The sequence below is a fragment of the Mangifera indica genome, chromosome 1, assembly GCF_011075055.1.
Source record: "Mangifera indica cultivar Alphonso chromosome 1, CATAS_Mindica_2.1, whole genome shotgun sequence".
Classification (NCBI taxonomy): Eukaryota; Viridiplantae; Streptophyta; class Magnoliopsida; order Sapindales; family Anacardiaceae; genus Mangifera; species Mangifera indica.
The window spans coordinates 2,534,356-2,998,160 of record NC_058137.1 but is presented as its reverse complement, the minus strand read 5'-3'; the positions used below and the strand labels follow the sequence as shown (position 1 = coordinate 2,998,160).

General features: G+C 33.2%; 71 protein-coding genes, 1 long non-coding RNA gene, 2 other non-coding genes and 5 pseudogenes across 134 annotated transcripts; 38 read left to right on the top strand and 41 right to left on the bottom strand.

Moving 5' to 3' along the window:
* Nucleotides 1–11,609: 11,609 nt before the first annotated feature.
* On the top strand, nucleotides 11,610–15,957 carry LOC123216189 (cytokinin riboside 5'-monophosphate phosphoribohydrolase LOG3). Of its 2 annotated transcripts, none has more exons than XM_044636581.1 (7): nucleotides 11,610–11,906; nucleotides 12,532–12,629; nucleotides 12,773–12,803; nucleotides 13,378–13,477; nucleotides 14,852–14,922; nucleotides 15,015–15,158; nucleotides 15,635–15,957. In XM_044636581.1, exons 1-7 carry the CDS (start codon nucleotides 11,787–11,789, stop codon nucleotides 15,725–15,727), a joined length of 657 nt encoding a protein of 218 aa, XP_044492516.1. In that variant the 5' UTR covers nucleotides 11,610–11,786; the 3' UTR covers nucleotides 15,728–15,957. The 2 variants fall into 2 exon arrangements, with proteins under 2 accessions (XP_044492516.1, XP_044492525.1); XM_044636590.1 differs by lacking the exon at nucleotides 11,610–11,906 and adding an exon at nucleotides 12,225–12,381.
* Nucleotides 15,958–22,933: 6,976 nt separating this feature from the next.
* Nucleotides 22,934–26,790, top strand: LOC123216552 (auxin response factor 18-like). 3 transcript variants are annotated; one of them, XM_044637019.1, is made up of 4 exons: nucleotides 22,934–23,450; nucleotides 23,553–24,729; nucleotides 25,584–26,466; nucleotides 26,587–26,790. In XM_044637019.1, exons 2-4 carry the CDS (start codon nucleotides 23,608–23,610, stop codon nucleotides 26,595–26,597), a joined length of 2,016 nt encoding a protein of 671 aa, XP_044492954.1. In that variant the 5' UTR covers nucleotides 22,934–23,450; nucleotides 23,553–23,607; the 3' UTR covers nucleotides 26,598–26,790. The 3 variants fall into 3 exon arrangements, with proteins under 3 accessions (XP_044492954.1, XP_044492946.1, XP_044492939.1); XM_044637011.1 differs by having other exon boundaries at nucleotides 25,584–26,495; XM_044637004.1 differs by having other exon boundaries at nucleotides 22,936–23,450; nucleotides 25,584–26,500.
* A 1,363-nt stretch (nucleotides 26,791–28,153) lies between these two features.
* LOC123218537 (polyubiquitin 4) lies at nucleotides 28,154–29,666 on the top strand. Its single transcript, XM_044640018.1, has 2 exons — nucleotides 28,154–28,296; nucleotides 28,394–29,666. Exon 2 carries the CDS (start codon nucleotides 28,394–28,396, stop codon nucleotides 29,540–29,542), a length of 1,149 nt encoding a protein of 382 aa, XP_044495953.1. The 5' UTR covers nucleotides 28,154–28,296; the 3' UTR covers nucleotides 29,543–29,666.
* Nucleotides 29,667–31,720: 2,054 nt separating this feature from the next.
* On the top strand, nucleotides 31,721–34,336 carry LOC123228519 (CASP-like protein 5A1). The gene is made up of 3 exons (XM_044653924.1): nucleotides 31,721–32,117; nucleotides 32,845–32,977; nucleotides 33,886–34,336. The coding sequence occupies exons 1-3, from the start codon at nucleotides 31,903–31,905 to the stop codon at nucleotides 34,075–34,077; spliced, it is 540 nt and encodes a 179-aa protein (XP_044509859.1). The 5' UTR covers nucleotides 31,721–31,902; the 3' UTR covers nucleotides 34,078–34,336.
* Nucleotides 34,337–37,020: 2,684 nt separating this feature from the next.
* Nucleotides 37,021–40,075, bottom strand: LOC123228527. Its single transcript, XM_044653931.1, has 4 exons — nucleotides 39,661–40,075; nucleotides 39,370–39,481; nucleotides 37,735–37,806; nucleotides 37,021–37,318 (listed from the first exon to the last, which is right to left on the bottom strand). Exons 1-4 carry the CDS (start codon nucleotides 39,783–39,785, stop codon nucleotides 37,238–37,240), a joined length of 390 nt encoding a protein of 129 aa, XP_044509866.1. The 5' UTR covers nucleotides 39,786–40,075; the 3' UTR covers nucleotides 37,021–37,237.
* Nucleotides 40,076–43,778: 3,703 nt separating this feature from the next.
* Nucleotides 43,779–44,578, bottom strand: LOC123230247. Its single transcript, XM_044656393.1, has one exon. The coding sequence runs from the start codon at nucleotides 44,487–44,489 to the stop codon at nucleotides 43,944–43,946; it is 546 nt and encodes a 181-aa protein (XP_044512328.1). The 5' UTR covers nucleotides 44,490–44,578; the 3' UTR covers nucleotides 43,779–43,943.
* Nucleotides 44,579–47,221: 2,643 nt separating this feature from the next.
* Nucleotides 47,222–48,113, top strand: LOC123195171 (60S ribosomal protein L12). The gene has a single exon (XM_044608806.1). It carries the CDS (start codon nucleotides 47,331–47,333, stop codon nucleotides 47,829–47,831), a length of 501 nt encoding a protein of 166 aa, XP_044464741.1. The 5' UTR covers nucleotides 47,222–47,330; the 3' UTR covers nucleotides 47,832–48,113.
* Nucleotides 48,114–50,466: 2,353 nt separating this feature from the next.
* LOC123208584 lies at nucleotides 50,467–50,938 on the top strand. Its single transcript, XM_044626123.1, has one exon. The coding sequence runs from the start codon at nucleotides 50,593–50,595 to the stop codon at nucleotides 50,716–50,718; it is 126 nt and encodes a 41-aa protein (XP_044482058.1). The 5' UTR covers nucleotides 50,467–50,592; the 3' UTR covers nucleotides 50,719–50,938.
* A 7,009-nt stretch (nucleotides 50,939–57,947) lies between these two features.
* LOC123192563 (aquaporin PIP2-2-like) lies at nucleotides 57,948–59,391 on the top strand. The gene is made up of 4 exons (XM_044605152.1): nucleotides 57,948–58,366; nucleotides 58,461–58,756; nucleotides 58,843–58,983; nucleotides 59,085–59,391. Exons 1-4 carry the CDS (start codon nucleotides 58,060–58,062, stop codon nucleotides 59,202–59,204), a joined length of 864 nt encoding a protein of 287 aa, XP_044461087.1. The 5' UTR covers nucleotides 57,948–58,059; the 3' UTR covers nucleotides 59,205–59,391.
* A 3,645-nt stretch (nucleotides 59,392–63,036) lies between these two features.
* Nucleotides 63,037–64,839, top strand: LOC123214000 (V-type proton ATPase subunit G-like). The gene is made up of 4 exons (XM_044633678.1): nucleotides 63,037–63,146; nucleotides 63,731–63,824; nucleotides 64,186–64,286; nucleotides 64,450–64,839. Exons 2-4 carry the CDS (start codon nucleotides 63,737–63,739, stop codon nucleotides 64,591–64,593), a joined length of 333 nt encoding a protein of 110 aa, XP_044489613.1. The 5' UTR covers nucleotides 63,037–63,146; nucleotides 63,731–63,736; the 3' UTR covers nucleotides 64,594–64,839.
* Nucleotides 64,840–68,052: 3,213 nt separating this feature from the next.
* On the top strand, nucleotides 68,053–70,890 carry LOC123213977 (serine/threonine-protein kinase-like protein CCR1). The gene has a single exon (XM_044633642.1). It carries the CDS (start codon nucleotides 68,222–68,224, stop codon nucleotides 70,520–70,522), a length of 2,301 nt encoding a protein of 766 aa, XP_044489577.1. The 5' UTR covers nucleotides 68,053–68,221; the 3' UTR covers nucleotides 70,523–70,890.
* A 3,569-nt stretch (nucleotides 70,891–74,459) lies between these two features.
* LOC123213985 (putative serine/threonine-protein kinase) lies at nucleotides 74,460–76,427 on the bottom strand. Its single transcript, XM_044633653.1, has 6 exons — nucleotides 76,158–76,427; nucleotides 75,934–76,049; nucleotides 75,583–75,799; nucleotides 75,255–75,492; nucleotides 74,997–75,147; nucleotides 74,460–74,906 (listed from the first exon to the last, which is right to left on the bottom strand). Exons 1-6 carry the CDS (start codon nucleotides 76,228–76,230, stop codon nucleotides 74,589–74,591), a joined length of 1,113 nt encoding a protein of 370 aa, XP_044489588.1. The 5' UTR covers nucleotides 76,231–76,427; the 3' UTR covers nucleotides 74,460–74,588.
* Nucleotides 76,428–80,836: 4,409 nt separating this feature from the next.
* Nucleotides 80,837–84,528, top strand: LOC123213994 (probable E3 ubiquitin-protein ligase LOG2). The gene is made up of 3 exons (XM_044633665.1): nucleotides 80,837–81,640; nucleotides 83,154–83,649; nucleotides 84,146–84,528. Exons 1-3 carry the CDS (start codon nucleotides 81,165–81,167, stop codon nucleotides 84,257–84,259), a joined length of 1,086 nt encoding a protein of 361 aa, XP_044489600.1. The 5' UTR covers nucleotides 80,837–81,164; the 3' UTR covers nucleotides 84,260–84,528.
* A 1,059-nt stretch (nucleotides 84,529–85,587) lies between these two features.
* LOC123193323 lies at nucleotides 85,588–87,632 on the bottom strand. Its single transcript, XM_044606227.1, has 2 exons — nucleotides 87,333–87,632; nucleotides 85,588–87,135 (listed from the first exon to the last, which is right to left on the bottom strand). The coding sequence occupies exons 1-2, from the start codon at nucleotides 87,455–87,457 to the stop codon at nucleotides 85,773–85,775; spliced, it is 1,488 nt and encodes a 495-aa protein (XP_044462162.1). The 5' UTR covers nucleotides 87,458–87,632; the 3' UTR covers nucleotides 85,588–85,772.
* A 7,281-nt stretch (nucleotides 87,633–94,913) lies between these two features.
* Nucleotides 94,914–99,606, top strand: LOC123211923. Of its 3 annotated transcripts, XM_044630920.1 has the most exons (9): nucleotides 94,914–95,318; nucleotides 95,521–96,332; nucleotides 96,449–96,919; nucleotides 97,522–97,699; nucleotides 98,150–98,444; nucleotides 98,591–98,672; nucleotides 98,742–98,832; nucleotides 98,930–99,009; nucleotides 99,139–99,606. In XM_044630920.1, the coding sequence occupies exons 3-9, from the start codon at nucleotides 96,623–96,625 to the stop codon at nucleotides 99,388–99,390; spliced, it is 1,275 nt and encodes a 424-aa protein (XP_044486855.1). In that variant the 5' UTR covers nucleotides 94,914–95,318; nucleotides 95,521–96,332; nucleotides 96,449–96,622; the 3' UTR covers nucleotides 99,391–99,606. The 3 variants fall into 3 exon arrangements, with proteins under 3 accessions (XP_044486855.1, XP_044486838.1, XP_044486847.1); XM_044630903.1 differs by lacking the exon at nucleotides 95,521–96,332 and having other exon boundaries at nucleotides 94,915–95,318; XM_044630912.1 differs by lacking the exon at nucleotides 95,521–96,332 and having other exon boundaries at nucleotides 94,917–95,318; nucleotides 98,600–98,672.
* Nucleotides 99,607–99,994: 388 nt separating this feature from the next.
* Nucleotides 99,995–106,170, bottom strand: LOC123211915 (WD repeat-containing protein 20-like). The gene is made up of 11 exons (XM_044630890.1): nucleotides 105,607–106,170; nucleotides 104,820–105,134; nucleotides 104,618–104,726; nucleotides 104,440–104,533; nucleotides 103,633–103,720; nucleotides 103,455–103,538; nucleotides 102,542–102,638; nucleotides 102,372–102,459; nucleotides 102,043–102,148; nucleotides 101,858–101,950; nucleotides 99,995–100,953 (listed from the first exon to the last, which is right to left on the bottom strand). Exons 1-11 carry the CDS (start codon nucleotides 105,775–105,777, stop codon nucleotides 100,555–100,557), a joined length of 1,644 nt encoding a protein of 547 aa, XP_044486825.1. The 5' UTR covers nucleotides 105,778–106,170; the 3' UTR covers nucleotides 99,995–100,554.
* Nucleotides 106,171–107,414: 1,244 nt separating this feature from the next.
* LOC123211941 (fasciclin-like arabinogalactan protein 11) lies at nucleotides 107,415–108,323 on the top strand. The gene has a single exon (XM_044630932.1). It carries the CDS (start codon nucleotides 107,484–107,486, stop codon nucleotides 108,219–108,221), a length of 738 nt encoding a protein of 245 aa, XP_044486867.1. The 5' UTR covers nucleotides 107,415–107,483; the 3' UTR covers nucleotides 108,222–108,323.
* A 735-nt stretch (nucleotides 108,324–109,058) lies between these two features.
* Nucleotides 109,059–113,133, bottom strand: LOC123213268 (dnaJ protein P58IPK homolog B). 3 transcript variants are annotated; one of them, XM_044634491.1, is made up of 9 exons: nucleotides 112,843–113,133; nucleotides 112,295–112,460; nucleotides 111,367–111,585; nucleotides 111,102–111,262; nucleotides 110,919–111,012; nucleotides 110,489–110,701; nucleotides 110,252–110,332; nucleotides 109,718–109,936; nucleotides 109,059–109,562 (listed from the first exon to the last, which is right to left on the bottom strand). In XM_044634491.1, the coding sequence occupies exons 2-9, from the start codon at nucleotides 112,298–112,300 to the stop codon at nucleotides 109,383–109,385; spliced, it is 1,173 nt and encodes a 390-aa protein (XP_044490426.1). In that variant the 5' UTR covers nucleotides 112,301–112,460; nucleotides 112,843–113,133; the 3' UTR covers nucleotides 109,059–109,382. The 3 variants fall into 3 exon arrangements, with proteins under 3 accessions (XP_044490426.1, XP_044488962.1, XP_044489709.1); XM_044633027.1 differs by having other exon boundaries at nucleotides 111,367–111,568; XM_044633774.1 differs by having other exon boundaries at nucleotides 111,367–111,568; nucleotides 112,924–113,133.
* Nucleotides 113,134–116,968: 3,835 nt separating this feature from the next.
* Nucleotides 116,969–119,587, bottom strand: LOC123210198 (zinc finger protein JACKDAW-like). 2 transcript variants are annotated; one of them, XM_044628436.1, is made up of 5 exons: nucleotides 119,395–119,587; nucleotides 118,819–118,960; nucleotides 118,340–118,736; nucleotides 117,973–118,175; nucleotides 116,969–117,867 (listed from the first exon to the last, which is right to left on the bottom strand). In XM_044628436.1, the coding sequence occupies exons 2-5, from the start codon at nucleotides 118,958–118,960 to the stop codon at nucleotides 117,242–117,244; spliced, it is 1,368 nt and encodes a 455-aa protein (XP_044484371.1). In that variant the 5' UTR covers nucleotides 119,395–119,587; the 3' UTR covers nucleotides 116,969–117,241. The 2 variants fall into 2 exon arrangements, with proteins under 2 accessions (XP_044484371.1, XP_044484365.1); XM_044628430.1 differs by lacking the exon at nucleotides 119,395–119,587 and adding an exon at nucleotides 119,264–119,335.
* A 10,387-nt stretch (nucleotides 119,588–129,974) lies between these two features.
* Nucleotides 129,975–131,768, top strand: LOC123195681 (NAC domain-containing protein 67-like). Its single transcript, XM_044609499.1, has 3 exons — nucleotides 129,975–130,186; nucleotides 130,270–130,556; nucleotides 131,202–131,768. The coding sequence occupies exons 1-3, from the start codon at nucleotides 129,997–129,999 to the stop codon at nucleotides 131,766–131,768; spliced, it is 1,044 nt and encodes a 347-aa protein (XP_044465434.1). The 5' UTR covers nucleotides 129,975–129,996.
* A 1,451-nt stretch (nucleotides 131,769–133,219) lies between these two features.
* On the bottom strand, nucleotides 133,220–137,942 carry LOC123195652 (syntaxin-71-like). Its single transcript, XM_044609473.1, has 9 exons — nucleotides 137,631–137,942; nucleotides 137,060–137,185; nucleotides 136,484–136,643; nucleotides 135,615–135,700; nucleotides 135,411–135,479; nucleotides 135,287–135,331; nucleotides 135,135–135,197; nucleotides 134,954–135,030; nucleotides 133,220–133,423 (listed from the first exon to the last, which is right to left on the bottom strand). Exons 1-9 carry the CDS (start codon nucleotides 137,784–137,786, stop codon nucleotides 133,408–133,410), a joined length of 798 nt encoding a protein of 265 aa, XP_044465408.1. The 5' UTR covers nucleotides 137,787–137,942; the 3' UTR covers nucleotides 133,220–133,407.
* Nucleotides 137,943–143,638: 5,696 nt separating this feature from the next.
* LOC123212184 (probable E3 ubiquitin-protein ligase ZFP1) lies at nucleotides 143,639–153,140 on the top strand. Of its 9 annotated transcripts, none has more exons than XM_044631268.1 (8): nucleotides 144,825–144,938; nucleotides 145,297–145,982; nucleotides 149,997–150,149; nucleotides 150,681–151,427; nucleotides 151,500–151,912; nucleotides 152,391–152,489; nucleotides 152,580–152,717; nucleotides 152,835–153,140. In XM_044631268.1, exons 3-8 carry the CDS (start codon nucleotides 150,050–150,052, stop codon nucleotides 152,979–152,981), a joined length of 1,644 nt encoding a protein of 547 aa, XP_044487203.1. In that variant the 5' UTR covers nucleotides 144,825–144,938; nucleotides 145,297–145,982; nucleotides 149,997–150,049; the 3' UTR covers nucleotides 152,982–153,140. The 9 variants fall into 9 exon arrangements, with proteins under 9 accessions (XP_044487187.1, XP_044487250.1, XP_044487203.1 ...); XM_044631299.1 differs by lacking the exons at nucleotides 144,825–144,938; nucleotides 145,297–145,982 and adding exons at nucleotides 149,088–149,203; nucleotides 149,440–149,551; XM_044631260.1 differs by lacking the exons at nucleotides 144,825–144,938; nucleotides 145,297–145,982 and adding exons at nucleotides 149,109–149,203; nucleotides 149,440–149,560.
* Nucleotides 153,141–154,205: 1,065 nt separating this feature from the next.
* LOC123207243 lies at nucleotides 154,206–157,224 on the top strand (annotated as a pseudogene). The gene is made up of 2 exons (XR_006500254.1): nucleotides 154,206–155,871; nucleotides 156,955–157,224. The product of XR_006500254.1 is annotated as a polyubiquitin-like (transcript).
* Nucleotides 157,225–158,781: 1,557 nt separating this feature from the next.
* TRNAP-AGG lies at nucleotides 158,782–158,853 on the bottom strand. Its single transcript has one exon. It is a non-coding gene; the product is annotated as a tRNA-Pro (tRNA).
* A 532-nt stretch (nucleotides 158,854–159,385) lies between these two features.
* On the top strand, nucleotides 159,386–164,522 carry LOC123217057 (MLO-like protein 3). Its single transcript, XM_044637808.1, has 15 exons — nucleotides 159,386–159,946; nucleotides 160,027–160,084; nucleotides 160,159–160,469; nucleotides 160,540–160,656; nucleotides 160,893–160,953; nucleotides 161,468–161,556; nucleotides 161,643–161,717; nucleotides 161,801–161,898; nucleotides 162,254–162,303; nucleotides 162,400–162,443; nucleotides 162,702–162,875; nucleotides 163,559–163,594; nucleotides 163,686–163,753; nucleotides 163,835–163,895; nucleotides 163,988–164,522. The coding sequence occupies exons 1-15, from the start codon at nucleotides 159,818–159,820 to the stop codon at nucleotides 164,324–164,326; spliced, it is 1,710 nt and encodes a 569-aa protein (XP_044493743.1). The 5' UTR covers nucleotides 159,386–159,817; the 3' UTR covers nucleotides 164,327–164,522.
* Nucleotides 164,523–166,278: 1,756 nt separating this feature from the next.
* Nucleotides 166,279–167,322, top strand: LOC123210968. Its single transcript, XM_044629467.1, has 2 exons — nucleotides 166,279–166,577; nucleotides 166,671–167,322. Exons 1-2 carry the CDS (start codon nucleotides 166,410–166,412, stop codon nucleotides 167,223–167,225), a joined length of 723 nt encoding a protein of 240 aa, XP_044485402.1. The 5' UTR covers nucleotides 166,279–166,409; the 3' UTR covers nucleotides 167,226–167,322.
* A 4,594-nt stretch (nucleotides 167,323–171,916) lies between these two features.
* On the top strand, nucleotides 171,917–174,121 carry LOC123210958 (peroxidase 21). Its single transcript, XM_044629458.1, has 5 exons — nucleotides 171,917–172,019; nucleotides 172,232–172,380; nucleotides 172,478–172,666; nucleotides 172,762–172,927; nucleotides 173,568–174,121. The coding sequence occupies exons 1-5, from the start codon at nucleotides 171,944–171,946 to the stop codon at nucleotides 173,972–173,974; spliced, it is 987 nt and encodes a 328-aa protein (XP_044485393.1). The 5' UTR covers nucleotides 171,917–171,943; the 3' UTR covers nucleotides 173,975–174,121.
* Nucleotides 174,122–177,237: 3,116 nt separating this feature from the next.
* Nucleotides 177,238–179,696, top strand: LOC123209037 (L-type lectin-domain containing receptor kinase VIII.1). Its single transcript, XM_044626749.1, has one exon. The coding sequence runs from the start codon at nucleotides 177,343–177,345 to the stop codon at nucleotides 179,506–179,508; it is 2,166 nt and encodes a 721-aa protein (XP_044482684.1). The 5' UTR covers nucleotides 177,238–177,342; the 3' UTR covers nucleotides 179,509–179,696.
* Nucleotides 179,697–184,359: 4,663 nt separating this feature from the next.
* On the top strand, nucleotides 184,360–186,897 carry LOC123220780 (DNA-binding protein S1FA-like). 2 transcript variants are annotated; one of them, XM_044643378.1, is made up of 2 exons: nucleotides 184,360–184,496; nucleotides 186,484–186,897. In XM_044643378.1, the coding sequence occupies exons 1-2, from the start codon at nucleotides 184,467–184,469 to the stop codon at nucleotides 186,697–186,699; spliced, it is 246 nt and encodes an 81-aa protein (XP_044499313.1). In that variant the 5' UTR covers nucleotides 184,360–184,466; the 3' UTR covers nucleotides 186,700–186,897. The 2 variants fall into 2 exon arrangements, with proteins under 2 accessions (XP_044499313.1, XP_044499309.1); XM_044643374.1 differs by having other exon boundaries at nucleotides 184,364–184,520.
* Nucleotides 186,898–187,304: 407 nt separating this feature from the next.
* LOC123220771 (cell number regulator 8) lies at nucleotides 187,305–189,906 on the bottom strand. Its single transcript, XM_044643366.1, has 3 exons — nucleotides 189,437–189,906; nucleotides 188,572–188,774; nucleotides 187,305–187,810 (listed from the first exon to the last, which is right to left on the bottom strand). The coding sequence occupies exons 1-3, from the start codon at nucleotides 189,753–189,755 to the stop codon at nucleotides 187,571–187,573; spliced, it is 762 nt and encodes a 253-aa protein (XP_044499301.1). The 5' UTR covers nucleotides 189,756–189,906; the 3' UTR covers nucleotides 187,305–187,570.
* Nucleotides 189,907–192,952: 3,046 nt separating this feature from the next.
* LOC123194297 lies at nucleotides 192,953–193,955 on the bottom strand. The gene is made up of 3 exons (XM_044607468.1): nucleotides 193,696–193,955; nucleotides 193,420–193,610; nucleotides 192,953–193,033 (listed from the first exon to the last, which is right to left on the bottom strand). The coding sequence occupies exons 1-3, from the start codon at nucleotides 193,769–193,771 to the stop codon at nucleotides 193,013–193,015; spliced, it is 288 nt and encodes a 95-aa protein (XP_044463403.1). The 5' UTR covers nucleotides 193,772–193,955; the 3' UTR covers nucleotides 192,953–193,012.
* Nucleotides 193,956–199,137: 5,182 nt separating this feature from the next.
* On the bottom strand, nucleotides 199,138–201,834 carry LOC123215842. The gene is made up of 2 exons (XM_044636105.1): nucleotides 200,642–201,834; nucleotides 199,138–199,528 (listed from the first exon to the last, which is right to left on the bottom strand). Exons 1-2 carry the CDS (start codon nucleotides 201,571–201,573, stop codon nucleotides 199,525–199,527), a joined length of 936 nt encoding a protein of 311 aa, XP_044492040.1. The 5' UTR covers nucleotides 201,574–201,834; the 3' UTR covers nucleotides 199,138–199,524.
* Nucleotides 201,835–203,260: 1,426 nt separating this feature from the next.
* LOC123215679 lies at nucleotides 203,261–207,236 on the bottom strand. 3 transcript variants are annotated; one of them, XM_044635896.1, is made up of 5 exons: nucleotides 206,353–206,916; nucleotides 204,946–205,110; nucleotides 204,650–204,813; nucleotides 203,881–204,148; nucleotides 203,261–203,645 (listed from the first exon to the last, which is right to left on the bottom strand). In XM_044635896.1, the coding sequence occupies exons 1-5, from the start codon at nucleotides 206,765–206,767 to the stop codon at nucleotides 203,503–203,505; spliced, it is 1,155 nt and encodes a 384-aa protein (XP_044491831.1). In that variant the 5' UTR covers nucleotides 206,768–206,916; the 3' UTR covers nucleotides 203,261–203,502. The 3 variants fall into 3 exon arrangements, with proteins under 3 accessions (XP_044491831.1, XP_044491826.1, XP_044491819.1); XM_044635891.1 differs by having other exon boundaries at nucleotides 203,881–204,112; nucleotides 204,650–205,110; nucleotides 206,353–207,236; XM_044635884.1 differs by having other exon boundaries at nucleotides 204,650–205,110; nucleotides 206,353–206,918.
* Nucleotides 207,237–209,865: 2,629 nt separating this feature from the next.
* LOC123193112 (lipid phosphate phosphatase gamma-like) lies at nucleotides 209,866–213,650 on the bottom strand. Its single transcript, XM_044605903.1, has 2 exons — nucleotides 212,783–213,650; nucleotides 209,866–210,154 (listed from the first exon to the last, which is right to left on the bottom strand). Exon 1 carries the CDS (start codon nucleotides 213,465–213,467, stop codon nucleotides 212,802–212,804), a length of 666 nt encoding a protein of 221 aa, XP_044461838.1. The 5' UTR covers nucleotides 213,468–213,650; the 3' UTR covers nucleotides 209,866–210,154; nucleotides 212,783–212,801.
* An 852-nt stretch (nucleotides 213,651–214,502) lies between these two features.
* Nucleotides 214,503–215,165, bottom strand: LOC123225333 (lipid phosphate phosphatase gamma-like). The gene has a single exon (XM_044649272.1). It carries the CDS (start codon nucleotides 215,163–215,165, stop codon nucleotides 214,503–214,505), a length of 663 nt encoding a protein of 220 aa, XP_044505207.1.
* Nucleotides 215,166–215,929: 764 nt separating this feature from the next.
* On the top strand, nucleotides 215,930–222,046 carry LOC123194646 (importin subunit alpha-9). The gene is made up of 11 exons (XM_044607972.1): nucleotides 215,930–216,090; nucleotides 216,384–216,603; nucleotides 217,300–217,453; nucleotides 218,340–218,442; nucleotides 218,719–218,903; nucleotides 219,104–219,183; nucleotides 220,040–220,190; nucleotides 220,768–220,849; nucleotides 220,945–221,003; nucleotides 221,089–221,394; nucleotides 221,586–222,046. Exons 1-11 carry the CDS (start codon nucleotides 216,039–216,041, stop codon nucleotides 221,748–221,750), a joined length of 1,557 nt encoding a protein of 518 aa, XP_044463907.1. The 5' UTR covers nucleotides 215,930–216,038; the 3' UTR covers nucleotides 221,751–222,046.
* Nucleotides 222,047–222,947: 901 nt separating this feature from the next.
* LOC123221311 (DEAD-box ATP-dependent RNA helicase 57) lies at nucleotides 222,948–228,704 on the top strand. 2 transcript variants are annotated; one of them, XM_044644135.1, is made up of 13 exons: nucleotides 222,948–223,067; nucleotides 223,246–223,375; nucleotides 223,460–223,577; nucleotides 223,672–223,796; nucleotides 223,910–224,001; nucleotides 224,413–224,509; nucleotides 224,853–224,933; nucleotides 225,012–225,244; nucleotides 226,056–226,253; nucleotides 226,340–226,430; nucleotides 226,986–227,108; nucleotides 227,551–227,701; nucleotides 228,095–228,704. In XM_044644135.1, exons 2-13 carry the CDS (start codon nucleotides 223,295–223,297, stop codon nucleotides 228,376–228,378), a joined length of 1,674 nt encoding a protein of 557 aa, XP_044500070.1. In that variant the 5' UTR covers nucleotides 222,948–223,067; nucleotides 223,246–223,294; the 3' UTR covers nucleotides 228,379–228,704. The 2 variants fall into 2 exon arrangements, with proteins under 2 accessions (XP_044500070.1, XP_044500060.1); XM_044644125.1 differs by having other exon boundaries at nucleotides 223,669–223,796.
* Nucleotides 228,705–229,109: 405 nt separating this feature from the next.
* Nucleotides 229,110–232,881, bottom strand: LOC123221296 (pentatricopeptide repeat-containing protein At3g53360, mitochondrial). 2 transcript variants are annotated; one of them, XM_044644113.1, is made up of 3 exons: nucleotides 229,735–232,881; nucleotides 229,321–229,476; nucleotides 229,110–229,244 (listed from the first exon to the last, which is right to left on the bottom strand). In XM_044644113.1, the coding sequence occupies exon 1, from the start codon at nucleotides 232,145–232,147 to the stop codon at nucleotides 229,871–229,873; it is 2,277 nt and encodes a 758-aa protein (XP_044500048.1). In that variant the 5' UTR covers nucleotides 232,148–232,881; the 3' UTR covers nucleotides 229,110–229,244; nucleotides 229,321–229,476; nucleotides 229,735–229,870. The 2 variants fall into 2 exon arrangements, with proteins under 2 accessions (XP_044500048.1, XP_044500040.1); XM_044644105.1 differs by having other exon boundaries at nucleotides 229,110–229,476.
* Nucleotides 232,882–236,477: 3,596 nt separating this feature from the next.
* On the top strand, nucleotides 236,478–239,710 carry LOC123221323 (beta-1,4-xylosyltransferase IRX9). The gene is made up of 3 exons (XM_044644147.1): nucleotides 236,478–237,298; nucleotides 239,170–239,398; nucleotides 239,483–239,710. The coding sequence occupies exons 1-3, from the start codon at nucleotides 236,685–236,687 to the stop codon at nucleotides 239,627–239,629; spliced, it is 990 nt and encodes a 329-aa protein (XP_044500082.1). The 5' UTR covers nucleotides 236,478–236,684; the 3' UTR covers nucleotides 239,630–239,710.
* A 3,888-nt stretch (nucleotides 239,711–243,598) lies between these two features.
* LOC123209570 (protein IQ-DOMAIN 2-like) lies at nucleotides 243,599–246,830 on the top strand. Its single transcript, XM_044627676.1, has 6 exons — nucleotides 243,599–243,760; nucleotides 243,861–243,965; nucleotides 244,053–244,352; nucleotides 244,909–245,127; nucleotides 245,382–245,501; nucleotides 245,773–246,830. Exons 2-6 carry the CDS (start codon nucleotides 243,891–243,893, stop codon nucleotides 246,529–246,531), a joined length of 1,473 nt encoding a protein of 490 aa, XP_044483611.1. The 5' UTR covers nucleotides 243,599–243,760; nucleotides 243,861–243,890; the 3' UTR covers nucleotides 246,532–246,830.
* A 256-nt stretch (nucleotides 246,831–247,086) lies between these two features.
* Nucleotides 247,087–249,628, top strand: LOC123214202 (mitochondrial import inner membrane translocase subunit TIM14-1-like). The gene is made up of 3 exons (XM_044633969.1): nucleotides 247,087–247,240; nucleotides 247,713–247,891; nucleotides 249,219–249,628. The coding sequence occupies exons 1-3, from the start codon at nucleotides 247,238–247,240 to the stop codon at nucleotides 249,373–249,375; spliced, it is 339 nt and encodes a 112-aa protein (XP_044489904.1). The 5' UTR covers nucleotides 247,087–247,237; the 3' UTR covers nucleotides 249,376–249,628.
* Nucleotides 249,629–250,189: 561 nt separating this feature from the next.
* Nucleotides 250,190–253,855, bottom strand: LOC123208771. The gene is made up of 6 exons (XM_044626296.1): nucleotides 253,105–253,855; nucleotides 252,340–252,531; nucleotides 251,979–252,218; nucleotides 251,520–251,737; nucleotides 251,006–251,260; nucleotides 250,190–250,636 (listed from the first exon to the last, which is right to left on the bottom strand). The coding sequence occupies exons 1-6, from the start codon at nucleotides 253,499–253,501 to the stop codon at nucleotides 250,406–250,408; spliced, it is 1,533 nt and encodes a 510-aa protein (XP_044482231.1). The 5' UTR covers nucleotides 253,502–253,855; the 3' UTR covers nucleotides 250,190–250,405.
* A 5,669-nt stretch (nucleotides 253,856–259,524) lies between these two features.
* TRNAI-AAU lies at nucleotides 259,525–259,598 on the bottom strand. Its single transcript has one exon. It is a non-coding gene; the product is annotated as a tRNA-Ile (tRNA).
* Nucleotides 259,599–260,245: 647 nt separating this feature from the next.
* On the top strand, nucleotides 260,246–264,162 carry LOC123225315. The gene is made up of 8 exons (XM_044649250.1): nucleotides 260,246–260,816; nucleotides 260,964–260,999; nucleotides 261,084–261,160; nucleotides 261,269–261,534; nucleotides 262,080–262,148; nucleotides 262,352–262,410; nucleotides 263,201–263,302; nucleotides 263,953–264,162. The coding sequence occupies exons 1-8, from the start codon at nucleotides 260,522–260,524 to the stop codon at nucleotides 264,048–264,050; spliced, it is 1,002 nt and encodes a 333-aa protein (XP_044505185.1). The 5' UTR covers nucleotides 260,246–260,521; the 3' UTR covers nucleotides 264,051–264,162.
* A 3,300-nt stretch (nucleotides 264,163–267,462) lies between these two features.
* Nucleotides 267,463–272,559, top strand: LOC123195623 (interactor of constitutive active ROPs 2, chloroplastic-like). 5 transcript variants are annotated; one of them, XM_044609440.1, is made up of 5 exons: nucleotides 267,463–267,666; nucleotides 269,113–269,214; nucleotides 270,128–270,314; nucleotides 270,585–272,257; nucleotides 272,342–272,559. In XM_044609440.1, exons 2-4 carry the CDS (start codon nucleotides 269,195–269,197, stop codon nucleotides 272,235–272,237), a joined length of 1,860 nt encoding a protein of 619 aa, XP_044465375.1. In that variant the 5' UTR covers nucleotides 267,463–267,666; nucleotides 269,113–269,194; the 3' UTR covers nucleotides 272,238–272,257; nucleotides 272,342–272,559. The 5 variants fall into 5 exon arrangements, with proteins under 5 accessions (XP_044465375.1, XP_044465389.1, XP_044465383.1 ...); XM_044609454.1 differs by lacking the exon at nucleotides 267,463–267,666 and adding an exon at nucleotides 267,693–267,711; XM_044609448.1 differs by lacking the exon at nucleotides 267,463–267,666 and adding an exon at nucleotides 268,863–268,984.
* Nucleotides 272,560–273,597: 1,038 nt separating this feature from the next.
* On the top strand, nucleotides 273,598–275,080 carry LOC123212830 (40S ribosomal protein S23). Its single transcript, XM_044632043.1, has 4 exons — nucleotides 273,598–273,751; nucleotides 274,347–274,502; nucleotides 274,583–274,709; nucleotides 274,809–275,080. The coding sequence occupies exons 1-4, from the start codon at nucleotides 273,747–273,749 to the stop codon at nucleotides 274,947–274,949; spliced, it is 429 nt and encodes a 142-aa protein (XP_044487978.1). The 5' UTR covers nucleotides 273,598–273,746; the 3' UTR covers nucleotides 274,950–275,080.
* Nucleotides 275,081–275,689: 609 nt separating this feature from the next.
* Nucleotides 275,690–280,553, bottom strand: LOC123208606. Of its 3 annotated transcripts, none has more exons than XM_044626146.1 (9): nucleotides 280,241–280,553; nucleotides 279,370–279,558; nucleotides 279,010–279,276; nucleotides 278,376–278,410; nucleotides 278,195–278,290; nucleotides 277,745–277,904; nucleotides 277,039–277,634; nucleotides 276,086–276,884; nucleotides 275,690–275,993 (listed from the first exon to the last, which is right to left on the bottom strand). In XM_044626146.1, exons 1-8 carry the CDS (start codon nucleotides 280,371–280,373, stop codon nucleotides 276,126–276,128), a joined length of 2,235 nt encoding a protein of 744 aa, XP_044482081.1. In that variant the 5' UTR covers nucleotides 280,374–280,553; the 3' UTR covers nucleotides 275,690–275,993; nucleotides 276,086–276,125. The 3 variants fall into 3 exon arrangements, with proteins under 3 accessions (XP_044482081.1, XP_044482089.1, XP_044482074.1); XM_044626154.1 differs by having other exon boundaries at nucleotides 275,690–276,012; nucleotides 279,430–279,558; XM_044626139.1 differs by having other exon boundaries at nucleotides 275,690–276,012; nucleotides 280,241–280,552.
* Nucleotides 280,554–281,762: 1,209 nt separating this feature from the next.
* LOC123226707 lies at nucleotides 281,763–285,056 on the bottom strand. 2 transcript variants are annotated; one of them, XM_044651251.1, is made up of 3 exons: nucleotides 284,848–285,056; nucleotides 284,183–284,737; nucleotides 281,763–284,098 (listed from the first exon to the last, which is right to left on the bottom strand). In XM_044651251.1, exons 2-3 carry the CDS (start codon nucleotides 284,726–284,728, stop codon nucleotides 281,978–281,980), a joined length of 2,667 nt encoding a protein of 888 aa, XP_044507186.1. In that variant the 5' UTR covers nucleotides 284,729–284,737; nucleotides 284,848–285,056; the 3' UTR covers nucleotides 281,763–281,977. The 2 variants fall into 2 exon arrangements, with proteins under 2 accessions (XP_044507186.1, XP_044507181.1); XM_044651246.1 differs by having other exon boundaries at nucleotides 281,763–284,737; nucleotides 284,848–285,055.
* Nucleotides 285,057–287,149: 2,093 nt separating this feature from the next.
* LOC123208704 (probable DNA helicase MCM8) lies at nucleotides 287,150–295,395 on the top strand. 2 transcript variants are annotated; one of them, XM_044626225.1, is made up of 19 exons: nucleotides 287,150–287,420; nucleotides 287,506–287,646; nucleotides 287,890–288,004; nucleotides 288,084–288,306; nucleotides 288,433–288,596; nucleotides 289,138–289,401; nucleotides 289,880–289,975; nucleotides 290,138–290,290; nucleotides 291,782–291,852; nucleotides 291,948–292,066; nucleotides 292,463–292,592; nucleotides 292,810–292,861; nucleotides 292,966–293,122; nucleotides 293,210–293,384; nucleotides 293,799–293,969; nucleotides 294,050–294,163; nucleotides 294,657–294,709; nucleotides 294,887–294,947; nucleotides 295,063–295,395. In XM_044626225.1, the coding sequence occupies exons 1-17, from the start codon at nucleotides 287,235–287,237 to the stop codon at nucleotides 294,705–294,707; spliced, it is 2,382 nt and encodes a 793-aa protein (XP_044482160.1). In that variant the 5' UTR covers nucleotides 287,150–287,234; the 3' UTR covers nucleotides 294,708–294,709; nucleotides 294,887–294,947; nucleotides 295,063–295,395. The 2 variants fall into 2 exon arrangements, with proteins under 2 accessions (XP_044482160.1, XP_044482167.1); XM_044626232.1 differs by having other exon boundaries at nucleotides 294,887–294,980.
* A 186-nt stretch (nucleotides 295,396–295,581) lies between these two features.
* On the bottom strand, nucleotides 295,582–296,976 carry LOC123225306 (annotated as a pseudogene).
* LOC123208684 (E3 ubiquitin-protein ligase UPL4) lies at nucleotides 296,662–305,905 on the bottom strand. 3 transcript variants are annotated; one of them, XM_044626218.1, is made up of 18 exons: nucleotides 305,582–305,758; nucleotides 304,383–305,070; nucleotides 304,188–304,298; nucleotides 303,934–304,050; nucleotides 303,689–303,847; nucleotides 303,432–303,593; nucleotides 302,378–302,530; nucleotides 302,175–302,296; nucleotides 300,927–302,088; nucleotides 300,707–300,805; nucleotides 299,370–300,536; nucleotides 298,830–299,060; nucleotides 298,626–298,730; nucleotides 297,763–297,843; nucleotides 297,613–297,681; nucleotides 297,387–297,515; nucleotides 297,214–297,297; nucleotides 296,662–297,117 (listed from the first exon to the last, which is right to left on the bottom strand). In XM_044626218.1, exons 2-18 carry the CDS (start codon nucleotides 305,013–305,015, stop codon nucleotides 297,052–297,054), a joined length of 4,650 nt encoding a protein of 1,549 aa, XP_044482153.1. In that variant the 5' UTR covers nucleotides 305,016–305,070; nucleotides 305,582–305,758; the 3' UTR covers nucleotides 296,662–297,051. The 3 variants fall into 3 exon arrangements, with proteins under 3 accessions (XP_044482153.1, XP_044482147.1, XP_044482142.1); XM_044626212.1 differs by lacking the exon at nucleotides 305,582–305,758 and adding an exon at nucleotides 305,766–305,905 and having other exon boundaries at nucleotides 296,662–297,297; XM_044626207.1 differs by having other exon boundaries at nucleotides 296,662–297,297; nucleotides 305,582–305,759.
* Nucleotides 305,906–306,492: 587 nt separating this feature from the next.
* Nucleotides 306,493–315,074, bottom strand: LOC123220922 (nuclear transcription factor Y subunit B-1-like). Of its 5 annotated transcripts, none has more exons than XM_044643559.1 (8): nucleotides 314,871–315,074; nucleotides 314,450–314,677; nucleotides 314,223–314,352; nucleotides 313,923–313,928; nucleotides 313,736–313,810; nucleotides 313,537–313,587; nucleotides 307,418–307,492; nucleotides 306,493–306,797 (listed from the first exon to the last, which is right to left on the bottom strand). In XM_044643559.1, the coding sequence occupies exons 2-7, from the start codon at nucleotides 314,665–314,667 to the stop codon at nucleotides 307,445–307,447; spliced, it is 528 nt and encodes a 175-aa protein (XP_044499494.1). In that variant the 5' UTR covers nucleotides 314,668–314,677; nucleotides 314,871–315,074; the 3' UTR covers nucleotides 306,493–306,797; nucleotides 307,418–307,444. The 5 variants fall into 5 exon arrangements, 4 of the variants coding, with proteins under 4 accessions (XP_044499494.1, XP_044499483.1, XP_044499467.1 ...); XR_006503168.1 differs by having other exon boundaries at nucleotides 307,355–307,492; XM_044643548.1 differs by lacking the exon at nucleotides 306,493–306,797 and having other exon boundaries at nucleotides 307,221–307,492.
* A 944-nt stretch (nucleotides 315,075–316,018) lies between these two features.
* On the bottom strand, nucleotides 316,019–324,200 carry LOC123220699 (probable LRR receptor-like serine/threonine-protein kinase At1g67720). Its single transcript, XM_044643260.1, has 16 exons — nucleotides 324,053–324,200; nucleotides 323,854–323,950; nucleotides 321,783–322,314; nucleotides 320,945–321,450; nucleotides 320,637–320,769; nucleotides 320,440–320,511; nucleotides 320,250–320,318; nucleotides 320,093–320,164; nucleotides 319,790–319,858; nucleotides 319,413–319,567; nucleotides 319,033–319,274; nucleotides 318,522–318,648; nucleotides 318,384–318,452; nucleotides 318,098–318,284; nucleotides 317,515–317,650; nucleotides 316,019–317,001 (listed from the first exon to the last, which is right to left on the bottom strand). Exons 2-16 carry the CDS (start codon nucleotides 323,927–323,929, stop codon nucleotides 316,669–316,671), a joined length of 2,778 nt encoding a protein of 925 aa, XP_044499195.1. The 5' UTR covers nucleotides 323,930–323,950; nucleotides 324,053–324,200; the 3' UTR covers nucleotides 316,019–316,668.
* An 11,675-nt stretch (nucleotides 324,201–335,875) lies between these two features.
* Nucleotides 335,876–338,438, bottom strand: LOC123220674 (floral homeotic protein APETALA 2-like). 3 transcript variants are annotated; one of them, XM_044643242.1, is made up of 10 exons: nucleotides 337,817–338,438; nucleotides 337,693–337,718; nucleotides 337,561–337,591; nucleotides 337,389–337,476; nucleotides 337,144–337,289; nucleotides 336,950–336,994; nucleotides 336,761–336,861; nucleotides 336,533–336,669; nucleotides 336,350–336,430; nucleotides 335,876–336,246 (listed from the first exon to the last, which is right to left on the bottom strand). In XM_044643242.1, the coding sequence occupies exons 1-10, from the start codon at nucleotides 338,275–338,277 to the stop codon at nucleotides 336,007–336,009; spliced, it is 1,356 nt and encodes a 451-aa protein (XP_044499177.1). In that variant the 5' UTR covers nucleotides 338,278–338,438; the 3' UTR covers nucleotides 335,876–336,006. The 3 variants fall into 3 exon arrangements, with proteins under 3 accessions (XP_044499177.1, XP_044499175.1, XP_044499186.1); XM_044643240.1 differs by having other exon boundaries at nucleotides 336,341–336,430; nucleotides 337,817–338,437; XM_044643251.1 differs by lacking the exon at nucleotides 336,950–336,994 and having other exon boundaries at nucleotides 336,341–336,430.
* A 3,179-nt stretch (nucleotides 338,439–341,617) lies between these two features.
* LOC123220669 (60S ribosomal protein L4) lies at nucleotides 341,618–343,714 on the bottom strand. The gene is made up of 2 exons (XM_044643237.1): nucleotides 342,534–343,714; nucleotides 341,618–342,072 (listed from the first exon to the last, which is right to left on the bottom strand). Exons 1-2 carry the CDS (start codon nucleotides 343,635–343,637, stop codon nucleotides 341,959–341,961), a joined length of 1,218 nt encoding a protein of 405 aa, XP_044499172.1. The 5' UTR covers nucleotides 343,638–343,714; the 3' UTR covers nucleotides 341,618–341,958.
* A 1,204-nt stretch (nucleotides 343,715–344,918) lies between these two features.
* Nucleotides 344,919–346,670, bottom strand: LOC123220661 (mediator of RNA polymerase II transcription subunit 4). The gene is made up of 2 exons (XM_044643233.1): nucleotides 346,414–346,670; nucleotides 344,919–346,325 (listed from the first exon to the last, which is right to left on the bottom strand). Exon 2 carries the CDS (start codon nucleotides 346,287–346,289, stop codon nucleotides 345,027–345,029), a length of 1,263 nt encoding a protein of 420 aa, XP_044499168.1. The 5' UTR covers nucleotides 346,290–346,325; nucleotides 346,414–346,670; the 3' UTR covers nucleotides 344,919–345,026.
* A 753-nt stretch (nucleotides 346,671–347,423) lies between these two features.
* On the bottom strand, nucleotides 347,424–350,983 carry LOC123210417 (protein REVEILLE 8-like). 2 transcript variants are annotated; one of them, XM_044628771.1, is made up of 8 exons: nucleotides 350,670–350,981; nucleotides 350,319–350,376; nucleotides 350,126–350,249; nucleotides 349,881–350,030; nucleotides 349,645–349,770; nucleotides 349,439–349,548; nucleotides 348,938–348,997; nucleotides 347,424–347,903 (listed from the first exon to the last, which is right to left on the bottom strand). In XM_044628771.1, the coding sequence occupies exons 1-8, from the start codon at nucleotides 350,882–350,884 to the stop codon at nucleotides 347,820–347,822; spliced, it is 927 nt and encodes a 308-aa protein (XP_044484706.1). In that variant the 5' UTR covers nucleotides 350,885–350,981; the 3' UTR covers nucleotides 347,424–347,819. The 2 variants fall into 2 exon arrangements, with proteins under 2 accessions (XP_044484706.1, XP_044484698.1); XM_044628763.1 differs by having other exon boundaries at nucleotides 347,871–348,822; nucleotides 350,670–350,983.
* A 953-nt stretch (nucleotides 350,984–351,936) lies between these two features.
* Nucleotides 351,937–355,506, top strand: LOC123211837. Of its 3 annotated transcripts, none has more exons than XM_044630782.1 (2): nucleotides 351,937–352,181; nucleotides 355,252–355,506. In XM_044630782.1, exons 1-2 carry the CDS (start codon nucleotides 352,019–352,021, stop codon nucleotides 355,488–355,490), a joined length of 402 nt encoding a protein of 133 aa, XP_044486717.1. In that variant the 5' UTR covers nucleotides 351,937–352,018; the 3' UTR covers nucleotides 355,491–355,506. The 3 variants fall into 3 exon arrangements, with proteins under 3 accessions (XP_044486717.1, XP_044486700.1, XP_044486708.1); XM_044630765.1 differs by lacking the exon at nucleotides 355,252–355,506 and adding an exon at nucleotides 353,895–354,442 and having other exon boundaries at nucleotides 351,944–352,181; XM_044630773.1 differs by lacking the exon at nucleotides 355,252–355,506 and adding an exon at nucleotides 353,916–354,442 and having other exon boundaries at nucleotides 351,950–352,181.
* A 5,847-nt stretch (nucleotides 355,507–361,353) lies between these two features.
* On the bottom strand, nucleotides 361,354–363,800 carry LOC123221333 (DNA topoisomerase 6 subunit A). Of its 2 annotated transcripts, XR_006503256.1 has the most exons (3): nucleotides 362,489–363,800; nucleotides 361,844–361,891; nucleotides 361,354–361,732 (listed from the first exon to the last, which is right to left on the bottom strand). XR_006503256.1 is itself a non-coding variant. In XM_044644176.1 (2 exons), exon 1 carries the CDS (start codon nucleotides 363,784–363,786, stop codon nucleotides 362,503–362,505), a length of 1,284 nt encoding a protein of 427 aa, XP_044500111.1. In that variant the 5' UTR covers nucleotides 363,787–363,800; the 3' UTR covers nucleotides 361,354–361,732; nucleotides 362,489–362,502. The 2 variants fall into 2 exon arrangements, 1 of the variants encoding a protein (XP_044500111.1); XM_044644176.1 differs by lacking the exon at nucleotides 361,844–361,891.
* Nucleotides 363,771–367,169, bottom strand: LOC123221345 (thioredoxin-like protein AAED1, chloroplastic). 2 transcript variants are annotated; one of them, XR_006503257.1, is made up of 10 exons: nucleotides 366,894–367,169; nucleotides 366,681–366,825; nucleotides 366,533–366,578; nucleotides 366,146–366,205; nucleotides 365,705–365,741; nucleotides 365,424–365,503; nucleotides 365,179–365,270; nucleotides 364,475–364,535; nucleotides 364,118–364,209; nucleotides 363,771–363,953 (listed from the first exon to the last, which is right to left on the bottom strand). XR_006503257.1 is itself a non-coding variant. In XM_044644191.1 (9 exons), the coding sequence occupies exons 1-9, from the start codon at nucleotides 367,138–367,140 to the stop codon at nucleotides 364,168–364,170; spliced, it is 810 nt and encodes a 269-aa protein (XP_044500126.1). In that variant the 5' UTR covers nucleotides 367,141–367,168; the 3' UTR covers nucleotides 363,977–364,167. The 2 variants fall into 2 exon arrangements, 1 of the variants encoding a protein (XP_044500126.1); XM_044644191.1 differs by lacking the exon at nucleotides 363,771–363,953 and having other exon boundaries at nucleotides 363,977–364,209; nucleotides 366,894–367,168.
* A 2,209-nt stretch (nucleotides 367,170–369,378) lies between these two features.
* Nucleotides 369,379–379,067, top strand: LOC123208763 (adenylate kinase 1, chloroplastic-like). The gene is made up of 4 exons (XM_044626286.1): nucleotides 369,379–369,785; nucleotides 377,182–377,322; nucleotides 377,795–378,067; nucleotides 378,621–379,067. Exons 1-4 carry the CDS (start codon nucleotides 369,477–369,479, stop codon nucleotides 378,762–378,764), a joined length of 867 nt encoding a protein of 288 aa, XP_044482221.1. The 5' UTR covers nucleotides 369,379–369,476; the 3' UTR covers nucleotides 378,765–379,067.
* A 2,483-nt stretch (nucleotides 379,068–381,550) lies between these two features.
* LOC123219748 (two-component response regulator-like APRR7) lies at nucleotides 381,551–388,284 on the top strand. 10 transcript variants are annotated; one of them, XM_044641775.1, is made up of 11 exons: nucleotides 381,551–381,760; nucleotides 382,283–382,456; nucleotides 382,572–382,913; nucleotides 384,153–384,314; nucleotides 384,460–384,593; nucleotides 384,901–385,062; nucleotides 385,554–385,734; nucleotides 385,849–386,299; nucleotides 386,410–387,232; nucleotides 387,647–387,695; nucleotides 387,806–387,873. In XM_044641775.1, exons 3-10 carry the CDS (start codon nucleotides 382,583–382,585, stop codon nucleotides 387,680–387,682), a joined length of 2,280 nt encoding a protein of 759 aa, XP_044497710.1. In that variant the 5' UTR covers nucleotides 381,551–381,760; nucleotides 382,283–382,456; nucleotides 382,572–382,582; the 3' UTR covers nucleotides 387,683–387,695; nucleotides 387,806–387,873. The 10 variants fall into 10 exon arrangements, with proteins under 10 accessions (XP_044497710.1, XP_044497717.1, XP_044497703.1 ...); XM_044641782.1 differs by having other exon boundaries at nucleotides 381,552–381,760; nucleotides 387,636–387,695; XM_044641768.1 differs by lacking the exon at nucleotides 387,647–387,695 and having other exon boundaries at nucleotides 381,555–381,760; nucleotides 382,301–382,367; nucleotides 387,806–388,284.
* Nucleotides 388,285–393,090: 4,806 nt separating this feature from the next.
* On the top strand, nucleotides 393,091–397,971 carry LOC123218233 (WRKY transcription factor 44-like). The gene is made up of 7 exons (XM_044639531.1): nucleotides 393,091–393,313; nucleotides 393,426–393,498; nucleotides 393,629–393,714; nucleotides 395,075–395,647; nucleotides 395,844–396,580; nucleotides 396,892–397,050; nucleotides 397,419–397,971. Exons 4-7 carry the CDS (start codon nucleotides 395,300–395,302, stop codon nucleotides 397,603–397,605), a joined length of 1,431 nt encoding a protein of 476 aa, XP_044495466.1. The 5' UTR covers nucleotides 393,091–393,313; nucleotides 393,426–393,498; nucleotides 393,629–393,714; nucleotides 395,075–395,299; the 3' UTR covers nucleotides 397,606–397,971.
* On the bottom strand, nucleotides 397,964–401,023 carry LOC123218255. The gene is made up of 3 exons (XM_044639562.1): nucleotides 400,126–401,023; nucleotides 399,871–399,940; nucleotides 397,964–399,485 (listed from the first exon to the last, which is right to left on the bottom strand). The coding sequence occupies exons 1-3, from the start codon at nucleotides 400,170–400,172 to the stop codon at nucleotides 399,162–399,164; spliced, it is 441 nt and encodes a 146-aa protein (XP_044495497.1). The 5' UTR covers nucleotides 400,173–401,023; the 3' UTR covers nucleotides 397,964–399,161.
* Nucleotides 401,024–401,164: 141 nt separating this feature from the next.
* On the bottom strand, nucleotides 401,165–405,405 carry LOC123218244 (glutathione S-transferase L3-like). Of its 2 annotated transcripts, none has more exons than XM_044639549.1 (10): nucleotides 405,356–405,405; nucleotides 403,623–403,694; nucleotides 403,463–403,523; nucleotides 403,274–403,360; nucleotides 402,254–402,352; nucleotides 402,028–402,130; nucleotides 401,868–401,944; nucleotides 401,646–401,753; nucleotides 401,463–401,543; nucleotides 401,165–401,368 (listed from the first exon to the last, which is right to left on the bottom strand). In XM_044639549.1, the coding sequence occupies exons 1-10, from the start codon at nucleotides 405,364–405,366 to the stop codon at nucleotides 401,357–401,359; spliced, it is 711 nt and encodes a 236-aa protein (XP_044495484.1). In that variant the 5' UTR covers nucleotides 405,367–405,405; the 3' UTR covers nucleotides 401,165–401,356. The 2 variants fall into 2 exon arrangements, with proteins under 2 accessions (XP_044495484.1, XP_044495475.1); XM_044639540.1 differs by lacking the exon at nucleotides 405,356–405,405 and adding an exon at nucleotides 403,801–403,960.
* A 1,472-nt stretch (nucleotides 405,406–406,877) lies between these two features.
* On the bottom strand, nucleotides 406,878–413,291 carry LOC123229108 (thylakoid membrane protein TERC, chloroplastic). Of its 5 annotated transcripts, none has more exons than XM_044654694.1 (15): nucleotides 412,966–413,290; nucleotides 412,790–412,873; nucleotides 412,418–412,560; nucleotides 412,247–412,323; nucleotides 411,273–411,360; nucleotides 411,043–411,123; nucleotides 410,894–410,950; nucleotides 410,618–410,699; nucleotides 409,106–409,155; nucleotides 408,840–408,896; nucleotides 408,627–408,705; nucleotides 408,233–408,291; nucleotides 407,462–407,519; nucleotides 407,235–407,354; nucleotides 406,878–407,143 (listed from the first exon to the last, which is right to left on the bottom strand). In XM_044654694.1, the coding sequence occupies exons 1-14, from the start codon at nucleotides 413,114–413,116 to the stop codon at nucleotides 407,263–407,265; spliced, it is 1,158 nt and encodes a 385-aa protein (XP_044510629.1). In that variant the 5' UTR covers nucleotides 413,117–413,290; the 3' UTR covers nucleotides 406,878–407,143; nucleotides 407,235–407,262. The 5 variants fall into 5 exon arrangements, 3 of the variants coding, with proteins under 3 accessions (XP_044510629.1, XP_044510638.1, XP_044510648.1); XR_006504804.1 differs by lacking the exon at nucleotides 406,878–407,143 and adding an exon at nucleotides 407,969–408,032 and having other exon boundaries at nucleotides 407,240–407,354; nucleotides 412,966–413,291; XM_044654703.1 differs by having other exon boundaries at nucleotides 406,878–407,354; nucleotides 412,418–412,485; nucleotides 412,966–413,291.
* A 437-nt stretch (nucleotides 413,292–413,728) lies between these two features.
* On the top strand, nucleotides 413,729–417,206 carry LOC123225942 (protein MODIFIER OF SNC1 11-like). The gene is made up of 6 exons (XM_044650325.1): nucleotides 413,729–414,207; nucleotides 414,765–414,845; nucleotides 414,939–415,067; nucleotides 415,210–415,270; nucleotides 415,388–415,454; nucleotides 415,647–417,206. The coding sequence occupies exons 1-5, from the start codon at nucleotides 413,882–413,884 to the stop codon at nucleotides 415,424–415,426; spliced, it is 636 nt and encodes a 211-aa protein (XP_044506260.1). The 5' UTR covers nucleotides 413,729–413,881; the 3' UTR covers nucleotides 415,427–415,454; nucleotides 415,647–417,206.
* A 1,487-nt stretch (nucleotides 417,207–418,693) lies between these two features.
* Nucleotides 418,694–419,395, bottom strand: LOC123195996. The gene is made up of 2 exons (XR_006497555.1): nucleotides 419,293–419,395; nucleotides 418,694–419,206 (listed from the first exon to the last, which is right to left on the bottom strand). It is a non-coding gene; the product is annotated as an uncharacterized LOC123195996 (long non-coding RNA).
* A 166-nt stretch (nucleotides 419,396–419,561) lies between these two features.
* Nucleotides 419,562–419,867, bottom strand: LOC123225192 (probable protein phosphatase 2C 48). The gene has a single exon (XM_044649096.1). The coding sequence runs from the start codon at nucleotides 419,865–419,867 to the stop codon at nucleotides 419,562–419,564; it is 306 nt and encodes a 101-aa protein (XP_044505031.1).
* A 3,058-nt stretch (nucleotides 419,868–422,925) lies between these two features.
* LOC123216436 lies at nucleotides 422,926–424,591 on the bottom strand. Its single transcript, XM_044636844.1, has 5 exons — nucleotides 424,436–424,591; nucleotides 424,130–424,287; nucleotides 423,908–424,028; nucleotides 423,428–423,804; nucleotides 422,926–423,338 (listed from the first exon to the last, which is right to left on the bottom strand). The coding sequence occupies exons 2-5, from the start codon at nucleotides 424,165–424,167 to the stop codon at nucleotides 423,101–423,103; spliced, it is 774 nt and encodes a 257-aa protein (XP_044492779.1). The 5' UTR covers nucleotides 424,168–424,287; nucleotides 424,436–424,591; the 3' UTR covers nucleotides 422,926–423,100.
* A 4,144-nt stretch (nucleotides 424,592–428,735) lies between these two features.
* On the bottom strand, nucleotides 428,736–429,956 carry LOC123216016 (E3 ubiquitin-protein ligase SGR9, amyloplastic). Its single transcript, XM_044636365.1, has one exon. It carries the CDS (start codon nucleotides 429,887–429,889, stop codon nucleotides 429,092–429,094), a length of 798 nt encoding a protein of 265 aa, XP_044492300.1. The 5' UTR covers nucleotides 429,890–429,956; the 3' UTR covers nucleotides 428,736–429,091.
* Nucleotides 429,957–432,060: 2,104 nt separating this feature from the next.
* Nucleotides 432,061–433,101, bottom strand: LOC123194558 (annotated as a pseudogene).
* On the bottom strand, nucleotides 432,061–434,061 carry LOC123225168 (annotated as a pseudogene).
* Nucleotides 434,062–434,250: 189 nt separating this feature from the next.
* Nucleotides 434,251–436,357, top strand: LOC123194567 (dirigent protein 17-like). 3 transcript variants are annotated; one of them, XM_044607846.1, is made up of 2 exons: nucleotides 434,251–434,422; nucleotides 435,435–436,357. In XM_044607846.1, the coding sequence occupies exon 2, from the start codon at nucleotides 435,480–435,482 to the stop codon at nucleotides 435,999–436,001; it is 522 nt and encodes a 173-aa protein (XP_044463781.1). In that variant the 5' UTR covers nucleotides 434,251–434,422; nucleotides 435,435–435,479; the 3' UTR covers nucleotides 436,002–436,357. The 3 variants fall into 3 exon arrangements, with proteins under 3 accessions (XP_044463781.1, XP_044463763.1, XP_044463772.1); XM_044607828.1 differs by having other exon boundaries at nucleotides 434,251–434,436; XM_044607837.1 differs by having other exon boundaries at nucleotides 434,254–434,382.
* Nucleotides 436,358–441,166: 4,809 nt separating this feature from the next.
* LOC123194533 (pentatricopeptide repeat-containing protein At2g37320) lies at nucleotides 441,167–443,006 on the top strand. Its single transcript, XM_044607772.1, has one exon. It carries the CDS (start codon nucleotides 441,368–441,370, stop codon nucleotides 442,889–442,891), a length of 1,524 nt encoding a protein of 507 aa, XP_044463707.1. The 5' UTR covers nucleotides 441,167–441,367; the 3' UTR covers nucleotides 442,892–443,006.
* Nucleotides 443,007–443,369: 363 nt separating this feature from the next.
* Nucleotides 443,370–445,639, bottom strand: LOC123194540. The gene is made up of 6 exons (XM_044607785.1): nucleotides 445,350–445,639; nucleotides 445,057–445,195; nucleotides 444,829–444,913; nucleotides 444,681–444,728; nucleotides 443,825–443,925; nucleotides 443,370–443,733 (listed from the first exon to the last, which is right to left on the bottom strand). The coding sequence occupies exons 1-6, from the start codon at nucleotides 445,522–445,524 to the stop codon at nucleotides 443,601–443,603; spliced, it is 681 nt and encodes a 226-aa protein (XP_044463720.1). The 5' UTR covers nucleotides 445,525–445,639; the 3' UTR covers nucleotides 443,370–443,600.
* Nucleotides 445,640–449,992: 4,353 nt separating this feature from the next.
* Nucleotides 449,993–451,688, top strand: LOC123214088 (protein ALUMINUM SENSITIVE 3). The gene is made up of 3 exons (XM_044633808.1): nucleotides 449,993–450,437; nucleotides 450,873–451,118; nucleotides 451,216–451,688. Exons 1-3 carry the CDS (start codon nucleotides 450,156–450,158, stop codon nucleotides 451,525–451,527), a joined length of 840 nt encoding a protein of 279 aa, XP_044489743.1. The 5' UTR covers nucleotides 449,993–450,155; the 3' UTR covers nucleotides 451,528–451,688.
* Nucleotides 451,689–457,228: 5,540 nt separating this feature from the next.
* LOC123210864 lies at nucleotides 457,229–459,532 on the top strand. 2 transcript variants are annotated; one of them, XM_044629365.1, is made up of 4 exons: nucleotides 457,229–457,570; nucleotides 457,666–457,844; nucleotides 458,081–458,279; nucleotides 459,184–459,532. In XM_044629365.1, the coding sequence occupies exons 1-4, from the start codon at nucleotides 457,474–457,476 to the stop codon at nucleotides 459,288–459,290; spliced, it is 582 nt and encodes a 193-aa protein (XP_044485300.1). In that variant the 5' UTR covers nucleotides 457,229–457,473; the 3' UTR covers nucleotides 459,291–459,532. The 2 variants fall into 2 exon arrangements, with proteins under 2 accessions (XP_044485300.1, XP_044485293.1); XM_044629358.1 differs by having other exon boundaries at nucleotides 457,235–457,570; nucleotides 459,073–459,532.
* A 2,152-nt stretch (nucleotides 459,533–461,684) lies between these two features.
* Nucleotides 461,685–463,468, bottom strand: LOC123200257 (annotated as a pseudogene).
* Between the last annotated feature and the right edge of the window lie 337 nt (nucleotides 463,469–463,805).

Here is a 463,805-nt window from a genome sequence, read left to right as displayed (position 1 = left end):
AAGCCTAAGAGAACACAAGATTATTATTAACTTTAGGAACATTAAATTCTATTTTAGTTGTTTTGAAATGAGTAATCTGCATGAGACCCTTCTTCCTTTGCATGCTTTGGATTATAATATATCACCTAGAAGATAATACATTTGTCTTACTAAGTTTAATCATAATTAATTTCCTTCTTATTTTACTTAACAACTATGCTTTTCAACTAACTGTCAACTTAATTACAGTAATTACTTGAAGTTGGATCATGATGATGATTATGATTCATTTTTATGCATGCTTGAATTTTGTCCACATGGGTTCTCCTCTACTGCTAATTATGTTAAGCACAGAGATAATTATATTCTTGCATGAGACGGGAAAATTACACAGAAGCCAAGAAAATTAGGGTAGGGTAAATAATTGTGGTGGGGTTTTTTATTCTGATGGTGAAGCTATTTGTTAATTTGATATGAGTTTGTTGAAAGGCAAAGAGTAGACAAAGTTATAGTGTTGAACATGAAATAGCAACCAAAATGTGAGACAAGATCAATAGAAATGGACCCAGAAACATAGTCGGCTACCCCCATACTTCTCTGCGCATTCACAGCCTTTCTTTCTTCTTTGTGTTTTCCTTTTGAGTCTGGAAACTTTGCCCACTGTTATTTGTCAGATCCTGAAACTAGTCAAATTAGTCTGCAGAAGTTGCCCCACTTTGACTAATGAACTTTCTGTAATTCATTCCTTTATTAAACAATAAAAACCAAAGGATTTATTCAACACACCAAAATACATATATAACGATTATCTGAAGAGATAATTTGAATGATAAAAGATGTAAATCCTCAAATAAGAAATTATAGTTATGAAATTTTTTAAAATCATATTAAAATTAAATTTTTAATTAATATAATAGACCGATTGAATCACCCTTTGTTTAAGTAAGAGTTCCCCCATTATAAGATAAAATGTGACAAATAAATATATATTTACAATATGAAATTAGAAAAATGGAGCCATTGAGGTGATGATGTACATTTTTCAAATCCTAGCATTTGGGGAAATGAATGGAGTTAGCTCCCTGGAGAGGAGCCAAAAGGGTCCCACAAAAGTCAGGATTGCTTCAGGTTTTTTACCAGAGAGTGTGGAAGACCATCACCACTGGCTAAGCCAATGGAATCCTCTAAATTTTAAAGGCTAGAATCCCAAAGGCATTCGAATGATGTTTTTGACCAATTTTGTAAAAAGTTAAAGGTAAAATCTCAACTTCCTTGAGCTGTAAAATTGGAAAGCATAAAGCAAACCGGTAATTATAAAGTTAACGTTCTGATGATATTGTAGTGTTTGATGCAGAAAACATAATGGTGTCCAAACGAAAACGGGATTGTTCCCAGAAAGTTGTTTTGGGCCACAAATATCGGAATCTGAGTCTTATTTAAGAGCTTCCCAGAATTATGATGCCATGTTTGAGCAAGTAGACATGAAGGGTATTTATCAAAAGAAAATATAAGTAGCTAAATGGACCACCGCCATGCATGCCGTCATTTTGGAAAATGGCAACATTTTTATCATTACTCTCTGCAACTTGATATTACTGATTCTCCATTTTTCTTTTTCCTTTGGGAGCCAAACGAACTCAAAACTCACAAATAATTAACTGTGTTTTCCTCAATCTAACCATGCATGGTAATTATGCAGCACGCATGCACGCTCGCTCGCAAATCCATTTTAATCTTCATAATGAAAAACTAAGAAATCTCGATATTAATGTTTATGCGCAAAACTAAACTAAGGGGCCTGGGTGAGGAAGAGATGGAATTGGTTTCACTTTCACAGCACTATGTATCTTTAAATTATGTTTATGTGTGTGGAGTCTGTGTTTGCCACGTTCTCTTGTAGTTATGATGTGGACATTGTGAATTCCACCATCTTCGATACTTAGAGTTCCCCATAAACCTAGCTACCTAACTGGCCCCAATGAAAGAACACCATTGACATAAGAGTCTGCAATTGTAACAATTTGCAACCCTAAACTGTATGCCCCACAGTCTCGTCGCAGAGGTTGTCAATATTCATGTCAAGTGTTGCATCAGGCTTCGGCAGGCATGGGTATTAGATTTGATTTTCAAAAAGAGGCTAAGGACTTTGAGATATTAATTTTTCTGCTTGTATGTTAAATTTTCTATTAATTTGATGAAAAGATAAACATGTTTTTTTAATCTTTACTGAAACAAAAAATAATTAAACCTCCGATAAATAATAAAATTTTTATTCACTTCTTAACTACTAATTATAAAAACTAAAAATTATAGAAAATCACTAATAATACTATCTCTCTTCTATTATTGTCACTCTTATATTATTACTAAATAGTCTTTCAATTTCCTCTGACAATGTCGTTGTCATTGTGTTTTCAACTTTATACACAATTTATTAAAGTTATCACTTTTGTTTATTACCAACTTTATATGGATTCACCAGATAAAATTTAAACCTCTTATTTCTCACTCAAATCTATTGTAGACGACTATAATTGTAGATGGATCTTATTGTTTCCACCAATTTTAGATGTTTTGCTGCCTATATGAACTCTAAACGTATCCAAATTTATCAGTTTTATCTAAGTGTTTTTTGATGGTCGAAAAAATAAGATTGAAAAAGAAAGAAAATTAGAGAAGAAAAAAACATAAAATATTATTGTAAAAATATAGTTTATTTATTCTATCAGGGGTATAAATGGGATTGATTTTATTATATGCCTTCAACTAATAACACTAACGTCTTAATTTGAAAGATGTGTGAAAAATGAATTTTCAAATTTTGATCAAAGTTTGAGAGGAAAATACTCAGTTGACTTAACATATATATATATAAAATAATAACTTAATAAATCTTTTAAAAAAATTAGCAGCCGACAGACAAGTACAAATGAAAACCTCCATTATTAATTTCTTGCCTAGGAAGAAGATGAACCCACATAACATAAATGCTTGTGAGGGCTAAATCCTGGCCACTAAAAGAATTTAATAATTTGGTATAGATTTTTGTTTTGATGAAATGAAATTGTAATTTTATTATTTCTTTTTAAGATTTGATTCTATTCAATTACTTTCTTTCATATATATATATAAATTATTTAGCTACAATACCATTTGAATTAGGATTTTTTTTTTTTCTGAAATTATCATAAACTATTTTTTGACTTGAGCTTTTCTATCATTGGTTAGCAGGATTAGGAGAGCTAGTGAAAGAAGTTTAATTAATTTGGTCCAAGACTTAGAGAGTTGCTAATATCAATTCCACATAATCCTTTCATAATTATCATTAATTATTTGGCCTACCAATTTGCAGTATTATTTCACTTCTGCATGCCCAGCCATTGATTGTTGTTTAGTCCCGAAAGTTGAATTTGCTATAATTGTTGACTGTTATCCAATAATTTCAAATTTAAAGAAAATGAAACGAGGGGGCTCTGCACCCAATAGGCAACTAAAGGTGAGCAGATGGAATCTGATCAACCCTTTTTTTTTTTTTTTTTTTAAATTTATTTGAAGCAACCCTATGTGTATTTAGATTTGAATATTCATTTTTATATAAGACCCCAAGGTTAGCAAAAATAACACAATTGCAAAATTCACAACCTTTCTCACTAGCTTTGGTTTGAACCCCATACCATGGTCATGGATTTACTCACTACCCCGAGATTTATTTGTTGGCTAAGTGGGCACAAAAGATATATATGATGGGTGTTACTTTATACTAGGAAAACATAATTTTTTTTGTTATATGAAGCATTCATAATTTGTTGAATTGGAAATAAAATTTTTGGATCATATTTTTATCAAAACTGAAAGAGCAACGCTATGTACCATTAAAAGAATAAAATTATGTGTATAAATAAATTATATAAATTAAGGTGATAATTTATGATTGAGTGATATAAATATTTACTTTTTTCTTACTTTAAAATCATCAAATTAAATGCTATCACATTATATTATATTTTTATAATTTGTTTGTATATCTAATATTATTTTAATTAAATTGAATACTAAGTTGGATATTAATAATGATATATTATATATGAGTGAATGTTATATTATTTTTAATTTATTGATTTATATAGTAATATATTATTATTATTATTATATAATTTAATATTATTTTAAGTGTATATAATTTTATTAAAATGTGAACGACTTGGTAAAATGGTAAAAGATTCAGTATAATATAAGTAAAGGCTCTTAGCAAAAAATGAAATCATTAAGGAGTTCACAGGGAAGAATCTTATTTAATCTCCATTGATTTATTCTTCTCTTCGTAAAGCTTTTGCTATTAATATTTCTCCAGGATTAGATTTATTTGATCATTAAATGTTCTAAAATAAAAAAATTTTCCATACTAAACCAAATAATTAAAGCAGCTTTCTACGTCATTTTCCCTGTCCTTTCAGCCTCTGAAGCAACCTTGATCGTCAAAAAGTAATTAATATGAATGCCAAGAAAGGCCATGCCGACAGCAGACCCTTTTTTTTGTTTTTTTTTCCTTTAATTTTAAATTTTCGGTGGGTAAAGCTAGGCTGTAGAATATTTTGACGAAAATATTGAGACGTTATCTCTAAAAGTGGAAAATATTTAAACAATAATCCAAATACTTGTCAATTAATTATAAAATACACCCAAAAAATCACTTTATTTTTTGTATAACAGCGCTTGACAGATACCTTTTCAAAAGAAAAATATTTTGGATCGAACAAAGGTTTAAAAGTATATACTTTTGGTAGATATTGTCCATGGAAAATAAGCAACAAATTGTAAACGCATGCATTTTTTTTATTGGTTGGGAACAAGGAATCTCATTTGAATTGGGTCATATTTTTAGAACCAAATCAACTACATTGAATATAATAAACTTTAGGTCTAGTGATTAACTTTACAACTACTGAATTAAGTAAATTAAGAGTTTGATTTTGATCAGACCGAATCAATTACATCAAATATGATAAACTTTAGATTTAATAACTGACTCCAGAACCAGTGAACTAATTAAATTAAAAGTTTGATCTTGATATATAAAAAGAAGATATTTGAACTCATACTCTCTTATGTGTAATACCTTCTTTTTTGTCTGTTAAACTACTTCTTTAGGGGGTGTAAACGCATGCATTCGGAAGGAAACTAAAGTACATGTAAGGCATACAAAAAGCAGTCAAAAAGAAAGAAAAGGAAAGATTATTTTATAAGAAAAGGTAATTAATAGAGTAATTAGAACTTGCATGCAATTGCATCCAAATCGATAAGGATAGAAAATTAAAGATTGTGGCTTCATGCATGCATGAATATCTTTCTTTACTTGTATAATATTACTTGATTGGCTCTTTTTAAGGCTTTTCTCAGCATGCAAACCAATGTGAAAACAACCTTAAAAGTCTTCCTCGAAAAGAAAATAAGTGATGAAAGCATTGGTAAATTAGTGTGAATACGTTGCGTTTATTAATTTGTTAAATATTCAGTCAGAATCGGATCGAAAGACTGTCTTATTCTAAACCAAAAGGAGAAAGCGAGAGAGCTACAAAGAAAATACCCTACCACTTTAGCCATTGGTCAAAACCCTTCAAATTAGGCTTTAGATTTCTACCCAACAAAGTGAAAGAGAGCAGAGGCACCTTTCACCGTTGAAGCAGTAGTACAAGAAATCAGGGCTTTATTATTATTTATAATGTCATTTCTTGTTTGTTATATGCAAAAAATAGGCGAAGCCATCACTTAACAATATATGATGTGAAATATATCCTTCACAATTTCTATGAAGATTCTCATATAGATGCTAGTGCTACAATCCAACCTGGTTTTTGAAGGATTTAACATGGTTTTCCTAGAAGAGTTTCGAAAGGGTTTGGCTTCAAAATTTACTAGTATCAAATTAAGATAAAATTTTTAATCTATCGATTAATTTGTTATATGGTTAATCATTATATTCAAAGTTTTACTTCTTTAATGTGATTAGTCAATCCCAAGGGGATGAACTAGCTCTAATAGAATTTTTCGTCTTAAAAAAAGTCATGGTTTTTCGAAAGGAGAATTTTTCCTTATAAAATACTTATAAATTAGGGTTTACAGTCTAGAGATGAACCAAATTGGTGGAGTATAAAAACTTTTAGAAAGAAGATATTATTTTGAATTTTTGCCATTGAAATTCTGAAATTATTAGAACTTTGATAATAGTTTCCATAAACAAAGAAAAATTCTTGAGTGGCATAAAATTCGAGAATCTTTCAAGATAATAACAAAAATACTCGAGTAAAATATGAGAAAAATTGAGTTTAGTTTTTAAATTGAGATTCATTCTAATTTATGATGGATATATCAAATCCTTCATCTTCATTATATTTTTATTTATATATTTTAAATTGTAATATCACATATGTATTTTTTTTCTCACCTTATATTTATAATATCAATTTTGAAAAAATTACTCCTTCCACCGGAAAACTTTATGTGATATTCTTTAAAATATCACCTTCCGATTATCGAATATTATCCACTTGCACAACCCACAAACCTTCCAAGACAAATTACGTGCAGGAATGTGCAGGATGACTCGATGCCTGTGCAATGAAAATTTGTCCCAATGTGCCACTTGGGATCACCCTATTGATCATCCAACATAAAAATTAAATTAAAAAGTAAAACATATGAGTTATTAAATTCAATTACAACATCAGTATGGACGTGAAATTAATTCAAACCACAATAGTGATCATCACTCTGTCATCTTCAGCCACAGCAAAAGCATCCCCTTGCTTGTACAAAACTCCAACCACTCTTCGCCAAACAACTTTTGGAAAATGAAGATCCTTATCCTCTTTCCTTTTTTATTTCTACAAAATTGGTGCATATTTATGAATATCCAATAACATTATTATTGCATGCTACAATAATAACAAATGAATACTGTCTCTTCTTTCATTGAAGCCCTTCCAGTGTAAATTTCATAAAGGAAATGATAATATTTTGGAGAAGATGTGAAAAGAAGAGAAGTGGAATTCAAATAGGAACTATGTCGACCACAACTGTAAGTGGGTGGTGTGTGTGCCATGGAGGCATAATTTGGCCACGCTTGTAGTGTAAATCTTCTTGGAAAGGATGAGAAAATGAGACTTAGAGAGGAAGAAATTAGGGCATATTATAAAGGGTCTCTTTGACGTGTACGAAAGGTTAATGAGAGCGATGGATCTTTTGTCCTGTAATATGGAAATATATGTCTATATATGTGACAATAACATGAACACGTTACGTATATAAAATGCTTAGCATTTTCTTTCAACATGGGGAACAGCTATATGAATCCCACTATAAATTTATATATATATATATATATATATATATATATATATATATATATATATATATATAGAATTAGAAAAGAATTATCCTTGATTTTAGTGGTTAGTTAAGTTTGATGGAAAATGATTCGAGAGAAAGTCAAAAGAGCCAACCGACTAAATAACTGACATGATCGAATGAAGGAATGCGACAGTGAGGAGAAATCTTGTCCTTTTAAATTTTGGACAGACAATGAAGAAGACCTTGTTTGATTTGATGTGTTCTAACTTTCTCGGACAAACTGAAAAAAAAAAGGATTAAAGGGTTTTGATTTTGCAGGAAAATAAAAAGAGAGAGGAATTGTGTAATGTGACAGATATCATTTCTTTCCCATTTACATTACATCCATTTCTATGTGATTCCTCTAAATGCGTCAATACCTATTCACATTCCCCCAGTTTATCACCTTAGGGATTCAGTAATGCATCTTTTTATAATTCTGTGTATCCACTACGGCATCAATGATATCATATCTCCTAGTCTAGGTTGAAACTTGAAATGAATCCCTAACTAGGGTTGGCCAGACGGGACCGGTCTCCAATCCTTTGTTTGGTATCAATGATTATATGTTATTAATTTTTTTTATTTTTAATTTAAAATTATTCAAATATATAGTGATACATTATTATCGATATTTATATTGATATTCATTTTAAATGCACATAATTTTATTATTATTTTTTAAATGAAATATCAAATACAATTTATAATATTATTTAATATTTTATATACTTTTATAGGTAGGGTGACAAAAAAAGTGTCCAAACATATAATTTTCTCCGTCCTTGCTCTTAACCTCAAGACTTTTTCAAGGATTTCTCATCAAACAAGACCAATTTGTATTATCGATGAATTTATATTTAATGATGCGTTTAGCGTTTTAGCTATCTGATAAATTATCAAAAATGTGTAGACAACTCACATCACTTGAATATATGTTGTCACTAATCTGAATTATTTCCATAACTTCTTTGATAATCTTTCAGACTCTACATAAAACTCTTTATAATTGTTCCCCTAAAACACATTGTAAAAAATAATAGTAATATAATAGCATATATAAGTTTTGTTCCAACAACCGAATCACTTTAAAAACACTAAACGCTCTTGTATTATTGTTCAACTAAGTTGTTTCCGTTTTATTTTTTCCATAGTTCTCACATAGTATTTCCAGATTATTACTTCTGTCCTTGGTGCAATTTACCGCTACTATGCAACCCCTCTAGGTTTTTCTACCACATCAGTGATAAAACCTGATAAGATTCATCTTTAGATTTAAAGTACTTTTGACTTTTCTTGCATTAGTTGAAGTTGTTGACTGATCAACAGCAAAAGCAGAAGTTGACCAATTGAATGTCTCTCTCTCATCAGTCTGCAGTTCCTTAAATCTCTTGGTTGATTCTAGTAATTTTCATGAGCAAGGAAAGAAGAATTCTCATACATTTGCATGAACACATAAGACTTACTCAGTGGACTCTGCCAATAAATGTCACGCTCACCAATACGATTTCTAATTTCCTTTTAGCTAAATTTGTTAACCAATTGTATTTGTATCTTCCAAGTTATGGGACTTCTCTTCAAAATATGGGAAATCATGCATTGGGAAATGAAGGTAATAAAGGCATAGGTCGGGTGTTATTAAGACTAGATGGCTAGGACAGATCTCACCTTCAGGGCTTGGCCAAAATCTGCCAACATTCAGAGCACAGACTTCAGCATTTTCTCAATTATTTCTTCGGTTGATATATAGTTTGTTTGTTCTTGATATATGCTAATATCTTGCCAGAATTTCAGAACCTGCAGCAATGAAATGCCATTGAAAAGACAGATCCTTCCCTCGGTGTTTGTTTATCCTTTATTTATCTATTTTATTTTATTTTAAGAAATATTGCCCATAAGTATATAAATAAAAGATATATCTAAATATATTATTATATAATTAAATATTATTTTATTTTTAATTTAAAATTATATAATTACGTGATAATATATATCAAATATATATTTATTTATATACTCAAAATAAATATATATAATTTTACACTTTATTTTACGTCTATTTGTAATTATCAATTAAGTCTCGTTTAGATAATCTAAATGTATTATATTTATGAGCAAGTGAATTAATTTATAAAGTGAAGCAGTATATTTTTCAAATAATAAAATTATTTATACAAACAAAAAATATAAAAATGAAATGTTATCATATAATTAAGTGATTTTAAATTGAAAATTAAGTAATATTCAATTATATAGTAATACATTATCGTTTATACTAATTATTTTTACATATGATATTATTCATCTTTGAAACATACTTGACTAAGGATCGTTACTAAGATTTATGAGGCTAAACATTACAAAGAAAACATACTACACAAAAAGAGATGAGACAATGTCATTTTTAACTAAAAAAGCTCAAAATTATTTCCAATGAATAGTTTGAGTGGTAAAAATAGGGTGTTAAAGCATAAGTATATAGATTCGAAATTCGTTGACAATATATCAAAATCAAATTCAAACTTATAGTTTTATTTATTTAAAGTAGTCAATTCAATTTGGGGTCTCAAATGACTCTTTGAGCATCAGCCGTCAATTAATATGGGGAGTTAAATCTTTTTCTGATTTGGAGTTATTTTTATTCTACATGATTCAGGTCACTAGAATATCATGATTGAGATCATTTAACATTGTTGATGGGAATTTTCATCCAAAAGAGAAATCACAAAGAGAAAGGTTAAAACTTTAATTTCATCAATGAAGTAAATAATCAATTATGTTGACTGCAATTTACTAACCATTTGTCAGCTCTGAACTGTCATTAACCAGAGAGAGTCCCAAAGTTTCTGACAAATTACCAGCATTCCAATTTCATGTTTGCCTAGTTAAACACTTAAAACTCTAATTGAAAACACTTAGGCGCATATATATTTAGAAAACTCCCAAAAACAAACAGACAAAATTTACATGGTTTAAATGCGCATGCAAGCATGAAGAATGTACATTAATAGTTTATTAGCATAAACTCGATCCCCCATCAAGCAATTGTAATTATGAGTTTACAATCTCTAAACATAGGAAGAGTATAGAGTTAGACAGGCAAAATAAAATAAAAATGGAGCCAGCTAGAGCATGGAAAGGCCAACTTTGGGATTGGGGATGTTAGATAAATTAAGCAACACATTAGTTAATAGAACATGGGTTCAGTTCCTGCAATCCTGGCAACTGAAGAAACTATAAAATATAACAATATAGTAATAGTATGAATAAGAAAATAAAAATCCGTATGGATAATAAGAAATCAGGAAATGGGTTTGTTTTAAAATGATTAAAAATATAGAGTTTTTATTGAAAGGTGGAGAATGGGGCTGGGGACAGCATGCTTGGAGAGTAGGGAAGAGGTGCGTGCAATGAAACTAAAGTGTTTCCTATGGCTACAACAAATTTGTCTAGTAAGAAAGACAAGGTAATAAACCATAACCCACTGATGTTTTTATTCAATCATCAAAGCACAATGCTCTATAGAAACTATTTTATTAAAATTCTGCTCCATACTTGCTCAGAAAACATGTTTTTGTTGGACTGTAAATCTGTAAAATAGATTATTATTCAAAATGTGCTTGCCCAATGCCCATCCCGGTATGTCCATATTTGATCTTCTCTAGCTGAAAAGAGAATAGTTTGTCTTTGATCTAAAAGTTTGCTAGTTAAAAACTAAAAATCCATAATAGGGAAGACTACAGTCAACAACTTTCTTTGCACCAAACCAAATGGGCTAAGCTGATTAATTAATTAACAAATTTGTGCTCTAAAGATTCTGCCTCTCTCCTAGTTGTTTTTTTTCCATATTGAACCATTTCAATGGTGTTTTATTCTTCACGACAAACTTAGATTTAGGTGCTTATTGAGAGGTACGTTTATCAATTACATCTTTCAGCTAGTGAGGCATATTTTACGCCAGAAGCTTCAAGCCTTCAACAAGAAAATATCAAAGAAAATCTAATGTCGAAACTCATAAATGAAATAATATGTGAGTTATATTTTCATATAGGACAGAGAAAATCTACAACAAATATTTATTATTTTATGAGCAGAGGAAATAAAAATAAAAATCATGGAAATAGAACAAGTGGTCCACGCGCACCAACATTAGCTGTAGAATGTGCGGGCTGGGTTGCAAGCGTGCTGAAAGGCACTCACGTGTGACAAGGTTTTATAAATACGCGTGGAGGGATGAGGGCTGCAGGAGAGTGCAGTTACATTTTTATTAGTAGTGGTCAATCAAAAATAAGGGTCTGGTTTTCTTCCGTGACACATGTATTGCTTAGAAAGCATTTAGATACAGCACAAAAGGAGGTAGATTCTTGTATTTTCAGTAATTAACCAAAACATTGGGAGAAATTTATTGTTAGTGTTACCAAATGGAGATGGAGAGTGCAGTGAATCAGTCTAAGTTTAAGAGGATTTGTGTTTTCTGTGGAAGTAGCCAAGGCAAGAAGAGTAGCTACCAAGATGCTGCTATTGAGCTTGGCAAAGAATTGGTATTTAAAGACTTAATTTTTATATGTTTTCATTTGTTTTTTCATTTTCTTTCTTGGATTTGTGGCTAATGTGATAGATACCCTTTTGTATAACATGTCAACTAGTGATGGGTGTTGCCTCAAATCCATTAGAAGTTGCTAAAACTTCATCCTTCTGGTTTTTTCAACTTTTTTTGAAGTTGGTTTTTATTTTTCTTTTAACTTCTACCGTCTTTAAAATTTTGGCCTTTCTTCTTCATTGGTTATCTTTGTAGCATATATGCATTGTTATGCAAATGTGTTGTCTTTCTTCTCTCAATGTCCTTATCGGGAAACAGGAAAAAGTGGCATTACAAATAAGCCTACTTTTGAGATGTATGAAAAAGCTCCAAGTTTTCCAATGCTTGTGACTGTTATTATTGTTCCTCATCTTCCCAAATTCACCGTCACCCTCTCCTAGGTTTTTTAAAGTTTGAAACTTCAATCTACAAACAAGGTACTGCCTTGTTAAATGAGTATCAAACAGTCATTTTCGATCTTATCGGTTTCTCTGCAGTCTTAAAAAACACTGCTTTATTCCATTTCATCGGGTGAAAAAATGACTTTTTTGGTTTCTTTGAGCTGATTTGATAATGTCATGTTGCAGGTCTCTAGGAACATCGATTTAGTCTATGGAGGTGGTAGCATTGGTTTGATGGGTTTGGTTTCACAAGCTGTTCACGATGGTGGTCGCCATGTCATTGGGTAAGCCGCCTTTTAATCTTTTCTATGCTTCAAGTTTGACCTCAAATCTTACATATAAAAACTACATAGACAGATTAAAGAACAAAATGAGTGTTTTGTTCTGTATTTCAATTGATTTTTGTCATGTTGTTGTCTTGCTGCAGAGTTATTCCCAAGACGCTCATGCCTCGAGAGGTATGCCTGTTCCATCCAGAAAAAAAGTCTTCAACCTTTTTCCCGTTATATTAAATACAAAAGAAAAATAAACAACCCCTGCAGCTTCTTTATTTTTTTCTGCTTTTTTTGCCACCATGAATGGCTTATTTCATATTTGTTTTTTTTCTCTTCCACCTCTCATTCTGTCTTTATTTTCAAATCCTTTTCTTTCCTAACTTTGCTTCCCACATAATTTTTTTTATTAGTCTTTACTCTACCAATGTTCATTTTATCATTTTATCTTTGTTTCTTTGGACTTTCTGCCTCTCTGATAAATACTTGGTAGCCTTACGACCATGATATTTGGTTAGTTGGTTTTAATTCTTCGTATCGTTTGTATATTTGGTTAATGGTATTATACCTAATGGTTGTACAAGTTTTTTTCTTGTCTTTTTTGTTTCAGAAATTATTTATCATCTTAGTGAGCTCTTAATGATTTCACTTTGAAGTTCTTTGAATTAAGCCAATTATTTCCTGAAAAACTCATCATTGCTTGCTTCACTGCAGGAAACCCCAAATATTAATCTCTTATTTTTTCTGTGCCCTTTTGCAGTTAACTGGTGAGACAGTAGGGGAAGTGAAGGCAGTAGCAGATATGCATCAGAGGAAAGCTGAGATGGCTAAGCATTCAGATGCCTTTATTGCTTTACCAGGTTAGTGTAAGGCCTGCCAAAAAATTCTAAACATTGACCAAATTTCTTAGGCAAATCTGGCAAACTTATTGACCATCAGTTCCTTATATCTTACCATGTTTGGCTTTCAAGTTTTATCACTTGCAGTGTATTGATTCTCGAGACCAATAATCCAAAAAAGAAAATTGAGAGAGTCTTCTGTATAATCCCATTTCCCTAGTACTAGTTGCTTTTGAGTTATTCTGGCTGTGGTTTTTTCTTTTCAATGTTTATCACTTTTCATTCAAATCCCTTTTGGTTAGTATGTTTAAGCGCTGACATTCAGTATACCAAAAGGACTATGAAACAGTAATTGGGATGACATTTTAGCTGTGTAACTGTTAAAAATACTGTGATGTTTTACCTTTTCTGGTGTTGTTATTGTAGTGAGAGTATATAAGAGTAAATTGTCACATTCTTTTTAAACTCTTATGTCACAAACCCCAAGACTCATGATGCCCTTCAAACCCAAGTTCTTGACCCATCAACATTCTGACGCTGAAAATTAGACCTTATGAGGAACCCTCTTTGCTTTTTGCCCTTTTTCATTTAGTCATATAATGCTTAACCCATTTTCTTTTCCTACCACATTTGGAGTAACGGATGCTGATAAAACTTTCACCAAATAGTCTTTGCCAATTAGTACCTGCACCTAACAGGGAAATCCTGCTCTCCCCCTTTCAAAGACCACACTTTTTTTCTTCAATTTTTTAATGTTCTCTTTAAAGACTAATAATTGTCTGGAATCCTCAGTTTTGACAACTTTAGAAGATGATGGATTGGAGGATATGCAAGGGTATAGCAGTCATTTTGTTGTTCTTATCTTGAAGTCATAGCTTTAAGTGAGAGAGAAGATAAATTTAATATGATAATATGAGAAACATTATGACCTGAAGGAGTTGGCAGAAGATAGTGCCTCTGTTTTCACGAGGGATGGGAGCAATAAATACAATGCTTTGGGGTGTGGGAAAAAAAGTCATGAGCTAAATAGTCATTAGAAAACTTGTATGATTCATGCCATGAAAGCCATCAAATGAATAGTAGTTGAAGTGGATTGTATGAACGACAGTTACAATCAGTCTTTTTTTACTCTTTAGCACTGGAGGCATTATTCCTAGTCTAGATGTTGAAGAGGACTCTTAATGATATTTTTTTTTTTTATTCAATTTTCTTGTGTAATCAGTCAAAGAGATTTTTGTTTTTAACTATTGTATATCCCTCCCTTTATTTGAGGTTACATTAGTTTTGATATTTCAACATGAAATCATATGAATAAACCGTGGTTATGTACTGTTTTCTTGTTAAATCTTATTATTATCAACTGCTGATTGTGCCCAATACAATTGATTACTGCAGGTGGTTATGGGACTCTGGAAGAACTGCTAGAAGTCATCACCTGGGCTCAATTAGGGATACATGACAAACCAGTATGTCTGCATAACTTTTAGTTTCTGCTCGTTACAATTACCTCTAATTGATTAATATAGCGAATGATGTTTCTTCTCTTAATGTTTCACAGGTGGGATTGCTTAATGTTGATGGATACTACAACTCCTTGCTCTCATTTATTGATAAAGCCGTGGAAGAGGGATTTATTAGTCCAAGTGCACGCCAAATCATTGTTTCTGCACCAACAGCGAAGGAGTTAGTCAAAAAATTGGAGGTATAACAAGAACTTATTTTTGTATCTTCTTACTTTATAATCACTTAGTTTTTTAGGGGTTTCAACAGTTACTCTTTAACTCTCTTAACTTCTCTGGTCTCTTAAGTCTGCCAAGGGCCATTTCATCTGCTTGAATATAATGCTTATCCCATTATCTCATGAAAAGCAAACCTCCTGTTGAAATTCAAAATTTGTCATTTCAATGAGATTCCAGAGAAAAAAGACAAAATGTATTAGACAATTGCAGAATTGCACTAAAGATTTGAGTGTTGTGGTGATCACTTTCAGGCTAGCCTAAGTCTAGCTAAGCAAATGAACAAAATACTCTTTTACTACCGTGTATTTGAAAGCAATAAACATTCGCGCCTTTCTTCTTAGTTCATTACTGATATTCCTATGAATTGACATTTAAATTTAGTGTTTGATTGAGTGCATATCTAGTCGATTCTCATTTGTGCTATCTCATTTTTCTACAGGAGTATGTTCCCTGCCATGAGAGAGTTGCTTCAAAGTTGAATTGGGAGATGGAGCAGCTTGGCTACCCTCAACAATATGATATATCTAGGTGACTTCATGATGTTTCATCGAGGATAGATGGAAATTTGTGATGTTCTAATCTGGGAAATTCTGAATTTCCATTGTGGGGAGTTCTTTTTGTAAATTACTCTATTAACCTGATGTGAATCTGCAGCATTCCCTATTTCTAGAAATTGGTTTTAATTAAGCTGTAAGTAACTAGAGGCTTATGAACATTCCCCTTTTTAATATTAACAAGTCATATATGTGTACATCATCACCCGGTTACATTTCTTTCTTTCCACTTTCATCTTTCTGTTGGAAAATGCCGCATTGCTAAAATCATAAACGATGAATGTAAAGATTGAAAAGCAAAGGCAACGATACAAAGAGAGAAGGGGCCTTCTTGTAACAAACATGTTTTGGATCTTCTTGAATACTAGTTGTTTGTTGGTGATGTTTTTGGAGATTGGATTGGGAACAACAGACAACAGTAACCCACCCAACAAACAGAGGTTAACTGATGGGACCAGGCGTTATGAATGCCATGCAAGAGAAAAGAGAGGGGGCCGCCCTCTTCTCTGTGCTCATTCTGAGCCGTCCAACAAATTGGACATTAACATATGTTGCCGAGGGCCACTGGTTAATCATATAATGAGAAAGGTGAGGGAGGAGGGAGGGAGGATCATATGCCTTTGAAATTCTGGAAAAGCTATACAAGAATGTAACTGAAATGATGTTGAAACGTTAAGGCAACTCAATTCACTTATGTTCTATCCATTCATCCAACTTCAACTCAGCTGTGAAATGAAGTGAAGAAGCAGTCCAGTGACCTTGACATGGAAAATTTTCAAGAGAAGTCTTTTAAGACTGAACCCATCTCTGAAGACAAAAGTTGTAATAGAAGAACCTGCATTGTTTTAATTATTTACATAATAAAACCTCCAACTCTTTGCATTTCAGAACCTTCAAAGCAATAGAATCAAACGAGTAACCCAAATAAACTCATGTAAACGATGTCTCCAAATTATTAGTCTCAATGCAGATAAATTGAGCAGCGGGGGCGATGGAAGTTTATTGGGCAGTACTCTAGGTAGATCGAACCCCAATGTTGAAATTTTATGGACTGAAACTCTAAAAGGCAAGCCCATCATTCCCTCCAAAGCATTGCCACAATATTGAGCAGTGTTTCTTGTCCACATTTTTTAGTATATAATTAAATATATAGATGATATTATATAATTAATTATTATTTTATTTTTAATTTAAAATTAATTAATTATATAATGATATATCATCTATATAACCAAAATGATATACGTGTAATATTATTATTATAAATTTGCGAAAGAGAAGTGTATACTAAAATGTGAGAGACAAAAGAGACAGAGTAATTGCCACCTTTTCTTTTTCAATTTCAGATACATCATTTTTTTTTTTTTTTGCCTGCAATTGCCACTTTTTCTTTCCTTCTTTTCTTTGTTGTTTATTCTTCCCTTTTATTTTTCTTTATCTCCCTCCTCTTCTTCAATTTAAAATCTAACATTGCGTCTAACTTACATAACATATGAACTTCCTAAATTAATGGTCACATCTTGAAAGGTAGGAGTGTGTGGGGCATCCTTGGTCCCCATGATTATTCGTAGGCTTGGAGGAAATTGCTTCAACTTGGGGGACACTGAGATCTTTCATCATGTTTAAAGAGGGTAATGGGGACTGGGGAGGGTATTTTCCCTTGGTTCAACAACTCTTCATGCTGACTAAATTTAACATTAAAAGTCAAAGCGCCATGGCTAAAACTTTGATAGAAATTGATGTTTGGGACTCTGTATTTTTGTTTGACTTACCGAAGGTGATTTCTATAGTTCGGGTGGATGATTTTTAGAATCACACAATTTTAATACGATTTTTAGAATGGTATAATTATAATCATAATCACACAATTAAATTAAATATTTTCTAACTTACTCGGGTGATACTATTATTTAAGAAATTGAATTATTGACTTGCCTAATTATAAGCATCACCTAACATTGCCCATATTAATTACCATGAGAGACAAATGCATAAGAGAAGCTGCGGGCAGTTGCATCCTCCTGTACTTGAATTGATAAATAAAGTGTAGAGAAATTTAAGAGCTTGATTATTATGTCATAGTGACACCATAAGCAAGACAAACAGAAAAAAGGACGAATGTTTCAAGAGGACGCAGCGTGCCTTCATTGCCCTTCCATTGCATATGGCGCATAAAATTAACAAGCATCTAGAATTGACTGGCATATATGCACCCTCAGTCTCCTTTCTATATGTTAATCCAAATTTGGCATTTCTCCCACGTTGTGTCAAACTCTGATGAGAAAGAGAGAGATACGGCAGAATCGTCCAATCAAAGAAGAAATCAATTCATCTTCATCTTCATCTTCATCTTCATCGAATCAACTTTGAACAACGAAAAATAATATGTATTTTTGTTAATTCAACTTCAAGTAAAGCAAAAGAAGATGCACTCCCATCATGCAAGCGTCTTCGTCTTTGATTTAAAAAGCATGGCGAATCATCTTTCACCAGGGTATCTTCATCTATCATCAACCTTTGTTGTTGGTAACAAAGGAGAAATTATAGATTAAAAATAGTTTCGATTAGAGTTTGTTATCGAAAAAAGAAGAAAAATATTAAAATTTTATAAAAAAAATATAACTTTTTAAAACTTAAATTTGAGACAAAATTATATGTTTTTAAAATTAAAATAAAGAAATAAGACAAAATTTTATTTTTTTAATATTTACTAATGAAATAACAATTATATTTTTAGATTTAATATATTTTATTAATTTTAATAATTAATAAATAAATTTTTAAATTTTTAAAATTTAATAAATAAAAGTATAATAATTGGATAAACTTTACAAAAATTTGTAAAAACAAATTAAATATTTTTAACTCTTCTAACATCAATCTCCAGTCTTCCTTGTTACGTTAATTACTTAAACGAGTTGTATCTCACCAACTAGTTTGATTTTGAAACATAAAGTAAGTTGGACGCCTAGTCTTAGAGGTATGATGCAATAATAAAAATTTATTTGAAGTTCTGTAAATAACAAAATTTGACCAACCATTAATAGCTGATTAATAAATCATTAAAACATATATCATTATAAGATTATAAATATTTATTTAATTATTCTCCTCCTGATATACTCGAGATTATATTATCATTTATAATATTACATTCAAATCAAACTAAATTTTAGTTTAAACTCATTTCAATAAAATCAAACTCGAGTTTGTTTAACTCATTTAAAAGATATTTGAATTCAGTTAGTTTAAAAAGAGTTAAATTTGAATTCAACTAAAGTTTAAACTCAAATCAATCTTTTAAGTTTTGTTTGATACTAAAACGATATTATTTTAGTCAATTCATATTGAATTTTATAAGTTCATAAATTTTATAAATCAATCACCTCTAAAGATTAAATTTAAAAATATTGAATTTTTATATTCGAATTCAAACTTAAACTCATTTAAATAGAACTTACTTCAAATTTGATGTAACTCATTACGAGTACCCTAAAATTTTTTAAATTTTGGGTTTCTTAGTTTTGATAAATTTTGCGTCTTTTTTTCCAACATTCGGTGATCATACATATTTTTATTTGGTATTAACGTGTTACATGTGGCTTTCCACGTGGGCAAACTTCAAAATTAATGCATAAATCATCAAGATTGCGAAGAATTAAGCGCCTCTCACCAACCATTTTTACAAGCGCAAGTATTTATGTAATTTGAATGGGAAATATTATTGATTGATTGATTGATTGATTGATTGATTTATTAAGAAAGTGATATTCATCACGTGTTTTATGTTGGGGCACGCATAATTAATTAAAAAGAGGTGTTAGGTTCAACAAAAATTAAATATAAACACCCACCACTACCCTCTCTACCTGACAAATCTCTATCTAGGCGGACCTTTCAATTTTGGGGCCATTCTATTTTTGCTTGATTTGGTTAGACAAAATCACCCCATTTGTTCTTCACCGGGAGACAAATGAAGAAATTAAGCTAAATCTTTTCTAGTGCAATGAATTTAGGCAGAAAGTATGTGGGCTCACCATTAAGCCTCTATGAACACTAAATAATTGTCATTGTTCTTGTTCTATTAGAGGGAAGAACATATTGTGTAATGTAACTTCTTTTTTAGTAATCTTAAATAATTTACCAAATGATTGAATCTTTTATATAAAGAGTATTATTATGTATACTTATTTTTAGTATACAAATAAATATATACTTATGTATATTATTATATAATTAAATATTATTTTATCTTTAATTTAAAATTACCAATCATATGATGACACATATTAAACATGTATATATTTATGTATTTAAAATAAGTACGTATAATTTGATTGTTATATAAAATGTGGATGCCCCCTAATATATTCAATTTGGAAAATCAAATTAATCTCGAATAATATTTGTTCAAAATTGGGTAACATTAATTTATTAATGTATGCATCGACTATTACTATCACATAGTTATAAATATAAACAGGAGACTTAATTTCTATATATATTTTTGGAATTCTAAAGCATTTATTTAAAAGGTTTATTAATTAAAATAATCTTTTTTGATAGAGTTTATACGAATTTAACCAACACTTTAAAGGTTATACAGATAAAATCATTAGAATAGGGTTTGACGAATTTTCCCATGTATCAAAGACTTTTTCAGTAAAGTTAAACCATATTCGAATACAGAAACTAAGGAAAGCTAAAAATTTATATAAAAAATCACAGTTTTTCAAATTAAACTCATCTTAAATAGGTTAAAAACTTGGTTTGAACTGTTATTTGATTTTATTATAGAGCTCTTTTACTTTTACAAGTTTATGGTTTTGGGTATGAATTGAGGAATTTTAGTTAATGAATTGTGCTTTTGTATAAAAATTCATTTATTGTTAGTGTGCACGTATGTTTTTTTTTTTTTTAAATTGTATAAAACAAAAAATTTAACATGAAAATCTCATCGACAGACATCATTTGTCTAACAAGCGTGATTACATATATTGGACAAATCACACCTATCAATAGAATTTTGGTAAAAAAGGTAAATTGTAATTTTTTACTAATGTTTTTGAGGAGTACGTTAACATTATACTAGGCAAATTTTCAGCTAAGGGGTAAATAATATTTTTAATAGGCGAAATGAGATAATTGAATGTTATTTTACTAAAAAGTTTTTTTTTTTTAGTAAGTTACTAAATACTAATATTAACCATCGGTTAATTAATATTTTATAATAAGCGTGATAGGTTTACTTTTATATTTGTTAGACGACAACACTTGTGACAGTTAATTGACATTTTCACCTAAATATGGTCCAGTCGTAATAAATATGAGATTTAAGGTGAAATTGTGATTTGAGGGAGTTTCATAGTTAATTAATGTGTTTTCTCCATCTTTAGTAATATTGTTTGGATATTTTTGTAATTTGAAAATTTGCATTTTAATTAAAGGAAACCCTAAATGTTTTTTCAGAAATCAGTCTCCAGATGGTCATTCCTTTGTTCAATAGACATGTATAGAAAGTATACAATTTAGGATGTTTATCTTGTACACACTTAGTTTAGGTTTTCATCATTGTTTTAGGAGTGAGTATATATTATACATATGTTAGTTTATGACATTAACATGTTAGGTCAGATGTAATAGCTTGTTACAAGAAAGAAGCACTTCAAATCATAAACATGTAATTAGGCTTGGATATGATCTGAATCGGTATCGTCTTAAAAGTTGGTTTAGTTTGATTCAACCTGACTCAAATTCAAATTGAATTAACATCAGAAGATTTAGATTGTTTTGAAAACTGAGTTAAACTTGAGTTAGGAAGTGTTTGATTTGAATTCACAATTCGAATTAGTAATTTGAATTCGTAACTCGATTTAACTTAAATTTATAATTCAAATCAATTCAAATTGGTGGCTTAAATCAGTAATTTTGAATATTATTTGAATAAAATAATATCGTTTTGTTAATAAATCACGAATTTAAACAACAAATTCTATCTATAAATTTGAACCATCAATTCGAATTAAATTGAGTTACAAATTTGAACTATTAATTCGAATAATAAAATCGAATTGAACCGAGTTAAACTATTTTTTATTTGAACAAACTTAAGTTTAACTTAGTTTTAATTTAACGAACTCAAATTAAACTCAAATCAAAGAGTATTTAAATTTGATTCAGTTTATATTCATCCTATGTGTGACCATATCAAATTAATGTATAACATTAAGATTTAAAAAGATCGGATGACATACAAAGTTAAATAGATTAATTAAGAAAAAATCGACAAAAAATACGTCGTCAAAATCAATATCTCACTTGAACGATTGTGAATCGTGTCCACCATGCCATGTACCACAGCCACGACATTGGTAGGAAGAGTTCCCACTCAACCCGACCAAAAGAAACCGACATCATATAAGCCCCACGCGCTCTTTAATATCAAAATTTTCATGCACTGATTAATAACAAGCCCATAAAACAAGTAGGCCCTCGGTGGCGTTGAATTTTCACTTGTTCAAATTATTTCTTTCGTGGGATGTAAATATGGGTGATTAAATTTTAATATAAATTAATTAATTTTATATAATATAAATGATCATTATATTTATAAATTAATAAATTTTGATATGATATTAGAATTCGATATATGCTAAAACATTTATGAATATAAGTGATAATATGTTTGTTTAAAAATAGATTTACCCAAACAACTTCTATCAGTTTATAACGATTATATTTTAAAAAATTATTGGAGATTAAAGTGTTATATTTAATTAATATAATATAAATAAATAATATACAGCTATGAGAAATTAAACTGGTCTAGTTGACGACTACCTCGCGCACTTAACTTCTTTTCTTTTTGAGAAGACCCAACAACCTCGCGAGACTTTAAAAAAATATTGCGACAAGGAAACGAACACTTTCCATGAATAAAAAAGAAACAGAATTAATGAGAAATAGAATTAAAAAATAGATATTTTAATAAAAATAAAATAAAATAGATAGGTGATCTTTGTTGTTTTGCTGGCTTCTGAAGGTACACAGAGTTTCTTCGGATCCAAATAAAAAAAAGGTAAAAATTAAAACAACAAAAGCAGAACCAGAAAACGTGGTACATTAATTAATACAGCACTTATGATCTTTGTTCAATTTTCGTTTTCTTTGTTATAAGGGGTGTTCTTTTTGGACACTTGCATGATCCAAAAACGTGCTTTCTCGTGAGTGTGAGTTTTGTTGTTGTGTGTCGGCCATATGATCTAATCTTTGGACAACGCCAACTAAAAGATGCATCTTCAAAAGGGATTTTTGTTATCTGATTTTCAAGGCCTGATTTTTATTTAGTTAGTTACTGATGTATAAAGTGAGTCAGTCAGAAATTGTGGGTACATCTTTGATTTTGTCTTCGGTTTTGTTGCGGTGTTTGGTTGATTCAGCAAGATTTTTTCTCTTGTAACTTTGTGAAGCCAGAACTCACTTTACTTGTTGAAGGGTTTTTTGAAGCCATAATTAGAAAATATATGAAGGTTTTTGGAAGTTCTTTTTTTTTTTTTTTTTTTTGGGCAATGTTGAGAGTTTATGGAATTACAACTTTCATTTCTGTATACTGGTTTTGGTGTATTATAATATATATGCATCTTTGGGCTATTTCCCTTTCTGCGGAAATATGGCATAAAGATTCAAAATTTGTTTTATAAGGTAAGAATTACATTAATGTACTTCATTGATTTGAACCCTTCACTGTTCTTTTTAATTGAGTTCCTTAAATGTCTAATTTGGTAGCCTATCTGGCTTGTGCAGTCTTCATCAAGAGAAATAAAAGAAGGGAAGTTTAATATATGTAGCACTGGTGGAGATGATTACTTTCATGGAGTCAAAAGAGAAGATTAATGAGGTTGATAAGTGCTTAGATTCTCAGTTATGGCACGCCTGTGCAGGAGGGATGGTGCAAATGCCCCCGGTGAACTCAAAAATCTTTTACTTCCCTCAGGGCCATGCTGAGCATGCTTGTGGGCCGGTTGATTTCAGTAGCTGCCAAAGAATTCCACCATATGTACTCTGTAGAGTCTCTGCAATCAAATTCTTGGCTGATCCTGAAACTGATGAGGTATTTGCAAAAGTTAAGCTGATTCCAGTCAGTAATAATGAACCTGATTTTGATGATGATGGAATTGTTGGAATTCATAACACTGAAACGCAAGATAAGCCTGCATCATTTGCAAAGACCTTAACTCAATCGGATGCTAATAATGGTGGAGGGTTTTCTGTTCCAAGGTATTGTGCAGAGACAATCTTTCCCAGATTAGATTACTCTGCCGATCCCCCTGTACAAACCATTCTAGCTAAGGATGTTCATGGTGAAACATGGAAATTTAGGCATATTTATAGAGGGACTCCTAGGAGGCATTTGTTGACAACTGGGTGGAGTACTTTTGTGAATCAGAAGAAGCTTGTTGCTGGAGATTCAATCGTGTTTTTTAGGGCTGAGAATGGTGATCTTTGTGTTGGAATTCGCCGTGCAAGGAGAAGGATCAGAGATGGACCACAGTTGTCTTCTTGGTGGAATGGGAACTGTGTTGCACCTTATGGAGGGTTTTCAGCATTTTTGAGGAAGGATGATAATAAGTTAATGAGAAATGGTAATGGAATTGTTAATGGATTGAATTCAAATAACAAGAGTAATTTGATGGGGAAGGGGAAAGTGAGACCTGAATGTGTTATTGAAGCTGCATCGCTTGCTGCCAGTAGGCAGTCCTTTGAGGTTGTGTACTACCCTCGAGTCAGTACACCGGAGTTTTGTGTGAAGGCCTTAATGGTGAAAGCAGCATTGCAGGTCCGGTGGTGCTCTGGAATGAGGTTTAAGATGGCCTTTGAAACAGAGGATTCGTCACGAATAAGTTGGTTTATGGGAACTATATCTTCTGTTCAGGTTTATGATCCACTTTACTGGCCCAATTCACCTTGGAGGCTTCTCCAGGTATCGTCATCTCTCTTGATCTGCAATTCTTCATCAAATTAGGCATAAAAATAGATGCCATGAAATTTCGGTTACTTTAGGGATGGTTTATGCTTGTCAAATCTTTCATCATTCTTGTTATTGTCCTTCACATTTTTTTTTTTCTGGTTCCACTGATACTTTTCAGTTCCCAAATACTCTGCTAACAATATGATTTACTGCAGGCACTTATGTTCATCTTAGCGTGTTAAGTTTCATTTGCTCGTTTGAACATTTTTATTATAACTATGCTGAATTGCTTCAACTTTTAGCTATTGTATTTTGCAATTTGTCCCCTTTTTGGCTCTATTATTTCCCGATCATTGATGATGCACTAGCATTGGCTCACACTGCGCTTTGTGAATATGAATGTGGACTTAAGATCGATTTGCTGACTGAAGATGTCAAGGAAACCAGTCTTTTTCATTTTTAAGCAACAGACCGTCTAGCTTTTAATAAATTATACAATGTCGATTATATTTTGGTCTTGTCTAGGCAAGTTTCATGATTTCATTCCAACATAACTTTCTTTTTCAACTGTTGACTCTAAGGTATGATCTGTTAAATCAGTTTAGCTTACTAATTGTATGCATATGAACTTTCTGGTTTTTCTCCAGATCCCTTTAAATATCTCCGACAATGTCTTGACATTTTTCAGATTGGTATTGGTTTTGATAAAATCGTATATTTGGAAGATTTACTTTTCTTCTCTTATTTTTTCCTTCTTGTATATTCTGCCTGCAATATCAATTTTTGTTTTTTAATTTCTATTTCTGGATTTGTCATTGCACTTTTTTGACAATTTGGTCTAATTTATCGGAGTTCATATGGTGCAGGTTACTTGGGATGAGCCTGATTTGCTCCAGAATGTGAAGCATGTAAGTCCATGGCTGGTCAAATTGGTATCAAGCATGCCCGCTAGCCATCTATCCCCTTTCTTACCACCAAGGAAGAAGTCAAGACTGCCACAACACCCAGATTTCCCCCTTGATGAACAACTACCAATGGCAACATCTTCTGGCAACCTCCTTGGGCCCAACAACCCCTTCAGGTGTCTACCCAATAACACTCCTGCAGGCATGCAGGGAGCCAGGCATGCTCACTGTGGTCTATCCATTACTGATGTCCATCTCAATAAACTGCAGTCAAGTCTGTTTACAGCTGGTTTACCACTGCTTGAATGTGCTGCTGCTGCAACCACAAGGGCCTCCAGTAGCCCAGTCGTCCAGAAGCCTAGCATGTGTGAGAATGTTTCTTGCTTGCCAACCGTGGCACTTTCTTCCGAGACTTCTAAAAAAAGGGATGATGCAAAGACACCCCATCTTGTTCTTTTTGGCCAACCAATACTTACAGAGCAGCAGATGTCTCGCAGCTGCTGTGGTGATACAGTTTCACCAGTTCTTACTGGAAATAGTATGGAAAGGAATTTAGATAAGATGGCAAAATTTTCCGATGGTCCTGGATCTGCAGTTCATCAACAAGGCCTACCCCAGCGCACATTATGTGAAGGTTTCCACTGGTATAAGGAGAATGGCCAAGAAACTGAACCTAACTTGGAAACTGGTTATTGTAAAGTCTTTATGGAATCGGAGAATGTCGGCCGTACTCTTGACCTTTCATTACTCAAGTCTTATGATGAATTGTACAGCAAGCTTGCTAACATGTTTGGTATAGAAAATTCTGAGACACTCAGCCATGTACTCTACCGAGACATTACAGGTGCAGTGAAGCATATCGGAGATGAACCAGTCAGGTAGTGATTCATTTGCTTTTCTCCTTGAAATGACATATATCCTCAGAAATGTTGGGTTCTGATTAGTTTGTGTTTTGTTGTTGCAGTGACTTCATGAAAACAGCTCGAAGGTTGACAATTGTAATGGATTCAAGCAGCGACAATGTAGGAGTAAAGGAATAAAGTCATGGTTTCAATTGTACAGCTCGTTGATTGCATCTTTTCTTCCCTGCTGACCCTTTATTATTATTATTTTTTTCTTGAAGTTATGAGAATCTGCTCTAATCCATTTTTTGGACGTTCAAGCTAAATCCTCCACGGCTATTTGTTTCTTTTAATTTCTTTAAAGTAGGCTTCTGAAACTTCCTCTCATCGTCATATAGTCAAGTCAATGAGAAAGTTTAAAATGGCAAGATCTCTTCCCAGAAAATAATTAATTAATATTTAAACAAATTAAATTTAATTAATTAAGGTTAAGGTCAAAGAAAAAGTCAGAATGCGCAGGTGGGAAGTGTTGGAAGGATATAGTTAAAAAAATTAAGATAGTAATAATAATATTAATTAATAATGAATAACAATGAATGGCTGTTTTCTTCTTTGACTTGCGTTTTCCCGGAAATTATTTTCCATTTTTATTTTGCACTCATTACTTGTTTCTCCGATTTAAGTAATTCGGGCATGGAATATTCCTCTTATTATGCCATGGATTCTACCCAGAAACCATAAATCAGGTGCGATAATAAATCGGAATTATTAGTTCCTTTGATCGCAAAAAGCATGAAAATTAATGGGCCTATGTTTGTCCGTATCACTGGGCCAAGTGTGTTGATTTGGGCTTAGAGTTAATAATTCAAGTTTGGGTGGGCTTTCATTAATGGGCCTATGTTTGTCCAGTATCAGAATCTCCGAGAAAGATGAACCACTAGCAAGCAGTCAGAATAAGAAGCAGATAAAATTTTCAACAAAATAAATAATAATATAATATTTCAATAAAAATGTGTGGAATACAAGAATGATATCTTATCACGTGACTGATTTAAGATTTGTGTTTCTCTAGACTAGACGTAATTTCGGGTACAATCATCATCTTGTTTTATTTATTTGTTATTTGATTAAATAAAGAGTGAATGGCATTTGTCCCACCCACCCACCCACCCATATATTGTCTTTGGAACGCTTTTTCACTCCTAATTTATTATATAATTTTCTCACCCAAAATTAAATTTTATTAATAAAATAATAATAATGTTTGACCTGATTTTAGAGTGGATTCACTTGCTCCTTGGTATGACAACAATCAAAATTTATTACATCAAAATCATAATTGATGTTGATTTTTTTAAGTTTTTTTCAAAGAAAATAATGTTTTGCCCGTCAATTAGTTATTTTGTAACATAATTGAATTTTGGATGAGATTTGGTAGTTTCTGAATTTAAGGGGTGATATTTCCTTTTCCCAAACTTTGGGTTCAAAAAAAATTTCATCGAAAAAGTAAGTGCAAGTTGGCATTAAAAAAATATTTGTACGATTGGTGTATAATGATGGGGCGGTGGTGGAGAGGCGCCCACGGAGCCTTCCTCTGTCTTTTTATGAGATACCTAACTTTAGCGTAAGGGTCAAGTAATTGAACGGTGATCCTTCGTTTGCGTGTCTACGTCAATTTCCACGATATTATTATCTTCTTCAATTATGTGACGATATTTCGCCGATTCTTTCGCCTATTTCTCCTATATATATCGCCTCCCTCTCCCCCTTTCTTCATTCATTGTTATTCTCTCTTTGCCGATCCTCAAATCCTAGTTCCCAATTCTTTCACGGTAAACTATTCCTGTTCTCCTTTTGATTTCATTTTTTAAAAGGTTTTTTAGTCTTTGTCGTTGATCTGTATGTTTTTGTTATTGTTTATGGTTTCAGATGCAGATCTTTGTCAAAACTCTCACCGGAAAGACGATTACTCTCGAGGTGGAGAGCTCCGACACCATCGACAACGTCAAGGCAAAAATCCAAGACAAGGAAGGAATTCCACCGGATCAGCAGCGTCTGATCTTCGCCGGCAAGCAGCTTGAGGACGGCCGTACTTTGGCCGACTACAACATCCAGAAGGAGTCAACTCTCCACCTCGTCCTCCGTCTCCGTGGAGGCATGCAGATCTTCGTCAAAACTCTCACCGGAAAGACCATCACTCTCGAGGTGGAGAGCTCTGACACCATCGACAACGTGAAGGCTAAGATCCAAGACAAGGAAGGAATCCCACCAGATCAGCAGCGTCTGATCTTCGCCGGCAAGCAGCTTGAAGATGGCCGTACTTTGGCCGACTACAACATCCAGAAGGAGTCAACTCTCCACCTCGTCCTCCGTCTCCGTGGAGGCATGCAGATCTTCGTCAAAACTCTCACCGGAAAGACCATCACTCTGGAGGTGGAGAGCTCCGATACCATCGACAACGTCAAGGCTAAAATCCAAGACAAGGAAGGAATCCCTCCAGATCAGCAGCGTCTGATCTTCGCCGGCAAGCAGCTCGAAGACGGCCGTACTTTGGCCGATTACAACATTCAGAAGGAGTCAACTCTCCACCTCGTCCTCCGTCTCCGTGGAGGCATGCAGATTTTTGTCAAGACCCTCACCGGAAAGACCATCACTCTCGAGGTGGAGAGCTCCGACACCATCGATAACGTTAAGGCTAAGATCCAAGACAAAGAAGGGATCCCACCAGACCAGCAGCGTCTGATCTTCGCTGGAAAGCAACTTGAAGACGGCCGTACTCTTGCGGATTACAACATCCAGAAGGAGTCTACTCTTCACCTGGTTCTCCGTCTGAGGGGAGGCATGCAGATATTTGTGAAGACATTGACCGGAAAGACGATTACGTTGGAGGTGGAGAGTTCTGATACAATTGATAATGTGAAGGCAAAGATTCAGGACAAGGAGGGGATTCCACCGGATCAGCAGAGACTTATCTTCGCCGGAAAGCAGCTGGAGGATGGGCGAACTCTGGCTGATTATAACATCCAGAAGGAATCCACCCTTCACCTTGTGCTGCGTCTGCGTGGTGGTGATTTCTAAGCATGTGGTTTCTTTGTGTCCGTCTGTGTTGTTCTGATTGAGTTGGAATGGAAGTTTGCATCCTAATATGGCCATTAGGCCTTGGTATTAAATAATTATAGCAATAAATTTCTCGTATTTAATATTTTCTGGGTTTTTATGTCAGTTGTGAATGTTGTTTGCATCTTTGGAATAATTATTGGACATTTTAGAAAACCAGAAAGAGTATATGACATTAATGCAGATGATCTTGTTGTAGACGAAACAAATCTTGTAGGCAATGATAGTGGTGATGATCCTACATACGATTAAACCGTATAAGAAGAAAAATACTTGATTATGTATGAAGGTGTCCGGATGTCAAATATGTTGTTTTCCGGTGTTGCAAGAAGGTTAGGTTCAAGGTTTAGAAAAATTGTAGTATCACCCAATTGAAAAGGCAAAACTAAAAAACTGTGAGGAAGGAGGCAATTAGATAACAAGTTCTAGCAATTGTTCAAATGTTGCTCAATTTGAATATCCCTTGTATTCAAATTTGCCCAATTCTCTCCTTCTCAGTACACCTATTTTGAAGATTAAATCTAAATATGAGCATCATAAAGGTCAATTTTAACAACATTGTGGTTTAGTTTAAAGTTTATATATAATTCATGTGATTAATTATTTATAATAATGTGTTGTTAAATTTGGTATTTCAAGTTAAAAAACAATGGCGTATGATTTAAATGGATGAGCAGACGGGCCCACAATTATTATTTACAAGGGGCAAATCTAGACACTCGATTGGATTAGATCAAATGAAAATCTGATTCGAAGCATGAAAGAAATAAATAAAAGACCCAATTGGGGTTAGACCTATGAGTTTATTGGGTTGAGTCTCGGACTTTAATATTAATATTATGGGTTGACATAATTTTTTTAAAAGAAAATTTATTTGAATTGAATTGTTTCTTAAAAATTAATTTAATTGTATAAATAAAATTTTAAGTTTAATAATTAATTTTATAATTATTATAATTAAATATTATATAAATTTTATTTTAATATGACGTTAACGAATATCAAATTTAAACCGTCTTGTAACTATATATGAGGATTTTTCTTTGACCGGTCTCGGTATCCCTTGGGGCAAAACCAAGTTGATTTCGAAGCGGTGGTTGAACAAAATTTCTACAAAAACGCGTCGTTTACTGTCCTAGAAGCCGAGACAAACATTCAAATCTTTCCCTCAATTTACCATAAACCCCTTTTTATAATTAAAAATGGCCAAACCACTATTTCCCACCCAAGGTTTGATGTTTTCTCAAGTTTTCACCCTTTAACTATGGAAACATCAAACACCCACCCATGACCGGTTAGATTTAACAAAACCCTGACGGTGGTAAGGGTAAAATCGTTATTTTGCTATAATATTAAAAATAAACTAAAATAGAATCTTTTTTGCCCCCCTAAACTTTAAAAACTAAAATTTTTCCCCAGTCTAAGTTTTAAAACATCACAGTTTCACCCTAGGGTTTGGTTTTGAAATCTCCAGCGACCGTTCCGGCTCCATTGTCGACGACCTCTCCCTCCCGAAGCAGTCTCTCCTTCCGGTGAATGCTTTCCTCTCATTTGGAGGCTCGATCCTCGTCAGAGACGCCTTGGGAGACGAAGTTCTTCGTCTCTCCAAACGAAAACGAAGTCGTCGTCTTCGTCTGGGAAGACGAAGAACTTCGTCTTCCCCGACGAAGTTCTTCGTCTCCCAAGGCGTCTCCAACGCCGATTGAACCTCCAAATAGAAGGAAAGCATTCGCCGGAAGGAGAGGCTGCTTTGGGAGGGAGAGGTCGTCAGCAATGGAGCCGGAACGGTCGTCGGAGATTTCAAAACCAAACCCTAGGGTGAAACTGCCATTTTTTAAAACTTAGGCTGAGAGAAAATTTTAGTTTTTAAAGTTTAGGGGGGCAAAAAGAGATAAAATTTTCAGACGTTAGGGTTTTGTTAAATCTAACCGACCATGGGTGGGTATTTGGTATTTTCATAATTAAAGGGGGGACTTTGAGAAAACATCAAACCTTGAGTCGGAAATAGTTGTTTGACCATTAAAAAAAGTAAAAGAAACAGTAAGAATCTTAACCATTAATCTAAACCGTTCATTTTGTGGAACCCACTGAGCACTTCATCTCTTTTCTGGCACCAGCGGTTCATATTTAACAGAGCCGAATGAATCATATCATATGCTAATGCTAATGCTATAGCCCAGTGAGGCAACTTTTAGTACGGCATAAGAATTCTCAAGTGTACACTACTTTCCTCTTTCACTTGATTCCCCATAACCTTTTCAAATTTTGGTGTTGGGTTTGATGATTGGTTGATTAAATTATCGGGGTTCGATAAAAAAAGCATGAACTTGAGCCGGCCGGCGGTGCACCCAGTGGAGGCCCCCCCGTTGACGGAGGTGGCTGCTCAGAATGTTCCCAGACTCAGAATGAAGGACGTACAAGGCATGCCTGGGACACGTGGCGGTTTGATTCTTCGCCTCTGTCAGTTTGTTTTTTCAGTCATCTCTTTCTGTGTCATGGCCTCCACCAGTGACTTCCATGAAGTCAGCGCTTTTTGGTAATTATTTGTTTCTTTAAATTTCAGGGTTCTGCTTTGTTTTATGAGAGGCTTATATGAAGGTTTTCGTTAATTTTAGACAGTGGAGGCAGCGTTTTCGTTTTTAATGTTAAATTCATTTCTGAATTGAGCCCTAAGTTGTAACTTCAGTAACTGCGCTTAAACAATTTTAGTTTTTTTCTTTAAAAAAGAAATGTTAAGATGAAAATCTTATAAGTTTAGAGGAAATTTGATTCACGGATTTGCTTCTGATTACTATAGAGGCCAAATGTGGATAGACAAGAGGAATCTGTTGGCATAATGTGTCTTCTTAATGGTCTACTTGATCATCCTTACTTGTGAATTTCTGTTGGAAAGCTCTCCAATCATTCTGTATATAATCTGTGATTTGTTTGGCTATGGATTAAATCTTGTAAGGCTATTTGGTTTTTCGACAAGAATAAATTGTTTACATTAGGCTATTCAAGCATCGGATAAATCCATAAATTTGAGAGGGAATTCATTTTGTTTAAGTTTGTGCTGTCCTACATGTATGATGCTTCAAAGAATGATATGTTATTACTCTTGGTTTGTAAAATTGAGAACATATTTGTTTATTTTCAAAACGAGAAGATGGTTTCTTCATTTCATCTCATCCTCTTTTCCTTCTTTTCTGTAGAAAAATCATATATATTGAAATAGGTAACATAAAAACGATGTAATTTTCTTCTTCATTTTACCGCATCAGCTACCTAGTTCTTGCTGTTGGCCTCCAAAGTTTGTGGAGTCTATCCCTGGCAGTTCTTGACATATATGCCATCTTGGTGAAACGAAGCTTGCGGAACAACATAGTTATCCGTTTGTTCACCATTGGTGATGGGGTAAGAAAACTTCTATTATCAACCTAGCAAGTCTGCAGATATGCCTATCACAGATTTGTGTTGGTTAAGTATCAGGAGTTGCTTGTTCACACTCTGGGAATTGTGTCCTGTATCATCATCATTTCATGAATTAATAATATAGATATCATCTTGCAACGTTAATAATAATATACATGAACTTATTGTGGGGTGTCAGTATCTACTGTTTGTGAAGGTTAATCTACCTGCTATAAAGTTGTATTTTCATTTCTTGCAAATATTTGTATTGTTTATTTTGTTATTCAACAATTGACATTGACTGAGTTGAGTACCTAAGCATGTGGATTGTTATTATCAGCAGGTTTTATTTCCCTTGGTTTTAGATTAAATTAGTTTTATTATACCTTTTATGATGGTTTTGTAGTTTCTACCATTTGTGATTCAAGTAATTGGTTAAGTAGGGTGTAATTTTGGGTGAGGTGTAGAGAATTTTGGTTCTAGATCTAAATCTTTCTAGAAAATGATAGTTAATAAATTAACTAAGTATCACCCCACCCTTTTCTCGACTGACACGATTCTTTAAAGAGAAAATAAAATCGGACATGTTGTTTTCAAGAAAATGATTCTAAGTACCAAAGAGAAAAAATGCTTAGTAGAACTAGTTGCTCATATTTTTTCAGTTGTTATCCATGGTTGAACATGAATTTATTCTTTACACTTTATTTAAAAGGTATTATCTTGCTCATATTTGATAATTCAGATACATATTAGGTAATGTAACCTATCTGTATGATACTCATCTATCTCTCTGTTATTTTTTCTCTATTTTTTTTAATTTAATTTTGTTGGAAGTGTGGAGGATTTCCTTAAAGACCAATTGGATTTTCTTTCAATTAAAGCTTAACAAAGTTGATGTTCTTTTGATGCAGATCACATCCACTCTAACATTTGCAGCTGCTTGTGCATCCGCTGGCATCACAGTTCTCATTCGCAATGATCTCAACAGATGTGCCGTGAACCACTGCACAAGGTTTGAGACGGCTACAGCAATGGCTTTTATTAGCTGCTTCGCCATATCACCATCCTTTCTCTTGAACTTCTGGTCATTGGCTTCTCAGTAAATTTGGGTATATGGAATATATAGTCAGCAAACAAGTCTAACTTTAATGCACAAATTTCCCCGTATGGAAACTCTAACTATGGAGATCAATTAGTTGCTCCTACCTGTAAATAGATAAGGTGTTGCTAGGATTTTTCATATGCAAGAAACATAGACTTATTTGAAATGATCTTTCCCCCTTTCTTCCAGGTTTTTTGGTTTATGGATGTGCATGGTGGGATGACATAATTTATTGTTACAATAAAATTATGTATATCCAATTTTTAAGTGTTCAATTAGAGACTCAAATGATTACACATCATTTGGGTCAGCACCTACTTAACTTTGAATTCATATTCTGAGTACTTTCAATGTCTTATCTTTTTAACCTGCATTCTGAAACTATTGATCAGGAAATGAAGTGATGGTTCTACTTTTACCGTTTTACATGACACCTCCAAGCTGCAGCTTTTGTTCTATATGATTTTTTACCAAATTTCATGATTTACATGTTCTATGATTTTGTTGTCACATGAACCGTTCTTTGATCTGGGAAGTTTCGAATTGGGGCTTATAAAAATAAATAAAGTGTTAAAATCTTACCATGGAAAGTGTTTTATAAATCTGTAACTGTAATTGGCTGAGTTCATTGTTTATGGAAGTAAGCAGTTAGCAAACATACATGTGAAAATTTTGACTGAGTTTTTTATTCACAAGAACTTCATTTACATGCGTAAAGGAGAAGAGAAGAAGACCAAAACTGGAGGCGATAAGTGTTCAAGAGGAGCAGGCCGGTGGTAACGGCCTTTATCCAAAATCAAGTAAAAGGAAAGCAACCCCGCCTCATGTCAATAACATGCCCTTAAACCATATATATATATCACCATTACTGCTACTTTAATTATCAGAAACCAGAGCCTAACAAAGACTGAGTCTAAATCTCTCCCTAATGGCCACCACCAATGATCAAGAAGATGAAAGAAGGCTCTATCAGTGTGTTCGAAAGTATGCTAAAATTGTTAAGCAGGTATCTATCTCATCAGCATGAAGCTTCTGTGTACTACTTCTCTTTAAAGATTGAATTCACTAGGAATTGATAAAATGTTTTGGGGGTGTGAATTGAATTTCAGTTTGATGAACTGATTGAGATTATGAACGCCCGAACCAAGCCACCGAAGAGAAGAAGGGTAGCCTCTGTAAGTAGCTGAAAAATGTTGTTTTGTGTTTAGTATTTGAAAAACTGCAGTTTAAGAAATACTTCTACTGGTTTTGTAGAGCTCTGGAGGAAAAAGCACTGTAGCTACTCCAGTCTCCACAAGTGAACCTGACAGCAATGAAATATTGGTGCAGACAATTTCAAGGTTTCTCAAGGAACTGAGAACTGACTCAACAACAAATCCTGAATGTTCAGAAAGCACCCAAAATCAAGAATAGCTACCTATCCTCATGTAATTTAGGGATAATTTCCAGAGATATAATATATATACTATGTATTTAACTATCATAACTAATTCAATATCTGAATCATATCTACATATTCAATATTTTGAAGCAACTGAAAATTTTATTATAAGCTACAAAAGAAGGCAAAAGAGCAACATCCTACATCCTGCAAACTCATAAAGGTAACTAAAATGGGTTATGATTTCTCAGAGATGTGTTTTACCCATTAAACGGGGGAAATCCAAGAATAATCAGATCTATTAAGACTTTAAGTCAGAATACAACCAGAAGAATAATCTCTTGTAGCCACTAAAGATAGTGAAACCCATTACAGCAATGCCTCAGAGTGTTACCACCTGAGATTGTAATTGCAGATTCAGTTGGAATCAATCGGAATTTGAATAGACTGAATTGAATTTTATTTCATAAAGAATCAAAATTACAATCAAGAACCTAACATTGTCATCTAAACTCTACCATGTAATAGAGATTTCCGGTGATGTTCCACCGCCCGGAATACAAAGCTACTGTGTAAGTAGATTCACTTCAAATCCCAACTGTGATTGGACTCTTAATTTTAACCCTAATTGAACCTCTAATTTAATTGGTAATCCTAAATCTAATTAGTGCTTATTAAATACTACCCTCTTTCCTTAACTTGCAAACATTTATTGAATTCCTAAATTACTTATAAATAATTATTAATTACATAATCCCCTCTGATTTGGTAATTAATCAATTACAAAATCAGATTCTAATATAGTAAATTACTAATAAATTCCTAAATTTACCTGCGCCTAACATAAAGCACGAGAGCAAGTGTGGTAAGGGTTGAAACGAACCGAGCTAAAGCCGAACACTCTCTGACTCAAGTTTAGTTCGAATAAAAAATGAGATGGCTCAAGTTCAATTGGAGTTCGTCGAGTCAAAGTTAGGGTAGCTTGAGTTTGGTTTGACTCCTAAGTTTGAAATTTGGCTCGAGTTTATGACTCAAATTCATGTCTTGGATTTATAGTTCAGATTTGTCATTTGAGTTAACAACTCAATGACAAAAAAGATATCGTTTTATCATATAATAAAGAAAACGACATCGTTTTGACGATTGTTTAACATGATTCGAATCAAACTGCGAGTCAAACTTAAACTGAATTAAGTTATCGCCCAACTTACGAGTCGAACTGAACTCTCTCTAACTTAAGTTAAGTTTGATTCTAGAAACGAGTTGACCCTCCCAACTTGAGTTTGGCTCAAGTTTGACACCTAATGAAATCGACAAAGTAAATTAGCAATAATAAGGATCTCCAAAAAGAGACAAGATTATATGACTACCACAAACCAGCAAATTTATCTCTTCAACAAAAAATAACACCTCAAAACCATGACAAAAATGCATCAAGATTAATAGTTCTTTCAAATAATAGCAAAAAATTACATCTTTTTTTTTTTTTTGCATCAAACAACTGCAAAATTGACCAAGCACCCTCTTAGATGTAAACAGTAAACCTATATAAAGGAAAACAAATTTTACTCATGAAAAGGGCAACAGTTTTTATACCTCATTGATCCTGTACATGGCTAGTACAATCACATTGCATCTTAATTAAACGGCTTGTTCCTGTAGTGATTGTAAGCTGTAAACTCAGCAAAAATTGTGACCCAATAATGTTTCTCAGACAACAGCTAGAAAGCAACAGAAAAATCTACTCAGCCCAATATTAAAGTTTCAGGAATCAATTATCCTATAACTTGGCGCACTTCAACTTTGCTGTCACTAGCTGTTTATTTAAGACTTCCAACTGTTCAACCAATGCAGTGTTTTCCTAGCATGTTGAGAACTCATCAGAAATCAAATCAAAATTAAACAAAAGATACATTTCTAAGTTTAACTTAATACCCTGGAACTATGTGGTCTTCTTTGAAACAAGATAGAGAAAAAATTCCAGGTCATCATTTAAACACAAAAGTACAATAGAGATCCTTTCAAATTAGCCCCAAGAACTGCTTCTGATGAAGCTTATATGGTTTGATAAGGAAAAGGAAGGTTCAGTTTCAACAGAAGCAAAGTATATTAATACAATAATGAAGCTAATTTCAGCAAATGCCAAGAAAAGTTACCGATTATTGGTGTTCCATCAAACACTAAAAAGATTTCAAACACAAAAAAGGACACATGCAGAGGTAAGAAAGGGTAGTCAATGAAACATGAACCATGATGGCTTTGGTATTTAAAAGTCACCTTTTGGAGCATTGACAGTTTTGCGTTAAGGCTAACAGAATCCTCCATTTGCTTCTCTAAACTGCTCTTAACCTGTTAAGGTAACAAGAATTATTCAAGTTAGATGATAAACTCATGCTTCACTTCCTCTATATGATAAAAATAACAAATAAAAATAAAAGAAGCTTCTATAGTTTAACATGCATGTTGTTAAGTAAAACACCACTATAATTTAGATTGACATACATACTTTTAACTAGAAAACTGCTATATTTTGTTATAGCAGGACAAAGGAATAAGACTTCACAATTTCTGTTGCAGAAAGCCCATGGATACAGTTAGGTCAATATGATAGCTCATATAATATATCTACTAATAGTTCTTTACCTATGATTTGAATATTTATGTTTGAAAACTTTTGAGAGTACCTGCTTTGGAAATAACCTTTTGAAAATTCTAATTAAAATTTATTATTAAACAGGGCAGATCCAAACTATTTTTTTCACAAGTAAAATATCATTTTAAATATACATAAAAATTATTGTCAATCTTGATGATATAAGGTAACAGAATTAATAAAAAAGTTACTTAATAAATATCATAAATTCTATCAATTAAAATATATAATTTATTTTGAAAAAGAAGAGAAATGCCATAGAGGACCAACATTATAAATTGAACTTATATTAATCTTGTTAAAAAGAATATAAAGTTTTAACTTAATTTAAACGTATGGAAACAAGAGAAAAGAGCAAGTATGATGATTTCTACCAATAATGCCTCTAGAGTCTAGATCTTTCTTCTTTCTCATTGACTCTGGTTTTGAAAATTATTTACTTTCAACAAAAAAGTGGCTAAGAAGTAGGATTGAGAGGTTTACATATATATATATATTGAGAGAGAGAGAGAGGGTAAGCCTCTTTGCCCCTCAGCCCATGATTTTAAATAAGATGTTCTCCAACATATACCACTGCTACTCAAAGTAAAAGATAAATAAGCTGGCAGGAACCCTAAGTTCGGAAAAAATGAATTACTTATAAGCCTATATAGATAACTATTAGGATGGTGCTCCCAATCCTGCATGTTAAGTGTCACACAAAAGATCCAGCCAAAAGAGATAAGATGGCTAGAAACAGCAAAAAGCAGCCATCAGAACTAATGTGGCAATTTTCCCACAGTGATTTAGTGGGCGAATTTATCTCAATCCCATAATCTATGCAGTGTATTAGGTTATCTATAAGTCTCTAAGCAAGTATAACCACATCCATATCATGAGTTGTAATATGTCAGCTTCACTGGAATCTCAACAAAAAGGTATCGTATATTATATAAACTGGTGCATGTAAGTCTGTTCCACAAAAACAAACGAATGCTTCTTCCCCTCCCACACCAAAATACAAAATTCTGCATGAGTGACTAGTGTTAAGATGACAATTCTCCAAATGATGTAAACCAGCACATCCCACATGACAGTGACACCTTGTAGAAAGCACACTTCACAGATAAAAATTGACTAAATTCAAGACAAACAATAACCATCAGAACTTGAAATTGAAATTTATTTTACCAATGAATAACCTTTTCAATAACAACATTGATTACAAATTAACAATTGAAATTATAAAAATCTACCATTGAATGAGATATATAATATACCTCGCTAAGCTCCTTTGAACACTTGTTAACCTTTACAACCTCTGTATCATATCTACGTCTCCATTCTGCAGATTCATCCATTGCCTCCTTATTCGCAAGATCAAATTGTCTCCTACAAAGTTTCAACCCACAGAAAACATCATTTGGCAGATGCTAGAAAAGGTTTTCCGAAAAAGGAAAAAGGCCCAAATACAAATATCATTACGAAAACTTAATTCAGCAAATGCGTAATACTCTGAGTTAAATAACCTTAGTTTATTTTTTAAAAATAATATGAAAGAAGCCTTTTACCTGAGCAATTCGTTGTCAGCAGATGAAACAGAGTAATCGAGAGTCCAAAGCCTCAAGTAAATGGCAAATCCTATTGCCATAGCCACAAACAAACCCACCATTATTGGCTTCCTTCCGCCTGCCATTCCTCTATAATTTTTTTCTTCTTCTTTATTAAAAATTTGAAATCTCTGTACCAGTGATTTTTACTTTCAATGTAAAGAAATACCAGAAGAGTGAGAAAGATGTGTCAAGCATTCTTGGGGTGGTCATAATTCAGTGCAGTTGTCGGTTGGTGGACTAAATCTGCAGATCTCTTCATCTGTTTCAAAAGGATGTTTTGAACGTGTTAATGAATTTTCTTTTTTTAAACTATTTATTGTCATCTAAGTGAATTTATACCTTAATCATGTATTCGCATGGTTAGGGTTTGGGGTGTTTCGAACTTTAAGGTAATCAAACATAGAAATATCATCTAGTTTATATTAATTTTGGGCCAACGGATTATTTCCTATCCAAATTTTAATGTCAATACAAATATATATTTATAGAATTTGAAAAACTCAAAATCTCATCAATGAACTAATTTTTATTAAAATTTTATGTTAAAAATAAAGATAAAATTGTTATTTTATTAATAATATTAAAAAAAATATAAGTTCGATTAAGTTTTACCCTCTAAGTTTTAAAAATTAATAACTTTACTCCTACTAAAAGTTTTTTAATTTTAAAAAGTAATATTCTTTCCCTTAAAACTTATAGTTTATTTGTTTACCCTCTTTAACCACCATTTCCAACCACTAACGACAATATTTAAACCTACACACTGACTACCATCTCTTCGACGCAAGGAAGAGTGTTTAGAATCAATAAAGTGATAAGGTTTTGCCGATTCATCTAAATCGATGAGGCTTTGTTGAATCAGCTAAGAGACAAAACCTCATTGCTTCGTTGATTCCTCCAAATCAATGCGTCTTCGTCACACGTCGAAGAAGGTAAGAGATGACGGTCAGTGTGTCCTCAAACAAAACCAACGTCGTTGGTGGTCGGAGAGAGTAAAAAATAAACCATAGGTTTTGGATGGAGGAGGAAGAATATTACTTTTCAAAGTTAGAAAACTTTAGATAGCTGTAAAGTCGTTATTTTTAAAACCTTAGGAAAAAAACTTAATGAAATTTATATTTTTTTATATTACTACTAAAATAACAATTTTACTCTTATTTCTAACATAAAATTTTAACAAAAGCTAGTTTACAAGTGACATTTTGAATTTTTTAAACTATATAATTATATATTTATTTTAACATTAAAACTTTGATAAAAAATAGTCTTTTTGACCGTAATTTTGATATAAGTTTACCCTTATTTATTTATTAATTATAAAATACCTTTATATTTAATTAAAATAACAAAGTAAACTTAAATCTTCGTTATAACTCTAATAATTTTTATAACTAGAATATTTTCGACCAAAAAATCTTAACACCAAACTTAGTACAAAAAATTTAAACTAGCCTTTCCGGTTTTTAAATTTCATAAATATATTTTAACACCAAACTTTGAATACAAGAAATAATGGCTAAATATCTAAAAATATTTTATCTTAATTTCTTTTAGTATATTCTTTGTCCCCCTTAACTTTTGAATTTTGCACATAAACCCTCACATGAAACTTCGATATACATTCTAATGTTGTACAATTATATGAAATCTTATAACTTTTATTTTTGTCTTTAGTTTTCTCTTATTAATTTAACGTTTACGATAAAAAGTTTAACACGTGAACTAATCTTCCTAATCTTACATTTTCTGTTACACCTAATTAAGATTATTTTCTCCATAAAAATAGATGTAATTCTTGAAATGTATAACTATGAATACTAAATTTTCAAATGTATAATTATATTTTTGGTACGAATATAAACAAATTGTCAAGCCCGTAAATTAGCGGTATTGTGGGCTCATTATCAACTAATTAATCCATGTAAGGAGCTTGCTACAATATTTTAATATCCTAATCTATCCTTTTCCATTTATAGTGATATTGACAATTCTATACTAATTCCCCTATTCCATATCAGGGTCAGATTTGGCAGCGTTTAGTTTAAAAAATATTTTATTATTAAAATAAATTTCTTTTTTTAAAATAAATTAATTTGAAAATTATTAATATAAATTATTATTATATTTGATAAAATTTGATAAAAGTGGATAAATATAAAAGAATATTAATATATTATTTTATTTAAATATTTTTTAGTTTAATTATTTTAAAATATTTTTATATTATTTATTATATTAATTAAACATGAGATTATTTTTATCTAAAAAATTAATAAATAAAGATATAGTTATAATAAAATCACAATTATAACTATATCTTTATTTATTAATAGAAAATTATTGAAATTTTTTATCACTTATAAGTCAAATAAAATAATATAAATAATAAAAGATAAATTACCAGAGAAATCTTTATAAACTTTTAATCAAACACCCTCTTAGATTAATGGGTTCGACATCTTATTCCTAATTTTATAATACTTGCTATTTAAATAAAAAGTTGGAATTTTGGTCTTAAAATGTTAATGTTTACTTTGAATATATAATTTAAATAATATATTATTAAACGATTGAATAATTTTAAATTAAAAATAAAATATTATATAATCATATAATCATATATTATTTATATATAAAAAATATATATATACATAACATTGTTTAATAATGATAATAATAATTAAAATTCCATTACTTTAATAATCCAAATGTTGTACAACTATTCCCCAATTTGATGAAAAGACAAATCATAATCTTTTGTATTTTGAAAAACTAAATTTTTATCTGTTATTTACTTTTATAAGTTTTTATTTGATTTTATTAAAAAAATACTCTTTTACATTTTTATTGAAATTACGAAAGTATTATTAATATTTAATATAAATACCAAAATTATCAATAAGGCTTTATCTATTTAAAAAATTATTACTTATACTTTTAAAAAAACACAAAATTTTTATAATTTTAAAATATTACATTTTATTAAGTTATTTAAAGTGTACTATTATTTATAAAACTATTGATGAGTATATTAAAAATTTCAAAAACATCCCAATTTTTTTTAAATTTTCAAATCCTCTTAAAAATTTTCATGAATATATCTAATATTTGAAAAATTATAGTTCACTTCTCAACTTTTGAAGAGAAAATATAAGAAAAAATAAAAAAATCTACACAAAATAAATTTTTAACCATTTTATTTAATTAATAAAAATAAATAACAAATGAGAATTTAACTTTTTAGACTTGATAGATAAAAAGATCATTTTAACAAATCTTGGGTGTGAAAAATAATCTTTTGGTACATAAAATTTCATTTGGTGTTAGGTAGAAGTTGATAAAGTTTGATATGGTACATATTTGTTTTTTTATCTTGAAAACGACTTGACCATAAGCAAGCCACTATAATTTCACCTTTTTCTTTGTGAAGAAATCAAACAGCGCCCCTTGTTTTCACATTTAAGCCAGAACTAAATTACCTAAATGTGGGGATAATATGTTTTAATTATTATCATTATTTACTGCAAAATTTCCCTTAATATCATAATTAGGTAGGATTAATTATGTATGAACTAACTATAAATTAATTTCCTTTTCCAGATGAACATTTTTTTTTAAATTTCATTTTAATAATAATTCCTTCAAACCATTTCAACTCAAATAATGCTTTAAAAACACACACTACTGAGTTTTTTTTTTTTCACTAAGTAGAAGAAACTCTTAATTTAGTGACTGATCTCACAGTTACTGAATCAAATAATTGGAAACCACTGAATCAACTACTAAGCATTTTTCATGGTGAACTCTTACCATAAAACGTATATATGATTTTTGTCACAAAACACAAACAAGAAAGACAAAAAATGTCTAAATATTTGTCATTCTAGAACAATAATAATAAAGTTTACTTACTAGGGTTTTTTTTTTCTGGTTTGCCTGTAGCTTTCTTGCCAACCACCTTGCCTCATTTTCCCACTTAATTTTCATACTGAATAAACTAAATTAACCCATAAATTATAATAATTTCATTATTTTTCAACAAAAACAAGAAGGGAAAATTAAAAAAAGAATTAATCTGGTTATCGGAATATTGACATCCGGATTTTTCTGGTCTCATAAAAAGTTGATTACATCAGAAAATTATCCTCTGATTTTATATAGATAACATCACAAATCAGAGGATTATATATTAATTATCCATAGAAAATCTATAATATTATCAAAATTTTTGCCATGAAAAGCTAATAATTATCTTCAATGCTGTCATCTTCGAACCCAACTTTCTTCAAGATCGCATTTCTGACCCGACGCAAGTCTCTTCCTTTCAAAGTCCTCCCGATTCCTTCATGAACGGAAAACGAAGCCCCCCTCCTCATCGCTAAAAACTCGTGAGGCGGAACCCAGCTGCAGAATTCTTCGTCGTCGTCGTTTTTATTGATGCCGTTTTCACGATCGTCTCCTCCTTCAACACTCTTCCCGTGTTCTCTATACTCCTCTTTCAGAATCTTCGACCAGTCCGGAATGTTCACCGGTAATGAAGTGGACGCCACGTGCACATTCGCAAGAAGCTTCTTAGACGAACGAGAACTGGTTATTCCTTTTGCCGATCTCGACAGCTCCAGCACGGTGGCGCTATTCGATGACTGATGATGATGATCGTTTGATGGTAATTTCAACAAATCAGCTTCATCGAATTCGAAAACGAGATGAGTGTTATCAATGGTGGAAGCGTCTATAGGAAAGCTGTAGCCTGGCTTACTGTGGAATATTTTTCTTGAAGCTGCCATTTTTGAACATAGAAGTTTTTTGATGGAAAATGGAATTTTTTGTTTGTTAATTGGCTTGTGTTCTTACGGCAAGTTTCGTTTGAGCTCTGGCCTACGCGTTTATTGTTATATTTTTATAGAGTAATGGATAGGCTCCTTCCTTTGTCAGAGTTACTAGTTAAAGTCCTTTTTGGTAATTTGAAAAAATTCACGGTAACGCTCTGGAGGCGCTCACAGAGAAGATTTTCTCGGATTTAAGTAACTTTTCAGTTTTTAGGGAATGACACGTCGGATATTAATCAGCCAATCCATCGTCAATAATTCAAAAAGTGGAAGACACGTAGGATAATATTTTAATGAATTAAATAAGGTACTATATAGTAGATAGATGGAATAATATCGAATTTATCCATTTCAGAAAGACCAGACACGTGGGCCAATGACTAAAATATACTCTGTCACTCAAACTTCATTGGCATTGATGATCGGCTTAAAGAAACCCACCAACTGTAAGTCTAAGTAGCGGGGTCCACGCTCCCATCACCGTCCAATTAAGATCTAAATGTCCATATAAGATTTGATGTTTTAGTTTTTGTCGCGACTTGGAAATGACGTGGGACAAAATAGACAGTTGGCGGGGTGGCTAAGCGACACGTATATTAAATGTCATTAAAGGGAACAGCAGGGATCATTCATGCATCTTGTCAAGTTCAATGAAAGAGGATTTTATGTTAATTAATGTTGAACTTTTTATTGTCATTAAATTACGGTAATTGATTCATGAATCAATTTATTTGTTCCTCTGGGCTAATAATGAATGTTTATTTTTTTATATTATAGTTTAGATTATTTGCTAGTCACAATTATTAATGGACCCCCAAACACTTGGATATTTGTCGTTGATTTTTGTACGGCCATGGCCTATTGAATCAAACCCATGATCAATATAATATGAAAAAAAAACAAGAAAAATAAAAAATCTAGTACAATTCTATTGATAAGAAGAAATTATGGAACAACTCAAAAGAAGTCACGCAGCCTCATAATGTTGTTCTCGTTACAGAGTGTTTTTTTAGGGATATTGAAGGATTTTCTGGGTACGAAGTTTCATCTTTATCCTATAAAATATAGCCAAAAACTTTATAGGATAATTGGATATATGTAAAATTAGTTGAAGAGATCTATAATTGATTTTTGTGATAAATATTTTGGAATGGGAACTGTTATTTTATTTAAAATTATTGATTTCAATAATTGAATTGATTATCTTTAAGACCGATATTAATGAAAAGTATATTGAGTTGTAAGTGAGATTCGATGCAAATGAAAGAAAGCGATGAAATGATGAAAAAGTGACATTTCTTAGGTGGTTGGGAATGCTACATGAAAGCGATGATATATTGTTAATTTTCTAATTATAATTTGACAGTGTAACAATATGAATATTAAAAGTGTCCTTATGTCTTTGTACAATTCTTATTTATCGGACAAAAATTGGGTTACAAGTGTGATTATATAGTTTAACGTTGTAACACTTGCATGATGAATTTGGACAAACCACTTGTCAAGTAGATGATTATGTACTCTGCATTTCGTATAAAATGTGGCCTTTGTCTCATAATGGCAGAGGATGAAAGAAGCATGTTGGAGAGATAATGGAGAACTGTTGTAATGATCAATAGTTCATTTTCTTGCAGTGTGGATAAAAAGTCTCAACTTATGTGTAAATGATGTGGTTGGTTGCTTTATGTCATTCATATTTCACGTAACTTTCTGATTATGATAATAAAATGGTTATGCCTCCAAAACCATTCTCGTCTCTAAACGAATATTTTGTTGGTCTTTATAAAATTTTCACAAAAAATAATTTTTTTTATTTTAATTCTTTTATGAAAGTAACATATTAAAATTTTTGGTATTTTAATTAAAAAAAAATTAGACTATCCTTTTTATTTTTTAAAATTTGTTGAAAGAGTACTATTATTATTTAATTAAAACATATAATAAATACGGAATTAACGAGCCTTTGACAAAGGATTTAGGAATACCCTAAGCTTACCTTGTCTGAAAGAGCAAAATAACATAAACAAAGCTAAGGATTGATAAATTCTACCAAACCAGAACAATGATCAACTCCTTTGAAAGACCTATGAAAGTTCATGTAATAATAGAATTCAAGAAGAAGACCCTACAACCAATAATAACACTTGTAATAAACAGCAAGCCAGTCAACAGGAAAAACTAGCAGTGAGAGGTGTAATCGGATAATTCACAAAACTATGGGACCAATTTAATTTTGGAAACAATAAGAGAGGTAATTCCTTATATTATATTCCTATTTATAAACTTTCTTTCTCCAATTTCAAAAAAAAAACTACCATTTAATTATGGTTAAGAAAATTAGAGTTTATGAGATGATAATTGGGTGTAAAAATAATTTTAATATTAAAATTAAAATTAATTTTAATAATTTAATATAGAGACTAAATTTTTATTATAAAATTAAAAAAAAAAAAAAACAGATTTCTTAAATCTATTAATAAGGTGACAATAAATCCACTAAAAAAATGGACCAATCAGCCCAAATCGTATACATTCTAAAGTATTGAGGCCCTAATACTGGTAAAATTAAAACATAAGTTGGGCCTCAAATCCAAAGTAACGGCCTCATAAAACTCAACTGCAAAATAACCTAAACCCTAAGGACGAAATAGTCATTCCAAAATAACACTGCAAAACCCTAGTTATATTCAACCTTAGCCCTTTCGCTCATTTTGTTGCGCCTCCCTTCGGTAACCCTAATACACCTTTTCTCTCCATTTTGTTTTTATTCTACGTCCAACAAGCGAAGGTAAGGCAAAGATGCCGCCAAAGTTCGATCCGTCTCAAGTGGTCGACGTGTTCGTTCGGGTGACCGGAGGCGAGGTCGGAGCTGCGAGTTCACTTGCTCCTAAAATCGGTCCACTTGGTCTCTCTCCTAAGAAGATCGGAGAAGACATCGCTAAAGAAACAGCCAAAGAATGGAAGGGCTTACGTGTCACTGTGAAACTTACTGTGCAGAACCGTCAGGCGAAGGTCTCGGTTGTACCCTCCGCGGCTGCATTGGTCATCAAAGCTTTGAAAGAGCCTGAGAGAGACCGGAAAAAGACTAAGAATATCAAACATAGCGGCAACATCACTCTCGATGATGTGATCGAAATCGCTAAGATTATGAGGCCAAGGTCCATGGCTAAGGATCTGAGTGGAACCGTTAAGGAAATTTTAGGCACGTGCGTTTCGGTTGGGTGTACGGTCGATGGAAAAGACCCTAAGGATCTGCAGCAGGAGATTACTGATGGGGACGTTGAGATTCCTCTTGATTAAAGAAAGCAGATATCTTGTGAGGGTCTCTTCTTTATATTTTAGCTTTTTAAGTTTATTTTTCAATATCTGTGTTTTTATATTTATCAGTTTTGGATCTCTGTAAGGATTTTGATCATGTCTCCGAATTTCAGGCTTTCAGAGTTAGAAATTTTTTATTGGAATCAGGAGATGTAAGGTTGAATTTAATGGGTTTTTGGATAATATTTGAGACGTAAATTTGATCTTTAGGCTCATTTTTACAATACATTTCGTTAAGCCAAGTATTGTGTTTGATTTGTGTTATATTTTATTCTTTTTTGTGTTGCAGATTATATTTGTTGGTTACAGTAATATGCATTACTGTATTTAAGTTTTAATTTGTGGATGTAAATTAGGATTTTGAATTAGCTATGGTCCAATTGTTAACTGATAAAACTGGTTTAGATATAATGGCTTGTTGTTGTCATATTAACTTTCCTCATCATTTAATAGAAAATCCGACCTCTTAGTTCAATTCAAGCTGAACCACCCTTTTTCCGCCTCAACCACTACCCCCACTACTGCTGTGACAAACATGGAGAAAGCCCTTTATAGTGGTTATTTGCAAATGTCACAACCTGTTAGGGACTAAGCAATTTCAGATGTTTCTTAGTTTGTTTATGGTCCTTAGGTTATTGGATGTAGGTGGCTAATTAGCCAATCACATGTCAGTCACATGGCTGTCTATTGTGTGAATGGTCAGTAAGCTCACCAACATTAGAGCTGTGCTCTGTTGGTGGCCTATAATGGTGTGCCAGAACTATGGTTTCACTTTAAGTCCATCAACTATATTTAGTAAATTGTGTGTTAAACTATTACCTTTCTCTTCATTTCTGCTTTGATTAAGCAGATCTATGTGTCCTAGTTTAGGATTTTGAAGTTTTTAAGTATTTATTTAGCTGTAGTGGCCAATTAGCCCAGTCTGGTGTCAGCTTAAAGCTGTTGTTTTGTGTGAATGATCAGTAATCCACCAACAGAACTTCTGTGGTGTTGTCCTCGAGAGTGAACTAGAAGTCTAGTATCACTTTGAGGCTACAACTAGAGTCATTACATGTGCAACCATGAACTCTGGCTTGGGTCTGTTCACTTTCTTAAGGTCTAGTTTGATTGGGTTTCAACTCAAAGTATAGTAAGTCATTAAGTTAAATATAATGATGATCTTTTTTCTGATTTATGTTAGGTTACATTTACAGAAGCAGGATGGGCAAGATAATAGGCGTTTTAATGTTGCATGACTGTAGGGTTTGTGTTTGTGTGTGGATTCATGATTGGAGATAATCTTGATTTGGATTTTAACTCCTGCATTTTTTATTAGGTTACAGCCTTAAACTTATTTGAAGCTTGTATGTTATGGGGTCTGTTGCTGTGGTAGACGATTGAATGTAGAGCAACTCAGAAATTTGTTCCATTTAAAGCAGTTCTATTCGATTCCTTTGTATTGTGACTGTTCCTGAAATGATTGTGGATTAATAGCCTAATAAGAAGTTTTGGAGTAGTCATCTTCGATAATTTTATTGCAGTCCCCAAATACATTTTTATGGAACCACCGGATTATGGTGTATGTCATTTAAGGATTTGAGTAAGCTGAATGTTTTTTCCTTCCCACTTAAGATGTATAGTATAAGGGATGTCAACAGGAGTTTCTGAGGTCCAAGAAGCCCCACCTTGGTAGGCATAGACGAGGGTTTAAATATCTTGACTTAATTGTTGCCCTAATTATTTTGGGCCCGGATGGTAAAGTTAATTTTACATGATTTGACCCATTTCCCCCCAAATAACTTCTGTGATATTATTATTTATAAAAAGTTATATTATTATTTATCTGAAGCATCCAATTTTCTAGGTCTTCCAATCTGTGTTATTAATATTCACTATTACATATATTTATGCCCTTATAAATAGAGTTAGATTTGAATTGAGTTTATTTAAGTTTGAGCTTAACTTAAATAAGTTCGAATCAAGTTAGACTCAAAACTCCTACATTCAAAGCCCTTGTGTTGTGCCTTACTAACTTCTTATTCAAATATTATGTGTTATTGAATATAAAAAATTATGAATAGATTTTTGTCTGTAAGGGTACGCATTCATAATCTTAAAAAAGCTGAAATTCAATGTCAAGGTAGGAATTGTGTGTTTTTTCTTTTCTTTTTATCAAAATTGTTATTACAAAGATTATGAACAAAATTGCAATAATTCTATGTCTTGTGAATGTCAATTTGAGGTAATATTTTCAATAATTACAAATAATACAACAATGTTTTTGTATTAATTTGATAAATTTTAATCAGCCATTAAATAATAGATTTACTAAAATTAATTCGAGTAAATTAATTCAAACTTGACCTAAATTTGAAACGTGTATATATATAAATTGAAATAGCTCAAATTAATAAATAATAACAGTATAGAGGTAGATATTTGGTGAGCCAATAACACTTGAGTGGAGTTATCACCGAGAGTTTTGGAAATATCTGTATTCACCACCGACTTTTCCCTGGCATTTCACACGTGTACAATACACCACCTGCCGTGTGTGACAAAAAAAAAATCAAATTAGTTAGTGGCTTCTTTCACACTTCCCACGTGTCCTTTATTGTTTTAGTTACCTTGCCTAACTTTCAGTCCATTCTTCCTCTTATAAGTTCCCCATTTCACTCGATTTCTTCTCAACCAAATTCCAGGAAAATCAGAAGTTTCCCCATTGGCCTCACTTTCTTGTGCATTTGAAAATTCGGTCAGTGCAATGACGAGATGTTTGTGTTGTTGGATTGAAGTTGCGCCTGCCCTTGTCATTTCCCCGGTGAGAATTTGCGCTTCTCCCAGTCTGGAAACGATTAAAGAAGATGAAGCTGAGGAATATGATGATTAATGAAAGCAGAACTTTGTTTAGATTGTTTTCTGTCATTTCTTCTTTCATGAAATTCTGTGATAGCTAGACCTTGATCTTTGATTTTTTTTTTTTTTAATAGTTGAATCTAACTGTTTGATAAAGTGCCCCTTTCATTTTATTTCAATGTAGCTCAAGTTGTGTTTGTTGTAATAGTATTTGAAGTGGAAGGTGAAATTATAGATGTGGGTTATAAGAAAAACTTGTTGACAGTTAATAATAATACTAATTAATACAAAGTTTAATCTGATTTAGCATATTAATTGGAAATAATACTTTGTTTTGGCCAGAATTTATCATTCAAAACGTGGACTAGAGTAATTAGTACTAAAGTTACCAAATCCCAACCCTAGTCAAGCATTTGAATTTAGCTGGGTTTGACTTAGATAGATCATCCACATGCCACGGTTATAACCAATTTTATAATGTCATTGGATTCTTAATGTGATGATGAGAAATATAACTAATAATGATACTAAAAGTGAATGAACCTTGGAGTTGAGAGTGTTTATTTCTAGGTTGAAGTAAGTGAATGAACTGGTTATATCGGATAGATAAAATTTTAGATTTAATTATTAGTTTTATATTTATTGTAATAGATAAATCAAAAGTTTAATTTTGATATATTATTGATGAGTTTCAAACATATACTCTTATATTTGAGTATCGTCACTTTCATCACTTAAAATGTCTTTGAGATTAAGGTTGAATTTAAATTAAATTGAGTTTACTACAAAACTAACTTGAGTTTAATATGATTTTAAACTCAAATTAAACTTTGATCTTGGCTCGATAAATAAATAAATAAAACAATCTTATATTGATTTATATCTCTCAAATTGACATCATTTAATGGATTTATATTTAAAATTTTCATGCTCAATGAATCAAACACCCTTTAAATTTGAACTAAAATTCATTCAAATTGTGTTCATTTTAAATTCATTTGAATTAAATTTACTTTGATTTCAAACAAATTCAGCTCAACAAAGGGGGCTTGACCATATGGGAATCTGCTCCAGTTCCCCTTCAATATCTACACGTTTAAAATCTATGATAAATTAACCAGAGGTCAAACTTTCACATCTAAAAGGTAATAATAAATAATTCAATTTTACCGAACACAGACCCCATCAATAATTGCAAAAATTTGTCTTGACCAATCACCACCGTGTCTCCAACTACACTCAAGCACGTGTGGGCAGTGGCAGACGCCATGTGTTAATCGTCCTCACTGGTTTGTCTGTTTCTGCCACAGGTGTCGCCTTATCTTCCACATTCTCCACATGGTGTCTTGGCATTCAGTGGGAAGGTTGGTGAGAAGTTTCTTTCATCTCCTTCTCTTTCTTGCTGTTCACTACATTCTAAAATCTCCAATCCTTTTTAAAAGCCACACCACACTCGTTTCTTTCTCAACAGCTGAAAAGTTATTGAAATCTCTTTAAGAAAATAAAATCCTAGAAAAGCTCTCCCTTTATTGATATCAACAGGGCTTGCTTGTTTTACTTGCTGCGATGGCGAAGGAGACCAGATGCTTGAGTTCTTGGATCGAAGTTGCTCCTGCGCTTTTCATTTCCCCCGCTAGAACTTCCAATTCTCCCAGTTTGGAGACAATTACAGAAGAGGAAAGTGAGGGATATGATGATTGACGAAGGATTGTAAAACCGGGGAATTTTGCTTTTGTATTGATCTGATTTTTGGTTGAGGACTTTGATAATTCCTAGTTAATAGAAGCATCCTGTAAATTGTATGTAAGATACCTTAAATTTTCTAGCAAAAACAAAACCTATTTGGATTTATGTTCAAGTTTCTTCATTTCAATATCGGTAATTTCCTTCAGCTTTTCTGGGTTCATTTAAAAATTTGTAATCTGGGTTGTCCCCACAGACTGGCCTGATGTTCTTACTTTGTTCCTCTTATAAGTTCCCCACTTCACTCGTTTTCTTCTCAACCAAATTCCAGGAAATTAAAACTTTCCCTCACTTTCTAAAATCAAGCCAGTGCAATGTCGAAGGAGACGAGATGTTTGAGTTGCGACTGCCCTTGTCATTTCCCCGGTCAGAATTTCCCCTTCTCCTAGTCTGGAAACGATTGAAGAAGAGGAAGCTGAGGAAAATGAAGATTAACGAAGACAGAACTTAGTTTAAGCGTTTTCTGTCTCTTTTTTTTCCCACAAAATTCTGTGATTTGTATTTGAATCTAACTGTTTCATAAAATACCCCTTTCATTTTATTTCAATGTAGCTCAAGTTGTACTAGTGTTAGAAATGGAAGGTGAAATTAGGGATGTTGGTTATAAGAAAACTGTATAATACTTGTTTAAAGTTATTAATCATGCTAATTAAAACGAAGTTTAATCTGATTTGGGATATTAATTGCAAATCATACTTAGTTTTGGCTAGAATTTATCATTCCAAATGGGGACTAGAGTAATTAGTATTAAAGTGACTAAATCCCAACCCAAGTCAAGCATTTGATTTAGCTAATTTCATATTGTCATTGGATTCCTAATGTAATGTTGAGGAGTAATTGTCAAAATCCACATGTATAATTATTAATAATATTACTAAAATTTTTCCCTTTAGAATGGGATAGAATGAAACTTCTTATCATATCCCTAAAATAAGTGAAATAAATCTCTTACGGGTAAAAGTGGGGTGTTTAAGTAAAAGAGTATAAATTTAAAATCGATTAATGATATATCAAAATTAAATAATTTACTTATTTAATATAATATATATAAATTTAATAAATAAATCATTAATTTTATTTGTTTGATATAATCAATTTAATGTAAATAAGATAATTTAATTTAAATAAGAGTAATTTATCACAACCCAAAGTTGGTGGGTCTGACAAATGGTGAGACAAATACCGTTCATGGCATACTTGAATGCGAGTGTGCGTTTGTTTATTTCACGGGTATCTTATTAAGAGAGCTCTACTCACGGGTCTGCCTAATATAATTGTAGAGATTAAATAATTCTTACACAAATTAGATAAAAGTTAAAAGTGATGTACTCAAAATAGGACAAAACCAATATCTCCAGTCCAAACTATCGGCCTGTAAAAGGTTGTTTCTTGAAAAGACTGTAAGAACATATCGAAAATTCTTGTACGTGGCAAATTACATTCCGCGAGTCAGCTGGGATGGTTCCACCTAAATGCCAAACTTTCACATCAGAAAGTTAACAATAAAAATCTGTAGGTGCACCAAACGCAAACCCCATCAATAATTGCAAAAATTTGTCTTTCACAGTGTCTCCAACTACACCCAAGCACGTGTGCACAGTTGCCGATGCCATGTGTGAATCGTCCTGATTTGTGTGTCTGTTTCTGCCATTAGTGTTCACCTTATCTTTTCCACGTGGTGTTGTAGCATTAAGCGGGAAGGTTGGTAAGAAGTTTCTTTAATCTCCTTCTCTTTCTTGCCGTTCACTCCATTCAAAAATCTCCAATCCCCTATAAAACCCACACCACACTCGTGTCAGTCTCAAAGCCTGAAAAGTTATTGAAATCCTTTTAAGTGAAAAAATCCCAAAAAAGCTCTCTCTTTCTTGATTTCAACAGGGCTTGCTTGTTTTACTCGCTGCGATGGCCAAGGAAATCAGATGCTTGAGCTCTTGGATTGAAGTTGCACCTGCTCTTTTCATTTCCCCAGCTAGAACTTCCAATTCTCCGAGTTTGGAGACGATTATAGAAGAGGAAAGTGAGGAATATGAAGATTGACGACGTTTTGTGAAAAAAGGGTCCTTTGCTTTTGTATTGAACTGTTTGATGGTTGAAGACTTGATGCTTCCAAGTTAATAGAAGCATTCTGTAAATTATCTTAAGTTTTGTAGTAAAAATCAAACCAATTTGTATTCATGTTCAAGTTTCTTCATTTCAATATCGGCAATTTCCTTAAACTTTTCTGGGTTCATATAAAAATTTGTAATCTGGGTTGTTTCCACAGACTGGCCTAATCTTCTTACTTTGTGTAATCAAATCTAGTGGCGAAATGGTTCGCCTAGCCCTGGTTCATCTATTTCACTTGAAACTGAATCTAAATTGTTGAGAAATTTTGGGAAAAGAAAGAAAACTGAAATTAGTAGCCATCAAACAAGCAAAAATGTCCAGATTTAGAAGTTGCGTTGATTAGTAAAACAAAGATGGAATTAAAATTCTCTGTTTCTCCAACTGCACAAACAGTTGAACATGACCATCAGCAGCCACCACTCTTTCGGCTTAAAATCTTCTACACGCTTAATGACAATGGCCTTATGATTGGAGTTGGACGCTTACAATTAAGTCTAGTGTGCATGGATTATTGACAACAACTCCATAAACATTGTTGGATAGTCGACCTAAGGTACCTATTTTGAATAGATAAATAAATATATATATATAATGTTTTATTATGTAATTAAATATTAATTTATATATATTTATTTGTGTATTTAAAATAAATACGTATAATTTTATGGGTAGTGATGATGCAAATTTAGGTGAACAATTTGGACCCTATGAACGATACACTGATGTCAATGAAATAATGGATAATTTTACTAAAACAAACTAGGGATTTATAATCCTCCTCACAACCCACAACAAAAGCCAATGGGTCTATAGATTACATAGCTTTAAATTATAGCAAAAATTGAGTAATAACATGATGAAAAATTCCTTATATTACCTTTTCAAATAGGCATGCTAATTGCAGTTCGAAAGTTCAATCTGAAAAAATGTATCAAATAGAAACGCATTCAGGCCTGATTGAGCTTACACTTTTCGAGGTTTCAAAATCATTTTCAGGCCTGAGCTTGAAGCCCAAAGAACAAATGGGCCCAAAATTTATTAGTTAATTGTATATAACTTGTCGCTTGTTGAAAGGCCCAAAATAATGTGTTAGCCCGAATGAAGCCCTACAGTTCATTCACATGGCTTGTCGAAGAGACTTGCAGGAGGAAGGGAAGAGAGGATGGATTTTTCTTCTCTTAGAGTTGAACCGATCGTGGTTTTGTGTTCTCCGTCTCTATTAGAGTTGGATTCAAATTAAACTCATTCAATTTGAATTGATATTTAACTTGATTTAAATTAAATTTAAATTTAAGTTTTAATTCAATAATCTAATTCAAGTTTAGTTTGAATCTTTTATGATATCAATATCTATCTGATTAATAGTATATTTTATATTATCAATGATACTATTTATTTTATCGATCATCTCTAATAATATTTTTAATCAATTATATAAGATCAAATTTGAATTTAAATTAATTATTTAAGATTTAAATTAAAAATTTAAATCGAATCCCATTTGGGATATCTATTGTTCATCTCTCACTTTATTGAAAGTTTTTTTTAATGTTTCATAAAGAATAAATTGGGTTTGAGTTGAGTGAAGAAGACTTGGTTTTCATCAAAGGACCAAGTAGATAAGTTTCAACCCAAACTAGGTAACCAAAGTTCGTTCGAGAGTTAAGATTAGTGAAACAGACTTGAGTGCATGCTTTCGAAGTTGCCTGGAAGTTTCTACAGGATACCGAATGTAGGTTCACTGTATTATTCGGCACGTGATCGTACAGAAAGAGGTTACCGGAAGAGAAAGGGACAACCGACCAGTTACCCTTGCGTGACACTTGGCAAAACAACAGCCAGGAATATTTTCTATTCATTATCACGTTTGGCCTAGAGTTTTCCCTTGTTAGGTAATAAGACAAAGTTGATTATTTCGTGAGAGTAACTTTTAGGTTAAAATAAAGACCGAAAGACTATTTCTCACCCAATGTTTGGTGAAAAGATAAAAACACACCTATAAGAGTTGAAAATTTTAAACATCTACTTATTTTTAAATTTTTGTTAAGATTATTCTTAAATATAAAAATAATATTATTATTTTAATAATATTATTAAGATATATATAAACTAATCTTATTTTTCTCTCCAAGTGTTAAAAATAGAGTTTCACCCCTAGATTTGAATTTTCAAAAGTAACTTTTTTACTCTTAAAATTTTAAGTTTTTTTCTCTTCAATGACTCCATTGTCAATGACCACCATTTCTATCCTCTCTTCTCCCTTTGTCATTATTGACAACTTCGATTACATGTGAAAAAACTCTGATTGATGAACAATTGAAGATGAATTAAAGATCGTCGTATTTCCGTCACATTTTTTATGCGTTTCATTGAATTAGCTGCAATTGCTATGTTTTCATGGCCTTCTAGTCTTCTCCTAGCTCATTGTTCCAGACGTGGCCATCAATTTTAGTCGACAAAGTCTAATCGATGGCCTCATCGATTCGTGTTCGTCTAGACAACAACTCATCTTCTCAAACGAAAATGAGGCCTGAAAAAGTGAGAGAAATAGTCAGACAATACCGATTGCTTGAGAGAGAGAAGTTTAATGGGAAAATCAAAACTCTAAGAGGAAAAATAAATTTTTTGAAACTTAATATTAAGAAAAAAATTGGTTTTTTAAACTAAAATAGAAAAATTAGATATATTTTAATTATTTTAATATTATTGATAAAATAATAAATTTATTCTTTAATTTTAATAAAAAATTTATAAATATACTCTGACAAATTAAATTTAAAATTTTAATTTTAATTTTTTATTTACTATAAATATATATTTACCGTTCCAGTTAAACTTAGGTGGGAAATGGTCCTTTTCCCTAAAATTAAAAAAGCTACATAGTCGGTGGCGGCTGTTTGGACAAAGAAACGTGGCATGACATGAGTGGTTGAGAGAATCAAGGAAGTGGTGCGGTTGGACTCAGTTGGATGGACGGTGGTGGTAGTTCATGATTCTTGGTCGGTTTGGTCACCATCATTGATCAACGTCAGAGATCACAATATCCTTGTGATCGGTGGGTCCTCTACCCTAGTCGGGCAGACGTGTCACACCATCAGCCACTTGTATGGAAAGAAAAAGTGGTAGAAGATACCAGACCGCACTGTCCATTTCCAAATCATGAAAAAAACACATTCCTAATTCCTTATTTCTCCAACCCTCTGCCTTTCTCTCATTATTTCACTATCACAGGAATAAAAAAAAATGTGGTAAATGTACAGGGCCTACTGGCTGTACAGCAAATGTGATTATTGTTTTTTTTAAATATATTTCAAATTCGGCCATTTTGATTAAGAAAGTGAAGGAAAATAATCTCAATTAGTGAGATTGGGCGGCTAAGCTAAGTTTTAATTAATAGTCACTAATCATCTCAAATCGCCCCATAAATACATCCACTCTCCACTCGAAACTCATCTTTCTACTCTTCACTCCCACCAAGACTTTTCTCAATCTTCCTTGTTAATTCTGATTCTACTGCGAGCTAGCAATGGCCAAGGACATTGAAGTAGGTGGGCCTCGCGACTTCCAGGCGAAGGACTACTACGACCCGCCGCCGGCTCCTCTGATCGACGCTGAAGAGTTAACCAAGTGGTCATTTTACAGAGCCATTATAGCTGAGTTCGTAGCCACTCTCTTGTTCTTGTACATAACTGTGTTGACCGTGATTGGTTACAAGAGCCAGACTGACCCAGACCTTAATACCGATCAATGTGGTGGTGTTGGCATTCTCGGCATCGCTTGGGCCTTTGGTGGCATGATCTTCGTTCTCGTTTACTGCACCGCCGGCATTTCTGGTCAGTTTTCAGTCAAAGATTCAAACTTCACCAAAGTCATACTCTCTTTTCTTTAGTGCAAATAATGAAAACTGTGTTTGGTAAAAAATTTCAGGTGGGCACATTAACCCGGCTGTAACATTTGGGCTGTTTTTGGCGAGAAAGGTGTCTCTAGTGCGAGCCATACTGTACATGGCGGCTCAGTGTTTGGGAGCCATTTGTGGTTGTGGGCTAGTTAAGGCATTCCAGAAGGCTTACTATGACAGATACGGCGGAGGAGCCAACGGGCTCGCCGACGGCTACAGCACCGGAACTGGGTTGGGCGCTGAGATTATTGGAACTTTTGTTCTTGTCTACACTGTTTTCTCTGCAACTGATCCCAAGAGAAACGCTAGGGATTCACATGTTCCCGTATGTATCACATCTCACTTCACTATCGAATATGTTTAATTTTCATCATAATTCTAATTGTTCTTGTTAAAATTTTAACTTAAAAGGTCTTGGCACCTCTCCCAATTGGATTCGCTGTGTTCATGGTTCACCTGGCTACCATTCCGGTCACTGGAACTGGAATCAACCCGGCTAGAAGTTTTGGAGCTGCTGTGATTTACAATCAGGATAAGACATGGGATGACCATGTATGAATTTTTATCTCCAAAATCAATTTTGATTCCAATTTTCACTTTGTTATGTTATGCCTTAAGGTTTATGTAAACTTTTTTTTTTTTTTTTGTTGCAGTGGATTTTCTGGGTTGGACCTTTAATTGGTGCTGCCATCGCTGCGTTTTATTACCAATTCGTCCTCAGAGCATCTGCGGTTAAAGCTTTTGGATCCTTCAGGAGCAGCTCCGCCATATGATTTTGACAAGTAATGGTGGAGGAAGAATGCATTATTGCTTCGTTAAGAGGCTAAAGAGACCATGGAATCTGTATATTATTATGTAATTTTGCTAATGTTGTCATCTACTTTGCCTTCCTTTTTCTTTTCTATCTGGTCATCATGTACTTGATGCTAATAAAAATTAATATCAAGACTTTTGTGTCAATTACTTTTAAGCTATAGGTTTTAAGAAGTGGTTTACCCTCCATTGTATTAACAATTGTGTGGTAGCCTTATCCTCAATAATTGAGGACTAAAGAATGACAGATAAAATGTGGATGGAAATGGAGGCTGATTAGGAAATTTTGGCGTTATTGGAGAATTGGGGGCAGAGGGTTACTTTGTTGAAAAGATACCGGTTTAATTTATGTGGACTAGAAAAGTTTTGCCTGCTCGGTGTTGATAAGTTAGAATGGGTTAAATTGAAATGGTTTAGTGTCATTTCCTAAATTGCAGGGCAAGAAATTGTATTTCACTTCTGTTTTAACAGGCATGGTATCAGGAAAATGTAAGTGATATTATCTTTAAAGGTGGATTCGGGCAGAGTCAAGTCTAAATACTCCTCGGCTTTAATTCGGCTCAATTGGAATATGGTTTAGCTCAAATTTAGTTTGAGTTTGTTAAATCAAAATTAAATTTGGTTCAAATTCAATTAGGATGAAAAAGAGTTTAATTTGATTTAATTTGAGTTTAATTCGATTTATAGTTTGAATTAATTATTCGAATTCGTGGTTTGATTCGGTTTGAATTGATAACTTGGATTTATGGTTCGAGTATGTGATTTATTAATAAAACGATATTGTTCTATTCAAATAATATTTAAAATTTTTTATTCTAATAAAATCAAGTCACAAATTCAAAATACTGAATTCGAGCTAATTTGAGTTATGCATTCAATTGGAATCGAGTCACAAATTCAAATTATTGATTCGAGTCAAATTGAGTTGAATATCTTTTACCTTAAGTTTGGTTTAAATTAAAAAATGAGCTAATTTTTTTATTTGAATTTAGTTTAAATTTTAATAAAACGAATTTATATTGAGTTAAATCAAATTGAATTATTTTTTGAGATTGAACTAGTTCAGATCATATCGAGGGCTATTCATCTTCACTAAGTTGGGAGATTTGGGGTTTTATGTATTTCTTCTCAAATTATAATTCTAGGTATTTTATTTTGCTTTTGTCTTTCTGGGCTCTGCTTTGCACTCTGCTTCTTTTCCATCGAGTAAGGCCAAAGAGTGATATTTTATGTATTTATTTTAAGAGCAATGATATGTGTATCTATTTTTGATACACAATTCATATACACAGTGATGTGTCATCATATAATTAGGTGATTTTAAAATATGTGTCATCATATGATAAAGAAACATCTAATCACATGATAACACCTCATATATGTACGTAAATTGTGTGCCAAAAATGGGTACACATAATTTTATTGTTATTTTAAATATATAAATATAAATATATATATTTATATGTATTATTATTTAGTCTAACGTTATTTTATTTTTAATTTAAATTTATCAAAATACATGATAATATTAATACTGAGTATAAATAATTTTATTCAAATATGAAATACATCAATCAATTTAATAAATTTTATAAGAACAAATGTTATTTTTTATGCTTTACAATATATTTTTTTATTTTCATAATCTCTTGAATAAACTTTATGTTTATTTTAAATTCATAATGAAATGTTATTTTCAACAAAAATATGCACATTAAAAGAGGAAAACAAATTTACTAAATAAAAGTTTCATTACATAAAAATGTTTACACATCAAAATTACACTGAAATATACTCTCATCACAATTACATCATGAAATCAACTCCCATCTACACCGCATGATCCTTACACAGAGGCGTTGGTGTTTTTGGCATTGTCTTTTGCACCATTAACATCTCTAGTTTGTCTTCCCTTCTGTCAAAATGCCCTGGTATATTCTCAAAATATTGATAAATGAATTTGAATTTATTTTTGGGTAATTAATTAAATTAACTGGTTAAGGAGGTTATACAAATTTTCAAGGTTTTGAAAACAATATCAGATCGGCCGGTTCAACTGGTTCAATAGGGAATCAATTTCAAGTTTGGTCCGATTAATATAAAAACATTGTTTGGTAATTGGCTTGGTCAAACCAAGTCAAAATTAGATTTGATTATGTTTGACCAAATTTTAAATTTTAATTTGATAATAAATTGAATTAGTTGATTCTCCACTTACATCGGTCAAACCAGTGAATCAATGAAACAATCAATTTGATCACCAGTTTGGTTTTAAAAATATTGCAAATTTTAGGTTGTCAATTGGACCAACTAAATTAGATATAGCTAGTTCAAACATGGGGTTGTAAAAAAAATTTTGAGCCTAGGCTTTGACCCTGCCCATTTGAACCTTATATTTTTCAACCTCATATTGTTCAAACCTAGTTTATTGAAAATTTTCAAGTTTCAAACTTGTTTTAAGTCGATTTTGGACTCATTCCATAACTTTAAAAACTTATAAAAAAAAAAAACCCTAAGATCTCTTATAGGTTTAAAAACTTAACAAATGCACCCCTATCAACAATGAATGTTTAAACCCTAGTGGTCTCAAACTTGAACAACCTTTGTTCAAGCTTGAGCTTGAGAATATAATAGATAATTTTTTCCCTCTAAGCTCATGCAAGGCTTGGATTTTGTTTGGTTTGAAACAGAATTTTTTGAACTGAACAATCAAACATTAAGCTTATCTAACTCAATTGACAGAACAATTTTAGTTAACATTTTAGGGGTTATGGTCAAGTATCTTAAATAAGATAGTCTTTATATCTAAATTTGGAATCCTTTCAAAACCCCAGCTCTCCACCATCTCAATCCCAATTATTATAATTAATTTTTCACTAAAAAAATATAAAATTAAGTAAAAAACTTGAATGAATTCAAGTATGGAGATGTGTCTTTTGTTATTTTGTAGTTGTTGCTAATTATTTAAAGGATTTTAAGTGTAAAAATTGTTGAAATAAAAAAAAAAAAAAAGAACAGGCATGTAATATAATTTTTCTTCATATTCAATATTATGGGGATAAATAATGTTTTACATACCGGTAAAGGTTTCCAAATAATAGAATCTCCAAATTAATTTTATGAAATTATTACCTAAAAAAATAATTTCATGAAATTATTACCTAAAATAATGAATATTCAAATTAATTTCACCAAGTTATTACCTAAAAACATAATTGGTCTACTATTGATTTCTTAAAATTATTACCTTAAAATAAATTGAATTTCTAAATTGATTTCATAAAATTATTACCAAAAGATTAATTGAATTTTTAAACATGATTTATGAAATGTTATCTAAAAAAATAATTGAATTTCCAAATTGATTTTATAAAATTATCACCCAAATTTCAATTTTTTTAAATTATTACCTAAAAAAATAAATTTCATGAAAATTATTACTTAAAAATAATTGAATTTTCAAATTAATTTCATAAAATTACTACCTAAAAAATATAATTAAATTTCCAAATTGGTTTAATGAAACTATTAGTCTATTACCTTAAAAAATTAATTTAATTTCAAATTTGCAAATAAAATATCGTATAATATGATGAAATATTATTTACTTAAATTAATATGATTTTGATATGTAATTTAAATAATAATATAGATGAAAAATAAATTGAATATTTATAATATATAAATTAGATTTAAATGGTATAATATCATTAAAAAGTTAAATTAATTATTTTTTATTTATATTTTAAAAAATTCACAATAATAAAAACGACATCGTTTACACCCCAGAAAGTTCCCTTGAGACATGTACATAAATGGAGTCGAGTCAGTTACGTTAGTGAAGGAAGGACTCCGGTGTGTCTTGCCACTCAATCTTCTCAGAAATCAGATTGATTCATCAGGTACCTGCCTACCGTATCTTACCAATGCCGCCACTCTCACTCACTCTTTTTTCAACACTCCCTTTCGTGGTTCTGTTTTATATTTTTATCATTGATCATTGCTTTTTATATTTCTCTCGATTTGCTGTTTCTCGTCTGTATTTTAATTATTTCACTGGATTGTTGTTTTTCAATCAGCCGATTTCTCAGAATCTGTTCATCGAATGATTTGGATCTCAGAATACGATTTGCTGTTTTTTTCTTTTTCAAACAACTGATCGATGAGATTATGGTCTGATTGTATGTATTCCGAGTTCAACTATTTGTGAAATGTTGAAGTTGTCGTTCTCTGTTCAGATCCTTGAGCTAAACAATTGAGATTGCTGGAAGGAAGTTTAAATTTCGGGCTAAAGATGAAATATATTGTACAAATTGTTAATGTTTGGACTTTTTTCTAGGTTCATTATAAAGTTGTTAATGCCATAAATTGTTAATATCAGTAGGTACTACCGTCCGATTATGTACATATAGATAATTAGGGTTACGTTTCAGGCAGACTGTGTGATTATATTTCTTTAATCTTCCGATTTTGTTCTGGAAATCAGGAAAGTATGGCAGCAAATAGGGGTCAAGGTGGAATTCAGCAATTGCTTGCTGCAGAACAAGAGGCTCAACACATTTTCAATGCTGCTAGAGCCGGTAATCATAATCTAATCTTCAACTTATGTATGCATTGGATTTTTTAACTGATACATGTAACTTGATGCATCTTTTCTTATACAAATTATGTGCACGATTGATGTTATTTAGAGTTTTTCCTATTATCTGCATAAGAAAAGATTTGTTGCATATGAAACTCGTAATTGCATCTTTTATTGGTTAAATTTTATCAGTACACTAGTATGGAAAGAAAATATTCTGGGGTTACTTCTGGAAATGTTTTATCAGACAAAAATTCTTTTCTTTTAATCAATTTAATTTAATTTAATACCCATCTTGTTGTTGAACAACCTTTTCTGACTTTCTCATTTCCTTTCTATGTTGATTTTATGGTGGTTAGAGAAAATGGCTCGTCTGAAGCAAGCTAAAGAAGAGGCCGACAAGGAAATTGTAGAATATCGAGCTCAGGTGGAGCGTGACTTCCATAGGAAAGTTGCAGAGGTATGTTGTATGTGCTGAAAACTATCCATATGAGCTTATTCTGTTAACTCATCTTCAACCCTGTTGTCTGATTATTTCATTTTCTATTTGGAAAGTAATGCATCTTGATCAACTATACATGTCATAGCATTGTCTTTTCATTTCATTGTGTTTTCGTTAACAGAGTAGTGGAGATTCTGGTGCTAATGTGAAGCGGCTTGAAAAAGAAACAGAAACAAAGATTTTTCATCTGAAAACGGAGACTGAAAGAATATCATATGATGTTGTCCAGATGCTCTTGAACCATGTGACAGCCGTCAAGAATTAAGCTCCTTGATGATTTAGTTGGTCCTGTAGAGGATTCCCATTTAGGTTCATCATGGACCTTCGGGTCAGCCGTTCTTAGGATCCTTGATTTGTTTGTTCCGTTATCAGTATATTTCAGATTGTAATGCATCGCACTAATAATTGTTCTCGATGTTCGAGAAAAGAGTCCTTTATTTTATTAATGCGGCTTTGCTTGCCCATAACAATGTTTATTAATTTTATGAACTAGTGACATTCCTTTCTGTCATGAGAAAATGGACAATGAAGAGCTGGAGGAGATCACCAATTTTCCTGTGCACAGCTTTTCGTCTGCCAATTTTAGGTCATCAAGTCCCCAAAGCGTTTGTGACAAGTGAGTTTATGTTTTTTGGTGTCAAATGGCTGTTTCCCGCCTAACTTTGATGAAACTATAATTTATAGGGTTGAGTGGGTTTGAAAAGTGGATGATAAATAAGAATCAGACTTTTGAAACTTAAAGGTGGGAATTTGTCAATTTACCAAATCTTGGGTTAGAAATTTCATTTGGCCAATAATAAATTATATATCGGATAAAAATTTCATCATTTATTTTTTGAAAGTGTCATACTTTGATTTTTATGTTAGATATATTAGAAATGAAAAGCAAGATTTGCGTATTCTCCCAAAACCGATTAATAAGTTACATGTGAATAAAGTTAAGTAATAATTTATATCTGACTTCGCCATGGGCTTAAAGTAAGATGTTAAGCCAAAAAATTATATACAACTCCTGCTACTCCTTGTTAAAAACCCTAGGAGAAAACGAAAACCAGAACCAAAGTCATGAGGCCCATGGTCGGCAGGCCACCCTATTCATGGAAATTATAATTTAGGACTTTCCGCTCATTAGTCTCTAATCTTTTTGGCTTACAAATACGAAGATGCCGTAAATTTCATTCATTTGAGATGAGTAAACATGAGGTGAAATTTGAAGCCTTAGGCGGGGGGAAGATATCAATTTTTTAAACTTAATTTTTAGAAAAAATTATTAATTTTTAAATTTATAAGATAAAATAATATAAACTTTTATTTTTTAAATATTACTATTAAATAACGATTTTATCTTTAACCCTTACTAAAAATTTTAATAAATTTTAACTCATAAGTAAGTGTTTAGATTTTTAAAAATTAGAATATGAGAGTTTGAGATTTTACTATACTTTGAATGACAATAAGTCTTTTGACCTATTATTATCATAGGGGAGAATATACATATCTAATAATACAAAAAATATTAATAAGGATTATGATTATAATATTTAAATCATGTATCGTTTCATATATTAAAAATCTAATTTTCTATATTATGTGTTATGCATCTTATCATATCAAAGGAAATATCTTTTTAAAAATAATAATATTAAATAATAAAAAATAATGATTATCACATCATTATTTTAAAAAATATTATAAATATGTTTTAAAATTTTTCATATTCATCTTTATCGCATCATCACTTATTAAAAAATGTTTACTAATTTATATTGATAATATATACATCAATCGTATTATATAATTTTTTATACATCTTAATATATTTATATTTTTTGTTTGTCTTACATTATAAATATGATATGAATTATATATTGCAGGATTTTAATAACCCATGATTATGATACTAAGTCTAGAAGGTAATTTAGAAAGAATAGAGAAACGAGAAGACTGGGTTAGCCAGGCATCCTACAAGTGCAAGTAACGTGCCGGTTTATACGCAAATAACGAAGACTGCCCCCGACACTTCCCAACAAATAGACAAAACCTGAGGATTATGCTCAAGCCTACAATCTTATTGCCATTTCCTACCAAGACACTCCACATGCTTCATTCCAACAACTGGGTCCGAATTCCAAATTTTCTCGGCACTTGCTCTTCTCATCACCAAACCCACTTTTCTCTATCGGTACCATCCCCTTTTAACCAGGATGATTAGCTTGGACCTTTCTTCTCCAGCCTTCGGAGTTTACTTTCATATATCTGAATTCGGATGCCTGATTAAACCAATCTATCCAAAAGAGACCATTCATCTCAAAAATTGTTTTAAGTTTTTAAAATTTGAATTGGACCAATCAATTCAACCACTCTAACTAAGAGCGGTGGCCAACCCAATTCAAATTAAGATCTAAATTGATTTAAAATATTAAATTTAAATTAATTTATGATTAAATTGAGTGAATCATATCATATCACAATTCAATTATTAGATTATACTATTATAACGTCATTATAAGATTTTATAAATGTCATCCCGGGTGAGAAATCAAGAATTAAAAAAAAAAAAAGGCAATTTTCAAATTCATCATACATAAGTATATACACTTTTCAGCAATTCCTGAACTATTAGAATTTCAAATCCCATTTTCAAATAATAAATCCAAGACATAATACTTGCCCCGAAAAAAAAAAAATCAAGACAAAATAAATTCAAATGTAATAAAAATTGAAGTAAAAATCAAAAGAGGTCCACTAAATTTCAAGATCCGACCAATCAGAATAGATTTTTGCAAGATTTGGACAAGACAGAGCTATGGGTAACTAGAGTTATAGTGCTTTGACTACAGAACAGTAAGTAGACGTACAGGTTGACCAAAACCAGACAGCTGACCAAGCACCCACGTGATGGTGATCGGCGGTTGAGAATTTCTAGGAGCTTTTGGCTGCATCTGTACCAGTGCATACACTATCAGACCCCACAAATATATAGGTAAAATCTCTAATTAAATCCTAATTATATTGTTATTATTACTAAATCCAGATTAAGAATAAATTTCTACATTTGGATCTCTCCATAGTTGACAGCTTCTTACCTTAAATTTTTATATTTTCTTGCCTCAATCTTAACTTACTTGATAATACATTACATTACATTAAAATTTTAAGGGAGAAGAGTTGGGCAGACACAGATTAAAGATGTACATAATTAATTAATTAATTAAAAGACGATGCATGCATGCATGTTGTATAATCATAATAAAAGAAGGCAAAGTGGGTAAGTGGTCCCACTCTGCACCGCACCGGACTGGACTGTACTGTTTCTTTCCATTTATCTTCCCCCGCTCTCTTTTTTCTGTTTCTTACTGTACCTTACTTACGAAGCCATCGAACTACCTTGGATTAATTTCATAATTTGATTCGAGTTTAATTTAAATATTTTTTAAAAATATTATTTATTTTATAATTAATGTTATTTATTTTATCGAATTTACAAACTCAGACTGATCATGAATCAAGCCTAAATCAGCCCATTATTTTTTCGTTATCTTGTCCATAGAGGAATCCAAACCAAAATCTATCAGAAAAAAAATGAAAATTTAATATCGATTCCAATTTAATTTCTTATGGAATAATTATACCTGGTTCAGGATTTGATTTTTCATTTGCTGAAATGTGGTTCGCGGTAATTAGTTAAAGTAGATTTTGAATTGTTAACGGTCCAATAGCAGATTCTGAAAATGGCGATTGGCACGTTCTTCCATCGTCATTACCAACAAATCACAGGAGTAACAAACACTTACAACTCAACACAACACAACACAACACTAGAATCTACCCTTCTTCCCACCAGTCCATGACTTTAATTCTTCAGCCAAACCCAAATCCAAGCCATCAAAATCATGCACATTCTGATCACCTCTTCACTTCACTTTTCTCTTCTCCTTCTGCTTCTCTCTTCCAATGGCTCATCTGGGTTCAGCTCAATGGGTCCTATCTCCGCTTCTTTTGGTCAAAACGGCTTCTTTTGCGCCATCGATGCCAGTGGCAAACAAGAGGTTCTTTGCTGGGCAAAGAACACTTCTTCGATATCCTCTTCGTCTTCAACAACAAGTTCTGCTTATATTAGTAACATTCCTCCCATGGCAGCTCTCTCTGGCGGTGAAGGATTTCTCTGCGGTGTATTAGCTAACACTTCACAAGCGTTTTGTTGGAGTTCAAATAGTTCATCAGGTACAGATCTTGTACCTTCTGTTTTTAAAACCACTGCCTATTCACATATCGCTGCTGGCAAGAATCACGTGTGTGCTTTAAGAGGGTCTTATTATTCTGATTACGATTCGGGTTCTGTTGATTGTTGGGATATTTTGAGGAGTGGTAATAATACTTTGAGTTCTGTAAAAAGTATGATCTTTTATAATGAGTATGTTAGCACTCTTGTTCTCAAACATGTCGTGTCCGGTGAGGGCTTTAGTTGTGGTGGGGTTAGAGACGGCGGTGTTGTTTGTTGGGGGCCAAACTCTGCCAGTTTAGGCGTCTCTAATGTGACAGAAAATTTTACAGTTTTTGCTTCGACGAAAGATTCTCTTTGTGGGATTTTAGATGTATCTGGCAAGGTCAAATGTTGGGGTATTAGTAATGATTCAAATTTAGTTCCGCCAGTTGGGATCCGATTCGTGTCTTTGGCGGCTGGTGCCAATCATTTTTGTGGTATTAGAGAAGATAATCACGGAGTTGAATGTTGGGGAAGCTTTAATTTTTCGTCTGTTCCGAAAAATTCTGGGTTTATGGCTATTGCTTCATCTGATTTTACAACGTGTGGTATCAGGGAAAATGATTTGGTTCTTGATTGCTGGTTTGCTAATTCCTCGCCGGCTGATTATGATCCTCCTTTGGAGTTGTGTAGTCCAGGACTTTGTACACCCGGTGCTTGTGAAGTTGGGGAGTTTGCCTTCAGTGCAAGTATGCTAAATGAGCCCGGTTTGACAAGCTTGTGTGTTAGAAAGGATCTGAAAATTTGTTCACCCTGTGGGGCAAATTGTTCTGAGGGATTCTTCTTGTCTAGTCCATGCACTGATAATGCTGATCGAGTATGCACAGCTTGCTCGCTGTGCCAGAGTAGTTCTTGTTGGGATGTTTGTGGGCTTCAATCTGTTAAAGAAAGGCATTGGCATCAATTTCCCAGATTACTTCTCATAGTTAGTTGTTCTGCTGCAGGTTTGTTACTGCTGATAATTAGCTGGTGTTTTCTTCCATGTGTTTTTACCGGTAGAACAGAAGAAGGATCAAATAAACAATTCAAATCTTGCATTGGTAAACCAGAATTGGACACTGATGCTGCTGCTGATTCACTTCCTCCTCTAACTTCTACCTGTCCTGGGGTGGCTCAAGTTTTCCGACTCTCAGAGCTAAAAGATGCTACTAATGGATTTAAGGAGTTTAATGAGCTTGGGCGGGGAAGCTATGGTTTTGTTTACAAAGCTGTCCTTGCAGATGGGCGGCAAGTCGCTGTTAAGCGGGCTAATGCAGCCACAATAATCCATACTAATATCCGAGATTTTGAAATGGATTTGCAAATCCTTTGCAGTATCAGGCATACCAATATTGTGAATTTGCTCGGTTATTGCTTAGAGATGGGGGAGAGGCTTCTTGTTTATGAGTTTATGCCCCATGGAACACTTCATGACCATCTCCACGGTGGATTTTCTCCTCTGAATTGGAGTCTGAGACTAAAAATTTCAATGCAGGCTGCCAAAGGGCTTGAGTACCTCCACAAGGAAACTAATCCCCCAATTGTGCATCGAGATTTCAAAACTTCAAATGTCCTCTTAGATTCCGATTGGGGAGCTAGAATTGCTGATTTCGGGCTTCTTACATCAAATGATAGGGATGTCAGTGGAGCTATAAAAAGTGATTTGTACAGCTTTGGGATTGTACTATTAGAGATTGTTAGCGGAAGAAAAGCTTATGATCGAGAATACATGCCCCCTGGTATAATTGAGTGGGCATTGCCCCTGATTAAACACGGTAAGGCAGCTGCAATAATTGATCGAAATGTGGCCCTGCCAAGAAATGTTGAGCCTTTGCTTAGACTTGCAGATATAGCAGAATTATGTATCAGGGAAAATCCTAGTGAACGTCCTACTATGTCAGAGGTGGTAACATGGTTGGAGAAAATTGTGAAGGAAAGTTTAATCTTGTAGTCTTCAGCTCAAGTCTTATATTTCGGGTAAAACCAAATTGATAAGTACATTATCTTTATTGCGTAGTGCCATTTGGAAACTGTAAATTTGTATGAGCTTCTTGTACGTGTTGATGCATACCCGTGTACACCCTCTCCAAGCCCTTTCTTTGTATTCTTTTTACTTATATTTCCTCTGTGCTTGTTTCCATTCCTCTCCAAAAAGTAGAGGAGATGAAATTTTTCTAAGCATTCTACATTTGTTCATTCTATGGAAATGGTATAATAATTATGCCCCTCTTGTATAAAAATTGAAGCTTGTATTTGAGTAATAAAAAATGGGCTGTAACATTGTCATTTACCAAGAATAGAATACCTTTTCTTATTTTTTGTTCCTTTTTATGTAATGGGTATGATTATTTCATGACCTTTTAAAGTTCCCATAAAGTATCTGCTTACTTGCTTAACCCAATGATCAAAACACAACTTACATAAATTTAGAACATCTTTGTCCTCGTAGTGGAAGTGTCTTTGCCAGTAGACAAGAAGTCATGCCTGTATATAAAGTATGCATAATAAGTTGTCCATTTATGTGAAGGATTGCATTGCCTAAATTAGAATTCGACTTCTTTTTTAACTGCTTTGGTTATTCCTAGACTCGTTCATAACTTTTTTTCCCTCTTTCTGTAAATATCTCTGATATACTTAAAATATTAAAATAGCCTAATAATACCAGGGTATTCCTTGGACATCAAATCCCAAACAAATTAGTTGACAAATTGGTGACAGTGCATACTGTTAGGTCTCCTGTAGCATGTCAAGTGACAGTGCAAGCAGTATCTATGAGAGAATATATTCCATATACCTTGTTTCGTCAAATGAAATGAAATCTATGCATGTTATGTTAGTTAATATCAAAGATTTGCCCTTTAGCCCAAGAGGGTAGACTGAATGTCAAAGGAAGAGGGGTGCCCATGTATGAGAGTATGGGCTTGAAATTCACTGATAATATATCAAAATCAAACTTTTAACTTATTTAATGTGGTGCAATAAGTCTAAAGAAGATGATCTAACTCAAGTAAAGTTTTTTTTGTATAAAAGTAAAGAAAAGAAAGATGTGCCACTTATTTTTCAAGCACTTGATTGTCCTTATTTTAATTTTTCACCTCAGTTTGTCAGCATAGATTCAGATTGAGCAATTTTCCTCTTGTAATCTCAGTTTTGACTTTAAAACAAATTTAAGTTTGTTGTATTTAGTAATTGCTAGAACAAGAAACAAAACAAAATGGTAGATCTCATCATGAAATATTTTAACATTCTGCTGTTTTTAGTTGTAATTAGTAATTAATAGATTATTGGTAATGATCTTGTTCTTCAATATTCCAGGACTGATGAATGTGAAATTTACATTGCTAAAAAATAGGTTCTCTTGTGACCAAACTTGGAGATCAGAGAGAGGTTGAGGCCACTGTATTCTGATTTAGTACTGGCATTAACTTTTTGGTTTCAAGTTCAAGGGCATAAAAATAAGAGTCATACATGAACCAAATTTGAAAAAGGTAGATTCTTTTTGTTTGTTGCAGTCTTATTATAATCAAATAAATCAAAATTTGAATCCAATGAATGGATGGAGTCTGTTTGGTCGGTTTTATTGTGCAGTTCATTATGTGTATGAAGTGCTACCTAATGAAGTCGGTGGGACAAATACAAATAATGCAATGTGAACTGCTTTATGCAGAAAGGCCTTTCTATATGTCAGCTTGCATATAGGTTGTTAGCATTGAATTACACAGGATAAGGTTTTAATAAGGCTGCATTTACTTATGTAAGTGTGAGGCTGAGCTGTTACACAAAAATGCATGGCTGATAATATATAGCCTCATTGCAGGAGTCTTTGCCTAAATGTATGTGTGAGAAAAAAGAGAAGAACAATACTATAGGTATTCATTTTGTGTATACAAATAAGTATATATACAAAATATCATCATATAATTGAATATTACTTTATCATTAATTCAAAATAATTTAATTATATATATACACACACTTAATTAAGTGCTTAAAAATGGATTTGCATAATTTAATAAAAAAGAAAAAATCAAGCCCCTCCAAACACAAAAAATGATGGCAACCCTTGTGATTTCTGTACTTTGCGGCCTTCTCAATTCTGACAAAAACAGAAGGGTTCTCACTCAATGCTTGGGAGGAACCCTTCTTCTCTTCTAAATCATGTTATGTGCAGTCACCAATCCGAATTATAATGCTTGCAAATTGAAAGTTTTACTTCAAATTTTGACACATATTTTGATTGAACTTCACTGGAGAGGATTCAAGAGGCTGCATTTTGTGGGTTTAACCTGTGATTAGAGCTTGAATGTTTTACAGGATGGGCAGGAGAGAGAATAGAATAATCTGGGGAAAGGGTCCTCAAGCCCGTCCAAACGCAAAAATTATGATGGCAAACCCTTGTGATTTCTGAGCTCTGTGAATTCTGACAAAAGAGGAGGATTCTCATCAACACTTCGCTGGTTCCGTCCAAGTTCCAATCCTGTATTATTATTATCAATTTCAGCCACAACTTTCACATCTTTTTCATTCAGCACTGGACACTGCATCCAATGCAGCTTTTTTATTTATTTGACATTGAATTATTGAAAAAGCCAATCTGTTTGTATCTTACATTTCGTCCTACTTCAAGGACCCTTCCTCTCCGGTCTATCTCTCTTTAGAAACATTGAAACTGGCATTGAATTTCCGAATGAAAAGAATAAGGCTATTACTTTATAACATAAAGATAACATATTTTCCATATCAAACTGTAGCCTTAAGTTGTATATTAACTGCATATTTCTGGCTGGCAAAATTATGAACTTTGAGGAGATGATGAGAAAGGGAAAATGAAGTGAGGAAGAGAGATCACATGAGGAAGAAAGGGTATTTTTTTTCAAATATGAAGCCGGGTGTAAGAGTATGGGAATCCAAATCATACAAGCACTCCACGACAAATCAGTTGCAGAAGAGAAAAAGAAGCTTTTGCTTTGCTTTATGAACTAGAAAAAAGGTAAAAAGAGCCAGCCCTCATCTCTATCTTCACTGGTTAACCTCTAACCTACAGCTTCCTCCTTACTCTTGTGCACTCACACACAAATCTCTATGCCCTTCGCACGTTTAGAGACAAAAGTGTGAAAAAGAAGTGCCCTTTCAGGTGGGGTGTACTGGTTTCTTGATCTGTGTTAGCTTTAAGCCACACGCCAACTCAAAAGCTACTTCGTTGGTTTCTGGGAAAACTGCGTGGGGTCAAGAAAACAAGGCATGGATTGCAGTAACCTTCAAGCTAACCCATTTTACATCAAGTTTATATAAAGCTTCTTCACTCCTATGCTCATACATGCGCCTCTGCTCATTGCAGAAGCTTTAAGCTCCCAACTCGCATCCAATCCATCAGTAGAGGGTGATCGCTTTGTGGCAATTAATGCAAGCGACATTATCATTTCTGTTTGGCCTACTGAAAAGTAATAGCTAAAATATGCATATTCATACATAAGTTCATCAATCAATGCTTGCATTTGTATTGGATAGTATGCCTGGCTCCCTGTATGCCATTTGCAAAGCTCATCATCGATTGGTGGTCTTCGGAAATAGCGTGCGAGGAGCCATGCATGCTAATTTATTGTCATTTTTTTTAATTCTTTATTTGACAAGGCGCACCAATGTGGCACATGAAAGATACTGCATAACTTTCCTCTTTAATTAAAGCTTCTTTTTAACTGCTCATGTAATTCTAGCTTAGAACCCTAGTGATATGGTCAATTAAGACTGCCGACTGGTGTTCTTTTGTCAGCTTTCATTAGTCTCTGAAGAATTTGCTTAATTATCATACACTATACTCTTTTTGACAATGAATTTTCTGCAGGTTTGCATCATATCACTGAAGAAGAAGTAGCATATTAACACCAGGGTTCCCAGACACAATCATTCTTATATCTACAAGACTATTCAATTCCAATTTTCTTCTTTGTGAATACAAAAGTTTGACTCTGCAATTTTAACACATTTTTCTTTTTCTTTTTGTGTGCTACAGAGGACTATCAGTCAAAAAGTTTAGTACTGTTTGGAAGGCTGCCTGTGTTTGATGAAGAAATGCTATGGGAGACGATTTTTCGGCGCACTTTTATATCCATAAAATCAGCAACTAGCCCCGGCCGTGAAATTTGAACATCCTGAATGTCCATTTCATTGCTCAACATCTTGAAAGCTGTTGACATTGTCGGCCGTAACCTTACATTTTCCTGCACGCAAAGCAGTCCCACCTTGAAGAATCGAAAAACTTCTTCTTCAGGATAGTTCATCTTAAGTGTAGGATCCACTAATCTCACCCAGTTGCCCGCATTGTAAGTTTCCCATGCCTGCAACCAAATTATAAAGAGTTTTCACTTCTGCATTGTATATCAATACAAATTGAATCAACGAAAAAATGATTATGTAACCCATTTAACCTTCTGGACTAGGTAATGTTCCCCTTGTTCTAAATCAAAAACCACAACTTGCCGGCCACTGATGATTTCCAGAAGTAGTACTCCAAAACTGTAAACATCCGATTTTCTTGACAAGTGTCCACTAATGGCATATTCTGGAGCAAGATAGCCTCTTGACGTTGTGATTGTGATTGTAATTGCAAGAAACCTCATTAGCAATGTCTAAAAGGGAAAATGGAAAAAGTTCTGAGAAAAAATTAGTAAAACTAATTCACTTACAATGTACCAGCAACACGAGTACTAATGTGAGAGCTGCCATCTCTTAACAACCTTGATAGGCCAAAATCAGAAACTTTTGCTTTGAAATTCTGATCAACCAGTATATTGCTTGCTTTGATATCTCGATGAACAATGTGAGGTTCAATCTCCTCGTGAAGATAGGCAAGCCCTCTGGCAACCCCTAATGAAATATCCCGCCTGGTTTCCCAACTGAATTTCGTTCTATTTTGCTCTCCACCTATCAATCAAAACACAAAACAACTGAATTTGTCTTCAATAAATTGCAGAAAATAAATAGCCCTTTTTGTAAAATGGCATGGAAATTTACCAAGCAGCGAATGGGCAAGGCTATTATTCTCCATGTAATCATAAACAAGATATCTACTGGCTCCATCAATGCAACATCCGATAAGTTTAACAAGATTTTCATGCTTGATATCTGATAGAGCAGCCAGTTCAGAAATGAATTCCCTTTCGCCTCTCATCGATTCAAGCTCAATTGAAAGAACTTTCACAGCCACAACAGTGCCATCTTGAAGCCAGCCCTTCATTGTCATTCAAACAATTATTCACAATCTTGCATTCACATTAAAAATAAGTTGAAATGAAAACGACCCAGATGAGTTATCAATGTTCCATTCACATCCCAAAAGCAAATTAAAAGTCAAGAAAAGTCAACCTTGTATACAGAACCAAACCCGCCCTCTCCAATCTTGTTCGAACTAGAGAAGCCATCGCAAGCAGTTTTAAGCTCATTAAAAGAGAAAACATGAAAATTCTGATGATTTTGTCCACCTGGGAAATTTAATGGGCAAATTCAGAAAGCAATCAAGAGTCAAAATGAATCAAGAACAACACGTCTAACCAGCAACAACATCTACAAAATTGTGTAAAGATCATTACCGTGCCTGCTTATATCGATGGGAATTTGTGGTGCAGAGGTCAGGGAACTTGAGCAACAGAACAAGAATTTCATAGTGCAAACCCACCTACTTTGTTAGAAATATTGAACATTTATAAAGTTTATTAAATTACAGGAGAGGAGAATTGATATGTGAGCGCAAAACTGCAGGCCAAATGGTGGTCAGATTTTGACTTCTTAAACGTGTTCATGCCTTTGAATATTTTTTCTCTATGAACACAACACTAGCTTTTTAGTCCCAATTGTTAGAGCTTTAAGTCAATCCAATTCGTAAAAAGATATTTATTTTTTTCCTTTCCTGGACGGCAAATCAAAGGGGTTCGCATGTGATCATGGATGACGAAGAAGTTTTAATGGAAAAAGAATTATATAAATAAATTAATTAATATTTGGAATGAGATAAAACCACCTGGAATTATCATAATTAATTTTTTTTTTATAAAGGATTAATTGTTCGATTAAAAATTAAAATAATTGAATTTATTTTTTTTTTTTTTGCACAAAAATTGGTATAATCTCTAAATGTGCATTTTTTTTTATAATTTCTTTATTATATATCTTATCTCTTATAATTTTTTTTAAATGAAAATAATGTTATTTGCTGTTAAACCTTTCTTTTTATTTTTTCATAAATTTTATTTATTTAAATTCTTTAGTCATAATTATATTTTATTGAAACCCAAAATTTCAACTTAAAAAATCTCTACTATTAAAAATAAAGTAACAAAGTAATTTTGGTTAAATTTAATTTATTTTAAATGTGTTTTATAATTTTTGTGAAAATAAATTTAAAATTTTTGTAAATTATAAATGTTTATGTCAACACACAAATTATTCATATCATTATATAATAACATGTCTACATAAACACGTCAAAATAATCCCATTAACATTTTTAACCGAACAAATTATGATGTTATTATTATTTAATATTAGATAAAGTCACATGATAATGCTGTAGTTTTAATAAAAAATAATCAAATTTTAGTTACTTAAACCAAAAAAAAAAATCTCTTAAATAGAATAGAAGAAATGAAAAATTCTATTATTTTAATTAAAAAAAAAAAAAGCTATGGACATAATTCAAACATGGTTGGCTATTGCAGACAGGCCGAAGCTGAACCAAAATCAAATTAATTAATTAATTAATTAACAAATCAATTTTCTCTGTAGCAGTTGGCCATGAAAACGATTTCTGATAAGAGCCCTCTTGATTGGCTTATATGCAAAAGTAAGTGCTCCAAGCGTATCACATTGTTGACATTCTATACCTCGCATAATATTATTATGTTCATAATTTTTATGTATAAATAATATATATAAAATTATACGTAAATATTTTATACATAATATTAATATTTATATAAACATCAAAATTACATTACGTAGACAACACGAACAGAAAAGGCTGTCGTTTCCAAGAACGTATTTATGTAAACAGGACTTCTTCCGAACAATTGAATCCAAATTTCTTTACCAAACTTGTCTGATTTCTGAGTTTGGGTCACCATTTGAACAGGATTTTTGTCTGTCCATTCTAAAAAGACTGCATGTTAGTTTTGTTGGAGCTGGTCATAACTTAAGGACTTGTGGCGTAAACATAATTTCCCTCTTGTAAAACAAGAATTTCATCCTTTTTAAATAATAATTTAAGTGATAAAGAACGGGAATAATAAGTATAAGGGTTAAAGTTTGAATTTTACCGATAATATATTAAAATTAAATTCTTAACTTATTTAAAAGAAAACATAAATTTTAATTAGATTTTAAATGTATAATAGTGATAAGAACATTCAAGTCTAATTTTCTTTCAAGTGATCAATTTAAATATCATATTTGAAGGAGTAGATATCACGCTAGACAAAAAATTTGGTCTCTTTCATATTAGTTACTTACGAGTAATTTCAAAATAATAAATTAACAATAAAATTATGTGTATCTAATTTGAGTATATAAAGATATACATTTAGTATATATCATTATATGATCGAATAATTTTAATTTAAAGATAAAATAATATTAAATTACATAATAACATATATAATTAAATATTTATTTATATACTTAAAATAAGTACATATAGTATTACCGGTAAATTTATTCACCAGAGACATAGTTAATGATATTCAAATTTGTAACCAAATCCTCACGGTGGCTTGCATTACATAACTCTATTTGACTCCAGAATTTCTGACCCATTCAAATAGTGGTAGTCGAAGCCTTGCATGGAAGATTATGTCAAGGAGAGCCACCACGAAAGAGACTCATCTGGTGAGACCAATTTAAGAACGATGCCTTACCAATACACAACATAATTTTAAGACTAGATGAAAACTAATTTTCTTAAGCCACCAAGTCGTTCCATCGAGTCAATTAAGACCATAACTTTCGTCAATTTATAAAATATATACCAAATTCACTATTTATCATATATTCATAAGTCTTGTGATTTATTTTTTTGGTTTATTTATACGACTCAAATGTGTGTTTAAATTTGATATAATTTACCTAATAATCACGTATATATCAAAAAATCATATTATAAAAAATATGTGAAAATATGATAAATACTGAAAATTGTTTAACTCAAGAAATCATATAAAAATAACTCAACTCTAATTTTTTTCTTTTTTGTATGTATATCATATGGTATTAATAAATTGTATTAAAATTGCTATTTTTATCCAAAAAATGGGAAAGTAAAATAAACTATGATGACGGCTAATCAAAGTCCATAAACCAGCCCATTAATCCATATGACAACAAGACAAGTCATAGCCTAACCCATGTTGATGGGTCATAGGCCCAAACATCCTCGGTTGCCTCAATTTAGTTTAACTCACTCCAGCATTAGTTTAAAGGAAGAGACAAAATATTAATTGTTTAGTTAAATTAGTTTAAGATTAGTTGGTAATCATGGTAATGGTTGTAGTTGCATTTATATTGTTGATTTTCTAATGCTAAGATTAGTTGGGTTTAATGCCATCTAATTTTATATATATATATATATATAATGCAAGAAATATATTTGATTAAATATGCCAATTTCCTCTCTTAAGAGTAGTTTTGATGGTATATTAATCCATATTTTATCAATCTTCAATTCAGAAGTTGCAAAACTTATATATTTGTTTGTTCTTTTCTTAACGCCTTCAAACTTGTTTTGTTGGGTGTTGGATATTATACAATCTATTAGTTTTTATTCTCTTAAATTCTATCTCTATAAGAATTTAGATAGATTTTCGAAAAAAGGTATGTTAGGTGTTCATAATCTAGGGGCTTGTTTTATGGTACATGTCTTTGCTTCTTGAGCTTGTGAGCTTTGTTGTGTTGTTATTACCTTGGGTTTCTAGATAAGGTGAGCTTAAGTTATCCTCTGGTTTCTTATTTGAGATTTCGGTTTGGTTTGTTTATAAGATATTTATTTATCAATAAATTTATATATTTTATGCGGGTTTTGTAAATTGTTTGTTATAATCGATATTATATATATATATATTTTATATAATTTATATATATATATATATTATTAGATGATTAGATATTATTTTATTTTTAATTTAAAATTATTTAATTATATAATAAATATTATTTTTAAATCTAATTAGTATATATACACTTAATTTTATTGCCCAATAAAGAGCCTCAAAAGTGCACAAAATTCTAGGTTTTTGTTTTCAAAGTAGTAATCAAAAGGTTGGCTCTAAGGTGGGCAAGATAAGTGGACTCCAGGGGTTGAATCCCAAGCTTGGGTTTAACCAAGTCTACAGGAGGGCAAGCCTAGGCCAAGGAAGGGGCATGATGAATGGTATAAGGCCTTCTCCTAGGGAAGGGATCGGGCCGAGCATAAAAATAGGATAAAATAATAATAATCAAACCAAGGGTTAGGTCTTAAATATATTATTTTTTATATTTATTTAGAAAATAATATTAAAATAATAATAATCAAACTAAGGGTTAGGTCTTAAAATCAGCTTGCTAAAACCCTACATAGGGCTCATGCCAATAACTGTTTTAAGCCTTGCGTATATTGGTGATGCCCAAGCCCTCCATGGGATAGGTCCTCTTTTGCCGACCTCAAGATGGCTTCCATAGAATTGAATGATTGAGGTTATCAAATTGTTGTCAAACCTAATTCAACATTACGTTAATCTAATTCTAAATTGAAGTCTAGAATCTCCCTTTAGATTATGAGAAACTACCAAAATTTGACCCAAAATTGAAAATTGACCTTAAAATAACCAAAAAAAAAAAAAAAAGAAAGTAAATTAAATATTGAACATATCATTGTAGCCTTATTAAATTCTAAAATCATGTTTAAATAGATTGTATGTGCAATTAAAATCATGTTTAAATAGATTTTTGACTCACTAAACTATATAATAAAACACAATAATTGGAATTTAATAAATTCCTTATTTTAATTCGTATGTGCAATTGGATGTCATTATCATAAAAAATCAATTTTGTTTGGTTGCTAGCAAGAAGATGTAAAAACGGTTTCCAGCAAATTCTCTATTTTGGTCCTAATCACGCAATTAATTACTATAATTGATATACGGTGTCGTTTCAGGAGTGAAAATAATGTGACTCTTACCTACCTAATAAAAAAACAGAGGCATATTTATTATTTGTTTATATTATTTTATAAAAAGAAAGAAAAGGTTGCCACTTAACCATAACCTCTTTCTCTATCCAACATCAATGGTGTTTGGGTGGAGCCTTACGCAATCCCATGATACCCACCCATCCAAATATTCCTTTTCCTTTTCCTTCTTCTTCTTCTTCTTCTTCTTCCTCTTCATCATTTCTCTCCGCTCCTTTCTTCTCTTTCTTTCCGTCCAATTCACTTCTCTTTGTTTCTCTTTGTCTTAATTCCAGGTTCATGCTGCCCTCTTTTTGTAATTCCTAAACGGCGCCGTTTTAGTGAGCTTATAATATCTTCCCGTTAGAGGAGAGTTTGTTGTTGCTGCACACTTTCTCGAGAAATGGGAAACATCGGTAGCTCGGGGGGCAACCGCCGTAGGCGCGGAAGTCGACGTAATCATCCGCCCACGCCGTCACCCACGCCGCCTCAGCAGGAAATTTCGGCTAGCCGCTACATGTTCGCGGCGGTGACGCCCTACCCGGCGCAGCAGTATCCGAATAATAACAATCCGAACCTTCCGCCGCAGTACTACCAGTATCAAGGCTACTATCCGCCGCTTCCTCCGGCCATGCCAGTGCCTCTTCCGGCGCCGTACGATCACCATCATCGTGGGGGTGGTCCTGTGGACCCTGGACACTGGAGGTACACGTGCGGGCCCACGGCGTCGGTTCCTCCACCGTACGTGGAGCACCAGAAGGCAGTTACGATACGGAACGATGTGAATTTGAAGAAGGAGAGTTTGAGGCTTGAAGCTGATGAGGAAAATCCTGGAAGATTCTTGGTTTCGTTAAGTTTTGATGCTACTGTTGCTGGCAGGTAACTAAATAAAAAATAATTAAAGCTGGAGCTTTGTTTCTGAATATTTCTGTTTTTGATTTTTAAATTTTTCACCTCATACGAAATATAATGGCTGTACTTTGATTACCATTTTTTGTTTTTCTTATTCATTATAATCAGTTGTTTATTACGTGTGTTAGTCATGGAGGATATGTGTGGTGTGATTTTTATTTTTCAATTAAAAAATGATTTTTCAGCCCTTCTGGGTTTATCAAATCTGCTTACTTTTGATCGAAGTCAGTACTTTCAGGGCATTCTTAGTTTGAGCTGGGAATGAATGTATTGAGGGAAAGTTGGATAGCCTATAAAGTTTATAATTTTTTGTGGAGAGAAGAAATATGTTCTTTTAACTAAGAAGAATCAATTTTATCAAGAACGAAAATGTGGGTTTTCTTTCTTTTATCACCTAAAAGAAGTGATTGAAGAATTTGATATCATGGAACTTCAAGGAGTTTACAACTACTACATTTTGTTCTAGCGGATGAACCTTGGAAACCATATTAAAGACATTTATTATTTAATTTCAAGTCTTCATAATCTACTTATATCAGATTCCTTGTCCATAGATTCTGATATGCTGTGAGAGTAATATTTTTTCCTTATCTGAAATTCAATGCTTTGAAAGTAAATCAGTTAGAAATGCAAAATTTCATTAATTGCAACCTATCATGGAACCAAATATTTTATGAGACCAATTGAGAAGTTATTGGCTCCCTTAAAAGGATCATTCATGTTTCCGAGGGAGTCATAACCTGATAAGAGGTCATAGGCATTGAATATGTATTCTTGAGATTCTAATCAGGGCTTCAGATTCACATAGGATCTTTCCCTCAAGTCTTGGTTTGTTTATAGGATCAGAAACATTTTTTTTCTTTTTGGTCTGAGTGGGAGAGTTGAATAACTGTCTACCAATTTCTAGATCAAAGGTTGTTTGATGTGGCAGTATGATTTTTTATTTGTACATGGTAATATCTAGGCAAATATTGTTTGCTGGCTTTTGTATAGAATCCCTTTTTCAGGATCGGTTTTTTCAGTTTGATTGATGGTTGCATCTCCTGATCATAAGGTTTTTTTTTTTTTTTTCTGTCACCATGTGCTGAATTTTATTTTTAATGGTTAAGAACAAACACTTATTTTTCTGTCACCATTATACATCATTGGTTCAATGGTGTCTGATTGTCACACAGATGTACAAATTAGGATCAACAAAACTATGCGTATTCACTTTGGATACATAAATAGGTATATACTTGATATATATCATCAAGTGATTGAGTGATTTTAAATTAAAGATAAAATAATACTCAATCACATGATGTGTCATCATGTGATTGAGTATAGTTATGATTGATTCTATAACACTTGACTTTCTTTGTTCATAAATTTTGGTTCTTGTAACAAGCATGTTGTTTGCAGTAGAAGTAAATTTGTATGTCTCTCCTTGCTATCTGATTTTTAGTTTTAACAAGAATTTTATTTCCCTTGCAAACAGCATCACCGTCATTTTCTTTGCTAAAGAAGGTGAAGACTGTAACCTGACACCATCGAAGGCAAACATTCTTCCACCAGTGATGGTTAATTTTCAACAAGGTCTTGGTCAGAAGTTCAGACAGCCTTCTGGAACAGGGATTGACTTCTCAATGTTTGAGGAGGCAGAGTTAATGAAAGAGGGTAACTTGGATGTTTATCCTCTTGCTGTGAAAGCAGAGGCAGGCCCTGCTGACCAGAATGGACCTGATGGAAACTCTATTCCAGGACCCACAAATTCTCAGATAACTCAGGCAGTATTTGAGAAAGAGAAAGGTGAATACCAGGTTAAAGTAGTGAGGCAGATTTTGTGGGTGAATGGTATGAGGTATGAACTGCAAGAAATATATGGGATTGGGAATTCTGTTGAAGGTGATGTTGATGCAAATGACCCAGGAAAAGAATGTGTCATTTGCTTATCAGAACCACGGGACACAACTGTGCTTCCCTGCCGACACATGGTACATTTTTTAATCTTATTTTATAGTAATGATATTTTCCCAGTTAAGACCTGTTTTCTTATGATGGTTTCCAATCTCTGCCTACGACAGCTTCCATTCTTCTGTCATCATGTTAATCATGCTTATCTTTTTAGATAATAGAAAATTCTTCCTCTGTTTGATTTACATGAAACAAAGATAACTTTTCCTTCTAGAAAATTTGGTATGCAAATCAAATTGTTGATTCCACCTTCTACTGTGTAAAATGTTTCATGAAGTATATTTGGTTACTCTAATTGTATGGAAAGCAAACACATGATAAAAATTTGTTTTAATTTGGTATATCTTACATTTGTCTAATCATTACCTGTGTATTAGCAAACTGTTGCACTAAGAAGTTGACATATTAAAAGTTCAGAAAACTAAAAGTTGAAGCAAATAGAATCACGCAATACCCATTAACCAGTATATCTTTGTTGATGACACATTTGCTTTTGTGGCTTTTCTTGTGGTGCAGTGTATGTGCAGTGGATGTGCAAAGGTCCTGAGGTTCCAAACAAATCGGTGTCCAATTTGCAGACAACCAGTTGAAAGGCTTTTGGAGATTAAGGTCAATGGGCATGAGGAATGAAAACAACATATGTTGCTTGCGCTAGTGTTATGTATAGTAGTTTGTGTCCTCTAGTTTCCCCTTCTTTAATTTTATTTCTTTACTTTCATATATATATTTTTTTCCACTTAGGAAAATAGGCAATGAGTTATGACAAGAATGAATTGCTGACAAAGCACTAGAATTATGTATAATTCAGTGCCTTATGCTTAGCAAGTGTGATTGCTTGAGGCAACTCCTCATACTTTATCATATGAAATGTAATATAAGTTTATGCTTGGTTTGCTTCAGGAAATTTCCAGAAATTCTTATGCTGGTTTTGTTTGGTTACATCTGTATGATTATTTTTCATGGTATATACTCGAGAATGATTGATTAAATTGGTCCCTTTATAGTACAGAGGCATGATTCATCCAAAGAGAAGCACCGTGTTTTTAAACTGGGAATCAATCAAAGATGCTGTGGTGTAGGCTGTCTTCAGTCAATGCTTTCTTGTATGGTTTAATAGGCGTGCAAGCAATCCTCCAAGGAGTATTTTTGACATATTAACCAGGTGAAGTAGGATTTCTACTTTCTAAATTCTACACAACCTTCTTCCTTTGGATTGTACAAAATCGGGGTCTTGTATACTTCTTTTCCCCCAACAAGCCTACAAGTAGTTAGAAGTTCCTAACATGGTTCGACATGGACTCCTTAAGCGGAGTACTTTTAATTTCTAAGATGTAACTCTTTTATCAGTACTTCTGTTCCTTGTATGACTCTTTCAAGCATCTTTTTTCTCATCCAATGTCAACAAGCAGCCCCACTAGGGGTAAATTGAATGGTAAAAATGGGCCCAGTAAGCAAAGTTAAATTGAAAGGAAAGTCTGGGCAACTAAACAAAAGATTATGAGTTTAAAACCCGTTTAAAATATATTAAAATTAAATTTTTATCTTATTTAATTAAGCGGATATAAGACTGATAATTAAATATGACATTTTTATTTATTTAATGTGATTAATTTATACTATCCCTCGACATAAGGATGGGTTTCAATAGGCACTCAAAAATAAAGTAATTTTCAAGATAATTGAATAGGCAAAATCTGGTACGCCGCAAGTAGATGACTTATCATGGTTAATGCCTCTGCCTTCATAGAATGTCCGATTTGAATTTTGCCAAACTATATGCATTTATTAAAGGCAACAAAAGGCACCAATCTCGATAAGCAGAACCCATCTCTCTCGGATGTTAATAGCGGTATGTCCATCATCTAACAGACTTGGTGTTGATCTTAGCGTAGCTTTAAGGCAATAACTTATGTCTCTTCTAGTTCAGTGAAATAAATCATGGCGAAACATCAGCAAAGTAATTAAGCACACAACATATTTTATTCAACATGGAAACAGATGGTTGCTTATTTAGTATAAGTGCCCAACCACAAGCAACATACCGCCTCAATGAGGACATAAGGACAACACAAAGTAGCAATAACAACAAACAGTTTTAACCAAATAACATAAAACATAAGTGACTAAAATGCATCAAAGTGTTTTAGTCCTCCCACCACTGATGCACATACACACCACTGCGTCTTAGACCCCTGAAGATATCCATGCAGTCTGCATTTGCTGCACCTTTGCCATCTACATGACCAGAGCAGCGAAGAAAGATCTCGTCAACAAAGCATATGGTTCCAGTTTTGAACAACTCCGAAAGAAATTTCAGTTCTACCTCCCCTGCATTAATCTTCAGGACCACAAAGTCAGCATATCGCACTGTTTCTTGAAACCAGAGGAGAAAATCAAACCCTTCATCAGCCACAGATGGGTCTACATCTTCCAAGACATTAGTATTGGCAGCAGTCTTACTTCCAGTATTGGCACTAGCCTTACTTCCAGCCAGGCCTGGATGATAAACAAAGGTGACACCAGGCCTCTTGACATAGGACAGAAGAACGGAGGTGTTATGGTCAACAAAATAAACATTGAAAGCCTTGCGATCCACAGGATACGATGGCAAGAACCAATTTGTAACTCGGGAGTTCAGGTGCTCCCCTGCCCCAATATCAATATACACTAACCGCCTCCTAGAGGCAACATCCATAAACTTGGGCAAATAAACAATCCTTTTGTCAAACCCCGTTGGTTTTTCCTCCACAAGAGGCTCAATTAACTCCATAAATGGTTTGTTGTTCATATGCGATGGGCAATCAGATGGAAGGCGATACTGCTCAAAGTAAGAGCAATTTTCAATTTCCTTCTTGAAAACAACCAGAGTAAACTGATTCAAGTAACCAACATGGACAATAGTGGAAGTTTTCAAAATTGAGGAAATTGGTGTTGCAGATCTAATTAAACCATTTGGGCTAGAACTACTAACACCCACAAGCATAGCTCCAGTTCCACCTGGCCTAAGAACACGCTCAATCTCGAGCACCAAAAGTGCAGGGACAGAAACCTTATCTAGATCCCTGGAGTAAACAAAATCAAAGGAACTGTCCTCATAATCAAGCTCATACACAAGCTTTTTATGCTTAAGCGAAAAAAAGGGGTGCCTGTAAACCCCATGAGCATCGTTAAACCCCATTTCTCGCAATGCATACACTGACAAGGACGAACCTTCACCAACACAGAGAGTTTTTGCATCAACATTCAACATCTGCATACCCAGCAACTCTCTAGCCACAATGGCAGTCAGATTTGCATTTTCCTTGCACTGCACTGACCCAAGGGAACCCAGGATGGGATATATAAACCGACCCAAAAACACATGCGGGTTTGAATAGTCAGAAATGAAAGAACAATCATTAAAGCTCACCACATCGAACATAACGGGATCGGACCCAGACAAGATTTGCAGCAAAGGAACGACTGACATAGCCGTGCACAACAGAACGGCGCGCAAAAGCACACGCGTCGCAACAGACCCAGTACGGATCTTGAGTTTCAAGGATTTGAAATCCATCAAGTTTCAATTTTTAACTCAACAAACAGGAGCAATAACAGATCTTTGATTTAGAATGAGTACACAGAGCAATCTGATTTAATAATATTCAAGAGAGAGTGAAAAGCCAAATTGAGATTCAGAAAAAAAACTTAGCGAGAACAAAACCTGGAGGCAGTGTGATTCCCACCCACGAGGACTCCCATTGATTTTTGCATCTTTAACCAGACCCCTCTCGGAACCCTCATTGCCCTTAATTTGAACCACATTTCACCCATTTTGTCCCAAACCATGAACAAAAACTTCACTTCAGAAACCCTACATTACATCTTCAGAATCTAATTTCACTCAATCAAAACAGGTTTTGATTCAAACAAACAGAAAACAAAAACCCCAAATGTGATACACCAGAAGATAGGGTTTCAGTGAAGTGAAGTGAAGATGAGGAGTGAAGAAGTCGGTGGTTCAAACCCCTAATAATAGAAAGCGATACAGCTAACAGGGAGGTGACGACAAAGAAAGCATAACACGTGGCGAGACGAGGTAGCTTCCATCATGCAGATCTGCAGTCGTGTCGGGAAATGACACTGTGAGATGCATTATTTCTGAACATAGCGCGTGGTGTGGGGCCTCATGAAAGATGCTTCGCTATCAAAGGGGCGTTAATAATTGTACCAAAACGCTGTAGTTTAATCAGAAAAGGCCCCTCTTTTAATTGCCAAGCGCTTGAGTCAGCCCAGTTGTCTGGGTTAGATCATATTCCCAACAATGGGAAATTCCTGTTTTACGAGATATAAACAATTTAAGCCAGTTAAGTGAGAGCTTTTAATTAAAAGTTCTATAATACCCCTATTCCTTAAGCACGTGTTATTAGAAATAAATAAATAAATTATAAAAATAAATAAATGTCTATTATATGTCAAAAAATCAAATTTGGTTATTACGGACCTTTTATTAAAATCTCACATGACGGACTAAATTGGTCATATTTTATAGAATTTAAAAACGCAAATGTACTCCAAAATTAATTAAAGGATAAATTTCAAATAACCCCCTAATAATAATTCTGTCGCCATTTGACGGTTGGAATCACAAAGATTTCATTATTAATTATAGTTTAATTCCCAGGGAAGCTCTTTTCAATATTCTTTAATGAAAGCTAATGATGCTTTTGGTAGGCACAACATCTTCTTCGGCAGTCTAAATTTTGAAATCGAATCAAACAAGCTGGCTAGGGTCTGTTCACATTTCTTAGCTTTGTTGCGGACTTATTCCGACCCATGGATAAACCCATTATAAACTTTTCTCAGCTTAGATAAAATTTATTTAAATATTTATTAAATTTTGTCATTATTATCTGAATAAAAATATTATTTATTAATTTATTTAAAAGAATTTTATTTTTTATTTTTATTTTAAAAATTAACAATTTTTTAAATATAATTTATAAAAATTATTTTTTTATTCTCACTATTTAGAATTTTTATATTTTAATGTTAATAACTCCTTTTAAAATATAAAATATTACTCTTATACTCCAAAAAATATATTTTTCTTTTTTATTATTCATTCTAATACATCATCAACCTCACCATCATTAAACTCTCTCCGTCTTCAATAACTTTTTGATGTAAAAGCCACTATCGTTCAACTAAAATAGCTAAACAAAATTGCACAGGTTTGTACATCAACCAACGTGTAAATTGACTAAACAATATTACACAGAGCTATGCATTATTTAGCTAATTTGTATGTCAAGTCAAGTGACGTACATATCCCAAAAGGTTTTAACAAAAGCACAAGAAAAGGAATCATAGTTAGTCAACACAGGCCCTAAAAATGCCCACCTATGAAATCCAATTCTAGAGACATCTGGGTCACGGGCCAAGATAGAGCTCTAAACTCTAGACCAAACAATAATCCACTATGTTCAAATAACAACCCAGTAGCCCAATACTATCCAATTTTCTCTCTAACAATAGTCAAGATAATCTGGACTTATCCAACCATGAGAATTAGTCCTCACACTCAAGACAATCTGTTTCAGTCCAACCCTTTTTTTTTAAAAAAAAAAAAACTTTGTATGGTTGACAAAAGATTAGAATGTGATAATAATTCTGCAAGAGAGATGGATACTTCAATTCAATTTTGGAATACTTGTTGCCCTTGACCATATAATAGGAACCTCACTTGAATCAACTTATCCCATCCTTTTAGGGATAAACCAACCAACACAAGGACAAACCTCAGGTTCAATAAACGAATCCACAATTACCGAATCATATAAATTAAAAATTTGATTTTGATATAGTTTTAGAAGAGACTTGAATTGATATTCTCTTATATATAAAATCGTTTCTTTTACCACTTAAGTTATCCCTCGGGGATGAATGCTAATGTTAATGTTAATGTTTTTATTATGTTATATTATATATTTTTTAATTAATAAAACTATGTACATTCAGTTTTAAATATATAATTAGATATATAGATAATGTGTTATATTATATGATTGAATAATTTTGAATTAAAAATAAAATAATACTAAATTACATGATTATACATCATGTAAATACCTATTTATATACTAAAAACTAGATACATATAACATTATTTATTTATTTTTATTTTTTAAATTAAGTAATTTTACATACATCTAATTTTGAGTATTTAATTAAATATTCAAACAACTTATTATTATATAATTGTATATTATTTTATTTTTAATTTAAAATTACTTAATCATATAATAATACATCATTAAAATATTTAATTAAATAGTTATAACTGAATTTTATATTTTTAAATTTGGGACTTTTGACTTTTGACAGTGATTGGTGTAAGACATGTAACAATTGCAAATTGTAACACATGAATTGAAATGTTTGTGGATAGGCCATTGGCAGCATGATCATGTGTGTATGTATATATAAAATCTCATTTAAGTACAGGAAACTTAGTGGAAATGATGAGTATTTTTCTATATATAAGATATATATAAATAACAATAAATTTATGTAAACTTATTTTAAACATACAAATAAATATATATTTATGTATGTTATTATATGAGTAAGTGATTTAAAATTAAAAATAAATTAATACTTATTAAATAATGATACATATAAATATATATATTTGTATATATTTAAAATAAATACACGTAAAATTACTATATAAATAAATAACCAAAACCAAAGATTACAACAAGACTGAGGCAAACATACATAATTCCAATTTATAAAATATTTCATTTGCAAATTCATTGCACCCATAAGTCTAAGGTGGAAAGGACCCGATCTCCAACAGGAATTTTATTATTTTCCCACTAAAATTAGCTAATTATTACTTCTTATGATCTTCTATGACCTACTTAATCAAGTAATTCTTGCATAATTTTTTATTTTTACATGAAATTATTACTTAAACAACCCACTTTAAAAATCAACGAAAGACAACCCCTTTCAAATTGTCTTGTTAGATAAGACTTGTAACAATTTTAGTTAGACATTTTTAAATAGATACAATTCTACATTTTAAATTCTCCACACACAACCACCCAATAAATATTATATAAATAAATGATATATAATATTTACAACTTCACTATATAAATAGATGGGGGCACCATTACATCTTTGTTATAGATATATGTATTTAAATGATCTTTTTTAGCATTATTATATGTGTCTATTTTGAATACATATTATATGTGTCATTATGTGATTATGTGTTACTTTATCTTAATTCAAAATCGTTTAATTATATAATGACTCACGTCAAATATATACTTATTTGTGTATTTAAAATATATATAAATAGTTTTATTATATTGTTTTATGTTATAATTATATTCACCTCAATCATCCAAAATTTGCATAGACCTACTTATATAGCGAATGGACATGCTATATAAATTCAAAGTTGCAAAGTATAAAAGGAAGAAAGTAAACTAAGTATATAATAATAATTATGGTAGGGTATTTTCGACTTCGGACGAAACCACCCAGATGAGCACTCTTCAATAATTGTGAAATAAGATATATACAGCACTTGATTCCACCATTAACTGTAGATCTTCTAAGCTTCTTTGACAAGACCTCCTTCAATATTAGACATTCAATGTGCATTCTCTTTGATTCCCACTTCTCATTTTTTGACTTTCAATTTCTTTTCTCTTTGTTTCAACACCCAACATTGTCCTCCCAAAGTACATACAATTTTTTGCTTTGGAATATCTTTTCATTTAAAGAAATTTCATCTGGTTTATATATACCAGAGTATTTGATGTTTTTGGTCTAAATTCTAGCGTTTGCTTGCTCGAAGTTATAAATAAAAATGTCAATGAAAGGAGCATCTAAACAGATGGTGAGTCAAATCCTGGGTCAGTGTCAAATCAGCATCTGGAGAAAAAAAGAAAACGAAAAGGGAAGCTTCCTCATCAATATTATAGTCAGCGACTAGGGTCGCTGAAAATTCGTATTGTAATTTTATACTAACCTTATTGACAATCTATGATGTTTCTTAAAATTCAACCATGACATTATTCTTCTTCATTATGTGGTTGACTTTCTCTGAACCAATTTTTTAACTGTAGTGGTGCATCTGATCCTGAATCTTTCACCTTTCTTTATGCTCTTATACTATTTATGAAGCTTATCAATTATAACCCTTGAAAGCTCTATCTGAGTATGATGTTAAATTGCTTATAATAGAGTTTTTTTTGTAGGGTTTTTCCTTCGCCTCCACGTCACTTTGGATTCATGATAAAAACTCTGTATTGGTTTATGGCAATCTAGGGTTAACAGAGACAGAAAGAATAGAAAATGAGTTAGAGATAGGTTTTTTTATTTTTAAAAGCTTTATGAAGAAACATATCATCCCATAATAGAAAGGTATATTACTTTAAGAGTAAAATTATGCAGGTAATTATATAGAGAATTCATTCGTGAATGAATCTAGTCGCTGTTATTTATTGTCATATAAGCACTGCATTTGCCTGCTTTCACACTTATCCGCCATTGTTTTTCCAAATTAATCTCCACAGTTTATGTTACCAGCTTTTTTTTTAATATTAAGACCGATTTTGCACCTCAATACTTATCCATATGCTAGGATATCGATTAATGTGATTAATTGTTGAGTCATAATGGTTTATCGAGAGTGGTTAAAATCTTCCCACAATGAGAAAAGAATCAAATCTCTTATAAAAATTTCCATGATAAAGAGGGAAACTCTTATCATTTTCTATAATAATTTTAATGGATTCAAAGGATCAACCCTTGAATTTTCGAGAAAATCAAGTTCACTTTAATTAATTTTGAGTGGCACATGTATCACATAATTTAATAAATGAATATGCTTGAATATTTACGAATACATATATAATTCATGAATCAAAACCCTTCAAATTTCAATGTTTAGAAAATAATTATTTAATTAATACATGAATTTCATTAATGGTTCTATTCTATCTTTCAAATTTAATAAATAAAAAAAATGTAAAATGAAAATGCAAAATGGGTTGAAATTTGGATAAGCATTAAAAAGGATACAAAGAAATTAAACTTGAGTAAGAAAGTGGATTACGTTGAAGGTTGAGTTTCCTTCATTTAGTATGAAATTTAGAAATAATGAGAGAATAATTTGAGCATATAATTTTAATTAAAATAGTACTTAACTTAAGGGAAGTACATACGTATATGTATGTATATAGATTCAACTCATGATTTTAATTAAAAGAAAGGGAAGCTTCCTCTTCAACTGTTCTAGTCAACAACTTGGGTTGCTGCAACTGCATATTTTAATTTTATACTAACATAATGAACATTCTATGATATTTCCTAAAATTCAACCATGACATTATTCTTCTTTATAATAATATGGCTGACTTTCTTTCTTACTAATTTTTTAACCCTAGTGGTGCACCTGATCCTGAATCTTTCACCTTTCCTTATGCTTTTTTACTATTTATGAAGCTAATCAATTATAACAGTTGAAAACTCCATCTGGGTATGATTTTAAATTGGTTAATATAGATTATTTTTTATTTAGGGCTGCCCCTTGGCCTCCACGTGATGTTGAATGCATGACAAAAACTTTGTACTGGTTTGGGTTATTTTTTATAGCTTTATGAAGAAACATATTATAATCTCTATACTTATCCAACTGCCAGGATATGGATTTAAATAAATTAATTTGATTAATTATTGACTGATAATGGTAGATTGAGAAAGGCTAAAATCTTCCCACAATGAGCAACCCAACGTTATATCAATAAATTATAATTGCACTTTGCATGCAACACCAAATCTCTTACCAAAATTTCCATGATGAAGAAGGAAACCTCGCATCATTTTCTATATATATATATATATATATATATATTTAAATGATTCAAAGGATCTATTCATGAATTTTCAAGAAAATCCAGTGCACTTTTAATGGATTAATTTTAATTACATAATTTAATAAATGAATATACATGAACATATATATAGTTCATGAATCGAAACCCTTCAAATTTCAATCATTATTTAATTAAAACATGAATTTCATTTATACCTTTATCTTCAAAATTATATAAAAAAAGGGAAATAGGAAAAGAAAATGCAAATGGGTTGATATTTGGATAAGCATTAAAGCGATACAAGGAAATTAAACTTGGTAAGAAAGTTTCCTTTATTTAGTAATAAATTTAGAAATAATGAGAGAATAATTTGACCATATAATTAATTATAATTAAAATACTACTTAAGGGAAGTGCATAGATATATGTATATAGATTCAACTCATAAAACAAATATGGTATGATAACATTAGAAAAACAAATGGCCTAAGTTTGGAATCAGTCATTTTCTTTAATAAAATTTTATAAGTTAATGCCTGTCTATATAGTTGCCAAATATGAATGAAATTTCCAGGAAACAACACTTACATTTCTTTAAAACCAAAATAAATAAATAAATAAATAACATGGCAATTGGATCCTTGAGTTTCAAAACTTTTTTTCGCTTTTAAATTTTCCAACCAAGACATTGAAATTTTTTTTTTATAAGAGAAATAAAATTAGTATAAAACTATGATGTATCATCGTGAAGACGATGTATTATTTTATTTTTAATTTTAAATAATTTAATCACAATACCTAAATGCTTTTGGTTTTGATAACAGTTTATTAAAAAAAATAAAGATTAATAGTTTATTTATAAGATTACTATGTATAATTTATTACTAGATGTAATAAAAAATACATAAAAATTATTATACTTGAATATCTTTGAGTATAATTACTCTAAAATATTTCTCATATTATTTATTATATTAATTGAAAATATCTTATTTTTTACTAAAAATTAATACAAAAAGGAATTGTGAAATTTTGATTTATTTGATTAAGTAATACCCATAATCACCGCATCAAACTTTTATCTTAAATTTTAATATTTTATCAATTTTATTAACTTTTAAAATATTATTATATTAACTTTGATAATAGATAATTACCAAAATTTTTAATTATTAATAAATAAAATTAAATAATTAAAAATATATTATTAAAATAATCATTAAATACTTAAACCGCAGGGCTCTGAAATTGACAATTTGTCTGTTATATATTTAAACAAGAAAAGAAATTACAAGTTGAGGGGGAGATAGGATTATATTGGGCCAACTCATATGATATGATAATGTTCTTAAGGAGAAACATTTCATCAAATTAAAAGGGTAAATTAGCTAATAAATATTTATTTATTTATATTTTAGAAACAGTTGGGCCAACATAAGTTACAAATTTCACAGCAGCCGAAGCCAAAACGGAAGAAAAAATCGGAATTCAATTGTTTGGCCTTGTCCTTTTTTATTTGTGTACGTCAGTTGCCTGCCACCTATCTTTGTCAGTTGGAGCTTCTCCACGTATCTCTCTTTCTTTGTACTTTCCCTCCCTTGAAGTTTTCAGCTTCTCAGCTCTTTATAAGTTTCAGTTTTCCCTCTTTTCTGAATAGATGAAATTTACTGTAGTTTAAGGCATATTAGTTTGAGTCTTTGGGATACTATTTATTTACGAATATGGGGAATGAAGGAGAGCAAGTTGTACAAGAGAATGTTGATGAAGGAGCTCGCAGGGTTACTTCTGATAATCTGGTTCAAAGGGTAATTTAATTTTTGTCTTTATGTAACCTTCTTTCTTCATTTTTTATTTTTAGTTTCAGTTTTTGTAGCTTTTGTTGTCAAATTGGTGTCTTTGGCTTTGAGTTTTGCCCGAATTGTTTGGATTGTTCTTTTTATAGCAACTTAATTGCCTTCTCCCCTTCTTTACTGACTGGTGCTCCATTTTTTCACTTTATGCGTTTAGAATGACCACCCCTGGGACGTAGCTTTTGGGTGATCGGTTTCTAAGATTAAAGCTTGAGATTTCATTAATCACATGGCTGAATCGTCTGTTGTTTGATTAAGAAACAAGTGAACAAAGTCAATTGCAGGCACAGCAAAAATAATTTAGCTCCTTTCCACCATTTATACAGTACCCTTCGAAGAATTAAGCTAGAGGGCCCCGAATCTGCCAATGCTGTATCTTTGACCTTTGGAAGGGTGATGTTTAACTCTTTGAGTTGACTCATCTGAGCAAGTTTTGATGTTAAGATAAAGGAAACTCAATATACATAAAGAACAAAAGAAAACTCAACATTCACATCAATTTTTTGTTAATCTGCATCTTTCGATTTTAGGAGTCATCCCGAGCAAACCAAATCTCTTTAAGCCTTTTGGGTCAAATCCTGACTTCACTCTGAATAAACCATGTTTTAGAGGCTTCGTCATCTTACTAAAGTCTTGGCATACAAGTTTTACTTTCGTATTTGGCATATTGATGCTGTGTCTATCCATATAAATGAATGCGAATGTAGACATTACAAGAACATAAAAGTAGTATACAATCACACATATAAGGAAATAAGTTATACCTTGTATATTACAATGAATGTTGTCTTTTATGTTAACATGGTCCATCAAATCTTGTGCCTCCATGTCTATCCTGGCCTCCTCAATCTATACCCTATCCCTTTGTCCTTGTAGAAATTTTGCTGTGACTTATAAATGCCTATTAGATGGAACTGATCTCATTATCCTGTGTTTGTTTTCTTAATCATCCATAAGTTGTTGGACAAGGTGCGTTTTTATGATCATTTCTAGTTATGCTTTGATGAGTAGTTTATTTGGTTACATTACAGAAGGTTAATCCTTGTATTACTGGTAACTGGTGACCAACTTTTTGCTCTTCTCAGGCTGGAAATTCAACTGAAATAGTTGAGGTAACCTCACCTAAGCAACAGGGAAGACGGCAAGATCTTGCTTTAGAGATACCACCTAGAACTCTTGAGGACACAGCAGAGGACTTTGTGAGGATAAACATCCCCTTAACACCAAGTCCTACTCCCCGAAAAGTTAATTTTTCCCCCATGCCTAGCCCTAGTTCTTCGAAAATCTGGGAATCTGCAGGTCCCTCTTCATCAAAAAGTAAATCAACCTTTAAAAACCTCCTTCCAAAGCTAAGTTTTAAGTTTCAGAATAATTCATCAGATATTGAAAAAGCTGCTATCCTTGCCCTGGGAAGTTCGTTTGCAGAGACGCAGGGGAAGCGTCAGATGTCCAGGACTTTATCCCTTACAAAGTTTTTCACACCCAGAACCCCAATTTCTCACTCAAATCCAGAGTCTATGCATGGGGGAAAAACAGTTGATTCTCTCAATTCTGGTGTAAGTTCTACCCCTGTGCTAGCTGAGAATTATAATTATGTGTTGAATACTACTGTTGACTAAATAAGCAATCTAGTAGTGCATGATGATAGGGGAATATTACATCTGTTATAACTAATCTGATGTTCCAGAATAGTACATAAGTACTTCATAATACTGAAAGTCAATCAATACCGTTCATTGCAATTTGTCATGGACATATAGAGGCGTGCAGTGAATCCTTGTGTGAGAGTTCTTTGACTTTCTTAAATTTATTGAATAAGCATTTATGGTAAGTTCAATCTCCTTATGAGTGTGTTGGCTAAATTGAAGCTGGCTCATTGGAATCCACTTGAACAACACAAGTGGTTTATAGTTAGAGATTATTCTGCCTACATAATATCCTGCATTAACCAGAGTTGAGTTATAACTCCAATATATGTATAACATGCAGATATGCCATCTGCATTTGCAGCCCATTGATATCAAATGACTAATCCAATCATATATGTAGAATTTTCTTTCTTGAATTAATTCAGTGGTATAATTGGCATGTTGAATTTGTCCCTGTTTTGGTTATCCTCTTTTTTTATTCAATTCTTACAGAATTCCTTGCGTTACAGAAAGGAGGAGCTCGACTACCTATACATCGTTCCCGTTCAGTCCCTGTGCTCAACAAAGATGGAAGCATAAGACAGTTGGATTCTTTAGGTGGTGTATTTCGAGTAATTCCTGCTACTCCACATATAGCTGAGGGTACTGCAACAAAAACATCAAACACACATCCTTCGAATGTTACTGGTAAACTTTATTCTCACAATTCTCTTATGTCATCTCCACAGCAATAGTAAAGAAATAGACTGGCAATGAAGTTTTTGACCTTTGCTTTACCAATTTGACTAATAGTTAAATCAATCGATTTGCATGATCTATCAAGAACTTAGACAGTGCAAAAAATTAATTGCTTGCCAAGAGTTCCGTGCAATATGCTGTGACCAAACTCTTATTGAAGTAAACTTGTAGCTGTACGTAGTGATTAGATGCTGGAGTAATAAATTAAATTAGTTTAATGATTTCATATATTTTTAGTTTTTGGAATTGATCAATTTCTGACTAGTCGATTCTGAAGTACTTTCTGTAAAAATCTCTGGTTAATGGGTGTATGGATTTGTCTGGATATTCAGTTTTAACTCTATTTTTACTGTAATTTGCAGTAACCAACCTATGCCTTATCTTAGTCTTATTGTTCAGATGAAAATGATGATGGTGGTGAAGATATTCCTGAAGAAGAAGCTGTTTGCAGAATATGCTTTATTGAACTGGGAGAAGATGGTGACACCCTCAAGATGGAATGTAGCTGTAAAGGTGAACTGGCATTAGCCCACCAAGAATGTGCTGTAAAATGGTTTAGCATTAAAGGAAACAAAATATGTGATGTGTGCAAGCAAGAAGTCAAAAATCTTCCTGTCACCCTTTTACGACTTCAAAACCAGACCAGTACATTGCGAGGAGGTCTAACTCAGCAAGCTGAGGTTGGTCCATGCAGGCAAGTAACTTCGTTTGCTGGTTGCATTGTGCAGGCAATGATATTTATAATTTAAAAAAAATGAAATGGCCTGGCTGTGGGCTTATAGTTTTGATTTTTTTTACCCTTATTATATGTCATCTCCAACAATTAATAACTTTTTTCAGATTTTTTAGGGTTTGGCAGGATGTTCCTGTTCTTGTCATTGTCAGCATGCTTGCTTACTTCTGTTTTCTTGAGCAGCTTCTGGTAAGTTTAGCAATTTCTAAATCCTGCTGTTTCAACTCATTGCAGCTGCTAATATTATCATGTGAACAGGTCGGGAAACTGAAGTCAGGTGCAATTGCTCTCTCTCTCCCATTCTCATGCATATTGGGCCTTCTCGCCTCTATGGCATCAACAACTATGGGTAGTGTTGAGTTTCTATTTCTTTTTAGTAGTAACAAAATTGGCTATTAAAAGAAATATCCAAGTGCCTACTTGACTCCTTTATATTGTGTGCACAGTACGGAGAAAATATGTTTGGATCTATGCTATTATCCAATATGGACTAGTGGTTCTCTCTGCTCATCTTTTCTATTCTTTGGTAAGGGATTCATTTCCGATCTACTTGGAAACTACTTAAATGATGACAAGTTTAAGATAAAATATGGATGCAATACCCTCTTGTAGATATTTGATTTGTGTGTTTTGTATGTTTGTGGGGGATCCACAGCTTCACATGCAGGCTGTTATATCTGTTCTACTCTCCACTTTTGCTGGGCTTGGAATCACAATGTGTGGAACTTCTTTTCTTGGTGACGTTTTCAGTTGGAGAAGAAGATGGGCGCTGCGGTCAAGTCAACAGCCCCAGACTCAGGAGGAAATACGGCAGGATCAACCAGCGGCAACTGCCCATCAAAACCAGACTGATCCTCACCATCATGAAATTGAACCAACAGTTTTGGAAACTGTAGGTGGCAACTGACTTGGCACATTGAAAAGAATCAATGACATAAGATGCAAGTCTTTTAGTTGCCTAGAAACTACATATTTTTATAAATGTTAGTTGTTTTGTTTGTATATACAGTGTCTTCTAAATGTTTAATTTCATGCATCCCATATACACAGGCCAGATCGTTTCAGGCTGGATTTCAGCAGTGTTGTGAAGTCATAATCATAATAGTTTTGTGTTTTAATTTAACTGAACTGAGACTCCACTTCTACCTTGTCTTATCTCCTTTTCCAGGCTGAATGAAATGGAATTGTATACCGGGTATCATTGTGATTTGTTGTTCATAGCAAGCTGTTCTTATCGATTAGGGAAGGAGAAATGCAATCAGCCAGGAAATGGCAAAAGAAAATATTCAAGTCAATAACAAATATGTGGCCATTCCAAGCTGGACTGGAAGGTTGCTTACAGAAGTCTCTCTGCAGTCATTCAAAATTGAACTGCAGAAGAGTTTTGTTCAGGAGTAGGATTTCTGTTGTTACTTAAACAGAAATAAAAATGAAAAAGTGTTCCATATAACAGATTGTCAGGATATACCTATTTTACAAGCAAATAAAAATAGTAAGGAAATGAAACAAAATTTAGTAATGTACACATTTCCCATTTCGCTTAAGATGCAAAACCCAGGACACCCTAAGTCGAGGAGTCTAATACATATCACAAATCTTATGTTGAAATTCAATGACAAACTTCTCCAAAGTCACAGAAAACACAATTAGCCATGCACAATGGGCCAATGGTATCTGAACATGCCCGTCTTTGAGGTACTAAACAAAAAAAATATACGGTAGTTGTAACAAAGCATTTAACAATAGAATAAATAATCACTTGAATGGACCTCAGAGTCATCCAACTCCTTAAAGAAGCAACTTCACATTATTCCAGTCAGTGTCATTAAATATACCCTAGCATAAGCCGTTTGTACTTACAAAGGAGGTTTTTCTCTTCCTCCAAAACTCTTTAGTGCCTGCGATGGCATTTTTGACCTTGAATATACAATGGAACCAGTTGGTTAACCTCACTGCAGCCAGATTATGTTTAAACAAAGCTAGTCCTGAGAGAACCAACTAGTTGGAAAGAGATCAACGACAATGCTAGCAAATAGAAATGCAACACCATGACAAAGAAGATCTTCATATGCTATTGCCTGTAACTAGAACCGCCAAACTTGCCTGACAATAATGGCTTTTCCTTTGAACTGGCACTTAACACAATTTCAGAGTTGCCAGATTGGTTTTCAGCATCTCCAGGTCTCATCCAGATTTTTATGTGTCCCTCACGGCAGACAGTAAGAACAGATTCCTGGGTAAATATCAAACCTGACAGGGGTTCAGTGTGAACCCGGTGAGCAACTAGAGGTGAGAGCTTTGGCACATCTCTCATGCTTGGAGCAGGTTGTAATGTCCCTACTGGACAGACATTGTCCCAATGGGATGACTGGCTTCCAGTACTGAAAGTGGGGGAACCTCCAGGAGGGCCACGGCGTAATGGCACTACAATTTCATCCATTTCTAGGTCCCACAGAAGCAACCGTGTATCCTGCTCACAAATTACAATCGATTAAGTTGCAATAATGATCAAATATGAGGAATTCAAAGCATAGAGGTGATTAGAGGCCAAGGTTACCAAAAAACAAAATATATATCAGATTCACTGTCCTGTTCACATATAATGAAGTAGCTATAGTAGTAATAAGTGAAGAGTTAAGTCAACTTAACCCAAACCTCCTCTAAGGCATTTAAAATTAATTTAAAATAGCTAAAATGATCTTATATCATTATCTTATCGGCATCATCATTTTTTACCATTTATCTAACTCCTAATGTCCTTTAAATCCATAACCACGAGATGGCTTATTAAAATGATAGAGGTTTATGTTACTTTAGCCTTTCTATTTTTCGTTATTACCCTAGTCAACATGGGAGGTGTCTGATTTTCATATCCTTATAAGAGGGACATTCACTCTGATCAGAGGTCAACAAGTCAATTCTCTGAACCTTACTTTACTTAGCCTGGTAATTGTTGTTAGAAACTTGAAGACCAAACTTAGCCTGGTAATTGTTAATGGACACTTGAAGACCAAACATCACATCTGAATTAATCTCAGTTCTTGTTCTTTTAGTCTTTTGCCTTTCATTATCATGTTCTATGTAAAATCAATCAGAAAGCCCAAGGGCCGCTGATACTGAAATATATACAAAGGCCAAAATTCTCCACTTATCATCCTTTGAAGCTAACCTGAATTTCTTTCAGATGATTTCATTCAAAGTTCCATGAAAAGAGAGTTGAACTATTGAAGTGTTAATTTCAGATTTGAAACTTCATAAGCATAATCATTTTGTGAATAGCTACATTTCCACATTGGACAAAACCATGTATAGAGGCATCATAGATAGACAACGGTACAATCCTACCAGATTTTCTGTAACTACTGATCAAATACCTGACCAACAGAGCCAAACCGGTACATGACAGTCTCCCCTGTGCCATCTGAATTTGGCGATGACCAATATGAATCAAAAGCTACACCACTGACCTGCCGACACCATCCAGAAAGAACTGTGTAAGGAAGATTTAATCATCTGTCAGTGACTCCAAAAAGCCAGCAAGTATATGACAAAATCTTACCCAAGAATTGTGCCCCTCACCCCAAGCTACAACTTTGCGGTCTTCCATACTCCAAACTTGAACTAAATCATCTTCACCACCAGTCAGAATGTATTTTCCATCCATGCTGTTAAGTAGCACTTCCTTGTCACATTAACTTTCTATATTTGCTAAGGGAATAATAATAATTCAAAAGCAAAAATCTTCTTTAAGAGGGAAAATTATTTACTTCACAGGAAAAAAGAACAATATGATATATTTAACAGACAGAAATGAAAATCTGGAAGTTGGAAGAAATATTTTAAACAAACATCTGTAAGCTAGTCCTACAAGCAAGTATAGATATTTACCTCCAAGCACAACATAATAAAGCACCATAGTAGCTTTTGCCCCCACATATAAGTTGTTCTTTTGAATAGTCAAAAACTCGTAAATAACCTACATTTTGTTAAAACTTTAGCTCACACATGCTAATAGACAAGAGGCATAACATGCTACAAAACAGAGGTCAAGATTTTACCATCTCTTCCAATGGTTGCCAAGTAGGTACTATCACTTGAGAAGGCAATGCCATTAATTGAACCCTGACAGATATGCCATCTGGCAACAGGGTTGCTCTGGATAAGAACAGCACGATATAACAAACAAAGTTAGATGGAGTAGGCTGCGGAAAATCAACAATAAGTAATAAACACCCCAAACAACCAGTAATAACCAAAGCCCAGTACTCAGTGAAGCCCCAGTTACAAGGTCCCCACACTTGCCTAATTGTCCTGCACTTGGACCACTTGAAAATTTAGAGATGTTACATACAAAACCCTTGTGTTCTTAAATATTCATAATATCTCTAAATTTAAAATACATCCATGTGCATGAACCCAATTTGTTCCAAGTTATTGAGTATGAGAGTCAGACCCTGATATAGTGCAAAAAATAGTAAAAATATCCAAACAATAGTCCAGCAAAGCACAAACAGAATAAACAAATATAGAAATATCAAATAGCACTAGGAAAATACAATTGAAAAGATATATTTAATGGGGGGTGGAACTACCAAACAAATAGATGGATATGCAGGCTTTGTCTAATAATAAAACACACATAAGTGAGAGAGAGAGAGAGAGAGAGAGAGAGCAACAAGAAACTGAAAAAGGTATGACATATAGGATAGCATCAAAACCTGGGCGGGGTGAACACTGAATAGACATTATTGAATTGTTACCCCAGAAGCAAACATGTAAAAGGCCCTAATTATTAAAAGTTGAGCTACATTTCATAACATATATATAAATATTATTCGATGAAATAATCTATTGCTCTGAATTCATAGCGATGCCAAGTACTAATTTCTTAATAAGAACAAGAGAAAAAGTGACAAAACTTCAGAAACCATATCCAAAAGTTCTATCTTTAGAAAACACATACTCCAATACCTTACTGTAACGTGCATGAGCAACAGAAAATTGAGTTTGATCTTTAATAACTGGGAATGAAGAATCACCGGCACCATCCTTGTTCTGTAAAAGATTAAAGCACAAGGACATCATTACAGATATTACCGTGAGATAGGAAAGAAAAAATAAAATATTTTTCTTAAAATTTGAGGCTTGCCTTTTCATACACATACAAACTGCCATCGGCATGAGAAACAACAAAAGCACCGTCCCCTCCGGGAACCCATGCAATACTTGTACAACGACTATTGAAAAACAAGAAGCATCAATCAAACCGGTTTCTAAGTATATCAAGCACAAAATATTAAAAGATCTGTCACAGTATCAAAAAAAAAAACAACTAGAAAAAGGCCTGTTTTAACTATTTCCAAGGCCAGTAAAGAAAGCATTAATTTCAAATATAGATAAATCACAAATAAAGCTAACTGAATTGATAATGTAAAAGTGGGTTAGAGCCCAGTCAACGATATCTTGCAAGAAAGTAATCATGCACCAAGCCTTACCCAGTATATCTTGTGCAAAACTTGAACAAAACAACACAGAGGGTTTTTCTATTTGTTTTCCACAGAGAACTCTGCATTAAATTACTCACCAACATAGATGGATTTTTTAGCCTTTTTAAGATTCATAAACAGATTCAATTTTCTTTCTCTTATTTTTAAACATCCGACAGTAGGATAATAATTACCCACTAAGAACTTTGTAAAGATCACAATAATAGTGCACCAAAATAAAGAACAATTCACCAAATACAGGACAAAAAGGGTAATACAATGTCAGTGTCACTCTCAAGCATCTTTCCTAGCAAGGTGGCAGGACAAAGCAGTTTTAAAAAACATAAATGCAATACCCAATGAACCCCATAACTACACCTAGATTAAAATCATGAAAAGCACAGCAATCAGACATATCATAAAGAAATAAAAAGCTGTATTGAATACATCATAATTAAGTATAATCTTGCCTGTTATTAACAGAGCCATCTTTGTTATAGTGCTGAGCCCCAACAAGCTTCTTCCCTACATCCTGTAATTGCTGTCTCAGTGACACTGAGTAGACTACAACAATACAAACAGAACAATAAATTTGGAAAACCTTCCAATGAACCTTAAGATTCAAAACTTTCAAGTTGAAGATATTACCATCACCAGAATTCAACCCAATAAGCAAGTCATGGCCATCCTTTGCATCTTGGTCAAATGCGTGGCACACAGGATTTGAATTACTGAAATGAATAGACTTTATTGGGTCCTAAATTCAACAATAAACAACGAAACTTTCACTTGCCAACCCAAAACACCACTTCTCATTAAAAAACCTCAACATCGAATACTACCAAATTACCTTATCTTGAGAGTTCAAATCACTTATAAAGATAGCATCCCCTACATTGAAGATTAAGTAAGTCCCTTTACCATCAAAATTCGTATTATTCATTGAATTACTAGAACTTGAAGCACTCAAGGAACCAATCCTACTACTCCCACTAAGACTTTTACTCCCACCATTTCCTCCACCAAAACCAAGTGCACGACTTCCATTCCCAGCACCCAGCAACCTAGCAGCAGCCGAGCGTACCCCACTGCTAGCACTGAAGCTTGAAGGTGGGGCCGTTGGTGTTGATGGCGCTGGCTTATCCTTGAGATTAGCTAGAGTAACCTGGTATTTAAAATCCAACCAAAGTATGTGCTCAAAAATCAAGGTTGACCACTAATATCACCCAAATTCACTTTCCTTTACCGCACTATAAAAATCCATAAACGGCAAGAATTGGTCTTAAAACAACAATTCCAGAAAATAAGCACTTAACAAACACCTAAACATTCATAACTAACGAACAAAGTTAACACATACTAATTTCCATAATATGGGTAAATTCCAAAACCCCATCACATTAATTATTCAAACATAATTCCCAAGAAAAGAACAACCCAGAAAATTCCCGATTACCTCAACCAAGAATTCTAAGCAATCAGAAATAATATAAAAAATGCACGCATATTAAATTCACAAATGGGTAAAAACAAAACCCAAAAAAATTCAAAAAGTAATAAATGAAGTGTATCCAAAAACTGATATGACATAATGGGTGCTTAAAAAAAATCCAAAAAATAAAGAAAAATTAAAGTACCTGAGTGGCAGTTTTGCCGTGTGCGTAGTGAAGGAGACCAGAAGGGTGGGTCTTTTCATAGTGAAGCTTATACCTTCCTTCTGGGGTTTTGAAATAGGTCTTTAGACCGGGAGACTGCGCGTTGACCGATGCAGATGATGTGGAAATCATACCGTTGGCTTGGCTGATCATGTTTTCTCTTACAGTGCACCCGAGAGCATGTGATCATGACACTAGGGCTTGCAATTTTGGAGAGTTGAAGGTGCTGTTCAATGGCTACCGGATGAAAGGGAGGGTTCGGATCGTGCGGTTTGCGGCTTATGTGAACGTTGAGGTTGGTTTCTTTCTTTAATGTGGTCTGCTATCTTAGATTAGTTATAAGAGGTTTGACTTTAGAGTAATAACAGTCAACGAAACGGACGGGGCGATGATAAGGAGAGATGATCTGAATACATATGATAGTTTTTTGCGATATTTGTATTAGAGTCTTGAGTTTTTCAGAAGGTCGATTGAAGAAGCAGCAGGCGAAAGAGAGAAGGAGACGGGCAAGATTGAGATTTGTTTTGAAACTTGTATTGAAGAAATTATCAGGTATGTTAAGGTCCACGGTACCCATTAATTTTGATTTTCAAAGATTATACATTTGGCAATAGCGGCATATTCTATGTCTTTCAAATCCAATCACCCCAACCCCATTTATTTGTCTTGTGATTTAACGTAGTTAGTCCGACAAGGTTAGGCTAAAACAATTAATTAATCATAAATATTAGTGGAGAAGTTTTAAAATTGCTTTGATTGACAATTTGAGGGCTTGCGAAGTCTATAAACTTCTTTCACTTGAGGCCTGCCTTGTATTTTGTATCTTTTGCTTTTGCCTTAAGCCCAAGGCCAAATTTGTTAAAGAACACAAATCCCAAAGGCCTCACCAAATTTGGGTTTTTAGGGGACTTAAGAGAGATTGTTTTGTTGGGGATGATTTGTGTTGAAGAGCAATTATGGTACCCCATGGAACCATAGATGTTCTTGGAATGATTTGTGTTGAAGAGCAGATAATGAAATATCTACAGGGTTACTGTTCACAAAAAAAGTCTGTCAATTTCTTAGATAAATATTTTTCTGAGCACATGCGGCATGGATCAAACCTCATATTTTTATTGATTTTAACTTCGTTCATCTTTCGTCCACTCTCGGTCATCTGCATTCAGGATGCAACTTTCATTGGACATAAATGAGTTGGAGTTGGTTTTAACTTGGCTTGGGAGCCCAGACAGCTCAACCAGTAAACTTCAAAGAAAAAAGAAAACATTGAAGACTGAAATTCATGGGCAGAAACCACAATTTTTAAGTGCAAAACAGTGCAGGAAATCGATAGCTCAACAGAATTTAAAGGCTTCTCGTTTTTCCTGTGACCTTAAATCCATTTCTTAAAAAGTGGTATATCAGAAATCTCGTCAAAGTTTGTTTGCAGTATCTGCAATTCCCATTACCATTGGTCCACATTAACGTCACAACATCATATTCATACTATTTTCTGACTAATGTTTGATTCAATTCACTTCTTCAACTTGAAGGTTTCTTTCTTGAATCCTTGTCCCAAGAAACAAGCAACAAACAAAGGCCTCAATTTGCATCATTTCCGCTGATACCCACCTCATTATAAAATGATATTTCTTGCTGTTTTTCCTGCTTTCCAAAGCAACCTCTTCTCTCAATTCATCTCCCTTTAAAAGGAAGACACAATATTGAAGTTCACTCCCCACCTTCTATTTGGACCCTTTCACCTAACTTGACCATCTTTTCCATCTGACCCCAGTCAATATATAAGCTTCAAACTTGTATCTCTTCTTCATCACCCTTTGGAAAAAACGGTCTGTCTTCTCGTCTTGATTCTGAAGAAAATGACGAGCCTGCTTTCTTTCTCATTCTTTCTTCTGTTTATGTTCTTCCTTCATTGCAGAAAAACTTCTGCTCAAGCGCCACCAGCATCAGGTCCCCCCAACATTACAGCAATCCTTGAAAAGGGTGGTCAATTTACTATGTTTATTCGGCTGCTGGAAAGCACACAACAAGACGATCAAATCAACACACAGCTAAACAACACAAACCAGGGCCTCACAGTGTTTGCGCCCGCTGATAACGCCTTTTCGAGTCTCAAATCAGGCACAATCAACTCACTTAGCGACCAAGAAAAGGTCAGGCTAGTACAATTCCATGTTCTCCCAACTTTGATGACCATGTCACAGTTCCAAACTGCGAGCAACCCGCTGCGTACACAGGCGGGGAACAGCGACGCCGGCGAGTACCCTCTCAATGTCACAACTGCAGGGAATCAAGTGAACTTAACTACAGGAGTTGATGATGCAACTGTGGCTAACAGTGTGTTTTCTAGCGCCAATTTAGCCGTGTATCAGGTTGACAAGGTGCTCCTTCCATTGGATATTTTCGGGACTAGTGCTTCGCCGGCTCCTGCACCTTCGAAGCCGGAGAAGGAGCTTCCGGCAGATACTCCGAAAGGGTCTTCCGCTGATGCCACCAAAGTCGATACTTCTGCAGCTGCATTAAGTTTGAATCATCGTGCACTAACAGTTGTATCCTTAGGAGTTACAATTTTTGCAGCGGTTGCTTTCAGGCCATGATTTTGTTTCCATTGGTGTTGAAATTTTAAATTTTTATGTGTTGATTACCAAGAGTTCTTTGAATTATTGTGTTACATAAAAATACTGAACTCGATTATATCCTTAATTCTTTTTAATAATTTCTTTATTATCAGAAAGTTTGCAAGAGAATTAATAAAGTTCTTCCTTTTTGAGATATGGATCCCTAATCTAAAATATTATGATCATATAATATACTCAATATAACAACTGATTTGTCAGAAAATAATACATTTTTTAATCATCTCAATTCAATTCGAATTTAATTTTATAAATAATAATATAAATTTATACAATTTAATATTCCTTAATACCCGAGTAGTAGGTTTGGCCACATTAACGTTAATTAATATTTTTAACTTATCTAATATAGTGATTATAAAATATTATGTAGATTTAACTCAAAGATTAATAAAATTAGTGAAATATTAAAATTCTAAGAGGTTAAAGTTTAAGATTCTATCATACTTATAAAACTTTAACTTATATAGTACAATGATTGTAGATTCAGTTACTATGGTCCAAATTTACCTGTCTAATCAGTACGGATAAAGTCACCAATTACCAAAAGAAAAATGTAAAAAAAGGTCAATTAACAACATTGTATTATGATGTTAAACAATGGTTAATTTATATGAGAATTATCCATATAATTTATCAAAAAAGCTCCCTTATATAATACTTTTTTCATATCGGTAGTTTCAAATTCAATGAAATAAACCCCTACAAACAGGTGGGCTGAGGGGCGGTAAAATAACCGAAGCAGCCATAGAACTATGCCCAGATGTTGCATATGTTGTCACTTGACATCTTCGGAAGTAAAAGTAAAAAGAAATTGGCATAAGCTTTTTCTCTTTGTTGAAGAACCAGAGCATGTTAAATGGAATTTAACATCATTAATACTTAGGAGGATACATCAAGTATATAACCAACAAAAGAACTAAAATGAACATAATGAACTACTACTATAAATTCCAGAATGAAGATATCCATTGAAGCAAAACTTTTTGAAGGGATACATTCTCCATTTAACAAGCCTCTTTTGATGGCCCCAAATATATACCACGGAATAGCAGTCAGCATTAGTCAAATTGGTAATTCCAAATCATGTTGAAAGAGAAGGAGAGCCAACCTTCACTGCGGTTAAAAATTAAATTCAAAGCCACCAGGGAAGCCACCACCAGGAAAGCCTCCTTCAAAATGAAAAGTGAATTGCTGCCCTCCACCACCAAAGTTGAAGCCACCGCCACCTCCTCCCATTCCCATATCTTCAATGTCTTCCCCTCTATCATATCTTGTTCGCTTTTCTTCGTCTCCAAGAACCTGTCGAGTACAATATAACTTTCAGATCAGGGAATATAAAACCAAGGTTGTGATGATGGCATAATCACTGCCTGGATGGGATGCAGGATTGCAAGTGGCAGCCAAAATTACATTAGAATTATGAAAAAGTTGGGGCAAAAACTTGAGAGTCAAACCTCATATGCTGCAGCAATTTCTTGGAATTTGGCCTCCGCTTCTTCTCTGTTATTAACATTCTTATCTGGGTGCCACTGGAGAGCAAGCTTCTTGTAGGCACGCTTGATCTCGGATATGGATGCAGTCTTTGAAACTCCCAAAATCTTGTACCAATCCTTGCGTTTGCTCATCTTAAGAGCTTTCTCAGCCCTCATCAATGCTTCCCGAATATTCATATCCTGCAAAAATATCAAATTTTAGCTCTCAAAATGTCATATATACTTGAAGTCAAGAAAATATCAAAAAAATAGTACACTGATGTGTTTAACACTAGATGATATGCTATACAGATGCACACATATTAGAAAATTAACATATCGACAGTGAGGTACACCATAGTGATCCAATCAATGATTAATAGAGAAGGATGACTACTAGGTGTTATGCCCGGAAAGTTAACTGATTATAGTAATATACCAGCAGCCTACAACATCATTGTTGAAGCTTATAACACATCTTCACACAAATAACATATGAACTTTATAATGACTAACCTGAGGTGATTGTTGAGCAGCTGATTTGAAATCTGCAACTGCTCCTTCCCAGTCCTCAGTTAAAAGTTTAGCTTCACCCCTCTAAAAAATGCCAGGCAAGCTAAAGAACGTGAGCATAGATATGTATAACAGAAAGAACTACAAAAAAATTGACCATGGTAACTAAATGATACATAAATGTATAGAATAATTCCTATAAAATCAAATGAATAGGAAAGGGAAGGAAACACAACAAACCTGAACTAAGGCTTCAAGAAGATCCCCATCAATGTCAAGTGCGTCATTGCAACTACTTAAAGCGTCCTTCCCCCTGCCAAGCTTGACCAAGACCTTGCACAGACCAAGATGAAGATGTACATTATGTGCAGTATGATTAGGGTCCAACGCAAGAGCTGCATTGTAGTCCTCCACTGCGAGGCGCAGCTTACCCTTATTTACATTATCTTCTGCCTGTAGAAAAAAATAATAATAACTTCAGGTATAATAATAATAGATTATCAACACAGACTTCATCATGTTATTGCCCTACAAAGCCCTAAAAAGGGTTGCTTGATGAGAAGAGAACCAAGCCTCCACCCTATCTCACACCCCGCCCCAACCTAGAAAAAGAACTAAAACTAAAATTAAAAAAGGGAATAAATATACCAAAGTATATTAGAGATCTTACACTTTTTGTCTTCTTAAGCAAATTTTTCAATCCAAAATATGCTTTCTTAAGTTCACTATGCTCTGGATCTGAGCGAAGTCCTTTCTGATAATGCCTAAAGATAACAAATATTGTGAATATAAAATTCTACTTTGAAAAATTATATTGCAAATACCATGATAAACAGCTAAGATGTTAAGAAACCTTTGAGCAACATCATGATCTGCTAAATAGTAGTACGCACGTCCACGGAGCAACAATGCTTCTAGGTTATTCTCATCTTCCTTGAGAATATATCCAGTTTCAGAAATGGCAGTAGAATAGTCTTTAGCTGCCAACAACAACTTCACTTTAAGGAATTTAGCCTGCAACATGTGATTCACATCAGTTAATAGCCAGCTTAGTGCTAAACTTGCTAAGCCTTACTCTTAACTCTCCTGGGTCAAACAACACAGCAAGGAGAAGATACCTTAGTGCAAGCTGGTGAAAAAACAAGAACAACTTTATCAACGTATTCCAAGGGTTTTGTGTAGTCGCCTGAGTCAAAAAGCTTAAAAGCTGTATCCAAAGAGCTCTTAGCCTGAAGCAATTGAGAAAGATCCTTTTCTGCAACTGAGTCCCCTGGTTTCAACTCTAGAAACTTTCTGTAGTTCTTCTCAGATTCCTCATATCTACATTGAAAAAGTGCCTGAATCATATAAGTATCCAATCAGGAGTGGGAGGGCAGGACAGAAATAAAGAGCGGCTGCACAGGTTGTTTCTAGCTTAAAAATATTTTTCTTTCCACAACTGACTGTAAAATTCAACTAAGCTATGAAAAAGAAAATAATTAGTAGTAGTGTCTCATAGCTGGTATTAAGAAAACCAATACAAGCCCATTTAGTACCTTCAGCTTACTAGATTAACCAACTTGAACCAAACTAACAATGAACAATCCAATAGTGTAATTGTTCAATTTTTTTTTCCTAATCAACCTAAGCAGACTTATAGGCTAATACTATCCTCCCATAAAGAACTCCAGATGTTTCATAAAGCAGGTTTTCAAGATGGACTAGCATGCTATGTTATGAGATCATGATGATCACAGTGAATTTCTCAAAAATATAAAGATATGATCTCAAACAGGAAGAACACGCCTATAACACAAGGATATAAAGAATAAGACACAGAATAAACTTTCCAACAAAGTAAAACCAAATAGAATGGCATTAAAAGCTATAATGAAGGTGAGAATTGAATGTCCAAAGCATATACGAAGATGGAATAAATAGAGCAAAACTATCAGGATATTGAAACCCAGACACAGTTTTCAAAAATTTTCGAAAGATTAACCATTTTCTGTAAAAATGGCAAACACAGAAATAAGGACAGAATAAAAATTTCCACTACAAGCGAACCTGCATAACTGGCGCAGGACAGCTCCACGATGATAATATGCTTCTGAAAGAGTAGGATCTGCCTCAATAGCAGCATTAAGATCGTTTAGTGCTTCAATGTAATGTTTCACCTTTATACTTTGCGAAACTCTTTCAAACAACTCAGCAGCATTTCCAGGTTTCCCATCTACAACATACAATTATAATACCCATAAGACACACAAATTTAAACTTCTGCGGCCAAGAACTGCAAAAGGCAAGCATCAAAGTATTCGATTTGATAATTTCCAAACACAGACAAAAATAAAAATTTCACAAAATACAACATTAAAAACAGAAAGACACGCTAAATGAATCTGATTACATGTTAATTTTAACAATACGAAGCAATTTAATCAATCAATATGAAAGCATTTCTAACCAGAAAAATAATATTTACACAAGAGTAACAGATCAAGGCATGTAATTTCAATTTCACCTGAATAAATTTCTAGAATAAATAAACAATGCTTCAATTTAATTAAATTATAAAAGCCAAAACGGATATCAAAGTGACAAGTAAACAATACCCAAAGCTGAAACAAGCGGCTGCAACAAGAGAAACTGGCAAGCGAACACAAAATGAAGAATAAATACTGTAAAAAACGTGCCTCTCCATGCCATGACATCCATAACACAACAGAAACTTAAGAGATTCATTTTTCAGCTTATTCGAGAGTAAAATCTAAGTAGTTACATAAACGACATGCCGTAGTATGGTGTAACACTTCGATTCGGAGATTGCAAATGCAATAGGAAATGGGAAAGAGAAAGATGAGATCGATAAAACTCAGTTTCTATTAAATCTTGATTTTTAAGGTGGGGTTCGATGTTAGAGGTGAAGGGAATTTTGAGGAGGGTCAGCATTCCATTCCACGTTGGTTAAACCAATCGTTAGAATCCACGTGGAATTTCAACCGTAGTTTTCCTACGTGTTAGCTTTATTGCTACTTATGTAACCAATGAAACTTGGCCATGTCAGCATGACTGTGGCTTCGCTTTGGGCTGGGGATGCGTTGAGTTTTGTTCCGGGTCCGGATTTTCACATTGAGTTGGGTTCTTTGAGCCCATTTACTCCCATGGACTAGCCCAAGAAGCACATCTTCCCTTCAATTTTTCATGATGAAATTACCCCTCGCCCTAAATTCATCAACCCTTCAACCAAATTCCAAGATTTCAAATGCTTAAGGTGTGGTAATTAGTTGAAAATCTTTTTCTTTTGATTCCAAGGAGGTGTTTTTGAACCATTTGAGTGTAAATTGGTCTATTAATTAAAAGCTCCAAAGGATAGGAAAAGGTATGTTATGTCATTTGCTTTTGGAAATGTTCCCATTTTTGGATGGATTTAAAATGTATATGTCATAAACAAGTAAATAAAGGTTTTATTGGTTAGATTGTTGTTAAAGAATTTCATATGAAGTTAGTGATGAGTTTTACTTAACTAATACACGAAACTTGTTAACCTTTGTAAAGGTTAAATTTATTAAAAATACAGTAAAAAATACATCTTTTGGTATATATAGCAATATGTAATATCCATTCTATTGATATGAGAGTTGTACTCAATGTCAATGGTTTGTCGGTGTAATAACAACTTAGATTTGAGGCTACTTGTATGTACAATTGGTTTGTTGACCCAACTAATCAACCTATTTTAGCTTATTCACTTTTCAAGGTGAAAAATGTGTTAGATGGGATCTCTATCTACTAGTTCAACCACCACTTAGCAAAAATGTTAGACTTCTTGTTGCCTTTTGATTCTCTCACTCTCTCCCTCACCACTTACAATATGAAATCTTTGTTAAAGGACAACATCAACTCGATTGAGTTGAATCACTGCTTGAATCTACCTCGTTTCAATGTTCATACCAACTGTTGAAAGATCTTTATGGGTTTGGAGTTATGAATATTGAATTTGTTTTGGTCAATATATTTACTCAAAGTTTACACATGGTGTTGCATGTCGGGTGGAAAAAATCATCTCTTTCCTTTACACATATTATTTTTGTCATTTTCTATGTCTTTTACATAAGAAGCAAAACTTAAAAAAACTCCAATAACAGTAAACGATTGGTTGGTTTCATATTCTCTTATTCATAGATAATATATCAGTGTGTTCAACAACCACTATCAAATATTAAATCTACATACTCACATTAAAGATTCTAAAAACACCTCTAGTTTTAGAGATATCTCCACTAATTCTGATGTGATTCTAGTTATATTCAGGTAGAGGAAGTGTTAGTCCTAAGGTTGGTAGGCATGTTCTTTCCAAAGATGAGTTAATGAAAATAATAACTCTAACATCAATAGCGCATGAAAGGATAGTCAAAGACTTAATCAGGGTTTTTCTTTCATGACTAGGAGACGAAGAAACATGGAAGACGTCATTGTCATTAGACCTATCTTCATTTCTCATACACGTAATAAAAGTGCATGTCTATTTTAGTTAATTAAAGTCTAAAATCTAAGTTCTATTGAGAAAGAGAGATTTAATGTAACATAAGACATGAAGAAGAAGAAATGAAGAAAAAAAGAAAAATGATTATTCTACTCTTTCATGTAACAATTTTTATTAACGGAAATAAATGATGGGTAGATAAATAAACCTTTCATACTTTTAAGGTGGAAGATTAATTTCATCAAAGTTCAGGCGGGAACAGTAATTCAACTGGCTAGCTGACGAACACAAAATTAATATTGAAGTAATAAACATCTATTTAAATGAAAATTAGCTGGAGATTATTTCACTGACAACACATTAACCCTTCAAAAATAAAAGATAGATGATTAGTTGGTGTTTCTTACATTAATTAATTTTAATTATAAAAACATGTATCTTAACAAATACTCTTAAAAGGGCATTAAAATATAATTAATTTATGGTCATATGTGTGTGGAACATGTTGTGAAAAATGGTGAAATTGTTACATGGAACAGCTCTGACTTCAAAGATAGAGCCCGACCCAGGTCTCAAAAAGCTGGTCGATCGCCTCAAGTACCAATAAAAAGGTGAAACTCATTACTATAAAGTTTCTTTGTCTTTAATTTACCCTTCTTTCTTTATCCGAAGGCCATTCAAAGTCAAAAACTGTCCCAAAACGGTTTATTAGGGACACCACTGCCTACACTAGGATGTAACAGTTACCTTTTTCCTAAATTTAGGGTCTCCCTCTCTACACTGACAAACCGAAGCTTTCTATTTTCTAGGCTTTTCATCCTTTTTCTGCTTCACTGATCAACGAAAACTGGGTTGATAAAAAATGTTAACTCAAAACTCACCAATAAGTAAAATATAGAAAAAGAAAGAAAATTGAACGGCGTTCATGCAGTTTCCAAGATCCATGCACATTGAAAACTTGAACTTCCTGTCTTGGAAAAAAGAAGGGCCTGTATTATAAAGAATTCCAAGTCAAGCCTAACTTTTGTTGCTTGATTTTTAAGGACAAATGCTTTCGACCATTATTTTTTGTGAATTTAGTTTTGAAAATATCTATGTTATTCTTATTTTTGAATTCTCACATTAAACTTAATCATAAAAGAATATTCTTATCAATTCATAATGTTAGATTAGATTTTTTTAAATCTCTATAATGTTGTGCATATATAAGGTTAAATGTATTTGAGTTCGGAAAAATATAGTAGAATTCATGGCATTTCAAGCCCTATTATGGTTCTTCACTTTACATTAAATAAAACTAAATGTTTCACCATTTGTGCGAACCCTCGTCGATTCCTTTGAGTTTCATTCTCGCAAATGTACCTCTTGAACGTGATATTTACACATTAGCTACAACACCATGCATGTCTATATGCACAATGTCTAGTATCCACCACTTATGGCTAAGACTATTGGCATATCTAATCACATTCGTTACCCCAGTTTTCGTCTTTCAGTATTATTTGTGTATCTAATTATGTATTTAAAATTATATATATAGTTTTATTAACAAAGTAAATATTAGGTGTTTTTGAAACTAAAGACGAAATAGTCTCTCCACAAAATGCTATTATATCATATAGTCAGATTTTGAAAATCATTAAGCTTTGGTTTATGGGATGATTATAGTGAGTTAATTGACTTTGAAGGCATTATTAGACAAAATGTGACAACACTAACTTCTAACTTTTGGGAATTAATCATAGCTACAGGGTCTCAACCATGCCGTAAAGTTCCAAAGCAAGCCAGCACAAAATCAATTTGCAAGAATAAAAAAAACCTAAGAAAAAATTGCCTCAGAAAGTAAACTATAGGGTCATAGGAATTGGCCATCAATCCATCGAATCCATTTTCTGTCGGATGATTCCATGATTTTGCAATCCCATCCAACCCTTTTCACAAATCAGACGGCTGTTATCATTCCTTGGCCCTGAAATTACTCTATACCTCACAATGTTTGTTCATCATCGCAAGATTCTGGCTAGTTTTGATTGAACATGGCGCTGGATTTTAATGTTAACATAAAAGCCAAGAGACGTGCAAAGCCTTCTCGCCTTAATTTAATGGTTATAGTTGGCTTAAACAATTTTTTGGGGCAGACAAACAATGACTTAGAATTTTCTTGCTAACCCACCAACGTTGACGAGATGGGTGCTTAACTTTGACGGGTAGTCAACTTTGTATATATCACGTAGTTTTCTGTGCTAGCTGTTCAATTTCAAAATAAAAAAGAAGGCCGAAATACGATAAAAGAGTTGAGACAGAAAAAAAAAACAAGAAGAAGAACAACGATAACATGCATGACTTGAAGTTCTTTCATTGTTTTGTCACTTCAAATATGCAATACTGGCCCGGTGGCCCCGACCTCCGAGCCCGGCCATCATTCACATGTTGCTCTATTGAGTGCTAATGCCTGAAGTTTGAGATATTTTTACAGGAGCTAGCTGCAATTGGGTGAAAATTGCATACGGGTTCGATGTGAAATGGCTCTAGTGGTTGCTGGTAAATTGGCTCAAAGCAAACTTTGCTAGCTCTTGTGAGAAAAATGGACGGCCAGATTGATCATTACTCATGCCGAGGAAATCTCTTGTAAGACTATTCTCCATTGGATTTGAACCTTGCTGCAGCTTCAAATTTGATGTAGTAGAACTGCCCATTACTCCGTCACTCATAGCTAAAGTGACTGTGCCGGAAAGATTGTTTTCTGATTGCTTAACATTTTGAAATACTTGTTGCAGTTCGTTTCTGTTCTGGTTGAGAGAGTTGAAATTGGTCGTGTTTGAAGAAGATGAAGTTATGACATTGAAACTGCTTCCAAAGAGTGATGATGGGTTGCTTCTTGTAGAACCCATTTGAGCTGCTTTCTGCAAGAGTGCAGTGGCTGACATGGGCGCAACTGGTTTCGGTTGCTTGTTTTGCGAATCGGAATAAAGAGAAGAGCTTTCTTCTTTTAGTCCATGTGGGATTGCTGATAAGGAGAGATTTGATGAATTTTTTGAAATTGTTGCAGTATTGCTCTTGTCGAATCCTTGAAGCTGGTTCTGGCTTCCATAATTGGACATTGAAGATAAGCCAAATAGATTACCTGATGCCATTTGCACCATTTCAGGCAAACCTATAGAACTCAATCAATCGCAGACAAAAAATAAAATAAATTAGCAACTTTTTCTATAGCCTTAACTTAAGAATTCATAGAATAATTAGTGCCAATTTAAATTACCTGGTGCAGCCAAATCGGATCGAAAACCAGATCCAAATTGGGAAACTCCTGCAACTTCTTGAAGTCCCTGGTTAGCAAATCCATGAGAAATATTCACAGTATCATTTCTGAAATTCAGATTCGTAGCTGCAACAGAAGTTAGCCTTGCACTCTCTTCAGCTAAGGCATCACAGAAAGCTCTGTGGGTGATGAAGCTGTCTTTTCTGCAGAATTAAATGAACTATCCTCAATTCAGTATATATCGTTACTTGAAGTAAAATCTCAATTATTTGTATATTTTACGTAAACATAACAACATGAACCCTATACGTAAGCATTTAATTCTTCTCTACAACGTAAAAGAATCAACACAAAACAAGAAAAATACCTGGAAAATAATGTGCCACAGTCACATTTATACTCTCTAGTGCCGCAAGTTTTAGAGTGAGCTTTCCAGTCGGATTGAACTGCATATTTCTTGGAACATTTCTCACACTTCCATTTCTTCTCTCCGTGTTTTCTACTGTAATGCTTTTTAATACCGGTGAGGTCACCGAGAGCTCGCGATGGATCATGGTGAACACAGGTCTTCTCTGGGCAAATATAAACCTTCTTTTTAACCTCTTTGTTGGTCCTTTGTTTGAGTTTCCACGGAAGATTGTGACCTCTTCTGTGCAGCTGCAAATTCTGGTCTCTTTGAAACCCTTTATTGCATATTTCACATACGAAACGGTTGGTCGCCATGAGGGTCTTGGGAGAAAGAGCTATAACCTCAGCATCTGGATCTAATAACAGAAAACAAAACGCCATCAAAACTTTAATAAACTAAACTGGAAGCTGTAAGAGAAAGCTTTAAACTTTACTTACCTGGTGTCCCGGGTAGATTTCTCTTCTTTTTGGCAGCTGGATTAGGATTAGGTTTAGGGTTAGGGTTGGCGTTTTGCTCTTGAACTTGAGGAGGAAACCCTCCTAAGGAAGAGGCTATTGAAAAAGCATTACCAGACATCATCTGCATTTAGCTTGAAAGAGATTAAACAGGTGGCTTGTGAATTAGTCGCAACAAAACAACTACCTTTCGAAAACACTCAAAAACACAATACAAACAAAAGCAAAGCGTTTTCCCTTTCTCCAAACAGAAGCAGATAAATTAATCCTGAGTGTTTTCAGATACTGATCACTCTCTGATTCTGCCAAAAGACAAGAAGAGAAAAACCGAACTCAAAGAACAAACCCAAAACCACAAAACAAAACAATATACTATAAATTAAACCTCCGGACTCTTCTTTCTTTCAGAGATCTAGTTTGGTTTTACCTTGTAAGATTTCAAAAGAAAAAACCAAATGATGACTAAAAGAGAACAATATCTCATCTCTTATAACAATAATAATAATAATTATTATTATATTTTCTTTTTTCTCACAGAAATCTTGGTCTTAGACTTACATTATACCTTCCCTCTTTTTTATCTCACTCGAATCGAGTCCACAATGTCGGTCAGCCATTGATTTACGTGGGCCAACTCTCTTTCTGCAAGTCTAATATCAGACGCGCGCAGTGGTGGTCGATTGTGAAAAGCGTCAATATGTGAGACTGTGATTGCCCGTGGAACCAGAATGTGTAGGATTGTGTGTAGACTTTTCAGCTCAAACTCCAATTTTTTAAACTTCGAGAAATCAATTTTAAAAAATGAAATTTAAAAAAGCTGTTTTTGTTTTTCATATTTATTAAAATTTTTTGAAATTTAGTAAACATGGGCTTTAAAAGAGACGTTTAATAATAAAATTTATTGACTTGTGTTCCAAAAATAGATTTATTAATTTATTAAAAAAATAATTTACGAAGTGAATTTTATGAAGAAAAAATGTGACGAGGGATTTGAAAGTTAAAAATGATCAAAAGGGTGAGAGAAAGAGTTGAGCCTGTGAGAGAGAGAAGATGAAAATACGTTTCCCAAGGGCTAACAGAAAGAGAGAGAATAGGAAGGTCCGTGATGCCTGTCAAAATTTGGGACCCATCCATCATCCCAAAAAGTTTGAGTGCATGTGCATGTGCCACTCCTACTCCCTCATTTCTTGTCCCTTCAACTACGTCTCAAATATTTAGATAACTTCCTAATTTATTTGAGTTTATTTTTGAATTCAGCATGAACATGATTGAAACAATCTCTATTTAAATCAATTTGGGTTTAAAGATAAATTTGAGTTTAATATTAATAAACTCAAATTCAAAAGATATTTTAAAGTTTATAAAATTAATAAAATATTAAATTTTTTAAAAAAAATTCTGGCTTAACATATTTTTTATGTTTATAAAATCTAAAAAAAATTGGTTTAAATTAACTAAAATAAGATTAAAATAATATCATTTTAGTTGTTTTTGATTTAGTTACAACATCAAACCAAATTTAAAACTTCCATCAACTCAATACTATAATTAAACTTGAACCAAATTTGAGTTCAAATAATTTTAAGGAGAACTTGACAAATTCAAACTTAAACTCAACTACTTTTAAGTTAAATTGAACTTAAATTGACCCAAATATAAGTTTAATTTGACCCGAATTCAACCATAATTCTAGATATTATATGAATAGCATGACAACGATCGAATTATTTCAAACTATCATTGAATGGTATTCAATTTCAATCTTTCTGTTAATTGATATAACGTAACGAGTGCAACAAATGGACCAAGCTGACAGTAACTCTTTCCTTTCGATTATCTTGTCTACCAAAATAATTCAGAATATTCTCCATTACCCAGTTGCCAAAACGACAATATATCCACTCACCATGCAGATTGCTTCCTCAAATTTTTGTGTGACTCTTTGATTGCAATAAATTTTCCAATAAAACTATATTTATATATTTTTTATATATAAATTAAATACATATATGATATATCATCATATGATTAAATGATATTGAATTAAAAGATAAAATAATACTCAATCATTTGATGACATATCATTTGAATATCCAAATTACATACTAAAAGTGTGTACACAAATATAGCTCTAAATTTTCAAAAGAAATCATAATTCCTAAGCAGTATTTCATAACTCTATGGTTCTTTCATAATAAATTAGGGTTTTAATCATACCAAGTTGGAATCGTAGGCATATTAGGGCAGTGGACTTGATAATTTTGCAGCAAGAACTTGGTATAGGTCAGGTGACCCGTCACCAATCTAATCCAAGGTTTCAACTTATATATCAATTTTATAAATTGAATTTACAAATCTACATGGGATATGTACAAAAAACTATACAATAAAATTATTTGGTTCTCCAACTGCTTTTGGCTTCATGCATTCGGATCTTCCTTCTGCATAATTGATTCTTCCTCATCCTCCGCTTGGTATCCAAGGCTCACTCCATACAAAAAAAAAAAAAAAAAACCCATTAAGTTCATAATTTCATATATAGAAAAAAATTTAACCTAAGTTCGAGATGAGGAGGAAGAATTTGTAAATAACATTTGATATGTCGTCCGACCAGATACGACATGGCTAATCCAATGCATAGATTCCTCATCTGCCCCACAAATGCTTGTAGAGAATGGCGATGTTCTTTGTTTATATAATATTCCTAGTGTATTTGGTGATATAATATGAAGAAAGAGAATGTTATTGAATTATAGAAGTTGTTGAAGAAATGTAAACAGTGCCATGAAATGCGCTGTGATGCTAGATCTTGAAGCCCTTTTTTATATTCCCTATTATTGGACTTGTTGGAATAATGTATATACATTGATTAAATTTTGATCATTTAATATAAAACTAAGTGAATGTATAGTTCAAAAAGAATTTAGTTTGTGGGTTCGATCTGATCATTTGGAAACAGATCGATACATTTCATATTATTGTTATTAAATTTGAATCATAAGTGTGGGCTGATATAGGTTATTAGGTTTTTGATGAGAGAGTTCAATTAACATTTTAATTTAAAATATAAAAGAAAGGGTTAGATCCCCTTCTCTAGTTACACAATAATTTTGGCACCCTTTTTGTATATCGCAATTTGGAACCTAGGAAGCTAGGCTTGCTCAAGGATTGATAATCAATCATTTATGTATCAATTTTTTACAACAAAATTATGCAAACATGTTTATTTACAGTGTTTTATAAGATTTTGTGTTTAAATGGAAATTGGAGTAGAATCATTAGGTTTTATGATTGTGTAATTGGGTTGTGTAATATTGATTTTACTTACATATTAGATTAGACTCCTCTCAACTTCAATTTTATCTCTTAATAAAGAAATTTGATTGTTAATATCATAAACCCTAAATTTTAATCTTAATCTTTATATAGTGAGTTGAATCAAACAATAACAAAAGGGACATACATTAATGGAGAACGTATATATAAAGAGTGTCTAATTATATAATTAAGAGGTAAAAGGGGCACAATTAACACGTTTGCCAAAATCAGAACAATCCCCTTCTTCAAGGGAAGAACCCCTCGTGGGATGTCTTCAAAATATTAAGAAATGAAGAGTGGAATGCAAGCATCCCTTTTCTTCCTTAATCTTATTATTATTCTTAATTATAGAATAATTTTATGTATATATTATGCGAATATTTGATTGAAACACATAAAAAAAATTTAAAAATTATCAAATAACCAGACATAATAATTCCAAGAGTTATTTTATTATTAAAAGAAAATTTTTAATATTTAACATTTGGGTGCGAATCAAAATGAGAATATCATAAAAATGTACGGCCATCAATCCTTAATGATATTTTTTAAATTTTTAAATATTCTCTCTCAATTTGGTGTTAATATAATTTCTATTATGGATGATGCTGAATAATTGTGGCCACGATTAACTTGCTTGAAGCTGTCGGTGTGTAACATAGTGTCGCCATGAATATTCTTTTTTAAAATAAGAGGTTGATGTAGATATTTAAATGGCCAATTGACCGATTCCCCAGCAAGGTTTGATAAAGTCACGTATTTTCAATATATAGGTTTGAAAAAATTTATTTTTTTACTTATTTATTAAAATTAATTATTAATTTTAATAATTAAAAAATATTATATCATTTTATTTAAAAATTATAATAAGATTAATATTATTTATACATTTAGTAATGTAAACAAATTACACTCTAATTTTAAATACCTTTTCTCTATATTTTTATTTTTAAATAAATTTAAAATTTAATTGGTGCAAATGACTTTCATCATCATCAAAGTTAAAAATCACATTGATCAATGTAATTTTTTATTAAAATCACACCTCTTAGTGTAATTTAGAATAAAATTATATCAAATCAGTGCAATTTTAGTCGAGAATTGTATTGATTGGTGTTATTTCAAATTTTCAATCGAAATAGCACCAGCATATGCATATTTAGTAGAGAATTGCATCAATCAGTGAGATTTTTGAAGTTATCGATGACAATTAATTTAAATTTTTTTATTGTTTTTAATTAAAATTAATATGAATTAGAGGTAAAAAAATATAATCAATAAAATTTTAGAGTCAAAGTGTTATTTACTTTTGAAGGTTCTTTAAATTTATTTAAACGGGTAAAAAAATAATTTTTAAAAACTTAAAGTGGGGGAAATTTTTTCATCAAATCTTGGGTGGGAAATAACCATTTAACCTATTTAAAAAGAGTAATAATATGAGTACAATTTTATGTTGAATTTTATATACAAATAATAGTGTATTATTTTGTCATTAAATAATTAAAAATTAAAAATAAATCAATACTCATTTACAAAGAGATAGATTATAGTTTATACATAAAATTACGTATAAAAATTATGTATATAGTTTAATTGTAGATACACGACAAATACAAGGGAATTATCTGGCAGATTGATTTTGAAGACGATTCCTTTTTTTTTTTTTTTTTTTTCTCAATTGAATTGGGTTTTTCAGCATCTGAATTTTCGCCAACATAAATTATATAAACATTTCTTAAATAAATAATATATTTTGTATTTTCTTCGGTCATGATGCCCAAAATTATTGTAACTAATCACTCAACTTCAAGGTTTCTTTTTGATTGATCAGAAGACCTAGAGGCTCATGATCTCGTTGGAGCTTTGAATGTGACATTATTATATTAAATAAAAGGCCAAATAGCAGAATAGTGAGAAAAATCAATCTGGATTCAGTACTTTGTATAATTTCCCCCAAAACTAACCAATTATTCAAAAAATTATACTTGAAATATAGTTTCGATTTGTTTTCCTTCATAACATTAGATTGAATTTTCGTAAACTTATTACTATTTCTAAAATAAAATATTAATTAAATAGAAAAAATAATATTATACATACATAAGATGGAGTTGAAAATAAGTGGATTGAGCAATTGTATAAGCAGCCTCCGTGGCCAGCTCCTCCGCAAACCTTCTTAGGATTCGACGCTCTTGTCTGTGACTGAGAAAAGAGAAACCTCGGAACTTGAAGCATTTATGGTGGCTGAACTTATCAATGGCGAAGGTTAGGTTAAGAGCATTAAGCAAAGCCGATAGAGAAGAACTTGAAGAGTACTGCAGCCACGTGAAACTTGCGGCATACATAATAAACAACCTTTAAGTGTGCCTTGAAGGAGAATTTTTCCTAACGTTTCGTCCCTAATAGACAGCGTTTGTCAATATTGTTGCTGGACTGTTGGAAGCTCATGTCAAGCCTAGAGCCTTAAACATGTAGAGCCAAAATTAAAACTGTTAACATACTTTCTTATTCTGGATGCTTGATGCTGCACTGTGGCCATTATTAACTTGGATTGAAGCTGTCGGGTGCATAATATAATGTTGCAATGAATATTCTTTTATTAATAAGATTTCCATATACACATTAAACATATCAACAGGAGAGCAGGACAAACTATCTGGCACACTGATTTTGAAAATATGGTTATTCAATTTTGAAAATATGTCTTAGACGAAGATGACGAGTCTCAAATAAAGACTGTTCATCTTTATCTTTATTTAAGATGAAGATAATTTCGTTTTTATCTTTGGTGGGAGGGAAACTAGAGGGAGAGATAAAAGAGGAGGGAGGAGAAATCGGTGTCGGAGAAAGAGGAACAAACTCTAGGGGGTATTTATCACTTTTCAAACTTTGGGTTGAGAGAAAAATTGTAAGATTTTTAAACCTAGGGAGGAAAATATAATAAAACTTTAATTTTTTAAAATTTTTAGTAAATGACGATTTTACACCTATCCTTAACTAAAATTTTTAACAAAAATTTGCTTATAAGTGGATATTTGAGTTTTTAAAAGTTGAAAGGTGGGAGTCTGGGTTTCCACTATACCTTGGGTGGGAATAAGCCTTTTGGCCTATTGAAAATATGGTTGTTCAATTTTGAGCAATGTTATGTACGTAAAGTTTTGAGTATACAATTATATATTTAAATAATATATCATCATATCATCGAGTGTTATTTAATTCATAATTCAAAATTACCTTAATGGCGTATCATCTATATATTTAATTACATACTCAAAATTATATAAGCATAATTTTATTGTTCAATTTTATTATTTAAATTGACATAAAGTATTCCTTATGTTATTTATGAGACATTAAAAAATAAAAAAGGATAAAGTTAGACTTAGAATCCCAATCTAAATAAGATTGAGTTTTAAAGTGATTGTTTCAAATAAATACACACTTTTGAATATACAAATAATGTATTACTATATAAATAAGTAATTATTTAATCGTAAAATTACAGATTTTGAGATAGAATAATTGAATTAATAATAAATAATTCAAACTTTTTAAACATTCAAATCGGAGAGATAAAAAAGTCAAATTTGAGATAGAATAATTGAATTAATAATAAATATATTAAATAATTCAAAATTTTACTAATTATGAGATCATAACAGTTGAAACCTAGACCTTTCTTAGAAAATTTTATAATTCTACCACTTTTATTAACTTGGCGGTCAAACTTGAACTCACAGTTAATCAACTAGAATGCCATTTATAGGAGGAGCCTCCATGGTCAGTTCCTTCTCTTACAAGCAAAATCCTGCAAAACCTTCTTAGGATTCGACGCTCTTGTCTGAAAATAAGAAGAGAAACCTCAGTATATACGAACAACATTTGTCTAATTAATACCTACTCTTAACTTACTATGTTAAAAATTTATGGGTATCAATTCGTTGAATTAATCAAACTAAAATCTAACGATTAATTATTATTTATCAGTTGAATCATATGTATGGTTATGTTGTTTGTTTCCATCCAATTAAAGTAAGAAATATATAATTAATTCAATTCCACTATTAAAACACATATCATAGAATACTAAATTTAAAATGAAAAAATATTTCGTTTGATGGTGTCATACTTTTGAAACCTTGAAGTTCTTTGAGTGGCTTCCAATCTTGGGACTTTTAAAATGATAATTTTCAATTAGTAAAATAATCGTGTTTTTATTTTTATTTAATTCGTATGTAATAGGTAATTAGACTATCTCATCATAGGTTTAATAATGCCCAAAGTCCACATTGTTACACTCAACTTGTATTATATAATTTATGAAGTATAATAAACAATTCTAGTTAGACTTGCAAATTGAGTTGGAAAAGCCTAAAGCCTGATTTTTCACCTGAAAAATTTAGTCTTAGATCAAATAAAATTTGGGTCTTGGATGAACCTAAGCAAAAAAAAAAATTGTCTATTAAATTGTCGGGCTAGAAAATTTGTTGTGAGCAGGAATGTATTTGTCAAGTTTTCAAACTTATAGGGGTTTATAAGGATGCTTCTGTAGAGTTTTAAAGTTATATGGACACATTTGAATAGGCCTAAAACCCAAATTAATTTAATAAATCAAATCTTGACAAAAAATATGAGGCATGAATGAGTAAGAATAAAATGTGGACCCAAAATTTTTTTACAGGTTTAGGCTTGAATAAATCAATTCTGATTTTATAGACTCAGTCGACAGAGCTAATTTTAGTATAATCACTTTGAGTCCATCATAATTTTTCTTTCGAGTATATATTTATCCAATTTTATTAAATTAAAACTTAATTAATATTAACTTATTATTGATGATTTCCTAACATTATTCCACTTAAGCAATATTAATTGTCTTTATACTTATTTTAAGAAATGAAAACAATTTTTGCAACACTTGGACTTGGATAAACAAACTTTTTATTTTAAAATGACCATTTATATATGAAAAACAAAATAGTTTAAAAATAGTATTTTGTTCAACATTTCAATTAATATAACTATTAGGAATGGGCCAAGACAATCTTAACATCTTCGATTGAATAAGAGATAACAACAAAAAACATTCATAACAAAAGTTATATTTGATCTCGTGTATACTTGTACGTTTATCAAACTCATAGTAATATTACCATAATGGACACTTTCTATGACAACTATTTTACCCTAGCTCTGATAATCAACAGGTGGTTCCAATCAATGAGAGAGATGTACGTGAGCACATGACTCATGTCAGTCATGGCAAGGCTGAGGCAATGTTATCACCTGACTTTGCGTCGCAAAGTTGCGGTAAAGGAAAGAGAAGTTGCATGTGAAAGTGGTCCAAGGCTCAATTAAGCAGGAAAACGATGTTGAAGGAGAAAATCGTTTTCATCAAATTGATATTCAATCTTTACTGCACTAGAATTAGATATTGTTGAACGAAAACGGACAAAGATTATAAATCAACAGAAAAACAACCCTAACTGAACCATAATCTGATTTCAACAAAGTAAAAATCCTACATTTACATACTTTGAATACATAAAATAAGACCTTTTTATTATTATTATTATGAATGTGTTAAAAGCTTTACAAGAAACGTGACTAGCGTACAAGGGCAACCACTCTTAGAGCTGTGAAAGAATAATAGTTTCGAAAGAGACTCAAGGATGGGACAGAAAATTGCTGGAAAAAACATTAAATGGAATCTATTGTATATAGTATCATGTCTCTTTCTTGTTCATTAAGCTAGCTTAGAATTTTCAAGATAAAGGCATTGCAGCAATTTATACAAGTAACAACAAAATCTGTATAGGATTCTTTATATCCTGATTCCCGTGTTCCTACTATGTTTTTTTCTGCAATTAATTTCTTGCCTCTGCTGCAGTTACTTGGAATTTTTCATATAGATATATAGATAATATCGGATACTGGATCCAGGAGTTAACAAAATTGATGAAGTACTAAAACTTTCAAAAAAAAGACTTGAGTTTGAGTTTTTACTTCGCTTAATTCTGAGTAAAAAAATAAAAAAAACTAGAAAATATAAAATAATGGCCCTTCGCCATCGTTTTAATGAAAGCAACTGCATGTTGCTATGTCCAAAAGGCAGAATATTTGACTCTATATGCCGTTGCTGTTAATTATGTAATTTAATATCTGATTAATTACTTAATAATATTCAATTAATGTTGAAATGTAGAAGTAGTTGACATGCAATAACGGCTTTACTTAAATAAATATGGTGTTAATGTTACTCCTTGCACTTGGAATTACATGAGAGGCCGGCCTCACTATTAACACCTAATTCGCCAACTTGCAAAACAAAAACTCAATTTAAGGAATTTCAAAACATGTTTTCTTAAATAAATGAATACAATGTTTTGAAAAAGCTTATATCGCATAGTTTAAAGATATTGTCAGATTTTTCTAATACCATTATCTTAGATTTGGTCCCATCACAACAAGTCGACTTGACCCATATTACAATTAATGATCGATGGACAATTGAAAATAGTTAAACACATATAAAATGTTTTAAAATTATACGTATATATTTTTTATATGTAATTTATATATATAAATGATATATTATTATGTTATTAGATGATTCTGAATTAAAAATAAAATAATATTCAATCATATTATGACACATCATCGTGTATCCAGATTATATATAAAAAATATGTATACATAACATTATTCATCATTTAGAACGACGATTATTCTATTTCAATAAATATTCTTTAAGATCATTGGTCCATAGAAAACAAGTGAATGGTCTTAGAGAGGCGATCGAATTTGTTAAGCATTGTTATTAACTAATTAATACCAGAACCACTAAAGTATATCCCATATAGATTAGTTAGAGAACAAATGCATGCATACATATTGGTTTAATTGCTAAAATTATTAATTTGTATTCGTATATAATTTCGGCATCCAATGATACACCCACCGAAATTCAGATTTGTTAGTTTAAATTTGTTGGAAATTACTATTTCCCACCCAAGGTATGTTGAAATAATTTTTTTCACCCTTTTAGTTTTAAAAAGTCAAATTTTTATTCATCATCCACTTCCGTCAATGAATCTGTTAGATTTGTCTAAAAATATTTTCTTTTTACCCTTTATTAAAGTTATAAAACTTCTGTTAATGTTCAATATAGGCTAATTTACAATATATCCTTATCAATTTAAAAATTTACAATTTAAATTTTTTAAAAATATTAAAATTCTAATTAATTTTAAAATAGTGTATTTTGATCATTTTTAAAGTGTAACTATTATTTTTAAACTAGTAAGAGACATATTAAATTTTTTTAAAATTTCAATAAAACTCTCTAACTTTTTTAATTTTCCAAAAAAGCCCATGAAAATTTTATTATCCCCTAATATTTTTAAAAATTTTGGTTTATCTACTAAACATTTAAAAAGAAAAAATAGAAAAGATAGAGGGAAATAAAAAAATAGAAAATAGAAAAATAACATTTTTTACCCTTTAAGTTAATGAAATTCATTAAAAAAAATGGATGATTTGTATGGATATAATTTTTTTAAAATTTAATAGGTAAAATTTTGTCATTTAAGCATACCTTGGGTGTGATATAGTGCTTTGAGCATTGATTTAATATTTAGTCCAAACATAGATTAATTCACACAAAATATTTTTTGAAGAATCGCCAAATTACAAATTAATATTTAATTAATTATTCGGTAATAACGCCCATTTTTGTTTTTACAAATCGAGCCCTATATAATATCTAGCTAACTTTGCACAGTACTCCACAATTAAATCCATAAGCTCGATAATATCATTGTCTCTTGTTATTAAAGAAGAATGCTGAATCCTTCTATGGAGAAACAACCCCTCTCAGATATTCAAAGTCTTCCTCCTGGTTTCAGATTCTACCCATCTGATGAAGAGCTCATCGTTCATTATTTGAAAAATAAAGTCACTTCAACTCCCCTTCCAGCTTCCATCATCGCTGAAATCAATTTATATAAATATAACCCATGGGATCTTCCAAGTATATATTGATTCATATATATTTCAGTATATTATTCCCTTTTTTTAGCAAAAATATTCATGCTATCTTGTTTGTTTGTGTAGAGAAAGCGTTGTCTGGAGAGGATGAATGGTATTTTTTCACCCCCAGAGACAGAAAATACCCTAACGGAGCTCGGCCTAATAGAGCTGCAGCTTCAGGTTATTGGAAGGCTACAGGGACTGATAAACCGATTCTTACTTCTTGTGGAAGCAAGAGTATTGGAGTCAAGAAAGCTCTTGTGTTTTACAAAGGTCGTCCTCCGAAAGGATTCAAGACAGACTGGATCATGCATGAATATCGATTACTCGATACCATGGCTTGGACCCAAAAGCGGAAAGGTTCCATGAGGGTAAGTTATATCTACTTAGTTAACTCCATACAGAAGGTTCATGAGAGTCTCAAAAGCTCTGGTGAGCTTAGATCAGAAAAGAACCTTGATCCCCCTTTTTTTTTTTGCAAAAGTGTTTCATCTAACTTTATATTCATGGCTTTTTCAGATTAGTAGCTCATGTGAGTTTTAATTTACATAAACAAACATAAATTCATTCAAACAATACTAATTCACAGGATTCATGCATAAATTATAAAATATTGAATTAAAATATTTAAAAATTATAGAAATACTTATAACATCATGATCTGAATTCGTAAAATTGTCTTATATAAGAATAATTAGTCTTTCATTTTTAAAACCTCTCTTGAATGATAATTTTTAATAGATAAAGATATATTATCTTGGATTCAGAGTAATAACCTAATTAATATATAGTATATCAAAACTTTGATAAACCTTCAAACCATTTACTTATATTATAACTTTAAATATATTTAATTTATCTTTAATGATCATTTAAATATATTTCTAAATTGTCATTTAAATTACTCTTTTTATTCAACCAAATTATAATTAGTGGTAAAATTTAAGAAATTGAGATATCTGAATGAGAATATTGAATCATAAATTTACTGATATAATTATTTTGTTCTATTGTAGTTGGACGATTGGGTGTTGTGTAGAGTGAGGCAAAAGATCTGCGGCAACCCAAGGACCAATTGGGAGGATATATATGATCCTGTAAGTGATCAAGAAGCCAGCTTTCTCCCAAAAATGAATGAGCTCTGGCCTGTGAGTACAAACCCTAGAATGGAGAATTTGAAAAGCCATCTATACGACGATTGCCCCATGATACCTTACATATTTGCCTCTCAGGATAATTTTCCTTACGTTGACAGCACTACAGCATCATGCATAAGCTTTCAAGAAAGTTTAAACCCCCCATTTTCAGTTTCTTCTTTTGACAGCTTGTTCAACCCACAGAAAAGAAAGCTCAATATGCAAACAACTGAGCTAGAAGATGATTCTCCACAGAGTAAGAAAATGGCTAATCCGAGAGACGTTGAAAAGGAGGTAATTATAATATCTGTAAGTAACGATAGCACGGCTGACATGAACATCAATGAAACAGACCAGTCAGAGGGTGACTATAATGTCAGCCATTATCAGTGGAACACCATCATGCAATTTCAAGATCAGCTTCATAACATGTCTGGCCTTCACTGAAACCGAAAAGGTGTATATATATATATATATATATATATATATATATATATATATATATTATTAGCTGAGAAATATTCGTATATTACAGTGTAAAGTGTGGAAATTTGTGCATGGATACATATATTGTTATATGGTGAACTCATCAAGAAGATTATAGGTATACGTATTTAATTATGATTATGATTATTATTTGTAAGCATGATTGATATTTTTGTTTATTTTAGTTTTATAAAATAAAGTAATATTATGTACATAATTTTATACATAAATAACGATATGTCACCATCTGATTGGATAATTAAAAATTAAAGATAAAGTAATATTTAATTATATAGTAACACATCAATTATACACATAATTTCATTAAATAAATAAATAAATAAATATATATATATATACACACACACAAAATTTTCTTTTGGCAAGCTATAGTTCATATATTCCTAATTTCACGTTGCTTTGGAGCTGAGTTTCTCTCACATCTTATCAAATCCTATAATTAAAAAGGAGAGGCAAAAAAGAAAACCATTTGATAGAAATGTTTTCGAGCTGCTCTTGGTCATGTTGATGGGTTTTGTGCTTGATAGAAATGTCAAAGGATTTAGCCCAAGGTTTATTACATTTTTAAATTGATACATTTTAACTATTGAAAACACTATAAGAAGTTTGTCTTTATCATTAAACGTCTTTGTCTGATAACAAAGATGAGGAGAAGATGCCATAAAAGGGGAATAAAAAATCAACCAATGATAACATTGGAAAAAATAGAGGGAGAAAAGCAAAAAAACTTTTAGAAGAATTTGTAATATTTCAAAATTTAATGCTAAAAAAAATTATTAATTTTTTAAACTTAAAAAAAATAATAAATAATATTAATTGATGTCATTAATTTTAACCGTTTACATATAAATATTTAAATTTTAAATAATTAAAGAATATTAACATGGGAATATAACTAACTTTGGGTGGGAGTAAGTCCTTCAGCCTAATAGAAACTCTAATTTTTGAACCAGTCCACCCTTTCGGGCTTTGATTGTTTCGTGTATAATTACAGTAACTGATATTCCTGAAACCGTCATCCTTATGCTATTCGTTGAGAATATCCTTATGTTTACGCTATTCGTGCGTGCCAAAACAGGCATAGCCCTCTGTTTTAGCTCATTCACACAGAGTTGCATAAAACTTGTTTAGTTAGAGTGTCCTTCGTCCCAAAGTTCTGTTTATTTATGAACATCCCGACAATAACTAATAAATGTTTTAACTAAAAGCTCAAAGAGTATACCGACCATCTACCAAACACATCCTCTTATTTCACAAACCAAATTTATTTCGCATCCTCGATGACATCTGTTTTGTCGATGGGAGTTTCAAATATGTTGGCTTAATCGAATTACAATCAGGAAAAATTATGATCTCGAACAATATAAACAAAATAAAAACAGGATGGCAAATTGGTTATCAACTGGCTTTGTTTAACTTTTTATATAGACAACAAGCATACATCGTTTTGAAAAAAATGTGTGCGGCATGTTCCGAATTTACCAGAGAAACCATATACAAAATCAAGCACCACAGTAAATCCTCAAAACTCAAAAAGATGCCAGAAAATGGAGCCACCCAAGCAACTCTTTGTATCATTTCAGTTCTTTAGCACACTGCAAATTGAGAACAAACCATCAGAATCAATTTCTATGGTCAATTATTAATGACAATGTTAAAGAAGACCACAATCATAATAAAGAACTAAATGACCCATTACTAATAGTTTCAACACAGATAAGTATTAGGATAACACTAAAATCTAAAGATGTTAAACTCTATCGAGCCAATCAACCGGGACAACTCTGAAAAATGAAGCATCTACACATATTCAGGATGCCTTATGGAGGAACTCTAGCCCAGACCCTCCAAGTAAATTCACCAGGTTCTAATTATCCTTCATTCCTTTCTATGTGTATAATATATAATTGATTATGGGGCATTCAGTAGTAACAAACGATGAAAAGAAAATTCCAATCTCTGGAAAATATTTCCATGGTTTGAGTGCCATCTTCCATTTTTCCTTGTACATCAACATAAACAAAAAGTAGAAGCAAGCAGAGGGTCGACTCCAATATTTCATCAACTTTCTGACAACAACAGTACTAAAACTGATATGAATGCCAATTATAATGCTCAAAGCCCTAATAAAGGAAAGGCATAGATGATAATGTAATGATGCAAAACAAGTGATTCAAAAGTTTGAAGACACAATGGGACCAACCAGAGGTAGGAAAATGGGCCCTGGGCCATTCCTAGGACTGTTGAGCCGTGGGCCCGGAACCTAGAGCCTGGACCAGTCCGTTTCCCTTCTTTTATAAACATATTTAGCCCCCTATGAGTATATTTCTCATATTTTATCAACCTGACATAAGTGTACAAAGTAATTATTAAAAAATTCAAAAAGAAAAAAAAGAAACAGGCCCTAGGACCCAAACTGGGACTGACTTGTCAGGGCCCATGGGTCAATCCCAGTCCAAGCCCTTCTATACAAAAAAGGGATGGTCCGGGCCAAACAGTCTAGGGCTGGGCATACCTTAGGAGCTCATTTTCCCACCTCTAATCTCAATACCCAACAATCCAACAATGGAAACATGACATGAATCTGATGGCCTCAATAATACAGCAATTTACACCAATAAGTCACATTCCATCCAAGGGAATAGCCCAACCACAATCAGATTAGATATAAACATCACCTTATGCAGGAAAATCAACTAATTCAAAACTAGATAACTATCCAAAGCACATATAACAAGACAATCTGAAGGCTGGAGAGACTAATAGAACCCATGCACCAAACATTAGTAAATATTAATAAAACATAGCAAATTCATATACCAAAGCTTCAATGATTTATGATAGGACATAGAATGGTGGCACAAGCAATTTTTAATAACAACCTACTTCATTGAAATCATAACCGCTTGTTCTAACATATTAACCAATCTCAGTCCAAATTTTTGGTTGTTCTATGCTACATTAAGACTTTAGCAATGCCTTATCATGAAGATCTAACTGAATGTTTATGCCGATTTGATAGATTCCTTGACATGTGGAATAGGTGAGAAAAATATTGCAGTGAACAAAACAATGACAGGCAGGGCACATGTATTTAAGCTATTATGAAAGAGGAAAGAGCTTACTTGTATAAATAGGCTGCAATTCCCAGAATTATGCACAACAGAATTATGTCAATACAGAAATTGCGACTGGACCGCAGCTGGAATAGGCCCAAAGCAACGTTAGATCCAGCTAAGAGACTTACATATGAAGACAACCAAAAACAGATTGAAATCAAAACTTCATTAAATTGCAGGTCATCACCTGGTTAACAGTATCTTTAAGTCTAACATTGGTATTCTTAAGATCAGCTGTTGCCCGATCCACCTACAAAGACGAATGAATAACATAAACATACACTATATATTCCATAAGGGGCAGTGGTTTGAAAGAATAGGACATAACAACGTTCTCACCTTAGTGTCAATTTCATCCATCAATGGAACTTGTCTATCGAATTCCTGCACATACCAACAATATAGTGAACTAAAACACGTGAATATTGCAAATGAGCTGGCAGTTTCATTCAAGCCTGCACACCTCATTCATATCATGGGCCATGTTCTTCAAAGTATCAAGACCTTCTGAAATCATATCCAAACCTTGATCCTGAAGGAATGTCAAAATAGATTAAATTCACAAATGATGGTTAAAAAGGCAGAACATATAACTTAAATCATGCATGCTTTCTTCTAATTTAAAAACCAAGCCAAAAGAAACTGTATGCCAAGATCTGTAACTTGCCTGCTTTATTTTACGCATTTCAAACTCCTGCCTGAATTGACTAGACTTTTCACTTTGCTGAAAGTATTCATCATCAAACCTCCCATCTATATAGTAAACATAATAGATGTAAGACCGTAACTAGCAGCAATAATAAACTATATGATTCCCATATAGACTATCAATCCATCATAACCCCCACATGAAGTTGGCTTCAGTTGATATAACACTATAAATGAATTCATATATTAAGCAGATATAATGGCCTACATTATATAAGTAGAGCTCTTTCCCAAGTATTCTCCTTAGCCTTTTTCATTCATCCCTTTCAGTGAATAAAAGTGCTTCTCAGCGTCTTCAGTGAGCAACACATGTTCTTTTTTATTATCATTTTTTTAATGTAACTGAATACATTTTCCATATAATCTAAGCTTAATTATTTATTGCTATAAAAAAGGGTATAAGGCAAAACCAAACAAAAAAATAACTCAAATATTTAGCTAAAGTTCCAATCAATTCAATTTTTAATGCTTACCGAAAAAACAAAAGCAAAAGTAACACTAGTTTTAGGACAGTGTTAAGATCTTAATCATTGACTCACAACCCATGTAAAAGATTTTACTTCTTCAAATTTGACCCACACTGGCTTTGGTTAAATCCAAAATTCTAGTAATACTTTCCATCCATTCAGCACAATAATCAACATTAGATGGTACATTGATCGCACAAGTGTTTGATTTGTATGAGGGCAGTGAGAAGCATTTTTCTTACAAAGAGGGAAAAATTACTAGGGGTATATCTAGAATTGCTTCAACATAAAGCCAATACAGCTACTCAATACTTTAGATTCCAGATCTGTACATAAAATCTGAATAAATTAAAAAAAATACCTGAATCGATTTTGATTTCAGTACGAGAAGCAGACGCTGACCAACCTCCACTTTGTTTGGGAGCAGCTGCAGTTCCGTCTGGTATAGCTTGGATCCTATCAGGCAATGCAAGAACCATATCATTACGAGCAGCAAACTCTTCTGTTGAAAGCCCTTTAACCTGTAAAGACAAAGTAAAAATCAGAAAAATTAAAAGGTAAACTTAATAAAGTATTATTTGGTATACTAGAGATCCTGTCAATTCATTCAATTACAACAGACTAAATAGATTTACTTCCCCTTGAACAGCATTTCACTTGAGTAAAGAATAAATGGTGGTGTTTCAAATCTACTTCACCATAATGCACCCATATGGCTACTTATAAGTAAAAGGAACATGGACAACAGAGATAGATGTATGTCTACATTATGAATATACAAGCAATCTGCTGTTCAAAAATCCAGACGAATTTAATATAAATGAAGGGGTAAAGCCTTAGGTGTTTTCTTCTCCAAGGAAAGTTCTAAAACATTACAATAAATAAAGCAATACAAATAAAAAATTTTAGAGAAAAAACAAAAATAGTGAATATCAACCCTTTTCATAGCCAGTCTCTGCAACTTTGGAACCTCTTCCAGCAATCGTGCCTTAGTTCGACGAATCTCAGCATTCAATGCAACTGCAGATGCCCTATTTTTCTCCTTTGAAGCAGCCTCCGATTTCTGCAGATCAAATCCTCAAATTTTAGAAAACCAAAAATAAAATAAAATTAGCAAACCCTAGCTCTGCTTCAAAAATTCACCAAATTGTGGTTTTAAAAAAACACACCATAGATCTCAAACCAACTCTAAAACCTCATATACTACTAAAATGACTTAAATTGACGTAATTGAGAACTAATCCAGAATTAAAACTTATATATCATCCTATTTGAAATTTTATCCAGAGTATTTCAAATAAATACGAATAAATGTACGAAATAATAATCACTAGCTAAGTACAAAACCGCAGATCTCTAATTAACTCTAACTCAGCAACTAAACAGCCTTCAAATTTAAATGCAATTTCCCCTTATCTTGCTAAATATGACGGTCAAATCATCAGATTTGACATTGTCTAAAACGTTCTACTTTAAAACCAGAGATAACAGAAAGAAAGATAAGAGACCTCAAGAGTGGCTTCGATGTCAGCTTCAACGGCACCGTACAGGCGAGCAAATGCATCGTCGCCGGAGACATTGGAATCCTTCTGCTTTTCGATGTCGTATTTGTCGTACTTTTTGCAGATCGCGTCTACCCTCGTTAGAATGTCGATCACACTCATTTTCTATTTGCTCTTTTTGCTTTAACGTCACTCTAAAAGCACTCAATTTTTGAGAGGAACAAGAGAATAATCGAAGAGAAGGGAAGGATTTAAGTTCAATTTTTTTTTTTTTCCAGTTTAAGTTATTACAGTCTTGCTGGTGCTGCCAACGACACAAGAATAGAAAATCTCCAGCGTAGCAGGTTACCGGCTACCTACTTAATTTGTTATTTGTATGAAGTAAAAACAATTTCTTCTACTAGACGCGTGGCAGGCTTTCTATGACAAGTCGTTGACATGCATTTTGAAAAGGCACTATTTTCCATCCTAATTTCAGTACAATCTCACAGTCATATTAATTAAAATTTAAAAATTCAAATAATCAAAATTATTTTATTAAAAAATAAATAAATAAATTTATTATTTTATTATTAATATAAAAAATATATATAATACATTATTTTTAAAAAATTTTAAAAATTTAAATTTAAATCTTTATTTAAAGTTTTTAAATTTTAAAAAATAATATTTTTTAAAAATTAAAAATTTATTTTTAACTATTTTCCGACTATTGACAATCTTTTTTTAAACCCAAAATTGTCACTATCTTTTTCAAAAATATCTTATTATTTTAAATTGTCTAAATTAAATGAATCTAAATAGTTTGTTTAGGATGATAAAGTTGTCATATTATCCAAACGAAACGTTCTGAATAAGAATTATTTTGAATCATTTTTCATTAAATTGGTAATTATTTTTAAAGTACATTTATTTTTATGGTTATGTGACTCATCCTAAAACATAGTTTAAAATTTAAATAATATGATATTATGTGTAAATAAAATAATAATTTGTTAAATGAAAATGCTAATATCGTCCCGAGTAGGTAACTATTAATCAGAAGAAAAAGCTGAGAGGAGCGTGGCTGTGTAGTTAAACAACTTTATATCAATCAAATAAAATTATACATATAAATAATAATTATAATTTTATATATAATTAATAATATATTATGTGATTAAATATTTTTAAATTAAAAATAAAATTATATAATAATATATAATTAATTATATACAAAATTTACAAACCCCATTACATTATCACCCAACTTTTGAGTTGTTTAATGATAATTTTATGGTGGGGATTCCAAATTTCCAACTACAAATATAATAAAGTTTTGATTTGGCTACATAAAAACAAGAAATGCGCCCACATTTCTTTGATAATGGCGTGAAGTTTGTGGGCGAGTCTCATGCGTAATCCCACCTATAAATCAAGAATGCTTATACCTTACGCCATCCAGTTACAATTAAATTGTCAAATTGGCTTCTGAATTGGGCATTAACAAATTAATTAGTAGCTGTCCTTGATTTTTTTTTTTTTTAATTCAGGATTTATTATGTAGTTGGTGGGTGAATAGCCATTATGTTTTGAATCTATTTTGAAGTGTGGTTGTTCTGATTTTAAAATTAATTTCCATGATCTTATATATTTTTATTTAATGTCTTTATTATTGCATAATATGACAGAGAATTTGATGCATTTATACAACAAATATTTATCACGGAATAATCATTGTGCCCCAGCACTTATGGATGGCAAGCGGACTTTGATGTAAATCGAATTGGTTTAAGCTCAATTTGATTAAACTATAAATGCATCTCTTTTAAGTGAGTGAGAGTTTAAGGGGTGTTATATTGTTGAACTTGAATTTAGGTGATATTTTGTTTGTCAAGTTCATAAACCCAAGGAAGCTCCATTCGAAATAATCAAAATGATATTATATTGATTAATACGTATTAAACAACGTTATTTTGGTATATTTGTGTAACTATATCAAACTATTATAGTTAAATTCAAACTTGATTTAAGGAGAGTTTGTTGAGTTATAAGGTAAGCTTGTACTCAATTTCCTTGAGCCAAGTAGTTCCAATCATGTAACCCTAGCATATAAACACAAGATCATCTCTGATCATTAAACTTAAAATGTCCAAAAACTCTTAAAAGGAAAAACAAGAACACAGAGAAAAAAGATGAAGAGAAAACTTTATCAATTCCAAAATATTGAGTACAATATTTTCCTTTAATGTATGAGTTAAGTAATAATTTTTCATGTTTGTGGATATTCGAAAGGTGATGAGTCGATCAGAACATAGAGATCCTATTAAAAACATGTATGATACATAGATCTCATGGAACATGAATAAGATATCAAAATTTCGTAGAGTTAGATATTTATGTTATTCATGAAAACATATTTTCTCATGATAATTTTGAAAATATATATTTTCTAAAAAATTTATCATGATGGAGCACCCACAAGATAATTTATGCACTCATAAAAAAGTATTATACTCATAGAGAAAATAACTTGTTCACCATATGCACCCGTAAAAGGGAATGCTCCCACAAAAGGGTGTTATCCAAAGTCTCTTGATGTGCACTTATGAAAAATGGTTAAAATAAATTCATACATACTGTAAATTGTAAGAGCTTATGAGATTTTCATGGTCATAATATTGAATTATTATCACAATATCATTCGAGTGACACAAAGATACGATGTTTTATAAAAATAATGTTTTCGAGAAAATTATTTCACCAATGAATTTTAAATGATATATTTATATATATATTTGGATTAAGAATTGAGTCTCATATGAAACTGGACTTGGCCAATTGTGACACATAGTGTTACACTCACATCGAAGTCAACCTTTGTTGTATGCCAATGCATGCCGAAGATCGCAACATTGGGCACACCCAAATGGCTTCCTATGTCCAACCCCAAATGCCATGAAGAAGATTAGTGTGATACAAAAAATTTGGTTATTCAAACTGGGAATAAGATTTGATTTAATTTAAATTTTATAAATAAGAAAACACTTAAAGAGTAAAATTATGTGTACTTCCTATCCTAGCTAGTAAAAATACGAAAATGAAAAAAAATAGTATATAAATTATACTAACATAATATGGTGAATAATAAAAAATATGTTTGTAAAAAAAGTCTCTAAAATTTGCATATGGAAAAAATATAAAACATATATATATGGATTTAATATGACACATCGTTAATAATATGTTTCAAAAATATGATAATAACATAATAATTTTAATACTATTCACGAATCTCCTATTAAAAATCAATATAACAATTCAAATATAAAATATTTAATTAAGTATTAAACTTAATATAATATAATATAATATATAATTAAAATTTTTTATACAATAAGTAAAATATCAGTCAGTTGAAAAAAATAAACAAATTAATTAGTTTGGATTTTAGACTTTTGATCAAAGTAAATTTTTGTATAAGCTACAAATGAGAGAAATGTAAAATTAGGGATGAAAATTAGGGCAGAAATGTTGTTAAGTCTTTTTTAAATGGTAGTGGTATTTTCATATATAATTGCAAAAATAAGAGACAATTTTATATTTTAAGTTTAGTCAAAAATTAGAAAATATGACAAAAATATGATAAACGTAAAGTATGATGTATAATTTGTATTTAATATGAGAAAAGCGTAAAATATATATTTAATATGTTTTGGGTTAAAAAATATTTTTGAATGTATTTAACATACGAAAAATATGATAATATAAATAATATGTAAATTATATATATATTTATTAACTAGATTTTCAAAATGATTACTAATTTATTTACTTTTAGAAGTAAGGTGTCATGAAATGATTAAATTAAATTATTCATTATTTAAACTCATCCATTACGTACCTAGATTTGTGTTAGATAATTGAGTTGGGCCACTTGTTAAAATGTGTTAGGTCCACCATCATCATTCATGACCATTCACTCCAACTCTCCAAGTTGTATTCCATCTTAAATTAATAAGTGTTCTATCAAGAGATAAGAGAGTATTTAGAACAAGTTTAATTACTTAATCTACTTCATTAAAAAATTAATCAAGGAGAGGAGACGCATCTACTTTTTCCCATTTGAAAACACCTTACACCGAAATATCGACTTGTTTGGCAAGTAAACTCATTGCAATTTACAAAAGTTTAAATGGAAAATCCATAGAGTTTGGTTTTCAATTTTTAATTATAAACTTTCTCTCTCAACAACCACCGTCAGCCTCCTCTATCCACACTTAGAATTCTGGTAGAATTTTTTTTTTTTTAAACTTTAAATAGCGTGGGCCAATGTTTTTATGATCAGGTCTGACATTAATTAAAAAGATAAGATAGTTTGGTCCAATTAATAATTAGATAATTTGATCAATAATAAATTATATATTTATTTAAAAATAATATTAAAAATAATTTTATATAATTTATTATAAAAAATGTATGTTTCTACCATTTCAACAATCACTTGTTCTGTTTCATGGTATGTATAATATTCACTCTCAATAATTACATACAAATGTGTAGAACATAGAAATACAAGATGCTCATGACATGTATATCGAGTGTAATTTATCCATTAAGAGAATACAAGGTGCCGGATGGAGAGAACACCCAAGGAAGAAACTTAGTAGGGGGAAAATATAATATTTTAAAATTTAATTTTGAAAATAATTATTAATTTTTTAAATAAATAAAATTTTATTATTTTTAATATATCATTATTTAAATAATAATTTTATTTTCATAATTAATTGATTTGATTAATTTAAATTGTTTTTGGATAAAAATTTAAATTTTTAATATTTAGCGTATTGAATGAGAATAAGGGTGGATTTAAGTTGGACATAGCCTAAGTACCCTTTGGTTCGAATTCAACTAGAATAGAAAATGGTCTAGCTCGACTTAAGTTCAATTTGGATAAAAAAAGTTCGGCTTAGTTTGATTCGATTTTATAGTTTGAATAAATTGTTCAAATTCGTAGTTTGATTTGACTTGAATTAATGATTCGAATTGACTATTCAAATGTATGGCTCAGATTCGTAACTTGAGTTTATGGTTCATTGATAAAATAACATCGTTTTACCAAAATAATATTCAAAATTTCTTATTCAAGCTGAACTGACTCATGAATTTGAACTACCAATTTGAGTTAATTCAAGTTATAAATTTAAATCGAATCAAATCATGAATTTAAATAAGTAATTCAAATATTGAATTTGAGTTAAATTTGAGTCAAACTGAGTTTAATATCCCTTAGCTCAAGTTTGACTCAAATTAAAAAATAAGTTAAATCTTTTAGTTTAAATTTGATTTAAATTTAAATTAAATAAATTTAAACTAAATTAAATCGAATCAAATCAATTTTCAAAATCAAACCAACCAAGATCATGTCCCAGCCTAGGCGGAAATAAGCCTTTTGTCCAAAGAAAATAATAAAATAAAAATAAAATAATCGTTTACAAAATTAGATGAGATGTCAAAAGTGGAAGTGGCGTTTCTTGAAGCACAACTTCCACGTTGTTACCTATAACAGTTTCACGTTTCTTTGCGTGTCCAGATAGCATCCAAGAATAAGTTGAACTTGTCTACAAAACCAGCGCTGTAAGTTACGCGTGGCGACTGCCCTCCTCGCGTTCGTGGCGCTGGCGCCGAGTGAAGCACAATAAGACGCCCATAGCCACATCACCCACCTTTCTTATTTTCTATCTTCCTGGCTACCATGATTGCATTGCATTAACCGTAAAGCTCACGTCCAATGCACAACCCATCATAATCATTTTTTTTAATTTTCAACACTTTGAAGATATCCTGAAGATAGTTTTGGAAAATTTATCCTTTTTTTTTTAATATGGTATTTTGTCAAATTGTTAATTAAATTAATAACGGTCTTAATATATGAATTAATTTATTTAAAATTGATTATCAGTAAATAGTAAATGCTACCGTAAATATAAAGATAATACGGATTCTATCGGTAGCCGGTGTCGGTGGGAAGAGCTGCCAATTTTCTCGCCCTCTTATTATTTTATTTATACGGACATAGCTTTATTTCCATTGCCTTTCTTCTTAGAACAGACTTCTAATATCTCTCTAAAACTCTTGCTTTGATTCATTCTTCTCCTGCACGGCCCTGTGATCACTCTTGCAGGCATGATAATTCACAAAAGTTTTTTCTCTGAATACATGTGGTTTTGTTACGCATGTGTATTTTTGGTTGATCGTTATTTTATTTTATTTTATTTGTATTTTGTTTATCGTCTTTCCGGTCGGTTGCGTGATAGATTTCATGATTTCTATCTGATCCTTTGATGTTTGGTGTCATATTTGTGGTTTTCAGTTTTTGAGTGTTGCATATCGATATTTTTGGGTGATTTTAAGGTTGATTAACATCGTCATGTTTTGTTGCTGAAAGATGGTTTAGATTATGTAAATGGTGGTTTATCTTTCTCATTCGTGGTTTAAATTGGGATATACTAGTGCGAATATTCTATTGATGATTGTTGTAACTGTATGTGTGTTATGCGGTGGAGACCTTTGCCTTAGATTTTGTTTTGTGCTTGGGTTGACGTGGATTCAATTATTCAAATCCGTTTTAGAAACTTGGTTACATCATCTGCTAATTTGACCATATGTGTCAAATCTGATTTTACTATAATGCTAAATTATTTTGCTTTGTAGTTAACTAATTGTCAAAAGATACCAGTGATGGGATTCCTACGGGTCATTTATTTTATTTTCTGTCAACTATTTCTTTAATTTGGTTATTTTCCATGGTAATTGTTCTTCAGTTTTCACTTATATCCATAGGTGTTTCTAGTTGTTGAAATTTTGCAAATTATTAGTATTATCTAAGAAAATATGAGAAACCACAGCTTCTTTCTTAATCTTTGAAAACACCTCAATGCTGCCTTGTGTTAGGTTTTGGTTACTGAATCAGTTCACTGAATGAATAATGGAATGAAATTTTAAAAAGAATCCCCACCAAGATTACTCCTATTCTATAAGAAAATGTATATCAATTTAGTTGTGGGATGCTAGTTTTTTAGCTCTTGTTTATTTTAGCTCAATATATGCCAAATTGCTGATTGTTGGTTGAGTGACTATTAGCAAATAGCCTTGCTCCTAGCTTTACTTCAAGATTCCATTAGCATCAACTAGGTTTAGATCGTTTCCATTATGCAGGTCTAGGGGCTCTGCTGGTGTGTTAATATTGCTCACATGTCTTGAGTTTGAACTCAAGAGTGAATGTTTACTAATTTTGGAGGTTTTGGAAGGATAGCAAGTCTACAGCAGCAGGTGAGAAGTTTTGATGTCCTAAGCTATCTGTTGTATCCATCTAATTGCTTTTCCAAGAAGCAAGAAATGCATACATTTAAATCGTTGTAGTTTGTGGCCCATGGTTTAGTATGTCAATAAGATTATCTTCTCTTTACATTTCTTCCAGTCGCATTATCTTGTCTTGTCTTTAGTGCAGTCTCACATGGATATTAAATCTTCATTCTCTTCTCACTAATTTTTTGGTTACTAAGTTACATATTATTTTTTAAGTTTGGTGATTACCCCTTAAACCAACCATGTGTACGATGCTGGAGTTGGTGAATGGTTTAGTTAGTCTTTTTTGTTTACATCTTCTGAATTGGAAATGGTGTTGCAGGCACTTTTTGGTCGATTGGGCTACTGACAAACAGATTTGAATTGGAATCCTGTGTTCCCTGAAGATTTAATTATCATATGTACAGCAATTTCAGAGTTTATTGAATTGGCCTCTCTCCATTAGAGAGCAAATAAATGGCACTAGAGATACTATTTCTAACTTAGGCCTTGTTCCTTGAAATTCAGTTCACAATGGGATCATTTATTGCACGGAATGGAGGTGGTAGTGGGGGGTAAAAGATTTAGAGATTGTGCTGAGCATGTCATGCTGTTTAGATCTCTTATTTTTAAGATGATATTTGGTACAGAGAATTTACCAAATATATAGGGATTAGCATTTAAATTACTCAACTCTATGGCCATTAAGAATCTAGTACTCAACTTCCTTTTTGTTTATGTACTGGTAGCTGAGGTTCAATGTGTGGCTACTACTATAAGCCAGAGCTGGTAGGGCTTGATGATGGATTGCCAAAATCTTTTTGCAAAGTGGATGTTTACTGGTTTATGTGCTGATTATCTTTTGGCCACTGTTACATCTTATACTGGAGGAATTTTTCAGTGGAGCTGAATTCATAGTATATAAAACAAACTTGGTGTCTTTTTGATGGCATTAAGCATATAGTGGATATTTTATCATGGGCTGAGGGTTGCTTTTGCTACTTTTTGGATTTATGGACGGATAATCAGGTGCTTATCTTACCTTTCTTGTGGCCTGCTGCATGTAAGAAATAATTACTAACTTATAGCGGCAACATGCTGATGCTCATATAACTGTAACGAAATAAATTCCTGGGGCATCTGGTTGATGCATCTGATGTTGGAGGTGGAAATCTTGTACTTCCAGGTTTTGTTCCAGAAGTAAATTGAATGATGATAATAATCATTTCCTAGATGCATGGCAATAAACTCCCCTTGTAGGAAGCTTGTTTGCTTGTTAATGAGGAGGGAAAATTAGGTCTGCTATTGACAAGATTTTTCTGTTGCTTGATATAAAAGGACTGTAGCTAAGAGTGGAGATTTGTGATTATTCCCATTGCATGTTAGAATTGTTTACTGACAGGACTCTATGTGAGAGAGGGAGAGAGTCATCTATGTCTGAACAGATTCTGTAGTCTTCTGCGGGCCTCATGTATCTTTTTGTAGGTTATGGGTAATTCCTGTAATTTGTATTTCAAAAAACACTTCGATTGCTAACTCTTCCAAGCTTTTTGCTTCAAAGAAAGCAGTAACATTTAATTTTTTTATGAGACATTCCCTTAATATTGAGGGTGGATTTATTGTAAGATTTGAAACTTTTAGTAATAGAAAGTTTGCAACTTCTAGCAATTTATATAGTTTGGTTATAGTGACTCATATTTTTAACTATTTTTGTAAATGTAGAAAAAAATGACATAAATTTTATTTCTATACCTTCTTTATTTATTTGTTTATTTTGGCTTAGCTATCTCTATTCTGAAGATTGATCACTAAATTTTCATTTTAATATTGGGTACTTTGTTCTCTTATAATTCATCTGTATCTTTGCTGTTCCCATCTGTTTATTTACTTCTGTATCATCCAAAAAGTTTCTCTTTAGAGCTAATTTTTTGTTTATATCTAAGAATATGATAGCGGGTGGGTGGGTGGTAACTTTGTTTGATTTTATGGGTGATGCATTAGGTAATTTAGTTAAGGGCATAATAATTTGTAGATGAGAGCTTATGGCTAATTTGATACAGATGAAATATATCTTTTTAACTATGATCTATTATGAACTGAATATAAAAATTAAGAGGATATAATTTTTATTCATCTTGTTGAAGCATAATGTGTTCTTGTCTCTTATCTTTTCATGGAGCACTTTTCAACTGGTTGCTATGATTAAATTATGCTATTTGACATGGGTTTTACTTATTGTGTTTATGAGTTGGTGTGTTATTGCATATATCAATTAATTTTTCTCTATTTGGTTATCTGAACATGGTTTTTATTCCCTTCCCAATTTTTTACTATAACTATATTCTAAAGAACAAAATTTAATATATTTTGGTTGTCATGTTCGAAATCCCTTCAATATTTGCATGAGAAATAATCTAGCACATGAAAAATTTATGCTTTCCTTTTAGTTGAATTTATATTTTCAAGTAATTGAAATATTTAACTTGCCATAAAAAACTGAAATTAAGTATGAGGGTAAAATTTGAAAAGGAACCAATTGGTCTAACGAAATACATAGTCATACACCTAATCAGAGAATCATTAAATAACATGAATACTAGAGACCATAATAGTTTACATGCGAAGATTGAAAAATATAACAGGTTACTGAGAAACTTAATTACTATGCTACAGAAATTGTAACTTGAGAAAAAGTTAGCTGACATATACTAATCATTTGGCTACGTTTGACCCTAGCCTGTGAGGCTATCTACTGTATCAGGAGTTATGTCCTTATTTCAAGAAAAAGTCTTTATAGTAGCATATATCTTTTCTGGTGTGTAAAGTTGATAGCAAAGTTTCCCTTGACTGGAAGAAAAAGAGTATTGGTTTACTTGGGGTTTGTATCCATACTAAAGTTAGAAAATGCTGTCCATTTCTGTTCTTCAAGGTCCATAGTTGCTTAATATGAGCTTTGGTCTAAAGCTAAAGTCGTGTTATTGTTTGTCAAAAGAAGTTACAACAATTACTTTGGGTATGATTACTCGCTTATAAATTGAGTTTTTTCATCCATCACTTATTGTCCTCCAGTTTTCATCTACATGATTTAGCACTACATAGGTGCTCTTAAATGATGTGCCCAAATCTTTTTTATGGAGATGCCTAACTCATAAAAACTGAGTGGATTTGTGTGCATCTTCCCAAGTTTAACATCAGTTGCTTCCCTTCTCAACCTTTTTTTCTCTCTATGTGTGTGTGCCCACATACTTTTGGACTTTTATCCTTTTTCAAGCGGTGATGAAACCACTCTATTGTAGTATTTGGTGTACTCAACATGGATTATCTTGGCTTGGATCATCTTTGTGTCAAAAGACATGATTGACATAATATGGCTCCATTCTATGGTGATATTCCAGCTACACTGTAGTTCAGTTACACTTGTGCTCTTTGGAAGTTACTCCAACCAATCGGTAATGGCTATAATGTTTCAGATTCCTTTTGAACTACAAGTGTTTCCCTTTCTTCTTATCCATTTGCATGAAGCTGTTGAGATTACTGATGAGTTATATATACTGTGTTTGAGGAGGCTATCTATCAGTGCTCCAACTTCCATCTTACATTTTATGTTAAGATTGCCTTAATTTTTTTTAATTGCTCTGATTTTTTTTCAGAGGTTCTAGTGAAATAAAAATAGAAAAAATGTTGATGTTTCAGAATTTGATGCCTATGAAGATGTATGGAAGTGTTTCCCCTTCTCCTTATCCATTTGCATGAAGGTGCTGCTACTATGTCGGCTTTCTAACAGTTGAACAGCTGATGAGATTATGCCTGTCGTTGCTTATAAGTGTGAACTTGAGCTCAGTTGCACTGTTGTATCTAATACATCCTTGTTCACTCCACTAGTGTTCCAGATCAATTGCTATTACAAAATTGGATCTTGTCACTTTGATCAATAGATTTCTGACATCCTGATCATTGGACAGGATACAATTATAAGTTTCCTAAACTCACTCTCATATATGTCTTTTTTTTTTTTAAAAGAAACATTATCAGTTCCATTCTTTGGTTTTGATTGTCTCTCTTATATAGGTGGATAGTAGTGAAAGGCTGTCCTATACTTCCACTGATTTTACTTACCAAGCCTTCATGCCAATGCATGATTAATTTTCATTTCAGCTGCAGGAAAAACATTGAAAATGTGTTATTGTTTAGTGAAAGGTTTGTAAATGGTGACATTATCAGTTCTCTTGCCATATTTGTTAGCACTCAAGGTATGGTCCTTCCTATGAGTAATCCTTTTCCAGATCCTTCTTCCTTTTCCCGTAGATCTTGAATCTCATCTCCCATTGAATTGTATGAGGAGTGTAGAGTGTGTACTTTGTGTCCAATAAAAAATATGTTTTTAATTATTTAATCTTACAATCCGTTCGTTCCTTCACTTTCACATTTTCTTATGGCCCTCAGAATTTGAAGGATCCATCTCTAGTTAACATATTGTTTTTTCCAGTTGAAGAATGAGACAGGCCACAATTTGTTCCAAAAGGCTAAACTGTGATTTTAGGACTGACAGCCTAACATGTGAGGTTGACATTCAATGCCTCAGTGTTGAAATGAGACAGGTTGATGTGGTAAAAAGTTGTTGTTGAACTTTATTGTTTATATAATCTGGATAGAGAAATAAAAATAGTTTATATAAATAGGTTTGTTTTCTTTTCAGTGAAAGTAGCTTGCAAGTCAGTTGTTGCAAATCCATTTCCAGTTGTAGGAACTATCCATCTGGAAATAATGTACTTATATTATCCTGAAATTTTTAATTTAGTTGAAAATAAGAAACAATTGCTGTAGTGACAAATATTGTCTGGTCTTCTAGTTGGAACCATACATGAACTATCTATAGGATGATATATTTTCTCTTTTTAAATTTTATATGTGATATAGAATGTTGAATTGTTTGGGTCAGATGCATTGAGGTGTAGAAGTGCTTTTTTTTTTTTTTTCCCTTTTTAATGTAAATGATTTGGCACTATTTTTTACATGTCTGAGATGCTTTTACCTTGTGTGCAGGCTGATTCTGAACCTGGGTATTTATTTTTTGGTGGCTACTAGGTGGCATAATTATGGGCCATAGACATTTATTAAGCTCTTCCCAGATGTTTGAAACTGGACCTGATCAGAATTGGAATCATATGCATACAGAACAACCTCATGCAAATATGGGTATTGTACTTAATAATGTCTTTTACCTGCACATTTGTTCTTTAGTGTTATATTCAACATTGTTTATTAGTGAATATGTTGTAGAATGGTTATGATGTTTCTATTTCTTACTGTGATAAACTTTTTTTTTCATTGGAATTATGAATTTACAAGGCAGCATATTTGTTCTCTTAGATAGTTTTTTCTTTTTGAATTTCCGTTACACAGCTCTAGCTATAACTTTGTGTTACTCCCTCAAGGTTGCCACATCTTAAATGACAATGCCTCAGTATGCCTATCAACTAATTGCCCTTGCAACATTGTGTAACTGATCAAACATTGAAAATTTAAACTTGTGAGGAATCAGACTATCTTGATCCTCCAACAAGGTGCCCTTTTATTGGTAATTTTGGGCATGATACAGTCTTGCAAGAATTTAAGACCTGTAATGTCATTTATGATTTCATATTGTGTATGATTATACATTATCTGTAGAGAACTGTGGACTATCTCTTTGACAAGACTTTCTGCTAATATTAGATTGTATTGCAGGCAGGGTTGGCACGGCAGAGAATGGTTCTTTCTTATATCCTGGGGAAAACATGTCTCTTGATGGAGTGCATTTTACTTCTCACTGGAACCCTGCACCAAGCTCAAATGGGTATACCTCTAGTCACAATAGTGAAATGCCACATTACCAACCAGATGGTTCCAGCCCTTCCTATGATCCTTTTCTGCATCGATCAACAGCCGATGGATCCTTTTATACAACACCAGTAAATTATGTTCATCATACTGCTTCTAATTATGATCAACAGACACTCCACAGCAGTGAAGGTGGTTTTGTTGGTCTTACCACGGGCAATGGAAGAGGGCCTCACAAGAGAAAAAGCCCTGGGGTCCCTTCAGTCTGTGAGAGAGGCAGCACAAGCAGATTCTACAATGCTGGAAGTTCCTCTGATCTCCCTCTACCTTCTGAAATCTGGCAGGAGAAACCAAATATGGATTACCAATCTGTGTCTTGGGATCGCAGTACTATAACTCCAAGTTATAGAAGTAATGCCCTAGCAATAAGGGGTGAGGGCTCTGTGAGGAATGTGAGAAGCCGTCCTGCACTTGATTTGGAACCCAATCTTGCTAGGGCACATTTATCAACCAATCCTTCCCACAGTTCTTATTCAGCAGGCTTACCCCTTGAGTCTTCTATCTCTATGGATCATTCAGTTCAGAATTCTAGTGCCTCAACTAGGGAGTGGGGCCATAATAGAATATCTTCTGCTCACGGGGTTCAGGTTTCAGGTAATTAATAGTACGTTATTCTGTTATATATGAATTCCTTCTCATTAATATGACTCATTTGGGAAATTGCAGATCCAAGTGTTTATAATCATGAGACCAATCACTCTCTTGTTGGAAGTAGTGTAGCAAATGCTTCTGTAGAGAGTGGGGCTTTTAATCATGATTTCATTTTGGGAAGAAATCTTGTTGCTCAAAGTTTTCATGGTAACTCAACTCAATCTGTGAGGGGTGTTCGCAGTAGCTATTCTCATCAGAGATCTGCCCCAACTTTTAGGGCTTCTTCAAGCGCTATGCGTGTAGGACATGTGGGATCTTCAGATGAGGGAATGCTGTTGGTAGCTGAAAGTTATTCCTCTGGACGTCCAAGGCCATTGTCCTCCTCAGCATGGCGTCCCAGTGATAGGAGTGGGAGACCAAGGATATTGCATGACAGATACCGATCACTGGCAGAAGAGCCAAGTCTCCATGAGCGATTTTCTTCTGAGGTACATACTTCTTGTGCAGGAATTTTGCTTTTTGTGCCACTTGATGGAATTTATGCATTGTCTACCATTTTGTTAGGAAAATCATCATGGCACTTTTTGAAACCACTGCATTCTTTCACTCAGATTGACTAGTCTAGTTTATTACTCATAATGCTTCCCATTGTAATCTTGTCTGGGTTTTCCTGGCTGCAAGTAGTGAGATGTAGTTAATAGAATGATCTGGTAGAATCTGAAATCAGGGACCTTGTAAAGCTAGATTGGTTGATAAATGTGCCCTAGCAAGATTGGGCATCAGCTGATGCATGTGCTCTACTTGGAACCTATCATCTTTGAATTCTATCTTGAAACTCAATGAAAGAGATTAATGAAGTTGATTGATAATTATAGTGACTGATGTTGAATATATTGCATTTGATTTTTTTTCAATTTGGTTACTGTCATTTGTTTCTGAAGGATATGCTTTGTTTATATTTTGCAGGGTTTTGTGATTGTAGACCGCTCAACCATGTACGGGCCGAGAAGTTTGGTCGATCAGCATAGAGACCTGAGGCTAGACATAGACAATATGACCTATGAGGTTATCATTACATTCTGATGTCAATTTCATTATTCCTCCTTTGTAATAATTGTTTGCTCCTAAAAAATATCAAATGATTGACCTGAGCAGGAACTACTAGCACTAGGGGAAAGGATTGGGTATGCAAGCACCGGGTTGTCGGATGATCTGATATCGAAGTGCTTGACAGAAACAATCTACTGTTCATCAGATCAAATACAGGAGGAGGGAACTTGTGTAATTTGCCTGGTATATCCAATCAAGTTTTTTTGGACCATTTGTAATGAAATTTCTGTGATATCTTAATAGATTTGCCTGTGCAAGTTGTAGTCTTTTAACCAAGTTTGTTTGTATTGTGATTGGCAGGAAGAATACAAGGATTTGGATGATGTTGGGACACTGAAAACATGTGGGCATGATTACCATGTAAGCTGCATCAAGAAATGGTTATCGATGAAGAACATATGTCCAATCTGCAAAGCTTCGGTGGTGGGGAATAGTAAAAAGGAGTAACTTATTTGTTCCTGTGGTTTATCATTTACCATTCTTGTACATACAAAAAATATTAAATGTATGTGGGGATCCCTTCTTACGAAGGAAACAATCGTTCATAACAAAAATTGTAAATTAAATGCTAGCCGACGTCAGTCCATTTGTTCTTCTTGGCTTCCATCTCAATTTTGTGAAGCCTTTAATTGTTACTAATGTTATTATGATCATGTGATCTTTAGGTGCCCTTAGTTAGAATGGTGCCATTTTTACAATGGGAAAAGATAAATGAAATAGACCAATTAGATAACAGTTTTAGTATATAAATCTTACCGATATGACTTGTAGAGACAATGGCAGCCGATATTAAAAAGGATCTTGTATATCAAATAATAATTGGATATGAGATTCAAATCTAGAGTAAATTACATATTTAGAAAGCATAATGTTTAGCTTTTAGAAAGTTTAAAAACTTAGTGATCGATTCTTAAAATTTACTAGAATTTTGCCCTGATCCTCTTGTTCATCAATACCATCATCTTATTGTGTCAGTTTCATCCATCCTCTTTCATTTTGATAAGAATTATTGCCATCAACAGCCTTCAATTGATCAAATCAAATCATCAAAGACTTTTAGTCAATCAATTTGTTGATCAATTAGATTATCGAAGAAAATATGTAAAAAAAAAAAAAAGGATTAGAGAGATAGCAGAAAAGAGAAATATAATAAAATTGATGATCATTTGAAAGTGAAAAAAAAAATCGTAAAGATAAATAAAAAAAATTAGTAGATTTTCATGTAATTTAAATATTTAAAAAATTAATTTTTTATTTTTGTTAATATGAGATTATATAATAATTTAAAAGATAAAATTATATATATATGACTATAATTTTACTTCTTAATGCTGTATTGTTTTTAATTATTAATATAGTTTAATTTTGGTTAAAAAAATCATTTTTATCATTTAGGTGGTAATTCTTACAAACCTTGGGTGGGTATATGTAATTTACCCTCAAATCGTAACGTTCACGCCACCTCTCAGTCACCTCCAATTGGAAAAAACCAAGAAATTGGAAAAGTAAATGGTGGAATGAAGGTTCTAGACCGTTCAAATAAAGTAGTCAATTACGTAAGCAAATTTTAAAACAACTCATCTGGACCACTCTTTTCCCTTCTAGATAAGCATTGCCCTTTTCTTCGAAACCTTCACCAATTCGGGAATTTCTCCTATATAATCCCCCTCCCTCTTCCTTTATTCCTCACAATTTTCGATCAAAAATCCTCTTATTCTCGCTATCAACAGCAAATTTCTTAACATGCAGATCTTCGTCAAAACCCTCACCGGCAAGACAATAACTCTCGAGGTCGAGAGTTCTGATACAATCGACAACGTCAAGGCCAAAATCCAAGACAAGGAAGGCATCCCACCGGATCAGCAACGTCTGATCTTTGCCGGAAAGCAACTCGAGGACGGCCGTACTTTGGCCGATTATAACATTCAGAAGGAGTCAACCCTCCACCTTGTCCTCCGTCTCCGTGGAGGCATGCAGATCTTCGTCAAGACTCTTACCGGCAAGACTATTACTCTGGAGGTGGAGAGCTCCGACACCATTGATAACGTCAAGGCCAAGATCCAGGACAAGGAAGGGATCCCACCGGATCAGCAACGTTTGATCTTTGCCGGAAAGCAACTCGAGGACGGCCGTACCTTGGCCGATTACAACATACAGAAGGAGTCGACTCTACACCTTGTCCTCCGTCTCCGTGGAGGGATGCAGATCTTCGTCAAGACTCTCACCGGCAAGACTATCACTCTTGAGGTTGAGGGCTCCGACACCATTGACAACGTCAAGGCCAAGATCCAAGACAAGGAGGGTATCCCACCGGACCAGCAGCGTCTGATCTTTGCCGGAAAGCAGCTCGAGGACGGCCGTACCTTGGCCGATTATAACATCCAGAAGGAGTCAACCCTCCATCTTGTGCTCCGTCTCCGTGGAGGGATGCAGATCTTCGTGAAGACTCTCACCGGCAAGACCATTACACTTGAGGTGGAGAGCTCCGACACGATTGACAACGTAAAGGCCAAGATCCAAGATAAGGAGGGCATCCCCCCGGACCAGCAGCGATTGATTTTCGCCGGAAAGCAATTAGAGGACGGCCGAACCTTGGCCGATTATAACATCCAGAAGGAGTCAACCCTACACCTTGTTCTCCGCCTCCGTGGAGGGATGCAGATCTTCGTCAAGACTCTCACCGGGAAAACCATAACTCTTGAGGTGGAGAGCTCCGACACCATCGACAATGTGAAGGCCAAGATCCAAGATAAGGAGGGTATTCCCCCGGACCAGCAGCGATTGATCTTCGCCGGCAAGCAATTAGAGGACGGTCGAACCTTGGCTGATTACAACATCCAGAAGGAGTCAACCCTCCATCTCGTTCTCCGTCTCCGTGGTGGTATGCAGATCTTCGTCAAGACTCTCACCGGCAAAACCATAACCCTTGAAGTGGAAAGTTCTGATACCATAGACAATGTCAAGGCGAAGATCCAAGACAAGGAGGGAATCCCCCCGGATCAGCAGCGATTGATTTTTGCTGGGAAGCAATTGGAAGACGGCCGCACCTTGGCCGACTATAACATCCAAAAGGAGTCAACTCTTCATCTTGTGCTGAGGCTTCGTGGAGGCATGCAGATATTTGTCAAGACCCTTACCGGAAAGACGATAACCCTGGAGGTGGAGAGCTCTGATACGATCGATAATGTGAAGGCTAAGATCCAGGACAAGGAGGGGATTCCACCGGATCAGCAGAGGCTTATCTTCGCTGGGAAGCAGCTGGAGGATGGGCGTACCTTGGCTGATTATAACATTCAGAAGGAGTCCACCCTCCACCTTGTTCTCCGTCTTCGTGGTGGTGAATTCTGAGTCCAAGATGAATGAGTCGTGGCTGTTAGTGTTTTCTGTCTGTCTACCGAAGTTTGCTTGTGTTTCCTGGTCATTAAGTTGACGCCAATTTCGTTTTTATAGGTTGTTAATTGTCTTTGTCTTCCGTTTTTGTTTGCTTAATGATAATAATAATAAGAATTCTTCCGTAAGTGTGTCGACATTCTGAGGGTTGATAACTTGATATTATATGCCAAGCAACCGAACTGGTAATTTTTGTCTTGAACGGAGGTGATGGAGATGACGATAAACAACTAAAGTGGTAATGATCCTGTGCTATGTGATGGTTCTCAAATGAATTTTTAGATAATAGTTTAACTTTCACCTCAGTGTTCTCCACGTCGTAAGAGTATTCTCTGCTTGAACTTTTTCAAGATAAAAGCCATTTGTAACATCACATTACCAGCACTCTGTCATAAGAAGAGACATAGTTTCTCTTAGATCTTAGTGAATTAGTCAATCTGAATTGTTTATAGCCGTTGAACCTCCCTCACAGAAAATATAAATTACATAGGTTGGCCTTGGTCTTGGCCTACGCTTGGAAAATTCATAATTGATGTAGATATGCACACCTACCAAATTCTAAATAAGTATAAAACCAAGGTTAGGCCAACAGCTTTGACAGACACCATGGGCGGCTAAACTTTAGTTTGAATTACATAAAAGGCTGCTGTTGGGCATATAATAATGGATGGGGTAATAACAGACCTCTCACTCAACTAATAATCAACTCAAGACACATCTAATTGTATAATCCAAAGTGCATATTTTTTAGCTGGAAATACGATTTTTAATAACATTGTCGACTTAAATAATACAATTAGATATAATAATAAAAATTGCATTACCAAATAAATGAACAGACTGGAAAGTACAAGTTGGCAAGCAAATAATATTACCCTTCCTTTTCTCCTATCAGGAACCACTAATTTCCCTTAATCCTGTTGGCTTCCTTCCTGTTTTTATATAACCCCTGCCTCTGCTCTCTTTGCTTCTCGTCCTTCCTTATCATCAATTGTCAATTACTTGTCTCCTAAACAAACCTCTTGAAGATGCAGATTAATTTTTGTGCAAACTCTGACCGGCAAGACCATCACTCTGGAAGTTGAGAGTTCCGATACCATCGACAATGTTAAAGCCAAAATTCAAGATAAGGAAGGAATGAAGGCATCCCTCCCAACCAGCAACGTTTGATCTTCGCCGGTAAACAACTTGAAGTGATTACAACATCTAAAAGGAGTCGATCGACCCTCCATCTAAAAGGTCTTCTTGTACTCTTTGTTTCTTTCTGATTTCAATAATAAGCATTTCGTTCGTATTTAAACTTTCTTCTTGCTCAATAAATATTTCTCTGGAGTAACTTAATTCAATATAACCTTAACCTTGGCATGATGTTTCTTATAATGTGGTTGAATATTGTTGAAGCATTTCTGGGTGGGTTTCAATGTGCTCAACGTGAACGTCTTAAATTTTGTTAATTTCTTGCCCACCTTGCCATTCCGTGATTGACTCTGAGTTCTCGGTGCCTTCCTTCCTAGCGCAAGATTAGTTTCATTTTCAGATTGTTGGAGACTAAAGTCTCATATATAATAAAAATCAATATAACTGAATGATATATAAGTATAGTAGATTGATCTTAACGCAAATCAATTAGTGTGTAATATAAATTTTCAATCTTCATACTTCTACATGGAATTAAAGTCTAAACCACCAAATGAGTGGATGTAATAACTTTAAAATGAGTTATCTCTATACTCAATTAAAATTCGATATATTCCAATATATAGTATCAAGGTTCATGATTCAGACCTAAACCACTAAATGGATCTAGACCCAATTAGAGTCTAACATATTTCAGTATGAAATCAAAGTCCAAACCACCAAATGGATAGATCTAACATTTTAAAGTGCCCTGGGTCTATCTTAGTATCAAAGGTTCAAAAGTTCAATCTCCATATTTATAAACTCAATATATTTCAGTATGAACTGAGTAGGAGTGGTTTTCATAAAATTGACAACATCTAAATTGTTAATGTAAAACCAATTACATACCCCATCAGTAAGCATCTGAATATATATCTAGTTCTAGATGCTACTGTCTCGCTCATAATATAAATAATAACTCGGCATCCACCACAAGCAATGAACATTGCTGTCCGGTTTCAGCCGGTGGTATCTTCTGACACTGTTTTCATATTATTAATGGTGTCTTGCTTTTCTTCTGTTTATCCCTGGACCCTGCCACTCATATACATAGGTGCTCAGTTCTAATATTATACAGTTGCAACTTGCAAAAGATTAATTTGGATTGTGTTCAAACTGATACAAAATCACTCCAAATTAATCCAGATATTTCGAGCAATAAGTTAATTTGGGTTGTGTTTGATCAATCTTAATATAATTTAAATCGAAGTAGATATGAGAGATTTTGATATGAATTTTTTTGGAACCGGCTAGGATTAAAGATAAAATGAATGTTGTTTTCTGTGGAATTCGTTCAACTAAACTATGGACGGTGCAAGTTCTCCTGACGCAATTTGCGTATTCTTGACTCCAACGCCACCCAGGCTAACACGCAATGTAACGTTAACTGCTACGGAAAGGAACCAACAAGCGGTTCAATGCTTGCATCATCACACACAAACTGTTGAACCTTTTAAAGTAGCTTGTGTCGTGCCACTTCCTCAACCAAGATTGCCGTAATGGTAATGGCGAATTTTAGGATTGGGAAGATCCCAGAAGATGACACATACTCCTGGGAAGGGTAAAATTCATTTCAGCAGCAAGCTTGTGCGACCAAAAATCCTGCAATGTGTACTTTGTCTATAACAACAAGTCTGCAATGGAGAAGACCAAATATGTATGACCCAAAAAACTGAACGGGGCATTCCGAGAATTGAACTCGGGACCTCTCGCACCCTAAGCGAGAATCATACCACTAGACCAAATGCCCTTGTCGCAACAGAGATGGCTTTATTTATAATAATTCAATTAATTAAATGTTTGACAAAGACATTCTTGTCAGGCGAGGGATCGTTGAAAAGTTCGGAGCTGCGCATAAGCTGGGGAAGACGAAAACAGGCAAGATCTTTGTAAGGATTAACTTATGTATTATTTGGAAGCCTTCTTTAATTAGGGATAACAGAGAAAGTTAATGGATTAGATGCCTGAAAAAAAACCTGGTGTCGTCGGGCGAGGAATCCATGGAATATTTCAGGTAACCTGTCCTTGTTACGGTAGAAGTATTTAGTTGAAATTTAAAATTTCAAAATAAAGAAAAAAAATTTGCGAAACTCTAAGAATGAGTAGACCAACGGTGGGCTTGACATTTGTTTTTAGGGAAACCCCCCTAGTGCCGGCTTCTAAAAAACTTAGGTTGGCGTTGGGTTAAAGGGGAAGATATTTTCAAGGATTTCCCTCTCTTTCTTCTTCTATGTGGTGAGAATGCATTGATGACGGTGAAGATGAGGAAAATAGTCAGACCAACCGTTAGTAACAAAATTCTAATATTCCACAAGTGTTGCTGTGCACGTTTATATCAATTTCGTTTTCTCCACAGTCGATAGGTGAACATTGAAAATTGAATTTGTTATATTATTAATTAGTGTTCATTGCTGAAAGCAGTTAAACATTTTGGCTGAAAGAAAAATTAAAGTCATTATCATCTATTCATTATCTATAATTCAACTCCACTGCTTTAACTTAAGCTTACAAGAAACTAGAAACCCTATTGAGCCAAAAATAACCAGAAAGCCCACGTGTTCCATATCCGTTTGTTACCCTGATTGATTCAACTTTTACAAAAACAATTTTATATTTGTAGTGTGAAAACGAGAAAATTCTGAATCCATTGGTTGCTGAATCTTTCCTATTTAAGACTGAGACTTTTCCAATAAGAAGAATTATTTATCAAAATCATGGCCGCCGGAGAATCATCATCAACGCGTTCACTGGAGAATACACCGACATGGGCTCTTGCTGTGGTTTGCTTCGTCATCATATTCATTTGCATAATCATAGAACACTTTATACATCTTCTTACTCAGGTAAGTTTAATTCAAAATAATTCTCTTCAAGTAAATTAATGAGTCTTGCTGTCAAATAAATTAACCAATTATGTATCCAGTGGCTAAAGAAACGTCGAAAAAATGCGTTGATTGGTGCAGTGGACAAGGTCAAATCAGGTACTTCTGCATGCAATCGATTAATATATATATATTTTTTTGGTTCTTTTTTGTGAGTGTTTGTGGATTTGCAGAATTGATGCTACTGGGCTTCATGTCACTCATATTGGCGGTGACTCAAACCTACATATCTAACATCTGCATACCCACCAAGGCTGCTGACACTATGCTTCCTTGTCGTAAAGCTGTTGTTGAAGCCGAATCTCTTGAAGCCAAAAGTTTTGAGCACTATGGGATAAAAAATATCAATGGAAACTTATCATCCATGGAAGATTTGTATGAACATATGGTATGGCAAACGAATAGGCGACTACTAGCCGATGACACTGAGGTTGAAGATGATGATGATGCTGGTGAAATAGTTTCTGATTCTTGCTCTTCCAAGGTATGCCAACTAAAATACCTCTTACCTTTTATTTTCATTTGTTCATCATCCACTCCTAAATATCTTGCAGGGAAAGGTTTCTTTGATATCAACAGATGGGATCCAACAGCTACAAATATTTATTTTTGCTTTAGCAGTTATGCAGATTGTGTATAGTGTTCTCACCATGGCTCTGGGCAGGGCTAAGGTAACAAGTTTCATGTTTAAAAAAAAAAAAAAAAAAAAAACTCTTCTAATGCAACTTTACATTTGGATCCGTTTGCGTTGTTTCTATAATGTAATTAACAGGAGGTTTAGTCATTTTCACATAATCCCAAGCTGGGATTTTATTTTTATCATCTTCTAAAATATTCTGCCCCGAGGTATGTATATGTACGTTGATATGTACTTTCTTCCATGTTATTTCTTCTTGAAATATTACAGATGAGGAGCTGGAAAACTTGGGAAAAAGAAACTCTCACAATAGAGTACCAGGCTGCCAATGGTGTGTGTCTATACATACATACATACATTTTTTTTTTTTTAATTTTTGTATGTAAACAGTTGACTTGACTACAGTACAATGATCAGAATCTGAATTATATCTGGTTTGGTGGCCATGGATTTAACGTTTGATCATCTTCCTCCATAAATTATTGCAACTGTCTTTGCCAACATGTTGCCGGGTTTTCTTGGACGTTGAAGCTGAAAAAAAAATATTAAAACGACAAGAAAATATTTGTATATTATCGGTCTTTCCAGTCTAACTCTCCAACTCAAATATCATTTTCTGGAAATTAATTTAACATGGAATTCATTACACAATTTAGAGGATTGAAACGACAAGAATTGACTGTACTTAAATAAATGAAAAGATATTTGTTGAATAGTTTGTAGTTGTTACTTGGCGTAAAAGATTCAGTGACTCTTAATTTTCCTTCATTTCTTTTTTTTCCTTTTTCTTCTTCTAGTAGTAAAATGCTGCGTGTGATTTTATTTTTCTGACGTTTAAATATTAGATCCGGAACGATTCAGATTGACAAGACAAACAACATTCGGTAGAAGACATGTTACTTCCTGTACAGAAACATCAGCTCAACTCTGGACTGTGAGTTTCTTTTTGCTTGATCTCTGAAGAGTAATTTTGACAATTATAATGACTAAGTTAATTTGGATGCCTATGAAATGGAGCAGAAATGTTTTTTCAGGCAATTCTTTCGTTCAGTAGCAAAAGTTGATTATCTCACCTTGAGACATGGCTTCATCTCGGTGAGCTTCCTGTTCAATTCTTTCTAAATTTTACAAATGAATCCATTTTTCTATATTCACCTTGTCCTTCATCAACTTCTCAGGCTCACATGTCATCAGCAAAGTATAACCATTACTTCAATTTTCAAAGATACATACAACGATCCTTAGAGGAAGACTTCAAGGTCGTCGTTGGAATCAGGTTAACCACTGATTACTATATGAATATTACACATTAATTTAACAAACAACAATACTTATTATATATATATATATATATATATATATATATATATATATATATATATATATATATATATATATATATATATATATATATATATATAATAAGTATACAGATGATATATTATCATATAATTAAATAATTTTATTCTTAATTTAAAATTATTTAATCATATGGTAACATATTATTTGTATATTTATTTTATGCATTCAAAATATGTACATATAGTTTTATTATGTAATAAAAAATTACATTCTTGATCTCATTTTGACTACTTAATTATTTCTAAGCCTCAACTTTTGAACCTTGACAGCCCTCTAATGTGGTTTATTGTTGTCATCTTCATGCTTCTGCAAGTTCATGGTAAGCATATAAAATTTCCTTTTAGACAAATATCATAGAATTTTTAAGTTAAAGCTTGTATGAATCTTTTCTTTTCTCTTTTTGGATCTCGATCAGGATGGGAAAAATTTTTTATGGCAATATCGTTTCTTCCACTCTTGGTAAGTGTTTGAAGATAATATATCGTGTATTTAATTTTTCTGATAATAAAACTATATGTATCATCAATTTTAACTATATAGATAGATACATATTATTATATGATTAGGTAATTTTGAATTAAAGATAAAATAACATTTAATTACGTGATGATATATATAAATATGTATTTATTTGTATAATTCAAATGTGTATACGTTGTATTACTCTTTTTTAATCATTTCTTGCAACCCAATATTATCTACAACTTGGTCTTGCAGATAGTCCTGCTTGTGGGAACCAAACTTGAAACAATTGTGGCGAAAATGGCTCTTCAAATCAATAAACGAACAGATGTGATCAAAGGAACTCCCCTGGTTGAACCTACGGATAAGCTCTTCTGGTTTGGACGCCCACGATTTGTTTTAATTCTTCTTCATTTTTCTCTATTCCTGGTAATTGGATCCATCTCTCCAGAAAAATTTTTTGAAAAAAAAAAAAGGCCAAATAACTATTTCCCACCCAAGGTTTGATGAAACATCAATTTTCACTACCCCTTATACTTTTTTGTTAGTGAATCTGCTTTCCTTGAAATGATTGTTTCATTTTTTCATTTAAATTATAAAATTATTATTATTAACACTTAATATAATTAGATAAAATTACCAATACATTTTTATTAGTTTAAAAATTTATCACTTAGATTCTTAAAAAATACAAAAACTTAAACCAACTTTAAAATATTATTATTTGGTCAGTTCTTTGATGGTATAATTGTGAATTTTTTAAACTTTTAAAATGTATACTAACATTTTAAAATTTTTAAAAATACCCTGATTTTTTTCAAATTTCTAAAACCCCTTAAAAATTTCTAAAAATTTCAATTTGCCTCTTAAAATTTTGAAAGAGAAAATAAAAAAATAAAGGATAAAATAAAAAGATAAAATAAAAAATTTTTGTTGAATATTCTTCATATCCTTTAACTTAATAGATTAAAAAAGACAAGTGAGAATTTGATTTTTTAAAATTTAAAAAGTGAGAATTTTTTATTATAGCAAACCCTAGGTGGGAAATAGTCTTTGCCCAAAAAAAAAAATGTCCAAGTTTGAACTAATCAAATAATATATTTAATTTTCAGAATGCATTTGAGCTTGCCTTCTTCATTTGGGTTTCGGTATGTGTTCTATTATTTTTTATTCTTACAACAGCTTATTTCTTCTTGTGCTTCCAATATAGATAGCCTTAATATTTTCTTCCTTTGTCAGCAACAATTTGGTGTAGACTCTTGCTACCACGACAATACTGCTATCACAGTAAAAAGGGTGGTCTTAGCGTAAGAATCAAATTCTTTAATTGACAATTAATGGATATATTTAGTTCAAATTTAAGATTTTGATTTCATTTAATTCCTCAGCATAGTCATTCAAGTCCTGTGCAGCTACATCACTCTTCCTCTATATGCTTTGGTGACACAGGTACAATATTGAAATTCAAATGTATTAATGGTAACTTAAAAAAAAAAAAAATTGAAGAACCCTAATAGGAATTTTCTATTATATATGCACAGATGGGTTCACAATTCAGAAGTAGAGTACTGGAAGAACAAACAGCTAAGATCATAAAGCAATGGCATAGTGAAGTGAGGGAGAGGAGGAAGAACCAGGAGGAATATGGTTTACAGTCTCATCCTGGGATTTCTTTGTCTAAACAGTGGAGCTCCAAGATGGGTAGTCCCATTAATGGATTCTCTTCTCAGACCCTCCCAAAGCTGTTGTCAAGGCCTAAAGATAGCAACAATAATCAGTCGGCTAACAAAGGAAAACTTGTACTTGTAGATGAGGCAAGCTCATCAAGGAGTCCATCGCCGGTGGTGAGGGAAGAAATGGCAATGCTCAGGCGACACTAGGTTAAAAAGTTCGTCCATTGAAAGAGGAATAACATAACGAGTCCAAAGTCTTTTTATTATGCTGAATCTGCATGAGGAATATGCAGATAAAAAAGAAGAAAATAATTAGGTGGCATAAACGTTAGTAATCATTTGTATATAATTGTCACACTACAAATTATTTATAGATGTTGAAAGGGGAGATCAGTTTGGTAGTTATAATTTCTTGACTTTTTTGTTTTTTTGGCCAATTTGCCCCCAAAAGTTTGATGAATTGATATTCCCACCTTCTAAGATTTGAAAAATCATGTTTATATCTGTCATTTGTATCTATTAGTGAATTTATTTAGTTTTCTTGAAAATGACTTATTTACCTTTTTTATTGAAATTACAAAATTACCAATAATCAACTTTAAAATATTAAAAAAAGAAGTTGATAAAACTTGTAGAGTATCCGAACTTTCTAGTATAAGAGTTGGTTCGAACCTTTGTTACATTTATAAAACCTTGAAAAAAAATTACCTATAAAAAAAATTTAAAACGTTACATTTTGATCTATTTCTTAGAGTGTAATTATCATTTTCAAAATTAAGAGGAAGTATATTGAAATTATTTAAATTTCTAAAAGCCCTCACACTCTTTAATATTAAACCCCCTTGACAATATCAGTAACTCCAATATGTTCAAAAATTTAATTTATCCTCAAACTTATGAAAAAAAAATAAAAAAAATAATGAGAAAAATAAAAAAGATAAGGATAAAAGAAAAAATACAAAGAATAAGAGAAGAATAATGTTATGTGTACAAATAATGTATACAACTTTATACACAATTAATTACATGTCACCATTTGATTGACTATTTTAAAATTAAAAATAAAATAATATCCCTTCATATATTGACATATAATTGATTGTACATATTTTTTGTGCATATAATTTTATTGGTAAGAGAAAGTAAAAAATTTTTTGCAAAATAATATTTTTGTCCTTTTACTTCACTGAAATCAGTAACTAAAGTAAATGGCACATTAGAATCTAGTTCTGTTAAACTTAAAAATTATGACTTTGTTAGTTCAACATAATTTGGGTGGGACATAGTCTTTTGTCCAATTCCCTGTTATTTGGAATATCATTTAGATCCTTAATCAAACAGGAATCCTGTGAGTGTTATTCTCCTCGTGTCCACTTCTCTCTTCCATCTCTTTTCCAAAAATGTATAATAATATGGATAACAAAATTATGTATATTTATTTTAAATATATAAATAAATATATATTTAATAAATTTTATTAAATAATCAGATAATTTGAATTAAAAATAAAAAAATACAAATATTTAATCATCTGATAACATATCAAATATATATATTTATATACATAAAATAGATAGGTATACCAGTGCTTTAATATGAAATGTCTTTATAACAAAAATGACAGAATCACAAATTCATTCACCTATTGAAGGTAAAGCACAAAAATTCCAACCAAGTGTTTATCTTTATTGTTTTTCTGCATTGCCTTATCACCCAGACTATGACAAATCAGTTGATTAGCGACCAAAAAGATAAAACTGGTTAATTTGTGTCCATTATTGTCTGGATAATTTTTTTTATTTTGTCATAAAGATAGGTGGCAGACGCAGAATTGATAGTTGGATTATCAGCGGGGCAAGATGGTCATTTAATAAATTAAACATGTGGAGCTGGAAGAATCCATACTTCGTGCCCACTTCTTAATATGCTGCAGGTTCCCACCACTTACTTTACTCTTTTTCATATTCGTTTGAATAATTTTATGCTTATTTATTTGTTATATATTTATATTTATGTTATTATATAATTTTATTATTAATTTAAAACTATTTAATTTTATAATAATATATATTAAATATATATTTATTTACATTAAAACTATTTAATCAAATGATAAAAACATGCAACTATTTATATATTTAAAGTAAACACTATTAATCCAATTGTATTGGTTTCATCTTTATCTTCTTCTTTTTGCCACCACCATAGTTATTCTCAGTCTCATTCCTCCATATATAGATTTTGTTCCTCATTGTTCAAATCCCTCTCTCTTCTTCCTCTTTCTCTTTTAATGGCTGAATCCAACCATCGATTCTGTATTTCCCTCATAACAGCCATGGATCATCTCTGGTTTCACCATGTAATCCTCATCGCAGAACCCACTTCACTAGTTGTTCTGAAAGCACACTCACAAACACCAGACCATTCTTTATCAGCTTCATCTCCGGTTTCTCCACTGGTAATAAGATAATTAACACGAACCCTAATTAAACTTCTACAGGGTACTTTCTGAATTTATTTTACTGATTTGTTATTTTCATCTTTTTACAAGGTGGAAGGTTGCAACGATGAAGCCAAAGCAAAGGAAGTGGAATTGAAAGAAAGACCAACAAGATTGAATATTACAGCAGGCAGAGGCCGCCGGTCACAGTCTTCTTCACCGTTAAGTCTAAAACGTCCAAGAAATTTAAGACGCTGGGGCTCGACGATTGCACTGCAGAAGTGGACGAGCTGCAGGAGCCTGTGGGATCTGGAGCTTGAAGAAGTGAAAGGGTTTATGGATCTTGGATTTATATTCACGAAAGAGCATTTAAACCCTCAAATGATAAGCGTTATCCCCGGTTTGCAAAGAGCTATTGGAAGTTTCAAAAACAAAAACAACAGTGAGAAAATTGATAAAGATGATGAAATTGATCATGAAGAAAAGGAATATGAACATGAGAAAGGTATCATAAGACCATATTTGTCAGAGGCATGGCTAATAAAGAGACCCGATTCACCGCTTCTAAATTTAAGATTTCCAAGAGTCATTGCTGCAGCTGAGATGAAGAAGCACTTAAAATTCTGGGCTAAAACTGTTGCATCAGAAGTTCAGCAAGAATGTTAACAATGAAAAATCAACAACCAGTCTTAAGAATAGATTGAGCACTGTAAAAAGATTATATATGTTGAATGAAAGCATAAATAAGCAAAGGTTTTCCGAATGTTCTTTATCCTTTCTAGTAAAAGGAAGTAAAGTTTATCTTAATTTGTGAAGCATGGGATCCGATTCTCAAGTGCAAAAAAGGTTTGAAGAGATAATGCACAGTTGTTGGCCTTTGCCTCTTATGGTTATTTAATAGAACCTTCTCCACCCATTAATTGTATAAATCACAATTTCCACCTAAAATCTAATGCAGTGACCTGGACATTGGTGCAAGGAATTAAATCACCATATTACCCCCTAATATACTCTATCTCCTTTTCTTTCTTCTCATCCACCTTTTCTTTCTCTTCTCTTTTTCTCTCATCTTCCTCCTTTCTCCTTCACCACTTTTTCCTTTTTCTTTTTCTTTTGTAATATAACCATTCACAGTCTCAATAGTATTATCAGGTCGCAATCTGATCAAATTGTGAAATCTCTGATTTCATCTTTTTCTTTTGCGGCGAGGGTTGTGGGTTGCTAAGATGGGTATATAGACAATGGTTTAGGGTTGTTAAGTTTCATAAAAGTGGCATGGATTGTAGGGTATTCGGTCTAGTGACAACAACAAGAAGTGATCATAATGGTTTTGGGTCATTAAGTTTTGTGTGAGTGGATTATAGGAGATTTGATTCAACGATGGTGGTAGTAAACAGTGGTAATGATTTTGGATTGTTGACCTTGGTCGGAATGGTTTGTTGGGTATTTGGTTTGGTGATGACAAGGATAGATGGTGGCAATGGTTTTGGGTTATTGGATGTTTTTTCTTTTTCCAACTCAAGCCAACATCTCATTATTTGACCTAAATGAATAAACCAACTAGTGTGACTTACCACCACCACCAGTTTCACTAAGATGAAAGTGATGGTGGTGTTGTTTGTGCTGGTGAAAAAAAAAAAAAAAAGAGAATTTGATGTTACGAAGAGTTGCAAAAAGTTAAAAAAAAAAACCAAGAGATAGAGTGGACGAATCATAAAAGTGAAGTAATGTGGTGATATTACAGTAAGTTAATATAAAATCACAGTTTAATCATTGTGATTTTAACTTTGTTGTGAGTTGGTTAGTGCAATTTCAAATACTGGCCAATGAAAGCAAGTTGATACATAATTTTGTTCTTATATTATAAAATTTTCATTAATATAGATAAGTTCTATAGGTGGATAAGTGTGGTCTCTGAATTCAATGGGCGGACAAAGCCTTTTACCAAACCTTTTGGTTGGAAATGCAATTCACACTTATCTAATTTGTCATTATATTGGCTGTAGAGATTGGTATTGAGCTTTGTATGGATCATGTGTAGTGTTTTTGTTTTTTCCTAATCCATGATTGCGGTCTCATACTCATCCATGTTCACATGAATTATGCCCCAATATTATTATTGCCTTGCCCAACTTGTCTAGCAACCATTCATTCATGTTTCTCTTCCTTTACGCTACTTTTTATGTTCTAGAGAATTATCTGTCCAGATAAATAAACAAGAAAATATATTTGGCTGGTATATCTGATGTTACATACACATGCATATCCTTCAAATTTTGGATCAAGAAAGTGAAATTTTGCAGCCCTGACGCTAACATGAGCACGATGTTACCTTCTTGATTCCACTTCACATGAATTATGACCTCAATATTATTACTGCCTTTTTAGGTTCATTTTGGTTCAATTTATTCATATAGAGAATATTAGAAATGTAGTTTTTTAAGGGGGGGAAAAAAACAGTTTTGGTTAAGAAAATGTGAAATATTTTTTTAATATTAATTTATTAAAAAGAGTTTTAATATATAAAAATAAAATTTTTTTAAATATAAATAAATAACCTAAACAAAGTTAAAATATAATTATTTAATTAATGAATAAGCTCAGTCAAATATGCCCATACAAATTTCAGAGCTCTTTTATACTCGAGGAGAGGATAATATGATTTTAGACAAATCAAATTCGAGTTAAAAATTATGTTCGTTTTATACAAAGTTAGTCAAATTTAAATTGATTTAAATATATAAATTTAAACTAATTTTTTGACCTTGATACCCTCGGCCGCAAGGCACTAAAGTATGTGGACAGTCTTATTCTCGAAGCGAAAGTGCTCTGTGGGCCTAATGGGTCTTAAAATCCCTAACATGTCAAGTGTGTGAGAGGGGCTTATAAGGCCATAGGCCCACAGCGTGGAACCCGTTGGCCTATTACTGTAGATCTTGTTAACAAGCAATAATAATAACCTTGAGCGGGCGTTTGGTTGGCGTCTTTTAACATTACTTTGGTAATTTATCTTTTATTCTCTTATTTGATTTATCAGTAATAAAATATTACAGTAATCTTCTATTATCAATGCTGACATGACAGGTAATATAGGTGGTAATCTGATTACCACATTCACCTTAGGTATTTAAATATAACTGAAGTAATCTTGAGTTTATTATAATTATATTATTATTTATTAATTTTTTGAGATGAAAATAAATTTATTTTTAATTAATATGACAAATGATATAAAAAATATTTTAAAACAATTATATTTAGGGGCATTTAAATAAAATAATTTACTAGTAATCTTTTATTACCTTTAACCAAACACAATAATTATTTATACGTATCAAATTTTATCAAATATAGTAATCATTTATACTCAGTAATCTTTTAAGTAATCTATTTTCAAGGTAATTTTTCTATTTTGGTAATAAAATATTACCCAAACCAAACGTCCCCTGAATGACAGATGTTTTAATAGGCCGAATACAAGGTCTGGCCTGGTTTTCTCAAAATAATAGGATTAAAATCTTCATATGGGTGTTATCAATATTTTATGGTACATAATATATATTTTATAATATAATATATATATATATATATATATTAAAAAATATATTAACTTAATATGATAAAATAGATATATCATACAATACGATATATTTTGTCAATACAAATTGATACATCTTTTAAAAAAAATGATAATATGGAAAAACTTATATAAAAAATTTAAAATTTTTAAAAGTATTTATGATATTTTTTTAATGATGACATGTCAATTATAATTTTTATAATTTAATTATTTTATTTTTTAAAAGACGTATAATACGATACGATATTTGATATAAAAGATTAGAATTTTGATATACAATGTTATACACATTTGATTTCCATGCCTAATACATTTTAGGGCATCACATGATTAAATTGATGAAAGCAAATGAATATATATAAGACTTTGTTTTATATGAAAAAGGAGTTGGGTTGTTGAATTTAATCTAATGATTAGGTGAGTTATAGTTCTATATGACTCTTCAGCATGAAAATCTTGCAAGGAGAACCAAAAAAATCCAAAAACACCGCCGCGGCCGCCGCCGCCGCCGCCTATGGCTACCACGCTTCAATTAACAATTCACTAAAAAAGGAGAGAGATTGATTCCTCTAGTTTTCTCCTTATTATTAAATATGCCATTAATGATAAAAACCCAAAAGTCTTCTCTATAAGATCATAATCCATTCTATACATGAATCCATGATCTAAGGATAATTATGAAATTAATAAAGATGAGCTTAAAAGATTATGTCCTAGGGTCCAAATCAAGGTTTCCCTTGACCAAAAACAAAAATTCAAGGCTTATCCTCAGATAGGTTTTTTAATCAATTGTATTGAAGAAAAAATTTATGAGCTAACAACAAGAAATGGGATGGCATCTTCAAAGGAATCGCCTTTGTTTGTGGCTATTAGTGCGAGTAATTGCTGGAAACTTGTGGCTAATTTGCATCAGAAGATTATGCGCACATTCATCTCCACTTAACCACTTTTAAGTATCATCTTCACTGCATATTTATTTGACTTTAATCTTCTTCCCACTTTGATATTCAGTAGTTTCAACTTAATAAACACAAAATTTAATAGCAAAACATCTTTATATATTCGGCTGCCCCAAAGCCAAAATACTACGACCTCTATGTTGGATGAATTGAGTTAAAAAAATTTTATTTGAATTAGATTATCTTTTTAAAATTGAATTAAACATATTAAATATATGAAACCCTAAATCTAATAATTGACTTTACGGTCGTTTCAAATTTCAATTTGGTATTTGAGATCCTCGTAATGATTTTCTTAATGTTGGTATAATTAGTGTTTAATTCCATTGAAATTATCATTGGAAGGTGACACGACATGGCACTCCGTATTTTGAGGCCGGAAATTTTTTCAAGAACATATTTTAACTAATATAATTTATAACATTTTTTATATTACAAGTAAAGTCTTTAATTATAATATTTAACCCCTGCTCAACTAATAACAAACTCTTGGTTTATAATGCTGAACTAACAGAGGGATTGTTTGTCGTCTAGTTATCTTTTCTCTTAGTTGTTCTAATTCGTCATTTATTCTAGAAATTCAACTGTATATTCAAATGAGATTGCTCAGATATATGAATAGTGGGATGACAATTAAAGTATCATTAACTTATAAAATATTGCTAGAGATCGGCTCTAAGTAGGGACACTTGCGTCGTGGGCGTGGCGGAAACCACCGAAAGGTCAAAGAAAGTGGCCTAGTGGAAGCTGCAAATTCATTTGGCACTTGAAGAAGCACTCACTATATAAGCCTTCCTCTGGTTCATACAAGAAGCCAAGAAGCAGCTGATAACTTTGCTTAAGAGATGGCCAGTAATAGGTTTCATCATTTCTCAGGCTTCGTCTTTCTCTTCTTGTCGTTTTTCTTGCAGCTTCATTCTGGTACCATTCTTTTATCCAAATATATATATATATGCATGAACATATGGTGGCCCATTGGTTTTGTCTTTGCATTATTTATTGCTCTTTAAGACGTTAACTCAATTTTGGCAAGCTTTATATTTTATAAGTTGCATGCATGTTTTAGATATTAACAGAAAAAAAAAAAAAGACTGAATTAAATACGTTTTAAACTTCTCCTGTTTTTGACACAGGCAAGAGCGAGCTGCAGAATAATTACTACACGGAAAGTTGCCCAAACGCCGAGGAAATCATCAAACAAGAAGTCATAAACTTATACAATAAACACGGAAACACCGCTGTTTCCTGGGTTAGAAATCTCTTCCACGATTGCGTTGTAAAGGTAGTTTGATCTTCAATATCTTCCTGTTTGTAAATTAAACGCATTCATCAGCCATAAGATGGCTGACAAAATAATAAGCATATTTATAACAATGCAGTCATGCGATGCATCTCTCTTTTTGGAGACTGTAAATGGTACCGAATCAGAGCAGGCCTCCGATAGGAGCTTCGGCATGAGAAATTTTAAGTATGTGAAGACAATCAAAGATGCTCTTGAACAAGAATGTCCCATGACAGTTTCTTGTGCGGATATCGTCGCTCTTTCTGCAAGAGATGGGATTGTCATGGTACTGTGATCAAATCTGAAAAAAAATTTCAAAAATCAATTGATTTAGTAAAGAATAAATGTTGAAAGGGATATATGCTTTGGGGTTGTTAACAGTTAGGTGGACCAAGAATTGAAATGAAGACGGGGCGGAGAGATAGCAAAGAAAGCTATTTAACGGAGGTAGATAGCTCAATCCCTAATCACAATGATAGCATATCCTCGGTGCTTTCTCGCTTTCAATCCATTGGCATTGATGTTGAAGGCACCGTTGCCTTATTAGGTATTTTACCAACCCAATACTTTGACTAGTATTTTTTTTCCTACTTAATTTTATGTGAAGGCAAGAAGAGGCCAGATAGGCTAATGGTGCAACCAGGGGTGGACACGGTCCGAGTTTAAGCACACTTTGACTTGATTTCGATTCAAATTAAAAACAATTTAATTTGAATTGGACAAGCCAAAATTATGGATAGTATCAATTTGAATCGGATAAAAAAAATTCAAGTTTAAACCAATACTTCAGATTTATGATTTAGTTTAATTTAAATTGATACTTTACGTTGATTATTTGAATCCATAGCTGGGATTTATGATTTGAGTTTATAACTTACCAATAAAATAATATCATTTTATCTATTAATATATAAAATCATTAATTCAAATCAAATTAATTCAAAAAATTTAACCTATCAATTTAAATTATAAATTTTAATTTATTCAAATCATAAAATTGATTATCGATTTGAGTTAAATATCCTTTAATTTAAGTTTAGTTTAATTTTAAAAACAAATTAAATATTTCATTATAAATTTAATTTGAATTTAACTAAAATAAATTTAAATTAAATTAAATTGAGTCGAGCCAGTATGGTTGAGATCCAGACAAAAGCGCAACATCTAAAAATGGTTTCCTTGTGCAGGAGCTCACTCAGTAGGACGTGTTCACTGCGTGAATCTCGTGCAGAGGCTGTATCCGACCGTCGACCCGACTCTGGACCCAGAATACGCCGCGTACTTGAAAGGAAGGTGTCCCACCCCAGATCCCGATCCAAAGGCTGTGCTTTATGCAAGGAATGACCGAGAAACGCCCATGATTATTGACAACAATTACTACAAGAACGTGCTCAACCACAAGGGACTGCTCATAATAGATCAACAGTTGGCTTCTGATCCAACAACTTTACCTTATGTGGAAAAGATGGCTGATGATAATGGCTATTTCCAGGACCAATTCTCCAGGGCCATACTGTTATTATCGGAGAATTCTCCGCTTACCGGAGACGAAGGAGAAATAAGAAGAGATTGCCGCTATGTGAATAGCAATTAACAAAGTTACAGATCAATGTCTCTCAGCATATGTAAAATGAAAAACAAAACCTGCAATAATGTTTGCAGAAATTTGCAAATAAAAACTATGTTATCATGGCGAAATTATCAAAAATTTAATTTGAAATGGTAATATAAGTTTTTATAACAATTTTGTCCTTTCCTTTTTGTCTAATAAATTAATAAATGAGCCTTTTTCAAGTGAGAAGAAAGTTCTTTCAATAGTAAAGTTTTTAAATCATAAAATAATTTATTTAAATTTTTGAAAATAATTTTTTAAATTTGCCCCTAAAAAATTAAAATAAAAAATCGTAATGCATAAAAACTATCATAAATAATAGAGAGGGATAAAAATAAAGCATTTTGTGTATTATAATAATAAATTATTAATGGTGGATTTGAGTTGTGTTTGACTCAGATTTGAATTTTTGTTCTATTGTATTTACTATGTTACTAATATTATTTATTTTATTTTGTTAATTATCTTTTGAAAAATTATTTAAACTCAAATTAAATATAAAATAATGGAACAAAATTGAAGTCTATTATTATTTTAATCAATAATAATTAATGATATGACAAAAGAAGTAATTGGGCCACGTCAGAAGCCTTTGGGCCTTCTGCCACATGTGTTCAGCCCCCATCTGACATGAATTTGTCTAAAAAGGTTTTGTCATTACTCATTAATACTAAATAATGTCACATAAAGTGAGCTGTGTGCCTGAGCTGAAGCTACAATCTACCAGTACACTACCGAACGTGTCCGCACCCATCGTCTCTCCTCAACCGTCCGATCAAAGCAAGACAATTTACAATGATTAAATGTCTCGCGCATGTCCACCTAACGATGGCTCCACCACATGCACATATTTTAAATCAACGGTACAGAACTCTACAGTCCACTGCAGTAATCGTACACTAGAGATTAAACTCTCAACTTGACAAACTCTCAATCCCACGCGAAATGCTGTTTTGTGGGCGCATTATGTTAAGGATTACGTGGCAAGGGATCGCGATAGGTTGCGTGGCAAAGTAGGCGTACAGCTCATTCGTTGAAGCATTTTACGAGAGTAAAAATTGTATGCGGACTCGAGACTGTATTAAATCTAACTGAGTTGGGTTTTTTTGTCGACTCAGTCACGTGAATTTTGTACTGTTTAAGTCTACGCTTTTCGCTTATTCTTATCTTCATTTGTCTGGTTTCTGATCGGTTGAAACCACAAGCTCACGCGCGAACCGCGCTCCAGAAGCTCTGTTGAAGCACAATGTGGAATGTGTAGAATATTTTATTTGGAATATTGATTAAATTAGATTTTTTTTGGGGATTGGGATCGATAAAAAATAGGCGAAAGAATTATTCCCACCTAAAGTATGCGGTATTTCTTTTCACCCTTTAACTTTGAAAATTATATTTATCCATCCATATACTATTAAAGTTAACATAACTTTTACTCTTAAAATTTTATTTTATTTTCTTCTGTAAACCCTAAAAACTTATAATTTTTTCTCTCACTCAAATTTTAAAAAATCACATTTCTCCTCCTTGAGTTTTTTCAATATTCGATCATTCTCTTTGATGTCATCATCAGTTGACTCATTCTTTTGATAATTTTTTTTTCAACGGTTTGTCTCAATAAAACTCTAACCATTCCAACGACAAAGAGGAGATCAATCGTTAATATTCATGTTACATTCAGCTCTACAATTTCTAATCAACCACATATAAACAATGAGAGATTGAAAATGGAAAAGCTCAAGGAAGAGAGAGAGAGAGATCAAAATGAGGTAGAGAAGATGACAAATTGGTATTAGAACTAAAAAAACCAATTCTCAAATATTTTTAACCAGATATGCAAACTAAATTTTCGAATCAGTTTGGTTAGCATATAACATAAACACCCTTGCCCTCAACAAAATTGCACATTATAATTGGCTTAACACTTGCATAACTACTAAAAATGTTATTTATATAATTAATAAAAGATAGTCCAAACTTTATTATGATTCAAAACATTGAATTTATATCGCATATATTAATATCAATTGTGTACTTAAAATGTACACAGGTAATATTGTTAAAATAATGATCAAAATTTATATATCAAGTTAAATTACCGAGGTGGTCGGATACCAAATTAATACATGAATAATACAAATACTCTAAGATAGTTTCTCCTTGTACAACATGTCTTTGATATAATTTGGGTTTTACATGTCTTTGAGACAATTTGGTGATATTAAAAATCACTAAAAATAGACTTCCTTGCAATTTCAATTGAAATTCCAATTCTATGGTAAAGTGTTTTCACAATGAGCATTGATTTTAAAAGTGAGGTGAACGATTCCAAATACATGAAAATTTCAGAAATTAGAATTAGAACTAATCAGCTTCTGAAAATTAAAACTGAAACTTGAAACCAACCCTGTAGGTTCCGGGTCTTACCCGATACCTATAATTTACAAAAAACAAAAAATTAATTTTTTTAAAAAAGCATACCTTTTGAACTTGAAAACTTGGGAATAAATTTAACACTTCATTATGTTGAAATCTGAATATCTCAAGGTTTCAATTGAAAGAACCAATCATTTTAATTGAAAAATAAATAAATAAAGGTACCTGCTGCTAGTAATAATACAGATTTCAGTCGCTTTCCATTAATCCTGTTTCCGTAGAACACTTGATAAATAACTAAATTAGAAGTGAAACCTACTCACAGTAGGATAGTTTTGGATAAAAATTTGAGCCGAAAACTGGATATCCAATTATTTTAGTTTCTGATCGATTCTTTGCTTACCCTTAATTAAAACTAGTTGGAATTAAAATTATAGCTTTAATTTTTCAATTGAAGATGAAGTCTAATTGATTGAATTTTTAAATCATACAAAATGGAAATGTGTTTGTATTTTAGGTAACAAAAATACCTTTTTAACCTTTACATCTATACACGTAAATTCTAACAAAAAGTGCAAAAATATAGTTTTAGAGTTAAAAGGATGAAAAATTTTATCAAGTCAAAGAACAGATAGGGTAGGGCCTTTTATTAATGTCCCTGGGCAATGGAGCGTGCAGTTCACGCATCGTGCTGCCTAGAAGTATTTGATAAAGTGGCTGGGAAAGAAAAGAATAAGAAAATAAAAAAGTTTCCTTTATCGCCCAAAAATAACCGTTACAAAGGGACACGTGTCGAAAAATCAATCCACCTGTCTTCTTCATCTATCCTTTGGATTCTCCATCCCTTCTTTCATAAGTTGGTTGTTCCGTTTTTAAGGCAAAGAATACAATCAATCCTTCTCTCTTTTTCTCAATTATCTCGAAAACTAAATCCTGTCTTCTTCATCTTACAAATGAGCCTTAACCAATACTGAACAATGTCACTGCTTTACCGCAATCTTTCACACATTATTACACTACTTTATCATCTCTGTTTCATCTGTTGTCTCTTCAACAACGTGGTAATTACATTCTCCACAACTGAATTCGACTTCGGAACTTTAACTTTAAGTAGCTTAAAGCTTCTTGGCGATGCCCACTTGAATAATGGCAGCGTCAGACTCACTCGGGACCTCCCCGTTCCCTACTCTGGCACCGGAAAAGTCTTTTATTCACAACCCGTCAGATTCCGGGAAGCGGGTACCCACTCTCCGGCGAGTTTTTCTACCTTCTTTTCGTTCTCGATCTCGAACCTTAACCCGTCTTCGATAGGCGCCGGGCTTGCATTCGTGATATCGCCGGACGATGACACGCTGGGCTCGGCTGGCGGCTCGCTTGGGCTTCTCGATGACAGGGGACTCGCCATGGGGTTCGTGGCTGTGGAGTTTGACACTTTGATGGATGTTGAATTTAAAGACATTAACGGAAACCATGTGGGTTTAGATCTGAACAGTATGGTTTCGACTCAGGTTGGTGATTTAAGTGCTGTAAATATCGATCTTAAAAGCGGTGATCTTGTGAATTCTTGGATTGAATATGACGGGTTGACTCGGGTTTTTAATATTTCGGTTTCGTATTCGAATTTGAAGCCCAAGGTCCCGATTTTATCCTTCAGTCTTGATCTGGATCAGTACGTAAATGATGTTATGTACGTTGGGTTTTCTGGGTCTACTCAAGGAAGCACAGAGATTCACAGTATTGATTGGTGGAGTTTTAGCTCTTCGTTTGAGTCAAATTCTGGTTCCGGGTCAACTTCTTCACCGCCGCCTCCAACGACTAATTTGATGAATCCAACGGCTAATTCGGTGAAGTCTCCACCGCCGTCATTGGCTCCTTCGGGCTCTGATTCTATTGCAAGTACTACAGAGAAGAGTAGTAAGTCTTCATCTTGTCATAACCAGCTCTGCAAGCAAGGTCCAGGGGCGGTGGCAGGGGTTGTTACGGCTAGTGCTTTCTTTTTAGCCATTTTCGCCGGTATCCTTGTGTGGTTTTTCTCTAAGAGATATAAAAATGTGAAGAAATCAGAGTCTTTTGCTTCGGAAGTTATCAGAATGCCTAAAGAATTTAGTTACAGAGAGCTCAAATCGGCCACAAAATGCTTCAATGTCAATAGAATCATCGGCCATGGCGCATTTGGAACCGTATATAAAGGCATTTTGCCAGAGAATGGCGACATTGTTGCGGTGAAAAGATGTAGTCATAACAGTCAAGGAAAGAACGAGTTCTTATCAGAATTGTCTATAATTGGGAGTCTTAGGCATCGAAATCTTGTTCGGCTTCAAGGCTGGTGCCATGAGAAGGGTGAAATTCTGTTAGTTTACGATTTAATGCCTAATGGAAGTCTTGATAAAGCTTTGTTTGAAGAAGCAAGATCACCTCTGCCATGGCCGCATAGACGAAAAATTCTACTCGGTGTGGCCTCTGCTCTGGCTTATTTACATCAAGAATGTGAAAACCAGGTGATTCATAGAGATATTAAGACGAGCAATATAATGTTAGATGAAGGGTTCAACGCAAGATTAGGAGACTTTGGCTTGGCGAGGCAAGTTGAGCATGACAAGTCCCCTGATGCAACAGTTGCAGCAGGAACAATGGGGTACTTAGCCCCTGAATATCTTTTAACCGGACGGGCTACGGAGAAAACCGATGTGTTCAGCTATGGCGCGGTTGTTCTCGAGGTGGCCAGCGGAAGAAGACCGATTGAGAAAGATGTAAATGCAGGGGTTGGCACCAAAGGTGGAGGAGTATGCAGCAATTTGGTTGAGTGGGTGTGGAGTTTACACAGCGAAGGGAGATTGTTGACAGCAGCCGATGCAAGGCTGGAGGCACACTTTGACGAGGACGAGATGCGGCAGGTGCTTTTGGTCGGGCTAGCTTGTTCGCACCCTGACCCCTTTGCTAGACCCACCATGAGAAATGTGGTTCAGATGCTGGAGGGTGAAAGTGAGGTCCCAATTGTGCCCAGAACAAAACCTTCAATGAGTTTCAGCACTACTCATTTACTCTTAAGTTTGCAAGACAGTGTCTCCGACTGCAATGGCATGATCACCATCTCCACTTCCTCGTCAGAAAACGATATCAACGATATTGTTCATATCGTCTGATCAATCATCAACAACATCATCAAAGGGTCAAAGATTAATCAATCCATATACATATTCGTTTGTTCAATTATTATGTATGTATCTATGTAGAACACAATAACAATGTAATGTATGACTTAGGCTGCAATTTTTTTTGTATCAATTATGAGTTTTACACTACAATTATCCTCACAGCTGTTGAAGTGGAAGTCATTATCTTGATTTGATTGGATTGATTTTTTTTTAACGGAAAAACTTTATTTGAGACTTATAATATTGAAAGGTTATGGGAGAGATTTGGATTTTTGTTCTTATGTTTAAAATCGCTTTCTTTGGTCACTCATAACATTCAGTTGGCGATTGGATTGATTTGTATCTTGGAAGGGTGGATGGTTGATTTCACAAGCAATGTGTCTTGATAGTCAAAAGCAGAACGCATGAGTTTGAGTAGAGGCATGGTAAAGTATAGTAGTGGCGAAGAAAAGGGTGTGCATATTTATTATAAGCCCCTTTTCATAGACGTGTTTGGAGGTTGGTGTTGGTTTGGTAGTGGAAATCGAGCAACAAAAGCAATGAATTAATTCTTTCTTCATATAATTTCCAACACTACTTATTTATTTTTTCCCAATTATTTCCACTTCTCTTTTTAGTTCATTTTCTCACCACCATCAATAACTATGCTCTCTATACTGAGCATTGGTGAAAGAATAATTATTGTAAGATGTGGGTTCGTTGTTGAAAATGTAAATTAAGAGTAGATTCAAATTGAATTAAGTTTAAATATCCCTTAACTCAAGTTTAATTCGAATTTAATGAATCAAAATTAGACATAATTTGAATTTGATTCGAATAAAAATATTTAGTTTGAATTTATGGCTCATATTTGTGATACGAGTTTACAGTTTATTGACAAAACAATATTATTTTATTTAATAATATACAAAATAATTTTATTTTGATAATTGTTTCAAATCATCAGAAGTCATATTCAAATTGAATTAAACTATTTTTCAATTAACACGCTAAATCAAAATGAATTTCTTTTAATATAAGTTTGATTTGATTTTAAAAATAATTTAATTTTTTAATCTAAACTCAATTCAATTTTAAATTAAATAAATAAGAGTTGAGTGGTACTGAGCTAACCAATTTTCAAAATTGAAGAAACTCGATTCAGGTCTAACTCGGATTGTAAATTCTAAAGTACTTTGCAGAAAATTTTGCTTCTATAAGGGGGAATAACGCAATAAAGGAGAAAGCGGCGTTCGGATGCCGGGTTTACATCACGTCTATCTATCGACATTTATTAACGAATTCTAATGCAAATCGCTGCTCGTGTGGCTAATTTGATTGTAACAGACAAATAAAATAGCAATAAATCAAATTTGCGACAAAATTAATATTTAATATATAATACGCTTTTCTTTTTCCAGTTTAGGATGGAATATATTCTGCTGCACGTGAACCTCTTCAAGGTAGATTTTATGGGCGGGACTGCTCACGTTCACACAAATTTCCCCGCACCATGCTCTGGCTGTCACAGACACCGGTTCAGTGATGCGACAGCGATTGTTGAAAGTCAATAAAATGTATAAAAATTATGAATTTATAAGTCACCAATTCATCATTATAAATGGGAAATTAAAAATTTTGTCGTCTTTTGTATAAATTTATCATTTTTTATAATATTAAACGTTTATATTATTAAATATATATATATATATATATATATATATATATATATATATATATATATATATATATATAAAATATCAAAACTACTTTTATTTTCAAGTTTGAGTTGGTGAAGCCATTAAATTAAGGTTGGCGGGGCACCCAAGTTTTGGCAATATGGCCAAGGTTTGGAGACCTCACCAACCTATTGTTGTCTAATTTATATTTATAAATCCTAAACTAAATCAGAATCAATAAATCAAGTGTGATTTTTATTCCCAAACTCTAACTCTAAATGTTATAAAATAATGTATCTATCATCAATAATTTATGAATCATGTCATAATCTGAAAAAAAATAATTAGCGAGTTTTCAATAATTCATATTTAGGTTTTATGTAATTCGATTTTTAGATTATCAATTATAAAAGTTGATTCACGAATAAACAATGACAAAGTTAAGGGGTCAAACATCAACAGTAATGCAAAGTATTTTTAAGACTTAACAATTATTGAAATATAAATGTTTAAGTGTTCAAACATATTATATTTTTATAAAAACGCTCACTTTTTATAGTAAAATTTTTTATAACGTTTATAAATATTTTTGGAATATTAATTAAAATAGTTAAAAATATAAAATATCTAAAATATTCTTAGATTTTATATTCACTCAACCAAGACTCACTCTATTAAACATAAACTCATCTAATTAAGACATAAAACTCACCCATTCACTTAATCCAAATTGAGATATGAGATGTAAATGTGAAATTTTTTAATAATTTTAACCGTTAGAAGGTTGGTTGATTGGCTAAGTACCCAACTAATCAATTTATTTTTAAAAAATTAGTTAATAAATATTTGGTTAGATGTTTAGTCAATCGACCAATCTATTCAATTAATCCCAAATTTTAGAATTTTCTCTTTTTTAAAACAAAATCAAAATAAAAATACTATATTTATATAATAAAAAATATTTTATATATAAAAAATTACTATTTTGATTAATATCTCAATATTGATGTAATTTCATAAATCTCAATGCAACTTAATAAAGGGACTATAAATAATGGAAAATTATTGACAAGGAGAGACGTATTGTCTTATTTTGTCTTATAGTTAAACTTATTACACATAATTAAACCACTTTTTTCGCTTTGCCTTTTCCTTTCTCAAAGCAAGGAATCGTAAACCAAAAAAAAATTAATAAAAGCTTTCTCCGATCACAGCCCAATAAAATTTTCAGGACGTGGCGAGAAAAGTTCTTCAGAGCAGAGTTTTTTAATTGGGAATCTTGTCAGCATTACAATTAATTGATACAAATGTGATTAAATTATGTTTAAATTATAAAGGAGATTAGGATTCAGATATACATCGTTAATTAATGTATAATTAGATATTAATTGAAATGGGAAGTGGGCTTTGGGCGATTAAAAAGTTTTACCAAATTGATAATGACATTTCTGATAAAAAGTCGGGGAGATGTCTTCAATAATTTGGCTTTTTATGTTGATTTTCTAAAGCGTCTTTGTTTGAGAATTGGGCCTGCTTCTGTGGTTGTTGACTTGTTGTTCTCAAACAGCCTTTCCGTTCGACGTCGTTTGGGTGTCTAAACCATTTGTAATTTGTCGGCACATTTAGTGCAGTTTAATTTTCTACGTTCTTAGTCATTTTTCATGGAAAATTTCATGTCATGTATGATGAATTTGTTCTTGAGAGACATTTAAGTAAATTTCTTAATTGCCCTCTTGCTTACAGGAATTTTTAATAATTTTAGGGTATAATACGTCCAAACAGAATAATAGTTTGACATAAGTCGAATCCAATGTGATTTATTATATTTATACGTTACATTAAATTAAGATTTGTGATATCATTTAAAATCTCTTTAATTTGGTCATGCCACACATTTAATAGGTTTAATTCATTATTTTACATATTTTAATTATTATAATTTAATAAAATTATGTTAGATCAGTCTATAAGTGTAGTTCAAATAAGAATGACAATAAATTAAATAGAGACCGAATATGTTAATCTTGTCTCTATTTTCGATACCAAAATGATGAAAAATCTCAATCCTCTCTTTATGTAGAGAACTCCTCTTTCCCCTCCCCAGCTTCGCAGAAAAATTCTACACACTTTTTCTTTCTCTTCCCACAAGAAAAATAATAAAATATATATTAGAATTTATAATATATTTATAATAATTTAAAACTTTTTAAGGTAATTCAATATATAAAAATTTAGAGGATATGAAAAGAAAGAGAGAAACCAAGGAGATGATAAATTAATGATATATATATCCTTGTTCCATCTCAAACTGTAAAGATTTTAATTATTTCTGTCATCATCTTTATCAGAGAGTCTTTTTCTCGTTTGAAGAGAGGTGGGTCAAATACCCGATTTTACATGCTAAATTGTAATTTCTAATCCCAAAGCCCCTAACAAAGCCCGCATAATTTCATAGCTTTGCAAGACCCATAATCTTGTAGACTTTGTCAAAGTAAGGGGCTTTGATTGTGCCGGGTTGAACCAACCCCCTTACATGTGTATAATTAGGAAGACATTTTTCAACATATTGCTAGACATTTAAAAATATTCGGCGTATAAAGTAATGAAAATTGATTTATATCAGTCAAATGAATGAAATATTCAATACACACCATCAAATATTTAAAACAGGCGACAGTCCGTACAGATTGACAACTTGTTTTGTTTGGCATGTCACTGTCCTCTACCATCCTGGCTTATCTTTCTAAGTTATTTCTTTTATTTAATTGTTATTCCATCATTGTCCTTCTAATCTTCCGGCTGATAAATGCCAATAGCCCATCACAATTGCCATTTTACTCTTAGTTTCTCTTATCAATAAAATTATATATATTTAATTAAATATTTAAATAATACATTATCATATAATTAAACATATATTATTTAAATATTTAAAATTGAGCACATATAATATTGTTTTTTTCAAATTTCACGTGGGTCAAAACTTTTGTTTTGATTCTAAAATTGATCAGATAAACAAGTTTCACATAGGCCTGGCCCAAGGACTAGCAATTGGTGAGGCCCAGACAGTCAGACCAATTTCAGAAAATCAATGGGCCTTACTGAATTCTTAACGGCTCAATATGAGGTGGCCAACAGATCGGCCCAAGAAAAGGATTAGAAAGCCAGATTCTCTGCTATAAAGTCTCAGATTTTCATTTCCTCGTTTTAGATCCAAAAAAGCACACTTTTGGTTTCTGGAATTTTCTCTAGTACATTTTGATTTGGTGCAGTGATTTTATAGCTGCTATGGATGACGACTTCGAGTTCGCCGATAAGGTCCCTCCCTCATTTGATAGCATGGTATTAATTTTTAATTCTATTATCTTCTCTGAAGTATCTGCTGATCCTCGATATCTGTTTTTTAGAATTTGATTTTCGTTTTTAATTCCGAGATCTAGCTCTTTATAATTGTTGCTGACTTACTTTGACTTGATCTATTGCTTTTAGCCACTTCTTTCTTATAATGATCGAACTTCAGTTCTGTGCATGAATTGCATGTTGATTTCTGAGAATTCCGATGATACTAGATGAATTTGATATCTGATAGCCGTTTTTATAACTGTTTCCCGAAAAATATTTTAATTTTTCTGTTAATTGATATATGTTTTTATGCATGTGTTCCTCGTTTTGCTTGAAATGCGTTATTTTGATTGGATTGAGTCTTTGTGAATGTTTGACATAGCCAGCAGCTATGTGGCATTGGTCCATCATTTAATTCTAGATTTTGTTCCAAATCAAAATTTTCCTGTACTTTTAAGCTTAGTCGATGCACACCCAGAGGAGCGCTAGTCTTTTTTCGATTCACAATTTAACATCAAGCCTTTGGTTTGGAAAAGGAAGAGACATTGACAATTGTCAAAAATGGCGTTTAATTGAGAGTTTTCAGCAATCAGGAGCAACTGTTTTATGCATTTCTTGAAACCTCCCACGGTCCCACGTAGAGTTGAGAGGTTCAAAACCTACCTGAGGTATTTTCATCTTTTAGGTCCAGTTGTGGTCATTGTTTCCAATCAAATGCACACATTCTATGTTGAATTAACTCCATCAGAGATAGAACCAATCAATTTATACAAGAAAAATGTAATCTTTGTTTTAGACTTTGAAAACTACTTTGGGATTGTTAACCAAAACACCTCATTTAAGTTATCTAAGTTGGTGGATCATTTATAACTTGACTATTTTTTACTTTTTGATTCCTTTTTTGGTCTTTTTTTGAAGGTTAGTTTGACTTGTCCGAATTACAATAAACACATCAGAGGTGTTATTGACCAGTTCTTAAGCCATGACTGTTGGTTGAATCTGTCTTTTGTGGATTTATACTTCAATATTGTTCACATCCTTAATTTTGAATTTTTTTAAAAATAAAATCAGACGTTCTAAATTACCTTGATAATTATCCAATCTAACTAACAAGCTAATTGAAAAAGACAAATGGGGATTTATATTAAAACTAATTTAAGCTCATTTCACACAAATTTGGTCAAATTAATTTATATTAGATGAGATTGGAAAGACCAAAAACTTCTTTATTCCTAAATTTACTTTTTAAAGTTTTACAGGTAAGTAATTGTATCATCCCAGTTTCTTTTACATAGAATGGTCTTTTATAAAAAGAGAATTATCTCTATCTTGTTTTGGTTAATCTATACTTAAACCTGGCAAAGTGTTTTACTTATCCCTAGTTTTCTCATTTCCTTTTGCAAATTTTGTTTTGATTGTATGGTTTAGTCACTTTTCATTAATTACATGTCTTCTTTCATAGGAATTGTAAATTTTAAATTAATTTTCGTTTAATTGTGACTCTTCATCTGAATTTCTATCTCCATTGCTGGTTAATATTACTGCTGGATAGAATGTTGAATAGGTATTAAACACACTGAATCTTTTCAAATGGATGTTAGATAGTTTTGCTCGAGTTGTGAGATGATTCTGTAGACATTTTTGTGGTTTATAATTGAACCCGGCTTCTAGTCTTCTAGAGTGCTAGTATCAAATTGATAAAAAAATTCTCGCACAGAGAATTGTGTATGATCTTTTGCCCCCTTAGGATTCTATTTCTCTCAAAATATGTGGCATGCTGACTGTAATATGGTTACAACAATATGTACAAGAATTACACTCTGTTGCTAATACTGTTCATCAACGCTCAAGGCAGTTGATTCTTTCAGAATACAGATGTGATTAGTTGCATTTATGTTTCCTTATTGACTTGTTGTCTAACGTGTACTGATGTAAACATCTCTTGTTTTTTGATGGGTAATAGCAAGATGCGGTTAAGAATGCTGAAGCCAAAGGGTTCAATCCAGGATTGATAGTGCTGCTAGTTGTAGTGGGGCTGTTGTTGATATTTCTCGTAGGCAATTATTTACTGTACATGTATGCGCAGAAGAACCTACCCCCGAAAAAGAAGAAGCCGGTCTCCAAGAAGAAGATGAAAAAAGAAAGACTGAAGCAAGGTGTCTCAGCACCAGGAGAGTAAAAAATTTAACAATGTTTTGGTTCCCCTCCGTGTTAAACTATCTCTGTTCAGAAATTTTCTCCAGATTTGGTGTCAAGAGAGTTGTTGGGTTATTACTGTGTATTTTTTTAAATTTATTGGTTAGAAATTTTATGTCATTATTAGACGTTAACCCTATACTTGGGTAGACTAGGAGGTTAAAATGCTGTTTTTCTAACATATGCGTGTTGATTTTTTCTCAAATCTTAATGTTTGCATGCTTCAGTAATTTAGATTTACCTCCCTCGCCAATGAAAAAATGTTTAGAAGGGCCGACGATGACTAAACTTCTTGGAGTTGTACCCTTTGCAAGGCAGTCTGATTCTTCAACCAAATCAAAAGTGCACAAAATTTACTCGGGAGACACAGGCAATGAAGGGAGACATGTAATCATGAACAGCCCTAAGTCCAATGAGTGATTCAGTTTTCAATACGTACAGCTAGCCATCACCAGTGCAACTAAACCACAATATTGTGAGCAATAACCGATGTGACTTCATCTCCACACAGCGTGTCAACATTTCTTTTCATTCACTTTCGCAATTGAAATTGAGAAAATGCATGGGCCTAAAACCTTGCAACTAGAATGATGGCTAAGAAACCCAAGATATGCACTTTCACCATAACATTAATAGTGTGAATACAAGTCTCTCAGCAACACGATAACAAACACAACATAATCAAAGTCTCTGCAAATGCATCACATATTATTTATACTAGGTCGATCAAACCACTAGGATACAAGTAAGGCAATAACATAATTGTACTATGCCACACCCCATTAAAATATATATATAGACATGATAGAAATCCTTCATGGCGAGTTGGGTCACGATGACAAGTAAGAGTGTCCTCAGGCTCCACGACCCATGCTCTGTTCCCCTGGAGGAATCATAACCAACACAGGCTCAGCATTGAACCCAGGATGAGGCAACCTTCGACGAAGCTCACGACCTTCTTGGCAAAGAGCACATGGGTGACAGAAGAAATGACTTGCAAAATCACAAGCTGACTCACATTGCTCACGTTGCATGTCATCTTCCACACAGCTTCCGCAACACCCACATGACCTGTGAAGTGCTTCAAAGCTACCCTGTTTATAACCAGAAGTTGAAACAGAAAACATCAATTAACACATTCTTCTACCGTTTCTTTGGTTATGCACATTCCTTATCACTTCATTCTCCATCATAAAAAGTATAATAATTACAAGATAAATATACAAGCAATGAAGTCCAATATCATCAGAATGTTAAAGCAAACCCAGAACAAAGTAATGTTGGCTCTTGAAAGCCAATCAAGTTACAGACAACAATGATCTAGAGTAATATTATACCTTACTGCAAGGACAAACAGTGTTGCAATCTCAAGTACTTTAAATGATTTTACTTCAACCGAACTAGAGCTAAATAATGCAGAAAATGTCGAGTCCACAAAATTGTTAGGCCAATCATCAAAATTTCTGGTAGTGAATAAAAAATGGTACACTGAAATTGAAGGACATATTAAAACAATTTGTAAGGCATGATAAGCTGTAAAAAGTGTATCACCGTTATCTGAAACAAACAAGCTCAAAAGTGTAGTACACAAATTCGAGACGAAAAATTTGTAGGAAAAATAAAAGCCAACCCATCACCTGTCACAATCAATCAGTGAAAGTTTAAAGAAAATGTCGGTCCTAAAGTAATTTGAGACAAGAAGATTTTACATGCAAAAGGAAAATAAGAATGAAGATGAATTATTCATAAGATGATAGCAAAGAAGGAATAATTTATGAAAATCTAAGAAATATAAAAAAGAAACCCAAGTAGATAGTAACTTAGGAGGTGGAGGACAGATGGAAAAGTAACTTGCCTCCAGGTTAAACTTCCTGCGAATAGCTGTACGGCTAGGATATGAAAACCAAGGAGCCAGGAAATTCGAACCAAAGAAGAATTTTTCAATCAGGCAGAGACCAGCGTAAGACACACAGTGATTTGCAAAGGTCCCAGGAGCAGAACCAAGCCTCTCCACATTGCCTCCATACAGCACACATGGCGCCATGCATCCAAGAAGACCTAGCCAGATATCACAATTAACCGTCAAAAGATACCAGCCAAGCAACATTTAGGCATTGGAAATTTGAAAACAAATTAAAGCTAATTTCTATACCCAAACTCTAAATTCATTAGCTGTAAAATTTCTTGGAACAAAATGCCTGTATGAAGAATAAATGCCATGGAAACTAAAGCAATGGAATTCTTGGTAAAAACTATAATTTAAGCAAGCCTTAGACTAAGAAATTAACATATACTCATCACCATTTTGAAATATGAACCCAGATTGCAATCAAACACACACCGAAAAATTTATATAAAATATAAAAAACGTAACAAGTAATATTTTTCCCAGTTACCACAATCAACAACATCTAAATTGCATATGATCACAAATTTGATAGTTAGTCATCGTCACGCATGCAAGAAAGCAACTGAACATCCTGCTTTCAACCAAGCTATTTGTCTTAACAAATCTCATTATCGTCAGCGCCTATTTTACTTTCCCTTGAGTGGTATTCTTTCAATTTTGTACTTAATAATAACAATTAAACAACAAAGACCCATATTCAATTTTTCCCAAAATCTAATCAATCAAATAACCTAATATTTAAAAACCATTTCGGCAAAATTTCCAAAATTCACAATAAAAAACAAGATCAAGACCATAAAGAATCACTCACAAACTTCAAGATCGCTGCTGCAAAATTCATCATTGCGACCAAGGCAACAGCAGAGAGAAGAGTCCCACTGGGTACGGCCCATGGGCTCCCCCATCACACTCCCGTGAGCCAAAGGCATCCCATTCGCGGTCCAACCGTACACACCGAATTCCGGCGCCACAGATTCAGATCTCCCAGCTGGAGAATATCTGTCAACGCTCGACTTCTTCTCATTCTTGGCTTCTTCTACCACCTGCCTCTCCAAAAGAGGAGTCGACTCAGAATCAACGGCGCCGTTGTCGTTGTCGTTGTTGTTGCTGTTCTTGTGATTGTTCGCCATGTTCTGCTTCTTTGGATGGATCTGCTGAGAAACGAAATGTGATGATTTTCCCTTCCTTTTCAATTTTTTGTAAGAAAATTTGTCTTCGTTGACGTGGAGACAAAACCAAGGCGTGGTCGTCGCGGTTTACTCAATGTAGACACGCTTTAGCGTGTGATTTAGTAGGTGGCAATAATCCGATGGTCCTTGATTGATATCTTAATTTAATAAAACTTCTAATAAATATAGCTGATAATTACCAGGAAGCCAACGCGTCGTCGTACCCGAAGTATTAGGGATTAACCAATTAGGTGTTAACGACGTTAATCCCTATTAGGTGTAATTAAATAATAAATATTTTCCTTTTTTAATTATTAAAAATGACAATTTTTACAAATTTCACTCGATTTTCCCGCCTTAGTGGCGAAAATACCCGTAAGTAAAAATGATCAATTTTCTCATATTCCATCTTTACATCGGAAACCTCACCATATCTCCTTAATTTCTAACTTCATATTTACCTCAACGTGAAATCTTGCTTTTTCATGTTTCATTTCACAGTCAATAGAAACCGAAACCTCTCGCACGCAAACTTCAATCTCCTATTCTTCCCTTCAAGCTCATCTCACGTGAAATTTGACTTGGAAATTGGGAAATTGTCGTTCGGAAATTTCCTTCGAAGAAAGGAAAAATTTATCTTCTGTTTTTAACTTAATTTTAAAAATTAATAAATTTTTAATTTAATTTTTTAAAAAAAAAAATTTTTACAATTACCCCACCAAAATTTAAAATATTATACCTACACTCTAAAAAATTTATTTTTTTTCGACGATGGTTATTCTGGATGATTCACTTTGATGCCTTGTCTACTTATCACCAACACCTCTTTTATTTCTTTGGTGATTTTTTAGTGTGAAAACCATCAAAAATTCAATTAAAATGACCGAATTTGTCGCACATATCTTTACGATAAATTGCACAAATCTATTTAAAATAGCTATACATCACAACTTGATTGGATGATATCACACGGATCTAGATAAAAAAACTTGATTATACAAATAATTTGCAGAGTCTACTTGTATACCTAAAATTAGATATAAGTTTTAATATTATTTATTTATATAATTTGACCATTTTCTAAATGAGATCTGTTTTATCTATGTCTATATTGATTTGATCCAACTCGTCATTTGTGAGGCTTAACTATATCCTCATCCATGTTTTTTGTCTTGTCGAGTTGTATTGGCATAACTTCTAAACCTTGATCCTACATAGCTGAAATTCTCACCAGTCAACTCATGAATTATGATATGAAAAACACTTAAAAGGGTGTTTGATTTGGGTAATAAAAAATTACCTTAAAGATAGATTATTTCGAAGATTACTAGATATAAATGATTACTATGTTTGATAAAATTTGATAAGTATAAATAACTATTGTGTTTGGTTAAAAGTAATAAAAAAATACTAGTAAATTATTTTACTTAAATGTCTTTGAATATAATTATTTTTAAATATTTTTTTATATTATTTGTTATATTAATTAAAATAAATTTATTTTTGTCTCAAAAAATTAATAAATAATAATATAATTATAATAAAATCAAGATTACCTTAGTAATCTTTTAATATCTAAGATGAAAGTGGTAATCAGATTACCACTTATATTATCTACTACGTCAGCATTCATAATAAAAAATTATTGTAATATTTTATTACTGATAAATCAAACAATGTAATAAAATATAGATTACCAAAATAATTTTTAAATTATGGAATCAAACGGTCCCTTAATTTATAAATTTCTTTACCATGATGATCCACCCATCAAAACAATTACCAAAAATTGATTAAATTAATGATAGATATATTAAATGGGTTGGGCCAACCTATTACGGCCCCATGAAGGCATGACCCGTAAGTCTTAGGTCTTGAGATTTTGTTAAGTCAATTCGATATGAAAGCTCACTAAATAGTAGATTTTGACATAATCTGATATGTAAACTCAATAAACCATATTAGGATAGATATGATCCGATTCGATTTAACCCACCATCACATCTAAGTGAGGAGATGATTCACTAACATTGATAAACAATTATATAATGTTAAATTAATCATGGTGGTCATGAAATTTGTTTTTTTTTTTTTTTTCTGTTTGGTGGGTTATAGAAGAAAATATGTTCTTCTTGAAGCTCCACTTGCCGGTTGGACAGTCAATTGAAAAGTAGATCACTCTGTAGTTCCTTCTTTCTCGAGTAACAAATTTATAGGCATTAATTCATAGGATGACCATATCTATTTGTTTTTGTTCCCTCAATTGCCTCCAATATCTTTATTTCAGATTTATGATGTTACTTATTTTACATGTGTCCCACACATGCCCAACTCTATCACTCTAATTCTTTATTTGCTATCCACAATTAACTAGTTTAAATTAATTTCACCAATAATATTATTAATTATTTGACTAAGTGTTAAATAAAGAAAAATCCCCATCTACTCACATATTCAAATCACAAATAAACAATGAATATATATTAAATTAATCATATCGAATAAGATAAATCTCAAATTCAATAATCGATCTCATAACCATTAAATCAGATAAGTTAAAAATTTAATTTTGATATGTCGTCAGATAATATTTGAATTCATATTCTCTTATATATAGAGTTTCTTATTTTATCACTTAAACAATCTCTTGGAGGTGCAAACGATGAATATTTGCTAAAGAGAGAATTATCAAGGGCATATTCAAGATATACTGAATTGTGTTCCTAAATTCAGGTAAATTAATGGCTTAAAATTTCCACTTATAACAATAATCAAATTAATTATTAATATTAGTCCAATATCACAACATTCATTCACATTTACAAGCACTGACAAATCACTGAAATTTTACCAAGATTTTTCAAACATCTCTCTCATAATTTTTTACATTTCTTCTTAAGTGTCTACATAGAGAACAACTCTATATATATATATATATATATATATATATATAATTAATGGCTTAAAATTTCCACTTATAACAATAATCAAATTAATTATTAATATTAGTCCAATATCACAACATTCATTCACATTTACAAGCACTGACAAATCACTGAAATTTTACCAAGATTTTTCAAAATCTCTCTCATAATTTTTTACATTTCTTCTTAAGTGTCTACATAGAGAACAACTCTATATATATATATATATATATATATATATATATATTTATTTATTTTAGTAAAATCAAAATCAAATCCGCTTCCAAAACTTCTCTACCCATGAATTTTCCTTCCCTGCAAAACAAAAACAAAACCAAAATATTCAAGTCTAAAAATAATCAACCAAATTACTCAATTTTCCCTTTCCCCACCTCAAATTGCCAAGCTTCTTCCATGACAAATGATTTCAATTCCCTCCCAAAACCTATCGAATTACTCTGTCAACTAATTCAACTTACAAATCTCTTATAAGTATAGGTTAAAGGGTAATGTTATATATATTTAATTTTAAATACTTAATTAAAAATTCAGATGATACATCATTAGATGGTGATGCTTTCAAATCTAAGGTAAATAGATGGTCTTGGAAACACACTAGCATGTAATTTCATGCAGTTGTGGAAAGATGAAAATCACATCACAACTAGTGAAAGTGAATTTCCCATAATTAATAATCTTACATTTGCTAGTGTGTTTCGGCCACCAGCACCGCCCTGAGAGCCGTTGGATTCGGGAAGCGCCACCCCCCTTTCACGATGAATCATAGGCTTCTTACGATGAGGACGATCCGGCGGAGGACTTGAAGAGTGCGTCTCTGGCCCTCTATAATCGATCTCATAAACATCTGATGAACCCCTCTCCATCGACCCACCTTCATTAAAAACACCACCATATTATCAACATTAACAACCCTGGAACCATGCAATAAAAATATAATAACATGCAGTTTAATTTACCCATTGAAAATTGAGACTGAGCGAGGAAGACGAGAAGAAGAAGAAAGAGAGTGATGAAGGAAGACTTGAAGTCCATGGAAGAAGAAGCAACCGAAGCTGATTGAAAAATGAGTTTGGTATTGGTATTGTTGCTGGTTTATTTATAAAAAGGCCTTGATTCATTCACAGAAAAAGCACAGGAATGAAAATGAAACGGTCATAATCGACACAGCAATACGTTATGAGGTAAAGATTGAGATGGGTTGCGTTGGAACATTTATGAAGTCTGACCATACCAGTACCTAAATAATGCCCCTGGAGCTCATTTTCATTAATTTTTTTTATTAAATTAAATTAAATTTGGTGTGCAGGGCAGGCAGGACCATGCATGTGGATTATTGAGATGTCGTATTAAGCACTGGGGCATCCTATTTCCTTGCTTGTCTGGCTCTGGCATCGACTTCACATTCCTCTCACATTCTTTCATTTCTTTTCTGTTTCTTCTTCTTCTTTCTTCTTCTTATTAATCAAGTTTCTTATTACAAACTATTCAATTCATAATAATATTTTAAAATATATGAAAGTTAGAAAAAAATTTTAAGAATTGATTTATAAATTTTTAACAGTTAAATTATGTTTTTTTTTAAACGTTTGAGTTTTATTAAAGGTATTTTTTTTAAAATTAATTGATAATAAAATTACAATTTTATTCTTATATTATTATTTTGTATAATAAAAATTAATTTTAAATTAAAATTTTTTATTTATACTAATTAAGAGTTAAAAAATGTTCTTCTAAGTAAAACCTTATGTGAAAAAAAAATATTTACTCTAATTTTTTTTTTATTTTTTAGGATTTAAAGTATTTATGGGCCTTGATGGCACTAAATACTTTCTAAAGATGACAATTAATGTGTCAGTATATTGTTGCCGAGAAATAAATATATCATAAATGGTAAGTTGATGAGTAATTGTGCCGTATCCCTTGCGCCCACATCAACAGATCTTGAATCTTTAGTTAGATATTTTAATATATTATTATATAATTAAATAATTTTAAATTAAAATAAAATAATACTTAATTATATAATAATATATTATTAAAATATTCAATTAGTTTTTCAAAATTACATGCACATACTATTATTATTACTCTATGTGATATAATTAACATTAACACTTTAATTTAAAATTGCCATTTGTTTTGTTTGTTCCAAGTTTGAAAGTGATTCTAAAAGGATTGGCCTGAAGATTAAAACAAGAATAAACTAATATTGTCCTAAATTAATATAATAAATAACGTAAATACAAATATTTTAAAATAGTTATATTTAAAAGTATTTAAATAAAATAATATATTAATATTATTTTATTACTTTTAATCAAACATAATAATTATTTATATTTATCAAAAATTATAAAATTTTATTAAATATAATAATAATAATAATAATAATAATTTATTTTTAAAATAATTTTAATAATAAAATATTACCTCAACTAAACACACATTAAACTAATATAATTTTAAATTCAAAACATTCTTATTATTTGAATCTAGATATGAAGTGACAAACCCTCCTCAAATCTTAATTATTATCCTCTCATGAAATCGCTTTTTAGTACTGGCAAAACTTTGAAATGTAGAGTAACGACGACCGGATATTGTGGGGCTGTTGGGACTGACTTTGACTGGACTGGACTGATAAGTTTGAAGGAAGGATAAGTGTATTCTAAATCTTGAGTGTATGTATATATTTTTTTGAAATATAAACCAAATAACAAAATAAATATGTATCAGTATTTATTCACATACCTCCCAACTAACCCAATTAAATTATCAAAAACAAAAAGCATATATCATGCGTATATTTTCTCATTCTCAAGGCTTCATCTATAATGCATGTAACAGCTACACTTGCATGTATGTAACAGCTATATGTTTATATAATTTTCAGATATTTTAATAAAAAATAATATTATATATACTTATTTTAGATATATAAATATGTATATATTTATACATGTCATCATATAATTGAATATTATTTTTTCTTTGATTTAAAATCATTCAATCACATGATGATATATATAAGTGTGTATATATTTATGTATTCAAAATAAGTACGCATAATTTTATAATTTAATAAAGGATTTTGTAACAAGAATCATGCCAACTAGCTAACGTTGTTTGTTAATAAATGCTAGAAGTAACATGAACCATTTTTATCTCTCATACCATCCAAGTATTTGGTAGTAACTTATATAGTGTGTGGAAAAAAATTTAAAAAAAAAAGTTTATTAAACAAATATTCGAATTGAGTTAGATCTGAGCTAAGCTAGCTCAAGTTTGCTTATCAGTTCGACTCAAATAAACTTGAAATAAGTTTGGGTTAAATAAGCTTAAGTTCAACTCAAATATAAAAGTTTTATATTATTAAACTTAAGTTTAGATAAGTATTTAGCTAACCAAATTTGTAAGACTGAAAAACTTAATTAAAATCAATTAAAATAATATTATTTTATTAATACCCATAAAAATTAATGTCATTTGATTGATTTTAGCTTAATTACAGTTGCAAACTCAATTTAACTTTAGTTTAACTCTTTTAAATTAAACTATATTTAAATTAATTTTAAAAAAGCTCATCAAATCTAAATTTAATTTTTATAAAATAAATTAAACTTAAATTGGTATTAACTGAAACCCGATTTGACTCCACTGCGATCAAGGCTAGCCCATAAATTATTATTAGCTTAAATAATAGTAAATTCCAATCATTATATAAATATGACATCTGTCAACCTCCATCAACACTAATGATTTATAAAAAGAAATATTATTTAATAAATTAAAAATAAAAACAAACTAATAATATATTATTATATAATTAAAAAATTAAAAATTAAAAATGAAATAATAATTAATTATATGAGATATATAGTTATTTATATATATAATTTTATTAATTATATATACTTATTTTTAGTATATAAATAGATACATATTTAATATATAACATTATATAATTAAATTATTTTAAATTAAAAATAAAAAATAATTAATCATATAATGATAAAAATAAATATGTATATATTTATATATTTAAAATAGAATAACATAATAACTACAAATGTTGTGTTCAAGCACAGGCAATTATTAATAATTGTGGGGGTAATTAACAAAAATAAGTCTATACTAAACATGCTTTATTTGATTGATTGGAGCCCATTACCTGACTAAAGGAAGTAATAATTTGCATTAGGCTAATCCTATTTTAAAATGGGACCAAAACCTGTCATTTTTGGTTTCATTTCTTGAAAGTAAATTGTGTAAGGCCAAAACCTTCATAAATCTATCTCTAGAAATCCAAACAATAAAGGACACAACAGTGTGTAATGATAGATTGTGACTGCCACTGGATTTTTATTTTTATTTTTAATTAACTTTGGTTGTGAAGACAATAAAGAAAAATAAATTTGACTCCTAGCTATCTTTTACTTTATGTCTTAGGTAACTAAAGTGGGGTGATGGGCAGACCTAAAAAGAGATCAGTGGAGTGTATATGTTTACGTATTTAATTTGGTATTTAGTTGATGTATTATTATATAACTGAATGTTATTTATTTTTAATTTAAAATTATTTAATCGTATTATAATATATCATCTGTCTGTCTTTTTAAATATTCAAAACTAGATGCACCTAATTTTATTGTATTTGATTTTAAGCATATTTTCTATGATATTAAATCTTAAGTTTGTCTATGGGCACAATTGATACAACATTTGATGTTGAGAGGATGAAACCCTTCTAAAAAAAAGGAACAGCTTCACTTGTAATTGTTCATGTTGTCTCTGGTGTTATGGAATTGCTATATTTTGCCCATATGGAAGCCTTGAATTAATGTTAGAGTTTGGTCCAACATTAGCAGCTATGCCATGGCTGTCATCTGGACAAGGCTGGATGGGAATGGTTAATTCATATCAGTAGCTGCATCCATAATGCCACAAGCTCCATGAATGCCTTTATAATGTTGATTGGAGACAATAACTTCAATGTATCTTCGAAATTCACACGAAATTGTTTCTTTTTTTGGTAATGGGAAAATTTTAGTAAATTATTCATATCAAACAAATGAAACCATTAATTATAATCAGTAAGTTAAAGTTTGATCTTAGTATATCATTAATGGGTTTTGAACTCATTACTCTCATAGTTAGATTTCCCTCTATTTTATTATTCAAAATACCTTTAAAAGGTTACATTACACACCAAATATGTAAACTGTAGATATAGTGACGGGTTTCACAATTATAACAAGTAAATCAAGAATTTGCTTTTTGTATAGTCTTAAATAAAAAACTTCTCTATCGAAAATTTTATATTTTTTACAATCCAAACTACCTATTAGAGAGAAAGTTCCATGAAATTATTGCCTCACAATACTTTGAGAGAGAGAGAGAGAGTGGTAACATCAATTTCCCATATCTTGATTCTGTCAGAAGATATTATTCACATATTCTTGAAGATGTGCACGTATCAATTTAGTACATCAAAAAGAATAAATTCTGAATGAACCTACACATTCATCTTACTTCTATATACAGCGAAGAGAAGCAGGATTTTGAGAACGTTACCAAATCCAGCGACACAGTAAATGCCAGAACAAGTTAAGGGCAAAATAATGATAACTAGACAGGACCCAGATGAAGAAGATAATGGTGAAGCTTTTTGTATTTTATGATGCAACATTTTCTGAACGGATTGCAGCCACCTTCAATGTCCAGCCTGTTATAGAATGAGAATTTATTGGATTTGAAAACGATCCTTGATAATCTTGAATTACAAGTTCTATCAATAGCATGCTGATAAGAAACCTTAGAGATTAGAAAGTGGCATAAAAATGGGAAAAAGAAAGGAGAAGAAGAAAGTGTCCAGTCCAAATTTTCCATGAAATGTTCTGAGAAAAGTTTAGAGCTTAATCTTAAAATGTCATAAAATAAGACTTAAACCTTTATTTTCATGCTTAAAATTCTCCTCTTTTACCGAACTATCTGAAAAATTTTATAATTGTTTGATGACAATCCCATAGAGGTCCACAGATGGATCACTGATCTGTGACAACATTGCACTTTGGTGAAAGAACAGAAGAAAGTTTTGCAGTTGCTGAAAGCTATAAATTTTGTTTTCTTTTACTTCTTCTGTTTGTTTTTTATTGGTTGCATCAATAAGAATTGCCAAATTCAATATCCAAATACATTGACATTGCTGGATTTTCTGCTCTACTGGGACAAGCACTGAACCCATGGACTCTGCAATAAGCTTTCCAATCCAGTGGCAGGCAGCAGGTACCAAACATAATCTCTGCAATATTATGCTTATGTGGTTTTTTGAAATGGGAAACAAGGAAACTAACTCAATTATTTTTCACCAAGCCGCCACATTTTGGAAGTAGCAATGGACGTTTAACCTTCTATTCTGATATAATGGGGTATTGCTTAGATCACATATTTTCTCTTAAAATGACATTATTTCAGGTTTTAATCATCAAAATGAGTAAATTTCATTTGACCAAAAAAAAAAAAAGGAAAGCTATGACCCACCAAGTACTAATACTTGCCATTTCTAAGCGCAAACAAAGACCAGCGCAAGATGGCGCTACTTGAGCTGATGAACAGTAACAACAGAGAAAGAAAGGAACCAAAAAAAAAAAAGGTCAAAGAAGAAAAAAAAAAGCTGATGGGGAGAGCTCCCGTGTGACGACACTAACAAGGAGTTGATCTTGAGCTTAGCTTGAGCTTGATGAGAGCTCAGCGCTTGAATCCTGGATCTACCCCACAGCAGATCTCTATCTACTTCAAATAATTTATTAGACACAATCAGTCAACGAATTTACAGTTCTCTACAATAACTTTATGAGACATAAAAGATAATCAAAGGCTAAACTCAATCACAATGAAAAAGGCCGAGATTAACTGCCAATTGCAGAAAGAAAAAGACTTTGTTGATGTTGTAAATGCAGTTCAGATAATCAAACTTCTACATATTGAAACTGTTTTCTGCTTTCAATCTGATAATCTTAACCCAAATTTTCCTTTTTTTTTTGACAGAAACAAGAAGTTCAACCCACATGGAATCTTAATCCCCAAGTTTATCCTGAAAGAACTGATAAATGAGTCATGTCTCATCATAAAAACTATCTTTTCAAACTTTAACAAGGTCAATTAGCAAGCACAAAACAAAAACGACAGGTGCACATGATTGCAGATCCTTTGACCATCATTTAAGCAATAGATAATGATAGGCTAAATTATATGAGGTCCCAGTAGCAACTAAACAAGTAACAAAAGAAGAGGGCAAACAAAGCCTATATACACATCATCATTCATTGGTTTTGTGTCACCGAAAACAACAATGGCTGCTTGAGCAGAAAAAATAAGAAGTGGGTTACCTCAAGAAGATTTTGTATAAACTTTCAAGCAAGAAAAAAAGTTGGTCAGAGAATCCAAAGATGAAATAATAAATAAATCAAAAAGTGCCATAGCTCGAAAAAGCCCATAAAGAAAAGTGAAAAGTAGTAAGAAAGATGAAGAACAGTAAAACCAAAACAACAAAAACAAAAATTTTACAACACAAGAAGACTATAAAAACAAGTGCCCATAGGCAATGGCTGTGTAAAAGAAAACACAAATAGATAAACTTCATTGTTTCATTTCATCTTTTGAAGTGTACGGAACAACTTAACTTTATGGCCATTTTATCTTTTACCATAGAGCCATAAAGATTCTCTGTACAGTACAGCTCTCCAGGGATGAAAATACAGAGTAATCAACTTAAAAAAATACAATACAGAAAAAAAAAACTATATTTACTTAAATTGCAAAAATAATCCAAATATATAGGAATGAAATTGAGAAATACAAATTACTATTTTAATTAATTAACTAATTCAAGAGAAACCCAACCTTCTTTTATCCAAAAAAATCATATCTGGATCGAGCCTTTCTCCGGTTCTCGCCGGCTCGGATTTACACCTAGTGAGCATCAAAGGCCGAACAGTTACCATGTCCTCTGTTTTCAGTTCTTCGGATTTCATGAATTTTTCTCTAATTTTACTGATTGGAGCATCAAATTCTTTGAAAAGCTCCAACTTTTCCCCAGTTTCTGGATCCATTCTCGATTCTTGATCCGAATCTCTGCAATTGGACTCTCTTCCCGATGTGGGATTCTCGTTTCCTCTGTTTTGCGGCTCTGTTCTTGTTGTTGTGCTTGCCTCATTTTTCTCTGTTTCTTTGCTTGCCAATGGCGACCCCCAAAACCTACTGGCTAACGATGATGACCTGTAGGGTGCAGATCTACACCTTGTTAACAACAATGCATTTCTTGGCGGTGTAGAAGAAGATGACACGAACACCTTAGTATCTTCTTCTTCTTCAGCTTCTTCTTGAACAAAGTCTTCACTTTTACTGCCAAATTTCGATTCTGTTTTCGATGATTCCTCTCTAATTTTACTTTTGCTTCGGAAACTCATACGACAGAACCTTACCCACTTGGGCCAAACTGGTTTCAACGACTTGGGCTTGATTTTCCCATCAAAATGGAGGCAAAAGAAGGCTTTGTTTAACCACTTACACCGCCGTTTAGTCGTCGGGGCTCCTGTCCGTTTACCGGGTTGTTTTGACCGTCTGACCCGGACCTGGCCCATGCATGTGACCTTCGGCGAAGTGGGCTCTTGAGTTTCGATGGCGGCAGTCTTCTTCCGGAGCACAAACATTGGACTTGAACGTGACCTCCCTCTGCTTCTGCTCCCAACATTGCTTCTCAAGAACCGCATCAACGGTGGCGGATACTTCTCAGCCCGACCCGGACTCGACATGGGCTTTGCCAACACCTTCATCTTTTATTAATCTTCCTCTCACTCGTCTCTCTGGGTAGCTTTTATTTCTCCTTTGTTTTGCAGAGAAATGAAGAAGAAGAAGTAGATATGGTGGTCACCCTTTTGTTGTAGTTCTTTTTTTTTTTTGTTTTGTTTCGTTTTTGCTTTTATTTGGTTTTGTTTTTGGGTTTCAGCGACTGTCGTTTATTTTATCTTTGCACGCATGGGTGAAAACTGCGAAAGCTTCTGTGAAGATTTTTCTATTCAAACTCTTGTAGCGATGTGTTTGGCTTTGGCCAATTCTTATCTTATACAAATTTCTTTCTGTGAAAAAAAAAAAAAAAAACCTCAAGCAACATTGTATCATACCAAACAGTGTATTTGGTGCAACTACGGCCGTCTGTCTTTGATGGGTTCTGTTTAGTTGGACTGTCACTGCATGTGTTTCACCTTTTGAGCCATGTTGTTGAGACTTTATTCTTTCTTTCTTTTATTATTACATGAATGGATATTTATTCTATGATTCTGTGCTGAGATTGGTTTTTAATGAGTTTAGAACAAAGGACAGAAAGGTTGTTATGGAGATGATTGCTTCTACTGAAATAAGTAGCATCCATTTATGGAAAATCAAAGCAAACTATAAGTTGAAATGAGCCCTGCTTGTTATTTTGGTTGCGGGGGGATTAACAACTAGTTGTTGTTAAGAAAGAAAACTAATTATATCCCCAGGCTAAGTTGATACTTGAAGCAAATTCTGAAACATAAACAGCTGCCTTGAACAAGAAGAAAAAGTGAAGAGAAATTATTCAATCAATATTTTGACCAGCTGTTAGATCCTTAGTCTTGACACAACGAAAATTACCCACCTAACTTTGAGTCTACTGTGGATTTTCCCATAATCATGGTGTAAGAAACTGATCTATCTTTTGGCCAAGTTGAGATCTTCCCTTGTGCAAAATTTTGATCTTTGAGACAAGGGAATATCCCCATTTTTTACTTGACATTTACAACTTTTCTCTTTGTCATAATGTTACATAGATAACTTTTGTTTGTTTGTTTTTTTTGGTTGATAATGAGTAAAATTTATTTGTATTAGATTTTTTTTTTCGAAATTAAATTAATTATATTAAATAGATGCAATTTTATAATTATTATATGATAAATTAAATTTTCAATTTTAAAATACCGTCGAGTGAGATTTGCACTCTTATTATTGCCAATCAAACTAATCCACTGGGGCTTATCTTCCTTGAGCTTTCAAGGCGCCCATAGGGGACGTGCTGTTGTGTCAACGAGCCAAATCAAATCACTGGGTAGAATTCTGCAGAAACAGACTGTATTTGCATCTTCGTTGGAATTGGACGAGAAAAAACAGTCTTTCCTCCACATCATCATCAGGGCCCCACCCAACTTAGAGATCAGTCTCTGCGTAAGTAACCACCATAGCCTTTTCCAACACTATCCCCGCAAACTCAGATCAGCACAAGAACTGGTCAGTTTGATTTTGGTAGTTTCCCTCAATTACGAGGGACAGATAAGTAACATCATTTCCCAACAAGAGAACAAAAGGTCAACTAAAATATCAGGAGCCTTTGCTGGCACTCATAAAAGAGCTTGACTAAGAAGCAACCAGACCAGCTAAGTCAAATTGTCAAGCAGAAATCAGAATCAATGGGTCCAGAAAGTCCAGCACCAAACACTAGGAATATAAATTAGAAACCAAATACCTAATTACTTTAATAAGTAGACTGTAATGTGCATTTAATCAAGGGAGCTTATAATATTTTACTGATGTGGGCATCCATGGCATTTCTCTGGAGGCATTCTATCATTGACTACTAAATTACATTCATACCCTGGAGATATAATGTCATTCTACATAATTACATCCTTACCATCCATAAATAATGTCATTCTACATAATTACATCCTTACCCTCCATATATAATGTCATTCTACATAATAGCTCCAAGATTCAGTGTCAATATGTCTTTTCATTCCAACCACCTGTTGCCTTGGTTCAAATTCTGCTTCACTATTGCAGTCCCATTCATTTCTACACACCTGCTCCTCTTGTGTCTCAGTTTCATCATCTGAAACAAAAATGCAGTCAATATGTGAAGTTTTATAATTTTCACTAGATTGATTTTTAAAGTTGATGATGAAAAACGTACAATAATGTAGCATTAATGCACCAAGTCTTTTTTACAGTAGTTGTATATAGAACTGACTAATTGTGGGAGAAATGCATGTCATGCATCAATATGTGGTGGTTGTATCTGAAAAAAATGTAGTAGAACTTGTTCTTGGTTGAGGAGGTGATCAAACCTATATGGGAGGCTGGGACAGTTGATAAAGAGAATTCAGTCAGGCGTTTGACACAGTCTTTTAGTGCTTGCAGCTCAGCTTCCTTCTCATAAAGTTTGGTTTGAGCCAAGTGCAATTCAGATTCCAGGTCCACGATTTGGTTTCCCTGCTGTTCAATGAGCAAATGGGACAGTTTCTGATTCAGCTCAGATGGTGATACTCCATGAGTTTGGAAACAATCAGAACTCTGCCCCTGCAGTTCATGAAACCCTTCAGCAAAATTCTCAGTCTGCACAAAAAATTGCTACAGTTAATGTGAGACAATTTGGTAATACCAATGTAGACATAGTTGATAGTATTGATACGGCAAACCAAATCCAAGGGCAAACTATTTACCCTGCGCCAACACTTTAAATATAGTTTGTGCATCAAGTCATCGTATAACAACCATGAAAATGGAACAATCATAAACTTCTCCTAATCTTGCTACAATAATTACATTTCTCTGCCTTTTTCTTTTCTAATCCAGCAATAATGATGTCAACAATCCTATTTCTAAACACACTTGGGAATTGATGAACCCAATATTTTATGATGGCAGGTATACACTTACTAGTACTAGCACAAAATAGATAATCAGATACACTAAACAAGAAATAAAAATATTTCCACAAGTCTCATCCATACATAATCTTAATAGGAGGAAAAATGCACCAGCACGATGGGCAGACAAACATTCAAGTGGTAAAAACAACAACAAAAAGTAGAAAGATATACTAAAAAAACTTACCTCCGGCTTGTTCAATTTCATGTCTTCATGGTAAGACGCTTCTCTGGTCCACCAAGGTAATTTCTGAAGTTCAGACTGGAGTTCTGCTTCCAGTTGATCCATTTCCTGCAACTCTGGATCTCTTTCATCAGTGAGGATACTATTTCCACATTCACCATCTTCAACTGAAGGACAACCAAACACCTTAATATTATTAGCATCTCTGCTCTCAGTTTCTGATTTAACAAAACCTTTCTCAGTGTGTTTGCTCCTAATTTTCTCTGAGATTGCAGCTAAATCATTTTGAGAACTCAAACCTTGCAGACTGCGTGATGACTTTCTTCTAATTAGTTCAGATTTTAATTCCTGGACAACTTTGGCAGTCTCATCCACTGCTATGTTCAGCTCAGTTATCTCAGATTTCCTAGCTGACATCATGTACATGATCCCAACACCAAGTCCCCAATGAAACAAAGAGCTATCTGAAAGTATGACAAGTCAAATTAAAATGATAAACTAGGATTATATAAATACATTAAGCACATCCAACAACGAACAAAAAAATTAAAGACCATCTCACTGATTAAAGGCAAATTACCACTCTGAAATCAGCACCAGTCTACTGAAACCATAAAAAGCATTTCTTATTTGATAATATAAAGTGGTGACAGCTATCAGTTCTTTTTCAATATTTCTAGAACTCAAAAGACTCGCAAGGAAAGCACCAATGTTTATTACTAGTGAGTAAGACAAACTTTTGCCGTTGAACTACTATCTAGCATCCCAAAAGCATCAAAGCTAATGTTGATGATCTTAAATTAAGTCATTTGATGACTCCAAACAATGAGGGAGCTATTATACTCATTATCCAGAATGTGTGTTCGATTGACAACCATAATTCTCACTACAAAGGTTTTTTGTCCATAAAAAAAAAGGATAAGGTTAGAATCCATGGCAACGTCAGATTCTATGCCGACATCAATTTAGCAAAGAAATGAATTAACTACTTCCTCACAAAGTAAAAAACAATGGCCCAGTATATCAATAATTTTTCTACAGGAAGAAGTTAATAAAACTTAAGATAAGAATGAAGACATTAGAAGTTCACATTATGAAGATCAATATTTCAGGTTTTTATAATTATAATTGCCTTGAAAGAAGTTTATTTGTATGTGAACCAGAGCACTTTTCCAATCGATTTTCACTTGAGGGGCCTCCATGTCTAAACTAAGACAGATAGAGAAATGTTATCTTTAAAAAGTTGTTCTTTACTACTTTTTCACGATATAAGTCAAGAATTTCTTTATGGCAAGCATTATTACTTATGTTTATGATTATATTATGAACACCTCAAGAAATTTTGGCCTATCCCCCAAATTCCCAAAAAGACATTGATAATTATAAATTGGTTTTCTCTGGACATCATATACCAACAAAAATCATTGCTTCACACATTGAACAAATATCACAGTATTAAAGCTATAAATCTAAGAAAAAACCATTTTGTTATGCATGAGAAGCTTAAGATTTTGCTTGGTAACAGGGGAAAATGAAAAGAAGAGAGCATAAACACTCGGTAAATAATGCAACTTTTTCAGTCTTAAATTAATGAAAAAGATGTAAGATGATCTACACTAAAAACTATCGGATTTTACACTTTTTCTTAGCAACCAAGCAAATCATAAAAAAGCGAAAGTAAAGAAATAAAGAAAGAGAAAGTTAACCTTTAGTAGAACAAGATCCATTCTTCGCAGTCCTCATCTTCTTCAAACAAACAGCGACTCTCCTTCTTCTTGCTTTAACACCACCAGATCTTTTCTCTTTCTCCATCTTCTTAGCCCCCCTTCCCCCTTTCTCCTTAGATTTCGACTCACTTCTAAACCCGCTTTTGCCCCCAGACTCCGAGCTCGAAAACCTAAAGATCCCCTCTTCTTTCTCGCAATTACTCTCATACCCACATACATTTGTACCCCTTGCCACCACAGGCGACTGATATTTCACATCATCATCAAAAGGGTTCGTATGTTTTTCATTTTGATTGTCTTTTTTGCAACTTTTGGCATTGGGGCTGAACAGATGTCTAGCCACAAGGCTTGTGGATCCTGCGGCTGCTGCTGCGGCCAATAGAAGTTGCCACATTTTGAGATAAAATGAAAAATGAGAACACGATGGGAGTTTGGTTAGTAAAAGAGCTGTGCCTGTGGAAGTAATGGAGAGTAACGAAGAGTGAAACTACATTAAAGAATACATGGGCAAGATTACGTAGTGTTAAAGTAGAAGAAAGACTCTGCTAAAATTTAATATTTGGTTTGGTTTAGTTTTGTGTCAGATATGGTGCAGTAAAGGTCACATGTTTCCCGCTTCGCTCCTACTTCCAATTTCAAAAAATTACTGCCATGAATGAATGGATGTAAGGCCTTCGGTTCGGCTGGCTGGCTCTATCTGGGCTTTTTCCTTGTGGACTGTCAGCGTCACTAGCTTGCCGACTCATAATCAAAGGCCAAGATTCACTGGAAATTCAATCTTTGAGTCTGTTTTTTCATAATTATTACCAGGATTTGCCTGACTTCACTATTGGTTTTTGACTTTTAATTTCTTTGGTATTCATTTGCTCAATATGTAACAGGGATCAGGACTAGTTCTCTCCCTTCTGTGTAAAACAAGTTGCTACTGTTAAAATTTAAAAAAAAAAAGTTAATTTTTCTGTCAATAAATTATGTTTAATTTTTAGGTAAAACAAAAAAAGCATAAACACCTTTATAATAATTTTAAAATAACAAATCAATACTTTAGATGAAATAATCGCACCAAAATTATCAACACTTACTGAATGATACCACACTCAAAGGAAATTTGAATTTTCCCAACAATACTATCACGACATAACACTGTCATTCCTTACTTCCATTCAACATCATCATCTCTTTTTGCCATTATTAACAATATCATTATTAAAATTAGATTTAAATTGAATTTATTCGAATTTAAAATCAAAACGAGTCAATTTTAAGCAAATTCAAGCAAACTCTAACCAATATTTTCGAGTTCGAGCTTGTTCGTCAAAGTTTATAAGTTAAAAATTTTGATACAAAACAATATTATTTTGATTAATATGTATTAAAATAACATCATTTTAATAACAAATTAATTAAAAACTTGAACTCAAAATGAGTTGAACTAAGTCTAAGCTCAAGAGTAACGAGCTTGACGAGCTCAAGCTCGAGTTCGAGCTCTATTATATATAAATTGAGTCAAACTTAAGTTTTATTCGATTTGAATCTTACCCTAATTATTATCATCCTTTACCGTCGTTAATACTATCAAATCTAGTTATTAAAATTCAAAACAAAACCACAATCCGACTTTAAATTTTATTTTTCTTTTGGTTCTACTTCTATTTTTTGTCATTCTAGTATAAAACATATCAAGATGGTGTGACAACTATTAGAATGGCACTGAGATTTTAGTTGAAGGACTATCAATTTTGAGATGGTACAATGTGAAGGGTGGTTTTTTAATGTGACTTTGAGAAGGTGCAGGGCAAAGAAAATTACATAGTATTTGAGATAATGGGGGTGCCAAAAAAAAGGTACGTCTAGGATTGTGGGGTGTAAGAAAGATAAAAATAATAACATGATTTTTTTAAAAAATTATAATTAGGATTTTAAATTAGAGAAAAAAATATTTAATATATTTTTGCAGTTAAAATGTATAAAAAAAATTAAACAAATTATATAAATTTATTGCTTTTCGATTTTAAGAACAACTACTTCTCATTTAAATATAAAACAGGCCATAAAACAAGACAGAATTTCATGAAAAACAAAAAATATAAAACAGACAATATAAAAACAAGGCCAAACGACTATTTCCCACCCAAGGTTTAGCATTTTCTCAAATGTCCCCCCTTTAACTATGGAAACACCAAACACCCACCCATGACCGGTTAAATTTAACAAAACTCTAACGGTGGTAAAGGTAAAATTGTCATTTTCACTATAATATTAAAAATAAACTAAAATAGAATATAATTTTGCCTCCCTAAACTTTAAAAATTAACATTTTTCCCCAGCCTAAGTTTTAAAAAACCGTAGTTTCACCCTAGGGTTTGGTTTTGAAATCTTCGACGACCTCTCCGGCTCCGTTGTCGACGGCCTCCGATCGGACCTCCAAATGGGAGGAAAGAGATCGCCGGAATGAGAGGTTGCTTCGGGAGGGAGAGGCCGTCGGCAACGGAGCCGAAGAGGTCGCCGAAGATTTCAAAACCAAACCCTAAGGTGAAACTACGGTTTTTTAAAACTTAGGCTGGGGAAAAATGTTAATTTTTAAAGTTTAAGGGGCAAAAAGAGATAAAATTTTTAGGCGTTAGGGTTCTATTAAATCTAACCGGCCATGAATGGGTGTTTGGTGTTTCCATAATTAAAGGGGGGACATTTAAGAAAACGCTAAACCTTGGGTGGAAAATAGTCGTTTGGCCTAAAAACAAACACATTTCATTTTCTACTTATTCACAATTTTTATATTTATCTTAAGGAAATGATATTCATGGTAATTTAGGGGAAAATGGAAGTTGTTACAATTGCATCCGATAAAAAAATTTCAAAAAAAAGTCCCCATGATTTGGTAATATAAATGTTATATTACGGGTGTGTTTAATTTAAATAATATTTTATTACTAAATATGAAAAATTATTGTAAATATTATTAGATATAAATTATTATTATACTTAATAAAAATTAATAAATACAAATAATTATTGTGTTTGATTAATTATTATTATACTTAATAAAAATTAATAGATATAAATCATTATTGTATTTGATTAAAAATAATAAAACAATACTAAAATATTATTTTACTTAAATATTTTTTAGTATAATTATTTTAAAATATGTTTAATATTACTTATTATATTATTAAAAATAAAGCTAATTTAATTTTAAAAAATTAATAAGTAAAAATAAAATTATAATAAAATTAAAATTACTTTAGTAACCTTTTAATCTTTAAGGTGGAGATAGGCAAATTACTATCTATATTACTTATCACATCATCATTAATAATAAAAGATTATTATGCATATAATAAAAGATAGAGTACTAAAATAATTTTTTTTACCTTAATCCAAAGGGCCCTATAAGTCATTAATGTTTGTGAAAAAATTTTGCAAAACATTATCAAAATATATAATTTTTCTAGCCCTGATGGTGGTAGAATGTCAAGCAGCTCAAAATCAGAAAGAAAATTGAAATGTATGTACTTCATGCTAAGGTACCTCCAGTATCCAAGTTTAAACAAAAGTAATGACTAAGATGCAAACTCTTCTTAGAAGGAATCAATTTTGAACAATTTATAAGCCACTGAAGTGATAAATAGAGACATACATTTGTAAAAGCAGAACTTGAAATATAAATTTCTATAACAGTTCTCTGGGACCCTCCAAAGCCTATTATCTGGCTACATTTGCATACAAGTTCCATGTGAAGCCATCCGAACAAGAATGGCATCAGCTTAATCAGATCGAGCTGCCAACAGAAACAGAAGCGGTTAAATATGCAAGAGTATCTATACATCGGCGTTTGAAATCGAAAGTCATCATGTTCATGGCCAAACATATACTAGGAAGAGGGGATATCAACTAAAACAAAAATTTTATATTGAAATTTGGAAAAGCAATGCTGTGAGGATGTCTTTTACATTTTACAGAAAAAAGAATGAGAAATGAGGAAAAGTAAACAATGTTCAGAATAAAGGAAATACACACATCAGTACAGAGCAAGATCTCTGTTTATTTTACTTACCAAAAAAAAAAAAAAGATCTCTGTTTATTTTTAAATAAATAAATTGAAGGCCCCATAAAATTGTTTTCAAAAATATCTATCACAAGTATTATTCTATTCCGTCTACCTTCTGCAAACCTATCTTAACATATTCCTAACTACACATAATACATAAATGCCATTTAAGAGCCACCGAACTATACATACTGAGGTCCATAAACATTAAATAGTCCTTCTATACACAATTTGGAATATTTCCTCTTCTTTTTTCAGTTTATAATACCTTAATTAAACAATAACATATAACCTATACAATTACTTTCCACATCCACTATTCTATTCTTTTGTTTGGTATGATGAAAGTTGAAGGACAGAGAAAGGGATAAAAGGAATACTCGGAGATTGTATGTACCTTCCTTCTTCGGTTGAAAGTAGATCAAAAAAGGGAATATGCTCTTAGATTTTCTTCTTTCAAAATCCACCAGAAGTTTAGTACATCTCCCTTGAATAGTGGGTGAAAAAAATTATTGGTCTTATTTGGTTGAGCCTACATTTCCTCACTTCCAACTAAACAGGTGGATAGAAATAAATTTTCCATTTTTTCTATCCTTTTCTTCCCTACCACATTCGTTTTACTCCGATTTCATTTCCTCTACCTAAGAAAGACTACAGAAACATCCTATCAGATTCCTCTCTCCTCAATTATAAAATCCAAGGCAGTATTAAAGATAGCCAATTTATTTCTCAATTGCAAACTCCTCCATCACATGGAGTTAACTAACATAATATTCCATCATAATATTTTCAAGTCCCATTGTAAATGCAACATAATTTGTTTAAAACACATAAAGACAAGACTCCTTGGCCAAAGATTAGCCATGCTGTTGCCTAAGCATAAATTTCACAATGAACAATGCTACATGTACACATTTTGAGTACTCAAAATAAGTACACAAATAATGTATCATCATATGATTGGGTGTTACTTCATCTTTAATTTAATATCACCCAATCACATAATGACACATCATCTGTGTATATAATTTTGTATACTCAAAGTGTGTATATATAGTTTTATTGTTTCAAAATATAAGTTTATGCAAGAATCAATTTGTATGCATGAACGATAAGAAGCACTAAGATATGGAAACAATGTTCAAGCAAAAGAAGGGAGACTAGAAGTTAAAGCTTTCAGTGCACAGACAGTATCAACCAGAATAGAATAAGGCATATCCGCAAATACAACCTCATAATCAAGCAAAATCATTTCTAGTATTGAGAAAACATAAGTGATGACAAGAACAATATGATGTATAAGATCTTGGCCTGAAATTTTTCCACACTATAATGCATCAAATGATAAACCTGAAGCTCATTGATAAGTGCAAGGGTAAAAGAAAATTGAGTAGAAAGTAGAACCAAAACACGATAATCAACTACAAAGTTCAGTTGGAAACAAGGAAAATTTAAGTTTGACACTTCATAGAGTGATAAGGAACAATGACAACTTGATGGCCTCGGTGAATTGAAGTTAAATTTAAAGGTTGCCGCATCAAGTCATTTCCATGCTAAAAACTCAGTTTTGTAGCCTCCTAAATTTGTTCAGAGATTTAACACTTTAATCCAAAACCATGATCTAACCACCATCCAGCCCCCAGCCTAAGCATAATAATTAGGCTAAGAGACATGGAAAAAAAAGTTGGCAATCCCAACAACAAAATTATATTCAGAAAAGCTCATAATTTTCCCCCTTGAACACTTTGTACGAAATCTTTGAAAAGAAAAAGGAACATGGTGCAGAACTATTGAACTAAGGTTATAGTTATAGAAAGTCTGGCGAAAGGGCTGTCACAAAAGCTTTCTGTTGCATGAAACAGGGACAGGAACCACGGAAACTTCCTTTGTCCTTTAAGAACAAATATAGAGAATATTTTCGTAGACAAGTTGGAAAATGCCATTCAAGTAGACGAAGCCTTAACATAGAAGCCATGTTCAACTAAATGACAGAATCCATTATTACTGATGTCTACAAAACAATGGTATATCCATCATCCAAAAAGCCATAAATCTTCGCAAGTCACATAATGCCTAATCTGAATCTCAATAATCCCCTACAAATATAAAAATAAATAACCCAATCCCCAAAAAATAATAAATAACTATATAAAATCTGCAGAATCTAAGTTGAAGAGTACTGTATTTTGTCAAAAATCAGTTCAAAGTATACTCTCCGCTTAAAAAGTAAAAATCATAGACTAATTCCAATCACAATATCAGATTCAATCAACTAACTAAAAAAAGCAACCAAAAAAAATCGTGTACCTACTCAATCAACTAACTAAAAAGGCAAAAAGAAAACAGATTCTGACATACCCAAAAGACAATTCAGCAATCAGTTTTTCTTATAACCCTTATCATTATCTGTCCTAGCAGCTCTCGAATTATCGTACTCGAACTTCAACACGTCAGGAATATGAGAAGTATCCTTGAGATAAAAATATTTCCCCAAAGCACTCTCTTCAATCGTCGGAAAATAACAAGACAACAAGGAATCCACTACCCAAAACCACCCCGCTCCAAGCAAAGTGCCCAAAGTAGCCCCCGCAAACACTTGAGCCACCGTGTGGTACCCCAAATACACCCTTGAATACATTGTCAGCACAGCCAAAGTCCAGTGCAAAACGTTCAAAAACCATCTATTCTTCATTCCCCAAAGTCCGATTCCTTTACAGCTTAAAAGACTAAAATAGACAGCGAAGAAGAACATGTACTGAGAGTGACTCGAGGGCCAGCCGTGAGAGTCACACATTTCTAAAAGCACACACGTTTCGGGCCTCGCTTGTTCGACCGATGTCTTGATCACTTCGTTGATGAATTGAGAGATTAAGAGGCCAATAGCGAAGAATATGCCTTGAAGCTCGCGACGGAAGATGAAGTGTGAAACGAAGCCGCCGAGGCTAATGAAGACCGGCACGAGTGAGACCCACGCGAGGAAGTGGCCCAGCTGATCACCCTTTTGATAGCGCACGTGCGTCAGCGTTACGGCCTTCAGAGCCATCGCGGCGCGTTAAGGATGTAGTTGGAGAGATCTGAGCTTGAGAGAAGAGTTTGGTAGTCGGTCCTGAGAATCTGAGAGGCCGTTGTTTGTGGAGAAACCTTTGGATGGAAAATAAAGTACAGGAAAAATGGACTTTTGAAGTGGGGCCACGTAGGCATCTAAAGGGTCTTTCCGCGTGATCAACAACCGGGATCTTTCCCACACTCAACAGTTGGTAAAAACGAAATGTACGACTTTAATCTTAAAAATTAAACTTGTTAAAATCTCCCCCAAAATTTCTGAAATGTCCAGCACCCCTGTACTATGGAAACTAACAGATACCACCTCACTCTTTTTGACAAATCAATATTCAGCTGTCACCTCCCGTAAGACCTCTGAAGTCACGCACGATAGTTCTGAAATATCAACTTTACCCTCCCAATGAAATTTCAATATTTCCCTCCAGATCAAATCCGTTTAAATTTTTATAAAAAACAAGATCAAAAACTATTTTCCATGGAAATCTATTGAAATGATAAATTTTTATTTTTTAAATTTTAAAAACCCTATTTTTATCTATTATTTATTTTTGTGATAAATTCTATTAAGTAAAGGAGTAAAGAATTCATTTTATATAATTTTTTTTTATTTTCTCTTACTCTTTTTATTTTTACTTTTCAATCTGATTCTTTTTGCTATCCTTATATTTTAATTATATCTTTTTAAAAGTTTAGAGAGTGAATTATATATAATTTAAAAATGTGAGGGGTTTTGAAAAATTAAAAAAATGATTTTTTTTTGCAAAATTTAAAATATTAATACATCATTTGATGGTTTACAAAAAATTATTAAAACCCCAAAAAATTAACTAAAATATAACATTTTAAAATTAGCTAAAGGTTATATATTTTTTTAATAATAAATAATAAAATTTTAAACCATATGTAAATGGAAAATAAATACTATAGAATAAATAATATATGGTTGGTGCAGCTACGATCTATCAATTACCATGGTTTATAGCTCTTCCACTGTTTCTATATTTTCTTCGATCAATCAAGTGCAATTTTTCTCCAAATTTTTCCAGCTAGCTCTTGCGTTATCGTACTCCAACTTCAACACATTCGGAATATGAGAAGTGTCTTTGAGATGCAAAATCCTCCGAGTGAAGCTCTCTTCAATGCCGGGAAAGTAGCCGGAAAACACAGAATTCACCATCCAAAACCAGACTGCACCGACAGAACTGCCCACAAAAGCTCCGCCGATCACCTGACTAACAGTATGGTAGCCTAAATAAACCCGCGAATACATAGTAAGGAAAGCTAAAGACAAGGAAGATAGCGCCACCGTCCACCTCTGCTCGCTGTTATTATTCTTTTTAAACGCCGAGAGCGTCAAGTATGCCGCAAGGAAAAATGTAAGCGTGGTGTGTTGCGAGGGCCAGCCGTAGGTGTTGCAAGCATCGAGGGAGGAGCAGGTTTCGGGCCGCTGTTGTTTGATTGAGTTCTTCAGAAGCAACGCGAGGAACATGGCGAGTTGCTGGCCAATGAAGATGAACAAAGAATGGATCTCGCGGCGGTTGACCAAGTGTGAGAAGAGCATGACGGAGGCGTATATAGGGAGTATGGATATCCATGCAAGGAAGTAGCCGAGGACGTCGCCCTTCTGGTAACGAACATGGTGTAAATCTAAGGCTTCGTATGACGGATCAACCGCCATGGAGGTTCAGGATTTACGAGGACAGAGAATTGAGAAATGGAGTGGTTAAATGACGGAAACATGAAAAGTCAACTTTCTGTAATTACTCGATTAGGTTAAACATTAATGGGTGGCGCTTGCCGTAAGATCCTATGGGACGATGCTCTACTTGGTCTTCTATCTAATTAATTTCTCAATTAGAGTTTAAATTTCAGGCTACCGGGAATTAAACTCTCTCTTTTTTTTTTTTTTTTAATTAATAAACCAATAACCCCTTAATTTCCTGATTATTAATTTACTACTCATTTTATTGGTACTAAACATAAATACATATGAATTTAAAAATAAAGCAAATGACTATTTTTTCCAAGGTTGAATGAAATAATAAATTCTTATATTTAAGAGGATCTAAAAAGAAACTAAGTGTATACTACTTTAAACGAAGAAAGATTGTTATATAAATAAAAATCAAGACAATTTACATCAAAAAAACATGCTTAAGAACAACAAAAGAAAAGTGTGAATAATTTGGTAATAACTATTTCTTAACAATGCTGTTTCCGTAAATGTACTAATAGGAAGTATGTGACCTAAGCTTATTATTATTTTAGGGCTTTAACATTATAACTAACAGTTCAGTTAATTCCAATTGAAATCAAATTTGGTTAAAAAATTAAACATCAAAACGTTATGGGCACATCAGTAGATACAGAAACTCGGGGGCATTTTAAGTAAATAGCGATTAATCAAAGGCGGAGAAATTTCGCGCTTGGGCTGGGCGCGTGAAAAAGCGATCGATCGTTGTAATTTGGGGATTTTCGAATTTACGTGCAAAAAACTTATTTCACTTCCTATTTCTCCGCTTGAGAATTCAATCTTGTAGCTCTCTCTTAAATGGCCGATGAAGGGTTAGCTCCTCACAGAAGAGACCCCATCAAGTCTTCAGGTTAGTTCCCCAATATCTCTTACACTAGGTTTTGTATCAAATGAAACCATTGATTAGTTTGTTTCCCGAGAAAATTCTAAACGCTTGGTTTTCTCGGTATTTGAGGTTTCACAAATTATGGTGAACCCGCCAAGAGTATATGCTGATAGTTAAATTAGGTTCCTATCCCAAAATGATGAATTATTGGATTATGTGTGCTTATTTGTCTGTTTATATGTTATTTAAATTTGAAATATTTATTATCGAGCTGTTTTCTTTGCTTGTGAAACGGTGATATTGTGTTTTGTTTCTAGTTGGCAATGTTGCGGCGCAGAGGAGAAGGCAAAATGCTGTTACTGTGGGAAAAGAAAGAAGAGAGTTATTGGTGCGTGCGAAGCGCCTGTGCAGAGTGGGGACTAGTGGTGATAGCGAAGTATCAGTTAATAATGATATGATGATTGATGAAGAACAATCGATTTTAGAGACACAAACTGCTGCTGCTGTGGAGGATTTGAAATCTGCTGTTGCTTATCAGTATGTCAATCATGCATTTCCATGTATAAAATAAGTGGGGAGATAGTTATAAATGCAAATATTTCTTTAGGGCTTAATCTTGGCTGTGTAAGACTGCATATACAGTTTGATTTCGTTGTGTGAACTGGGAGTGGATTTCGCTTGATTATTATATTTGTGGTAGTTTTGTTTGATACGTGATTCATTCTGCTTAGGTGCTTGCTTAAAAATTTATTCATTTTTTTATCCTATTGGCTTTGCATTTTTTTCTTAAACTAGTTTGTATTTGATCTGTATATCATTGACAAACATGATAAATCGCAAAGTTTGGAAACTATGAGGCAGAGCAACTATATAGTGATTTTCGGAAACCGGATGAATGTGTGCCAAACATTTTACTAGGGACTAGGAATACATATGATCAATATTTTCTGTGAGTTTTTGGTGATTAGAAGTGTCCATAGGAAATGGTTCCTCTGAGAATGTAAGAGTGGTTTCTTTGTACTTCTGGGAGCAGAACTTCTGAATAGTTTTGTTTCTTTGTGGAGGGAAAATTTACAGCCACTATGAGTGATGCTCTCTGTAGTTTTTGTCCCATAGCTTGAGATGGTTGTGTATCAACATTTTTTTTTTATATATGGGTTTGTGCTTGATTCCTGTTTAGAAATTTGTACTTATCTGAGCTAGCTGACTTTATCTTTATTCTTGCATTGGTAGGGGGAAAGGAGCAATGCAGAAAAGGGTGAATGCCCTTCGTGAACTAAGGCGTATATTGTCAAGATTTGAATCACCTCCTATAGAAACTGCTCTTAAAGCAGGAGCAATATCCATCCTTGTGCAGTGTCTTTCATTTGGATCTCCAGATGAACAGGTCTGAAAAATGTTTACTATTTGGCGGGTCATTTTCTTATTATTATATAGATATCAAAAGTTATGCATCTATTAGCCATTTCTGTTGTTGGAAGTGTTTTTCTATCTGAAAGAATTGTTGATGTGAAACATTTTAAAGAAAGATGACCATTTTTTGCATAACTTTCAGGTTTTATTGCAAATCAGAAAATTTGCAAGAAGATAGGTGTTTGCAATTAACAAATGATTTACAAATTTTCAGTCTTATGTATGCAAAGCTAAATCTGTGCAATTTCAGTTTCCAGTTATCAACAATGATGAATAATGGTCATTCACAATACAAATGAGCTTCAGTTGTTGGTGGTAATGGTGATTGTCAGAGTTTAATTGTGATCAAAGATGGTGACAGTTGTTGTTACTTGTTAATGCTACCAGTTCGTGACGCTGACAATTGTCAAAACTAATAGTGGTTCTCCAATATGGTCACTAATAAAACATGGTGATTGCCAGTAGCAGTTACTGTTATCCATCTATGACAGTTATTGAATGGAACAGTTTTTGTAGGTCAAGGTGGCCATTTTAACCATGGTTAAAACATGATTACCATTTGTGTGGTGCTAATTATTGGCTGTCAATAAGTAACCATAGAAGGTTTCAACACATTCCAGAAAATGTTGTATCATCTTTAAAACTGTAAATAATTTGATGCGTTGTTAAATACTATTTTCTATCTAATATTTTTAATGTTGTGCAAACACTGGAAATGCTAAAATTGTTTTCCTTGTAATTTTTTTTCATGGAATTAATGGGTTTAAGTGATGTATGCTTGACAGACCCTTTGGTGTTAGGAAACCATGCTGGGAAATGTAAATATTCTGATTTTCTTTATTTTTTTGGTTATATTACAGCTTCTTGAAGCAGCTTGGTGTCTTACAAACATTGCAGCTGGAAAACAAGAGGAAACAAAGGCCTTGCTGCCTGCGTTACCGTTGCTTATTGCTCACCTGGGAGGTACATTTGTGCTATTGCTATATAATTTTATTTTTGTCTTTGTTAAGGAATAATTTTTCTCATCTAATTTTTTTCATTGTATAGATCCTGTATTTTGCAGCCCTTTGTGTTCATAGTCTGTAAGAATTTTAAATCAGTCTGGACTCATTTTTATTGCTAAAGATGGATGATTTTTCCTTATTATTTTAGTATTGTTGATGTCTTGGAATTTTATAAACTATTGGTTTCTATACATAATTCAGTAAATTTTACTTGTCAGTGCACTTCTTTATGTAGAAAAGAGTTCCTTGCCAGTTGCTGAGCAGTGCGCATGGGCATTAGGAAACGTTGCTGGAGAAGGAGAGGAACTAAGAAATGTTTTGCTTTCTCAAGGGGCCTTACCACCTTTGGCAAGAATGATGCTTCCAAATAAGGGTTCAACTGTGAGAACAGCTGCTTGGGCATTGTCAAATTTAATCAAGGTTTTGATCTCTTTCTTAATTGGGAAAAAAGCTGCAAATATGCATGTGTATTGATGTGGTTCGAGTTATCTTTTTGCAGCTTGTGTTTGTGTAATGCTTGTGTGATTTTTTCAGAGTGTATTCATGGCATCTTTGTTGATTCTTTTATTGTAGATTCTTATCAAATTTAATTTGTGATAACTCCAATGTGCTTAATTTAGGGACCAGATCCTAAAGCTGCAACAGAACTCATTAGAGTTGATGGAGTACTGGATGCAATTCTTCGTCACTTGAAAAAAGCGTAAGTTGCAATTTGTCGCTTGGTTCTTGAGATTAGTTATAATCAATCCGGGCTGGTAGTGTTTGGTGTACAGCATGTTATACTGACACCTAGAACCTTTATATATGGAAGTTTTTGATTCTATACCTTAGATTCATTTTTTCTGTCTGAGATCTATCCTTATTTTATGATGTTTGTGCCATCCCTCGGTGAGATCTGTACAGTAACACTCCAACACTATGAGCAAAATCATGTTAGAGTATATATATTTTTTAATATAAAAGTGAAACCTGCTAAAGAAGCCAAAACTTTTGAGACTAGGAAAGTGGCCATGTTTCTGAAAATTGTTACTTCTTCCCAACTGTAGGAAGTCCTGCCTTTTGTCCTATCTGGAGGATATTGAGGGTTGACCTTTTGCTCCATGGTTTAGGGTTAATTTGCATGTGGAAAACCTTGTTCTAGCCCACTCCTTCTTATAGTAAACTAGTTCTCTTACAAAAGTAAAGATTCCACTAAACTTGATACTAAAAGATGAAACTTCAATAAATCCAGAATATTGGTGCAAAAATGGATATCTATCCATTTATGTTTTTTCCAGTTGAGGAATTGTATTTGAGAAGTAGTTCATATGAAAACTTGGTATGGAGATTTAAATGTACTAGAATCTTGCAAAATTCACTGGGCTCCTTATCCCTCATCATTTGGCCTTATTGATCTTGTAGTTGTATTTAAGTTTGTGATGACCTGTTTGGTTTGGAGAGGTTCATTTTGGTTCTCAAATATAAATGTCTTTTTGTTATTCGAAAATTTTAATCTGGGTAACTCTTGTGACATTAGACAAAAATTTTTGTATAATCAAATAAATTGTTAATTTCAGAGATGAGGAATTGGCAACTGAAGTTGCATGGGTAGTTGTGTATCTGTCAGCCCTTTCAAATGTTGCTACCAGTATGCTGGTGAAGAGTGATGTCCTTCCACTACTTATAGAAAGATTGGCTACTACAAATAGCTTGCAGTTACTCATCCCAGTAAGATGCAACATGAGTGACTGCCTTTTTTTTTTTTTTTAATTTTTTTATTAAATAATGTTCCTGACAAATATGATCATCTTTACAATGCAAACAAATTTTTGCTTCAATAGACAGTAATCTGACCATAATATTAATTCATACTTCTGATATTTCATTGTGTGGATGATATCATGATAAGAGCATATAACGAAAGGATGTTCCTGAACTTGCAAAAATGGATGTGCATGTAACGTTGCATTGTACTGCAGCTAATATGGACAAAAAATAGTAAATTTAGTATTACAGTTTTTATAATTTGTAGCCTTTCTTCATGTGGATTGACAAGAGCCTATAAGAAAAGGATGTTACATTTTTATGTTTTAATTCACTACAAGTTGCACTTTATCTTCAACAATCATATTAATGTTAGAAAAATAATATAGAGTTGCCATTTCATATATTCTATGTCATTCTTTCAAGGAATTTGTTGATATGCATATATCTTTGCATAGAACTGCAACTCATATGGCTCTTAATTGTTCTTAAGAGAATTAATTTCCTGGCCTGTGGTCTATTGACATGATCTTCTGCCTAGGTGCTGCGAAGCTTAGGTAATCTTGTGGCTGGTGATTCGAACACAATTTGCAATATCCTTGTTCCTGGACGTGAAATCGCAGGCTAGTTAAATACTTCCCGCTTTGCTAATATGAGAAGCTTTTACTGTCATTGCATATTACATTCGCCTAACTAACATAAAAGATAACATTTACAGATAAAGTTATAGAGGTTCTAGTAAAATGCTTGAAGAGTGAGCACAGGGTCTTGAAGAAGGTTGGTATTATTGTCATTATTTATTTGTCTAGTTAAAGCAACCCTTCGGAACCAATTCTGACTAGAAGCTTTTTTGTTGATATAGGAAGCAGCTTGGGTGCTATCTAATATTGCTGCCGGTTCCATAGAACACAAGCAACTAATATGTTCCTGTGAGGCCCTGCCATTGTTACTGCATCTTCTTTCAACATCACAATTTGATATAAGAAAGGAAGTAGCATATGTTTTGGGTAACCTCTGTGTTGCCTCAACAGAAGGCGATGGGAAGCCAAAATTGATTCAGGAACACTTGATATCCCTCATCCGTAGAGGATGTCTTCCTGGTTTCATTGATTTGGTTAGGTCTGCTGATATTGAAGCTGCCAGACTAGGCCTTCAATTCATGGAGCTTGTAAGCTAATCTAGTTCTTTTAATATTCTCACTTGACTTAGTGCATTACAGGAATTTGAACATTGTTTTGTCACTACTGATTTCATTTTTATTTTTCCATATTTTCATCACGACATCTTTTAGGCATATTCTAAACAGTGAAATTGCACTCGAAAGCGTTATTTTTTTTAATGCTCATTTTGTGCAAGTAGGTTTTGAGAGGGATGCCAAACGGGGAGGGCCTGAAGCTTGTAGAGCGTGAGGATGGAATTGATGCTATGGAAAGATTTCAGTTCCATGAAAATGAAGACCTGCGAAACATGGCAAATGGTCTGGTTGATAAATACTTTGGGGATGACTATGGTCTTGACGAGTAGACTGCACAATGATGACCGGCTCTGATTCTCGCACCTCATGTACCCTTGATCTTCTCTGACTAATCTTTGACAATGTTTTGTGTAATATAAAGATAGCTGTTGAGGATTCATTAACCATTATGGTTGGGGTTTCATTAGCAATGACAATGGATGTTCGTAGTATCTCTTTCTTTTGTCTTTAGGCATTGTTGTGTAATATGTTCTCACAGAACATGTAAATTATGAATTAATTTCGTTTAAATGTGTGATATTTGAGTACTTTCCTCCTATGAAAATTTATTTCGGGATGAACAATATTTACATCTTTTGCCAAGTGTCAATACAATATTCACAATTTATACGAATAAGGATGAATTCAAATTGAGTTGGTTTGATTTAAATATATTATTTGGTTCGAAATCAAACCTGAATTGGAGTTTATTTTCTAATCAAATTCGGTTGGTTTGTTTCTTTGATAATATTGTTTATCTTGTAACTTGCTTTGTTTATTTCATGAATAACTTTTTAATGTCATAGTATACTAGTTTTTATGAGTTTGAGTTAAATATTATCTAGTCAAGTTTGAGTCGATTTTAGGTTTGATTTAGATTGAATTCATCTTTTTACGCTTGTTGAGAGAATCAGGTTAGTCTGTGGAACAACTTATACCCCTTTTTTTTATGGTTTGTAGGATACAACTTACAAAATTGTGGGTTGTGCCAAGTTTATAGGTTATGTGGGCTGTGTTGGGAGTTTTAGAATAAAACCTATAAGCTGGCTTGACATTATTTGATATAATATTTAATATATTATAAATAATAAAAAATTAAAAATATAATTAAATAAATCGACCTATAAAAACATGAGTTAATCAGTTAAGACTAAATAAGGATATTATCGTAAAAGGTTTTACAATATATTATAGACAGTTTAATCCTACCTATTTGATCAGACACATTGGACTAACTATCTGATCTAACACATTGTGTTGTGCCTAAGTCAACCTAATATGCTCTGGTGCCGAATCTACACCCCTTACATGAATGAGACCGCAACTTAAAGTTTCCGTTATTCACTCATTAAATTACTCGAAACGGGCCATTGAACTGAAAGTTTTACCTATCGAAATTACTTCATTGTCCCTGGTTAAAATAAGAAAAAATAGTAACCCTAGTGGTGTAAAATGTCATTCGGACAATGTAGAGGGGTAACTGTAATTTCAAAAACCTTCAAGGGCTATATTAAACATACACTCGCACACGAAAGAGCAGATAGAGCAGGGTTTATAAGTTAAGCCAGCAGCGGGCGCCTTGGAGTATTGGTCACAGATTTTCGAAGGTAAATTATTTGATATTCTACATTCTTGGTTTCGAACTTAACTATATTTATCGAGTTACTTGAAGTTAATGTTATTATTTTACCTTTATGGTTGAGCTAGATTTAAATTGTATGATTTTTTCCGGCTTTTGGTTCGTCTCTCTTCTTGTTCTGTTAATTGTCTTTATTTGTGCTGCAGTTTTGTGGAAATTAGGGAAGCGAGTTGAGAAGTTTATCTAAGGAGTGCAATGGAGAAAGGTGCAAATTTTTTGTTTGCGGGCGTTAATTTTAATAAAAAGAGATTTTCAAGTGATTTTGCCAGGTTCCAGGTGATAATTTCGTGACACCTTATCTTGTTTTGGTTTTTGAGAAAATAATTATAGCTTTGAATCTTGAAAGTTATTTTCGTGTAGGAGAAGAAAGAGAGTGATAATTCAGTGGAGGATTTTAGTTTGTTTGAGAGTGAAAAAACTGAACCTGAGGAAGTTAAGGTGTCTGTCAAGAAACGAAAGCGCAAGACAATTGTATCAGGTTACTATAATTATTATTATTATTTGCTAAGTATTAAGATTTAACTTTTCATGGCTGAACTTGGCTTTGTTCCCTTTTAATTTGTTGAAAGAAGAAACGGTGGAGGGTTTCAACGTCTTTAAAAGTTCAATGCAATCAGCTCCTCTGGTGAATGAAGAAAATGTCAAAGAGGAAGATGGGCATACCAAAGCGAAAAAAGAACTATATAGACAAATAGAGGTTCTTCTTTTTTTCTCTTTACTGTTTTTCACATAACAATAATAGTTTTATTTTATTATGTAGATATTCCATGTTAGACTTACTGTTATAATTTGATTTCTTCGTGAGGTCAGCGCGATGCTCTTTTTAGAAAGAAGTATAACATTCATGTATCAGGGGCCAACGTTCCTTCACCACTTAAGACTTTTGCAGAGCTGAGCTCAAGGTATGTATTGCTTTTTTTTCTTTGCTATGCATCTATGTTATTTATATTCCCTTATGTTAAATTTGTTCTGGCTTTTCTTCATGTCTCCTTCTATGTCCAGCTTACCTCTAATTTCAGAATTACTTCACTGTGGTATTTTGTTGCAAGTGGTTCTTTTATGGGGACTCTTATGACATTGGATGTATTTATGCCGGCTAATGTTTTTGTTTCTCTTCTTTCACATACCAATGCCATCAGCTTCTTTTCTTGTGCATTGGTGTCTTATTCTTGTTAGTGATGCACTTTACATCCATTTTGTTCAACCTCAAGAATATTGCAGTTGCTATTACTATTCTGTGTTCATCTTCTTTCTGGTTATATGCTTGCTTACTATATAATGGTTGAGAAATGAGTTGTTCGGTGAATTTGCAGATATGGATGTAAGTCATATTTGTTACACAATTTGGCTGAACTTGGATATAAGGAGCCAACACCAATACAAAGGCAGGCTATTCCAGTCCTCCTATCTGTATGATTTCTAATTCTATCTGTCCTTGCCTGCTTGTGGACAATTCTGCTTCTTTGTTTAATTCAATCTGCCCTTTACATTTATTACACACTGTGTCTCATTCTTTCCCATGTCAAAAACCAAATCAAATGGGCACCCTTTCAGGGTTGGTGTGAGGGGATTAGGTCCCTAGAATGAAGCACAAGATTAAACTAATTAATGAGGCTTATCCTTGTGGACTTTTCTGATATCCATTAAAAATATCTAGAGTTTCTCAACTAAATAAGAACTTTGAATTGTGTTGAATACTCCTTGGATTTTCCTTGATTTTGTTGATAGCTAACTGATAATAATTTCATCTCAGGATCGGGAATGCTTTGCATGTGCACCAACTGGATCTGGAAAAACCCTGGCCTTTTTGTCTCCCATGCTTATGAAACTTAAGGTACCATTTATGCCATTTAATTAGTTTTGTGAAGACTACTTATTTAGTTTCTCTGATGAAGTTTTTCAATGTGATCAGCGCACATCAAAAGCTGGCATTAGAGCTGTTATTCTGTGTCCTACACGAGAGTTAGCTGCTCAGACAACCAGAGAATGCAAAAAACTGGCAAAAGGAAAAAAGTTTCATATTAAATTAATGAAGAAAGAACTTGTAAGAAGTGCTGATTTGTCAAAATTTTCTTGTGATATTCTTATATCAACACCACTGCGATTACGGCTGGCCATCCGGAAAAGAAAGATTGATTTAAGCAGGTCTGTGGTGATTGATTGATTATTGGAGCTATTATTGGCTATTTTTTTATTGTGCCCTTTGAGAAGTGCAATTGTACTAAACCATTCCATAGTAACAATTACCGAAAATCACCTCTTTCGTCATTGATGCTTTTTGGTTTGAACCTCAAGCAAATTCTCAAGGTTTATCTTATATTGAAAGTTTATGTTCTTGGCTTTGCACACACTCCAAGAGGGAGGATAATGCATGCTGGTCCCTCTGTGTATCCATAAGAAATTATGGGTTTTTGTTTCTTGCAGTTATCCTTTTTTTCATGTCTGTGTCATAAAGGGGTAATTAATTACTCTCTTCTGCTCTTGTCTTGGTAATGTAGCGATTATTTCAATTTATTCATGGTCTATGAAATTCAAACTCAGATGAGTGTAATATAAACTTGAGAATTAAAGATGATTTCACTGGTTCTAATGTACATTGTACACACAAACCACTAAGGTTTGTGTTTAGTTTACTATCATGATTTGATAAGAATTGTTTAGTATACTCAATAACTTTTTATACTGAAGAAAAGGAAATTTAAATAATGTTTTCTGCCAGCAAGTTGGAATTTTTGTAGCCACACTATAACCTTGGGAAAAAATTTGTTAAAGCACCTCTAACCTGTTTCTGTAGGCATTTTTTATTTCATTAACCAGAGCAGTCTGAATATACCGAGAGTTAAATACATTTAATTGTTATATAGAAGGAAAGAATCCGCAAATCTTGATTTGATTTTGAAATGCACCTCTAAGCTGTAACTGTATGCATTCCCTTATGAGTCATTTTTGTTTGAAGGGTTGAGTATCTAGTCCTGGATGAAGCTGATAAGCTGTTTGAGGTTGGCGACTTGTTAAAGCAGATCGATCCTGTGGTCAAGGCATGCTCTAATCCTTCAATAGTACGTTCATTGTTCAGTGCTACATTACCTGATTTTGTTGAGGAGCTTGCACGATCAATAATGCATGACGCTGTTCGAGTAATAGTTGGTAGGAAGTAAGTACAAAATATTTTAACTTTTTGAAAAAGCACAGAGTGGTTCTTTTCACACACATATTTGAGATTTCTGAAATTGTGAGCAGGAATACAGCTTCTGAATCAATCAAGCAAAAGTTGGTTTATGCTGGAAGTGAAGAGGGGAAGCTTCTTGCACTTCGACAAAGCTTTGCAGAGGTACATTACTATTAAGCATGGGATTGGAAAGTTTAGCTAATGTTTTCTGAGATTCTACTTCATTTGAAAATGAAGTTTTTTCTGGGATTATTCATTATTGCATTAATTTTTTACTCAGTATTTATTAGTTAGAAGTTCCCATTGTCTCATGTGAAGGTCTAAGGGGACTTCAAATTTGGAATTCCTGCTTGAGCCATGTGTTCTGAAATGAAAATGGCATGGATGAGTAAATGGTGGTCATTTCTTGACAAAAAAGCACATATTAAACAAGTTCTATGTTTTGTTTGGGATGGTTCATACTGGTGGTTACAAGCATATCAAAACTCAGATAGCTATAAATATATATATATATTTGGATATGGATGACAGGATAGAAGAGTCCTAGAAAAATATATGGAAGTAACATGTATTATGCTTATTACTTGCACCAATTTCTGTTGAAAATATTTTAGCATGTCATTTTGCAGCACATCTTTAGTTGGGCTATCCTGTGTTTTTTCAAGCAGAGCAGTCTGTCCCTCTTAATAATGTTTGTAATATCGTACTTGGCAGTAGAGCTTGAGTCCACCGGTACTAATATTTGTCCAAAGCAAAGAACGAGCCAAGGAACTCTATGGAGAGCTGGCATTTGACAACATCAGAGCTGGTGTCATACACTCCGATCTGTCACAAACAGAGGTAATTTTATTGTGTTTTGCTAATTGAACAAAGCCCCATTATCAACTGGCATGGATTTCTAGTCAAGAAAATTTGTTATGTAAATGAAGGAACATGTTTGATATTATGTTCATATGCTTAGAACAATTAGTTTATAGGCTTTAGACTGTAGGTTTATACTAGTGATTTTGTATAGCCACATTCTGATTTTTTGTTAAGTCTGGTAGCTGAACTCTGGCTCACTGTTTCGCACGATCTTTTTGATAGAAATAAAATTTTGAACTCTTTCAGAGTAAGCATTTGGTTTATTGTAAGAATGACTTGCCAAGAACTATGCTAGGCGTAGATTGTGATGCCCAAGAGTTTTGCACTGAAATGTGTTTGTTTTTTCTTTTAAATAATACCATAATTTAAGACTGGTTGTGCTCCAAGTTTTGCTAATTTCTTGCTTTTGAATGTACAGCGGGATGATGCTGTTGATGACTTCAGAGCAGGTAAAACATGGGTGTTGATTGCCACTGATGTCATTGCCCGGGGAATGGATTTCAAAGGTGTCAACTGTGTCATTAATTATGATTTTCCGGATTCCGCTTCTGCATACATCCACAGGATAGGTATGTCTGTCTTGTAAATCTGATTTAGAGTAATATGAGGCAATGATTTATTCTGAATTTACAAGGTATCAACTTTGCATCAATAAATTATTTTTTGGAATTGATCCTGCAACACTTTGATAGTTCCCCGAATGGACTTGAACTAAAGTTGTCAATAGTAGTAATGATACATAGGATTGTTAAGAAAAATAAAATCTTATTCTGTGCATGTACCAAATACTTCGTCATTGACTGTACCTTTTGTTTATATACAGATGTTCTATGAGACTTTTCTATGGATAACAATTTCTCTACAATTACTTTTAATCAATTCTATTAAAAATTTTTATATGCTTTTGTTGGAAGGACTTATAATATGATATCTGAAATCAAGTTTGTTGATATTCATAATAGGACGGTCTGGTAGAGCAGGGAGGAGCGGAGAAGCCATCACTTTCTACACAGAAGATGATATTCCATTTCTTCGCAATATAGCAAATGTCATGAAAGCTTCAGGTTGTGAAGTTCCATCTTGGATCCTGGCATTACCCAAACTAAAGGGGAAGAAGCATCGACCACGAAGAGACTCAATTTCAACCAGACCAAAAGATGAGGTGGCGTTACCCAAACCTAAGGGTAAGAGGCATCGACCAAGAAGAGACTCAGTTTCAACCAAACCAAAAGATGAGGAAGAGTAGAACTTAGTGGAAGAAAATTTTGGGCTCCAATTCTTTGTTTTGATCATTTTAAGTTTTGTTTGTTGTAGAAGCTATTGTTTAAATTGTGAATTTGAACTCAAATTCCATGGATTTGGAACCTGGACCAGTTGGTTCGACCAAGACCTGGTGACCAGTCGGGGAAGGTAATTTTGGTTTTCACAGGTTTAACCACCTGGTCACAGCAGATAATTCATTATGCTTTTGCACTTGAGAGAGTTCTAGCAATAGCAATAGTATGGTATGTAATGCACGAGCCACATTTCTATTAGTTATTTATTGATCTAAGATTAACTTTTTATTCTCAACTTTTGCAATGGATGAGGTTTGAACCAAATATCTTGCAAATGGGCATAATCATGTGACTATGAGGCTAAATTTGATTTTAATTAAATGTAATACAAATTTTATATTTAATAATTAAACAATTTAAATTATTTTAAATATTATTCTAATATTTATTTAAAAAAGTCTATCAATTGGGTCGGGTTTGACTGAGATTGGTCCATCGATACCCCGATTCAGGTTTTGAAACATTGAGTGTGTTTTCATTTTGTTATTTAGTTTTGTACGATTTTTCCATAAAGTACCCGAAGGCCACAGTAAGACTGCTAAAGATGGAGGCTCAATGTCCTGAAGACCTAGAACAGACATAACATGTCGATGACCATAACTTTGCATAAATTTGTAGCTTAAAACAAAAAAATCAATCGTTTTCACAGAATCAGCTAATTGAAATTATTGTAATCGTATGTTTTCTTTTGATTAATAGTTCCTGCAAACAGGGAGATGCAGTTCCACTCTGATTCAGCACAGGATCATATCTGCCAGAAGGAACTTGAACATATCTGGCAAAGCCATTTAGGCAATGAAGATAAAAATGCCGCAAAGCAAATAAACAAGCATGAACAGAATGAAGATTACCCTGGTAGCGGCAGCAAGTAGCGAAGTTGTAATAAGCTGCAACAGCAATTGCTGAACTGTAGAGCTCGGGGTTATGATTATGAACCTTCATATGTTTCCATAGTGATCTTCATACGTTCATTGGCTGTTCTGTAATGTTATTGAATCAAAATGAACCTGTCAATGAATCAACAAATTCATAATATTAGATTCATACCTCACAATGGAAATTTGGTTATGGAATGAATTATGACATTTTATTCAAAAGCAAAATGAAACTTCTTTTCTTTGTTAACAATAGAAAGGCATGCTGTCTATATACAGATAATCCGTCTCAGTGGGTACTTCATTGGTTATGCATAAACTAAGAAATAATTCACTTCAAAAGCAATTGACAAGTGCACACTCAGAAATCAAGATAATGAAGAAGCATACCTCAATGCCATGGTCCTCCCAACAGGACCTCCTGGGAGAATTGTTTAATCTAGAACCTCCCAAATGACTTTGACCACATTCTAGCATTCTGAACAGTGAGACTATAACTCATCTTTGTTATTAACTATGTCTTCTTTTATTTGAAGCCTATCTGGAATGGAGCAAAATCATCATCCAGCATCTGCAACCATAACTCCTCCAGGATTGAGTATATCTTGTCCCTTTCTGGATGCATGCTATCTTCTGCAAAGAAAACATTGATTCTATTCTTAACTTCAATCCAGCTCTGCCCTGGAACTTTCCTCACACCCCGTTCTTTCATTGAGCCCCTCATTCTAGCAACATCTCCCCATCTTCCAGAAGAAGCATAAATGTTGCAAAGCAATACATGAGCGGCAGAATTGGTAGGATCCATAATCAAAATCTTCTCAGCGGCTCTTCTCCCAACATCAGCATTCCCATGGGTTTTACAGGCAGCTAGCAGGGACTTCCACACTATGATATCAGGGTCAAAAGGCATCTGATTAATGAAATCTTCAGCTTCATGTAAGCGTCCAGCACGAGCGAGTAAGTCAACAACACAAGAACAGTGCTCCCTTGTTGGTTCGATCCCATATTCTGTTTCCATGGTTCTGTACAACTGCCACCCTTCTTCTACCAGTCCAACATGACTGCAGGCGGTCAGGACCCCAACAAATGTCACTTCATTTGGCCTGACTCCTAGACTTCTCATCCTTTTAAAGAGTTTAAGGGCTTCCTCTCCGTATCCAAACTGAGCATACCCAACAATTAAACTACTCCAGGAGATAATATTTGGATCCTCCATAGAATCAAAAAGCTCCTGCGCACTTCCAAGAGAGCCACACTTTATATACATGTCAATCAATCCATTCATAACAGAAACATCAAGTATGAGCCCTGTTTTCATGATATAGCAATAAGCTTGATTTCCCATTTCTAGAGATGCTACCTCTGCACAAGCTCCCACTACATTACTTAAAGTAATATGATCAGGCTTATTTTGAGAAACAAGCAGTAGGTTGAATAATCTAAAGACATCTCCAGCCTGGCTGTGCTGCATACATGCAGTAAGAATTGAGTTCCAGGAAACTGAATCTGCATTCTCTCCCAATTCTTCAAATACCAGGAATGCTTTGCATAGAACACAACACTTTGCATACATGGTAAGTAGAGCATTGCACACAGGAACACTAGAATCAAATCCTATCTTAACAATATAGGAGTGAACCTGCATACCTTGATGGAGTGCCAAAGGGCCAGTGCAAGCACAAAGTAGGGAGCGAATGGTGAGTTTGTCTGGGATCAACTCTAGATGCCTCATCTGTGAAAAAAATGACATGGCTTCATTGACATCACCACCATTAGCAACCCCAGCAATCATTGCATTCCATGAGGCTAAATCAGGCCTTTCTATGTGATCAAATATCACTCTTGCAAAATCTAAGAAACCACATCGAGCATACATGTCACAAAGGGAGCATCCAGCAAAAATGTCTCTCCCTAAACCAAATTTTATGCAAACCCCATGTATCTGCCTACCACATTCTGGATGTAGAAGGCTGCTGCAAGCACTGAAAACACTGCCAAATATAAATTCATTCAGCTGATAGCCACCACAACGAAGCATTTCTCTAAAATGGCATAAAGCTTCAAACTCGTAACCAAGTTGGGAAAACCCTGCAATCATTGAAGCCCATGAAATTAAATCCTTTGTTGTGATATGAGAAAACACATCCCATGCATCAGCAAGTTGGTCAAACTTTGTGTACATTGCAATAAGAGCATTCTGTGCAATAAGGTGAGAACCGTGTTCTGATTTTATGACCTGAGCATGAAGTTGCCTTCCTAAACCAACATCATTAAGACCTGAGCAAGCTTTTATTATGCTTCCAAAGGTGAACTGATCTGGCATAACACCAGATTGTAACATCTGAAAGTACAATTCGATGGCATCATTTTCTTGGCCATTCTGTGAGTATCCAGCAATTACAGAAGTCCAGGAGACTACATTCCGCTGGTGCATGTCGTCAAAAACCCTTCTAGCATCCTTCAGTGACCCACATTTTCCGTACATATTGAGAATATGATTGTTAAGAATAACGTCCGGCTGACATTTGGAGGCCAATATATGAAGATGGATTTTCCTTCCCTGTTCTAGAGACCTCAGAGAGGAACAGGCAGATATCAATTGGGCATATGTACTAGGTCTTATCGGGAAACTAGTATTCTTATGCAAGAAGTCAAATACCCCAAGAGCTTCATCGTAAAGCTTTTGCTTGCACAGGGAACTTATGTAATCATTGCTATATTGTTCAGTCCTAAAATAGGGCAAAACATTAGTCTGACTGTAACTGAAGGCGAACCGCAGTTGGGTTTTCGAGTTTCTAATCATGGTATCAGAATTTCATAAATCAAAACCAAGAAAAATGTTTTCTTATGATTGCATTACAAGAATAATTAACACCCAGGTTCTTAGACAGAAGGAGATATAATATATTAATATTTTCTATTTAAAAAGCATTTTAAAGTAATTTGGGGAAGCAAAATGATGAAAGGAATCAACTGCAAGACACAAAAAAAGCCACATAGTCGAATACTCCATTACTTTATGTACACGAAAAATGCATACTCAACATGTTAAACTACCAGAACTAGAAACATAGTTTATGCAATATTAAAAACTGGGTTTAAAACTAATAAAATAATTGCAACAGCTCGTAAGAGGCAATTCTTCAAACAGTTAGAATACAACAAAGAGTCTAAAAGGGTTTAGGCTGACAGTAGGTGATACTGCATAGAATTTAGGCATGAAAACGATAAAAAATTAGACACGGAAGCAAAATTGAAGGCGCAATGAAATCATAAGACAAATTAACAGGTCATAAAATTAACAAGTAACAAAGCCAGAAAGCAAACGCGAAGAAATACGTTCAGTTGGCATTTTATCAATATTAAGCAAAATTGCCTTGTCAATGTGAAAAGACCAAACTATCCCTGTAGTTAAAATGAAAGGGAAGTTGGAAAAGTTGGAATTACGGTTGAGGTCCTTGGTTATTAAAAAAGGAAAAAGTTGGAAACTTATCCAAATCTAAGCAAACCTAGCCACATGAAAATGCAACCCATGAAAGTCACACGAACCCAGACCTAATGTAGCAATTTTCGCTATTTTTTGGCCACCAAAAAGTCAGTAAATCAATCTTTATCAAGTTTTACGTATTTTAGTGTGAAAATTTAGGTGATTGGATATGATTTTTGAGTGTTTTTGGGTAAGGTTTTGAATTGAAGGATTTGATAAAATGGTTTAATTTGTTAGTGTTTTGGATCAATTTTCTTATGACTTTTGTGTTAGAATAAATGTAGAATTAATTTATGACGAAATTAGATTCAAAAAACGAAGTTTGGGTGCTAAAATTTCACCTTGTGTAATCGGTAATTTCACCCTGTAAAATCACTGTTTATCTTGCGAATACGCATGGTGACCCTATTTCAAGATTTTTGAATATTTTAATTTCAAATTTGATGTCTATTTTTCTAAATAATTCATTTATTTTAAAAATTAACCGCATTTTTATTATGTAAGTTATGTAATTACAATTTTTTATTTTATCATGAATCGTTTTTTTCTATTCAAACTCAAAAACATGTATTTTCTTCTTTTTGAATGAATTTACAGTATAAAACTGAAAATTTGAATGATGTAAAAAAGATACAAGAGTAAAAGTTTATATAAAAATTGTGAAGGAAATTGATATTTAAAAAAAAAAAAAGTGAGGCATGGACACTTTCGTTTAAGTTCTTAAAATTGGGCTTTTTTTTGTCTAAACATTTGTATTTAGGCAATTAATTTAATATCCAGAAAACGAAAAATAGAAATCAAAGAATTTGATAATTTAATTTCAGTAGAAGGTGGCAACTGAGCAGTGTCAGATTTATTGAAGAAACTGGAAAGTTAATAAGGGAGTTTGAAAAAAAGTCATGTTTGTGGGGGCTGTTTGAAGTGTCAAATTCATGCCCTAAAGTTGATTATTTTCTTATAAAACTGAATATTATCTAATTTAAATACATAAATAAATATATATTTATAAATTATTATATAATTAAATATTATTTTATTTTTAATTTAAAATTATTTTATCTCATAATAATATATATTAAATATATATCTATTTATATGCTTAAAATAAATTTATATAAATTTATTTTTTAAATTATTTTTACAGCAATAGTCAAATATCAAATACTCCGTTTGTTAACCTTTATCTAGTTCACGCCTTACCTACGCTTGACATTTTTCCCAACATTCGGAAAAAGTCACGAGGGTGGTTATTTTTGCTGGGAATCAGATAAAGTATAAATAATTTGCCTTTTTCTGTTTCTTTAAAAAAAAAAAGGACGTGGCTGGCTGCTGACGGTCGCATCGATTTTGATGGATAGATTCGTTTGATTTTTACCGTGGACTTAAACAAGTGCTAAAAGAGTGGTTTGAGAGGAAAGTGTCCTCCAAACAGTAAAGATAATATATATATATATATATATAATTGAATTATATATCAAAAATATAATTTTTTTTTTTGTGTGTATTTAAAAAATTCGTATCGTATTATTATTCTAAATAAAATTATACATATTTATTTTAGATATATAAATATATATATTTATATATATCATCATATAATTAAGTATTATTTTATCGTTAATTCAAAATCATATATATATATATATATATTCTCAAATTTAATATATGTAGTTTTATTATATTATTATTATAATAAAATATATATAATAATAAATTCTAATATTCACATCATTACTTTGAAAATATCATGAAATTTTTTGAAATTCTAAAATTTCTAAGATACACTTATATCATATCACACCTTTTCCAAAAAAAAAAATCAATTCGTATAGAAAATATGTATTATATCATAAGATATATTTTGTATTGTATAATACAATTATTATATCGTATAATTTTTTATATATTTTATGATACATATTATTTTTTACTTATGTTTGTATATCATTAGATATTGATAATGATGATACGAATTCAAAACTATTGAAGACATATTAAAATAAAATTCTTGATTTATAAAAAAAAAAAAAAATTATGTTATGTTCCATAATCCATACCCTAATATATTTATTGCATTAGTGGCACCTAAACAATAGAGAAATGAATTGGACGGTTGAAAACATATTAAAATCAAATTTATAATTTACTCAAAAATTAAAAAAATGTGTTATGCTCCACACCCTAATATATTTATTGCATTAGTGGCACCCACACAATAAAGAACCCATGAAAACAAAAAAAGTTGGAGACACATCAAAATCAAATTCTTTATTTATTCAAAAAAATAAATATGATATGTTCCATATTTTAATAAAAAATAATAAAAGAAGTTGGAGCATTGGTGACTAAAAGAAGTATGCTTAATTCAATTATCATGGAAGTTCACTATTCTTTGATTAACATTGTTTCATTATTTATTAGTATCCATAATTAAAAATAATAAAATTATGTATATCTATTTTAAATATACAAATATATATATATTTATATATGTTATCGTATAATTGGATAATTTTTAATTAGAGGTAAAGTAATATAAAATTATATGATGACACATATAAATATATATATAATTGTGTGCCTAAAATAAATACATATAGTATTACTCAATAAAAAATTAGAATGTAAATTCTAGATTGTCTTTAACACAAGGATTGCTCTTCAATTTATTTTACAAAATAGGTCAAACGATCATTTTTTACTCAAGGTTTGATGAAATGACAAATTTTCATCCTTTAAATTTAGAAAATTCAAATTTTACTTATTGTTCATTTTTATTAATGAATTTATTTGACTTTTTGGAAATGATTATTTTGTCCTTTTTATTGAAATTATAAAACTATTATTAACCTTTTATATAAATATTAAATTACTAATATATTTTTGTCAGTCTAAAATTTTATTATTTAAATTTCTAAAAATTGTTAAAATTCTAACCAATTTCAAAATGATGCATTGTGGTTTATTTTTTAGGATTGCAACTATTGTTTTAAAAACTATTAAAAGGTGTATGGAAATTTTAAAATTTTAAAAATACCCTTAAACTTTTTTTAAATTTATAAAATCTCCTAAAATTTTTTTAACAACCCTAATATTTTGTAAAAAAAATATAGGTTTTCCCCAAACTATTGGAAAGAGAAAATAAAAAATAAAAAGGAAAAAAAAAGAAAAAAGTGAAACTAGATAGAATAAAAGAAAATATGAAATTCATACAAAATAACATTCATATCCTTTCACTTGATAAAAGTGACAGATCAAAATTTAGTATTTTAAAGCTAAAAAATGTAGACACGTTGGGTGAAAAATAATCGTTTGGCCTTATAAAATAAGCACACAACACAAAGGACAATGATTTGAGTTGAATGGTGATTTCTTAAAAATTAAAAACGCGAAATATTAATTAATGCATAATCTTTCTGGTATCTATAATGAAACCTAACATCAACATCATCATCATCATCATCATCATCATAATAATAATATGGTCTGAAATTTATGATTTCTCCTTAATTGGTAAATTTGGCGAGGCAGGCTAATTGAAAACTTAACCTTAACAACCAGCTAATTAATTACAATTTTTTATTCAAACCACTCGGTTGATGAGTTCCATCCCACCAACTATTAGGTACAAACACTAGCTCAAGCCTTCTTCCCATCTGTTGCTTTCCTTCTTCCTTTAACTTTAAGATACAGCCAAATCAATACCAATTTCCCTCTGAATTTAACTTCCAAAAACATTCAATTTCCCATCGCCAATCATTTCCCATTAAATTTTCTCTCCTCAATATGTATAAAATTCAGTGACGGTGACGAGATTTTTTTTTCAGTTCAGGTCATCATAGTTTCCAGGTCCATGGAAAGATCAAAGAAGAAAGCTCAATTATGGAAGAAAGCTATAGTTCATTTTTCTCTGTGTTTCGTTATGGGATTCTTCACTGGCTTCGCTCCGACTGGCAAAACTTCTTCACCAGTTTTGCAAAAATATGCTCCTGAGCCTGTTGAAGCGTTTATAAAATTACAACCCGAAACCAGCGTTAACAGAAGCCTTGTAGCTGAAACTGAAACAACTCAAGAGCCATCTGCAACAAAGGTGGAAAAAGAGCCCAAGTTGATGCCCAGAAGACTGCTTATCATTGTGACGCCAACGAATGAAAGAGATAAGTTTCAGAATGTTTATTTGAGGAGATTGGCGAATACTATGAAACTGGTTCCGCCGCCATTGTTGTGGATAGTTGTGGAAAAACAAACGGAGTCTGATCAAGTGTCACGATTATTGAGGAAGACGGCGATCATGTACAGACATTTGGTTTTCAAAGAGAACTTCACAGACCCGGAAGCCGAGTTGGATCATCAACGAAACGTTGCGTTGAAGCATATTGAGCAACACAGGCTGAGTGGAATCGTTCACTTCGCCGGCCTTTCCAATGTTTATGATCTCGGCTTCTTCGACGAGCTGAGGGACATCGAGTACGTAAATCTTTTCTTCACTCTAACTTTGATATATCTTATCTACGGGAGGTGAAATGATATCCTGACCCTCCGAAGAGGATATTTCTTCCTTGATTTGGACAGGTCCAATATTATCTCTACTTTTCGAATTAAGGTAATGGAATTTATACGTGGAAGACAACTTCACCTCTTATATAATAAAAAGGGCCAAACGTTTATTTCCCACACAATGTATGTTGTTTTTTCAATATTTCTTCCGTAACCTTTTAAAATCTTATTTATCTGTCTATAGTTAAAATTAATAGTTTTAAAGTAAAATTATTATTTTTATATTAAATAAAATAAATTTAAATTTAATTTTCTTTCTCAAATCCTAAAAATTAACAATTTCTCTTAACCCAAGCTTTAAAAAGTATCATTTTCCCTCATAAGGTTTTCAATTTTTCAGATTCAATTTTTTTACGTTGTTTCTTCCTCTCTAATGACCTATAGGCGACGCCTCTTCCTCTCCAGTGCGGTCTTCTTCTAACGGCTCTCTTGGGAGTATTTGTCGACGAAAACGAGTTGTTTTCATCTTGACAGAGACGACTCGTCTTCGTCGATGAGTACTCCCAAGAGAGCCATCAGAAGGAGACTGTGCCAGAGAGGAAGAGACATCACCTAGAGGTCATCGAGAGGAATAAACGACATCGAAAAATTGAATATGAAAATTGGAAACCCTAAGGGAAAAAATGTTGTTTTTTAAAACTTAGATTGAGATGAAATTATTAATTTTTAGAGTTTAGGGGAGAAAAATGATATAACTAACAGACTCGGTTAATTTTAACAACCCACGGGTAGGTAAATGAGATTTTCAAAGTTAACGGGGAGAAACTTGAAAAATGCGCATACTTTGCGTGGAAACTAGTCCTTTGGCCTAATTAAAATATTAATAAAATTATATCTACATATATTTTAATTATATATCATTACATAATTGAGTAATTTTAAATTAAATATAAAATAATATTTAATTATATAATAATATATTATTTATATACACAAATTATATATAAAAAATATAAACATATAATATTATTCTTAGCTTTATACAATATATCAGGGGTGAAAATGGCATTCAACTTTTTTTCACTATTAGTATGTTATCCATTAGATTTGAAGCATCTATGTTTATCCATAATATTACATCAGGGACGTACACCCAAGTTAGGGTGAGAGTGGGCTGATGACCCCATTCAAATTTTCTTTTGTTAATTTTCATGGTATTATTTTTATTATAAATTTTATATTATTTTACTAGCCAATATCATATCCCAACCTAGATTTGCTGAAATGACATTTTTATCTTTTAAATTTTGTATTATTTTTTCAATTCTATTTTTTCAGTTTAAAATGCCATATGTTTAGAATAAATTATAATTTTTAAAAATGATCTAATATTAATGAATTTAAGGGAGTTTTGAACATTCAAACAACTGTTTTTGAAAATTTTGAAATATATGTCTATTCACATTTTAAAAAAGTTATAATTACACTCTCAAGGGCTAAACACAACATAATATTTGAAGATTGGTTAGAGTTTTAATATTTTTAAATATTTAAGTGATAAATTTTTAAATTAATAAATATTTATTGGTATTTTCATATTTATATTAAAAGTTAATGGTATTTTTGTAAATTCAACAAAAGGAAAACTGTCATATCTAAAAATGTAAAATAGAATTCTTTAATTATGGTGAATGACTTATGTAAATTTGGTTTTTTAACACTTGATGAATGATTATGTACTTTGCATCAAAATTTGGTGGGAAATAGTCATTTGCTCTATTTTAATTTAAACTTGTTTCCTTTTAACATTAAACCCTGGTACATGGTTGACGGTGGCGCAGGGTGTTCGGGACGTGGCCGATGGCATTCCTGACGGCGAACAACAAGAAGGTGAGAATCGAAGGGCCTGTGTGCGATTCTTCACAAGTAATAGGATGGCATTTAAAGAAAACGAACAACGAAACAGAAGAGAAGCCTTCTATTCATGTTTCAAGTTTTGGTTTCAACAGTTCGATTCTTTGGGATCCAGAGAGATGGGGCCGCCCTTCATCCCTTCAACAAACCTCGCAGGTATTCTCCCTAATTATAACTTCAAATTTTAATAAATTTTAATGAAAATTAATTTTTAGGTGATTTTTTTATCTGAATATATAGAATTCAATCAAATTCGTGAAACAAGTTGTTCTGGAAGATGAGACAAAGTTACAGGGAATACCAGCAGAAGATTGCTCAAAAATCATGATTTGGTCTCTTGATTTACCAAAGCCTCCCTCTCAAGGAATTTCTATGCTTCGTAGATAAATAGAAGAAATCAAGATTATGATTTTTGAAAATTAAATTGGCGGGAAAAATATTATTCTATTATTAGGCATCTCTATTCTTTTTTTTTTTTTTTGGTTGGTTTTTTTATATTTTAATGCTTTGGGAATTTATTTGCTTTTTCTTCAGTTTTTGACAAAGCATAAAGGAAATCATAACAGTGGTAACTCTGGCAGTGGCAATTATCTTATTTATCCAACAAAAAATATGAAAAATTTATATAACAAATTCAATTTCCAAATTTTGATGGAGTAAAAATTGGATAATTTATTTCTGTGGCTTAATTTGTGATGGTTACTTTAAATTACTTAATTTGATCATATCTTTTGAATCTCTAAACAATAAATCATCACCAAAAAACTAAACTTGATTAATTAAATTAAAAGAAGAAAAAGCTAATGGTAGAAGGGTATAAAAGTAATTTCAATAGTTTTCTAAAATTTTGGATAAATTTTAAAAGAAATGAAAAATTAGTCAAAAGTTGATCTTCAAAATCGCAGCAAGTTAGGTATGTATGATCTAACAACATTACATCTAGACATAATTTCGAATAGATGAGATTTATAAATATAAGATTCTAGCACCATAATTGCACCTAACGAGGTGCAATCCAACAAGTATGCACCTTGGTCACAATTTTGATTGTCAAAAATTTGTGATTTGGCATATTTTGACATAATTGCCCTTGATTGTTGCGATTTAATCCGAATTTGGTCAAAATTTTCATGACCTCTTTTAAAGATAATATATCATTTCATAAAAATAAAATAGTAAAAATAATATGATAATTAACTCTTTTTTTTGTGTGTGTATACATATATACAGAGAGAGAGAGATGTGTAAACTTCATTTTCTATTAACATGATAGGATTTAAGTAAAATTTTATAAATTAGAAATTCGACGGATGACACTTGTAATTTTCCCAAATCTTGAATGACTTTATCCACAACATAGGCTATTGTTATACTATTTCCAAATTTTAATTAGGTCAAAGGACTTAATTCCACCCAAGGTTTGATGCACCCCAACTCTCATTCTCCATTTTTTTTTAAATTTAAATACTCATTCGTCATCTATTTTTGTTTAAATTTAATTGTTAATTATAAAGACAAAAATATCATGTTATAGGTAATATTAAAAAAATTAAATTTTATTCTATTTTATTTTTAAAATTTTAAAAATTAATAATTTTACCTTAGCAAAGGTTTTGAATAATAACTCCCCCCCTATGGATTTTTTTTTTCCCCTATGGATTTTTTTTTTCCCCTTTGGATGCCATCTCTAACTCTCTCTTCTATTCATGAATGTGAATATGATTAATACAGTGTACGTCCAATATGAAGTGTACTGGTTATGTAGAATAAGGCAACGGGATGCTGCTGGTTTTCTTTCAAGAGAAAGAACGTGGATTAAGATTCTGCGACACAAATAGGAAATAGGAGGATATGATTAGTGTGGAGATGAAAGCCACTGTTGATGCCATAGTTAAGAGGCTAGTGTACAGCAGCAGAAATGATTGAGGCAAGTAGGACGGATTAGTAAATTAAGGTGTGTGAAAATAGAAGGAAGTAAAGGGATACGTTTGTTTTTTTTTAATACCTGAGATCTCACTTATATTTTTTTGATAGATAAATTTAGAATATAATAATTAGATCTATAACTATTATATCAGATAAATTAAGATTTTATAAGTATAATAGAAATTCGAACTCAAATTTTTATTTTAAAAGTTATAACACTCTATCAACTTTACTAATCTTTGATAAAGAAAAAAGTGGAAAGTGTATGTTTGAGAGATGTTTGTTGATTGGAAGATGTATTATTCGAACTGCGTATCTGTTTGAGTAGAAGATGTTTATTGAAATTGCTATGAGATCTAAGTGTTTGTGTTTTTGTCTGACCAAATTAGTTTACAAGGTTTTTTTTTTTTTTATAAAAATAGTTAAATAAGTAATTTATTTTACTAATCTTTAATAAAGAAGAAAGTGGAAAAGTGTGTGTTTGAGAGATGTTTGTTGATTAGAGGATGTATTGTTCGAGTTGCGTATCTCTTTGAGTAGAAGATGTTTATTGAAATTGCTATGAGGTCTAAGTGTTTGTGTTTTTGTCTGACCAAATTAGTTTACAGGGTTTTTTTTTTTATAAAAATAGTTAAATAAGTAATTTATTTAAAAAATGACATAATTTATTAACAAAATTAGATGATGGTTGGATATTTAAATTTTTTAAAATTAACAAATAAAAATACTTTGGGTGGGAAATAGTCTTTTGGCCTTAAAATTAAAATGAAGTGTTCCTAAATTGAACAAATGGAAACTCCTGTTGTTTTGTCCCTAAATTGAAAAAGATATTTTTTGGGGTCCGCAAATGTACAAATCGAAACTTGTGTCCCTTTTTAAAATCACAAAAAAAAATTGTGTAAATTGTACTATTCCCTATTTTAACGAATATATTAAGAAATAATCATTGTAGTGGGGCGAAGGCACGGCAAGTTGGGGCAAATTAGGTTAAAAAACAAAATTTTATATTGCATAAAACCAAGCCCAAACCCAATGAGCAGCCTTCTCATGTCATAATTTGCAACTAATCACATTATTGAGGGCATTCTGGGAAATTTAACTCTTGTTTTAATTATGTGACAAATAATTTATTCGGGTACGCCCACGTCTGTTAGCCACCCAACAATTTTCTCACGCTATTATATAATCCAAATTTATTCCGTTAAAAGCCTTATTAAGTTCTGGCTCTCTTAAACGCTCTCTAAATACAAAAGTGACAGTTAAGCCCCCTGAGAATGGTAAGTTTTGTCTATTAGAGTAGGCCAGGTTCAATGATTAATTTTCTAAATAAACAGTAATTTGTCATGATTAATTTAAGAAATAAATGCTTAAATAAAATCTGGTATTGATGATGCTTTTATAAAAGATACTATCAATTTACGTATAATATTTTTTATGAAGTACTGAACAAGGACATAAATTTTAATTTGTTCAATTTAGACTGGAAGATCGTCAATTGTTATTTTTAGAGGTGGATACAAATCAAATCAAGCCTAACATCCCCTAGTTTGAATTCGCTTCAAATAAAAAATAGTTTAACTCCAATTTGACAAATCAAAATTAAGGATAGTTTGAATTCAATTCAAATAAAAAATAATTCAGTTTAGTTCAATTTAAATTCATAATTTGAATATATGACTCAAATCTGTTACTTGTACTTGTAAGTCAAATTTATAACTCAATGACAAAATAACATCGATTTATTCAATAATATACAAAACAATATTATTTTGATAATTACTTGATATTATTCAAATTAAATCAAAAATTAAATTTAAACTAAATCAAACAATTCCCAATTTTGTGAGCCTAAATAAACCAAATTCTTTATTGTTTAAGTTTAATTCGATTTTGAAAATTAGTCAATTATTTTAATTTAAACCAATTCAAATTTAAATTAAACAGATAAACTAAGTCAGTCATAGAGAAATTCCAACAGAATGCAGGTCCAACAATAGACAAATGTTGTTGTTGAAGACTTATGATTGATTTACCTATAGCAACGGCTACTTCTCACTCAGTAATTGACTTGTATTATACGCATGTGTCACTTTCTGTAGTTGACATTAGAAAAAAGAAAAAATTCATTTACTCATTTCGAATAAGTCATTTATTAAAAGCACGAATATTATGGTTTTTTTTTCATTTTTACAACACTCTCAAGCACAATACTTTAAAAAAAATCTGCAATTTTTAAAATAAATATTTACAAAATTTATAATAAATATATTCTAATAATAGAAAATATTTATTGATAAGAAACAAAATAAGTGTCTTTATAAATAGGATACATGGTAGGGTAAAAGAGAAGCAATAAAAAGACAAGATTTACATTTTTTTTTCTTTTTCTTTTAATTTATTTATATCGCCGGCGATCAAAATTAAATTTGACAAAGAAAGGCGGGCTCCACTTGCTCCTATGAAGTGGGGTCACACTAGCAAGAGCCCAGCTGGGTTTTCCCTTCTCTCTTTTTTATTCACACGATCACCACTTCAGCTTCTTATACAGGCTTCCTTCAAGTTCTTTCTCCTGAGATCTGCTGTGTTTTTCAGGTAAATTTTGGTTTCTGTTTCTGGGAATATCGTGGCTTTTTTTTTTATCTGTGCATTATGGATTGGAAATTTGTGGTTTGATTTTTTTTGTTTGAAATAGAGGTTAACTGAATTGAGGAATGATAAGGAAATGGGGAGGAAAGGAAAGTGGTTTTCAAATGTGAAGAAGGCTTTGAGTCCAGATTCGAAGGAGAGGAAAGAGAAGGTTTTGAAGAAATTTCCTTTTAAATTCATGATGAATTTGTGTTTTTTTATAGTAAGATTTTAATGTACTTGGTTATCTTGTTTCTAGAAATCAAAGAAGAAATGGTTTGGAAAGGAGCAAGATTTCGTTTCGGAGTCTGTTCCTTTAGAGACCGTGAAGGCACCTCTTCCTCCGCCTCCTCCTGCTCTCCAGCCGGAAGAGGTAGAGGATGAACAGAGAAACTATGCAGCCACTGTGGTTGTTGCTGCTACGGTGTCAGAGGAGGCGGTCGTTGTTGCTGATGCTGTTCCGGAGGTTGTTCGATTTATAAGAAATACTCGGTTTGATGGCAAATCTGAGGAAGAGGCGGCGGCAATCAGGATTCAGACTGCATTTCGTGGTTACTTGGTAGGTAACATTTCGGTTAGCTGCTTTGAGTGTTTGGTCACTGTCTGATCTACGGGAAATAATTTCCCTGTTGTGTTACGCTTTTACAGTATTTTATTTGATTTATCAAATTAGTGAATTGAGCCAGTTGTAAATGCAAAAACTCTTGTACATTGGGGTTTGAAGAGACAATCTTGACATAGACAAGTGAGAATGAAAGAAGTGCTTGACTTTCATCAATTAAATGGTTGCAGCTCAGCAAAGTGAAATGTAGTTATTAACGCAGATTTGAAGTATAGGCATATAGCTGAAAAAAGGCATATGAGACTATTCTCGCACCAAAGTTACCATAATAATTGTAGGATTGTTTCAGTCATAATGGTTGAAGAGAAAGTTAAATGTGTTAAAGTCCATTCTGCTTGTTCTTTGCTCGATCATAAATATCATTTTGGAAGATATTTCTGTTGCTTAAGAATTTTTAGTCCTAGTATAGTTTGAAATCCCTTTTCTGTTTTTGTATTGTTAGTTTCATGTGGAATTTATGAGCTGAGTTTGTTTCCACATTTCTCCTTCTTAGGCAAGAAGGGCATTGAGGGCTTTAAGAGGTCTTGTCAGGCTAAAATTACTTATAGAAGGTCCTGTGGTGAAACGGCAAGCCACAAATACCCTTCGATGCATGCAGACTCTCTCACGTGTGCAGTCTCAGATTCTTTCAAGGAGGATCAGAATGTCAGAGGAGAATCAGGCTCTCCAAAAACAACTCCTACAAAAGCATGCCAAAGAGATTGCAACACAGGTCTTTGTTATATCTCATTAATCTTATATATCAATTGCCCTGATTGCTTGGCTTGTGATTTTGTTTTGAAAGCGTTTGTGACTATATCAACTTAAATATCAACATCTTGCCAACTGTTTGGAAATCTAGATACTCAGCTCAAAGTTTAGTTTGTCACATAAAACGTTTATCTATCCATGTCTTTGGCTCATTTAGGTAGTTTCTTCATTCTCTTCTTATTTTGCTGGGGTAAATTCTCTTAAATGTTGGAACAGATGGGGGATGATTGGGATGACAGCCTACAGTCTAAGGAGAAAATTGAAGCAAGCCTGCTAAGCAAGTTTGAAGCAGCCATGAGAAGAGAAAGGGCAATGGCTTACTCGTTCTCTCATCAGGTACCTAGTTCTCCTGAAATTGTACACTATCAGCTTGCATAAGAGCATTTAGCTGGGTTATTTGTATCATGAATAAACATGGTTATTTAGTATCTAACATGTTAAAATTCAGATGTACAGGCAGCAATAATAGTTTGTGACATAACTGACTGACTTGAAACTTTATTTGTGTTGAAGTTCAGTTAGACCTTCTACATGTCATTATCTACTTTGGGACTGAGTCTATGATTAAGTAGTTAGTTTTAACTCTTCTATGACATGACTTGTATAGAAAACCTGGAAGAATTCATCAAAATCTGTAAATCCAATGTTCATGGATCCAAGGAATCCCACCTGGGGTTGGAGCTGGTTGGAACGATGGATGGCAGGGCAGCCATGGGAAAGCCATGGCATGACTGAGAAAGAAATCAGCAATGACAGCTCATCTGTAAAGAGTGCAAGCCGCAATATAGTTGGAGAAATCAGCAGATCTTATGCTCGCCACCAACTCAATTCTGACAAGCAATCCCCAACAACCAATCAAAAAGTAACCAAAACTCCAAGCCGTCAATCCCCATCAACTTCTACAAAGCCACCTTCTTCAACAGGTGCAACTCCTACCAAGCCACCTTCTTCAACAAGTGCAACTCCTATCAAGCCACCTTCATCAGGTGCAAGGAAATTGAAGCCAATGATCCCAAGGGCCAGTGTTTCAGGTCAAGATGATGACACTAGAAGCATGGTCAGTGTGCAGTCAAATCGAAGGCATACTATCGGAGGCTCAAGTGTGCAAGATGACGAGAGTCAACCTGGCTCTCCGGCAGCTCCACGTTACATGGTACCCACTGAATCTGCAAGAGCAAAATCCAGGTTGCAGAGCCCATTGGGGGCTGACAAAGGTGGAACTCCTGAAGAGGTATCTTCAGCCTCTGCAAAGAAACGGCTCTCTTATCCACCATCACCAGCCAAGCCAAGGCGGCTATCTGCTCCACCAAAATTGGACAGCAGCATTAACACAGAAATTAGTGTGAGCAATGGAGCAGGCAATTAAGGAGAAAGGACATAAAAAACAAGCACAATTTGATTAAAGAATCCTCAGCTGCTGTTAAAATTTGTTGTATTGATTGCACTCTCAAGTGTTGGTTTGGGGTGAAATCTGATTTCATTCTACTGAATTATTGTTATTTATCTGTTGATTTTTTATAGTTACTCTCATTTGTTGAGTCGTTGACATTCATAGTTGTGATAACAACTATGTATGTTTACATTCTGAATAATTCATAAAAGTGCAGTTGTCATGTCGTTGAACTTCTTCACGAATATATTAATTTCTAATTTCTTGTTTATAAACAGTTTGATTTTGGATTAAAAAAATATTCTTTAAGTCCATTTGGATATAAAATGTAATTAAGCCAAACTTTGGGTGGGCAATCGTGATTGACCATTTGCTCTTCTGGGGGTATCCAGAGGTAGAAGATATTTAACGTAAAGTAGCTATTTTTTTTTTTTCATGGGATCATACGAGATTTTGAGTTAAGAAACAATATTTCGTTTAACTCACCAAAGTGCCCCTGCTGAAAAATTTTTCTGAGATTTTATAGGTGTCGAGAACATTCTTTTGAGCAGACATAGCTATAAATGACCAAATTGCCCCTGTTGAAAAATTATTTCGTGTTCTTAAAGAATTGACCGCAAAACCCTATAAAAGAATAAACCCTGTGTCCGCGAATGAATTCAAGGTCTGAGACATTACGAATATGGTGAGTCATCTCTCATTTTCTCTCTGGCCTCCAATGTTCAGTCTATTTTTCTCTTCGATGCATTAAATTTGGATGATAAGCTTGAAATTGGCGTCAATTTTACTTCTTATCACACAATTGACGATCTTCCCCCGCCCTTCTCTATAAATTCTATCTTAGGTTTTGATATTTGGGATATTTGAGAGATGAAAGTTTGTTGTAGCTTTTTATATGCAAAGATGAGAATTTGATTTTGTAAACCAGCTTATAGATAAGCTACTTGCTTAATTAGTCATTTAGGTTAACAAAATCTGTTGTTTGTCAGAAATATGATTGCCTTTTTATTCCCGCGGTAAATGCAGCTCGAATGTGGGTTTGCTTGCCTTGTTTTATCTAGGAAATTCAGAAAGTAGTACCGATTTAATTTCTTTTATGTGTTTGTATTGCAAACCATATCTTATTTTTTGAACCATACGGGTGAATTTTGAATCAGGCTTCTCCATTTATTGCGGGAATTGCAGTAGCTGCTGCAGCTTATGCTGGTAGATATGGCATCCAGGCGTGGCAGGCGTTCAAGGCCAGACCACCAACTGCAAGAATGAGGAAATTTTACGAAGGTGGATTTCAACCTGTTATGACGAGAAGAGAAGCAGCTCTAATACTTGGAGTCAGGTACTGTTTTCACCACTCAGTTGAATTTGTTGTTTTATTAAGTTTAGTGATAGTAGCTTTGATGAGATCATTGGTTAAAATATTGTAAGTTTTTATGTTATAACACCATTCATGGTAAAAGACTCTGAATCATGTTAAAAGATATCGAAAATTTCTGATGCAAATGTTTTGCTTTGTGGATTTTTTTTTACTATGATTGTTTGCTTGAAAAGCAATAGATTATGGCTTCATCATGCATTCCATGATCTGTAATAGAAGCTTATTCCAAGTGAGTTTACCTTTGCTTGATTAGAAAATGATGTGTTTCCTTGGTCCATGGAGCATAAGTCATTGATATTCAGTTTAGTCTGTTAAATGACTTATTGGTAGAATGTAATATTGATTCCTAGACTTTATTTTTTGTAGCCTTAATTTCAATCTCCCCAACTAGTTTTTTCATTATGTGCATCTAAGTTATATTTGGAAAATATTATGTTAAATGCAATTTGATTGTGATTGTAGGATTGTTTTGCACTTGCATCATTTTAAGCTCAGCTTCTGTCCCCTTTATTTAAGGCTATTTCAAGCTTTTGGACAGAGCTTGGCAAAGCCCATAGAATCTCAGTTAACCAAACTCGTTTCTTCTAGTAGTCGAAACTACAGGAAGAACAAATCCACATTGCTTATTCTTACTCTATGATTGTCTCTGTTAACCCGTCTCATTTTTGTCCTGGTCAAAATTAGAGGAAGATAAGAGTTACTTCTATTGGAACCCAATCATGGTCATTTTGATGGGGGACTAAGAAAACCCTCACCTTATTTGTGTTAGAATGTTGTTAAGGAAAGTTATAAAAGAAAAGAATGCTTTTAGAAAAATGAAATTAAAAAAGGCAGAAAAATTAGCTGGTTGGCTGAGTATGATGCAATGTCAATTGTCATTGACCTTGTGTAGCTCATTTGGATTTGGGTAGTAGTCATTTTGTCAGTGAGGTAAATGCCCTAGTATTTGTTATTTTGAGATGCACTTGTTAAGCTCTAGATTCACATTCTTGTCATTGAATCATCTAATGAGAACTGTTCTGATAATCCCTTTAAAAGTTGAGTTATCATTTTAGCTTAAGAATAGAGAAGGATTTTGTCAAAAGCTGCTAATCTTATTTCAAATAGATTCATATTTGGATGCAACTAACTTAAATTCTGTTGCAAATGTATGCTGCATACTTCAATTTGCTTTTCTTTGTCATTTCGTGCATGATCTTCAATTAGATCTTGTATCTTTACTGTTTGTATCTTTCTTTTTTATTTACTCAATCCTAAATTTCCGTCTTTTAATTTGTTCTTGTATCAGAGAAAGTACTCCAGCTGACAAGGTCAAAGAAGCACATAGGAGGGTGATGGTGGCAAACCATCCAGATGCAGGTGGCAGCCATTACCTTGCATCTAAAATTAACGAAGCAAAAGATGTGATGCTCAGGCGAACGAAGGGTAGCAGTTCTGCATTTTAATGGGATTGACGTCTTTTTGTCTCGGAAGCATCATTATGTAGGAACTCTGGCTGTGAGTTTCAAAAGTAGTTGCTGATGAACATAACTTCCAATGTCATTCGCTGACTATTCATACTGGGTGATTCTTTTTGACCAAAAACTTGTGTTGGGCAAATATTAATTTTCTATTTTATATCTGTTGTAAGGTAAGGGAAATTTATTGTGATACAGCTTAGATTGCTTAATAATGAGTAACATTATTCTATTGATTCTATTTTTGTGCTATTTTATCATTATTTTATCTCTAATTCATTTAGAGTGGACACAAATAGAATTGAGTTCAATTACTCTTTGATTTAAGTTTGGTTTCAAATAAAAAACAGTTTGATTTGAGTTTGTTGAACCAAAATTAAGAGTGATTTGAGTTTAATTCGAATAGAAAATAATTTAGCTTAATTTGATATAGTTTAGTTTAAATTCATGATTCATATTTGTAGTATAATTCAGTTTGAATAAATAGTTATTTGTAGTTCATTGATAAAATGGTGATATGTATCTAAATAATGGACAAAACTATTAATTTGAACTATAAAATCAATTTGAACCAAATTACGAATCATTGATTTATGCTCTTAATTTGAATTGAATTTAAATCGAACACTTTTAAATTTGAGTTCAATTCAAAGTTTTATAAATAAATTGAATCATTTGATTAAAATTTGATTCGATTTTAAATTAAACAAATTCAAAATGAGTTGATTTGAATCAACTTGGTTCACATCCAGCTTTATGACCATTGCAAAGGATAATGCAACTTATAACCAAAAGAAAACAATTGTAAAAATGCCTTCATATTTTAACATCTCTCGTTAAATGTTTTTGTCATCCAAAAATTGTAATATAGAAAATTACAATTTCATCTTTCATGTTCTCTCAGCAGAAGAGCACCCTGTGGTATTCTTTACGTAAAATTGGAGGGGTTAAAACAAAAGGAAAAAACCATAGTAAGATTGTGGTGAGATTATTATTCTTCAATACGTAATGCTTCATGCTATACCTCTTTTCTATCTCCTTCAAATGGAGCTTCAACCATTTCTCTTTTCTGTTCTAGGGGACCTTGAGGGCTCCCAAAAAGAGTGGAAAATATTTGCCAGTGGCATTCATCACAGAAAAAGAAATAAGAGAAGTGACCTTCGTATGGGAGTTTATGCATAACGGCTGCTGGTAAAACTCGGCTTATGTAGTCAGTCATTGAAGAAGGAACAACTTGATCATCGATTCCCTGTTTCGCATTCACAGGGAAAAGAAAGAATAAAAGAAAAATAGCTTATACTGAATTTGGAAATACCGTAATAATACAAATACTCTATGAGAAGAATTCATTAACACATTTGAAGAGCATATGCAAGTTATAACAGTAATAATGGTCACTACTTGATAGAGATTACCAAATGTTTGATTTTAGGGGTTCAAAGGAGATTCCGGAGATGGCTACTTCTCTAAAATGAAACATAATATCACACAAATCCTATTTTATTATTCTAATAGTAATGATTCTATGAATAACAACTCTATACATAATATTCACTTCCAAATTTGAGTTTCTAACTAAAATTAATATGATAAAGCAATAGAGAGAATATGTGCAAACCTGCCATATGTGTATTGGACCTAAAAATCCTGCCAATTCACATTGTTCCTGACTGTACATGGACCTGAGCCAAGAAAGAATCCCTCCTCTCTTGCACTCCTTCCGCGCCTGGAGATCTGCCAGGCTAAAACCCCAATTGGACACTTGCAGCACTGTTTCCTCAATGAATGGCTTTGTATTTCGCTGGCGCACAGACTCCTCTACATCTCTTTCCCAAAACTCTTCAAAGATTGGTCCCTCAATCAGAACTTCATCCTGAAATATCATTCTTATGTTACTCAAATCACATAAATGTGTCAAAAGATAATGAATCCATTGCAGCTAACTAAGGCATATTATCCAATAAGGGTAAGAACTCTGTTTTAGCACAAAAATAATAAATTGCATCTTAAACCATGAATACTTTACCAATGACAGCTATAACTAAAACCAACCATGCAGCCCCTGACAGTGATAGAAGCAAATGACAATGCTTGGAAGCGTTTTCATTGTTGAGAAAGATAAAATGCATTACCTTCTTTTTAAGCGACAATGACATCCACTTGTCAATTCGTCCATGTTTTCCAGATAGGAAGGTTTGATGATAGAAATGTGAAAGCAATTTTGGAAATCTACGAGCTAAAAAAAAAAATAATTTTCTCCTAGGTAACCACTCTTCCCAAGTTCTTCTCATTTCTTCTTTAGTCATGCTTGATTCATATGGATTAATCATAGGGGCAAAAAATGCAGCACCTGCACATCCAGTCAAGACATCAGAAAATTCACAACTAGGTTATGGTAGTGGGAGAATATCTAGTCCAGTTATCAAGATAAGAGTATAAAAAATTATTTAAAATTGTACAGGTCAACTGTTTCCTAGACTTGATCTAAATAAAACCAGGGCCTGCTACATAACAGGATGCTGACCTTGTTAAATAGCCAAAAAGTAGTTAGGAAATTATGCGTTCATATCAAAAGAAAAAAATTGATCTACCTGCAATTCTGTTAGGAATATATTTCAGTGCAGCCCAAGCATGCATGCTTCCACTAGAGAAGCCCAGCACCCAAAACTTGTCACTGATACCAACAGCATCTGCTAGGTCCTGCATGTCTGATGCTGATGAGTTAAGATTCCGGCTAGGATGAGGATCACTCTCTCCAAAGCCAGGAAGATCATATGTCACCAAGCGAACACCAAACTCTTCAAGCAGTGATGTTTTGACACCAGGCATACCTTATATGGTAAAATTATTTTTTACAACATTAGTAATTACTCTGCCCCAATTTTGACAAAGACCACATCAAAATCTCATGAATACCACTCTCTCAACAAACTAAAGATTGATCTATTCTACCTGCAAGTCTAGAGGAAAGAAAAGAATGTGGAATAATCACAGAGAATCTAGCTCTGGTTGCTGAAACACCTAGCTCACAATATGCCAAGTTCCTGCCATCTGGGAGCAGTATTCGACTTGCAGATGGAAGATGTATGCGCACTTTCTTCACTGGTTGGACCAACTTATCATGATTTGAAGTAAAACTGAGAGCTGCATATTGTTTAACAGTGTCCCATCAAAAAATTATCTAGTTCATACCACCATGAATAAGAATTAAATGAAATTTTCCATTGAATACAATCAAGAAATAAAAGACAACTTTCTACAACCATAGAAAAATAAAAACCAGTAGAAAAAACCACAACGACATACAAATAATCAATATGTCAAGGGCCTAAATAAAAGTCAAAACTTACAAACACAAGGATCCTCTTAATCAAGAATACTGAGATCTACATTACACACACATTAAAGTAAGTTTTCATACCAAGAATACAACAGAGACTACAGAAGTTCAAATACTTCAATCACGAAGAATCCAAGCAAATTCAAAGCAATATGGGTGATCTTTTCATATGATATCACTTCAATTCAGATGCAATATTTGGTGGCAAGTTCTTTATCATGAGGCAGTATCTCTGACTACATATAAAAGACAATAACGAAAGTAGGACTGAGACCAAGTTTCATAAATCACACAAATAAGCAAGTAATTCAAAATATCACACAGATCTGAAATCCTATTACTAATAAAATCACATATGAAAAATCACATGATAATACCAGAAAGAGCGAGGATAAAAACGAAGAAAACAACGGGCCAGGCATGAACCGGATCGCGATCCTCGGGCAAGAACTCGTTTAAAAATCTTAACCGACCCGAAACCTTAGCCACCGGTCCACCCAGTTTTTGCACAATAAATGAGTCCTCAGTTATTACTGTCTGCTGCAGAATATCCCTACAACCTTTCCCTAATTCTAGAAGCATCTCGCCCCATGATTTCAGAAACCCCGTTACTTGATCCTTCAAATTTTCATTTTCTATTTCCCGTTCATTTTCCACTGGTTTTCTCGTCGTAGTCGATATAACCGGCTCTCCGACGTATCGAATTTCTGTATCTTCCACTAAACTCGCCAGCTCCTCTCGCCACGTGTTCACTCTTCCTCTCATCTCCTCCATTCTCACTGAAACTCGTAAGAAGCGTCACTACCGCTTCAATATCAATATTTATTCTCTATCAAGAGCTTGCTTTAGTCAGAAGATTCCATTGATAATGATGACATCAAAGCATAGCAAAACAGAACAGCAAACTCAAACTTTAAAAGCGTGATTTGGATTCTCGCTTTTGTTTAATCACTACACATTCACCGACCATTATTCAAGCGAACAAAATCTTCACAAACAAAATTAAAAAAAAAAAAAAGCCAAAAGCATCCATCAGTGCTCAATCATCTTTCACTTTCCTACACAGAAACCGTTGGCTTTTGATTATATCCTTATGTGCTCTCAAGTTTCTTTATTTAACTTTTCATGAATTGACTTTAACCATCTTCTTTTCGGTCATTAATGGCAGTTTTTAAAGTTTTATTTTATTTTAGTTTTTTAGCCAGTCTTGAGGATGAGCAATACGCACCGTTGAGGTGAAATATCAATGGTTAATTGTCTATCCACGTCGTCCTCTACTTTGCCGTTACCTTGACGGCCGGGTTACCGGTTGTGCCGGTGCGTGTTCTACGGTTATGTGAGCGATATCCACCTGCTACTCCCAGTTGCGGTATACGGCACTGTACGAGGAGGGAGTAATTGGCGGTGCGTGCAGCGTGCATGTGACTTGAGAATGTTCTTTTAGCGTTTTGTTTGTGTTTAAAATATTTTTTAGTAAGTATTTGTTTAAAGGTAACTAAGGTGCAAGTCTAACTTAGATCTGAAACGTTGATTGTTGATGAAGTTAGTCACTGGTATCATCGTACAGTGGAGATTCCACGAGGACTTACTCGCGAGTATGGTGTAGAATTTTTTGGAATATGAAACTCTTAAAAGTGAGTGGGAGTCGTGATGTGGAATTGGGAAAGTGAAGGGAGGGTTGTTAAAAAGAATGTTGGTAAAACGAACGAATCACCGCATACTTCAGGAAAATTAATTAAAATATACAGTCAGTTTGTCGTGTAAATTTTTTTCGACAGTAATTTTTATCTTTTATCTTTTTAAACAAATTATATTTTTCATTTAAAAAATATCTCTCATTTAATTTTTTAACGTTTACCGTAACTTTTTATCAATTAATTACTGACATTTCAAACGATGTGTATTAAGATTAAGTTTTCTATAATGAATAAAATATAATCTTACAAAATGAAAACAGTGCGTTTACTCAAAATGGTACATTTTCTTGAAGCTGGTGCAGGAAGAGATGCGACAATTTGGAAAAGGGTGCGACATTTTGGAAAGGGGTGCAGGAATTTGGAAAATGATGTAGGAAGGGGTGCGAGAATTTGGATAAGGGTGTTAGAAGGGATGCGGGTGCGGGAAAGGGGTGGGGGTGCAGGAATTTGAAGAAGTGTGCGAGTGCGGGAAATGGGTGGGGGTGCGGGAATTTGAAGAAGGGTGCGAGTGCAAGAATTTGGAAAAGGGTGCGGGCGCGAGAATGGGTACAAGTGCATGAAAAGTGTGTGGGTGCATTAATTTGGAAATGATGCGTGAAAGGGTGTGGCAATTATACAAAGAGGTGCGTGAAAATACAAACGGATGTGTGAAAATACAAATGAGTACGTAAAAATAAAAACGGGTGGGTGAAAATATAAAACGAGTGCGTGAATTATAAAAAGGGTGTATGAAAATATAAAGGAATCCATAAAAATACAAACGGGTGTGTGAAAATAAAAACGAGTGTGTGAATTATAAAATGAGTGCGGGAATTATAAAAAAGGTACGGGAGATTATAATATATATAATATTATATATATAATAATATATATTATATTAATAATATAATATATCTCCCACACCCCTTTATAATTTCCCACACCTTTTTTATAATTCACACACTTGTTTGTATTTTCACGTATTCGTTTATATTTTTATGTACCTCTTCATATTTTCATACATCTGTTTATATTTTTACGCACCCGTTCACATTTTCACACACCCGTTTGTATTTTCACCCACCCGTTTTGTATTTTTATGCACCTGTTCATATTTTTACACACTCATTTATATTTTCACGCACTCGTTTGTATTTTTACACACCCCTTTGTATAATTGTTGCACCTTTCACGCACAAGCCATGGTTGTCGCACCCTTTCATGCACCTACACATCTTCCCACACCCGCACCCTTATCCAAATTCTCACACCCATTCCCGCACTTGCATCCCTTCTTGCACCCTTATCCAAATTGTCACACCTTTTCCCGCACCCCTTCAAGCACCCACTCAAAGAAAATACACCGTTTTGAGCAAACGCACCATTTTGAGAAAAACGCACTGTTTTCATTTTGTAAAATTAGATTTTATTTATTACAGAAAATTTAATCTTAATGTATATCGTCTGAAATACCAACAATTAATCGACAAAAAATTATGGTAAACGCTAAGAAATTAAATGAAGGGTATTTTTAGAATAAAAAATACAATTTGCTTAAAAAGATAAAAAGTAAGAATTGCTGTCAAAAAAGTTTACGCGACAAACCGGCTGCCTATTTTAATTAATTTCCTGCATCCTTTATAATTTTACTAAAAATAAAAGGAGGATTTATTGCTACCGAAGGATTATTATAATATTAAATTAATACCAATTAATTATTAAAAATTTAATTATAAAATATTAAAATTAGTAAAATCAGATAATATTATCTATTTTTATAAATTTATAAAATTAATAATTTTCTCTAAATAAAACTTTAAATATTATATTTTCTATTTTAGAATGTTTTTGTTTTTTCTCTTTTTTTTTTGGTGTTGTCTCTAATCGGCTTCTCTCTCTGTTATCTTTTCTAGTGTCGTCTCTGGACAACGGTATCTGTCAAAATAAAATAATAAAACATACTTTAAATATATAAATAAGTATATATTTAATGTGTATTTTTATATAATTTGTTATTTTAAATTAATGATTAAATAATATTCAATTAAATAATAACATACATAAATTTTTATTTATTTATATATTTAAAAATAGATATACATAATATTACTCATAATAAAATTACTTGCTGAGAGTCTGATAAGGTTTGGAAATTTTTCTACATATATAATTATGTATTTAAATCTGCATGTTTCTCTCTAATTGCACAATTATCATTGCCTCCAAACATAAATTATACAACAATTGACTTTGAGACAAAACTTTTTTAAAATTTCTAAAACCCTAAAAATTTTCATTAATATTTATTATATTTTTAAAAATTACACATTATTTTTAAACGCACAATTATATATTACTAAAACTCTTATCTAAAAAAAAAAAAAATAGAGGGTGAATATAAAAAAAATAAGTAAATGAGCACTTATTTTAATTTTTATTAATTTGAGATTGTATAATAACTTTTAAAAAATAACATAATATAAATAAATGATAATTTTATTTTTTAATATTATTAATTATAAACAAATTTTATTTTAGGCGATAAATATTATTTATATAAACTAAAAAGTGAAAAAAACTGTAATTCCCTTATTTGTATTCTAATATTATATATTATTATTAATTGCAAATGGGCCCGTAACAACCCGGCGTAGTAACTGTAGCAAGAGCTATGCTTCGATGCAAAGGGTTGGGCTTACTGATTCGAAAGTGCTTCAGCCGTCAAAGCCAACGTGTTTTGAGGAAACTTAGAGTTGCCCAGTTAATATGCAAATTTCCAGCACAAGCATGGACCCTTGACTCACAAAATTTTATGGTTGTTGTCTCTGTCAAAAAAAAAAATCTCCGTCCAAACTCTCCACCAAAATCCGAGAATTACAAACCTATGTCTAAAAAATTATTGTAAAGAATTAAACTAGTGTAGGTGCATTAGATCATATATGATTTTTGAATAATTTTGCCCGATAATGATTGAATGACAAAGTTTCACTGAATTCATAATGAGTAATATTTTTTGTATAAATAATAATATATTATTATACGATTTGATAGTTTTAAATTAAAGATAAAATAATATTCAATCATATAATGATATGTCATTATTTATATATAAAATTATGTATGAGTTATGTACGTAGTTTTATTAATTCATAATTCCCTTGCAAATTTAAAGTTATAAAAAGTCAAAGACACAACCCATCTCAATTGGACACAACCTATAAATTTGCAAGTCATAACACGATTGACAAGCTTGTAGGTTGACACTATATTGCAAAACGGTTATAGGAGAGCATATGTTGCAAAACTAGTAATTTTCTAATGTTTTTGTTTATTAATTATTTATTTAAATAAGTGGGTCATTCCGAAACAACTCTTAAGTCTTTCAATAAAATCTTAAGTTATGATAATATGAAAAAAATCACAAGACAACACCTATTACGACTCTTAACATAATATAATCTGTGACATGATTGGTCGTGTCACTTTTGATATATTTGACCAAACATAATTTTTGTTAGTGCTACCACCAAGTGTTGAGAAAAATCTAAATCACGAAAATAATTTGTTTGTTATTTTTTACCTTCCAATGTTGATGACTCAACGAAATCTCTACACACCAAGTCGATCTTATACATCGATAAATTGTATTTGTGCATGATGATGACCCACTTGCTTGTTGAAATCTCTAAGTTGACAAGTTGATCTCACACATCAACAAATCACATTTGTGCATAATGATAACTCAATACAACTATTCCAGTAATGAAGCTTTTGTGTGTAATCTCTCACTCAGCATAAGAAACAACTAACAAGTTATGGGTATTTAAAGTGATAACTAGAGTTTTCAAATTATAATTTTTAAATCTATAAAAAAGTTAAACTATTATTTTAAAAATGTTAAAATAAGAAGCATAACATTTTTGTTTTTTGAATTTCTTTCAAAATAATATAATTACTAATTTGCCCTTATGCTTTTTTTTTTGAGCCAACCTTTAGATGAAAAAATATAATTTATTTACAATAGACATATAAACTTTGTATAAAAACACCTAATCAAAGGGATGCAACATAAATGAGTAAGGAATGCATATGAAAAAACCAAACTCAATAAATTAGGATTTTTTGAATTGAATTTTCGATCAGATCACTTTAAGATTATAAACACTTCGGTTTAATTCAATTAAACAATAAAATGATTTACAAGAGTTGGTTATAGACATAATTTTTAATGCATTAAATTAGCATCTCTCAAAAGATAATTTGGATGATAAAAGATGTGAAATCTCTAAGAGAGAGGGTTTGAGTTCAATATTTATTGACTTTATACTAAAAATAAGTATTTAATTTATTTGTTGCGATGATTATGATCTAATCATTGAATCTAAAATTTACATGTTCGTGTGAGTAGTTTGGTTTCCAAAAAAAATAGCTTGACACATGTAGAATTCCCTGTCACCCCAACAAAAAAAAAAAAGCACCTCAAAATTTTTTAAAATTTTAATTATATCAATTCTTTTAAAAAGTATTTTTAAAAATTACAAAATAGAACTTGAGGTTGCATTCTAGACTAGAATTCCATTCTAACAGCAAATGCAAAGCCCACTCTAAATCAGTCTGACTGTAGCTGTGCTCCCTTCTGATCAGTATTTCCAGCCGCGGCATATTCACTTATTCAGTTTGTTTTCGAACTCAAATATCTAGCAAATTTCTCCTGGAGTGAAGGACTTGAACCGCTGGATACCCTTTGGTTGCGTGCAAGCTTTCCGCTTTTGCCTAACCAAATAAATTTGAAGCCGGGTCAGTACAGTTCTTTTCTTATATACTGACGGCTTTTCATGCTATTTTCAACTCCACATTGTATTTCTATCAATTTCCTTTGTTTCTTCATCCATATATGTCTTATCCATTCATCTCGGTCTGCTCCATCGGCTTGGAAATCTGTTAATCACCAACACTAACAGCAGTTTCTCACCTCAGTCTTTAATTATATTTATTTTGGTTTTTTGCTTGTTTGGCTGCTTTATCTTCTACTTTATGTGTTTGACAAAATGTCAAAAGGGTTGTATATCAAAAAGGAGGGTATCAAGTTTTGGCCAAAAATTGACGTAAAAACAATTTCAATGGCCCATGCAGGTTTCGAACCTGCGACCTTCGCGTTATTAGCACGACGCTCTAACCAACTGAGCTAATAGGCCACTTGGTGGAAGGGTATTATCTGTATCTATTTGTCACTTTATCATTCTTGAACACTGTGTCCTCTCGTTGAATTACCCCTGAATCAGGAATCTCACTATCTCTCTAACAATGCATGTCGTGGTAAATCAGAGTTAGTTTGCGACCTGTATGAAGGGAGACAGTATTATGTATAACACATTAACCTTGATAAGTCAAAGCTGTTTTCATTTAAAGGAGTTAAATGTGAGATATATATTGAAAGTGTTAAGATACTTTTTATTCTTAACTTTGTAAATGACTTGGGGAGAAGTTGAAAGAAACAAGGGCTAATTGTTCGATATTCAAATAATTTTCGTAAAGCAAAACCGAATCTTTTATAAGGAGCCCCCCCAAGTTGTAGCCTTCCTTTATGTTATGCCTGTGTTTTTGTGTTGTGTAAGTCAATGCCTGTTTGAGGTTCACAGGACCTGGGAAGAAAGTTTTGTGAAGAACAGGTGCTTCTGTGTTATGCTTTTGATTTTTCGCACCTACTTTTAATATCAAGGTCTTCGAATAGGGTAGTGTTCACAGGGAGTTTGTAGAAATTCTCAGTGTATATATGTTATCACTAAAAGTATGGGTAAACTTTTGATAACGTAATTGAATATATGATTGAATAATTTTAAATTAAAAAAAAGAATAACACTTAATTATATTATAAAATATCATTTTTGTATTTATTTGTATAATAAAAAATGTTTACATATAGTATTGTTTATAAGTTATTGTGCTGCTTCTAATAAAAACTGTCAACTAATTATGAAATTGTGGAGTTTCAGCTAAATAAAAATTTCAAATTAGATTTATGGTTAGAATTTGTACAATAGGTTTAATTCTTTTCTAGTTGTCCTACGGCATAACAGGTTTAGTCTCAATTTCTTGTTGCAAGAAAAAAGTTTGGAAAATGGCTACAAATACTTCGTCTGGGAATCAAAGAAAGCTTGCTATGGAGGCATTGGGGCGAAGATTTGTCATTGCGAAAGCTGAGGCTCTTCAACAGATGAAGCATGTAAAAAAGAGAGCACGCAAAGAAGATGTAAAAGGATCAGATTCTTCAGCTATTTCTTTGTCACCAAATCTAACAGATGCATCAGTGATAAACTCCACCAATGAGTCAGCTAAAAGAGGTTGTCATATTAATAATTGTACAAGTGTCTATATTTATTATTCAAGTTGTGCAGTTTGCTTCTTGTTTCTAAGTTGATACTTTTTTTTTTATCTCCCCAATTGCAATAGAAATTATCATTTAAGAAACAAGTTTCCTGCATCAGCTAATTTATATTAGATTTTGATCATTTTGCCTTTATATACTTAATTGTACTTAAACATTGTGAAATTATATGTAGCCAATTTCACTTTCGTTGGTTACACTACATCACAAGGTATTTCTATACCCATAGTGTAATTTTTTCCCCCAAAAAGAGGTTTATTTTATAAGATATGAAGGATTGTTCAATATTGGACAGCTGAGGAATTGAGTGGTCCGACAGATTTTCAGCTCACTCAGCCCATGCATGAGAATTTGTTGACAACTGATGACAAAGTACTTTTCTTTTCTCTAACACAGTCAAGCTCTAATAAGTGACAATTAAGATAATGAGATATTCTTATTCTTAGCTTCTTGCTTTACATTTTATCTGGCACCATGCAGCAGTCTAGTGGGAGAGGAAGCACAGTTGAGAAGGTCTTGCATGAGCTCTTCCAAAATGGTGACTCAGCTCAGAAGTACTTGCATGGATCAAGAAGCGTGAGAATTGACAATTGGCTCCTCCTTGATAATTATGTGCAAGGGCGGGGTGCATCTTCTAGTTCTCATATCAGAGCATTGTGGATCCATTCAAAGCGATCTAAAAACCACATGTCCATGAAGCAACTTAAGAAAAGTGGATTATTTGATAAACCTCAAGAACTCCAAAGGTGAGTTGTCTAAGATGCATATAGTTGAGAACTGAAACTCTTTTTCTCTCTCCATCTGCACCTGCACTTTTTTGTCCTATAATCTTTACTTATATCTGCTGGTGTTTTGTCTTCTATTCTGTTTGCATCACACCAGAACAATGTAGAGTTATTTCTTCTTCAACTAAATAGGATATGAAGAGAGAATCCAGGAATGGAGATCTAAATAGACTCAGCGTCTTCTAAGTTAGGATGCAGTTGCTGATTATTACTAATGAATTTTCTATCCTACTTTATTCGTCATTTGAACTGTTTGGTGATCCTGTTTCTCTGTATTTTTATTTTTTCCTAATTTAGTTGTATAAATTTGGGGGTATGTGGGAGAAAAATAGTTCTTTGAATTTTCTAGAGACAGAAAGATTATGATTAATCAATTTCAATTTGTCTCAGATTATGTGTTTGGATGATGCATTTATATTGCAACTGTAGTTTGTCAATTTTTCTTTCCTCTTTTACAGTTTTTTTTTTTTTTTGCTAAAAATTTTTGGTTTGTGTTCAAGTTACAGTTTTGAAACTTACAAGCCAATGCATGAAATGTGGAAGGGTTATGTACTGCATCTTATTCAAACCACCGGGTGAGATATTGTTTTCTAATATATTTTGCCAATGTTTCAATATCCTTTGTTTGTTGTTGGTATTTTTTTCGGATGAGATATTACTTTGCTATAATTTTGCTGATATTTGGTTTTATGCATTGTCTTATGCCTTGTAGATTGTCATCATCATTAATTTTTTTAAATCTTTTAAGCTATAACCATGATTCCTTTCAATCTTGCAGGAAAAACCAGTTGGCTCAATGTCTTCTTAGTGCAGATTTGCATGGTGCTTTAATTTTAGGTAGGTCGGCCAAAATTGCAGCTCTAATTTTGCATTATTTATGAATAATCAAGGAAAATTTAGAAGCTCTGCTTTTTCTTCTTCCTTTTTTTGGGACATTTTTTTTGAATATCATTTCACCTATAACTGGCCTGAGAACCATCTAAACATACGAAGTTCATATCTTGAATGGATACAAGCCTACTTGCGCAAATTAGTTATCAAATTACTTGTGGGGTTTCAGGATCTTTATGGTCACGGTTAGAACTATCAAAGCTCAGCATGGTTTAAAAAAAGACCCATTGATTTCCTCTATGTAAATGTGTCACATAAATGGGCCATTTTATGGGCGTTGAGTTCTTAGAAGAAACCTTTTAGTCTTTATTCTACTGTCCCCTCCAGCTTATATTGAAAACTTTTTCTTAAATAATATGCTAAGAATTCTTTTGTCTGTATGATCTCCGGGCCATATCCTGTCAAGAAGTTGAACTGCAGTTTGAAGCATTCATGAAAATAACCTGTACTATATTGACATAATTTAAATTAGCTAAAAAACAGAATATTGTGATAAACATTTCTCTAAAGGAACTGACAAAACAAATCAAAATAGAGGTCTGTTTTGATGTGAAACAGATATCTCCATATAAAAGAACATTTCAAAAGATTCTCCAAGTCTTGTCGAGCTAACTAGCAGTGACCAGGACCCATCGAGCAAACAAGCCCAGTTAAACAAAGTCTATGAGCTGTGTTGATGATATTTTACTGTTATTATTTATATAGGAAAAGTATTAATTCTCTCTATCTTTTGTAGTTGCTGAGTGTAAGATTACTGCTTTCACTGGAGTGAATGGTATTATGGTTTGTGAAACTGCAGAAACATTTGGGATAGTTACAAGAGATGATAAGTTCCGAGGTAATTCAACCATATAGGTCATGCTTTATATTAGCTTCAGCCATAATTAGTCTAGCTATATGCAGTTTAAAATTTTCTTCTTCTTGCCCGTTTTGCACTCATATGAGATTTTCTTATTTTTTATTTCATGTTTTTTGGTTTGGCCAACTATTTGATGATTAAGAAGATTAATAATATAATGTTTAAAATATTAGCGTATAGTGGAATCTCTCTCTGTGAATTGGAGTTGGTAGTTTCTCATAAACTCAAAATTGCTTGATGCTCTAACCAATTTTTTAATTTAAATGAAGCAAAATTTTGACTTGGGTTGAGGGAGAGGAAAAATAAATAAAAAGTTGATGGCTCAACAAAACATGGAAAGTAGATCATATTTTTAATATATAATGGAAGTTGATTTGGTTAGCATTTGAGTATGACATGTAAAGCAGTTCTCAAGGTCCTCATATTATGGACTTGAATGCATTACCACAATATGGGAAATTCTTTAAACTTCTCGATTCAGGTTATGTACAAGCCATTCTAAAATTGCGGATGCAATGTATAAAAGATTTCTGGTTGCAAAATCCCCACGAGACTCTTCTCTTTTGCCTCTGAATTTGCACTGCTCTGGAAATGATGTTTATTATATCTTTCATGTGTTTAATTTGCAGTTGTGCCCAGAAAGGGATCTGTCTTAATAGTCCAAGTTGAGTGCTGGAAAATTACCTCTCTGGGAGACAAACTCTCTTCAAGATATCTGGGATTCTAACTTTGATTTTAATCATAATGTCTCAGTGAGTGCAAAATTTTTGTGGAAGGTTGAATTATGAAACTTTATGTACTAATTATTTATAGGCAGCTTGGTTTATTCATTTTTGCAATTGTTTTTCACATTCAAGTGCCTGAGATTCACATAACATCAGAATTACAAACTTGTTGCCTTGGATTGTAAGACAAATGAGAGCTGGATGACTAAAGGAAAAAGTAGATTTATAAATTAATGTATGCTTTAGCAGGTATTGTATAACCTAAACAAAATGTCAAAGCAATTTTAGGTTTAATTATTTTGCCTTTTATCATAATCATTTGAATCTCATTCGATGTGTTTTGGTGAAAAGTTGAGCATTTGGGTCATATTTGATTTGTTTTGTGGACCAAGTAAAGGATGAAGATGATATCAAGAGGATTTAGAATTATTGTTGGGTATTGCTTTTATTGTAATCAAAGCAAGCAAACTCCTCTTAACACTTCTAATCCAACTCTATTCCTCAAAGAAAAATATACCCCAACCATTCAAAGTCTTACATTTATATATTATCATTTTTTGGATAATTAAGCCCCACTATTTATTTTTCTTTTTCATTTGAATATGAGAAAAAGGTTTATTTTTCTTTTTCTTTTTCTTTTTCTTTTTTATATATAGTATATAAATATATTTTGTATATTTCAATTAATTTAATTTAATTTTTGATTTATTTCATGCACTCTTTTAAAATTGTTTAATTTGAATCATATCCCATGTTTTTTAAACTATAAAATCCCCTTATAATTATTGAAAACTCCCTTGAATTATTAAAAATTTGTCCATTGCATTTTAAAATATAATAAAACTATGCATATTTAATTATGGGTATCTAATTAAATTGTCCGATAATGAATCATCATGTAATTGAGTGTTACTTTATCGTTAATTCAAATAATGATATTTAATTATATGATCAAATATCATCTAGATACCTAATTAAACATTTTAAACTGTATGCATATAGCATTGTTCAACCGCATAATTATATAACAATAATGGGTAGTTTTAAATTATAGATAAAATAATATTTAATCATATAATGACATGTTATTGTTTATGTATAAAATTATATATATTATTTGTACATATAATTCTATTGGATAATAATTTATAAAAAAAAAAAAAGTATTGAAAACATTTTTTAAAGTGAACCATTTTATTTCAAAGAAAGTTAATTTTTATGTATTTTGTCAAGGACCACACTAGTGGAACTTAATCCAAAAGCCATCAATGTTGAGGTGATTTATGAAGATGAGATGTAAACATTTCTCTACTTTCCTGAGAATGTCATGCATCAACGAGTTCATGTGGCAAGTGGCACTATGCTGTTGGTCTATTTATATCTTTTTTTCTTTTTTTTTTTTTTGGTCATGGGAGCAACATCTGACAATTATTATTTGATATCATATTTTTATATAAATAAAAAAATGGTTCCTCTAAAGATTGAATTTTATTATAGCTAGAGGGACATCTACCAAGGCTTCTTGATGGCCCAAATAATAAATAAGGTGATGCACATGTAAATTATATTAGTATGACCCACATTTATTTATTATTTCTCTGTCCCTATGGAACTACTGTTGTGAAAACTTAGATTAAAAATTAAAAATATTTAAGCTTATATAATAAGGTAGTTTAATAACAAGCAACATAAAATTAGCAACATATCTATTAGGATTCGAGATAATAGAAAATAAGAAAATGTTATATAAGTATTTTGGCATTAAAAAAAGAAAATGAAAGAGAGAGAGAGAGAGACATTAAAAACAAATATTAATTATAAAATTATCATTATCTTATAATACATAAATACAAATAACAAAACGGTTAAGTAGATATTTCATCGATCAAATCAAATTATGTTAAAAATTTAATATCTCATTTATTATTATTCTTTTATTTATTTATTTTTTAATGTATTGTAATCAACATACTTGAGTCCTGTCATATTTAAATTATTGTTATTATACTCTTTCTTGAATAAAACTCGAAATTATGTACGAAGTTGATAAAAAAATATATTAATAATTAGTAAAGCTTATGAACCACGGTGTCTAATGGTCTAATCTATCAAGAAACATTATAGAAATTAATTATGATAATAAATAAATTATCCTTTAACAACAATTAGTGGAGTAGGAAACATACATCAACATAAGCCACATCCTATGTTTTGACTAGAGAGAAACATCTCTCTAGTCAAAGATTATGTTTACATTTTTATGTTAATTTGGAATCGTATCTTCAATACAATATTTAAAAGTTACTGTTTAAATTAAAATTTTAAATTTTTATCCAATAATTACGTAATCCCTAAATCATATAAATACAAAATATTGTGAAAAGAGAATGGAAGGAGCACCATAAATGCCCATAGATAAATGCTATATATCTTGTATATATTTTAAATATATAAATAATATATTATCATATAATTAAATATTTTTTAAATTAAAAATAAAATAATATTTAATTATATAATAATATATTATCTATATATTTATTTTATTTATTTAAAACATACACCTATAATAATAATATTATAGTTAGGATTAATGTCACCATAAAATTGTATTTTTAATAAATATTAATTTAAATAATAATAATATGTCAATTTTATGGGAACTCATAATCATTATAACTAAATTGATAGCCTTCTTCATAGTTGCACATTCACACAAAATTTAGTATAAATTTAAATTTATATTAATTAATTTTTAAAAATTTATTTAATTGTTAAATTTTATTATTATTATTAAAGATAAAATTATTATTTAACAAAAAATATTAAAATAATTAAAATTTTATTGTATTTCTTTTCTTAGTTTAAAAATCTAATAATTTTTTATCTAAAATTTAAAAAATAACTATTTTTTTAAGATCATCTTCTCTTTCTCTCTTAATCGTTTTTTCTTTCCTCTGTGATTATTTTCCTCAAAGATAAAAATGAAATTCTCATAATATAATATATATTATTATATAATTAAATAATTTTAAAATAAAAATTTTATATATATATATATATATATATATTCAAAATAGACAGATAAAACATTCTTTATCATAAATCAAATCAGGCATTAAGTCAAGTTGGCAGGTAAGATGTGGAAGTGAATTCCAATTTTCCACAATTATATTATATATTAACATTTAATTTTCAGGACTTAGATTTAGAAAATTGCTTCGTCGCATAATTGTATTCAAATTTCCAAGGCTGAAACGGAAGCTTTGTAGATAGAGAGAGGCGCGTAAGCAGTGAGCATAAAATCACGTGAAAAGACAGGAGCGTGACAAATAGCGCGTGGGAATGGTAGTTAGCATCTATGTATAGGCAAACGTACAGCAAACTTTTCTAGCTTGCTTGCTCACTCCACTGACAAAAGCACGAAGACTCACTGATTCACTAACTCGGGAACTGAGCGCAGTGGCTCCTGAAACTAAGCTTTTTTAACTAAAACGCCTTATTTGGCTAGACTTCTCACATTAAACACTTTCTTTAGGGTTTTCACTTTGTCACTTCTGCTTCTTAAAAGTGTTTAAAACTGTACCAAACTTCAGCCAACTAAACCTGTTTCTTCTGGTAAGTGCTTCTGTTTTGTGAAGCTCTGTTCAACTTTCAACAATGGTAGCTCTCACTCCGTTGTCATGTACTTGTTTGTGGTTTCATTTTTTGCGGGTTTTTTTGGTTTCTAACTCTCTATTAAATTTGTGAGTCCGTTAATTGTTTGAAAGGCTATTAGTATGTGTAATGATGGCTGTTTTGTCTTTCTTTTTTGAAGAAATCTCGTGTTTCAGTAGAGCTCTGGTAGAAATGAAATGTGGGTTTGTTTTTCAGCGGATGTTTCTTGTTTTTGGTTCTGAAGTTTTCTTCTTTGAACTGAAGCTAAGTTTTATTTTTTCTTCCTTTTTTGTGACGTTTAGTTTTAGTTCTAGAAGTGTGATGGCATTTTGGAAAAAGAGTTCAGTTTTCGTTTTATGTTTTAGATTTATCATGGTGGTAACTGCTAACTAGGTATAGATCAGTGGAGCTTGGTCGATCTACTCGTTTTCTCTTACTGCAGTTGAGCAACAATTTCAAGTCCAGACTGATATATGACACTGGTTTAGCCCTTTTTTAAGTGTTCTTATTTTTTCTTTCAAAATCCTTCTTGCTTTGTGCTAATTGCAGTGTGTGTGTGTGTGTGTGTCGATATATATATATATATATATCGAATGTTTATATATTTTTAATTATTTATGAAATGCTACTAAAAGATTCAGATCAAGTGTTTTTTCGCCTTATCTCAATTTTTCAACATTAAATACCCTGCTTTTGTGTTGAAAGAAGGATTTTTTTTTAGAATTTTTTTAAATTTTATGTATTTTTTATTTTTAAAGAGTTTGACAACAAACTATTTGAAGAACAAATTTGTTGGGTAATCTAGGAGATTATAAAAAATAAAGGGTTGCAATAATTGCATTGTAGTATTTTCTAGATTTTTTGCTTTTAAATTTGAAGCAAGATTTTGAATAAAGCGAAGTGTGGTTTATTTGTTTTTATTATTAAATTGAACACATTATTGTCAGTGCACGTTTTCCCTTAAAAATATTGTTGAGAATCGAATGGTCTTGTTTTTGTCATCAGCCTGTCTGCGAAACAGGGCAATCCCGCATCTGTACTATCGTCGTTTATGTATTGCTGGCCCATTAAGGCTATAATGCGTTGTTGAGCAAGTGGAAGTACTGGAGTAAAAAGGAAGTTAAAAAGAAAAGTAAGGTGGAAAGATGGTTTATGTAATGGCTCTATCGGTTGCAACTTTTTCTTTCTTTTTAATTTTTGTCTTGTGGTTTGGGTTGGTGGTAGTGGGAGTAGTTTCCTGTGGAGTTTCTTTGAAGCGAGTGTAATGTTTGTTTGTTAGGTTTGTACACAAGTGATTAAAAATGAATGTCCTTTTATGAATCATTTACTAGATGTTTGTACATCCATATATAGTCGGATTCTCTTTGAGGCTTCTTTCTCAACCAACGTTTTCTCCACCTGTTGTAGGTGTTGTGGGTTAGGTGAGACTTGAACGAGAGGACATTTGGTTTGCCATTTAACCACTTTGGCTAAAGGGGATATAAAAATAATGCAGACTCCAAAAGCAAGGTAAGTTTGTCCTTTACCAATTTTTTTTGAGTTGTGGAATTCTGTGTTCATTGCACGGACCATATCGTGAAATTAAATTTCTTATACAAAATACGAAAAGAAATAAATTTACTGGTAGAATTTCTGTAGATGTAGGAGTTATTTTCTTTTATTAGAGATTTAAAATGAAACTGCCTATATGTTTTTTTGATTGTCATCCTTTTCTTTTTCTAATTTGTTTGTAGTTTTACTTGGTTTCGGCAATTTATATTTTACTGGTTTAAGTTGTGGTTTTGATCTGCAATGTCAAGCTTTTCAATGTGCTTTCCGGGATGATTCTACGAAGTGATAAGAAGGGCAAAATCAATGTGATTTGTGAGTGATGGACTTCACCAATTGGCTCTGAACGTTTGGGCATTACTTCTGTTTAAAGATGATGTTTGAGTTGCTGCACCATATGTCTGAAACAACTATTTAAAATTATGTTTTGTATTGTTAGGATTCCATGGCAATTCGCTAAGGTGCATTTGAAATCGATTGGACCTCTTTTGCAGTTATATATCATCTGCTGATGCATTTCATTCTCATCCAAGAACAAAATTATTTACTTTTTGTCAAATCTTGTTGTCCCCTTTCTGGCGGCCATATTAGTATCACGAGTGTTGTCTGGATAGTGAAACAATTAGACAGATAATTTTCTATTCTGTATTTTGGCTTTATTGCAAAGTGTAGTTATACATCAATATTGACTTTTTGGATGACTGCCATCCAAAATCCTTGTATGCATATTTATGATTTTGAGACATAAATGGGCCATATATGTGGAGACGGTTCTTGCATATAATGTGCTTTTTGAGTTAGTTGCTGAAATAAACACTTCATTGATTTTCCTGCATGCTTGCTTATACTTCATTCCATCCACTTTTGACAACAGAAGTGCCTCTTCAGAAGTTCCTCAAAGGAAATCTCCAGCAAAACCACGTACTGCCAGCCAACTCAAGATACTGGCATCAGATTCTGATGTTGTTTCCCCTTCGCCGCACCCAACAAATAGGACACCAAAAGATAAAAGTCCTAAAGTCATTGATCGCAAATCACCTAGGAGTCCAGCAACGACAGAGGTATTCTGCAAATTTTTTATAATCAGATCTGATGCTTTTTCATATGAAATTGCTTAGAAGTGCTATGCTTGAGTTGGCGAACTCATAGATGCTAATCCTTAAAATAGTTTCTATAGCAAATGCATTCATTGGTGCTGCTCAAATTCTGTAATTGGACAGCTTTTTCTTTCACAATTGGAAACTTGTCTTAATAACAAGTTTACCTTTTACTGCCAATGCTTAGTTATCTTTCACTCACTTGATATCTGCTCTCTATCTTGTGAATTCTAGAAAAAGCGCCCAAGCAGAATGACGGAATTGGAATCACGGCTTGCTCAACTTCAAGAAGATCTGAAGAAGGCAAAGGAACAACTGAATTCTTCTGATTCATTGAAGAGGCGAGCCCAGCAGGAAGCTGAGGAAGCCAAGAAGCAGTTGTCGGCCATGTCAACAAAGCTTGAGGAATCTCAACAGCAACTGCTGGAGATTACTACTTCTGAGGATGCTCGAGTTGATGAGCTCAGAAAAAATTCACAGGATCGTGATAAAGCATGGCAGTCTGAACTTGATGCTGTCCAGAAACAGCATGTTATGGACTCTGCTGCCCTGGCTTCTTCCATGAATGAGATTCAGAGGCTAAAAGTTCAGCTGGAAAAAGTGGCTGAATCTGAAGCTGCCCAGAGCAAGCATGCAGAGTCCGCACATGCTGAGATGCAGGGTTTGAGAATAGAACTTACTGAAACTCTCTCCCTGGTTGAAAAACTTAAATCTGAAATTAATAACTGCAAAGAATCTGAAGCTCAGGCTCTTGAAGTTATCGGCAAAACTCAAATGCAACTGGAGAGGGCAAATGCAACTATAGAAATGTTGCGATCTGATGGCACTAAAGCCACAGAGGCTTTTAATTCCTTATCATTGGAGTTGGAGCAGTCAAAAGCTCGAGTCAAATCATTGGAGGAACTTGTAAGCAAGCTCCAGTCAGATCTACTTAGCAGTAACAATAATAAATTGGTGGAATCTCCAGGTGATGCTGAACTTTCTCAGAAGGATGGGGAAAAGGAGGAAATAAACCAGCTCAAAGCAGAGCTTAATCATGCTAAATATGAATTGAGTCAATTGAAATCTGCATTAGATGCTTCTGAGACCAGGTACCAGGAAGAATATATTCAAAGCACATTGCAGATTAGGAGTGCATATGAACAAGTTGAATGTGTAAAGTCAGAATCATGCAAGAGAGAGGCTGAATTGGAGGCAGAATTGAAAAATGCCAACGCTCGGATTGAAGAGTTGAGATCAAACTTGATGGGCAAGGAAACAGCACTGCAACATATATCAGAGGAAAATGAGAGACTGAATTTGAAAATGAAGAAAAATGAACCTAATGAAAGAGATTCTGAACTTGAAATGGAGCTGAAGAAGTTAGAGGCAGATTTAGCTGAGTTGAAGGCTAGTACATTGGAAAAGGAGACAGACTTGCAGAATATTACCGAGCAAAATGAGATGCTCAAGTTGGAGATTGAGAAGAGGGAAATGGAGAGAAACAAAGTCAATGATGAAGCTATTACTTTAGCCGAAGCAGCTAGGGCTGCAGAGCAAGAGGCTTTGATGAAAGTTGGCTATTTAACGGAGGAAGCTGATAAAAGCAGCAGAAGAGCAGCCCATGTAACTGAGCAACTTGATGCAGCACAGGTGGCAAATACAGAACTGGAGGCTGAGTTGAGGAGATTAAAGGTGCAGTCGGACCAATGGAGGAAGGCAGCTGAGGCAGCAACAGCTATGCTTTCAACTGGTAACAATGGAAAATTTGTAGAAAGCAACTTCAATCCCATGAATGGGACCATGGGTTCCCCCTACTCAGAAGACATGGATGATGACTCTCCCAAGAAAAAAAATGCAAACATGCTGAAGAAGATCGGGGTTCTATGGAAGAAAGGCCAGAAGTAGATAGAGAGAGAACCTGGAAGGTTGCATATAGTTTGTTGTATTATACTTTTGCTTGTTTCATCCTGTTTCCTTTTCAATAATTCTCTTCTGCTTATCTTTAACAGGTATTTTGGAAGGTTTCGAAGTAGATGCCAATAAATTTAGAAAAAGACTTGAAGCTCTTCTGCAAATTCTGTATAGAAATGTGAAACTAGTGAACTTTTGTTACTTCAATATGGATTTTGTTTCACCTAATGTTTTATGTGGGGCTTTGGACACAGACACATGTTTTATCTCTTAGAAGTTTTCTGTGTAATGAATCAGTTTTATTTTTGAGCCATTACTTCATGAATTTGAAAATGGAACCAAATATTCAAATTAAAATAACCAGTCCTATTTCATGCATGTGTTAAATAGCAGATGGACCAGTCTTTCTACTTTTCTGTTCACATGGCCCTCTTGTTATAAAGAGAGTCATGAATGAGCGAAATCATAAATCATTGAAAACGTTTTGTTGGGGAAACAAGGGAAAGAGGTTCTGAATGATACTGTGGTGTTTTTATCAGGTTTGGGACAGAAAGGGATAACTATTTCCTTTATTCTGCTCGATTATTTCTTATGAACTTGATAACATTCAGATTCATTAATAGCCAGAAGAAGGGAAATTAAAGTAAATGTCCTATTTTACCCTCATTTAATAAAAAATGTCCTTAAAAATGAGACAATTTCACTTCAGCCCCTGATGTCTAGGGTAAGTACCCCCAGAAGTATTAACCTTCATAAAGAGGCAGTCCATTGAATGCAATATGCAATTGCCTAGTTAGATTTCTCCTTCACAAACAAAAATCCTGATCATATATTTTGATTTATTAGATGGATAGAACATTTCAGCTATATGATTTATGATAGTTGAACCGTTTACCGTATTATGTATTGAAAATCTGATTTATCATAACATTATTATGTATTATAGGATACATATGTTATTAGAAAATATCACAAATATTTTCTGAAAATTTAAAAATTTTTTAATACACTCTTACCATATCACCACTTTTCCAAAAATATGTATTAATCTGTATCAGTAATATATATTTTATTATTAATGTATATTGTATTGTATGATATACCTATTGTATTGTATAAATTTAATATAGATAAAGACATATATTATATTTTATCTCTATCGTATAGTACAGTATAATACATAATTATTATATAATTTGTTAATTTTGGATGCTTTTTTGGGTTTATGATTTTTTTTTTCTGTTTAATAAGCATTATTAATCTTAATTTTTATCCAAATTGGCCTGTTGAGCGGCCCGAAAAAAAAATCTGGACTATGGACAGACCCAAATCAAGCCCATTTTCATGGACCAGTCCAGCGATGCCTCAATTCAAACATTTCTCTATAAATAAAGTGCATCCACTTCTTCTACAAGGCTAGGGTTTTACAAAGCGGCTGCTGTTTCTTTTTATTTTCCCGTCTCTCGGAGCTTCGTAACTGTCGAATATTTTCACCTAGCCATCATGGGGTACGTAACTCGTCTTTCAATTTGCGAAGGATAATACGTTTAGTTGCAAATCTAGGGTTTTTCATTACGGGTTTTCTGTTGGTTTTAATGTTTCCGATTTTCATTTGTGTATTAGCTTATTAGTTTCTGTAAACCCCAGGAGGATACTTAGAACATCTATTCAGTCTTTGAATCCGATTTTAAACTCGGCGTAAATGTTAGTATAGTATCATTCACTGATCGGAGTGCCTGGATGACTTTGGTATCGATGTTTTGTTTGTTTGTGGCAATGACATGTTACAACGATTCAAACTCCGAAATTTTTCCTGGAAAATTAAATGCTTTATTTTTATTTTTTAGCAGAAAGTGATCTGCACTAGTTTTAGGGAATCATAGAACTTATGCTTGTGGAGCTTAGTCTATTATCTGATATAAATTATCTATGAAGTTCAACATGTAAATAAATTATTTGAATGTGATGTGTGGGCATCATATTCAACCTTACTGGAATATGGTTCATCGTCGGAAAGCTTGTCAGTGTAGAAGGGTACCTTTTTTATTAAATGAATTCTATTAGATATGTCAATTGTGATATCAAGAGCACTTTTGTATTCAGGAAGACACGTGGTATGGGAGCTGGTCGCAAGCTGAAGACCCACCGCAGGAATCAAAGGTGGGCAGACAAGGCATATAAGAAGTCCAACCTTGGAAACGAATGGAAGAAGCCATTTGCTGGGTCTTCCCATGCTAAAGGAATTGTTCTTGAGAAGATGTATGATTATGCTTTATACTTTTATTTTGATTCTAAATTGGATTCATTTACTAATCAAATTGTATAATGATTGTGGGCAGTGGTATTGAAGCTAAGCAGCCTAACTCTGCTATTCGTAAATGTGCGAGAGTTCAATTGATTAAAAATGGGAAGAAGATTGCTGCCTTTGTTCCAAATGATGGTTGCTTGAACTACATAGAAGAAAATGTAAGTAGTGTACTTTTTAAAAGACATAATTTTCTACAGTCTCAATGTATATATCCGTTTTCCTTTACCTTTACCCTTACAAATCTTTTGTTGTTTTAGGATGAGGTGTTGATTGCTGGATTCGGACGAAAGGGTCATGCCGTGGGTGATATTCCTGGTGTAAGGTTCAAGGTTGTGAAAGTCTCTGGTGTCTCCCTCTTGGCACTCTTCAAAGAGAAGAAGGAGAAGCCAAGATCTTAAGGAGGAGGCATTCTATCCATTTCTCGTAATAGTTTATTTAAAGTTATGCTATGTTACTTTCTCTTTTTTGAGTGGATTTTGTGAACAATTTCAAATCAGTTGTCTAGTTAATGCAACATCTTGTGGTGCCATTTTGACTCAAGAATTTACATTTTTTAGTCGTTTAAAAGCCATTCTATGACATACAAATGAATTTTTATCTTGGTAGCAAAATAAATCTTAATGATAACTTAATTTTTATGAGATGCTTAAAAGTAAGCCTGATTATGATCAGGGCTGGTTTGGTCTTAGAATTTGGTTTAGTTTGAATTTGTATAATTCAAATTTGAGTTAAATTTAAAAGATTTCATTTACTTTTGAAATTGAATCAAACTTTAAGTTAAGGAGTGTTTAGTTCAGATTATCTTAAGTTTGATTCAAATTTAATTTGAGTATTTAGTTATATATAACTCAAATTTGATTTAAATTTATAGTTTGAATTTATGATTTGAATTTACAACTCATTTAAAAGATGATATTGTTTAATTCATTATTTGAATAAAATAAAATCATTTTATTAAAACTCATGAATTTGAATAACTAATTTAAACCATTGATTTGAATAGTAAATTTAAGTTATTGAGTTAAATAATTTTTTATTTAAATTGAATTTAAACTTAAAAATGTTTAGGTTCAATTCAATTTGAATTCACCTATATTTAGAAGCTTAGTCTCATATTCTTTCAAGAAAATAGCATATATGGACAAAATGGCCTCCTGAGATTCATTATAAGAAAATGCAAGTATGCTTAAACTTCATACAGAAAGCGGTATTGGTAAAAGGAACACGTTACAGACACAATGTTTAATAGTACTGTACTCCGGACTTCAGTGGATTTCTCAGAAAAATAAAATAAAATAAATTACCTTTCACGAATTTTATGTATAAGATATACATAAAATGCAAACCACCAAAATGATTTCCACTCTTGATTTCATGCATACTCTTGTATCAAATGGTTCCCTTTCCGCTCAATTCCAATAAAGAAATTTCTCCGTATAGACCTGAGATTTTACAAGATTCCTACATGAAATTTGATACAAGATCGGTTACAAGGGGTGGCTGGAATTTGAAATAATCAACTGTAATTATTTACCTGTATAAAAATGCGGCTGCTGGTAAATTATTGCACCAGCTTAGTTCTTTTCTGCCAGAATGCTCTCTGGGGAAAATGAGACCACTTTCTTCCCTTTGTCCAAATTTATATCCATAGCTCCAACTTGTTTGGTCAGATCATTCACTTGATCTTCAAGATGAACTTTGTCCTTCTCATTTGAATTATGAAGCAAACCTGAATCATTGTTGAGGAATTTTTCGCCAAATTTTGCTCCTTCACCCACTTGTTGAGACGGATTGATATTTTCAGCATCAGAAGTGGAACTTAATTTGCGAGAACCCTGGAGTCCTTCCTTTACAGTAGTGAACTTGGAATCTGGTTTATTGGCTCTACTGTTGCTATTGGGGCTCATGTTTTGTTTCAGGACACTTGAATTGCCTTTCTTTACTGCCAAACTGGAGTTTTGAGTGCTTATGTGATGTCCTTTAGAGCCAACTTTCTCAGCCTTCTGAACACTTTCCCCTCCAGTTTTAGGAGACATTCTACTCTGATATCTTGAAGATCCGAGAGGGCTTTTTACATTTTTGGAAGCGCTAGAGACCTTTGTGACAGTTATGGATTCTTGATGAGGTAAAGGAGATACAGGTTTTGCCATCATGGCAGTTTGCTGAGCATGAGGTTTGATATTCCTAACTGGCAATGCAGTTCTAGCCGGTTGAGTCTTTCCAAGTCTTGACTTGTTTGAGCCTCCACTTGGGCTAGTGCTTCCAGCCCCAGTTTTAGGCAAGGCACGGGATACACCAGGACTTCGTTTGGGAGTCCGCCCAGTTGATCTGACCTGGATACAAAAAAATTCATGATACACTTGCCTGACAAAGCAAATTTTACAAAATACAATTGAGCAAGCTGATTTTGCCAAAATATATAAATTGATTGGCAAAACTACTTCCCATTTAGTATGCAGCAATTATGATAGGAAAACCAGAACTGACCCCATCAAAAAAGCCAATTTTTGGTGATGGCAGTCGAAGGCCAGAGGGTTTTGAAGATGGACAAGAAATTGAACCAGTTTTCATTGAAGCTCCCTTCAAACATTCACCTTGCAAGGCATCATTGTCTACTGAGACTGATTTGGAAGAAGAAGAGTCTACGCTAGCCCTTATACTACTACATCTTTGGTTAGCAGTAGAAGTTGATGCAATTGACTCTGAGGACCATTCACTGATAGAGCTAGCTGGTGATATGCTAGTAGAGTGCTTGGTGACCGAGCTCAGATGAGCCGTAAGATGCGAACTTCCTGACTGAATTTTACCCTTTAGTGCAGTTCTTGAGATGGACTTGACAGTTGGACCAGTGGAAGAAGCATTACCAACTCCAGAATTAATTTTCCTTTTCATGGAATTTACAGAAATTTTACCAATGCTGTCAGATGAAGCACTGCCAGAACTACCAATTGAGGAACAAGAAGTTGTAAGCTCTGTTTTGGTTGCAGCTGAAGAATGCAAAGAAGGTCTAGAGGGTAGTGTAGGCCCGGGAAAAACATTCCGTAAACCAGAAGAAGGTATTTTTGATGTTGGAACTCCTTTACCTGCAACGTTAATTGAAGGCAAAAGCAAATATATTCAATAAAAGAACAAAACCCATACTAACACAGCCTATGTTAAATGAAGTTAGACAATAACTTGAGGTTAAAATTACCGGATGCGCTTTTTTGATTATGTTTTTCCAATTTCTCATGGTTAGCACCCATGGAAGCCCTCTTGGTCGATATAGTTGGCTCTGGGATGAGGTTAATTCTACCATGTGCCTTGGGTGGTTTACCAGGAGATGAAGTCAACTCTCCATTTGCAACAACAGACTGCACAGAAATTGTTTAAGTTAAACCCTATCCAAGATCTGTTCATGATTTTGTAAAGTTTAAACCAATTAGGTAGAAATTGATGGCAAAAAATCTCTTAATTTGTATATTTCAAAGAACGACAGAATATAGCTACTTGAAACGCCCAATAGTTTTATAGACTGAGACATTAAGCAGTACAGCGTGTGCCAGGAATAAATGCTTATGCTCTAGTTAGAAAAGCCTGCATAATTCCCAAGAATTACAGGCACATATGCAAGTGACACATGTTGAGCACATTAAATGCTTGCCTGTGAGGATTGTGGATGAACACTGGTCTTCTTTGCTGCTTTTCCAGGTCCTCGAGTGCCAGCACTAGGCTTTCTGCAAGCAATTTTGGGCTTCATCTGAAATGGCGACAAGATTTATTAGTACATACAAGACAGCCACAAAATTATTACTAATTAAAGGTACATTTTGAGCTGAACTTACCTTATCTTGAGGTGCAAGATCTGCATTCTTTGAAGCTGAAAGATAAAGTATACTGTGAGATTAGTTTTAAGGAATACTAGCACATAGAAGACAAATTTAATAACTCCACCCAATTTCTAGAAGTTAAGCAATTAACAGAATAGCTCCATTAAAATGATATTGGCAGGATAAAATAAAGTGGGAAGCCAAAAAACAAAATAAGGGTCAAGAATATGAACAAATAAATCCATCATGCTAGCTTCAAACATTTGGGAATGTACAAGGAGAACCAAAAGGAATCTGAATACCATACACCAAGTTTTACAATGAGATTAACCTATTTTAAATAATTCTTAACACCAAATAGCCAGACTGATCCATCAATATCACCAGAAAAGTGGTTTAACATGTGAAGTCATCTCATATTATGGACCTATGAAATTTAGTTTGGCAGTTTGATGACATTGAAAGTGAAAATAACCGTTTGCATACACTAAAAGGAGAAGTTGGTAGATGATTGTACTGACAGTAATCGAGAAGTGTCAAACGTGAGTAACGGTCTCAAAAGAGAAATTGAATGGCATATGAACAGGCAGACCGGACGAAGACAATGGTTTTCTCAAATTGCAGGAAAAGAAAAAGAAAAGATACTTACACTGTATAGTCTGGGAATCTGTTACCCCTAATTTCTTCTCATTATTTGAATTTGCCACATTGGACACTCGGCTAGATTTCTGGATTGAAGCTCTTATATCTTTAAACAAATCAGCTTCGGAACTTTGTATTGTCAAAGTCTCACCTCCTAATGTAGATAGTGAATCTGTAGATCTTTGGATGTCTTCTTGAATTCCAGGCAATACACGTTTCTCACTTTTCTCTGTGCCTCCAATCATACTGGAGAGCTCCTCAGAATCCAAAACTCCTGATAACACAGAAGACATACTCTAAGTCCCAAAATCTAGCTACAGATGTGAGGAAAAATAACACAAAATATTAATTTAAATATAAAATATGCCTTCACTGGTGAAGAAAGCAGTATCCCATGCTAAACTTTTGCGCAAATTATATTTTCCACCTCTTGTCTCTCCTGATTCCAATGATTCAATAGGCTGAGATTCTTCTTCCCTCACTTCAGGGGAGTTAAATGTGGTTTCCAAAGCTTCAAAAGGCTCCAAGAACTTCACACTTTTATGGACCTGACTCTCTGAACATCAAGTTAATTCACATCATTAAAAAAGCATTGTATCCACAAGAATGCTGAAATGAGACCATAAAAATTGTGAATCCAAAAACTTGAGCATTTATAAGAGAATCTTTATTTCAAACCACGGTAAGCCCTACACTTCATCCCTCACCTCAAATTACACAAGAAACAGTTTCAGAGGTAATAAAATTTCCCTTCTAGGCATCATTGACGACACCAAAATACATAGTTCATTGTAATATAAAATCTCATAAATTACTCACTAAATATATTTGTAAGCATGCAAGCATATACCATACGTTAATTAAAACCAAAACCAAACAGGAAAAAAAAAAGAATTGAAAGATCTTCACTCACAACAATCTAGATTGGTTAACTGGGCACTTAACCAGAAGATTAACAAATTTGTATATAAAATAAATTAAAAGCTCAATTAACAACATAATAAAAACCTAGAGCATACTCAATAACAACGCCTCAATCTTTATACTAGTTGTAATTTCATCTGAAGTTCCAAAAGCAAGAAACTCAATAAACACTTTCAAATGAAGAGACGTCAATCAAGATTCTTGCATCTCATACCTCATATACCATTCCAGGTCTAAAATCAACAAAATGAAACAAAGAATTTCTCCGAATTCATAAAAAGCCAGACCGAACCATAATAAATTTAGAAGAGAACCTGAAAATGGATGATGTGGAGGGCTAAAGAAAGCCGAATCGATCAGGCAATCGTCTTCAGACGATACGTCGATGAGACTGAGCGGTCTAAGCTGTCGAATTTCGAGACCGCTCTGTTTCTCGGCCTCATCCATTGCAGAGATCAGTAAAAGATCAAAATCAATATTGATTTGATTTTGACCCCAATGGATCGATTTCAGGAGATCGTTTGAAAATGGAACTGAGTCGCCGAATTAAACTCAGCCAATATTCTAACCTTGGTTGGTTGTATTGTATTAGAGGAAGAGAATTTTTTGAATTTTGGAGAAGCGGCGGTTTAAAATTTAGAGGTAATTAAAAAATTTCGAAGAAAAAATTTTGTGCGTAATAGTAAAAAGTAAGGGAGCGTCTGGTGCGTTCATCTTATAGTGGTGGGCCCGAATGAATGATCGTGCGGTTCAGAGTGACGTTATGCTTTTTCTGAGATTCAATGTTACTATTCTTTCATATCAGGAATAAAGATGGTTACTGTTCTTTTCATTTATAAAATCTAACGGTCCACATTGTACTGCACCTGGGGTTTCATGTGTAGCTCATATTTTCTTTTTCATCATAAATTATTTTCTTTTAAATAGGTTTTTTTAAACCTTTTTTTTTGCCTTAAAGGGGGTTTTAATTCTCAATGAATATATTTTTTTCCTTTTACATGTCATTGGAAAATATTGCGAAAATATTTTGGTTTTAATGTAAATAATACGTCATTAAATCTTTTTCGAATTTAATTACCTAAATTTACAAATTATTTTTATATTCAGAATTTAACTAATATTGAAAATCAATGTAACATATTCTTTTTTTTTAGTTTATATCTAGAATTTTTAATTCATAAAAGAAAATTGTAAGGATATTTTAATATATTTAATTATTTACCTTTCCTTAGAAGAGTTATATTTATTTGTATCACATTTGATGTTTAAAATCATAGGTATTTCAATTTTTAAACCCCTTATTTTGTTTCTTTTACTTGCGACTTATTTTACTTATGATTTATTTAGATAATTCTTTTAGAAAATTTACTGAACTTTGATTGTAAATTTTATAAAAGGTAATATTATTATTTATCATATAAGGTGAGAATAGGCATAGATTTTTTATAGTCTAACCTTGAGCTCAAATTGATACACGGTAATAATTGAAAAGTTCAATGGTCATTATACACAGTAACATTAGCTTTTTCCAAGTATAAGATCAAACTCGAATTGACTTAATTCGAAAAGACCCCTACATCCAACCTCACCTGGAGTGAACCAGAACCCCCAGGGGAAACCTCATTATCCAGACAAACCTTTTCATTCGTCAGGTCATGAAGACATCAAAAGCAACGATGATTGGCTTCTTAACTTGACAAATTAATCCAAAGAAACCAAAATCCTAAAATAACGATAATTGTTACATAATGGGTGATCATTTACACAATCAAATCCAAGGTTCAACAGATCACTGCGGATGTTTCAGAACAGAAGCATAGTAATGCACCTAATCCATTCATAAAGATCTTTCATTTTGATAGAAAATAAAAATATAAGCAATTAGGTCAAGTTTCACAACTATATCTACTGCCAGAGCATTAAGACTAAATTAACTATTTGATCGGTCCTACTCCATCATGCTAACAAAAAGGAACTTATATATTAAATACACGTCTGAGAAGAAATGCCTAAAACTTTAATACTACAAGAATCTATCGGAATTTGCGGTATCAGGTAGCATTTCCCTCTATAGATATTGCAACTTTTCTGCTTCGCTTCGTTATTGAGCGAGAAGAGGCTTTACTTGTGGTAGAAGACATGTATTTCAGACAGTAACTAACAAGTGCGGGCCCAAATATGCTGTACTTCCCAGCGCTGCTAAAAGCTGTTTCTGCATCTTTCCGTTTCTTGAAAACCACTTTGGCACGCCTACTCTTCAATACTTCAGTCTCTAATTCGTTCAAAGGTCCAAAACGGCCAAATATATCGTTCAGATTTTCTTTCGATGGAACAGATTCTGAGTCTGTGAAATTTAGAATCAAAGCCGTGGGAGAGAGTTCTTCATTACAGCATCCATCCAAGGGGTCCGCTGGCTTCACTGCTTCCAATTCAAGAGTTTCGCCAACAGTTCCAGAATCCATATTGGCACTTAAATGAACAGCTGATTGTGCTTCAACAAGGGGAACATCCTTTTGGCTTGGGTCACTACACAACACTTCAACTTGATTTTTAATCTCAAGAGGTTGTTGTTCTTCAGGTATCCTTTCAATTACACTATCTTTAATAAGGTCTGACTCAGGTGTCTCAGCAGTTTCAGACTTAGTCAACATTTTCTTAGTTCTGTCACCAGAAACGTCTCCCTGAGACAGTTCCAGGCTGACTGAATTCCTGAATTTCGAGAAAAAACTAACAAGAGACATCAAGAAGCTGTATCTGGTCATGGGATCTCCGGCAGCCAAGCAAAGCTGTGACAGGAAGTCAACAGTTGAAGAACCCTCGGCTAGAAATTGCTTTTTACATTGAGAATTTCTTAAGTCAGATTTCTCATTTCTTTTATTGTTAACCACAGTTTTTGGAGATGTTCCATCCTGACACTTTAGTATTGGACTTAACCCATTCAGCTGGCTTGCAACCTTCAGTATGCTATTTCCAACTCCAAAACCGAAAGTTCTCTTATTTGGTAAACACTTATCAACCCCAGTTGACAAATCACTCTTCTCATGTTTCACACGCATCATTTCACCCTTCTTTTGTTTCACAGTCATATTGTCAGAAACAGAATCCAAATTCCTATGTTTTGCAGTTACGTCATCAGATGTGGAATCAATTGCCTTTTGTCTCTTACCAAAAGTTGATGAAATCAACTTACCATCTTTACCATCTGATTCTCTTTTACCATTGGACATAATTGTGGACCTCTCAGCTAATAAGTCCAACAAACTTTTCTCTTTTCTGCTTGCACATGCAGTATCCCTAGAGATTTGCTTCCGCTTACGAGAAGAACCATCTTGACTATTTGACATCCCTGATCCACAGGATGCTTGCTTGTCATCTTTGGAATCAGGAGCAGCATTTTCCGTTACTTCTGAACTGTGCTTCAATTCTCCTGAAATTGGGATTTCAGCATCACTATCCAGCAACCCGCCAAGTACATTGAATTCAGGCAGTTGAAAATAACCCTTCCAACGATAGAATGCTGACAATTGAGCTTTTATTGTCACAAAACCCAGCCTATCAGCCGCACTATAATGTAACAACTGTGCTAATGCTTTTACACGCTCAAAAAGCTGTACAGGATCAAAAGAAGCTGCATTGGAGTAACTGTCTCCACCATCTATTGTGCTCGACTCTTTCTCGACTCCAGCATTAACTATAATCTGAGTTTTGATCTCAGTTAAAGCTTCTTCAGGGATGCAAGAACAGGCTAGCCCGAATTCCACCCGTCTGGAAACCTCTTCCAAGGCGCAATCAACAGCACAATGAAAATCTTCCAGGCTGCTTTGGTTTTCCATTTGCATGAAATGATCCCGAAAATGTTTTATTTTTGATGGTTCATTCCAGGCAAACGTCTGATCCCCAAAATAAGCAATTAAATAACTATCTTTCTTAAAATATTTTTTTGCCTTTTTTGATGCAGCCGAAGGAGCAAATATCTGCCCTGGCCACCAAGGATGGCTCCTTACTTTACCCCACACCAAGTCAGGTGCACGGTAATTCTGTTTTGAGGGAATCAACTTCATACTCCTATCAGCCACATTTCCATCTGTAGGACAACATGCATTCAAATCCACCTCAAGAGTGACCCCATACGGCCCGTTTAAAACATCTGAAGAAGTCTCCATCTCTGAAACCTGAAAATCCACAAGCTGATCCTTATTATACTTTGGATGTGCATCAATTTCCAGCACCTGATTTTCCAAGCCATCAGAAGTTACCTCCTCAGATTTGTTAGTTGGTGACTGTCTCGCATCCTGATCAGATGAGCTTGAATTCCCGGTAATACCATTCCCTTGCTCCAATACCTCCCCAACAAGCCCACCATTCATATCATGATTCATTCCTACTTGCCCAGAAGCTCTTTCAACCACATCAGTGCACTCTGCTTTATGATCATCACGCATAGAGACATCATTACCACATCCACCCATACATTCAGCGGCCTCCACACCAAGCTCCCTATCTAAAAATTCATTGTCTTTTTTCACATCAATTACACTATCTAATATATCCACTTCTCTTCCAATATCTCCACTACTCATGCTAACATCATCTGCACCAATATTCAAATCACAAATCACCTCAGCCGAACCACAAACCCTAACTTGACCAACTACAGTATCCTGAACCTTAACCTGATCATTAGAACATTCCTCTAGGGTTTCAGCTTTAAAATCACCAATCACAGGTGTATCAACCTCTTTTTCTCGGTCAACAGAAACGGCGTCAGCGTTTAAATCGATTAGGTCGTGTTTTACAGACATCCTGCAACCCTAGAAATAAAATAAATCGCTCTAAATTACTTAAACAATACTGAACAAAAACATTCAAAAGAAAAATATTTGAACATCAAACTTCGTATAAAAAGGAAGGAGCGACTTACTGAAGTGAACTGTAATGCTGTGGATAGAAAAAAAGCGCCTGACTTGTTTGTTGAAGAAGTCTAGAAAATCCTGAACGTCTCAGATTTTAATGGACGCAGGTGAGGAAGGTAAAAGGCATGATGTAGTACCAAAAATCGTTCCCCATTTTTCCTCATTTAATTTCGGTATACAATAGTATACATTGACATGATATTCTCAATAATTGTGTTGTGCGCATAGAATGGTTGACTACGAAGGGAAATTGCTAATTTAACTTATTATTGTTTTAGGAAAAATTTTGTCAAATATTAGTAATTTTAATTTTTTTTTTAATGGGATTGTGGTATATGCACTTTCTATATATTGTATTTTTATTTGAGAAATTAAAAATCATGTTTATATATCTTCTCAAAACTAGTTTTTAAAGTATGAGAGTCAAATTACTTTGAAGGAGGAGAAATGGTTGTTTATTTTTCACCTTGAGGAGAACATAAATCATCAAAGACCCCTTTGCTACCAGAAATATCAAGAAGTTCTTGAAAAAAAACATAAACAATACCCATGAAAGTTTAGAAGTTGTCGAAAAAGCATAAACTTTGTTAAATAGGTCACAAATGTTATCAGAAAAGTCTATAAGCTATCAAAAAAGTATAAACTTCGCATCAATAGTCATGGATAGTGTTTGAAAATTTCAAAAGTAATTAAAAAAAACCTAAAAATTGTTAAAAAGCCAAAGACATTATCAAAATGACACAAAATGTATCAATTTACCTTTGTAGTCTTTAGTCATTATAAGAATACAAAGGTAACCCTCAGAAAGTGTTAATTTATCTTTGTTATTAATACAAAATTTTATATTTATTTATAAAACTATATATCTATCTTGTATCCCTTATTTTATTTGTCTTTTTAATCTGTTTTGAAAGACGCACAATGATAAACAAACAAAATAAAGTATTTAATTCATACGATGAAATATCGTCTATTACTTCATCTAAATCAGTCCAACAAATCATGGTCTTATAATCTTTTGGATTTGAATCATTCATACAAATCACCAACCATAAATTGGATGAAAAAGAATCCTTCAATACCTAATCAATCTTTGAAAAACAAGAATACAATGATAGAACATAAGACAATCAAAATCAATTTCATCACATACTTGGATGAAATATTTCGTCTATCACTTCATCTAAATCAGATTTCTCTAACAAATCACTAAGTCTTTAATCTTTTGGATTTGAATCTCCTTCCATTTTTCAAGACGCCGACGAAGAATTGACGAATGAAGAAACGAAACCGTCGTCTTCCCAAAAGAAGACCTCTGGGAAGACGACCGTCTTCCCAGACGAAGACAACAGCTTCGTCTTCGTTTGGGGAGACGAAGAACTTCGTCTTCCTCGACGAAGTTCTCGTCTCCCAAGGGAAAGACGAAGCCGATCGAGCCTCCAAATAGGAGGAAAACATTGGCCGGAAGGAGAGGCTGCTTCGGGAGAGAGAGGTCGTCGGCAATGGAGCCGGAACAGTAGCCGGAGATTTCAAAATCAAACTCTAGGGTGAAACTGCCATTTTTTAAAACTTAGGTTGGGGGAAAATTTTAGTTTTTAAAGTTTAGGAGGGCAAAATTAAATTATATTTTAGTTTATTTTTAATATTATAGTAAAAATGATGATTTTACCCTTACCACCGTTAGAGTTTTGTTAAATCTAATCGGCCATGGATGGGTATTTGATGTTTCCATAATTAAAGGGGAGACTTTTGAGAAAACATCAAACCTTGGGTGGGAAATAGTGGTTTGGCCCTCTTTAAATCCCCATAGTTATTTGGGGTGTTGACAAGGAGAAATACTTTAATCTTGAGAACATCTTTTAGGTTTACAACCAAAAAAAAAGAAAATCAATTTGTATAATATCACATTATCCATTTATTTATATATCTTCTTCTTTAAAGTTGTTCTTTAATTATTATCACTTGGACAGCAATTTAAGATTTATGTTTTGCTCATACTCCATGAATAGTTTGACATAGCCCTTTGTAATTCGTATAATATGACATTTTCATAAAAAAAAATATATATTTAAAGAAAGTTTTGAATTATTTATCAATCCCTAAAAAATTAATATAATTTGATTTAATCTTAAATTTTAATTGAAAATTATTAATCAAATAATTAATTAAATTAGTCAAAATTAAAGAGGCTTATATGATTTTAATCCATATTTAAAGATAGGATTTAAAAAAATACGACTCGACCCGTCCATGGCCGACCCGACCCGACCCCTGCAAAATTAAAATTACCAAGCAACTCCCTGTATCTTCAGAAACATACCTCTTAAGTTATCGCTCACAAATTTTCTCCCGCCAAAAACAGAAGCAGCGCTTGGTAGGTCGGTTTCCGATCCTGATGTTCGGAACGCATGGTGATGGCGCAAAGAACAAGCTGCGCTCAGTTGATACAAGCGACATCGTCGAAATCTTGGCCATATACTTTCCCGAAAACGATTTTTCAATGGACGACGACAGGTTGATGCTTACAGTCGATCTCATTCACTTCTTCTCCAGTCCCCCAGGCATGGATATCGCTTTTCAGGTCCACCTATCACACGATTTTTGCTTTATTGCTGATTTTGATTAAGCTTGTGTTGGCTATAGACTTAACTTTTGTCAGAGAGCAGGTAAAGGACGATAGTGGCGTGTTCATTTTGTGGCTTGATTTTCAAAATTTTCGGAAAGTATGCGATGTTGAGGCCTTTTATGTTGCTTTGGAGGATAAACCTAAGACTGCTCTTCTGTGTATGAGTACTGCAGTTCATAAGGTACAAGCAGTTGTAGCTGAATTTGTATAATTTTTAGGATTTTTTTATTGGTTAATCTACAATGTCTGACCCAATTACAGTGGACACTTATTAAAAAGTAGGTAAAATTTCTTTTATAAAAGGCGTCCTTGATAAATTTAGTGGGATTCGTGAAGCTCTTCAAAATTCCTATGGAAAGTTTTTTTTTGGTCTGTATAGTTAGAAGATATTTGATAATATTTTAATTGCTTGCGTTTGAAGTAGGTTCTGTTAACCAAACGGGAGAACCGGTTGGAGGATGAAATGAAGATAAATATTCGTCTTCATAACTATCCTGAGTCAATGATTGCTTTGAAGAATTTGAAAGCAGCATATATTGGTAAAATTTGTTTATATTATATTAACATTGGTTATGCTGAGGAAATGCATAAATGATGTGTTATTTGGTAAAATGACAGACAAGCTTGTATCTGTTCGTGGCTCAGTTGTAAAAGCTAGCACAGTGAGGCCTCTAGTGATACAAATGTGTTTTGAATGTTCAAAGTGCAAATCCAACATTCCATGTGTATTTCCTGAGGGAAAATTTTCACCACCATTAAGTTGTACTTTATATGGGTGTAAAAGTAGAACTTTCACTCCAGTTCGTTCTTCCGCTCAAAAAATAGATTTTCAGAAAATAAGGTTTGTGCCTTTTTCACAGTAACACATTACACATAAATTTTTTGAAGGGTATTTTGATATTCAAAGACCTTATGCAGAAAAATTTTCAGAAATTTTATTTATTTATTAATTTTTCTACTTCTTTAGGTTGCAGGAGCTGCTGAAACCTGAAGACCATGAAGAAGGTCGAGTGCCTCGTACTGTGGAATGTGAATTGTCTGAAGATCTTGTTGATGCCTGCATCCCTGGAGATGTTGTGACTGTTACTGGAATTATAAGGGTAATTAACAATTACATGGATATTGGAGGAGGTATACTCAAGTATTTCCTTCTTGTATGCAATTTTTCACATATCATGATTTTTTTTGCATGATTATTATGGATACCTTTAGTTTGTACACATTTAAAAGTCCCAGGACATTTGAATTCAAATTTTTGCTCAGAATATTGACAATACAATATAGGTAGCTCATACTCATGGCCACATGATACAACCAAGAATGAGTGTCACCTCAGCAACCAGAGCTATTTCATGAGGTTCTCATCACAAGAACATGACACTGCCGGCCTATGCTTTTTTATATAAATATGCTTTATATTGAAATATTTTATTATGTCAAAAATTAACAAGGCATGACATGCTTATCTCACTTCTCAGGTAATATGATTTAACTTATGGTTGCAAATTGTGAGATGCTATATGGTCATACATAACCTTTTCTATAAGTGAAATAATGTGTTGGTTTTTGTTAATAATTTTACATGCATGTTGAATAATAGTATGCCTATTAGTGTTTCTTAAACATATTTCCTGTCAGTCAGGTAGTTCAAGGAAACTTTTATCATTTTCAGGTAAATCTAGAAGCAAAAATCAGGGTTTCTACTATTTGTATCTTGAAGCAATTTCCATTAAAAATTCCAAGTCACAGTCTAATGCTGAGGATTTGCAAGATTCTAATTCTAATGCGAGAGCTTCAGAGCTGGCTGATTTGTTCTCATTTTCTCCAAGGGATCTGGAATTTATTGTGAAGTTTTCAGAGGAATATGGTTCTGATATCTTCCAGCAAATTGTTCAATCTATATGTCCATCTATCTACGGACATGAACTTGTTAAAGGTATACTTTTATGAACACTGCTTCCTCCCAATTGCCGAAATTCTTTTCTTCCTTTTCCAATACTGGTTTTATTTATTTTTTAGTCATTTCTTCAATTTCATCAAAGTTTTTTTATAGTCTGGCTTCACTGGGATGTTCCACTTCCTTGGGAAATGAATAATGTTTTATTTTGCAGCATGAAATTCCCATCCAAAACTCCTCATCTTGATTTCCCATGGATTTAAAAAGGAGCATTTACTGACTCTATTTGCTACAATAGGTGAAAGTATCTACATTTGGATCGTTAAAGTTTAGAATATGAAAATCTGTTAAATTGACAACCACTGTTATGGGCTGGTCATATGTCATAATGTTTGCTATGAATCTGTTGCCGATTAGCTTGATGTAATTATCTGTAACTTATGAATATTTCTTATTGATCAAGGTCTCTAGAGTTGACAATAGAGTGGTGCATTTATCATTTTTTTTTTCTGGACAGCGGGAATAACATTAGCACTGTTTGGTGGTGTACGGAAATATTCAATGGACAAAAACAAGGTCCCTGTCAGAGGAGACATCCATGTTGTAATTGTTGGTATGCTTAGTATCTTTGGGTGCTTTGGAATAATATCAAAACTGGTCAGCTGTTTTGTCTCACGTGCACATGAGAATGATTTAACAAGAAAAAAATGGGTGAATTCTTATTTGCAATCTAAAATGGTGAAGACATTATCATTAATGATTGTCAGTTTGCTAGGTGATCCTGGACTTGGCAAGAGCCAACTATTGCAAGCTGCAGCTGCTGTTTCTCCTCGTGGAATATATGTGTGTGGTAATGCCACAACCAAGGCTGGCCTCACTGTAGCTGTAGTGAAGGATTCCATGACAAGTGATTATGCCTTTGAGGCTGGTAAGGGTCTACTTCTTTCTTATTTCACCATGGGATGTTTGGCTACCTTAGTTGTCTACATATTATCTCGCGAAATAGGATAATGTGTTCCAAAGGTTATGAACAAGTTCTATATAATAATAATATGAATGCAGTCTTTTTCCTGTCCATCAGAAATTTTTGGTTTATATTATCATTGGACACCTGTATATGTTGGCTTTTAAATTCCACTATGAATGTCTTTCAGTTATCAGATAGGTATGTTGATTTTGGATATTGACCAGTGATAGTAACGAACTCTATGATACTAATTTTCTGGAAGAGCATGTTAGTTCAAGATACACATTTGATCCTAACTCCTTGAAGTTGAACTCTCCATTAAAAAAATGTGGAGCTTCCGAGAATCATGATGTGTTGATCTCTTATATGATAATATATAAAAATCTTAAATTTTATTCATTCTATAGAAGGTATACAGTTAGAAATATATAACGAATGTAGAAGATGAGAACTTGCGAAGGTACACAATTAGAATTATGATCCTCAGGATTTGTTAGTTGTGATTAGCCCAAAACCAATTGATTCCAAAATATTTTACTGCCTTGAAACAGATTGTTGATTTAAAAATCTGTATAGCAATGAGAAGTATGAAAGATTGGGCCTTGTGCAAAAAGATGATAATGACAATGGGAATTAGTGTGGTAATTTCCAATCCACCATATGATACAATGAGTGGAAATATTGATGAGTGAATGAGATTGTGTAAGTGAATGTTGGAAGCAAGATATTTTTAATGTGGTTCTGCCTATTATTCAAGAGTTTATGTCCACAGTTATGTTATTTACATTTTTGGGAATTATTCCGATAGAGTATTAATAAATGATAAAGAGAATTTTTGAGAGCCCCTTTAGCTTGATTCAATCTTTTATATTTATCGGACAAAAAGAGAGGGTTAAATGCAAATAAGCTATGTTACTTTTCTAAGACAACAATAAATTTGAAGACTTATTCCTATTATAATTTTATGAAAATTAGATAATAATATGAATTACATGATCCCAATTTGGTAGGAAGTGATAGTTTTCTTATGTAAACATGGGATTGAATAAGAACAATAATCTCGTGGATGTGGAGGATTTAGACTGCGAAGTTTCATCATTCTCACTGTTTCTGGGTGAAAGGTACTTCTATCTGCATTCTAAGCTGACATGCAAGTAGGTGATACAAATGGTTGTTGATCAAGTGGCTTAGTGCTGGTTAGTAGTTAGCTGCCTATAGGGTTTCGTTTTCGTTAGTTTGGTCAAAGAAGAGTTTTATCGTATAACACTAACCTTTGAAAACCCGGTCTACATGACATGCCAAAGTTTATTATTTGTGCAGCATAGTCATTGTTTATTTGAAAAATAAACATAACCGTTTGGATCTACGTGACACACTATGGTTTTCATATCAGCTCTGCATCATAAAATTTCAATGTTTACTTTTGTTAGTAACAATGCAAGTTCATCATAGGTGCTATGGTGCTCGCTGACAGTGGATTATGCTGCATTGATGAGTTTGATAAAATGTCTGCAGAACACCAGGTTTGACCTGACTGCTTACAAACTAAACAGATTATCTTGATCACCAAGTATTGTAAATATAGTTTTACTTCATTGTCTTATTTTAATTGGCACAGGCCTTACTGGAAGCCATGGAACAACAGTGCGTCTCTGTTGCGAAAGCTGGACTTGTAGCCAGTTTATCAGCACGAACTTCTGTCTTGGCAGCGGCTAACCCAGTTGGTGGTCATTATAAGTAATCTTTTAGAATTCTATTTATCACTTCATTTATTTGTAGAGAACTCTTATATGCTGATAATGGATGCTTTTAGATTGTTTTTCCTCAAAAGTATGATAAAATTTTCACATATAAGCACTAACAGGTTCCCTGAATTGTCAACCAGTATTTCCTCTGTGGTTCTCTTAAAACTGAATATATAGCATTCTAATCTCTCTCTCTTGCTCTCTTTTGTAACTTCATGAGCAATATGAGTTTTCATGGATGAACCACAATTTGACTAATGTCTGTTTGAGAATCATATTAAGCTCATGTTGTCTAGCGGAAGACTATTAAAAGTGATTCCTGTAAATTAGATTTTTTTTCTTTTTGTATGTAGGTTGTAACAAATGATATTATCTATTCAAATTGCAGCCGAGCAAAAACGGTGAATGAAAACTTGAAAATGAGTGCAGCTCTCCTCTCACGATTCGATTTGGCTTTCATATTACTGGATAAGCCTGATGAATTATTGGACAAGAGAGTCTCAGATCACATCATGTCAGTAAGTTTTCTAGTTTGGATGCTCTACACTGGTGTAGATATAGTGAAGTGTATCAACACCATCAACAAATGATAGCAAATTCTTTTCAGGAGTCTGCAAACTTTGGCCAGTTGTTATGATGCTAGTGTCTCCGTTAGCCTAAATACAAACTTATGAAAATGTTTGGCATTTAGAGCATAATTTGAGAACTATAACTGACTTAGTTTATCTTTTGCAGCTTCATTCTGGATATCAACAACATTCACCAGCAGCCAAAAAGTTCAGAACAGGTGGTGCATTTTCTTAACAAAATTCAGCTTATAGATTGTTTTACTTTATTCGTGGTTGGCAAAAGGACTTTAAATTTAACATGATTGCCTCTTAAGTAGTACAGCATCACTGCATACTGATGGGGTAGATATAAGTGTTAAAAGTGGTTCTCTAGTTTCAAGACTGAGACTTGACCCAAGGAAGGATAGTGATTTTGTTCCAATACCTGCTCCACTTCTTCGCAAGTATATTGCTTATGCAAGAACGTTTGTCTTCCCCAGGTGATTTGATATGATCCCTACATGCTGCAATTATTTCAAACTGTACTGCAAATGTTTTGACTGGCAATAGCTTATATTTGGAATCAGGATGTCAAAACCAGCGGCAGAAATCCTCCAGAAGTTTTACTTACAATTGAGAGATCATAATACATCTGCTGATAGTACACCTATAACGGCAAGGCAACTCGAAAGTCTGGTGAGGCTGGCAGAAGCCCGGGCAAAGCTAGATTTAAGAGAAGAAATAACAGCTCAGGATGCTATGGTAAGTTAATTTGTTCAGATTTGGTCAGCCAATAATTGTTATACACTTATACTTGAATTGTGGTCATGATACATCTGTCCTTTTTATGTTAACTTCTTTATGAAGAGTTGATCTGTGAATTGGATTTGAATTAACCTTTTAACAAACTGTTTCATTGTGAAATACTAAAATATAATTTTCAGGAATGATCTAAGAAACTTACATATCAAACTTAGAAAGCACAATTTTTTAAAAACCATTTGTAGATGTAATGCGACAGAAGAATACGCTCAAGAATCAATGTTATACTTAAAGGTTTTGATAAACAGTACTTGCCAATTGAAGCCTTTAGAAACACAAATTAACCGTATCCAGAATTTCTCTCAAAGCTTAAAACAAATAAGCTTTTCTTTTATTTGAACATCTTCTTTGCAGGATGTGGTTGAAATTATGAAAGAATCCCTTTATGATAAGTATGTTGACGAGCATGGTTTTGTGGATTTTGGTCGGAGTGGGGGAATGAGTCAGCAGAAAGAAGCAAAACGGTTTTTAAGTGCCCTCAATAAGCAATCAGAATTGCAGCAGAAAGATTGCTTTTCAATCTCTGTATGGTCCCTAAAATTGTCTATCACTTCTAGAAGCAGTTTGTTGTGCCCTTACAATCAAAGTTACTTCTTGTATTGCAGGAAATATATAGTTTGGCAGATAGGATTGGCCTCAGAGTTCCAGATATTGATACATTTGTGGATAACTTAAACACTGTTGGTTATCTACTCAAGAAAGGGCCAAAGATGTATCAGGTACGGTAATATTGCTGACTCTGAGGCTCTTAGCAGACTCCAGACACGCCATCAAAGAATCGAATATAGATTAAAAAAAGATTCATTGTTAGTAAAAATGATATTAGGAAAACAAAGAAAGAAAGAGATAAACAAATTACAAGATCTTAAATGGCAACCTTTTCCCTCCAATATATTGCATATTGCATTTATGACCAAAAGTATGACCAACCCTGGATTGGAATCCACAATGTCCATCTGGTGCCATTGGTTTCTAAACCTTCTAGCTTATTGAATGTTCAGATTGCTTCATACTGGAGTTACTTTTTTTTCTTTTCAATGTGTTGAGCTAAAGAGTTGTTCAAAAATACCTTTTCGCCTCATGTGAAACTTTAGTAACTTAATTCACTGAGTCATCCACACAGACGGATGTGATTCTGATAACATCCAGCATAAAATTGACAGGATACCCTGAGCTTGTGCTACTTTTCATTGATCATGCTTTCTCATGCAGGTTTTGTCATCATCTTATTTGCGGAGTCAACCAGTAAGGTCACAAGGCTGAAGGTCTGATTTTTTATCCTCTTCTTTTCCTTGTTAACTGTACTTCAGACCAAAATGTAGGACTGTTGACAATTTTTTTATTATATCATCATGTATAATAGAATTTTGACTGTATATAATTGTATGTCAGTTGAGATTGGATGAACATAAACACTTATTTTGAAGGTCTATATTTTGCAGTTTCTTGTCAACACATTGCTACAGTTGGGATCAATTCAATAGCGATGTTCACTTTTACAAGGTAGTCCATTTTTGACAAATTAATAGATCATAGGTAAGGCACAGCCTTGCCAAATTAAAAGTATGGCTTTGCTTCAATTACATATAAACATGGTAATCATTTTCTTGTTGTGTAGGTTAAGGTCGCCATTCACTTCCATGCTAAGAATTAGGTAAACCCAACTTATACTTGAAAGCCTCAGCGGCTCTCTTTCTCTCTTTTCTCCTGTCCTGCCTTGCCTGTGAGGCATGCTTACTGGTAAACATTCTTGAGTGCATTTCCAGATAATTTTTTTCATACTTTGTTTTATTTGGTAATATCCCATTCTCTTCCATGCATGCTATATATTTTAAAGCTTTCTTAGAAGAGGCAGCCCTCAAATGTATCAGCAAGACTAATCTAAGAGTCGCACATTGGGTTTAAATGTTGGCAGTGAATTAGAGTCTGAATTCAAGCCTTCTTCACCTCACACCTTTAATTTGTTTCTTTCCAAAGCAAAAGTGCTTCTCCGGGCTTTCCAGCCAGTGAAATCCCATTTGTGATGCTGCCGCATGTGGCCACATTTGAGTAGAAACCATAATCTTTTAACAGGGCTCTTTGCTTCTTGGATGAAACCCATTCTACAATGTCCTTCAATTAACGTATTCCAAACAACTAAATCAAGTTTCATCAATTAGTATATATCCATCAATCAAATTATTATATGATACAACATCGGGCTTAATCTGAGTCATCAGACATCTCCCGGAACAGTTTTTGTCAATCTGCACCCTGTAAATGCTGGCAATGATTCTAAGAAGAACATTATAAGTAATCCATTTTGTTGGCACAGCGATTCTTGTCATTCCGGCAAGCAGTCAGTCGCCAAGCAGATGTGTATGTAAAATGATCAGGATGACTGGCGCTATCATCCTACTGTCTCATTGCCTCCAAGATCTCACTGTGTTAGACACACTGCCTTCATTCGTGCGACCCTTCATCAGAGCTGTGTAAATTCTTGAGTTAGCAGCATGTACTTTAGACAACAATGGTGGCTCACTTCTCGGATTACTTGATTTCGGTAGCAACTTTTCAAACACAGCTTCAACTCCATTCCCACTGGAATCTTCGATCTAGTCATCAAAATTCAAGTCCCTCAGAATCATACACAAGTCTTTCCTCCCTTCTCTCATAGTTTGAACCATATTTTCAGTCATTTCTAAATCACCAAACCCAACACATGCCGGCACAAGAGATGCAATGTAGTCATACGCTAAGGAATTCCCATTTGAAGAAATCTCTCCAACACAAACACAAGCAACTCTAACACAACTTAACCATAACATTGTAAACATCAGGCTCAGAATCAAAGGCATTTATCTCATTTGAACAATTGCAAGAAATTTAGTATTACCCAAATTTGCACGAGCATTTAACACAGCATTGTAAGTTGCTCTAAATGATATTATTGTAATTACCCAATAATACTCCTAAGGATATTATTGTAATTACACATGCTCATTTAAGTGTAAAATTCCACTTAAGTGGTAGTAACATAACTCAAATGGTCACTGTCAATTGTAAGCGGTATTTGGTTTAAAAGTACAAAAACCCCAAACCTAGCATGCGCCGTAGTTATGGCAAAACTATGAGGTTATTGGTGACTAAAACATGAAATTATATGTACTTATGGAAGAACGCTTAGGCGGGTATAAATATAAGAAGGAATAAGAACAGAAAAGTGGAAAACAAAACATCAGAAAGAAAAGGCCCCTTAAATTTGCAATTAACTGTTTATTAACATAAACATAAAACATCAAGGCCTCGCTGCAGAGCAGAGCAGCCATAAAAGAGGACTAAATCATTCCATCTGTACAACGAGAGATTTGTACAAGAAATGTGAGCAAACTTATCAATCTATCGGCTGAAATCCCACCATTAGAAGTAAATCAGCAGCTTTCCTTGAATTTCCACTTATATACAAATGTCACACAAAAGCCGAGTCAGAACAGGAGCTTCCTTTCGCTCTGAAGCAATTAGCTCCCCTTTTGCAACCCACTACTATCACCATTCCTTTTATCTACAGCACCTGCAACTATCTCTATTAATTACAAAATTCACATTTTATGTACCTGTCGATGGATGTCTATGAAAGGTGGAATGATCCTTGTCCTTCCGTTATGGCATACAAGAGTTTCTCTTTCATCCTCTCCTGTAAAGAAACAACTTCTTTACCCCCCCAAAAAAAAAAAGAGAGAAAAAAAATGAAGAAAAATTGAATTAATGCTAGAGAGGTAAGAAATATCACTTTTGAGGAGTAAGGTGGCAACTTAAGGTAATTGGCGCAAGTCATCACGCTGGGTAAGCCTGCATCCGCAGAGTTACCACAGTGCTGTAGAGAACACAAGAGAATGTGTGAAGAAAGATAGCTTGATATAACTTTGAAAGAAATCAAGAAAGAAATGTATTGTTAGTTCAGACCTTTCGGACTATTGTCAATTTCGGATTGAGAGAAGCCAACCCTCCAGGAGGAAGTCGAGGAGCCCCAGTCACAAACTGGAGAAATGCTCGTCGTTGTTTATAATCAAACTCTTTTATAATTTCCAATAACTGGTATTCGGAATAGTCAATGAGCAAGTTTTTGGGATTAATTGAGATGAAATTTAAAACAAAAACACCAAAAGCAAAAATATAAAGTATCACTTACATTAACAACAGGAGGACTGCTAGCTGTGTACCCATGATCAAACTTGATATGATCCAAAACCTCATTAAACTGCTTCAAAACAAGATCACTAATTAGTAAGGATAAATCTGCATTCCCCATCACTAGATCAATTAAACAATAGGAACGTACAGCCAAGAAGTCACGTTCTCCACAGAGTAAACGCTCAAGTTCCTCTTCTGTGAAAATCTGAAGATGTTCAAGTGGGAAAACCTGAAAAATTAAATGAAATATAGTCAACCGGAAACCAAAACAAACATTAGAAAATTGTTAATGAAAATAAAAATGTACTTAAGTGCCATCATGATAAGTCGGATAAACCAACATCTCAACAGAAAATCATCAATAACAGATTCTGGACAGGAAATTAAAAATAATAATAGCATAACATAAAAAAATCCAAAAATTTTGTACCAACCATTAAATTTCTTAGGGAAAACCAACAAGAATGCTTCTTGTATTACTGCAGAACAATAAGAACCCTCACCAGGGCTCCTTTGTTTTATTTTCTCTCATAGGTTTCAATATTCCCTCATATTGTCTTCCACTATGTTGCATTCATATAAATACTAACATGTGATGTTCTCAAGACATAAACGTTTTAGGCATAATAATCACGAAAATAGATATAGAACAAGTATAGACATTACAACTATATTTTTTCTATATAGAATAAATACAAAAAATCATCCAAATGGGGTCACCTAGAGCACAGAAGACACTGTCATGACAAATAACAGTTCGTTTGGTCAATTTGTCTAGGTAATGATCCTGTTTCAAGATCTTAGTATAAAAAGTTCATTATCTCAGGTGGTCTCAACATTAAGAGTTCAAGCATAACCAAATTTATCCAATTATTACTTATGAAATACTTTCAAGGATACTGGCATAAAAACAACTACCAAATATTTTCCAATGGTAATTATAACAGAACAAGGATCAAGGCCATTCATATTTCCATAAAAATAGAAAATGATCTGCATAATGCCACATACTTGGCAAAAACCAGATTTAAAAGCTTCAAATTGTCTGGATATTCCAGAGCCTATGGTAGCATCCACAACCAGTGCTGCATAATCCCCCAAGTTAGTCTTATTTACCTGGACGGATAATAAGATAGAGTCGGTTGAGTGTGTCATCTATTATTATCTTAGAGATCTCAGGGGAAAGTATGGAAAATAGATCAAGGAATATCTTACCATTTTCTTATCAGCCTCAGAAGCAAGGACATATTCAGGGTACCCAGGAAGAGTAAAATCAAGATAAAGATCCTCAACCCTGGTACCCCGGAAGCATGAATCAAGATCAGATGTTGCATTTTCTCCAGAAATTGATTCTGAATATTTTTTCCTATTAACAAAAGCCTGAAACTCCAGTAGTGTGCTGCCAAGCTCAGGATCAAATGATTGGATGTCATACAAACTAAGTTCCTGTAAGAAATAAGTTTGCTTAAGTACTCATCACTAGATCAAAATCCATATTTCATGTCAAGTTTATGAAAAATACTTGCATGAAAAGATATTATCACAGCACTATGCTGACATTATAAAACCACCCAATTAAAATAGCTATATGTCACAATGCTGTAGTTTTCGTATTCTGGGGGTGGTTTTGACTTAATTTTGATTGGGTGGTCTCAGTACATCAGCATGATGACGGAGAGAAACCATCTCATGCAAGCTTTTTCTCCAAATTTACATGAGTTCAATAAACATTCAAAATATGAGAAAGTAAAATACCTTCCCAAGAATAAGCTTATAAAAGGCTCTAGAGAAAGGCAGATCCAACACCCGTCCATCTTGAAGAGCCTTTGCTACTACTTGACCCAAAAGAACAAACTTTCTTAATACATCAGAGAATTGTATCACATCCAATGTATCCACCGCAGATGACCATGGACGGGGAAAAAGACCAAAAGGAGATTTCACTATTTCAAAATCCTCAACCTGCAAGCTATTCCTGGTAGCTAATGAGCTATGATCATCTCTCCACATGGCCAGGCCAGATTTCTGAAACTCATGACTGACAAGGGTATAGAACTCCAAAGTTGGACCAAGGCCAGTACCAACTTCATCATCATATTCCACTTCAAGAAGAGTTTTATGGTTTGCATACTGATCCATCATTTGTGCAGCAGAGTCCAGAATCTGCTTCCGGCACACTGAAAACTTCTTACGAGGCAAGCCACCGGCAGCTTGTCGCCTTTCACTTGGTACAACTGAGTTATTATATGGTGGATGAGGCTGAACTTGCCTTGGACCAAATGCAGCCAATTGGAAGTACTTACATTTTGCCTCAAAACTAAACAAGAATGGGCAAGAAGCCATCAATTGATTACACCATGAAGGCATACCACCAATTGAAACGGTTGAAGAATCACGCATCTGTTGCTCTAGTTTTTCTGTCAACTTAGTACTCACAAACTCATTCTGATGCAGTAAACGAACTCCTACCTTCAGATCATCCAAGTTATCCAATCTACCTTCAGTAAATGCTGATATTCGTTCATGAGACATCAAATGGTATGTAAACCTGTTCACCACTTCCAAACTTTTAAGCAAATACAATATATCATAAATGGGACTCGACTTGTCCAAATCAGAAGCTAGTTTACAAGAAAACATGCTCGAGAATAATGAAGCAAACTCCATATGTTCCTTAACCCCATCCAATAATGTAAACTTTTGACCTAAATGAAGACAATTTTGGGGATCATCACGCAGAGATTCCACAGCTCTTCTATAAGTTATTGTGTGTACTTGACTCCACAATTTAGTCCCAGAAATAAATTCATCATCTGATTTTATTTGCTGCTGAAGAATTGCCTGATATAGTGTCAATGTTCTGTCTAGCTTTTTTCCCTCTATGTAAAACAGAAGTTTACATGCACGATCATTGTTACAATCCTGAAACATAAAAAGAGTAGCGGTGACATAAGAGCAGGTAATGTTACTTAACAACTAGACAGGGATGATAGAGAAAGGGGGAAATTAGAGACTAAAGCATATGCTTATAACTGGAACAAATTAAAATGAACAAAGATATTATCAGCTATATTTTGGGAAGAACTACTTACAACACAACTTTCCTGTGAAAATGATGTTTCAGCTGGACTTGATTGCTTTAAAGACACTGCTTGTTCAGAAGCCAACACTAATACATTTGCCTCATCTTCCTGTACAGAAGCACAACAAAGAGAAATTAATGCCCAGAATATTCGCAACCTCTCCATGCTAACACATAAATAAACAGGGTATAAATATTTAGATAACGTTAATAAACCATGCAAGAACAACCTGCATCTCAACCAACATTGTATCATGCTTGACAGGAGGTAAATCAGTGCACATACTTTCATTCTCCATGGGCCCTGAACTTTCCCCTTGGATAGACTTTGCATCTGAAGGTAAACAAAGAGACTCACTCTTTGTTTGATCTATGGCTCTGTCCTCTAGTTCTACATCTTTGGATCCTTTCACACTAACTTTAGGCCACAAATATCCTTCAATAACATCCAAAGAATAGAAAGGATCAACAGTCACAAGATCTTCAGAGAAATCACTTAAACCTGTCTCCCCATCTCCTTTCACAAAACGAACTTTTAGACATGGATGTGCTATGCACCGTCCGTATGGAACAGTAGCAAATGAATTTCTCTGCCTAAATGAATGGCTCAAAATCACAGGGAAATTTTCCAAAGAAGACAGAGCACTTTGTAATTTCTGTATCAACACTGACACAGGGAAGTCCTCCGAAATAATATTCGAAGGAGATAAAAACAGTCTTGCAAGCACCACAAATCGTCTTTCCACAACAGATAAATTATGATATGCACCATGAAGTTCCACGTTATATAGTCCATTAGATAGGTAATTCATCAATGATTTCACAATTCCACTTTCAATGAACTCAAAAGTAGAAACAGGTTCAGTTCCGTTAAGCATTTCCATTATTTCATGCAATATACAATAAAATTTCTCTTCATTTTGAGCAGGAGAATCATTACTAGCAGGCATGTTCATCAAATCACTTAAAGCAGCAGAGATGGTTTTGAGTTTTTGAAGAATATCCGTCAGTCCTTCCTCAGACCCTTGAGAGAAGTATGTGGTTCTAATCTTCTGTGCAAGATCATGAACAGAATCTTTATTATGCCTGCAAGTTCCTGAGCCTGAAGCAGTAGAAGACTGACCAGTATCAAAAGCATAACATAAGCACCTCAGAACCTCCCTTCCAGAAGACCTTTGGCTTGAGCTAGACCAAAGCTGGGTGCCACTAAACACAGGAAACAACTGTGAACATTTTTCAGGCATCAACAGTGCATTAATGGCAAAAAGGCCACCCTCCTTCACAAAAGAGTTCAAGAAAGTATCAGAAAGCTTCTGCAGGACCATCTCAGCAATCTCCAAAGCCAGTATGAGCACATGGTGATCCTTTCGGGTAAACACTCCAGCCAAAAACCTGTCTCATCAAATAGTGAATCTCATTAGGTTTAGTTAAGGCATATCAAATATTTGTTGAATTATAGGCAAGATAGCCAGTTTCACCTTGGCATGTTGGCACTCTTAAGCAATTCAACAAGCATGTCAGATTTGCTCAAATAAACAATCTTGTGGATAACAGATAGGCAGCCATAGCAAACATATATATTGGCACCAGAGTTAACCACCTGTGCAAAAGGCAAAGAACAAATTAAAAATCCAGGAAGGACAACCAAAAGCATTGGATTGGTAAATGTTAGAAAACAAACCTGGACCAACATGGGAAGTATATCCATCCCAAACTTTTGTAGAAGATCAGAGTGATAAACTAAATAACTTTGCTTATCCAACACCAGCTGAGTACATTGATCTCCAGCTGAGGTAGGGAGAAGCTCATTCAACAACTTCAGAACCTCATGTACCTAAGCAAAAAAGTTGAGCAAATAACTATTCAGTTCCTTTCCTCTTGACTAAATAAAACCTATAATCTAAGTCCATTATCCCTATAATGAACCCAGCCTCGGTAATAACAAGTCAGTTCATTTTGGCTCATCTATATAAAACCTTACTATTTAATTCCTTATTGATGAAATCTCTTAAATACACTCAAAAAAGAGAGAGAATAATTGTTAAGTAGCAACATAAATTGAAGCCAATGATTAATTAGGTTAAAGCAACTTCAAAATGCATGATGAATCAACCTCAAACATTGTAATTTGCACACAAAAAATGCACAGATACTTCAGTGTCAACTTTAAGAAAACTACCTATTAAATCAACGGTCCTCTTTTTGCTACAAAAATTTCAATGAAGTTGATAGTGCAAAGTAAATCAACTACACTGATTAAAAAAAACTGAAAACCAGCCATTGACATATCATTCCTGTTTCCAGGGAATCCTAATGATAAAAACATAGAAAAGCTTCTACTGGGTAATGCTTTCTGCAAAAAGTATATGATGATCATGCTAGCACCAATGCTAGACCTTTCAATATCATTTAAACATTGAGGGTACTACTTCCAACACTTATTTGGTAGTATTTAGGTCTCATGTATAGGCCAAAACCAGCAGTCCCTTCATCACTCCTAGTTTCAAACAATGGCTGCATAAAATAATGTTAGATATATGTGTTCAAATAATTTATTCTTAATGACAGAAGGTAATATATTGAAAATGTCATATCATGACCATGTTCCCTCTGAACAAGCACAAATTTTCTGTTTCCTTCATAATTGCCTGTCTGCATATCATGCAAAGGTAGAAACAAAATAAAATTCATTGTTCCAGTCAAACAATTATGCCATAAATGGCTAAAATATAAACCTGATTGGGGCGGCCATCAACCACACGTGGAGAAGACATTCCATGCAAGAGGTCATAAGTTGATAATAAATCCTTCAATATGCTGCTTATATTAAGCTCATATAAAGTTCTGAAAGCTACAAGTGAACCAGAAGACACTTTGACAAGCAACCCAATCAAGCCCTGCAAACCAAAATGGTAAAGTTAATACATTAACTCTAGGGCAGGAAATACAAGGAAAATTAATTTTGAAAGACAACTGATAAAAGTTTACATACATTGTAAACTGGCTGGGATAGAGTAGTTCGACTATTCGAGTTTATAAGATGTGTGGCTTGATGAATCAATCCGTGCTTGCAAAGTTTGTCAAGCATCTCAGTGGACTGACTTAATTGTGCTGATATTTTTATCAAGCATATTGCTACACTTTCAACCAGCTGAAAAGATAAGATTATTCAAATATTGGAAGGTCAGTAAATATTTGAACAGATGTATGGTAAACTGTCATAGAGTTGTAATGCACCTGTCGATCCTCATACTGGAGAAGATTGCACAATATGGGAACAGCATCCACTAAGGTTGAAGGGCAATCCGAGGGAAGTTTCTTGCATATGTTCACCACGGTGGACAGTGCTACTCTCTAATGCAGATAAAAGGAAAATTAGAGATTACTCTTAAAGCAACTTAGAACCAATTGCAGATTAAACCGATTCCAAAAGGCAATGGGATAAAATTAACATCCAATAATTCCTGAAATAAAATTGGACATTCAAATACCTGTACACTTGTAGCAAAGAAATCAATATAAGTTAAAACAGCCATAATAGCCCCAGCCTGTAAGCAGGCATGTGATTGATCCTGAGAAATTTTCTCCAATGCTTGCAAACACTATAAGAAGGATAATCAATACGTGGATACAATGATAAATTACTTGTGAAAATACAGAAAAATTAACTCTATGACAAAGAATACCTGTTCGGCTACATCTAAGTAGTCAATAGCCATTAATCTTTGACAAAGGGCAGGAACCGCATCATGTCTAACTAGCACACTTGATGATCGAGGAAACACATCACATAAATATGTTATAGCCCTAACAGCTAACAACATTATTTCTGGATTACTCTCATGCCTTGCCAGCTTTACAAGAACTGGTGATAAGGAGTCTGCCATCATGCTAGAAAGTGAATCCTCGGTCCCAAATGACAACACTTCACATAACTCTGTAAGTGCAACTATTTGCTTAGAAGGATCACCCTCATCACTCAAATTCCCTAAAATATTCCTCAATTTTCCAATATCACCAGATGATCTCCTCCTCTGGAACTCTCTAAGACCGCTATGTCTGGGGTCTCCATCATCAGAGTCACACGAACCATAACCTGAATCCTTTTCAGGTTCTTCCTCTGATCGGCTTGAAGCTGAAGCAGAAGATGAAGTATCCATATCGTTATGGTGGGTTTCAGGTGTGGAGTTTGTGGAATTCAGGTGGGTTTGAACAGATGAGTTTGATGTACTTGGCCTAAAGTCCAATGAGCTACAAGCTCTCTTATCCTCAGGTAAATCAACAGCCATTTCCATGCGTTTTTGTCCGCGATTTCCCATTAATTACTTCTCAGTCTCTTTGCTAATCAACACAATGTTCCAATAAACATCCCTCCTGTAAAGTCAAGATGTTCCATTGATCAGATGAACAACAGTAAACTTGCCGTTTTGAAGCCGAGACTAAGAATTTATTTCACAAATAACAAAAACAAATATAAATTCCACTGCCTTAAATCAAAACTTTCAATTTTAAAGAGAAACAAAGCAGGAAAAACCCTCAATAATTATCATAAACTCTTAAAACAATAAGCGTGTTTGTATACACATATATATTATATATAATATAATCATCTTAGTTCAGTTCAAAAGTAAAAAAAGCAAAAATCAAAAAGAAACCAGACAGGAGAAATTAAAAAAACAACCTACAAAGTGAGGGTTTGTTCAGATATTAACAAAGCACTGAATTAGATTCGTCGAAAAACGCTCAAAACCATTTAACCAACAAGAAACAAAACTAAAAAAATACATAACAGATGAAAAACGAGTAACACAAATCGAAAATAAGAAAGAGAGAAGACGAAAGAGAAACCGATCACATTGAAGAATATCAAGTCATTTAAATGTACCTAGTTGTTGAAATTCTTTATAAATCGGCCTTCGAGAGAATCGAAGACCTGAATTTTCAACGAACAAATAAAAAAAAATTAGGGCTCTCAGTTTCGTTTTCGTTTTAAAATTTATACTAGTTTTTGAGGATCTCAATCTGAATCTTGCAACCGAGAATATCAGATTAAATCAAAGAGGACGTACGGGTGTATGTGATCGTGATTAGGATGACTTGAAGGTGATGATGATGATGACGAGATGTAATTGGAAGTTTAATCTTACGGGGAAAGATTATCAACCTTCTACTACTGGGAGATAATTATCGTGTGTGACGCGGATGCACAATGGATACAATAATTATGCGTGTATGATTCGTGATCTTGTGTGGGGCCATGACAGGATGACCAGCGTGATCAACCGGTAGGCTGGGGAATTTGCCTTTTTAGTGGTAAAACGATTGATGTCAACATCGTGACGCTATTTGATTTGGATTCAAAACCGTGGAATCGGTAGAGGGCGGTCAGTCAGCACCGCCTTATGATTGGGTTGTTTTGGACCCAAAGCCCGGCCCACAAAGATCCAATATTTTTGGAAAATATTTGAAGAAACTAATGCATTGAAAACCCCTTGTTTTGGTAAAAGGGGCAGTGTTTTGTTACTTTGCTTGTAGAGGGTACTGAATTCTTGATTGATCAAATAACAGAATAATGCCACACGCTTAAAAAGACAATAGGTTAACTCATTATACATGGAAGAAATCTTATAAAAAATCTTTTTTCAATTGGTAAATTTACACCAATCTAATTTAAGCTCGAATCCATAATCAATTTGAATAAATCAGATCAAGTTAAAACTTTACAACTTTACTCCAGTTTGAGATTTGTTGGCGAGATGTTATATTGTATTCAATCTCATTAGTTAAATACAAAAGTACTAAAAATTATCTTTATGATTATCAAAAACTTTACAAAATTATCATAAACAAGCGATTAAAAAAAAGAAAAGAAATAGGCACAGCAGATAAGACCGAAACATGGTCAGGGGGCACTCTTCGACTAACACTAAAAACGTAAAAATGAAGGAAACGACAATACAATGCGGCATGAAAACTTGAAAAGTAATCAAAAGCAGTGCTTATTGACTTGGAAAAACCTCAGCAAAGCTACATGGATTTTGACGAGCAACTTGAATAGCATTCACACAACACCGACTCTGCTTTCTTTTGAGGAAGGCTCTCTGTAAATGAAATCTTGTAAATAAACTAATTAATTGAGCAGACAGAAAAAAACAAAAGAAACTAAAGTGCTCCATTTCCTCCCTACGCAACGTAAAATATAGAGAAGAAAAATAAGAAAAGCTTATAGATGACTGGTAAAGTATCATTTAAGTCCAAAAAAAAAAAACTGATGACAACATTCTTTACTATTTGTACTTGTGTCAATACAAAGGCAGAGATGAAGCAAACACAACTCTACTATCACAGGACAATTTAATAAGCTGCAATAAAAATCACTCTTCTCCATTGGAAAACAAACTAAAAATAACATTCAACAGAGAATAGAAATATGGAAGTTTAATAAATAGCTGTCATAGCATAAACCACAGTTATTCAGATTGGCTGGACTACAACAGAAATAAATAGTTCCGAGATAATCAAAATCGTTCAAATGGTCATGATATTCAGATTGAAAAATTCACAAAACTAACCAGAAAAATAATGCAGACACAACAGATGGACCAGAACTAATCATAATATCAATGGTTCATATAAGATTAATGGTTCAATACGATACATCTATGGTGCACTTCAATATAATTTATGTTGAGAGCACCAGGCAAGATCTTCAATGAGATACATTTAACCGGTTGTTGCAGTGCAGATTCTACTCTGCGCCATGCATTGGAAGCATCATATGTGACTGTGACTGAGACTGCATTAAAGCAAAGATGGTTACAAATTAGCATAACGGGAAAAAGTGATTTTTTCATGCAGCAGAACATGTTAAATTCATTATTCAAATTTCAGGACAACAATAAGGAAAACTCTCTAAAATACCAAAAATCAACATGTAAAGAATCAACATCTAACCAAAAGGGCACACCAAAGAAGTGGCCAAGAACACCAACACTAAACAACCAAATGTTCAAATCCAGCATATATGCAGACACCATCCAAGAGTCATATCAGAGATAATAAGTGATATTTATTTTCTCAAAATATGAAAAGGACATCAGAAAATCAGAAGTTTATTCAGGAAATAAACTTCTCAGCATTGACTATTACAGCAGAACTGACGTAGCAAAATGTTTAAAGGTGTCCAGACTTGCCTCAGACATCACTTCGTTTGAAACACTCTAGACAAATGCCCAGAGAATAAAATTCATATCTTATCTGAAAATATACTTATACTAATAATTATTTAATCAAATCCCTAACTGGCCTATTTCCTCTTACCCAAAGATTAAAAAAAAAAAATTAATGTCTACCGAGCACCGCGAGCACAACTACGCCCACAGCACTTCAACACCGTTCATAACAAACAAGGAGGGTTCCTATTAGGATTTCTACCTGGTATTGACAGGTACAAGTAATCTCGGTATAAACCATTTTGCACACCATAAACAATTACATGACTAATCCTGTCTTTCTAAAATTAGATCAGTCCCATGTTTGAGTCCAGGACAGAAAATAAAATGCTAGCAAAAGAAGCCCAGCAAGCAGCAACATGCAACGGTTTAGAACAGTGGAGATGGCAATATGATCTTGTGAGACTCCAATTACAGAGGATACCCTACAGGTGGAGGAACGATGGTGACCGCAAGACAGTAATGGCAATGGAGCTGGCAAAAACAGTAGTAGTGGTAGTGGTAAGAGAAATGTGCAAGGCAGAAACAACTGCATGCCATAATAACAGCAAGTTGACAATCCTGAACCAGTGGTGACAAAACAGTATCCATGACAAAATAGGAGTCAAGTGATAGTCCAGAGACCTTCAATTTATGTGACATTTGATGAAATGACTAGAACGGATGCCTAAATTCAATACATAGACAAATTATTTGCATTTCTAGACCATTAACTAGCACTTGCATAAAAACTGAACAGAAATACTGGACATTTTAGCACAAAATACCTTGAGGGGAAAGTTAGGATTGCTATATGTTAAGCTTTAGATTCAATATAACTTGATGTGATACTGAAGCCAGATTGGCTAAGTGATCTTGTGATCAAATTCTAACACTGTATTTGTAATTGTGATAGTGTTTCATAAACAGGTTTTAAACATAAGAAGGTGCTTTACAACTTATATATAACCATAAATCATTTACTGAACAACTTAAGCTTTGAAATCTAGTCACTAACACTAAACTAGCAGTGACCTTGCACATCAAAGGTGCACTAGAACTTAAATACAATAGTTAGTCCATAACTATTAATTTAAGCTTACGGGTGGTCTAGTAACCTCAGGGAACGAAACTCTCTCTTAAACTAATACATTATTGCGTAAAGAGCAAAGACGTCAAGACAAATTGTGAACAAAATATCTTATTGCCTATACACACAGAAGAAACCAAACAAGACACAATCTATTCATTGTTTGATTTCATATAGCAAAATGCTAATTAACAACTCAGAAAATGAGGAAATTCATAACTGATAAATTATTGATCATGAAACATGTATTCAACAGAATTATCAATAGTTCCAACAATTAACCATATCTACCATAAACAATCGTTATGAGATAATCACATGATACCTATATCGGAAAGTAGAAAGCAAAGAAAATATAAGGCCAAGATGCCAGCAATAATTCATCATAGGTTCAAAGATCGTCTATACATTTACTTAGTAATACAACTCAGCATAATTCTTTGTATGTGCATGTGTTCTCCACACTAGTGGTTCATAATGACGGCTATGATGTGCATCAAGTATTGTTGTTGACTGATAAAAACCATTCATAGCACTATGACAACTACACATCACCTGACAAACCACTCACAAATAGAAGACTAGCAAGAAACAGTAAATTACTTAAATGTGTTTAACCACCTTGAATTTAGTAACAGTATAATCTATGATAACTATTATATGGTGACTAAACACACATGCTTCTAGAAGTGAGCCCTTTTGGTATCATATTAATAGTGGATACATTTTCTTCATATATGCTTGGGATCTGAGTATGATAACGATTAATTGTCATTAAATCATTTCTTAGATTAGGCCACATACCAAGTAGCTTGTGGAAACTCTTCGATGGTCCGCATAAGATACACATTAGGCAGGGAAATAATTATTTACCAATTAAATAGCAAAAATAATTAAAAAATCTTTTTTTCTTTTTCCCCCCTTTTTGAAACTTATGATTACAAACCACGTCCCCCCAAACCATGCTGTGAGTTGGATTTGATCCCATGATCTCATGGACAGCCTCCAAAGATCTAGCCAACTCAACTGATTAATACCCACAGCAACTTCTAACTACAACATTTTTTTCAGAAAAAAATAATTTTAAGATATATGGTATATGTTTCTTCTAATGCCTCCTAATGTTATATCCTTTCTAAGAACAGTATCAACAAATCCATGCTATTTTGTATGTATACCTAAATATTATTTCTAAGACTGACAGACACTTTTTGACAGTGCTTATCTTTCATGCAGGAAATTAGAAATTCAAATTCATAATTAATGGTACAAAATTTACATTCAATTTGTGAGATTCACTCTTATTCCAATATAATTAAGAGCATATCACAAACCAATCTAGCCATACTAAAACAAAGATTCAAGGATATTCACGAATATTTAAAACACCAGGAAAAGTTGGGAAGTTGTATAATTTCATCTTTGCAAAATTATGTGGTTTCTTTTCTAATTCATTTCATGTGTCACCACTTTTCTAGAAAACAATGGTACAGCATAAAGACCAAAACAACTTCCCACTTTACTAAAGCCCCAATTACAATTCAAGATTTGAAGTTGTGTTTCCTAAATCATGTGAATTTATATTTGAAACAGAAAGGTGAATTTTTTTTACAAAAGAACAATGCATCAAAGAGGACGAAGTTTCCTTAAAAAGGAAAAATGAAAATAGTTGAAGGTGTTTCAAAAGCAGAGAAGATCTTAAAATAACAAACTAATTTTAGGTATATTTCCAATTTATACAAGTGAAGGCAGGTGCCAATGGTAAAACAGAAGTGATGTTATACAGAGTCAGTGCGGTAGCAAAACCTATGATAGATCTCTTTTGAACTTTGCAGCCACAAATTTGAACTAAGCTTGAGGCTGTCGCCCCAAACTATCTTCCTAAAAAGTTTAAGACTGATAGACCACTCAAGGTCTATTATAGAAAGAAAATAAAAACAGGTCATCAACAAAAGAATTGATTGGTCCTTGCTAAGAATTCAACATTCATTCCTAGGCTGGTCCTTCCAAAAGATGAGAGGTTATGAGGAATTATTCAAAATTTATAGGTTAACCTTACATGTCACCCAGGGTACTCTGCAAAATGGAGTTCTTTTACATAAAGGTTGGTTGGTCCTTCATAAGAATTCAACACTAATTCCTCAGTTTTCATCAGAATTCCATGATTCACCCTTTGGAGGACATATGGGGTTCTTTTGCATCTACAAAAGAATCTTGATGGTATTACATTGAGATGGAATGAGGAAGACAAGGACATTGAGATGGAATGAGGAAGATATGGGCAAATATTTCAATGAACTTTGTGTGTGGGCTGCCCAAATCCCAATGGTTCGATACAATATTGCTGGTGGGCAATAGGTTGACTAAGTATGTCCAATTCTTGCCATTGTGCCACCCATTTATAGACAAGGAGGTGGCAGAATTGTTTGCTAAGTAGTGAGGTTCCATGGGTACTTGAGCTCAATTGTATCAGATAGGGACCACCTTTTTATGAGCCACTTTTGGTCGGAATTGTTTAGGGTCACGAGCACCTCTTCAAAGCATAGTTTTGCATTACACCCTAAAACCGATGGACAAACAGGAGTGGTCATTTGAAGTTTGGAAACCTCTTTATATTGTTTCATAAGCACTCGACCGAGATAGAGGAGCACGTGGTTCTTTTGAGCTGAATATTGGTTTAATACCACCTATCAAGGCTCTACGAGTAAGACCCCATTCAAAGCTTTAAATGACCGAGATCCACCTATGCTTTTACATTTTTACTAATGAACCTTTCCTCTTAACTTCGAGAACTTAACCTTATATTGGATGAATTAAAAAGAGAATTTGTCAAGAGCCCAAAATAGAATGGAGAATTACATTGATACAAACAAAAGGGAAGTGAAATTCCAAGTGGGCAATTGGGTGTTCCTTCATCCCCAACCATATTGCTTACATTCGCTGGCAAGTCACCCTAATGAGAAACTCAACCCATGATTCTATGGCCCTTATGAGGTGATCGAGTGTGTAGGAGTTGTTGCATATAAATTGGCCCTCTTGGGGTATGTGAAAATTTGCCCAATCCTCCATTTGTCCCAACTTAAAAAGGCAATTGGACAGCAATGCAAGAGCCAACCACTACCACTTTGTCTATCAATTGACATGGAGTTACAACTCTACCCAGCTCATGTGAAGGATGTTAAGGAAATGGTTGATGGTTCCATACAAGTTCATCTCCACTGGCAAGGAATTCTGCAATTCAAAAGCTCTTGGGAAGATTTTTAGCTGATTAATGAACAGTTCCCAAATCTTGGAGCGGAGTGTTGATAGACCACTCAAGGTCTATCATAGAAAGAAGATAAAAACAGGTCATCAACAAGCAATACAACTGGATATACAAGATTCAATGCAGCCAAAAATGGGAAGAAAAGGAGCAGCAAAAGAAAGCAGAGAAGATTCAGTGCAGCGAAATATGGAAAGGCAGGATATATGGGAAGATTCTAGCACTCTGCAGTAAGAGAAAAGATTGGGAAATTGGGTATAAAAGCAGGCAATACTTCTGTTATACGATAAAAAAAAATGTATTCAGAATAAAGTTAAAGGTGGGCATGATTTCCGGTAACTATTGTAACGGAAATTATGATTTGCATTTTGGTAATTTAGTAGAAGATTGTAAGCAATCAAATTTGTATTGATTGGTATAACTGAATAAAACATCAGTTTAATTCTTGCATTACACTACTCTTTTCATCAATATTGTGTTGTGGATTGGTTGACCATGTGAGTAGTTGCAACTTGCAGGAGCACTATCAATAAAGGACCATTGCGGATGACCTTGGGCGGGTGAGTATTCAACAAAGAGTGACAAAGTACCCATATGCAATGGGTATCTATCTATCCATCAATATATCTATAACTTCAGAGCCAAATCCAGCCATATACACTAATGGAATGTCTATTTATCTCCCCATTTCACAACTCATCATAAATTTTGTATTCCAACAAAAAATGAAAGAATTAAGTACATCTACAGTATCATTAAATGAGGTATTGAAGATTTTGAACTAAATATATATACATGAACAAAAAGCATATTGATAACCAGACAAGGGTCCACGTGTACTATACAATGTTATTTCACCGCAGAATCAAACAACAATAGAGCACCAACATAACAGTTCAAAGACAACATATATTTCGTAAAAACAGAAAACTGGGGACCAATGCTTTAACTTTAACAGAAAACTGAACAGCATTGATCATGACCGATCAGTACTGCTTCAATAATATTTCAAGGTGCTTCTGTATTTCTGTTGGTATTGCCTAGCTGGTATTCATATCCCTGGATTGAAAATGCTCTATTGTAAATGCTCTACTTTGTTTGATTAGTCGGCTTTAGAATAATAATTAGAATGCCTCACTAATTGTTCAAACAAATATAAACCTACACGTGCTTTCCATACAACGGAAATACTAGTTTGAAGGTGTTCGTGCAGATGCACATGTAATAGGATCTTATTGAGTGTGTGTATAAATATATGAGGGTGAGAGAGAGATTACTTGAGAATTTCCATAGCTAACACCTTGTGAGAAAGAACCTTGATGGGCAAGCTGTCATGCAAAAGTGCAAAACAATCTCAAGCTTGAGTATAAAAAAATTTTTTTTCCACTTATTGAAGCACAGCACTTATCTTCCAAAAAAGAAAAAAATAACAGCGCTTATCTTCCAAAAAAGAAAAAAAAGGAAAGCATTATTTGCCTGGGGTGTGTTGTGGCCTGGTGGAATATCTTTCTTAGAAGATGATTCTCCCTTAGCAGAACCCTTAGTGTCACCCTACCAAGTCCCAGAATTTAATATTTTAAAGAAATGTAGAAATGAAAGTGACTGAAAAATTAAAACAGGAAACTAACTGCAGTTAAAAATATCGTAAGAGAATAAAGTTTACCTCCATCTGTGCCATGTTCAAATCCAATGATCAATCGGAAATCAAACCAAACAAAAATAAATAAATTGCATCAGAAAAAACTTTTACAGGAATTCATAATATCACAAGCAAAGCAGAGAAATCAAAAAAGAAAATTAAATTTCAAATATATATCTAATTCTTCAAGTTCAGAAAAAATCAGAAAGTTTCCATTGTTGTCAAAGCGCAGAACACAATGATTCCATTTTCAAAGCAACCAAACAAACAAACAGAAACGAAAAGATCAGCAAAACCACTACAGAGTAAAAATGAATAAGTCACCTCTCTATATCTAGTCAGATAAATCTTAAGCGGATCAATATAATCCTCAAAACCTAAAGTTGCCATAGCCCAAAGCAAATCATCACCGTTTATCGTCTTTCTCTTCTCTCTCTGACACTTATCACTGGCCCTGTATATCAATCGACCGTTACAACACAAGAACATTAACCATAAAAGACAAAACAAGAGTAAGATTAACAAGAAAAGAAAAACAAAAGAAATCGTACTCGCTGGTGATAAAGCTAATGAACTCAGAAACACATTCCTGAACAGTCTCTTTAGCATCCTTGGCAATCTTGCCATTAGCAGGAAGCGCCTTCTTCATGATCCGACTAATGTTAGCAATCGGAAGGTACCTATCCTGTTCACGCACGTTCGATTTGGGACTTTGGTCGCCGCTCTCGTGGCTTCCACCGCCTGGACTCGCTGGTGCCTCGGAAGCCATCCCCAAAACCCTAACCTCCACAGACCACCGACAACGAAAACAAAAATCAACATCATCAACATCAAATCAAACCACAAAGCAAGCTAAAACCCTAAGGCAGAGAGAAAATTAAAGAGATAGAGAGAGAAGTGAAGAGAGAGAAAAAGAGGAGAGAGAGAGAGAGAGGAAGAGGTAGTTAAGACTTAAGCGGTTAGAAAAATAACCTGGTGGAGCAAGTGAGGGAGAGTAGTGATTTGTAAAAGGGCGCGAGAGAGGGAGAGGCTTTAGATGGAGAGGATTGGGGAAGAAAGAGAGGAGATCGGACGCTGGAGAAGAAAGCACAAAGGAGACGACTCAGATGTAAAAATGGAGTTTATCAACACCGTTGGTTTTGTTCCAGGCAAAATTAATTAATTTATTCTTTCAATTAGTTTCCCTATACGGGTTTTCTGCATTTGTTGTTGCTTTCCATTTGGACCTGGAGCCCTCTCATTCGGCCACGTGTTTTGACTAACAATCAGATAACCACTCCGTTTCTCTCTCCAAAATAGACGATACGTCCTGTTTTGACTAACAATGAGATAAGCACTCAGTTTTTTTCTCCAAAATGGACGATACGTCGTTTGTTGAAAGGATTCATGGACGCCTAGTCGTTTCTCATTGAGAGTGAATGTTGCCAGCCATTTGTCCAATTGTTTAAATGTCCAAAACAGACATAATAAATTATTTTTGTTCCAAGGAGATTTTCTAAATACATATAAAAAGAAAAATATTAAAAGTCTATTCATTGTAAAACAAATTGCCATATCCTCTAAAACACTTTATTAAATTATTTTGATTTGGTTTTTTGAATTTGGGTTAGTGTTTATATAAGGGTGTCATTATGAAAATAAGGTTTTATTATAATATGACAAAACTATATACATATAATTTTGAATACACAGTTAAATAGAAAAACTTATCATTAAGTTAATTCAACATTTACATAGAAGAAAAATATGAATATTTACAAAACATTATTTTCATATAAGAAAAAAATATTATGATATCTATGAGAGGGAAATGAGAATAGACAAAGCTTGGAGTGTTTGATACTAATATTATTTATCTTTTGATTAAGAATTTTATGATGTTACCTTATTTATAGAATTTTTAAAATTTAATCAATTGATAATAGTATAGTTATAAATGATTAGGCAAGTGAACTGACATTGCCAATTAGGTGGGCACTCACTGGGCAGTAAATAAATGTTTGATTGAAAGCAAAATAATACCAATTAGGGGATTTACTTTTAACTTAATCTATCAGTTATACCATCTGTTTATTGCGAGTCACTAGGGATGTGTTTCCTGGGTTGGCCAGTAAAACCCATTAAATAATTAAAAACATATATATTATAACGCACCAACCTATTAAAAATCTATGAATACATGGTTTAGAAGGTTTTAGACCATGCCACGGACGTAGCCGTAACGTGGTCATGAATACAGCAGATTATACCGGCTTTGACTGCCATATCATGTGTAGTTTTACCTCCTGGGCGGCCATTGAAATGGCACAACAGACAACGCTGCAGTATAGCCAGCAATCAGTGCTGAAGCCTGACTGTTACAACCTGATGGGCCCAATTAAACGATCGAGATTGAAAGATGTACAGCCGACAGAAAAACATGGTTGTTAAATAATGTGTGTACTTGTAGTAGGCCTACCAAGCTTCATTGTCTTGTCAAGCTCCATGCAAGAAATGCCAGGAGACACTTTCTGTCCACTGGCAATATTCCAACACTAGATTTAATTCATACCCACATTTTCTGAGGATTGTATGTTACCACTAAAAGCACAACCATTTACAAAGTTCACAATACCATCTCTACTCTAGCTTGTTTCCTGGATTTTCTTTTCTTTTTTATGTTTTTTTCACCTGGTTGTTTCCTTAATTTGCTTGCGGCAACTTGATTCTGATTCCAGCTACAACAAAAATATGACCACAAAATGAAGGGAAAAAGGGGAATTAACAGAGACTATCGAGCAGTTGGCTGTGCGATAGATTCATCTAATGACAAGTAATTTTCAGCTCCTAAATCAATTGAACCAATATTCAGGGAGGAATGAGCAGAAAGTCTTGACATGTCATCCGAGTTCCCATCTCTTATGGCTGTGGCTTCCCTTTCGATTAAGATAGCATCTTGAATATCTTTGAGAACTTCTGAGATTGACGGCCTCATGTCTCCATGAGGCATGACACACATTAGTGCTTTTTCTGCAATTTTCCACATCGACTGGATGTCATATCCATTGTGTAGAGAGGGATCGATGATTCCTTGAATGTCGCCACTCTCAATGTGTAACTTTGCCTGTTGCATAATAATTAAAAACAAGACATGTTAACAAAATGCATACATTTAGAAGGTACGTGCAAAGACGCTTGAGAAATATAGGTCCATTCTGAACATTGTGCTCACATCACATTTCAAATTTGTATTGATGTTTTAAATATCCTCATACTTAAGCACTAGCTTTTATATGGTTTACTTTGTTTTGCATTTGTGTTTACATTTGAATTAACTATTTCATTTAAGACAGCAGGGTGTATGTACTTCAGAGTTCAAGAAGGGAAATCCCCTGCCTATGAAAGTAACTAAACGGGATTAGTGGTAAAAGCCCTCGACTTCAATAAAGAGGCCATCGGTCAAACCCTATTAGGGCCACATACTTCAGATATTATATCCCACAAGTTTCATGAAGATATATATAGATAGTAAGGCCTGGAAGTAGCCCGAACTTAGAGCTTGATGAACAACTATGATAGGTTGAGAGACTTTTGGGTTTTTTTTTTTCTGAAAAATAAATGAACCAACCAGACTTACCCATTGGACTATGTTACGGCAATTAGCACCAAAGCTTTCGTTAGATATGGCTTCCTGACCAGATATAAGCTCCAGAAGAATGACACCAAAACTATAAACATCACTCTTGTCTGTTAACTGCTGGGAGATATAATACCTGTGTTTCATGAAAAGGCAAAATTTATTAATGCAATGGTGCCGATCATGTCAAATAAATATATTAAGAAAGTGACTATCAGCACAATTTAGACCAAGGCCCTTATTGTAGCTGCAGGAATCATTAACCATTAACATAAGGGAAACAGACATGGGTGTCGTAATGATATTTGTTGCTAAATATGCCGAAATTAGTCTTGCCATCGCATAAGAGTCCTTAGAAACGATAGCTATGTCACCACCTTAAACCTCAAGCCTACAACTATCTATTTGTCTGTTCATAAGCACATATTTTGTCTCGAAGCCACTAACACCACAAGCAAAATGTATTCAAGATTTATATTTATAAAATTAGGGCACAACGGCAGCAATCATCAACTCAAATCGAAGATAAATTTTAACAGGATATCAATTACAAAAGGATGGTTTTAATTGGAAAGAGCCTTACTCAGGATCCAGATACCCTACAGTGCCTCGTACTACACTAGAGACATGAGAGGTTCCTTCTACGGCAAGTTTTGAAAGACCAAAATCTGAAACCTTTGCTCTCATGTGTTTATCAAGAAGAATATTGCTGCTTTTTAAATCTCTGTGGATAACAGCCGGAACACAGCCTGTATGAAGGTATTCAATTCCTGAATACACACATGAACACATGATTAAATTTAATTATTCAGCTATTTGTGAAACTTCTCAGTAGCAACAAAAGATTTAATCCTAAGCTTATAACCAACCTTTCGCGGCATCTTCTGCAATCTCAAGGCGTTTGATCCAGTTAATACTTCGCTCACGTGTCAATGCACCTACGAAAATTTAGCACAGTTGACTCTTCAAACATATAATGCTTAAATGGAAAAAACTCAAGAACATACCATAAAGATGTTCCTTCAAGGTTCCATTTTGCATGTACTCGTAAACGAGTATACTTTTTCCTTCCTCCTGACAATAGCCAAGAAACTGTACTAGGTTCCTGTGATGTATCCTTGAAAGAAGAATCACCTATTCCACATACAAGCAGGTGACAAAAAAACAGATTTTTCAGCTTCTAATCAGCAGCTCAAATATTCTACCATCAAATATAGCAATCATTTCTTAAAAATGCAAAACAAGCTTATTAAAAGAAATTTCTTGCCAGTAAAAATATCAGAGCAATTTATTCCCCTCAAAATGGACTACATAAATTTAGAAGAATGGCTGTATATCCACTGCCATAATTTGATTTATGTTTTTCAGGAAAACACAGCTAATCTAACTTAGCTTATCAAAAGCAAAGGTACCTAACCATATAAACATATGAACCAAAGCAGGTATAACCAAGTTACATGTCAACAAGGTAAAAAAAAAAAATCAATTATAAAAGAGATTGATAATGTGAAAAGTTACCTCATTTGAAAATTCTCGATTTCCTTGGTAGGAATGACTGTTTAGAACTTTCACAGCGATTTCCTTTCCATCTTTCATTCTACCATAGTATACAACTCCAAAACCCCCAGAACCAATTTTCTTCTCCAAATTGTTTGTAGCAACTTCAATATCTGATAATGTGAAGCAATGTGCAGCTTCCGCAGGAGCATCCCTCAAGGTAGAAACCGGCCTTTGAATGGGCAGGGGTTGCCGAAGTTGGTCTAAAGGGAATTAATACAAATTAAGGACATAGAGCACACTAAGATACCCATGAAGTTGGTCTAAAGGAAATTAATAGAAATTAAGGACATAGAGCAAACTAAGATACCCATGAAACTTCAAAATTGTTTAGAACATACCTTTATTATAATGGCTTTTATTCCCTTTGTGCATGAATAGGCAAGATAAAACAGTAGCTACTAGCAGAATAACAGCTCCAACTGATGAACCAACACCAATATAGAGGTGCTTAGTTTTTCTGGCCCCTTCATGAAGATTAATGTTTCCCGAATAGCTGTTAGGATAATAAAGCATTAGCATTCACTGAACTTGCCTAGATGGAAGTGAGTACTACACAAATTTGTTAAAATGCAAGCATGCTGCCAATGATATACAAGTTCACCCTGTGAGCGAGCATGATACTTTACTCATAAGACAAGTACACGACAATTTCATAACATGTTTACCCACAGCAAGAGCACCTTAAGCAATCTTTTACTTTAAAAGTGATACTCACTTGAAGACCAAGTTTTTGTCCAGAAGAATAGAGGGTACCGTTCCAGATAACATATTATTCTGCACATACCTGCAACCAGCAACTACTTCAAGATGTGCAATCATCTTCTATGATGCAATATTGAAAACATCCTCTCATAGTTGAAATAAAAGGAAGAATAAAACATATCAAACAAAATCAATAGCATAATTTAAGTGCCATTGCCTTCCACACAAGAAACATATAACAAATGTCCACAAGATATTATAATGGCCTTCAACTAATTAATAATTGATATCCATTATCCAAGTTTTTGTAACTTACAATTCCCTCAAATTTGGTAGGTTCCCCAAAGTTGAAGGCAGCTCACCCCTCAACTGATTGTTCTCAAGATGACTACATCAGGAACAAGATGTTAGTTAATGGCTAGCTTAATAATTTGATAGGATCATTATTGAGATAACAAGTCAACAGAATTTACATAATCTTCAAATTTGTGCATCCACTAAAATCAGGAATTGGACCAGTCAGCGAATTCCCATCAAGCCATCTGTGACCGTCAAACAAGTGGATTATGTTAATACCATAAGCCTCGCTTTTATGAAGCGAACATGTAAATATAAACTACCATCCTCAGAAAAAAAAAAAAAAAAAAGCGGTTTGAAACTTACAATTCAACTAAATTGCTCAATTTGGACAAGTCTGAAGGAATGTTCCCGGTCAAATTCTTGCTAGATAAGTGGCTGAGCACCATATAGAAAAAATAATTGTGTCAGTGTCATTTCTTTTCAGATATGGTACTAGACTAAGACATCAAGGGAGCAAGAAATATGAATGAATTAAAACCTCAGAAGCACTGAGTCATTACATTACAGTAATACTTGGTCGTGGATCTGAGTTACACTGCACCCATGACCATGGAACAGGTAGGCACGGGTCACCACCTTCTTGAGCCCACTCAGCTAATGAGAAAGGTGCAATTACACTTGCAATCACAGCCCCTGCAAATCAAACATGCTATGATTACAGCGTCAAAGAGAATTATGTGTGTTGCACCAAAACAAGAAGTTTGATATTTAAGTCAATCCAGCAGTAGTTGTACTCAAAATAGAAGTTTAAACCAAGGAGTGCATTTGAGTGATTTGAATATATTAAAAAAGCAATTAATTTACTGACCATCCATAGAACCGTCATTCTGTTCCAGATACTTATTTATCTCCATTGCATTTAGAAGTGGTCCCCTTGAAGAATCAGATGTCTTCCCAAATCTAAAGGACAAGACAAAGGGGAGAGAAATGTTAGGGTATCCAGGTTGGTAGACACGATATTTCCCATGAGCATTTTCTTGGATATTAACTACAGCTTTGCTCATGTCAGGCTGGCCTGGAAGCACCAGCCTAAATTTCCGGGACTCATCCGGATCCAAATCTTCAATTTCAGCAAAGTAAGAGAAGGCCCACCCAAAGCCAGGAAAACCATCCAAATTCAACCTGTAAGTTAATGATCCATTTGTACCAACTACAGCAGTCTGCATCACTTTTTCAGGTGGTATTAAATCACTGGTAACATCAATTGGCATTTTCGTTGAAACTTTCACTGTGCCAGCAGCAACGTCAACAAGGTAATTTGCCTTCTTCAGAGAATCAGATTCCCATATTCTATCAAATGGATCATCAGGATACCTGTAATTACAGAAAAATATATTCTCTTTTCTTATGACAAAATTATCTTGGAATGCCAGAGCTTCACAAACACTACATATCAATTAAATTATAAAATCGTAAGGGTTGAAATAGCAGGATTTCAGAGCCTTAAATAACTTTTTTTTTTTTTTAACTTTTAATATCTGTGTTCAATTATCATAGCTAGATAACAGAGAAAATAACTTCATTGTCTGTTCCTTTTTTCTTAATTTAATATTTGTGTTTCATTACCAATTACTTAAACAAACATACAATAAATGGAAACATGACAAATGAGACTGTATATAAATCTTCAGATAGTAGATGCATACCTAATGGGAGCATCACTATTTGCACCAAAATTTATTCTAGCAGAAACACTTAAATAAAAGCGGTCTTCATATGGCGTATAATAAACTGAACCGTTGAATTGTCGAAGCTCCAGGGTAGAAATGAATGGTTGCCCAGTTGTAGCATTTGATAAACACACATCGATTGTAGGACTTGAAGCCAAAAATATAAGTTCTCGCACCTCAATAGTAGTTGTGTCCGAAATGACTATAGTAGACCAAGGAGTAGCCCCAAGGGATATGTCAAATTTTGGATAGACATTATTGTTGTCAAAATTACCATACAGAAATGTTGCTCTTATAAGATACCTAGTCCTCGTAGTAACATCAAGCTTGTAACAGTACTTCCTAGAATCAGCAGGAAAATGCCTAAGTGTTAAATATTGCTGCCTAGTCTCATTTGCAACAGTTATATTAGAAGTTTCTCCAAACAAAAATTGATCGTCAGGAGTCCACTGAAGTCCTAGTTCATCGGTGAAATTTCCTTTACCCCCACAGTCCAAACTGACAAAACCTGTTTCAGTTTTTCAAATGTGTTAGTGACACTAGTGTTGAACAAATGCAAATTTTTTAACATTAAATTTTCAGACATCTGTAAAACATTTTGTTTAGAAACTGCCTTTGCCAATTATAATAGAGTTACAAATCACACAAGAGAGGAAGAATAAAAATATCCTCAAAAAGAAGATAAATATAAAGTAGTGGAAAGAACCTTGACAGTTATCTACGGACATGTTTCAGGAAAAATGATAATTAGCACAGACCACTTAAAAACATAGTTTTTTAGACGGAAAGCATTGAGCACACCTTAGTTGACCAATATAGGCCACCACAAAGCATATATATTGAAGACTAAAATGTCGATCATGTCTTTATCTTCCTCCAATATTACCAACTAATCAAAAAATGCACATTTATGCAAAGGAAATATAAGAGACAGATCTTCTTCGTTTTTTTCTTTTTTGGTTGATTAAGTAACAGTCTAGAACATATGGCCACCCAAATCAAGTTAGATTCCACCCAATTTACAAGAGTCAACGACAATCTCCACTTTGCATGTAATAGATAATAATTATTTGCTAATTATGCCTCTCCTGAAAAAAAAAAACAATAAATCTTATCATATGCATTAACATATGGAGAAAAAAGACTCTAGAGAAGAAAAGAGGAACACCTTATGCACCTCCTTGATATCAGTTTAATTTTAAGAAAAAAGAAATTATAAGATGCGTTAGTATAGAAGTGATATTTTGACCTGCTTCACATTAAGGCTAGTAATTATCACACAACCAAGAGAGTGGGCAATGGGAAAGGGAGTAGGGATTCAAAAACACTCAGCAATTTGATGGCTCAGCAGTCCAGTGAAGGCTTGGATTGCTTAATTTATTAAAATTTGATTTTTAGTGTCCTTGCAGTAACCGTCACCAGTTAATTGAGCAACAATCCGACAATTTTTGTTGGTTCCAGATTATAATGATAACAATATGCACCATTTTCAAGTTTCTGAATCTGCACCGGATTCAACTTTGTGACAAAACTAATATAATCTAAGAGAAGATAAAATCAAGGCACTTGGGCAAAAATTACAGAGCTAAAACTGTTTGTTTCTGTATATATATAGTTTTTGTTGCAGTTTCTGCCGTTCATTTTTTGGGCTATTAATTGCATATTATACGGACGAGGTGGTATAAGAAAAATTTGTCAACAAGAACATGACAAGATAGACCAATAAAATTACTCTCTTCGTCAAAAGTCAGAAACTTCCACAACAGTTAGTATCTATTACCAGACACAGTCACAAAGATAAAATAATACCAGCAACATTAACTCAAAGTCTGAATGGACACAAAACAAATCACGAATCTCAACACCAAAAAAAAAAAATCCCGAGCAAATTCATGCATATTTGAGTTTTAATAAGAAAAAGAAAGAAGGAACGAAGCATAACTATAACAAATTAAAAAGAAAAAGAAAAAGAAAAAAATTATAGAAATGAAAGTGCTTGTTCACAGAGATACGAATACTATTCATAAATACGTAGATATATACACACCTGGCCTCTGAGCTGCGGAGTTGTTGAAGAGGAGAAGAACATCGAATATCAGAAACAACAAGAAGAGTCTCTCCATCTCGTGTCGTCAACTGATTCACTACGGGAGCCGGTGAAATAAAAAGCATTAAAAGCGGCAAAGAAACCTAAAAAGTAAATTCTTCGAACAGAAAGAAAATAAAGTAACAGCCAGAAACGGCACCTGCTGCCACTAAGAACTCCTCCCTTCAGGCGAAAAATAAAAGAATTAGCAGCAGAGAAAATGAGTTAAAGTAACGAGTTTTGAAGAGATTCCGGAGGATGAGTCTTCCTTTGCACTTCTACTTTATTATTATTACTATTATGATTTTCCTGTCTTTCATACGGGAGTGAGTGGGGACTCTGAGTCATAGAGTAGGTCCCACTGTAGAGTGACAAACGAGAGCCGGAGTCTTTTTGGATTTTGATTAAAATCCAAAGGATGAGAATCGATCATTAAAGGACCAACGAGGCGAGTGTGTTGTCGTGGATCCCACCACCAGCTTTTGCAGCGGGGCGATTTCACATCTTTGCTCCGTGTCGATTTTGTTTTGGTTTAAACTACAACCTGTACACAAAGATGGCAGATCACCGTTTAGAAGTTCAGCTTCCGTTATCACCTAAACAGCTTAAGGCGAGTGCACGACACGCTCGATCAGGTTCACTATAAGACCCTTTTTTTTTTTTTTTTTTTTTACTTATCTCATTTAGGATATTTGTTTTTCATTTTTTAAGTTAGAATATTTGTCTTATTAAAAAAGGTTGACGAATTTTTTTTTAACAAGGTTAATTAGATATATTATTAATATATAATTAAATATCATTTTATTTTTAATTTAAAATTATTTAATCATATAATAATATATTAATTATATACTTAAATTATATATTAAAAATATAAAAAAAAATTTATAGATAAAGTTCATTAGACATTTAGAGGTTGTTTAATTTCAATATTTAAAGATTATCTTGGTAATCTATCTTTTATTCTTTTGTTTGATTTATCAGTAATAAAAAGATTATAATAATCTTCTATTATCAATGTTAACGTGACAAATAAAATAGGTGATAATCTGATTATCATTTTCACTTTAGATATTTAAAGATTACCAATATAATCTTGATTTTATTATAATTATATTATTATTTATTAATTTTTTTAGATAAAAATAAATTTATTTTTAATTAATATGACAAATAATATAAAAAAATATTTAAAAATAATTGTTTTTAATGGCATTTAAGTAAAATAATTTACTAGTATTTTTTTATTACTTTTAATCAAACACAATAATTATTTATACCTATCAAATTTTATCAAACATGATAATCATTTATACCTAGTAATTTATCTTCAAGGTAATCTTTCTATTTTAGTAATAAAATATTATCCAAACCAAACGTCCCTTGCTACATTAGGTATTTGCAATTTATTTCATCAACCACAATATTATGGCCTCAAAATAAATCCTACGAAAGTACTTCAATGAATATGGTCTTTTTAGGTTTGGATATAATTCAATTTGATTCAAACTTGATTTCTAACTCGGATTGAATAAATTGATTTTAAGTTTAGTTCAAACTCGAACTAAAAATTGAATTCATTTTCATAAATGAGTCAAGTTTGATCTCAGTTTTAAAATCAAGTTACTTCCAAATATAGTATGAGCTTCAATTTTATAAAATTAAGTTGAAAATTAAACTCAAGCTAAATAAATTTCAATTCATCAATCTCAAGAACTTTTTTTTATTTAAGCCGATGTCGAGTTTGAGTCATTTTTAGATTCAATTCAAGTCAAATTATTCGATAATCCTTATGTTAAAATTTTTTTAAGTCAACTATGGAACATGTCATCAACTCTCAAGCTATAAATAAATTGACGCAATAATAATCGAATCACGTATGCTATTGTATATTAAAATTTTAATTTTTTATATCATATCATTTGATATATTATTTAAAAATAATAAAAAATCTAATTATCTCGTTAACTCGGAGAACCTTTGCGATAAACCCTGAGAGTTTGCAGTCGCCTAGACCCACAACTACGGATTGGACAAATCAGAGATATGTTTTGTCATGGTACATCACATGGAGTCTCTAACTAATAAGTGCAAGACTCAAACCCTAACTGGCCATCTGTGAATGACCTTGACCTTTTACAACCTTAGCGGTCAAAAATTCTAATTATCAAATTATTATTTTAAAAATATCATAAATATTTTTAAAAAAAATATTTTTATAATATTATTATTTATGTTAATAATATGTATTATTTTATATAATATATTTATTATATTATATTATATTTTGTATTTTTTAACTATTTCAGTAATATATTATATAATATTATGTATATAGTAAGGTAGTAATTCCACTGTTTGGCAACTTCTTCGACGGCGCTGCCTGATCATCGGCAAAATGACCATGAGACCAAAGTGAGGAAATTATAATCATTTTTTTGATGAAAAATGTGTGATGTAGTAATAAATTTTTTAACAAATTAATTCAATGTGATAATCATTTCAAAAAAGATAAAGTTTGGTAGAACAGGTTTACTAAATATCTTCCTTAAAATTTCTTGTGCAAATCATAAGAGTTTTAGATTCTTTGATAACTAAAGGGTTAGATTTATTTTTAAGCGTAATTCAAATTTGTTTTTGAAATTCAAATTTTTAATTTCAAGTGGATTTAACTGTCAACGTTATACAAAAATTTATTGATTTATGCATATCATAATCTTTTATACTTAAAAAAATATTTAGTTTGAAAAATACTTTATTATCAATATTAGAAAATTTTCTTTCGATTATTAAGTATAAATTATTATTATATTTAATAAAAATTGATAAATATAAATAATTATTATATTTAATTAAATATAATAAAAAACTAATATATTATTTTGTTTAAATTTCACTAAGTTTAATTATTCTAAATTTGTTTATGTTATTTGTTATATTAATTGAAAATAAAAATATTTTTACCTTAAAAAATTAATAAATAAAGATATAATTATAATAAAATTAAAATTTTTTTGATAATATTTTAATAATTTAGATTATCCTTTATATTATCTGTCACATTATCATTAATAATAAAATATTATTAAAATCTTTTATTACGTATAAACTAAATAAAGAAATCTAAATAATAAAAGACAGATTACCAGAATAACTTTTATTAATCCTTAACCAAATGTCATCTTATAGTTAGTTATGTTTTCCCCCTGAAGGGTGACTAAGTATTTTCCTCTTTATAAGATGGACAAAATTTAATTATGTAAAGATAGAGGGAGTGAGTGTCATTTTCCAAAATGAAGGGGTCACTAGTTAGAGAGCTCCTCATCATGGAAGACTATACCTTAATAGAAATAAACTATGTATTATAAAATTAATTATCTGTCGGCTTGAAAATTATACTGACAAATTGTGGGCGGAAGGAATTCATGAAATAAAATTTCTGAAAAGGAAAGTGGATTTATGCGGTAAAAGTGTACGAGCACGTGCAGGTGCATGTGCATTTGACAGAGTGAGGAGGACTGACGTGGACTTAGAACATGGTATTTGGTAAGCAGTTAAATCTAGCATTGACGATGGTCAATGGTTTTGGGGGCTTAAGGTTTTCAATCATCAACCTTGGAATTTGGGCCATAATTGAGGTCAAATTGCTTGTTAAATTGCCTAACCAAAACACAATTATTGCATAAATAAGCATCTCGGAATCAACATTTCCCCACAAGGCTCCTCTTCCCTCTGGCTTTATTTGACGGTTGAAAGTCTACTTTAGCACTTGCCATTTCAATTCTTTTTCAATAAAATTAAATAGTTGTGTAGATAGATTTTATGTTATTAAATAATTTAAATTAATTTTAAACTAAATTGAGTTTGGGTTTCTCATAGTTATTCAAGTTTAACTCACTTAAAGAGAGTTAAGCTCAATCAAAAAAAAACTAAAACGATATTATTTTGATTCGTATTAATTAAAACGATATTATTTTAATTAATTTATATTAAAATCTTTTATACTTACTAGTATGGTGAATTAAATCCTTTTAAAGTTCGAGCTTGAGTTCGAGTTTATTAGAGTCAAATTTGTTCGAATTGAATTTATTTTTTAACTTAAATAAACTTATCTTGAATCTAACTCTATCTGTAATTAAGAATTTTGAATTAGAATAAACTAATACACAATTATATATCATCTAAATATATAATTGAAAAATTAAAACTGAATGTACATAATATTATTTCAATACATGATATTTGATTTGCGGTTCACCTAAAATTCATAACCAACTCAGAACACAAAATTTCTTTAAACTAAACCCAACTTCTGAATATTCTAGTAAGTAGGTTTTGGAAGATTTGCGTGAGTCATGTATACTAACTTTGGATTCTTATAATAAAGAAGCCACACCCATGTAGATATTCCAACTTTATTTATGAAACTTTGCATCTAGATATGACATTTTTGATGTTGGCGGGGATTACTTTAGGATTAGCTTTGATCAAAGTGGTAGCTTTATTTGAACTTTCCAAAAAGGAAAGTGACTTCTCCCTGTTTTTTAATGCTTCTGCTTTTTGCTTTTTTCATGAGGACGGTGGACTTTGAGTGGGATCAAATGTTGTATACAGATAGATAGATAGACATCAGTGCAACATTAATATATAAATAAATGTGTCACGCAATTGAGCTTTTCTTAATGGCTAAGTTTAGGAAGGCTCAGCCCTAGAGATTACCTTCAATGATTAAAGGAAACAATTTTCTCATGGAAGATTAAAGCTCGGATAGTATGATTTTTTATATGAAAAGTTTTAATAACGAAAAGCGAAACTTTGCCCTATCTAATATATCAGTTATAAGTTTGGTTAATATAACCTAATTTTACCTATTCGAGAAAAGTCGGATTGAATCATAATTATTAAAAAAAAAAAGGCTCTTCTTGAGGGGGTTTTATTTCAAATAACACTAATGCAACTACTTAAAAGACATTAATAAAACTATGCATATCCTTATCATTAAAAAAAATCTCTTCTTGAAGAGTTTATTTTAAATAACAACAATCTAACTACTTAAAGACATCAATAAAATTATGCGTACATAAATAAGTATATATTTAATGTGTGTCATCATATAATTGAATAATTTTAAATTAAAAATAAATTAATACCTAATTGTATGATAACATATATAAATATATATTTATTGTATACTCAAAATAAATATACATAACATTGTTTTAAAATCGTTAATATTTTTAATGTTTGCCCGAGTGACAATTAGATTCAAATGTTGAAACAAGTAATATTACGAGACCAAATATTATAAGAGTAATATTATATATACCAATTTTAAGTGTACAAATATATATATATATTTATAAGTGTTATCATATGATTGTGTATTATTTTATCTATAATTTAAAATTATCTAATTATATAATTACACACACACACACATATATATATACATAAAAAGATACACATAATTTTTTTGATATTATAGTAAAGTGGGATTTTCATCTAAGAAAAGTTAGCCGAATCCCTTAGATGGAGGGATAAACATGAAAATATATTAGAAATTAATCAAATAAAAAAAAATACAAATAACAAAGGGATAGAGTATACAAATAATTTATCCAATAGCGTACACATCTATTTTGTTTAACATTATTTATTCTATTTTCTTAATTTTATTATTTGTATTTTTATAATAATATTTTTTAATTATTATATATTAAAAGTTATAATAAAAATATTTTCTTTGATTTAAACATTATTGTTTTAATTTTATAGGATATAATTTATTTTTTATTAAAATTCAAGACTATTTTATTTATTTGAGTAATAACTGAATAAGGTAAGAGGTTCTTTGTTTTTTCACAAAAGATTCTGCGTTTGATAACAGATTAAATTAACGGTAGTTATTTTTTTGACGAAAATCCCTCCATATTTGCGGTGCCTAGGTATCACTTGCATAGAACCTTCATAAGAAAGAGTACGTTTTGAAGTCCCAACTAACTCCTAAAAGCATAAAAACGAGTGTATGTTTCAAAGTCCATCTCTTAACTCCTAAATTAGAGTCCGGATCAAGCTGAGTATGAGACCAAGTCAATAAGGTCAAATCGGTAATATTTAATTTAAACAAATTTAAATCTACCTATAACATTATTACAAAACTATGAAATTACAAATAATATTAGAAAAAGTAAAAAATATCTTTAATTATATAAAATATATCATTAGATAAATAAACGAATTGATTATAAGTTAAGTTATCAAATTAAATTTTCAATTTAAGATCAAATTGTTCAAATTAAACTAAAGCCGAATGAGTTTGCATAAGATCCCGATCCACCTCTAATTCGAACTATGAGGTGAATTTGTTATGTCATATCTTTGGATTCTGATACTACCTACCTAAAGCTATTTGTACCGTAGTAACAGTTTTGATTTACGGTATGCCACTTGAACACCATTGACAAGGAATTTCCATATGTCCCATGTGTGATTAGATATAGTCACTTTGTTCCAGGACTAGTGTGTCCAATGTGAGTTTGATGGGCCAATTCACAGCCCAAGGGGCGTTTGCTAAATGCTAATTTCTCTCTTTGGCGAAATCTTGAATCTTTGTCAGGTGCTGTTGCAGGCTGTCTTTAATAACATTTTGCTCACTTTGTTTTAATGCTGGTGAATTAGGTTCATTATGTTAGAAATTTTTTTATTAACATTAATTATATTTTTGATTTAATAAAATTAGATAATTAAATAGTCAAATAACAATTTATAAATATAATTAACGTTATGGTTGTTTTTAATAAAATTAGATAAACTCAATATACTTGAAAGTTATGGTTTAGGTAAATAGTATAGATCTTTGAGATTTATTAGACCAGGGTCAATTAATCTATCGATTATGTTTTTATTATAAAACTTAACGTTACAATATAATTTACTTATTTAAAACCGTCATAGAGTAAAGTTTTTAGAGTAAAAGATTAAATCACATCTAAGAAGTGATCTCGATAAGAGTATGACAAGTAATATGAATTCATATTACATGACAATTTAGTTATTTTTATAACTTTAAATTTAATTCGATATTTTATAATCTATGTATAAATCATATAAACTAGGATTGCATAATTTTATGTTTGTTCATGTGTATTAAATCTTACACATTACATACACAAAAGAGGAGGAAGCGATTCTATGTATTCAATCAGTGAACAGTTTTACCTTGGAAGGTAGACCTTTGAGGTAAGCAGTCTTACGCTTAACTTGTAAGGCTTCAATTCCATAAGACAACTATTTAAGCCCCTTCTTTTGCGGGCCTTGCTTTGGAACCAGAAAGCATTGCCGTGCCTGTCTTAGAAACACGGTAATGATATTTTTGTACTTTAAGAACTGACTTCATTGCCTCTCTGAAGCCTTTGTAGCATTCCAGATTGTTTGCATCTGCGTGATTTTGGCCCTCAAGAAGATAGTTTTAGCAAGGATGAAGATGTTTCAGCCTTTACAAGGTATAATTGATTTTTCACATATGAAAGTGTGTGTTTACTTCAAGGGCCATTCTCTCTGTGTTGGATGAAGACAATTTTGACAGTTTTCATGATGGCCATCAACTACTTGGTCATGTCTTAAAGTGTTAAAGGAATTTACATAAAGATGGGTTTTACAAACAATTTGAGTTGTCCTTTTTCAGTGGAACATACTGAGAGTGACTTGGTCCTTCTCTTCTCTTCCCTTCTTTTTACCTTGAGGTGAAAAATTATTATAATCTTGGAAAAGAATGTGTCCTAAATCAGAAGCAGTGTAACCAAACTGTATCTTTATTTTCTCTTATAAACAAATGAGATCAGAAGCATTTGCAAATGAACCAGGGAGGAAAAAGGAAAATGGATCTCCGTGGTTGCATCTTGTTGACAGGAATCTGTTTGAGAATGAATATGCCAAAATAAAAATTGGATGCCTATGAAATCAATAAAACTATATACACAAATAATGACGTGTTAACTTGTGATTGGATATTACTTTATTTTTAATTTTTAATTATCCAATCGTATAATGATATACTATTATTTGTATATAAAGTTATACACATAACATTATTTTAATGAAATATGCTTGTCCCTTTTGTCTTGGGGCAACGTCAGCCTTGAGCTGGGCCTGGTAAAGTATTTCTTTCGATGGTTGTAATTTTCTATTGCAGTCTGAACACTGATGGCCTCCTGGTTTCGTCAGATGTTACTTGGGGAAATAGGTACCTTGAGAATCATCATTCAAATTATGAAAAAATTCATCTTAAAACTGTGACACCAATAGAGAATTTGGAAGCTGAAACTGTGACATCCCTGTTAAAATAAAAGCTGATCTTAACCCATTCTCGCATTGGGTTAGGATCAGCTTTTATGAAAACTTGGGAAAAAAGGCCATTTGTTGTATTCAATGTATTCAAAACATTTGCTTCAGAAAGGGCGAGAACAGAGGGCAGTATTGAAACCTTGTTTACCTTATTGAAAAGGGACAAGATCTTGATGATTTACTGATAGATTTACATTACATTGAAATAACAAAAAAGAATTAAAGCAATTGCAGTATGGTTGAGTGAAGGGCCTAGCCAACCAACCAATTTTAAGAATGAGAATAATAAAGTGAAGACAAAAGCCTGTGAGAGCAGGCTCCATCTCCGTGAATCAACTAGTAACGAAAGTTAAGAATGGTGGGAATTACTGTGAGGCTTTCATCATCTTGCTACTCAAACAGTAGAACAATAATGGCACCATATGTTCGTACTCAGCTTAGCGTTCAGTCTTTCTCCCCTAAATTATTGCATATTCCATAGTCCAGTCCTTTTCAATTAAACCTCATCTTCCCACTTTTGTCCACAACCTTACCCTTCACCTTTCTTGGTCATTCTCTCTCTTCCTTCGAAAACTTCCTCCATCATCCATCACTTCACGTTGAAATTTTGCAAGTTTGATGTAAAGGGATTATTTTAACGGGAATGGACTATTTTTCACCTAAATTTAAGTTTTATTTTAAAAATATATTTACATCTAATAAAAAATTTAAATATTTATTTATTTTTAAATTATTGTTAAATTTTTTGTTAAATATAAGAATAAAATCATTATTTTATTGTTTATATTCAAGTTATATAATTTTATTATATTTTTTCCCTCCAATTTTAAAAATTAACTTTTACTCTCATTCTTGAACTTAAAAAAGTGACTTTCACCCTCCCAAAATCTTTAATTTTTTTTTCACTTTCCCTCCACTCACCGGTGACGATATGGTTGGAGAGAGAGTGACTCTAGACGACACTTGTTAATCTTCACTAGATGACGGAGCGTCATCCAGAATAGATGACTCTCCGTCTTTTAGATTGGACGACGCTTCGTCGTCTAAAGATCTAAACGACGAAGTATCATCCAAATCTGGACGACGATCGTCGTCCAAAAGTGGTCGATCTCTGGAAGAAAACTTCTCCGGAGAAAGTTGTTACATTTCAGAGGGAAAAAGTGAATTTTTTAAAACTTAATTCATGAGACAAATGTTAGTTTTTTAAATTAAAGGGGAAAAATAAGGTAAAATTTTAATTATTTAATATTATTGATAAAATGATAAATTTACGCCTTAACCCTAATAGAAAATATGTGGGTAGATCCAAACAAATTAAACTTTGAATAGGTATTTAAGTTTTTTATCAAGGATGAGTATTCTTTTGAGATAAGATTAAAATTTAGGTGAAAAATAATATTTTTCCCTTATTTTAATTAGAGATAGATCTCTTATTGAAAAATCTGAACTATTACAGGGTAAGATTCTAACAAAAAATAAATAAATAAAATTTTATAATTAAAATATTAATTTATTTATTATAATAATTATAGACAGATTACTAAATTTAATATTTTTATCTATTTAATATGAAAAAACGATTCTATCTTTCACCTATTATTACAGGATTAGTGCTAACAACAATTATATTGTAATATAATAACTCATCCGAATTAATTATAATAAATAAGTAAAACTCTGTGCTATATTAATAAATTAAACTGTCGGTATATTTGGCACACATACTCATTTGGACACTCTTATCTTCTTATTAAAGCTACCAGTGGGACTCTTATTTTTCATTCTTAATGGTGTGAACCCAAGACTAAACCCATAAACCCAAAATCCTATTTCGGGAATGCCCATAACCCCAGATGCTATAGATGTTACAAGTATTTGCTTGTGTTGTCAATTTTTTAATTACTGTGTTGTCATTTGATGCTGCAAATTTCTCGGCAACGACGCAGCAAAGACGAGCCTGCGACAAACAGTAGGAAAACAGTAGAGCATATAAAGCTAGAACGGGAGTAACCATGATGATGGTGGGATGGTGAAAAAATAAAGAAACGCGTGCAGAAAAGAAGATGCAGAAGAAGAACCCCATAAACATGAAAAAAGGAGGTTGGATTTGACACGTTTCTTTAACGTACCACAAAACCAGAGATAATTAATAGCCGACATGATAGAGACTAAACAGAATGAGTTATCTTGTCAAGTGAGGGGCACTTTTACAGCTCAATCATCCATGACCCATAAAGCTTTCACCCAACACAAAGGCGGATTCATTCATGGTTTTTTTCCTAGTACTGTTATTATAATATATGTGTGCTCAGATGAAAGGACCGATGGTGGAGAGTATAGCATTTAGAATGCATATTCTTTCCCCATATTTTATATATATATATATATATATATATATATATATATATATGTTTTACTAAGAGATCTTATGAGTCAGTGTTCATTCGGAGTTAAACCAGTTATACTGAATTGTTAGAATTTTAAGTTTAGTAATAATCTCATAATTTTATAATCAATAAGTTAAAGATTTAATTACGATAATTCATCAACAAGTTTTTAATTTAAATTTTTTCATTTAAGAATTTTACATTTTTTATTACTAATAAAGAGAAATATCAAATTATAATTTTTATTATTTTTTTGAAACTAAATCAATTACATCAATTAAAGAAAATTTTAAATTCAATAACCCATTTCATAATCACTTTTTTACAACTAAAAGCAACCCATAATAATAAATGATCTTGAGTCCTCTTCAAACTCATTTTTTTAGAAAGTATAGTCAAACTTTTGAGCTCGTAATTTCCTTTTATGTTTGGTAATGAAAATCTTTTTGGTCCCTTGACCGAGACACGCATGAGATAAATTTATGTCCAGTCCAGAAAATCACAGACAACAGGCATAAATTCAATACTCAATAGAGAATTGAACGTTCTCTTATAAGAGTAAATAAAAAACCCACGTACAAAATAGCTCTCATGAAATGGGTTCAATGAAAAATCACCAAGGCCTCATGGGGATTTCCCTGAAAAAACTCAATTGCAGAAATGAAGAGTTCCCAATTGGTGCTTTTTAAAAGCCTGGAAAAATCGAAGTTTTTAGTATTCTCACGAACAAGTACATTCCGACTTAAGGGTTGGCTTTTACATTTCATGGGGAAGACGAAACTTCCAGCTTCAATCTGAAAAAAGGCCGGGTATTGCGGAAATTTTGTACAAGGGGCCCTGGTAGAAAGCTGCAGGAACTAGACACCTGGAAGACTAGTGGCTGGGCAACAAGACAAAAGGTCGATTAAAGTGGTTTTCTGACATCATACTTTTGTATGATTATCTATCATGGGAAGGACTTTTCTCAGGAAACAAGTATTTGCACTTTCACACATCATTAAACTTCCATCAATCTTTCCAAGGATTTTCATACTTGATTATCATCACAGCCTGTCCCCATTTTCGCTCCAGAATTTTGGAACATTACAGGTTATGCTGTAAAAATTTCTTGACTAAATTGAAGTCCATTGATTAGTTTGCTTTACACAGCAAATTATGGAAGCTTCAGCTTTAGCTTGAATGAGAATGGCTGGTTTTTCATACATTCAAGGCTCCTGATTTTAAAATGTTAAATATTAAAGAGACGAAACACATTCAGAAGGTTCAAATTCACCACATCAATATAATATTTAGAAGTTCGACTTATACATGCTATTTCAGAGCTTGTCTTATAACAAGACTTCTTGCAAACCAAACTTTTCAGCTCTTTCCAGCTGCATCTCACTCAGCCCCTGCAATAGTATCGAGGGGGACTGCGGGTGATGTTGTAGGGGGCCATTTTGGTGCTTGAAAGAGAGCAAAGATGCCGAAGGATTGCTGGATTTGGATGGTCAAATTGATAAGCGGCAGCTGATGGTACAGTGAATTTTCTAGGTGAGAATCCTGATGATGCTGCAGCAGAGAAGACTGGCACACATGGCGGCCCCCTGTAAGTGGCGCCATTCCTCTTCTCTATTGCTTTTTCCTGTAAACAAAGAAGATAATCAAACAGACCATATATTCAGTCAAGCTTTCAAGTCCATATCCATCATGATGAAATGAATAGACAGTGAAATCACCTGACTGACTGGAAAGGAAGGGGAATATCCATTACTCCAGGTAGAAGGATTCCCAGAAACCTTCATTGTTGCAGGCATAAAACTCCCAATCTGTCAAGTACAATAACAGCATCATGATTATGTTCACTGAAGATTTTATAATATATGTAATTCAACGTTTGGCAGAAGTTCAAATGTCAACATCAACATTACCCCAGCTCCCAAATCCATGGCCATCTCATTCCAGCCATTCTGATACTGCAATCCATTTGGGTTGCTCTTCCGCTTTTGGCCCCCAGAGGAATGAGAGGGAGCAATTCCCAGATTCAAATCAAGATTCTCATTGACCACTGTATCAGAATTCATTAAGAGTTCACGTTAAAATTTTACTAATACACAAGCAAAACGAAAATATTAGCCACTGAAACCAACTAATAATACCAGCGCCAGTGTCAACAGTCATCTCTTCCTTATACAGGCTTGGGGAAAAGTTGGTGATGGCATCATTTCCACTGAATTTCAAGGCTGCCCTATCATAAGCCCTGATTTTAACAAGAGCAAATTAGTTCATTAGAAATTAAAATTTAGACATAAAGCACAAAGGAAGAATGATTTCAAAATCATCTAGACCTCGCTGCTTCAACCTCGGTGTCAAACAGCCCGAGATACACATACCTGCAAAGCAAGATATGATTTCTGAGTTCTTAGTTCATTTGACAACCGAAATGGCTTCCATATGTTGAAAAAAAAAAACCTAAATCATAAATTAAACATAACTAGAGAAATCAATCAATAAGAGTAGATTAGAGAGAAGAGTTTCTTACTTTCTGCCCAGAAACTGCCCCATTCGAGCTTCCCATCGCCCGCACTTGTGCAGTGTCACTCCCCTGTACCTGGACGATCCTCTTGAAAAGCCATTGCTATTGCGGCGTACAACATTAACAAATTCTTCCTTTGAATAAGAACTCATCTGTAAAAACAGAAAAATCAAGCAAAAAGACAATTTTTTTAAAAAATCTGACTTTTAAATTAACCATATATATAACTTAAATTCAGGTCTCCAACGTACCGATTCAATGTCTTCAATGTAATCACTAATATCAAAGTTTATATCAGCATCAATACCCCGAAACTTGATTGCCGCTCGATCATATGCCCTAAATCATAAGGAAAATTTGTCTTCACATAATCATACGAAAAAAAGAACACTAAAAAGACAAAGCATTTGAAAGATCATATACCTTGCGGCAGTAAGAGCCGTGTCAAAACCTCCTGCAATTATTTAAACTGTAGTATCAGAAACAGTAACCGACCCATTTTTTAATCCCACTGAAAAGATTCAAAACACAAAGAAAATAAACCAGCAAACCCACCAAGGTAGATTTGCTTTCCACAATCCCTGCAAGGTATTGAAAAAAAAATCAATTCAAAATATAAACTTTCAAAAATCTTTGAAATATAAAATAATTCTTTTATTGCTAGTTTATGTTTCCTGACCAGATATGGGACTCCCATCTTCCAGTCCTTCTGTAAAATGTAACGCCGCGATACTGAGAGCTTTTTGACCTAGGTCCTCGCCGGCTTTTCTTCATTGGCTGCGGCTGGGGTATTAACTTTGTAGAAGCGTTCAGCCCGTCCAGAGGACGATTCAAAGGGTGAAGTCTTTCTGAAGAAGACGACTTCCGTTTACGCTCTGGAAAAAAGTGAATGGTGGTGGCCCCGTTGTGCACGTCTTCACCATGACGCACTTGAACAACAGCATCATTTCTGGTGTTAAAATTCTTCTTCTCAGGGTTGTTGGCTTTAAATATACTTAAAGAAAGAGTGGGAGCATTTAACTCTAATGAAGAGGAGTAGTTTTCAGAGCTGTCGCCATTGACGACGGTGGAACCAAAGATCCCAGAATTGGAGCTCGAACCACCAGACGCAACAGTCAGGTTTAGATCCAAGATCGCCATGAAAGTGAGTTTTTTAACGTGAAATTGGAAGAGTTTGATAAAAGGAGAGAAAGAGAAAGTGGGGTGTGAAGAAATTGAGATGCAGTTGAGTTACAAAGAGTGAAAGAGAGAGAGAGAGATTAGACGAAGGAACAAGTCACTGCTGCCTGATTAGTTTCGATAAAAGGATTTACAATTTATTTATATTTATATTTATATTTTCATGTCTTTTTTTTTTTTTGGCGGGTGATTCTCAATTTCTCATTTGTACATAAAAATCATATGGCGAAAAGAAATTATTCCCACCCAAGGTATAGTGAGCTCCTATTCCCATCCACCAACTTTTAAAACCAAACACCCACCCATAGTTTGGAAAACTAACACCTACCTTCCAAAATTAAGTTAAGATTAAAGATAAAATCATCATTTAATAATAATATTTAACATTTATATCATTTTACCCCCTTAATTTGAAAAACTAATAATTTTGTCCAAAATTAAGTTTTGAAAAGTGACATTTTTCCCCCTACCTAGGGTTTCTAATTTTATTGATGAATTTTTAGCTAACGATGGCCGATCTCTCTCTCTCCCGATGTCGTCTCTTCCTCCAGTATTTAATATTGGGCTGACGACGTCTGGATTTAAAAAAATCTATACTCTTTGTCTAGATCTTTATCGTCTAGACAAAATTGACTTTGTCTGGAAGACGATAATGGTCCAAATGAGATCAATCTCCTCATCTAGACAGTCCAAAATCCATACGTCATCGGCCTAATATTGAACACCGGAGGGAAAGACAACACCGGGAGGAAAAGAGATTGACTATCATTGGTAAAAAATTCACTGACGAAATTAGAAACTTTAGGTAGAGGGAAAATGTCACTTTTTAAAACTTAATTTTGGATGAAATTATTAGTTTTTCAAATTAAGAAGGTAAAATGATATAAATATTAAATATTATTATTAAATGACGATTTTATCCTTAATCTTAACTTAATTTTGAAGGGTAGGTGTTTGAGTTTTTGAAAATTGATAGGTGGGAATTGGAATTCACTATACCTTGGGTGGGAAGAAGTCTTTTGGCCAAATCATATTTCCCAATACTTTTAAAATTACTAAAATTCTTTTTATAATTAATATAAAATTATGAAAATATATAATTCGCATATAAGTGGACTCCTTTTAATATGCAAATTAAACAAAAAATAATTTTCTCCTAAGAAAATTAAATAATTAACTCAAGGTGGGGCTCTTTATTTTAAACACGTGTCCAGCGGCAAGAGGTCCGTGACCGCCTGGATAAAAGTTTAATTAATTTAAAATTACTATTTTTAGTAATAAAAAAATTAATTTCTTGATAATTATTAGAGGGCAGCTAATCCCATTAAAGCTTAATTTGTTAAAAATATAAATAGAAAATTATTGTCCTTACGAAGAAAAGTCAGTTGGTTTAATTGGTGAAGTGTAAGATGAGAGCCATTCAATGACACTAGTACCGGAATTTATCTGAAAAGTTTAAGGTTTTAAACATTGAAATTATCACACTAAATAAATAAATAAAGATTGATGACCGACAGCTTAAGCCGGTCACATAGGGTCAAAAACTTCGCAAATGTTGGGGTCTTAATCAAATGCCCTATCAGTGACATTAAACTAATTTATTTATATATTAAAATAATTAAAATTATATATTTAATAAAAAATTATGTAAAATTTTTTTAAATATTATTTTTAATTTTTACTTAAATAATTCATCTATACAGTCATTAGTTGAATTTGACATACTCTTTTATCAATTTAGATATTTGATTTAGTTTTAAAAACATTGATTATAATAAACACGATTTTAAATATCAAATAGTTTGTTCGATTAAACCATCAATTAATAGCTAAAATGATTATAGTTCACTTAAAAATTGTTTTTGAAGTTAAATCACATTGAATTGAACGATCTAAATGATTGGATTAGATAAAAATCGGATTTGATTTGATCAATATTAAATATCAATTTTTTAAAACCTTAAACCAAAATTGAACAAACATAATTTTGAATATTCTTTCTAAACATATTATTTTGATGTTAAAAAAATTATAATTATTTATTTAATAATAAGTTAATTGATCTGACTTGGCAAACAATAACCTTTTATTAAATCGATATTTACTCTAATTTAAAAATTATTAATAATAAATATTAATGTGAATACTAATAATAATTTTTCGTAATATGATTAGTTAATTTTATAAAATAAAATAAACCCAAATCACATAATATGCATAAATATTATTATTATTATAAGCATACATAGATTTATGAATAAGCAAAGGGAAACTACAACAAGTTGGGCCATTGTGTTCCAGGTAGCCTGATTTGAATGTGGGCACTCTATGGTCCAAATTGTTATGAGAACCGTCCATCAACAATTGACATTTGACATTTGAGTCATAGAATACTCAAGTGTAAGCATTTCCCAATTCATCAATCCATGATTCAAGTTATATAAAATGAAAGGACTATAAGTAAATGGAGAAATAAGCTTTTAGATATTGCTGTGGATATTGTGTTATATATATATATATAGTGGAATTGATACATAACTTACAAAGACTTCCTTCTCTAAATTCTGTCCCATTTTGCATATACAAACCCATTCAAGCGCTGGGGACTCACAAAAAGAGTACCTGCATTATACAACTATTTTAGGATTGAAGGGTAATTTTATAATTTCACAATTATCATTGTCTTCTAATTTCAACCTTTATTTTATCATCCAACGGTAAACATCAAATATTTGTAACAACCAGAAGCATTAAGAGCGTGGGGAAAAACTATAGGCAAAGCTCTCCAACCGAAATCTATGCTTTAGGAATTGTATAATGCCTGATGGCTTGACCGTAAAATTAGTTTATCAAAACACAAACTTATTAGTTTACTCTTGAAGCCTTGTAGTAGTTTTCTATAAACATTTGAATAATTTCGGCCTGTTTGAGATTTGAATCCAGGTTTCAAGAGTTTGAAAGCAATCTGAAAGAGTGGCCAGTTGGTACAATGATGAAAAAATATGATCAGCTGGGGAAGAACAGAACTAGAAGTAGAAGAGGAGGAAATAACATGAAAGAGAATTTTATGTTCAGCTCAAGAGAACACCAGCAAGGTTTAAGGAACAAGTGGCTATGGGGAGAAGTGAGTGCACGTTCGCTTAGTATACTTAAGAAGGTTACCATGTCACTTTACTGCCTTTGAAATTTAAAACTAAAATGACTGATGATTGAAAGTTGGTTATAATGTTTCATTGCACCAGGCACCAAATCACAAGCATCAAATCATCTGGAAAATCCCTTCAGAATCCGAAAAGAATAGGCAGAAAAATTAAGCAATTTATATCAAGATAAATCACGACCGATCAAAACATAAGGGACATTAAGTGAAAGTTTAAACTTGCAATCATCCATAAATGTGCCTAAAAATCCTAAAACATTTAACTCCGGTTCTGATTGCAATAATAATTTTTGCACCTAGAGAAGTAAAGAATAAAAAAGAAACTTGGAAGGAAAAACCAAAATCCAAGTACCAGACTTTTCTCTCAATTCCCTTCCATATATTCTCATCCATGACTCAATGCAAACTAAAATTGTTCCAACACCAAACAGAAAGGATTAACAAAATAGTCTTACATTAAACTTTAAAACTGGAAAAGCACACTACTGTGATACCCCAAGCCACTTTGAGAAGTTTTCGAATTCGGTATAATCACTGTCTGAGATCATTGTTTGGTACCATGCCTTGCCAGCAGCCTTGATTGCAGCTGCCTCATCCTGGCAGAATCAAAAGGAAATAAACACGATCAGTGTAACAAAGTTCAATTCTCATTGCCATGAAAACAATAACAAACCTCATTGGCATTGCCAAAATCTACAAGTTGCTGATTAAGTTTACAATTTGGTTCAACGCTTATGCCCAGAGACCATTGTGTATTTCTTTTCATAGGACAAATTTCAATAGAACCAAAAATTTGATAAAGAACCAAACTTAATGTTCATACAATACCATCAACTCCTATAAACCAATTAAAGGTCAACAAAATATGCTAAGTTGTGAAAACAAAAGAACTAAACCTGCAAAACCTAAGCTAAACAAAATCAGAAGAATTCATCACTAAAACATTGTAACAGTAGCATATACCATAATAACAACAATTCAAGAATATAATAAAAAACATATAGTAAATAAACAGAAAATTAACAAGCAAGGTTCAACAAATAAGAAACATATATACCTTAGTAATGGGCTTCCTCTTCTTGTCAAGCTTCTCCTTCTTAGCCTTAACTCGTTGTGCCTCAGCCAAAAGCGACATTCTCCTTGCAGTCTTAGCATATGGGTTAAGCCTAAGCATAGTGTTGAGATTCTTCAGAGGATTCTTCTTCAATGGTGCTCTCTTCACTTCCTTCTTAATCGGCCTCACCACAGATTGCACCTCATCAGAGTTAATGATCCTAGCCAAATCGGCATTCACCATTTTGGCACGCGGCAACACGTACCCCTTCTTCTTCTCAGACCCCTTATCGAAGGTTCCATAGATTGAATCCAGCTTCTCAATGGCTGACTTGGTCCAGATAACAAATCGTCCAAGATGTCCACCAGGAGCAAGCTTCAAAAGATTCAACCTCTCAACGTTCACCACATCAACACCAGGAATATTCCTGAAGGCCTTCACGAGCTTAGCGCCTTCAGTTGAGTACACAACCAATGGGCCCTTCCTGGAAATGTAACGGCGGTTTCTCATTTTACCCTTTCCAGGACGAATGGACTGGCTGTCCTTGGCCTTTTCGGCATCATCATAAGCACCAATCTGTTTCAAAACCTTCAAAGCGGCGGATGTTTTCTCAACACCCTCGACTGAGTCACTGACGACCAGAGGCAATTCTGGAACTTTCTCGACCTTATGGCCACGTGCCATCACGAGGGAGGGGACGGCAGAAGCGGCGATAGCGGAGACGACAGCATACCTCTTTTGGTTCACGTTTACCTTACGGTGCCAGCGGCGCCAGATCTTGGTAGGAGCAAACATGCGTCCGCCACGACACATGTTTCCGAAGGCTCCCTGGCCGGCACGGTGAGTACCACCACCGGGAACACGGGGGATACGGGAGACGGCGCGACCGGTACCCCAAGATTCGGCGGAGGTCTGGTGACCTGCCTTCTTAGAGACGGCGTAGGGCTGGCGGCTGTTCTTGGAAATATTCGAGTGGACGAAAGTGACGATATCGGGACGGATCGAAGCCTTCATGACGGCAGGTAATTGTACCGTGGGGGCTGCATCGGTGGCCATGTCACCTTCCAGTGACTGGACGGAGACTAAGGGACGAGCTGCCGCTGCCATTGGCTTTGGGAGTGAAATGGAAGGGGTGGCTAGGGTTTAGCTTGCGCGAGTGTTGAAAAAAGAATCGAGAGGTTATATTACATATGTTTATATAGTGAGAGCTAGGGTTTTTTGGGAGTGTTTGGTTACGGGAATAAGGAGTAAGGTTGTCTGTGGATTTGGGTTGGAGCTAATGCCTCATGAACGGGCCTGAGACCTTGATAACAAAAATACAAATGAAATAAAATTAAAAAATGTATGATTTTGAATAAAGTTAAAGAAAAAAGAAAGATTATTTTAAAAAAAATCAATATGAGATCACACTTATCACATTGAATATTATTTTGTATACCCACTTGAATGTAAAGTTTGTCAGATTTTTAACAAATTGGTATTAGAACAATTATAATTTTTAAAGACAAAGATCGATTCATTAAAGAATGAAATCGTGGTATGAATGTTTGTTAGATAATTCAAAGGGACGAACATCATATTTAGGTGGAAAAGCGAGCAATTGTGAAATTGGGAAGTTGAGAGTTATGCATGGGTGGTTTGAAAAAAGAAGGAATAAGAAAGGGACTGAAGAAGGAGCGGAGAAGAAAATGGGTTTTGTTTCGTTTCGTTTGGATGGTCTTTAATGTGGGAACTGGAAAGTGAAGAGAATCTAGCCGCTTGAATAATTAGACAAATTAGAAAGATATTTTGTCTCTCTGAAGGCCAAAACAATGGAAAAATTGTTAATGGTTCATTCTGGTTTTTGTTACTGTTTTATGTATGAAGAAATAGTCACTCTCATCGATTGTAAAGCTTGTTGAATTGATGCAAATTTGTTTTCTATGCTGCCATATTTCTCTTGTTAATCTTGGATTCTAAAACTCTATTTGCTTGGCTCCTAAAAAAATTTATATTAGTTGTTTGGAGAGTCTGTATGGTTCCCAACAGCATTTTACCATTAGCTTAAATTAATGAATTCATATCCATACTCATACCTGAAGGCATCCCGGATGTTACCATGAGCATGCGGGCATAGTCTCATTTAATACAGGTGATTTTGAACCAAGTCCAATATTCAACAGGATGAAAACACCCGATCAATTTAGATTTAATTTATCATCAAAATGCCAATTTTAGCCTACACAGCTTAAAATTTACTGATTGAACAATTATGCTAATTTAAATTAACTAGGCTATTGTCTTATCAAGAATGAAAAGCAAAGACTTGTATCCTTGGTCGCTCAATGAAAGTCAAATTTGGAATGGAAAAATTATATACACATTACACTACGAAGAAGAAAACATTCATAAGTGAAACATAAATTTTATTTCAGTTAGATTGCTTAGTAAGGATAACTTGTTAATACACTTTACCTCAAACATTTCAGCTCACAAAACTTCAGAACAATCACTCAGTCAACTATCATCATCAGAGCTGCCTTCTTCACTGCTATAATCACTACTGTCATCATCCTGATCCAAAATATCCAGCTCAACATGTCGAACTTGGATTGTCTCTGGTTGTTTATATAATCCCTGAGGAGGAACCGGTCGCATTGGTTGTTCATCAACTCTAGGCACAGAAATTGCATCCAATGGAGGCAATGGTACTGCATCTCCAGGCTTCCATCCAGGTGGAGGCATGAGCGGAAAATCTTTTGGCAACTCGACAGGCATCCCTGGTTTCCAATCTGATGGCACTGTAAAATTTGGAGGAAGCAAACCAGCCAAGTTTGCAAGTGGATTTGCATCCACTGGCTGCAAAGGGGGAGGCTCAATGATGGCCTCAATCGTTTTCTCCCTAGTTTCAACAGTTTTCGGCAACCCCACATCAAGATCAGCAAAAGCATACAACTGAGATGCCCGCATTTGCTCCTCTTGAGGAGCAGGTGGCATTGCTCCTCGCAGAGGCCCACCAGCAGCAAACTCAGGTGGTGCAAAAGTTGTGTAGCTAATCCGATGAGCATATGACAAAATATCCGACAAATTCAACTTAGACGCAACAGTTGTGGTACACAAATCATCACTTTCGTCCTCACAATGCTCCAGTTTCACCCTCTTTGGACGTCTATAATCCGAATAATCATCAACAAGGATATCAAGAACGCGCTCTGCCTCCTTAATCTTATTAGCAAAAGCAAAAATAGATGAATCCTTAGACCTAACCTCACGTGCAATCTTTTGCTTTGCATCTTGAAGGTCAAGAATTTCCTGGAGCTCAGCAACAGCTTCAAAAAGCTGAGTCTGAAGGGCAGTAAAGCAAGATATAATTTCCTTAGTGGTAGAGGGAGAAGACTCAAGAGGAGGCGGAGGCTGAGACTGAATTTGAGCAGACAAAAACGTGGGAAGCGAGCCGCGGAATGCAGTGATCCAAAGGGAACGATTAGGTGAGACTTCAAAGAGTTTAGAGGCTAAAGAAGCCATTTGAAGGAGAAGGGCTTGGGCCCGGGGCAGCGGCGGGAGAAGCGAGAGGAGAGTTGAGGAGTTACATGTAGCGGTCGAGGTGGTGGGAGTAGGATTAGGCGTGGCGGTCGTAGAGGCAGAGGAGACGGCGGAGTGGTGGTGAAATTGGTGAGAGGATGAGGGGAATTTGGGAGGGGTAGGGTTTTGAAGAGAAGGAGAATTAGGGTTTGTAAGGCCTAATCTAGCCGGCGATTGAACAATTTGATGTTGCAGCATTATGTTCGTGTATAATTGAAAGGGGAATACAAAACCCTAGATTCAATTTCCAAATTAACTAAAAACAGAGTTCTTCATAAACTAAACAATTGAATTGAGCTTCAATATAAGAATCAGAAGTTACCAGGAGAAACTCGATCGAGAATTCAACTACGACGAGGAGAAGAGTGATTAATTACACGAAAGTGACGATACAGGGACGGATCGAAGCCTTCATGACGGCGGATAATTGCACGGTGGAGGCTGCATCAGTGGCCATGTCACCTTCCAGTGACTGGACGGAGACTAAGGGACGAGCTGCCGCTGCCATTGGCTTTGGGGAGTGAAATGGAAGGGGTGGCTAGGGTTTAGCTTGTGGGAGTGCTGGAAAAAAAATGAGAGAATATATTTTATATGTTTATATAGTGAGAGTTAGGGTTTTTTGGGAGTGTTTGGTTACGGGAATAAGGAGTGAGGTTGTGTGTGGATTTGGGTTGGAGCTAACGCCTCACGAACGGGCCTGAGACCTTGATAACAAATATAAAAATGAAATAAAATTAAAAAATGTATGATTTTGAATAAAAATGAAAGAATAAAAAGGTTAAATATAAAAAATAAATCAGAGATCACACTTAGATTCACTTGAATAAATTAGAAAAGTTTCTGTAAACTAATTTATAGATTTAGTTGTAATTTTTTCTTCTCAAACTCTATTTACTCATTATTTGTTGAATTAAAAAGACATTCTGATCTTTCGAAAACCGAACAAAAAAATAAATATTGATATTTCATTCTCCTTTTTGCTATTATTTGGGGCGTAAAGAAGTAGCCATCCTCGTTTATTGTAAAACTTGTTGAATTAATGTAAATTCATTGTTTATTCTCGTTAGTGAATATTTTTTTTCTAAATATGTTTGCTTGTTATTTACCTGTTCCTAAAAATTTGACATTAGTTGATTTGTAGAGTATAATGCAAGAATTAATGAATTTATATCCAAAGTCATACCTGAAGACATCCACGAATGTTGCCATGAGCATGTGGACATACTCCGTATTACAATAAAAATATAGTACTCGAATTATTGCATCTTTGCATTAATTTGGCAATGTTGGCAACTATCTACAAATACAAAACCCATCTACTTTAACAGGCCATTAGCGTAAAGATGCGCAACTCAATACATTTGATGAGATATAAATAGTTTGTTTGCTTCAAATAACAACCACTCCCAGTGAGGTAAGTGGACACTCGGATTTACACCTTCAAAATGACTAACTGCTTACACTGCATCATTACAAATTCTCTTGCCTATTCTAGCAATGGTTTCTGCCTAAATTTGCAAACTTTCCATGTAAATGACGCAAGGACAATTACATTAGACAGTTCTAATTTATAATCATCAAAGATTATAGTGAAGAAAACAGAATATAAGGTGAATGGGGAAATTACAAGGAAAGAAGAGGTATAATATAGGAAAAAAGAAATTTGGTGAGAAGAAAACTAAGAGATAAAACAAACACACTAGTCAGCTAATTGTAAGTAGTAATGGTTCAACATGATATATCCCTTGTTTGGTTGCTGGAAACGATCCCCACTGTTTCTGAATTAGCGTCATAGGATGACATGACCTGCCTCTGAACCAAGGAAATCAACCAGACAAAGTCAGATCAATCAGTTGGAACCACCAGAAATGTTCAAATAAGGGAAAAAGTAATTGGACAGAACCACCAAGAAACAAACCAACTCACAACAGTGATCAACACAACCATATATTGTATAAACCAATGTCCTTAGATAAGTAATATGTTTCTGATCTCAATCTGCTACTTAAAGAGGAAAATTATAATGCCCATAACTAATTCAGGATTTCTTTTTATAATCTATTTAGAATAGCAAAAGCATATCCTCCAGTAACCTGTCCAAGCGGATTCCTTTGAATAAAAGATTTGGACTCTGCATTAGGCTGCATATGACAAAGATGGCAAGGCCTGTAGTTAATCAATTATATCATTTTCTTATTTCTTACTTTTTCACAACTAGTATCATTAGTGTAACAGTGATTCTTCCAAGGACCGTGGCTTATAAACACAAGGTAAATGACAGCCAACTTTTCATCAAGAAAATTGCTATATTTGCAATGCATTCACATTTTTGTAGGTACAACCTCATCGGGAAGAGAATTTTAAGCTTAACATAAACAATAAAACTATGTGTACATACTTTTATTACACAATTTGGATATATATAGATGATATGTTATTATATAATTAAATGATTTTGAATTAAAGATAAAATAATATTTAATTATATGATGACATATCATCTATATACTCAAATTGTGTACCAAAACTGTATATACGTAGCATTGCTCTCTAATAAATTTATCCAATTCAATTGATACATCATCTATTGCTTGTAAATTCCTCTCAGGGAATCTAAACAAGTTACATATATAAACATAAGTGAGATAGTTATGTAAATTTTCCAACAGAAGAAGCCAGGCATAGGCATAACACGGAGAGCACACTTTTGCAAGTCTAAGGAAAACCAGGCCTAAAAACTTTAAAAAATAAGCGCTTAGCAAGGAATATCACTTATTTATGCAAAACTAGAGCAAGGTATGTGCACTAATGAGTATAATTATATTAACAAAGAAATTAAAACTTACAATTGGCTCAAAATCAGGGCTAGACAAGTTAACACTGAGGTTCCTCATCAATAATAAAACCTGCACAAATCAACAAAAGGAGTTATACACATCTTCTGAAGGATTACACAAATTGAATAGGGAAGTTCTTGTTACCGTTCAACTGAACAGGAAGATTGAATTCCCTTACAGATACTAGCAGTTTCCAACATATAACAGACAACAGCATATGATATCTAACGCATAAGAAAATTATAGTATAATCATTCTGAAACCCTATAGCCATAGTTGAATTGCTAACTTCATCATTAGTTACTAGTTATCTCAAGTACTGTTTTGTATACATTATTTGGAACATTGGCCACTAACATTATAACAATAAATATATTAGGTCCTTTGACATATTCTTTTTAGTTGATGATAAATAGAAGTTATCTTCACACGACAGCAGGTGAGACAGGGGCAGCTATCTACCAGCATCACAAACTACTGAATCTGACAATAAAGTTTTATTAAACCCACCGTTTCAAAATTTATGGGATCCATTTCCTTGAGCTTTTGCACATGGCCTCTGGTGTCTGGGTCAAAGACACTCCCTATGAAGCTATACACTTCAGCAAAGTCTGGTACACCTGCAAAGCAGAGGAAAAATTGAATAGAGCCACTTTCTTAATCATAGGCTAGATAAGTTAATTTGGGAAAACAAACGCATAGATTGACATGTTTACCATGAAGCATAGGAACTTGTTTCCCCTGCTTTGGTATCTCTGAACTGGTTGGTGTTCTACTTGAGCTTCCAATGCCACTAACAGAACTGTTACCCATCCTTGATAGGCCCTTTGATCCAATATCAGCTGAATCAGTAATGTGGTATGCCATAATAAGTGCTGGAAAGTTCCCTTCAGTAAAGCTAGTCTACTAAAATTTAAACTTAAATAAAATACAGAAAAAGAAATAAGCATGCCTTCAGCTCCAGGTAAATTGGTAAAATCTTCTAGGGATGACATAATTTTGCTTGAAGCTGCATTTATCAGAATGGACGAATCATCCCATTGGGTATACCCAGCTGCAAGGGTATTTGCCGACGGATAAGCCACAGATGTCTGCAGGGGTGCTAAAAATGCAAGAGATAACATGTCAAACATTGTCAAATACGTACTTAGTGTGCTTCAATAGAATAAATCATCACCATGCATAAGAAATCCAAACCATTTTTTGATGCTTTCTGTGGATAAGGATGAGCAGCCTTGCGTTTAGGACGAGGGGGAGGCACATGGGCAATTGCCCCATTCTTCTGGACCTTTAAAAAGTATTTCTGGGCATGACTCCGAATCTGCAAACAAAAAACTTCAGAAAACTATAATAGCACACAGAAACATGAAATAAATCACTTTATTTTTACCTGAATAACTGTTTTAGAACCCACAAAATCTTCAATCTTTTTCCAGTCACGGTCAAACCTGAATCAACAAAAAACAACAGAAACCAACTGATATCAGAATTGCTGTTAAAACAAGAAGCCTCGGACTTCAATTAATTCACAATACGAGATACCAACAATTAGAGGCAACAAATCAAATTAGAAGAAAAAAATACTGACTTAAGGCGCTGAAAGCAAACTGAAGCAATCAGCAACTAGAAATAGGTAAGAAATCACACAAATTTCAACATATCAATCTGAATTAAGACATAATTATCTTCGATTATACACTTATAAAACTTGCAACTAACGAAACGAAAAAGAAGAACATACAATTGAAGAGCTTCGAGGAACTTGTCATGTTCTTCTTCGGTCCAGCTCTCTCTAGACTTGGTAATGGTGTAAGGTTTCCTGACCTTCTTGCCGCCACTATCTGTGGCCGTTGATGTGGTGGCAGCTGTGGACGTGGTGGCCATGTATTGCGGCGGCGGTGGAGGATGTGCAGATGATGATACGTTGGAATTCATTTTTGCAGTTTTAACTACCATGGAACTTCCAGAAAGATAAAAAGACTGTTGAGAGAAAAAGAGAGAGAAAGAGAATGGCGAGGTCCGCGTGTGTGGCGCGCAAGCTTGTGATACTGTGTGGTGAGTTAGTCCAGACCTTTCAACTAATCGCCCCCGTGGTCACTTTTACTACGCCAACTTCTAAGTCTGTCACTTAGTTTAATTTCAGATGTGATCATTTATTTTATTAATAATATTATTTATTTTACTCATTATTTTTAATAATTTTTTTTTTACTAATTTAAACAAGTTTAATTTTAATTTATTTAAAATTCAAATTTCATTGTCTTAATCCAACTCTTGTCATTAGCTACAATTAAAAGATAAGATTGGCATGAGGCAAGAGAATCAGCGAGTCAGAGTTGATAGCGCCGCCGATGAGTAAGAAATCGGGTGAGTAATCGTGAAACCAAACAGAGGTGGGTCCCATCAGAGATTTGTGATGCGTACGTGTGAGTCCTTCCTGGCCACTAATATTCAGAACCACCAATACCATATTTCATGCGTCCGTTGCATTTTCGCTCTCAGACAAAAGGTGGTCCCAGTAGCAATCCATCATGTTTCATATGACCGCAAAATCCGACGGCTCAGATCATCCTCGTTTACATCTGGGGCGGATAATTGGACCCCGGCATCATTCTTCAAACTTTTAATAGGAAAACAGTGGCACGTGGCATGTTGATCAGCCACACGAGTTGGTAGCAAACTACTTTTAAAGCTGACCTGCCAAACATCGCCAGGTGAGAGAATGGACAGAGATGTTTGTGTGCGGTAGATACTAGACATGAGTTCTGAAACGCCCCTCTGATTTAGGACAATCATAAGATCGATTTAATCGGACGGGCGCAAGTGCTGTAGCTTAATCGGTGTTTTGGCGGGGTTTTATTGTCCTCCTTAATTTTGACGTACTGAAACAACACACCCAAAATATATGGAAAGTATAAATGTACCACATGGTCCCACAAGGACTAAAAAATGTGCAACGTGTCACTCTCTCAAATGACATGGAATAATTAGAGATTATTATTTTGACACAGCGATAAGAATGACAGAGAACCGTTGGTCGTTAGCTAGCTCAAGAAATTAAAAAGCTCCGTGTCTGGAATCATTTTGGGGATGCAAATGGATATTCAAGTTCGTTTTGGAAGCATAGCATCCCACTCCTTCTGCTCTAAATCAAATAAGCCGCACTCGTCTTCTTCTTCTTGTTTTCCATTGAGACCCTTGTGTACTAGAAAAGATTCACAGCAACCCCAACAAAATGGTGATAACAGTAAAGGTGCTTGCATGGTTTCATTGTTGTCTTTAATCTGTATATATCTTTTTATTTGGTTATTCATCATCTGGGAATTTTTTTTCATTTAACTGTCGTTTTGAAAAGTTTAGTGCTTTATAGTGATGTATGTTTAGTTTACGTCATTGTGTGAATCAATTAGTTAAAAGTATAGTCTGGAAGTGGTGATGTTATGCTGAAGATATGGAGATGGGTTCCGATCTCATCAAATTAAGTGCTTGATTTTGTGTTGGGAAGAAATGAATTAGGGAAGAGCTATTTTTTTGGAGAGGAAAACGTGGCTACTTTTTTAATATGTCAAAGCTAGTGAAAGAGAGCATTGTGAAAGAAATGGGAGGTGAAAACATTCCTTAGTTTTGTGGACAATGGGGTTCTTTTATTCTTGGCGTGTTATAGCAGTTTGCTTTTCTTATGGTAGATCCATAATTACTTGTCATATTTGACCTTGTGGAATTCAGGATCAAGGAGAAGGTCTACTAAGGGCAAATTGGCCATTCAGGAATTCAGTATCTAAGTGCATTTTCTACTAATCATCTATCTTCATATATATGAGTTTTTTTTCTGAGACAGTATCACGCAGTCAGTAATGCTAGAGAGCTTAAATTGGGCTCTTCTGTTGGCTTTAAGTTTTTGGGTCAGGTAATTACCTAAAGATTAACATGGTAGTGATGATTGTATCAGAGTTGAGGTCCTCTATTCTGTCTGTATTTGGGTTAAATTGGTTCATGGGACACTTGAAGGGGCCTCTTAAAGAGCTGAATGCCCTACTTTCAAGCTTAAGCTTAAAATTCAAATCACCATATCTGAATTTTCCAGCATTGTCTTACTATTAACAGGAGCAATGATAATGTGAACAATATTATCTGAACCAAGGAACCTGAAAGAAAACATTTGCAAGTGATGCTTATCTCTTATGACCTTTGGTGTGTGCTGGTATTGTAAGAAATTCATTGATATTGTTGTGGCAGAATGCCATGGATAGAACACTTTTCTTTGTTACCCATATCTTGCAAAAGGCCTAACGCAGACCGTCCAAGCTGCTCTGTTTTCTGGTCTGCGGTGTAAAGAAACTATGTGGTAGCAAAAAGTGGTTGCACCATATAATGTGATTCTCCATTTTAGTTTTTGCCTCATTGGTATACTATTCAATCACATACTCTAGTTAGTAGTGACATACACCAAAATTCTACTTTACACTTGGATGTCTTTTGATTTTATCTACTTGAGCTAATTAGTATATTATACAGGGACATTATTTTTTAGGTCAGAATGAAAAATTACATTCTGCAACAAAGGTATTTTTGTTGACATTTGAAGCTAGTTTACTAAATTAGTTCACTTTTGCCTCCTGAAGTGGCATATATATAAAACTGCATATCATTCTTTTACAATATAAGTTCCTTTTGCCTTTTTGTTCTCTGCTTGAACATTTTGTTCTAAAAGGCTATGTTGCTGCTATTTTCTATTTTCTTTGCTATTCCTTATGGGCAGACTAATAACTTTTATTTCTTTGATTTAATACTAGTTTATCATTAACATCTAAAATTTGCTTAAAAAAGAACAAATTATGTAATTTTCACGAACAAAATTCATATGCTATATTTATTCTTTGATTGGGTCTGGCCCATCTTTATTATTGGAAACTATGGTTCAACCACTTTATGCCATCTTTAGACTGCTTCTATAAACCCATTCCAGCATTTTTCATGCAAATTTCAGGTGATAAATTCTCAACGGATTGGGATAAGGCATGGTCAAGCTTCAGGAAGCAAGGGAAAAAAACTCTCTCCTCACGGTTTAATCCAAACAAGTATGTGAGCTGGAATCCTACACGTTCAAACTATCCACTGTCTGAGGAGGTTGATCCCATAAAGAGAATTGAACGGTCAAATCTGATGTTATGGACCAGTCCAAGATTTACTCTAGTTGGGGCCATTATAGTAGTCACATTTCTTCTTCTCTACACGATTCTTGCTCCGGTCAAGTAATCTAACTTTATTTTATTTCACTCATAGAAAGCAGGCCTTGCGGTGTTATGATCATTACCAAGAAATGAATATAGGGGAAGGAGTAGTGAATTGTAAGTGAATGCAACTATTTGTTTTCCTCTTTCTCCAGTTGAGTATACCCAATATTTAAGAGCAACTGAGTATTGTTAATGGACTATAAATTTGCCTAGAAATATTCTTAACTATTCTTATCTCACAGTGTGAGATGTATCTTTATGAAGGGAAATTTCTTCCATATGCATTGACCTGTGAAATTTAGAAAAAAGAACTCAAGAATTCTAAAGATTTTACTTGTTTTGCATGGAGATTTTTTTTTTTGGATTAGCCTACCGTTATCAAGAACATAAAATTCCTGTACAGGGTAACGTAAAATCTGAATGATTAATCCTCAGTCTTGTTCCTAGTAATACTGAAATTTCTCATTTTTTGTTGATTATTTTGGAAGTAACTGAGTGAAGGAATCTCATATTAGAAAAGAATTAGAAAAGTGTATTTGTGTTGAGGGTGTTGTCTAATTGATGTGCACAAGGTCTTGGTGTAAAAGTTTCTCCTCTTTTATATATCTAATGAATGACATGTAGATATTTGAGTAAATTAACATGTTTGATCAAGAGGTTATCTAAATTCCTATGAGTCCTGAGACTATGTGCGGAAATCAGGATTTTTGAATTTCTAATGATGGCCTCTTGTGAACGGCGGTTGTATATACATAATACTTACAAAAGATTTATTATTATAGTAAAATCTGTGACAGATATCCATACATAGATTTAATTTATGATTTGTTGTCTAAAAGATTTTTATATAAAAGTGTTCTCCTGATTAAGTTTTTGGATTCAAAACAATATTCTGTATGTGAGATTCTCTGTGCTGAACTCCCAAATCCTTTTGTCACTAACTGCCTTTTGTGTTTGTTCTATTTTCTGCTTTACATTAGTATTTTCCCTTTCTTACCTTAATGGGTAATTTGGTCTGATGCATCATACTACAAATATTTGCACATAGATATCTGTGATTATAACTGAACTCTGCACATACATATACAGTTATAAGTGAACATGCTACCATGATGCATTGCACCAAACGACAGAAATTGACAGGCACAGTAGCCAGACTGGTGCTGATGCTGAGGAAGATAATGTGGAAGTTGGAGTGTGGCTGCGGGGGTACTCATGTTAGCCAGTTGGTTGGCAAAAGCTTTGATTTCTTTATAATTATGTCTAAGAATAGAAAGCTCAAATGGGGTGCCAAAGGAATCCTGAAGTCATCAAGAAATACTCCCTAAAGAAATTTTTTCCAATGTGAACAAGTGAACTGTGGTCGTGCCATTTGTGTTTTCTTCCTCTTGCCCGAAATTCAAAGGTGGAGTTCAGGTCCAAAAAAAGTTTGATCATATCTTACTTCCACTACTTGTTTTTTCTTTTACCTAATGCAGACATGTATTAGTTTTGTCTCTTTTCTTCCAAGCAAAAGAAAATTGAGTCATTTTCACAGGGGACAAGAAGACTTGAAAAAACACGATAACAAGATATATTAGTCCGGAGAATTTCTTACTCTGTCTGCTCATGTAAAATGTGGACTAAGACTTTTCAAATCTTTTAATCTTTTTTTATACATCAACAATAGTTTTGACTTAATAAGAGGTTAATAAAACTGACAGAATATTATAATTTTCAAGTAAAAAAATTTAAGTTTGAGCCTCTGTTACACTTATGAAATTATGAAAAATTTGCTTACCAAAAAAAAAAAATGTTTTGCCTTCGCCTGGTTTCATTATGCTCTGCTCTTTTGGTTTCTTGACTGCCTCATCAATCAGCTGGAAGAAATTATAAGCTATGAATTTGAACAGTTAAAGATAATTATCCCTTGAAAGTAAAACTTTTGGAGCAATAAGCTAATGGCCCAGCATTCAAACAACATATATATATGCTGCATTGGTCTCTGCTTTCATTCTAACTTTGATTTATAACTCAAACCCATTTCTAAAATTATAGCTTTTTCTGTTACTTCATTTATTATAATGACATTTCTGTTAAACACAAACTATTCTTCATGTCGTTCTCTCTCCTCAGAATGTTCTCAGTCAGGAGCAATGGCTGATCCTCACAAGAAAAAGAAGGCAAGGTTACCACCGCGTCGAGGTCTCATCAAAGTTAAAATATTGTCCAACATTGTGGAGCTGGTGACAAGAGCAGCGGCAAAAGCCAGAAGAAGACTGAAGAAGAAAGAACAGAAGGTGATATCACAAGAAACACAGCTTCCACAACCACACGACTCAACAGCTTCATAACTAAATGTCAAAACCGAAACTCCAATATATCTTGCTTTTGACATTGTTCCTGGTATTAGCTTATAAGTTAACTCCCTCTGTTGTAAAGTTCCATTGCAGTAAAATGAATGAGAACTCCCCTGTGTCTGCTTCATAAAGATTTCCAATGTATCTCAAACTGTTAGACTATGATCAATGACTTTGTGTATGTACCCTTTCTCTACCTAATAAAACTACGTATACCCAGTTTTTAATACCTAATTAGATATCTTGATATGTTATTATGTGATTAGATGATTTTAAATTAAGGATAAAAATAACACCAAATCATATGATAATATATCATTTGAATACCCTATTCAGTGTTCAAAACTGGGTATACATAACATTGTTTTTCTCTTATAATAGAATCATATGTATGTTTTCTCTGCTAAAACTTCCCGTATCATGAAAACTTTGTTCATTCTTCATGTTTCACAACCATGGAAGAATTTATGGCAAATATTTACTATTGCAAATGACAACCGAGGTGGGAGGGAGACGAAAGATCTAATCTCACACGTTCACCCTTAGCTTTCGAAATTGTGCTGTATTGCTTTTGGAGTAATGCCAAATAATTGATGATTAGTTTCTTTCCCAGTGTCTTTTTTTCCTTCAGTGCCCAAATAAACAGTACAATAATTGCAAAAGGGTGGTCAATTTCAGATTCATAGTGGACAGCTAACCGACCAGCCATGCATGCGGGTGGGTCAGAGTTTTTGAATGCTAAAGCCATTAACTTGGAAACAAAAAAATCCTGGTTTATGATCAATTAAGACACTAAATCTATGCCCCTAATTTGGATGGTCAAAGACGTGGAATTTTCAAAACAGAAGATTTGCTTTTGAAATTCTATCTGGTACATTGGTTGTATAATTAGTCATTAAATCTGAGATTTACTTATTTAATATAGTTAGTTTAATTCAAAAAGTTCAAATGGATTTGGATGGATTCCTCGTTAGAGAAAAAAAAATTCTAATTCTATTTGGTAATATATATTTTGTTGAAAAAAATTTGTGTTTTTGTGATTTTTTTTTTTTTTTGAGTGATCATACAACCAAGTTTCATCCATTCATAGAAATTGACAGAATGTCACTTAGCAGAAATTGCATAAGAAAAAACCAACTTATTAATATTAAAAGAATTGATGAACAGATTAGTGTGTTTGTTATAATTACAAATTACCCTTTACAGAAAGCTGTTTGGGTAAAATAAATGAGTAAAAAAAATTATAATCTAACCATAACCAAAGTTCTTGAATCTTCTTTTTTTTTCCTCAATCCCTTATCTGTAATTGAAATTTTTACTGTACTTTTGCTGACTTGAGAGTAAATTAAAGATATTAATGTAGATTGAAGGTTGAAATTATAAAGTATTGAGACAGATTGTGTCTAAAGAAAGTGGCTCATTGACATTTTGAGCAGGCTGGTAATTGGAATTTTGGGACTAAAAGAATGCAAAATTCAATCCTTTAGGTGGACGGTGATTAATTTCCTTCAACATAATATTTGCAATTCAAACCTTGTATCGAAAAAGGGTAAGAGAAAAGAGAAATTCTAAGTAAGATTATGACACAACCAATTAAATAATTTGGAAGTTTATAAATAGTTAAGACTAAATATGTCCAAGGGATCGAATTGACATGTGGCCTAACCTAACCCCGTCGAAAAAGGATGACCTGCAATTTTACAGACTGTGTCAAGCCACGCCCGGGCTGAGGACCATGCCTAAACAAGAACGTTGACTTGACTCTAAAAGTCCAGTCGTCACTGTGGGCAAACTATTTTGGACCAATATGTTATATCACTCATAACAACTGACAAAATCACAGATTCCAAATTAATCAAACACGATACAACGTCTACTCGTTGCTTCTTTTACCCGTGAGGCTGAAGACAAGCATCCAGTCAACCAACAAAGCAAACAAGTTATATGAAACATTTCACACTTATACGTGCAATAATCAGGGCCTTACGTTATGAGAAGACTGGATTGGTCTGGCTTGCTGTGAAGCCAACGTGTGCAGCAAGCAATGGATACCCCATCATGAAGATTGTCACTAGGATTTTAACATAAACAATAGTCTTTCAATTGTCCACTCTATACATGAAATGTCTGGTTGGCTTCCGACAGAACACTAAACATAAATATATGACACCAGCTGTTTTGCACCTCTTTATGTCTGTATGGAAACTTTATTTTGTCCTCCATGGAAGTGATATCATGTGCATCATGAGAATGAATCATTTTATAATTAAATATCTAAATGATAAACATATTCAAAATTAGATATATATAATTTTATTATATAATCCAAACAATGTATATAAGCCAAATTTATAAATCTCTGAATGGGGATTTTTTATACTACTGGGTTCTGACAAGATCAAAAACAGATACCATAATTTGCCTGGCAAAGGAGAAGATGAGAACAACCTATATAAAAGGCCTAAGTTTCCAGCCGAAATCATCCTAATCGCAAAACAACAATCGAATTCTTCTTCTTCCACCACTTGCAAAACATATTATGGACAGATATTGACATGATAAATAGAAGATAACATTATGAATTTTGACATTAATGACACAATAATGTATTACTGATAAGTTGCAAGTAATCCGGGAGGTGTATTGACTAATAGAATAGCTTACCTTCTTGATCATCAACACTTTAAAATGCATGAAAACAGAAGACTCTGTGCTTGCCAAAATTTAGTCTTGGCTAGGCTCCTGAATTTGGATTGAGGTCTTCGCTTAGCTTGAGTTTGTTTAGCTCTTCGTCGTCATCATCAGGGAGAACTTCATCATCCCAAACTGCTTTTTTAGGGGAACTTGGTCCATCTCCAGCAGACTTGCCATTGACCAAAAGTTGAATAAGCAAAACAGATACTCAGATTACCCCTTCTAATCCAGTTGGATTTCAACTCATGAGCAGAAACAACCCCACATTATTTATTATGACACCATTATGAAATTAATTTGGCATTTAATTTCGAAAGGCCACACTTAGTTGCATTGCCCATTTTGGTTTCTAGTAGCAACTCAAACAGTTTTAAGTTGTTCGATTTCTTTTAGATAGAAACTCAGAACCTGTTTGACAACCAACGTAATTATGCAACCAACCAAGGTAAATTTCTCACAACAAAGCCTTAATACTTTCCCAAATTTGTTCATCAAAATAGAGCTTTTGTCAATTTGTCATAAAAATTGTCTGCCACTCAAATACTTCTTAGAAATGAAAAGAAACAAGAAACAGCAATGCAATAAATTGCTCCAGTATGCCTATATTGTGTCAGCTCATCTCCAAAATCATGACATCATGTCCATGCTACATAGCAACAATAGATGCAGGTCACCATTGACTATAATTCCTTCTTTGGTACTTCTCAAATATATATACCTCAGCATCATCCACAAAAAATACAATAGAATCTGAAAGGAAGAGATCACGCCCGCTAGAAAGAAACAAACAGCACATGTTAAAACCTAAGACCCAAAAATTTAGGGAAAACACATTCACAACATCCATACACACGGGGGATTACCTCATACGGTCGTTCCCAGCTCTCTCTGCCCTCCGTGCAATCCTGATGTTGTAGCATATACCTCAGTTATCACGGTGTGAAGTTTATTTTATTCTCACAAGACCGGACTGTTTATGATATTTGTTCTTAAAATATGCCTGATAAGTTTTTGTTTTCCCAGTATCACATACTGACCAGCCCTATATATCCATTTGTTAGGGGAGGTTTGAGAATACATGTTCTGATAAATCTTATAAACTTATTTATTTAAATAAATAATCAGACAATATAATATCAAAGATTGACATTGTCCCGTATCAGATACAGCCAAATTTGGTTAAGTGTTGCAGTATCAAACTTTGATGTAGTTTTCCCTCGGTCATATACACTCCCATTATTAACAAAATTTAAGTTTTTATATCTTCAATTAGAAATTGTCAGTGTCATAAATAAGTTTCCTCGCAACATAACATACAGAACCCACAAAAGTAATAGAGATTTAAACTTAAACTTTCTTTTTGAAAATTCTAATATTTCACTAATTTTATTAATTCTTGAGACTTTACATTCACGTGTTAATATAGACAAATTTTATAATTTATACTGTGGCGGAAGATATTCAGTAGTAGCTAATATTTGATGGAATTTATAAATACGACTGTCTGGATCTTGTAGCACCCTTGAAATGATTATGGATATTTTGTTTGTCAGATGGAAATCCAAAAAAACTCACATTGCTATGAAGCAAATGCGTTGGTCAATCGTCTTGCCATTGTATGTATAAATTGCAGGTTCAAAGAGAGCTCAGCCCAATAAGACAACTGCCTTAAGCCCCCAGAGCCTATTGCTTGAAAAGTAGCAGAACACTGGCAAAAGATCGCCGCTTATAACCTAGCAGTTGATCCACGCGTTCTAACAAGGGCATATAGTTGATTTCAGGCAGTTGGAAATTGAATTTTTATTTTTCTTGGAATAATTTAAGAACAGGCAATTTTACATGGATTAGACAATGATATAATTCAGAGGAAGAAATGTTGCTTCTAATTTTGCAGCATTCATTATTTTTCCTTTGGAAGTGCGACCTCATCACTAATTAGGGTTTATATAATACAATAAAACCATGTGCACTTAAAATAAGCATAAACTTGAATATCAATAATGAATAATACCTAATCGCATGGTGACATATAATCATTAATACCCTATGTAATGACAGGTAGAAGCTCAGATCGATGTTCTTGCAATTCTACAGATGATCAAGGAGAACCATTCCCTAGGTGCAAGTGATTTACTTCTAAATTAGCTTGCAATAAAAATGAAGCAGGTAAATTGCAAATGTCTTCCATTAACACATTTCACTAAGGTTTTCCCAGTAGACCAATTACATTGTTGCAATTTCAGCAGACTAGAATCTAATGCAAATAGGTAACATGAGATGAAGAAATGTTTTAACTTTCAGCGTTTTGGTACATTCAAGTGCTCACCTGGATCCTGATTGCAGGGATTCTGGTTAAAGTTGACATGTTGATCATCTTAGGACCCAACAAAGTAGATGCATACCCAGCTGAGCAGGATAACTATAAGGTGAAAGATGCAATAACTAAACTTTTGCAGAATGGTTTAGGCCTCAATGTCTCTGCGGATGGACCTCTTATAGCACTTGATAAAAGTGTAGATTTGGACACACCTCTTGTCCTAATTTGGAAAAATTTTTGGGAAGGATAAGATTGCACATCAAATTCAAATCTTTCAACCAGGAGACCTGAAATTCTACAAAGGTTAAAGGTGACAAAGAAATTATTGCATCGTTGGTTGCAAAGAAGAATAGGTGGTGCTACAAGGTGATTACATTGCCTGCACAAATGCCAATTTTGTGAAAAATTTTGTCACCAACTTTGTATAAGTTCAATTTGATTTTACTAAAATTTCTTTAGAGAAAAACAACTAAATAAGTCTGTATCTACCTACGTATCTGACAAGAGACACCTGTTTATGTCAAATGTAAGTAGTACTCATAACATAATAAAATAAGTTCTTTCCATTTATTCATCTTGCTCTTTTTAATTACTCTACTCTTGCCCTTCAAATCAATTTCAAATACTTGTATTCTTTGTTTGTACATACATCAATATATTTCAACTATTGCTGATAAATTAGAAAAGGCAGTAAATTGCAGAAATACACATACAGAAGCTATAAGTTTGGCAATAACTTTATAATCAACAACAATTAGTGAAAGTAAAGTATAACAAAACTAATTCCTGGAATAATATAGCATGACTGATAGAGATAAACAAGCATCAAAGACCTAGATACCTATATTTTTATAGGCATATGAATCCAAGATAAACATAAATAGTCGACATATGATTGCAATCAATGTTATTGCTAATTTCGAAGATGAGTAAACATAACTTAAGAAATCACTCAACAATTATGTAGTTTTCATACCGTTTAATAGTCCCTCATAGCCAATCCTTCTGCTGCAACTTCAAGGGCAAATAAACCTCAGACAAATATTGAAAACCGAAAGTGCTCAAGGCCTGAATTTCAGCCTTCTGCTTAGTCTTCACCATCAAATTCAACTCTTCAACCCAGCCGGGATTCTTCTTCACAAAATCCTCCTCCAACAAATCCTTCCCTGTCTTAATATCCTGCTCAGTCATTGGCAGCCTACATTGCTCCGGAATCTTATACTTATCCAAATCACTTGGCCTAATCCCCAGCCACTTAATATCCGGGGTGGTTAAATTCGCACTATCATATGACATGTTCTTCGACCCACAACCATAAACTGATAAAATCTTTAACCCATATGGATCGCTATCAACTAAAGCTAAAACAGGTAACTTCAACTCCATCTTCATCTTCCTCAAGAACAACCTTGTTGCCACATCAGGCTGGCCCTTGGCAGTAACAATAATACAAGGGAATCGATTGTAAAACCTGTCTTCAGCTAACCTAATGTAAGCAGCATCTTTCTCAACTAGAAGTATAAATAATGCATCACTTTGCATGTCACCAACTCGATCAATATTCGGCGGAATTGCTTTACCTCCCATTCCCATTTTGGTACAATCAATCATGTCGCCATTGTCGCTGAAAGTAAGTCTTCCAACAACCACGCCTTTCTCCGAGGCTATCACATTGAGGCTGGAGCGAGTACAGCCAAGCATACACGCCACATCGTCTAAAACGGCGTCGGATTGTGTCTGGTCTTGGAAGAGCTTGACGTCCGTGTAAAAGAGGTCTCGCTTGGTGACGTGAATGTTTTTCAAGCAGAGTTGGTGAATGAGAGAGAGGATTTTGACGGTGATGGTGGACTTCCGTACTGATGACACGTGTGAGAATGGACGTTGAGTAGATTTGTCCTTCAGAACGATGCGGTCGAGTTCGGGGACGTAGAGCTGGTTGGTGGATGCGCGTGAGGGGACTTGGAAGGAGAAACCGTTACCGGCTACAATGGAGTGAGCTACTTGGAGGATTAGGGTTTCGATCGCCGATTGGACGGAGGAGAGGGAGAGGTCGGTGACTTCGCGACAAGTGGCGGAGAGATTGAGGTCCGAAAGAGTTAACGGTTTGGATGAAGAGGTGGAGGTGGACACGGCGTTATGGGCCCCCAGGAGTTGTTTGAGGGTTTCCAGGAGGTCAGAGTCGGGTATCAAGATATCCTTGAAGGGCAGTACGGCTTCGTCGTCGGACGACAGGTCGGATCGCCGACGTTTTTGTTTCCTTTTCTTGTCGGCCATTTTGCGGGCAATGTAATGTAATCCTTCGTTAGGGCAAGTGAAGTAGTGAGCACGAACGGTGTTGACATAAGAAAATTCATTTGCTGTGGCACAAACTCCTAAAACGACCGCGTTTATTTGCAGAATTCTTTGTTTTTGGCGGGATAGAGCTAAACATCAACAATATTCTACAAAGAATAATACAAAAAAATTCAAACCCTAATGTTTGATTTTTATAAATATTACATAAGAATTCATTATAAATTAAAATTTTAGTATTAGGATTTAGCGTTTAGGGATACACTAACTCAAAATCCTAAGTATAATAGTTAGAGAATGACCCAACAATTACCATTTACCACAATGACTACCGATCACTAATTCTTCACATACAGCATGCTTTTATATATCTTCAATATTCGGGTCATCCCCTGCTTCCTTATCCTGCTTGAGACAATATATCAAAAATGATATGTCGAATAAATGAAACAGATTGTAGTTAAAAGAAATTAAACATAAAAGGGAAATAGTATTGTAGGAAGAGAATGGATCAATTTGATGACAAGAACCAGTCCAAGCAAACGAAAGTTTCCAATGCTAGTAAAAAAATTCAATCCAAGGACGTATCACTGGATTTAGAGGAAAAGGTAACAATATTCTTTCAATTTTCTAAGACAGACAGAGGAAAATGGGAAAATAGAGAACCGACCTTGTGTATGTACAATATATTGCTTTTACCAGGTCCTGCAACTATAATTCCTCCTTGTCTCCTGAGAAAAAACAGATTTCACACATTAGTATCTTATTACAGAGATTTAGAAAACAAAAGCAACACCACATGATCAGGCCATCAAAGTGCACCAATTTGACTGAAAAATGGGAGCTTTGGTAGTCCCTGTATTTGTACTACATCCATGGAAAGTTTTAAATTAACCCAATGAAGTATGAAAGGGCAGGCGTCGTGTTGCATGTACTTCAAAAAAAGTTTAGATTTTCAAAAAATTCTCATGTACAACAACCATGAAGTAGCTCAAGCATACGTTTTTCAACAAAAAATTGTTGTCAAAATCAAGTAATTATCCTTATGCTTTGCCTCTTCCGATTTGTTGAAGCACATCCCAAAAATAATTTGAGCAATTTATATGTACTACAGTGCACCTAATGGATGCTATAAAACCTGTCCTCTCAACTAAATTTATACTGATTAGAGTTCTGTTCTTTGTTGAGAGCTAACAAAGTTCTGTTCCATATCTGTGGTTGACCCAAATCAAACAATGAGCAGAAAAATAAATTTAATGAGCATAATGTAAGTTCCATTAAATAATGTCTAAGAAACTTCTCCTACAGGATGTTATAACTTTTAAATGTCCACAATGATGCATTATAGCATTTTAAACAAAAGGTTTAACGTACCAGCCACCTCTGCTAACAGTATCCTTTTCAAATGAAAGCTTCCAATCTTGTCGATAACCCGCCATGTAAGATTGTATTATCTTAAGACCTGCCTAATGAATTAAGACAGCAGCTAATAAGAAATTCTAAGCTTAGTCATAACATCTCATAACAAAGACATGAACACCCAAGCCACCAAAATCCTTATTGATTATGCATCAATAACAAGCCAAATACATTGAGTCATATGGAATTCTCTCACATACTTTGGGAGTAAATGTGGTTGAAACCCCAGATACAAAACTTAAAGCATCATATGATGAGTGACTAGGATCTGCATAAACTTCTGAAACAAACAACAAGATTTGTTATGGAGGCCTGCAATAGGATGGAAGCAATAAGGCTGAAAGACATTTTTTGGGAAGACAAATCAATTGTTGGGCGAATGTTAAAAATTCAATGATCATTAGTTGATAGTAACAAAGAAGAGCCTCCCTCAAAATGTACTTCTCATAGCCATCAGATAAATCCAAACTAAGAGATGTACCTCCTTTGAATTTTGTTTGCTCAGAGAATGTTCTTGCCTACATCAAATTACAACTGATGGTCATAACAGACACACATTTAAAACAATCAATTTATTCACAGAATGCTGTATATGTTTCTAATGAAGCACCAAAGATAGAAAATAAGATTAACAATATTCAAGTGAACTTCTGTTCTTACACAGCCAAAAGATGGTCTTCTGGATCACACTTATTTATAGTATATGCATTCAATGCTCAAAGAACCAAGGATTCTAATTCAGTTTAATCCAGGGATTTTAGAGGGAATGAATAAAGAACTTGATTAATTAAAGAGAGTTGAATCATCAAATCAGACAGATGTCAAGAGTTGCGTTGTCCATGATTTGTAATGATTTCATTCTCCTTAATAATCCTATCATATCTTACCAAGTACCAACTCCACATTCATTTTAAAAGCATACCTGTTCAACACTACCAGGTCCAATCAAAACAAGAGCCACGCCAGATGCATCCATTACATCCTGTCATTTATTGAAACAATAGTATTGAAGAGTAAATTTCTCTCTTCTCTCATTTATAACAAATTATTCAAATTCAGAAAAAGAACCATATCCTCCATAGACCTATCTCGGCATCTCCCAAGGTAGGCAAAAATGAGCAGGAGTAAATTGTCCTCTCCGCAGTGTAAAGATATCATACATCAAAATGTCAGCATTTTATTTTTTGGGTAACTTGGAAAGGTTAATAATACTTCTATGCACAAATATTATATTAACTATGCCTTAAAAATCTCGTTGATACATTATGTCGTTAATTTGTTGTATGAACGGCATTTAAAAAATTCTTACCTTCTTCGAGGCAAGATAGTCCGCTCGCTTCCGGCAAAGCACACATCTGAAAGCAAATAATTTTAAGAAAAGAGTACAAAAATTTGTTTCAAAGAACTCCTATACTAACTAATTAAACGGATGTCTAGAAAGTGAATCATGTCATCACCCGAAGTGACGAGCAAATGCTACAACCGCTTTTCGATCTTTCCACAAATTGGAAACCAAAATTTCGTTTCCATTCAAATCAAAGACTTTCACACTGTCCAATGAATTCACAATTTCTTCGCCAACTGAACTAGAAGCTTCAATTCCTGTTCACAAAACAACATGAGAAGACAGAAAATGAAGGAAAATAGAAGAAGAGAAACTTTTTACTCGCCTGGAGAATTAGAGACCGCAGAGGCAGCGAAGAGGCGGCTTGGCTGTGCGTGAGTGAAATTGGTAGGTAAGAAGCGGAGGAGCTTGAGGTTTGATGATTGGTTGGGAAACGCACGCATCGAGAGATGATTGGTGCAGGTGTTGAGTTGGAGAGTGTTGAACGAGAGAGAAATCGCCATGACTGAGTCCGAGTGAGAACTGAGAAAGCAAAGGGAAAAGGTGGAGGGGCCAGTGGTTGGTTTGCTCATGCAGCCGTTAATCCATTTCTGGGAGGTGAGACGAACACGTGGAAGACGATGAACACTGATGACTAGGTTGTAGGTCTCACCTTATTTCCCTGGGTGGGCAACTACATGATATTCATAAAACTAACGTAATAAAAATATTTTTAAAAATAAAAACTAAATTAATTGTTGATGACTTGTACAATTATATGATTTTATTTTATTTTACATCTTTATTTCATCAAATTTAATTTTTTTGTTGTTGCTTTTAATTTAATAACTGTTTACTTATCTTAAATTTAGATTAATATGAAAGATTAGTCCAATTTTAGTTTATAATTTGTGAAAATATGATAAAATAAATGTTTTATAAATAGAGTAAGTATAATATGCGCGACAAATATAATCGATATAATAAATATAATGAGCTAAATTAATTTTTTAAAACTTTTGAAAAGTCATTTATACGTATATAAAAATATAGCGATCTAAAATATCATAATTATAGTTTAGAATTGATTAGTTTTTTCATAAATTATAACTCAAAATCATATTAATATTTTATAATAATGTAAATTTGAAATAAATAAACAATTTTTACAAAAAAAAAAAATTTGTTGAAATTACTAGATTGAAACAATCACTTCTTATGATTCTCACCTTAATTTTACAAAAAAAAAATTACATATTTTGAACAAAATAGTATAAATAAGATTAATAATAATATTGATAATTTGAATTAATAATAATTATCGAGATTACACTAACAATCTTATGACCATGAATGTGAGATACACTAAGAAAATGTGTTGGCACATTGCTTTGTGAAAGAAACTTTTATCGGAGTTGTTGGTCTTATAATTTATATAATTAGTTGCATTTTCGAATGTCATTCGACGAGTTAAGTCAAATTACACTTATAAAATTTATTTTACAAAATATGTGTTTAGTATTTTTGCTTGAGTGAAAATACAATGTCATATTAATAGAATTTTGTATAATAGAAGATAATATACTATATTAATTCATAAATTAAATTTATTAGAGAAATATGGAAAAATTTATGATTTTTCTGGGGTCAAATTTCTCATTTTCTTCTTAAGGGGCATTTAGTTAGGGAAGATTAAAAATTAGTTTGATAATATATTTTTTATTATTTATATTATCTTATTTGGTTTGTAAATAATAAAATATTTGAATAATTTGTTATTATCAATGATGATATGATAAGTAATATAAAAAGTAATCAGATTACCATATTCACCTTAGGTATTAAAAAATTATTAAATAATATTTATTTTATTATAAATATATCCATATTTATTAATTTTATTAGGGCAAAATTAATCTTATTTTCAATTAATATAATAAATAATATAAAAAAAATATTTTAAAATAATTATACTTAACGATATTTAATTAAAATGATATATTAGTATTCTTTTATTATCTTTAATCAAACACAATAATTATTTATACATATCTAATTTATCAAATATAATAATAATAATTTACACCTAATAATATTTAAGTAAATTTATCTTTAAGTTAATCTTTCAATTTTAATAATTAAATATTTTTTAAATTAAATACTTCTATAAAATTACAAAAAATAAGATGGAAAAAATAATTTTTTTTGGGCATTTTTGTTTTACCAGACAAGAATTTTATTATATTTATTCAGAGAAAAATAAAAAATAAAACAAAATCAAATTTGACCTCAAGGCTCAAACTTTTGTGGGAAATTATTTAAAACAAATACCGAATTTACCGCTTAAACCTTTTTTGAAAAATTTCTCAACTTTTATATTTTTAAGCAAATTGTATTTTTCATTCTAAAAATAGTTTTCATCTTATTTTTTTTTATTTACAACAGTTTTCATAGATTAAACTTTTATATTTTAAAATATATGAATTTAATTTAATTTTTTTGTAATGAATAATATTTACAGATGAAAAATAAATTAATTTAAGATATAATAATTGATATTTATATACATTTATATCTTTAAAAAATGATGAATATAAAATGGTGTATTTTTTTGAACGGATGTAAAAATATGTAAAAGTGTAAACATATGCGTGAAAATATGAAAGGAGAAATTTAATCTATAAAAACTGCAGTAAATAAAAAAAATTGGATGAAAGATATTTTTAAAATAAAAAATTCTATTTGTTTAAGAAGATAAAAATTGATCAATTTTATAAAAAAAAGTTTAAACAACAAATTCGATAAGTATTTTAATTAATTTCCAACTTTTGGAGACTAATTTTACCATAGAAACTAAAGCCTGTAGTGGTCGGTGGATTAACTCGAGTTCCAGTTCCTCGGCTGCCGCTCTCTTCAATCTCTGAAAACAATGGCAGCTTTAGCACGCTTTACAAAATCGTCTTCACTTTCACTTTCCTTTTCGTCAATAGCCAAAGCTCTCTACTTTTATTCTTCTTCTTCGGCTGCCATTGCTGAGTCCAATCCCTATTCTCAAATCAACAATTTCACCCGTAAAGATCCCAAGGACTGGAATGTCCAATGGGTTTTTCTGGGTTGCCCCGGTGTCGGCAAGGGCACATACGCCGGTCGTCTCTCCAAGTTTCTCGGTGTACCTCATATTGCCACTGGTGATCTTGTTCGTGAAGAACTCGCCTCTTCTGGCCCCATGTCTAACCAGGTTCATTAATCCTTTTTTTTTTTTTAAATTCTTTTAGTTAATTCATGATGTTTTATTTTTCATCACCTTTTCAATTATATATATGAACCGAGGGTGCATACCGTGTATTACTAATGTGAAGCTGAACTTCTGGAGTAGTTCTCTCTGGGCTTCAGATCCGCTGAAAGACATGATAATTTGGCATTATATGAGATATCTTCTAGTTTAGGTTGTAGAAACAATGTTGTTTTAATCTTGTAAGTTGGTTTCGTCATAATTGCACTTGATTTAATTTTAGCCTTATACGAATTTCAATTCACAATCAGTTGTCTGTAAGGACATGTGATCGATTTGTGGCTGTTAGCGATTTCTCATGATCTATTGGTTTATGATGCAAAAACTAGTCTATGGAGAGTATGGATACGAATGGTGATGAAGTAATGATGACTTGGATTATGTTGATGAGATGACAATGAATTATGTGGCTGCTCTTTTACAATAGGTTGCTTTTTGTTTTTGTTTAGTAAAGGTACACTAGTGTGATTTTTTTCTTCTATCTCAATCTCTTGGGTCTGTACAAAATCAAAACATATTATTCTGCTGCACCAAATAAATTATAAATTATTGAAAAGTGTCCTCCTGCTATATATTGGAAGACAGGATATTTGGGTGGGGACATAATTAATGGCTTCTGGAAGGCACACAATGAAGGAGCCAGTAGAATCTCAGTTAATCCACGCACTCTCAAGCGAGATCTTTGGTAGGTTGACCTAGGAGTGAGAAAGACGTGTCTGGTGGTGTTTTTATGTTGTATCTTTGCCTGTGAATTACGCCTATACTTTTAGTTTCTAGTCTAACAATGCTAGAGTGTCAGTAAAAGTGTCTGGTTGTAGCATTATTAGCACTTTTGGATACATAAATTATAAATTTGTTTGAGTTTCATCCTTAGTTTGAGACTATAATCATATTAAATGTCTTTGCTCTTGGACTTATTTGTAATAGTTTTTACGCATTTGATAGGAACCTGCTTAGATTTTATTAATATTGAAAGAAAATAGTGTTGGCGACAAGGGTGTCAACTCCTCCCAAAGGCAAATAGAAGTGTCTTTCCCCTCCCAATCAACCTTAAGGGGCTGCCCACAGCCTAAGATGCCCCGAAAAACCAAAATTTTCTTCTCCTCTATTCCTCCAACTGTTCCCCTTTTATTCTCTCATATCTTAAAATCTTATCCTAGTTTAAATTTATTAAATTCCTTAATTCTCTTAAGCTAATTCAGTCATAAAATTATCATAATCTTTATTTTGGTTTCAATTGCATTGTTTTCTAATCTTATCATAACTTTTATTATGATATCATTTATTTCCTAATTCTATCATTACCGGCCCATTTACCTGCCTTACTTACCTTGAGGATAAGGTAGTTTTCAAAGGGGCAGGTAATGATAGGATTTGGAAAAACTTGATATCATAATAAAAGTTATGATAAGATTATGATAGGATTAGAAAATAATAGAACTGAAATCAAAATAAAAATTATGATTGAATTAGCTTGAGATAATTAAGGAATTTAATAAATTTAAACTAGGATAAAATTTTAGGATATGAGAGAATGAAAGTGGAATAGTAGGAGGAATAGGGGAGTAGAATAATATGGTCTTTTGGGCAGTTTAGGCTGTGGGCAGCCCCTTAGGGCTGATTTGGATGGGAAAGACACTTTTATTTGCTTTTGGGAGGAGTTGACATCTCTTGTTGCCAACATTATTTTCTTTCAATATTAATAAAATTTAAGCTAGGTTCCTATCAGTCATCAACTATTAATTCTTTGACTGGATTTCACCCAGTTGTTTGTATATGAATTTTCTTAGCATATACCTCTAATCTTTTTAGTGGTGGCTCTTATAGACAAGGAAACTGCTACTTTTTGGAAATTTGTTGGAGATTTTAGTGTAACTTAGGATCTTTTGGTGTTACCTTTTGTGGACATGGATTCTTTGAGAAACTCAAATCGGTATGACCTTGTGGTGGACTCTTTGAAGTTGTATTCTTTAAAATAACCTATGATGGGGCTTGGCTTCTCTTAAAAACTTATTTTTTTGTTGGTCACTTAGATTCTTTTGGTGGCCCTCTAGTCTACCTTTTCAAATCCAATAAAGACCAAAGATGTTATTTTTTGTGGTCTGCTTGGGACAGGCAAAGATCCTACCTTTATTTTAAGTGAATTTGTTTCTTGTAGATCTTACCCTTTGTTGAGCTAGCTTTTATATTTTTGGCTCACTGTGATTTTTTTTGGTAGTTTGTTTCCTCTATAGCTCAATCAAAGAAACTCCCCATAAAAGAGCAAAGAAGAGATGGAGATATAGGTAACTGTTAAATTAATGGTGTGCTTGGTGTTAGACTAATGTTAATTCTAGGAATACAATCAATCCTTAATCCTAGGAGTGTATTCCTCTTTATTAGGAGTACTATTGTGTTGAATCCAGGATATTAGTGAATAAAAGAATATATCCCTAGGATCGAGGATTGACCATATACCTTGAACAAGAGATTATTATTTTAAAACTGAGTTGTTGAGCCCTGGAGAGTTGGCTTGAGTTTCAAAGTGGTTTAGTCAACGTTTACTTTTTGCTTTTTGATCTTGAAAATGCTCAATTTAATTAATATCATAGTTGAGCAACAATGCTTAATTTAATTGAATTCATAGTTGGGCAACTTCTTCATTCTTCTATTAATTTTATTGTGTCATTCCTTGCTCCTTGGTTTATCTACATAGGTAAGATCTTTGTTCTTCCTTTGGAAACCAAGAGAAATAGAGAAAGAAAGACCAAGCAAGAAGTGACTTTAAGTTTTGTATATGAAGTGTCCATATGGAAGCCACATGTTATTTAGTGGCATGATTAATTATACATTGAAGCCATATGTCCTTAAGGTAGGTTACATTTCATTGGTTTTGGCAGTTGGCTGGAATTAGTATACAAACCCTCTCCCTTTTTACCAATTGCAATACCAAATTGAGAAAAAATTGAATGAGAAGAGAATAGCAGCTTAACCTGTTGTTATAATGAAAGGCTAAGATGCTATTCTCTTCTTACTCAATTTTCTCACAATTTAGTGCAACAATTTGTAAAGGGGGAAGGGGTTTATTTGTTAATTCCAACCACCCATCTAACCTCTTAAATGTTGCCAAACTTGAGGACACATGGATTGAATTTACAATTAATCATGGCACCAAATTACATGTGGCTTTTGTAAGACTTTGGAAAGAATAGTTGCATCAGAGAATCTAACTTTGATTTTGTCTAATTAACCAAATTTTTTCCCCTAGAGAAAGTTAAGTCCAACAAAAGATGAAATCTAAGCAATACACTTTATGTGTCTAAACAAGCCAACTAGGAGTACTTGGAGAAAGTAAGTCCATCAAGTAGAATATCACTAGCTAGAATCGGAATGGTTTTGTTTCTTTTTTGGAGCTGCTTTGCTCTTATGGATCCTATTCTTGATCTTTCTATTTGCTAACCTACTCTAGAGTTCCTTGCAACCCTTCTATAATATTTTCCCTCAAGATTTGGAAAAAAATATTGGACCAAAAGTTTCCAACAAGTGGTTTCTCATTAAGTTTGCATAGAATGGAGAACTTAATCATGTTGTTTGTTAGCTCTACCACTTGTAGATCCAAGATTGGGAAAATAATTTTTGATGCTCAAGGTAATGAAGGGTTTTCGTGATCCCTATTCTAACAAAAAGTGCAACAAAAATACATAATAATAATAAAATTTGACCACAAAAACCCATCCCCATAGATCTAAGGGTGCTATACATGTAATGAAGAGATATTTCATAACCAAACCTGTGTTTGGAGACTCCTTGTCGAAATCCGTCCCAAATTTGTTTCAAATCCTTCCGCAACATCCTAGAAAATAATAGTAGGACCTCTATTCATCCACACGGAGGCAATCATGAACACAAGAACAAGTGAAAGGTGTTCTGGGGCGCTTGCAACTGCTAGATTGTATAAATTGGCTGATTATAGTTTATTGGTAGATGGGAGAGAATTTTCTCATCAAATTTAAGGAGGACAGCTAGGGAGAATAAAAGTTTCTAGGCTTTATGAAAATGTCTCAATTTATATGAGACATATCATAATCCTAGTTCCCTTTCTAGATTTAGTGTATTTGCACTTTTGATCCAATTTTTTAATCTATATTAATTAGACCTATTAATGTGTTATTCCTAAATATTATAACACATTTTTAGAGATTTAAATTCGCCATCTTTGGGATGCCCTAAGCTGATTCATTCTTTGTGTAGTTAAGTCCTAATCCAACTTCCAATAATTATTTTCAGCCCTTAAACTTTGAATTATTACTGTTTGACCCTTAATGTATTAATTTTATACACTTAAGTCTAATAATGAGTAAAACACCTCTCATGATATGATTAGATCCATATTTACTAATTAATAAAGCTTGAAACCATAATGTTCAAGTATGATTTGCTTTATATATAATAAATACATAACCTTGTAATCATGACTGTTAACCTTCTATTGTATGTTATCCATATGTTCTTTATCATGTTGATGGTGAATAAATTTGTAATTAATCAGTCATTTATTCATAAACCATGAGTAGTCACTAGCAAGACATTATGGTTATCCAACCGATAAAAAATCAACAGAAGAGTGATGTTAACCTTTTAATGGTTGGTGATTTGAATTGAAACCTGACATTGACACGAGTGACTAAGTCACAACGAACATTTGGATTTGTTCGACTTTTAGTTGCGAATGAATGCTAGATAAGTCTTTTAGACAATATGACTACATCGATTTCACTGAAAACAGTGGTAGAGTTATCTAATTGTTAAGCATTATCCTAGTGACGAATGTTGGTTAGTAACAGTTTGTGTCAAAGATAACTATTTTATTTTCATTTGATTTATTGATAATTTCAATAAATATGATTTGTGAATCTTCGAATGCACAAATTTGAATCATTTGAAGAAATTCGAAGAATTTAAGAATGAAATAAACAATAAGTTAGCAAAAGTATTCAACTACTTAGGTTTGTCCATCTGTGGAGTTCAAATAAATAATTAAGGTGTAGTGGGAGTTATAATAATTTACCTACCCACACTATGCTAGGGTAATACCCTAGAGTAGGGATAGATTTGAGCCAAGTTCGAGCTCGTCTCAATTTCAGTGAAATTAAGCTCGTCTCAATTTCAGTGAAATTAAGCTCGTCTCAAAGGTGTTCGAGCTCATCTTACTTGAGAGGAGTTAAGCTTGAATCAAGTTTTGAGTTTGGCTCGGTACTAAAACGATATTGTTTTAATGTTTATTGATTAAAATGACATCGTTTTAGTTATTTGTATTGAATTTTGCAAGATTGCAAGTTTGATGAGCCGAATATTCCCAAAGCTCGAGTTTACTTAAACTGAGCTTGTTTGAGCGAAGTTTAAACAGGCTCGACTCAAATCTAGTTTTATCCTAGAGATTGCGACCCACACTAAATGTTGTGTGTCGTTTAGGTCCATGTATAGCTCACTATTTGTGTTATAGGAATTGGGTTGAAACATAATGACTTATTTGAATATGGTAGTGACACTAGTGTTAAACAATTAACTTTAGTTAGTTGTACCATAAATCTAATAAGTGTATCTTGTGGGTTATTCTAAGGAAAACTTGACGATCCGGAGTAGGTGAAAATCTATATTGGAGATTCATTTAGAGAATATTCTTTAAAAGAACTAGTGAGAAGAAGATATGACTCACATGAGTTCTATACCATGAGATGAAATAGACACTAGACAAATTGATGTGCCTCATGAAATGGTTGATCATCGTAAAGAGGTCACATGGATCCTTAATGGGGTGAAGTAAATCACCTTAGTATACACGCAGGAAATGCATAGGTGTGGTGAGGTACATCGTGAGTGCGTGGGAATTATGATTCTCATAACTCTTGATAGTATTGTGCTTGTCATTCATGATGATAAAATCAAAACCTACAATGATGCTAAAATGAATCCAGATGCACTTGTGTTTTTTACATACTATGGATTCAAAGTTTGACAAGTCTTTGTCAAAGGCCACTACTAAACCTTGTAATAGATGTGATTACATCACAACCAATGGTTTTTATCCTTGGAAAAATGAGCTAGTCTAGTATGTTAATCGATGAGTTACACTTATGGATTCAAACAAATGTTGAAATATGATTATTGGAAGTTGAATTAGGGTATAAATGCACAAAGAGTGAATTGCCTCGAGGCATCCTGAAGTTGGTGAATTTAGATTTTTGAAAATGTGCAGTAGTATTTAAGTATAAATATTAAGCACCTTAATAGGCCTAATTAATATAAATTAAATAATTGAGCTAAAAGTGCAAACACCTTAAGTCAAGGTGTAGAGTATATAAAGATGGAATTATGTTTATAATATGTCTCATATAAATTGAGACATTTTGATAAGCCATGGAAGCTTTTAATTTAATCTATCTAGCCGTCCTCCCTAAATTTGATGAAAATTTTCTCTCATCGCCCAATAAACTATATTGTGTTTGTGGTTGCTTCTATGTGGACTAGAGAAACCATACTATTTTGTAGGGAGTTGTAGAAGGATTTGGAATGACTTCGAAGTAGATTTCTAGAGGAGGAGCCTCAAAACGCTAGTTTGGTTTTGAAATCCCTCTTTATATATGTATAACACCCCTAGATCTATGTGGATGGATTTTTGTGGTCAAATATTATTATAATTATGTGTTTCCATTGCATTCTTTGTTAGAATAAATATCACGAAAACCCTTCAGGTAGTAGTTGTATTTTCATGGGTGATGCAAAATTCTTGACACAATAAAAAGAAATCCATTGAGGGTGGATTAGAATTAGATGAGTGGGTGCAAGACCACAATAAATAGCCCGTGAAAATAAACAGAAAAAGGATTATTTGGGATTTTCATGTTAGTACATTCCCAGCAAATTATACCTGTATTTATAGTTGCTAGTCGGATAGCGGTGGAGTTACATTTGGAGTGATATGTTATCTGCACTTTTGGGTTAATAATTTCTAGTTTCTCTTGATCTCTTTCTCAATGTTTTGGATTATTATCTCTTTCAGTAGTTTTTAACTTCTAAAGAAGTGGCTATGATGGTTTTGGGCTTTAGGAATACATGGTCCTCTTTAGTGGATATTGTTGTGTGGTAATTGAAATTCAAGTGCATATTGTAGCATGTTATTTTAAAAACAAATTTAGTTCTTGAGACTGTAGCATAGGCCCTGAATTTTTTGCTTTTTCAGGGTTAGCTATTTGAAATTTGACATTTTAAAAGTAATAGGTTCAAGCCAAATGTGCTCTTATGTGCAATGTCATTATTTTTATCTAACTAAAATATTTCATGTTCTCTTTTTTGTTTTCTGCAGCTCGCTGAGATTGTAAACCAAGGTAAGTTGGTTTCAGATGAAATCATATTCAACTTATTGTCAAAGAGACTCGAGGCTGGGGAAGCTAAGGGGGAATCAGGTTTTATCCTTGATGGGTTTCCTCGAACAGTAAAACAAGCAGTGAGTATCTTTCTCTTGATGAAGACCTCTTTTTTTTTTTTTTTTCCTATTTTGCTTTCTGCTATGAAAATCTTATCTGATTTTGAATGGTTGACCTTTGGTCCATGTTTTCTGGGATTGGCTAATTGTCCTTACAGTACTCTCAATAGATCACCCACGTGAGTTTTTACTCTTCTTAGCCCAATGTTAGTTGCTTGTTCAACTTGGGTGTTTCATGGTATTATGAAAGTTGATGCTCCTAATTAGAATATATTACTTGTTTATGACATTCTCCTATCCTAAGTACCAACCAAATAAGGCGCTTCATCCTTTGGTCTATAATGGATACTGCCTCTTAGCACAATGGAATTCACTTTGAAACTCTGTGTTCTCTATTTTCTTGACCCAATGGGTCTCTGTTCTCTTCTCTTTTTCTCCCTATAGTTCTTTCTTCTAGTTAATTCTCTGATTGCTTGTTTGTCTATGTTTTTAGGAAATACTAGAAGGAGTAACCGATATTGATTTGGTTGTCAATCTGAAGTTGCGGGAAGATGTCTTACTTGAGAAATGTCTTGGGAGGAGAATATGCAGTCAATGTGGGGGAAATTTCAATGTGGCTTCTATCAATGTCAAGGGCAAAAATGGTAACCCAGACGTTAGCATGGCTCCTCTTCTTCCCCCATCCCATTGTATGTCAAAGCTCATCACTAGGGCAGATGATACTGAAGAAGTAGTGAAAGCACGACTTCGTGTCTACAATGAAAAGGTATCAATTTGTTGACAAGAAGTCTTGGGGTCATCTTTACAACAATCTAATAAAATATAGTGATGTGTGCATTTATTATATCTTTATTTCACCTAACTCTTACTATGATTGGAAAATTTTGAAAGAACTGTATATACCGTTACATCTTATTGGTTAGTTGTATGATTTTTTCACCAAAGATTTCTCATTTATTTATGCCTGTCATTGAGAACATATGCAAATAATCATTCCATACTTTTATTTGTTTAATGTATCAGAACCGGTTTTTTACTTTTAAACAATTTTTTTGTGTATAAGAATTGCATCTTTTTATCAGCACAGATAATTTCTTTTGGGTATATACAGTCAAGCTTTTTATGTACATTTATCGATAGATTCAAATTATGCTATCAGGAAGTAATGTATTTACCAATTTAAGTTGCAGTTCTGTGGTTATATTAGAGGTTGACAATGGTTTTTCCTCAAATTATGTGGAAAAATAGTGATTTATTATGTTCCGATATTGTTTGCAGTATCGCTAATCTCTCTAATTCTCTGCCTGTTGTACCTGCAGAGTCAGCCTGTGGAAGATTTCTACCGCAGTCAAGGAAAATTGTTGGAATTTGATCTGCCTGGAGGAATTACTGAATCCTGGCCAAAGTTACTGGAGGCGCTAAATCTTGATGACTGTGAGGAGAAGCAGTCTGCTGCAGCATAAACTATTAAAGACTTGATGTACTTTTAATAGTAAGTCTTGTTATTCTTTGCATGTAAAAATGTTGCATGCTTATCAATTTTGCATAAGGAAAAGAGAAAATTTATTCCCTTTTTTGAATTAAAATAATTACGATCTAACCATCCATTAGATCACAAACGAGGCCTCATTAGGCTACTGTGTTTTTATATTAAAAGATCTTTTTCTGTAACGGAATTAGACAGAGGGGAAGAATATTCATCACCCCACTATTTTTATGGTAACAATAAGAGTTCTGACATCAGTGAATGATAGACTGATACTGTATTTCTACTGTTATAACAATACTGCGTTGCTGTGACTTAAGATCATGGTTATATCGCTGTGCTGATGCCATGTTCGAAAGTTCTGAGCTGGAATACTTGTAAGGTAGATGTTGAATGAAACTTGATCTTATCCCTCTGACCCATATATTCCTGGAATATCCTGAGATTTATGTTGTCAATTTTGCATCTCCTTTTGAAATGATCTATTCTTGTGTTTCTGCTATTTTATAATTTTGCATCCATTGTTATCCTAACACACATTCCAAACCTGTGTTTGGCGAATCAGAATTGCCATTGCAACTGGTTGAGCTGGTTGGCTATGGTTTGCCAGGCAGTATGTTAACACAGGTACATAAAACTTAATCAGTATCCAATTTATTGAATGAAAGGGTCTAATCTGAAGAATGTCTTTGAAAGCGATTTCAGTATAATCTGTGAGGATTTTGGTAGTCAGAATAAGGAAAAGAAAGTACTTGAGAAAGGACTGGTGGGCAGGTGAATGAAACAGCATCTTCTTTTGTTAGCCAGATAAAGAAAGGAGAAGTGCCCTGCTAAATATGCCAATTTAAAGATGGCCATAATAATGTGAGTGAAAAGCTGAATATGCAAAAGAGGCTATATGAGGCTGTGTATTGAGCACATGTTACAATCAAGGCATATATGCTTCACGTGCCTGTATGTGGGCCCTTTTTTGAACTAACATTGGTTGAAATCAAGTTCCATACTTTTTTAAGTTTTACAGGATATACTTAGGACAAGTGTTGAATGTGATGATAATGCTCGTAATCTTGATTGTGATATATTCTTGGAGCACTGATTACGGTAAAGGATAAGCGGAGATGGATATTATCAAGTGGACGAGTGCTAAAGCATTGACTTCATATTATACCATTTGCTTTCCACCTCTCCAATTTACTAAATCATGTATTATGCCTAGGCCAATCGACTCTGACCCATGGTTTGTTGAAATAATAAATTATCATCCTTTGATGCATTTGATTTAAAAAATATTTTTTTTATTAAAATAAAAAGATTATATTAAAGATATATTATATTATAAATTATTATTATATTTAATAAAATTTAATAAAAATAAATAAATAAAAATAATTATTGTGTTTGATTATAAATAATAAAAAAATTTAATATATTTTTATACTTAAATATTTTTAGGTTTAATTATTCTAAAATATTTTTATGTTATTTGTTATATTAATTGAAAATAAGATTTTTTTTTTTTTACTTTTAAAAGATTAATAAATAAAGTTATAGTTACAATAAAATCAATATTGTAATGATAATCTTTAATACCTAAGGTATAAATGATAATCAAATTATCTCTTATATTACTTATCATATCGTCATTGATAATAGAAGATTATTAAAATATTTTATTACTTATAAACTAAATAAAGAAATGTAAGTAATAAAAGATAGATTATTTGGATAATTTTTATAAGTCTTTAACCAAATGCTTCCTTTATATTGTAAAAATTAGATTCTAATCTATTATCTACTTTTATTGTTATTGAATTATGTTAATGGAAAATGTAAGAAAGTTATTTTAAATAGATTGTTTAATCAATTTTTTCTTTTTAAAGTGACATATAATTTTTAAAGATATTAGAAGGTGATAAAAAATTTGTAGGTTTTTTTAATTTAAAAAAAGTTTGAGGGTCTTTTCAATTTTACAAATTTTTAATATATTATTCAATAGTTTAAAAAATATCAATTATATTATTAAAATTAAATATAATATAATATTTTAAAATTGATTAAAATTTTTATATTTTAAAAGATTTAAGTGAGAAGTTTGAAATTTATATTTAGTGTTGTTAATGATAGTTTTGTAATTTCAATAAAATAATATAATAATCATTTTAAAGAAAACCAAATAAAATATTAAGTAATGGATGAAATTTTGATTTTTTAAATTTTTAAGAGTGATAATTTATCATTTTATCAAACCTTGGGCTGGAAGTGGTCGTTTGACCTCATGCCTAACAGGAGTATTTTCGTCATTTCAAATTTTAAGACGAAACTCCGTCATTTCAAAATTTTACCGTGCTCCAGCTACACCGTATCAATCCACCTAGATATTTCCCCCTTATTTTTGCAAACCAATCACATGTCACCACGCAGACAGCGGGGTCTTTTTTGTCAATTTATTTAGCTTCAAACGCCGCGACAATCACGGACCGACCAAGCATTTTTAAATACGCTGGATATTTGACGTCCATGAAAACGACGTTTCCCTTCATTATTCCCTCCCTATAACTTCGCCACGTGTCACCACCAGATCTGCAGAGATTTCTATAACACGCTCGAGCTCACTGCTTTTGATTTCCTCCAGCTCACCAAATCCTGGCCCCTTAATTTTGCCAGGTGGAATCCTGAATCCTACCTGGAATTTTCCGGGACGTTCAAAACCTCCATTTTCCACGTCACCAACCTTCGACTATCTTAATATCTTCTGCTCCATTTCCCCAAAACAGAAGGTCACCCAATTTTTTTTTCCTCTTCTTGGTCTCTGTTTCTGACCGCAGCCATACCAACATAAGAAAAATTTATTTTATTTTAATTTAAAAAATTAAATCATGCTTTGACAATTGTGTTTGTTCTCTGCCATGTTTATAAATCAAGTAAAATCCAGCTCGATCGAGATGATTGACGGTGGTTAACGAAGCTTTTCAGGTAATATCTATATTTATAAATATATTTTTTAAAATTTTGAAGTTTTAGAATCTGATGCTTTAATGTCTGAATTCATGTTATTTCTATCAATGGTAAGTTTATTTCATTTCCTCTATATAAGTTTTGGTCATGGCTAATTAAAGAGATAGCAATAACCATATGTTCTGTTGAAAATTTTTAAAACTAGTGCTTGATTGATGCTTTTTCGGTTTTGAATTATGCTGAGGACCTAAACTGATGTAATAGTCGACTCTTTGTCTTTTGGCTTTTGAGATTAGGGTTTTCATCAATGCATTTGTAATTTTCAGTTATACTAGTAACTTTGATTTTTTGATGTAAAAACCTCTGTTTTGGTTGATTTTAGGAATTAGAATAGCAGTTTTTGTGCTCTCTTTTAGATTTTTTTGCGATTTTGAGTGTTTTGTTTTGCTTTTATTGAATTAGTTTTTTATTTTTTTTGTTGTGAAAGTAATTACTGGTGGTTCTCTGGTTTGGTTTAAGTTGATTTATTTTTTCTAACAGGCCACTCTGTTATAACAGGGGTGAAGCAATTTATTTGTTTTGGAGCAACTGATTAAGCACAAGTTGACTTATTGATGGAATTTGTGTAAATATTCTTATGGACCTGATTTTTGTGCCATTGCATATGCCGTGATTCCAGGCTTGTATTAGGTTGAACTGTTTGCATTTACTGAGGTTGGATTTTTGAAGCAGAAGATATGTGCTATTGGTTTTGCGGATTGAAGACAGTTTTTCACTGTTATGATCTTGGACCTTCCTCATTATCAGTCTTTTTGAATCTGATTGACAGGGAGTGACCAGATGAAAGTTGATGGCACCAGGGACAAAGAGTTGCAGGAACTAAATCATCATTTGCAAGATGGGAGCAAGAGAGATTTGGTTGCCGGTGAACAAGGACTGCATGATGATGGACAGTTGAAAGACAAAAAGATTGTTGACAATGTGCAAGATGGCTGTGGAGAGACTGCTCAGGCATCAGCTGTACTGCAAGTGTCACAGCAACGGCCTCAAGGGGCAATGGTTTGTTGGGAGCGGTTTCTCCATCTGAGATCCCTCAAGGTTCTGCTTGTGGAGAATGACGATTCCACACGCCATGTTGTAGCTGCGCTGCTTCACAATTGCAGTTATGAAGGTTGGTAATGAAGTAAATGTTATGATGAGTGTTGTTTGATATTTGAAGGCCTGGTACTTGAGACTAAGTTACACTTTGCTTTTGTAAGCACAAATACCCCATTTTTGTAACATGCCATTTTTTTTTTTTTTGTAATTTTATGTTTTGGCTAAATAATTTTATTTGAGCAGGATCAATTTTTAAACCTTGGATTGTTAGATTTGTGAGGAACTGTCCAGTTTTTGAATTATTGTCTTTGCAATGTCGTTCTTCTCAATTAGAGGAAGAGAGAGAAAGGAGAGGAAATGAGATAGAAAGTATAAAAGAGATAGAAAAAAGAGAGAAGTGAAGAATAGAAATGTAAGAGGTTGAATTTCTGTAATGAAGAAACTATACAATCTAATCTATAGGACTATATATCTAGGGCTATCAATAGAGGTTAGAATATGTCAAAATAAAAACTACATAAACAAATAGTACCCAGGATTTTAACTCTTCGGAATAAAGTGATGAATACTAATATACCTTAACTAACGTATAACAAACCATAAGCCATAGGTTTTAACCCAATGTCTATCACAATGTCTAGACTCTCAGAGTGAACTCTTTTGACTTTCACCAGTCCAAAATACGACACAAAATATATTTATCTCTATTAGAGAAAACAAATGTTATAATTTATATATATATATATATCTCTTTTAGTGAGACTCTAGTTAACTTATAGCTTCAATCCAACTAATAGACACATTTGGTGGGAAAGACAATTCTGTAAAACTCAAAAGTAGTCATGAGGTTGAAGAATGTTTTTATGAAGCCAATCTAATCTGACCCTAAAAAATTAATACAATCCAATACGACATACCAAATCACCCATAAAAGGTCAAACACAGTCCCATAGAACTCTTAAATTTATGTGCCTGTTGATGAGTTGCTATCTATTTCTGAGATGCTTGGACTAGGCTTAGGTTGATAGAATGACATCAAGTCTCTACATTTGTGAGTCCAATTGTCAAACCATGCTAGGCCCAGCTGCAAAACACTTTAGTACTAGTCTCATTATTGTTTATTTTGCTATAGTTCTACTCATTGCATCACAACATCCTCTTGCTTAGCTTCCCTGTGATACTTCCGTATACGAGTGGAAAAAAGTTTCACAAAACTATTTATCCGCTAGTCATTAACATGATACTTATTTTTCCTGCATCTCACACTTCCTGTTTTAATTGTTAACTACAACATTGATTATCATATTTCCAGTTACGGAAGCAGTAAATGGATTACAAGCATGGAAGATATTGGAGGATATAACCAATCATATTGATATTGTCTTAACTGAAGTAGTAATGCCTTGCTTATCAGGAATTGGTCTTTTGTGCAAGATCATGAGCCACAAAACACGCAAAAATGTTCCTGTTATTAGTAAGTTCCCTCCTTTTTTCTTTGTTAATTTATCTCTGAATTCTGTTGACATTTTATCAAATATTTAATTGGTAATTTATGATTTTTTTCCTTAATATTTTTTGATCAGATACTTTTTACTACTTATGGTGAGATCTGTGTGCAGTGATGTCATCTCTTGACTCCATGAGTTTGGTCTTTAAGTGTTTATCAAAAGGTGCTGTTGACTTTTTAGTGAAGCCGATACGAAAGAATGAGCTTAAGAACCTTTGGCAGCATGTTTGGAGAAGATGCCATAGTGTGAGTTGTTAAAACTTTCTGCTTCGGACATAGACATTCTGGTTTCTACTGTAATGAGAGATGGGGTCTTCATCTACTCTCCAGCTTCACTAGTTTGTTATGCTTAAGAATTTTAAGAAGGAAAGAATTATTCCCCCTTCTTACACTTTTTTCATTTAGCACTGAATTTTTTAAAGAACATTATATTTCTAAGATCATAGTCATTGTTTTATCTTCATGATTAGTGGTTAAATGTACTTCTAACTTTAGATTACATTACAAGTTTGATATATTTCTTTCTTCTATCATTAACTTTAGCCTCTTTCAGTCTAGTGGTAGTGGAAGCGAAAGTGGTACACAAACTCAAAAATCCGTAAAATCAAAAAGTGTTGAAAAATCAGACAACAATACAGGTAGTAATGATGAGGAAGATAATGAGAGCATCGGTTTATATGTTGGTGATGGAAGTGATGATGGGAGCAGTACTCAGGTACTATAAGTTCTTGGAGTAATTAGAAGTTAAACTGTTGTATATAGCCATCATCCAATCTCTTTTCCCATTTATTGCAGAAGACCAACTGGTTTTGTTGAAGCTGTTATTGGTTTAATCTAACACCTTTAGCCTCAAATATATTTATATAAACATTGAATGATTTCAGTCGTCAATAATTTCATTTTCAATTTTTTTCATATAAAGATAAAATATTATGTAAGATTTTCTTTTTTAATTTGCTTCTGGTTTTTCTTTATGCCGCCTGTATTTTTTTATATATGAAGAGGGTCAATTGTCAAAACATTAATTGTCTTGTCCACTGTGCTGTAAATTAGATTTCTTTTTATGAGATTGCAATGTTGACGAGTTTATGTTTGAGCTTTTGTGATGGTCTGCAAAACCTAAAGCCATCTCAAAGCTATTAGAACAAATGTTTAATACAAATTGGTCTGTTGGAGGCACTAGGAAAGTATTATTGCATTTTGCAGAGCTCTTGGACTAAACAAGTAGAATTTGATAGTCCCAGACCCATTTCACCATGCAATCAAGTTGCTGAGTGCCCTGATAGTACTTGTGCCCAAGTTATCCACTCAAATGCTGAAGTATCTGATAATAGGAGGATCCCCATGACTGAAGCAAAGGAGTGCCATGAACATGAGGAACAACTTGGTATGCATGTAAATGTTTGGATCTTTAATGCTTTCAGTATCTATGCTTTTCAGATTCTTTTCATGGTGAAAAGCATTCCTTTTTTTTTTTTTTTTTCAATAAAAAAAATTTCAGACAATATTTCAATGGGCAGAGACCTAAATTTATGTCTGCATAGAAGTCTGGATTTACAACTTGAGTACTCAAGTGAGGTTCCAATCAAACGGGTAGGCACAAAACAAAATAATCACCTGGAGGTGGACTCTAGTAGATTTGTTGAGCCAATTGATAGAAGAAAGCTGGACCTCAATAGCGAGAGTCCATCCAGCAAAATGAAATATGAAGCTGCTAATCTGATAGCTGTCATCACCAAGATTACTGATCCTGAGAAGGACAATACAGAGTATGAGGTTCAAAATAGAATTTCCAAGATCCTAGATAACAACAGTAATGTGATCAAGCATTCCATAGAACTACCATCCCTTGAGCTCAGTTTAAAGAGACTTAGAGGAGTTAAAGACATTGATGCGACAATTCAGGTTGACCGTAATGTCTTGAGACGTTCTGACTCTTCAGCCTTTTCCAGGTATAAGTGATAAGGACCTGTAATTTTTATTTGAGGTCTGGAAAAATTTTTGTATAGATGATATTTATACCCTGAGTTTTGCTCATAATATGAAGGTTGTGTCTATGCAGGTACAATACAGCGTCAAACACAAATAAGGTTCCTGTTGGTCATGTTGAAAGCGCTTCTCAGGTTGACAATAGCCTAGAAGTAGCCAAAAAGGGTGCAGTTTCTGATATTCAATCTCATTCAAATGGGGATATTCCCAATCAGTCCTCAAATGCAGGTAGCAACAACATGGATATGGGTTCCACCACTAATAATGCTTTCATTAAGCCAGTACTTCTGAAGAATAAGTCAGAAGCTTCATCCACGTTCAACCGTTTGCATCAATCACATCCCTTCCAGCCTATGAAAAATGACTATTTATGTGGCCCTTGCCATGTTGCATCGGGCAAGGGCCGGAGTGTGATGGCTACATCAAGTTTGGCACAACGGATGGACACAGATCAAGAACTCCAAATTCAGCACCTCACTCAGCATTATGATAACTTTCACCATCTTGTCTACAACATGCAAAAGCAACAGCTGCTGAATGACCATGATCATTTATCATTAAAGAAAATGGCTGCAACTGTTCCACATTGTGGGTCATCCAATGTGTTGGGTGGACTCGTTGAAGGTAATGCTAGAAATCACAGTGCCAATGGAAGTGTCTCAGGCAGTAACCATGGGAGCAATGGGCAAAATGGGAGCAGTACTGCAATGAATGCTGGAGGGATGAACATAGAAAGTGATAATGGGGTTGTTGATAAAAATGGAAGTGGTGATGCTAGTGGCAGTGGTAGTGGTAGTGGCTGTAGTAGCAGAGTTGATCAAAATAAGTTCAGCCAGAGGGAAGCTGCCTTGACCAAGTTTCGCCAGAAGAGAAAAGAGAGATGTTTTCGGAAAAGGGTAACTGAATTTTTAGTTGCTTTTATTCCATTATCAGGGTTATGTTTTGTCTTCTCTTGATAACATTCTATTATTCATTTCTATCCATGCTTTTGTCCTTTTTCTGTGCTCTTTCTGCATCTTATTTTAAATTAAGCTATCAGCTTTTTTCTCTCTCCTGTGCTGATTGGCAAGGGCGTTCAAATCATGGATTTTTTGAGGTTGTCACTTTCATTAGTTGATCAAAGAATTTCAAATGATGAAATACAATGGAAGTCTATTGGTTTTCTGGTGGTTAAATGCCTTCTTAGGGGGTAGTTTATCCTAGACTTTATTAGACCTTGCTTTTTGCTTTGCATGATGAGTTGCTTACATTTGCCTCTTTTGCTCATTGATCGTGGGATTGAATGTTGCTAAAACTAAGAACTCCAGCAGGTGATACAGTACATGCAGATTGTAATTCATCACTAAAACTTTCCAGACGGTACAATATGAGCAATTATAAAGCTACATATTTTGTCAGTTATACCATGAAATCTTATTCCCTTTAAGAAGAACTTGTGTTTATAATTTTTGTATCATTGTTATTTTCAGGTTCGGTACCAAAGTAGGAAGAGGCTAGCAGAACAACGACCTCGCATTCGGGGACAATTTGTGCGGCAGAGTGCGAATGAGAATACAGTCAGGGAAGCAGAAAGCTAGCCCAACCCTCCTGACACTGCAACGATTTGATCTTCTTTTTATCAACAAAATGTGACATCTAGTAAGCGTTTTCCAAGCATCCATAGGAAGAATTTGTTGTTAAAGTTGGTTGAGAATGCTATCTAGACATCTGGAACTGTATTTTATTGTTGTGGTCTTCAATAGTTACTTGACTGTCTTCGGTTAAAACCCTTTTGCTTTGTGTACTTGGTCTCCTTAAACCTGGTAAGACAATAGAATGTTTGTAAGACCCTTTTCATTTTCCTATGGACTTGTTAGTTTTTAAGATCTTTCTAGAGGAATTTAGTTCATTATCCTGTTATTACCAAATGTTGGAGAAAATGAGTAGAGTTCAGCTAATTATTTTTTAATACTGTCGGATTAGTTTATTTTAGAATCGGGGTTGATGTCAGTCAAAATCTTTAATTTTTGTTTATCTTAGAGTTTTGCAATTTGCCTTGGACGGTATTATGTTTGCCTCGATGACATACAAGATGATATATTACCTCTTCAACTAATATATTTTTATTACATGCTAAAGGAGCTCATCTTTGTCGTGTAGACATTGAAATTATGAATATTTATGGTACAAATGGATTTGGATAGAAACTTGTGAGATTGTGAAATGAAGTTCAGTTTGTTTCTTGATTTGTGACAGTAGTGTCGTTTCAATGTGTAACATAGTCCAAGGTTGCGTTTGATGTATTTTATCTTGGTAGACGTGGATAGTTACATAAAGCACCCATTTGTTTCACTAACTGAGTGATCTAGTAGTTGTTTTAGGAATTGTCATCATATATTTTCTTTAGGGAGAATGACTATTTTCCGCCTGAATTGATGACAACTTGTCACCCTTAAAAGTGAGATAATAAATCAGTACCTTCTATTCAAGATATTTCGTTAGATTTAACATATGAAGAGAATGATAGTAATATTTGTATATTATAAAATATATAATATTTAATAATAAAAAATAAATTGTCAACCAATGAGTGGCCAACACATGGCCACATTAGTTGATCTTGGAAGAAAAATAAGAAAAAGCAAAAGTGTTCTCACTTAAGACACAAGAGTTTAAAAGTTCGAGTATTTTTAGTTTGGATGAAGGGTTTGTTGTTGTATTTGCACCTTGGTAGAGTAAAAGTGGTTGGTAAGTGTCGAAGTCAATGACTACTTGAATTATTGAATGTTTTTGTGTATGTTGTGTATAATACTTGAGTGGAAGTTGATGAATAATCGTCTATGGACGTAGATTCCTTTGCATAAGAAGGGATTTACAAGTAAGTTATACAAAGTACAAGTAATCTTGTTTGTTTTATGTTGGTTTTTTACAAAACACTGACTTTAATCCAAAAAAAAAAACCCAAAAAATGACAAATAATGTGAGATGCGGAAGATTGTTAAAACTAAAAATAGAAAGAAGTTTTAGGGTTTCCTATCTAAGGTTAGTCGAGATTTGTAGTTGGGTTTTGGTTAAGACTATTGTTATGCATGTTTGGTAAGGGGGTTTGGTTGAAAATGTTTATAGTGGTTGCATGAGACTATTTTATTATGTAAAGTTGTCTTGTGAGTGTGTTGCCATCATGCATGGGTTAAAGGTGTTATGTTGCTATTGTCCTTTTCCTTTTTTCCACAAAATTTTGGTTAATTTTTTGTTGTAATTGGTAGTGTTTCTAGAGGTTTTTATTTGCTTTACAAGTTGTTATGTGTAGGATAAAGATTGTGCAATGTCGTGTATGTTCGATGATGTTGGAGGTGTATGTTCTATGATGTTGGAGATTTTGTTCGTAAGTGTGTTATATGTTAGCATGTTTGTCTTAGTATTGACATCTACTATGGCTTATGTAATGCATCGTGTATTTATATTTGTATTAGTTCAAAGTTTTTGCTTATTCATGTGATAATTCTAACGAAATATTTTGGCCAGAAGATATTAAGTTATTATTTTTCTGACTTTAAGGGTTAAGTTAGTTGGGAAATTCGTTATCCCTTTCCTTTAGTCAACCCAATGGATATGAATATCAATACTTTATGCTAAAAGTTTTAGTGGAAGCAGGTTGGATTAGCATTTCTATACCAAGTGGGGCTGACTGCATTTGTTAATGGGTATAAGTTAATGATTAATCTCTTTAGTGTTCGTTATTTTATGTGTTAATTGTAATTTCGCATTGAGGTATTATCAAATGGTAAATTTCTCTTTTTTAAAGTATAGAAAACAATAATTTATCTTTTATCAGGGTTTTACAATTTAAATAAATGAATATAAATAAAATTATGTGTATATATTTTTTTATATATAATTTATTATATAAATCATATATTATTATATAATTGAATAATTTTAAATTAAAAATAAAATTATATTTAATCATATATATATACATATATAATATTGTTATATATCTTCTGCATTATTATGTCCCATTCTTTTATAAGCTTATATTCATGGGCCCTATGCTACTAACTCCACATATTACTAATCGAAAACTCGTATACATCTAAATCATTTACCTACCATTTACTAGGCTTGTCTATAAGCCTATTGAATCGGATCTAGTTTATTCAAGTGTGACTTTGTAAGAAAATTTTGAGTCTATTCTTTGAATCTGTCTGTTTGATCTTAATTTTTTTTTGCTTAAACTTGATATGGTAAAACTTTTGGACTTTGGGTTTGATTAAGTCTATTCTTATAACTTCAAAAATCTGGAAAAAACATTTTTGTAATTTTCTGTAGGATTGAAAACCTGAAATATGTAACCCCATCCACAATAAAATTTTGAGTCTTATTAGGCATTGAGCTTGAACAATCTTTATTCAAATGTGAGTCTAATAATTTAATGAATTACTATTTTTATCAAGGCAGTATGAGACTTGAATTCTTTTTGACCCGATCCTAATTTTTTTCAAGCCGGATAATCCAACCTCCAATCAATTGACGGGCCCACTGTTTGGTTATTGACTTTATATATAAAATTTTACACAATTTAATGTTGCATATGACACATTGTTTGTATTATTTTTATAATATTTATTCCAATAATTATAAAGAAAAAATAGAGATAAGGCATGCCCAATTTCTAGATTACTGTGACATGTCAACTCATGCATTGAATTTGATTCGAGACTACAAATTGCATGAAGATTGCAATGTTGATCAAATGTATTGTTTTATTAGTACTTAATTTCATTGGTTTGATAAGTTTAATTGACGAGTTAATCTATTATTAAATAATAATAAATTTTTTAAAAATAATATTAAAATAATTTACAGAGTATGTATTTAAATAAAAAAAATTAGAATAAAATATTTTAGCTACATAAAAGAAAGAAAAATTCATCAAAATACTTAAATTTATGATGATTAAAATATATTTTTTTAAGAAATTACAATTTTTTATTTGATCTCAATAAAATAATTAGATGAAAAAAATCTTTATCTCATGATATTAAAAACATATAATTTTATAAATTATTATTTGTACGAGATATTTCAATAAATATGAAATGTGCTTTTATAAACATTTAATGTCATTATCATATGATATTTCAAAACTTTAAAAGTTGACTAATTGTGTTACAAAAAATTAAAACTAAAGTTCTTTTATATTTTTGAAGCAATTATTTCAATGGATGAGATGCTATATTTTCTTTTAATTTTATTTTTGATCTTATTATTTTTACAAATATTTAAAATTGGTATACTTTAATATAAAATAATTAAATTACTAAAACATAAACAAATTTTGATAAGTTTGATTAATCGATTTTGATCAAATTTAATTGAGTTAAAACCTAAACTAACTTTTAAGGGGAATTGGATTGGATTTGAAATCAATTTTTAATTTAATCGGTTGAATTGGCCAATATTCAGTTTTTAAAACAGTGGAAAACAACAGCTAAAATCTAGGTAAAATTATAAGTACTGAAGTAATAAAATTGGCTGAAGCAAATTGAACAAGTGGCACGTGAGGAACAGAACACAACTACCGGTCACAGCCCTCAGAATTTCAGTTTTGAAGTTTCACAGCTCACCTTCTCACGTGTGCGCCAACTAACTTTCTTCCTTTTCAATCCTTAACTTTTTCTCATTTTCTCAGCTGCCGTTTCAACCCCAATTAAATTCTAATTTATTATACTACTTGTTTTACCCGTTCTTTCACGTTAGGGAGGTGAAGGTGGTTTGCTTTTCTCCGTCCAGCATCTAATTTTAAGTATTTAAATAATATATTATTATTAAATAATATTAAATTAAAATATCATTTGATTATTCAATTATCTAATTCATCCAACCGATGATCCATCTTTGTTCAATAAAAATAATTATCAATGTTCAAAGATCAACCAAAAAAAAAGTTAGTTAAAAAATCAATTGTCCATTAGAACAAAGAGGAACATCAAAAAAAATAAAAAAAAACTTAAAAAAATAATTTTTTAAATTTTAGATAGAAAAAAATTATTAGTTTTTTAGACTAAAAGAGAAATATAATAAAATTTTAATTTTTTATTTTTAACAAATGACATTTTTACTCTGATAACTAATAACAAATTTTAATAAAAATTAGATGATAAATAAACATTTGAGTTTTTAAAAGTTTACGAAAATTACTTTCAGAATACACCAAACATTGGGTGAGAATAAGTCCTTTAACCTCAAATTAAAGTATTACTTAATTATATGATATATCATCTAAATATTTCTCTAATAATATTATTGTAAAAGCCGGAGCCACAATTTTAGAAGTTCTCAAAACCCTAAAATTTGCCATACAAATTAAATATTTTATATTATTATCTATGAAAATATCACTTTCTTAATGTTGAATTACTCACTTTAAACATATTTAAATCCAACTTAATACTTGCTATAATTATAGGCATTTCCTCTTCATTTTAGAAATATTTTTTAGATTTTGTCTTCAATTCACCTTTTAAAGTCCTCTCTCAGAGATTTTGTAAAATTAGACCGAACATATGTGCATATATATATAGTATCTAAAATGGCCAAAATAATTATTAATTAAATAAATATATAGTTTAAAATTGAAGTGATGTATTACACGCGCCAAGATGATTCCTAGGACAGCTTTCCATTTTCATAAAAGAAAGAGATGAGAAAGTCAAAAGAGATACAGAGACAGTTAGTTGGTAGTAGTAGTAAGAGAGCCCTCTGCCTTAAACTCATTTTCATGGCACCAGCGCCACCTGATCGCTAGAACTCTTCTTACTAAATCCAAATTTATTTATTTTTTTTAATTCCCTTATGCCAAATCTTTTGTTCTTTTAATACCCTTCCTTCTCTTTCATTTTTTTTTTTACCTTTTTTTCCTTCTTTTCTCTTCTGTCAAACTATCAACAGTTTCACTTTCTTATTCTAAACACTTTCCAGTCTTTCTGCTCTCGGTTTGTATTTTTTTTTATTGTATTTTTTGTTTGGTTAAAAGGGTTACTGTTTAATAATCTTAGAAACCAATTACCATTGAAAAGCTTTCAACTGTTTTTGGTTTGTGGTTAGAACAAGACAGTTCCATCTGCATACTGAACGAGCGAATGCAAATAAGTCTGCTGGCTTCTCTTTTGTTCAACTGGTTAGGGTTTCTCTGTAAACGAGTTCAAGTTATTTTATTTGTGTCACGCTTTAATAATAATTATTTTATGTTAGATTTTGTGTGTGTGTGTGTGTGTGTGATTTATTGATTTTTTGGTGCTCTGATGCAGGTTAAAGTGATTTAAAGAAAATGAGAAGTGTATGAGACTCCATAGAAGCAAAGTAGCTTCTTGGTTTGTTAGTCATAAACATTCTGGTTAGTTTTCACTTCCTTTCTTCTTTCTTCATTTTTGGGTTTCTTCAAGCTAAATGCTACTTGGGTTTGTTCCATTAGTTTCTCTGTGTTTTAGATGGCTGCTGTTTCTAGGGCTTGTATGCTTTTTCTTTTGGTTTTATTCTTTAAATATTACAATTTTTAAGTTCTATGCCTTTTTGATAATCTTGGTGCTTTTTTTTTTTTTGAGTTTTTTTAGTAAGATTAATAAATAGCAGAAGATTTGGTGGGGTAATTCTGTGATGAATTTTCTTTTAATATTGTTTTAGATGATTTAATTTTCTATTAACTTTCTTTTTCCTTATAGTTTATTTGTGGTCAATTCAAGGTTTAAATGAAAAATGATCAATTTGAGGCAGTTCATGGTAGTTCTTGTGTGCTGTGAAACTAGAGGAGATGTTGCAAATCGATTTATGGCCATAAGGTTTATTAGATGTGAATTTTTAGTAGAAACTGTGCAAATTTCTCCAATACTTGTAGTCATCTAGTGCTGACCAACCTTTATGTATATTGGGAATCGGAAGCAACTAAAAGGATTATTACAAGTTTAGGACACAAGCTTTTGGAAAAAAAACTTTGAGGGTACGGTGAACCAGTGATTACAATGGCAAATTTTTAATACATTATGAAGCAGAAAAATTTCAGTATGTCTGTTGATGAAAAATTTGGGGACTGGCCAGTTGATTTATGGCAGAGCAATAACTAGGAAAGTTAGTCACACAATGGTTATCCAAGAAGTACGTGTGGTTGAGAATCCAGTAGCAAATATGCTGATTGTGGAGAAAAAAATTACGGGAAATCTGTTGGTTATCTATTCATTGATGTGCCTTTTATCAATAAGAGGTTCTGCAACTATTGTTTGATAGCATATTGTTTGGCTGAATATGGAGTACACTTTAAAGTTTTACTTGTTTATTTTTCACTAAAATTAATTATTAAGCAAATGGGAAAGTAAACCAAGGAATTGATTACCAAGTTGATTTGTTATTTTCGTGCTTGGGTTGAAAAATTTAAGATTGTGAAAATAATTTTACTGCTGTCTGAAGACACAGAATGTGCCTTCTGATGTCTAAGTTGTTTGAATGGCTGTGTGTCTGTTTGCTTCCCTTTTTCTCTGCAATATTTACAAAAACCTGAGAGCAGAGGGGTTTCCCTTGTACTATAGTTCCAAATGCAGCCAATAGGGCATGAGTTTTTTGCTGGTGTACTATTATTTCTTGAGATAATGCATAAATAATTGGGATTTGGATTTAATAACCTAGATTAAATTTAAAAAGGGTAGTGAAAGCATAAGGTTAATCCATTTATAAATTAACACATGAATAACTCAATTTTGATGCAGGTTCAAAGAAGTGCTCTACAAACAGCTGGAGTTGACAACTGAAGAGAGAAATTAATTGTCTACTGATAATACTTTTAATTCAAGATATCTCTGAACAAATACTGTAACCTTCTACCATTGTCTGGATAAGTCAGAGTTAAGGGTTGAGGTGATCAGGACTCGAAGTTGTCATTTCTACTCCGCCTTATGATACACCACTAGATGTAATTGGTATTTCATATTTGAATGAAAATGGAGATCAAAGAAGCAGAAAGAGTTGTTATAGCTAAACCAGTACCTTCAAGACCTACTTGTTCCACTTTTGGGCCTTTCTCAGAGCTCCTAGCAGGTGCCATTAATGCCGCACCACCTACTGTATGCCCTGAGACTGCAGTTGTTGCCATTAGACCAAAGACAGTAAGGTTTAAGCCCATGGTGAATCCTGTTCCACCAAATCAGGCTGAGCTGTCTAGAACGGCAATTTGTAATTCATCTGACAAAGCTTCAAAATCAGATAGTAAACCACCCACTGTGGTTTATAAGCCACTGGCAAAGCTTGTGTCAAAGGCAACTGTTTCTCTCTTGGCTAATATGGTCAGTATCAAAATTCTAGGTCTTGTTAAATTGGACGGACATAAATTTTCTTTATTAATTTCTTCCTCCATGTTAGATGGTCCATTAAAGACTGGTAACTTTTTTATGTTGTGATTCTATGATCTTTTTAAAACTTTTTGTTCTTTTTTTTGGATATGTAGTATGAGTATAATCTTTTGTGTTTTGTTTTGACCAGGGAAATATTAATAACACTAGCCGTGAACAAACGCAGCAATCAGTTGAGGCTTGTGTTCACATTCCAAGTCAAGATAAACAATATTTTAGACCCCAGGTTAACTCAAACCTTAATATGATTGTGCCACCGTGTAATGAAGCAGATCAAACAATTGAATCCTCAAAGATGGCATCTCAGAACTTGGAGGAGGATCCAAAGGCCTTACCAGCCATAGCTGGGGATCGACCTTCATATGATGGCTATAATTGGAGGAAATATGGGCAAAAACAAGTTAAAGGAAGTGAGTACCCACGAAGTTATTACAAGTGCACACACCCAAATTGTCCCGTGAAAAAGAAGGTTGAGAGGTCTTTTGATGGGCAAATTGCTGAAATTGTCTACAAGGGTGAGCACAATCATCCAAAGCCGCAGCCCCCTAAGCGGAGCTCATCAGGGACACAAGGACTAGGATTAGTATCCGATGGCACTGGTCAAGATGCTCACAATCCTTCACAGAGTAGCAATCTGAATGAAAAAAATGAAGGTTCTCAATGTAGAGTAGAAAGTCGGAAAGAAGTAGGTTTATTGGCACATTCGACTAATCAAGGCAAAGCTCCTCTACCATATGAGCCTGTGGTGCCTGCAGTGAATAATGCTGGTGGTGGAGCCTCTGATACTTCTTGTGGCCTTAGCGGGGAATGTGATGAAGGAAAGAAGGGATTGGCGGAAGAGGATGGTGAACCCAGAAAAAAGAGAAGGTAGGAAATTTGGTAGAAACAGAAGTTTGATGAATACCTGTTTCCCTTTCTGTTCGTTAGACTTGCAAAGGAACTAACTGTAGTTTCAAAAACAATATTTAGCATATTATTAAGTTGATTTTACTGCTTAATAGAAACATAACAGATGTTAGTTTTATTCTCATTTATATTGCTCTTTTCTCCATGGTTTTTCCTGGCCCAGTGAGCTTGGATATATTCTACTGGCACTGCATATTGCAATTGTGATCATTCCATTCTTCTAAAATGAGCATTAATGATTTATGGTTGACTATTATATGTTTTTTTTCCAGAAAATGTGAGAATCAATCTAACGAAGCTGGCATATCAGAGGATGGTGTACAAGAGCCCCGCATTGTGGTGCAAAGTTCCACAGATTCTGAAATTTTGAGTGATGGCTTCCGCTGGAGAAAATATGGCCAGAAGGTTGTGAAGGGAAATCCGTATCCCAGGTTGAGACTTCATCACCGTTTTATGAGCTCTATTGTGCACTAATAGTCTTCTTGCTATATATAATTTCTGAGTTGTGTGTATTTTGAGATTTAGGTTATTTCTGATATATAAATTTCTGAGCAGTTGTGGAAAGATGCAACTGTTCTTTTGCCGGACAATAAACCGGCAAGTCCATCAATGAGTTCTGCAAAAATAACTTCGGCCTCTCTTTTGGTTTCCAAATATGGGTGATCTTTCATGAAATGGAGGACCATCACATTTTCAGTGACTAGTAGAGTTGGACCCTGGAATTCGTCTAGTATATTTCTTTTGGTGATGACTACTTTCTTTTCCTCGGATGTTCTCACAGCTAGTTTTGCTATTGCAGGAGTTACTACAGATGTACAAATCTTAAGTGCAATGTGCGGAAGCATGTGGAACGAGCATCAGATGATCCTAGAGCTTTCATTACTACATATGAGGGAAAGCATAATCATGATATGCCTGTCAGGAACACAAACCCAGCGGCCCCTGAATCAGATTCACTGGCTCCTGCTGGTAAAGATAAGCCATGATTGAATCTGTGTAAGGAAACTATACCAAGAAGACATTTGATCTGGCAGAGTAAGTAGTAAAAAGTTCGAAGTTATCGGCCCAAATGCCTGTAACAATTCTGAGGTCTGTCGTGGCTGATCTGGTGCATCATCCATGTAGTCCTCCTGAGTTCGTGATTAGACTTCCAATGAAGAAAGTATTATGTGGGTAATTCAAGATTTTGGGCAGCTCTATAGTTCTCCTTTAACCTTTTTTCCTATCACTGTGGCTGCGGGCCTCTGGCTTAGAGTACAGTTTTTATTTGTTTTCCACTTCATATAAGAATTAAACCTATCTTGCCTCATTGGAACATATATATAAATACACTATTAATCTCTTCCTATTTACTGGAAGTATCATACAATTTCAGGCAGTTTCATACCATTTTCAGGCAGTTTTGGAGTGCTTGATGCCATAATAAGCTTTCCTACTGATCACTTAGCCAAGAATTGAAGTCAATCCGCGTGTATGTCAAATCATGGACTTTGGCAGGAGTTTGACATAAAAGCTTCTGTTACATCATTTCTCTCGTTTTCTTTCCTCTTGATTCTGTGATTTGAAAATTATGCTTCTCATTGGAAGAGCTAACTTCAAAAATTTCGATGTTTGCAACCAATTAATAAAACTATACGTACACAGTTTTGAATATCTAATTGGACATTTAGATGATGTGTCTGATATGATGATTTTAAATTAAAAATAAAATAATTTTTACTCATATAATAACACATCATTGAGGTATCAAATAGTTCCTGTAGCATTGCTTGCAAACAGTAGGTGAGAGTTCCTTCATTGGCAAAACTGGAGTGAGGGATCTTTTCGCCAACATAAAAATATTAACTTCAAAAAACTGAACACTTTCAACCTCACCTCTCCCTTTAGATCCTTCGGCACTCCCCCAAGAACAAGGAATTCCAGTTCTTCTTTCCAAGGAAAGTATGGCATGGGTAAGATATCATTTTGTAGAGTACCTTTCTCATAGCAGGCATTTACAGTCTCATTTGGCATCTCAGTAACACGGACTTTTTCCTTACTGCCCTCCTCAGACTCCTCTTCCAAAGATCCTGCTTCATTTATTGATGGAAGATGGTGTTTACTTTTGGTTATCTGCTCAACCTTCATCTCCTTTCTTCTCTTTACACAAAAGCTCATCACACTCTCAATGGATGATAGGGATGGTCTAATCTGAGCCCATATTTGGACATCATCGGGCTTTGTTTCTTTTGAAAGTTGCTCCTTTTTGGAGTCAAGTTTAGTTGAACTTGAACCCTCAAAATCATACTTCCTACTTGAAGCATCCCCTTCCCTACCTCTCTTTGAAACAGTCTCTTTTTTCAACTCAGTAGCTTTATCCTCGTCTACTTTCACACCCTTCTCTGAAACAGTATCCACTTTCAAATCAGTAGCTCCAGCGTTATCATCGAATTCCACACTCTTCTCTGAAACAGTCTCTTCATTCAACTCAACAGCCCCAGCATTGTCTACTTCTATGCCCCTCTCTAATACAATCTCGGTATTTTCACACTGGTTCTCTCTCCTACTTCTCAGGAAAATTTTCCTCTTTCAACTTATTGTCTTCACCCTTCTCCACTTCATTTCCACTCCTTGATATAGTGTCCTCTATCAGCTTAGTAGCTTCAGCCTTGTTCCCTTGGTTGTCTACCTCTGGCGCAGTTGTATCATTCTGGTCAGTAGTTTCAGCTTTGTTCCCTTTACTCTTCAATGGAACTGTCTCATCATTCAACTTAGTGGCTTCAGCACGTAACGACTCCTTGTGTTTCTTCTCAGGAGAGTTTGGTTGAGAAGCTTCTTGGTGTTCAATGAAATTCTTCCATTTTTGTGATCTTTTCTCTTCCTCTTCCTGATACCATATATGTATCAGTAATCTGGACAGCAAACACCTCTTTTATTTCTGTTATTTTAGTTTTGATGAAATATACTTAACCTAAAAGTATTGTTTATTAAATTCCAATTAACCTGAAGGATATCCAATGCTGAAACGCAACCATAATATATCTCATCTCGTAACTCTCTAGGTTTCTAATATTCCTCACTTAACCAAATAATATTTTATCATCTGTATACCTAAGTTAAACACATAGAAGGTAATTCTAAGAGGGCACTCATTTTGTTCACTCTAACTTAACACATGCACCAGTCTGTTAGGATTAAATTTCTAATCAAGGTAACTTAAAGCAATGTTTACCTTAATTACAATTATAATAAGAAGCTTCAACTGAAGATACCTTATAGATTTTGGTGTATTCTATATATCTTTGGACAAGCTGAGGTCTCAGAGCAAATCCATAGCAGTCCCTGTCATTATCAATTCTTTACATCAATCTCAATCACACAAAGAACAGCTTTCCCATTTATAAAATCATTAACTTCAAACAACATATGCCCTCAAACAATTCATCAAATAATAAAAAACATAAATATAAAAATCACTATAAAATGGACAATGTGAAAACATTAATCCGCACAGAAACTCATGTAACCTGGAATCAGCCTCCAATGAGCGCCTACTCAACAAGGACGGCAACATGCTTCACAAACAGCTTCAGTTCTACAGCTGCCCATAGCTCTCTTTTTCTTTCGCACTCTAAATCCTTACTACATGGTAAGATTTAACACAGTTATTGCACCAAACCTAATTTCCATTATAAAATTTATCTCTTTAAACAAAATTAACTTCTTTGCCCCAAAAATAAATAAAGGGATATAATGATAATAAAAAATATTAACTAATAAATTAATCATTAAGACATTGTTAGCTAATAATAAGATTAATATGATAGGTGAACACCGTAAAAACTTATCCAAAGTGCAACAAACTTGGATTTAGAATTTGTCAAGTTTATTCGTTCAAATATCCAGCGAAAAGTTGGGGTTAAAGTACACGTGGAAACATAGAGGAGCGTAAAAAATTTTACATAGAACAGAGCAGAAAGGAAGGAATGTGGATGTGTGACCTCCCGTATTCTTGTTCGAAGTTGTGGATGAGAATCAAGAGCTTCTCGTATATTCTAGGGAGATCGAATCAAAGATTGTTCCTAGAATTGTGGTAACTATGAGTTTCGGTTTGTCGCCGGACTTGTCTCCTTTTCAAATGTTCTACTAAGCGGGCTTCCATTTCGGGGGATTGTTAAACATACAACGCTTGATTGTGATAATACTGACAGACAAGTGGACATATGTTTTGGCGCCACGTGGGACTGTCCGTTACTATAGAATTGAAATTAGGAAGGGGACAGAGCCGTTCGCCCGTCGGTGTTGTATTCGACAGCACGCACAGGGGCTTTACTTCCATGTATGCCGGCATATGATAATAACATTGTGAGTTAATTTAGTCAGTCCAAATATATTATTCACAATGTCGGAGGCCCTTTAATCGTTTGATGGCAAAAGGGAAACATAAGAACCGACCACACTATTGTCGGTTTACATTTTAAATACATAACACAGAAAATATTTATCTAATTTCTTTATAATTCTGTAAACTACTATTTTGTTGAAATAATTATAAAATTTATAATATGACAGAATAAGACAGTTCTCAGTGGCTCACTTTTATTTATGTAATGCACAACATACAAGCTGTTAAAACAGAATCAAATACTTTAACTGACATTTGCACACCATCTACAACATCCAGCAACGATGGCTTTTATTATAATAAGACACTCATAACACACCGATTTCTTTTAGCATAAACTAACTGGTGGCAAATTACTGTTGAGCCTGCAAGGAAGAAAAAAGATAAGCAGATGTTAGCCACTTAGCTTTTAATCTAATGAAATCAGATTGTAAAGGTTAAGGAGTCCAGGGGCAGTACCTGGAAGCGCTTCTTGTAGAATTCCACAAGCTCTATTGGATCTGTTTTTGTTGGCTTGTATGCATCAATCTTGTTCAGCTCCTGCATAAGGATTTGTTCATTTATTTGAATAAATGATCAAAACTATCTTCAAATAGAGTCATTTCTTCCTGTACAATTGGTAAAAAGAGACTTTTGATATACCTCGATCCATGCTGCTAGTTTAGGCCTGCCCTCTGTGATGTCATACTTGTGTACCTCTGATAAGAAGGTCTGGAATCTTTCAACAAATGGAATATAGGCTATGTCTGCCTGAAGATCACATAATTTCAATAGTATATCAGAATGATGCTCAAATCATATAAGAAGAATAATAATGAATAATTAAAAAACACTATTCTGGCTAACATAATTTAGAAAGCATACCGAACTAAACTGGCCAAGGAAGAATGGGCCATCATCAAATTTGCGCAGAGCATTTTCCAAGTAATCAAAAGCGGCACCTGTAGCAAGTTTATAAATATTTTTAGTTCTGTTTATACAGGAAACCCATAACCATGGAAATACAACACATTTTAAGACATACTTGCTTGTTTTACAGTGTCTCCTTTGAATGAAGTAAACACATCCCTGTTGAATGTATCAGTGTATGATAACAATTCTTCACCAAACTTCTTTTTGTCAGGATCCTACAATATTTTAATAACACTACTTCAGCTGAAGTTAAGAGATAGAAAAGCTTCAATTAAGAGTACAAATGAAACATGCACATCTTATAAAGAAATATTTAAAATAAGGTATGCTCATCTTACATTGGGGAAAAGAGAAGGTCCCTCAAAGTTGCTGTCAACATATTTAATCAAGTCAAGACTCTCTCCAATGATTTTGCCATTGTGTTCCAATGATGGAACCTGTAAAGGAGAACTCTAAACGGTAAATACTTCAATAGTCCTAATAACGTCCTTATTTTAGCATAAACACTGAAACATACACCCATTAATTTAACTAACTTTTTATTCTTTGTAAGCAAGAAAATTCAACTCCATATAAACAGACCATTATTTATGACTCTGTAAATCAAAGCATAATGATAAGATTCTGCCTCTTTATCAAGTATTGAAACTTGTTATAGAATCTGATACAGGGATTTCTCATACAGATTACAAATATTGGAATATAGCCATTAACAAATCCTCAGTAACTCTTTACTTTTGTAACTATGTCACTCGGTCAAAAACTTTAAACTTCCAACTACTGTTGAAACCCTCCCATTTTTGTCATGGGAACAACTTGGAAAATTATTTGAACTAACAAACTCTAAGTCATAACTCATGCCAAGCAAGTCTTTACTGAAGCTAACAATTTCATTCCCACACAATGATACCTATTATAGCATTGTGTTCATCACCATTTACTCATGAGAGCTTCATAACAACAAAAAAAGAGACTTGATGCTACAGTCCCATCAAGCAACGAGACTACTAGTGTTATCTCAAAAATTACATTAAAAAAAAATCCAATTTACAAGAGCCTTTTACCATACAGGATTGCTCATTTCTTGCAATTGATTTAAATTCTGTTCATACCTTATTTACGGTTAACAGAAGTTGTTATGCACAAGTAAAAACTATCAAAAACATCCCCCAGTATAATTCCCTTCAAAAACAAATGAACAGAACATGTTCATGTCTGTTGCATCATGCAGATTCAAACTAATTATCAGCTACATTTTTGTCCAGAAACACAAGAAATTAAAATAAAAAAGATAAAAATCTATCAAATCCACATTATTCATCAATAGAAAAAGGCAAAAATGTTTTCGTGAGAATTACCTTGTTAACAGGGTATACTTTCTCAGCGTACCAAGCAGGCCTGTCTTGAAGGTTTAACGGAACTAACTTAATACTGTCTTGTAAACCCTGCCCCCCCAACAGAAAGACAAAGTAATAAAATCAACTAAAATTCTAGACATTAAAAACAAGGCAAAATGATCAATAAAAAGAAACAATTTAATAAATAACCTTATAGTTTCTGGTGATCCACACCCGCTGGGCAAAGGGACACGTGTAACAAGTATAGAGTCTTAACAAATAAAAGCCAACACATGTAAACCAAGTTAAAAAAAGGAACAACGAATCGCACAAAAAGAAGCTCAAAAATCCTTTAAAAGAAAAAAAAAACCTGGTAGTTCCATCAAAAAGCGGTGGTTGTTCGGCTTTGGAGTCCAAAACTGGAGGGAGAATCTCTTGCACACTATCAAATAAGAATAAGCGTAAGAAAGGAAGATCAACATCATCACGATTGCAATGATCGTAATTGCGAGATCGAAGAGAAACAAAGTTGACTGAGAAATTCTTACGCAGTCGACATTGTGGTAAGTTCCTGGAGTGTTTGGAAAGCTTTGCTTCTGTTGAGCTAATTTGATACTAAAAAGTGTCTATGTACGGAGCGAGCTATGCGCACAAGGGCTTTTATAGGAGGGTTAAGTGAAGTCAGATTCTGTAAGTCGCGAGCAGTGACGTATATCATAAGCTGCACCTGCACTTAACTGCACCCAAAGAATTAATTTAGTATAAAAATTTTAAATATTAAATAGATTAAGTGAAGGAAAAAGATTCCACGGTCGTTGTTGCGTTGATGATACGTCAGCGATGACGGTGGAACGAGCTCTTGTTAATCATATCTTTTATTTTAACCGAGAAAATTAATTAAAAAAATGATCCCTGATTATTACTCTGTTGTCCACACCTCTCATTTTTTATTTCTTTCCTCGTAATTGATAGTAATTCATAAATAAATTGTGGAACAAGTCAGGCCCAAAGGACAATTTGTCATTTCGTCTCATGGATAAAAACATTATAAAGAGCCGTAAAAATACCTTAATCCAACATTAGTTGGGGGCCAACCCCTAAAAAAATTATCTTTTAACTTTTTAAAATTTAAATATTTATTTATAAATTAAAATTTTTAACTATAATTCAAAATAAAAATATTATTTAATAATAATATTTAAAAAAATAAAAATTTATATTATTTTATCTTTTTAATTTAAAAAATTATTTTTTAAAATTAAATTTTAAAAAATAATATTTTTTCTTTCTTTATGGTTTCAAATATTTACATGTTAAATTTTATTATTATTATTATTATTATTAAAAATAAAATTATTATTTATTAAAACATTTAAAAAATTAAAAATTAATCATATTTTTTATTTATTTTTAAAAATATAATAAATTTTTGTTTATTCAAGATTTAAAAAATTAATATTTTTTTAAAACTTTTTTAATTATCACTATCGATCGTTGGAGATGGCAAAGCTGACATTCTCTCTCCCTTTTAACTTATCTCTTCATTGCACTTCATTTTCGATTATTATCAATTGAAAAAATCGATTGACAAAAGACAAACTAATTGTCTCTAGACAAAGGTGAAATGATAGCGTTACGTTGTTTTTATCTAAGATAAAAATGTAAGACTTTTTGTCTCCGTCTCTAACAAAAATCAATCGTGTCTTCATTTGAAACTTCATTTAAAGACAAATAACAGTCTTTACTGGTCGATTTTCTTGATTAGAGATGGTCACAAATAGAGTGAGATTGCGAGAGAAGCCAGAAGGGAGGAAAAACTCCACCCTTGCCATCCTCTCGAGTTACCGACAGAGTGTTAAAAAAATTATCAGGAAAATTATAAGTTTTTTAAACTTTGGACGAGAGAATTTATTAGTTTTTAGATTTTATGTGTAAAAATTGATAAATTTTTTAAAAAATCTGGTGGTTCCATCAAAAGGCGGTGGTCGTTCGGCATTGGAGTCCAAAACTGGAAGCGTAAGAAAAGAAGATCAAAATCATCACGTTTGCTATAATCGTAATTGCGAGACTGAAGAGAAATAAAGTTGAATGAGAAATTCTTACGCAGTCGACATTGTGGTAAGTCTCTGGAGTGTTTGGAAAGCTTTGATTCTGTTGAGCTGATTTGATACTGAAAAGCGTCTATGTTCAGAGTGAGCTATGCGCGCTTTTTATCTAACCAAAATTTCCATTTCCGCGCAAGAGGTCTAAGTCGGCGACGGCGGATCCTGTAAGTCGCGAGAAGTGATGTATATCATACGCTGTACTTTACCAATTAAATAAGGCCAAAGGACTATTTTCCACCCATAAGTTTTCTGTTTTTAACTTTAAAAATTTTAAATACACACTTATAAACAGTTGAAATTAACAAAATATTAACTCCTTAAAATTTTGTCTCTTTTTACCCCCTTAAACTTTAAAAAATAAAAATTTTTCCCAGCATAAGTTTTAAAAAATAACAGTTTCCCTATAGGGTTTTGTTTCTAGATCTTCGGTGTAATCTTCAGCTCCATTGTTGGCGGCCTCTCCCTTCGACGGTCTCTCTTCACCCATTTAGAAGCCCGTTGGAAGACAAAATTCTTTATCTTCCCAGACGAAAACGAAGTTCGAGGGAGAGAAAACTTCAGGAGGGAGAGAACACCAGCAATGGAGTCGGAGATGGCATCGGAGATCTGGAAACGAAATCCTAGTGGAAAATTATTATTTTTTAAAATTTAGCAAAAAAAACTTTTAATTTTTAAAGTTTAGGAGAGCAAAAAAAGATTATATTTTAGTATATTTTTAATATTATAGATAAAATAACGATTTGAAAATTATTACCGTTAATTTTAACTGTTTATGAGTGAGTATTTAAGATTTTCAAAATTAAAAAGAAAAAACTTGAGGATACAATGTACCTTAAGTGGAAAATAATCCTTTGGCCATTAAACAAATAGAGTCAAGGAAAAAAATTCCACAGTTGCTGATACGTTGATGATTCGTCAGCGATGACAGTTAAAAGAGTTCTTTTCCATTTAATCACATCTTTTATTTTAATTTAACCGAAAAAATTTAATTAAAAAAACTACTGATTAAGATGATAAATAAGCATATATTAATGATCCTCAATGCTTTCTCGCTTGTCCATACCTCTGATTTTTAATTTCTTTCCTCGTCCATTCTAATAAATAATATATGAGTTGTGATGTAATTGATGGTAATTCCTAAATCAATTGCAGAACATGTCCAAAGGACGTTTTGTCATTTCTTCTCACATTATAACGAGTCGTCAAAAAACCTAATCTAACATTATTATAACGTTCGAATGGAGTAAAATACACGTTTTCAAAGCCGAGGGGAAAGAGTCTTCTGCGATAGATTAGAGGTGACAATTCTATTCACCCTAATGACGGCTTCACTATTGAAGATGCTAATGTTAAACTAATTGACAGACCTACAATTTACAGAAAAACCCATGACCTGAAATGGAAAATCTTGGTGCCCACAGCAGAAAGAATTAAACAAAAAAAAACTGCCTACTTTTAGCATGGCATTCCTATAATAGCATTTTTATACACATACTATGCTATCGCTTGGGACTTTCATATAAAAATTAAGGTACTGCACAAGGCATTCATATCTGGTAGTTTTTTAATTTATTTGCATGTGTGTTATATCGGTGTCTTACAACTTAAAAGTGACCAAATAATTAAGACGGAGTACAACCTTACTTGAACAGGATCTGTTCACTCTGGGCCACAGTTTACTTATCAAAAAAAAAAAAAAAAAGACGGAGGATGGCTGTATTGCTAAGGAAAGAACCAAGACAAATAGATATAGGGGAGAGGAGAGTCTGGCCTTCATCATAAGTAACTGAAATCGGGAAGGAACAACGAGAGAGAGACTTTTTATTGCTCTGCTTGGATTATACTAAAGAATGAAAAATGACAGATACTAAATTCACCTTCCTCTCTGCTTAATTTGGTCTTTAACTAGTCAGACTTCTTCATTAGACTCAAAAGCACCCCAGCACTAAGACTTGTTGCCACAAAACCAAGCGATGCCTCAGTTGATACATGAAACCCTACAGGTAGAGGTGGGAAAAGATCAGTTTTCCTTTTCAAATTCGGATGAAAAGTTAAAAAATAATAAATAATATATATGATGAACTGATGATTAGAGGCAGCGCACCAAAGAAATCCAAGATCATTTTACACCCAATGAAACCGAGAACAACTGCAATAGAAGGCTGATAAAGCAATAGACAAGAAAAGGGTTCTATCAGTATACATCCATTCTGGCCAATACATAATGATACTGCATTTCAAAACAACAATTTGAGCATTGAGAATATGTTGTAAGAACTCAGTATTTTCATCTTTTCTTGTAAGAATACCACTTTTGATTTTGACATGGAAATCATGTGCTTATTAAAAGATAATGTTGTATAACCATCTTATGACTCGTTTAGAGATTATCTATAGACACAAATAATAATGACCATGATCAATCTTTGTCCTTCCATTTGCTATGGATGTAATGCATCTACAACAAGTGACACCAAATATTTGAAGCAAAAAGAAAAGGAAAAAAAAAATGCCTTCAACATATAATGTTCATTAAATCTAAGGCTTAATAGAGTCTTAATGCCAAAATAGTTAGCTACATTCTCAGCAAATAAAGTTTGATATAGACAACCTGTAAGACTTATTATACACCTCAGGCAAAATCGCTTTTAAGACTAATAATGTGTGTGTATCCCCTGTAATTTTGCCAAAAAAAAATTAATTGGAGAAAAGAAATAATGCACTAAGCAATATGACATGAAGTAATCCAATAAAGTTAAATTCAAATTTTCAATTACTAAACCTCAGTCATGCATTTATATATTCAATCCCAATCTTTAGTACAGTGGTGAGAAGCCAATAGGATTTAGTAACAGGGGAAAAGCAAATTTATTACCTGTAAATATTCCAACTCTGCCATACCCTCAGAGATGAGTGTGTAAAGGGATCTTAAGCCTGCATTGGCCAGAACTATGTCGATTAAATCCTTTTCTAATAAGACACACAAAACTATACTCCAGTACAGATCTTCAAATTTCAGTTAAAATACATTTGTGCAATAATTAAAGAGGAAAAACAAAAAAAAAAGCAGTTGTGTGGCATAAAGAGCATTTTACTTCAGAGGTGATTGACAAGACAAAAATCTTTTTGTGTGTGATTGAGAGAGAGAGCATAAAATTTAACATAAACACATGATAATTCCACCTTAAAAACAACGATCATCTTAAGAGATATAAGGAGCACTTCTGAGAGTTGCTAAAATCTATAATTAGAAAAGGAAACAGCTATACCTAAGATGGCAAAGAGATTAGACGTAAAGACTATGAATGGGTCCCGTGAAACACCAAAAACAGCTGGTATTGAGTCAACCTAAAAAGAAATCAAAATTTGATCAATGTTTTACTCGCAGAATCAACTGGCAAAATGCAACCAAGAGCTCTTTTTGTAAGTGTGTGGTTGCAAGTGTCTGTGCAAGACGTAGTTGACAGATGAAGAAAACTTACAGCAAATGCTATATCACTGAGTTCAATAACCGCTACTGTAAGCAGCAATGGTGTGGCCTGCCCAAAATGTTTGATGCCTGTTAGAAATCAAATAAAATTAATTTAACATAGTTAAAGAACTTTAATACTCTGATAGATGAAATAGAAGTACCAGAACACAAAACATAGAATGAACATAAAAAATACAATATGCTGAATATTTACAATGTCATTACTAAGGTCTGGGTAGCATTCTGAACTTTTACAAGTACTTATTAATGACTTACTTTCCATATTCCATCCTGATTTGTAAAAAATCGGTTGGCGTCATAATAAGCTGCAACAGGAAGAAAAGGAGAATATCAAGTATTGGACCTGAAATATGCTTGTGCAATCTATATAAGCTAAAGATGTGCAATAAACCACCAGATCAATCTTTTCAAATTAATAATATTCTCTATACCAGTTACTCCCATTCAATTGTGTTAAGATAAAAGAAAAATGAGTGCTGGTGTTAGGTTTTCTTCCCTATTTCTTTCCTGGTTCTGGAGGGGAAGTGATTAGAGATCATGGGAAACTGTTCAAGACAGACAATGAAAGATATAACAATGATTCAAAATAAGTGCCTTTCAGAAAAAACAGCAGAGTTCGTTCTAGTTAAAGAACCAAGTATTTAGTTGTCTAGTTTACGGGACAGGAGAAAATATCATGTATACAAGCTTTTAAATATACAATTTAAATCAACAAGTTCTTTAACTGCTTTTAATATGTTCTCTGGAACTGACAGAAGTGCCCCATTAAGTCAAGGGAATAATGACAGAAACAAAGACTGATTTCAATTAGATAATGCAACCTAGAAAATGGGATTATGAGATTACAAACCACTCAAACTTTAATCTCAAATGCTATCTCTCCATGAAGTCTATTCCTAGGTTTGATCTCTCTAAGGGGGCGTTTGGTTTGGGTAATGTTTGATTACTAAAATAAAAAGATTACCTTGAAGATAGATTACTTAGAAGATTACTGGGTATAAATGATTACTATGTTTGATAAAATTTGATAGGTATAAATAATTATTGTGTTTGGTTAAAGGTAATAAAAGATTACTAGTAAATTATTTTACTTAAATGTCCTTGAATATAATTATTTTAAAATATTTTTTATATTATTTGTCATATTAATTTAAAATAAATTTATTTTTATCTAAAAAAATTAATAAATAATAATATAATTATAATAAACTCAAGATTACCTTAGTAATCTTTAAATACTTAAGGTGAAGGTGATAATCAGATTACCACCTATATTACCTGTCATGTCAGCATTGGTAATAGAAGATTACTGTAATATTTTATTACTGACAAACCAAACAAAGGAATAAAAAATAGATTACCAAGGTAATCTTAAAAACCCTTAACCAAACGCACCCTAAAAGTGTTTACAACAACCTGTAAATTGCAATTACTAACCCACTGATATGTCTCTCTAGGGTTTTGGCCCTTTTATAGTGGCATATATGAAACTCAATTTTGATAAGGTAAAATTGCTACCGAATGCAATTCTGAGCCATCAACATGCCATGAAGCTCTCCCAAGCCTAACCTATCCCATCTAAATGATCAGCTAAGGCTTTACTTTATTTGGTTCAAGAAAGGTCACCTAAAAGTTTTGATTGCTGTTTAATTCAAATTTCAAACTAAGATATTGAATAATCAAACCTTGGCAGACATTCATAAAACCAACTTTCACAATTCAAGAAACGTAAATATAAATAAATATCTATAAAAAAAAAAAAGTTACCTGTCACGGGGATAAATCTTTGGCATGTCTTCACTATAAAATTGTCAGATAGGTCAGAGTCATCACCTTCACTGGAAAATAGCTATCACAAAATAAAAAAGGAATTTATGAGCTGCTATACATTGAATCTTCAACAGATATAAAAAAGGAAGTTACGAGCCATAACTGTAAGAGGACATCCATTCAACAGTAGAAAAATTATAACAACCCATGGAGAATATAATATTGAAACATTGCATTAATTGTTGTTACATGTCAACAAAAGAAAAATGGCACCTTGACAGATGAGAATAGAAGTACTGCAGCCAATAGTAGATTAACTGCTTCAAACCTCTAAAACAAGAAGACAAAATATCAGGAAGGACCAGACAGATGATAAAGCATAAGCATATGAGCAAACACAACTAGGTATAGATAGGATTTACCTGGAGGGTGGCTGTCCCAAGTAATATCAATGCCAGACGAAAGATTACAGCACCAGCAATTCCATAAGAAAGCACCCGATTCTATATTTGCAACATAACAAATTTTTCATCACAAAGGATTGACAAGAAATATTTGCATAAAGAAACCAAACTGAAAACCTTTTTAGTAAGAATCATAAGATAAGGGCTAGATAATTATCAACAAGCAAATTAGAGGTTGGTAATAGTACCTGATACACGACTGGCACTTTGAAATACTTGAATACCAAAACAAAGACAAACAGATTATCCACTGACAAACTTTGCTCCAAGATATACCTGGAAATCATTGTAATGGTCATTCTGGTTGAAATAATCAAGCTTTGAGAAATAAAATTTGAGCCATCTGGCATACACAAACTCAATATAACACGTAAAGTCAACAAACAAACATTATGAAAACCAGAGATGTTGAAACAGTTCTTTTAAAAAAAAAAGTTCATAGTCAAAACTATATGTGATGTGAATACATCACTCTCCAACTGAAATAATCTAAAACATCTCTTCTAAGAGGGACAGATGATGTAGGTAGCTGGTTTAAAATAATATAGTGCACTAATTTTTCCAACCAATAAATTGAGGGGCATAACTTTTGAAGCTCAAAGCTCATTTTCCGACCAAAAACTAAAAAGTCTGCAGCGAGCGCAAAGCAATAAAAATACATACACCAAAAAGGAAAACAAAAAATACTAGTATAATGGCTAGCACCACTATCGAATAAACTGGCCCCCGACATAGGTCTTCAACACTGTCATTAGGTCATATCAAAATGTATGGTTTAAGTTTGTCATTAAAGACAACCCAAAACCAAGTCTGCTTGTTTGGTCTCTCAACACATGATCTTGTCCTTGATTGAGGAAATCAAAAGTGAGTGATCCTCTACTAAAAATTAATGAATTTCCGAGGCTACAAAATATTTTCATGCTGTGTTTCATTTATTAATAAGCAGGAGTCACACAAAACCCCAAACACATGATATAAACATAAGCATCTGACGTCTTCATCCCCGCACCTCCGAGATTTACATAATATGTCCAGAGACTTATGAAATTGCACAATGTAGTAAAAGATAATTCCAACTGGCTAATACCTTCCTTAAAGGAAAATTTTCTGTTATGATTATCTCCCTTAAAATATAATATAAACAACTCAAAAACCTGCATACCCAGCAAAAAACTCAGATGCCTTGCCAACTCCTTCTTTTAAACCCACGCCAAGGCCAAATGCCACTGCAGTGCACACCTATAAGAATCAACATCTAAATCGTTTTTAATCTAGATAATGACAGAATCTGTATATCCAATATTCAGTCACAATAAATTCATGTATAACTCACCCAAAAAGCAACAGTTTTAATAGATGACGAAAAACTTTCATGTTCATCCACTTGCTTCTCTGGACTACCTACAGAAGTAGAAGCGTGAGTCGTGTTAATGCTGTTAATATTATCGTACGACCGAGTGCTGATCCTCTCACTTTCTGCAAATCAATTTCACCAGTGTATTATTACAATTAGAATCTCTGAAATGATACCAAGATTGTCATACAGAATGCTTAAAATATTGAAACTGCTACAGCCTATAAACCAGATAGTACATAATAATATTTATTCCCTAGCAACAACTAACAAATAACTGTCACTCAGTGTTCTTCCAGTATGATCGATTGTTAGTTAACTTCATAATTCATTCACAAAGAAGAAATCCACCTGAAGTAGAGAAATCGTGCCCTTGCTCAGTTCCTTTAGAACAGACAGTAATAGGAGAATATCGGCCACGAAGATTATGACAAACTGCAAATTCAAAATTCGGCGTCAAATTAAACAACTCACTCAAAAATTAGGTTCATAAATAAAATTAAAAAAGAAGATGAGAAGAGACAGACCTGAAGATAATGAATGAGCGTGACAGCGAGAGTGAAATAATTGAAGAGTGTTCGATTTGAGAGATTGAATTGGATGTGAAAACCTAAGCACTTGTGAGTCGAACTTGAGAGGAGCTTGAATGCTGTTGTAAATGACCGAAGCCAATCCCATGGCGTAATTTCAGCCTCTTACTGGCAACACAGAAATGAGCCGCCTAATTTTTAATATATCTTATCCTCTCTATGGTCCAGCAAGAGCCATGAAACGGTGGCGTTCTACGTGAAAAACAATGAGGAAGAGAAAATTAGTATTATAGGCCATAGCCGCTGCCCTCTCGTGAGATTGGTTATTATAATTCTGCTGCAGTTATGTACTTTAAAAGTTGCATAATATATGGTATTTATTTTAACAAAGACATAATAAATATGTGTGAAAAGACATCATGTTAGGAGAGCAAAAAATGCGAGACCCAATAAATATGTGTAAAAAGAATAAAGTTATATTTATATATAAATTGTATAAATTTATTTATATAAATTAAAATAATAATTTATAATTCAATAATATAATTTTTTTAACTTCAAAATTATTAAATTAAATGTTATCGTATAATAAATCTTTACAATTTATTTATCATGTGATATTACTCTATATTTTATCTACTAAATTATTAAGAAAAGATTAGGTTTTAAAATTACCCCAAAGGCCAAAAATGTCGGAATTCATTTTTCAAAGGTAAGAATTTGATTCAAAATAAAATATTAATGATGAGAACAAATATCAAGAAAGAATCGAATAACACGTTTTGCATTGAAATATCCCACTCAACCTTTACCTTTTAATTTTCTGTTTCACACAAACCCCATCAACGCATTCTCTTCACATCTCGTCTCGTCCTTCGTACTCTTCACGCTTTACATTTCTCTCGCAAATTCGATGGCAACCGACACAGACAAACTCGACGCTGGCAACACCGCCACCACCACCGCCGCACCGTCCTCAGGCGAGAAAAACCCTAAAAAAACCGGGGACACCACAGATCGTGCTCAAAATCCTCCCGCCGCGCCATCGGTCTCCACTGTGACCGTCCGGGTTAAGAAGAACGGTGAGGAATCCAAGACAACAATCGTCGCTTCCGTGTCTCCGGTATCCGGGGATGTAGCTACGGTCACCGACACTCAGAAAAAGATCCGCCGAGCCGAGCGTTTCGGTATGTCTGTTCAGTTGTCTGAGCAAGAAAAGCGTAATTCTCGAGCAGAAAGGTAAGGAATCACGTAGTACTGTCCATCTTTTGGTTTTGTAATTGAGGATTGATATTTTTCATATTGTTTAGTTTAGTGGCAAAAGAATTAAGAATGTAATTTTAGAGCAACTATTATGCTTGAATGCTTTTCCATTTTTCCATTTAGCTATGTTCTTGATGCAGACCATGGATGTAACATTTCTGATTCTCCTTCGGGATTGTTTTGGGGTGAAAGTGTTTCTTATATTTTGAATGCTTGAACTGCTTCATGTTGTTATTGAACCAGATGATACCTTGGTAGGGTTTATTTATTTTGTAATTTTGTCTTTATACTGTTTAATAGTTGAAAAATATACACTTATTCAACTTTAACTTTTAAACGCATATGGGTCATATTAACACATAATGGTGGAAAGTGTTGATTCTCCTAGTTTTCTCGGATTTCCATCTTATTGATTAAATGTATTGTAAGTGTTGAGGAATCTTGTTTTGTAATTAATAGTAGAATTTCTCTGTATTGTCACAACCGTTTATTTTCTTGCTCTTCTACTAAGCACTCAAGTTTGTGTGGTGTAGGTTTGGAACTGCAACCAAGACCAGTGCTTCAGAAGCATCAAAGACATCTGAGGAGTTGAAGAGAAAGGCTAGAGCAGAGAGGTCTTGATCTAAGCTAAATTTATATGGTGGGAAAAGTTGAAGCTACATTTTTTACTTTTCTGTTGTTTGCTAATCCTGTTTGTGGTTTTTCAGGTTTGGGCTTCCTGTGCCAACTTTGGCTAGTGACGAGGAGGAAAAAAGGAAAGCTCGGCTTGCCAGATTTTCTCCATATTCCAAACCAGACTCTCTGGAGGAAGATAAAAGAAAAGCAAGGGCACTTCGGTATGAATTACTATGAAATAATGTTTCTCTCCTTTTCTGTGGGTGCATCATTTCATGAATGCTTTATAATCTCTTTATTGCTATAGTCAGGTCATTTGTGTTTGCTTGAAAGTTAGAACTGATGATGTTATTCTTTTTGCAGTTTTTCGGGAACTCCATCTAGTTCACTGCCACAAGTAAATGGTCAGAGGGATAGTGAACCAGTAAGGCCATCTTTGTGTGTACTGTTTCATGCAATTTCTTTGAACCAGAAACTGCTGTGTAATTTTGCCTTTTGAAATGCAGATTTATACTAATATTTCTGTTGTTCTATGTTTCAGAAGGCAGCTATTGCTGGCAATGCTGATGGAGGGGCCTAAAAAATCTCTTACAAATTTGCATGTTAGGGTATCTTTTGAGAATGCTTGTGTGGCATTTTTTATTGTCTTTACTGTTGTTGTTAATTCTACTGATCTATGATTATACTTTTGAATGATATTGGCTTATGTTATGTTTGGGTGGGTGGATCTAGTATGTGCTCTTGTAGTTGCATATTTTATATAAACTGTTATAATTTTCCTTTTTTAATTTTCATTGCAGGTCTAGGTTACTAACTTCCAGTGATACCCTCAGTGGCTTTGTACCTATCTCTACTTCCTAGTTGCATTACTACATTGATAAGTTTATGCAGGGCATTTACACAAGATTTTGTGTTAGTTTCTCCCATATAAGTCAGCTAGAATATCAGTTTACCTTCTGAGGCCTAGAGTAATCATCATCTACCTCTACTATTTACTTATCTTAAAATCTGCTGAGAATATCAGAAATTCTGAAGTACCGACTTGGGACTTTCCTCTTTTTTTCATTATTCTCTTCTTTTTTTTTTTAAAAAAAAAAAGGTGTGTAATTTGAGGAAATTACCTAGAGACTAGTTGGCCCAGTTTGGCAGCCTTCTTTTGATACATGTTTGACATGGGCAATCTCTAATATCCTTGTGAAGTGGGTTTTTGGTAGCGTGTGTGAATCTGGCATAGGAAGTGATATTATGGGCTTGACATCTTTTGATCCTATGATAGGAGGTTCTAAATTTACTATTTTGCTTTATAAGTTGCTGGGAACCATGTATTTGTTTTTCTCAACTGAATCAAAGAATGGAAGCTTTTATCATGTAAGATTGGTTTTGACTGACTGACTTGGCATGCAATTTAATTTCGTTTGGTCATTGCTCATAGACTTATTGTTGGTGAGTGTTCTGAAAAATAGGATCTAGGGTCAATGTTTGATACTAATAATTTGTGTTAACAAGTATAGTCGTTATTTCTAGAACAGTAATATGTTTTAAGAGAGGTTTTGATACTGAAGTTTCTGTGGTGTGCTTTTGTTTTATCTTTTTAGCTGTAGTGTATCGATTAGGTTTTTGCTGTTCTATATATTACTTTAAAGGAAAGCTTCTATCAAAATCCTTCTATGATGAAAGATATAAAGGGTGGAATGGTGAGTCTTGTCTTGTGGTCCCATGTCATGCACTTACTAGTGCTAATCATGGCTGAATGGTGTATTGGTTTGAGCTGCTGTGTTCTATGTTTTGATGCCACATTATCAGGGAAATTGCTGTTGTGTTGGAGTAGGGGAGAATAAAAGGCATATCTACTAATTACTGTTTACTATTAATTTAACATGAGAGGTGTGTAATGGGGTTCAATTGATTCGAAGGAAGGCTGCCATATGAAAAACCTTGTAGGAATGTAGTTATTGAAATGTGTTAAATACTTTTCATTTTCTTGGTCTACCTTCTTAAAAAAATAAACTAAAAAATTTCTTGTTTGGTTTCTGAGGTGGAAATAACATGCTTGTCCGGTACTTCAGAATTCTGATTTTTCTTTCATGTTTTAAGACAAGTAAATACTTGGGAGGTCCTTGCTGATTTTCTTTGGTTTCACATGGAGAATTGACCGATCTGCAAGGGAGGATGCTGGGAGAGGATTCCATCAATGATAGCTGGCTTTTGTTTTGTTTGGTAGTGTAAGCTCTTGTATTCTTTTTTCATTTGTCGATTTTATTGTGATGTATATGGACATCCAGCTTGTATGGATGTTCATGATGTCTTTATTTGGATATTAGGGAACTGCTCTGAGGGAATCTACTGTTTATTTTTATACACGTATGGTTTTTTGTTTTGTGATGCATGATTTTGCCCACTAGCTTAAATATCAAATGCCAAATGCTCACATATTTGAGCAAGAAGTAATTGATTGATGGTGTTTAAAGCAAAGCTTGAAGATTTCTTGACAAGTTTTAAACATGGTCAAAAGACTTATTTACACCAAGGTTTAGTTCATTAATAAAGTTCCATCGGTTAATTTGGAAAAATCTAAATTTCTATTCATAATTGTTATTATTTGAAAAATTTATGAGGGTATTAATGTTATTTACCTAGCTATAAGAATGAAGCTATCGAATTAGCTGAGCACAAATATGGTCAATGCCCTTTTAATCTTCAAACACTGGGAAGAAATGGTCATTTTTAACAGGATTTTACGATAAAGCTGTCCCCTGGATTGCTCGAGGGTGGTTGCAGATTAGAGACTAAATAAATTATTCTTATTTTTAATTAAAAACTTTTGGGCTTCTCTTGTTCTACTTCCCTTTTCCTAATTCAATGACTTCGATTCTGATATTTGGGCTTGATTTCCTCCTCTGTTTTGGTCATAGTTCTCTGTATAAAATAATTGATCAACAACATCCATGGAAGAACGAATCGACCGCTAAACCTCATGGCTGGTAATAAAGCTAATCTATCCTCATGGTTTGAATTTATTATTCGTGTTCGTAACTTATTTATAAAATGATGTTAAGGTTAGATTCAAATTGAACTTGTTTGAGTTCAAACGAGTTTGAAATGAGTTTGACGCAAACTTGAGAGTTTAATATTTTCAAGCTTGAGGGCGTTGGGCTCGTAAAACTTGCAAGTCTAAAAAATTCAATACAAATCGACTAAAATAACATTATTTTAACTAATATGTATTAAAACGATGTTGTTTTATTATCAATAGACTTCAAAGCTTGATTCGAGCTCTGCTTTTTTTATACGAGTTGAGCTAAAACACCTTTAAAGCGAGCTTAAGTGTGATTCCACTGAAACAAGCTCAAGTTTGGCTCGGTTTGAATTCAACCTTAAACGAAATTGTTTTTATTTAAATAATAGACAAAACCACTTATTAAAACTATGAATTCGAGCCAAATCAAGTTATAAATTTTAAACTATCGATTTGTGTTATAAATTTAAATTGAACTGAACCACGAAATTGTATCATCGATTCTAACCATGAACTCAAATTGAACACCTTTTATCTCAAGTTTAGTTTGGTTTAAAAAACAAACCAAATATTTTAGTACGAATTTGACTTAAATTCAAATTAAACGAATTTGAACCGAGCTGACTCAATTGGGATCTAGCCCTAATCCTTTTACCTAATTTCTGTCACTTTTGGGTATATTTGCTAGTTTTTTAAATTCCTGGATTAGACTAAGAGTGACTAAAAAAACCAGACGCTCAGGCATTGCACATTCCACTGTGTTGGAATGCAAGAGCTTGTTGGTGTAGAGATGATATATTTAAACGCAGAATTTGGAAGAACAACCGAAACTAGCAAATGAAATTGATATTTCATAATGTATTGCGACTGCCAAATAATTTCCAAGTAAAAACTCATCAAACTTCAGAGCCTCAATAATGAAAATGCATTAAGCTGCATCTTCAAATGAGAGAAACTTATATCTACGGAGATTTCAATAACTCCTTAAGGCTCATATTTGGTCAGTTCTTCTCCACCTTATATGTCTCATGCTTCTCCAGGGAGAAGAGACTGTTGTTCCAAAGCAACAAATCTCCCAGAAAACTGAACAAATTCCATTGTCTGCAACTCTAGAAATTTGCAGAGAATGAATTATTAAGTGAGGCCTCCTGTTATTGAAAAGGGTGAGCTGCGGTTGAAGCTCCTGTCAATCAAATTGGGATATAGATTTACAACTATCACAGTGATGTCATCGTGGAAATGTCTTCTTACTCTTCCATCAATCTTTTTCAGGTGTGTGTATCTCATTTCTCTTTTCCTCGCTGCTACTTTTAGTGCTGCTTTAACCAGTCTCTTTGCAATTCCCTGCATCAAAGTTGACAGAATACTTAGTCAAGTTTGTTGCTTTTGGAATGGCATGTTTGAGCCATCATTAGAGAAAGTGAACTCACAGTCCGTGGATAGTGATGGACAATGTTGACAGCCTGCTCATTGCTAAGATGCTCCTACAGACCATCAGAAGCAAAGATGAGAAAGTGATCTTCTGGGTTAACCAGGGAGAGAAATCCTTCTTCAGTTGCTGAGAAAGCCTTTCTTATAACATTTTCTGATATTTCACAACGCTCAGATGCAACCCCTGGAATCAGAAAGATAAGAGTTAAGTATTTGATCATCAAACTTGAGCACCCATGTCAAAATTCATTGGAACTGAAAGCAGGAACTATTCAAACTTTATGATCAACATACTCTGAAGATTGCAGAAGAGATTGTCATTGATAAATCTTGCAGCCTCAGGTCCTCCATGTCCATCATATACTCTAACAAGCATTTCATGAGGACCAGAATTTCTTGAACTCAATGGCCCTGATTCCAGTTGGCTTTGATCCTCCAACACACTGTTGGCTTGCATCATAGCCATTGGGAATTCACCATAAATATATTGTCCCAAATCCTTGAACCACAACAAACCATCAACACGACCAGAATCCTCATTTTTGAAATATGATTTCCAACAAGGTTTAACCATTTTCAAGTTCTCACTGATACCTTATAATAACATATAATTAAGAATTATATCAATCAAATTTTCATGAAAACTTAAAAGGAAAAAGAAACAAGAACACAATTAATCTAAGGTCAATGTTTATGTTTCAACTTTGAAGTCACAACCACAATAATTGAAACTATATACCCCCTAAAGCCATACACTGATTAATCAGTCCAATTCTCAGAAAAGACCAAAAGGGTATGGGCTGAATGATGTGAAAAGTGTATCTAGAGACAAGAAGGCAATAGTTTTTATGTAGTTCAGAGAATAGGAGATTTGCTGGTGGTGTGTACCTTGAATCTGGTTTAAAATCTGTTTGGTCCTTCCCTCTGTGACATCATAAAAGGAAAAGATTTAGCTGTAAAAGAGCATAAAGGTTTGATATAAGACACAGTTGGGTGTGAGTTCAGAGAGATCAAAGGGAGCAATGGATAACATAATGGTTTGGAGTTATTTCGCAGAAGATCTTCAGTTTGCTGTCAGATGAGATCCAAGATGGGAAAAAAGGAGATTTTAATTACAAACTGACATTTTTGTTCTTCTTTTTTCTGGTTTCTCTCGATTGTGTTCTTGTTTTTCATGTCTTTAAAACCAAGTGAGTCCCTCTAAGCTTTTTAATTCCATGGATGAAATTTTGTTTTTCTCAACCTTTATTAGCAATAACCCACCATTTTAGGCAGTTTTTGCTCATCTTAATACTCATTTTCTGTGTTTTTCTCCCTAATCTGAAAACAAAACAAAATATTACAAACTTGTCCATGGATTTAGGAGCTTATAAGACACCACCACTTATCTTATCCTCTTTTCATGGACATTTCAAGTTTCTACTCTTTCCTCCTCTATTTCATTCTTTTTCACTAAATTTATAACCTTTTTGTTACATTCCACATTCTAAAGGACTTCACTGAGCGAAATTCTGCTATTGAATTACCAATTAAACAGCAAGAACAGAAACACATGGCTAAGAGTTAAAAGTTAAACATGAATGGGGTGCCCTGTGTGCTGAGGAGTGGCCAAGTTTTTTGGTACATGCACTGCAACTCAACATACTGCCCATGTTTCACCAGCTGGGTCTGTAAATTAATCAATGCGGTTATTTGGAGCAAAAGATAAGCACCAAAAAAGTAAGAGCTGAGTCTACAAAGCTACACTTATATCTACTTTTTAATGTAAAAAATAAGAAAGTTCCCAATTTCTGTTATGTACTAGTTTACAGTTTAAACTAAAACTCTATCTGCACTACTAGAGCTTTTTGTTTCTTTATTATTTTATGAATCTATAATGGAAAATAGATGTAACCCCACTGGGAAAACTTCCAAAAGGGTTGGAGATCCTGAAATTGAAAGGCTATCCCCTGGAAATGAGATTCATAGATATCTCAGTGCAGAGAATGATCAGGTTCTTGTTGCCATCGATCCAACCCAATGAGTAAACACTTCATCCAAAGCATCAATGCTCCTGAAACTGATGAGTGGTAGGAATTTTTTTGGTTGTGGAATAGATGGTCCTGGAAACAAGCAAAAATCTGATTAATTTACAGACCCAGTCGGTGAAACATGGCAGTAAGTTGAGTTGCAGTGCATGTATTAAAAAACTTGGTCACTCTTCACCAGCACACAGGGCCCAGTTGCCACCCTATTGTCTAACTTTTAACTCTTGGCCATGCATTGGCTCTCTTTCGTGGACAATTTTTTATGTTAACTCTACACCATTTCATATTTACCTAAAAATTAATTTTTGATTTCACCATTGACATCAATAATCTTTACTCTTTGAAATCAAATGCTTTATAAAAACAAAAAAGTGTAGAGGGAAAAGGGGGAGTAAAGGGGAAACATGCATGTGATGTAGTTGCATGAAAAACATACAGTGGCCAAAATAATGATGAGAACTAAAGAATACACCTAGCCTAAATATATTCTTCAAAATTTTTTAGGCCCGGTTCATTAAAATTTTTTGAGCTTGGGGCTGTTTCAGGACTACTTTGACCCTCTATACAACTTTAAAAACCTACAAAAACTCTTTTACAATCTCTTTATATGTTTGAAAACTTAATAGATACACCTCTTCTGAAAATGAATTTTTGAGCCTATTGGACCTTTGACTTGAACAACCTTTGTTCAAACTTGAACCAAATAACTTAATAAATAATTTTCTTGTCTAGGCTTGTCCAAGACCCGAATTCTATTTGGCCCAAAACTGATTTTTTCAGGTTGAATAATCAATCCTCAAATTTATATCTCAGATAAACCTTGAGAGAACCAATTGGTTGGGATTGGAGTGCTGAAAGCTATATTTTGATATGAGATTCAAATTTCATATCTTACACTCAGGATCATAACATACTATCATACTCTACAGCCCTGCACGATAGTAATTAAGAGACGTAATGGTGGCTCTGATACCAAATGATATATATTTTAAGAGAATTACACTTCAAAAACTAATTATTGAGATTAGAGAACCCAAAATAATATAAATCCCACAACAAAATCTCATACTCTCTTATGTAAGATTTTAGTTTTATAGTTTACACTTAAGATTCTAACTTAATAAGTAATCCCACTTTAATCATTTGTTGTTAACTTGAAACCATACTTCCACAATCTTTCTTCTTCATACAATTTATCAACAAAGATAGCATATGTTATTATATATAGCACTTTTATGTTTATGAGGTAAACCATGAAAAAATGTCTAAGTTTTTCACTATAACCATCTTATTCTGACTTGTATTAGTTAATGGATGAAAATATTTACACCCAAAAAGTTACTTTTTTTAACACCCATTTCTATATACAAATAAATTTACACCTAAACAGTGAGGGCTAGGTTGCCATTATTGATTTCTGGCTTTTGCCCTCAAACTTAGGCATGTAGACAACTGAGGCCTTGAGTCTACCACCCATGGCAACAACATCCAAAAATTAAAATTCAATGGATAACACAGAAAAAGAAGGTCAGACCAAAAATGGGGACCCAATTTCAGGCATCAAAATGGACAATACAGAACAACTTTCACATGCTCTCTGTGAAGTGCACAAAGTCTATAACTTTTATTAATTACCCATCCAACAATCTGTTCATCCAAATATTACCTTAACCATATCTATACCTTGGCCATTTAGCTTCAATGCTAAAAGAACAAAGGTCTTTCTTTCTTTTTTACTATCTAAAAGATGAAATTCTTATTACTATTACCATGCATGAATTTAAAGAGGCCCAACTCTAATCATAGGTCTTCTTTCCATTGAATTTTGAATCCTTTCCCTGGCAAGCCTTAGTGCATCAAGAGCCTCTTTAACACTTCCACTCATTATCTTCAGTTCATTTCTCTCCTGGGATTTCTTTGGGAAAGCCACTGGAACTATTGCCATTGAGTTATCCACATAATTTTCATCTTTATCACTCTCATTCCCAGCTTCCTTTGAAGTTTTCATGGTTCTAGAGCTGTCAAATTTTATCAAAGACTCAATTTTTAATTAACTTAAGCCATTAATAATTAATAAGATAAATGAGCAAGTGGAATGGGAGTGTACCTGTGATTATCAGCCTCTGAATCTTGACAAACTGGACTTGATTTGTGTATTGTTATTTCATGCGGAGGATCTTCTGAAACTGAATTCTCTTGAATGGAAGAACTTCCATGGCTTTGATAAGATGAAATGGATTCTGAGATTTCTGGGGTTGTGATCTGCGGCTTGGATTCAGATTCTTCCATGTCTTTGAGGCCTGAAGAGCTTGTCGACGATTGGCAAGAATGTGCAGGGTTTTCTGATGGACTAGATTGCTCTGATTCATCCAAAGGAAATGCTATCTTTAAGGACTCAAGCTTCTTCCTCAAAAATTTCAGCTTTTTTTCAGCTTTATCTCTCAGTTTAATCTCTTGTTTCAGTTTATTTTCTAGCTCTATCAGCTGTATCCGTCAAGAAGTTCATGCAAAGAAACACAATAAATCAAACAACAATCTCAAAATTTTTTCTTGCAATAAAAATATAAAGTGTAAGTTATAAGTAAACCTTGATGCCCATCAGTTCTGCATCATCATTTGCAGCCCTTGATGCTTGTCTTTCTGCTATTAATCTTCCTCTCAGACACTCCAATGTCCTCAGATTATCATTTGCTCCAACCTTTGTTTCACTGAAAGAACAAAAAAACAACACAAAAAGACCAGCATCACAATGTGAATATTTCTTTATCTTTTCACACATGCTTAAGCAAAGAGAACTAGAAGAAGCCACCTCAATTTCCCAACTTCCTTGCCGGTAGTAGCAATCATTTTCTTCTTCTTTGGCCTGCAGCTGAAGTGATCAAATCTATAATTTTCTTTTTTTACACTAAAATGGCAAAGTTCGCTGCTTTCTTCCCCAGATACTCAGTCTCAGATCAGAATTTGACCCTTCAAAAATTTTAAAAAGAAGACAAGTGAAGCAATAAATGTTTTTTTTAAAAAAAAAAAAGAAGAAAAACTTGTTGTGGGGAGAATATCTGTTGTTGCAAAGACAGAAATGCAGCTATCAATGTTGGAAATCCAAGGTCAGACTTACAGAGAGTTGGCTCTTTTTTGCTATAGCCATATCAGGTGGGTAATATGCAGAGCCAAAGGTACTCCTTTTGTTAGTCACACTTTGTTTTTGTTTACGGCAACTTTTTTTTTTCTCATTTCCAACAATTTTCAAAGTTTCTTTTTTTCTTTCAAGTACAAGTTTGAAACTTTTGAAAGTCATATAAAAATTAAATTTTTAACTTAAATACTACCGTAATTATAAGATTACTCACTAAATTCAAAGTCTTTTACCTACTTGAAACATTGATGATTGTGTCTTTACTCTGTAAGACATTAACAAGGGCTAGGAGAGAAATTAATTATGCCCATGTTGCCAATTTGCAAGCTTTAACCATTCTTGAATGTTTAAGATTCATTAAAAGCTTATTTACTGCAAGTTTGCTTAATCCATGGAAGATGAGAAGGGAGAGTTAACGTAGTCTATAATGACAAATAACCGCATCAGGATGTAGCAATAAGTGATGGCATTTATTGAATTTGATTTAAATTTGAAAGAGAAAGAGGTGGGAGGAGAAGGGGGGTACATGAATGAATTGGTTCAAATTTTGAAAGCCTTCACGGGGCTTCTGCTCTGCATGTACAGTTCATTCTTACGGAGAATTACCTAGCTGTAAGCCGTCACGTGATGCTTCTGGAATATCTCGCCGTTTGTAGCACTTTGATTCACGTGGCTTCTTTTTTTGTCTTTATATTATCTGAATCACATTTCCCACCCCATGTTTTAAAAATCCACTTATTCATCCCTTGTTTTGTTTGAGATATTAATGAACTTTTTTCCCAAATTTGTAAGTCAAACTGTAAAAATAATGGCCAAAAGACTATTGCCCACTCAAGGTTTGCTTAAATGACGAATTCTCAACTTTTAATTTTCAAAAAATCAAAATTTCACTTGTTATTTACTTTTATTAGTAAATTTCAAGGATAAAAAATCAATTCATATAGATTTTTATACTTTATTTTTTCTTTTCAAAATGATGTGTTTGAAGGTGATTTGTAATCTTTGAAATGTTAGGGTGTTAATAAAAATTTTTATGGGGTTTTCAAAATTTAAAACAATTTTAGAGTATTTTTGAAATTTTTTAATATATCTTTGGATGGTTTCAGACATAATAGTTACATTTTTAAATAATTAAACAAAACATAATATTTTGGATAGAGTTTTGATATTTTTTAAGATTTAAGTGGTAAAATTTTAAATTAATAAAAATAAATTGATAATTTGACAATGTATATTTAGTGTTTCTGGTAATTTTAATAAAAAGACAAAATAAGAAAAACCAAATAGAATTTCTTAATCAAAATGAATCATGGGTGAAATTATTTTTTTTTAACTTTAAGGATAAAAATTACCATTTCATAAAACATTACGTGGGAAATTGACATTTGGCCTAAATTTGTTACCCAAAATTGGAAGTCAAACTGTAAAAATAATTGATAGATTAAAAAATTAAACATGTTTACAAACTTTAATGGTTAGTCTGGCAAGCAAGTGTTACATTTTCAAACAGGAGTAGAAGATTATCTTTTCCCCAAATCTAGAGTGAAAAAACTAATCCAGCCTTGTATATTTAGTTGAGCATGTCGCTGTAGTTACTTACATATGAATAATGTTATGTTTATAAATAATATATATAATTTTATATATAAATAATAATATGTTTATTATAATTATATAATTTTATATTAAAAATAAAATAATATTTAATCAAATAATCATACGTTATATTTATATATATAATTTCTCACATAATTTTACTGACTTAAATAATATTAAAAACATTATAATAGTTGAAATAGAATGAACAAAAAGATATTCAAGTGTAACCAATAATTAGTGGTATGGATTAATGCAGTAAGCTTGTAGTCCACTCAAAGAAACAATTTATTCATTCTTAAATATTTAGCAAGAGACTGACACGTGTCTACTGGCTTTTCTACTGAATATGAATTCGATTTCCAGAACTTTAAGCAGACTCATTATCATTCAGCCAGCTGGTGCTGGTCCCCTTTGCCGTCCAAGAGCCTTTCTCCAGATTTCTCGTCTCGTCAAGGCCAAAAGTCTTCTTCCCACCCAAGGTTTGGTGAACTGTTAAATTCTAATTCGAATAAGTTTTAAAAACTTAAATATCTACCCATAAACAAATTTTTATTTAAAAATCTTAGTTAGAATTAGAAGTAAATCTATTATTTATTAAAAAATTAAAATTTTATCATTTTTTTTTCTTAGGTTTAGAAATTTTATAATTTTCTCCCTAACCTAAAGCTTAAAAACTAATAAATACTCCCTAGAGTTTGTTCCTCTTCTCTCTAACGCTGATTCGTCATTTCTGATAATCGACCATTCTTTCTCTCGTCTTATCTCTCTCTACAATCACTTTTCTTTCCTTCTTTGATAGTCTTTGACTGAGATGAGGATGAAATAGCCTTCAACTGAGATGAAGACAACACATCTTCATTTGAGACAAATCAATTGAAGATGATCGGAGAGGGAAATAAGAGTGATTGGAGGGAGAGACAAGGCAAGAAGGAAGATGACTGATAGTAAAAAATGGTGAATCAATGTTAAAGAGAAGAATAACAAATCTTAGAAAAGTATTTATCAGTTTTTAAACTTTGGATTAAGAGAAATTTTAAGATTTTTAAATTTAAGAAAAAAATATGATAAAGTTTTAAATTTTTTAATAAATATAGTTTTATATATAAATCTAATTAAAATTTTTAATAAAAAAATATTTATAAATAAATATTTAAAATTTTAAAAATTAGAAGAAGAAAGTTTGAGATTTTGATGTCTCTTGGACGAGAATAAGTCTTTCGGCCTCTCGTCAATATCATAAAAGAGGCGCTCTAGAGATGTATGGTTCACTATTAGTAAAACTGCGCTCAATTTTGGAAACATGGGCTAGTTTCTTTTAAACTGACGGTTGAGGTCCACCTCATTTTGACGTTTACTTCAGTCATATGCCTATTTAATATTGGGCTAAGCTGAACTTTTATATTAAAACTTGATTGGCCCATATAGTTTCCAGATGCCGTGGTGTCCAGTTAGACATAGCAAGGGTGTATTCGGTTGGGCGTTCTCACTAAAATAGAGCATCTTGAAGTTAATTGGATATAAATTAATAATGTATTTGATAAAATTAATATGTATAAATAATTATTATATTTAATTGATAATAATAAAACATACTAAGATATAATTGTATTGAAATGTCCTTTTATGTTAAACTAAGTAAAAGGTGTAGAGATTGGGGGAATTGTAGTACTAAAACTAATAAACCAAAAGGTAGTACTTGAAATGAAGAGTCTTATGACGTCTGGTGCTCTAGTTGGTCAGCGCGTGTGCAGCGATGGCTAGAGTCTACTTCCCCATTCCTGATTGATGTCGCAAGAGTAGCATGGGGGAGGGTTAGAGGTGGTGACTTCCAGATCTAAAGACAATTATTTCTTGACCTATAAATGACAACTTCCTTAATCTCAAACAAACTTGGTGAGATATAAAGTTTTGGTAGTTGATCCTAATCTTTAATCTTTTTTGAAATTTCTCGATTATAAGACAACAACAAATGATTGATGAAGAGGACGAGATTAATGGGTGGTGGTTATGATTAGATTTAAACTGAGTTTGTTCGAGTTTGAAATCAAATTAGCCCACAATAAGTTTAAACTTGAGAGTTAAATATTTTTAAACTCTAATTTTTGGGGTATTGGGTTCAACAAGTTTGTGAGCATGAAATGTTTGATATTAATTGATTATAATTGCATCATTTTGATCATTACGTACCAAAATAACATATTTAAAATGAACTTGATGAGCTCAAGTTCAACTCTATTCGTATTCAACTCTAGTGATGGTATGGGTGGTGGTAATGAGGGTTATGGCGACAACAATGTGATAGTGGTGGAGTCCACAAATAGTGGTGTTTGTATGTGGTAGTGGGTGGTGGTTAATGGTGGAAATGTAATATTATTTTATAATAAAAACATATTTGTCTCTATAATTATCAGTTTTTTGTATTTTAATAATATGATTAGTTTTATGATACCCAGAAGTAAGAGGATGAAAACTCAAAAGTTAGTAAAACTGATGAAATATTAGAATTTTCAAATTAAAGGTCTGAGTTTGTGTCTTTACTATATTTGTGAAACTTTGATTTATCTGATATAATGATTGTGGATTCAATCATTGTGCCGATCTGAATTTATATTCAAGAAAATGAATTGTAATTGAAGTTTAACCAACTAATATACACTTTGAACCTAGAATTATGTCTCCAAAGTTGAAAAGTAGTTGCTTTTACATACCCCAAAGCAAAAGGAATTTGAACATAATAATAAGAAAGCATACAAAGTGCTTCATCATAATCTCACAAACAATTGATTAATGATGAAGTTAAATATGTTTAATTACGCTAATCCATCTCTAATTACATTCTTTATTAGATTTCTGTTTATCTTCTTATTTCTATAACCTTAACCATAGGCGTCTTTATCAATAAACAAGTGATCATCTGCAAGCCATATCATCACAAATTCACAACCATTCATTCCCTTCCACCTTTCTGATTCTGCCATGTGTTATTTTTCTATGATCATAATGTTCCCCATGCGACCACATGCATGATGCAACGTTAATCTAACTGACCTGAACCAGAACCTCCCACAGCCGTTGGATCTCCCCGAAAACATCATCGGTTGGAAGCTGAAAACGGCAACAAGGGCAGGTGTTTCTCTTCCTCAACCACGGCAAAATACACATCCAATGAAACAAGTGTTCACATGGCAATTTACATACGTCTCTTCCTTTATTCATCTCCTCTTTACATATAACACACTCCACAGCGCCGCCGCTGCTCACCTGCACCGACGGCAGTGCCACCACCACAGCTGGAGCAGCCGCCACCTCCCTCCCGGCCTTCCCTATACTATCCATTACACTAACAAACCTCCGACACCTCGCCACCATTTCAATAAACGGCATCAAAATTGCACCTTTACAGCTACCGACGCCGGCGAGAGTCAACAAAGTATCGTGGAAGTGTTTAGTTAATACTACGTGCCATTTGGCGAGTGGGGTTTGAAGTGATTCGGGGTTTTTCTGGAGGACTTCACAGAGTAAAAGGAGGAGCAAAACTGTGTCAGATTCACGTTGTCTGACGGAGTCGAAAGCGTGCGGGGGCGTGTGATGAAAGTGGCGAGTGAGGAGTTGGAGAGAAGAGAGGAGGTGGCGAGCAATGAGGAGGGTTTTGTTGGGGAGGGTGAGGGAGTGAAGATGGTGAAGAGTGAGAAAAAAGAGGGAAGGGGAGGAGAGGAGGGCGGCGAGAAGGTGGTGCCGGCGGTGGGTGAGAGAGAGAACAGAGTGGGTGAGATCTGAAAGCTTGGCAGAAGTAAGAGTGGAAAGTGCTGCAATGATTTTTGCTTGTTCTTCTTCCATGGAATGGTGTGTGTGAACTTTCAGACTTTCTGTAGCCTCTCCTCTTGGCGTGGGAGATTTGAGAACCGCGGGTATATATATGAAATTCTTTTACTAATTTGCCCTCGAGAGTGGCTTTTAATTACCTCTGGCTCCTTTACAAATGTGAAATGTCTCGAATGAGAGCAAGGCAAAATGCAATCTCAAGTCTCAATCAGTAATACTTCAATTCTTTAATGTCTGATAGTGCCTGGCACATGGATTCGTTTTCAGGCTCAAACCATTGGTCCACATGGAAAGGGAAATCCTGAGAACATGTTAATAAAATACTAGCATATCGAGTCCACCCCCATGACAAAAATGAGACTACATATTCCAATCACAAATTTTCATTCTCTCAACATAAGAATTCATCATCTCTCTCCGTTAGAATTCTAGAGACATGTAAGCATAACATTACAGAATATTTATTTTTAATTTTGTTAGGATTCAGTTTGACATCTTTATCAATCTCTTTATGCTTTCTAATATGTTAAGACACATTATTGATTGGAGTCACAATATACATTTTCCCTTGTGTCAGATTCATCTATTGCAGTACTTTCTTGATGTCACAATAGGTCGTTTTCCAAGTAGTACCGACTTCAAATTGAAACTCAGCTACTCAGGTTCCATATTTTCTTACTTCTCCTTAAATTTGGATGGTCCCTCATGCATTGATAATATTGTATAAATTGGCTTCTCTATGTAATAAAATCAGTTATCATAAGAAATCCATGGGAAATGGTAATTAACATCATTGTAAATTATCTAAATACTATCGAGAAGGAGATCAAGATGGGGAGAGAGAGAGAGAGAGAGAGAGAGAGGCTAATGACTATCTCACATGTACATATGATCAGTAGTACATTATCAGGGTAACGTAAAATGATTGAAAATTTTCCTTTTCTCTAGGTGGGATCATGGTTTATTTGCAACAAAGTGCATTATGGGACTCGAATTACCAAGTTATATTATAATCTTCTTTAAGATTTGGGCGATCACGGTGGAACAGAAGAGATGAAGGCGGTGGAGTTTTAGAATATAATGGAGTGGCTGAGAATGTAGGTGTTTTTGTCTACAAGCATGTGTCCAACTGCCCATTTCAATCACATTTGACACTTTGTTTTCTTTTTATTATCTCAATTAAGCACTGCCTTAATCAAGAGAATGGAAACAATAAGAAGAGAAACAAGAAGCATATGGCCCATCCATGGCTACTTTCTCTTGTCCCCTATACAATAAACTACAATTATTAGCCATGCAAGTGCTGGGGGAGGTTAGCAAATCTTGCCACTCTTGCGCTTGTCCCGGCATATTGTCACCCTTCGCAGCTACATACAGCCACCTTCATTTATCTCGGTTTATATGTTCCTGGGTGGGAAAAATGAATCCCCATTGACCATTTTATCTTGTGCAGTTTTTTTTAGGTAAGAAAGAAATCTTATATGAGTTAAATTATTCTTTCGGGGTTGAATCAATTATACTAATCAAGTGAAACTTTGGATCTAGTAACCAACTTTACAATAAGAGTTTGGTCTTAATATATTTTGAATGAATCTCGAGTTTATACCCTCTCTCATACGAGGATTTTTGTCATTTGTCATCCTAATTATTCATTTTAAGCGCATTTTAAGATGTGTAAAAAATTTAGGTGATTGGATTTGTGTACTCTTTGGAGAATGTGCGGGTGCATCATGGAAATTCTATTGAGTTTGAAAGGGAACATTATGATCGTTTTGGTAAAAAGGATGGAGACCGGCCCCAGATAATAATAAAGAAATTAACAGTGGCGTCTATGGCGAAAAGTTGTATCATTGGATTCCTTAACTACAAGTAAAGATTACCCAGAAAAAGGAAAAGAATGAGACAGTTTAATAGACTCTAAAAGCAATAAATTATAGATGCATTTGGGTTTTCATCTTGTTTGTAAGTGATGATTACAAACAGAGTTAACACTGTAAAAAATAATCCTAAGTGTAGACTAGTCCAAAAGTTGATTGAGCAACTCATAATGGCTAGAGGAGAAAGAATTATAGGAAGTGTACCTTCAATTTTTCTAAGAATTAAAATGTACTAATATCGTTTGTTGATTAAGAATGGTATCAATGTCAGCTAAATATCTCAAGACAAACACATATTTTTAAGAATGGGATCCAAAGTCTTCAACACGACAGGCTCTGCATCTTCTCTATTGAACTTGTAAAGCATCAAGAAAACAGGTTAAATTATAAATGTACACTATTTCTATCCATTGTGCAAGCCAATTAGCCAAAACAAAAATGGCAATCCTGACATGTACTAATCAACAGCAGCAGCCAGCTCAAAGCTATTCAGTGTGACAACCAAACTACTGACTCACCAATAATAGTATTTCTGACCTGCAAGGATATCCCAAATGCGGGTCAAGATCTGTTAGTCATTTTGGCCCACACCTCATTTTTGCCAAAATTCTGATAGTTCATGAGTTAATTTTTCACACAGGCACTCTCCTCTTCAAAATCGTTTTGTAACATATAACCTTCTCTCATCAAACCAAGCTATCCTTCCGACGCTGTTTATAACTCATCAGTTCTTTCACTTGATCTGTCCTTCGCAATAAAGCTTTGTAACCCTACACTGGATTCAATCCAAATACTGCCTGGGATTTTCTTTAACCCATTTTTCATCAAATTTTCCCTCACTCTACCAGCTTCTTCCCATCTTCCAGATTGAGAGTATAAATTTGCCATTATGACGTAGCTTCCAGTATTTTCAGGTTCAGTCTCAAACAGATGATTACAAACAAACTTCAAGCAGTGCACTCAAATCTTAGCATTTAGTCAGTTGGCATTTTAGAGGACAAAATCTACCGCTTCTGATTGCCTTTTCACTCAGCTTAGAACCCATACCATGCAAGCATAATGCTGGACTGTGAGCTGAACGCCATATTCAGCGGGCATGGAATTGAATATCTCCCATGCTTTATCACCAATCCCAAACGAGCACATGTAGCCAACACTGCTTCTGGCTGGATCCCATTATTTACCATTTCATTAAAAAGAGTAAGAGCTACAGCCATGGGCAGCGTATGCTGAGATTATTGCTGTCCAAATAATCAAGCTCCTACATTTCAACTGATCAAAAGGCCGTTGTAGTCTTTGCACAGATATCAATAATGGAAGTTGCAAAATAGATACAGCGAGCATAACCATTTTAAGAGCATAACTATGCAGATCTCTACTTTCCACCTACTTCTTCCTGAATGTTATTTCTCGATAGTCAAAACAGATTCACAGTTTTGTCAACAAACCCATGAACAATGTATAAAGATATAATCGCACTATGCAAAACTTCCTTCTCACCATCTCCTATAATAATGCTCTTGCATAATCCAAACTACTCCAACTACATACATTCCAATCAAAGCATTACAAAGCCAAATATCCACTTTAATTTGACACTCAATTACAAACTTATAAATTTCCATTCCCAAAACAAGATCATCTGACTGCCCACATGCCTGCAAAACACTGACTGCTACCACTCCATCTGATCTCAACACAGAATTATTCAACATCTCTCTATATAATCCCTTACACCCTTCATAAAACCCTCCCTGTGAATACCCGGCAATCATCAAATTCCATGTCACAGTATCACTCTCTGACATTCTATTAAACATCGCCCTCATTGAAGCATTATCATCACATATCGAATAAAAAGTAACCAAACCGTTGATAATAAAAACGCCGGAATCAAACCCACATCTCAAAACATAAGCATGAACCTCCTTAGCCAATCTTGACTCAAAACAAACCAGACAACGCCTTTAAAACACACGAGATTGTAAAATTATCAGGCTTCAAATTCACGGAATAAGATAACAACAAAGGCGAAAACAACTACAATGTATCGGTATATCTATTGTGAACGGAGTAAGCAATAAGCATGGCGTTATAAGAGAAGACAGTTTTGCTGGGAATTTTATCGAACAAGAAGTGAGCTTGGAAGAGATTATTAGATTTTTAGTAAAAATTTATGAGTTTTGAAGCAAGGAAGTTTTCTGGAGCAACGGAGAAGAGAATAAGCCTCCCGTGGAGCTGCTTGGCCTGGCGAGGAAGGTGGTGGTCGGTGAAGTGTTAGATGAGATTCCCGTACTCGCCATAGTAGAGGGTTTGCAAGGCCCGTTAGATGTGGCCGTTGATGGCGGGCAATGTCTGAATTTTTTAGAATAATGGCTTCGTGCGCTTCATCCGGTTGATCGCTGGACTTTTTAATTTTGTGTTGGTTTTTATTTTATTTTTGTGTGCGTGGGCGAGTTAACGACGTCGTTTTGTAAGCATATTTACCAAGTCTAATATTTGGTTTCAAGTGGGGGGACGATGTCGTTTCACCGAGATTTGTGTTCGAGTCTTGTTCTGCTTCAGTCGGGTGCCTGAAACGGGTAGGGTTTTGTTGTTGTACGTGAGCAAGAATTCTCTGAAAGAACGGAGGTAACGGTTTCGTTGACGTTGATCCTTTCTATATCTACTGTAAATATAATCAGGGTAAAGGCGCCTTTTACATTATCTTTTTGAAGTTACATTTGATGCTCCTCTTGTTAAGAATTTAATAAGAATATGAATGGCTCATTGTTTTTGTTAGAATTATCTTTTTGTATGTCCATTTTTGGTCTTCCTTAGCTTCGTTTTGTTGAAAATGGAAACAAGATTTGATTATTATGAGACGAATCTCGGAAAGAAAGAAAACTTGATTGAATTGAATTCTTTTTAATATCTAAACTTAAAAGACTGTGAAATTGAATATATGTTCTGGCATTAAGGATTTTTTATTTATTTTTATATTTATGCATCTTGAGCATCCAACATTGATTATCTGACGAGGTCATTGGCTGATTTTCTTTGTGCAATTTTGTTTATACTCAATAATGTGGGTAGTGAATAATTCAGAATTGCAAAGGACCTCTTTTGGATAGACTATCAACATGTTTGTTTCCTGATTTGAGGGGTCGAATAATGTGATACAATTTGAACCATTGAAAAGAATACGATGTCAAATCAGGGGAGAAGAGAAGGAACGCTGCGTTTTGGGTTTAATGAGGAGACGACACCGTTTCAAGAGTTCATTCAATTTAATTTCAAATTGTTTAATTAGTTAACTTGTTAATACAAGAGTGACGTGGAAGAGGAGATTCGATTTTTGTATAAGGGCGGGGACTTTCATTTTGACAGTTATGCAAAAGGAATGAATTTCAATATTCTCCTTGTCTTTCTTTTCTAGTTCTAATTTTCTCTGATCTCCATTTCTGCGTTCTCTTTTTCTTCTTCTTGTTTCTGTACTCTTCTTAGTTCAGGTGGCATCAGAATGCTGTAACAATTTTGTATGCTGCATTGTTGTTAAATTATGGGTCAATTTACTTTTGGATGATGGCTTGCGGCAATATGTTAATTGTAATGTTGTTTGGCCTAGATGAGCTTGGGTATGGTTTGGCTTAGATGAATTGTGCCTTGATATGATTAAATTGTGAATCGTTTCTACTTTTCAGATTGTTGAATTCTCCTTACAAGGTTTGTGTGAAAGAATTCTAGAAATGGAGAACACTTGCGAAGAGATGGAATCTGAGGTTTCTATGACAGAGGTTTTTGAGTTACCAGGAGAGCCTGCTGTGGTTATCAATGGAGTGCCTGAGATATCCCCAGGCGAAAATGTGTGTGTTTTTCCTGATGTGGTGAGTGACACAAAATCACCAGGAGATGCAGGTTTCGGTGAATGGTTGGAAGGGAGGGAAGTTCGAAAGCTGTTCGGGGAGCAATATTATTCTGGTACTGTGATCCAGTTTGATAAGGAAAGTGGTTGGTACAGGGTGGTGTATGAAGATGGTGATTCTGAAGATCTTGACTGGGCTGAATTGGAAGAGGTGCTTTTGCCTCTAGACATTTCAGTACCATTGAAAGCATTGGCAATGAAAATCATTAAGAAGAACCAAAAACCTATTGATATTTCTGAAAGCAGTTCAGCTCCATCGCAAAAACAAAAGACCAAAAAAATGGGAACTAAGGGAAAGAAAGTTGATGCACAAGAAGCTGCAGTTATGAACATAGCTAGTTCATAGGAGATGAGTGAATAAAAAGCACCATTCCAAAAGCTGATTCATACAACCCAGAAGCACTGGATCGACAGAAGAAAGGCAACCTACAGAATATTTGTCTTCAAAGTCACAGAGATGACCTCAAAACTACAATGTGGATCTCAGAAGAAGTCTAGATTTCTAAAGCCAGTTTGCTAGGTAAATTTAAAGCTGGAAATGCTATATTCTTAGTTATTCATGTTTTTGTTGCGTTTAAAACTTGTTACATATGTAATGTCAAACAAAACAAAGACACTCTGTATCCAACCAACGTCACATCATTGTAAAAATTGATGATTGTTGTGATGGAAAAGCTTTTAATTCATTTCCTCTTTGCAATATGACTTGGTTCCGAGCCTGCTTTCCCATTGTTCTTCTTGAGAATTATGGTTTAATGCTGTTAATTTCGTTGCTGTAACAGTTCAATTAGTCTTTTCTGGAAACTACTATCTTAAATTTTCAGGGCAGAATCTTATTTTAGAACCAATAAAACTATATGCGTTCAGTTTTGAGTATTCAATTACGTATTTTTCATGTGATTTGGGGATTTTAAATTTAGAATAAAGAAATACTCAATCAAATTATAACATTATCTGAAATACCCAAGTAGGTAATTAAAAGTAAGGTGTTATTATTTAAATACCTAATTAAATACTCAAAAGTGAGTGAATTACTCTAAACAAATAATACTACAACAATGTTCTTGTGTTACAATATCATTCACTGTTGTTTAATGTGCAATTATTAAAATATTTTTTTAATATTAATTCATTTAATCATATTATGGCGTATAATTATACTGAAAAATGTAGTATTATTCTTGTTGGTAACATATTCTTTCAACTCTCTGATACAGTCTCTGTTTTTGGTGATTTTAATGGCAGTCCTATGATTATCTCTTATCTTGTTAATTTGTTATAATGTAATTGTAAAAATTATCCACTAATTTGGCTAGACGTGCACGACGGAATATACAGTGCATTAAATTAAATTTAAATAATTTCTTAATATAAACAAGCCATTTAATAATATATTATATATTTAAAATATTTATTTTCTTTTTCAATAAAAAAATTATTAAAAAAACCCTAGTGGGAGCAAATCTCTAGCAAATCAAAACACTTGTAAATTACCAAATAAAGCCAGACCCCTTAGTTTTCCTTGTAAATTTCCATATAGTCCCTTTGTAACACCAACTTCTCTTCATCCAAGGGCCCACATTCAGCCACCTCAGCTTCTTCTTTCTTCAAGTGACGTGATTTATATAAACATCTCATCACCTTCGTTCTCTTTCTTTTCCTCTTCCTCTTCCTCTTCCTTCTTCAACCTCACTCACTCTTTCTCATTGTTTTCAATCCTAGGGTTCTCAACGATTAGTGCCCTTGTTTTCTGTTTGTTTCCTGAGACAATAACGCGAGGTAACCGTCTGTACATGTCTCTTAGAAATGTTACCGTGTGGAGTGTTTATTTTTAACGTTATGTGGATTGCTTTTGTATTGTGATAAGTTAGCACAGCCGAAAGAGTTGTCATTGTGTTACTTTTACTTTGCGATAACAAGCTAAACTGAAATACTCGTTTTCTTTAATCTTAATTCTTTGTAAGTTTGTAACCAATGAGGTTGTGATGATCGTTTATTTTTGTACTTGGGTTATGGAACGAAGGGCTTTGGATTTTTAGAATGTGTTATCTTGCTTTGTTTTGATTTTTCCTTGTATGGTTAATGTGATCGGAGAATGAAGTCTTCCTTTGTTTGGATGATTGAATAATGTTAGATAATGGAATATGTTTCCCTCTAGCCTTTTGTTATAGCAAAGTTTACCATTTATATTATTTTTTCCAAGTTCGTGTTCTATCTCAAAGAGTTAATTCAGTGATATTATGCAGATGTTGGAACAATATGAGAACTCATATTACATCTAAATTATTGTCTGATCGTTTACATTTAAATCATTGTCATCTTACTTGAATGTAAATTTTGAATAGAAAATATGGAAATGTAGTGATTATTTTGAAATGATGACACTAATTCTGTCACGTGTCTTTGAAAATACGTAACAATTAATATGCGATCGCGAAGTTATTGTCATATCACTTGAAATGTTTCATACAAATTTGGAAGCATTAGTATATATTTTGCTAAATGGTTATGATGTCTTGTGCTTTATGCTTTCATTTATTGAAAGTGAATGCCATACTCAATTATGCCAATAGGTTATGGCCTGTTTGGCTTGGTAGAGTTTTTGCTTTTCGTCACCTCTTAAATAATTTGAGGAATCCTTGTTCAATATATTGGCTTTTCTTACTTCATATTGTTTTTAATCAACCAGTTCCTTTTAGAATTGTTCTTTTCTGAAATCCTGTGAAAATTTGGGTATCGGCAGGAAATTTTCCTTGGTTGGTAGTTATGACAGGGAAGATGGTCAGAGTTCCAAGCGCACCAGTTAGTGTTACCATTGATGGTGAATATGTCCCAAATGATTCTTCCCGATACAGGCCTGTGACCTTGAAACTCAAAAAAGACGGAATTCCAAGTTCAGTGAAGAGAATGAAGCATGTGCAGTCAAAAGTTTCATCAATGGAAAAGTTGTCAGGTCAATGTCATTCTAGAAAGATAGGGCAATCAGGTGGTTCTTTACAGAATCCTTCTCATCAGGATCAGATAGCGCATGGCAAAAAGTTTGGTGTTTCTTATAGTGCGGGAACCCAGCAAATTAGAGGTGACGTTGGTGTGGAATTATTAACCTGTGAAGAAGCAGCTCTTGTTTTGATGAAACTGGCAAATGATAGTCAGGGGTTGACTAAGAATGGATCATTTTCAAACAGAGGGCACTGTAGTGCTAATAGGATGCTGGGCAGTGTGGTGATAGATCGATTGAATGATGAAATTCCATATGGTAAATACCATCAGGATGCTGGTTGCAAAGCTATGATTTCTGAGAGGTTCGAGCCACAGAAAGTTGAAGATATGAAGGAAGACATTCGTAGCTTGCGCAAGAAGAAAAGAAATGTTGGCAGCTCCTTTTCTTTGCTCCAATCAAAGCACATGAGTGATGAGGTTGGTGAGCAGGGTAACTCAAATGAAACATATAAGATGTTGGAGGGTACTGAATTGATCAATATCAAAGACAAGCAGCATGTTGAAACTTGTCGAAGGAATGCTTGCGACACAGTAGGCAACTCATTGTTTGAGAGTGGCAGAGTACCAAAGAAGCAGAGGAAGAAGAAAGCAGATGTACCATACATGGGTCAGTTAGTTAAATCTGATCGCTGTCACTTCAAGTCAAGGGGGGCCCTTAGTGAACTGCCTATTTGTGCTTTGAAGAAACAGGGTTTCAAGAAGGAGAAAACTGATGCTGGTTCTTCACTCAGCTTAATTCCTGAATCATGCTTTGCAAAAAGAGGAGCTAATGACACTCCAGTTCCTGAAACAAAACCTCTGAAGAAACCAGAATTATCTCCAATAAACCCCACTTTTTTTAATAAGGGAATCTCATTCTCCATTATACATTTTCTTTCCGCCATTCGCATAGCAATGATTACTCCAGATGCAGAAGATGATACCATAGCATTCAGCAAGCATGTTGAGAAATACAGTAGTAACATTGGAGAAACAGAGAACAATAACCTACCTTCCCTCACCATTAATGAAATTGTTGAGCGGGTGAGAACAAACCCAGGAGACCTTTGTATTCTTGAAGCAAAGAATCTACTTGAGGATTTAGTGAGAGGAGCTCTGGATATCTTTTCTTCAAAGCTAGGGCCTCCAGGTGCTACGGGCTGGCAGCCACTTGCTTTATATTTGAAGTCTAGAAAAAGTTGGTCCTGGATTGGGCCTGTCTCCTCTCAGCCTAACGAAGTCATCAAGGATCAAGTTTCCGCTGAATCTTGGGGTATGCCTCACAAAACTCTTCTTAAACTGGTTGATTCTTTCGCTGATTGGCTGAGAAATTTTTATCAAAAACTTGAACAAATTGGAAACCTTCCAGCACCACCTGTGACTGCAAATTTGGAGGAAAGATTAAGAGGTGTGAGACCTAGGAAGTGTGTTGCCACAATTAGCCCATGTTCTAGAGAAGTAAGGGCTTATTTTCAGAAGGAGGAAGCTCTTCGGTATTCAGTTCCTGAGAGAGCATTTTCATATACAGCACTGGATGGTAGAAAGTCCACAGTTGCTCCTCTGAGAAGGAGCAGCGGGAAGCCTTCATCAAAAGTTCGAGATCATTACATGCTTAGGGTTGATCGGCCTCCTCACGTAACGGTTCTCTGTCTTGTGAGGGATGCGGCTGCCAGATTTCCTGGAAGAATGGGTACAAGGGCTGATGTTTGTATTCTTATGAGGGACTCACAGTATATGGTGGAAGGTATCTCTGATGAACAACTTAATCAAGTTGTTAGTCGAGGCTTGGATCGTCTGCACTATGAGAATGATCCTTGTGTACAATTCAATGCAGAAGCAAAGTTATGGGTTTATTTACATGGAGAAAGAGAAGAAGATGACTTTTTGGATGATGGTACAACAAGTGCAAGGAGCTGTTGTTGATGCAATGACAAAACCTGTTCAGAATTAGTGCCTGTAATGATACAGGTTCTAATCAGTTATGTCAATGGTTGTAACTTTCTTTTTGTCATACAGATGATTTAGTTTCATTAAACTGGCATGCATACTGAAATAAATTTGATTGAAATATTTTGTTTGAACCCCATGGAAAATTAGATTTTGCTCTTTTGAGCTTGATATACTAGCCCATTAGTGGTTCTTCAGCTAAAAATGTGACTTACCTGCAGGGTGGCTCTGTTGTATATATATTGTTGCACATACACACACACACACACACATAGTTTGTAGTATACAATTGAATATTTAAATGATATGTTATTATGCAAGTGATACTCAAAACTAGAAGCAAAAAACATTTCTCATATACTCATGCACAGAATTCTGTAGGTTCATATTAAAGTAGCTGCCTTGCCTTCGAAGAAGGAACTACATGGGTAGTATGTGGGGTCTGGTGGCCCCACTTAAAATTTATTTTATTAAAATCTAACTTTTTTTTGTTTTAATCAAGTTATAATTTGTAGATTTGGTCTTACTTATTTATTTTTATTTAATTTTTCAAAAATTATAATAAATCATTTAGCTTCCTTATGGCATTTTTTAACTTATCCCATTCTAATCAATTCTTGGGTCTCTTCTAAGTTCTAAGCATTTCAGCTATATAGCGTTTACAAAGTTAGCAAATAAACACCCACTCTGATTCTCGGTAAAATTTTGGAAAGTTGAAGTTGAGCTAGAGAATTATTATTTATATTTACAGTTTGAGCTGCGAACATCAATGGGGCATTTTCAATTATGAATATTATTTCACTTCAAACATCTACGAAGAAGAAACCTTATTTTGCTGTACAATGTCTTCGAACACTATCACACTCCAGGCTTTTCTATTCGCAAAAACAAACAACACCTTCTAAGAGATTAGACAAGGCATTGAGAGTGCTAGATATCATATCGCCTAAAACAAGAGTCAGTGCAAGCAGCCAAAACCATCTTCGCCTCATTCAGGATCTTCTTCAAACAGATTCGAACCAACTCGATGTGGGATTATCAAATGTATTTGATGAAATGCTTAAATATGATGTCGAGAAGTCGAAGTCGATCACTTCACATCGTGATTTACAGGGGGATGGGTTGAAAATTGGTGCGGGTGTTCTGTCAAATGGTGTGAGCTTATGTGGGTCAGCACGTGACATCCATGGCGGTGCTCAGTACCACTGTTTAGCAATAAAAAGTGGCTTTGTAGCCAATGTTTATGTGGGGAGCTCCTTGATCAGTTTTTACGGTAAATGCGGTGAGATGGTTGATGCATATAAACTGTTTCAGGAAATGCCTGTGAGAAATGTAGTTTCGTGGACAGCAATTATTGCGGCGTTTGCACAGGAGTGGCATGTTGAAATGTGTTTGGAGCTTTATCGTATGATGAGAAATTCAACGGCAAAGCCCAATGATTTCACTTTCACGAGTATTTTGAGTGCTTGTACAGGCAGTGGAGCTCTTGGACAGGGACGAAGTGCTCATTGTCAAAGTATTCAAATGGGTTTTGAATCCTACATTCAAGTTGCTAATGCTCTTATCTCCTTGTATTGCAAGTGTGGGAATGTTGAAGATGCATATTATGTGTTCATCAACATGCATGGTAAAGATATTGTATCGTGGAATTCCATGATCACGGGGTATGCTCAACATGGACTCGTGGAATGGGCGATTGATCTTTTCGAAGATATGAAGAAACAAACTGTTAAACCCGATGCCATTACTTTTCTTAGTGTTCTCTCTTCATGCCGCCATGCGGGTCTCGTTGAAAAGGGCAAAGGGTATTTTGATTCCATGGTTGAGCATGGCTTAGAGCCAGAACTAGACCATTATTCATGTGTTGTTGATCTTCTTGGCCGGGCTGGTTTGCTTGAAGAGGCAGGAAATTTCATCCAAAAGATGCCAATTTGTCCCAATGCTGTCATATGGGGTTCACTACTTGCTTCATGCAGGATTCACGGTGGCGTCTGGGTTGGTATACAGGCTGCAGAGAGCCGACTGCTGCTGGAACCGGAATGCGCTGCTACCCATGTGCAATTGGCAAATCTGTATGCGAGTGTCAAGTGCTGGGATCAGGCAGCAAGGGTGAGGAAATTGATGAAAGACAAAGGGCTGAAAACAAATCCGGGGCACAGTTGGATTGAGATTAAGAACTGTGTGTACAGATTTAGGGCAGAAGACAAATCAATTACTCGGCTGGCTGAAATTCTTGCTGTGGTAGATTGTTTGGTTGATCACATGAAATCTTTGGGCAATGAGCCTGAAATGGAACATGAAATTGAGTAAAAGCTAATGGATTTGTACCACAAACATTACTATACATCACAGCAATTTTTTTTGTTAGAAATGCTTGAATAACGTCAAATTATTTATGGTCAATTTCACATACTAATTCCGTTGAGGTTTTTTTTTTTTTTTTAATTGAAGAAACATTATTTGACTTAGATCGGCCAAAAAATCAGATCTAATTATGTCAAACAGGTAAAACTCTAAATTTAGTAACTGATTTCACAATTATTTCTTCAGATAAATCAAGAATTTACTTTTAAAATACCATCATAGGAGATTTTAACCAATCTCTCCCTTGCTTGCAATATCCATCTTTGCCAGTCAAGAATGAAACCAGGAGAGGCAATTTGTTCCGTAGCAACTGAAAAGTGAATATAAAACAAGCTATCCTCCCTGAAAACACCCACTAATATTTAACCAGACTAGGGTTAAACTATGAAAATAAGCGGACCCAAACCAAAAAGTAGCTAAGTTATTTCAGAAAAATTCTTGTCCAATAAGAATCATATTAACTACTCAATCCAACTAATAATACATAGAAAAGTTACTCGCTTTGAAACAAAATTATTGAAGTTCTAATGTCCCCAATGGAACAAGGATATTTTCTAAATATGGAGTGCTTTTGCAAATACTCAACATTGTTCAAACCAATGCATAAATTTAACCCTCATGATTGATCCTATTGCAATGCCACCAGTAAAGAAAATCACTGTAGAACTCGCATCGAAATTTGATTGTTGAGACAGAAGCCTCTATTCTTCCTAAGATATGCATTCATTGCCTGCGTCTGTGAGGGGAAGCGAACAGTTGCCATTCTAATTAGCTCAGGGTTTGCTGGCCTGCAATGGTAATTTAGAAGATTCAGTGTATGAACACAAGAAAAAATTACAAGTATCACTGTCTTGCTTTGACATAGAATGCCATGCTAACCTTACAAACATCTGGATGGATGATGCATCAAATTCACAGCCAGAGAGAAAGCGCTCTACATCATCTGGCTGTGCATTTTGAGGAATTCCTTCCAGTAAAACCTGACAAATTGAAATATCAGGAAAACGCTTGCAAGTAATAGCAATGCATAAGTCAGCACTCTTCAAATTGCATGAAGATGTTCTGCAAAATGTAGATATTGCATGCATTGACATCAATTGGAAAAAAAAATCTCAAGAACACTTCACTGGCCAATTTTCACTTCTACTTTCCACAAATATAGGCATATTCTAATTCTAGAACAAGATAATGTGCCACTAGCTCAGTATGTAGAATTTAACAATGCCATGCAAACAAATCTTTTGCAGGAATGCACAAGATGGCAAACAAACCAAATAGCCACTGAAAGCCATGAAACCGAAATTTTCTTTGGAAAATACATCCTTTATTGGCTTCAAAACCAACACTGATAAATAACCATACACAGACCTTCAAACTATGATTTAAATCTTCCACAAGAAAGCTGAAAAACTAAAGTCATTTTAGAAAGGCACCTCATACAGCGACCAGACTAACAGAGTAACATAATCCTAAGAGCTCTAACTTTCACTTTCTTATCATACAAAGTGGCAGGTATAATATCACAGAAATTATAATGCATATAATTTGACACAACAGTATCTTTAACAACAAAACAAAATGTGGGACTTCATCTTAATTTATGTTGAGAAACATCTCACTCAAATGCCATGTATATGCTCTGTTAAACCCAAAAATCATCTAACTTTATAACAACTGATAAATTCCAAGATTAAAACTTAAATATAAAAGGTACATTATCAAGAACTTGACTTACAGTTTTTCCATTATACGGCATAACAATATCCCAATCAGAACGGTTAACCTGATATTCAAACACAAACCTATAAGATCTATTGGAAAAAATACATATACAAGGAATAAATAATTTGTCAAAACTTGGCACATATTAACAACCACATTACCTTGTCCAATCTGTACATGCGACCCTTCTTTGCAATAGCCTTAAAAGCATGATCAAAGTCCGTACTTGACCGGAGTTGTAACAATCTTATCACAACAACAAAGTTCAATAAATAAAAAGCTCAAACAAATTCTGTTTTTCGCAATGTAATGATCAACAGAAAACATGAAAACTTGAATAACCGGAAAAATAAAACAGAAACAATTAAACAAAGCAAGAAGAACAATACATTCCAACCGGCATAAAGTTCCGCGTGTAGTTTACTTTAACATCGTCCGGCGTCAAATCAACGCTTTCCAGCAGATTAATTATATCACTCTTCAATGTTTGTTTTCGTATCGTAACGCCACTCAGTCTCCCATACACACCTGATACAATAGAAAATGAATTACGTATAGAGAGAATACGTTCACTTTTTTTATAATTTAAGTTCGTTAAATACCCTAAACCCTAATTTCTGACAAAAAAAAAAAAGGAATGAAAATGCTCAAGCAATTTATCAAATGTGCAAAAATAAAGCACCTCCATTTGGTGTTCGAAGAAATGGATCGATAGACGAAGCGTCTGCACAAGCCGGAGTTTCCGTTTCGGTCGAAAAACGTTTCGGAGATTCGCGGAGAAAAAATGGGAGGGCGTGACTTGGCCTAATCGCTTGAAGCGAAAACCTCGATTTGATAGCGGCTCGAAGAAGACTCATGATTCTGGAGTAAGCGTTTGCGTGTGTTCTGTGCTGGATTGAAAGTTGCAGTAGTGTCGGAGGTAGAATGTGTGAAGCTGGTGAATGGAGTGCTGCGTTTTAACAAGTCATAATTACATTTTTTCCCCAAAAACTTGTAAGGGTTTTAAGGTAAATTGGACCTGGGCGGGACTTTGCCCTAGGTGTCCAAGGTCGGGTTCCTTAGTTGACTCAGCCCATTCCGCGAGCCGGTCATGTCAAACGGAGACGCCAAAATAGGGGTTTTATAGGTCATGTCGACCCGTCAAAAGACCAAGGTCTGAGACACGAGTTATCGGCCCTTTAGGTTGTACGCCTGTACGTTCATAAACCTTTTTGCAAGTCGGTCCGTTAAAATATAAGCTCCACATATTTTAATTTGGGAAAAGGATTATTTCTTGTCCAAATTTTAGTCTAATTTCAAAATTATATTTATAAAAGATAAAAAACTTAAACCCCGACCTATAACCAAATTATCATCCAAATTTTTATTTAAAGACAGGGGTCAAATCATTATTTTACCTATAAACTTTAAAACTTTAAAACTTTAAAACTTTATCATTTTTTCCTCCAAGTTTTAAAAACTAACACTTCAACCTATCCTAAAAGTTTAAAAAGTTTAGATTTTACCCCTAGAATTTGTTTCCTTCTCCAGCCACCACCGACGACTGACGATTTCCATCAATCTCTCTTCTCCAACAACAAAAGACGAAGAAAGACGACCCTTCTTTGTCTAGATCTGGATAACAAAGTGTTGTCCAAACGTGACGAGCGACGAAAGACGATGAAGTGTCGTCTTTCATCATTTGAGTTGTATGACAAAGAGATGAAGATCTCTTCATCGCATCAAGAGAAGGAGGAGGTCGAAGATGACACTGAAAGATAAAATTGAAGAGTGGGGGTAAAACTACTATTTTTGAAAATTATGGGGGTGGCTGAGTTTTAAAAATATGGAAACCTAGGTTTGAGAGTGAAAATATTATTTTTTAAAGTTTAAAAACTTTAAGTAAAAGTGAAATATTAGTTTTTAAAACTTTGGGGGAGAGAAAATAATAAACTTTATAACTTTTTATATAAATAGTAAAATAACTATTTTATTCATCATTTTAACAGAAAAAAATAATAGAAATTTGATTATAAGTGAAAGTTTAAGTTTTTCATCTCTCATCATCATCGGTGTGGGTTTGAGTTTGAAATAAAATTTGGGTGGAAAATAGTTTTTTTCCTTCTAATTTTTTATTTTTTTAGCTCTATCAAACCAGTCTGCGAACCTTTCTCACAGTCACAGACCTTGGACAAGATCCACCTAAAAAAGTGATTCTTGACATGATATGTAATTTTAAAAGCTAGACCTTTGTAACTCTGGACCATCCTGATTAATATGGTCCATTGTTTTGTCGGAGTGGCCAAAAGACTTATTCTCATTTTCACCTATAGAATTTCATTTTTAAAAATCTAGATTTTTATTTATTTTAATTTTACCTGTTATAATTAAGATTAAATTATTCTTTAAAATTTTTTATTTAAATAAAAAATTGATTTCTTTTTTATTTTTTAATTTTAAAAACTAATCATGTTTCTCTAGTTTATTTAAACAAACAAAAATTAATTTTTTTTCCTCTCAATTTTAAAATTAATTATTTTTCCCTTAACTTAATTTTAAAAAATTAGTCTTTTATCCCCCTCCCCCCTATTATATATTATTTTTAGGATTTTATATTTTAGAATGAATAACTGTCCCCTCAAATTTTGAAATATTGTTTTACACTTTAAAAACTTCATTCAATCTTATCGATGATTGCTTGTCTTGATGTTTTTTTTCAAAAGCATCTTCTCTCCCTCTCTTAGGAGACCATAAAAAATCCAATTGGAATAACTAGATTTTTGTGCAACAATCTGTAAAAAAATTACATAGATCTAACGAATGGCGTTACACAAATGTAAATAGATATTTGAGTTTTAAAATCTTATAAATAAAAGTTTAAAAATACACTAAACCTTATGTTGGAATAAATATTTTTGCCCTTATAATGATGGGAAGAAAGGTTGAAATGTGATTAAGCTATCAGATAAATACCATTACCCTTTTGATAATCAACACAACTTATATGCCGCCAGCCCTGTAAATCCACCTAATGGGATCTGGATATTTAATATCCGAAAAAGTCCAGAGTAGAAAGACAAAAACATTTCATATGTATCTAGCATAAAGTGACTCCCATTTTTCCTTGTTTGTCTTGGCCAGGCACCCTTTTTGTGTCACATGTCCTCTTTCACCTGCACCAAAGAAATTGCTATTTTAAAACCATATTATAAAATATGTAAAATGGACTAGATTACTTTGGACCATTATTCTTTTTATAAGTTCAAGTTTAAAAAAATAATAAAAATGAAACCAGATCAAGCTGTTCCAGTATGATACAAAGCAGAGCCTGCCGACTTTACTAATCCAAAATAGCCCAAAATTTATCATACTTAAACTTTAATTGCATTTAGAGGATGAGTAGTATTATGTATAAAAATAATACAATAAAATTATGTATATTTATTTTAGATATATAAATATATACATATTTATATATGTCATTATATATTTAGATGATTTTGAATTAAAAATAAAACAATACTTAATCATATGATGACACGTATGAGTGTGTATATATTTGTATATCTAAAATAGATATATATAGTATTGTTCATAAATAATGTACACAATTTTATGTATAAATAATGACGTATTATCATATGATTGGTTAGTTTAAAATTAGAGATAAAAACAATAATCAATTATATGATGACATATCATTATTTATATATAAAATTGTATACATTATTTATACATATATAATTTTATTATACATATAGTGATACATTATTCAAGGACATAAATATTTTTTATAATATTAAAAATATGGTTATCTGAATCTTTAAATATACAATAACAATACATATTTTAAAACTTATTAAATTAATATAATATAATAAATATATTTTATAATATAACAGATATTACAAATATAAACTAATACTTTTTTTTTTTAAGAAAGTTATAATATAATAAAAGTATATATAAAAAATTTTAAAATTTAAAAAAATTATAATATTTTTTACGATAATGGTGTGTAAATTAAAATTTTTTATTATTATATTTTTTTAAAATATATTATATAATATAAAAAATTAAAATTTTATATATAATATAATATATAATTTATCTATCATAATTAAATATACACGGTTGTTTGAAATTAAAAAAAGAAAAATTGTGAAGCTTATTCTTAACGGCTTACATTATCATGATAAGTACGTGGAAAGAATGAAGACCAGATGAAGCGTTTAGGACAGAGGTACAACTGGGCCGGTGTATTTTCTATGAATATGAATGTGATAATGCTGACAAGGCATGTGAATGTCAACATTACCTAATTATTATTTTTTGTTTCCTCTTTACGACCTACTATACCATAAGTAGCTACCAGTCTTCACAGTCCTTAGATCACGATCTTAATTAATTAATTGATTTATTTTTAACATTTTAGTTAACGAGAAAGGAATCAATAACAGTTTTTTAATTATTAATTTTGTTTATTACCAGAAATACCCTTCATCTTCCTCCATCTTAAGTCATCTGTCTCCGTCTTCCATAACAAGTTAATAAAAAGAAAAAGAAAAAATAAAAAGAAGCTGGCGAAGGGAAAAAGAGCAAATAGGGTTGAGACCGAACTGAACTAATTTGCTCTAAAAAATTGATTAAGTTTAATTTAAATTCAAATCAAATTTAAATTAAAAGATTCAATTTATTTTTTAAATTAAATTAAATTCAAATTAAAAAGTGTTTACTTTAATTTGATTTAAATTTATAACTCTAATATATAATTTAAATTTGTTTGATTTTTATTTGAAATTATGATTTTAATTTATGACTTAAATTTACAATTCGAATTTATAATTTATTTATAAAATAATATCATTTTATTAATAAATTACAAACTTAAACTATAAATTTTAATTATAAATTTAACTCATAAATCTAAATCAAATTAAATTATTTTTTATTTAAACTAAAATTATATCAAACTTAAATCAAATATACTTTTACTTAAATTAAATTCAAATAAAATGATATTCAAACTTGATTGGTTTACATCACGGAGGAAGAGGGCGAGTTAAGAGCAAAACAAAAAAACCGAGAGGATCAGGGGATAAAATGGTAATTTCGTCTCTATGGATGAAAAGATGTTAACTGCCAAAAACATTTATGTAATTCAGTCGTTATGTAATATAATAACACAGCACAGTCCCCTTTGATAATGTCTATTCGTGAGGGCCTACTTGATTACAACACTTCCAAAGTCCACGCGCGCGTGGAACGGGACTCTTTCGTATGGATCGTACGTACTTCTAGTTACTTTGCGCGTCATTCAGCGCATTATTTATTCAATCACTCACGCTCTGCCACGTAATAGCTTAAACTTAGGCTTATATTCTCCGCTCCGGCTCTATGATTCTTCAGTTAATCAAATACTCACTCCACGAGATGCAATTTCTGATCTAAGGCAGGTCGTTTCTCGTTGAACTTCACCCTCTCATGTTCTGCGTCTTTTTCGTTATTTATGCAAAACCCTGGTTCCCAGCAGCTTGTGTATGCAGTTTGTGAGAATATGGATTTTGCGTGGATACTTGATTTTCTTCAGGGTATGATAAAGCCGGCGGCTGCCACGGCGGTGGTGCTAATGGCTGTGTTGTTGTCCATCTTTCAAAGGCTTGGATTGGAGGGCGAGATGATTTATTCCATTATCAGGGCGTTTCTTCAACTCTCTGTTATTGGCTTTGTTCTTCAGTTCATTTTTACCCAAGAAAAGAGCTTTTGGATCATTCTTGCTTACCTTTTCATGGTTCGTTCTTAATTCTGCTCGTTTCTTCTGCTTTTTTTTTTTTTCCGCCTGCTTTCTTTTACGTGCAGTTGGATTTTACGTGCATAGTTTCTCAGGTTGAAATCATTTTATATAGATATAGAGATCCCATGTTCTAACTCAGATTAATTACCAGAAATGAGAAAAACAGAGAGGGTCCATGCTTTATCTTCTATCTGTTATGTCGAGAAAAGAGTATGAAAAGTCTTAAAAAAATTTGATCCGTTCATATTGCAGAATTATTCCTTCTTGTATTGGCCAAATGAGTAAATATGAACTAAACTACTGAAATTTAAAGTTTGGAAATGTAGACTTTTTTCCTCCATTTTTTACACTACCCTTTTGCAGTTAGCATGTTTCTGGGTGTTGCTGTTACTTTTGTTTTTGTTCTTGATATTGTTTCATTATTCCTTGCAGGTGACAGTTGCCGGTTACACGGCGGGTCAACGAGCGAAGCATGTACCTCGTGGGAAGTACGTTGCCGGAGCTTCTATCCTGGCCGGAACTGCGGTGACCATGTTTTTGCTTGTTATACTAAACGTTTTCCCTTTCACTCCAAGATACATCATCCCAGTTGCCGGAATGATGGTTGGAAATGCAATGACTGTAACCGGAGTAACAATGAAAAGACTTCGAGATGATATCAAGACACAATTGAACCTGGTAAGGGCTAAGTTTTAGAAGAATTATTGGATAACTAGTTTTTATAGACTTTTTCCCGGTGTCAATGGCTTCATCAAATTGGTGGTTTTGTTTGCAGGTGGAGACAGCATTAGCGCTGGGTGCAACGCCGCGGCAAGCAACACTTCAGCAGGTGAAGAGGGCTCTGGTTATCGCTCTGTCTCCAGTGTTAGACAACGCGAAAACGGTGGGTCTAATTTCCCTTCCTGGCGCAATGACTGGACTGATAATGGGAGGAGCTTCTCCCCTGGAGGCCATTCAGCTGCAGATTGTAGTAATGAATATGCTTATCGGTGCGTCCACAGTTAGCAGTATCATGTCGACTTACCTTTGCTGGCCTGCCTTCTTCACCCCAGCATATCAGCTAGAAACTAAAGTCTTCAGTTCTTAATGAGACCTATAAATTTGTTGGATGCCTATGAAATTGAGGATTCTATAAATTGTCACATACATGAAATGTATTCATGTTTAATATAATCCATCTACGATTGCTGTTGTAGAAGTCTTCCATGAACGTCATAGAAATTCAAGAACTTTTCTTAGTTGCAGGAATCTTCTGTGGCATTTTGAAATTTGATCTGGTAATAGCTGTCTTTTATGTTTAGTTCATGGTTGATGTCATTTCGAGGCTATACAGCTAAAGATAAATGCCAAAACATTGCAAGTACACTCGTTTTTCAAATTTCAGAAATATTAAGGTGTTGTAATTAAACGCTGCGAAGATAGGGTTTGATTAAAGAGACAAAGACAGCTAGATACTTCACATTAATACAAGAGTTAATGGAGCTCATTATTCCAGATATCTTTATTAGATGGGGTATTGAATTTTCTGTCCTAATTTATATTTATTTATATATTTACATCATAATTTTTATATATTAAATATTTTTATTATTTTATATGATAAAATATTTAAAATATTTTTATTTTTAATCTTAAAAAATTAGACAAGATAATACTATTCTCTTTATATATTATAAAAAAAGAATATATATAGATATATAATATCAATATTTAAAATAAGATTTATATATGTGTTAAGTAAGGTCAAATAAGTTTAAAAATTTTTAAGTTTAAATCTTTTAAATTAAATTTCATTTGAATTTTATATAGGACTAAAGTGATTGACGTTAACCCCAAGCCTCAACGTTGATGCCAACCTCTGGTGTCAACGTCAACCCATTCTTTCTCTATTTTTGATCTAGACCTGAATCTTCGTCAACTCATTTCCAATTTTACTCCAATTACATAATAACAATATTAAACAATATAACAATAAAAATTCATAATATTAGATAATATAAACAATATGAAATCACAATAAAATTATATTTCACATGAAGTCATAACCATTAATCTACCTTATATTATTTGATTTTTAATTATTATAGAAGAAAACACAAAATACAAGGGTTTGAATCAAGACTAACCTGAATTTGGATAATATTGTTGTAAAATCTTTTACAAAAAAATATGAATTTTCTAAAGAAATTTGGTAATTTTTGTCTCTCTCTTCGTTGTGTTTATATAAATCCTTTATAATGGCTAGTGATTCCTTTTTCTGAATTTCTCTTGTGGATTTTATTATTTAATCATATATGCTTACTTTAATTATCTTCTAGAGTTAAAAGAATTGTCCCACTTCAAAATTTTTTTCACGTTACAGAAATTTTCTCCCTTTGTTATAAGGCTAATGAAAAAGATATAAAATCTCTCCACATTTTTATTAGGCCCATGGATTATGTAATATATATTTATATGCTTAAAAAAAACACTATAATATTCTATATCTCTTATTATTAATTGACAAAATAGTCTTTAATAGTGGACAACATTTTAGTAGAGTTGAACTTGAGGGGTGATTTTGTCTTTTTGTCTGGGTCATACCTTTAGTCTTTCATTAACAACCATTGTTTTTAAAACTAGACTGATGATCAAATTGGTTATTTTATTAATTCATAATTCGGTCAGTTTGATCGATTCAATCCAGAATCGATTAGTTCAACTTATTATTAAATTATAATGAATGAATTTTATTTAAAAATTTATAAAAAAATAAAATTAATCAAGATACCTACACTTATGGAGATTAGAATATATTCTTTTTAAAGAGTAACAATTATTCATTTGATTTTAATGAAACAATTAAAATAAAAAATCTCAATTTTATGATACATAAAAAAATATAATTTTATAAATTATTGTCTATAGAAGACATTTTAATAGATATGAGATATTTTTTTCTTTTTTTCTATTTTATTTTTGAACTTATTTTTACTTACAAACCTTTATAAATTTATTCAATATAATAAAAATAATCAAATTATTTAAAAATAATTAAAATTTAAAAAATACTCTAAATTTTGATAAAATTTAATTTTCATCCATTTAATAAACAAACCACTTTTTTATATTAATTGGATCAAATTTAGAGTTAATTTTCAATTCAATCGAATGAATCAATTAATCTGATCCGATTTTAAAATCATTGCCAACAACTAAGGGTGCTCCTCCCTCCCTCATCAACACTCTTCTCTCTCTACCATTAAAACGGCTTACAAGTGTGGGCACTCATGGCGGTTTCTCTTTTTATCAGAATCATGATTTTTTGGTAACTTCTGTTTTTAAATAGCTGTTCATCCTACCAAAACGGGCGTATTGAAATTACTATAAACAATTCTCATGATACAAACCGGGCAATTCATCAAACTGTTTTTCTTATTTAATAAAAATTAATTTGATTCAAATTTAAAAAAAAATGAACAAAATACTTTTAAGACGTAATGTAAATGTTAGGGAGAATGGACAGGCGGGGTTGGGTTGTTGGGTGGCAGGATGGAAGGGAAAGCTGGGAGGAGACTGGTGGATGAATAACTGCTCTTGGGTGAAAGATAAGACATGTGGTTTAGCTGTGAATAATTTTTATTACTTGGTTTGGATGTGATTTGAAATGGTGACTGATTTTTTTTTTTTTTTTGGTTTAAAATTATTTTTAATTGATTTAAGATCTGAGAAACAGGATCACAATGGCTGTTATAGGTTTGAGAAACACTCCAGCACTAGTCGATGAGTATTTACATAATTTTTTTTTTTTATTGGAAAAAGATTTGATTAAGTGATAAAAAATATTAAAAATTTTTTTTTGAATTATATTGATTTTATAAAATTAATTAATATATCTTATTTTCTTTGAGTTAATTGCAAATTTATACTAATGGTTTGGGTCTACTCTTCAGGACACTTTTATTTTCAGGTAGCAATATAGTGCTTGATGATGTTACCCTAACGTCTGTCAGGTTGGAGGATGATATTGACTGAGATGGAAATTATGAGAGAGTTCGTCAGATTTGTTGGGTGGATTCGTCAGATAAGATAGCTAGGGTGGTTCAGCAAGAAAGATCAACAACTGAGAAAATGGTGGAGACAAAATTTAAGGTGTGGCCGAGGAAGCGTCCGAAGTCCTGGAGACAATTAGGGTAGGGTAATGTTAGTCTGCCAACTGCTAAAAGGCTTCACATGTTGAAGATGCGGCTTCCATTTGTGAGGGTTAAAAAATCCATTGTGCTATGCGGTGATTTTCAGCCCTCGGGATACCAGGCGACCAAACCAAATCCGTTTCTATTTTAGGATGATCATGCCTACTCGATTACTCCTAACACATAACAGTGAAACAATCTTAGTTTGTTGATCATAAGGATTGGACCTTTTCACTCCGTGGTGACTTATGTTTGAGTACAATAGACAAGGTTACCTTTATTGTCAAACCTAAAACATATAACAAAAGTACATAACAATAATAAATGAATAATATTTTTTAACATATGGATTAGATTGAATAATATTTTTTAACATATGGATTAAACGTTTAATGAAAAGAAAATATATGTTTAAAGCCTCATGTTTTGGTGTTATAAATGAGTTTAACAGATAAGACGATATTAGTTATTAAACTTGTTTGTTAGATTTAAATGATTATCTAAATATGTTTCAAGTTTATCCGGAAAAGATGGTTGAATGTAACCCGTGAGTTTAGTCTCAATATATTATATAATAGTTTACATCAATGATATTCCCCATCCTTTAGTATGTATTACATGCATGTCTTACATTTGAATAATATCGACTAAACAAAATACATCTTGCATAAGGTATCAACATTTGATGTTCTAGAGATAATTAATATCAAATCAATGTCGTCTTTTAATATACTATAATTATAAATTATATCATGAGGTTAAACACTAATATTTGGTGTACGAAAACAACCCACCACCTTAGAAGCATCAACTTGTAACTTTCAAACTTAATTCAAGTGTAGCATGTTAAGTCGACATGCGTGGTACAAACTACAAAATATAACTAGCTCTAAGGATGATCCAAGGATTGGACTTTGTCAACTTTGTAGTGACTTATGTTTGAGTACAATAGACGAGGTTACTTTTATTGTCAAACCTAATGTATATAACAATAATAGATGAATAACATCTTTCAACATATGAATTAAATGTCTAGTGAAAAGATAATATATGTTTAACGTCTCATATTTTGGTGTTATAAACAAGTTTAATAGGTGAGACGATATTAGTTATTAAACTTGTTAGTTGAACTTACACCATTATCTAAATATATCTTAAGCTTATTCGGAGAAGATGGTTGAATGTAATCAATGAGTTTAGTCTTAATATATTATATAATAGTTTATATCAATGATGTTTCCCATCCTTTAGCGTGTATTACATGCATGTCTTACATATAAATAACATCAACTAAGCAGAATGCATTTTATATAAGATATCAACATTTGATGTTTCAGAGATAATTAATATCAAATTAATATTGTCTTTTAACATACTATAGTTATAAATTATATCATGAGATTAAACACTGATATTTGAAGTACAAAAACAACCCACCACCTTAGAAACGTCAATTTTTAATTCTGAGACTTAATTCAAGTGTAACATATTAAGTCGACATGCATGGTACAAACTACAAAGTATAATTAGCTCTAAGGATGATCCAACCAACGCATGCTAAGTAGGACTCTCGCAATAAGGAGTATATACCACAATCAGACTAATCTCCTAAGGTGAGTTAATCATACAAATAATGTCACTACTAAGATAGTAAATAAACTTTTCATAGAAATCCAACTATGTTTTTTAAGATTTCATAAAGGGATATCTACTTTAATTATAACTTTTTACTATACTGTATTAGAATATTTTCTCAGAGGTATAAACAACATAGCTGTGGGCGTAAACTTTTGAATAGTGGGTAAACTTGGCAGTTTAATTAATCATTAATGTAACATTTTCATAAACTTTTGTATGTATGGTCGCCCTGGTTCACCATAACTTCAGGAAGCCTCATAATTTCGTAAGTTGAGGAGGTATTTCGTTGTTCAGTAAAATGTATTGGGCTTCATGTGAGTCTGACTCTTGACTTTTTTTTTAAAAAGAGTATGAAAATATATTAACTAAAAAAAAAAAAAAAAAAACCTTCCAAAGAAGACTCCGAAAACAATTTAAACTCACCATTCTCCAGGGGTAAGGGCAACAAACCAGAAACTTAGGTGATAAAAAACTCACACAATAACAACAAAAAATCTACTCCTCTTAAGACCTATCAAAGTTTAAACAATGATAAGGGTTAAAAGGAGAATAAGGTAACAACCTAACAACAACAAATACACTATATAAACACTGTAAGATAATTACCATTCAAAGCCAGTCCAACAAGCAGGGAAATCTGGGCAGTACAGGACCATAAAATATTGCCGCACCAGCAAAAGGACAGGGCAGAGGCTACTGTAGTCAAACTGGGCAGAGGCAAAAGCTGGACAGAACTCTTGCCTTGAGTAGCTTTGTAGTTGATGACAAATCAAACCCAGTTTGAATTTTATTTACATAAAGTTAGGTAAATAAATCTTCTTTTTATAAAAAAGGAATTATTGTATATTCAGTTATTAAAAAATAAAAATATGTTTCACATGTGGATTATGTTGTAAGAGTACCGTTGCTTAACCGCCAACTGTCCGTGGCAGCAGGTGAAAGGTCCAACCCATCCCACTCACTCACGCGCAATGCGCATCCTGCGTATCATAGACGCCCCCCTGTCCATTCACCCGTAGCGCGATCCGGTTAGCTCTCCTTTCCCTCATTCTCACGAAACAAAAGAATAAAAAATTAACCAAAAAATTTAAAAAGATAAACCGCCATAGCCTCCTATAGCAGCTTCTTTGTAATCGGATGAAACAGAGAACGAATAGGTGCGTAGTGCGCATTGATCTGAGCCGGCTAATGATCTCCATCAATAAAAATCGATTAGTTTGTGAATGGTGACGCAGTTCGGTATGTCGATTCGGAGTTCGCTGAATTCCGAGGCTTCTCGTGCTTTCGTCGTCCTTCTGACTTTTCTTAACTTCTTTCCAGGTGAATTTTCTTGGGAAACAAACCGAGATTGTACGGCATCGGTTTTTATTTGAAAATTAATCATTTTCCTTTAGCTAATATTATTTTTCTGGCAGGTTTCATCTTAACAGCAGTTGTAACGCTTGATTCGATTGAAATATATACTACTCACGAATGGATACCGAAATCTAAACCGACGGTTTATTTCCAATGTAAAGGAGAGAACAAGACGATTTTGCCTGATGTCAAGCGCGCAAATCACATATATTCTTTCAACAAGGAAGAATCTTGGCAGGTTAGTATTTCACACCTTTTGCGTTAAAACTTTTCATTTCTGTTTTTTAACTATCCGTCATTAAATATGTAAAAGCTTGCTAGAAATTACCAAGTGGACAATAAGTATATTTCGTCAAGGAAATTGAAAACTAAAACTGGTACTGAAATACGTATTAGAGAGGCTGGGGCCTTTTGAATACCATTTAGTGTGGTAATTTTTGGTGAAGCTAATAAAAGGGTTTTTCATTTCTGCAGCCGCTAACAGATTTTTCGGGCCAGAAATGCAAGCGCTGTGGGTTTTATGAGGCAGATATGGTTAAGTCAGATGATGTATATGACGAGTGGGAGTTTTGTCCTTCTGATTTTGCTGCTAGTAAGGGGAAATATACTCGAGACAAGAAAAAGGAATTTAAGGCCGCTTTTCTTTGTCTGGGGTGCAAGCCTGAAGCAAGCTGTGAGTTTATTGTTTTCTAACTTAATAGTTAGTTCTGTTTTTCACTCTAATTTGTTTTGGTGGCTTGTGTTGGACATATACAACTCACATGCCATATGAATGTGTTTGTTTGACAGTGTGCAATTTCTTGTGATTTGCATACAAAGGAATCATTCTGTCTTATGCCAGAGGATCTTGAAATTTTGGTCTCTTTTTTTCCCCATCTAGGACTATGACTCTTTATGAAGTCCTGTGAGTTCCTAGATATAAATTGACGATTTTCTTAGGCAGAAGCAGAAAGTAGATTTGAGAAGTAGTCTGAGAAGACTAAAGCTGTGCAAAGAACATGTTTCTAAAGAAGGGATAAGCATAAATTTAGGACCTGATAAACATGTGGTGCTGGTTGTGCAAGGATAAAGTTCACTGAGTTTTCAGTAAGGGTAAATCTGTGGTTGAATGCCTTTGAAGACTCTGTAAAAAAGAATAGTTGTGTCAGGCTTTAATAGCTTTGCTAAGTGCAATGGTTTACTGGTTTGATCCGGATATATAGTTGTTCATCCTGGCTGTTGCATTTTTGGGTTTCATATTCGTTCTTCTTGAAAATTTTAGATGCAATTTATCCCTCAAATGAATTGGTTAAAAGATTTATCAGCATAAAAATGTTTCTTTTTCTGAAAATCCCAGAAGTCATGAATTGTCCCCTAAACTGGATGGATAAATAGACATATGATGTGTATATTGACACTTTTTTACTTAGTTACATATTCTGTTCTTTTTCAAATTGTGACAATCATTTTGTTTGATGTGTTTGTAGCTTTCAATTCAACCTCTAGCACACCTAATGGAGAAAAGAGGTGGAATGTTGGCATAATAATACTTATCACAGTACTTTCTTCAACTGTACTGATAATCGGAGGGGTGGCAGCATGTAGGTTCTGGCAAAAGAAGAAGAGAGAACAAGAACAAGCTCAGTTTTTGAAGCTGTTTGAAGATGGGGATGACATTGAGGATGAATTGAGCTTTGGTATGTGATATGATCAATTACAATAACTTGAATATCTCCTGTACAGTGAGTTGGTCTTACAAAAAATTTGCTCGTGTGATTATAAAATCAAAAAAAAAAATCCGCTTTTTGTTAATTTTTGCACAGTGCATGTAAGCATATGAAGGTAGTGACTGATGTGCTCTGGCTTACACACATGCATATGCTATCGTAGGGTGACCTTGTAGTTTGGCAGAGTATATTGTTGTTAATGATAGTAGGAAATTCATCATGAACAAGAACACTAATTTAATTGCATTATATCTTGAATAATGCACATTTTAATCCAAATATAATGAATGCAGAGCCAATGCCATTATCAAAACGGTAACAGAATCCTCTTTCCAAAATATCAAGAACTTATTGGTGTGCAGTAAGGCCACTAACAAAATGGCAAGTAAGAGTAGGTAGGGCTGGATTCGAGCCGAGCCGAGCTCGGCTCGCAGCCAGCTCGGGCTCGGCTCGGTTTTTTAATGGCCGGCTCGAGTTCGGCTCGAGCCGGATTCGGCTCGGCTCGAGTTCGGCTCGTTTTGGGTTCGGCTCGGTAACGGCTCGGCTCGGCTCGTTTTTCATATCAAAACGGCACCGTTTTGTGTATATATGAGGATCAAAACGACGTCGTTTTGTATAAAAAATTTTAAAAAAATATACCGAGCCAGCTCGGGCTCGGCTCGAGCTCGATCGAGCCGAGCAGAGCCCGGCTCGTTTCGGGCTCGAACCGAGCCGAGCCGAGCTCGAGCCCGAGCTGGCTCGGCTCGAATCCAGCCCTAAGAGTAGGTCATTATACCATTTGTAAATTGAATAGTACTATTATGAATATATCTATACAATATGAGGTGATAACATATAATTGGATGATGTGAATACAATATCCTCTGGGACGACTAAGAATACTGTATTAGAAAGGAAGGAGTTAACATATTCAGATGATACAGAGCCAACATTTTCTCTCTCAAAACACTGATCTACATCACGCCGGACCCAAATCTAAAACAGAAAGATACAGTCGACATGATGATAGAGCAGACGGTTTACATCGAACATGATTCCCACAGGACGCTGAGAATCCAGAGTCTCAAGGGATACCAGGTTCTTCATCCTCTTCGAGACGAGTCGGTCCATTTGCTCGACGAATGAATCTAACAAACGCTTTAAATGTTTCACTTACTCTACGTCTTGAGGACACAGGAAGAGACTTAGATCCCATTCTTGCTTTTGCAAATTCTAGATCAGCCCCAGATGCTGATGAGGAGGTCGATGAGGGCGGCACCAGTAGTCCATCAACACCATGTACAGCGCAGGAGCCGTCAAAGTAAAGATTTGGAGCAATGACAAGAACATCATTGAAAGAAACCATTCCAGCTCCAGTCGCAACAGTGAGAGTGGTGTTGCGGAGGGTAGGCAGGGTGGTGTTGTGAGGAATGGTGAGGAGGGAGTCGTAATAGAAGGCTCCGGCATTTGATACGTGGCCGCGGACAGAGGTTGCATCCAGGGAAAAGTTAATTAGGGCATCATCTGGGGGTGCAAAGTAGGTTAGGCCAGTGGTGGTGGCGGTTAGGTTGTAGCGGTGAAGGGCCTGAGCGAAGAGGGTGAAGCCGCTAGAAGAGAGAGCGATGGGCATGGCTTCTGAGCAGAAAGATTCAGCTGTAGGAGTGCTTGCGAAGAAGGCCAGGAGTAGCGTGGCAGTGTTTAAAATTTGAGAGATTGAATTCTCCATTTCGATAAAACTGAGAGAAATCAAGATCCAAGACTCTGTAAAAGAAATCTATCTTGTATTAGATCCTGTTAAATTAATATAAGTAACGGTTTTAACAGAATTAGTACACCAGCACTATGTTTAAGATGGTAACTACACGTGGCTGTCTGTGCTTCAATCACTGATTTAAAGCTATGACCGACAGTTGATCTGTTTAGATTTGCAGTAAAGTTACATAGAAATATAAAAGTTGAACAGAACATTGTCAAAGTAAAACCAAATGTGGCACGACCAATAAGTGAATGTATAGATAATAAGTTATTTTATAATTAAATATTATTTTATTATTAAATTATTGCTTAATCAATTTTGGTACACTGTCATTTGCCAAGCATTATGGTGCTCGTGTTTGAATATATAGACACTAAGAATTCGTCATGAATGACCTCTTTCTGTTCTGTGAAAAAGTTTTGTTGTGTGGACACGGAAATCCTTTTGTGACTAAATTAGTATATTTAATTAATATTATGTGGTCAAATTTTCTCTTTGATTTAATTTACGAATACCATTTATAGTTGTGATATCAAACATTGCTCTAATTTATATCCTGCAAGGCAAGTCCCAAATATAACTTCTTTTCTTTACGAAATAAGAAATAATAACCAAATCCATTATGACTACTATAGAATGTCAAATATTAAATAATTATTTTTTATTATAATTAAATCATTCCCCTTAATTTTGACAATTCCAATTCAAACACAACTATACTGTGTTATCAAATTAGAATCAAGACAACACTTATCAAACCATCAACAACTAGTAAACTACTATGACCCTTCAAATAGAAAATACCAATAACATTTTCCTTTCACATCATGCATTCCTAATATAAATATCATTAAACCCCCTACCTTTCCCCCCTCCTTTTAGCAAGAAAAGACGCCGGTGTAAACTAGAAGAATTGACAACAAGTTGAGTATATGTGACAAGTTGTGTATGCGAGTTTTGAAATATTGAAATTGATTCTAAGATAAGTTTATATAGGGGATAATTTTGCCCTATTAACCATATTTGTATAAACACCAAATGCATTTTATTTTATTATTAATAGAAATGATAATCACCCTTGGTAGGTGACCGCATTTGTCTTCAGATAGTCAACAAATCGACCAAGATAATCTTCTTGCAGATTCTTATCATTGATAATCGAAGTGGCTTCTGTAGCTTGAACCGTCAACCTCTCTCCTTCCACGGAGACCATCGCTCGTCTCAAAGCCTTGGCAATGTCATCCCTGCTAAACGATCCATCTTCTCTTCTTTCCACTCCCAAAGCAAGACCCTTTTCAATCAATAGCTTTGCATTAGAAGGCTGATCGACTAAGAATGGTAACACAACAAGACGATGCCCAAATTTCAAAGTCTCTATCAGTGATCCCCACCCAGCGTGAAACAATGACCCCCCAATCGATGGATTCCCTAAAATTTCTAACTGTGGTGCCCAGCCGATGCACACCATCCCTTTGTCGCCATTGAAACATGGAGGCAAAGCTTCAAGATCATCAGCAGCCCACTCAGGTTTCCTCAGTGCCCATAAGAACGGCAATTCTGATAATTCGAGCCCATATGCTATCTCATATACTTGATCCTTTGTAAGCTTACACTCACTACCAAACCCAACAAAAACAACTGATTTTGGTTTCTGCTGATCAAGCCATTGAAATATCTTCCACCATCTATCATCAGTAATTTTATCTCTTCTGTTTTCGTTTTCTGGCGTGAGTAAACCCACAGGAATCACAGGTTTGCCAATTTTCAAGTAAGTTCAAGCGTTCACCTTCAAATTCTGGACAACTACGAATAGCCACTGCTTGACATCCATTGAGAACGCTGCCAACCCTTTGCTTAGATGATATCCCGGATGCATTTGTAATATTATAAACCAGCAAATCTGGTGCTAAAAAATTATAGAATGATGCTGAGACAACTGAGAAATGAAGAATAGGGACTTGATATTCTTGAGCAATATTGACCAACCAATGACTATAAAAATCACAGAAAATCCAGTCTGGGGATTGCTCAGCAACGAACTTTTTCACAGGATGTTCAAGCATATCATAAGCAATCTTTAAGTGCTGAATTTGATCAAAAGAAGGAAAGTCCACCGTTGCCTCAGCACCTTCGGGATAAAGTTCGTTGCTGCCCAAGGATGGTAACGGAAACTCCACAAAATTGATGAGGGTCACCAGATCTTGAGGAGGTTTAGGCAGTCTCTTGATGTTTCTAGGGGTTGATACGAAGGAGACTTCAACCCCAGATTTGGCTAGAGCTACAGAGAGGTGAAAGTGTGGGATCAGGTGGCCGAAGGCTGACCATGGAAGCATCACTACGTGAAGTGGTTTAGCCATTTTCGATTATTTGCAAGGGTAGATAGCAAGCTTGGAGAGCTAAAATATACAACCGCTAAAGAAATGCTAGATCTTTATATATAATTTATCAACAACATCCAATTAGGTGGAGACGTATTACCTAAATATTTTTTTAAATGCTCAAAATTAATGCACGTTTATTTTTAAGAAAGTATACCAAACGATTATGTTAACGTTAGTGCAATAAAACGCAAGTGCATGCGAGCTGATTGCCCTAAAAAGTGTGTCTATATATATATATATATATATATATATATATATATATTTATGAAAAGAGAAATGATCACATGGGTAGTGTCTCAAGGGACTGGCAAATGTCTTTGTCAGCGGAGAAAATTATGCTAACACTGATAAAAGAAATATTAATTAAAGTCATCATT

What these genes read in the sequence shown, in the direction of transcription:
- LOC123230247 (XM_044656393.1), bottom strand. Translation starts at nt 44,489, where the DNA reads ATGGCAGCTTCAAGAAAAATATTCCACAGTAAGCCAGGCTACAGCTTT.
- LOC123208606 (XM_044626146.1), bottom strand. Translation starts at nt 280,373, where the DNA reads ATGGATGAGGCCGAGAAACAGAGCGGTCTCGAAATTCGACAGCTTAGA. An exon ending in TGCTTTCTTCACCAGTGAAG is followed by an intron (nt 279,277 to 279,369) that starts GCATATTTTATA and finishes CTGTGTTATCAG; the next exon opens with GAGTTTTGGATTCTGAGGAG. An exon ending in AAATTGGCTTTTTTGATGGG is followed by an intron (nt 276,885 to 277,038) that starts GTCAGTTCTGGT and finishes TTTTGTATCCAG; the next exon opens with GTCAGATCAACTGGGCGGAC.
- LOC123215842 (XM_044636105.1), bottom strand. Translation starts at nt 201,573, where the DNA reads ATGAAGGTGTTGGCAAAGCCCATGTCGAGTCCGGGTCGGGCTGAGAAG.
- LOC123208704 (XM_044626225.1), top strand. Translation starts at nt 287,235, where the DNA reads ATGTTCGGAACGCATGGTGATGGCGCAAAGAACAAGCTGCGCTCAGTT. An exon ending in TGATTATGCCTTTGAGGCTG is followed by an intron (nt 290,291 to 291,781) that starts GTAAGGGTCTAC and finishes AGTTCATCATAG; the next exon opens with GTGCTATGGTGCTCGCTGAC. An exon ending in AGAACGTTTGTCTTCCCCAG is followed by an intron (nt 293,123 to 293,209) that starts GTGATTTGATAT and finishes ATTTGGAATCAG; the next exon opens with GATGTCAAAACCAGCGGCAG.
- LOC123226707 (XM_044651246.1), bottom strand. Translation starts at nt 284,728, where the DNA reads ATGTCTGTAAAACACGACCTAATCGATTTAAACGCTGACGCCGTTTCT.
- LOC123212184 (XM_044631252.1), top strand. Translation starts at nt 150,050, where the DNA reads ATGGGCCATAGACATTTATTAAGCTCTTCCCAGATGTTTGAAACTGGA. An exon ending in ACAACCTCATGCAAATATGG is followed by an intron (nt 150,150 to 150,680) that starts GTATTGTACTTA and finishes ATTGTATTGCAG; the next exon opens with GCAGGGTTGGCACGGCAGAG. An exon ending in TAGACAATATGACCTATGAG is followed by an intron (nt 152,490 to 152,579) that starts GTTATCATTACA and finishes TGACCTGAGCAG; the next exon opens with GAACTACTAGCACTAGGGGA.
- LOC123210864 (XM_044629358.1), top strand. Translation starts at nt 457,474, where the DNA reads ATGGTGACGCAGTTCGGTATGTCGATTCGGAGTTCGCTGAATTCCGAG. An exon ending in ACAAGGAAGAATCTTGGCAG is followed by an intron (nt 457,845 to 458,080) that starts GTTAGTATTTCA and finishes TCATTTCTGCAG; the next exon opens with CCGCTAACAGATTTTTCGGG. An exon ending in GTGCAAGCCTGAAGCAAGCT is followed by an intron (nt 458,280 to 459,072) that starts GTGAGTTTATTG and finishes ATGTGTTTGTAG; the next exon opens with CTTTCAATTCAACCTCTAGC.
- LOC123221345 (XM_044644191.1), bottom strand. Translation starts at nt 367,140, where the DNA reads ATGAGCAAACCAACCACTGGCCCCTCCACCTTTTCCCTTTGCTTTCTC. An exon ending in TGCGGTCTCTAATTCTCCAG is followed by an intron (nt 366,826 to 366,893) that starts GCGAGTAAAAAG and finishes TTTTGTGAACAG; the next exon opens with GAATTGAAGCTTCTAGTTCA. An exon ending in ACTATCTTGCCTCGAAGAAG is followed by an intron (nt 366,206 to 366,532) that starts GTAAGAATTTTT and finishes AATAAATGACAG; the next exon opens with GATGTAATGGATGCATCTGG.
- LOC123220922 (XM_044643532.1), bottom strand. Translation starts at nt 314,667, where the DNA reads ATGGCTTCCGAGGCACCAGCGAGTCCAGGCGGTGGAAGCCACGAGAGC. An exon ending in ATTAGCTTTATCACCAGCGA is followed by an intron (nt 314,353 to 314,449) that starts GTACGATTTCTT and finishes ATTGATATACAG; the next exon opens with GGCCAGTGATAAGTGTCAGA. An exon ending in CAGGCCACAACACACCCCAG is followed by an intron (nt 313,588 to 313,735) that starts GCAAATAATGCT and finishes TTTGCATGACAG; the next exon opens with CTTGCCCATCAAGGTTCTTT.
- LOC123229108 (XM_044654694.1), bottom strand. Translation starts at nt 413,116, where the DNA reads ATGGGATTGGCTTCGGTCATTTACAACAGCATTCAAGCTCCTCTCAAG. An exon ending in AAGTGCCAGTCGTGTATCAG is followed by an intron (nt 411,124 to 411,272) that starts GTACTATTACCA and finishes TTGCAAATATAG; the next exon opens with AATCGGGTGCTTTCTTATGG. An exon ending in TTGGGACAGCCACCCTCCAG is followed by an intron (nt 410,951 to 411,042) that starts GTAAATCCTATC and finishes TTCTTGTTTTAG; the next exon opens with AGGTTTGAAGCAGTTAATCT.
- LOC123208684 (XM_044626212.1), bottom strand. Translation starts at nt 305,015, where the DNA reads ATGGGAAATCGCGGACAAAAACGCATGGAAATGGCTGTTGATTTACCT. An exon ending in TACTTCCCATGTTGGTCCAG is followed by an intron (nt 302,297 to 302,377) that starts GTTTGTTTTCTA and finishes CCTTTTGCACAG; the next exon opens with GTGGTTAACTCTGGTGCCAA. An exon ending in CAATGTTGGTTGAGATGCAG is followed by an intron (nt 300,806 to 300,926) that starts GTTGTTCTTGCA and finishes GCTTCTGTACAG; the next exon opens with GAAGATGAGGCAAATGTATT.
- LOC123193323 (XM_044606227.1), bottom strand. Translation starts at nt 87,457, where the DNA reads ATGGTTTGGGACAAAATGGGTGAAATGTGGTTCAAATTAAGGGCAATG. An exon ending in GGGAATCACACTGCCTCCAG is followed by an intron (nt 87,136 to 87,332) that starts GTTTTGTTCTCG and finishes GTCTGTTGCGAC; the next exon opens with GCGTGTGCTTTTGCGCGCCG.
- LOC123195623 (XM_044609440.1), top strand. Translation starts at nt 269,195, where the DNA reads ATGCAGACTCCAAAAGCAAG. An exon ending in ATGCAGACTCCAAAAGCAAG is followed by an intron (nt 269,215 to 270,127) that starts GTAAGTTTGTCC and finishes TTTTGACAACAG; the next exon opens with AAGTGCCTCTTCAGAAGTTC. An exon ending in GGAGTCCAGCAACGACAGAG is followed by an intron (nt 270,315 to 270,584) that starts GTATTCTGCAAA and finishes TGTGAATTCTAG; the next exon opens with AAAAAGCGCCCAAGCAGAAT.
- LOC123220669 (XM_044643237.1), bottom strand. Translation starts at nt 343,637, where the DNA reads ATGGCAGCGGCAGCTCGTCCCTTAGTCTCCGTCCAGTCACTGGAAGGT. An exon ending in AGAGGAAGCCCATTACTAAG is followed by an intron (nt 342,073 to 342,533) that starts GTATATATGTTT and finishes TGATTCTGCCAG; the next exon opens with GATGAGGCAGCTGCAATCAA.
- LOC123209570 (XM_044627676.1), top strand. Translation starts at nt 243,891, where the DNA reads ATGGGGAGGAAAGGAAAGTGGTTTTCAAATGTGAAGAAGGCTTTGAGT. An exon ending in CTGCATTTCGTGGTTACTTG is followed by an intron (nt 244,353 to 244,908) that starts GTAGGTAACATT and finishes TCTCCTTCTTAG; the next exon opens with GCAAGAAGGGCATTGAGGGC. An exon ending in CCAAAGAGATTGCAACACAG is followed by an intron (nt 245,128 to 245,381) that starts GTCTTTGTTATA and finishes ATGTTGGAACAG; the next exon opens with ATGGGGGATGATTGGGATGA.
- LOC123208584 (XM_044626123.1), top strand. Translation starts at nt 50,593, where the DNA reads ATGACGAGATGTTTGTGTTGTTGGATTGAAGTTGCGCCTGCCCTTGTC.
- LOC123225192 (XM_044649096.1), bottom strand. Translation starts at nt 419,867, where the DNA reads ATGGTTAAACCTTGTTGGAAATCATATTTCAAAAATGAGGATTCTGGT.
- LOC123219748 (XM_044641768.1), top strand. Translation starts at nt 382,583, where the DNA reads ATGAAAGTTGATGGCACCAGGGACAAAGAGTTGCAGGAACTAAATCAT. An exon ending in TCACAATTGCAGTTATGAAG is followed by an intron (nt 382,914 to 384,152) that starts GTTGGTAATGAA and finishes TCATATTTCCAG; the next exon opens with TTACGGAAGCAGTAAATGGA. An exon ending in TTTGGAGAAGATGCCATAGT is followed by an intron (nt 384,594 to 384,900) that starts GTGAGTTGTTAA and finishes AGCCTCTTTCAG; the next exon opens with TCTAGTGGTAGTGGAAGCGA.
- LOC123216189 (XM_044636581.1), top strand. Translation starts at nt 11,787, where the DNA reads ATGGAGATGGAGAGTGCAGTGAATCAGTCTAAGTTTAAGAGGATTTGT. An exon ending in GGTGGTCGCCATGTCATTGG is followed by an intron (nt 12,630 to 12,772) that starts GTAAGCCGCCTT and finishes GTCTTGCTGCAG; the next exon opens with AGTTATTCCCAAGACGCTCA. An exon ending in TGCCTTTATTGCTTTACCAG is followed by an intron (nt 13,478 to 14,851) that starts GTTAGTGTAAGG and finishes TGATTACTGCAG; the next exon opens with GTGGTTATGGGACTCTGGAA.
- LOC123218537 (XM_044640018.1), top strand. Translation starts at nt 28,394, where the DNA reads ATGCAGATCTTTGTCAAAACTCTCACCGGAAAGACGATTACTCTCGAG.
- LOC123192563 (XM_044605152.1), top strand. Translation starts at nt 58,060, where the DNA reads ATGGCCAAGGACATTGAAGTAGGTGGGCCTCGCGACTTCCAGGCGAAG. An exon ending in CTAGGGATTCACATGTTCCC is followed by an intron (nt 58,757 to 58,842) that starts GTATGTATCACA and finishes TTAACTTAAAAG; the next exon opens with GTCTTGGCACCTCTCCCAAT. An exon ending in ATAAGACATGGGATGACCAT is followed by an intron (nt 58,984 to 59,084) that starts GTATGAATTTTT and finishes TTTTTGTTGCAG; the next exon opens with TGGATTTTCTGGGTTGGACC.
- LOC123209037 (XM_044626749.1), top strand. Translation starts at nt 177,343, where the DNA reads ATGTCACTGCTTTACCGCAATCTTTCACACATTATTACACTACTTTAT.
- LOC123194297 (XM_044607468.1), bottom strand. Translation starts at nt 193,771, where the DNA reads ATGGACTTCAAGTCTTCCTTCATCACTCTCTTTCTTCTTCTTCTCGTC. An exon ending in TCAGTCTCAATTTTCAATGG is followed by an intron (nt 193,611 to 193,695) that starts GTAAATTAAACT and finishes TTTTTAATGAAG; the next exon opens with GTGGGTCGATGGAGAGGGGT. An exon ending in GCCGAAACACACTAGCAAAT is followed by an intron (nt 193,034 to 193,419) that starts GTAAGATTATTA and finishes TTTGTTTTGCAG; the next exon opens with GGAAGGAAAATTCATGGGTA.
- LOC123211923 (XM_044630903.1), top strand. Translation starts at nt 95,235, where the DNA reads ATGGGGAATGAAGGAGAGCAAGTTGTACAAGAGAATGTTGATGAAGGA. An exon ending in CTGATAATCTGGTTCAAAGG is followed by an intron (nt 95,319 to 96,448) that starts GTAATTTAATTT and finishes TGCTCTTCTCAG; the next exon opens with GCTGGAAATTCAACTGAAAT. An exon ending in TTGATTCTCTCAATTCTGGT is followed by an intron (nt 96,920 to 97,521) that starts GTAAGTTCTACC and finishes CTTGCGTTACAG; the next exon opens with AAAGGAGGAGCTCGACTACC.
- LOC123214202 (XM_044633969.1), top strand. An exon ending in GCTCTAATACTTGGAGTCAG is followed by an intron (nt 247,892 to 249,218) that starts GTACTGTTTTCA and finishes TTCTTGTATCAG; the next exon opens with AGAAAGTACTCCAGCTGACA.
- LOC123221333 (XM_044644176.1), bottom strand. Translation starts at nt 363,786, where the DNA reads ATGGCCGACAAGAAAAGGAAACAAAAACGTCGGCGATCCGACCTGTCG.
- LOC123214088 (XM_044633808.1), top strand. Translation starts at nt 450,156, where the DNA reads ATGCAAAACCCTGGTTCCCAGCAGCTTGTGTATGCAGTTTGTGAGAAT. An exon ending in TTCTTGCTTACCTTTTCATG is followed by an intron (nt 450,438 to 450,872) that starts GTTCGTTCTTAA and finishes TATTCCTTGCAG; the next exon opens with GTGACAGTTGCCGGTTACAC. An exon ending in TCAAGACACAATTGAACCTG is followed by an intron (nt 451,119 to 451,215) that starts GTAAGGGCTAAG and finishes TTTTGTTTGCAG; the next exon opens with GTGGAGACAGCATTAGCGCT.
- LOC123210958 (XM_044629458.1), top strand. Translation starts at nt 171,944, where the DNA reads ATGGCCAGTAATAGGTTTCATCATTTCTCAGGCTTCGTCTTTCTCTTC. An exon ending in CAAGAGATGGGATTGTCATG is followed by an intron (nt 172,667 to 172,761) that starts GTACTGTGATCA and finishes GGTTGTTAACAG; the next exon opens with TTAGGTGGACCAAGAATTGA. An exon ending in AGGCACCGTTGCCTTATTAG is followed by an intron (nt 172,928 to 173,567) that starts GTATTTTACCAA and finishes TTCCTTGTGCAG; the next exon opens with GAGCTCACTCAGTAGGACGT.
- LOC123208771 (XM_044626296.1), bottom strand. Translation starts at nt 253,501, where the DNA reads ATGGAGGAGATGAGAGGAAGAGTGAACACGTGGCGAGAGGAGCTGGCG. An exon ending in TCTTTCCTCTAGACTTGCAG is followed by an intron (nt 252,219 to 252,339) that starts GTAGAATAGATC and finishes TTACCATATAAG; the next exon opens with GTATGCCTGGTGTCAAAACA. An exon ending in CATTGTCGCTTAAAAAGAAG is followed by an intron (nt 251,261 to 251,519) that starts GTAATGCATTTT and finishes ATGATATTTCAG; the next exon opens with GATGAAGTTCTGATTGAGGG.
- LOC123193112 (XM_044605903.1), bottom strand. Translation starts at nt 213,467, where the DNA reads ATGGCTCTGAAGGCCGTAACGCTGACGCACGTGCGCTATCAAAAGGGT.
- LOC123195652 (XM_044609473.1), bottom strand. Translation starts at nt 137,786, where the DNA reads ATGAGTGTGATCGACATTCTAACGAGGGTAGACGCGATCTGCAAAAAG. An exon ending in AGAGACTGGCTATGAAAAGG is followed by an intron (nt 136,644 to 137,059) that starts GTTGATATTCAC and finishes TTGTCTTTACAG; the next exon opens with GTTAAAGGGCTTTCAACAGA. An exon ending in TGAAATCAAAATCGATTCAG is followed by an intron (nt 135,701 to 136,483) that starts GTATTTTTTTTA and finishes TTTACTATATAG; the next exon opens with ATGGGAGGTTTGATGATGAA.
- LOC123220699 (XM_044643260.1), bottom strand. Translation starts at nt 323,929, where the DNA reads ATGGAGAGACTCTTCTTGTTGTTTCTGATATTCGATGTTCTTCTCCTC. An exon ending in GACAAAAACTTGGTCTTCAA is followed by an intron (nt 319,568 to 319,789) that starts GTGAGTATCACT and finishes TTATCCTAACAG; the next exon opens with CTATTCGGGAAACATTAATC. An exon ending in GTAGGGTATCTGGATCCTGA is followed by an intron (nt 317,651 to 318,097) that starts GTAAGGCTCTTT and finishes CATGAAACACAG; the next exon opens with GTATTATATCTCCCAGCAGT.
- LOC123210417 (XM_044628763.1), bottom strand. Translation starts at nt 350,884, where the DNA reads ATGGTAGTTAAAACTGCAAAAATGAATTCCAACGTATCATCATCTGCA. An exon ending in GTTCTAAAACAGTTATTCAG is followed by an intron (nt 350,250 to 350,318) that starts GTAAAAATAAAG and finishes TTTTGTTTGCAG; the next exon opens with ATTCGGAGTCATGCCCAGAA. An exon ending in CAATTTACCTGGAGCTGAAG is followed by an intron (nt 349,771 to 349,880) that starts GCATGCTTATTT and finishes TTACTGATTCAG; the next exon opens with CTGATATTGGATCAAAGGGC.
- LOC123220771 (XM_044643366.1), bottom strand. Translation starts at nt 189,755, where the DNA reads ATGGCGAACAATCACAAGAACAGCAACAACAACGACAACGACAACGGC. An exon ending in CAGCAGCGATCTTGAAGTTT is followed by an intron (nt 188,775 to 189,436) that starts GTGAGTGATTCT and finishes ATATCTGGCTAG; the next exon opens with GTCTTCTTGGATGCATGGCG. An exon ending in GCAGGAAGTTTAACCTGGAG is followed by an intron (nt 187,811 to 188,571) that starts GCAAGTTACTTT and finishes GGTTATAAACAG; the next exon opens with GGTAGCTTTGAAGCACTTCA.
- LOC123208763 (XM_044626286.1), top strand. Translation starts at nt 369,477, where the DNA reads ATGGCAGCTTTAGCACGCTTTACAAAATCGTCTTCACTTTCACTTTCC. An exon ending in CTGGCCCCATGTCTAACCAG is followed by an intron (nt 369,786 to 377,181) that starts GTTCATTAATCC and finishes TGTTTTCTGCAG; the next exon opens with CTCGCTGAGATTGTAAACCA. An exon ending in TTCGTGTCTACAATGAAAAG is followed by an intron (nt 378,068 to 378,620) that starts GTATCAATTTGT and finishes TTGTACCTGCAG; the next exon opens with AGTCAGCCTGTGGAAGATTT.
- LOC123221323 (XM_044644147.1), top strand. Translation starts at nt 236,685, where the DNA reads ATGGAAAGATCAAAGAAGAAAGCTCAATTATGGAAGAAAGCTATAGTT. An exon ending in GACGAGCTGAGGGACATCGA is followed by an intron (nt 237,299 to 239,169) that starts GTACGTAAATCT and finishes ACGGTGGCGCAG; the next exon opens with GGTGTTCGGGACGTGGCCGA. An exon ending in CCCTTCAACAAACCTCGCAG is followed by an intron (nt 239,399 to 239,482) that starts GTATTCTCCCTA and finishes CTGAATATATAG; the next exon opens with AATTCAATCAAATTCGTGAA.
- LOC123210198 (XM_044628430.1), bottom strand. Translation starts at nt 119,320, where the DNA reads ATGAGATATTGTTCTCTTTTAGTCATCATTTGGTTTTTTCTTTTGAAA. An exon ending in AAATCTACCCGGGACACCAG is followed by an intron (nt 118,737 to 118,818) that starts GTAAGTAAAGTT and finishes TTCTGTTATTAG; the next exon opens with ATCCAGATGCTGAGGTTATA. An exon ending in ATCCGATTTGGCTGCACCAG is followed by an intron (nt 117,868 to 117,972) that starts GTAATTTAAATT and finishes TGAGTTCTATAG; the next exon opens with GTTTGCCTGAAATGGTGCAA.
- LOC123221311 (XM_044644125.1), top strand. Translation starts at nt 223,295, where the DNA reads ATGGAGAAAGGTGCAAATTTTTTGTTTGCGGGCGTTAATTTTAATAAA. An exon ending in CGAGTAATAGTTGGTAGGAA is followed by an intron (nt 226,254 to 226,339) that starts GTAAGTACAAAA and finishes AATTGTGAGCAG; the next exon opens with GAATACAGCTTCTGAATCAA. An exon ending in CCGATCTGTCACAAACAGAG is followed by an intron (nt 227,109 to 227,550) that starts GTAATTTTATTG and finishes TTGAATGTACAG; the next exon opens with CGGGATGATGCTGTTGATGA.
- LOC123218255 (XM_044639562.1), bottom strand. Translation starts at nt 400,172, where the DNA reads ATGTTGCCGTCCTTGTTGAGTAGGCGCTCATTGGAGGCTGATTCCAG. An exon ending in TCATTGGAGGCTGATTCCAG is followed by an intron (nt 399,941 to 400,125) that starts GTTACATGAGTT and finishes TGATAATGACAG; the next exon opens with GGACTGCTATGGATTTGCTC. An exon ending in AATACACCAAAATCTATAAG is followed by an intron (nt 399,486 to 399,870) that starts GTATCTTCAGTT and finishes ATATGGTATCAG; the next exon opens with GAAGAGGAAGAGAAAAGATC.
- LOC123216436 (XM_044636844.1), bottom strand. Translation starts at nt 424,167, where the DNA reads ATGATTGCTACTACCGGCAAGGAAGTTGGGAAATTGAG. An exon ending in AAGGAAGTTGGGAAATTGAG is followed by an intron (nt 424,029 to 424,129) that starts GTGGCTTCTTCT and finishes TTGTTCTTTCAG; the next exon opens with TGAAACAAAGGTTGGAGCAA. An exon ending in TCAGAGGCTGATAATCACAG is followed by an intron (nt 423,339 to 423,427) that starts GTACACTCCCAT and finishes AAAATTTGACAG; the next exon opens with CTCTAGAACCATGAAAACTT.
- LOC123218244 (XM_044639549.1), bottom strand. An exon ending in CTTTTTGATGGAACTACCAG is followed by an intron (nt 403,524 to 403,622) that starts GTTTTTTTTTTC and finishes TTATTTGTTAAG; the next exon opens with ACTCTATACTTGTTACACGT. An exon ending in AGACACTGTAAAACAAGCAA is followed by an intron (nt 401,945 to 402,027) that starts GTATGTCTTAAA and finishes AACTTGCTACAG; the next exon opens with GTGCCGCTTTTGATTACTTG.
- LOC123194646 (XM_044607972.1), top strand. Translation starts at nt 216,039, where the DNA reads ATGGCCGATGAAGGGTTAGCTCCTCACAGAAGAGACCCCATCAAGTCT. An exon ending in CATTGTCAAATTTAATCAAG is followed by an intron (nt 218,904 to 219,103) that starts GTTTTGATCTCT and finishes TGCTTAATTTAG; the next exon opens with GGACCAGATCCTAAAGCTGC. An exon ending in GCCTTCAATTCATGGAGCTT is followed by an intron (nt 221,395 to 221,585) that starts GTAAGCTAATCT and finishes TTGTGCAAGTAG; the next exon opens with GTTTTGAGAGGGATGCCAAA.
- LOC123228519 (XM_044653924.1), top strand. Translation starts at nt 31,903, where the DNA reads ATGAACTTGAGCCGGCCGGCGGTGCACCCAGTGGAGGCCCCCCCGTTG. An exon ending in CATGAAGTCAGCGCTTTTTG is followed by an intron (nt 32,118 to 32,844) that starts GTAATTATTTGT and finishes TTACCGCATCAG; the next exon opens with CTACCTAGTTCTTGCTGTTG. An exon ending in TGTTCACCATTGGTGATGGG is followed by an intron (nt 32,978 to 33,885) that starts GTAAGAAAACTT and finishes CTTTTGATGCAG; the next exon opens with ATCACATCCACTCTAACATT.
- LOC123211837 (XM_044630765.1), top strand. Translation starts at nt 352,019, where the DNA reads ATGCAAATGGATATTCAAGTTCGTTTTGGAAGCATAGCATCCCACTCC. An exon ending in AAATGGTGATAACAGTAAAG is followed by an intron (nt 352,182 to 353,894) that starts GTGCTTGCATGG and finishes AACCCATTCCAG; the next exon opens with CATTTTTCATGCAAATTTCA.
- LOC123225333 (XM_044649272.1), bottom strand. Translation starts at nt 215,165, where the DNA reads ATGGCGGTTGATCCGTCATACGAAGCCTTAGATTTACACCATGTTCGT.
- LOC123220674 (XM_044643240.1), bottom strand. Translation starts at nt 338,277, where the DNA reads ATGGCGATCTTGGATCTAAACCTGACTGTTGCGTCTGGTGGTTCGAGC. An exon ending in ACATTGAAGACATTGAATCG is followed by an intron (nt 337,290 to 337,388) that starts GTACGTTGGAGA and finishes CTGTTTTTACAG; the next exon opens with ATGAGTTCTTATTCAAAGGA. An exon ending in CCATGGATTTGGGAGCTGGG is followed by an intron (nt 336,431 to 336,532) that starts GTAATGTTGATG and finishes TGTACTTGACAG; the next exon opens with ATTGGGAGTTTTATGCCTGC.
- LOC123218233 (XM_044639531.1), top strand. Translation starts at nt 395,300, where the DNA reads ATGAAAATGGAGATCAAAGAAGCAGAAAGAGTTGTTATAGCTAAACCA. An exon ending in TTTCTCTCTTGGCTAATATG is followed by an intron (nt 395,648 to 395,843) that starts GTCAGTATCAAA and finishes TGTTTTGACCAG; the next exon opens with GGAAATATTAATAACACTAG. An exon ending in AAGGGAAATCCGTATCCCAG is followed by an intron (nt 397,051 to 397,418) that starts GTTGAGACTTCA and finishes TTGCTATTGCAG; the next exon opens with GAGTTACTACAGATGTACAA.
- LOC123195681 (XM_044609499.1), top strand. Translation starts at nt 129,997, where the DNA reads ATGCTGAATCCTTCTATGGAGAAACAACCCCTCTCAGATATTCAAAGT. An exon ending in TAACCCATGGGATCTTCCAA is followed by an intron (nt 130,187 to 130,269) that starts GTATATATTGAT and finishes TTGTTTGTGTAG; the next exon opens with AGAAAGCGTTGTCTGGAGAG. An exon ending in AGCGGAAAGGTTCCATGAGG is followed by an intron (nt 130,557 to 131,201) that starts GTAAGTTATATC and finishes GTTCTATTGTAG; the next exon opens with TTGGACGATTGGGTGTTGTG.
- LOC123221296 (XM_044644105.1), bottom strand. Translation starts at nt 232,147, where the DNA reads ATGATTAGAAACTCGAAAACCCAACTGCGGTTCGCCTTCAGTTACAGT.
- LOC123213977 (XM_044633642.1), top strand. Translation starts at nt 68,222, where the DNA reads ATGCACATTCTGATCACCTCTTCACTTCACTTTTCTCTTCTCCTTCTG.
- LOC123212830 (XM_044632043.1), top strand. An exon ending in GGAATTGTTCTTGAGAAGAT is followed by an intron (nt 274,503 to 274,582) that starts GTATGATTATGC and finishes GATTGTGGGCAG; the next exon opens with TGGTATTGAAGCTAAGCAGC. An exon ending in TGAACTACATAGAAGAAAAT is followed by an intron (nt 274,710 to 274,808) that starts GTAAGTAGTGTA and finishes TTGTTGTTTTAG; the next exon opens with GATGAGGTGTTGATTGCTGG.
- LOC123211915 (XM_044630890.1), bottom strand. Translation starts at nt 105,777, where the DNA reads ATGATCAGCCAAGCCAACGGTATGATTTCCACATCATCTGCATCGGTC. An exon ending in GGCAACCATTGGAAGAGATG is followed by an intron (nt 102,460 to 102,541) that starts GTAAAATCTTGA and finishes AACAAAATGTAG; the next exon opens with GTTATTTACGAGTTTTTGAC. An exon ending in TTATTATGTTGTGCTTGGAG is followed by an intron (nt 102,149 to 102,371) that starts GTAAATATCTAT and finishes GCTACTTAACAG; the next exon opens with CATGGATGGAAAATACATTC.
- LOC123220780 (XM_044643374.1), top strand. Translation starts at nt 184,467, where the DNA reads ATGGATGACGACTTCGAGTTCGCCGATAAGGTCCCTCCCTCATTTGAT. An exon ending in CTCCCTCATTTGATAGCATG is followed by an intron (nt 184,521 to 186,483) that starts GTATTAATTTTT and finishes GATGGGTAATAG; the next exon opens with CAAGATGCGGTTAAGAATGC.
- LOC123194533 (XM_044607772.1), top strand. Translation starts at nt 441,368, where the DNA reads ATGAATATTATTTCACTTCAAACATCTACGAAGAAGAAACCTTATTTT.
- LOC123225942 (XM_044650325.1), top strand. Translation starts at nt 413,882, where the DNA reads ATGGCAACCGACACAGACAAACTCGACGCTGGCAACACCGCCACCACC. An exon ending in CGTAATTCTCGAGCAGAAAG is followed by an intron (nt 414,208 to 414,764) that starts GTAAGGAATCAC and finishes TGTGTGGTGTAG; the next exon opens with GTTTGGAACTGCAACCAAGA. An exon ending in GTCAGAGGGATAGTGAACCA is followed by an intron (nt 415,271 to 415,387) that starts GTAAGGCCATCT and finishes TCTATGTTTCAG; the next exon opens with AAGGCAGCTATTGCTGGCAA.
- LOC123225315 (XM_044649250.1), top strand. Translation starts at nt 260,522, where the DNA reads ATGGCTACAAATACTTCGTCTGGGAATCAAAGAAAGCTTGCTATGGAG. An exon ending in AGTTTGCTTCTTGTTTCTAA is followed by an intron (nt 260,817 to 260,963) that starts GTTGATACTTTT and finishes AATTATATGTAG; the next exon opens with CCAATTTCACTTTCGTTGGT. An exon ending in TGGTTACACTACATCACAAG is followed by an intron (nt 261,000 to 261,083) that starts GTATTTCTATAC and finishes AATATTGGACAG; the next exon opens with CTGAGGAATTGAGTGGTCCG.
- LOC123211941 (XM_044630932.1), top strand. Translation starts at nt 107,484, where the DNA reads ATGACGAGCCTGCTTTCTTTCTCATTCTTTCTTCTGTTTATGTTCTTC.
- LOC123215679 (XM_044635884.1), bottom strand. Translation starts at nt 206,767, where the DNA reads ATGTGGCAACTTCTATTGGCCGCAGCAGCAGCCGCAGGATCCACAAGC. An exon ending in TGAAATTGAACAAGCCGGAG is followed by an intron (nt 204,149 to 204,649) that starts GTAAGTTTTTTT and finishes TTTTTTGTGCAG; the next exon opens with ACTGAGAATTTTGCTGAAGG. An exon ending in TGTCCCAGCCTCCCATATAG is followed by an intron (nt 203,646 to 203,880) that starts GTTTGATCACCT and finishes TTTTTGTTTCAG; the next exon opens with ATGATGAAACTGAGACACAA.
- LOC123217057 (XM_044637808.1), top strand. Translation starts at nt 159,818, where the DNA reads ATGGCCGCCGGAGAATCATCATCAACGCGTTCACTGGAGAATACACCG. An exon ending in TATCGTTTCTTCCACTCTTG is followed by an intron (nt 162,444 to 162,701) that starts GTAAGTGTTTGA and finishes TTGGTCTTGCAG; the next exon opens with ATAGTCCTGCTTGTGGGAAC. An exon ending in TATATGCTTTGGTGACACAG is followed by an intron (nt 163,896 to 163,987) that starts GTACAATATTGA and finishes ATATATGCACAG; the next exon opens with ATGGGTTCACAATTCAGAAG.
- LOC123216016 (XM_044636365.1), bottom strand. Translation starts at nt 429,889, where the DNA reads ATGGAAGAAGAACAAGCAAAAATCATTGCAGCACTTTCCACTCTTACT.
- LOC123195171 (XM_044608806.1), top strand. Translation starts at nt 47,331, where the DNA reads ATGCCGCCAAAGTTCGATCCGTCTCAAGTGGTCGACGTGTTCGTTCGG.
- LOC123213268 (XM_044633027.1), bottom strand. Translation starts at nt 112,972, where the DNA reads ATGAATCTCTTAAGTTTCTGTTGTGTTATGGATGTCATGGCATGGAGA. An exon ending in GTCCTGCGCCAGTTATGCAG is followed by an intron (nt 111,569 to 112,294) that starts GTTCGCTTGTAG and finishes TTTTCAATGTAG; the next exon opens with ATATGAGGAATCTGAGAAGA. An exon ending in TTTCACCAGCTTGCACTAAG is followed by an intron (nt 111,263 to 111,366) that starts GTATCTTCTCCT and finishes CACATGTTGCAG; the next exon opens with GCTAAATTCCTTAAAGTGAA.
- LOC123220661 (XM_044643233.1), bottom strand. Translation starts at nt 346,289, where the DNA reads ATGCTGCAACATCAAATTGTTCAATCGCCGGCTAGATTAGGCCTTACA.
- LOC123210968 (XM_044629467.1), top strand. Translation starts at nt 166,410, where the DNA reads ATGGCTGAATCCAACCATCGATTCTGTATTTCCCTCATAACAGCCATG. An exon ending in CATCTCCGGTTTCTCCACTG is followed by an intron (nt 166,578 to 166,670) that starts GTAATAAGATAA and finishes TCTTTTTACAAG; the next exon opens with GTGGAAGGTTGCAACGATGA.
- LOC123228527 (XM_044653931.1), bottom strand. Translation starts at nt 39,785, where the DNA reads ATGGCAGGCGGAAGGAAGCCAATAATGGTGGGTTTGTTTGTGGCTATG. An exon ending in GTTCAAAGGAGCTTAGCGAG is followed by an intron (nt 37,807 to 39,369) that starts GTATATTATATA and finishes TTACCTTAACAG; the next exon opens with GTTAAGAGCAGTTTAGAGAA. An exon ending in AACTGTCAATGCTCCAAAAG is followed by an intron (nt 37,319 to 37,734) that starts GTGACTTTTAAA and finishes TCAACATGCTAG; the next exon opens with GAAAACACTGCATTGGTTGA.
- LOC123216552 (XM_044637004.1), top strand. Translation starts at nt 23,608, where the DNA reads ATGATTACTTTCATGGAGTCAAAAGAGAAGATTAATGAGGTTGATAAG. An exon ending in CACCTTGGAGGCTTCTCCAG is followed by an intron (nt 24,730 to 25,583) that starts GTATCGTCATCT and finishes CATATGGTGCAG; the next exon opens with GTTACTTGGGATGAGCCTGA. An exon ending in ATCGGAGATGAACCAGTCAG is followed by an intron (nt 26,501 to 26,586) that starts GTAGTGATTCAT and finishes TTGTTGTTGCAG; the next exon opens with TGACTTCATGAAAACAGCTC.
- LOC123213994 (XM_044633665.1), top strand. Translation starts at nt 81,165, where the DNA reads ATGGGAAACATCGGTAGCTCGGGGGGCAACCGCCGTAGGCGCGGAAGT. An exon ending in GATGCTACTGTTGCTGGCAG is followed by an intron (nt 81,641 to 83,153) that starts GTAACTAAATAA and finishes CCTTGCAAACAG; the next exon opens with CATCACCGTCATTTTCTTTG. An exon ending in TGCTTCCCTGCCGACACATG is followed by an intron (nt 83,650 to 84,145) that starts GTACATTTTTTA and finishes CTTGTGGTGCAG; the next exon opens with TGTATGTGCAGTGGATGTGC.
- LOC123214000 (XM_044633678.1), top strand. Translation starts at nt 63,737, where the DNA reads ATGGCAGCAAATAGGGGTCAAGGTGGAATTCAGCAATTGCTTGCTGCA. An exon ending in TTTCAATGCTGCTAGAGCCG is followed by an intron (nt 63,825 to 64,185) that starts GTAATCATAATC and finishes TATGGTGGTTAG; the next exon opens with AGAAAATGGCTCGTCTGAAG. An exon ending in TCCATAGGAAAGTTGCAGAG is followed by an intron (nt 64,287 to 64,449) that starts GTATGTTGTATG and finishes TTTCGTTAACAG; the next exon opens with AGTAGTGGAGATTCTGGTGC.
- LOC123194567 (XM_044607846.1), top strand. Translation starts at nt 435,480, where the DNA reads ATGGAGAACACTTGCGAAGAGATGGAATCTGAGGTTTCTATGACAGAG.
- LOC123194540 (XM_044607785.1), bottom strand. Translation starts at nt 445,524, where the DNA reads ATGAGTCTTCTTCGAGCCGCTATCAAATCGAGGTTTTCGCTTCAAGCG. An exon ending in GCATGTACAGATTGGACAAG is followed by an intron (nt 444,729 to 444,828) that starts GTAATGTGGTTG and finishes TTTGAATATCAG; the next exon opens with GTTAACCGTTCTGATTGGGA. An exon ending in TGCCGTATAATGGAAAAACT is followed by an intron (nt 443,926 to 444,680) that starts GTAAGTCAAGTT and finishes TCAATTTGTCAG; the next exon opens with GTTTTACTGGAAGGAATTCC.
- LOC123213985 (XM_044633653.1), bottom strand. Translation starts at nt 76,230, where the DNA reads ATGAAATTCTTGTTCTGTTGCTCAAGTTCCCTGACCTCTGCACCACAA. An exon ending in CATCGATATAAGCAGGCACG is followed by an intron (nt 76,050 to 76,157) that starts GTAATGATCTTT and finishes TAAATTTCCCAG; the next exon opens with GTGGACAAAATCATCAGAAT. An exon ending in AACATTACCTAGTCCAGAAG is followed by an intron (nt 74,907 to 74,996) that starts GTTAAATGGGTT and finishes ATTTGGTTGCAG; the next exon opens with GCATGGGAAACTTACAATGC.